Below are 576,716 nucleotides of genomic sequence, written 5' to 3' on the forward strand. Positions count from 1 at the left end.
ACTGGTGTATAGCCTCACAAGGACCTTTGCCCCCTGCTCTGTCTTTTCTAGGCAGCCTCCTGTACTAGCTAGAGTCCCTGCCCTAAGGAGTAAAGAGTATTTGAGGACTTTGTAAAAATTACATATTTTGCAACATGTAATTTGGAGTACTTCTATTGTGGCTGAAGTCAGGTATTGATATTTCCTCCCTCGGGACTTCAGCAATCACACTGCATCCTATCCCATGGTCTCTGAGACCACTCCATGGTCCAGACAGTAGTGAATTCTCAGAATGCTGAATAACCAAGTTTGTAAACAAGTTTGTTCACTTGTTTCTGTAGCCAATGCTTGCTGAGTACCCATTACTTACAGAACATGTTGGTGTCCTGGGGTGTCAAGTGCAAAGCAGAACCTGAATTGACCTGAATTCTTTTTAACTTAACTGATAATCAAGAGCTCACGTAGATAGTCCCTTCTAGGAACAACACAAGTTCTGCGAACCAGAAGCAGTACTTCTCTGCCTTCTGAATCATTTAGGCTCCACTAAGGATTCAGACTCCTGCCTCACTTCCTCCCAGAATAGAACTAAAGCATCTGCATCCCTCAAGCTACCCAGAAGGTGATGGATGCCCAAGGATCATTTGGGGAGCCAGAGGAGCCCCATTGATGGTACTGAAGGCAGTCTGAATGTGTCTGTGGAGATGGGTGGCCACCGCTCTACACCTGCTCCTTGGAGCTGAGTTCCTCCCTCTTGCTAACCTTTCAGCTTGGCAGATGGCCTTCCAGAATTCACAGGGAGTGTTCCTCTGGGGTCATATTGGGATGCCTTTCAGATATGGAAATGAACACTTGAAACATAAAGGCTGTTGTCACTATTGTCTCATAAAGATTACTTTCTTATTTATAGCAAAAAGATGGGAAGAGGTTGGTTGATTCTAAGTCACCATGTTTCCTCTAAGAGATTGAGTCATCTTCAAAAACCCTCATCAACACCCCCATGGAGTCTCAGACCATGTCATAGAGTCCAGCTTCCGATGGAAAGGACCATCATTAGAAGAATGCAGTCATAGGGGTTTGGTTTTGTTGTATTCCAGGGCAAATAAAAGCCTGTTTCTTCCCTGTTTCCTCAAATAGAATATTTCCTAGTGAGAAGATAACCACACTTACAGTGTTTACTGCTATACACACATGCAGTGTGTGGCGCTGTGTGTGTGTCATTTAAGCCAAGGACATTTAATAGAAACATTTATATTAAGGAGTGCTATTCTCACTTGCTCTTCTTCCTACGAATGGATGCGGTTTTAATTGCATTTCATTTTCAACAAAACAAAACCCATGGGGGTTGTGAGAAAAGATCAGAAAGTACTTCTCTACATACATGGTTCCTTAGCACCCTGGTCTACAGCTGGGAACACCCACCGTGTCCTCCATCCCCTCAGCTGTTTAAGAAAAGAAAGAAAAGAAAAACAAAAAAGAGACCTGAAGACGTTGCCTCACTGGCTCTCACACACACCTGACTGGGGCTCTAGCCAGGAGCTGTCTCCAGGTGCCCACATCTTAGTGACACCTCTGGTCAGCACCAATAACTGTCCTTAACCAGTCCATAGACTGTTTCTTGGACAGTGTAGTTTTCACATGCCTGCTGTAGTTTGACCACTGTGAGGGTGTTCCTAAGACCACATCTGAGACGACCTTGAGTCACTGTCTTAGGAACCAGGCTGAACACAGCAAGGTTTTGGCCCTGGGAGGGTCTGGTTTACCAGAAATATGACCTCTCTGTCATGTACAAAAAGAGCCTCTACTGGGAATTCAGAAGCCAGAATAGCACTTTCCTGGAAAGACAGATTGCACAGGCCTTAACTGAAAAAAAAAAAAAAAAAAAAAAAGATAGACTTTGAAAAGAAAGATCTGGTACCAAGACAGGCTTGGTGCAATGCCCAGGTACATCAGCCACACCCTGGAAGTTCATTCCCACCTTCTAGAGTCAAAAAGCCACATGGTGTTTAGTACTTGCTACCATTTGATCCATCACGGTTGTGATTGTCTCCTAAGAGCATTTACAGGTAAGAATTCAAGGGAACAATGGTAAAGACACACCAAGGTTCTTGAACACCCCAGGGACCGCCAGCAAGTGGAGTGACTTGCTTCCAAGGGTTGGGTTTTCCACATGCTGTAGCGTCTCTCCAGCATAGCTGATGGCCCAACTGCAGAAGGCCATGTGTGTTTATGGCACACTCCCTGCCCAAAGGTGTTTTCACCTGTGCTCCACAGGAGCTGACCAGCAACACCTCAGCAGAGACTCATGGGAAATGACACCCCTGCTAGAGAGTCACTGAAAAGAATCTGCTCAAATTGTATCATGTTTTTGTTTGTTTCTTTCCTTCTTTCTTTTTGGTGGTTTGAACTCTACAAGAAAAATATTTTAATACATAAGTCCCTACTAGCCTAAATTAGGTTGTATAATATGAGAAAGGTAAGGGTTTAAGTTAAGTTGCTGTGCTATATGTGATAAAACACTTGCCAAGCATGCATGAGGTCCTGGTCCTGGTTTGGTTCCCAGTAGTAGAGAAAGAAGGGTGTGTGTGTGTGTGTGTGTGTGTGTGCGTGCACAAGCAAGCAAGCAAGCAAATAGACAGGTAAATTTAAAAAACTAATGTATATAATTCTGCCAAAGTCAGAGAAACTAGAAAATACTTGTCAGACATTTAAAAAAAAAAAAACAACAACAACACAGATTTACTGTCACACCAATATGCTGCCTTCGATAATGGCTATATTATATATATGACTGAAAGTTCCATTAAAAAAGAGCAGATGCCTGAATTGATCTCAGAGACAAGGGTGTCTTTTCCTGTATGTCCAGATGGAATTTTTAATCTTAAATGTATCCCTCCCTCTCCCTCAGGCAAAATGCTCATTGAGTTTGACAGACTATTTTACATGAATAGGTCCCGCTCGGCAGCCTCCTCCTTGGCGTGGGGTCCTAGGGTCTGAAAATTGGAGTGTGCTTTTCACTGAGGGTGTGAAGTGTGGAGGGATGGCTATTACGGATCCTGAAAGGATCTTTTTGACTTCAGAAAATAGCCTGGCCAAGAAAAGCTTTTTTCCATGAATACTCACAGACTGCATTATGCTCCTCGGATGATAGAGGTGAGCACTTTTGATCAATATTCCCCAAGAAGCGCTGCCAGGCTAAGTGGGACCTGAGGGCCTCTGTGAGACACCCCCTCCCTCCCTCGGAGATACTGCGCCTCTGCAGCACATTTCTCGCCAGTTCTCCTCCTAAGCACTGCAACCCATTCTGTCTTCCTTGCACCTCAGAAATGGTGACCACACTAGCTTTCCTTTGGGAACATTTTGTCACCTTCATTTCAGGAAAAGCCAAAGACAGATGGCAGTAGGAAGACTTGAACAAGAACTTCTTAATCAAGGAAGATTTGTTTATTCACTTAACATCACTGAGATCATAATGAAAGGATAGTGTGGATACATGATACCCTGGATACGCTATACATTTTCTCCTATTTTCACTCCATCTCAACTCCCCTCTCCCTGAAAATGGTAAGCAGGTTATTAAACAAATTCTTTCTGAACGCTTTCTCTCCAGATTCATACAAACCCACAAAAATGCCATCTTTTATTTTGTACAAAAACAGCAAAAAAAAAAAAATGTTACTCTAATGTTCTTATACGAATTACCATGTTGCTGTGTGATGGTGATGCATGCCAGATGCAGGTGGATCCCTGTGAGTTCAAGGCCAGCCTGATCTACATGGTGTGTTCCAGGACAGTCAGAGCTACACAGAGAAACCCTGTCTCAAAAAAACAAAGAACAAACAACAACAAAAAGATTTACTATGTCATGGTGCACATGCCTCTAATTCATCATGCAGACTGATTGCATATTATTCCTCCATATGGAATTTAATTTCCTTGGCCACAGGTGAACATTATGGTGGTCTCCAGTGTTCCCTGTAAGACTACTCCTGCAGCAAGTGCCATCACACTTAGACCCTGGCATGTGGCTGATTTTATTTTTGTGGATAAATTTCCAAAACTGAAATAAGCCAATATTACAGCTTAGATCTGGAATGTGCTGCAAAGGCTTTTGGGTCAAAAGCTAGGTTCCCAGCTCATGATGTTAGGCTGTGGTTGAAGCTTTAAGATGGGGCTTCTGGGGAAGTTTTAGTTCACTGAATACATGCCCTCAAAGGGGACTGTGAGACCATGATCTCTTTCCTCCTTTTCCCCCCCACTTCCTCATCATGAGGTGAGAGACTTCGAGTTTCTCCACATGCTCTCACCACGATGAGCTGCCTTTCCACAGCTCAAGGGCAATAAGGTTAGCCAGTCTTGGACCAAACCCTTGAAAATCATGAGCCAAAGTAAACCAGTCCATTGAGTTTGTTTGTGGTTTTGTTTTGTTTTTGTTTTTGTTTTTTTGGTTTTTCGATGTGGTTTTGTTTTGATACAGAGCCTTATCTATGTTGCTCTGGCTGGCCAGAACCTATCTATGAAGACCAGGCTAGCCTCAAACGTAACAGAAATCCGCCTGCTTCTACTTTAGAAGTGTAGGATAAAAGGTGTGAGCCACAATGCCCAGCCTGAAAACGTATGTTTTAAGCTTGACTAACTCAGATAGTTTCTTGCAGTAATGGAAAGTAACACATTGGTTAGAGTATGCATACTTATTATAGACTTCATGTTCAACCCCCAGGTTCATACATTAAAATCATAACCTCCATTGTCATGGAATCTGGAGGCAGAATCTAGGAAGGTTCATAGATTTGGATGAATTAATGAGGGTGAGTGGGGCTCCCATGGTGGGATGAGTCTACTGTAGGAAGTGCCTTATGCCAAGGCCCTAAGTGTGATCTCGCATTTTGCAGAAGATGAGGGAAAAAAGCAAGAAGAACCTTGTAAAGAGGGTAAGCGGACAGCCACTATCCATAAGCCAGGAAGCAGGCTCACGCTGGGGAACAAGGTCAGAATACTCAGGACACAATCACTTCTAAAGAAACCAAACCTCTAACACACAGATGGGGTGGTTCATATTCAAGCCATAACACCTCAAGCTAAGACCATTATTTTATCCCTGGTAAACTAGTTGATCATTTTTAAATTATATAAAACCAATTTAGTGGTTATATTTTTAAAGTGAAGTAAGGACTTATAACTTTCCATGTCTGTACAAGAGAATTAATATTACCCATCAACTTTGGGGGGGGGAATGTAAAGGCAAGACACTTTACAGAAAACTTTTCAGCCATTACGTTAGGGTTAGGGTTTGCTGACCAAAGAAAATAAGGCTTCAGGGTTGGTTTGTCTACCCTATACCCCATACTTCCACGGCAACATCCCAGCACCCAGAGTTACTGAGGCAGGAGGATTTTGAGTTCACAGTCAAGTGAACCTAGCTATATAGTTAAGTGTTACAAACCAACATCTGCTCATTTGAAGATAGTAACATTATGCATCAAAATACACCTCCATTTCTACCTCTTCTTTTTTCCTCTGAGATAGGATTTCTCTGTGTGGCCCTGGCTGTCCTGGAACTCACTTTATAGACCAGGCTGGCCTCAAACACACAGAGATATACCTGCCTCAGCCTCCCAAGTACTGGGATTAAATATATGCACCACCACTACCCAGCTTAAACCTTTATTATAAACAACAAACACTATGGCCTTGAGCTCTTGAGTCTCTAACATTCTGCCCCATCTCCTTGCTTGTCCTTAGAATAATCATACTGAATATGGTACTTACTCTATAAGGTGACCTCCAAGGGTAATCATTTCCTGATAGTGATGTCTGTCTTGTGTGGTTGTTCCCACACTGATGGAGAGTTAATCTGTGGGACCAATATAACGGTTCTGTGCCTTTCAAGATTAGGTGACAAGGGCATTACAGTCTCCTTCTTGGCCTTTTGAGTAGCTTGCTCTGGGAATGCTACCATGCTATAAGGACACACCAGCAGTGCTGTGGAGACTGGAGGCCATATGAGGAAGCCAGATCAGAAGTCTGCCACCCCTTAACATCATCAGCCTTACACCTGAAAACAGACATCTTTGACAGATAACTGTAACTTCTTTCCTCCCCTTAGTTTAAAAAAATGGATTTATTTATTTTATGTTATATTTATGAATATTTTGCCATTATGTACATCTGTGCATCGCATGTCTGGTGCCCATGGAGGTCAGAAGTTGGCATTGGAACCCCTAGAATTGGAGTTATAGATCTTTGCAAGTTATTGTGTCAGTGTTAGAAACTGAACTCAGGTCCTCCAGAAGTGCAGCCAGTGCTCTAAACCACTGAGCCATCTCTCCAGCCCTCAACCAAGTGTGCAATTTAGTTACTTGTATTTCTTGGTTTGTAACAGTCGTAACTACATAACCCAGGTTGACTTGACTGAACAAAACGTCCTGCCTCAGCAGCTCTGGGCACTGGGATTGCAGAGATGCGCCACCCATGCCCAGCTTCTCCTGATTCCTGGCCCACATAAATAATTAGGTGTGATGAATAACAGCTACTGTTCTCAACCACTGAGTTTTGGGGTGATTTGTTGGTACATGGTCATAGCTATATAAGCACACTTAATACCATGGATAACAACATAGAAACTAGGACACTGGTTGTTTTGGAGCTGAATGCAAGATAATGTAGAGGACACATTTACACACAGCAGTACATTCTAACAATAGTTCAAAGTCTCTGGTGGGGTATAGTGTAGCCTCATCCTCTGGACCTAGACCACAGGAAAAGGGTACCCATACTAGGGGCCCAGAGGCCTGGGTTCTGGTTTATGTCTAGAAGAAAATTCACACGATCTAGCATGAAGTGGTTGACATCATGCTCATCACACACAACGTGAAGATGGAGCTTGATACTTCCTACACAGGGCTGAGGTAATGACCAAGTAGAAAAGCTCACGCCCAGCATCCTGAAAGGCCAGAGAGAACTGTTCAAGTACCAGGAATTTGTGATATAGTGAGTCACCTCCAAAACTCAGCATTTTCAAAGAGCAGCCATCCTGTTACTTTTCTCCTTCAAGGTTCCAGGGAGTGAGTAAGCTTGTCTAGGCTGCTCTTAGCTGGACTTTCTCAAGCCAAAGTCATGAGGGGTTGAAAGGAGCTGGAGTCCTGTTCCCTCCCATGCCCACGGTTGATTCTCAATCTTGACTGGGATCCCAGTTTAGTCTGTCTTGGACTTTCTCATGGTGTGGAATTGAGGCCAAGACAGAGGAGGCAGAAGATGCATGGCCATTCCTGACCTCACTTAGCAGCCAAACAGTGTTACTTCTACTACATTTTAAGGAAGCATTCACAGAAATCCATTCAGTCTTATTGAGAGAAGTACTGTATGGACTTTATTTCACAATGGGATGCGTGTAAAGAAGTATTTTACCTGTACCAAATGCATTAGTATCATGTGAAATTTTAATTAACAACAACAAAAAATAAAACTCGAAAAAAAGCAAAAGTCTTGAATTCTTGCTAGGACTTGACCTGAATAACTAATTTGATTTTTATCAGATTACTATCTAAACCCAATATCATTTAGCTTCTGAGATCAGATCAGCATGTTCAGAATATAGCCATTTATATATTTGTATAGTTGTATATATAAATATATGTATATATACATATATATATTTACATACATACATATATTACATACATACATATACATATATACATACATATATTTATATATACAACTCATTTAATCTTAACAACATCCATGGCAGGTACCTAGTGACAGACAGATACAATATGGCCAGCTGAACTGGAGGCATCATTTAATTAAAGGCTCCTAGTTACCTTATATCTAGGAGGGTCATATGGTAAGATGTGGGGGCTAAAATATTCAGGAACACTAAAATTGTCTTACCAGGCAGGTCATTTCATGATACCGAATCTTATGATGGCCACCTCTGAGAGAAAAATCCCTTTCTGTCTCTCCCTAACATAAACAGCACTTGATTCCACCTCCTTGGCATTCCTCTTGTGGATCTATGTCTCATGGTTCATCTGATCAGAGGTCAGACATTCTTAATCCAAGCATGACATTGCTCCTCTTCATTGAGCATTGATGTTCATGCCTAGTCTATTTTCTATAACCTTCTAACAGAACCTAGCTGCAAAGGAGGCTAGAAAGGAAAGTTTGGGAATTGTGCCTTGGAGAGGCTGGACTCATTAGGTGGGAGGTTATCTAAGTGCAGAATGGTTATTCAAAAGGTATGGTACAAGTAGAGAATATTATCAATGTCCAATACCTTGGACATTGCAAATGCTACCTTTTCATCATTTTATCAATAATAAAATGATCAGAGAGTACTAATAATGTGCCTAAAGCCACAGTAGAGACAAGATGATGAGAATCTCATCAGGCACAACATGCAGGGAAAGAAAGTCATCCCTTTATATATGAGTTTGTAAAGTCCTTCACATTGAAAGAGAAAGGAATATTTCAGAAACTACAGTTGTGGCATGTTCCTTGAAGCATAAAGTTTCATTATTGTTGAGAGTGGGGAGAGGAGTTTTTCTGGAAATCAAATACTGAGCCTTGCCCTACTAGACAAACACTCTGATCAGTGATTCGAATATTAAATGTCTTCTATAGGCTGCTGTGTTGAAGGCTTGGTCCCCAGGTGATCACTATATTTTGGGAGGTGGTGGAAACTTTTGGAAGTAGGGCATAACTAGAGAATGTGAATCTCTGGGGGAACCATGTCAGTGAAGAGTATGTCTTCCCCACACCTCTCTCTGTGTGTCTCTGCTTCCTGGCCACCATAAGGTGAGCAGTGTGGTTCAACTATTCCCATCAACCATGAAGATCTGCCTTGTGGACTGTAACCTCTGATGTCATGAGCCCAAACAACATTCACTCCCTTCAAATAGTTGTTCTCACATATTTGTCACAGCAACAACAAACTGACAGGCACACTATATTTTCTTTAAAGTTTCTAGCCAGGTGTGGTGGCATAAGACTGTAACCCCAGGACTTCTGAGGCTGAAGCAAGAGGATTTCTGTGAGTTCAAGGCCAGCCTGAGATACATACAAAATCCTTTATGAAACAAATGAAGTTTCTATATCTTGAGTGTCAAGAGTCTGGACTTGCTTAGAAGTGATGAACGGAAATGTGTCTGTATCATTCTGCTGCCCTTCAGACCTGCTTTGCTTAGGGATTTTTTTTCCCCAACCCAGCCCTCATTCACATTGGTTGTCAGGGTTCTAGAATGGCTTGTTAACTAGCCTGCAGGTGTATAGTAATGTGTGATTTCCACACCAAGTGCTTTTAGAACCAAAATGGAAAGGAAAGAGCCAGATAGAAGTAGCGTAGAAAGCCAGCTCAGAGGGGTCGGCCCCTGTGCTGTGGGTTAGACATGCCACTACATTTCTCTTCTGCTTTGCATCTGCAGCCTACTAAAGCAGTGCCAAAAATAAGACAGAATCTACAAGTTTGGGATTATGCAAGTGTGAGAGCTTTTGTTGCAGTTGGAGTACTGAATGTATCTGGTTGTCTCATGAATATCAGATACTTGCATTTACAAGATTTTTGGAAAGAAGTTTCTCTTATGTTTGAGATAGGAGACAACTTTTCTCTCCCTAGGAGGGAGGCAAGTCATTTGACACCTGATTAGGGATTAGAACTGTGCATGTCCCAGTCCCTTGGCAAGAGGACAGAATGCGTTTCACCATCCATATGATTTCTCCCGTACTAAGACTTCTGCCACCTCGGATTTCTCTCTTTGCACAGTACAGTCAGGTAAGAGCCTGTCTCTTGTAGGGCCTCCTGTGTCCTCAATGCAACCGTGTAGAGTACTTGTGAGAACTCAGTCACTCCCGCGAAGGCCTCAGACTAGGCCGCACTAAAGTTGAGCTGCAAATAAGGTTACAGATAGATCATTAGTTAGAGGTAGTGACCCCTGATAACGATTTCAAGACACCAGCTCTTCTCAGTTCAAACCTACTGTTCACCCAAACTGGAATAACTAGGTCATGGGCAACAATTCACTCTAAACCCAGCATGATGTCAATATCAACATCAGCGCAGGCTTCCTGCCACCCTGTTCACATTTAGGTTCTAATGTGGTACAAGTCCAAGGTGAAGTCTGCAGTTCTTCCTGCTCTTCAGACTGGCTCCCACATGGTGCTGATGCAGTGAGTCTGTGGTCAGCAACACAAATTAAGAGTCTACAGCAGTGTGTCATGGTTTCCCCCTACTTCATCTGTTTTGCGCTGCTATGACAAAATACCACAGGCTGGTCTGTTTACAGTGAATAGGTGTTTATTGTCTTACAGATTCTGGATCCTGGAAGTCCTTGTTCCCTTGGGAATACCAAGAGCCTTCCTACTATATCATTCTACTGAAGATAGAGAGCCAGCAAGAAAGAGCATGAGACCAAGGCACTTTTGTTGATGTTTTGTTTAGTTTTGTTTTTGAGACAGGGTTTCTCTGTTTCATCCTGGCTATATTGGAACTTGCTCTGTAGACCAGGCTGGCTTTAAACTCAGAGATCTGCCTGCCTCCTCCCAAATGCTGGGATTAAAGGCATGTGCCACCATGCCTGGTACCAAGGCACTTTTATAACAACCTTGCCTCCTGCATTAACACTAATCCATCCATGATGTCAGAGCCATTGTGACCTCAATGCCTCCCATTAGGCCCCACCTCCAAACACTCAGGTATTATATTTCCATCATATGAACTCTGGGGCACAGTCATTATCACATAGCACCATCATAATTTATATGCTGGGTCAGAAAGCTGTTATAAAAATAATAATTGGCAGCCTTTCTATTGGACACTCACCTAAATGACCAAATATTTGCACAATTAAAAGAGCAATTGCCAAGAATATCTTTGTTGCTATTAAATTATTACAATTTTGAAGCAAGAAAATGCTAATTCAAAGCAATCTTCTGTTTTTTAAGTCGGTGTTTACGTTAATAAGTGAGTTACCCAAGATTCCTTGAAATGTTAAGTTGAACTACATATGAAGCCTTTATGTTTACTTTTAAAGAGAACCCAAGTTGTGATTTCACCTGATAAAGTCAGATCATTATGTCAGTAAGAAAATCTTGCCGGTAATGGATAACCTGTTCTTCTGCTTAGCTTTGTGATGGTTGGTAGGAGTGGGGGTGAGTTTTACATTGCCTAAAGCAACCATGATGGAGAGGGACAAACACAAGCAATAGTAATAAGATCAAGTGGAAGCCAGTTTTCTAGTTTTTTGGAAACTAGTAACAGCCTCTTTGCATCTATATTCTAGAATGGTAATGATATGTTTCACATAGTATACTTGGTAGACAACGAGAGAAAAAGAGCCACAGATCAGTTAATGGTACAATCTTTTAAATAGCAACCTGAACACATGTCTTTTAACCTGAGTCTCCTATCCTTTCTGTTCTTTGTATTCAGGAAATCATAGCCTGATTTTTCTCTCTAAAGTAGAAAGAGCCCCTTTCTGAACTCTGCTCTCCACGCACTAGTACCTTCTCAGTGCCCTATTAAGTTTGACATACAATAGCATCTTGGCTTTCTCTGCTCATTCTGCCAGCCTCAGGTGTGACTGTCATCTGGCTGTGCTGTTTGCAAGGAGGACCTTGCACTGGGGCTCTGGCCTTGTGTAGCAGAGACAGAGCAGATGTTGCGCTCAATGAAAGGCCTTCTTTGATGAGTGAAAGAGGAGATCGGCTGAATTAAGGTCGAAGTTTCCGGTATTATCTCCCTGCTACACTGTGCTTGGCCTAGTGGCTCAAGCCAAATGGGAGGACCCACGAGTGTCTGATACCAGAGAGATGCAGTGGTAGAGAATGAGACCCATGTAGACAGCCTCTTAGAAGCATTGCGGGTGTGACTACGATGTGTTTGAAACACAGGTTCTTCACAGTCAGGCTTTTGAGAGTACTCCTACTGCCATGAACATTCTAGAAGTTTCATCGCAGCTTGGAATGGCTTGTCCCTCTAGTGTGGCCTTACTGCAGTGAGTTAATAGAAGGGGGAAAAAAATCCAAAACTGAAAACAGAAGTACTAATGCTTTGTGTGGAAATGCCACCAGGGAGACCACACAGCACAGAAATCTTCAAACAAGACAGAGCGCAAATGTGTTCATCCTATAGCCCATCTGCTCACCATCCAGGAGGGAGTGTGCACAGCCTGGACAGCCCCATGTTCCACAGGCACCGTGCCCACAATAAAAGTATCTGTTAGACAAAGGATGACAGACACTTGGGGCTTAAGAGATGAAAGAGTGAGTGTCTGGGTTTGTTAAAATATGTTAACTGGCTTTAAATCATGTGCTCAGTTTGTTCTCTGATTAGGAGAAGTGTATCAGTCTAGAGCCTTTACTAGGATAATAAAATCCAAACTGGGAGAATAAAAACCATTCATAATAGTTGTGATGATAACTCTGCAAGCCAGACCTCTCTTGCTCTTACCTCTATGCAAAATCAACTCCCCTCGTTCTAAAGGTCTATCATGGGTCCCTTGCTGGGACCTTTCCCTGGACCCTGTTGCTTTCAGCACTGTGTATAATTTCAAGTACCGGGACCCTGTGATTCCTTGGGAAGAATATGTTCAAAAGAAACAGGACTTGTCACTCTTCAGAAAACCTCGTCTGGCCAGTTGCCTCCATGAATCAAAACCAGCAGTCAGTTGTACAGGGTGAGGAGGTTCAAAATTACTGAGCTACTATTTCCTTAACAACCTTCGAAGAAGACAGGACTTCCTAGTTTAAAAAAAAAAAAAGATTCCTCCACCCACCAGAGTCACATAACAAGTCGGGTTTCTCTGTCACCTGAGCCATAGCTGCCGAGAACTCTGCCTGACTCAATGCAGGTGCCAGAGAAGGCTGATCTCTGAGATGCAGGAACCCAGGACTCCCAGCAGAGGCTGAGCTGGTCTTCCCTTGTGAGAGTGCCTGGATCAGTGTGCTGCATTCTGGGGCCATGCCCTAATCTTTCAGGGAGTCCCCTCATTTCTGAACTCCTCCTGTTGCTGCTGTGCCTGTTCTGACTCCTGATCACTTAAGAGTGGAGAGCTGCCAGCCTTCACTTGCACCATTCTCATGGTGTGCTTCAGGTCCCACAGTAAGAGACAAGCACTTCTCAAATAGGAGATGAGACAACACTCACAGACACATTTGGCTTCTTTCTCCCATCCCCTCTCACTTTTCAATGTATTAATTTTTTAAATTGTCTCACCAGCGCACGGATTTAAGGTTAAAGTCTGAAGCCTGTAAGTCCCCATGCTATTTTGCTGACCAGATAGAATCAGGGCCAATACAGGTTAATTCACCCCATTTAATTCTCTGCAGTTCTGTCTCCTTATTGTTCTTCTGAAAAATCCCACAGCTTGTAGCTTCAAACACCGAACATTACAGCTTCCTCTAGCTGTGATGTCAAAAAGTCTATCTGAGCCTGGCCATGTAACAAGCTAACAGTCAATACTTGCCAGGAAATTGTTTGAAGACAGAAACTTTTGTTCAAACTAAGCCTGGCACAGGCTGGCAGATTTGTAGCAAATTCTAGATGTCACAGGCGACAACAGTTGGGACAAAGAGGTTGCCTCCTTTGTGAAAAACACCAGACCCCTCTGGGGTCTGTTCTGTCTTTTATCGCTCAGACTCTGGAATGGCCCCTGAGTTCCCCATGGTGCATATACCCCAACCCTATCACCAAGGTTGTCTCAGGTTAACCCAGAGCCTAGCGGAATCTAAGTGATGCTGAAGCTACAGGGCCTGAATGACTCTCACTAGGGACACTTCTTTGTAAGAAGAAATCCCTCCAGAATTGTCTATTTTCTTGGATTAAGAGGTCTATCTGCTTTGTCTGGACCAGGGTACCAGGTACGACCTGCAGAGCAAACAGGCAGATAAGAGGAGTTGCACCCTCTCCAGCTGTGCCTTATCCCAAGTCATGCCCGACAACATTCAACTGTAGCATTGCCCTGTCCAACTATGTGCATCCAGATACTTAACATGCCCTTATGTATCGCTATACTGATGGGACTTCAGCCATCCTCCTTTTAGACTGAAACTGCCAGGCATTCTGGGCAGCTGAGAGGCGTGATTTCCTCTGTCCATGGTGCTACCAAGAAGGACGGAAGGACTTGTAGCCTGGGAGTAAGCTCCCCACAGCAGACCTTCCCATCAGTGTTCCGTCTCAGGTTCCTATTAGAGCTTTCACTCTCCCAGCCAGAAGGGAAGCCGGTGAATGACAGGCACCCTGCCCTGGACCTCAGGACAATGATGACGGCGAGGAAAGAGCCTCTTTTGGCTCCCCCCTCCTTACCCAGGTTGCTAGCCTAACCCCCTTATTCTCTCACCACCAATCCTTCATTGTGGTATGGGGGTTGGGGGGGGGGAGGATCATGAACTGGCTTCCACTAATGACCTCCCAATATTGGAGCGATCTCAGAACACACAGCCGGCCCACAGCAGCATTTGCATCAGTGTGAAGAACGGTAAACTCTCTGCTATCTGAGGAAGCTTGAAGAGAGGAAGGGTGACTTCCTCGTGGTAGAATATTATGCTAACTTGAATTCCTTTGAAATTAGTCCACCAGTGCTCTTCATCTACACTTTGGGGGGGGGCAATTTTAAACATCTGTTTCTTATGTAGCTTCACTTAGAAACACACACACACAATTGTGATTTTTCTTTTGAAGAAGTAATATATCTGCTCTGAGTAGAATCGTTCCCCAGTAGACAGAGGAGCACTAGTGACCATGAAAGCGTAAGTCACATTTGCGTGCATAAAGCGTGCTGGTGAATTCACACCCTGTGGTCAAGGGCAAAAATGTCGAGGCCAACGCAGATGGCAGCTGCTCTTCCCGGAAACAGGTCTTGTCAAGCGGGGTCAGACTTCACGTTAAAAAAAAAAAAAATTGTTCTACTGCCACCGAACATCCATACACTGCCCTGTAGCTCAGATGGGGTGGTTCAGAGGAAAATCTTTATAGACTCCATATTTCCGTCTGAATTCCTTGTTCCCTGCCTGCCCCATCAGAGCTCTTCTAGGGAGATCAGCATAGATCTCTTGTGTCTCTTTGGAACCCTAATGAGCATTAGGAAAAAAAAAAAAAAAAAAGCAGGAGAGCGACACAAAATCCAGAGCACACTGGTTTGTGCAGTGTGGTTCTGCTCCTTAATCGCACTTTCCAGAATACTGCGGGTGATCAACAGAACCCTTCTTCAAAGAGCTGAGTGACAAATAACGGAAAACATTGTAATTACCTGTTATTAAATTTAATACCCCAAACAGATGGTGTTCACTCCCTCGCCCCTGCTCCTGCGCTCAGTGGTTGGCTTACCTGACTGGAAACTTATTTTAGAGCCCTCTCTCCAAACCCAGTTGCTAAACTTGTGTTACATCCATATATACAGTTTCTGCCTTCTCCTACTTGGCCCTTTAGAATAATTAAAAATCTCCCCCACTATATTTGAGGAATGGCTATGACCAAATTACAGACAATGGAAGGATATGCTAAAGAAAAGTGGTGCCCCTGTATCCGCTGTGCAGAGGGCAGTTTCTTTTGATTTCTTAGGCACATCTGAAAGGATGCTTATGTATGGCTGGCTCTAACTCACTATCTAGTACATTTCTGTCAGAAAGGGCAGAATCTAAGACATACAGGTTCAGCTGTGAAAAATCCCCGATTCTTGTGAGAGAGGAGGAATTTTCCTAACCATCGGAAGAAGGGTGCTTTTAAGAAACCACTAAAAAAACACCATTTAAAATCTATTTTAGATCCTCCTTGGAGGGAACTACTTGATGCTGAAATAAGACCACAATATTTTGACTTTGAAAATATTTTATTTGAATAGTAAATATTTATACAGTTGAAACAGTTCTATCGAAGCTTTCTATAAATAGCTAACAATTAAGAAAATAATGTATGTAGAAAAGAGATTGCATTTAAAAGTAAGAGCTGTCGGTTGTACAAGGGCCTTGGGGCCCCTCAAGCAGAATAAAATGGTATGTTGTCTGTAATTCCCTCGATAGATAGAAAAGTTAAAACTTTCAGCAGACCCCTCTAGAAAAACGGTTCTTTCCTAAAATGCACAGTGAAATGTCAAAAGTGGCAGGGGGAAAGCTCACAAAGAGAGAGAGAGAGAGAGAGAGAGAGAGAGAGAGAGAGAGAGAGAAGAATCTGCAATCAAATAATATCATAATCTTCATAATTAATATAAATAAATAAAGAATAAATAACAATTGTGCATAAATCAACATATACATGTCAAAGGAACTCAATAGCCCTACCTCAACAAAGATGATCAAACCAAAAGTCCTCTGGGATATACTGAGGCAGTTACTACAGCATCTCGTTAAAACTCCTCCCACCCCCAAAAAACAATCCCCAACAGACAACAGGTCAAGGCATTTGTGGCTATACTAAAGAAAACTCTTTTTTAAGCAATTTGATTTGTTCACATACAAAAAGGTAAAGCCAGACTCCAGCAGTTCACAAGCCATAATAAAGCTAATCGTGTGGGAAGTTCAATTTACAGCCTGTGAAATATAAAGGCATTTTATTCCTCAAGATTCACCCAAAACAACCCGTACGCTACAGACATAGAGAGCAGAGATTGGTAGGTAGAGCAAACCGCATTTTCTAGACCATGAACACAGCGAATACTAGCAAGAAAAACAGCTTTGCCCCTCAAAAGGAGGCGTCCAACCACGAGACAAACGTATACAGCATTTTTTTTTCTCCCCTGTACAGAAAGAGACGGACTCCTGTTGCGCCATGGGGGTTGGGGGGGGGGGGCACAACGCAAAGGGGGTGGGGTCCAAAGGAGTCACAGCGAGAAGACCAGGGTTACCGTCATGCTCCACCGAGAGAAGCGAAGAGGACACTTTCACCCTGGAATGGGAGTAGGGGACCCCCAGATCAGGCATGGGGGGCGCTCTCTCTTTGTGGGTCTCCGAGTGAAGGCACAGTTCTGGGGGCCCCGGACCGAGGGCGCACTCTAGCAGGCCGGACGCACAGGCACCTGAAGGAGGATCACCTGTCTATTCTCAGACGGGTGGCACTTGTTGATGTGCCGGGTCAGGCCCGGGGAGCTGTAGAAGGTGGCCGGGCAGTACTTGCAGGGGAACACCTGGGCAGCGTGCAGCAGGCGCAGGTGGCGCTCCTGGGCGCCCTTGCTGGGGAACGTCTCCCCGCACACTGGGCACAGGTGGCACTCGGCGGTCGCACTCAGGCCCAGCACGCCGGCCGCCTCGCCGTCGCCCGAGGCCTCCTGGGGCGCCTTATCGTCGGGCCCCGCGTAGAAAGCCAGGATGTCCTCGGCGGGGGGTGGCGGCGGCGGCGGGGGCGGTGGCGCGCCTTTGGCCTGCAGCGCCTGGTGATGTGCCAGCAGGTGCTTGCGCAGATAGGCCTGACGACGGAACTTCTTGGCGCAGTGGTGGCACTCGTAGAGCCCGTCCTCGGAGCCTGACTCGGATACGCCGCCAGGGCTCGGCGTGTCCCGATCGCTGCTGCCGCCGCCCGCAGCCTCGCGCGCCTCCGCCCTGGTGGCGGCTTCTGGCTCTGGCGCGCGGGCCGCCGCGGGCACCGGCCGTGGTTTGTGCCAGCGGCGGTGCGAGGCCAGGTTGGCGGGGCAGCTGAAGACCTTGGCGCACTCGGGGCAGCGGTACTCCACGCGCACGATGCGCGAGCACTTGTGCTGCGCCAGCGCGAACGGGTCAGCGTACTCCTCCTTGCACAGCTGGCAGATGAACTCGCCCAGAGGTCGGGTCGCGCCCCCCGCGCGGCCCCGCGGCGCCTCCACCGGGCCCTCCTTGATCTTGAGCCCCAGCACCGGCGACGTGGTCACCTCGTCCTCGAAGTGCAGCTTGCGGATGGCTTTCGGCTTTTTGGCGCTCGGGGCCTTGGCTGCCTTGGCGGGCGGCTCTGTAGCGACAGCGGCGGGGGGCGCCGGTCGCTTGCCCGGGGGCCGCAGGGCTGCGGCGGGGGACAGTGGAGGACCGGGCCCAGGACCCCGGGCCGCCTCGGCGCCGGCGGAGAACGCAGTGCCCATCTTGAGCTCGGCGGGAGCGAAGAGCAGCGCGTCTCCGCCGCAGGTCCCGCCGCCGCCGCCGCCAGCGCCGTTGGCGCCGCTGCCTCCCCCTGCGAGCAGCGCGGCAGGCGTGGGGAAGGACTCGGCGGATACCGGCGAGCCCAGATTGAAGCTGCGCTCGAAGTACTTGTGCTTCTCGTGCTCGCGGCTCACCGGCCGCGTGGGACTGTAGAGAGGCGCCGGGTGCGCAGCCTCGGGGTTGCCGAAGTGCGCGGCCCGCGGGCCTGGCTGGGGTGGCGGCGGCGGGCCTGGCGCGCAGGCGAGCGCGGCGGCGAGCGCAGCATGGGCGCGCTCCGCGAGCGCCGGCGGCGGAGGTGGCGGCAGCGGCCCGGGGCTGGGCACCGGGGGCTCGGCGCGGGCGCCCCCGCAGCCGGGTGACAGCAGTAGCGCGCGGTCACTGTCCTCGCCGCCGCGGACCCGGTAGGACACGGGCGTGGACTTCTTGCTGCGCTTCACCAGAAACCCGCGGGGCATGTTGGCGCGGTGAAAAGGGCGACGCACTGGTTGGGTCCCACCTCCGTGCTCGGCCCTGGCGGCCCTCAGTGACCCCAGCCCATCGCCTGCACGCGGCGGCTTCGGGACTCCCGCAGTGCCCGCGGCTGCTGGCCCGGCTCTGCGCTCCGCACGCGCGTCCCTGTCCCCGGGCCCGGGCGCCGCTCCCTTTTAACGGGGGGAGGGGGCCATTGTTCTCGCCTCCCGCTTCCCCCGGAGCCAATCAGAGCGTCCGCAGCTCCTCCGCCGACGAGGGCGGGAGGGCGACGGAGCGGCAAAAAAGGGGCCGGGACTCGAGGGTCGCCCGGTAGGTGCGGCAGATGTACCTGAGGGCGCGGGGCCCCAGCGCGCGCCCCTCGGCCGCCCCGCCCCGCCCCGCCGCGCCCGGCGCCGCCGCCCCGCCTGGCCCAGGCACACGCCCGGCCCCGCCTCCCTTCACGGTCTGCTGCTCCTCTATGGGGAGGCGCACGTGCCTGGGCTTTGTGTGTCTCCTCCGGGGGGCGCGGAGCCGCCAAATGGGCCCGTCCATCAGCACGACAATGTGCGCCCCCCTCCCGCGCGGGGATTACCCGCGGGTCGCGAGCTAAATAGCAACAAAGGAGAAGAATGGTCCCAAATATGTCAGGAGGGTTCAATCCGCGAGCCAGAGCCCAGGGGGAAATTGGGCGCGCTGATGGGGTGGGGGCAGGGGCGACCCGAGGGCCGCGGCTGCTGCGGGAGATGGGCGCGGGAGCTCCGCGCGTTGTATGGAAAATCATCGGCAAGAGGAACGCGCAACTGAACTCTGGACAGCCAGTGGCCGGACCGTGCTCTGGCCGCGGGACCCCGGGCTTCCGAGAGTAAACACGTTGAGCCTGCGGGCTTCGGCGGAGCGCCGGGTCTGGGCTCACGGGCTCAACCTGCCGGCGGGCCTCGAAAGCTTCTCTCGAGTTGGAGAAACTGTTGGCATAGCACATTTTCGATCGCCCTCGGATGCGGGGCTGCAGCTCTGGCCTGCTGGCTGCCTTCCAAAAGGAACTTGAATATCTGAAGTTAGGTTCCTTTCCCTAATATGCCTGAAGCCGGAGGATTGGCATCCTTGCCAGGGTCGGACCCAGGCTTCAGGAGCCTCCTCGCTGTCCAGGGCGTAGCCAACGCCTGTGGAGTTGACCCAAGCGGGCCACGCACAGTGAAGTTGGTTTTCACCCTCTGCGCAGCCTCATGCATTTTCATTCTGAGCGGGCATTTTGTCTGCGGGTTGACATCAGATGCTAAATCAAGGGCTCCAATCAAGGCGCTGCGGAATAAAGCAACCGCCTGTCTGGGCGCGGGGGGGCCCCCCCGGAGTCGTGCCCCCTTCACCTTTGTGAAGGAAATTAACCTCCCGCTATTGAGCGCGGGTCGCGGCCAATCTGGACGCAAAAGAGACGCGTGCTGCCGGGGGTTGGGGGAGGTGGGGGTGGCCAATCTGTCCTCAGAGGGAGCCTGCAGCCCGAGAGGACCAGCCGCTTCCTCCCGTGCCACTGGCAAGAGACAACAACGAAGGACACCCCTGGTACACACACGCCACACTAGACGCCAGATTTGGACCCAGACCCGGCAACTTGTCTAGGGTTCTCTTCCCTGCTAATGGCTGAGAAAACACAAAAGGTTCTTTTCTTGGGGAAAGAAGTAGATCCCTATGAAGTCCGCCACCAGGGAACAAATAGCCAAGACTCATCAAATGTCATAGCTGTAGAGAAAATGTCACTTTACTCAAAGTGAGAGAAACATTTTCCCTTGAAGTGAGCCTAGATTTTTGCTGAGTTTGACTTAGATTAAATTCCACTGAAGGCATTTAATTGTTTTGGGGTTTCCCTCTGAAAATACCCTGGTTTGGAAATTAAATAGTGGTTTGGGGTTTTTTTTTGTTTGTTTGTTTTTTGTTTTTTTCAACAGAATCCACTTGTGTAGTACATTGTAATGGGGACAGTTGTCAAGGTGAGTTAACTCAGAGGAAAGAAATCTTATGATTTTATATCCGTGATTTTTTTTAAAACCACCAACTGAAGAGAGAAAAATATATAAAGTGTTGTAATGGTTGCTAGTCTTTCTAAAGTTAGAAATACTAAAATGAATTACAATCCATTAATATTTCGATCTGAAAATAACTGTTATTTCTTTGCTCTTTTGAGCGCTGATTAATACTGCTGATGAAATTAGAAGAGAGAGGGAGATTCCGAGACAGCTTTGGCCAATTTTATTTCCTAATCACGAATCCCATCTGGGTTGTGGAATAATGGGGCGGGGCTCGGCGGGCTACCCCCATCAGGATATTTAGTCTTGCGTATGTAACACTCTTTTTATTCAAAAGGCTGCCGGAAGAGTTCGTCGCCTAGTGAGTTCTTACAAGCAAACAAACAAACAAACAAAAAAACCCACTAATAACTGTAAAGAAGGTGTATATATGTGTTGGATTTGTGGGGGTGCATATGACCAACAATTGAAAAAAAAACAAATAATAAAATAAAAATAAAAAGCCTTGCTCGAGGGAATTCAAACAGAGCTCTTGATTTAGTCAAGGAAATCTATGCAGATATTCAGTGAATATTTTCCACGCCTGTGCAGTTAAAATAAATGGAAGCTTGGAAAGTCCTGGAACACTTAGGCTGCGCATTCGGACACGTGCTCATACCAGCCATCCTTCAGCGGGTGCAGTCCAGCAGCACCAGTGGTGGTAGGTCTGCGGGATTTTCTCAGAATTTGGCTGCCAGCAGGGACCGGAACACCTACTCCTGCGAAGTGTCTTCCCCTGAGAAGAGCAAAGCTCGCCCACGGCCTGCATGTCCATATTGCGATTTAGAATAATGGACGTGGGACCAGTGGTGGAGAAACCTTGAGTGTTACTTTGCCTCCTTTTAAGGAGGCCTTAACGGGAGTTAGTGGGAGGCTGGGCACCCAAGTGGACACCAAAGCGAGGACTCCTTTCCCTTTATGGACGCGACCCCGTCCCCTGGGCCTCTCCGGATTCTTGTCCTTGCTGAATGGGAGGTGGGTACCAGCTTTTAAGGCTGCAGAGCCGGAGGCCGGCTGTGCTCGCTCCCATCATCTATCCCTCTGGATGCAGCTGTGGTCCCGGGCAAGCATCGGGACACACTGTGACCACCAGCACTGCTCCAAAAGTTGTGACCACTGAGAGTTTCTAGAACTTGGGTGTCTAGGTATTGAGTACAATCTGAGGATTTAGCCGTGGCTTTAGAGCTGTGCTAACAGCTTTGACCACTCAAGAAGGAGGAGACCCACAGGTCGGCGGTCTCAGTCCTCTGCCATGCAGGGAGAGTTTCTGGAGACACCAGGTGTGTGTTTGTGTGTGTGTGTGTGTGTGTGTGTGTGTGTGTGATGGTGAGTGTCCCTAGTATTCTCTCTGTGGCTCTGCTTCAGTCTGCTCTCTTGATTTAACAGAAACTCCCAACCATGGCCCCGAGTCCCACAGGACAGGACTCGAAGGCACTGCGCCTCACTGTCCCTTGCCCACCGCCAGGTCCTGGAGGACCCAGAGTGCAGAAGCTTTGTGTTTGCAGGAATGAAGGGTTGTCTTGTCAGTCTCAGGAGCACGCGAGAGACACGCGCAGGCGGAATGCCGCCGCCCCTCCCGGCCCAGTCCGGCCTCTGGGCACCTTCCGGGCCTCCCCGCCCCATGGGCCGCTGCCTTTGTTCGGCACATTAGCATAAAGCTGCCACGGATCTCCCGTTTAAATAATTCCACACAAAAGGAGAGTGCATGAAAGAGATCGAACAAGGGTGAAGCCGCGAGGCCGCGCCGGGCGCCGGGCGCGGGAGGGACGCGCTCGAGTGTCCCCTCCCCTCTAGAGCCCAGGGCCCCCGCAATCTGCTGCGCGCCCATTATGAGGCCACCGCTTTTATCCACCCTCCCTACACACCAGTGAACCGTCGGGCCACCGCACACTCATTGGAATGCCCTTAGGGCTGTTTGTTTTTGCATTGGATAGGGACTGGAAGGGAGGACGTGGGGTGGTTGGATCTAGGGCTGGCTGCAAGAGGGGCGGCGTTTGCCAAGCAAGAATGTGGGAATGTCTCAACTAGAGCCTTTGGGCAAGAATAGCGCGGGACAGCGGAACAGAGCCTGGATGACAATGAGCCTGGATGCAGAGTCGACTCCCCTGTCTCCCGTGCCCCCGTGTCTGAAAATGAACCCACAGAAGCGGAGCAAAGCTCTGGCGACCCCACTGCCAACACCCCACACCCTCTGGGAGCCTAAGGGATACTTTGGGCCTGGGCCTGCTTTTGCCCTTGGGTCAGGCCCTTTCTCACAGCTTATCCTTGGAGTTTGCTTCGATCCCTCTCCCATTTGGAACAGTTTCCACCCTTTCTCCGACCTCCTTCGACTGTTATCCCTCCCTCCTTCCCTCCTTCCCTCCTTCCCTCCTTCCCTCCTTCCCTCCTTCCCTCCTTCCTGGCATTCTGTCCCCATCTCCCCACCCCATGCATCCCTTCTCATTAGGCAGGTCTTCCTCTCTCTCTTCCTCTCCACCTCTCTCCTGATTCTCTTCCTCACTCCCAGTCCACCCCCCCCCCCACACACACACCTCAGACTGTCCCCATCTCTCCCAGCCCCTTCTGCCTGAGTGTTTCTCCAAAGCCTTCCCCCTTCCCCATCTCTGTTCTTCCTCCATCCACATTCTTCCTCTGTCCCCTCCTCCTCCTCTACCCTCTTCCACTCTTCTCTTTTCCCCACCCTCGATCTTCCCCCACTCCTTGCTCCTCCACCCCCACCCCCAAACAGGCCAACGTGTGTTATTTTATTTGTCTAGAGAGAGCCTATTTGTTCAGTGATGTGTGGCCTCCTGGTCGCCTGCTTTAATGGGGGACGCGGAGGCTGGGTTTCTGTGAACATTAGCATACAGCTGCCGGGCTCCCGCCCAGGCCCCGCGCTTACTTTCTGCCGGCCTTATCTTCACTTCTCTCAGCCAGAAAACAATCAACAGCTCCTCACACACGCGACTTCCCAGCCCTGGCCTGGCCCTGCTAAGACAGACTCACCCAATTGCATTCTGTCTTCTCTCTCTCTCTCTCTCTCTCTCTCTCTCTCTCTCTCTCTCTCTCTCTCTCTCTCTCCCCCTTTAAGGATAAATATTGATTGCCTGATCTTAATCCTCCAAGCATATTCTTTCTCTCTCTCTCTCTCTCTCTCTCTCTCTCTCTCTCTCTCTCTCTCTCTCTCTCTCTCTCTCTCCTGTGATATTTGAGTGTGATAAACCAAAAGGAAGGAGCCATCTGTGGCAAGGAGGAAGCTACATTTCTTATTTAAGAACTGACATCTGTGAGAAAAACATTAGAGGCATCTGTGAAGCAGTGTTTGGAAATTTAACTTTGGCGTTTCTCTTCACAATATTCTTTGGTTACAAACAATAGAATCCCCAGATCAGGTGGGGACCCTGAGATGTTCTCTTTGCATCTTTATTGTGGGCTCTATCATCCAGAGTCCTTCCTGTGCCAGTTTCAGGCTGTGAGAGCTTCATTTCTTAGGAAACTTGTTCTTAACGGCTGCACATATATTCCAAACCCCCCTAGATTCAGGAACTTGCTTTCTAAGAGTGGGACAAGGATTAAAATGTCACCCGACACCCTCTGTAGGCCACGATATGCTTCAGATATCCTCACACCTGTTGTGATGCCCACAGCTACCTTTTTAAAGGCAGCAAAGAAAACACTGCAGTTAGCAGATTTATGCGGGGACTTGCTGTTAAGGTTAATGTAGTCCTCCGGGGTCACTTTTGTGTAACTAGAGGCTTTATCATGGTAATAGTTGCTCACAAAAGTCATAACTGTTAAACCAGCTCGCTGACTTTGTTCTGTAACCTCTAGCCCAGTGTCCCAGGGCCTGGCACCCAAATGCTCTACATTTGCTGATGAGGTTGACCCAGGACGTCTCAGGAAAGGGACGAGGGAAGGAAGAGTGTCTGGTGCCTGAGCTGACACCCCTGAAATATGTGCTGGGTGTGAATTCTGAAGCATGGGCCAGCAGCGATTGGTTGGGCTGCATTCAAGTGCTCGTCTGTAGCAGCTGGGCCACCGCTGCCCTCCCCTCACAGTCCCACGTTTGTGTAGAGCCCATGTGTGAAGGCACGAGTGACATTGACTTGCTTTTATCTGGTGCAGAAAAGACAGTGTCCCAGAACAAGTCTGCTGTGAGAAATGTCAAACAACCTGGTTGCTCTAAGTGCTCGGAAAGCTTGTGGCAGAGCGATTAGACTTCTGGCTCCCCACCCCCCTGCCCACTTTGCCTTGCGGGGTGGGTGGGTGGGGGGTGCTGGGAGAATCTTGCCTTTGTGTGGCTGAGTGGGGAGGTCCGGGTGATATAACCCATACTTGTGTTCATAAAAAACTATTTCAAGCCCTACTGTGGGTCGGTTGTGCCGCACTGCTTCTGTTTGTGCCTGAGTTCATATGCTTTGGGGATGGGCAATTAAAACTTGCTTTAATTAGAAGAGAAAAGAAGGCTCCTTCCTTCCTTCCTTCCTTTTTTTTTTTTGTCTTTCTTCTTTAGATGGTTTTACTTTGCAGCCCAGACTGGCCTCAGACTCACTATATAATATAGATCACTGCTTTTGAATTCATAGCGATCCTCCTGTCTCCGCTCTGCTAGGTCTGCGGGGAAGGGAAAAAGTCTGGTCCTGCCCTACCTCACTCCTCCGGAGAGCAGTGTCAAACAATATGAGCTAGAGTAATGTCCCTCTCCATTTCAGAATTTGAGATCTGTATATGAATTTCCTGGTCTTCTATTTTTTTTTTTCTTAGCCTTTGTGTTCATGGTCAGCAAAATGAATACAAACAAACAAACAGGAAGGCTCCGAAAGTAGCCTCCTTGGTTTCAAAGGGTCAGGTAGGTTCCACCTGCTCCTCCTGAGGGGGGATTACAGATTTAATTTCTCCTTCTCTGTTTACCAATTTCCCATTCTGGCACATAATTTTCTTTTTATATCACCCACTATTAATCGGCACACATAGGAAGGGCTAATGGGACTGGCAGCAGAACATTCCCGGAAATCGAATAGAATCACACACAAGGTTTAAAAAAACAAAAACAAACAAGTTTTGCTTTGTAGGAGCTCTTTTTATCGCTGGGGTGGCTTATTCTGCTCCGAACATGCCTGTGTTTGTAAAGTTCCCTGGCTTAGCAGGGCTACACAGCCTAGCGCCACCTACTGGAATATGCGGAAAACACGGGAGGAAAAGAGTGTATAAGAGTGGGGGCTGGGGGTTGGGGTGTTCTGTCAGCACTTGGCTGACAGAGAGTGGAAGTGATGCCAGGGGGGACGCTGGCTACAGCTAAATGATGCCTGGCCATGCGTACATGGGCAGGTGGTACTGGTTGTAATGAAGGTAATCTAGGATGCTCTTCTCCAGCAGGCTTTTGTAGATGGAATCCTCAAAAACCCTTTGGAGGTATTTCTGGGGCTTCTCATTCATGTTTATTTCTTCCTCCTCTAACTGGTAGGCTATCTGCTCCATGGTAGGCTTGTCTTCCTCCTGTGAATGCAGTTAAGAGACCAGAGTCAGAGCTTCCTGACACTCACGGTGGGGCAGAGGCAGCTCCCCAAGGGTAGGAGCTTTGTCTATCTTGGTAGAAATTCTTCATAAAGGTGATGTCTTAGTCAGGGTTTCTATTCCTGCACAAGAAGCAAGCTGGGGAGGAAAGGGTTTATTCAGCTTACATTTCCACATTGCTGTTGATCACCAAAGGAAGTCAGGACTGGAACTCAAGCAAGTCAGGAGGCAGGAGCTGATGCAAAGGCCATGGAGGGATGTTCTTTACTGGCTTGCTTCCCTTGGCTTGCTCAGCTTGCTCTCTTATAGAACCAAGACTACCAGCCCAGGATGGTCCCACCCACAAGGGGCCCTCCCCCATTCATCACTAGTTGAGAAAAATGCCTTACAGCTGGATCTCATGGAGGCATTTTTCTCAACTGAAGCTCCTTTCCCTGTGATAACTCCAGCCTGTGTCAAGTTGACATACAAAACCAGCCAGGGCAGGTGACAAAACACATACACTGCACAGTTATTCTTATCATTTCCAGTGGACAGTTAAGTACACTCACAGTGTTGCACAACCGTCATCCCATCATCCATCTGTCTTCAGAGTTTGCATCCCAGATCACAGAAACTGTCTCTGCCAACAGGAATACACGGTCCTGAACCCCGTCCACCCCCAGTCCCTGGCTCCTTCCTAGGGCACCTCAAGCAACTGCAGCCACACACTGTTTATGTTTTCCTGTAAGGATTCTATTTATCAGGTAGCCTGATTTTTACCAAGGATGGTAATTATAAGTCTGTTATGTTTGTTTTTCAGATAAAATTATCCGCTTGCTTTAATATTTGGGCAAGAAACCTTCTAGATGGTTTATTGCCTTGGATCTTGGCCAAGGGGTAGAGTTTAAGAACCTCAGATGTTCTCAGCACAAATTCTTATTAACATCCTTAAACACAGGACTCAGCAAGAATGAAGTAATTTGAGACTACACTTAATCCACAAAGTGTAGAGGTTTTCTTACACATAGCCAGGTGGTGAAGGTGCACACCTTTAATCCCAACACTTGGGAAGCAGAGGCAGGCACGTGTCTGTGAGTTTGAGGCCAACCTGGTCTACAGAACAAGTTCCAGGACAACCAAGGCTACACAGAGAAATCCCGTCTAAAAAAAATACCAAACCAAACCAAAAAACCGTTTTGTTCCCAAACACACAAGTTGAAAGGCTGAACTGCACACACCTCCCCCCTGCACACCACTCAAATTCCCAGAGTGGTCCCTGCTGTGGGGTTTTGCCCATCTATAGCAGGGTTGTGACTAAGGATTTTGAGCTGGTGTGCTCTTGCCAGCACAGTGACAGTGACTACTGATCCCTCAAACCAAAGTCACAGTGTATTTACACCGACTTCCAAATAGAAATAACAACAACAATAATAATAGTAATAGTTATTTGTGAGGTCCTACTGTACCATCACAGATGGAGGGCTCACACTGAGTGGAGGGACATTATCATCTGGCTGTTTAAGCAAGACAGGACCAGGTTGGGGAGATTATAAACACAGAGTTTAGAACAGTCGGGGCAAGGCACAGAAACTGAGACTGAAAGCTGAACAGTGGTTTGGGGAGAGGCAACCGATGCTTGGACCTAAGAGATGGAGCCGGAAGCATTAAGGTGCCAGCACAGCCTGGGGATATAATCTGTTGTCTACATGAAGCTGGCTCTTTCTTCAGTTGTTCTGGGGGGATTCTATTTGATCATCATGAAACACTGAACTGACAGAAAGTGGGGCTTGTTACTGCACAAGGCTGCTCTACAGTGGGAAGGGCTGTAGCACCTGTGGCCTTTTCCCCTCACCCTGTGCGTACCTGCCTCAGGCTCATCTCAAAGTGTTCCATGCCCTGTGTAACCTATTGTGTCTGCCTTCTCTCACTTAGCATAATGTCTTGGCTTTTTCTAGTCTTCTGAACATTTCCTTGTTTTTAAATTTTATTTTTAACTCATGACAAGTGTATATTCATGGGGCACCGTGTGATGTTATGATGCACATATGCACTGTGAGATGCAGAGGCCAAGTGGCATATCAGGCGCCATCTACACTCACCACCTCGGTGCTGAGAACATTTAAAACACACCCTCATGACAAACTTGAAACAACTGGGCATAACTGTTAGTGTCAGTTACCAGGCTGTACGATAGGTGACTAAAACTTACTCCTGTCAAGACAACATGCCTCTTTTCCCCATCTTCCCCGCCTAGTCAGCTGTCTGCAACAACTACTCTAGGCTTGTGATGGTTTGTATATTCTTGGACCATTTGGAGGTGTGGCCTTGTTGGAATAGGTGTGTCACTGTGGGTGTGGGCTTAAGACCCTCACCCTAGTTGCCTGGAAGTCAGTCTTCCACTAGCAGCCTTTGAATGAAGACATAGGACTCTCAGCTCTGCCTGCGCCATGCCTGCCTGGATGCTGCCATGCTCCCACCTTGATGATAATGGACTGAACCTCTGAACCTGTAAGCCAGCCCCAATTAAATGTTGTTTTTTTATATAAGACTTGCCTTAGTCATGGTGTCTGTTCACAGCAGTAAAACCCTAACTAAGACAGGGCTCTTGTCCTATGTTTGCCTTTCCTGTGAGTTTATGCAGAACTTGGCTTCTTCCACTTCCTTCCAGGTCAATCCACATTGTTGCACAGAACAACTCTTTTTTTTTTTTTTTTTTTAGGGCTGAATAGTTTTCCACCATGCGATATACATTCCATCGTATACACACCACATTCTCTTTACTCCTTAAGTCACGGATGGGCAACTATGTAGGTCCTGTATCTTGGCTATTGATGCTGCAGTGAACACGAGACCTTAGGTTACTTTCCTCACACTAATTTCTTTATGAACTCCTCTTGAGATGCACTCAGATGTGGAACTGCTGATTACACTGTGACTCTGTCTGTGTCCCCTATGCTGTTTTCCATGATGACCCTCACTTATGCTCCCACCAACAGTGATTGTTCAACAGGTTCCTTTTGTCTGTGTCTTGCCCAGTCTGATGTCTTACCTCTCAGCGTTTTTATAATAGGCATTCTAACACGGTCTGGTGGTAGCTTGCTGTGTTTTTAGTTTCAATCCTTGGTGGTGTTAACCATTTTTTTTCATGTTTACATGCTGATCATTTAATCTATAGGTCTCCTTTTGACAAATGTCTGTTCAGGCCATTTCCCTATTTAAAAAGTTTAGCCATCTGTTTCGTTAGTCTATTGACTGGGTTCCTCAAAGACTTTAGATGTTAGCCCCCGTCCCACGTGTGACTGCAAATTCCTTTTTTGACACCTGTGAGCCAGGTGAGCTCTGACACTTCTTTGTTGTAGGGAAGCTTTCCAGTTTGACATAGACCCACTTCTCTATTTCTGCTTTTTCTTGCCTGTGCTTGGGGCATATCTAGAAAATCCCTGCCTAGATTTCAAGAAGTCTTCCTCCTGTCTTCTTTAAGAGTTTCATGGTGTCTGTTTTATAAGTGTTTTGAGAAGTCTTCAGTTTTGTTCTTTGGTATGTGAATGTCTGATTTTCATACAGTCCTTATTGAAGAGTCTGTCCTGTTGTCACTATATAGTACCTCTGTTTTTGTTTTTGTTTTTAAATCAGTTGACTAGCGAGCTGGAGAGATGGCTCAGGGGTTAAGAGTAGCGGCTGCTTTCCCAGAGGGCCAGAGTTTGATTCCCAGCACTGACATGGTGGCTGGCATGTCTGTAACTCCAATTTTGGGGGGAGGGGGGATCTGATGCCCTCTTCTGGCTGCTCTGTGAACTAAGTATGCAAATGTGCCCTGCTGATGTACATGCAAGGCAAAACACCCACTTGTGGGAAATAAAAATTTAAAACAAAACACCTAAAAATCAATTTACCAAATACATTGCATTCCTGTAAGAAGTTATCAAAAAAAATTAAAATTTTTTAAAAGGAGTACTCCCAGCAGATTAAAAACCCTTGGTTGTAAAAGCATGGGTACATTTCTGGGCTCTCCTTTTCCTACCCTGTTGGTCAGTGTATTTGTTTTTATTCTAGCATCATGCTGTGTTGGCTACTGTAGCATTGACATGTATTTCAAAATTAGGTGGCATGGAGTTCCCACCTTTATTCCTCTTGTTTCTGCTATTCTGATCTTCTGTGGTTCCATATAAACAGTTTTGTTTTGTTTTGTTTTTTTCTGTTTCTGTGCAAACAGCCATTGGAATTTTTCAGGGATAACACTGGATCTTGTGTAGCTTTGGGTGATGTTGAGAGGGTAACGGTTTTCATTCTCCTAAGGCGGGCAGGGTAATGTCCTATTTACTTCTGTCATCTTCAACTTCTTTATTTCACTTTGGCTTCAGTCTTAGGTGTCAGAAAGGCTGAATGGTGCTGGAAGGACATGAGGCCGAAGGGCCTCAGAGGGAACTTCGAGTTGGGGGTGTGGCCTTTCCTGGAGACATTTGCTGGTCAGGCCTGGGGCCACCAGAGTGTAGAGGCAGTATGGGTGTCACAATCCTCCCTTGAGGAGTATTACCTGCTCTTTAAGGTGGTAGCTCTCCAGAGAGTTACAGGACATGGCAGGGAACCTCTGGTGGAGCTGCTGACTGGAAGGGACTAGAAGGTGGCTGGAGGCCTAGAGAGAGCCCTGGGGTCTATTGCAGTTGAAGCAGGAGACAGAACACCAGACCTGAGGGCAGCTGATCTGAGCAGTCTCTTCCTGGCTGCCTGGGTTATTTTGGTTTTGTTGCTGTTGTGGGGGTGGGAGCCTTGGAGGGATCATGCGCTCAATCACCAATATTTTATGCCTTTTTAAAAATTTTATTTTATGTCTACAGATTCTTTACGGCATTGGTTACTTTTATTCTGAAAAAAATTAATGCTATTGTAAACAAGCCTGTTTTCTTAATTTCTTTTTCCATGAGATCATTGCTAGTGCTTTGCTTTTCTGTCCTGCTACTGACTGCTAATCAGATGGGTTTTCCTCCTCCTCTTCCTCTTCCTCTTCCTCCTCCTCTTCCTCCTCCTCCTCCTCCTCCTTCTTCCTCTCTCTCTCTCCCCCCCCCTTTCCATGCACACATGCATGTGCGAGTGCATGCATGCATTCCTCTGTGCACGAACGTTTCCCCCAGTCTCTGCGCATGCGTGCGCATGCGTGCATGATGTACCGTTCTCACAGGATGGGCTCTCAGCTCCCAGCTCCATGTACCCCATAGCACCCCTGCCCTTCTGAATTCCTTCTGGTTGTGGCATTTTCTCACAGCAGTCACAGGAGGATGGCTAAATCCAAGTCCCTGACTCTGTTTTCTTGCCTAGCTGTTCTGGCTGCGGCCATTAGAATGTACTCTTATAGAATGGACTGGGCAAGAATGGTGATCATTTCCTGTCTCTGATCTCTGTGTAGGGTGCTGTGAGCTTGTATTGTGGGGATAGAAGGTTGTGTCTCTGCTGAGACAAGCACGTGGCTTTTGTTCTGAAATATGATTTGGGGACTCATTTACATTCACGGCTGTACTATTACACTGTCTGAAGAGACCACATTTGTTTATCCAATGATATGCTGATGGGGGTGTGGGTTGTTTCCTCTGGTTAGCTGTTCTGGGTGCTTTGAATATTTGTGTACAGGTATTCATTTAAATAACATTCAAGTCTTCAAAGAAAACCAGATACCTAAATGTATAGTTGCTGGGTCAGAGGATGATTCTCTGTGACAGTTTTAGTACTCTATTCTTTATAGCAACTCCTTAATTTTACATCCTCACTAGCAGCTATGTAAGAATGCCATTTCAGGCACATTTACTGACTTAAAAAAGATTTATTCATTTTTAATAGTATAAGTGTTTCAGCTCCATGTGTCATCTATGCACTATATGTGAGCACTGTGCAGGAAGAGTCCAGAAGAGGGCGTCAGATCCCTGGACTTAGAGTTACTGACAACTAGGAACTGACATGTGGGTGCTGAGAATCCAACCAAGATTTCTGCTGAGAACAGCCAGTGCTCTTATCTGACGAGTGATCTCTCTATGGCCCTGTCCTTTTATCTATCTACTACCTATCGATCTATCATTTATCTATCACCTATTTATATCTATCTATCTATCCATCCATCTATCATCTGTCATCTATCTATATATATATATCAGCTATATGTCAACTACTTATATCTATTATCTATCATTTATCTATCATCTATTTATATCTATGTATCTATCTATCAGCCATCATCTATCATCTATTTATAGTTATCTGTCACCTATGTCTATCAACTACTATATCTATCTATTATCTATTTATATCTATCATCTATTTATATTTATCTACCTATATATCTCTATCAACTATATCTGTCATCTACATATCTATCATCTATTTATATCTACATAGTTATGTATTATCTATCACCTATTTGTATCTGTCTCTATGAGTGTGAAATGGTATGTTATTGTAGCTTTGGCTCTGTTGCTCTGATGATTAATATTATTGAGCATCTTTCATAAATGAACATATATGTGACCTCCACCTTTTTGTTTGCTTGTTTCTTCATTTACTCCTGGAACTCGCGGTATAACTGAGACTAGTCTTGATCCTCCTGCCTCAGCCTCTCAAATGCTGGGCTTCCAGGCCTGAGCGCCAGTGTCTGGCTACATCCGGACTTTCAGTTTTATTCTGTTAGTATAGTTAATATCGTTAACATGGCTTATGAAGTACCACATTGATTGGCTACTGTTGCTCTGAAGTAAGGTAATTAGAGAGTGTGAGGGCGTTAGCTTCACTCTGCTGTCCCCGGAAGGTACTTTTAGCTATTTGAAAGCTCTTGCATTTCTATGTGAATTTTCTGTGTTTATAAAAAAATGCCTTTGGGTTTTTGACAGGACTTCATAAAATCAGTGGACTGTTTTGGATGCTGCTGCCATCTAAACAAAATAGTTGCTAAGAATAAGATAGAGTTTGATATTCTATCTATCTATCTGTCTGTCTGTCTATCTATTATCTATCTATCTATCTATCTATCTATCTATCTATCTATCTATCTATCTATCATCTATCTACGCCTTTGAATCTTCCAGAACAGTGTACATCTTTCAGTGTCCAGTCTTGTGCTACTTTAATTAACTTGACCCCCAGGTATTCAGTTCTTTCTGATGTCCCCTCAAGTGAGATTATTTTCCTAATTTCATTTTCACTGAAGTACTGTAGACAGCTGACTGCTGCATGCCCACTGTACCGAGCAGTTCTGCCAAGTGCGCGCACTGGCTTGATTATTTTCTAGATTCGTTAGAATTGTGTCATCTGAGAAAAGCCATCATTTTACTTATTCCTTTCCAACGTAGGTGCCTCTTTTTTCTTTTCTTTTTTTTCTTGTTTCATTGCTCTGGCTGCAAGACCTTTAATTGTCTTCCAGGGGGGATGTTGAATGTATGTGGTGGAGGGAGACACCTTTGTCTTACTGCAGATCTCAGGAGTAAGACTCTAGCTATACAGATCACCCACTACCCAGTCTGACACTCGCTATGGCTGTTTCATGATCTATCAAATAGGAGAAGTTTCCTCCTACTGCTAGGGTGTGTGTGTGTGTGTGTGTGTGTGTGTGTGTGTGTGTGTGTGTGAATGAATGCCCATGGAGGCCAACTGAAGGCACAGGGTCCACTGGGGCTGGAGTGGAGCTGTTGAGCAGCCTGATATGGGTGCTGGGATCTGAACTTGGGTCCCCACTTAGCCACTGAGCCATCTCTATAGACCCTACTGCTACTCTTTAAGCTATGCCATGCCCTTTCTTTTTGTTCTATTTTTGAAAACAGCATCTCATATATCATGCAGAAGGTATCTTAAAACTTGCATCTAGCTAAGGATACCCTTGACCCCATGACCCCTCAGCCCCTTCCTCCCACATACTGAGGTTACAGGTGTTCAACACCACACCTGGCCTTCGGTTTTTGCTTGGTTGCTTGGTTGCTTGGTTGCTTGGTTGCTTGGTTGCTTGGTTGCTTGGTTGCTTGGTTGCTTGGTTGGTTGCTTGGTTGCTTGGTTGCTTGGTTGCTTGGTTGGTTGGTTGGTTGCTTGGTTGCTTGTTTGTTTTCCAGATGAGAGGATGATGCTCTCTTTCCCTCACATCGGCTTCTTTCTCTGTATGCTGGCTGACTCACACTCCCGGGGTAAATCCCATGTGGTAATGACGTATAATCCTTTTAACATGCTGTTGGAGTTGGTTTGCTAATCTTCTGTTGAAGGTTTTTTACATCCAAATCCATAAGGGATACTGGCCCATTGGTTGCTTTTTCTTCACATTTATTTTGGTGATGCCTTTGCTTGGCTGTGGTATCACAGGAAAGGTCGCTTCTCCTCTTTGTTTTTGAAGAGTTCAGGGGAGACGGAAGTTAATTCTTTAAACGTTTTGTATAAGTCATTAATGAAGTCTGAGTTTAACCTTTGTGGAGATGTGTGTCTGCTTTCAAGTGCCCATGGAAAGCAGAGGTTTGCTTTGGGTGTTTCCCTCGGGGGCCAGCTATGGTGTGCTTTGAGGCAGCGTCTCTCACTGGTCGGGACCCAGGCAGGAAGGGTAGGGTGGCCGACCAGTGAGTCTCGGGGCTCTGCTTTCTAAGCACTGGGCTCACAAGGGCATCAAGTGCCTGTCATACATGCAACCTGGCTTTTCATGCAGGGTCTGGGGACGCCGTGTGTGTACACAGTGAGCACACACTCACTGAGTCCCCTGCCCTGGGGACGCCGTGTGTGTACACAGTGAGCACACACTCACTGAGTCCCCTGCCCTGCGGAGAGGGTTTGTTTACTGATTACATCTCTCTGAAGACTTTCTGTTTCTTCTTGGGTCAGTTTCTAGTTTCCGTGTTTCGAGGAGTTTGTCACTCTTGTAACTGATGGCACAGAGTTATTCCTAGTAGTCTCTTTAAGTCCTTTCTTATTTTATAAGGATATAGGAATGTCTTCAGTTTTGTTCTGGCTCAGTAATTTATAAGTCTGGCCAAAGGTTTAGGATTTGGTTGATCTTTCAAACAACAGCTTCTATTCTCACTGACTTTTTTATTTGCCTAGTCTCTATTTCACTTTTCTCTGCTATATATTTTTTCTTTTAAAGAATCTTTCTTTCTTCTGATGGTGACTTTAGCTTTTGTTCTTTCTCTGGTTCCTTAAGATATGACACTAGGTTATTATTTGAAATTTGTTTTTTTACAAATAGATTTATTTTTCTGTTTGTGCATGCGTGATGTGTGTGTGTATAGTGTGTGCCGGCTCCTTCTGCAGACATCAGAAAAGGGTGTCAGGTCCCCTGGAGCTGGAGTTACAGATGGCTGTGAGTTGCCCTGCACGGCTGCTGGGAACAGAACCCGGCTCCTCTGGAAGACCAGCAAACACTTACCCATTTTGCTCTCTCTCCAGCCCAATCTTTCCTGTTTAAAGAGTTGGCCTTCTGCAAACAATGTTTTGAGTTTCGTGTTTCCACCTGTGCTCGTTCTGTGTATGGCTAGCATACCTTCTTTGACCCGCTCACTGGTTTCTTGAGAGGGCATTTATTCAATTTCTACAGACTTGTGAAATTCCCAGTTTGCTTTCTGTGCTGGCTCCTAGTTTTACTAGGTAACTGGTTAAAATGGTTAAAAATTCACGTGGTGCAGTGTGGCTATTTTAACGTTCATTGACAGGTGCTCTGTGGCCTTGACTGTCCTATCCCGGAGGATGTTCCTCTGCAGATAAGAAGAAGGTGTTTTCTGGCGTTGCTGAACAGCTGCCCTGTGCACTGGTGCTGGCTCCACGTGGTTCACAGTCCCATGAATGTCCTCTTCCTTCCTGCCTGAAGCCTGTTCTAACCATTGCTCAAAGCGATATACTGAAGTATGCAATCCTTACTGTATATACATTTTTTCCCTTTAGTCTGTCAGCTTGGCTTCAGGGATTTGGGGGCTCTGTCATTAAGGGCCAGAGGAATTTAAGGAGTGATTTTTGACGAAAAAAAAAAAAAAAAAGATTTGACTATGGCCAGGGAGTTGTAGGCTCCACTCCTTGATAAAACGTGATGCTGGTGAATTTATCATTAACAACTGAAATACTGAGGATGCTATACTTAATGTTTGAGATCCTGCAGTGTTTTAAAGATGGGTTAGAAAGGGACAAAAATGGGTTAAAATATTTTGATGTTAAGAAAAAGAATTACTGTTATCCTTTAATGTATGCACTGATTCCATTTTTCTATTGTCAGACTCAAACAAAATTCCTGCCTGTCTGCCAGGTCATCACGTGTCCTGTCAGGCTCAGGGCTGTAACCGTCACCCCCACTTCTAGCAGGTTGTGGTGGCATTAGCAGAGCTGTCTTTTGCCACCACGGGCTTGCACACACTCCTTTTTCCACACATCCCTTCTGACGCTCTTTCAATGTCTGTCTGTCTGGAGCCTTGTCCTGTGGTATCAGAAGGTTTGCCCAAAGCTACCCTAATAGCTGAATAGCAGTAGGCCCCATGCCACATACCACCTTCTCCCTGTGGCTTTCCCAACTGATGAACAGAAATGCTAAAAGCAGGATGGTCCCCTCTGAGGTTCTTCCCCTCGTCTCTCATGGAGGCAGGCTGCATTCTCTGGCTAGAGACACCACAGAAATGCTTAGATGCCTTTAGAATGCATCGGCACAGGCTGAGAATCCACTCCTGCCTGAGTCGGCATAGGAAACAGGCTGGCAGCCAAGGTCAGGCTCTAGATGGACATTTCAGAGAGCCGTGAGGAGACCTGTCAAACGTGCTGCATGCCACCGAGTTTAACTGCTTCTGTTTCCTTTTCCTTTCTTTTTTCTCAATAATTGATCCAATATGGATGCAGCACCACGAATGCCTTAGTGCATTTCTTGTGTTCAGCATCTTGTGGTTCTCAATCTCCCTGACACTGAGACCATTTATGTTGTGTTATGTTATGTTTATGTTGTTCATGTTGTGGCGACCCTAACCATAAAATTATCTCATTGCTACCTCATAACTGTAGTTTTGTTACTGTTATGAATCGTAATGTAAATACCTGATATGCAAGAGATCTGATCTGTGACCCCAAAGGGGTCGTGATCCACAGGCTGAGACCCACTGTTAAGCAATGGTGTGATGACATGGTATCACATGGAATAGTTCCACTGCCCTAAGGTACGCTCTGTGCCTCACCATTCACCCAGCCTTCACTCACTCCTCAAATCCCTGGAAAATTAATGCTTTAGGAAATTGCATTTTATTAAAGAAAATACAGTCTACGGTAACAATTATGCTAAAGTACTTTTTTAAAAAGCGCCCTGCTTTCCAGTATTTACCTCAGAAATAGGCCGGTAACAAGAAAACACTTTGTCTATCCTAAGTGCCGTGCAAAGTGTTAACCAAGGAGCTCAAGCATGGGTTGAGAAAGCACTGTGGGCTCACCCGGGGTCAGATGAGCCTTTGCTTCAGTGATGGCACTCAGCAGATCAGCGTGAGAGGAGGGAAATGTCCTAGAGATGGTGAGCACTAGGTCTGTAATGGTGGCTCAGCTCTCAGCCTGAGCTGACCTCCTCCAGGCTCTGGGACCCATACCCATTGCTAGTATATAGTTGCCACCCCCCACCCCCATACCACAGGTTTCACCAACAGATACAATGAACTAGGGATCAAACATACTTGGGTAAAAAAAAATTACATCTGTATTGTCAATGCTCATGTGATTCCCACCCCCTCCCCGTTATCCCTAAATGATGTGGTTCAAGCTCTACGGTACTTTAGTAGGTGATTTAAGTAATCTAGAGGTGGTCTAATGTGTGCTGATGGATGTGTAGGCCCTATGCAAATACTGCTCCATTCTATATGAGGGACTTGAGCTTCTATGTGCTTTAGTGTCCTTAAGGCTACTTACATTGGGTCCAGGGAGTGTCTATACCTCCAGTTTGAATGACTTAAGCATTGTCTGACTCTCACATTTACTCATGTTGTTTCTCTTTCAAGGCCATTGTGGGACTGACTGGAATAGCCATGCTTATGGGAATTTTGACTCCTTAATGTAAATATTCCCTACTAACATTGACTCTTGGGCTTCTACCTATGAAGGCCCTAAAGCATGCCATTTTGATTTAAACTTTATAGCTATGCTTCCAATCTGAGTCTGCTTCATATTACTGCATTGCCTACATTTGGGAGCAAGCTCCTGGGGAATTGTATTGGAAATCAAGAGTAAAGACATGGGAGGCAGAGATTTGACTCTGCCCTGCTCTGGGCCTCCATTCCCGGCTGTGAATGAGCATTGAGTCTCACGCTTGTTAGCCAGACTCCTGCATAACTAACCTATGGTGGGTTATTTCACTTCAGTTTCTCCACTGGTGGAAGGTCTAGGAAGCACAAGGTTCGGTGAGGTGATGTGAGCTGGGGCTAGAACATGGTATGGGTTACAAAAACGATTTCCAGGGTGGAGAGATGGCTCAGCGGTTAAGAGCACCGACTGCTCTTCTCAAGGTCCCGAGTTCAAATCCCAGCAACCACATGGTGGTTCACAACCATTTGTAATCATATCTGATGTCCTCTTCTGGTGTGTCTGAAGACAGCTACAGTGTACTTACATATAATAAATAAATAAATCTTTAAAAAAACCCAAAAAACCAAAAATTGATTTCCTCTAGGCTGCCCAATATGGTGGCCATAGAACCTGCAGGGCTGTGGATGCTTCAAAATGGAAGAGACAAGAAGGGACGTAGGAACTGTCCATTCAGACATCAGAATGTGAGAGAAACCAATGAAGGCCCAGATATTCAAAAAGGTTCTGTCTTTCTGAGTCAGGTGGAGCCTGGGATGGATCTCTCACCACCCTGAACATAAACACTAACTTTCCTCAGCTATGCTAAGGGCTTCAGTATCAAAAGAATTGCTGTGAAGTTTCACAAATACTTCCTGATTTCCACAGAGGTATTTTCTGAGCATGGCGCCTCTCGGAAAAGAGGCCTACATTCCAGATAATTCTCTATCATCTTGATATAGACGTTTTAGTTATGAAATTAGTGTATTCTGACACTGGGGTGTGTTCTCTACATTTTTTTTCAAGACAGGGTTTCTCTGTATAGCCCTGGCTGTCCTGGAACTCACTTTGTAGACCAGGCTGGCCTCGAACTCAGAAATCCGCCTGCCTCTGCCTCCCAAGTGCTGGGATTAAAGGCATGCGCCACCACCACCCGGCTGTTCTCTACATTTTTTCCTTTATTTGTGTGTGTACGGGTGGACAGAGTCTTTGCGACAGAGTCTTGTGTAATTTGCTATGGAACAGAGAATCACCATGAACTCCTGAGCCTCCTGCTTCTACTGCTGGAATTATAGATACAAGCACACAGACACACAGAAACACACACACACACACACACACACACACACACACACACACACACACCCTCTCAGCAATAACAGACAGAAAACTAAAGAGATGAGATTTCCACTCCTCCCAGCAGGTAAAAACAACTCATATCTAGTCTTCAGCCATCATGAAGAGGAAGACACAGCTACTTGTTAAAAAAAAAAAAAAAAAAAAAAAAAAGGACACAAGAGCAGTGTCCAGCAAAGGGTTTAAGGCAAGCCACTACTTCTGAAACATTGCTGTCTCCATTTATAGACTCCAGAGTTTATCTAAGGCAGTGCAGAGGGACTAAGAAACCACTACGAGATGGGAATGTAGGGAGAAAAATCCAAATGATCAACGGCTGTCAACTGCTTACAATTTGCAAGGAATAACACCCACATGTCCACTAATCACGCTTACCTGCTTGGAGATTAAGATTTGGCGCAACTCTTTCTTGAGATCAATAAAACGATCGTGGAAGAGGGCCATGCACCACGGCTCCGTGAAGTAGCTGGTGAGAGAAGAAGAGATTCAGTTAGCCGGCAACCCTCTCATTACCACTAATAAAGTATTTACCTGCTTTTTTTGCCTTGATAAATTACAGTTCTGGCCCCATTGCAATCGTTTGCTCATAAAGAGCCTCGCAGAGCAGCCTGGCCAATCAATGTTTTAAATGGATGTTCCTGATGGAAGGCCAGGTTCCGTAATTACATTTAAAGTGGTTTAATTCAGAGCCGGGGCAGGACCCAGTGAAGAATCCTGATTTTTATCAGAATTTAAAAGCCTGAAGACTTGTAAAGAACGGCGTCTCCATTATCTGCCCTCATTTGAGAAAAACAGATTGCAGGATTGACTGGACTGCTGCACGAACAGATTAAATTTGGGTAGAAAATAACACAAATGTTGTTCATCATTAAGGTTTCTGGATTAATAATGAGCAGAAAGCAGGCCACCTCGGTGTTGCAGCCTGGCCTCTGAACGGCTGGCTGATGCTTAACTGAGCCACTCGCAGGGAAGCTGTGCTCCTGTGTTGAGATTCACTCTGAGATTTACTGCCTGGTCCCCAGAGGCCGAACAGAGCACATTTTACATGGAGGACATGGCCCCCCACCCCATTAATTCACAATGATCCAAGACAAAAGTTCTTGGAAACTGAATACATTCTTGCCATAACCAAGCACCTTTACTGACTTGTTAGCCTTTCCTTTATTGTAATGTGAAACATCATGGCGTAGTAGGTAACCCACCTTCCTCAGGCTCTGAGTCAGCCTGAGGCCACCGTGTGTGTCACTCTTCTCTGGCAGTGAGTTTGCCACCTCTGCCACTGTCCGTGGGTGCCATGGGTATGCACACAACAGGAAAAATATTGGTTTCCATCCAGAGGAGGTAGTATTGAGAAAGGGGGAATGAGTTGGGTGTGTTGGGGGCAAACCTGCAATCCCAGCATCTAGGAGCTCAAGAAAGAAGATCGGGAATTGTTTGGGGTCAAACTGGGCCGTAACATGAGTTCACGGCCAGCTTGCTCTACATAGTGAAAACCTGTCTCAAAAAGCTGGGACTCAACAGCTGTTTATTCGTCATAGTTTGGGCACCAACAGACACTCACTGCAAACACAAGCATTGCTGATCGCAGCATGATTACTCTATGGGTATAAACACATTTGGAAGGCAGTTTGACACGGTCTCCACCCAGCAAAACAAGTAGTAGGTTCCCATCCCTAAGGCCTATGTCTTCCTTAGCCATGACATACTTTTGATATTGATATAATCACATCATTTCCCCCTTCCCCTTCTACCTCCAAACATTTCCAGATACCCTTCCTTGTTCTCTTTCAAATTCATGGCTTCATTTTCATTAGTTGTTGTTTCATGCCTACCTGTATATACATAGATGGATATATATGTATATACATATTCCTAAATACCACTTGCTTAGATCGTATAATGTTATTTATATGTGTGTTTTCAGGGCTGACTTTTGGTATTGGGTAGCCAGTTGGTGTGCTTTTTCCTGGGAAGTTACTTTTCCCATTCTTAGCATTCCTGGGTTGCCGTAGTTCTTTGAGTAGGGCAGAGGCTCACAGACCTTCCCCTCCATCAGTGAACTTCTCATCAGGTTTTTCTGTATCCCCTCCCACACCCCACAGTATTCAGGAGACACCAAGGGAGATAGAGTGGAAAGACATATACAGACACTCATACACACACACACACACACACACAGACACACAGACACAAACACACACAGACACACATATACAGATACACAGACACATACAAAGAGACATACAGAGACATGCAGAGAGAGACACACACACAGGCACACAGAGAAACCCATACAGACACACCCCTCAAAACAACAACAGACATGAAAGTAGGAGGGAATCTATTACAAGAAAGGGTTCAGTAAGAGAGTGTGTGTGTGTGTGTGTGAATATAAAAGACAGTAGTGGGTTAAATGAGCAAAATACACTATACACATGTATGAAATTGTCAAAGAATAAAAATAATAAAAATCAACTTTTAAGAGACATGTTGAAAAAGTGAAAAGTCCACTGGTACATATGGGGCGGGGAAGGGGCAAGACTGAGGGTGTAGATAGCGCGGAGGACACGTGCCTAACACATACGAGGCCCTGGGTTTGATCCCTAAGGCAAGGAGGGCAAGGGAGGAGGAGGAGAGAATGAGAGATGGACAGACAGACAGGGAAGTGGCGTCTACCTTGTTGGCCCATGTAGATGACCTCTTCAGTTACTCAAGGACATCTAAGCCCAAGGAATGGCATGTCATGGATGGGGAACTTGGTAGAAATTCGGGGTCTATGTTCCTGGGCACACCTCCAGCCAGCTTCCTCAAGGGAAGGATGTCCCAGAGGGTTCCCCAGCTGGAAATGTCTTGAAGTTAAGTGTAACAACGGTCTCAGTCAAGACACCAAGCACACTCTGCTGTCACCGGCTACCACGGAAAGTCAAGTCCCTTACCACTAATCTGGGAAAGGACAGAAATACCATCTGTAAGTACAGTTTGTCCTCAATGTATTTTGCTCAGAGCCTATCTTAAACCGAAGAGAATCTTGAGTTGAATCACGGTGCACCAGGGACCGGCCCTACTTACTGCGCCGAGGATCCGTTTCTGTTCTTGTTGCGACCGTGTGCCACGGCCCATTTGCTTTCATGAAGACTTTGGGGGAAATTAATTTTTCTCTGGATATTGTCAATTCAAAAAGAAAAGGTACCGATGTGTTTCCTGATCTCTACGGGGAGTGAGAGTAAGACAAGGTCGCTCACGTTTGTAACCCAGGCAATTGGGAGGTCCTGAGTTTGAAGTCAGCCTGGGCTATGTAGTGAGACATCGGCTCACAGACAAATGGAAACCCAAACTAAGCAGTTTGCTACATACATGCATCCTCCCTGGAAATCACGGGGCCAGGGCAGAGGGACAAGAGGTGAAAGGGCCCAGATCTGCTAAGCCCAGGAGGACACACAGGGTGAGCACAGTCACAGGCTCTCCAGAGCTGAACAGGACAGGCAACCTCTGTTCCCTTGCCAGTGCCAGGCTGGGCCTGCTACTCTTTGAGGACTGGCATTCTTTGTCACTTGGCCAGCCATACACTGAGACCTAAGAAGGCCTGGGAAATGTCAACTTGTGGAACCTCGCTAACCATTTCTGGTCGATGTGGCCCAATCGTTGAGCCATTGATCTGCCTTCTCCGCAGCGCATTGGGTTATTGACAGACACACAGACACTGGGTGGGACTCTGATAGCCTGAGCAGCCTGCAGCCAGGCAGAGGAAAGCAAAGCCACACAAGTCACCGTGAGAAGTTACACTCACCGGCCTCAGAGAAAAGCACAACACATCTGTGGGGGAAGTCCTGGGCTCCAGCCAGCTCCCTTCTCCAGCCTCCCAAACTGCAGCAGCATCTGGTGTTAGCCACTGGGCCTACCTAGAGATCACACTCTCAGAGAATTACCCAGAATCCCTGTCTGCCATCCATTTGGTTTCCTGAGTCTTTAATTTGGTTAAGATAAACCTTGAGTTTCACCTTAGAAGGTGGCACTAGCCACTAGAAGGTGTTCTACCCTGGGCTAATGCTCAGTTGTGGAGGGCTTGCCTAGAATTGAGTGAGCCCTGGGTTCAAACCCAGTATGGGGGGAGGGGAGTGAGGAATGGATATGACCCAGATGATCTCCATGGAGCCAAAGCCAGCTCAAAATTCTGAGCTTCCTTGCCTGCCCTGCTGATGTGAACACCGGAGGCCATGGGGTGACACCGGCTAGGGGTGACACCGGCTAGCCCCATTTCAGCTCATTCTCTACCAGTATCTCCTTTCTTTTTGTTGTAAGCCTGTGTGACACTAGTTAGGTTCTAATCTTGCCCAGCCTCAGCCCTTTTGAACTTTCAAATGGGTGCGGGAATGGCCCTTCCTTTTGAGGCTTGCTGTCAAGAGTTCAAGGAGATACACACGTGCAACTCAGACCTGCCTTTGTGCCTCCCACAGGGCAGGGTTCTGAATGAAACACTCCTCACGGATGCCCCTCCCGAGTGCCTTACTCCACCCATGAGTCTTAGAGGCTGACAATCCCTCCTGGTGTGAGTCTGAAACTAAGGACATTATTCAAACACTTGCTTTGCTGCAGACGAGTATACTGCCTTCGTGCCTAAACACTGCTTCTGCTGGCGTTTACCTCATGATGTCACAACCTTTCTGTCCAGCAGAGCTGGGTGTGGTGGATACCTCTGGTGGCATCTGCAGTCAGGGCAGACACTGGGCTTCATTCGGTTCTAAGTACTTCCCCTCTTATTTTATCTGTGATGTTTCTTCGTACATCTCACATTAGGAGGGGCATTAATACAGTCCGCACTACAACCCAGCAGCCCACAGCTGTCTAGCTACTTATGTTGATGCTATATAAGCTCAGGCCTAATGGTCTCAGGCGAGGTTAGCATTTAGTTTTGCAGGAAGGGGGAATGCTCTTAGGGCTCTGGCCTCCCTTCCTGTCCTTCCCCGCTTACTCTGCTTGTCTTCATAGAAAGCCCAGCCGTTTTCCTCTAATTAGGCCACCAAGGGCCTGGCTAACATCAGGCCTCACAGCCACTCAGCCTTGTTCCAACCTCACCCATTTCCTATCTATTTTCTGTAAGGGAAGGAAAAAAGTATCTGTGTGCACAGAGAATCCTCCCTACCCCACCCCCATGAAACTCACAGGACAAGAAGCTACAGGAATTACCTTTGGAGAGACCATGGTTGCAAGCCAGTATAACCCCAGAAAGAGACTTTGTCACCTCTTTATTCTTTTGGTTAAATGAATTGCTCTCTAATTTTATAGGCGTGCTTAGTAGAAATACCATTAGCCAGTGCAGACAGAATAAACGCTACGCTTAAGTCATGCTTAAAAGAGTTAAATAACAAATGCGCGTTGGACAGAATTCCCTTCCACAATGGCCTTTTAAAAATGATGTCTCCTGGCTTCCACGGGAGTCTTGCAGGTACAACAGGGGACTTGAAGCAGCTCTTCCCCATCTTTGTTTCTCACAACTTAGGGTTTGTAGGGCCTAACAACGGACCATACATGTCTTCTCTTTTTCTTTCTTTCTTTTTTTTTTGTTTGCAGTGCTGAGGACTTGCAAACCTTGCACATGCTAGGCAAGGACTAAACTCTACCCCTGTAAGCATGAAAGTATAACTTGTTTATTCCTATCTATCCACCCCCATAGTGTGGGTGATGGAAAGGTGAGAACTTCAAAGCCAAGGCTGAAGTGATTGACTGAATGAACACAGAGAGAGGGAAGGAGGGATATTTCTTCCATGTGGTCAAATCCAGACTAATGAATGCAGGATGAATAATAGAATTAGAAAAGAGTCACTACTTGGCCAACAGCTCAGTAATACTCGAGTTGGGTTAGAAGTGCCGATCGATGCTCTAACGTGGGTGGAAGAAAGTAAGGAAGAAAAAAACCCCTAATGCTCTCACAGCCTCCAGGCACCGCTGACTAATTACCAAGGTAAAGGAGCACATTTCCAGGGAAGCAGCCCTGCTCCGCTGTGACTTGGTTCACAGGAGGAATGAACAGGCTACTTAGCATCCTAGGGCTCCTAATATAAGAGCCAAGAAGGAGGCAGGCTGCTTCCAAGGTACACGAGCTGAAAAGAACAGGGCATAGCAGACACACCAGAGCAGCAGAAGCTCTACAGGACCGGGGACTTGCAGCTTATAACACACCTCCCCCCCCCCCACACACACATACACACACACACACACACTTCCAGCCCGGTCCCGACAGGGTCTTACTATGTAACTCTGGCTGTCCTGGGATTCACTATGTAGATAAGCCTGGCCTCTAACTCATGGAGATTTGCCTGCCTTTTACCTTCTTAGTGTGTATCACCATGACCAGGTGGACTTGTAGCTTCTGAAAGTGCTAGTCAGGGATGGAAAAGGCTATGGGATCACCCCCAGTTGGAGAAGTTTAAGAATAGATGGCATTCAAGGAGTTTCCCAGATGGCATCCTGAGCTAGAGGAAGGGCATGAGGATGTCGGTGAGCAAGGTTCAATGACTGGAGATTCAGCTTTGTTTTAAAGTAAAGTCGTTTCCAAACTCTGATAGCTGGGCCAGCGGGATGGCGTAGCAATTTCCAGCACTCACCACCAAGACTGACAATCCAAGTTGGATTCCCAGAATCCTCATGGTGGAAGGAGACTCCCACAGTTGTCCTCTGATCTCCACGTGTGTGCTGTGGTACATGCACACCCAAACACACATACCAATGTACAATATATAAATAATAAATAAATCCAATAAAATAGTGTCAATTCTGACAATCATCTGGGGGTAATGCCAGAATGCTGTCACTCTTAGGGGACAGTGGAGCACTTAGATGCAAAGGGTTATCATATAAGTGAGCACTTTCAAGCCTTAGGAAAAAGTGGTATCTTTCCATGGAGGTGAGTGTGTGAGTGTGTATATATATGTGTATGTATGCATGCATGTATGTGTATATGTATGTGTATATGTATGTGTGTGTGTTTAAAGGGGTGTGTAGGGGAGAAAATGATAAAGCAAGTGTGATAAGATGCTTATATTTAGGGAGTCTAAGTGAAGGCCTAAGCTGTTGTTTGTTCCTTTTCTGTCACCTTTTGGAAGCCTGATGTTACTAGGGAACAGGAGCGAAGGCAAGCACTAGGTATTTTGCTTCTTCATTGCGTTACACTTAGTGAAGAGGTGACAACTGGTCCAAGCTTCCAAGCCTGTGTTCAGTGGACTTCAGTGTCCGGGCTGGGTTTGTGAGGGCACCACAGTTAGGGCTTACAGTGTGTGCATAGGAACAGGCTAATCTGAGGGAACGGCTAGATGGCCATTGACCACTGAAGAACACTCTTCACTCTCAGTGTGAGGGTGGTCTCCACTTCCATAAAATACAGAGCTCTTGCTTTAGAACCCAAAGAGATCTGAAATTACACTGGAGACCTCTGTCTTTTAAATAAAAGACTGGGGCCTAGAACAACTACCCAGACCCATATGGGCTGGCAGGGGGGCCTCAAGCCACTATGCAGAAGCCACAGCAGCCACATCATCCACAGAAGCCACAGCAGCAGCCACAGAAGCCACAGCAGCAGCCACAGCAGCCACAGCAGCAGCCACAGAAGCCACAGCAGCAGCCACAGAAGCCACAGCAGCAGCCACAGCAGCCACAGCAGCAGCCACAGAAGCCACAGCAGCAGCCACAGCAGCCACAGCAGCAGCCACAGAAGCAGCCACAGAAGCAGCCACAGCAGCAGCCACAGCAGCCACAGCAGCAGCCACAGAAGCCACAGCAGCCACAGCAGCCACAGCAGCAGCCACAGCAGCCACAGCAGCAGCCACAGAAGCCACAGCAGCAGCCACAGAAGCAGCCACAGAAGCCACAGCAGCAGCCACAGCAGCAGCCACAGCAGCCACAGCAGCAGCCACAGAAGCAGCCACAGAAGCCACAGCAGCAGCCACAGCAGCCACAGCCAGTGGGTTTCTATTGCAGAAGCTGTTAGGGACAGCAGAGAAAGAAGCTCACATAGTCCCCAACTCAAACCTAAGAAGACATCTATCTGGCCAGACTGACAGTAGCACAGTCAGAGCCGGGTGATGACATTACAAGAGAGGGAGTGACCTGATTCAAAGATGACAAGATGGTTGAAAACAAAATTCAGGAAACATGGACATTTTACAGAGGTTGATAGGGTGGAGAATGGAGAGACGCTTGCTTGAACAGTCACTGAAAGACACTGACTCTCAGGGGAACTCAGGGAGAGAGTGTGGAGCAAATTGGTGGTTTCCACTAGTACGAGAGCCCCAGGGGCCCAGTGGGGCTTTAATATTATATAAACAGAATTTTGTATGCTGGTTCGTAGCTCACTACTAGGCTTGTCAGCGTATTTTTGAACTTTTCTCCATTCCTCCATTATTATAAGGGCCCGCTATTTAAATGACGGAATGGAACCCTGTCAGTTTGTTTCTCTGAATTAACCTTTTTATTGTGCCACAGTGCAAGTGGAGAGGTCAGAAGACAACCTGTGTGAATCACTTCTCTCCTTCCGCACTGTGGGTTGTGGGCATCAAACTCAGGTCACCAGGCTTGATGGCTTGCGCCTTGCCATTTCCCACTGGGGCCATCTCACAGGCTTGGTCTCATTCTGTTTAATAGCATTTTTACATTGCATAGAGTGACTGAATCCTAATGCATTTTCCTTTTTTTTTTTTTTTTTTTTGGCAGGGGCGGGGGGGGGGGTTTCGAGACAGGGTTTCTCTGTAAAGCCCTGGCTGTCCTGGAACTCACTTTGTAGACCAGGCTGGCCTCAAACTCAGAAATCCGCCTGCCTCTGCCTCCCAAGTGCTGGGATTAAAGGCATGTACGACAACTGCCCAGCCAATAATGAATCTTAAGGTTATTTCCAAATTTCCCAATATCCCAAGTAACATCTCTATCGTGGTCACTAGTGGAATTTCTGAATCAATAGGTGTGCATATTTCAAATTGAATGGAGGTCAGAGGACAGCCTGAAGCGGCCAGTTCTCTCCTTCCATCAGGTGGGTCCAGTGAACCAACTTCAGGGAGTTATGATTGACAATGTGCGTCTTTCCCTGCTCAGCCGCCTCACGGGCCCCATCTGTCTACATCTTAGCCACTGGTACCTCCAGGCTCCATTCTGGCCACTGACTTTAAATTTTCACATGTTAAAGACACTTCAGAACACACTGAGCACGGCATTTTGCTTTATTTTATTTTATTGTTTATTTTGAGGAAGCATCCTTCTATGTACCCTGGCTGCCCTGGAACTCTATGTAGACCAGTATGGCCTTGATTCATGGAGATTCATTTGCCCCTGCCTCTTGGATGCTGGGCACCCTGTTTTAACTCTGTGATGGAAATGACCCCCTTTTTAGGTATCACTGGTTTATCATTTGGGGGTTGTGCACTTGATTTCCACATTTGTTTTCAGGAACACATTGCGTTTCAAAGTAGGACGTGGTCTGTGTTTCTTGTGGTGTTTGAGGCATTTAGGGCCATTTGCTATCCCATCTTTAGAAAGACAGGGAAGATGAGTAAGTGTGGCCAGCCCTCTTGCATAGGATTTGAGAGGCCCCTTTATGCTAAACACCTTCAACTTTTGGTCCCAGAACTCTGAAGAAGAAATGAGCTAAATCTGGAGAGCCGACAGGCTTGGACGGAAGCTTCTCCCCACTGAGACTCGACTGTGAGAGAAGCTGAATGGCCGGGTAGCTGAGGTGTCTGGGTGAGACTCCAGGGAGGGGCACTTGGTCCAAGGACGGTGGTCACACAGTGACAGCGCATAATCACATCATTAAGGGCCATCTGATATTATTGGAAACAAAGTCATTATTCTGATACTTTAACAGTCTCAAGCCTGAAAACCACTCACTGCCTAATTCAATAAATAAGCTACTTAAGTATAGAAAGTCTCGAAGAAGAACAGATTTTGTGTCATATTAGCAAATTTGATTTTCATTAATGCGAGATGAATGTCTTCTATGAAACGCTTTCATATCATATTAATGACATGATAGCAAACAGCATTCATGGGTTGCTAGGCAACACAAGGACCCTCTAATGATCTCCTCTGTCCTCGAGAGGCCACAGAGGCAAGATGCCTGAGCTCTCTCCGGATACTTCCCATTTCTTGGTAACCAGTTCCCCATAGAAGACCACCAGGGGGCTGGGGGGTGGGACAGATGGGGATTACCCACCATTTACCATGGCAATGCTGTGCCTGCTTACTGCTAACCTCCCTTTCACTGCCTTACAGGTATGAGAGCAAGGACCGAGGAAGGGGTTGTACTGAAGAGGCCAAGGGTGCATGCCTTGTCTTTTGCTTAAGTGGCCAATGAGCTGCTCTGACTCCAGGAAAGCAAAGAGGGTTCTTTGCTGGGTCTGCTTCATTGCTGGGTCCCTGTCACCTCAGCACAGAGGTCTTCAGTAGCAGCAATGTGAATTCGTGATTCCAATCTTTTACAAGGATCCGAGGGGTGGGAGCACTGGCTTGGTTGATGCAGATGAGAAGAGATTCTGAGTTCTGTTTTCCATCCTAGTCCTCCATTACCCCTGTTCTCAGAGTCCCTCCTCCGAGGCAGTACAGTTTCCTGCTCGGCTGGGGTATGTCCCTGAGCACACCGCCATCTCTTGCCTGCCATCATCACCCCTCAAGACCTGAGTCTCTGTGGGAAGCTTTATGCATTGTTCTTGTTTGTTTTTCTATCACTTTGAAAGGCAGAAGTTCCAAGACAGAGAGGAAATAAATGTATTATGTCAGATCGCCTATAGATAATCAGTAGGCACCCAGTAGGATTTATCCTACTGGGATAATCAGTAGGATTTATTTCATCCTCATCTCTCTTTTTCTCCTTATTCGCTCTTTCCTCTCTCTCTCTCCCTCTCCCTCTCCTCCTCCCTCCCTTCACCCCTCTGTCCCTCCCTCCCTTCCTTTCTTTCATGCGTTCTTTCAGAGACAGTCTCACATCTCCCAGGCTGGCTGTGAGCTCATTCTGTTGTCTAGGATGACCTTGAACTTCTGATTCTTCTGCCTCTGCCTGCTAAGTGCAAGGATCACCGGTGTGTACATCACCAGGACCAGCTGCATGCAGGGCTGGGGATTGAGCCCAAGTGTGCACCAGGAAAGAACTCTACCAGCAGAGCCACATCTCCAGGACCCTAAAGTACTTCAATATGATCCTAAATAAGTATTTCATCAACGTTTTAGCTAAGATTAATTAACTCTTAACTATGAGGCAGAAATTTATTAGAAAATTCCCTATGGTCAGCCTAGGACCTTTATTTCCAAAGGTGTAAGGATCTCTGATGAATTTATAAACTTAGGTTAGCGGTTTTCATCCTTTTATCTTAATGGGTTTTCTGCTCTTCCCACAAAACAGAGCCAGAGGCAAGAATTTTTTTTTTGAGATAGTAATCATGCAGTATTTGTCTTTTTTAAAAATTAATTAATTTTTATTAGATATTTTCTTTATATACATTTCAAATGTTATCCCCTTTTCGGTTATCCTCCGAAAACTCCCTATCTCATCCTCCCTCCCCCTGCTCACCAACCCACCCACTCCTGCTTCCCTGTCCTGGCATTCCCCTACACTGGGGCATCAAGCCTTTTCAGGATCAACAGGCTTTCCTCCCATTGATGCCCAACAAGGCCATCCTCTGCTATATATGCAGCTGAAGCCATGGGTCCCTCCACGTGTACTCTTTGGTTGGTGGTTTAGTCCCTGGGAGCTCTGGGGCTACTAGTTGGTTCATATTGTTGTTCCTCCTATGGGGCTGTGAGCTCCTTCAGCTCCTTCAGTCCTTCCTCTAGCTCCTCCATTGGGGACCTTGTACTCATTGGCTGAGAGCATCCACCTTTGTATTTGTCAGGCACTGGCAGAACCTCTCAGCTATATCGGGCTCCTGTCAGCAAGCACTTGTTGGAATCCACAATAGTGTCTGGGTTTGGTGACTGTATGTGGGATGGATCCCAAGGTGGGGCAGTCTCTGGATAGTCTTTCCTTCGGTCTCTGATCCACACTTTGTCTCTGTATCTCCTCTCATGGGTATTTTGTCCCCACTTCTAAGAAGGACTGAAGTATCCATACTTTGATCTTCCTTCTTGAGTTTCATATGGTCTGTGAATTATATCTTGGGTATTCCGTGCTTCCGGGCTAATATCCACTTATCAGTGAGTGTGTTCTTTTGTGGTTGGGTTACCTCACTCAGGAAGATATTTTCTAGTTACATCCATTTGCCTAAAAATTTCACTAAGTCATTGTTTTTAATAGCTGAGTAGTACTCCACTGTGTAAATGTACCACATTTTCTGTATCCATTCCTCTGTTGAGGGACATCTGGGTTCTTTCCAGCTTCTGGATATTATAAATATGGCTTCTATGAACATAGTGGAGCATGTTTCCTTATTACATGTTGGAGCATCTTCTGGGTATATGCCCAGGAGTGGTATAGCTGCTGGGTCCTCAGGCAGTACTATGTCCAATTTTCTGAGGAACTGCCAAACTGATTTCTAGAGTGGTTATACCTGCTTGCAATCCCACCAGCAATCGAGGAGTGCTCCTCTTTCTCCACATCCTTGCCAGCATCTGCTGTCACCTGAGGTTTTTTCTCTTTCTTTCTTTCTTTCTTTCTTTCTTTCTTTCTTTTTTTTTTTTTTATCTTAGCCATTCTGACTGGTGTGAGGTGGAATCTCAGGGTTGTTTTGATCTGCATTTCCTGATGACTAAGGATGTTGAACCAGAGACAAGGATTATATATTGATGTTTTATTTGGGATGTGCACTTCCAGGTGTCCAGAGTAAGAGGAGAAGCTGTGGAAACAGGAGCAAGTCAGGATGGTGCTCTAAGTGTTGGCGACTGTATCACACAGCAGACGTCTCTAGGCCAGGAACACATGGAGAAGCTGGGTCCCAGGACAGTCTAAGGAAGACAGAGGAAGGGAACTCATCTTCTCTGGCTCCTTCCTATCCACAGGGAATCAGCCCCTAGCACTTCTGCAGTTTTTCAGGCAGCCTCTTTGGCAGCTGTTTTGGATCCAGAGTCTATGTGACACAGATTTCTTCCTGTCCAGAAGTGTGTGTGTGTGTGTGTGTGTGTGTGTATGTGTGTGTGTGTATGTGTGTGTGTGTGTGGTCCCAAACAGGGTAGGCAGGAGGCTGAAGGGCTTGAAGATGCACTTTGCCATTGAGGCTATGCAGGGAGAGATTTCTGTCTGCTCTATACCCCGCTACTTTTCAAGACCCCTTGTCCCTGGCTTCAGTGATGACTCAAAGCTGTGCTGAAAGTCTAAACGGATGGGAATATCACAGGCACCTGACCAACTGGACTTCTCCCTTGGGAGACTTTCAAAGTGGCTGTCAGAAAGAGAGCTCTCCTTTGTCCCCTGACATCAAGTTATACATGGGACCAGTGCCAGAGGAGGAAGGCAGCATGTGTAGAAAGAGTGCCAATGCTGTCTCAAACAAAGCCAGGCTCCAGGATCCCTGATTCCGGTGCTACTCTTGGTCCTCCTGGCTTTAGTTCCAAGTGATGGAAAGTCTTCTCTCTGGGGTGTCTGTCTGTCTGTCTGCTGGAGTTTGGCTCCTGCCACTTACAGAGATTCTGGACTAAAGATGAGTATGACCGTGAAGAACAGGGATGGATATCTCAAAATACATAACTATTTAGAAAAATAAGCAATCCTGAAATTAAAAATGTCCCTCTACATTTAGATTGCTCCCCCATAGAATGCTGAGCTGTTATAATAAAGGCCTGGGTGAACACTTTAGTTCTAGCTCATAATTGGAAAATATCACATTGGTTCAGATATTAAATCCTTGCCAGAGGGACCCCAGCAGCCCCGGATACATACCCTCATGGAAGATCCACGTGCAGATCTGTCTTGAAGGCAAAGACCGGCTATAGGATGTGTTTCAGGGCGCCCTGAAGAGGGACCAAGTTAGGGGCCTGCAACCCAGGCAGATCACCACAGGCAGATCACCACAGGCAGTGAGTCTGTGTTAATATCTTGGAGGAGTTTGAATATTGTTCAATTATCACATGCAGAAAGCCTCCAGCTTGCAGGCACCGTTTGTCAGCTGGGCTTCTAGGGGCCGGGAACTAATCATTAAGGCTGCCAAGAGGTGGAGAAGCCTTCTCTCAGCAGCCTCCAGGCCTCCAGCATGCGGTGCATTTTCCTATTTCACTTGGATTTGCTCCTAATGATTGAACTATAGATTATTAATGCGGAACACCTCTGGGATGCTAGAGTGACTATGCAGGGCTCTATTCTGCCCTTGGAGTCTTCAGCACGTATCCTGGCCTGGCAGACGGTGTTCTGGCAGCTGTCAGAGCTGCTGGGGCCAGGAGGGTACCGTGGGCTCCAAACAGCGGCTCCTATTAGCAGCTACAGGGGCATCGTTGGTGGCATTTGGTGCTCTCGTCTCCCCAAATTACCGGATGGAGTGAATAATAAGCCACAAAACGCATCTCAGGGGTTTGCTGCAAGGGTGACAAGAAGTGTTTTAAGAAGGAAAGGAAAGTGGCTTGGGCCATGCTGGGGCTTTGCCATCTGTCACTTCACAAAGTTATCCTGGGCATGTGTCAGGAAGACAGTTCGGCATCATGCAGGCGGATGAGAAGATCCTGTAGCAGGTGATCTCTGGGCTGCCGGAGCGGAGTGGCAGCGCAGCAGGATAACGGCTCCCTAAGAGTGACTCTGAGCTGAAAAATCTTCTGCCCGGTGTCTACAGACTTCACGGCTGCTCAGGGAGGGAGCCTAAGGCTTGTTGTACAGATAAAGGAAATCAAGTTTTGAGACCAGACAGGAGAGGTCTAAAGGAGCCCTTGTGTGCTCTCTCGTTATTACACATCACCACCACAGGGTGAACCAGGCGACCGTCAAGACCTATAAGGGAACTGAGGCTGTTAAATCATCAGAACCAGGGGATACACACAACTTCCACCATTGCTGAGTGGGGCTTTCCAGGGTTTCAAAGAGCCTCGGACAGCCCAGAGCCCTCTCTGCCTGCCTGTGTGGCAGTTGTCGAAGTGTAAGGACACAAAAAGGGCTAGAGTTGATCAATTCAACTCAGCTTGAGTTCACAACACAACACAACCACAGCACTGGAGTCTGAATGGTGTAAAAACCAGAAAACTATTCTGAAAGTTCAAAATCAAGGCGTCATTTCCCACACTTTCCTTCGACAACTAACTTTATGGCTTGTAGGAGACTGTCTTCTAGCTGTGTCCTCCTGTGGTAAAGACCCTTACCTCCTAAAGACCCAAGACAGTCATTTCAGTTAGAGGCTCAACATGGTGGGGTGAGACATGAGTTGGTCTCTGGCATGGGGCTATTTTGTGGGGTTTCCAAGTAGAAGAAAGTAACGAACAGAGAACTAAACAGGTTAGTGGATAGAGAATGCCACAAGAGATGTCGCTGGGAGTGGACGGGGTGATGTCTGTCTTGTGGGAGACTTTTCTCAGTACTAGCGTCTGGAGATATCATATAATAAGTTGTAAATCTGCTTTAATTTTGAAAGAAGTCCGAGCTTTGAAGCTGTTTCTCCACTGTACCCAGCTTGCATTTTTTCTGATGTTTCCTTTGCCATCCTTACATTCATATCTCTGTAAATAATTTGCCTATTTTCTCCTTTTGCTTTTCTCTCTGGTTCTCAGCTCTTTGATAATGATATGCCTTGGTGTAATTTTCTTCATTTTTCTTGAAATTTGTTGAGCTTAGATTTGTGGCAGTAGATGATGCACGCATGTCTGACTCGCAAGCTGCAGGCTGCCTGCACCCAGGAGAGTTATGAATGTGGTCCAAGTCAAGACCTTAAACTTAAAATGTGTGCGTGTGCATGTGCAAGTGTGTATAGTGTGTGTGTGTGTATAGTGTGTGTGTGTGTGTGTGTAGTGTATGTGTAGTGTGTGTGAGTAGTGTGTGTATAGTGTGTGTGTAGTGTGTGTGAGTAGTGTGTGTATAGTGTGTGTGTAGTGTGTGTGTGTGTTACTTTGTAACATGTCAGCATTATTCTCCAGCATGATTTTAATAGGTGACAATGTTATGTTACCATGTCAAGGGATTGGAAACACCTGGCATGGGTCCAACAGATTTAGATACATTGTTTCATTTCTTCAGTCCACCTGAAGCTGTTCTGTGCTCCATTGTGAAGCTCGACTGAGCTTCCGTTTCTTCTCTGTTTCATTGGAGGCATTTTTCACACTGACGACTTCCAATTCACCAATTGGCAAGGGCTCACCTGCCACAAACTCCATGTGGAATAATTTTATCTTAGATATTCCAGGTTTCCTCTCTAGAAGCTTGGGCCATTTTATGCGCCCTCCGTATCTGTACTTAGGACTCTGTGCAGAATGAAGTTGTAATCACTGTGTTTCTGTGCTTGTCTGCTAATCCCAACTTCTGAGTCAGTTCTGGTTTGGCTTTGATTGACAGATTGTTCTCCTCGCTGTGGGTTCTATTTTCATGTTTCTCTGCGTGTTTAGAAATTTTTGTGACTGGGTGCTGGAAACTGTGAGTGTGACTTTGTTGGGTGTTGTAATTTTCAGTACGGGATAAACATTCTTGCGTTTGTTTTGGGAATGTAGCTAAGTCACTTGGAAACGGTTTGACACATTTAAATTGGCTTTTGAGATGCGTTAGAAGGGACTAGAGCAGTGTTTCCTCTGGGACTAACCCATTCTTTGTCTGTCAACCCTATGACCTTGAGGGTCTCAAGTCTAGACACTCCTGAGTGGAGCAGACACTGACTTCTAATCTTTTCCAGGACTCTGGAGAGTTGGCTTACTCATGTGCTTGGCTCAGGACCTCGCTGAACACTAGAGAGGGTTCCTCTGATCACCTCCCACCCACTACTCTCTGTGGCTCCCCCCCTCCCAATACTCTGTTCTGAGAAACTGACCTGCCTTGTGTTCTCCAGACACTCAGGGGCATTTCCTCCACTCAGGATCTTCTGGACTCCGTCCACTTTTGCTGTGGCTTGTGCAACGAAGCAAAGAGCTGGACCAACCATAGTGTTTACCTTATTGAAGCACCCTTCACAATGCTTGCCCTGTTGCACGTTCTATTAAAACGTGCCTGCGACATTCAGTTCAGGCTTTCAGTTCTTTCAAATGAGTGAGTGCATTTGGTCTTTTGAAGTCTGAGGGAAAAGAAGAAGGATACTGAATTCCACAACACCTGCTTCTAGAATCCTGACGAAAGGCTTGTAGACTTGAGTATAACCAGGGCAAAACTTATCAATAGTAGAGATGAGTCCGAATTCCAAACCCTGATCTTTTCTGGGTGCTGACTGACTTCTGGTTAGGTTTGCTTAAGGAAATGGGGCAGTGGCAGTGGAGACCCTCTGGAGCATGATTTAGCCAAATCTCAGGTAGAAGAGTGAAAGACGACATACAAGTTTCCCAGGCTGAGGCAGAGTGCTGCTGCATGGGACAGAGTTGTTTCCAGAGAGACTATCCAAGTGAAACTTGGCAGAGGGAGATAATAGCACAAGCCTGTTCTATTGGCAAGACCATCCTGGTGGTCAGCTGACTCCCATGGGTACCAGGCAGGTCTGGGATGATCATGTTGCTGGTATAGATCATGGTAGAGAGGGGAAGCCAGGAGCTGGGAAATTAACTACATTCTAGTTCCACAAATTTCTTACTCTGGTGGTGATCAGCCCCATCCACAGAGCCATTTTCTGGAAGTTTTTTGGAAGCCGGACACTGAAGCTGTTCCTCCATCCACTTCTGTTTAATTTAGTCACTGCAGATTCTTCCTCTGCAGCTAAATGGTCACTGGCAGACTAAGTGCTGCACTTCCCCATTATGTGGCTGATGAGGGGCTTGTCTGAGGAGTAGGAGACAGGTTCACTCCGCTATTCCCCTCCTCCCATGTGCACATCTTACCAGGATTTCCAATCTGCAGTTTCTTTGGAAGAGTCTTTTAAGAAGTCTTGTCCAGTTTATAGAGGTTAGTTGGTAAGAACTAACTTATGAAAGACTATAGATGCAGACTCATACAAGCTGCACAAGGCTCTGATTTTACCTATCATAGCTGACTTCTCCGAGCTGAAGCATCCTCCAGGAACTCTAGGTGTGGGGAATCTCTAGAGATGCATCTGTCTTTCATCTGACCAAGGCAATGCCAGAGTGCAGGCTTCACACTGACAACAAAATTCTCCTCCTTTCCTATATTTTAATATAAAAATACAGATGAACATTCTAGCATTTTCTTCATTCACGCATGAATCGCGGAATCTCCTGAGGTGGTTTTGTCAGGGAAGCAAAATTATTTTCATGGCCGGGGAATAAACATCATTAGTCTTTTTGTAACAGGTAAATGAAAAAGGAAAATCACACAAAACAACTGCTGCTTCTGAGGTTGGTCATTTGCACGGCTGTAAAATGTACCGCTCTGGTTCTGCAGACCGGGAAGCAGACAGAGCTGGGGAACCCTGGTTTGGTGCTCTCAATGCCCCGACTTGGCAGTGACCATCCCGAGCCTGGCCACTCTCATCCGTAAGATAGATACACTAGGCTATAACCAGGATCCTTAGCGTATGTACATTCTAAGAGAGGAAGCTCTGCTGTCTAGGACCTTGTTCCAGAGTCTCGGGGATCTGAAATCTGGGTAGTGCAATTGAGGGCTCTATATTAAGTATTTCTATATTCTGTAACATATGGGTTCTATATCCTACTTGGCCTTGAAAATATTTTTCTGTAAAAAGTACATAGATTGCTTTGGGGATGAAAAAAATGTTAAAAAAAATTAAACAAACATGTACAAAATACCCCTCAAAAGGAAGCCTAAGAAGATCCAGGCCCAGAAGGAAAGGACTGGGATTGCTGCACATGTGACACTCCCTGTGCCCTGTGGCTTCAAAGCATCTCTAGCAATTGTTAGTGTGCAATAAAGAAATTTAGGAAGCCAGAGACGCTACTTCTCATGGCTCAGCAGACTGAGAACAGAATTTCTGAAATGTATTTATTCAAGCAATTGTAATCACAATAGTCCAACCGAGTTGTTTCCTGGAGTTTGGGAAAGAGGTGTTTATGTTTAAGCAGTTTGGTGACCCCATGGGTAACTTTCATTTCTTCAGATATTATTATAAGCTCATAAATAATAACTGTCAATCACATGCTGACCGGTGGGTATACAATGAGCCGGAAGAAGGAAAATCTATATGGGACTTTTTGACAGCCTCCCCCGCATAACACAAGTCTGAGATGAACAGTGATAGCCAAGAGATGAATCAGATGGACAGGAGTCAGTGTGGAGCAGAGGGTGGCTCTCCAGAATCCCGCTTCAAGGCTTGGATCTGACGGTAGGCTGGGGCACTGGTCACTGAGCTCTCGAGCAAGTGGTAGCTGCTTAGGCTTGAGATGCAAAAAGCCTGAGGTGAGATGGAATGTTTCATCACAAGGCCAAGTGTCCTTTGTACCGCCTGTAGAATGACTAGACAGCCAGGAAGCCTTTGACTCTGCTTCCCCTCCCAACAGTCTTTTCTTGGTTCATGACCTGGAGGGGATTAGTTTTCTGAATATCGTCACAAAAGAAGATACAGAGAAAACTGGCTTGTTCTATGTAATAGCCACTGGGCCTCTCCATGAGCACCCTTCTCTTAGGAACAACAATGTGAGGATCTGAGGCAGCCGCAGCTGGAAACTGGCACCGCGGGAAATCTTATTCCCTGTCGCTATGTCCAACACCACCTACTACAGAGTCTATGGGTATTGTTGATGTACAGCTGTTTTAAACAACAGAACTTCCCACAGTGACAGAATTCTTCTCTCCTGAACCTCTGCTGTGGTCCAGGTCACTAGTACCATGTGGCTGTTGAGCCTATGAAGTTTGCCCAAGGTGATGGTTTTTTTTTTTTAATGTGTAGGCACACATGAGTGCAGGTACCTGTGGAAGCCAGCAGAGGGCATCAGATCCTCTGGAGCTGGAATTAAATCAGTTATGAAAGCCTGATATAGGTGCTGAAAAGCAAATTTGGGTTCTCTGTGAGAGTACTATATGCTCTTAACCACTGAGCCATCTTTCCAGCCCTGGAGATGAACTTCAACTGTTTTAATACTCGGGGATGAACCCTGGGCTTCTGAATAGTGGATAAGCATTCATCACTTCGCTACACTCCCAGACATAATTATAGGTAAAATGTAGACAACAATTAGCTATTATATGAATAATGTAGCTCTAAAGTAGTTGTAATTATTGACAATATTTGAAACCATTTTCCAAAGCAACTTTTTACGGCAATATGATAGGTTGGATAATAAACATTAGGTTCTTGGCATATTTTGTAATTCCAACAGTTTGCAAATTTAAATTTCATGTGATGTTCAGAACCAGGGAGAAACATTTGATCCTTCTCTTTTCTGTGAATTGCCCTGGGCACCTCCAACTTGATTCATGAACTATCATCCTAAATTGAGTACTGGGTTTCTCACTTAGCTCTTCTAAATGTTTGTGTGTGTGTGTGTGTGCGTGTGCGTGTGCGTGTGTTTTCCTTGCACGTAATCTGTGCACCACATGCATGCCTACTGGCCACAGAGGTCAGAATAAGGCATTAGATGCCCTGGAAATGGAGTTACAGATGGTTGTGAGCAAGCATGCAAGTGCTGGGCACTGAACCCAGGCCCCCTGATAGAGCAGCTCTCTCCCCCAAGCCCTCTCTCTGGGAGGAAAGGTTTATTTCACCTTATAGCAGTAGTTATCAACCTGTGGGTCAAGACCTTTTTGGCAAACCTCTCTCTCCAAAAATATTTACATCACGATTCATAACAGAAGCAAAGTCACAGTTAGGTAGTAGCAACAAAAATAATTTTTAGGTTGGGGGGGGTGGTCACTGAAACATGAGGAGCTGTGTTAAATGCTCACAGCATTCGGAAGACTGAGAGCTACTGCCTTAGAGCAGCAGACAGTCATGAAGACAAGTCAGAGTAGGAACTCAAGGCAGGAACCTAGGGGCAGAAACTGAAGAGAGACCATAAAGGTACAAAGGAGGTGATATCAGATTCCTAGCGGACTGCCAATTTTGTTCCGAGGCATGAAGGACTGAACCACCGTCAGAAAACAAGACGAAGCCCCGAAGTAGAGAAAAGTAACAACATTATGCATACTCTGGATGGGAGAAGCCTAAGACTGCTAAACAATGGTGGCTTTGGTATTTTATAGGAACCCTGGGATTTCTCCTCCCCTTCCCTAGAAAAGGCACACCCACTCCCTGTGCCTTTCTGCCACCTCTTGCAAAGTCTTCTGGGACCAAGAAGTTTCCATCTCAGGGAGCCTGCCTTAGCTTTCCTAGCCTACTTACAGTTTTCTAATCCTGCTTCAAAGAACTGCTGCTTACTGCTAACATGGCTTGCCCATCCTGCTACCCAGGACTCCCCGTCCAGGGGTAATACTGCCCCAAGTGGGATGGGCTATCCCACACTAATCATGAATCAAGAAACAAGGACATTCAAGAGCTTCCTACAGTGATGGAGGTGGAAAAGCCTCGTAACTGCAGAGCCCATGTCTCCAGGCTGTTGCTTAATTATTGATAAGTAAATATTTTGTGCACTTCTAATACGTTATAGCTTTTCCTGTCTCCATTTTCTTCCGTTCTGCATGATGGGGAGGTTATTATAGATTAGATCTCTATTGCAGTGGAGAAACTTATTATAGATTAGATCTCCAGTGTACAGATGAGGAAACTGATGTCCACTGAGGGGTAACAGCTTATCCGAGTTCACAAACATAATTAGCAACAATACAGAATTTGAACCTTTGACTTAAGCCTCTTATAATTTTTACTCTGAGGGAAAGTAATGATTTCCTTTAACATGGGAGTATCAGGCAAAATTCTCTCAGCATGTACAGTTATTTCTTGATAGCCAGGGGGAATCTGGTGTTCTGTCAGGATACTAAAATTCCCTGATGCTTAGGCATTGTGCATTCGAAACTGACCTAGTAGCTGCATGTAACCTCCTTGCACTCTTCTCTGTGTGAGGGCGTGGCATATGTTCACGTTGGTGTGTGCACCCATGTTCAAGTGGACATGCATGCCTCTGTGTGCCCATGTGCCTGGAGGCCAGAGGTAGAAATCATGTGTCTTCCACAGTGACTTTTCACTCTATGTTTCTAAGACACGGTCTCTTTTTGAACCTGGGGCCCATCTATTACACTAAGCTGGGTGGCCAACAGGCTTCAGGAATCCATCCGTCTGTACTTCCTCAGCACTGGGACTCCAGACACAGCTGCCTTGCCCACTTTTGCATGGTTCTGGGGATCTGAATGCAGGTCCTCATTCTTCCATGGGCAGCACACCACCCAATCCTTTGGCATACTCCAGATCACCTCTAGATTCCTTACTCAGAACACTATAGATGCGGTGTGACTAGCTGTTATACAGTATTGTTTAGAGGATGTTGGCACATGTTCAGCAGGGATCCAGAATTCCTTGCCAAATATCTTAGATCTTTCGGTAAGCGGAATTTGCAGATGGAGAGCCTACAGCCACGGAGGGACACCTGCACACAAGTGCAGAAGCTTGGTAGTGACAGAGGACAGGTGGCAGCTGTGGGCAAGGAGCCATGGGAAACCTAAGGAGTGACAGTAGCCCTGCTAGAAGGCATTTGTTTTTATAAATCTTGGTGAAAAGTTGGATTTGGAAAAAAAATAAAAGAACATGGCATATGTAGTCTAGCAGCCTTGCATGTCAGTTATGTCTCACACTTTGTGATGTATCCCACGCTCAGTTCGTGTGCCAGCACTGTCTCTGGGATACAGAGCCATCCCTGGGCTTTCTAAATTAGCTCCCCTAGGCATTAGTATGGGACTTATACACACAGATTTCCTTTTATATTATGAGAGCGTGGGTTTTCTTTTATGGTAGAGAATGCAGGCAAGTTTTTCTGTTTAAGACTTAACAGTATCTGCTTGGAAAGGACACTAGACATTGGACATTAAACCAAGAGGCCAGAGGCAGAGTGGTGAAGAGTCACCTGTCAGTTTGCTTGAGCTCACACCCTTAGCCCCATTTCAGGCTGATGGTAACTGAGTCTGCTGGCTACTTCCCTGTGTTCTCACTGATAACGTGACCAATCTTGGATGTTACCTGGAATGTTCATTTCTTTCACTTGTTCATGGTACTCTCCTCATGGCAAACATGAACTGAGAATACTTGTTGAATCTAGGAAACTAGAGAGGGACCACTGGTGGGGAAGAGGAAGGAGCACCTTACAGAAGTGGATCGCAGAACAAACATCACGTGGAGGGCCGAAGAGGATAGTGGGAGGAAGGGTTTAAGTTGGGAGAGGGATAGGAATGTAGGATGGGAGAGGGGGGTAGGGCAAAGAATAACACGAAAGATGGCTGGCTAAAAAAACTGCATGGAAACCTACTATCTTATAAGTTATTTCAGTAATATTATAGATCTATCATATATAAATTAATAGAATTTATAAAATGTTATATCATATGTAAATTTATAAAATTGATGATTCCTTGTGTTCTCACTGATAATATATATAACATAATATACAGTTATATAACATATAGCACAATATATTATATATTATAAAATATAATACATTATATAATATGTAATACACATTATAACTAATATATCATATATAGTGTAATGCATAACATATTATAATATGATATACAATATAAAATATGTGTGTAATATATAATATACAATATATTATATAATACGTATAGATATATCACATAAGAGTTTAATGAATACCATATAAGAGTTTAATGAAATTACCCTACACAGAGGCCTCCTCCCAGAAACCATATGTTGCCAAATAAAAAGTCCAGTGCTAGGTGTGGGATGCCTCCCATAAAGTTCTTGGCCAAAACAGTACTATCGTTCTTGGTTGCCCTTCAGAACTTGATGGTCAGGCCCTACTGTTGAAGTCACTATACACTTTGGTCACAGGACAGGGAGAAATGGAGCTGGTATAGATCAGAAGGCTTCCTCCTGTTGGTTACCTTTCATAGTACTGAGATGTGTTATGCAGACTGCTGGAGAAAAGTCACCAGGATCTTATCTAGCTGTGAACCCTGTGAGCCTCAGAAATGACCAGCATGGTAGATATGTCCACGGGTACAATTAACAGCATGAATGTCATGGTGATGAATTGCCCTCTGATTGAATTTAAGGCTGTCCCACAAGAGGGAACACATACTTGTACTATAAACCTGGAGAATTCACATTTGGGGACTTCATGGACCGTAGTGGTGAACCTGACACTTCTCACCTGTTAAACTGACACAGTAAGACAATGCCCTCTAAATCTTGTATCTCGACACTCATGGCTGGGGGCAGTCCTCAGACCTGACCAGACACATTTCATTGTATAGTGGATGGCAGTCAACTCAGAACCTCACACCCGGTCAAAGGGCAGAGAATGTATCTGTAGAGTTCTTCATATAAATGGGATATCTATATCATATATATATATATATATATCATATTATTATATTATATATCATATAAATGGGATATCTATATCATATCCCTCCCTCCAAGGCTCAGGGACCTTTGCAGGAGATGGGGCAGAAAGGTTTCTAAGAGCCAGAAGTTGAAGAGGACCAGAGAAAAATTGTTTTTTTTTTTTTTTCCCACTGTGCGGACATGACAGGATCTCTGCACTCCTGAATTCAGAACAGCTGCAGTTGCCTGCCTGTAATTAAGCCAGTCAGCATCCCAGCCTGGAGCAGGGAAGCACTCGTGAGTCCTAACCCCAGCAGAGGAGCTACTGACAGTTGATGGCTCTTGGCAGAGAAGAGTCAGTTTCAAGAGTGTGGCCCACGGTTGATTGCCCACACTCCAGTGGGTGGGCTACACTGTTGAGTTCGTGTGAACCACAGATTTTATTCTGTAGGCTATTTTTTAAAAAAGAAAAAAAGAAAGGAGAAAGAGATATGAAGTTGGAACAGGCAGGAGTTGGCAGGCATGTGAGGTAGGCCACTACGATAAAAAAAACAACATATTCGTGTATAAAGTTTCCAAAGAATTAACAGAAATATTGTAGTGAATATAATGTACTCAATATTTCAAAGGCTATATATGGAAAAATAAAGAACACTCAACAATTTGAAATAGGTAGAATAAATAAGTAAACTTTATGTCTGAGGCTGGAGAGATGGCTCATGGGTAAGAACAGGTCCCATTCTTGAAGAGGCCAAGTTTGGTTCCCACTGCCGAGAAAAGGAGGAAGAGGAGGAGGAGGAAGAGGAGGAGGAGGAGTGAGAGGAAGAAAGCAATTCTTTATGTATTTCTTATATCTCACTTCAGACTTTCTAGCAGTCTTTCTGATGATGCTAAAATGACATGGAAAATGATCTTTTTATGACAAATGAGACAAACTTCCCGCAGCACTGCAGTGCCGATGACCTTTAACCCACACTTGTACTCTAAATTGTTTGTTCTTCTTTCACACTATAATATCTTACAGAACCTGTGCCTCTAACTCCAGTACAGCTCCAAACAACCTCGCCTTATACCCCAGGAAAGGCTAAGGCCTCACAAATGTCACAGTGAAAAGATGGAGAAAAACGACATCACTCAAAACCCAAAACAGCAACAACAAGAACAAGAACAAGCACAACAATAACAGCAACACCCTAAAACTTTCAATTTTAACATTATAAAAAAAAACCCGACATGAATCAAATGGAGTTTAGCCCCGTTCTTATACTCTATGTCTAGTTCAAAGGCTTGACTACCTCAGTAATAATAAATGTTCAAAAGCATGGGTTATGTTTCATAATAGTAGGAGAAAGTCCAGTGGGCAAGATATGCCTGTTGCATCAGGGAGACAGGGCACAGCCAGCCATGAATGGCCTAGGCAGAGACTATGAGCAAACCCAACCCAAACTGCTTTCCATGAGGGCAGAGATACAGAAATTAATCAAGTGACTGGGAATGAAAATCAGGAGGCCAGAATTTTGATTGTAGCGAGTCATGTGAGGAAGGGTTCTCAAGGCTGACTGACCAACAAAGTTGGTGTTGTCTGACAGATGCAGGCAAGCAGACACCCCTTCCAGGGAGGTGGCCAGAGGCCCATAGGGAAGCTTGTGAGGGGTGTCAGTTAGCTCTTCACCACTCATCAAAATACCTGAGATGACCAAGTTTTCAGAGAAATGGTTTCTTCTGGCACAGGGCTTTAGAGATTTGTGGAACTATTTCCTCTAGGTGTACCATGACCATTAGCCATCATGAAGTAGAATGACTGAAGTGACCTGTGGCAGAACACTCCACATCCAGTCATGGCAATGAAAGAGGCCAAACAGTGTGGTGATGGCTAGATCCATGGTGATGTGATCTGTTACCATTTCCCTGTAGAACTGGAGCTGGTCAGAGTCCCAGCTGACCTTCCACTCACTGCTCCCTCTTGCCCTCAAGCTGTGTGTGTATATGATCTTGGGGTTGCTAGAGTATCCCGGAAGCACAGGATGGCCTTGGGTTCAGCTTCTGAGAGTCATCATCCATGCTGGGATGGGACTTGATGATGCCATAGCTGTCTGGGAGTGACCCATGTTCATGGAAGTGAACTCCAGGGAGCTCCCTGGCTCACCAAGCTGGTCTTGGAAAGAACCCTTTCCTCCATCTGTTGATAGCCTGCTGGGATGGAGCTGGCGCATCTCCTCAGGAGGACACACACCAGGACTGCAGTCCTTGGCTGGGTCCACCCACTGCTGTTTAGGCCTCTGGTGGAGGCACTGAATGGCTTTGGAGGGAAGGTGGCTAGAAAAACTGTTCACCTCATGATCAGGACGAGAGGAAAAAGAGCCTTGTCCTACTTGTTGGAAGCACCCCATGACCTGAAGACCTCCCTTTATGCCCCATCTCTTCAAAAACATAGTAATAATAATAATAATAGGGCTGGAGAGATGGCTCAGTGGTTAAGAGCACCAACTGCTCTTCCGAAGGCCCTGAGTTCAAATCCCAGCAACCTCATGGTGGCTCACAACCATCTGTAATGATAACTGAATCTCTTCTGGGGTGTCTGAAGACGGCTACGGTGTACTTACATATAATAAATAAATAAATAAATCTTTTTAAAAAATAATTTATTATTGGCAGTTAGATTTTGAAAGATCTCTGGAGATGGGTATAGAAGTTTAATATTCAAGTTACTACCTTACAATAGCAAAAGGCTATGGAGCATTTCAAAAATAGAAAGAGAGGGAGGAAAAGAGGGAGGAAGGGAGAGAGAACGCGTGTGTGCTCCATCCAGCTTCCAGTCATAAGCACATGGCCCTGACTGAAGGCTAATAATTAGGGGACTGTGTAGGCCGTGGGTCTGCTGCATCCTACTTTGCAGTTCCAAAGAGAGAGACCGCACAAGGTAGCTTTCCTGAGGGAACAACTTCTGGAGTCTGACAGTTCAAAAAGGTAATGGCAGCCTTTTAAAGGGCCTGCTCGAGCTCCATTTAGAATATTGTGCAGAGCAGCACTTACCCACTAAAAGTAGGCTGTGGAGTGTTCAGGAAGCGTGCGGGAGAGATGGCGCAGCTCACAGGGGGAGAGGCCGCCAGGGCCGTTTTGAGAGCTGAGATGTTAAGATGTGAAAGGAGGTGATTTAATCAAGGCTATGAGTATCTGATGGGCTCCCACAATGAAGCTGGGGCAAGACCCATTCAGGCTGAGAGGACAAAGGATGCTACAGGCTGCTAATTAAGGGTAAGGGGTGGGGGAGACAGCAGGCACGACCTTTCTTTTGCAGGGTCATCCATAAGTGAGGCTAAAAAGATAAGCTACAGTTAAGAAAGCAGGGAAAAAAAATGTGGCGAATGCCTTGTTAAAGTCTGTGACAGGCCACATCTCAGCAGACTGCCTCAGCCAGCCACTCTCTCCCACCTGGCCTTCTCCTTGAGGTTGCTGCCACCTCTGATGGACCTGGGAAGGAGGAGCGGACCCAGCTAGGAAGAAGGCTCTGTGCCTATGTGTGTGTGTGCATGGTATATGCACACCTGGGGTGTCAGCTATACAAATGCTTCAAGGACAAGATTGGAAAGGAACAGATTTTAGTGACATAGTATGTGATTTTAAAATGGTGGTTGATTTAAAAAGGTCTATATTATTTTTCCAAAGTGGTAAATCAATCAATCAATCAATCAATCAATCACAATCAATTATCCTGCCCCAAGGCACAGAGTAGTGAGGAGTGTTCTCCCTTGCCTGGTGGCGAATCGGTTCTGTCTGTCTGTCTGTCTGTCTGTCTGTCTCTCTCTCTCTCTCTCTCTCTCACACACACACACACACACACACACACACACACACACACACACACACTGGGTTAAATAGTTCTTACACACCCAAGTAGAGAATTAGTTCTCCCTCTATAGTGCCAGTAGTTTGTCCTGGCATGTGAGGTAGAGACAAAGAATAAAGCACAGACCAGCTGAGCCAGCCTGGGCTGCAGAACCCCAGCTGCTATGGCCCTGTGACCGCCGCCTGCTGTGCATCACTCTGGCTGACTGCTCAGTTGTCACCCCATATTCCCTCGTGGCTCTAAGTGAGTCTCTGCTCCTGAGGTCATGGGGGTCTCACAAAGGTCCCGAGAGCTTCTCTGAATCAGAAAGGAGCTGTTCTTGGAGAAACACAGAGCACTGGATACCATCAGCCCTGCCAACAGGGAGGAAGGTGTCCTCGGTGTGGTGGATGGCTGAGGAAGTGCAGCTGGCTTGGAATGAGACACATGGCTGGTGCAGCCAAGGTCAGGAAAACAATTGGTAATCAGATCTTGGCCAAAATCAGCTGAGCCATTCACCCTGCGTGGAAAGGGCCAAGTCGGCCTGTCTGACAACAGGCAGGGAGAACAGTACTGGGCCAAGAATCAGCGCCTTGGCCTGGCAGTACTTTGTGGCACTTGAGAAGAATGTGGCTGCAGCTGCGTGGGTACATGCCTGCCAAGGCATGGTGGGATCCTCAGGGCCTCGCTTGCAAATGCGTGGCCAGCATCTTCCTGCCCCCTGCTTCTTTCTGACAGATGTCAATCGGCACTGCCTGTTATCAAGTACTGTCCAGTCTTATTTGGCCATCCTGAACATCCACTCTTAACCGACCAACCAAATTAACTTTTATAATTATTAGCATCATCAGATAACAGCTGCGCCCTGACTCCTGGCCTCAAGCTCACCAGTACTGTGTTTCAGGGAGAGACAAATCAGCTGGGGCTTTGACTCTGGCTGCATGTGAAAACATTCTTCTTTTTTTCCACATTAGATTGCTAGCATCTCATTTACCACTGAGTAGGTTTTGTTTAAAAGGAAGGAAGGAAGGAAGGAAAGAAGGAAGGAAGGAAGGAAGGAAGGAAGGAAGGAAGGAAGGAAGGAAGGAAGGAAGGAAGGAAGGAAGAGTCCCTGGAACTCAGATGTTTCAAGGATCATTGACTGGCAGCAGTGATGGAGCCCTATCATGAGCTAAGAAGAAAATGAATTTGCAGCCGGGTGTGGTGGCGCACACCTTTAATCCCAGCACTCGGGAGGCAGAGGCAAGCAGATTTTTGAGTTCGAGGCCAGCCTGGTCTACAGAGTGAGTTCCAGGACAGCCAGGGCTATACAGAGAAACCCTGTCTCAAAAAACCAAAAAAAAAAAAAAAGAAAATGAATTTGCTTTTTAAATACCTGTTTGGATTTTTGTTGTTGTTGTTCATTCTCGCTGACAGATAGGTGAATTCCACACAAATAGATAAAAAGAGCAGCCCCTCAGTTAAATGACGTTATTGCTCTTCTGACCAAATAGGTATCTACAGACCATTCCATCCCAACACTACAGGATACACACTTTTCTCAGTAGCTCACAGGACTCTATCTATAACAATTCATGCACCAGGAAGCAAAACAGGTTTTTAAAATATAAGGAGATACAGACAATTTCTCATCTTCTACCTGACCGCAATGGGATGGAACTTGAGAACTACTGCAGGATAAACTATAGAGTAAACACAAACTCACAAAGACTGGACACTGCACCACTGAATGGGGGTCATCAAAGAAATCAAGAAGGAAATTTAAAGATTTCTAGAATTGAATAAAAAAAAGGAAAATGGACCATAACCAAACCCATGGGGTAAAATGCAAGCAACCCTAATGGGGAAGTTTACAGCCACAAGAACCTAAGTTCAAAAGTTAGAGAGATCGAAAATAAGTAACAATGTATCTTAGGTCTTGGGAAAAGGAGACCAAGCCAAACCCAAGAATCAGTAGCTGGAAAGAAGCATGATCCAGTCAGAAGTGAATGAACTAGAAACAACAAAGATACAAAGAGTCAATGAAGTTGATGATCTGAAAAGAGAAACAAGAGTGACAAACCCAGAGCCAAAACTAACCAAACCAGGCAACACCCAAATTAACAGGACCAGAGCTGAAAATGGAGGGAGACATTACTGCCGTGTCCATTAGCCATGGCTTCCAAAGGCTTGGACCTGCCTGGGGACCCCCAGAGAATGAAGAAAAGACAGACACATAGATAAGGGGGTTGCGTAGTCTGGTTCTCTGCTGGAGACACCTCAGCACCCAGAGCCTAGAGTGTTTACTATATACAACTGAACAGAAAGGTGGGGTTACTGCATACGGATATATAAGGAGGCGGTGTGTATACTGAACAGCTGGGTCAAGAAGGCAGGTATAGCTAATCTCAGTAGGAGCAGGCTCTGTAGGGGAGCAGTCTTCAGACTGTAAATATCTGGGGGTGGGGAGAAAGCTATACTTTTCTTTTTTTATACACACTATTGACATTAACACTTAGACTAGAAAAGAAGGCTTTGCCATTTCCTTCCGAGTCTCGCCCCTGGGAGAAGGCTTTGCTGTCCCTCCCTGGGCGTATGCCAACAACACACATTGACTCGGGACTTCACTCAGGGCTCTGCACACACTGCAACAAAAACCACTGAGATTCCGAAAATCATTAGGCTATACCTTTAAACTTATATTCTACTAAGTTGGAAAAATACTTTTTTAAAAATGGATAAAGTTCTAAATGCATATGGCTTACCAAAAATTTAATCAAGGTAAGTAAACAATGTTAACACGTTTCTAAGAAGCTACAAGGTTGGAAGAGCAATGCAAAATTCTTTCAACTGAAATGCCCAGACCTTTATGGATTCCCTGCTAAGTTCTGCTACATCTTTAAAGAAGAAACAACACCATGGGTTCTCAGACTATTCCACAAAACAGAAAGGGAAGAAACACTACAAAATCCTCTTACAGGACCTGTGTTACTCTGACACCAAAACCCACTTAAAAGACCCAACAACAACAACAACACATTATAGGCAGATTTCTGTGGTGAACATAGATGCAAATGTTCTCAATAAAATCCTAGCAAGCCAAATCCAGTGATGCATCAAAAGGTCACTCACCAGGATCACGCTGGCTCCACTCCAGAGATGCAGGAATGATTCAACATTCATACATTAAAAAAAAAGAAAGCATTTACAAATCAATAAATATAATACAGCAGATCAGTGGACTCAGGACAGAAGTCACATTGCCATCTCCAGAGACTCAGAAACAGCTTTAGACAAGTCCTGGCATCCCATAATAAAGAAACTAGAAAGAGGAAAAAATAAATCTCAACAGACTCAAGCTTCATACAACAAACCTATGGTCAGCACTAAAAGCTCAAAGCATTGGGAACAAAATTGGGAACAAAAACAAGGGGATCCGCTTCCTCTACTCTTATTCAATATAGTGCTCAATGTATTAGAGAACAGAAGACAGAAGAAGAAAATGAAAGGAAAACAAATAAGAAAGAATCAATGCAACTGGAGTAGGGCCACAGGCCTCATCCAGCCGGATCAGCACCGGGATAGCTAGAGCGCAGGGTCGCCTGACACCCGCCAGCTACCCACGACCCCCGCCACAGGATTTTGAGACTGCTGGTGAGTGGAACACAGCTTCTGCTCCAGTCCAATCACGCGGGACCTGAGACTGCTCTGGTTGGGGAGGCAGAAATCCGGCCTACGTAGGGCCACAAGCCTCTTCCGGTCGCTAGGGCGCAGGGTCGGCTGACACTCGCCAGCTACCCACAACACCCGCCACAGGATCTAAAGACTTCTGGAGAGTGGAACACAGCTTCTGCTCCAATCCAATTGCGCGCGGGACCTGAGACTGCATTAGTTAGGGAAGCAGAAAACCGGCCTGAGTAGGACCACAGGCCTCTTCCGGCTGGACCAGCACCGGGGTACCGCCAGCTACACACGACCCCCGCCACAGGATTTTGAGACTGCTGGTGAGTGGAACACAGCTTCTGCTCCAATCTTTAAACAGTGACAACGACAACAACTAAACCCAGAGATTACCAGATGGCGAAAGGTAAACGTAATAATCTTACTAACAGAAACCAAGACCACTCACCATCATCAGAACCCAGCACTCTCACTTCGCCCAGTCCAGGGCACCCCAACACACCGGAAAAGCTAGACACGGATCTAAAAGCATATCTCCTGATGATGGTAGAGGACTTCAAGAAGGACTTTAATAACACACTTAAAGAAATACAAAGGAACACTGGTAAACAGGTAGAAGACAGTAAAGAGGAAGCACAAAAATCCCTTAAAGAATTGCAGGAGAACACTGCTAAAGAGTTACAAATCCTTAAACAAAAACAGGATAACCTAATCAAACAGGTAGAAGTCCTTAATGAAAAACAGGAAAACACATCCAAACAGATGATGGAAATGAACAAAACCATACTAGACCTAAAAAGGGAAGTAGACACAATAAAGAAAACCCAAAATGAGGCAACACTGGAGATAGAAACCCTAGGAAAGAAATCTGGAACCATAGATACCAGCATCAGCAACAGAATACAAGAAATGGAAGAGAGAATCTCAGGTGCAGAAGATTCCATAGAGAACATCGGCACAACAATCAAGGAAAATGTAAAATGCAAAAAGATCCTAACTCAAAACATCCAAGAAATACAGGACACAATGAGAAGACCAAACCTACGGATAATAGGAGTGGATGAGAATGAAGATTTTCAACTCAAAGGACCAGCAAACATCTTCAACAAAATTATAGAAGAAAACTTCCCAAATCTAAAGAAAGAGATGCCCATGAACATACAAGAAGCCTACAGAACTCCAAATAGACTGGACCAGAAAAGAAATACCTCCCGACACATAATAATCAGAACAACAAATGCTCTAAATAAAGATAGAATACTAAAAGCAGTAAGAGAAAAAGGCCAAGTAACATATAAAGGCAATTACACCAGAATTACACCAGATTTTTCACCAGAGACTATGAAAGCCAGAAGAGCCTGGACAGATGTTATACAGACACTAAAAGAACACAAATTCCAGCCCAGGCTACTATACCCAGCCAAACTCTCAATTAACATAGATGGAGAAACCAAAGTATTCCACGACAAAACCAAATTCACACATTATCTCTCCACGAATCCAGCCCTTCAAAGGATAATAACAGAAAAAAACCAATACAAGGACAGGAACCACGCCCTAGAAACAACAAGAAGGTAATCCCTCAACAAACCTAAAAGAAGACAGCCACAAGAACAGAATGCCAACTTTAACAACAAAAATAACAGGAAACAACAATTACTTTTCCTTAATATCTCTTCATATCAATGGACTCAACTCCCCAATAAAAAGACATAGACTAACAAACTGGCTACACAAACAAGACCCAACATTTTGCTGCTTACAGGAAACTCATCTGAGAAAAAGATAGACACTACCTCAGAATGAAAGGCTGGAAAACAATTTTCCAAGCAAATGGTATGAAGAAACAAGCTGAAGTAGCCATTCTAATATCTGATAAGATTGACTTCCAACCCAAAGTCATTAAAAAAGACAGGGTGGGACACTTCATACTCATCAAAGGTAAAATCCGCCAAGAGGAACTATCAATCCTGAATATCTATGCTCCAAATACAAAGGCAGCCACATTCATTAAAGAAACTTTAGTAAATCTCAAAGCACACATTGCACCTCATACAATAATAGTGGGAGACTTCAACACACCACTTTCACCAATGGACAGATCATGGAAACAGAAACTAAACAGGGACACAGTGAAACTAACAGAAATTATGAATCAAATGGATCTGGCAGATATCTACAGAACATTCTATCCTAAAACAAAAGGATATACCTTCTTCTCAGCACTACATGGTACCTTCTCCAAAATTGACCACATAATTGGTCACAAAACAGGCCTCAACAGATACAAAAATATTGAAATTGTCCCATGCATCCTATCAGATCACCACGGACTAAGGCTGATCTTCAATAACAAAATAAATAATAGAAAGCCAACCTTCACGTGGAAACTGAACAACACTCTTCTCAATAATACCTTGGTCAAGGAAGGAATAACGAAAGAAATTAAGGACTTTTTAGAGTTCAATGAAAATGAAGCCACAACATACCCAAACTTATGGGACGCAATGAAAGCATTTCTAAGAGGAAAACTCATAGCTCTGAGTGCCTCCAAAAGGAAACTAGAGAGAGCACACATTAGCAGCTTGACAACATACCTAAAAGCACTAGAACAAAAGGAAGCAAATTCACCCAAGAGGAGTAGACAGCAGGAAATAATCAAACTCAGGGTCGAAATCAACGAAGTGGAAACAAGAAAAACTATTCAAAGAATCAACCAATCAAGGAGCTGGTTCTTTGAGAAAATCAACAAGATAGATAAGCCCTTAGCCAGACTCACTAGAGGGCACAGGGAAAGCATCCTAATTAACAAAATCAGAAATGAAAAAGGAGACATAACAACAGATCCTGAAGACATCCAAAACACCATCAGATCCTTCTACCAAAGGCTATACTCAACAAAACTGGAGAACCTGGATGAAATGGAGAAGTTCCTAGACAGATACCAGGTACCAAAGTTGAATCAAGATCAGGTCAATGATCTAAACAGCCCTATATCCCCCAAAGAAATAGAAGCAGTCATTAATAGTCTCCCAACTAAAAAAAGCCCAGGACCAGATGGGTTTAGTGCAGAGTTCTATCAGACCTTCAAAGAAGATCTAATCCCAGTTCTTCACAAACTATTCCACAAAATAGAAACAGAAGGTACTCTACCCAACTCATTCTATGAAGCCACAATTACTCTGATACTTAAACCACAAAAAGACCCAACAAAGATAGAAAACTTCAGACCAATATCCCTTATGAATATTGATGCAAAAATCCTCAATAAAGTTCTTGCTAACCGAATCCAAGAACACATCAAAACAATCATCCATCCTGACCAAGTAGGTTTCATCCCAGGGATGCAGGGATGGTTCAATATACGGAAATCCATCAACGTAATCCAGTATATAAACAAACTCAAAGACAAAAACCACATGGTCATCTCGTTAGATGCGGAAAAAGCATTTGACAAGATCCAACACCCATTCATGATAAAAGTCTTGGAAAGATCAGGAATTCAAGGCCCATACCTAAACATGATAAAAGCAATCTACAGCAAACCAGTAGCCAACATCAAAGTCAATGGTGAGAAGCTTGAAGCAATCCCTCTAAAATCAGGGACTAGACAAGGCTGTCCACTTTCTCCATACCTATTCAACATTGTACTGGAAGTCCTAGCCAGAGCAATTCGACAACAAAAGGAGATCAAAGGGATACAAATTGGAAAAGATGAAGTCAAAATATCACTTTTTGCAGATGATATGATAGTATATATAAGTGACCCTAAAAATTCCACCAGAGAACTCCTAAGCCTGATAAACAGCTTCGGTAAAGTAGCTGGATATAAAATTAACTCAAACAAATCAATGGCCTTTCTCTACACAAAGAATAAACAGGCTGAGAAAGAAATTAGGGAAACAACACCCTTCTCAATAGTCACAAATAATATAAAATATCTTGGCGTCGTGACTCTAACTAAGGAAGTGAAAGATCTGTATAATAAAAACTTCAAGTCTCTGAAGAAAGAAATTATAGAAGATCTCAGAAGATGGAAAGATCTCCCATGCTCATGGATTGGCAGGATCAACATTGTAAAAATGGCTATCTTGCCAAAAGCAATCTACAGATTCAATGCAATCCCCATCAAAATTCCAAATCAATTCTTCAACGAATTAGAAAGTGCAATCTGCAAATTCATCTGGAATAACAAAAAACCTAGGATAGCAAAAACTCTTCTCAAGGATAAAAGAACCTCTGGTGGAATCACCATGAAGGACCTAAAGCTCTACTACAGAGCAATTGTGATAAAAACTGCATGGTACTGGTATAGTGACAGACAAATAGACCAATGGAATAGAATTGAAGACCCAGAAATGAACCCACACACCTACGGTCACTTGATCTTCGACAAGGGAGCTAAAACATCCAGTGGAAGAAAGACAGCATTTTCAACAAATGGTGCTGGCACAACTGGTTGTTAACATGTAGAAGAATGCGAATCGATCCATTCCTATCTCCTTGTACTAAGGTCAAGTCTAAGTGGATCAAGGAACTTCACATAAAACCAGAGACACTGAAACTTATAGAGGAGAAAGTGGGGAAAAGCCTTGAAGATATGGGCACAGGGGAAAAATACCTGAATAGAACAGTAATGGCTTGTGCTGTAAGATCGAGAATTGACAAGTGGGACCTCATGAAACTGCAAAGCTTCTGCAAGGCTAAAGACACCATCAATAAGACAAAAAAACCACCAACAGATTGGGAAAGGATCTTCACCTATCCTAAATCAGATAAGGGACTAATATCCAATATATATAAAGAACTCAAGAAGGTGGACTCCAGAAAGTCAAATAACCCCATTAAAAAATGGGGCTCAGAACTGAACAAAGAATTCTCACCTGAGGAATACCGAATGGCAGAGAAGCACCTGAAAAAATTTTCAACATCCTTAATCATCAGGGAAATGCAAATCAAAACAACCCTGAGATTCCACCTCACACCAGTCAGAATGGCTAAGATCAAAAATTCAGGTGACAGCAGATGCTGGCAAGGATGTGGAGAAAGAGGAACACTCCTCCATTGTTGGTCGGATTGCAAGCTTGTACAACAACTCTGGAAATCAGTCTGGCGGTTCCTCAGAAAATTGGACATAGTACTACCGGAGGATCCAGCAATACCTCTCCTGGGCATATATCCAGAAGATGTCCCAACCGGTAAAAAGGACACATGCTCCACTATGTTCATAGCAGCCCTATTTATAATAGCCAGAAGCTGGAAAGAACCCAGATGTCCCTCAACAGAGGAATGGATACAGAAATTATGTTACATTTACACAATGGAGTACTACTCAGCTATTAAAAAGAATGAATTTATGAAATTCCTAGCCAAATGGATGGACCTGGAGGGCATCATCTTGAGTGAAGTAACACAATCACAAAAGAACTCACACAATATGTATTCACTGATAGTGGATATTAGCCCAAAACTTAGGATACCCAAGATATAAGATACAATTTGCTAAACGCATGAAACTCAAGAAGAATGAAGACCAAAGTGTGGACACTGTGCCCCTTCTTAGAATTGGAAACAAAATACCCAGGGAAGGAGTTACAGAGACAAAGTTCGTAGCTGTGATGAAAGGATGTACCATTTAGAGACTGCCGTATCCAGGGATCCATCCCATAATCAGCTTCTAAACGCTGACACCATTGCATACACTAGCAAGATTTTGCTGAAAGGACCCAAATTTAGCTGTCTCTTGTGAGACGATGCCGGGGCCTAGCAAACACAGGAGTGGATGTTCACAGTCAGCTATTGGATGTATCACAGGTCTCCCAATGGAGAAGCTAGAGAAAGTACCCAAGGAGCTAAAGGGATCTGCAACCCTATTGTTGGAACAACATGATGTACTAACCAGAACCCCGGAGCTCTTGTCTGTAGCTGCATATGTATCGAAAGATGGCCTAGTCGGCCATCACTGGAAAGAGAGGCCCATTGGACTTACAAACTTTATATGCCACAATATAGGGGAATGCCAGGGCCAAAAGAATGGGAATGGGTGTGTAGGGAAGTGCGGGGCGCTATGGGGGACTTTTGGGATAGCATTGGAAATGTAATTGAGGAAAATATGTAATAAAAATATTAAAAATTAAAAAAAAAAGAATCGATGCAACTTTATTTGTAAATATAGTTCAACATATAAGAGACCCGAAAGACCCCCAGAAAGCTCTCTTAGATCTTTTAGCAAAATGACAGGCTTAGAAATTAAGCATAATCAGTTGCCTTTGCATATGCAATTGAGAGACCTGGTGAGAATGAAACCAGGGAAATAACCCCTTAACAATGGCCTCACATTACAAAACAACCAGCGAAATCCTTAGAATACACCTATCCAAGAAAGTGAGAGACGCCTACAATGAAAACTTCCGAACACCAAAGAATGAAGTGTGTGAGACTTTAGAAGAAGGACAGACCCCCATTGTGGATTATTAAGATCTAAGATCTAATCTTGTGAAAGCAGCCACGGGCAATCTACAGATTCAATGAAATCATCAACAACATTTCAGGCCATTCTTCATATGAATATTAAAAAATAAATCTTAAAACTCATATGGTGTGGGAAAACTCTGCTAATTAAGGTCGAAGTCCACCACGACTGGATAGCCTCTGAGTTGAGGCAATATGGGAGACTCTCTTTGTTAGGGGGTTTTCTCCTTCTCTGTTCTTGTCCTAGGAATTCTAAGCCCCCATCCTTGCCTCTAACTGAGGAAAGTCACACAGCCTCCATTAGTTGATAAGACCAATTTCCTTTCTCCTGACAAAGCCTGTTCAGCCAGCACCTGAGCGTTCTGAAATGGGTCCCCGTGCTAATGATGCATTCCAAGTACTCTAAACCCCTAGCTAATGACCTTTGCCCATCCTGGATGTCCCTACTTTCAGTCTCCCAAAACTTTATAAGGCTTCAGTCATCCTACGTGAAGCTGATCTGCCTACTGACTGTGGGTCCCAGTGTGGTTTATTCATTGTACGTACTCACAGGGCTTCCGGACTCATTGATAGACATCTTTGCTCCCACTGCCCTAGTGGACTGTGTCAGCTAATGATTCATGAGAGCGGGGAGAGCCACAATATGGAAGTACAAGAGACTCCAGAGAACAAAACAATCTGAACAAAAAGAATGTCAGAGTACCTCATATCTGATTTCAAGTTATACTAGAGAGCCATGTACCCAAAATCAGTCTCTCTCTCACTGTGGATGAAAGTCAACTCCAAATGGACTAAACGCTTTAACACAATAAAACAGGGAAGACACTTCAAGGGATAATCGCACAGAGGCAAAGACTCTCTGAATAGGACTCCAGTTGCTCACGAGAAGAGGCAACAACTGACAAGTGGGACCTCGAGAAGTGAGAGGTCTGTGCAACAAAGGAAACAATGTAGCATGCAGAAACACACTGGATGCGAGTAAAACCTTTGTTAGCTACATATCCAACTGAGGATTAAAGGCTAGAATATACCCAGAGCTAGAAAACCTAAACACCAAAAGGTGAGGTAACTCAAGAGATAAATGCTAATGAAACAAACAGATAGTTCTCCAAAGCTGAAACACAGATGGCTAATAAATGTGTGACAAAATATTCTACCAGAGTAGCCATCAGGAAAATGCACATCAAGGTGACACTGAGAGTCCATCTCATCCAAATCAGAATGGTGCTCCAACGTTACAGAAGAGAACCCACAACACCGACAGCGACAGCGGTGTGGACTTGTCTAGTCACGTGGGAGCTGGCAAGGAGGTTTTGCTACAATGTGGCTCAGTTAACAGCACTCCTGGGTATTTACCCAAAGGATTCTAAGTCAATACATTGGTCAAGATTGGGTAAGAAAAGAAATGACATTATTTCAGTTTTATCTATGTGAAAAATCTTTTTAAAAACTATGGATGAATTTTTAAAATTTGCTTTAGCAAATTTACAGGACACAGAACTATTAAAAAAAAAAAAACTCAGAGCATCTCTCCATACCAGCAACAACCAGCAACAGTGATATTTTAAGATTAATTAGTCAATTAATCATTATGAGAGATAGAACTTGCAAGCATGCATGAGCAGGCATGTGTGTCTCAGTACATGTGTGGAGGTCAGAAGGCAACTCTATGTAGCTTATTCTCTCTACCTTTGTGCGGTGTCTATGGATTGAACTCAGGTTGTCACAACAAGCAATTTACTCATTGAGCCATCTCATTGGTCCAATAAAAATGTTTATGACAGCAATAAAATGACACAGTATCTGGGGATTATGTCAGACAAAAACTGGGCAAGCTATTTATGGAGACAATTATAAAACTTTATCGAAAGCCATGAAAGATGATCTAAATAAATTGATACTTATACTATGTTATAATGTTATAACCAGTATCAAAAAAGATGGAGTCTTGCCTAATTAAGCAAGGATCTAATATACTGTCCATCAAGTCCATGGAACATGATGGGTTTATTATAAAATTTTTGGAAGAGTAAAGAGAAGAAAATATACAATATACTTTTGAAGAGGGTATTGTATTAAATTAAGAACATATATTAATTGCCATTATACAGAAAAGAACAGTTTCAAATCAGTAGATTAAACATTAAAAATGTATGATCAGCACAAGTTTGCATCCAGAGCCTATCAGCCCTCTTAGGAATTATTAAGAAGAAGAGAACCCATATGGTCACAAGGTACTATTATAAATGTCCTAACAACAAATGAAAAGGCACTTAGATACGTTATTCATCAGAGAAGGATAATGAAAAGCCAGAGGATACATCTGCATAAGACCAGACTAGTCTAACTTTAAAGTCTGAGCATAACCAATGTATGATGGAGAGACAGGAATTCTCATGCAAGGATATATAGACAGGCATGGCTACTTTGGGAATAAGTGAAGATTGCCAGGATTATACAGTAACAGGGCTGGGATACTCTTAGAAAAATCCTACACATGAAGTGTGTTCTTTGTGGCTACAGAACTGTTTCTAGCAGCACAAAGAACTCAAGACAGCAACCTGCAGGAAAATCCATGAGTGCATAGTGACACAGTTAAACAACGGAGGACTACACTGTGGGGGGTGGGGAAAAACTAATGAGCCACAGCTATGTTCATTAGTGTGGACACTTCCCTTGCACAGAATAAACAGAACATTGGCTTTCTATAGCAAACTGGAGATTCAACTCAAAAGTAGGCAAAACCAATTAGTATTATTTAGGAAACCATTTTTTATATAAACATTATACACACACATATGTACATATGAAATAACAGTTGGTAAACCACAACCCTTGGATCAAATCCAGCCCATCCCTGCTTTGGAATATGATGATGCATTGGGTCATGCCGAATCTATTTTCTTATGTTATCCTGAAGCTGTTTTCCCATTTTAAGAGTAGAGTTGAGAACTTAGGACAAAGACTGTATTTCTTCCTACATAAAAAAGATTCATAGGAAGCCAAATGACTAACTCTGACTTAGAAATGGTGGCTGCCTTCCAAATGACCGTCTGCATATAGCCAGAGAGGGGCTTCCAGTGGCCCCTTGTCAGGAATTACTCCTTAACACAGGTGACAGACACATGCATTTCCAGTATCATTCCCCCTCAAGCATACATGAATGTCATATATATATATTTTTTGCTTTCATGAGGCATTTTGTAATTTAAAATTTTAGGAGGAAAGAAAGGTTCTGATGCTGCTGTCATCCCGTGGGTATCAAGGACACTCAGGTCCTGTGTTATAGACTCTGTGTCAGGTACTGGGTGTGATTTGTCTTGCTTATGGATAGAAAGTAATTCTCCTAACCTTGTCAAACAGCAGCTGCATCCACGGGTGGATTTCTACTGTAAAATGGTATGCCTTCCTCAAGTCATCCTAAATAATTTGAGGCTTATACTATGTGTATTAGTCAGGGTTCTCTAGAGTCACAGAACTTATGGGTAGTCTCTATATAGTAAAAGAATTTATTGATGACTTACAGTCGGCAGCCCAATTCCCAACAATGGTTCAGTCGCAGCTGTGAATGGAAGTCCAAGGATCTAGCAGTTACTCAGTTCACACGGCAAGCAGGCGAAGGAGCAAGAACTAGACTCCCTTCTTCCAGTGTCCTTATATTGTCTCCAGCAGAAGGTGTAGCCCAGATTAAAGGTGTGTTCCACCACACCTTTAATCCCAGATGAAAGGTGTAGCCCAGATTAAATCTCCTTAAACTCAGAGATTTAATCTTCTGGAATCCATAGCCACTATGGCTCAAGATCTCCATACCAAGATCCAGATAAGGATCTCCAAGCCTCCAGATAAGGGTCACTGGTGAGCCTTCTAATTCTGGATTGTAGTTCATTCCAAATATAGTCAAGTTGACAACCAGGAATAGCCACTACACTATGCTATAATATTGGGGTCAATATCAAAGATGACAGTGTTCACCAGACTCATATAAGATCTGATGCATTGCCCAAGTCCAGTGGGACTTTTATTTTCATAGAACTTGACATATCTGTGATAAAACTTACTATAAAGTTTTTATAAATCTTTCACATATATACATATATATGTGTGTGTATTTGAGCCTTTAATAAATATTCATATGTATACATATCACACACACACACACACACAGTCTACTGGAAGGGTATTCCTTTCCTGGCGTCTGTGTATGTCTGTTGTCTGTCTATAGGAAGGCTACTACTGACTTTTGTGTGTTAATTTTGTATACAGCTACATTGCTAAAAGTGTTTCTCAGCTGTAGAAGTTTCCTGGTGGAGTCTTTAGGGTCATTTATGTATACAATAATTTCATCTGCAGATGAAGATATTTTGACTCTTTCCTATTTGTATCCCCTTAAACTTCAGTTGTCTTATTGCTCTAAGACTTCAAGCACGATATTGAATAGGTATGGAGAGAGCAGACAGCTTTGTTTCTCTCCATTTAATTTGCGCTGGCTGTGAGCTTCCTGTAAATTACCTGCATTATGTTTATGTATGTGCCTTGTATCCCTGATCTCACCAAGACTTTTATCACGAAGGGGCGTTGGATATTGTCAGAGGCCTTTTCTGCATCTAATGAGATGATCATGTGGTTTTTGTCTTTCAGACTATTTATGAGGTAGATTATGTTTATCAATTTATACATGTTGAACCATCCCTGCATCTCTGGGATGAAGCCTACTTGGTCATGATGATCTTTTTGATGTGTTCTTGGATTTAGTTTGCAAATATTTTACATAGAAATTTTGCATCTATGTTCATAAGGAATATTGGTTTGTGCTTTTCTTTTTCCTTTTGTTGGGTTTTTGTGCAGTTTAGATACCAGGGTAATTTGGGCCTTGTAAAGGAGCTGGAAAAAGGCTATACTATAGATTGCCAGGGCAGGAACTGTCTTATCAACATCTTTAGTAATCATTCATCTGCATGCTAGAAGGAAAAAGGTTAGGACCATAAGCAGCCTGTCTCATGGTTGAGGAATTCCTAATGAGGCCAGATTCTTCTACATCCTGACCTCCAGTCTTTCCCTTAGGTTCAGACTGCTGATCTTGCCAGTCAAGTGTGGAAAGGGACTTGACTATCATCTCATCTCACACTTCTGTGACATCAACATCATATATCATTGCTTCTGAGGTCCAGGTCCAGGCCCAGGCATGGACACAACTAAGTTCGTGTACTTCCTTGTGTGAACCTTTGCTCTTTAGCCAATGCTAGTGGTCTGACATTCATTATTTTGTAACAAGGCTGCCCCAGCTTCTCTCAGTGATTCCAGTATCTCTCTCTGGTGCATTGCCACACACATACCACTCCAGCACACAACATACATAATCATCTGTGCCCATAGTCAAAGTCAACGCCCCAGGTACCTGTAAAGATCTGGGATCAGTTTGTCATCAAAACGAGTACACAGGTTGTTGAGGACTTGCTCATGTTGTCCAAATAAGCGGATGTAGTTGGAGGATGGGAAAGGCTCCTTTGAAAAGCACGTGATGGCCTCCACCAACTTATAGTTGTTAATGTATAGTCGGAAGTACGTCCCCTTTTTCGCATTACCTGTCACTACATCTGAACCCTGGGGGAGAATAAGAATTGGATTAGGAAAACAATATCCAGAACATCCCTCAACTTGGGGAACTTTATTTTGGCAATTACTTTTTCAAGTATAATGGACAAGATCTAGCTTGTTGCAAACAATAGTTATTGAAGTGTCAGAAACAACTTTTTCATGACAAAAATGTTCCTTACCACATTTTAAATTGTCATTAGATTGTTCTAAGCTTTAAAATTAGTTGCTGGGTGGCCACCAATTGTCTATAGCTCAGTATCTTACTCAGTAAAGGAACTGGGTCCCTTTTTCTAGGTATGGTAGGTTTGAAGTGTCACATTTCACCAAGCCATTTTGAAAACATCTTGGTCAAAGTGATCACGAGGATTTCCAGTTGTTTTAGAGAATACTTAAAAGACACAGATAAAAGGTAAAACCTGGTGTCAAGGTTTGGGAAGGAGGGTGGCCCTTTGATAATAACTCAGTTCCCAGGAGGAAGCCCACAGGATACACCCCAGACAGTCTGTAGATGATCTTTTAGTTTGTAAGTTGTTCAAGTTGTGGATTCTGCTTCTTAGAAATGTATTAAAACTGACTGCCACATGAACCTGGTGACCAGGAAGGGTGTGGCTGTAGGGAAGGGTGTGGCTGTAGGGAAGGGTGTGGCTGTAGGGAAGGGTGTGGCTGTAGGGAAGGGTGTGGCTGTAGGGAAGGGTGTGGCTGTAGGGAAGGGTGTGGCTGTAGGGAAGGGTGTGGCTGTAGGGAAGGGTGTGGCTGTAGGGAAGGGTGTGGCTGTAGGGAAGGGTGTGGCTGTAGGGAAGGGTGTGGCTGTAGGGAAGGGTGTGGCTGTAGGGAAGGGTGTGGCTGTAGGGAAGGGTGTGGCTGTAGGGAAGGGTGTGGCTGTAGGGAAGGGTGTGGCTGTAGGGAAGGGTGTGGCTGTAGTCCCGTGTCACCGTTACACTTTTGATTTCTGCCCTGACAGCTACTGGCTCTCTGTTGGAGCTCCATTCCCTATGGATCTCAGTAGACAAACATAGGCTGCTAGTGGTGGCTGATCTTTTACTTTGCCTCAAAATTCTGAACTTGGTTCACTCTTATACCAGTAATGCTTTTCTGAGTGCATACAGAGTTAAAGCACTGAAGACAAGTTCACGCTGAACTTGAATGTGACATTTAGAAACCTTCAACAAATTCATCTTGTCTTAATCCCAAACATTCACTTGGTCCCAGATTCACCTGAAAGTTTTACCTAAACGGGGCACATGGTGCAGCTGTGAATACGACTGCCAACTGGCCAGGTTCTGGAACTCCCTGGGACAGTGGTTCTCAACCTTCCTTAGACCAAAATCCTTTAATACAGTTCCTCGTGTTGTGGTGAACACCCTCCCCAACCACAAGCTTAGTTTTGTTGCTATTTTGCAACTGTAATTTTGCTATTTTTATAAATCACAATATAAACACTCATGTTTCTGATGGTCTTTGGGGGGTCGTGACCCACAGGTTGAGAACCTCTGACCTAGTGGGGAAAGCCACCAGGCTCACTTGTGAGGGATCATTTGTCTTAGGTTAGCTTCTGGGCAGCCTCCTGAGGAATTACCTTGGTTAGGTTAAGTGAGGTGCTAAGATCCAGCCTAAAAGGAGGTAGCAAAACAAACCCTTTTTCCTTTAAGCTGCTTTCCTTGGAGCATTTTATCACAGCAACAGGAAAACGACTAAGCCACACAGTTGAACTTGTTGGTTAAACTGAGGCAACTGGTGGGCATTGTGGGGTCATCCTGGGAGACACATCAGCAGACAAGACTCTAGGTCGGCTTCAAATACCATAGACTGGACATTTAGGGGATGGGGCTGATAGCGTTGGAAAGAAGCTGAGCAGTGTTGTTTCAAGGAGGAGGTTGGTGGCCACGTGTAAAGGCATTCATAGGAAGAAAGTATGTCAGCAGCACATTTTCTATTTTCAAAATGGATCTCATTAAAGAGCAGAGTATTCTACATTTTGGGATCATCATTAAAATTAAAATGCATGTGTGTGTGTGTGTGTGTGTGTGTGTGTGTGTGTGTGTGTGTGTGTCTGTATGTGTATGTGCATGTGTGTAGGTGCATGTAGAGGCAAAAAAGTCAACACTGTATGTTCTTCAGGAGCCACCTAGGCCTGTTTTTGGTAGGCAGGGGGGACGGGCTCTCATTGGCCTGGAGCTATCAGACTGGGCTAAACTGGCTGGCCAGCAGCCCCCTGGAATTCTCTTGACTTAGCCTCTGGCACTGGAATTACAATTAGGAAGTGCCACAAGGCCCAGCATTTTTACCCAGGTGCCAGTAAAGATGCAGAAAGAGCTCTGCTGCAGGGTGTCTCTGCTCAGTCACCCTTCCCTCTCACCATGGCATTTCTCTAGCCCCACCTGCTCCTGAGAATTTTTCATTCACGTGTACTGCCTTGAGTCTTGACTTTCAAATCCCTCCACCTTGTGTATGAGCACATAACATCAACTTTACTTGGACATCCCAGAATAGTAAGCACCATTTCAGAATGGGGGTACACATGGGTATGCAGACAGAGACCTCCACTACATGCCTGTCATGGTTTGAAATTGCTTGGCCCAGGGAGTTGCACTATTTGGAGCCATAGTCTTGTTGGAGTAGGTGTGTCACTGTGAGCATGGGCTTTAAGATCCTCATCCTAGCTAGGATGGAAGTCAGTATTCTGCTAGTGGCCTTCAGATGAAGATGTAGAACTCTCTGCTCCTCCTGTACCATGTCTGCCTAGATGCTGTCATGCTCCCACCTTGATGATAATGGGCTGGACCTCTGAACCTGTAAACAACCCCAATTAAATGTTGTCCTTATAAGAGTTGCCTTGGTCATGGTATCTTTCACAGCAGTAAAACCCTAACTAAGACAGGGGTCATGCGGCCATAGGTCATAGGGGTCATTTGTACTGGCTGGTTTTGTGTGTCAACTTGACACAAGTTGGAGTTATCACAGAGAAAGGAGCCTCCCTTCAGGAAATGCTTCCATGAGATCCAGCTATAGGGCATTTTCTCAATTAGTGATCAATGGGGGAGGGCCCATTGTGGGTGGCCATCCCTGGGCTGGTAGTCCTGGGTTCTATAAGAAAGCAAGCTAGGCAAGTCAGGGAAGCAAACCAGTAGGCAGCATTCCTCCATGGCTTCTGCATCAGCTCCTGCCTCCAAGTTCCTGCCCTTGACTTCCTTGAGTTCCAGTCCTGACTTCCTTTGGTGATGAACAGCAATGTGGAAATGTAAGCTGAATAAACCCTTTCCTCCCCAACTTGCTTCTTGGTCATGATGTTTTGTAACTGCACTGGCTAAGACAGTGTCTTTCCTGGATAAAATGCAGACTCTCTGGGTTTGTCATCAGTAGTTTGAGAGTTAGCCTGCTGACCCCTTGGCAGAAAGGGATGATTTGGAGAAGAAGCTGGGACACCACAAGCCAGTGAGTGTTGAGTGAGAGGTCATGCCTTCTCAGTGAAACGGGGCTTGCAAAGTGCTAGCAATATTCCTAGGGAAGTTGCTGGGGGGTGGGGTGATCATTACATCAGTATGTAATGCTGATGTAATGCTGGCTGCTAGCTTTCCTCCCTGGTTACTGGAGAACAGGGACAGCGATCCCACAAGACCTGGGCCGCTGCCTCCACTTTTAATGTTTCTTTATGCTGAGTGACAGAGAAAAGGGCATGCAGCCACCAAAGAGACTAACTTTGTGAGCCACCCAGGTGGGCGATGGAAAGGTGGCTTTGCAAGGAACTTTGCTGGCTACCCCATACTCAGTTATTGACATCTCCTCTGTGTTCTGGAGGTTGTCATGGGCTCTACATGCTAAGCTTGGCACTTCAAGATTGGGGCAATGGTTAGTTGTTATAGCAGTGGGGACATGACGAACTGTTAAGGATATATCTGGTAGCTTGCTGGCCAGGGGCCAACCAGTATCTGAGCAGGACATACCACTCAATGGTAACCTGTTGCATGGGGTGGTAGCTTTAACATTGTTTTCAGCACCATGATTTGATTTGATTTGATTGATTTTTTTAATGACTGAAACTCTGTGGTATCAGCATCGTCATAAACACATCATGCTACACAGTGACCAGGGCTTGAACAGACTATCCAGTAAACAGCCACTCTAGAGAAAGGGGCAGGGAAGAGGTCTTGTTGGTGACAGATCTTAGCTACGGAAGGCACACTGTATCAATCTTAATGAGCTTTGGCAATGCTTTAGCATAGCTGAGGGTGGGGTGGAGCAGTCTGGAAACTTGGAGTGCCTTGAGATATTGCACATCAATATTAAAGAGAATTCACACCCAAGCTGGCCCCTCAGCCATGGATCGAGTGCCCACAGTACTTGCCTATTCCTACTGACACTTGCTGCCCCTGGTTCCTCCCCCAAACCCCTGGATTATATAGGTCAAAGAATCACTCTGGAGTTCACACCAAATAGAAGACACAGGATTAATCAGCCTCGGTGTTTGAGAAATCAAGTCCCCAGCTCTTGTAACAAACACACGATTTAAAATGTCATAGTATCCAAGGCAGAATTTGTTGTGACAAATTTCTTTACTTTGTGGCACACAAGCCAACCAAGCATGTGGGCCAGAATCTGTAAATCAGTTCATTCGGGAGGTGCCTCGGGGTCTATTCTTCCGTGAAGGATTATGGTAGGAAGTGCTCGTGGACGACAGAAGTGACTTCTTACTCTACCACATTCCACTTACTGGGAACTAGAAAAGTCTAAGGTCGGTCTGGACCATGTCCGTTGTAAGAATAGTAATTCGGTTTCCCTGTGGGGGGAGCATCTTCGGTAGGCTACACTCTTGATCAGCTGGCTGCATTTAGGTGACTGCCCGACCATTTTGGCAACAATTTTGCATAAATTAATTCCAACTCCAAAAGATTGCCATGGAGCCATCCTACTTTTTTTTTTTTTTTTTGAAAATAAAATGGTAAAAAAAAAATCTGTTTAGAACTTCTGTACTAATTAAGAAGGAAGCCCACTTGGCAAAATGTTTAATTAAAGCCAGGGGTCCTGTTCAAATACTGTCACAGCACCAGCCAAAGAATCTATTTGAGTTGCACCGTTATTAAGATTCTCATTATCCAAAACCCCTTCTGTGCATTCTGACTTGATGTAAAGAGTGCTGCAACATGGTAGACACATGAAGAATCATACAGTGTCTGTTGAAGGCTCTGGTTTGGTCTTAAATCAAGCCCAGCGTTTCCTAGCCCTTGTATGGATTAGGTGCATGTTGCTTATCTATGGAGACAAAAGAAGCCAGCCTGTGAGCTCTCTGCATACTGGACACCTGAAGGAATGTGGAGGCAGGGCACAATGGTGTTTGACTGCAATCTCCATCTCAGGAGGAGGGTAGGGGAGGAGAGTGCAAGTTTGAGGCCAACTCTTGATCGAGATAGTATGGCACTGTAGAAAAACACCAAACAGCTCCCATACCATATGTCCTTTAGGTCTCTCTGTTTTCGCATTGTGAATGTAACTTGACTACTGCCTCAAGTTCCTGCCTTCTCTGTAATGAGGACCGTATCCTCAAGCTGTGGGTTCAAATATACCCACAAGCCGCTTATTGTCAGGTGTTTTGTCCCAGAAATAAGAAGAGTAACTGATACAAATGACAACTTTGGAAACAATAAAGGTTAAAGGTTCCCAGCCCTTCCTGGGGCAGAAGGAATGAAGGGCGGGACACAGAGGAGTTTTTAGTAGGGTTCTGTGTGGCACTGTGGTGGTGGATGCACTGTGAAGACCCTTCAGAATGCACAAGCATAGAGAGCCAATCCTCATGAGAGCTAAGGGGTCTGCTGATAATGATGAGCTGATGAAGGTCAGCTCTGATGGCCAGGCCACCTTGGTGGGGGATGCAGATAGTTGCTTGGGGGAAGGGGGAGGGCGGGGGAACAAGGAAAATCCAGGAAATCACTGTAACTTTTGCTTGAGTTCGTTATGAAATTAAAACTACTCTTTATAAGTCTATTAAGAAAGCATATGTTAAAGCAGCAATAAACTTAATTATCTCATGATCTGTGGGAGTTGGAGATTGGGGGTGGCTTTGCTGGGAACTCAATGTCTTCTAGGCTTTCGGTTAAGAGTTTGGGAGGAGCACTTGTAATAAGGACACATGCCCCACTATGTTCATAGCAGCCTTATTTATAATAGCCAGAAAGAACCCAGATGTCCCTCAACCGAGAAATGGATTCAGAAAATGTGGTACAATTACACAATGGAGTACTACTCAGCAATTGAAAACAATGAATTCATGAAATTCTTAGGCAAATGGATGCATCTGGAGGATATCATCCTGAGTGAGGTAACCCAATTACAAAAGAACACACATGATATGCACTCATTGATAAGTGGATAGTAGCCCAGAAACTTAGACTACCCAAGATATTACTTACAAAGCACATGAAACTCAAGAAGAAGGAAGACCAAAATTTGGATACTTCGTTCCTTCTTAGAATGGGGAACAAAATACCCATGGAAGGAGTTACAGAGACAAAGTTCGGAGCTGAGATGGAAGGAAAGACCATCCAGAGACTGTCCCACCTGGGGATCCTTCCCATATACAACCACCAAACCCAGACAATATTGCATATGCCAGCAAGATTTTGCTGACAGGACCCTGATATAGCTCTCTCTGGTGAGTCTATGCCAATGCCTGGCAAATACAGAAGTGGATGCTCACAGTCATCTATTGGATGGAACACAGGGCCCCTAAAGAAGGAGCTAGAGGGGTCAGCAACCCTATAGGAGGATCAACAATATGAACTAACCAGTACCCCACATAACTGTGTCTCTAGTTGCATATGTAGCAGAGGATGGCCTAGTCGGCCATTAATGGGAGGAGACGCCCTTGGTCTTGCGAAGATCATATGCCCCAGTACAGGGGAATACCAGGGCCAGGAAGTGGGAGTGGGTGGGTTGGAGAGCAGGGCAGGGAGTGGGGAGGGTATAGGGGGCTTTGGGGATAACATTTGAAATGTAAATGAAGAAAATATCTAATAAAAATGTATTTTAAAAAAAGAGTTTGGGAGGAGCAAGAAGCATCTAAAGGCTTGAATGGCACGGATTCTAAGGCAGGTCACTCACACAGCTGGTGTTACCCTACAGACCTCACCAAAGGGTTGCTTGGGAAACCTTACCCTATGGCAGTTGGCAATCTGGAAAAGGACAAGGTGGAGTTATAGTATCTTCGCAACATTGATATAGCTTTGGAGATCACACACTGTTATCTCTACAATCCTCTGCAGGCCACACCAATCAGTTCTGCTCCCTTTGGGAGTGCACCACATGATGCTGTGAAGAGCAAAGACTCTTAGGGACCATTTTGAATCTTGACATGCATAGTGGGTATATGATATGTGAACCAAAGACTTTGAGTCAAAGCTTTTCCCTCCCATTGAAATGGATTTTATGAGCAGAGGTAAAGTAAAACTCAAGATCAATACTTACAAAATCAGGCTGTGACCTTTGTAGATCCAAAGGAGTTGGGATGGCAGGTTTGGAAATATGCAGATAATGATAAGACCCAGGAAGAATCCCTCCTAGAGAAAATGGCAGGTGTCCATATCAGAAATGAATTATTGGTTCGGTAGGGAACAGTTCATATTTCATCAAAAAAATGTCTATAATGTCTGCTCCTGAAACTGCAGCCAATTAGCAAGGTAGGCCCTAGAGTGGTTGAGCTTTATTTAGTCAAATCAATACCCTATAATATAGCCACCAGGGCAAGATGAGAAGAGATGTGCCCTGTGACTTCCTGCACCTCCCACGGCTACCAAACCAAACCAAAAACTCCAGGATGTCGTCATGGACTTGCCATTTCCTACATTTCTACAAATAAACAAAATATTAAAAACTGTATTTTCTATGGATAATTAACAAAGTTCCTTGTTCAATGCTTTTGAAATCTATTATCGTAAAATTCCTTAGGATTTTGTCGATACGCTTGAATCTGACCAACCTGTCCTCTTTGAGGATCTCTGTTCTCCTACCTGCCTGAGGTCATTTCCTAAGGCCTTACCCAGAGGAGAAGCAGAGCAGGCACCACCTTAGCAGGAGAAAGGCAGGGGGAGGAATGTGGACCTTGGCCTGGTATTCCATTTTCTAGAACAGGTTTCATGAATACCTTCAGGGCTTACATATGCATGCTTTGCAACTTAGCCTGTGGCCCTCCCAGAAGTGCATATGGAATTCTGTAAATATGTGGGGTTTTTCTGGTGGTAAGGTCTACAACGTCTAAAGACATGGTTTTAAAATATCTCTTCTCCTATCTCTTTTTCCTCTCAACATAAAACCCATTAAATCCTCTTCCTATGGGCAGTTCAAGGTGACCTGTGAAAATGGTTTTTACTCTTCTTTTGACTCAGAAAACTACAAAATCAGGCAGATCAAGAGGCTCATACCCTTACATTTGCCTCACAATATCCATGAAACTGCCCAGGCCATCAGAGGTCTGCAAATCCTAGAAGCTACCAAGTATCTGAAGGATGTAATTTTGAAGGAGTTATGTGCACCATTCTGCTGGCATAATGATAGAGTCTGTAGATATGCCCAAACCAAATAGTAGGGCTGGACACAGGATTGATGGCCCCAAAAGAGAGCTTAATTCCTGGTGTACAAAAATCTGAACTTAAAGTGTTGGATATAGATTCTGTAGTCACTGAACATATCCAAGCCAACAAGGAACCAAGGCATGTCTTTGAACTTAAAGAGCTCATGGTTGCATTAACCAATATGCCACATAAAGAGGATCACCATAAAAAGGGAACAAATTGTTTCTAAAGATTGTACAGAAGAAAAAGATACACCTGAAGAAAATGAATAAACAGAAGCTTGGCACTCAGGAATGCGTTAAGCATGAAATAAATGCAAAATAATCTACCTTACATATGAAATTATCTTCTTGGGGGTCAACAAGTCTTAGGGAGTGAAAATGGGCTATTTCTCAGCTGTAAATGGCTGAACCAATCTGTGAAGAGAGCAGGCTAAGGAGGCTGGAAAGACAGCTCACGGTAAAGGATGCTTGCTACTTTGCAGGTGACTGGGGTTTGGTTTCCATCACCCATACTAACAACTGTCTATACCTCCAACTTCGGGGTATTCTATACCCTTTTCCAGCATCCACATAATGTGGTACACAGACTTAAGGAAGCACAACCATACACAGAAAAAAAAAACCCAAACAGATAAATATTTAAAGAGAGAAGGCTAAAGAACAGGCTGTGGAAGGTTCTCTTCATCTCGGAACTTATGACAAGGATGGAAAATTAGGATATGATGTCAAGGCAAACCACTGTCCTGAGATCTCTAAGCTAGTTACTGATGATTTTCCAGTCTACAAAATGGGGACTGTTAGGAAGGAATCCCTAATAAATGTCCAATGTGCAAAGGACAGAATAATGATATTACCATGTTTGCTCTAGATGCCAAAGAAAGGTGATGGGCTCCTATTCCACCTCCATAACAGCCCATTAAAGACCAAGAGATATGTCTAAGAAAAACATGGCTGACCTCGTCAAATGAGGAGGAAAAAAGCAATCTTTTACATACCTTGGATCTTGGCTCCCTTGTACATGGGGATGAGGCGGTCAAGGTCAGCTGGTGGTTCAGTCACAGGCTCAAGGGTTGGGTCAAAGAGACTGAGCATAGCGGCAGCCAGCTGGAAGCCAATTTCTTTGGAACTGAAATTGCTGTGAGTCCACTCATTTGAGTAATACCGGTTGGAGAATTTGGTGAGGGAGCCAGCAGCTCTGATGGCTATGTCATTGGTGTGGAAGGTAGTATCGATCACAAGTCGGCCATCATAGACAAGGCATGCATCATTAAATGCTTTAAATGTTTCGTAATCCACATTCTTCTTGTAGAAGCTGAAGAACGCCTACAAAGAACGAAAACCCGCATCATTAATGGGTGTGGCATCCTGAATGAGAATGGCCTCCACAGGCTCATACGTTTGCTGGAACTGTTTGGAAAGGATTAGAAAGTGTGGCCTTGTCGGAGGTGGTATGTCACTGAGGGTGGGATTTGCAAATTCCACAAAGTTCTCAGCTTTCTCTCTTTGCCTCCCGCTTGTAGATCTCAGCTACTGCTCCAGTGCCGTGCCATGCCTGCCTGCTGCTATGTTCCCTGCCTGGTGGTCAGAGACTCTAATGCTCTGGAACTGTAGAGGAGCCCAGTGAAATGTTTCCTTTTATAAATCTGCCTTAGTCATGATGTCTCTTCATAGTGGTAGGAAAGAAACTAAGACAACTGGTTACTCCTTTTGTGTTTCTGGCTGGGGATCGTGAAGCTGGGCAAGTATTCTACTGGGCGTTGCTCTTGATTTCACCTGCCCCAGAGTGTGAACAGTCTTCAGGGTACAGAAACTGTCCACTAACAGTTTATCATAACTCTGTGTGACAGAGATGGGGAGACCAAGGCAGGGGAGGCAGAGGAGATTCCAGGCCTTTATGAAGAGCACATTAAGATCGTCCTACACCATTCCTTGTCATTCAGCTTAGATACAATAGGAAAAAGAAAGACACCAAATGAAGGAAGCTAGCACAGCAATGAGAATTTTCGCCCTGTAAGAAGGCGTTCATCTGTACAGGCCATGCTTTCCCTGTGGTCTAATACAGTAGCCACTGTGGCCTTTTGCAGCTCCTTTCCCTGTGTCTGACACAGGTCTCTCAAGCTTCCTTCTTGGAGTCACCTCATCTTCTCTTCAATTTCAGATCAGTACAGTCATGAGTTTTTAAATGCAGCAATCCTTTAAACAGTAACTACATTTTATTTATGTATTATATGTGTACGTGTGCCTGAGTGTGTGAATTCTGTAGCTTGCATGTGGATGTCACAGGACAAGTTGTGGGAGTCAGTTTGCTTTATCCATAACGTGGGTTCTAGGAATCAAGCGTAGGTCATTAGCCTTGGCAGCGAGAGCCTCTACGCTCTTAGCCATCTCGTCAGGCTGCGAGCCCAGTGATGTCATTGAAGGAAGTCCCAGAGAGTTGTATGCTGTATCTACCAGGCTAGCTCTTGCCCACTGCTCGCTGTATCTACCAGGCTAGCTCTTGCCCACTGCTCGCTGTATCTACCAGGCTAGCTCGCCCTACTGCTCGCTGTATCTACCAGGCTAGCTCTTGCCCACTGCTCGCTGCCCTGGAACAGCAGGCAGGGATATGACCAGTAGCCACAGGAGCCTTCTTTTCTCTGAGTCTCTTCTGCCTCTAAACATGTGTTTTCCTACACACCTTTCATTCCTTCCCTTTCCTCTCTTAGTTAAAACAAACGTCTACCTATATAAAAGCAGAGTAAGATAGTTGATATCAATTACACATAAAAACAGTGCCCTTCACCTCTCAAATCTTTGACATTCTTCAAAATCATCCACAAAAGTTCTTCTACCTGTTAGTGGTTTTCTAAACTTTGTTAGTTATGGTATAGTATCACATTTAACAAATATTTTTATCCTAATATTTTAGCTGTGAAGATTATCAGCACTGTGCTCTGTTATCCACACCGCTCTGGGGCACACACCACTTTTGTTGCACTTGGATTTTGCCCAGCAGTAATTCCACACTGAAAAGTGAACCAGTGAATCTAACAAAGATTTGTTAGATCTCATTCGTTCACATGTGCAGACAGATACGTCCCTGCTAGATACCTGTCAAGGCTACAGGGCATCTCTTGGTGAAAAAAATTAATGATGGAGATTACTATGTAATTAGACAGAGCGATACCAATACACATGAAGACTTTTTACACAGCTGGGGGTTAGACTGGCTGGAGGCTGCCCACCTGCCCGGAACCCAAGAGGAACGGCTACTAGGCAGGAATAGAGAACTTTCGACGTAGGGCGAAACACCAATTTCAGTTTGTTTGTTTGTTTGTTTGTTTGTTTTTTCAAATCTGTGTTTATTTGTGTGTGTGTGTATGCATATCTATGCATGTATGTGGAGGTCATAGTTATTATATATTAGTAGACATCCATGGGTTTTGAGATGGGGTCTCTGACTGACCTGGACCTCAGTGATTAGGCCCGACCAGCTCGCCAGAGAGCACCAGTGGTCTGCCTGATTCCACCTCCCCAGACCCAGCTCTGTCATCACCATGTCAACTCTTTGTTTGCCCCACCAGTTTCAAGGCAACTCTGCTTCTGGAATGATGGGATGGCCTTGAGACTGGCTCTCCCACACAAAAATAACCATAAATTCTAGTCAAAAAGGAAGGGCTGTGACCAAGGGTCCTGATGGCTATTTAAAGTCTCAGAGATTGTGTATGACTGTAAAAAGCCGAAATGACCAGCGTGGGACTAATTTTCCATATTTGGAAGCTTTTAAAAGAGGGTGGGTTATAGGCATTTTATGATAAAATAAAATAAAATAAAAAGAATCCCTAATAAAAGAAAGATTAAATTTTGAAATAATATCAACAGATTTTTCTGGTTAAAAGAACAAAGAGAAGAAAATCTATTTTTAAAAAGCACAGCTTTAAAGCCTCAGGAAACACTATATACAATTGGGGATGTAGTTAAAGTAGAAGAGAAGAATGGGGCCAAATAATGGCCAAGAATTTGCTAAACTTTTAGTGAAAGCCATGGATTTACAGACTCAAGAAACTCAGTGAACCACAGGTAAGATAAAAACTTAAGACATAATAAACATAAACCATCAACTGCATCAAACTTCTGAACACCAATGACAAAGAGAAAGCCCTGGAGCCAGGTTAAACTTCCTCTCCCATCAAAAGGTCCTGTCCATCAGCACCTGGAATTCCTCCTTATGCTAATGAGGCATCCCCAGCACCCTGGCCCCTGCCAATGATGTACGGTCACTCAATAGCCCCTCCTCACCCCATGTCCCAGAAGGTTAACTAGCCTTTGTTTCCCCCATTATAAACTGAGCTGTCTTGCTGAAGCTGCCTCTGGAGAGTCTGTTCTCTTCACACTCACCACCCCCTGAGGTTCTTGCCTCCATTGTCCTCCCAGGATCCACAGGTTGTGAATGGGCAGGGAAGCAGACCCTGAACAGCCCAGTATATTCCATAGTGATAAGATCACAACTCAAAAGGTAATATCCAAGCCATCACAGTTCATGGGCTCAACAGCAGGGCAAAGAATGGAAAAAAACGCAATTAAAGAGAGAAATAGAAAGTCCTAAAATAATGCGAAATTTTAATAATGTTACCTCTAGTAATTACTGTATTTAGTCCCAAACCACTGGCGAAATAAAGTAAATATCAGTAAAGAGCATCCAGCAGAAATACCAGCCATATAGAACTAGTTAGTATTTACAGAACCAGTATCTCCAATAGTTACTGAATACTTACTAATGGTATGTAGACAAAATTCTACGTTCTCTTAGATATAAAATACATCCCTCCTTCTTCTTAAAGGATTGGATAATGGTCAACAGCAGCACTGAATTAAACATCAACTAAAATATGCTTTATAGGAAATCATAAAATTTGAAACCAAATGATGCATAATCCAGTGTTAATAAAGAATCATAAGGAAGGCAGACAATATTTTGGCCAAAGTGCTAGGAAAAATTCAATACATTAAAATTTTTTGAGAGGCAGCTAGAATGTTGAGTCAAACTGAGGGCAGTATTAGAAAAAAATACTGCCAATGACCCAAGACTCTACCTTCCAGAAGCAGAAAAGAGGACAAAGTGAATCCAATGCAAACAGGAGAGGAGGCTAGTCAGAACAAAAAGAACAAAACCAGTGGAAGAGAAAACGAGCTTCCTTTATTGAGAAGTAAGCTTTGATTTTTATCTTTGAAAATAACCTCAATAAAATCGACAGGCCTCCATTTTAGCTGGCTTAAGATAGAGGGGCACAGGGACGGAACTCAGAAATAAATGAGGTGGGAAACTTCCAGATAAGATGGCTGGTGAAGCTGAGATGATGATGATGATGATGATGATGATGATGATGATGATGACGACGATGACGATCATGATAATAATGTCTCTATTCTGAAGAGAGGAAACGAGAGTAGGCCTTGGAAACCCACAATGGAAGTGAAAGTATACATGGACAAAGGATAAGACAACAACAAAATGGGATGCAGAACAGTAAGGCTAGTGTAGCCTTGGCCCACAGTTCCCTGGGAGGGGGAGGGAGGAGATGGAACAAAAGCCAGAATGAAGATGGACAGTCCTAGTCTCAGGAGAGGCCTACAGCCACCACAAGCCTTAGAGCCCATCACCAGTTTTAGGAAGACAATGACTTCTCTGGTACATGTGACAGTGAGTAGCAATAAATCCTACTTGGTCGCGCTGCGTGCCTGGGGTGCTGGAGGCTGTCTTGAAAGATCAACTGTTGTTACAAACTGAGCTGCATCAGGGAATCTCAGTTTTGCTCTCAGAATCACTGGGGGAGGGAAGACCCAGAGGCTGTTGTGGGAGAGCAGGAGAGGTAGATGCTGACTTGATGAAGACAGGAGGAGGTAGATGGGAGGCTCCTCTCACACTGGGCTGCGCACAGGAGAGACAACCCATCCTCAGCCGGCAAGAATAGATTGAACTGACTGAGAATACCCTGCAGTTCCCGGGCTCGAAATGCGTCAATGTGAAAAGTGTCCATCTCTGGAACTACCTATCTGCATTCACTGTTGCAGAGACTGAGACCTTTGAAGGTCCAGAAGGGGGTACTTGATCTCCACAGTGGTGGGCTTGCATAAGACTGATTGAAATCAGAAGGTCTTGAAAGTGTGAAGATGGGTCCCAAGTCTGTACTGAGCCCAGGGTGTGGTTTTATTTTAGTCTCAACACATCCGGAGACATCTACATAGGTAAAACATTAGCCACCTCACCAGGTATGATCTGGGGAGTTGTGGAGGTGGAAGGCAAAGGAACTCACCAAGCCCAAAGACGGAAAAGCTAAACGTGGCTTTAGAGGTTCCTGGGACAGAAAGGAAGACAGGAATGTGCTGATAACCTATATGACAGCTCTCAAAAGAAGTGGAAATGACCAGAAAGCACTTGACAAGGCATTCTACATCCTTAGCCAAGGGGAAACGCAAAGCAAAACTACTCTGAGATTGTATTTCAGCTCAGTAAGAATGGCTACCATTGAGAAAATAAATGAAGCCGGGCAGTGGTAGCATATGCCTTTAACCCCAGAACTTGGGAAGCAGAAGCAGGAAGATCTCTCTGAGTTCAAGATCAGTATAGTCTACACAGTGAGTTCCAGTATGGCCAGGGCTACACAGAGAAACCCTGTCTCAACGAAACAAAACAAAACAAAACAAAACAAAGAAATGACAACATTTTGTTTGTGTGTTTGTGTGTTTGTTTGTTTGTTTAGCATCAGGGTCTCTTGCTGAATCTGGAGCTGGACAACTTGACTAGATTCTCTGGTTATTGATTTCCAAGGATCCGCACATCTGCATGTGCATGTACTGTGATTGCAGGCATGCAATGTGGCACTCGGTCATTTACATGTATGCTGGAGATCCAAATTCAGCCCCTTAAGCTTACATGGCAAATATTTAACCAACTGAGCCATCTCCCCAGCCAAATGTCCTCCTATAGAGTTGCAGAACCCTTTAGCTCCTTGGGTACTTTCTCTAGCTCCTTCATTAGGGGTCCTGTATTCCATCAAATAGATGACTGTGAGCATCCACTTCTGTATTTGCCAGGCGTTCACATAGACTCACAAGAGAGAGCTGAAGGGTCCTGTCAGCAAAAGCTTTCTGGCATATGCAATAGTGTCTGCATTTGGTGGTTGTATATGGGAAGGATCCCCGGGTGGGGCAGTCTCTGGATGGTCCTTCCATCTCAGCTCCGAACTTTGTCTCTATAACTCCTTCCATGGGTATTTTGTTCCCCATTCTAAGAAGGACCGAAGTATCCACACTTTGGTCTTCCTTCTTCTTCAGTTTCATGTGTTTTGCAAATTGTATCTTGGATATTCTAAGTTTCTGGGCTAATATCTGCTTATCAGTGAGTGCATATCATGTGTGTTGGGGCATACAGGACTCGCTGTGGTGGGAGTACTGGGTTCTGATGATGCCCAGTAGTCTTGGTTTCTGTTGGTAAGATTCTTTCGTTTGCCTTTCGCCATCTGGTAATCTCTGGTGTTAGATGTTCTAGCTGTCTCTGGGTGGAGTTTATTCCTCCTGTGATTCTTTAGCCTCTGGCAGCACTCCTGGGAGACCAACTCTCACCTGAGTTCCAGTGGTCAGAGCACTCTCTGCAGGCAAGCTCTCCTCTTGCAGGGAAGGTGCACAGAATTCTGGAGCTCAGATCCACCTCCTGAGTCCTTGGGTCAGATCCCTCCCTGGAGGCCAACTCTCCTCTGGCAGGGAAGGTATCCAGGATTTGGGTCTCAGCTCTGTCTCCTGGCTGAGGATGAAGGTCCGAAGGGACCCTGTCTAAGAAGCTCTGTTGCTTCTGCCGCCCATGTGCTCTCCTGAGTAGATTGGTCTCGGTGATGCCAGGATTCTGGGTGTGCTAAGGCCTGCCTTTGTCCTTTGACCATGTTGCTGCTAGCACAAGACCCTCTTGATTTTTCTACTCACCCTTTGATTAATTTTTAAGTTGGCATACAAAGTAGTAGATTTCACTAAGATGTCATCATACACTTAAATCATTGTACTTTTTTTGTTTCCCACAACCTCCCGTGGAGTTTCCTCTCTCCCTGAACAGTCTCGTGTTTTCATGTCACATATATCACATTGCTTTGTCTAACCCTACCCCCACCAGCTTACACACACACACATACACACACACACACACACACTTCCCAACTACCTTCTCCCCGTATAGCTTCCTTTTGTACTTTCACATCAGTAGAGGGCGTCTTAAAAGGTAAGTATCTGTGGGGCAAGCAGACTGTGCCACCAGAAAGAAGAACTGGTAAGGCTGAGAGAGCTCAGACCCTGGGAATCTCAGAGACTTGAGATGGGTCATATATTGCAGCACCTCGAGCCCTTCCCCAATGCAAATAGAGCATCACAAAGGTCTCAAACTGAGCTGATAGGAAATATCTACCCATAAATCCTACCCTGCTCCTCAATCCTTATACAGTCCCTGTCCACTTGGAATAAAGCACACACGTTGTTTCACCAAGGACCCTGAAAGTGGCTGTTTTTACTGAACTGTACCATGTGGGAAAGAGTTTTCTCTACCCAAGCATTCATCTCTGGACCTTAGACCCACCTGGCTGGCCAGGCTAAAGCTGTGTACAATGCCTCGCCACCTCTGCCACTGGCTCAGGCACTGCCGGTAGCTGGCTAGAGAGACCCAGGACCTCGGTTCCCTGCCCCACACACAGGTCACCCAAACTTGTTTTATAATCCAGAGGAATATTTTTTACACTATTTTAGTTTCCTAGAGATGCTGTAATACCTCAGAATGTCGGAAACATATTTTATTATAGTTCTGGAAACTTGAAATCTAAAATCAAGGTGTCATGGCCAAACTCCCTCCAAGGGCTCTAGGGGAGAGTGGAGCCAGACTCTTCCTGGCTTTTGGTGGTGCTGCCATGCTTGCCATATGACTTCCATTCTCTGTGTCATCCCAAGTCATTCTTCTTTGTGTGTCATCAAATCACTCTCCTCATAAAGAGCACAAGGAATCCAGAGCCCAACACAGACCCAGGACGACCTGGTCTTGCTTACCCCACCCAACCAAGCCCCTACTCCAAATAAGGCCACACTCGCTGGTGCTGAGAATTAGGACATCAGCATGTCTGTCTGAGAGATGAAGAAAACCTGGGAATCCGTCACAGCACCGGCACAGTCGAGAGACATGTTCATTCCCATCTCAAGTTGCCTAACTCCCTGACAGATGATGATGCTACGGGGCGGGGAAGCGGGGGGCGGGGGGGGGGAAGATAACCACTCCCCTTCCCTAATAGCCCACACATAACAACTGCTGGCAAAGAAAGATGCAAACCATAAGTTGGCAGATCCCTGGACATGTCTCTAGAGACCATTCCTTGTGAGACAACACAGATCTGGTGGTTTGAATGAGAATGGCTCCCATGGGTTCATGTATTTGAAAGCTTAGTCCCTAAGGAGTGGCACCATGTGACAAGATTAGGAGGTGTGGCCTTGTTGGTAGAAATGTGTTTCTGGGCGTGGGCTTTGAGGTTTCAAAAGTCCCTGCCAAGCCCAGAAAGTCTCTTTTAAGTCTATTTATAAGTCTCTTGGCTTATAAATCAGGATTTAGCTTTCAGCTCCTGTTACTGCTCCATCTCCTGCTTGTGTGCTGCCATGCTGTGGGTCATGATAATAGTGGACTAAACCTCTGAAGCCATGAGGAAACCCCCAATGAAATGCTTTCCTTCATAAGAGTGGCCTTGGTCACGGTGTCTCTTCATAGTAATACAACAGTGACTACGACACAGGAAAGGAAAGGCCTGGCCTGCTCTAGGATGAAGACTGAGCAGAGAGGTATACCAGACCAAAGTAAAAGCAACCAAAGGATGTTTCACTATGATTCCAATTTGTATCTGAATCATGAAAAGAGGCAGAGGGCCTTCTGGAGAACCAGTATCTAATGAGACTCCTTAAGAGGTTTTCTTTACCCTCTGTTTCCTAACATGAATGACTGTGTACCAATCTCCAGAGGTTCCTTAGAAAGATCTGGCAATCTTTGAGTGTCATGGTTTGGGGTAGAAATTTGAAGTTGAAATACTTTCAATTCCCCCATTTTAGATGAGCACAAAATATTTAAGTGTAGACAATGTAACTTTCAAAATAAGATTTTTTTTCCCTTCCTCATTGCTGAATCCTTAAGCCACAAGACAAAGTCTGGGACCTATCTGGTGTTCCATAAATTCTGTGGAGTGACTATGTGAAAAAATGTGGTAAATAGCAGATTAGAATATTTCTAAGGACCTCAGGTCTCTGAGGTCACACCCTCATGCCCCTGAACACACCCTCCATGAAGGGCTGATGTCATCTGAGCTGGGTTCTTAGGCTCTATGATGGTAGGAAGGAGATGAGGCCCAGAGGAGCTACAGGCAAGGCTTTTTGATCAGAACTGTGAGAGGAGTAGAGCTATAACCCAAAGCTGGCTGGCCAGTGGGCGTGGCTTTAGGAAAGCAAAGGGCATCATGGCTAGTCCAGCTGCAGCAGCTCTCTGGTCAGTGGACTCCACATCTGGTCATTTCCAGGCTTCTTGGACCTGCATGCCCATTAGTAGGGCTGCTGTGATTTTAAGCCTGGGATTGCCCATGGGCCTGTGTTCCCACTGTACCCTTTTTGGGGTGTGTTATAAGAAATCACAACAGGGACAACCTTTTTCGGCACCTGGTACTGTAGCCCCTTTCAGGGGGGGTGGTCTCTGCTCAGTGAGGTCACTTATTTCCCTTTTAATGCACAGTGGGCAGAATTACTTGTCTGTAGGGAGGGTGTGGCTGCAGACATGCTAGCTGACAGCTGAGACCTGGTCTAAGGGGCAGACACCCCAGCTCCTGTCCCATTTGCTCTTACAACTATCATTTGTTTGTTTGTTTGTTTTGTTTTGACAAAGCCCAGGCTCAAGAAAATCCCAGCTGAAGTTGATCTAGCATCAATAGCCAGAAAAGTTAATGTGTCTTCTAGATGATTCCAGCTTGGTCTATTGTTGTAAATTCAATAACGAAAGAAATCTCCTGTGGGAACTACCTAGTTGGGCCAAGCAAACCCCTAGAGCAGAGGTAAAAGTGACAATAAATTGTTTTAAGTCCCTGTGTTGGTAGTAGCTTCTTGCTTTTGAGTGACGGTCAACCCAAATGGTTTGAAAACAGACCCCAAATCAGTAGCTGTACATTCTGTACTAAAATCGTTCAGCGTCCCCAGTTCTGGGGAGGTTAGCACCCAGGCTAGGCCAGAGGTTCTCAACATTCCCAATGATGCGACTCTTCTACTCAGTTCCTTGTGTTGTGGTGACCCCAACCATAAAAGTATCCCGTTGCTACTTCATAGCTGTAATTTAGCTATCCTTATGAACTGAAATGTAAATATCTGATATGCAGGCTGTCTGATATGTGACCCACAAATGGGTCACGACCCACAGATTGAGAATCGCTGCCTTAGGCAGACAGCAAGTGTGGTTCACGGGGATGGACTTACTGAACACTCCAGTCTGAAAGGCTTGGTGGAGGTGGTGAAACAGGCATTGTAGATAGGATCCGGGTGCTGGCCATGGTTCCACTGAGCCAACAATGCGTCGTGAAAGACTGTCACCCCAGCAGCACTGAGTGCATCTTCCACAGCACTCTCTACATCATAGTTGTTGATACAGGTTATGTTTGATTCAGCTGGGGGATGCACAAAGTAGATGCCGCTCCCCTTCATGCCAATGTTTAGGAGTGTCTCCACTGTTGTGAAAGCGTCAAGTGTATTCCCGTAGACAATGACCTTCCCTAGAAAGAGAGGGAAATGTTAAAACATACGGCTAAAAAAAACAAAACAAAACAAAAACTTATTAGTCAAATGCTAATAATGCCAAATTGCTCCCTCCAACCCTTTCATTTCTCAGCTGCAGGAAGCCAGCAGTGTTACCTAGCAACAGCGACCAAGATAATTTAGTAAAGAATTGGCACAAAACATCCCACAAAGTAGTCAAGTACTTCTAACACAGAAGTAGGACATTCATTTATGTTCCTATAATTTGAAAGTTGAAATTATGCTGGAGGAAATGGTCTAGAATAAAACCTTTTATCTTGTTTTTGTTCCCTATTTGCTACACTTATTAAAGAAACAAAATTGCTGAAGTCTGCCATGCATACAACTTCTTGTGAACCAGGAAAGGACACTGGTAAAAAACACATTCACATATGGGATGTGACAGTGGGTTTTAATATGTAAATGTTGACCTGGGTTGATTTCAAGGTATTTCCCTTCATTTTTGAGAACTAATAGTCAGAATATTCTGCTTTCAATGGGTAATTTTATAAAGATCCAAATTGCTGGTTTTAGAATTTAAAGTGTCAAGACCTAGCTAGAGAGACTGAATGCTGTTATTTTGCTTAGCAAATATAAAATCATAAAATAAGCTTGAAAGAACCCCTTGTATAAGGGCATTCTGAGGGTAGCAGCCAATGTTATGTAGTCACACTTCTCAGAAATGCTACAGGAATAATTACAAATGGTAATCTATTATTGTGCAAGTTTTAAGATCTATAAACTGAATGTATTTTCTACTATTTTTGACATTGAATTGGTATTTTGTTCTAACATTTCTTTATAAAGAAGAAATGCCTGTAGATGCGTTTTTCAGGTCTGTTGAAGGAATTTTACCATAAAGTATAAACTCAATGAGTCTCTTGGTTTTTTTTTTTCCTTGTGGTTCATACAATGGTATGAAAAGAAAATTCATAAGGCAAACTAAACAAGTGTATTTATTCAATTTGGTCGAATAAATTATGCAAAATCTGCTTTCCTTTTATTGAAAATTGATTTTTCATATAATATTCTCTGATTACAGTTTCTCAGCCCCAACTTCTCCAAGATCCTACATCTCCTACCATCCAAATCCACACACTTTCTGTCTCCCGTTAGACAACAACCAGGCATCTGAAGAATATTAATAAGAAAATAAATGCAAAACAAACCAGAATAAGACAGAACAAATCAATAAAAGAAAAGAGTCAAATAAAAAGCACAAGAAACACATAGATGCAGATACACACACACACACAAGCACATTTGCACACATAGGCATTCCATAAAAATACAAAACTGGAAACCACAATACAAGGATCTGCCAAGTTTTCTTTTTGAAGCCCTGACTCACTCTTATGAGAACGTCTCCATTGCGGTGGGAGGGCAAACTGTACAATCACTCTGGAAATCAAGTCAGCAGTTTCTCAGAAAATTGGGAATAATTTTACCCCAAGTCCCAGCTTTACCACTCTTGGGCATATACCCAAAAGATGCTCCACCATCCCACAAGGATACTTGCTCAACTATGTTCATAGCAGCTTTATGTGTAATATTCAGAAATTGGAAACCACTCAGATGCCCTGCAACTGAAGAATGGATACAGAAATGTGGTTCATTTACACAATAGAATACTACTACTCAGCTATTACAAACAAGGACATCATGAAATCTGCAAGCAAATGATAGAGTTAGATACATATGTCTCAGAGGATGGCCTTATCTGACATCAATGGGACGGGTGGGAGGCTTGATGCCCCAGTGTAGGGGGATGCTAGAGGGGTGAAGGAGTGGGTGATTGGGTGGAGGAGCACCCTCATATAGGCAAAGGGGAGGGGAAGAGGGGATGGGATGGAGGGTCTGTGGAGGAGTAACCAGAAAGGGGGAATATCATTTGAAATGTAAATGAATAAAATGATTAATTATTAAAAACATATCATCCTGAGTGAGGTAACTCAGTCCCAAAAGAGCATGCATGGTATATATATATATATATATATATATATATATATATATATATGCCATAAAGTACAGGAAAACCACACTATAATCCATAGACCTAAAGAAACCAAGTAACAAAGAGGGCCCAAGGGAAAGTCAAATAGACATTGGAGGTGGATGAAGGTAAGGATCTGGGTGGAGAGAAGATGGGGACAGGAATGGGGTGTGGGGGCTACATGTAGGGAAGGGCTGGGGAGAGAACAGAAATCAGCAGTGGGCAGGGGCCGGCATCTCTAGAAGTGGGAGCCCCAGGTGGTCTACTGTGGTGACTCTAGCTGATACTACCAGCAATGGGAGACAGCAAGGGAGCCTGAAGAAGCCACCTTCTGTAGCCAGACAGGACTCTCAGTAGAGGGATAAGGACACCAACCCACTCACAAAGACCTTCCACCCAAAATGTGTCCTGCCTACAAGATGTACAGGGACAAAGATGGACCAGAGACTGGCCCGACTTGAGACCCATCGGGGTAAGCACCAATTCCTGACACTATTAATGATACTCTGTTACGTTTACAGACAGGAGCCTAGCATAACTGTCCTCTGAGAGGCTCCACTCAGTAGCCGATGGAAGCAGTTGCGAAGACCCATAGCCAAACATTAGATGGAACTGGAGAGTTTTACGGAAGACTTATGGGAGAAGTATGGAGGGACCCGAAGAGGAGACGGACCCCACAAGAAGACTAACAGAGTCAACTAACATGGACCCTTTGGGGCTCCCAGAGACTGAAGCACCAACCAAAGAGCTAGCATGGGCTGGACCTAGGTTCCCCTCTTCCCGCACATATATAACAGATGTGCACCTTGGTCTTCATGCAGGTTCCCCAACAAATAGTGTGAGGGGCTTTCCCTGACTCTGTTGCCTGCCTGTGGCTCCTGTTACCCTAACTGGGCTGCCTTGTCTAGCCTCAGTGGGAAAGGATATGCCTGGTCCTGCCAGGATATACCAGTGCCTTGATAGGCCAGGATAAGGTGATATAAAGGGGGCTTCTGTTTCTCAGAAGAGAAGGGGATTAGAGGCTGGGCTGTGTGAGGGTGGAACTGGGGAAAGGAGGGGCTGCAATTGGGATATAAGGTGAATAGATAGATAGATAGATAGATAGATAGATAGATAGATAGATAGATAGATAGATATTATGAGAAAAAGAGCCTCCAGAAATGCCCTTTTTTGTTGGCTATCTATTGCTGAGCATGGGAATCTACCCTTAAAAGTGGTTTGTTTCCTCAGTGAGATTCTCTTGGAGAAAAGGAAATTTTCCTTTGCACGTGGTTATCAATTGGAGATAGCTTCTGGGATAGGGATGGGGCGTGTGTCTACTTTTTCTTTCAGCTCAAGGACCCCATCTGGTTAACAGTCCTGTGCAAGCCCTGTGCGTGCTGCCTCAGTCTCTTGTGAGTTTGTATCAATACTGTTGTGTTTAGAAAGATTTGTTTCCTTAGTGTCCCCCATCCACTATGCCTCTTAAACTCTTTCTACTTCCTCTTTTGCAGAGTTCCCTGAAGGGAGGGATTTGATGGAGACATCCCTTTTAGGGCTGAGTATGTCAAGGTCTCTAGCTTCTTGCCTATTGTCTGGCTGTAGGTCTCTGTATTCATTCCCATATGCCAGGAGGAAGCTTCTCTGATGATGACTGAGCAAAGCACTGACCTATGAGTATAGCACAATGGCTGTCATCAGGAGTTATTTTATAGCTATGGTCCTTTTGCATAACAACAGTATTTGATTTCCTCCTATGTTCTTGGCCTATCTGGTCTCAGGATCTTGACCTCCCAAGCAGCATCAGGAATAGGTTCCATCTCACGAAGAGAACTTTAAATAAAATCAGATATTGGCTGGTCACCCTCACAAGCTGTGTGCTATGACTACACCAGCATATCTTCCAGGCAGATCACCACTGTAGATCAGAAGGTTTGTAGCTGGGTTGGTGCTTAGCTTTCTCTTCTGGTAGAATGTGGCATACCTTCCATTACCTTGAACACTAGTCTGTAGGGTCGAAGACTTTAGGCAGGCACCAGTTTGACTTCTATGAGTTGTGTAGGTTTTGTCTTCAGTAACAGGGCCTTACTGTCAGCTTCTAAAGAGGAACCAATAGTCTTGGCAATAGCCTACATTGTTTGGGGGTTCCCATGGGGTTCCTGTTGGGTCCCCTTGGCCAACAACTCAACTAGATGTAGCCTATTCCCAGTACTAGAAGCTTCATTTGGAGATGAAAGATGTCCAAATGGGGCTCCATCTCCCTCATTATTTGGCAATTTAATTTAGATTGCATTCATATAGGTATATATTTTAGGATTCTACTGTGTTGGGCTTCCATACAACCCCTCAAATGGCCTCATTTTTAGATGTCCTTCCGTGCACCCCCTCCTTTGGCCCCCATTTCCTTCCTCCTATCCATTTGATTTCTACTTTCCAGTCTCCCACCATGCCTGTACCCATCTATAACTATCTATTCTATCTCCCCTTCCTAGGTAGAGCCCTACTAGCTGCTATTCTCTACCTAACCCTCTGTGGTTATACGGATTGTTGTAGCTTGCTTATTTATCAATAACTTAACAGCTACCATATACATACAAACAAATACATACCATATGTGTCTTTCTGGGACTGGGTTACCTTACTCAGAATGATTTTTTTTCTAGTTTTTAAATATTATTCTGCTGTATAAATGTACCACATTTTTTTCTCCATCTACCCATTGATGGATTGTTTTTAATTTCTGAATGTTAAGAACAGAACAACATTAAACATGGCTGAGCAAGTGCCTCTGTAGTAGGATGAAGTGTCCTTTGGGTATACGGCCAAGAGTGATATAGCAGGATCCTGAGATAGATTGATTTCCATCTTCTTGAGGCACTGCCACACTGCTTTGCTCTCCCACCAGCAATGGATGAGAGTTCTCCTACTCTGTATTCTCAACAGTATGAGCCTTCATCTGTTTTATTGATCTTGAGCATTCTGGGTGCTGTAAGATGAAATCTCAAATTAGCTTTGATTAGCATTTCCTTATGACTAAGGATGTTGAACATTTCTTGTTTGTTTGTTTTGTTTTGGTTTTTCAAGACAGGGTTTCTCTGTGTAGCCCTGGCTGTCCTGGAACTCACTCTGTAGACCAGGGTGGCCTCGAACTCAGAAATCCACCTGCCTCCGCCTCCCAAGTGCTGGGATTAAAGGCGTGCGCCACCACGCCCGGCTGAACATTTCTTTAAGTACTTCTCAGCCATTTGAGTTTCCTCTTTTGAGAAATCTTTGTTTACAGCTACACCCCATTTTTAAAAATTGGGTAATTTGTTTTCTTGATGTCCAGTTTTTTGAGTCTTTATATTTTGAATATTATCCCTCTATCAGATGTGTGGTTGGTAAAACCCTTTTTCCATTGTGCAGTCTATTGCTGTGGATATCCAGTTTTTCATAAAGAAACCAGAAATACACAATAGAAAAAAATAGCATCTTCAACAAATGATGCTGGTCAAACTGGATGTCCGTATGCAGAAGAATGTAAACAGATTCATACTTATCACCCTGCACAAAACTCAAGTCCAAGTGAATCAAGGATCTCTGATACACTGAATCTGTTTCTGGTACAGGAAAAGACTTTCTGAACAGAGCACTAATAACACAGACACTAAAACATAAAAAAGAAGACCCCATGAAACTGAAAGCTTCTGTACAGCAAAGGACACCATCAAAACTATCTTTCGATCCAAAATTTAAAAAGAAGGTTATCTATTTAGTAAATAGATAAGCTCTAAGGACTTTCAGGTGGCCTCTCTGGGGGAGCCCACGTCAAGAAATTATTACTGTGTGCCTCTCATCTGCTAGAGAATGCCAAGCCAGCAGTGAGGGTGAGTCATCCTCACCAACCTTGGCCAGGGGCTTCCTACTGGCTCCGGGGAGCAGGTTCTTCAGACCAATAGGTTCCTTGGCTGACAACATTTTTTAAAAATATTTTTATTAGGTATTTTCCTCATTTACATTTCCAATGCTATCCCGAAAGTCCCCAATACCCTCCCCCTAACTCCCCTACCCACCCACTCCCACTTTTTGACCCTGGTGTTCCCCTGTACTGGGGCATATAAAGTTTGCAAGTCCAATGGGCCTCTCTTTGCAGTGATGGCCAACTAGGCCATCTTTTGATACATATGCAGCTAGAGTCAAGAGCTCCGGGGTACTGGTTAGTTCAGAATGTTGTTCCACCTATAGGGTTGCAGATCCCTTTAGCTCCTTGGGTACTTTCTCTAGCTCCTCCATTGGGGGCCCTGTGATCCATCCAATAGCTGACTGTGGGCATCCACTTCGGTGTTTGTTAGGCCCCAGCATAGTCTCACAAGAGACAGCTATATCTGGGTCCTTTCAGCAAAATCTTGTTAGTGTATGCAATGGTGTTAGCGTTTGGAAGCTGATTATGGGATGGATCCCCGGATATGGCAGTCTCTAGATGGTCCATCCTTTCGTCACAGCTCTAAACTTTGTCTCTGTAACTCCTTCCATGGGTGTTTTGTTCCCAATTCTAAGAAGGGGCAAAGTGTCCACACTTTGGTCTTCGTTCTTCTTGAGTTTCATGCGTTTAGCAAATTGTATCTTATATCTTGGGTATCCTAAGTTTCTGGACTCAGGGCCAACATTTTGTTTAAAGTACTGAAGCTCCCACTTGCTGCAAAATAGCCATCTTGGCTGTCCAGGAATACCAAGAGTGGGACTGCCAGGGGAGCCGAGGTGTGAACCTAAAACTGTCATGGGTTGTGTCTTCCTACTCTTTCTACATAGACATTCCAAGCATGCTCAGTTTTAGCTGAAAACATTTAAGTGCGTGTGCCCCGCAGACACCACAGTGTTTCCTCTCTGCCATGCTAGCTGAGAGCAATTTCACTGTGACCTTTTTGCTAGAAACTCAGGGAAAAAGGGCAGCTCTGCTGCGTGTGCAGCAAGCTGGACTCTCTAACAAGCACTCCCCATGGACTGCCAACAGCTTCAATGGTGTGTTCCAACTCAAAAGCAATATATGTTATAATGTGTGTGTGTATATATATATTAGATAAGCATAGTGAAAGTCTAAGCCACAGGCTGTTTTGGCTATTATGTGACAAAATTTTTGAGAAATATCAACTTATAAGGAAGAAAGATTTATTTTGCTACCCAGTCAGAGGCTTTGACCATGGCCACTTGGTTCTGTTGTCTTTTGGACTGGGTTGGGGCAGAACATCATGGTAGGGTGGGTGTTTGACAGAGGGAGTCTGTTCATTTTCTGATGGTTGGGAAGCAGAAGAGACAGGAAAAGGACACGGCGGGAGCATGGGCTGGAATCTGTGCTGGGGTGGAACTCCTGAGGGGTGCAGCCCTTGTTTCCTAAAGGTCCCATGGTCTTCCACAATAACAGCACTAGCTGGGGAACAGATGTGGGAGACACCAGTCCACAGGAACAATTTTATATCCCAACCACATCGTTCTGCTGTCGGTCTCCATGGGTGCATGCCAAAGACCAAGCAACAGCCAGGTAGATACCAAGCCCCACCGTTCTGTGTCTGGCACCTAGGACTGCTGGAATCCCTGGGGCTCCAGTAGGCTTTGGTAGCCCTGGGGCTACCACAGAGCTCTGGTAGACACATAACATCTCTCTTGGGCTATCTCTACCCAATGACCGTAGCTTTCCTTTGGGGACATTCCATATTCCTGGCATCTGAAACCTAGAGTTTCCACAGACTTAAGCTTCACTTCACAGTTTCACCTGATGGCTTCTTGGGTCCTCCCTGCCAGAAATCTCCCAGACACACTGCCTGTTCTCAGCCTTTTTCTGGAACCTTGGTGTGAACCTCCATTACTCCCCAACCCGTTCCTTCTGGATCTCTGCAAAAGCGGCACTGGGTGGATGCTTCGGTCAAGTTCTGCTGCCAGCTTGAGAGGTAGCTGACTGCCTGAACCATGGATGCAGTGGCCAAGTGTCTGTGTGACTCCAGAATGGCCGAGAGGAAATCAGTTAGCACGGTAAGAAAGACTTAGTCACCAGACAGGCTGTGGAATGCAATCCACGTTCACCTGAACAACACTGGATCTGATTTTAGGTTTCCCGTGTAGCTCACAAAACCCCACACAATCTTCAATGTACCCAAAGCTGTGTGCAACTACAACCAACAATAAGTGTCAAATAACACTCCTACGTATAGGCACCACTGAAAGTCAGGGAAGCAAGAAAACCCTTGTTTGCTTTGTGTTTTTGTTTTTGTTTTTCTAGAGCACGACACAAGTGAGCTGTTGTATTACAGAAGGAAATGACACCCTAACTTTTAAAATAATATATTTTTTTAACAAAATCAACATATGGGGGCTGTGATCTCCCCGTCCACATCCCACCAGAATGATAAGCTCTTAGTAATGCCACGAACAATAAAAAGCCAGATTCTTCAAAATGGCGTTCACAGGCTTGCACAGATGCCCCTATTTAGTCCAAAGGTAGAGATGAACAAGTTGGGAGGTAAATTTCTTTCTTTCTTTCTTTCTTTTTTTTTTTTTTTAGAGTAAGAGAAGTTTATTGAGGGCCTGGGGAAGGGATAGAGGCAGGCAAGTGGACATGTAAAGATAGAAAGACAGATAGGAACAGAGCCTTGAGGGCAGAGAAAAAGGGGTCAGAGAGGGAGAGAGAGGGGTTGCATGCCGAGAATGAGAGGGGAGATGCCAAGGACAGAGAGAGCGAGCTGGAGTGGCTGACGGGTCCTTTTTATTCTCAGCAGACACCTATCATACCTGACAGTGACAGCAGGCCATGAGTCAAGCAATTGTTAGGTTCCTGAACAGGCCAGCAGAATCACCTGCACACAAACACTCCGTCCGTATGTAGTAAGTTAGTCTTCCGAATCCTGGCCTGCCTCATTTAGCTGTTCCATGTACCAGACTACAGCCAAAACCACCCATTCTTTCCAGGGCTGGATGGTGCTTTTCTTGACCTGCAACCCCCACCAAAAAATTCCCTGATGAGGAAAAGGACAGGATACACATTAGCAGGCCCAGAGTCTGGTTTTATTTGTGCCTTATGTTTTCTGAGGCTATAGAGTATTGTAAGAGTCCATGATTCACTGAAGAATGACACCCTGGACTTAAATAGTATGTAAATGCAAAGAGTGATTTGTTCTGCAGAAGTCCAGCATGCTGGGTGTCTCTCTATCTTGCTAATGCTGGGGTCTTTCCTTTACCAAGCTAGAGAGTCACCCGAGTGAGCTCACAGGCACATGAGGGGAATTCCCGTGTAGGTGACCTCTATGTTAATCTGTTGGGTCCATCTCTATGGACTGGACTGGGGTGTCAGGGCTGGAAACTTGCTGGGTAGGTCTGGAAACTGTTATTGACCCATTGTCCTTGCTTCAGGCCAGGTGGTGGGGCAGCCTCTGATAGCAGGGCAGTTTCTGACTAGCTGCCTGAAGCCTGTTTTTTTGTTTGTTTTTTTTTTTCTTCTTCTTCTTCTTCTAGTATCCGACTTGCCTGGGCATAGGCCTAGTCTCCTAAACTGCCAATCTGAAGCCTGTCATGGAGTTAGCCTAGCCTTCTCACTATATAGTACTGTGATCCAATTTTCTGCTGTGTACTGAGAGCCATGTCAGATGGGAGCTTGGAAGGTGGGGGTGTGGTGGTATAGTACCTCTGTGGGAGAGTAGAGAGTGAAGCAGATCCAATTGTTTCTTGTCTACTACTTCATAAGTAACTCCTAATAAACTCATTTCGCTCATAAAGATAGGCTTTCGTGAGCCAGTCTTTGAGTTGCCGGTGCTATTCCAGGTTGGAGGCAAATGTTAATTACATCTTCCCAGTAGAGTCATCCATCCAACATTATTATTATTATTATTATTATTATTATTATTATTATTATTACTATTCAAAGTGAAAGGAAGCTATTAAAAAACAGTGTGACAACAGATGTAACAGGATTGTCTCTGGGAAACAGATGCATGGTCATTTTACCATAGGAGAAAGAATATGGTTTTCCTTTGTAAGAGCAGAAAGTGCTCTAACTACTGAGAAATCTCAAGGTGGGAGAACATTTAACAGCCAAGGCAAGAGAGAAAACAGAAATAATTTGTATTCATTAATTGCGTTGATTCAAAAGGAGAACAAACTTCTCTAATCTTGTCAATACACGGTTTTATAACGGAGCAAGACGGTAGCTAAAGTTAGGGCCTTTCGGGTTAGGGATGGGGCCCCAGTGCTGGCACCCCATCTGACCCAGACCCATGCAGGCCCTGTGCGTGCTGTCACAGTTTCAGAGTTCTCATGTGTGCTGGCCTTGTGTGTTTAGACGTCTTTGTTTTCTTGGTTTTCTGCATCATTTCTGGCCCTTTTTTAAAAATTAGGTATTTTCTTCATTTACATTTCCAATGTTACCCCAAAAGCCCCCCAACCCCCTCACTCCCCTCCCCCCCACTCCCACTTCTTGGCCCTGGCATTCCCCTGTATTGGGGCATATAAAGTTTGCAAGACCAATGGGCCTCTCTTTCCAGTGATGGCTGACTAGGCCATCTTCTGCTACATATGCAGCTAGAGACATGAGCTCCGGGGGTACTGGGTAGTTCATATTGCTGTTCCACCTATAGGGTTGCAGACCAGGGACAGAGAGGGCCAGTGATTGGGTCTGAAGAGGTGCTTTCTCTTGCATCCTAATTTTTGAGTTAGTTGCTTGGTGTGATTTGCTCATTTTCATATTTGTCTTAAAAAGTAAGATGATTTCAAATTTAAAAAAAAAAATCAAGTCTTCCCGCAGTGTTAACCCTTTCCTATTCTGTCTTAAAAGCTCACATAACTCCACCAGGGGGGTGGGGGGAGGGCTGAGAAACTGAGCAGGGTGTGCAGCTGAAGAGGAGGGGAGGATTCCTTTTGTAATTTATATTTATTCATTTTTAAAATTAATTGTGTGTGTATGTGTGTGTGTGCCTGCGCGCACATGCACGCACGTGTGCACAGTACACAAGTGGAGGTTAGAGAGCAACTTGGGGGAAGTGGGTACACTCCTTCTACCGGGTGGGTCGAAGGAACTGAACTTGGGCTGCTTTGGGTTTGGGGGCAAGTGCTTTTACCCAGTGAGCCATCTCCCAGGTTTGTGATTGGGATTTAACGAAGGTCTGTGAGTGACACAATTCTGTCTGTGACAGTGACATGGCTGCAGTCACAGGACAGCCATAGGTCTCTACCATGGGGGTGAAAGCCTTTCTGCTGGCAGGATGAAATCTCTTGAACGCCATAGTCAGTTAACTTAAAGAATCCAGTCTCTGGAACTGTGGGGAGCAGACAATTGCTATGGACTCTGGTAACATCATTTGATAGGAGCAGTAAGCATGCAGATCTACACTGGACAGAAAGGGCGTTTGGGTTGGATGAGTATGGATCCAGCCAAGAGTGAAGAGTCTAAGATCATTCTGCATAAAGAAAATTTCTTCTTCATTCTCTGTGTGGCCATAATCAGGCCCACCATTTTGTCTGGCAATAAGAACATGTGTGACTGTTTTAATGTCCTGATTCAGACAGACGTCAGGCAGACAAAAAGATGGGATTTTAAAGGGGCCACGGGAGCCTCTGGAGGCTCTTAGGGTCTTTACACTGCAGTGTTGGCCTTGTTTTAGATTTCAGGTTGTAGAGCTTTCTTTCATTTTAGATGGAGCGTATCCATTGCACAATTACCACATTGCAAGGGTCAGATCAGTTTGGGGGTTAATGGAGTCAGAATTGAAGAGAACACAAGAGGGACAGAGAGGTAGAAGGACAACGAGAGCCTGAGATGCCAACTGTCCTTAGTCCTCAGGTTACACAGGAAAGGAAGAACCCAAAAGCCATGGAAGGGAAGTGGTATTTCAAGTATATTTCAGCCGAACTGAGGGATATGTGAGTTAGGAACAGGAAGGGGCAGAACATTCTAGGCTTTGGTGACAGCTGCCTACCTATGCCAGGAGAAGGACAAAGGACATGGAAGGGGTCCACCCAGGCACAGAACATACTGGCCCTGGGGGTGAGGAAGACTCAGACTGTATAAGATCTATGAGACCATCACTCTTGACAAGACAGTGGCTTTGGTTAAAGGTGAATTTCATCAATGCAATCCCAGGGTTCGGTGCTTTACAATTCTATGTCTCTCAAGTCTTCTGGAGAGATTTTCCAAATATAACAAAAACACCAGGTGCCACGTTGAAGTTTGTATGTATGTACTGGCACTCTCAAGAGGGAAACGGGAGGATCTCTGTTGAGGCCAGTTTCGAGCTAAGGAAGCCTAGTCATGGTGTGCTTTCTAGCATCCCTTCCACACCTGGTCAGACAGGTGGTGGACAGAAGGTGAACTGTCCCACCATGAAATAACTCTGTAGAAGTTTACATAGGATGCTAGTACCTCTCTTCACTAGATTACAGACCTGGGAAGGAAGGCAGGGTCCCAGAGGGCAGCCCCAAAGGTGACCTTGGGGCAAGAAGGAACAGGAAGACACTCTCCTGCTTGGTGGCAGCTGCCTTTCAAAGGAGCTATGCAAGTAGCTTCCCAGGAGATGGGGAGATGGGGGCAGCTTTAGTACTGACCTCTCAGACAGAGAGGAAGTGGGGGGAGGTGATGCAAGTGAAGACCTGTGTGGACTGACGACCCCTTGCTTCAGACTGAAGTGAATTTCTGGGAAAGGTGCCCTGCCTCTAGTCCTCTCTTTAGGGCAGAAGGGCCGGGGATTTATGTTAATGGAGGGAGTCAGTTTTGTCTTCCTGGTTCCTGATTACAGTAACATGGTCAAGGGTCTGAAAATCCCCTCAGTTGTAAGGGTAAGACACTTTGTAAGAACGGAAAGCTAAGCTAATCTTTCTATTAAGTTCAAGGAACAAAAGGCAGTGCTTTTTCTTCTCCAGTCAGACATTTACCACAAAAGTAATGGAACAACCTTTCTAAGAAATCCTGTCAGGAGAGGCCAGGAGATCTCTGTTCTTTCAGCTCAGACACTGGGAGAACCTGCTCTGTTTCAGCTCAGGAGCTCACTGACCCCCATTTGGCACCCCGAAAGGTGAAAGAGGCTTCTAGGAGAGACTTCAGCCGAGGAAGACAGGAAGGACACCCTGACCTGCAAACAGGCAGCTCAAGAACTCAAGAAAAAAAAAAATGAAAAAAAAATCTTTGTATGTAAGTTGGAGAAGGATCACCTTCTTCCAGGCTACGTAGCTGAGGACGACCCCCAAATGCTGGGATTGCTGACACATACCACAAAGTGGGGTGTGTGTGTGTGGGGGGGTTGGTCTTTATTTTTTGAGACAAGGTTCTCCTGAATGCTAGGATCACAATGTGTACTACCACCCCTGATCTCTGTTCAGTTTTATTGTTTAAATAATAATAATGATAATTATGATGTGTATTATTATTATTTTCTGAACCACGGGGAACATGGCTGTCATGGCATGCTTGTGGAGGTCAGAGGGCAGCGGTCTGGAGTCAGTTCTCTCCTTCCACCCTCAGGCTCTGGGCTCAAGCTCATGTCACCAGTTGGCTCACAGAGCCCGTCATCCTCTGAGCCATCATCTCTCTGGCCCTATTCTGTCCTAGTTTAACAAAGACTTCTGTTTCCTCCGTCCACTTCAAAAGAGACATATGGTCATTCTCTATGACCTCTTCATCCCCAGACAGGCCTGGAAGATAGGTTTTATTGTTATCCCCACCCCACCCCACCCCACCCCACCCCCACAGAAAGCAGAGTGGAGAGGTCAAAGTCACAACGCAGCCAGTGGGTGGGCCCAGAACATGCAGACATAGGGAGAAGGCTTCCCACCCAGCAGCCAGAGCCTGTGATGTGATTGCGAATGGATACACGATCCAGGATTTTAAAATACTCTAATTGGAATTTTATCTGGATGAAATCAAGAACTTGCTAGTTAATGAAAGAATTTAAAAAAAATCATAGGATACTTTGAAAAAACACTTGTTGACAAAGCCTATCTTGCCTACAAATAGACAATACTCTTTCTGCTTTGTATAAATCAGAGCATAAGGTTTCTCTGACCCCAGCCTGACCTGCCTCATTTTTCCCTGCCAAGCATAAAGGGAAGAATGCATTCGCTGTAACAAAGGTTCTGTCGTCGGTGACGCGTGCACTGGAATTTTAATGTTTGTTCCTCCGACAAACATGCTTTTAATAAGGCAGTAAACTGTATTTAGCTACAGATGAAAATAATTGATCCATTCCAAGCCATTAGGGTGGGTTTGTTGTTTTTGTCTTTCACTTTCACCCTCCCTTTCATTTCCACGGAAAGTACAGAGGTAAGGGCAGATGAATTTCAATTAGTTTCAATTAATGCCATAAACGGCGCTGATGTCTCAGTTCCTGGGTTCTATTAGGACACCCCCAGCTGAACACTCCTGGTTTTGTCTGTACTTGAGAGCACCATTTGAGCCATGACGTCACTCACTGTTCTCCACGACGCCGAGCCACGCGCATAGCTGGGGTAATTGACATCTGTAACTCTAGAGGACAGAAAGTGGAGTCCCAGCTGCTTCCATCTCGGCCACTGGGCTCTCCTTTGGGAGCAGAGGACCGTGGTGTCAAACAGCAGCTGGGAGAGGGCCCTACTCTGAAGTGACATCTGCGTGTGTACAATGGGTAGTCTACTCCTCCCTGGGACAGTCATTGTCCCTGATGTCCATTATCCACTACTCTTCTAGAACAATCACTCTGTGATACAGGAAAGCCAAGTCTGGCTTTTCCTAGGACTTAGGGAGTGGACCCAAGAGATGGACAAGCTCCTCTACCGCAGCCAGTAGATGTAAGGAGTTATGCAACAGTGTGTGTGTGTGGGGGAGAGAGACACAGAGAGAAAGAGAGAGAGAGAGAGAGAGAGAGAGAGAGAGAGAGAGAGAGAGAGAGAGAGAAATGAATGCAGGCATGTGCATGCTACATGCACGTGTGGAGATCGGAGGACACTTTCAGACTTTGCTTTCATTTTCCCACCGTGGGTTCTGGGAACTAAACTTAGGCTGTCAGTCTTGCACAACAAGAGTTTTTATCTGCTGGGCTATCTTGCTAACCCATAAACAAAGTCTCACTCTTTAAAAGCTCAGGCTGGCCTGGAACTCTTGGTGATCCTCCTGCCTCAGCTTCTTTGTTCTCAGATTCTTTAGAAAAGGGTCCTATCTTTGGTTACTTTCCCCTGCCCCCATCTCCAGTCACCTGTATACAATGAGAATTAGTTGTGAAAGTAAAAGAAAGCTATTACAATGAATACCCACATTCCTCCATATGAAGAGGAAACAGACTAGCTCTCCAGCTCAGCAACAGGGAGCTGTAGCCCATCTTTCCGGTGGCAGGAAGGAACACAGCCTTATTCTTTTTATGACACACCAGACTTCCTGGCTCTGGCTTCAAATACCACTGATCCTCCAGCTAACTTGAAAATAAACTAGAAGTGGTTGTGCTCACTGGGCCACCAAATGTAAAAATGACTATTCTTGGCGATCGCTTGCACCTATGACTACATGACCTCCTTTGACTGTTACCATACTTGGTAGCCTGATTTTTCAGGTCAGTTTCTCTCTGCTGACATGCAAATACAGATCACAAGATCACTCCGTTTACAGCTCCTTGACCATCACCCTTCACCGGGTTCTTATTTCCCAGGAAGTAACCAGTTAAACTTGACCTTGGGTAGATACCCGTGTCCACAATGTCCTTCTTCTACTTGATAGTGAGCCTTTATCTTCTGCCCTTAACAAGCTGGCTGCCCAGACCAAGTATTAGTCCACTGTCTTCCCCCCCCCATAATATTTTTATTAATTATTTGGGAATTTTATACAATGCATCCTGATCACACTCACTTTCCATTCCTCCCAGGTCCACCCTCCCACCTTTATGCACCCCCCCTCCTCACCAAAAACCCCACTAAGTCCAGTTTGTGTTGTCTATATACTCACTGGAACACGGTCAAACTCCCAGGGGCCAGCCCCTTAAAGAAAAATGAGTTCTTCATCACCTCCAATCCCTATCAGAAGCCATCAGTTGTAAAGAGCTACACTTTACCATCTTTATCACATTTCCAAAAGACTCTTCAATCGCTTCCTGTCTGGACTGTTTCTTTGGGGGAGGGGCTGGGGAACAAGGCTGTCACAGAAGCCTTCAATGTGTCTCACTCTTGGTTATGAGAACTACAATAGACATCTCCTTACTTACAGCAGCCAGCAGCAACCTATGTCATGGATATCAGCCTGGTCTCGGCCAACAGCACAGATCACGGACATCAACATGATCTCTATTGTCAGTATGAATCACAGGCATTGGCATGGCCTCCAGCAGCATTTAGTCTTTTGAGAAGAGGTAATCCAGAAAATGAACCGTTCTCTTGCAAGCGCCCTGGCTGGCCAGCAAGAATGACGCTGCAACAGGATCCTTCTGCACATGTTTATTGGGAGAGCTTGATTGCAGAGGTGAAGAGACCCACAAGCCCAGAACTGGTGCTGCTTATATAGGCCTAGGAGAGGCATGTCTCACACCCGGATTGGTTGTGCTTGGGTTATGCTTACCACCTCATTTGCATGCCTACATCTGATTGGTTAACTTCTCTCTCATCTGATTGGTTAACTTCTCCCTCATCTGATTGGTTAACTTGTCTCTCATCTGATTGGTTAATTTTGGTTAATTCTCAAAACCTCATCTTGGCAAAAAAAACTTTACTGCCTATGTATGCGTGGTGGCCAGCAGAAGCCAGCGCTACCCTGCAATGGCACATGTGGCTTCCCACACCGTTCTTCATCTTAGATATCTTCTTGTTGCTCATTGTCAGGGTGATCTTGTTGATCGTGTGTTTGAGCATTGTGTTCAGGGGCAGGACCTGTGTGAGCTCTAGGCCTCTGTACAACACTGGATGCCCTACTGATACCCTTAGAACAGCCATTGTGCGAGCAACCCATAGGCAGTGTCTGGTCCACTGTCTTTGGAGACAATTAAATTTCCCCACTTCCCCAATTCAGAATAAACAAATATAAAGCTTGTTCATTCTGTCCTTGTTAAAGAGGAGCTCAAGTCCTTAATGATATCCCAGGCTCTCATGAAGGCCACGATGCCTCTACACAGCACACAACCATGTGTGTGTGGATTTCCATCTTTCATGTGAAGATTGATATTCTTGAGGTCTCTGTTACCAGTATACTCAGCACAAGCTGAAATCCATATGCCAGGGATTTCTTCAGGTCACAGTATCTCCATCAACATGGCCCATTCTGAGACCAGTCCTGGATGACAGAAACCATAGAGGACAGTGCCATATACTACATCTCTCCAAAAATACACACCTGCATATGCACTTAAACAAGGCATCCTGTGGCTCTTCTTTGCGCAAAACTGAACTGTCAACATCACTATTCTTGTATTTTGAGGCCATTAAATAAAATACTTAGAGAAACACACTTCCATATTGTAACAGTAGCTCTGGTAACCAGGAAGGCAACTAAGTGACTAATGGGTTTGTAGAGTATTCCGATTCCAGTGTATCTACACTGGACAAAAGAATGACTCCTGTCCTGGGTGGGACTACATATGATTTTATTTCGCTCCTGAGAAGAGTGTCCAATTTAAAACTGAAGAAATTCCCCTTAGTTTTTCATAGCCTTTAAAAGTTTCCATTTAATATTTTCAGTTGGTTAGTGGTAACTAAAATCTTGGAAAGGGACCCAGATAGGGAGGGCTACCTTAACACTTAAAACAGGTGTGTCTATTGAACTCTCTTTGTGGCTGAGATACTGTACTAGGGAGCAACTCATTTGGCTCCTCAAATCCTCCCAACATGCCATGTGAGGAAACTATTATCCAGACTCTAACATACAAAGGGGTTCAATAACTTGCTCAGGAAGGCAGTGGGCTTCCAAATTGAACCATCAAGCCCCAAACTTGGGGTGAGTTGGCCTGACAAAGGTGTTATTTGGTGAGAGGAATTTCCCTCAGCCTGCTCAGCCAATGTGCATCCTTGCAAGAAAAACAAAGATGTGTTTGTTTGTTGTTTGTTTGTTTATGAGTGCGCTCAATCTCAGCCAAAGGTTTGCCTGTCTTCATCACAATTGGCCACCAATTTCCAGGTGAGACTGAGAGTAAGAAGTTTTGCTGTGACTCTGCTGGTCATGATGGTGCATACCTATCATCCCAGAGCCCAGGAAGCTGAGGCAGAAGCATCAACAGTTCAAGGCCAGCCTGTGATACATAGCAATACCCCATTTCAAAATCCCCAACAAAAACATTATGAACTATCTTCATTTGTAGATTTGTAGTCACTAAAACCTTATTGAACATTCACTGCACACTAGACTTGGTTTGAGTACAAGTGATATTGAAATAAATCACAAACACATACATGTACATATACACATACACACATACATATACACACATACATGTACATATAAATATATGTATTTCAAAGATGTGGCTTGGAGTTTCAGCAAATTATGGCTTTTAGATGTCTCTATGACACTGTTGCTGTAACAACTAGCTCCCTTCCAAAGTGCAGGTTTAGCAAGACCACAAGGACATCTGACAGTATCAGTGCGGACTTGAAAGTCCACTGGTGAAGATGGGGTCCCATCATGGAGAGGGGAAGTGGACAAAAGCCCCCATCCCAAACCTAGAAGCTATGTCAGACATACACACACACAGTTTTCTCCAACAGAATCTTACTGGGTATAGAAACCACACTCAGGGGCAGGTTCCATGCCCACTAGTAAATGGCCAACACAAAGTGAGCTGAATGGCCTTTGGAGACATTTTTAATTTCATAATGCTTTGTTTGGGCTTTATTTTTTACCTATTTTTTTCTTATATATATGGTTTTTGGTGTTGTGTTTTTATAATTTGTGTGTGTGCTTATAGTGATTTTTGGGTTTTTCTCCTGTTTGTTAATTTTATTTTATTCCAGTTTGTTTGTTTGCCTGCCTGCTAGTTTTCCGAGGAGAGGGAGAAAGGAGGTATGGGGTTGGATGGGTACGAAAGTGGATAGAATCTGGGAGGACATGAGGGAGGGAAAACTGTGATCAGAATGTATTATATGAAACAATTATTTTTAATTAAGAAAAGAAAAAAAGAAAGTCCAGGGATGAGTCTCACAAGAGCTCAGTGAGGAGATAGGAGGTCACCAAGGTGACTGGCAGGATACAGGGTAAATGCTTTTCCCGAGGGTCTCCCCTCTCTGCTGAACATACCACCAGTTGTTCAGGATTTCTTAGGGGCTCTCACTGGAGCCCTCTTTTCAAGCTGCCTTTGTTCTTTGCTGCAGAGTGAGCTCAGTCTGTGGTTAACTCTTAGCTCCCACATGCAGATATGCTTTCTGTCACCAACTGGGTGACTATGCCAGGCACACCTGTCCTGGGATTCACTGTGCTCAAGTGATTCTGCATTGTTCAGTAGCAGCAGGGAGGGGTCTGGAGGAGGGTGGGTACTGGAGGAAGGGACAGAAAAATAGGTTCAAGACCACGGTCTGGGTGGGACTAATTAAAATCATGCCCAAATATGACTCGAATTATGGAAATGCTACACACGGAGTTTTCTTAAGGCGGGAGGTAATGCTTTCCTTCTTACGCTTTCACACATGAGAAGTCGTTTGAAAAGGACTCTAGACAAAGCTAACTCAGCTGGACTGGACCTGGTCCCGCAGACACTCTCCAAGCCTGGTCTCTATGCTAAGGACACCTACCTGGGTGACCTGGGGAAAGCAGCCTGCATTTAAGATGGAACTAGTTTGCACACACTTCTTCTCCTGGCCCTTGAGTGGACAAGAGTCCTACATCTCAAAAAAAAAAAAAGAAAGAAAAACAAACAAACAAAAAACCCCAAAAACAAAAATAACAAAAGCCAAGCAAACAAGCATGCAAGCAAGCAGGCCACCAAGCAATCAAACACCGAACAACCCAATCGCACTCCTCTTTAAGGGCATTCCAGGGATCCACCATTTCTGACCGCCAGTCACATTCACAGAAGGGCAGGTTCTCCCCTCACATTTGAGAACCAAGACAAGAAGACGACACTGGCGGTGGTGGGAGATTGAAGTGCTTCTTGCTTGCCTGCTATTGGGTTCCACCCGAAAAGCTTACGTTGTTGTTCTCCAAGGCTCATGTCTTCGTCAAGATGTTCCATTGTCCTAGCACCCCAAATACTCAGCAGCACCCCAAATATTCAACATTCAAGCTTAAAACACTGCCCCCTGTCAGGACCGTTCCAATCCTAGGGCACACCGTGTCCTTTGGCTTTTCTGCTTTCAGTGAGTTTATGTTCTGCTTTGAGTCTGATAATTTGATATAATTTGCCTTAAGTTATATGGATTAAAGACAGTTCAGTGAATGTGGCTCATTACCTGGTATTGTATAGGTTTTCTGGCACCCAGCCATGCCCAGGCATTTTGGTGGCTGCTCTCTTGTTGCAGCCTCGGGGAAGAATATCTTCAGTAAAGACTGCATGTCCTTCAAAGCCTAAAGTATTCACTTCCTAGCACTTTATAATGACCATGAACTAACTCTCCTAGATTAGACAACCCCCTGTAAATCTGGAAGCCTACACCGGTCAATATAGAGATTATTAAATCTATGGTGGTTATTTTAAAAAGGAGTAAGATGGTGAACTAGGTTTAAACATATGAAGATAGAAATCTGAAATACTTTGGGACACATTTTACACCTGCTTGCTGGGCATCCCACTTCTGCCGAGGGTGCCAGGCCCACTTGGGTTTATGATGACTTGTGTCTGGCCTTTAGGTTACCTTTATTCCAAGCTCCCTGAAAAGATGGCAAGAGCCAGAATGACCTTGTGATACTAGTATTCTCCTGAGTCTAAAAACCCGGCAAGGAAAGCCTATCAAAGAAAATTACAGGCCACCCTCATTCATATTAGCAAATAGAATGTAGCAGTGATGTGAACGCCATTTGATACCCACTTTCATGTAGTGAATACACTAACTTTGGGAGTTTTAGAAGACCTAAGTCACTAACTGAAGATCAAAAGAATCTGCATTTACTACTACCGAATCGACTGTATTAGTGAGTGGAATAATGCTTAACACATGAAGATATTTAATTTGGCAATCTAGGCACTGAGAGATCTTTCCATCCTATGCCTGAACTTCAGGTGAGGATGTGAACCTCAGCTCTCCCCATGGGACTCAACCTGGCCTTGGGGAAGGCTGCATGCAAGATCACCTCCGTTTCCTGGATTGCAGGTTTCAACCAAAGACCCATGGGAAGCCAGGATCGGTTCTGGTCGTTTCACAAGTCAAATAATTTCAATGAAATCCAAACAAGGGTGATGAAGATGCTTGGCCAGTGCTTTTGAGTGGTGCAGGCATTCTCGAAAATGTTTTCCTTTCACAGTTGGGTTTGAAAAGTGGTCGGCAGCTCTAACGTGCCTGTTTGTGGGGAGGACGGAGCAGGCAATGGCAAGAAAGAAAACAATGGATCCAAAAAGAAGAAAAGGGCCCTTCCAATGCCGGCCTTTCTTCCTCCTCCTGGGTCTTTTCAGCTTCACAAAGGGAGACATATTTTCCATATAATTGCTAAACATGTTTGCTTATTAAATTATTCTTTAATTAGTTAATGATTTTAGCCATGCTTTGCTCTTCGGATATTCATTTTGTGTAATAAAATAATTATAGATAATTAAACTATCTCAAGCCTTTTTCTTTCCCCCAGAAAACATTCTGGGTATCCAAAAATGACAACAAGTTGTAAATTAATCTGGAAAACAAAGCATGACAGATGAATGATTTGGTTGGAATTAATTAGGCACTAATTATATACTGGAACTAGATGAAGAATGAGTCTCATTATAAAAATAAAACGCTGTTCTGAAAGGCTGCCGTTGCAGTAACTTTACCTTCTGTGAGGATGGAGCTGCTTCTCAGCCAACAGAGCATCCTAGCGCAGTCTTCCTCGTCGTTGAGAATGAACAGGTTGGAAGGAACAGTGCCGGTGTACCGCTGCTTGCTGAGCTCCAAAACCTCTCTGTTTGTCAGGTGCTGCTCAATATCAGCCCCTGTGGGGCACGGAACCTGGGGTGCATCAGAGAGGTGTGAGTCAGTGGTGATGGGGCTAGCAGAAAAGAAACTAGTCATGGTGACATTCCATACTGTGGTGTGGCCTTTTCTATCCCCGGCTAGATTAGTTAGGTTTTAATAAAGAGGGGAAGAAATACACAAATAAACAGACGGAATGACCACTTTGAGGCACTTCTTGGACTGAATTGCTTGAGTTTCCTAATGCTATGTCATCAATTAGTCCAAAAACCCAGTGGCAGAAACCAGCCACTTACTATGTTCTGACCCATACTCTTTTTGTAGATCAGTGATCCAGACAGGACAAGTCAGGGGGCAGCTTCTCTCTGTGCTACAGTGTTGAGGCCTTGGCTGAGGAGACTCAAAGGCTAATGGTGACTCGAGGCTCTGCAGTGGATTCATCTGGCCATAAATATCAGTTCTTTCTCTTTCCTCCAAAGACTACACCAAATATCTCAAGCTAATATGTTGTCATCAACTGTCCGAAAGCTGCTGCTCCCCGTGGTCTGGAATACCCACTTAGGACATAAGTGAGACTTGAGTATCCCACGCTGTAGGAGCTGAGTCTCCAGGGGAAAGGTCTTGAAAAAGGAGCTTCACACTTTTCTCTAGCTTAGTCCTGGGACTGCAGAAGTGTCTGCCCACAAGATTCTGTTCTTCGTGGGGACAGGGGGGAGCTATAGTGGCCTGTCCAAGATGGGGGGATCAAATGCCTGTAAGAGGATTTGAGTGCTTTGGAGATGGAAGATATGTACAGTTAAAACTATCTTCTACAGGTGCTGAAGTCTAAGTATACAGATGGACCAGGCAGAAAATGGAAGACTGGCATTTACCTATAAAAGGCTTAAAGCTGTCGTTCACTTTTTCAGGAGAGAAACTGTCTACTTCATTGTTCCTCTCCCTCTCTCCCTCCGTGCACCCTCTCTTATACAGAGCTTTCTTCTTTATGACTTTTCTCTCTTGCTGTAGGCACAAGCATGAATGAGACCAGCAATTCTCCCTCTGCAATAAGAAACTGACAACGAAATCACAATAAATGATGATGACCAACACTGGTTCTCCATGTTGAGGACACTTTGGCAACCAGAAATCTTGTGCTTTAGCCAAAAAGTTCAGCCATGCCTCAGCTTCATCCAGCTACTGCCAGGGTAGAACGCAGGCTCAGGATGGCCAGATCTGATTTCTCAAGAAATGTCAAAGCCTTGGGCTTGCATGTAGACTCTTGACTTTTTATTTTTTATTCAAATTAAAACCAAACAAACACTGTTGTTAATGCCAAATGAAATGGCACTGTTGCTTGAGGTTGCCTAGTAGGACACTTCTCTTGCCCTTCACTCTGGCTGCCAGGTGGAAATTGTGTAGACAAAGAAGGAGCCCAGGGAACTGAGAAAGGCCACTTGAGCCTTTGGTGGAAGTTAGGTAGCTGTAGACTGTGTGGCAGATTCGCGGTGGAAGACTGAAACTGTGAGCTGGAGAGAGTTCTACAACGACATGGGCACAGAGGTCTGCTTGCAGTACAAGTCCTCGGATGAATCATGTACTTCTCCCCCACCTCAGACCTTGGCTCTAGCCATCTTATAAAATGGGGTTGATGGCATGCCACCAACATGGCTCTATTGACTGTGAGAATTGCATCAGCTACCTTGATTGTCTCATGAAGAACACTCCATAGCCTGAAGGGATTGTTGTCACTTGATGAGGATGCCCAGGGCAGTCACACCCATCTCCCGGGCATGAGCAGTTCTGCTGGAAGCAGACTTTCAGACTATGAGAAACTACTATGTTTTCTATCTTTCTGGGCAGATATGAGCCTTCTCTCCACCACAATCCTAGAAGGGTCTGAGGACTGGCTGGCCATCTTGCCAATCCTGAGTCTTCATCCCTACAGCTAAGCATCACAGTAACTCCAAGCCTCTGCAGGGGCTCAGTTTGTTCTTTCCCCTTCTAAGTGTAATTCTAGGAAATGAATAGAATCACTAGGACTTTCTGTTTTTGTGGCATGTCCTTTGATAAAAAAAAATCATGTTCAGCAGGGAAGGAGTTTGAAGCTGCTGTCTACACAGGCATCAGGCATTTCATCCTTTGTTCCTGTTAATACCTTTCTTTCTCCAGTTTTCTTGTGTTGGATATTTCTAGTGCTCTTTTGTGGATTTGCTCCAAATCACTGTGTATTTTTCCTTTAAATATTTTAATGTTTTATTTTTATTTTTTACATTGGTTAGCATGTGCGTGTGCATGCATGTGTGTGTGTGTGTGCGTGTGCATGTGCATGTGAGTGCTCGTGCATGTGGAGGCCAGAGACCTTGATTCCCCGGAGTTGGAGTTACAGGCAGTTGTGAGCCACTCAACACGGGTGCTGGGAATCCAACTCAGGTTCCCTGGAAGAACAGTACTTCCGTGCTTTTAACTACTGAGCCATCTCTGAAGCTCTTAATATTATTTCTTTACATTTATCTATTGTCCAGGGAGGGGGCATACCTGCCCTGATGCACATGTGGAGATCAGGGGATGACTCACAGGAGTCAGATCTCTACTTAGATCATATGAAACTCAGGCCAGAGTCTCGGCAGCAAGTGCTGGTTTTGTATCCACTGAGCCATCTCACTGGCTCCTCACTGGGTGCTTCTAACGATCTTTTAAAGATGGTTTGTTTTCAGTTTATCTATGTGTAAGCATGTATGTCTGTGTGAGTTTATGTCACTGAAGGCCAGACGACACTGTTGGATCTCCTGGAGCTGGAGTTACATGTGGTGGTGAGCTTCCTGATGTAAGTGCTGGGAATGAACTCAGGTCCTCTGTAAGAGCAGCAAGCGCGCTTAATCACTGAGCTGGCTCCCCAGCCCTTTAACTGCCTTTATAGTCAAAAGAGGGTGCTGGGGATCATTTTGATCGGATGCTTTTCTCCTATTTTAATAGTTTGGTATAAATATGGCCTTGGTTGCACATCATGACAATCTCTGCTATAACTTGAATTTCCCCTGTGTTGTTCTGGTTTGTACTTTCGCTGCTTCTTCTTGTCTTGTCTTGTCTTGTCTTGTCTTGTCTTGTCTTGTCTTGTCTTGTCTTGTCTTGTCTTTCCTTTCCTTTCCTTTCCTTTCCTTTCCTTTCCTTTCCTTTCCTTTCCTTTCCTTTCCTTTCCTTTCCTTTCCCTTTTCCCTTTTTTCCCTTTTCCCTTTTTCCCTTTTCCTTTCCTTCTTTCTTTCTTCTTTCTTTCTTTCTTTCTTTCTTTCTTTCTTTCTTTCTTTCTTTCCCTTTCTTTCTTTCTTTCTTTCTTTCTTTCTTTCTTTCTTTCTTTCCTCCTCCTCCTCTTCTTCCTCTTCTTCTTCCTCTTCCTTCTTCTTCCTCTTCTTCTTCCTCCTCTTCTTCCTCTTCTTCCTTCCCCCTCCTTCCCCCTCCTTCCCTCTCCTTCCTCCTCCTTCCCCCTCCTTCCTCCTCCTCCTCCTCCTTTTTTTTCATATAAAACTATTTTTTATTACATCTTTTCCTCAATTACATTTCCAATGCTATCCCAAAAGTCCCCCATACCCTCCCCCCTACTTCCCTACCCACCCTTTCCCATTTTTTTGGCCCTGGCGTTCCCCTGTACTGGGGCATATAAAGTTTGCATGTCCAATGGGCCTCTCTTTCCAGTGATGGCCAACTAGGCCATCTTTTGATACATATGCAGCTAGAGTCATGAGCTCCGGGGTACTGGTTAGTTCATAATGTTGTTCCACCCATAGGGTTGCGGATCCCTTCAGCTCCTTCGGTACTTTCTCCAGCTCCTCCATTGGGGGCCCTGTGATCCATTCACTAGCTGACTGTGAGCATCCACTTCTGTGTTTGCCAGGCCCCAGCATAGTCTCACAAGAGACAGCTATATCTGGGTCCTTTCAGCAAAATCTTGCTAGTGAATGCAATGGTGTCAGCGTTTGGATGCTGATCATGGGATGGATCTCTGGATATGGCAGTCTCTAGATGGTCCATCCTTTCGTCACAGCTCCTCCTCCTCCTCCTTCTTCTTCTTGTTTTTTGAGACAGGGTTTCTCTGTGCAGTCCTAGCTGTCCTGGAACTCACTCTGTAGATCAGGCTGGCCTTGAACTCAGAAATCTGCCTGCCTCTGCCTCCCAAGTGCTGGGATTACAGGCATGTGCCACCACTGCCCGGCGTACTTTTGCTTCTAACGACTGCATTCTTTGCTTTTCTTTTTCTCACCTTTTACCTCATCTGGGATTTCGTGGGTGAATCTCTTTGCGCTGCTCCTAGGCACTCTTTGGCTCAGTTCCTCCCAACAGAAAGCCTGTACCACTGAAATGCTCGATGGCTGTAGACAACGTCCCCACCTCCTCCTCCTTAACCAACCCTCTTTCCGGTGCCATCAATTTCCTGATCTTTATTACATTAGTTTAAATTGAAGATTATTAGCTTTCTGTTTAGTAGGTATGCTTAAATTTTATGAAAATTATGTTTATATTACTGTTTGAAATCCTTCACGGGCTGCCATCTGTGTCCTCTAATGACTGTAAAATTCTGAATTCCCTGTTCATTATTTCAAGTACAAATTGCAGCAGGAAAAAAAAAAGCACAGGAGATCATTTTCCTGGGGTCTCACGTATAAAAAATGGCCAAGGCTCGCCTTTTGAGACCGAGGTGACCATGTAGCTCTCAGACTCTGACATCTCCTCCAGGATTCTGTGCCGTTAGTTAGTCCTGGTTTCTTTTCTCATTGAATGTCAAGACAGGAGATTGTTTAAGCCTCTGGTATTTTTTAACTTTTATGGGGAGCATTTGACAATCTGTTATTTTTCTTCTGAAAATTTGTTCACTGCCCCCCCCCCCCGCCCCCTAGAACTCCTGAGACAATGAGAAATGTCCCACTCCTTGACATTTGCCAGAATGTAGCTAACTGAGAAGGGGGGGGGGACCTTTGATTTTGCTTGGAATCAATGGAATGAACGATTCCTTTGTGGGCTACTGAGTAGATTCTTGCCACGAGCCTGTCCCGAGACCCAGACCCCAGCTCTCAGACGAAAGGAGATCTCTTTCCCTTCTGCCTCCTCACTGGACTCCATGTCTGACACAGAGGTGCCCTTCCCAGGCCTGTTCCTGGCAGGAACTGTAGTGTGTGTATTCCTCCTTCCCAATCTGTCTGTAGCCAGCTTGTAGCCTTCAGCCACACATCTCCTTTCTTACCCGGTCTGGAGGACGTGTGCCTTTTTCTGTAGACACTGCATTTCTGAACCACAGAATGGTTCCAGGCTAGCTCTGTGGCTTTGTGTCTCACTTGGTTGTTGGTAACTGATCCACCTATTGGCTTCTGGTGGTCACTATCCCTTCAGAAGCCTGTGCCTCTGGGTTGCTGTTGTTTTCTTTTCTTTCTTTCTTTCTTTCTTTTTTTTTTTTCTTTTTCTTTTTTGATATTTTCTCCTGGCCAGTGCTAAACTCATTTGACTTGGACTTGACAAGTTTTATCCTTCCTTTTGAGAGAGGTTGACAAAATCTTGGCATGGGAAGGCATCTCTCTCCACTTCTCCATAACATTCCACGAGTCAATGTGGCTCTGTGATAGCACCAGGAAGCAAGCTGGGAGTAGTGTTCAAAGCTGGCATGTGCTCACCAATAAAAATGATCACAATGGGCTGAAGAGATGGCTTAGCTGCGGAGAGCACTTGCTCGTCCCCTAGAGGACCCAAATTTGGTTCCCAGTACTCGCATCTTTCTGAACTCGCATTGCATGACTCACAGAGGCCTGCTACTTCATGCCCATTTCTGGCCTCAGAAGACACTTGCATAGAGGTGGGGCATGCACACACACAGATATATACACATGTGTACAAATAAAATATTTAAAATATAGATGGAAGGGGTAAGTTACAGAGTTGGAGGTTGTTAAAAGCGAGCTAGCTGAATCTTCTTCCAAAGAGGAGTAGATGTGTGACATTGACAGAGCAAGGTCAAAGGCTTCATAAATGCACTCTTTGGAACTCGGAGGGTCACTGCTGACAGAGTAGAAATGTTTCCAACTGGGTACCTCAGAGAAGGGGGTTTGGAGATAAACGTGGACTGTGTGAGAAACTAGCCCTCCCCATTCTCTGTTCTGCAACACAGCTTAAGGTATTACTTTGTGACCAGGCTCTCTGAACAAAAAACTTGAATGGCGTGTATTTGGATATTGAAAACACTGCAGAATGTTTTAGAATAAAGCCTGCTGACTAGAGGATAAGGGCTGTACTTATATTTTATGAAATGTGTTCTTCTTGCTGTGGGTTTAAACTGTCATCATTTTAATGTGGCTTACAAATGTGGGACAAAACCGTGAGAGAGTTGGAGTCAAGAACACAGGAAAAGACGTAAGACCTAGAAGGTCCCCAGTGAATTCAGCTGCCCTTTCTCCATCACTCTATGTACCTTTGATTTTTATGTCCTTCTGGAAAAATTAAATTGGAACTCCCCTTTATCACTTCTTCATTTCATTTTTCCAATTGCAAAAAGGGCAGGAGCTTAATGTGCTGCAGACTAAAGCTGCAGGGGCAGCTGGGCACACATGGGCAGATGCCCGAGTCTCTGGACAGCTGGCTGAGTCCTGGGCTCCATTTCCAAAGTTTGAGGCTTCGGGCAGCGGCTGCAACCAGTGGGCAGGTGAGGGGGGTCAGGCTCATGGCCACACCGGATTTCTTTCTCGTTTAGTGAGAAGCAGAAGGAATATTTAAATGGCGAGAAGAGGTGTCTCTCCAGTTCTCTTTATTCTTTAACCAGAAAGACATTTCTTTCCTACCCTCTGAGAATAAGGCTTCTTCTTTAAAACATGAAAAGCTATTTTTTTTTAAAGAAAAGATCGATCCAAGCCACTGAAAGAACAGTCCATTCACAGAAGCACTGGCCTCCCCAGGGAGCTTGCTAGACACTCTTATAGCAGGGTACCCTCCCCTGAAGCTCCCTGCTCAGAGCTTTGTCTTAAAGGGATGCTTATGGGTAGTGTGTAAAGAAACAATGTGTGAAGTGTCTGTCATTGCAAGGTGCATATAAGGGATTTAAGGTCAAGAAAGTTGAAGTGGATCTTCACCCCAGCTTTGGCTCATCTGGGGCACATAGTAAGGATACTGGTGGCCAGCCCCACCTAGAGTAACTAGAGCAAGCAATTCCTGGGGATACGGATGTAGATATGTTTTGGAAGAACCCCAGGAGGTCTCAAAGTGCAGCCAGAGATGAGAATATCCATTCAGTGATACCCAGGCTACTCAGCTAATGCAGACCAAGGGTAAACTGAGGATCCGAGGGGCTCTGTGCTGCCTGCCTTCTCCCTGCCTTTGAGATACAAAGGAACCATGCATACTCCGTTGCCAAATCCACAATGCTGGTGAGATAGTTTCAGACCCCATCCTTGAGTTATAAAGTAAACCTATTTACTTGAAAGATGCCTGGCTTTTGTGCACCCCACAAAAGGACACTACATAGGGTGGTGTGGGGAGCCCAAGAACTGCCATTCTCAGACTGAGAGCAGCTTCAATTCTACCCAGCAACTCAAGCAGAAAGCATGGTCACTGGGAAACTAGTCAACCTGATTTCCTAGTTTTATAACTGAGAGACAAAATAAAATAAGGGCCGACAGAAGGTGCACATGTTTGAAATACTTTTGCGTGAGCACATTGCCCCAGCCAAATGCTAGCCTCTTGAGGCATAAATTAATTTAGCACAAATGCATGCCTGGTTGGGTCTGGAGTCTGCTATGATGATCCATAAGTGTTAGACTTTGGGACAACAGCTTCAGTATTGACATTTCCCCAACTAGCTGTGATTTCTTTCCTTTCCTTCCTTTCCTTCCTTTCCTTCCTTCCTTCCTTCCTTCCTTCCTTCCTTCCTTCCTTCCTTCCTTCCTTCCTTCCTTCCTTCCTCTCTCTCTCTCTCTTCTCTCTCTCTCTCTCTCTCTCTCTCTCTCTCTCTCTCTCTCTCTCTCTCTCTCTCTCTTTCTTTCCTTCTTCAACAGACTGTTTTTCTTGGAATGGCTTTCTTGGGAGGGTTTGCAGACACGATTCTGGTCATGTGTACAGGCCTTGAAGAGCACTTTCATGAATACAGAGTGGCAGCTGTGCAAGAAGACAAGACGCTCTTTACTCAGAGAGTATGCACCCCAGTAAGCATATTGCCGTGGAGATCTCCTCGAGTGCCAGTGGCACCCCTGGTGCGCTCATGCGTGTGTACACAGCCTTACCTGGTACTGCAGCCCAGTACAGAGAATGAGGTGGTCGTAGAACACAATCTCACTCTTGGAAACCACAACCTGCTTGGCTGCTCGATCTATGGCCGTCATTCGACCAACCACCACGTTCACCCAGGAGCACAGTGACATCAGCGCATAATCTTTATCATTAAAACAGTGGCTGCAGAGAGAGAAGCTTCGTCAGTGACATTTGAGCAGCTGACAGCGGGCATTAATTAGACATCTGGCAAGCTGGTTCAAGTCCCCTAGTGAGCTGGGTCTGTGCTCTTGCTGTGAGTTTACCAGGACCAAGACTAAGAGATTTTCCCCCCCTTATGAAACACTTAGTCACAAATGACATTCTCCTATTAAAGCTAAATTGTTCCACCTGGTTTAGGCTGGTCCAAAAGGGAAGGGTGTGTGACTGTGTACGTGGATCTCTTACACTTCCTTCTGTCCCTATTTCATGATGATCGGAATCTACTTGAACTGTTAAACTGCCCTACTGGCCACAGATGGCTCAGTAGTTGACAGCCCTGGCTGATCTTCCAGAGGATCCAGGTTCGATTCCCAGGACCCACAAACATCAAAGGAATGTATAGGAAGGAATATAACACCACGGGGAACCCCCAAAGTCAGGTGTATGAATCCTAAAATGTGGGAGAAGCCTCTCACTTGCTTTGAACAACTTTACGTAAAGGACTCATTCCTCGTGTACAAGTAACAAAACCCGTTTTCAGAAAATGTCACTTAGAGAGTTAAGTTCACAGCGTGTGCGATGCCTGGAGATTTGGGAGCCCAGCATGTGGGGCAGAGGTGGTCTATGGGGAGCCAGTACTTCCCCATCAGCCTGCGGAGGCTGAGAGCTCCGGGGCTATGGGATGCTGGTGGCTGAATGTGCTCTCTTCTTCTTTCCCCGTTCTGTTTCAATTGAACATTCTATTGTTATGACAGCTGAAGCAGGATCCTTGTGGTTTGAGTTTATTTAGAAAGGTGGGGCTTTTTTAAGGGGTTCTACAGAATTTTCTTAAGGGTTTCACCTTCTATAAGTGACATTTTCAGGATCCTGGCTTGAGGATTGAGAATCTGCATTGACAGGACAACAGGTAATCCATTTAAATGTAGGCTGCATCATCTTTTTTGCTAAGAACTGTGCCAAGGTCTGTATCTTTCTTCTTTTGCCAATAAGCTGGGACCCCAGAGACCCTTTATCCCCATCCCCTCACCTCCCAGTGTAGGATAATGAGCCCATCCCATGTGTTCTGTGAGAATGTAGGAGATGCTGTTTTGTCGAGCGTGATGCATATGTGAAGGCTCTTATTCTAAATACTATTAATGATACATAATCCTGTTTACTCTCTTTGGAGGCAAACAGGATTCTGAAGTGGTAATGGGAGGACATTTTTTCTTTTTGATCCACGCATGAGTCTGGTCTTATGACACAAAGAGCAGTCTCGTAATGGATGCACATTAGACCCCGTTACGGGGCCTGTGAAAGGAGACGGGAGCACTGGGCTTTGTGCTTCTCCATGAAACAACACTTAAAAACAAGAAAATTTCTCCTTAATAAAGAGTAAAATAAGGGGCTGGCCTGTCACAAGAAAATAATGGGCAGTGAGATGAAATTCTCTTTTTAAAAAAACCATTGATAGCTTTACAGGAATATATGAAACTTCGCTGTTTCCACACAGTGTGGGAGACACACAAAGGATTGTTCGCATTTGATATTCGGTCTCTACCATAAGCCATCCAAGATGAAAATAAATAAATAAATAAATAAATAAATAAATAAATAAATAAAGTTAGTGCCCAGGGATTAGTCTTGGGAGGATTTACCCAAAGATAAAAGCTCTCCGGAGGGTGGGGAGGTGGGGGTGGGGAACTTGTGGGCAGCTAAGACAATGCTGTTCCTAATGGCAGTGGGACAGTGGGGTTGGCAAAGTCAGAACGAATGTTTCAGAGTTAGAATCTGAAACCCTGTCCAATGAGAGCTGATGCTTAGGAACACTGGGTTTTAAAGAAGCTTTGCTGGGACACAAAAAGAAGGTCTTAAGACAGTGGCTGATAGTGGCACAGTCTCTTAGCTTCCTCATTCCAAACGCCATTGTGTAAACTCATCTCCTCATCTGGGGTAGATATTACTACCCCTCTGGACTGTCTGCTGTGCCTCCACCAGAGGAGTCAAACTATCTATTGTGAAGTTCTCTGACACATTTATTTATTTATTTATTTATTTATTTATTTATTGCTAAGCAGCATTACAAGCCTAAAGACTTTAACAGAGGGGCTGGAGAGATGAATCAGTGGTTAGGAGCACTGACTGCTCTTCCAGAGGTCCTGAGTTCAATTCCCAGCAACCACATGATGGCTTTCAACCATCGTTAATGGGATCTGATGCCCTCTTCTGATGTCTGAAGACAATGACAGTGTACTCATATACATAAAATAAATATCTTAAAAAAAAAAAAGACCTTTACAGAGCAGAGACTGCTTCCCAGCTTCACACCCTCACCCGGGTCCTCTGGAGAAAGAGGCAAGGACCAAGGAGGCAGCACAACGCACAAGGATGGGAGTTCATCTTCCACAAGCAAGCTTGGCACTGACTCAAAAGTCACGAGAGAGGGGACTGGGGATGTAGCTTGGTGCTAGACTGATTGCCAAGCATGCACACACACACACACACAGACCGAGAAAAATGCAAAGTCATCTTCATAGAAAGATTTGTCTATGGAGAAACAGCGGGCAGTGGTGGCACAGGCCTCTGTCCCAGCACTCCGGAAGTGGATAAGCATTCCGGAAGTGGATAAGCCCGGGAGCCAGAGCGAGGCCCTATCTCAACAAACAAAAACATGTCCGGGAAATTTCTGGGAGACAGCATAGGCAAGGTAAAGGAGTGCACGAGGTGTGGCTTTCATGTCAAAGTCTTACACGCCTGAAACCCGGAACCCGGAACCCCGCAGTGAGAACCCGCCCAAGCCCTCAGGTGCAGGAGCTGAAGCTACTCCACAGAAACAAAGGTCTGAACAGACTCACACCTCAAAGGACCAGGATTCTTCAGAAGTGGAAAGAAACTTTGAGGTTTGTAGGGGATTAGCTGTGACACACTGGGAAGGACTGCTGTAATTAACTTTCAATTATTCAGGGTTGATTGCCCAATTAGTGGCTTTCTCCTGCTTCCTGTTTCTCTTCCCTCCCACACTTTTTTTCCAGCTGCCTCCTAGGTACATCGTTAGCACCTCAGCCAGAGGCTAGACAAGGGGGTGGGGGGTGGGAGGGCAGGATGAGAAGACAAAAGTGGCTATTTTTTTTTTTAAATCAACAACAGTAATGAAGTAAAGAACTAAGGACAAGTTCACTGTCCTTGGTCTTCTTAACAGAAGAAAGAATTTGGATTATTAGACTTATGCACGTTATTATTATTGAACACCATGATCCGTTCTGAGGACCACTGAAAGGCAGTGCCCTATTCTGGGGTCAACCTCAGGTCCCTGACCATCCTGATTCTGTGAAGATTCCCACCCAAGCGGGTCTGGCTGTTCGGTCTTGTCCTTCATGAAGAGGACGTTTGCTGCTTCTTCTGGGGTGATCTTCATCTATTTCACGTTATAAAGTCCCTGCTGTAGTGGAGTGCATATTGTCCCTTAGGACTTGGGATGGAGATAACAGATGCTGTCTTACAAGGATGATGATGTAATATTTAGGAGGATTTCATGAGCCAGAAAAAAAAAAAAAAAGAGCAGAGTAAGATTTAGTTGAGTGTGTTGGTTGTTGCAAATAAATGTGATAGTCAGTTTAGATTGTGGGAGTGGACATTCAAGTAAAAGGAAAGCAAAGATTTGCCTGCCATGTTTGGGGTGCATCTTAAGATTGCTGGTCTGGAGGGAATGGAGAGGACTCGGCAGAGATAATAAATGATATCGTCCGTGAAAACAGGTAGATTTGTATAAAGTTCATGTATCCCAGAACACTCTGTGATGATGGCGGCATCCTGAAGGTAGCTATGCTACTGTGGTAGCATGCTAGCTGTTTGAGCCGGGGAGGCAAATGAGAGTGGGGAGCTGAAATTTCCAACTCATTTCATTTTAATTAATTTAAACGGAAACAGCCCCTTGTGGCTTGTAGTGACTATTCTGGACAGTGGAGTTCCGGGAGGCAAGGAGCTGATAGCACCTGAGTAACATTTGTGTGTGTGTGTGTGTGTGTGTGTGTGTGTCTGTGTCTGTGTGTCTGTGCTGTTCAGGGGACTGGGTTGAGAGGCAGACAGACAGGGTAGAGGTCTGGAGTAATACCAGATTACTCCATGCAGAAAAGCAAACCGATCATCCTCACTATGTATGCTATGACACGCCCAACCTTGGAATGGGCAGAAACTTCCACCACGTCGGTTGACTGACTTCAATTCACATTTCTTTAGAATAGTATAATTTAGAAAATGAGAACAGGGCTGGAGAGTTGGCTCCGCAGCTAAGGGTACTGGTACTCTTGCAAAGGACCTGGGTTTAGTTTCCAGTACCCATGTGGTGGCTCACAAACACTGGTAACTCCAGTTTCAGAGCATCTGGTGCCCTCTTTTGACCTCAGCAGGCACAGGGCACACACATGGCACATAGACACACAGACAGGTGAAACATTCACACACGTAAAATAAAACCAATCTTTTAAAAAAAGATTAAAAAAGAAAACGAGAAAGCAGGAGAAAGGGAGACCCACGGGTCGACCTCTCTTCCTGGCCAGGACTTGGTTATATGCTTGTTTTAACCAAAAATAAGCACTTTTCTTTTCTTTTCTTTTCTTTTCTTTTTCTTTTTCTTTTTCTTTCTTTCTTTTTTTTTTTTTTTTTTACAATCAAGAAAAAGTAGATTCAAGGTAAATGTAATTCCTTGTCTAGACTGTAGTGGTAGGAGTGATTCTAGATCTGGAATACCCAGTGAAGGTAAAACAAGCTTTCCTTCAAAATGATAGTGAATTCCTTTGTGAGGCTATGCCAGTGCCTGGCAAATACAGAGGTGGATGCTCACAGTCAGCTATTGGATGGAACACAGGGCCCCCAATGGAGGAGCTAGAGAAAGGACCCAAGGTGCTGAAGGGGTCTGAAACCCTATAGGTGGAACAATAATATGAACTAACCAGTACCCCCAGAGCTCCTGTCTCTAGCTGCATATGTAGCAGAAGATGGCCTAGGCAGCCATCATTGGGAAGAGAGGCCCCTTGGTCTTGCAAACTTTATATGCCCCAGTACAGGGGAATGCCAGGGCCAAGAAGTGGGAGTGGGTGGGTAGTGGAGCAGGGCAGGGGGGAGGGTATAGCAGACTTTCGGGATAGCATTTGAAATGTAAATGAAGAAAATACCTAATAAAAAATTGAAAAAAAAAGTCTGCTATGCCACCACCTGCCCCCCTCCCCCCAATCTGGGGTGGGAACAATTTCCCTTACTTTCTTGCCACTTCAAACACTAGGAGACTGTTTTTCCAGCAGGGAGCCTGTGTTTTGCTTCCAGAAACTGAAATTGGTGGACGGTATACAATAAGGAAACATTTCTAAGAACAGGTGTGGTCAAACGGTGCGTCTACTGGAAAAGAAGAGCAGAGCTCTCCTGGCCCAGTTAGCACACCAGCTTCAGGTGCCTATGGTGAGGGAGGGGAGAGAGAGACTCACACCCTAAGGGGATGCTCGTGGGGTACACACATGGCCATGATTTCTCTGTCCTGTTTCTCATAACCCAATGTAGAGGCAGCTGGGCCAGTGAGCTCCATTCAACTGTAGGAACAGGGGAACTTTCTCCCTATAGATACAAAATGCCAGCCCCATCCTGCCATGCTCATTCACTCATTGCCATAACTAGTCTTGTGTAAACGTGACACAAGCTGGAGTCATCTGAAAGAAGAGAGCCTCAGCTGAGAAAATGCCTCCCCTCCATAAGAGCTAGCTGTAAGGTGTTTTTTATTAGTGATTGATAGAGAAGATTGATAGCCCATGATGGGTGGTTCCACCCCTGGGATGGTGGTCCAGGGTTCTATAAGCAAGCCAGTAAGCAGCACTCCTGCGCCATCTCCTGCAGGTTCCTGCCCTGTGTGAGTTCCTGTCCTGACTTCCTTCGGTGATGAACAGTGGTGGGGAAGTGTGAGCCTTTGCCAGACTATTTCGTCACAGCAGTAGAAACCCTAAGATGATCATTGATGGGTTTAAACTTGTATTTCCCAGGTAATTCCTGGACTCTAGAGGGAAAGTCCCCCACTTTCCCCTTTCCACTTCAAAGATCTATTATTCAACATTAAAAAGGGGAAAAAAAAAGACTACACACAAACTAGGAAGTCAATTAGGAAGGAAAACGAATCATACTCGCTTGCTAGAAACTTCCTCTGTTCATTGTGCAAAAGTCTTTTTCCTGGGAGTCCATGGGTTGAAATCAGGGTGAGATTATTAAATTTCAGGTGAGAGCTGAAGAGAAAGAAAAAAAGAAAAAAAAAGTTAAAAACTGACTGAACAAACAAAAATTTACTGCGATTCAGTTCATCTGCCATCTGACTCTTGGCCTTTCCTTTGGTGGTAGGACCTCTTACCACACAGATCTTCAAATGGAGCCTTCACAGCAGAAAAGACAGTGGTGTGGAAGTGGCTGATTGCAGAGAATTCTAGAGGTTATGCCATGTTTGAGTGTCAGCCCACTTCCAAGAAACTGGACTCCTAACCCCCACAGTGCAGCACACACTTCGAATGTATTTCCCTTGGAGTCCTCAAGGCAACACAGTGAAGTCAGTAATGTTATTAGCTCTATTTATCTCAGGTAAAACTGAGGCACAATGATTTTCAGAGTCCATCCATATTAAGTGTCACCTCACCTAACCTCTGCCTGTACAGTGGCCCCCTAGAACTGGAGGTGTGTGCAACAGGATGCCCCATTGAACACCAAAATCTGAAGGTGCCCAAGTCTCTGATTCAAGATGCCATGACAGGCACACATAAGGTATATACCACCACTTGAATACTTAATATCATTGCAGAATTGCTTATAACAACTTACACAGAATAAAAAGTAAGTAGCTGGTCTCCTGCTTGTGCTCAGAGCAGTCAGGTTTTTCTCCCAAGGATTCTCTGCTGATGCTGGTTGCATCTATGGATGAAAACCCCAAGGGAAGACTTGCAGGAGGCACTGTCCTGTGGGCCTCAAGTCGTTCAGATGCTTTTAACACATCATCTAACTCCCACCGTTCGACACCAGCCTTTCCACTTTCAGACATGCACAGTTACCCGTGTCAGGGCACCAAGACTGTCTGTCACCTAGCAGAATAGTCTCAAGGATCCTTTCTGAGAACAAGGCTGTCATGTGGCATGACAGCATACAACTACAATTCCAGAACTTGGGAGGCTGAGGCAGGAGGATCATCAATTGCAGGCTAGTTTTGGCCACACAGTTGAGTCTCTTTCTTTCTTTCTTCTCTTCTCTTCCCCTCCCCTTCCCCCTCCCCTTCCCCCTCCCCTCCCCCTCCCTCCCTCCCCTCCCCCTCCCCCTCCCCTCCCCTCTTCTTCTTTCTCTCTCCTCTTCTTCTCTCTCCTCTCTTCTCTCTTCTCTCTTCTCCCGTCTTCTCCTCTCTTTTCCTCTCTTCTGCTCTCCTCTCCTCCCCCTCCCCCACACAGGGCCCCCAATGGAGGAGCTAGAGAAAGGACCCAAGGAGCTGAAGGGGTCTGCAACCCTATAGGTGGAACAATAATACAAACTAACCAGTACCCCCAGAGCTCATGTCTCTAGCCGCATATGTAGCAGAAGATGGCCTACTCGGCCATCATTGGGAAGAGAGGCCCCTTGGTCTTGCAAATTTTATATGCCCCAGTACAGGGGAATGCCAGGGCCAAGAAGTGGGAGTGGGTGGGTAGGGGAGCGGGGGGGGGAGGTATAGGAGAGTTTTGGGATAGCATTGGAAATGTAAATGAAGAAAATATCTAATAAAAATTGTTTTCAAAAAAGAATGAATATTTCCCTTCCATGTGGAGAAAACCAAGCTTGTCTTATCCTCTAACAATAAGAATAAAAATCCTGATTAGTTCTAGAAGCCAGTTTATTCTATGTGAGTAGAATAAACTGCCTAGCTACTTAGGAACTTAGTCTGCACAGGCGAGAGTGTGCACCACAGAGGCAGACAGCTTCTGGGACAGGCGGGAGCCACAGAGTGGCTGACGCAGCACCCTTTTGGGGCCGCAGACATCCAGCACCCTCCCAGCTGGAGGACAGTGGTCAGCCCTGCACGGGAGCCCTCTGCGTCAGGGGCAGGGAGCGCCATCTTGGCTCCAGGACTCTGCCGAACTTAGGAACTTAGTCTGCACAGGTGAGAGTGTGCACCACAGAGGCAGACAGCTTCTGGGACAGGCGGGAGCCACAGAGCGACTGAGGCAGCACCCTTTTGGGGCCGCAGACATCCAGCACCCTCCTAGCCGGAGGACAGTGGTCAGCCCTGCACCGGAGCCCTCTGTCTCAGGGGCAGGGAGCACCATCTTGGCTCCGGGACTCCGCTGAACTTAGGAACTTAGTCTGCACAGGTGAGAGTGTGCACCACAGAAGCTGACAGCATCTGTGACCTGCCAAAGCAACACAGCATCTGGGAATGGTCCTGTTTTGGGCCTTCTTCTTTGGCCAGGAGGAGGTCCAAACACCAGATATCTGTGCACCTTCCCTGTAAGAGGAGAGCTTGCCAGCAGAGAGTGCTCTAACCACTGAAACTCAGAGGAGAGAGCCTGTCTCCCAGGTCTGCTGATAGATGGTAATCAGAATCACCAGAACAACAATCTCTAAACAGAGACAACTATAACAACTAACTCCAGAGATTACCAGATGGTGAAAGGTAAACGTAAGAATCTTACTAACAGACACCAAGACCACTCACCATCATCAGAACCCAGCACTCCCACTTCGCCCAGTCCAGGACACCCCAACACACCCGAAAAGCTAGACCTGGATTTAAAAGCATATCTCATGATGATGGTAGAGGACATCAAGAAGGACTTTAATAACTCACTTAAAGAAATACAGGAGAACACTGCTAAACAAGAGAAGACATTAAAGAGGAAGCACAAAAATCCCTTCAAGAATTGCAGGAAAACATAACCAAACAGGTAGAAGACATTAAAGAGGAAACACAAAAATCCCTTAAAGAACTGCAGGAAAACCAAACCAAGCAGGTGATGGAATTGAATAAAACCATCCAAGACCTAAAAAGGGAAGTAGACACAATAAAGAAAACCCAAAGTGAGGCAACTCTGGAGATAGAAACCCTAGGAAAGAAATCTGGAACCATAGATACGAGCATCAGCAACAGAATACAAGAGATGGAAGAGAGAATCTCAGGTGCAGAAGTTTCCATAGAGAACATCGGCACAACAATCAAAGAAAATGGAAAATGCAAAAAGATCCTAACTCAAAACATCCAGGAAATCCAGGACACAATGAGAAGACCAAACCTACGGATAATAGGAGTGGATGAGAATGAAGATTTTCAACTCAAAGGACCAGCAAACATCTTCAACAAAATTATAGAAGAAAACGTCCCAAATCTAAAGAAAGAGATGCCCATGAACATACAAGGAGCCTACAGAACTCCAAATAGACGGGACCAGAAAAGAAATACCTCCCGACACATAATAATCAGAACAACAAATGCACTAAATAAAGATAGAATACTAAAAGCAGCAAGAGAAAAAGGCCAAGTAACATATAAAGGCAAGCCTATCAGAATTACACCAGATTTTTCACCAGAGACTATGAAAGCCAGAAGATCCTGGACAGATGTTATACAGACACTAAAAGAACACAAATTCCAGCCCAGGCTATTATACCCAGCCAAACTCATCAATTAACATAGATGGAGAAACCAAAGTATTCCACGACAAAACCAAATTCACACATTATCTTTCCACGAATCCAGCCCTTCAAAGGATAATAACAGAAAAAAAACAATACAAGGACGGGAACCACGCCCTAGAAAAAACAAGAAGGTAATCCCTCAACAAACCTAAAAGAAGACAGCCACAAGAACAGAATGCCAACTTTAACAACAAAAATAACAGGAAGCAACAATTACTTTTCCTTAATATCTCTTAATATCAATGGACTCAACTCCCCAATAAAAAGACATAGACTAACAAACTGGCTACACAAACAAGACCCAACATTTTGCTGCTTACAGGAAACTCATCTCAGAGAAAAAGATAGACACTACCTCAGAATGAAAGGCTGGAAAACAATTTTCCAAGCAAATGGTATGAAGAAACAAGCTGGAGTAGCCATTCTAATATCTGATAAGATTGACTTCCAACCCAAAGTCATCAAAAAAGACAGGGAGGGGCACTTCATACTCATCAAAGGTAAAATCCTCCAAGAGAAACTATCAATTCTGAATATCTATGCTCCAAATACAAAGGCAGCCACATTCATTAAAGAAACTTTAGTAAAGCTCAAAGCACACAATGCACCTCACACAATAATAGTGGGAGACTTCAACACACCACTTTCACCAATGGACAGATCATGGAAACAGGAACTAAACAGGGACACAGTGAAACTAACAGAAGTTATGAATCAAATGGATCTGGCAGATATCTACAGAACATTCTATCCTAAAACAAAAAGGATATACCTTCTTCTCAGCACCACATGGTACCTTCTCCAAAATTGACCACATAATTGGTCACAAAACAGGCCTCAACAGATACAAAAATATTGAAATTGTCCCATGCATCCTATCAGATCACCATGGATTAAGGCTGATCTTCAATAACAAAATAAATAATAGAAAGCCAACATTCACGTGGAAACTGAACAACACTCTTCTCAATGATACCTTGGTCAAGGAAGGAATAAAGAAAGAAATTAAGGACTTTTTAGAGTTCAATGAAAATGAAGCCACAACATACCCAAACTCATGGGACGCAATGAAAGCATTTCTAAGAGGAAAACTCATAGCGCTGAGTGCCTCCAAAAAGAAACTAGAGAGAGCACACATTAGCAGCTTGACAACACACCTAAAAGTGCTAGAACAAAAGGAAGCAAATTCACCCAAGAGGAGTAGACAGCAGGAAATAATCAAACTCAGGGGCGAAATCAACCAAGTGGAAACAAGAAGAACTATTCAAAGAATCAACCAATCAAGGAGCTGGTTCTTTGAGAAAATCAACAAGATAGATAAACCCTTAGCCAGACTCACTAGAGGGCAGAGGGAAAGCATTCTAATTAAAAAAATCAGAAATAAAAAAGGAGACATAACAACAGATCCTGAGGACATCCAAAACACCATCAGATCCTTCTACAAAAGGCTATACTCAACAAATCTGGAGAACCTGGATGAAATGGAGAAATTTCTAGACAGATACCAGGTACCAAAGTTGAATCAAGATCAGGTTAATGATCTAAACAGCCCTATATCCCCCAAAGAAATAGAAGCAGTCATTAATAGTTTCCCAACCAAAAAAAGCCCAGGACCAGATGGGTTTAGTGCAGAGTTCTATCAGACCTTCAAAGAAGATCTAATCCCAGTTCTTCACAAACTATTCCACAAAATAGAAACAGAAGGTACTCTACCCAACTCATTCTATGAAGCCACAATTACTCTGATACCTAAACCACAAAAAGACCCAACAAAGATAGAAAACTTCAGACCAATATCCCTTATGAATATTGATGCAAAAATCCTCAATAAAGTTTTTGCTAACCTAATCCAAGAACACATCAAAACAATCATCCATCCTGACCAAGTAGGTTTCATCCCAGGGATGCAAGGATGGTTCAATATACGGAAATCCATCAACGTAATCCAGTATATAAACAAACTCAAAGACAAAAACCACATGATCATCTCGTTAGATGCGGGAAAAGCATTTGACAAGATCCAACACCCTTTCATGATAAAAGTCTTGGAAAGATCAGGAATTCAAGGCCCATACCTAAACATGATAAAAGCAATCTACAGCAAACCAGTAGCCAACATCAAAGTAAATGGTGAGAAGCTTGAAGCAATCCCTCTAAAATCAGGGACTAGACAAGGCTGTCCACTTTCTCCATACCTATTCAACATTGTACTTGAAGTCCTAGCCAGAGCAATTCGACAACAAAAGGAGATCAAAGGGATACAAATTGGAAAAGATGAAGTCAAAATATCACTTTTTGCAGATGATATGATAGTATCTATAAGTGACCCTAAAAATTCCACCAGAGAACTCCTAAACCTGATAAACAGCTTCGGTGAAGTAGCTGGATATAAAATTAACTCAAACAAATCAATGGCCTTTCTCTACACAAAGAATAAACAGGCTGAGAAAGAAATTAGGGAAACAACACCCTTCTCAATAGTCACAAATAATATAAAATATCTTGGCGTGACTCTAACTAAGGAAGTGAAAGATCTGTATAATAAAAACTTCAAGTCTCTGAAGAAAGAAATTATAGAAGATCTCAGAAGATGGAAAGATCTCCCATGCTCATGGATTGGCAGGATCAACATTGTAAAAATGGCTATCTTGCCAAAAGCAATCTACAGATTCAATGCAATCCCCATCAAAATCCCAACTCAATTCTTCAATGAATTAGAAAGTGCAATCTGCAAATTCATCTGGAATAACAAAAAAACCTAGGATAGCAAAAACTCTTCACAAGGATAAAAGAACCTCTGGTGGAATCACCATGCCGGACCTAAAGCTTTACTACAGAGCAATTGTGATAAAAACTGCATGGTACTGGTATAGTGACAGACAAGTAGACCAATGGAATTGAATTGAAGACCCAGAAATGAACCCACACACCTATGGTCACTTGATCTTCGACAAGGGAGCTAAAACCATCCAGTGGAAGAAAGACAGCATTTTCAACAAATGGTGCTGGCACAACTAGTTGTTATCATGTAGAAGAATGCGAATTAATCCATTCCTATCTCCTTGTACTAAGGTCAAGTCTAAGTGGATCAAGGAACTTCACATAAAACCAGAGACACTGAAACTTATAGAGGAGAAAGTGGGGAAAAGCCTTGAAGATATGGGCACAGGGGAAAAATTCTTGAATAGAACAGCAATGGCTTGTGCTGTAAGATCGAGAATTGACAAGTGGGACCTCATGAAACTGCAAAGCTTCTGCAAGGCAAAAGACACCATCAATAACACAAAAAAAACACCAACAGAGTGGGAAAGGACCTTTACCTATCCTAAATCAGATAAGGGACTAATATCCAATATATATAAAGAACTCAAGAAAGTGGACTCCAGAAAGTCAAATAACCCCATTAAAAAATGGGGCTCAGAACTGAACAAAGAATTCTCACCTGAGGAATACCGAATGGCAGAGAAGCACCTGAAAAAATGTTCAACATCCTTAATCATCAGGGAAATGCAACTCAAAACAACCCTGAGATTCCACCTCACACCAGTCAGAATGGCTAAGATCAAAAATTCAGGTGACAGCAGATGCTGGCGAGGATGTGGAGAAAGAGGAACACTCCTCCATTGTTGGTGGGATTGCAAGCTGGTACAACCACTCTGGAAATCAGTCTGGCGGTTCCTCAGAAAATTGGACATAGTACTACCGGAGGATCCAGCAATACCTCTCCTGGGCATATATCCAGAAGATGTCCCATCCGGTAAGAAGGACACATGCTCCACTATGTTCATAGCAGCCTTATTTATAATAGCCAGAAGCTGGAAAGAACCCAGATGCCCCTCAACAGAGGAATGGATACAGACATTATGGTACATTTACACAATGGAGTACTACTCAGCTATTAAAAAGAATGAATTTATGAAATTTCTAGCCAAATGGATGGGCCTGGAGGGCATCATCTTGAGTGAGGTAACACAATCACAAAGGAACTCACACAATATGTATTCACTGATAAGTGGATATTAGCCCAAAACTTAGGATACCCAAGATATAAGATACAATTTGCTAAACGCATGAAACTCAAGAAGAATGAAGACCAAAGTGTGGACACTATGCCCCTTCTTAGAATTGGGAACAAAACACCCATGGAAGGAGTTACAGAGACAAAGTTTGGAGCTGTGATGAAAGGATGGACCATCTAGAGACTGCCATATCCAGGGATCCATCCCATAATCAGCTTCCAAACGCTGACACCATTGCATACACTAGCAAGATTTTGCTGAAAGGACCCAGATATAGTGGTCTCTTGTGAGACTATGCCGGGGCCTAGCAAACACAGAAGTGGATGAGCACAGTCAGCTATTGGATGGATCACAGGGCTCCCAATGGAGAAGCTAGAGAAAGTACCCAAGGAGTTAAAGGGATCTGCAACCCTATAGGGGGAACAACATGATGAACTAACCAGTACCCTGGAGCTCTTGTCTCTAGCTGCATATGTATCGAAAGATGGCCTAGTTGACCATCACTGGAAAGAGAGGCCCATTGGACTTGCAAACTTTATATGCCCCAATACAGGGGAATGCCAGGGCCAAAAGAATGGGAATGGGTGGGTAGGGAAGAGGGGGGGTATGGGGGGCTTTTGGGATAGCATTGGAAATGTAACTGAGGAAAATACGTAATAAAAAAATATTTTAAAAAAAAAGAATAAAAATCCTGACTCTCTTCAAATAGCACAAAGGCCACTGTTAGTCCCGCCTACTCAGGCTGTCAGTCTGCAAGCACACACCAATAACAGGCCTTGGATTTATAACTGTCCTGTGGAAACCACAAATGATGAGAGTGTGTTTACATCCACCGACAGTTAAATTTTACTGTGGTTCTGGATCAAAATGTACTTCAGATTGTACTAGGGAGAGCTGCATACAGGTGTCTGTTACATCTCCATGCAGACAGACAGCTTAATGAGTATGCATGTGGCTTTATCTTTTACAACAAAACCCATCCCTTTGGTATGAATCATTTGAATTATCTAGCGGCATGAATCAAATGAATTTTGAATTGCCAAATTACCATATTATGTTATACTGAATTATGCTATGATTAAGTTTTTTCCCCAAAAGATTAAAGAATGTTTCCAGAAGATAGAGGAGGATTCTGTTGTCTTCTTTTTCCTTTCCTGTTCTTCCCCTTCCTTTCCTTCCCTTCCCTTCCCTCCCCCTCTTCCTTTCCCTTCCCTTCCTTTCCCTTCCCTTCCCTTCCCTTCCCTTCTTCCCTTTTCCCTTCCCTTTTCCCTTCCCTTCTTCCCTTCCCTTCCCTTTTCCCTTCCCTTCCCTTCTTCCCTTCCCTTCCCTTTTCCCTTCCCTTCCCTTCCCTTCCCTTCCCTTCCCTTCCCCTTTCCCTTTTCCCCTTTCCCTTTTCCCCTTTCCCTTTTCCCCTTCCCCTTTTCCCCTTCCCCTTTTCCCCTTCCCCTTTTCCCCTTCCCCTTTTCCCCTTCCCCTTTTCCCCTTCCCCTTTTCCCCTTCCCCTTTTCCCCTTCCCCTTTTCCCCTTCCCCTTTTCCCCTTCCCCTTTTCCCCTTCCCCTTTTCCCCTTCCCCTTTTCCCCTTCCCCTTTTCCCCTTCCCCTTTTCCCCTTCCCCTTTTCCCCTTCCCCTTTTCCCCTTCCCCTTTTCCCCTTCCCCTTTTCCCCTTCCCCTTTTCCCCTTCCCCTTTTCCCCTTCCCCTTCCCCTTCCCCTTCCCCTTCCCCTTCCCCTTCCCTTCCCTTCTCTTCTCTTCTTTTCTTTTTAACATTACCTATAATGACATAGTACAATTTTTTTTTGGAATCGGATGAGATTTCTTGAATTGTGTTTGTCTAAAAGAAACATCATCATTTCTTTCTTTTCTGCAGCCATAGTGAGATTTCTCTTGTATTCTTCCCTGTGGCTGTCCTGGTCTTCAAGTCCTGCTGTGTCCTCCCTTGCCCATTCTGTCCTTATTCCCCATTTATCACATCTTTCAAATCTAAAGAAAGTGCACAGAATTCCTTGGCTTTCAACCTTTCCCTTCTTGCATCTACAAGAACATCTTCCACTCTGAGGATAGGTGTTTGCCAATGATCTTGGTCTCCTTATCAAATACCCATTCCAGCTTATTTCTCTTAGGACAGTTCAGTATGCCAATCCAGTGCTGATTAAGATGGCTCCCTGGAGTCAATGGGAACAAGGCCCTGTTTCTCTGCTTCTTCATGTGTGGCATCTATTCTCAAAGTCAGCCTACATCCATAGTAGCTCTTGGGGCTCTCCCCACCTGTCATGTTACTATTATGGTCAGAAGGAAGGAAATGTAGTGGTACAAGACAGAATTCCTCAAGCCAATTATTTCAAATAGAGTTCATGTAAGCCAAGGGGGAAAAATGATGTGCCAATTGGGCAGCACCCAGGAACCAGAGCAGTTCCTGAGAACAATGGTCAGAGATAGCATTTGAAGAAAACACAGACGAGACATAAAAAAACAATTTAGTGGAATGCAGTTTAGTCAAGTGCCTACTCAGTTGGCTTGAGAGCCTCCTGAACCAACCTTTCCTATGACTGAACACACATTGGTTTAGATTGGCCCACTGCAGAAGCCTATTCCTAATCAATGGCTTCCCAGCAGCGTCATCTAACAGCAGGAAAGACAATGTACTAAAGACCCTATCAGGCAGCTCTGTATAACATTTCTGCTTATATTCGCAGAACTCATTGCCACTGCCACATGTCTTTGCAAAGGAAGTCAGATAACACCGATTTTTATGAGACATGGTATGATTATTTTTGCCTCCCTAAGAACCACATGGCCCTGAGTTCTGTCTCTAAACACAAAGTACAAATGAATCTAGGGAGACAAGTGGCACATCAGCTGATGAAGGAAGCAGGGGATGAGGATGAAAGAAAAAACTTAGGAATCAGGATTCAGGGGAAAAAATACATGACAAACTTCACAAAGTCTACAAAAGGGATGCTTACACAGGATGATGAGAACTGAAAAGAATAGTGTGTCATCCAGGAACTAGCAAGGTGGGGTGCCAGAGGGTCTAGGGAGAGGGCACATGGGAGAGGTGGGACAAGTAGGGGATTGTCACCTGGGAGCTATGGCCACATGCTCTGCTGTCATAACGATGTTTTTAGTGACTTTTTAATTAGCCAGCTCTCCCTCATTTGTGCATTTATTTCTCACCAAGTTTCCCAGGCTTCATGCCCACTTCCCAGGGTGATTTAATCCATCACCATCTCACCTATTTCCCATAATGCATTTGACTATACTTTGATGTTTCTTTCCTCCAAGCTCTGGACCTAATGTTTAAATGCTCCAGAGTCATTCCAAATTCATTGTGTCCAAGTTAGGATGCTCCGGGTCACATGTACAAAGCTCTTGGCAGTCTCCACCCCCCTCCATTCTCCATCAAAGTCATGGCCAACCCTATCATCTCTTGAGCTAAGAATGTGGAAGTTCACCTTAGATTCCTGTCTTCTCACCCGCCCTCCCCCACCCCGGGCCAGTCACTGTGTCCAGTCGTTGTCACCTGATCTGTATTCTTGAGCGCTTCATCTGCCAGTCCCACAGCACACTATGGTAGCTGTCCATCACCTCACCAGAAGAAACGGGCTTAAGGTTGTGTCTCTAGTACACATCTCGCTCCTGCCCCTCCGCCACACAGCTACTAGAGATGTCTTTTTACACTAAATTGCATGTCAGTGCTTTCTGGTTAAGTCCAACCTTTGCATGGTACCTTGGTAGCAACGGGGCTGAAAAGTAAGAGCACCTATGCCTTGAGAGTCAGGCTGTCTTAGCTGGACCCATAGTGCTGTCTTCTTGACCACGGGGAAGTTATTTTAACCTTTTCACCTTGTAGAATGCGAGGGATAGAACACTAACGGGTCTTAGGGGAGCTCTGTAGATGAAAGGAAATGGTACCTAACAATGTTCAGAATCTGTCTGGCGCAGAGAACGGCTTCAGCGTATATTAACCATTTCATTGACGAGATATTAGTCCAGATTCACTAGCATGATAGCTAAGTCTTCATGGTCACAGGCTAATTGAACCTTCCCATTGTCTGTTGTATCAGCCATCTCACAGCCCACCAAAGGTTCCCCACCTCCCATGCCTCCAAATGGAAACACACCAGCGTTCTCATTTTTTTTCTCCAACTTCATATCTTTGCTATGGTGGTTTTCTGTGCAATCTGATGCAGCCACATCTGAATGCTTTATTTGGTTTAGCTCAGTTGTAAAGTTGAGAGCGCTGGGGACAGAATATGGAGATGAAATGTTTCCGAGTGCACATTTTGCTTACGTGTGAATATTCAGAAAGTTTCTGCAGACAGAACAGCAGGTCACTGGGTACGGCTTGGCTTTGAGCAAGCACCCCAGGAAAAGGCAATAAACAGTAGAGGCCCAGATAAAACCTCTGTCTCCGATTTAATGGCGTTGGCTTAATGTATATCAACAATATCTAGCAGCATTGTGAGGCCTCTGCTCCAAAACCAAAGGTCACCACAGTGGGTGGAGGTGGGAGGGGGGGTTCAAGTTAAGTGCTCAGGCCAATGAAACATTAAACAAGTGCACCTGCATTTTCCGCAGCAAATAATTCCAGTGGGGATTTCACGTTGCTGTGGATACAAAGGGAGACAACAGCTCAAAAATACTTGTAAAGCAGGGAGGGATTAGAGTATCCAGGGAAATAAGTAAAAGGTTTTGTGTTTCATTCCGAGTTTCAGGAGGACAGCTACAAAATTAGGTCTAAACATCCTTATCCTGCAAATAAAGAGCACACTGCCAATTTATTGTGAGCAAGAAAAGGATACAAAACTTTTCACGTTGCTTATCGATCTGCTAGGCGCTCAGTCATTAATTTTTATATTTTTTGCTTTGTGTGTGTGTGTGTGTGTGGCATGATGAAGGCAGCCAGCCAAAGCGAGTGATTTAATTAACTGGCTTTATTAATGCTTCTCTTTGAACAAATAGATAATGTAGAGGAAAAAAAATAATTACCTCACATCCATCTAAATGTTTCAATTTAATTTACTAAAACCTCTGCTTTCAGAATTGTTCAAGACAGTGAAAAAAATATTTTCCAGATGACAATAAATCCTACCTCAAGATGGATATGTGAGGAGACTGTCTATTTTACAAGTCAAAGGACAGCTCAGATTTAGCTCCGTCTTAAAGATACAATTAATGATAAAATGCTATCTACAGGAGGTAAAGGTTGGGGGTTGTGAATTTCCACAACTGGAAGACAAAAGTATTGAAAACCAAGTCAGAACAAAGATTCATTATAAGCACAGGAGACCGTAAGAGAGCCCACCTGTTTTTCTCTGGAAAGCAATTAACTTTCTTTAATGGTGTGTACATATGCATGACGTGAGCATATGCGTGTGTGTGTGTGTGTGTGTGTGTGTGAGTGTGTGTGTGTGTGAGTGTGTGTGTGTGTGTGTGCGTGTGTGTATGTGTGTGTGTGAGTGTGTGTGTGTGTGAGTGTGTGTGTGTGTGTGAGTGTGTGTGTGTGTATGTGTGTGTGTGTATGTGTGTGTGTGTATGTGTGTGTGTGTGAGTGTGTGTGTGTGTGAGTGTGTGCGTGTGTATGTGTGTATGTGTGTGTGTGTATGTGTGTGTGTGTGAGTGTGTGTGTGTGAGTGTGCGTGTGCGTGTGTGTATGTGTGTGTGTGAGTGTGTGTGTGTGTGTGTGAGTGTGTGTGTATGTGTGTGTGTGTATGTGTGTGTGTGTGAGTGTGTGTGTGTGTGAGTGTGTGTGTGTATGTGTGTGTGTGTGAGTGTGTGTGTATGTGTGTATGTGTGTGAGTGTGTGTGTGTGTGAGTGTGTGTGTGTGTGTGTGTTGTATGTTTAAAACATGAAAGACTTTTTGATACATCTCAAGGTATTTGTTTCATTTTGGTTCAGCTACTAAAAATACCAGTGGCTGTCAGGGAGACCAAAGAGAGAAAGAGCCAAACAGGAGGACTGAGGGGAGGATTCCGAGCACACGTAGAGAGGCTAAGGCTTTCCCCCGACCCTACTCTCTTGTTTGGGGACAACCTTGCCTGAGTCCACCTTGAGTGGTGAGCCAGAATTCTCCAGTTCTCATTAATCCCTGGAGCAACTGGGATGGAATCTGGAAAAAGGAGACACCGAACAGCCTTCACAAGCCTACCCTGAACCCAGCTATCTTCTGGGAGTGACCTGGGTGCCCTGTGATGTCCCCATGGACCTGGCAGGGGACAGGCATGATGGCCAAAGTCATGGTCTGTGGGGAACATATGGAGATTAAGGATGAGAGATGAAATGTTTCCACACCACTGCTCAAGAGAAACTCATGAGTCCTTACAGAAAAAAAGATCACATTTGGAAAACAATGAGAATAAAGTTTAGGGGTCCAGCAAAAACCGCTATAAATACCAAGAGGCTATCCATAAGACAAACCAGACAAGCTCTGAACACAAGAAATACAAAACACAGGCATAAATCAATCCGGTTCCCGTGATTGGACTAGAAGATCCAGTGACGTCACTTCTGATGATGAAGAAGGGTTCATATTTTGGGCAAGAAGTGGCCATTAGCAAGGCTTTATTAACACCATATGGGCTGGCTTGTTCATGCTTGGCAGTTACTTCTTGGGCTCCATTCTTTACTGGTGATAGGTTCAGTGTGTGGCTTTGTGGAAATTCTTTCTACTAGGTCCAATTTATATGTAAATTCTGGGACCAGGAAAATGACCTCAGCTCCATAATGTCAATGATGGCATGATAATTAGGCTTGGTAGGCACGAAAGTAATGATGTAAGTTAGAAGTTATATGATTTCCTGAGAATTAGAAAATGTGGTTTGGAAAACAAAACCATAAACTAGTTTACCTACAATGAACAATTACAGGGGGGAAGTTGTTCCCTTCAAGATATGTCTGTCAACTTTGAGGAAATGTCTACATAAACGGTTCCTAAACCCAGCTGCGTTGCAGAATTATTTTGCAGCCTGTCAAACGAACATACCCCTGGAATCTACTCCATCCCCCTGAGTTGTAACACCAGGGATTGGGAGCCCAGAAACTATATTTCTATAGCCCTCTCACCCCACCCCAGTGGCTCACCTATGCAGAAGTATAGTCTACCATTGTAGCTTATAGAAAGATCACTCATCATTAACCCTAGGTCTAGGAAGTGAGTCACAGCATACACTCTTAAAACAAAATAAGGAAATTCAAAGTTTCCCTTTTATTTTAAAGCCTGAATGCCTTACTATATTGGTAATTTTGGATCATTTCCTTGAAAAGAATTATCTCCCAAGTACTGTAGTTAGAGATAAACATGCTCTTCAGAGCCATTTTCCTCAGTCAATGGTCTAGTCTGGTCGGGCTTTTCCACAGTGGCTCACAGAAGCTCTACCACCCAGAGATGATGGCTACCTGCTACAGTTTACATCTTAAATCTTCCCCAGGGGCCACATGCTGAGGGCTTGCTCTCCAACCTGAAGGGCTACCAGGAGGTGGTGAAACATTAAGAAGGTGGGGAGGGAAGGGAAGAAGGGAGGGAGGGGTAAGATGGAAAAAAAGATGGGAGGAAGGGGGAGGAAAGGAGAGAGGGAGGGAAGAAAATAGGAAGGAAGGAAGGAAGGAAGGAAGGAAGGAAGGAAGGAAGGAAGGAAGGAAGGAAGGAAGGAAGAGAAGGGAAGAAGGAAAGGGAGAAAGATGTAGAAGGAAGGCAGGCTGGCCAGATCCTAAAGAATAAGCTTTTGGAGGTTGGTCACAGCCCTTTTCTCCTTTTTTTGGCTCCCTGCCTGGACACACCATGAGGTGACACCTGTAACACCATGTGGCCCCTGCCATGATGCTACCCTTGACCAAGGCTCAGGGTGATAAGGCCAGAAGACCATGCATTCAAATCTCTGCACCTGCAACCCCAAATAAACTTTTTGTCTTTTTCAGGAGATTTTCCTCGACCATTGTGCCACAGTGCTGGCCTATAGCGAACGTTCCACCTGTCACTTCTACTGAGGGGTTCCCAAGACTGGGTTTTCAGACCCACATCTTTCTGTGCCTCTCCGACAAAGTTCTATCCAACATCAAGTGATAAGAGGGGCCCAGTTTGACATTCCCTTATTCCTCTCAGAGCCCCTGCATGTAGTTCTGGTTGTAACCAGATAAATAATTCAGCAGGTACTGGACAGTCCTTCCGTGCTGCATCAGCCACAGAGTCCTGGCTCGTTCACAGGCACCCCTAATAAGCTTTTCTCAGAACCGAGCGAACTTTACATTCATCCCCAGGTTTCTGACTCAGTCCTGACAGACACTAGGGTCTACATCTCAGGCTCCAGGAAATATTAAAGGTGCTAGGCAGGAGATCACAGCTTTGACTTCTGACACAAAGAACAAATAATATTTGTCTATGCATCTTTTTAAATCCTAGTAAGAGTTGGTTGTGATGTTGAAGAAGTGGACAGGTAGGAGTCTCTTACAGCCACAAGAGTGGCACAAAAATCTCTTTGTCAAACCCTGGCTTTTCCACCACCTCTGTCTATGCTCATGTGGTTTGGAAAGGGCGACAATAAGAATATTGGTGAGAAATAAGAAATCTGCAAAGAAACAAAGAACATGAGGGGTACTCTGGTTGATGATGTGAGTTCTGTCCACATCATCTAAGCCCACCTGTCACCAACAAATGATTCTCAAGCCACCAGCACTCCCTTGCCTCTGGAGGTCTGCCAAAGGGCTTCTTCTAAATGTGGGAGCTGAAGGAAGATGCTGGGAGAACAGACCAGGGTGCCAATCAACAACCAGGACAGGGATGGGTGGATAACACTAGAGCATCCTCACCCCAAAGAGGGACCACTTTCAGCTGTCTCTCTCCAAGAGCCCTAGCAGGATGGGGGGTCTCAGCTTCCCAGCTGAAAAGCTTTCCTCCTTCACTTGTCTGACGAAGCACTATGTTGCCAGACAGTCCCCAAGACTATTCCCATTCCACACTCCAGGCCTTTGTGTTCAGCTCATTTGGAAGAAACACAAATCAAGACAGCAGGTGATGTTATTGTTTCAAAATTGCCCAATAATGAAAGATGAGGATGAAGTGGGCTGAGCACAGGAACAGGGACTGGGTGCCTGGTCTGCACTTTTGTGGGGTCATGAAGACTACATCTTCTGCCTCCCACCCTTAACTACAAAGAAGCATCAAGAACCTATGAAACTAGTGATAAGCTAAACCCTCCTTCAAAAAAAGGCATAATAGTGACTATAAAAGGATTGCACTTTGGGGGGGAGGGGATCCCAAGAGTATGTAACTTGGTATTCAGAGACAGGAAATACCTTTCTTGAAAGGAACAAGAATGATAACTTTAGCAAATGAAGATACTTTTATTTAATACTAATTACATTTAAATATTGGAATTGGCTTAGGAAGCCTGGTTATCATCTGTTCCCTGGAGATGTCCCTGATCATTCTTTTCTGATGGCTCAGTGTTTAGTCCTTCTGCTGTGTGGCTGTGGGGGCCATGGGAGGCTGAGCCACTGTGCTTAGCATGCTCTCCAGGTCACAGCTCCTCCCATCCCCAGCTACCAGACGGACCTCAGTACGGTCCCTGGTGATCTCTTTGTAGTTCCAACACCACAATAAGGCAAGACGCAACCTGCCCTTACATTTCTGTTTCAAGTGTCTGCCTGTTCTCTGGGCTCTAGGGAAGTTGATATGAGCATGCCTTTGCCCTGCTTTTGTCCTGGTGTGAAAAAAGCAAACCAGGGGACCATATGCCCTTTCAGTTCCTGTGATAGGACAGGACACTCACAATCAACTTGCTCATGGGGGTTGGCTCTGAGATCAGCAAGCAAGCACTATTATTAGTCACCTAATTAGTGACAGGCCACACTGAAGGTTTCAGATGTCCTCAGACAAACATAAAGAACGTAATTAGGCTGCTGGCATTAGGCTGGCTACTGCCAGTGCCCACAGCTGGGCCAGATACTGAGGGAATTGTGTCACCTCATAACAGGGTTATGGTCACTTAGAGTCAGAGCTGCAAAAACGTCCTGGTTCTGAGCTATTCTTTACCTCAGTTTTTTCAACCAGATGAAGGATCAACGTCTAGACTAGGGAGCCTGAAGCTTTGTCCATTGATGGATTGTTTGGGTTTTGTTGTTGTCGTTGATGTTGTTTGCTATGTCCACTCCAGTAGTGACTTACTTGACAGGTTTAGAAACCTGGAAGCAGTCCCAAGGCGAAGAGTTTCACGGAAACTTAGTCTCCTAGAACTTTGGCATCCCATAGCACGCATGCTCCAATTTTGTCCTTACGAATGGATCTGTGTGCTTCCTTTCAGTATTATTTTATTATAGATGCCTCCAAGCAATGACTTGCAAAACCTAAGCAAAATCAAACCTTGCTTCCTGGCCTTCACAAATGCCCTAGGTAGTCCTTGAGCCGACCCTGGATTTCAGTAAGAATGTTGCCTATTCAGTGACATTCAGAATTGCCTCTAGTATTGTAAGAGAGATAGTGAAAGAAATCAGGCATCACTACCTACTACGTAGAGTTAGAAATCTCAGGGCAAGCTTAACAACGTAAGTTTAGAATTCTTATTATAGATATATATGGCAGACTACATTACTTATTAGTAGAAAAGTCCCCCCACACTATCACTTAGAATAAAAGCCAAGTTGCTCCCATATACAGGAATTTACAATGGTTTAGGAAGTAGATAGGGCTGTGGTCTTAGAGTCATGAGAAGGTTAGCTAGAGCGAAACTCCCTTATTAGAACCATGACTTGGGTGTGAAAGCCCTTGCCCCGGGAGTGTAAAGACTTCACACCTGGATTCTAAGACTATAGCTGACCTTAGATAGAGCTGACTTTGTCTCAGTTGTTTTATTGCCCAGTTCCTGCCAGTCTTTGTGTTTGCATTCCTCTGTTTTCTGTTAGAGTCTTTAAACATCCAGGAACCTCATTGTACCTTGCCGATGTGTCACCTAACTTCCCTATTTTCTTCTGTATAAAAAGTTTGATGCTCAATTTGACAAATTACATTCATTGTAATTTGACAATTACATTGTCACCCCATTCTCGCCAACTCCATGTCCACTTGCCGGAACCCCTGATCCCCATGGATTGAGGGGGGCTGACTAGGCCCGGTCCATGGCAGTTGTTTTGGGAAAATGTCTCATTCTGTAATCCTGGAACTTCAAATGATCCGCCTACTTCTGCTTCTAGTGTGGGGATTAAAGGTATATACCACCATGATTGGCTTGGTTATTTTTTGAGCAAATTTTTCTCAGTATTAGTAATAGGAGCAACAGTACAGGCTATATGGCACCTATCAGCACCTCTTGTGAATTACAGTGTATAGTTGTCTTATCATATACAGAGTCATGGGGACACCTCCTGGGGCTGTTTCCATTCAATATTACTCCATGGATCATCTTTACATTTTTTTCTAGTGCCATCTTCTGGCTCTTCAAGAGATTCCTGTGCCTTGGAATTGACTTAGTATGGCTTCAACATTAATAGAGAAACAGGAATTGTGCAACATGAAAAGATATCATGAGATGCAGAAGCATAGAAACATCCATAATGGGACAGGGTAAAATACTAACTACTTCAACTCAGTGAGCTGATGCCCAAAAGAAAGTGAAAAGACCATTCTTGTGAGTAATTGTGGGAGAAACCACAACGAATTGGGGTACTATGGGCCAAGCCTGAGGTGACAGGTGGCACCCGTGTCCCTGGTCCACAGACCAGGCAGTGACTAAGAATACAAAAACAAGACAGGTTTAAAGACCCAGCTCCAGTCTCAGCACCCTCTGCTGGCATAGCATTTCCATATTCTTTTGTAAAAAAAAAAACCAAAAAACGATTTTTACAAACCCCAACATATTCAAAGTATTTCATCTGGGCAACCAGTGGTGTGCAGGATGAGCAATAAAAGTCTACTTACTAAGCAAATAAAAATGCAAATGAGCCAGCATAATGTGACCTTTCTGGTGATTCATAGAGTAGACTTCCAATCACAGTTATTCAGAAGACGTAATGAGAGCCACTAAGTAATAAACCTACGCAAAAGGAGTCATGGTTCCAGAGCATGAATATTCAATCCTGATAACCAGGCTCAAACTCATCTTCATTAACTAAGATAGGAACCATTGTAGTCCATACATTTTTGTCAATGAGAAAGAAGGTGCTTTTTAGTTTTGTTTTTGTTTTTTGCTTGTTTGCAATTCGAATTTGTTGTGTGAAAATCCATGATTCAGGATTTGAGGAACTCGAGCATTTTCTGCATCCCACTGGCTATGAAAACATTTTCCCTGCAGAAAGGCTGTCAAGATGCTTGAAGAAGTGATGACTGGTGGGAGGTCAGGTGAATAATGTGGATGGGGTAAGCCTTTGTAGCCCAATTCATTCACCTTCTCAAGTGTTAGTTGAGACTGGGTAATTATGGAGAAAACTTGGGTCCAGTCTGCTGTCCAACGTGGGCTGTAGGCAGCACAGTGTTCAGTGCATCTCACTGATTTGCTGGGCACACTTCTTGGATGGAGTGCTCTCAATGGAGTCAGAAGGCTACAGTGGATAAGAAGGGCAGTAGACACCACGTAGTGCCCAGCACCATCATTTGCTGCACATTTGGCTTCGAGAAGGGCTTTGGAGATAACTTGAGACAGTTGTCATATTCGATCCAGTTCCTGTTGCAAGTCACAACCCAATTGAAAAATGGTTCATTGTTGTTCTATAGATTAAGTCAGGATGACAGTTCAAAGTGACAGCTTGAAAAAAGTCAGTATGAGCTCCTGAGATCCAACTTCCGCTATGCTCCAAATGCCAGCTATCATGTGGTCTCTACTGAGCTCTTTGGCAATTTCGGTAGCTGTAAGAGGATCAGCTTCAATAGCTGCTCTCAACTGGCCCAAGTCAACTTCCAACAGTGGCCACTGTGCTCCTCATATTCCTCTGCCACACTTCTGGAACCATTGCACTGCCTGTTCATTAGCAGTCCCAAATGCACTGTTGATGTGCGTTGTCCCTGTCACTTCAAGACCCATATATCCACGATTCCCAGGAACTGCCTTCATGACTGTCTTTCTCCAATCAGTCTTGTATACCACAATCAATCTTTTATGATAATAACCAACATTTTCTTCCTTTGTGTTCCCTATTCCAAGTGGTCTGTATTCTCCTTTCCTAGATCAACTGCTGACTCTCACAGAGTCCTATGCCCTGGCAGAGCAGGTAGGAAAGAAAGCTAAACCACCCAGGCAGAAGGGGCTACCACCGGCCCTTCCTTGGCTCTCTTCCCGGCTGCTTCTCCACAGTGCCCTGAGTACTCAGATGCAGAGGACTTGCAGGAGGAAACAAATCACTTGCACTGGTCTTCACCTGCATGACCTTGCATGCCCTCCATCATGGGACTCCAGGCAGCTGCAAAAAGAGCTGAGAGCAAGGCCTCTAGCTCTTCCACCCAATGCTTGTGGAGCCACTAGGCTAGACCCAGGAGGGAGGCAGTGAGCTAGGATGCTGGTGTGTGCATTGAGGGAAGCATCTGTCATGCCATTGGTGACTCTAGAGGCCACGTCATAGGGAAGATGCAGGGCTGTTTTTCAAGGCCAAACAACCAAAGACATGGGGGTATGCCCCACAGATCATGGAAGCTAAGGTTCAGATAGAACTTCATCATCATCATCATCATCGTCATCCCCAAATAGGTGTGGTAGCAAATGACCATAATCCCAGCAAATTAAAAGATGGATGAAAGAGAATCCCAAGTTTGAGAGCATGCTGGGAAACGCAATGGAAGTACAGCCATTAAATTTCTTTTTTTCAAAGATAGCCCCCTTATCCCCTGTACTCTCCCATGGCCAAGAACATCCTGGGTGCTGACTTTGAGCAAACCACTTCTCATGGCACCCAAGCATTGGCAAGACTGGTCGAGAGAGAGAGAGAGAGAGAGAGAGAGAGAGAAGAGGTGTGTACTTGCCATTTCTTATATGGCAAGGATGTAAGAGCAAAGAGTGCCTGTCATGTCACAAGGTGACAGAACTGAGGGGGCTGTCCTGGGCTTCAGAAAAGCACATGCTAAGTCTAACAAGGCAAACTCAAGAGCCCAGGCAAGACAACTTCCCCACCCTAAATCTTGCTTCAAAAATTCGGGTTCAATCCTCATGGGTAGGTAGCATTTGGTCAAATGCCTTCAACTTCATTGCAGGCCCAGATGTGTACAAATTTAGTTCAAGTGGTAAGTAAACCAATAAAGTGAAATATGCAGTAAGTTACTATGGTGATTGCTAATTTAGAATAATTAGAGAAAATAATGAGAAAACTATTTCCTCTCTCAAGGATTAGAGATCTGTAAGCTGATACCAGTCTCCTTCTCGAGAACATAATCTCTATAATGAAGACAGAGAATTTTGAGTGCTTTAAAAAGGTCTCTCTGATTGGGGAATTTAATCAACCCAGCACTTATACCAGAACTTATATTTGTTTTTATTGAATCTAAGTCAATTCCATAAAAGGAAAATTACATGTATATATCTTAATGCAATCACTTTAAGCAGAACATCATAGGCATTACAGATAAATTAAGATTTAAGACCTGTTGATAACCATTTCTTGAGTTCTCCAATTTCAAAACCTCACCCCACTAATTCATCACTCAGTTATGGGCTGCCATAAGGCTTGCTGTTCAGGGTCTTGGGAGCAGGGACCCGGCAGGAGAGTTAAACACCCCAACTACAGCATAGTACCCACAGGGAAGTGCCTGTTCGTAGTGTTCCTCATTTCTGCCATGAAATGCCTTTAAGTGACTGCAGGGTTGAAGCTGTGAACTTTAGTGACAACACACAATGCATTTCTGACTAACTTAGGCTATCTTCTGCAGAGTTGAATACGTTGACTAAAAAGCCAAACAGTAAGCCGGTTCTTTTTCCTTTCTGGTTAATGCGCCCTCAGATGAGCAAGTTGTCCACTGGGGTTGGCTGACCTTACTGTTAGTTGGGCGGGCATAAAAATTTGTTGGGGGGGGGAGGAGGCAGCTAACGTCCCAGAAACCTCACTCATCCTCTGGAACTGCCAATTGTTGCCTTCAAGAGGAGTCATTTGAGCTGGATTTTCCTGTCTCCCTCTGGCTTTTGAGCTCCCACATACACATACAGTAAATAAATGTAATAAAAATTTGCCAGGTGTGGTGGCACACACCCTTAATATTAGCACTTGGGAGGCAGAGGCAGGCAGATCTATGTGAGTTGGAGGTCATCATCTTAGCCAAGGCTAGATAAACTATGAGTATATGGTGGACCAGCTACATTGCAGCATCTCAGGTTCACACCCTCTACTCACTTTGGAGGTCCTGATTCTGTCTCCCTGGTGTGGGTTGTTAGGGATCTAAAGCCTTCCTAAATACTTAATGTTAATGTTAATGTGGTCACCTCGAGGAAGGTGAACACATGTAGGACAGGATGAACAGAGAGGCTTTCTGGAAGGGGTCTAACGGCACCAATTTTATGCATTTTATGCCGCACAATTTTTGCTGAGGTCCTCAAATGTGCAACTGAAGCACACAATAGTCACAAACAATACACACAAAAAAAAGTGATGCTAGCTGTGATCCAATGAGTACTCCTGACAAACCATCCACACAGCTCTGCAATGGGCTGTCAAACAAGCTCAAAGTCTATTTTAAGTGGGGAGAGAGTCCCCCAGGTTCAAACAGTTCCAAAGCATTACTAAACCAACCCTTTGCAGGTAATCAAACCCAATAATGTTTGTGCAATTAACACTGAATAAGTAAAATGTACAATAAAGACATAAAAATGACTGAACGGAAGGAAAGAACTCACCAAAACACCAGTGTCTCTAGGAATGAAATTCCAACACTGGACGCACCGACCACAACAATTCTGGCATTGACAGTGACTTTCGGTTCTAATGTTAGTTTTCTGTTGGTGTGGTTCAAGGCGTAACTCACCTGCACGAAAACAAAGAGAAAGAAAAACTTGAGGGGAACGTAGCTGAGTCAGCACCCCAGATGAACAGTAACAAGGCGTTATTAAGCCAACCCCCTGTAGGAAATCAAGCCCCAATAATGGCCATACAGTGGTCACAGAAAAGTGGATTCAAGTGTTTTTGGAAGTGAATGTGGTGCTGGAGGAATGGCTCAGTGGGACATAGCACTTGCTGCCCATCCAGGGTACTGTGGTTCAGCTTCCAGCCACATCTGGCAGCTCAGAGCCTCCTCTAACTCCAGCTCCAGGCAATCAAATCCTCTTCTGGCTTCCACAGGAACCTGCTTGCATGTGGTGCACATAATCTCACACAGGCACACACATACATTGAAAATAAATAAGTATATAAGAAATGTAACAAGATAGTAATTTGCCTAGGCCCTGTCACACACACACACACACACACACACACACACACACACACACAAATTGATTTGAATGTTCTTGTCTTATTGGTAGTTTATTGAGACCCACTTGTCCTTGGTGATAGAAATAATCCTACAAGATGGTCCAGCTATTTGCTGGGAATTGCAGTCCTCTGTCTTTTCTTATGTCCAGAATTTTGAGTGAAATTAAATTACATTACTTGAAGCCAAGGACCTTCTGCACCTTTACGTCATTCAACAGAGTCAGTACTCTGGTCAGGAGATCCTTGATAGTATTTGTCAAATGACAACATTCGCTGAATGATAGAAATGTATTAAATACTAAGGGCGTTCAGTCTTCAGGAGCCCCAGTGTTGGGGGGGGGAGACTCTAAGAAGCACAGACCCTAACCGGGGTCCCTTTTAAAAAAAATCCGTATTTGTGAAAGTGACCCTGACAACATGACTGGTTGGTTTATCCTGAAGAGTCTGGACAGTAACAAAAAAGTCGTTACAGAGAGGGAGTGTGTGTCTGGTAGATGGAGGTGTCATTCTTGAAAGAAAATTATGCAACACTCTGAAAGAAATTAGTTCTATTTTTAACTCAACCCACGCTTTTATATGGTGATTTGTGATACTTGATACCATGTGTCTAGAGGATTATAATTACCCCTGACTTTTCCGAAGAAACAATGGAGGCCAGAGTCAGTGGAATGGCTGTATCAACATTAAAGGAGCAGGAATACATCTTTTGGGTCAGAAGCTCACATCCCAGCAGGCAAAACCGTTTCATCTTCTCAAAATCCGGAGCTCCTAGGTGTTGGGAATCCGGTAGGCTGATGGAGATCACTTTAAGCTGTGTCATCCTATTCAGTGCCTTGGGTGTCATGACCTCAGGCTTTCCCACTCAGTAACTAACACCCAAGATGGGGATGAGCCCCCTGTGCAGTTCTAGTCAGCCTAGCAATATGGGAGCAGGAAAATATATGATATATATATATTTTTTAAAAGGATTTTTAACAAAGTTGGAAGCATCCAGGCTCTCTATAGTTAATACTGCTAGTGTCTCTCAACATGTTTGCTCCCCACTCTTACCATTATATTGACACCATGGATTTTGGAAAAGGCTGGGTCCATATCCATCTTAAGAAAGGATTTAATGGACAAATCACACAATCTTAACCCACACTCTACAACTGTCCCAGCATAAACATGTGACCTGAGTTGGCCCAATCAGAGTGAAGCCCAGGCCTGTTGTATGACTTAGGAAACCAGAAGCCTTCCTGCTTCCTGCACAGCCCGAGACGCAGGTGGGAGGCCCGGAATGGCAGAGTGTCATCATAAAGAACACCATCCTGGGTTGGAACGCCAAGAGAACCACAGAGAACCAGGACAGAAATGACTTCAACTGCTTCTTGAAGCTCATGCTACCTTTGGATTTTCAATGGCATAAGCATGAGTATCAGTCACACATCACCACCATGGTGCTTCTTAACAAACCATTCCAAAAATACTGGCTTAAGACTGTCACTTGTTCTCCCTCATAACACTGTGGGTTAGCAAGACGTGTGCCGATCTAAGTCTGATCCAGCTGCTGCTGTCTCCATCATGTAGATTCCTGAACAGCTTGTCTGGCTGTCTGCCTACACACAGGCACACACACACACACATACACACACACACACACACGATAGATGATTGATTGATAAATAGATAGATAGATAGATAGATACATACATACATACATACATACATACATACATACAAACATACATGATGAATGGATAGATAGATAGATAGATAGATAGATAGATAGATAGATAGATAGATATCTCCATTCACTGATAAGTTACATAATCCTAACTCCTCCTTACTTAATGATTAGATTAGCCTAGTACATTAAACATGTAATCTACGCTGACCTAATCAGAGTGAGGCCCGGAGCTGTGTGACACCACAAGGTGGAGATGTGAACTCAAAATGGCTACCTTATTCTCTGCCTCCACCCCACTTCTGATAAGAGATAGCTGGGGCTTATTCCCAGAGTAGCAGCAGTATAAGTGTGAGAAGGGCCGGTGAAAGTTGGTGTGCTTCCTGTTTCCAGGCCAAACAAAGCATATGCTGGAGCCCGAGTTACTCATCTCTGATGGAGGACATTAGGTTATAAAGCAAAGGTGCAGCCTTGATGGTGGTGGTGGGGGGGGGGGGGTGGGGGAGGTGGGAATGACCAAGCTCACTGCGTGTCCTCCATCATTCAGTTGCATATGCAACTGAAAATTTCCTAGGCTGATACATTTCCTATGAAAAAGTGCAATGCTAGAATAAGCATCAATTATGCAAGACATCAAGTTCACCGTGGTTTGGGTGGGTGTTCCAGGATTCCACACTCGCTAGTTTACTGTGCTCAGCTTAATTTCTGAGACAAACAGGCTATAGGTCCACTTAGCCAGTCTTGGGTTGGGTGGTTCAGGGGAGTGAAGGTAAGGAAGGGCCAGGTTGTTATGATGGCATCACTCCTTGCAGGTCTAATTAACAGATTTAAAACGCAAGCATCTTAACAGAGGTCAAAAGCCAAGCTGCCCTTCCACTAGCAGGTAGGCTCAGAGATATTCGCCTGGCCTCCGTGGGAAGTGTAAACTAAACCCTGAACCATAGGCAGTAATGAAATTCCCTGGTAAAGAGTTAGACATCATTCATGAACCGGCTCCAGTATCACAGAAACAAAGGCCAACTGAGAGGAGCAGAATGGCTTTTGTTTCCCCACACAATAGCGTTAACACCAACAGCTGCCAGGCCTCAGAAATCACCTTTCTAACTGCTAAATATACAGAGTGGCTTTGGGGTGTCAGAAGTTTCCGATCAGTACCAGGTAGGGGTGGTGTCTCAGGAGACTGAGCATGTATCACAATGTTGCTCCTGGAAACGCAATTATGTCTCCAGGTTTTGATTAAAAACACAGTTGTTGTTAGATAGAATTAAGGCTCCTAAAGTAGGGGGGCAGAGGGGCGGGGTGGGGAAGCCATCTTTTAAAAATTTGTAGATGCAGTTATAAATGCCTGGAGGTTTTTCTCTCGGTGACAAGTGACAAGCTGGTGAACTGTGCTGCTTCTGCCTTTGAAGGATCTGTTTTCCCTGTAAGCAAGAAGCAGGGTGTTGCTTAGAATCTTTCTTTTATGTTTCTTCAACTGTTCTGTCTGCATGGGGAATAAAACAGGTATGGTCAGGTGAGGTGCCGCCCGCCCATCTGTTAGCTAGTTCACAGGTGCCTAAGGATGGAGGACCATGCGTTCCAGGGTGGACTGGGCTACAGGGCTAGCTAGACCCTTTCTCAAGATGACCAAACAAAACAGATAAGGAAGCGCCCTGAGCAGTGACAGTCTGGGTGCTTCGAAATGAGAATCTACCCCACCCACAACCCCACCTCTCTCATGTGTAGGAGATCCCTTGTGGGGCCTGACTATCTTAACAAGAAACATCAAGTGAAAGTCTTATCTCCTGATCCTGGGTTTACCTGTTACTTTATTTTTTAAATATAGTCTCATGTAGCCCAGACTGGCTTCAAATTCACTGTGTGGACAGACAGGGGTGCTTTTGAATTTTTGGTCCTCCTTCTGTTATGTACATATCACGGTGATGGTATGGATAGGAAGCCACATTCTTCTCTCTGCATCATCTCAAACTATTTCTGATTCTATTTTTCTAATGCTCCTGAGTGAGAACCTTACACAAAGGAATGGTTCCCACCATCGGCATGACCGCATACTCCAGCAGGAAGGGCTAACCACGGGTCATGATGTATACAGTAAATGGTGTTTAAAATCAACATTGACTTTGGCAGTGACGTTAAAATATATACTTTAAATTTCATCCTAGAAATTGAAAAAGAAGTTATAATATTGGAGCAGTTAAGATATTCCTGGGCTGAACTTGGAGGTGTGGGAAACACACAGTCCAGGAAAGGTAGGAACAGTCCAGGTAAGGTAGGAGCTGTGAAGAGCTGAGATAAGAAACTAGAAAGAGAAAGAATAAATAAATAAATAAATAAATAAATAAATAAATAAATAAAGCCGGGCGTGGTGGTGCACACCTTTAATCCCAACATTCGGGAGGCAGAGACAGGCGGATTTCTGAGTTCGAGGCCAGCCTAGTCTACAGAGTGAGTTACAGGACAGCCAGGACTACACAGAGAAACCCTGTCTCGAAAAACCAAAAAAAAAAAAAAAGAAACTAGAAAGAGAATTAACATTTCCCATGAGTGTCTGAGCATAGCAGACTGGCTGTGAGCATGTTAAGTCACCGAGAAGAAATTTTGGTGGGTTTTAAAATAAAATTGTTGTTAGTGGTGGTGGTGTATATGTAGTGTTATGAAGTGTGTGTGTGTGTTTCATAGGTCATGGAACATGTGTGGAAGTCAGAAAACAACTTGCAGAAGTCTGTTTTCATCTTCTCCCACATAAGTCCAGGAAACTGAGCGTGGGTCATCAGGCTTGTTGGCAACAATAGGGTTCTCAAGTCTTCCTTGTTTTCTTTCTTTCCTACCGTGATCCGACCTAGACACCTTTGCTCTGTAAGGTTGGGATTTCTTCTTTTTTCTCCTGAATTATCTGAACTCATCCTACTGGTCCCTACATCTTGGTTCACTCAGGAACTAGTGAACGAACAGATAATCTTAGCTTTTTCACTTCATGAGCTTCCCTCTACATATGTGATGTTTGTGTGTGTCATGAGGTGCTGAAGGGAGGTGTGTGTGTGTGTGTGTAGTATCTGTGTGTGGGATGTGAGTGTGTTTGTGATGTTTTGTGATGCGGCAGCATGATGCAGCAGGAGGAGATACCTTAGTGAGGCACCCATCCCTCCTCCCTGGGTACCAGTCTTATGACTATGAGGGGTCTGGTATAAAATGAAGTTTATTTGAGGCATGAGAAGAGAGTAGAGGCAGAGAAATAAAGGAGACAAAGGAGGGAAAAAAGAGAGGAGAGAAAAAGGAGGGAAGAGGCCAGCCAGGAACACATAGAGGGGGAGGGTGGGGGGGGATTCAGAGAGTGAAAGAGGGGAGGGGGAGAGAGAGAGAGGGAGGGAGGGAGGGGAGAGAGAGAGAGAGAGAGAGAGAGAGAGAGAGAGAGAGAGAGAGAGAGAGAGAGAGAAAGAGAACAAACAGTCCTTTTATAGCAAGCCAGGCTTGTACCTGGCTGTTGCTTGGTAACTGTTGGGTGGAGCCTAGAAGAAATGCTAACAGTTTGTGGTGTGTGTGTGTGTGTGTGTGTGTGTGTGTGTGTGTGTGTGTGTGGTGTGTTAAGAGCAAGGGTAAGATAGCAACTTCAGGTTTGCTTCCATCTGATGTCACTTCTTGATTCCATCCACCTTGTGATATATTGGCTTTGATTCGCTTTGTTTTGTTTGAGACAAGCTCTCATGGCCCTGAAGCTCACAAGCAGTCTAGGCTGGCTGGCAGTGAACCTCGGAGATGCACCAGTCTCTTGCTTCCCCAGCACTGGATCATAACCACATAACCAGGCTTGGATGTTGTTGGTTTTGTTTGTTTGTTTGTTTTGCTTGGTTTTTAAGATTTCCTTTCCTTATATAAATGAGTTTTAGCTTGCACGTATGTAGATGCATCATATGCATGCCATAGAACAGATGTTACAGTTTGCCATGAACCACTATATTCTAGCTAGGACTCTAACTTGGTCCTCTGTAAGAATAACAGTGCTCTAAACCACTGAAGCATCTCTAGGCCTGTGCTTAGCGTTTTAGACATAGGTCCTGGGTTGGGCTTAGGGGCTGATGCTCACAAGGCAAGCCCCTGACCAACTAAGTCACCTCCCCAGCCCTCAGGAGTCCTTTAAAGGAGTGTTGACATCATTGTTCAAAATTATCTTGGTTGGTTCTCTTTCTCGTTACCAAAATGACTAAATAAATAACCTGACATGTTTAGAAATATTTAGGACTAATTTTTTTCTTATAGGATGATGTTGGTGTGTATTCTCAATGGAGTTTGTGTGGTGACTCGCAGATGGTTATCAAGAGACACGAATACACAGTTTTCTGTTTCCCGTGTTCGTTACCTTTCCTATGTATATAAAATATTGATCAAGTACAATTTTCCTGATAATATAAATCCAAATTCTGTTGTTCTATTTAAGCTAGTTTCTTTACTGTATTTAAATTGACTTATAACAATGATGAAACATTCGTGAAACTCTATTTTAAAAACAGATCCAGGCCACACAGGATGGCTCAGTGATGAACTTGATGCTGAATAAGCCTGGCTACCCCAGAACCCACATAAAGTTGGTAGGGGTGAACCCACAGCACAGAGCTGTGGCGCACATGCGCCTGCCACACATCAGTAACAAATAAAACTATTTTAAAAAGCTAGATCCAAAATCTGAAGCAACTAACTTTATAAATAAGCCAGAAGAGTAGAAAGCAGCTAAAAGATCTATAAATAGTGGCACGTGACAAATACCGAGGGACAATGTCTTTCTTTCCAAGGGCATTTCTTTTGTAGTTATGATCTGCCTTTGGCGATGGACAGGGCACCATCAGTGTAGCAAAGTTCTGGTCCTGGTTGAGGTTCTGGGCCTCTTTTTCCTTACTTTGTTCAAATGGGAATAAATTAGAGCTGGTTCTGCCTCCTCAGTAGGCAGGAATTCGGACTACTGGCTAAAGAAAATCTATAAGCACTTGGTGCTTTCCAGGCAAAGATGCTATGCGAGGTAAAAATCACACATCTCTCCACAGCCATATGAAAAGAAAGGCAAATCTCCAAAAACACATTTTTAATGGACAAAACAAGAAGCTCAATTTTCAGCTCACATCCACATGCATGCAGCTTTTGGTTACAGAAAGCTTCCAAAGACTTCAAAGGGCCCTCGGCCAGTATACAGGAGGATGCAGAGCTTCTAACCCATTAGGAGTAAAATGTCTGAGACCCTTAATAAGACTGCTTTTGCTTTATATGTGTAATTTTTTTCCCCTGTGCTTCCCAATTCTCTGGTTTCTCTTTGAGAAACCCCGTGTTTTTCCACAAAGTAAATGAAACAAATGATGACGGATTCGCAGCGCTGCAAATGTCAGGGTGAGCTCCAAAGGTCAAAGTTCACGAGTGGGAGCTCTTTAGGGCAAAGCATTACAGTCTTCACCAAATAAACAAAAGGTGGAATGGTGTGGCCACTCAGAACCAATCACCTGAAGTGCCTTCTACAAACACAACATGCATCTTCACAAAGTTGCCCCTGTTAAACTTATTTTTTAAAACTCAGAGGTAGATATGAATGCCAACCCCTCTGTCTGGTAGAGCATAGGAAGCCGGTGTAGACACTGCTGTGATTTTGAGTCTTATTTGATGATGCATTCTCTTAATTTTTTTTCCTTGAGTGGGGGAGGTGCGGCTCCAAACAATTCTGCATCGTGGAGATTTCAGAAAGAAAAAAAATAAAAGCAAACTGTTCTATTAATATCCTTGGAGGGCAAGTGACCCGGGGGCACTCTCGGGCTTCCTGATTCACACTGGAAGAACATATGTGAAACTGGAGTGTGGGGGCCAAGAATGGAAGTCAACCATTGCAGGGTTTGCTTGCCACCATTTCCCCTCCCCCATACCAGGCACACTCAAAGTGCTTACTGAACGCCCGACTAAAGGACTTATCCCGACTCAGGGTGCAGAGTATATGGTCTATCGTGGCAGGGAAGCCATGGCATTGGAAACAGCTCACTGTTGTAGCCGTAGGAGCTTGAGGCAGCTGGTTATACTGCAGAGAAAGCTCCAGCTGGAAATCTGTCCGAGCTAGAATCCATGAGGATTCACCCTGCATACATCTTCCAGCTAGGTCCCACCTCCTAACATGGCCACACAACAACTCTCCCAGCTGGGGCCAAGTGTTCAGACCCATGAGACTGTGCAAGGACATTTTACAGCCAGTGCACAGCACTCACTAAATATTCATGAAGTGAACCTAGCACTCCGTTTGCCTCCGCAAAATATCAGTAACTTTACCCATGGCCATTTCTCACTTCAGGAACTATCATACTTGCAATTCTCTTTTACAATCTTCCTATTGTTCCGGCAGGAAGTGGGAGCTCAAAAGACTCTTGTGGTGTTCTCAGGAACTGTATGCCTCCTACCTGAAGAAAGAAGGCTCCTGTGCCTGTTACAGTTATGCTACAGATCATATAATGCTCACACCTAACTGCAGCCTATAGAGGATGGAAGATGACGTAGCGCTTATGCAGAATGGAAACCTGAAAGCATGAAGCCCGGGGTTCTGCGGAGGCAGAGCCTTAAACTGATCGGAGGCACGAGTTTGTATCTGCACAACTTGCTCTCTTACTGCATGCTTTCCATCTGTAAGTATAGTGCAGGTGGCCTCTGGAGATGCAGACATTATGTCCTCACCCCAGGCAGCAGCAGGAAAGAGAGAGAGAGAAGAAAATCCACTCTCTTTAAGCAGCTGTCCCAGAGTTTCCATCCCTACAACTTCTCAGTAGCCCAAATATAAGGAAATGTTGCCATAGTTCAACTCACCATTACTTTGCATATGACTGTCATTGCCATAGCATCGCTATGGGACAGGTGCAGAGGATAGGGTGTGGCCTGGCAACTGGAGCCCCACCCCTTTGTGCACCCGTGCTTCCTACTGCCATGGTTGCTCGGACTTGATCTGTTACTGTCCTTTCTTTTAGGCTTCTTTATTATTCTCTTTATTTATTTTAAATCTTTTTCTCGGTGTACAAAATAAGGGCTTGGTGACATTTTAATAGATGTATGTCATTGCTCATATTCACTCTCCCAACCCCCTTCTTGCTGATCTCACTCTCCTCACCCACAATCGCCCTCCACTTCATGCCATATATATGTGTATATATGTATATACTGTACACACACATGCACACACACATATGCCTGCACACACACACACACACACCTAGGCTCCTTGTATGAGAACATATGATATTTATCTTTCCTTTCACACCTCTCATTATCCTCTCTTGCTCTCCTTCCCTTTAGACCCCTCCTTCCCCAAGTCTCTCCTCTGTGTTCATATCCTATTTATGTGTACACATACACAGCTAGATTCCACAGGGAAAACATGCGACAGTTGGGCTTGGTTTGTTTAACATGAAGATCTCTGGTTCCACTCTTCTTTTCCTGCAAATGATATAATTTAATTCTTCTTTGCACCTGAGCGACGCTCCGTGTGTTTATATACCACATTCTCTTCACCCGCTCCATCTGCGGATGAGCATCGAGGCTGGCTCCGTGTTTTGATTGTTGTGAACAGTGTATAGTAAACATGGATGTGTAAGTATCCCTGTGGTATGCTGACATGGAGTTCTTTGGATAGATGCCCAGGACTGCATGGCTGGATCATATGGTTGTTCTCTTTTCAGATTTTCAAGGACCCTCCGTATTGATTTCCACAGTGACCGAATCCGTTCTCATGCTCATCAGAGGTGACATGGGGGTCCTCCTTCCTCTGAACCCTCACTGCCATTTGTTGTCATTTGTTTTCCTGATGACAGCCATTCTGACTGGGATGAGGAAGTTTCAAAGAAGCTTGATTTTGCACTCCCGCTGATGGCTAAGGCTGTTGCACACTTTTTTTCTCATATTTTTATTGGCCGTTCCTGTTTCTGCTATTAAAAACTGATTGCTCTATTCATTTGCTGATTTGTTGATTGGATGATTTGTGTTCATTTTATGTCAGAAAACCATGTCTTGTAGGTAGAACGGAATAACGGTGGCGGTCTCATCAGGTCTAGTTTACATATTTTATCCAGGTTGGCATTCCTCAGATCTGCCCTGCAGCCATTCTCACCTTGACAACCACAGCAGAACAGGCAGGAACAGGAAGGTGGTAATCTTTATCTGCTCAAGGGTGAGCTCAGTGTCGCCGCTTCACAAGAGTTCTGTGCTACATGGACAGTATTTTGAGCTTAGCTGCCTCTGATAATGTCTTCCAAAGGATTTAGCATAATTTGGCATTGAAATAAACAATTGTTGTGTCTCCATAAAGGTCAGCGACTGAGCAGCAGGATACAAAATTGCCATTAATGAAACAAATATCCCTTGGTGAAGGAATGGCAGCCATCCCACATTTTCTTGCGGTGTAACTATTGAGTGTGTGTTTAGGAGCAAAATAAAAGATGATACTCAAAACTACATGAAGCCATGTTATACTTTGTTACCAAAACTCATATTAAATATCCTATGACCCCACCAAAAAGAAATGCTATTGAAGAGAACATAAATAGCCTCCTTTCTAGGAAGAGATGGGAGGAATTTCGAAGCAATGGCTTGCATGACCCATACTCGTGCTACTCTGGATTTTCACTCAGACATTGGGTCATGGTTTAATTGGACACGGTTTTTTTTTCTCTCAATGGTATATGAAATAGAGTTGTATCTTGCAAATGATGATGTCTTAGACTTGATATGATTAGGGGGTTACTTCCAAGTAGCATTCTGAGCAAGTAAGTCATATAGCAGTTAAAAGGATGACAGACTTTGTACAACACACAGACGCTGGCAAAGGGGCGTCACTGTTAGCTTCTAGGCACTGCTCCAAACCATTAACCCCCACTGTACAGCACATTAGTATCCACACCAAGATAATCCTCTGCAGCTCTACGTACTGACCCTCCTGCCACAACAGGGTCGGGGGGCAAAGGTGTAGCAATGTCCTTTGAGCCTGCACAACACGTCCATAGAATCCTGTCTGGGGAGAATTTGATAGTGGGATCTCTGATCTTACTGTCACTGATGTCACCCACAAACTGGAGAAATGGCTTCTCTGGAGTAAGCGCATGGCAACAGGCAGCAGTGAGGTAAATCCACGGCAGGGAAATGTCTTACAGAAGCAAGTGTGCGATTTGCATCATTCTAAAAGTACAACCTGTGGTTGCTACAGTTCAAATGTATCTCATTTTCATTTCTTTTTATAAGACTATAATGAAACTGTTTTTAACTGCCTCCCCCCCCTCTCTCTGTGTGTGTGTGTGTGTGTGTGTGTGTGTGTGTGTAAGTGCACACCCGTCACAGCACATATGTAGAGGTCAGAGGACAGTTTACAGTCAGTTCCACCTCGAGGGCTCTGGGGATTGACTGAACTCAGGCTCTCAGGCTCATCCGTGAGAGTTTTTATCTGCTGAGCCACATCACCTGCTTCTAGGTGCATCTCTTTAAAAACAAAAACAAAAACAAAAGCTTGCTGTCTTAGCATGTCGCTATGTATTCATTCTCACATCAAATGAGAATACAGCCTCGGAAGTTAGAGACAACTTCAGATGTGATCGTAAGCATTCTTCCTGTTAAACTTTGGTCTTCCAAAGGGATGACGCTTGCATATGGGTATCTAGGAGTAGAAGTTTTCCTTGCATATAAAGCTCATTAAAATCGGGGGGGGGGGAATGCAACAATGATAACCCCACCCAGTCAGCCTCTGCCTCACACAGAATGCTTGACTTCAAACACATGCCATTTCCACCATATCAGGAAACTTTCCAGTAGCACTTGAGTGACCTCCAGGTCAGTTCAGTTCTTGGAGTCAGCACCCCAGGCCTGCTCCCAGGTGCTCTTTCATTACTAATAACAAGTCTAGTTTGTGGCCCATGCTTCTGACCAACTAACTGCCCATAAGTTGGAGATTCCCATGACCCTTCCACAGTGGCGCAGAGAACTCAAGAGAAACAGTTTACTTGCCAGGTCATGAGTTGATCATAAAAGGGTAGAGCTCAGAACTGGCCAGTCACATGGAGCATGGCATGGGTCACGAGGCTTCCACGTGCCCTCCAGATGTGCTCCACATCTCGGCACCTCCATAGGGAGCGTCTCGAAACCCTTTGGCTTTGGGTGTCTACGGCTGCTTCATCAAGTAGGCATGGCTGATTAAACCACTGGCTGTTGGTGGCTGACATCACTCTCCAGCCCTTCTTGTTTCCAAAGCGGTTGGGAATGGGCCTGAAATTATTCTCTTCAAAGTCACTACCCTTATATGGTTAAAGGCAAAATTTTCTCATCTTAATGGGAGTTAGCTATCATCGCTCAGCTGGTTTCTTAAGACGTTGGGACTTTTAAACAAGCAGCCTAGGGCTTAGTTTGATAATTTGGACTTTTAACATAAGTAACTCCATTTGGGGCCTGGTTTCAGCATTGCTAGCCACAAAGCCACTCTAACTTGTTGGTGGAAATGGTAAGTATATATGAATGTGGGCTGCTTATGTGGCCATGTGGAGAACCTCTTCACAGATCTTATCTGTTTAGCTCAAAACTTAGCTCACCAGCTAACTACAACAGCGGCTTAGAGTGAGCACTGGTGTAAGAGCTGAGGTATGAATGAGCCTTGAGAGGTGAGGACACAGGCAAACAAATGCGATGCAGTGTATGTGAGGGGGCAGTGTGTGGGGAAGCTACTGCTGTGTGGTGAATGCATTCAAAAGGCACAGGATTAAAGGAACACATTTAGCTCCAGGGACTGTGTGTCAGTGGAGTAGGCAGGACTGTGCTCTGGGACGCAGGCAGTTCTGGACTCAGCTGGACAGCCCTGGAATCAGCTGGCCCAAGATAGCAGGAAAAGTCAGGGAAGGATTCCCAGAGAAAGTGACAGCTGAGCTGGCTTTACAAAAATCAACAGAGTATCTCCAGGCAGACAAAGGAGAGAACTAACTGGGGGTGAGGGGGAGCCAGAGCGAGGCTGAACAGAACACGCAGGCCAGTCCGTCTCTGAGTGTTAAGTTCACAGACCAGGTCTCTCGAAAGGCGGAGCTGGCACTCTTGGAAATACAGGAGGCAAGCATAGAAGGAAACACAAGGAAAAGGAACAGGAGTTAAGGAAGAAGCGGGAAGGGGGGCTGAGGGCCAACCGCATGTGCTTCATCACCTCCCATTAGCCAGTGTTATTTGGCACATCTCTGAAGCCAGAGTGAAATGAAAACTATTCCTGCAGAGAATAAGCTGTTTGGTGCACATTGGGCAAGTGGCCCTGCACTGCTGGGTTCAGCCCCTGGGCATCTGCTACAAAATGAGAGCCCTTGAAAACAACGCTCTTATTCTGAGACTTTCTGTGCAAGTGAATGCTGTTTCTAGGTATAGTTTTGTTTTGCTTTGAATCTTGCTTTCTTTCACCATTTCTTTAGTTTTGCTCCTGGGTATGTTCCAACACACACATGTCCAGTGAACTGGCTAACACACGTGACAGCTTTTAAGGTCTAGTGTGTGCCTCTGTGCCCAGAGCTCATTTTTCAATCAGCCTCCGTACTTCTGTTGACATCCAACTGTATCTCCGATTCTGTCTCAAGAAATTAGGGTTCCTCCTTTCATCCCAGTGCGAACAATGGTTTGGATTCTCTTTCACACGACTTTAAAATTCTGCATACCAAAAGGCTCACTCAGGCTATTGTACAAGCAATGTACAATGGGTGTTTTGAAAGAATGGGCTTTTCTGAACATTCCTACGGAGTGTGCGAAGGCTACAAATGCAGTTCAAAGGAATTTGGTCAGAATCAATGGAATTGCCTCTTGGTCCAAGTGGAGGACTCGGAGGGAGGAATAAAACAAATCCACCTTCTTTTTAAATTGAAATGAAAAGAGGCTGGCAGGCAGCTAAGCAGAAACCTCAACGGGAAGGACGGCAGGATACAATAAATGGGAGTGGCTCTTGTGAACAAAAGTGAGCGAGGCTTCTTAACAGAAGGTGCCGGGTTGATTCAGCGGGCCAGATATTTCACATTTGACCGGGGAGGAAAAGGCTCTCAGTCCCACTGCTAACTCTTATGAAATGGGGAGCCCCCAGCATGAAAGCAATTGCTTTTAAAAATCCCCACCTGTTTCCTCTTGGAATTAATGCCTGACGATTCTGACATTATCTAAGGCCCCCAATTGCCTGTTCCCAGTAGAAACTCCTCTCTCCCCAAAGTTAAGTGTTTGATATACCCCGAGTTTTGAAAACAAAACCAAACAGTGAAAACAATATTCCATAATTAATTAGCACAAAGGCTTCCCTGTGCCTAGCCGTCCTGGTGGGAGCTGGATTGGGGCTCTCGAGGGTTAATGCGTATGTGGTAGCAGGTGTGACTTCCGGGAAGCCTCACATCAGAAACACAAAAAACATGAATCCTCAGGAAAATTCCTGCTTTTGCTCAAACACAAACTCCCCCCCCCCCCATCTCCTACAATCCTTTGGAGTGGCTGGCAGGAGGCAGGGACAGTAGTGTACCATAATTAACACCCGATCACCGTTAACATCTCACTTGGGTTGGTGTAAAGAGAGGTCACGTACTTTTAATTTCTCACACGCATGTCAGTGGTAAACAGTCCCAGCATTCTCGTTAATGACACCATCTGGCGAGTCCCCTAACTGTGTAGCCTTCAGCTTCCAAACAAGATGTAATGTCAGCAACACATGAAACCCACTGACATTTACAGTAAGGAAATTTATTATCAGCCATTGGTTTCATATAAATGTGTTTGCGTGACTGCCAGGGCTTTCAAATCGTCACCTTTGCCAGGCGAGCAAAGGAAGGTGCAATAAATAATGGATATTAAGCCATGCATGTACTACCAAATCATTAAACATTTATCGCGCAGGCACAATAGCATCTTGAGCAACAGTTACCACTTGAAAAATTAATGCCACTTTTGAGGGTTGAATGGGAGCCATTCAGTCTAAGCGTTAACAGTTTTTGTTTCAGTATAGAATATAAGGATCCCCCCAAATTTCTACTTTTTAGGTCAAACATGACTATGTGTATGTAAATAGCTCTTTAAAAATAATTTCATCTTGAAGAACAATTACTTTATGCTCTTTTGTTAAATAGTAAACATTGTAGCTGAAATGTTTTGTGAAAAGAAAATAATTGTTTAAACCTTTTCTCAATACCATAAATGGCAGAAGAAAGGTTCTGTGGGGATTAAATGGTATGATTCCCTTTAAAGACCTTAATGGATTCATCAGTTATGGTTGCAATTAAACGACTTTAATTTTGGATTAAGGAACTGAATATAAAGTCAAAGCAACAAAATCTCTTGAGTAACTGAGCTGCATTTGTCCCCAGTCCTATTCCCTTAGAAATATGTCCCCAAGCATGCGAGTGATTTTCTTCTATATGTTTGTCTTATGAGTATCCATTGCTTTGAGTTAATAATGAAAAAACTACAGATAGAAGGAGGGCGGTTACTGTTCCTTTGGAGGATTTAGCAAAGAATAATAGTGTTTGATTGAATGGAACAAAGAGGAGCGTTGGTGGGAACTTTACGGGCTTGCTGGATGGGGAACTTAGAAGGTGGAGAAGCCAGCGCTGCCCTGGGAAGTTCTTCCTTTAGCTGGTAAAGCTCAGCTGCAGACTGTGACATCCAGGGACACATAGAAGGTGAGGCTCTAGAATAAAATTTCAACACAATCTCAACATGTAAAATTGTCATCTAGGGAGAGGACATGAGCTAAGCCCTACTGTGAGTGTGAAGCATTACCTAGGGGAGAAAAAAAAAATAGGTGACAGACAGACAGACTGGCAGTCCTGGGTTCAAATTAAGAATTGACTGACTAGGAGACTTATATCCTGCCCTATAAGGGTTTGATGTTTTGTTGAGCACTGTTACTCTAAAAGCCTGTATAATTTTATTGGATTGCAACTCATGGATTCCTCTCTTCTCTTCCCTATAACCTATCAAAAACGCTCTGAAAGGCAGACCCCACCTGTCCACTACCCACCGCTAGGGAAAGTCAGAGAAAGCTGTTCTTGAAAACCCAGCAGAATGCTGGGCAGTGGTGGCGCATGCCTTTAATTCCAGCACTTGGGAGGTAGAGGCAGGCAGAGGATTTCTGAGTTTGAGGCCAGTCTGGTCTACAAAATGAGTTCCTGGACAACCAGGGCTACACAGAGAAACCCTGTTGTGAAAAACCAAAAAATAAAAAAATAAAAAGGAAAGAAAAGGAAAACCCAGCAGAAAACTGGAATGTGGGTCCTGTTCCTGAACAAATTTTAAATTAGTGGAGGAAACTTTGAGACTTCCTGTTTCCACCTTAAATAGTGACTATCAAGGGGGTCCACCCCCTCTTCTTTTTTTCTATGTCTTGGGGTTGAAATCCACGATCTGGCTAAGACTAGGTATCTGCAGTACTGGCTCCCTGTGCTGTTGGGCAGCCTGTATGAGAAGCAGCCATCTTTTGTTGACCTGAATTAGAGATCAACAGCTGAAGTTGGTGACAGGGTGGGAGTCACAGGAGATCAATATGCAATCCTATGAATATGCCTGCCTACCAAGCACCCCAAGCCATGAAGACGTATTTAGAGTTGAGAGGCTTCCCTCTCTCCATAGCTGTCCTCAGGACTAAGGGAGTACCAAGTGGTCTGAGTTCCATGCATCCACCCGCAAGTCTCCATGACACAAAGAGACTTCTTCAAGGGTGAACTTTAGAGGCATCATGTAGGAGTTAACTCAATTCAGTGGGACTCATTGTCCTATTTTAAAATGACATATACTGCTTGAGCCTTACCATTAAAACAACAACAACAAAAAAAGTATGGGAATTTTTTTCCAAAGCCGTTTTCTAACAAATGTTCCGTGAGAGGCCACACACTCACCCTACCCTCCCATCTGTCACTAATTAATTTACAACTTTCCTAGACCTCTAGCTGTTCCTGCTATATTTTCTGGAAATGACTGTCTGCTCTATCCCAGGGGGGGAAAAATCACGAGCAACAGCAAGGAGGCATCTCCACAGTGGTGCTGGCTCCAGTAATACTTTTAAAGTCTGCTTTCTGCATAAGTGTGTGTGTGTGTGTGTGTGTGTGTGTGTGTGTATGTGAGAGAGAGAGAGAGAGAGAGAGAGAGAGAGAGAGAGAGAGAGAGAGAGAGAATGGCATAGTTCTCCTGACTCCTGAAGGGTGGGGGTGGGGTGGGGAACAACGGTTAACAATGAAGATCAAGAAACAAAAAGCCATTCAGCAGATGCATGCCATTTTTTCCCTCTTCAGTGTGGACCAGTTTTTCTTGTTAATTATATCACCTATTCTTTCCTTATATTGATAATTACATAATTACACGAAACAGATGGACGACAGAATGCACCCAGATGGTGAGAATGTAAACAGGCTTACAAATAGCTTATTCTTAGGCATATTAAAAAGAATTATTCAATAATACATAGATTTCTATACTCTGCACATCTGTCAAGTAGAGCCTTGGAAATGGCAGTTACTTTGACAATTTTTTTTCTTTTCTTCAACAGATACAATATCCTCCCTAGGAATTCCTGGGTAGCCAATTGCCATGGAGATAAGATATTTATGCTTTTCCAAGTATCGGGACACCTGAAAGTTTAAATTCTTATTTAAGCCCACTGGCTTGATCCACCCCTGCCTACTATTTAAAAGTAAGTTGTACTTTCAAAGAGTGGTTTTTGTTTGTGTGTGTGTGTGTGTGTGTGTGAGAGAGAGAGAGAGAGAGAGAGAGAGAAAGAGAGAGAGAGAGACTAGCTATATTTTGAGCAAGCTGTGCTCAAAAGAATGGGAGGGTTGCTTTAAGAATATAGTAGAGGGCCCTGGAGATAGCTCAGTGGGTAAAGCGCATGCTATACAATCACAAGGACCCAAGTTTATATCACTAAAACCCACATAAAAAGCCAGACGTGGCAGAAGGCACCTGTAATCCCAGGGCTGGAAGGCAAAGCCAGGGGGATCTGAACAACTTGCAGCCAGTCAGTATGGCTGAACTGGCAAGCTCCATAATAATAATAAGGTGGAGGGGCTGGAGAAATGGCTCAGAGGTTAAGAGCACTGGCTATTCTTCCAGAGGATCAAGGTTTAATTCCCAGAACCCACAGGGCAGCTCACAACTGCACACAGTTCCAGTCCCAGGGGAATCAGATGTTCTCTTCTGATCTCTGTGAACATCAGGAATGCTCATGGTAATGAAATGTCATGCATGCACATGGTACATAGCCGCACATGCAGAAAAAAATATACCCATATACATGAATAAAAAAAGATGGAGAACAATTGAGGAAGACACTCAATGTGGATTTCTCTGACTTCCACAGGCACAATCTCGCAGGTGCACATGCACTCCCCCATGCGTGTACACACACACACACACACACACATCTCACAGACATACATACAAAAACAGAGAAAATGCATAGGAATTACTGCATCTGCTAGGTTCCATGAATGAAATTCTTTTAAAATAATCAGGAAGGAAAAGTCCAAATCATTGATGTTGAATTTATGTGGTGTTTGGAAATATATCTGTGTGAGGGGTCAGTGGGAAGAACTGCATCTGTCCCTCAAGCTCCCACCCCTAGCTTAGTACCAAGGATGTAGTCTCTTTTAAATTGATGGGTTAGCAGAGGTGTATGTGCATGTGAGACTCCATGAAAACACCAGCCTGGGGATCAGTAAATAGTGAGAGAAGTGAGGGTGCGCTTGGCTAGGGTGACCAGGGGGTGCTGCAAGCTGCATGCTTCTGGGAAGCAGCTCCTTCTGGCTAAACACACAATGGCCCCCGTGGTGATAATGTTAATGCACTAAATTACACAAAAAGGGAGCAGGGATCAAGCAGCCCAGGAAGTAGGAGCAATGGCACAGTGTGTGCTTTAAGTTTATTACCCCAAGTTTCACTGGGCTGGGTGGCTCATGTCTGCCAGTGCTGTGGCCAAGTCGCAGTCCAACAGTGGCAATAAAAATCCTTTATGGCTCCCAAGCTCTTTCCTCGCTGTGTTTATTCTGTTCCCCCACATCTGTTTCACGTGATCACTCTTGCTTTCCTCTTCCTGTAACAATCATGGCATCCATGATCTTGAGGAAACTATGGTCCCGAGGCATGACTAAGGTCGTGCTGAGAGCTTGGACTCTGGAGAGTGGTGTGGCAGCCTGAGGCATGGACACTGAAGGTTTCATCTGTGTCTCTGTGATAAACTCAAGTCCCATTTTCCCTCCAGATTCGATAAGCATGTCAGTCATGTTAATATGTGAACTCAGCTGCTTTCATGGAGACCACTAAGCTGTAGACAGCTTTTGAGGTGTCTTTCCTGCCCCTCCATGCTTTCTAAGAAATCATATCCATCTTTTCAAGTAGAATTTACTGCAAAATTTCCATGAAAACCTAGAAGTAACATGCGTAACTCATCTTTGGCTACTTTGTGGGTTCTTCTTTCTTCCATCCTTCGCCACCGTTTTCCCATCCTTTCAAGCCCCCAACACTAGACAGGAGAGAAAAAAGGATGGAGGAGAAAGGGGGTGATGTCATCAATAGACTACTTCCTGCTGATGAGAGGCATCGAGCTCCTTGGGGCAAGTTTGATCTTTGCTCTCAGGATATCTATTTTTTTTTTCTTCTTGTTTCTTCTTTGAGCTTGACTATTGAACAAACCGTGACCGACAACAACCAACAATCCACCCCGCCTCTTGGGGGCCCTAGCATTTATCTGCCCTGTGAAAAGTCCCCAGAATTCCAAACGTCACACAATTGCAGAAACTATCTGCCAGTGCCAAAATTGTATCCCTGCAGGAGGCAAATCATAGTCAGCTGCTTGGACAATCTGAAGCAGCCCCACATCCCATACCTGGGATTAAAATGGAAACCTATTCCCATAATATTTCTGTGCTTTTTAAAGAAACCAAAATTCTCACTACAGAGATGAATTATACTTTATACTAGTAGATGTGTCTATGAACATAAAATCACTTGATTCAAAGTGGGTTAGCCCTTGTGGGCTATTCAGCAGTTTTCAACCTGTGGGTAGAGACTCCTTTGGTAAACCTGTATCTTCGAAACTATTGGCATTACAATTCACAAGAATAGCAAAATTTCAGTTATTAAATAGCAACAAAAGTAATTTTATGGTTGTGGGGTCACCACAATATGAGGAACTTTATTAAACGGTCCCAGCACTAGGAAGATTGAGAACCACTGAGTTAGAGGAAAACAGGAAAAACAGAAGACTTCCCATGATGCACACCTGCCTTGAAAAATCTGTTTGACAATGAATGAGCGTATTCTCTGTACAGTGATGGTTTCCTTAGATACAGCATCGTATCAGTAAGGGAAAAAGCCTTCAAAGTCAGGGATTACAAGTTTTCATTTTTAATCACAAAATGATTTTTTTCATTTAAGAGACAGTAGTTTCATCTTTAATCTATTTGCCACAATTTATTCAAAAGAAATCCTCTCAAATGTGTTTGAACATAGTAGCATTGTTGATAAAAATATGTAGAGAGAGATAGATTAAAAGCTTAAGTGGCCAATATAAGAGAACTGGGTGCAATGCTAAGCCATAGGCCCTGTGTCAGTATAGCATCTCAGAGATGTCAAAGGAGACCACTGAAGCTTGAGGCCAATACCTCACTCCCCAGACCACCCCCCCCCCACCTCCTATCACAGTTAGGGATGGAAGGGTAGCTCAGTGAGAGTATATGAGGCTGATGTATGAGGCTCTGGGTCCCATCACTCACCTGGAGTGACAGGACATGCAGTGGTTACAACACTAGGAAGGAGGTAAAGAAGCTGAGGCAGGAGGATTGCCATGAGTCTGATGAGTCCAGCCTGGGTTATACAGTGAGATCCAGGCCAGCTTTAGCTATAGATATACTGTTCCCATTTTTTAAAAAATCAAATCAAAACAACAAACAAACAACAACAACAGAAAAAAAAAAAGAGGGATCTAAGATGTGGACCAAATGCATTTAAAGCTCTCACTCAGCCTAATAATGTCGAAGAACTGGTGCTAGAGATGTACCTGAGCAGGTAAGAACACTTGCTATTCTCCCAGAGGCTTAAGACCCCAGCACCTTCATCAGATGTCTCTCACATGCCTATAAACCCAGGTTCAGAGATGCCAGGGCCTCCCTCTAGCCTCTGTCGAAATGTGCACACATGTGACATATACTTAACATACATTTTAAAAATCCTTTTCAAAAAATGTCAGAGGAGGAATATTTAAAAAGATCTTCCTGGATTTCTGGAGAGTTCCAATAGTATATATGGGCTTCTTCTATGTCTGGAGACCCCAGACACCATCTTGCAGAGAAAAGATGGAATGGCCCTACCTTTAGCCTCAAATTACAGAAAGTCTTCCAGAGCTTCACCTCAGGACCCTGTAGTGAAATTATCCATTGGTTAGACATGACAGGCCAGTCTTTATCCTGTACTGGTGAAAGATGCCAGTCCCCAGAGGATGAGGCTTGATTAAGGTCCTTCCTTGTAGGACCACCTCAAGGAGCAGAGATAGCTTCGGTGCCAGTGCCTGGGAATACAGGTGTGCTGGCCTCAGCACTGGGGTGGGGGTGGGGTTTCTGAAGAAACTCACTAACACACCACAGGGAGGGGAGTCCAACCCACGCAGTGGGCTGTCCTCTCCCAGCCCCACCCATTTTCAGAAGAGTAAGAAGTAGTTCTAAATTCCTAAAGAGAAAGAAACTGACGGGGCTTAAAATAATGATAATAATAAAACTGCCAGCTAAAAGTTAAAGCAGGAGTGGGGAGAGGCCTGGCGAAAGAGGAGCCTCCTGGTCTCTGGCTTCAGCAGCAGGGCAGGGAGGCTGGCTGACCTTTGCATAGAAATCAAGTTTTTGACATTACATAAGACAAAATTAGAGGGGGTTTATCGAATTATAATCATGTGTTGTGAATTGAAGTGGCCCACAGAGCTTTAATAAGCTAAAATTGACCAGAAAAGTCACGGGCTTGCCCACTTTGTGTCTGGGTTCAGACACAGAGAACATGCTCGCACTCAACAGGAAACAAGATCAAGCAGCTCTGGGACACTTCCCACAAGTCCTGAGGAATCCATGCTCACTTCATTCCCCAAACACCTCACCTCACCTCAAGGTTTCTTGCTCAAACTCGTGTGAGGGTCAGATAATCTGATAAAAGCAGGACACGAGGGGTCCGATGGAGAAGACCGTGTTCCTTCATCAGGGGCAGGGGCGGCTCCCACCAGTGGAGGACTGCTTGGCTGTGCCAAACAGCTAGGTGATACAGGAAGACAGCCACAACAGATTGAGGGAAAGGCGTGTCTCAAAGCGCCCTGAAACCCACAGTCAACTGGGGCGCGTACGCATGCGCACATGCTCACTCACACGATGCTCGCTCATCAGTGGTGGTGAATGGATTTGTGTGTGCTTGAGAAGGCGTGTGGTGGGGGAGGATGAGCACACGTGCACATAAAAGCCAGGTGTCACCCTCAGGTGTCATCTCTCTGGCACACTCACCTCATTTTGTTTGTTTGTTTGTTTGTTTTTTAACAAGGACTTTTTTCCCCACTGGAACCTGGAACTCAAGGATTAAGCTAGACTCCCTGCCTGGCCAGACAGCCCCCAGAGATCTGTCTCCCTAAAACTCAGATACAAGCGCACACCATCATACCTGGCTTTTGTATGAGCTCAGAAGGTTGAACTTAGATCCTCATGCTTGCATGCATGCACTTGACTGTACCATGTCCTCGGCCCCTCAACACCACAGTATTTACACAGAGTGGCCAATTAGAGACAGTGGGGAGCTGGGGCTGGTTTTGTCTATTTCTTCTTCCCAGAAACCTGTACTGAGTTTTTTGTCATGGTATTTTCTTTTTAATAAAGAAGGAAGCTATACCTTCTCCAGTTGGTATCTGTAGCTCTAACCACCCCCTTTGCCATTTTACTGCACCTTGTATTTTAAGATACCCAAAGCCAAGCCAGCAGTGGGCACTGACAATCTTTACCTCCCCAAGAGCAAACTCTAAAGAAGCCACTGGGACACAAAGACCAGCTCTGGCATGAAAGCATCATATGGATGCCCTCTCTGCCTCCCTCTTGGGTTCATATGGATATCTGCAGCCCAGTCTCCCCTAAATGCTGCTTCAGGATCAAAGGAAGCCCGTGTCTGGGTGAATAGATCAGGTACAAGCAGGAGAAACTGGATTTTAACAACATTTCTGCTTTAAAAAAACCAGTAACTGAAAGTTCATGAGCAGCACAGTCTCCCGTATATGAATGAAGCTTTCTCAGAGCATCAGAAAAAATGTCAGGTATACTCCATATCCCTGTCCTTAAGAGGAACAGCATTTTACTATTTAGTGGACAGAATACTAGATCTAATCTAAAAATGAGAGATTGCAAAATGGAGCAGTCGCTGGGAAGACCCAGCAATTCCACTTCCAAGCTATACAGTGAAATGAACAGATAGACATGCGCGCGCGCACACATACACACACACACACACAAAGTATGTGAATTTTCATAGCATAGTTATTTACCAAAAGTGGACACAATTCAAATTTTCAACAGCTGAATAAAAACAGAATATGACATTATCCATACAATATAATATTTAGCAGTAAAGAGGACTAAAGTACAGACACGTGCTAGCGCATGGGTGCACTCATGAGTGACAGAAGCTGTTCACAAAGTATCACGTGTCGTATGAAATGTCCCAAACGGGTGAGTTCGAGGGACCAAAAGTAGGTGGTTGACAGAGATTCCAAGTAGGAAGCAAGGATAAGAGAGAAAATACTAAAAATTTAGGCAGTGGTGATGGTTCGTAATTCCATGAATGTGCTAAACTGTGGCTTGTAAGGCATTTCAGTGACTGATCTCAGTTATCACCTGGGAGATGGGCCTCTGGACATGCCTGTGGGGACTTTTTGGATTAGGTTAACTGAGGTAGGAAGACCTCCCCACTCTGAGTGGTACCATTTCCTTGGCTGAGATTCTGGACTAAATAAAAAAGGAAAAGCGAGATGAACACAGGTGCTCATTACAATTGCTTCTTGGTTGAATCTGCAATGTAGCCAGCTGCCTGCAGCTCCTCTGGCTATGACTTCCCCTTCATGACAGACGTGCAATGGAAAAGTAACCAAGACGTACATACGTACTTACGTACATACGTGTGTGTGTGTGTGTGTGTGTGTGTGTGTGTGTGTGTGTGTGTAGATCTACATTCTATTTCTTGAACTTACCTTTTATTTATATCACACTAAAGTTTTGTCGAAGGGTGACTGTCCTGAACCACTGATGAGATATGATGCTAGTTGGTAATGCTCCTGAGATACTGAAAATCAATTTCACAACTTATTCTCATCCTTTTGCCATCCTCTCACGGCCTAACTCATAAATACCACCCAGCATTTGTCAGTTGTGCCACTAGCTCCTCAAGTAAACCATCAGGCACTCCTGTGATAGGCTAAGAACACTGCTGAGCTCCATTCAATATAGAGCTGAATCTTGAGAAGTTTGTAATATAACCACCATATGGGATCATATTTTTCCTCTTTCCATAGCAGCTGCCACCACAATTCTGAAAGGCTTGTAACAGCATGCTGATACAACACAGAGAGAATTATAGACACCCTCCATCATTGATGTCTCAAAACAGGCCTAGCACACCAGCCTGGCCCAGATGTCTGCTTCTCTGCAGCCCCCTCAGCCAGAGTCAGGCCGGTACGGGATTGACACTAAGATCAGAAACCGGCTAGAGTTGGGGGTGGGGGGTCCTGGCAAGTCTGTGGGTCACGTTTTTGATTAAGTGGCTGGTGTTAAAGATGTGAGGGATTAAAAAAGTTTAGTGCCAAGCTGTCTACTTTCTGTTTGCTAGTTTCCTAGAATGGCTGTGGCGTCGGATTTACACGTTAGTTAATAAACTCTGGAAGTCATGGCTAAGAGTGAGTTTAGGCAATTAGCTGCCTGGTGGGAAGATCTGTCAATAAACCAGCCTTTGAACAAGTCACTCCCACCTGACACACACACACACCCCTCTATGAGGAAGATGGTCACAACAGTAAGTGCTGGTGTGACAGTTACATAAGATGGGTTCACAGGAAACTGCCAACCAGATCTCAGCAAACAGTAACCACAGGAGGGATGCCCAGCATCACTGTCTGAGGGAAAAGACTTGTGAGAGTCATGAGGACAAACCTCAGATCTAAAAGCCATTCTGATCCCTGCATACACACAGCATGTTATATTTAAGTAAGGAGTGTCAGAGCATTGGGGAAAATGACACAGAAGGTATATTATTTGAGAAAAAAAGAACCCATGAAGGAATTTACACAAATTTCTCTACAATTCACAGAGGAAAGGGTTCCCCGCCATTCTAAGGAAATGTATTTCCCACGAGTAGCATGAACGTGTAGGAAGAGGCTGAGAACAGGGCTGGAAAAGCCAACTAGACCCCTGTAGTGACTGAAAGTAGGTTCGTTTCATGTCCAGGAAACTTCACTGTGGTGATATTAATAAGGATCAATGCATAGATGGTGCTGAAAACCACAGGTTTACAATTTTAGAATCATCTCCTCAGGAGATAATAAAAAACTGTGGATTTTGGTTGGCTGGTTGGCTGGGTGGTTGGTTGGTTGGTTTCTTTGTTTGATTGTTTAAAAAAAATACTACATACTTCAACCACTACTATGACTAAGGGAAGTCTGACTACTGCCAGTGAAAGTTACCACGTTTAAGGAAGGGACTGGGAAACAGTCACTCTGGGGAAAACCTAGCAGGTGCTGGGAGAATAATGCAATTTCCCAAGGCAGCAGATGCCCAAGTGCAACAGGATCCAGTAACTGTCCATCAGATGGTAATTATAGCTGGACTGGGGAAGAGCAGCCCAGATAAAAAGGGGCAATTCAAAGGGTAACTGAATGCCAGCCAGCGACATCTTCCTGAGATCACGTACCAGGAAAGGGTGGGCCAACACTTAGCTCTGGGGGTGGGGGTTAGATACACTGCTGTTTTCTTGTACAAGGACAAAAGGAGATGTGGAGAAAACAAACACAGAGAAATGGAGGCATCTAAAGAAGTTAGTTCAGATTTCAGCAGACTGCCATTACAACCAGAAGGAAAAATAATAATAATAATAATAACATCGGAGCTGAACGCTCTGAAAGCATGATTTCTCAGATGGGGATGAGAGCATACCTTCATTCTGTGACCACTCTAAATCAGGACAAAGACTATAATTAGAATAGACCATAAGAGCTCTTGTGAATGATACACATAGTGAATTCCAAGGCGAATTTCTGGAGTTTAGCATTATAAATAATTGTTAACCGGCACAAGAGGAAGCTCAGGAAGCGCAGACACTCCAGGAACTCTACAGACACAGGTCCAATCGTAGCGAGTCCCAGCTCCTACTATTCTTCCCCTCCCTCATCCACCGCCATTAATTCTGTAAGTAAGGGGCTGGGCAGATGGCTTTACAGAGGACCTGGGTTCATTCCCCCAGTCCCCCCACATGTAGGCTCCCAACTGTTTCTAAGTCCAGCCCCAAGGGATTCAGCACTCTCTTCTGGCCTCGGAAGGTACTGCAAGCATATGGTACACAGACACACATGAAGGCAAAGCACCCAAATACATGAAAGGAATCAGTTAAACAAAAAATTGATATATTGTCGGGCGGTGGTGGTACACACCTTTAATCCCAGCACTTGGGAGGCAGAGGCAGGCAGATTTCTGAGTTTGAGACCAGCCTGGTCTACAAAGTGAGTTCCAGGACAGCCAGGGCTACACAGAGAAACCCTATCTCAAAAAACAAAAAACAAAAAGAAAATTTGATATATTGTTAAATATACTGGCAGCTTTCCCAAGAGCAGTGACAGTAACAAAGTCAACTCGAAATCCCTCTACGATACAGACAGGAAAGAAAAAAAATGCCTTCTCCACAGTCCTCCAAAGTAGGAGAAAGGCAACTTGCCCAATCTTTAATTGGTTTGTCTGCACAACGAACTCAGGCAAATTTGGAGTATTTCTCAGGATTACAGTGCTATGGTAAGCTATGGCAACCCATCTAAATGAAAGTTTGTGACAATAGCTCAGAACATAAATGCACATGCCAAGATGGCTCATTCAAACTGGATGAGAATCTTCCAAGCCTATTGTGTGGATTATGGCCTTGACCAGGAAAAGCCTTCTCTCTTATCCATGAGTTCCTAATGGTCAACTATAGAGATATTATTGTGACTCTTGGGGGCCAACTTCTAGGTGTGATGAAGATGAAGGCATTAAGGTGCTTTCCTATGATCTGCTCTGGAGTGAGCTGTCTATTAATAGAAGCCACTGGGAAGGTGCATACCCAAATAAGGCAGAAGCTCTATGGCCTCAGGGTGGGGAAGGGTAGACTCGGTGGAGAGGGAGAGCGCACACTGCCTTCCCACACAGTGATGAATCCGAATCACCGCTGTCTTGTGCCAGGTTCAAATTGGCAACCCACGGAGATGAAAGGCATTCTATCCCATTACTCATGCCTGGGGTGATCTGTCCCCTTGAAGATTGGCTTCCTAGGTGAAAGCGAGGGGCCGACAGCTACTCAGAGATGCTCTAAGCAGGATAAAAGGCATGAAAAGCAAGTGACTGGAGAGAAAAGACACCAGTAATGCGTGGAAGCTGATGCACATGGCCAAGGGATGTGAGGCTTGCAGCGACCTGGGAACTGTGAGAAATGGTGCTTATCAGCCCTGCGTGCTTCAGCCACGGGAGTTCTGTCCGCTCTTCTTGAACACAGGGGTGCTAGGAATACATTGAAATTCCTCCCCGAACAATCAAAATCCTATTACGCTCAACTTATCTCAGGCAATTGTTTAAAGTGTTAAACACATCTAAAATGTTTTTAAAAGAGAGAGAGAAAAAAAGCCTTCCACATAAATCAGCGCCTTGTTTTGAGTATCTAGGTCCACTCTGTGAGGGGTCAGTTACAATGTTACTGATCCTTTCCTTTCCGTTTTCAACATTATTACTCCAGTGTAGTGTGTGGCTGCTGTGTGGTTTGTTTGTGGCATCAAACAGAAACCTTTCCCACAAGTGCTCTTCCACCAGACTGTGTCCCTATTCCAGACATTATCCATTGGTCTTGAAACCTGCACACCTCTTTGTTTTATGCAAAGCCGATGGTCTAACTGCAGGCACTGTATAGGCTAAATGCCACTGACCTACTTTCCCAATCCCTTGCTAAATCTTAATCTTACTAAAGCCACACGTCAAGATTTGATGTGGTCAGCAATGATAGAAGCATTCTTAACCAGTTGCAATTCCCCAGCACCATAAACACCCCAGCATTAGGTAGCAAGCAAACACCCACACCATTGTTTTTCTCAACAGCCCAATGAGGGCTTTCCTTCCTATCCCCCAGGTTTAAACTCTCTGTCTCCATTGTGCCTGTACATGGGCCAGGACTCTAAACAAAGAAGGAGTCACGCATCCTGACATGGGCAGGAAAGGGTTATTACACGTAAGCAGTGATTTCAAATCCCGCCAACCTGGGAAGTAATGCAAGGATCACTTTTTAATGAAATGAAATGTTTTCTCTGGCTTTCTTTCCACCTGGAGCTCCAGTTCATCTCAGGGTGGCCCAGTTCCAGAAGTTACGGGCAGAGGACGGACCAGGGTGTCTTGCATGCTTGAAACAACGTGTTCCTGTTACAAGCAACAACTCTGAATGCCTCCCCTGTAGCTCCAACACTCCCACTCATTCCGTGAGAGTGCTGACTGAAGTCACAGGAGCCCCACTATGCAAAAGACCTTCCCTTTACTGAGCCCTGTCTATGTGAAGGCATTTCAGAAGAAGGGTCAGGATCTCTTGCCTTTCCTGGATCTGATTCACAAGCCGCAAAGCATCCTGTGGTGAGACCACGCCCTCTGCCTCCTGAGGCTCCTCCCCTCTGACCCATAGGACCCAAATTGTCCAAGAATACATCATTGCTTCCAGGTGCTGAGTAGATGGGGATTTTGGTGGTCCTCCAGGGGAGGTTTGGAATAAGAAGCCATGTGTAAACTAAATTGATCTATGAAGACTTAAGCACATGGACGCTTCTGAAGCAACTGGAAAGACTGACTCTATGTCCGCAAAATCTAACAGTAGCATAACTGAACTTGAATTTTGTCTGTCTATGCTTTTTAAATCTCATTTTTTTCTAGAAATTAATGTTGTTAAAACTAGGAAAGATTGAACATTTAAAAAAAAACTATAAGGGAAAGGTCTCTCACTCGTGGGGGGCTGGGGAGGTGGGTAGGAAACTATCTTCTATATAATTGAATCTGCTTGTCACTTTTGATAATAAAAAAGTTAAAACAAACAACTTGCTGTTCATTTTCAATGAGCAACAATTTGTAATTGTTAGGAGATAAGTATAAATTTTGTTATTTTACCAATATAAGGATCAGGCCAGACTTGAAGAGGAGGCCTCTTGGCTGGGTCTGCTCCATCCCTGCCCCTGTAAGGCTGAGCTGGGAGCATGGTTTCTGCACCCTCCCTCTGTGCCAAGGCTGAGGCGGCCCCTCATCTCTGAGGGGCAACTCCTCAGCTCAATGTTTTAAACGCTCACACGTTCATGTTCCTCTTTTATCTTTCAGGAAGAGCAAATCTTAGCCACTAAGATATTTTGTTTTTATAATAACTTCAACTCAAAGTACCCAGAACATTGGAAGCCTACCTGTTGGTCAAGTTCACACAGTTATGTTGTCCATTTAAATTACAATCAAAGCATGGCTTTGCCTTTCACATTCACAAACATTTACACTCAGATTCCAACCCTTTTCTTGTCTGGTCTCAATGGCGTCCCAGGATTATTTTCTACCTCGAGGTAGGTGAACAAGGCTCATTTTGACTTCCCACTTTTACGTGTGCATGTTTAAAACAAACAAACAAAACCAGCTTAAGACCCAACATCTCCAACACGGCATTTCTCTGTCAACTTTGTCCTAACAACCAAAAGACCACTGACTGACTTAAAAGCGAACGATCAATTGAAAGGATTCTTCTTCGGAGGATGGGGAAGGAAGATAAAAATATGCTGGGGTGCGCGTGGCTCTAGGCCACAAATTTGTCCAGGGACCAGCAACAACACACAAGGTGCCCCTGCTGTATCCTCTGAAGGAGGATAAGGCTACTGTTTTAGGCTTTCTATGAAATAAGCACTTGAGGGCAAGGCTGCAGGGAGCCCTTGCAGAGCGCCGCCTGTAAGGGTATGAGCGCCAGGTTCCCTGTAATTAAGAAGCAGCCTGCTTGGTGAAGACAGGGCTGCCACCCCATCTGCCAAGCCCGCGGGAGCTGGCACCGTGCCTCCCTGCCTGCCGCCCTGCTACCCACCTGATCCTTGGAGACCTCCTTTGATGGAGCGTTTATGCCAAGCTTTTCCAGAGGATAGACAATCTGTCGTCGTGGTCGCACGGGAACCAAGTAATGAAGGGCAGATGTCAGGGAGTGGGAGTAAGAGCTCTGGAGCTGAAAAGACAACCATCTCTATTTTAGGGGAGAGAATGTCAGAGGCACAGCGCAGATGTCTTCGTGCTGCTCGACAAATACAAAACTCTTAACTCGGCCAAGTCAGAGAGGGGAGGGGAAAAAAAATCAGCAAATAAACAAACATACTCTTCGAGCAGAGGAATGAATTGCAGATAATGCCTCACACTAATGAAGATAATTATGAGGGTAATTACATTACTATCTCTGTGGGAATGACAGATAAACAAGTGGTTTGGTTTATGGGATTTTTCAGTACAAGTATTTCCCCCAGGAGACTATTCCTCTCCACAGTGATCATGAATCAGCTTGATTTGACCCCATTAAGCTGTGTTATCTGAGTCCTGTTAACCTTTGTGTGTTTGGCACAAGATGCTTTGACACACAGAGATGAAAATGCCATCCAGGGGGCAACCTCGCCCAGATGTGAAAGCACTCCAGTAACTTTACTTGGGTTTTTTTTTTTTTTTTTAAATAAAATGAGGATCTCGTGAAAGAACTGGGATGTGGGGAACAGGAGAGGAGGGGCGAATGATTTTGATTTGTAGAACGACTGAACCGTGAACTGGATTTATGCTTGTTGAAATAGATGATAAATAATTTGTATAATAATGCTTTAAGCAGTCATTTAATCTAGTTTTTAAAACTTGACAGAGAATGGTGGCTGACATTTATGAAATCTTGGAAATAATAATAATAATAATAATAATAATAATAATAATACCTCAGGGCCAAGAAATCATTTCAGCCTCAAGGGTAAAACTGTGAAAAGCCAAACTGGCAATGATGTATCTATTTGTTGAATTAGAGTCAGAGAGCAAAGAAGTCTAGCAGAACATTAGCTGTATTTTAATAAATATAATGCTTTGCAGACGATTCATGTACTGTTTTATAAGTAGCCACAGACATATTTTACGAGCTTCTAGAAATGCTTTCTAGAATCTTTAACCACTGCACCTCATAACCCTGACTTCACATGTTACTGAGCAGCAGTGCCCAGGAAACCCTGCCTAGGGTGCTGTGTGTGTATGTATATATAATATATATTATATCTGTGATTGTCTATGCCGGTGCTTTTCAGCCTTCCTAATGCAGTGACCCTTTAATACAGTTCCTCGTGTTGTGGAGACCCCCAACCATAAAGTTATCTCATTGCTACTTTATAACTGTAATTTTGCTACTGTTATGACTCATAAATGTAAATATGTATATGCAGGGTATCTGATATTTGAGCCCCAGGGGGAGTCACAAGCTGAGAACTTCTGGTCTATGTCCTGATGCAGGTCCTCTCACCAGATTAGGAGAGGCCCACACTACAGTGAGATACAGGCAGATCAATTTTATTGCTAGAGGACTTGGAGCAGAATTTGGGAATTCTGACTCAAATAACTTGGGACAGCTTCTTACTCTTGTTTTACAATGAGCATGAGTAAATCAACCAGCAGTGTGACTAAGGAGACATGTTTCCAAATGTGTTTCCGGTGCCTTACAGCAGTTTGGTAAGGAGACACAGGTGCAATGTCCAAAATGTCTTTACTACAGATGCAAATGGACTTTGTTCCAACCGGGCATATACCGGCAGCATGGTAAATAGAAACTAAGAATTTAATATCACACCTGGAAGGTCACACAGTTGCTATGCAGTCAAGTATAAAGTGAAGGAAATTGTTTGGGTCCATGGTTTGCCCGTACAATTTCCACACTGCCCTTCCTTCTTTCCCACAGGCATCCCTCCAGGATGATACCCAGGCACAGTCATTACAGGGGTGGGTGCCAATGCACTAAGAAATACTTTGATATGTAAGCGCACCTGAAAAATTCCACTTAGGCCCTCATGGACATCAAGAAAACCTGACAGTGTCAAGGGATCTCAGCAGATCATAGGAAGGCTGGAGGCCATGACCAGAACCTGAAGGGACAACGTCTACTCAGCCTGGTAGAGGACAGACCAAGAGGACCAATGTCATTGACCGTGGGACGAGCTTTCAGACCCCTCCCCCCCCCCAGGAACCTGGCTTGAATAGACTTACTTGGGAACAATCAGGAGACAGTAGGTGAAGGTGTCTCCCTACATGCATCAGTGGCTCCTGAGGATACAGCGTGTGAAAGAAAAGGAGGACCCACAGCCTGCATGGCAAATGCACCCTCAAAAGCAGGGTAGAGGAGGATGTGGAGCTGAGATGAACATCTGGGGCACACTGGGTATCTATGACCGCATCACTCTACGGAAGCATACCAAGTATAAGGTGGACTATGTAGGTGTTCCCTATGGCAGAGTTCCATCAGAGCTGTGCATCTCCACCTTCCATCCATTCTTTTTATGGAAATGGTCATACATTTTATTTGGGATGCGGTGTACAGCACACCAGTTTTATAGGATGGAACTCTACTCATTTCTAGGGGCTACTTTGTTTCAAGGGACATGATGGGATCATTTTGGCTCTGCACTGTGAGAAACGATGTGCTGTTCCTGTGTCTTACAGTGATTTTTTTCCTTCAGTTTTCAGTTGCCATTTTGTCAATATGGAAAAAAAAAACCAGCAAATTCATCTAATTACATTGTTTCTGGTCATTTCAGAAACCAGAAACCTCTTGGCCGTTCACCACAGTGAAGCAAATGGCCTAGTTGAATATGGCCAGTGGAGACTTGGGTGCACACTACAGCAAGTCATCAGAACAAATAAGATGCAGTTCACAAAGGATGCCACCATGAACGTCCATGTGCCAGCCTCTCACCTTGCCTTCCCGGGTCTGTGAGTACACAGGATAGTAGAGACATGACTTATAGCCTAAGCGGAGGATCTCCTTTAGGAAAAACTTGGTGTAGTGTCGGAAAATGGGGTTCAGGGCAAAATGGTTCAAGCGCCCATGTTCATCCTGCTGGTGGTGGCTGAAGTAGATGAAGTCCTCAATGTTATAATGAGATCGTATGTACTCTATATCCTAGAAGAGAGGCAGAGCAAGGATGTTTTAAGCAAATTATATGCATGGGTGTTGAGATAAACAGCTATTCTAAAGTCACTTAAGGTGGGGCTAAGAATGGCTTACTTGGCAAGGTTCTTGTCACAAAAGCATAAGAACCCGGGTTGATTCCCCCAGATCCCACACAAACAAGCCTGGAATGGTAGCATGTGTTTCAGTCACAGGGCTGAGGAGCTGGAGACAGGAGGACTCCTAGAGCTCTCTAGCCAGCCTACCTAGCTTCTCAGAAAATAGCAGGCCAATGGCAGACCCTTTCTCAGAAAACTAGGAGAACTGTTCCTAAGAAATAACATCCGAGGCTGTCCTTCCACACACATGCACATACATATGCACCCACAAGGACAACAAGCAAGTAAACACACACACACACACACACACACACACACACACACACACACTTTTTAAAAATTGCCTCAAGAGCAATAGTGAGAAATATGTTTGTCGCTTCCATTATTCATCATCTTCTCTTTAATTCTATTTTCTAGGGGTTGAACTAAGTGAGAGTCTTGAGCATGTGTGGCAAGTCCTCTACCCCCGAGCTATTTCCGCAGCCCTTGGTTATTGAGATAGGGTCTCCTAGGTAGCTTAGGTTCACCTTGAACTCACCACGTATCCAAGGTCAGCCTCCTGCTGCTGGAATTACAGGTAGACGCACACCACCACTCTTGGCTTACAAATTCTTTTAAAGCACACAGCATGTGCTTGTTCTGGTGATCTAGCTGTGGAAGATGGCTGTGGTGGCTTGAAAGAAGATGGCCTCCATAGCTCCATAGGGAGTGGCTTTTGTTGAAGGAGGTTTTGTGACTAGGGGGTGGGCTTTGAGTTCTTCTCATAAAGCTCAAGCCAGTTCATTTCCTGTTGCCTGCTGATCCTGATGTAGAACTCTCAGTTCCTTCTCCAGCACCGCGTCTGCCTGCGTGCCACCATGCTCCCCACCGTAATGATAATGGACTAGACCTCTGAAACTGTAAGCCAGCCCCAGTGAAATGTTTTCCTTTATAAGAGTTGACATTGTCATGTTGTCTCTTCACAGCAATAAAACCCTAAGACAATGGCTAAGTGGATTTGTTCCTTATGCCTTTGGTTTCTGTCACCATGGGTGCCTGGTCAGGTGCAGCAGAGCAGAGCAGTCCCAGAAGACTGCCGAGCACCAGGAACACCAGTGAGCCAGCACAAGTGACTGGGCACAGGTTATTCAAGAGCCAGTCAGTAGACAGACTCACTAGTGTCCTGGGTGTGTTACTGATCACCTACTAGTGTAGAAATGTCCCATTTCAGAGTTGGACCTGTTGGCACATGAGAAGGTTGCCAAGAAAGGGCCCAAGCAGGACATTATGCAATAGGGGGTAAATTAAGGGATTCACGAGTATTCACATGCAGGGGGGAGTCCTGGGTACACTGCTCCTGTTCCAGGGGGCTTTGGTCTCCCCTCACTATGGTGGAGTCAGGGCTCATGCATGCCGTGTACTGCTGCAGTCTGGCCTCCTTTGTCTCTGTCTGGTACATGCTATTGAGAGCAGAGAAGGGAGGTGGATAATCCAAAGTGAATGTGACTGTTCTTGATGGCAGAAAAATTAAATTTTAACAAATATGACCTGCAAGACTCTACTGTAAACCCATGGGTGGAAAAACACAGTTTCAAGAGCAGAGACTGCAGCAAGCTCATAACAGCTATCATTTTATTCTCTTCCCAAATCCCTTGACTTAAAACCTGACAACATTTTCTAAAGAATAATGGGTGGAAAAGAGGCCAAATGTAAGGCAGTGTTACCTTGAAAGAAAAACGATGGCTTGGTTAAACCTTTACCACCTTGGTCCACACTGGGGTCCCTGCCTGCCTGCTGCTACTACATTCAAGTATTCAAGAGGAAGTCAAAGAAGGGCTGCTCACCTCCTAACAGGACAAGGGGGCAGCCCTGCCAGCAGTGCAGGGAGGAAGTAGAGAACTACAGCCATACTGGCCACCCAACATGGCTATTTAATCTTTCATTCATGACACAGACAGCTTTGTGAGGACAGCAATGTGACAACTACAGTAGAGAAATGCACGGCTTGCTACAGTGAGGAAGGGGTAATCAGGAGGACAGGGGAGAATTTTTAAAACTCAATATAATGCTACCACAGGTTCCCAAGAGAAATCTTGCTGATAATGTAATTGGATATACAGAACAAACTGTATGTGAACAAGGGGAAGACTTGGAAGTTAAATCTAGGGACTCTGAGATATAGGTTTCAATGAAGACCTGGATAGCCTTAAAATCCTGGTCAGAGACTAAATCAGAGATTCAGAGAACTAATGTTAAGGAAATAGCTCCAGGTGATGAGCAATAAGTACACTGATCAGTTGGCCTGCCTGTCATTCGTACTAGCAAGAAGCACTGAAGGATCGATTTAAAAGATCCCAAACCCACCTAAGAGACTGAAGAAAATGGAAGGCAGGAAACGATTGGTAGAAGAATGCTTCCCCCAGAGGCAAAAAGTAAGTACTCAGGATTTCCATGGCGAGCAAACAGCAAGCAACCCTCCAATACCAAACCAAAACACCTCTCCAGAAGCAAAACAAATGGACACAAACTCTCAAAAAGACTCAAGAAAGACCAAACCAATCCACTTGTGTTCGCAGAGGATTAGGGATGAGTTTTTCCTCTAGCTACATTTAATCAGTGACACTGAATATGCTGGACAGTGACAGTGCACACAAGCATTCTGAAGGTAAATACCTGGAGAATTTTATACACTAACAAATGGGTATCTAATATGAAGACAAGATGGGTAGACTCAGATAAGCCATCGTCCAAAAGTAGCAACTCGGACACACTGAATCAATCAGAGAAACAAATGCACAGAAAAACAAATGAATAAGCCCTTATAGACATCCCCGGAAAGTCCAAAGCCCATCAAGAAAATTTTAATACCTATTCATCAAAGAAAACATCAGTAATCAAAAAAGTAGAAGACTTCCTTAACTTGGTATCTCCTTGACACCTGCAAACGTGTTAAATGAAGAAAAATATTGAATTATACCATTACAATCTAGACAACTAAAAAAGTAGTCTTCATTAGCAATGCCATCTAACGTTGCCCTATTCATGCAGTAACATTGAAAAAAGAAAAGAAAACAAAACAAAAGAAAAAAATCAGACACAAAGCCAGGCATAGCGGTCATGGCTGTAATCTCAGCACTTGGGTGGGGAGTTCAAGTCCATGCTTGACTCCATGGCAAGTGTGAGGTTGGCATTAGGCTTCGGGAGATGGGGAGAGTGACAGAAGCAGAACAGCCACCACAGTGACTTTCTACAAAATCCCCCCAGCTCCGTCTCTGACAGGCACAGTACACACCTCTTTCCTTTCAGTCTGATCATGGCCTCTAACTGCTCTCAGCAATGGAATGGCTTGAAATTGATATTGTGCCTGGGGCCTGGGGGATGATCAATTTTTGAATTCTCAGAGTGAAAAGGAGACTTTAGAAGGCTAATTGGATACAAGATCAAAATACAAAAATCCGTGGTATTCCTATATTCTAAAATAAACATTTACAAGGTACAACAAGAGGTATGTATGTACATTATAAAGAAAAAAATTACAAACTACACAGAAAAAAATCATAAATGTCCTAGAGTATATTGGGAAAGGGTGACAGCAGGAGACAGATGGTATGTTCAAATTAAGATAATTGGAGGTAGGCTCAACAAAGGGAGTATTTACAGAGACGGGAAGGTGTGGGGAAATTAGCAGGGACGGTGAGAGAGCAACTGAAAGCTATTAGTGGCTTCAGTGGGTGGAGTAGGTGGAAGACTGGTCACAGGAATCCACAAAGAGAGCATCCCGGAGACAAGGCCGGTGGGCTCAGTATGGTCCCAGCCTGATGTAGACACCATGGCCTCACTGTCCTCCCTCTTCCTGTCAAGGCCTCTCTTTGGTCAAACCCAACAGAAGGCCAAAGGGCAAAGGCATGCATTGCTGTCAGTTCAGTCGAGCTCATAGGAACCAAGTAAAAGGGAGGAAGGTAGCCAGTAGGCTTGCGGGGCACTTAAGTGTCCAACTGCATTAATTCATTTCCACTACTATTTAAAATAGGAAAAAAAACTATCCAAGGTTCAGTATATTTCATGTGTGTGTGTGTATGTGTGTGCATACATACATATGTACATGCATACATATGTACATACATACATAAAGAGGTTTATTTAGTCCAGTGTTTTGGAGACTGGAAGTGCACCATGTTGGTCTGGACTCTAGTCCTAGTGCATGATGGCAAAAAATATATGTAAGAGAGAGAAAGAGAGAGAGAGAGAGAGAGAGAGAGAGAGAGAGAGAGAGAGAGAGAGAGAGAGAGAGAGTTGCATAAGATGGGAAAGGAGAGAAGGGGCTTTCTATAACAATTCACTTTTCTGTAACTCACTGGGATCTCGCTGTACCCCAATGACCCACCGACTTCCCACCACTTAACGCAGTCATACTGGGAAGCACTTCCAAGCATGGATCTCAAGGGGACACATTTAAATTGTCTTCTGATGGTACCACTGACCCAAAAGCATCCATGAAAAGAGAATTGTCAAAGAACCTGACAACACAGAAAGCTAGATTGCTGAGAGGAAAATCAATTTTATAAAATCCACACAGGCATAGATATTTCATGGTAAGTATTAGAAACTTTACCCAAAGGGAGACATGTCCAAGAAAATTTCAAAAAAAAAAAAAATGAGGCAAATGAATGCTGGTCATGGTGAAAGACCTGTAATCCCAGCACTTGGGAGTTGAAGGCCAGAGGACCAAGAGTTCAAGATCACATTTGATTACATCACAAGATAGCAAATACAAGGCTAGCCTATAGTTGTAGCAGTAATCCTTTGGAGACAGCAGTGGGACTGATTATCATTATTATTATGTGATGGTCATAGATAATGTGTGTGTGTTTGTGTGTGTGTGTGTGTGTGCGCGCGCGTACGCACGCACACATTTTTGTTCTGTTTGTTTTTTGATGACAGAGTATCACTATGTAGCTCTGGCTATCCTAAAATCACTATGTAGACTAGGCTAGCCTTGAACTCAGAGGTCCACCTCCTTCTGCTGCTTCCCAAGTGCTTGGATTATACGCATGTGCCACTACGCCCAGAAATTCCAAACATCTTTAAACTTGAGAGAGAGAGAGAGAGAGAGAGAGAGAGAGAGAGAGAGAGAGAGAGATATGAAAAGGTGCCAAGGGGAAGACATGTTGGTGACCACCATGTATTTCAGGGAAAGATTCATTCCTGTTAAGTAATAGCAATAATGCTTCAAAGAGGCACAACGTGCTGGCTGGTTCGTGATTTAAAAAGTTACAACAAAGCAAGTTAATGGCGGCTTCAGAACTTACCATTTCTTTTCTGATCACTGCAATGCCAACTATTTGATCTGCAACTTCCGCTACGAACACCTGCAGTGCTGTTCCATCCTGCAAACGTAAGAGTGAGTTTCAATAAGACCCCGGAAAGCATCGCTATGGAGGTCTCTGAAATCAGTCGCTAGTGCTGTGAACTCGCCAGCCGTGGCTGCAGTAACCACAGTTAACAGAATCAACACTTGCTCAAATGTTTAATAGCCTTAGATTTGTGTAACTCGTTTTATTTGTGTGAATGTTATGACTATACTTATGCTTGCACGCCTGGTGCCTGTGGAGGTGAGAAGAGGCTATTGGGTGTTCGGGAACTGGAGCTACAGATGGTTGGGAGCCACCATGTGGATGCTGGGAACTGAGCCCAGTCCTCTTGAAGAGCAACAAGTCTCCAGCCCCCTCACTAAAATTTTTGTCTTAGAGAACACTCTTTCAAGTTCATTAGATCGACCTTAGAAGGGAGAACCTGAGATCACACTGAGGGGCCAGAAGGGAAGAGGCTACCAAGATAAGAAACTGAGAAAGGCCAAAGCATGATGGGCGTGATGGAGGAAGTTTATTTTAATTTTATACTCTGATAATAGTACACCTTCCTGGTGTCATCTTGGTAGGTGTCTGGTGTCTCCCTGGTGACTTAATATTAACTTGAAAAGATTTGTTTTATTTTCTTTTTAAAAAGCCATTATTCCCTATTTCTCCAAATGACCTCAGCAGCAGAATGAAGAGATAGTTGATATATTCATGTGGTGAAATGATTCTGTCATAATACAGACAAATCTCACAAACATATTGCTGAGAAGAGGAACTCTATAGCAGGAAAGAAGACTGGGATGGCTTCTCTTACTGAAAGCTTCGGAGTAGGTAGGACTAGTTTTGAATTTGGAAGCAAAGGTATATTAACCTGGGAGAGTTTCTGAATGGAGGTGTGAGGAACCAGGGACCAGCGGGGGCCTGTCTCTTTAAAATGGCAAACCCTACTTACATAGTAGTAAATTATAATTTACTACCGTGAATTGCAAAACATACTAAACTGTTTCTTGGTCATAGTTTTGATTTTAAAAAATGTTTCAAAGTAAAGCGTATTAGAGAAGTTATAGTTCCTCCAACCTCTTGGCTAACTGCACAGCTGGCCAAGTCAAATGGCAACGTCCTTAAGGCCTCAGTATTAGCATGTAAACTGACACCAGCCTCTGTTAGCTTGTGGACTGACACTGGCCTGATATTTCCCACAGCTCATATTTAGGTTATTATGCTAGAGAAGACCAAACGTTGACCGCAGAGGATCATCCTTTTATCTAGTCCTTGAAACCTCAAGCCAGCTCAACAGAAGGTCCTGACTAGGTTCACCACCTAACAACTAAAATGGAGCTCTGTTAACCTAAGGCTGGTACTCACTGCTACTGGGGTGGACATCAGATACTTTGGATTCCTAAACTATCCTTCCACGATGATAGTCAGATGTGCCAACTTCTCACCTTACCTCGGCTGTTCCACCCCTCATCCCCACAGATTCTCCAAGGGTGTTCAATGAGGCTCCATGGCTGAATCTTTGTGCATCATGATGGTCCCTTGCGACCATGAAAAGGAAGCTCCGGCAGGGGCTATCGGTACTTACAGGGTCTCTGCCAGCCTCGTTGTACTGGGCGAAATCATCCAGTATCTTTGTGCTCAGCAGGAGGGTGCTGACAAGCTTTTCAACACCAGCAGTATCCAGAAACTTGGCTAATCTTATCGTAATGGACCTGGTCAAGAATAGAAATAGGTTTCTTGGTTACAGTAATAAACTAATATCATACTTGGAAAAGATGATATCTGGCAACTGGTTATAAAATAACTCACTTCATTCTAAAGATCCTAGAAAATATATAAAAAAAAAGAACAAAGAATATGATAAAAGTCACAGGTAGGACAAAACAATCATAACACAAAGTTACATGTAAGTATCTCTAATCTAAATACATACAATTTAATGCATATAATTTAAAATGCTCCACACACTTTACTTCCCATCGTGTACCTCTGTATGCTAAAATCCGTCTCCCACATTTTTAAACTTTAAAATGTGATCATTATCATTCCCCCATTTCCTTTCCCCCACCACCCTATCTGCCTCTACGCATATACATACTTGCTCCCTCTCAAATCAGTGACCTCTTCTTTGTTGTTATTACACATATGTATAAATGCACTGATGTAGGCATATAGCGTGCTGAGTCCATTCAGTGTTGTTTGTGTGTGTATCATTTCAGGGATGACCACTTGAGATTGGATAACCAATCAGGGGGCTCATCCGTGGGAGAGGCTAATCCTCTCTTCTCAGCCATGGTTAGTCACCTGTAGTTCTTTGTCTAGAGGTGAGACCCCCTGTGATCGCCCCCTTCCACAGTAGCCTGGCCATCGGTTTTGTCACTGTTCAGGTCTTGTTTCAGCAGCCATATGGTTGAGGTCCATGGATGTGGCATGCCTGTCATCTCTAGAAAACATGTACTCACAGCAGGCTTTCTGGTCCTCTGGTTCTTACAACCACTCCCAAAATTTTACAAATGTTTACAATGAGAAATTAAGTCACTGGGGTTGGCCTCGTGTGCATGCTCCCTATAAAGCAGCCCAGAGCTGTGTGTTGTCAAAGGCCTCACCGTTAGCGTTTAATTCACCATTTTAGAACTCTTACAGGTTTCATCTGGGGCTGGAGAGATGGCTCAACGGTTAAGAGCACTGACTGCTCTTTCAGAGGTCCTGAGTTCAATTCCCAGCAACTACATGGTGTCCCACACCATCTATAATGGGACCGGATGCCTTCTTCTGGTGTGTCTGAAGACAGCAACAATTAATCTTCATTTTAAAAGAAGTTTCATCTGTAATTTTGTGTCTGTAATTTTGTGTCTATAATTTTGTGGGCAAATTTATAGAGATAGAAAGGAAACTGTTCAGCTGTGGAGACAAGGTAATCAGAGGTGACTAGTCAATGGCCATGGGTTGGCTCAGAGGTGACAAGAAATGTTTTTGATGAATGTACATCATCATATATATATGTACATACATATATATATTAAGAACCACTGAATTATACGATTTAGTGGGAATATTACATTATATTACATCTCAATGAGCCATTATTATATGTGTTATGTGGCCTATATGCATACATGCATAAAACATCAGAGAACGCTGAAAAGGAGAAATCAGGAATGGCAATGGCACCTGACAGCCAAACAAACTGATGTGGTTAATTATCAAAGTTGACAGCTGAAGTCGCTGTGAGAAGAAAGAAGCTTTATTTGATAAAGTAAGATCTCATCACAAAGAACACCGCCAAGTCACTAGGCATCTACGGATGCAGTTTCAGGTTAAGTGAAACTTGATAGAAATCGATATGATAACTGTTCAACATTTGGACAAGCTTATTCTGAAGGATGCTGCTGCCCCACCATGAACAAACTTGGCATCAGGACCCCCTTGCCCATCGGAATGGACGGCAGCTCCACACTCCAGCAGCTCAGGCACAAACCACCTGCTTCCTCTTGTTCTTGCACACCCCTTTCATCTCAGCCAAACATCAGATGGGCTGTGCCTTCAAAATACACCTTAATCCAATCACACCCTGCAATCTCCATTGCTCACCTTGGCTAGCACTACTCCATGGCTGTGAGGTTACAACAGCAGCCCCATATGTCTCCATGCTCACGTGACTCTCCCAGTAAGGGGGAGTCCACCACCTTCCATGCACAAGGCCCTTCTCTGTTTACCAGTGTATAAAACAAGAGGCGGAGAATCACAATGGGTGATGTTAAAGAGATGTGATTAAGCAGTGGTCCGCTGACTGCCACAATTTTGTGTATTGATGTGCATAAGTAATGAGTGACAACCACGGATATCTAAAGCCTGCAGCTTTGCAGGAAAAATGGGGAGGAAGCAGCGGGAGGGGGCTGCTGACACTCGTGTGGGCTGTTGCCTACTTGCACAAGGGAAGGAGATGCTCCACTTCAAGTACAGCTTTGTGAAAATCAGGATGTGATTTTTCACCTGCTCGCTATCTGCTGGCCCTTGGTAAGAACTTCGGTTCTCTCTCCCACTGCCCTGAGTCACAAGCAAAGACTCTGTAACACCGTCTCCTCTCCTGTGCCTTTTCTTCACAGTCCCTCTGGATCTTTTATTTCCAGCCTAGCCCCACATTATGGGCTTCATTCTTCCCCTGTGTTACCTTTCAGACCCCATCTTAGTCCCCCCAAACTCAGTCAGTGTGTACCCTCTCCATCTCTCACCCGACACATTCACCTCCCAAACCCAGGGACTCTCTAGACCTACCTGGGTACCGATGGTGCACACAAACTTCACTGAATAAGCTATACCACCTGACTATGATCCCTCGCACCCCCTGCCCTATTCATCTCCAGGCACTTCCTCCCTTCTGTTGGTTTTGTGTACCAATTCTATTTGCTGTGTATCATCCATGTCAAAATGAAACGTCAAAGGCAAAGTTCCTGTCTTTGCTACAGCCCCATGGCAAGAGCAGCTCCCAATGGACAGACACTGTCAAGGGAATGAATTATGTAGCCTGTGTGCAAACTGCCCAAGCTTTGCATACGTATGACATGTCTTTTTGTGTATGATAAGTGCTACAATAATTGAGTTATTATGCGTGTACTGGGATCTGGGAAGGTAAGTGAATATGGATGCTGTCTTACTTAGAGTTTCTACTTATGTGATGAAACACCATGACCAAAAGCAACTCCAAGAAGGAAGGTTTTATTCGGCTTGGGCTTCCACATCACTGTTCATCATTGAAAGAAGTCAGGACAAGACCTTAAGCAGGGCAAGAACCTGCAGATAGGAGCTGATGCAGCAGCCATGGAGGAGTGCTGGTTCATGCCTTGTTCTTTATGGCTTATGCAGCCTTCTTTCTTATAAGAGACCAGGACCACCAGTGTAAGGTGGCACCACCCACCCTGGACTGGGCTCTATACAGGCTTGCCAGCAGCCTGATCTTACAGAGGCATTTTCTCCATTGATGCTCCACTCTCTCTGATGACTCTATCTTGTGTCGAGTTGACATAAAACTGGCCAGCACAAATACCTTCCCCAAGCTCAGAGCTCAGACCACAGCATGGTCTACTTTGGAAGCCAGGGTTTCTCCTAGCCTACAGTGATACAGAATAAGCGCCTGATGGGACTTGGAACTGTTTTTTCCTAAGTGTCACAAAACACAAGCATCATTTGTCTCCTCTGGTCACAGAAATCTAACCAGGTGACACAGCAATTTAGGATTATATCACAAAGCTCATGTATCTTTTATTTATATTCAGCAAAGAGGAACATTTGAGAATCTTCCTACGTTCTTAGAACTTCAGCATGAGGGGGAATGGGCAATAGAACCTGCCACTTAACGCTACCCTGTCCAACAGGAGACTTGAAACATGGCTACTGGGATTTCACAGGTGTGTAACTGCCAGTTGAGTGTGGATGTGCTAGTTCAAGTGAGATTTAGTTCTACCTGGCTTAAGTTTTTACATTAATGTACCTATTAGAAAAATTAAAATTACAAATATACTCAGTGTATTTTTTGTGAATGGAGCTATTCCGTATGTCTCTGAGGGCTCCCTCCCTCCCCCTCCCCCCGCCCCGTGTGTGGGGAGGGTAACAGATGCATGTTCAAGCATATGCTGAGGCCAAACAGTATTCTTGGGTGTTATTCTCAGGCCCCATGGACCTCCTTCCAGACTGGCTGGGTCTCTCACTGTCATGGAGCGCATGGATTAGGCTAATCTGGTTGACTTTTATAAGCCTCCGGATCCAGCTCTCTCTGCCTCCCTGGTACTGGGTACTGGGGTCATTTTACTTGGGTTCTGTGGATTTAACCCAGGTTCTTGGGCTTACCTAAGGAGCACTTTATTGACCGCTGTTTCCCCAGTCCCTGAGAGCTGTTTTACACAAGTCATTAACTCAGGAAAAAAAAAAAAAGAGGAGGAGGAGGAGGAGGCAGAAGAGAAGAGAAGAGGGGAGAAGGGGAAGAAGATTAAGGAGAGGAAGAGGAGGGGAGGGAGAGGGTTACACAGTACTTGTACACACCTTTATTCAGGAGGCTGAAATTAAGCTCGAGAGTTCCAGGCCAGCATAGGCTAGTAATGAGAACCTATCTCAAAGCAAAACAATAAGCAGAGATGGATTTAGTGCACAGGGGACTCCTTGTTACTTCTGCCTCTGGTTCTAGCAACAGCAGCTGGACTATTTGTTTTGGCTTTAACTGGGATGGGATAAGAGGACCTGCAGTAAGGAAAGACAAATGTGGCATGGGTACACATCCTCATTGCTCTGGACAAAACTGACAGGAGCATTTAGAAGGATCTGGAGGGACAAAAATGGAGAAGAGCCTGAGGAAAAGGAGGTCCACATTGGGATCCAGCTCAAGGGGAGGCTCCAAAGCCTGACACTACTACTGATGCTATCATGTGCTTACAGACAGAAGCCTAGCATGGCTGCCCTCTGAGAATTCCAACAAGCAGCTGAAAGATTCAGATATAGATACTAACACTCAACCAATGGACAGAAGCTGATGACCCCTGTGGTTGAATTAGGGAAAAACTGGAAGAAGCTGAGGAGGACAACCCTGTAGGAGGACCAGCAGTCTCATATAATCTGCACCCCCTGAGATCTCCCAGACACCGAGCCACCAAACAGACAGACAGCATACACCAGTTGATAGGAGGCCCCCAACACATACACAGCAGAGGACTGCCGGGTCTGGCCCCAGTAAGAGAAGATGCATCTAAACCTCAAGATGCTTGAGGCCCCAGGGAGTGGGGAGGCCTGGAGGGGTGGGGTGGGGTGGGGTGGGATGGGGTGGGGACACACTTTCTTGGATGTGGGGGAGGAAGTATGGGATAAGGAATAGTCAGAGAGTGAACTGGGAGGGGGATAACAACTGGACTGGGAAAAAAGATTAAAGAATAAAAAAAGAAAAGAAAAGAAAGGAAAGGAAAAGAAAAGAAAAGAAAAGAAAAGAAAAGAAAAGAAAAGAAAATTGACTAACCTCCCAATTAAAATGTATTTGCCTAAAACTCAATTGTTAAACTGACATTACTAAGAATGGGTCATTCATTCACCCTAGTCACAAACGGTTCTGAAACATCTGGAGTGTCCCCAGGGTGGCCAGGTGCTGGGACCCCACTGGGGGGAAAAAGTTGGCTCATGATTCCTGCTCCCATTGGAGCCACACTTTGATTCCAGAACCACAGTCGGAGAAATAGACCAAAAGTCCCTTAAAAGTTTATAGTGCATGGACCATGAAATATGATGGTCTTTATGTTTTAGCTATAGAAAGCCCCAAGGAAAATCAGGCTATTTTGAAAGAACTCTTATAAATGCTTGGGGGGAAAGGTAGAAAGGAAGTAAAGGGAGGGGGAGTATGCTTTGTTTATATAGATATGTGCAATCATGATATATATGATGTATCATATACATTCTCCAAATGGAGACAGCAGGTGCTGTCCAGTTACCAAGCAGCTATCTTTACTTCGTGCCATATCCTTAGGTAAATCATAAAGAGTAAAAATATTCATTGTAAAAAAAAACATACTAAGACTGTATAAAACAAACTCTGATTCTATTGATAAATATTTAAAAACACAAAATTCGCTCTCATATCTGCACATCGCCTTGGGGCATGGCAGGGCTGCAGATGGTAGTGGCTCAGTGAATGTTTCTGAATACCAGACTACCTTCCTCTCCCCCCTACATGCTCCTAGAAGTTTCTAACCTTCTCTTGTTACAGTCACCACTGAAGGCCTAGTCTATCAGTCCTGCTGGGTATAAGTCAGAAAGAGAACACTCCAGTGGCTCTGTTCCCTTCTGTTTCTGCCATGCACAGCCTTCCTAGAAGCAAATGTACACTTGGTGACCATAATGACCCAGCTAATCTTTTCTTACAGACTCAAGCACAATTCTTTTGTTTTGTTTTGTTTTTTTCAAGACAGGGTTTCTCTGTGTAGCCCTGGCTGTCCTGGAACTCACACTGTAGACCAGGCTGGCCTCGAACTCAGAAATCTGCCTGCCTCTGCCTCTGCCGTCCAAGTGCTGGGATTAAAGGCGTGTGCCACCACCACCTGGCTCAAGCACAATTCTTAAGGCACCCTAAACCAAAGTGGGAGATTAGCTGTCCCTTTTCCTTGCCTAGGCACAGGGCTCTCAGCGGGCACATTCTCTGGAGAAATCCTGCTTTCTAGTCCTTCCCACCATTTCTCTCCTTCAATGTGTGAACTCTCAGAGCCGGTGAAGAAAGGATGAAGCCATTGCCTACTGGCTCTCCTTGGACCTTATAATTTTTTCAGTTTTGGCAATCTACTTAACCACAAGATGTTTTATTCATTTCCTAAAAAAGCAAAACAAACAGAAAAACAACAACAACAAAATGCCCACTGGGTCTGGGCTTCAAGGTCAGAATTTGTGGTGTTCCGTTGGATTGCACACATAATAAAATAACAAATGACATGTGAAAAGTAAGAGGAAAAACTTGCCACGTGTCTCTATAAACCCGATGCTTTTAGAAACCACACATTTGTGTATCTTTCCTGATACTGTCTCACAGAAAACTAGACAATTTTGACGCCAGCCAAGGGACATAAAGCTAGAAAAAAGAACGTATGGCAAGCGTAGTCATCACACAATCTACCCATCAGGTCTAGTGTGAACCAAACACAATCGAGAAGGCAACCTTGCCCTGGACAAAACCATGGCCTCGAAGAATGAAGTTTCTATTGCATTCTGTTCAGAGAGGCCCACTGAGGGCCTAAGGAACTAAGGACAGATTTGATCTCACCACAGACTGGTTGTGGCAACATGAGCCTGATGAGCCTGAAATGAGTAAGACAGTGACATCATAGAGGGGGAGAAAATGGTAACAAAGTGTGTGTGTGAGCCACTCACAAAAGCAAATCAAACAAATATATTAAAGGCAAGATCACTCAGAGGCTGACTAGCGAAGCCCATCTTTATTTCCTGAGTAATGTTGACAAGGGCTGTGTGACCTAGCCAAGAAGTTAAATATTTCTAACACAGTAAATATTAGTTGGATGAGTAAGACTGACATGTCTTCCTACAAAGGAAAAATGTCAAATTTCAGAAAGGTGCGGCTTGGGAGGATAGCAAGAGGGAAGGAGCTACCAGTTCCACTAAATGTGCCTTCCATTAATGACTGAACAAGAAGAGAGACCAAGAAGAATGGGCAAGTTAGGGAACGTGGGAAAGCAATCTGTTAGCTGACTTCAAACCCAATGCTACCTTTGGGAACATCTTAGCGATTAATACACAAATGAAATGTTCTCCTTTAAAGACCCCAGTAGTTTCTACAAGAGAGAGAGGAGAGAGAGGAGAGAGAGAGAGAGGAGAGAGAGAGAGAGAGAGAGAGAGAGAGAGAGAGAGAGAGAGAGAGAGAGAGAGAGAGAGATCTGTTGACAGAAGAGGTAGCCCTCACTAACAATCAGATGAGTTATCTGTCTCTGTGCTCACCAGCATGGCCAGAGGGCAGATGACAGACACAAATATAATTTCCCAAGGGAAGAAGAAGGAAATTAGGTAGGGGACCAGAACATGAGGTCATGAAATTTAAAGTAACCCCAACATAAAAGCAGGAGCCATCCATCCCAATGTCACGAGAAGTGAAGCAGAAACTAGAAGGATGTTATATATTTAAAAACCATAGTATAAAAAAAAAAGAACCTGTCAGGGACGAATGCCCTTGCCATGCCCATGCAGCCCCCTCCGTTCTTCTGCCAAGCTTTGCTTGAGGCCACCTCTCCCGTACACCTTGTGGAGATGCAAGTTCCCTCCTACTCAGCTCTTAACCACCTGCTGTACCCTTCCCCGTGCCTCTCTACAATGATCTAGTTCATCTCTTTCCTTTATTGGCATCTTCCTCCTCTATCTAGAATGCAGACCCCATGGGAGCTGGGACTTCTGTCTGTGTTGGTCACTTATGTTTCCCCTGGAACATGAACTGGCACATGAGCACAGTTGATGTTACGTATTCTATTAGATAAATGAGGAGCTCCACAGTGGAGCAAGCCTCTGGGAAAGAAGGCACATTATTGACAAGTACCTTCCGGCTGTGGTACTATATGGATGTCAGTCCCAAATGTAACGTCATGCCAAGGCCATAAGAGCCAGTTCTTGATGGAGCAGGCACAGGAGAGGCCACCACAAAAGAAAGGAAAGAAACAAATGGTCTTCAAAATACAAACTTTGAAGTCCCACCTGTCTCTAGACCTCCTGTGTACAGAGTCAATCAAAGGCAGAAGCGCTTCCTGAATTGGCCTTTATTTTATTTCTAAGTGAAAATGTTCATATAGTTAGTGTAAACTTTGAACTTTAACTGATAGTTGGATAACCAAATTCAAGTTTTCTATTACAGAAATAACAGTTTGATTTGTTTTAAATCAAACTGAACTAAGCAACATGAGTAAAAGGAAGGAAGAAAAGAGCTGAATAAAAATCTCACCAGAGAGGTCCCCTAGCGAAGGGTAAGCATTTGAAACACATTAGCACAAAACCACTCAGTGGCACCCATCACTAAGGAACTGAGCACGCAGCACCAAAGGAGTTACAAGGGAGCTGCTACAATGTCCAAATCCAAACCACCTAGAACAGTAGAGGTTGGCAGGGCATAAAGCAGTTGCTGGTGGTGTTGCAAAAGGCCACTTTTTGAGAGTTGTGTATAAAAGTAAACTACACTGTAACCATAGCTACTGGCACTCTCTCCACTCTCTTTGGCCAAATAGGCGGAAAACTTTAGTCCACACAAAACCTTGCATGTGAATGCGGTAGCATCTTTGTTCACGATGATCTAAACTTTGAAATAGCCAAGATGTTCCTTAGTAGGTGAACAGACAAATAAATTGTAGTGTGTCTAGAAGATGGGATCTTATTTGGTGCCAAGATAAATGAGTCACCAAGTCATGAAATGACATGGAGGTTCAATGCATTATGACCAAGGAAGAGAAGCCAAGTTGACAAGGATTCTAACTACTTTTCTAGAAAAGGTGAAAATTACAGTGAGTGAAGAGATCAGGGGGTGCCAGCATTAAGGGCAGAGAAGGGACGACAGGCAGGGCACATAGGTTTACAGCAGCAATAAAACTATATTCTATGTAACATTATAACAGCACCATTACAAATTCCCCCAAACCCATTGAGCATAATTATGCTAGTTACTTCACTCACTGCCCTGACAAAATACTTGAGAAAAACCAGGTAAGGCAGGAAGGATTTATTTCAGCTTGTCCTTTGAGAGGACGCAGTCCTCCACGGCAAGGGGACATGGCAAGGGGGGCCTGATGCAGTTGGTCACATGGTGTCCACACTCAGGAACTAGAGGAAAGATGAATATGGTACTCACTGCCTTTCACTTTTTTATTCAGTTCAGGACCCCAGACCAAGAAACAGTGCTCCTTCATTCAATGTGGGGCACTCCTTGTTAAATATCTCTGAAGTGCTCTCACAGACATGCCCAGGGGTGTCGTCTAGCTGACTTTAAATCCATTGAGTTGACAATCAGACCATCCCAGATGCTTAAGCTGAAACCCTAGTCTAAATGCTGGACTTTGGTTGATAACAAGGTATCAGTTTGTTCAGCAGCTGTAACAAATGTAGCATTCTAGTGGCAAATGAGAACATAGGACAGGAAGGGAGGTACCTGGAGCCTTTGTATGTCTCCTCAATTTTGCAGTGAACCTAAAACCATTCTCAATATAAAGTGTATTGAAGAAAAAAAAGTAGTTATCTTTATTGTCCCCTCCAGTTCTGTGTAGAATCGTGTGCCTTATTTGAGAATTTCTGCACGCATATAAGATAAACACTGGCTGCAAAGCACTTGTGGTGCTTTGTACTTCTTCCTCCTCCTCTTCCCTTCAATGGTGGGTGGGATCGACTGTGTTTTACTGGAAGCATACCTAGCATGACTAGCGTTATGTCTCCCAGCCTCCCCTACAGCCAGATCAGATCAACAACCAAGTTCCAAGAGGTTTTAAGGCTCAGAGAAATTGTAATGCTGGGGTGGATATGTTGTGTAAAACCTAGTCCTGCCCTTCACCAATCCTCAAAGATTCAATAGGTAAGAGGGAACCGGCACATTTGAGAAGCTTCGCCATCATCCTTTTCTGTGTGCTAGACCTTAAGGTCATAGATGAATGAATTCATTGGATGAATTCATGCAATAGGTTGAAAGTATCAGGGCCCAGGTGGCAGCACTGACTCACCAAGGTGACATACTTATTGTAATGGGCAGCATGAACAAATTAATGTCCTGGGCAGGCGGCACAGGTAAAGTAATGTTTATAGTGGCATGACCTGTATGTACTGGTTAATCTAATCATGGTGTTTCCAGGCATGAAATAGATAAGAAGCCTGAAGCATTTGTTTGATCCGTAAAAGCCTAAAAATTCCCAAACACGCGAAACATGATTACGTTGTATCATGACAAAAGCGACTTGACACATGAACCAGTTTTCAGACTTGAGATAGTTTGCAGACACAGAACCCCTTGAATGATTAGTTGGCCAGGTTCCCCTGAGGAAGAGCCTTGATAAAATGTCTATAACTTTTACAGTTGGCCTTTCTCCAATCCCTCCCAAGAGAGACATATAGCATGTTGCAAGGGTAACTGTACATTGGGGGAAAAAATAATCAGACTTTCTAGAGTCTATTAGATGCTTGTTATAAATTTTCTATAATTCCGGGAGACTTCAAGAACGCTGTGGCTCTCCAGTTAAAGTAGAAGCTTGGGGGAGGGGGGGAGATCAGGTGACTAGTGAGAGTTTTGACTGAAGTCCAACTTACAGTAAGTCAAGTGGGTTCCCAAATTCACTTATGGTTATTTCCCCAGAATGTATAATTGGGATAGATATACTTAGAAATCGGCATAATTCTCACATTAGTTCCCTGATCTGTGGAGTGAGGGCTATTATGGTTGGAAAAGCCAAATGGAAGCCTTTAGAATTGCCTCTGTGAAGGAAAACTATGAATCAAAAACAGTATTGCATCCCTGGAGGAATTAGTGCCACCACCAAGGACTTGAAAGATATAGGCTGTTAGTTCCCTTTAACTCTCCTATCTGGCAAATGCATTAGACAAATGGATTGCAGAGAATGACAGTTGACTGTTGAAAACTCAACCAAGTAGTGATTCTAGTAGTAGCCACTGTGTAACAGATATGCTGTCCTTGCTTGGGCAGATCAACACATCTCTGGGAACATGGTATGCAGGTATTGATCTATCAAATGTCCTTTTCTTGGTAGCTGTCTGTAAGGACCATCAGAAACTTTCAGTTGGCAAGGCCAGCAGTCTAGCTTTATAATTTTACTTCAAGGATATATTAACTCTCTAGCCCCATGTCATAACTTAGTTAGAAGGGATCTTGATCATCTATCTCTTACTAAAGATATCACATCAGTTCACTATATTGATAACATTATGCTGATTGGACCAAGTGAGCAGGAGATAGCAACCATGTTGGACCCACTTGTAACACATATGTGCATCAGAGGATAGGAAACAAATCCATCCAAAATCCAGGGGCCTTCTACTTCAGTGAAATTCTTAGAAGTCCAGTGGCATGGATCATACAGAGATATCCCTTCTAAGGTGAAGGATAAGTTATTGCACCTGGGCCCTCTCATCACCAAGAAAGAAACATGTTTAAGGGCTGTACTGGCTGGGTTTGTGTGTCAACTTGACACAAGCTAGAGTCATTAGAGAAGAAGGGACCTCAGTTGAAGAAATGCCTCCATGGGGTCTAGCTATAAGGCATGTTCTCAATTATCAATAGGGGATCAGTGGGGGAGGACCCACCCCATTGTGAGTGGTGCCACCCCTACACTGGTGGTCCTGGTTTCTCGAACAAGCCATGTGAATCAAGCCAGTAAGTAGCACTCCTCCATAGCCTCTGCAATGACTCCTGCCTTCAGGTTCCTGCCCTACTTTAAGTTCCTGTCCTAACTTCCTTTGGTGATGAATAGCAATATGGAACTGTAAACTAAATAAACTCTTTCCTCTCCAACTTGCTTTTTGGTCATAGTGTTTCTGCCACAGCAATAAAAGCCCTGACTAAGACAGGGGCCTGTTCAAAGCCTAGAGACAGCATATTCCTCACTTGGGTGTGTTACTCAAGACCATATAGCAAGTGACTCAGAAAGCACCTAGCTTTGTGTGGGGCCTGGAACCGAAGGTTCTTCAGCAGGTCCAGGCTGTTCCATCACTTGGATCATATATCCAGCAGAGCTGATGACACTTGAGGAGTCATTGATACATAGGGACACTGTTCAGACCCTTAGACAGGCCCCTTAGGTGAATCACAGAAAAGACCTTTGGAGTTTTAGAGCAAACTGTTACCATTATCTGAAGGCAACTATTCTCCCTTTGAGAGACTGCTTTGACTGCTATTGGGTCTTAGTACTGAAGGTAATCTTCACAGTGGGCAGAACTTTGGGCAGTACACATTGCCATACACTTTCTTTGGAAGGAGAAATGGCCAAATTAGTCACTGATTTGTGGCCTATAGCCAATGGATTAGCTGGATGGCCAGGGTCTTGAACAGATCATAACTGGAAAACTAATGAGAAAGGTATCTGGGGAAGAAGTATATAGATATTTTTCTTCAAATGGGTGAAGGATGTGAAGATACTGATGTCCCATGTAAACACTGAACAAAAGATGACTTCAGCTGAGGTGTAATCCAATAATCAAATAGATGGGATGGCCCATTCTGTAGACAGTCAGACTCTCCCAGGACATCCATGTCATTGCCCAGTAAGACCATGAACAAAGTAGCCATGGTAGCATAGACTGGGGGGGGGGGTGTTATACAAGGGCTCAACAACATTAACTTTCACTCACCAAGGCTGAGCTGGTTATGGGTGCTGCTGAGTGCTAGATCTGCCAACAGCAGAGATCAACAACCGAGACCCAGATATGGCACTATTCCCTGGGGTGACTAGCCAACAACCTGGCGGCAGGTTGGCTATATTGGATGGCTTCTTCCATGGAAAGAACAACGTTTGTTCATACTGGAATAGATACTTATTCTGGTCATGAACTTGCCCTTCCTGTATGCAAAACTTCTGCCAAAAAAGTGTCATTCATGGACTTACAGAATGCTATCATATCCACTATCATAGTATTCCACACAGTATGGATTCTGACCATGGAATTCATTTCACAGCCAGAGAAGTGCAACAGTGAGCTCATGACCGTGGTCTACTGGTCTCACCAAATTCCCCACCACCCTAAATCAACTGGCCTGATAGAAAGATGGAATGGCCTTTTAAGATGTATTTATTTTATTTATATGAGTACACTGTAGCTGTCTTCAGACACACCAGAAGAGGGCATCAGATCCCATTACAGATGATTGTGAGCCACCAGGTGGTTGCTGGGAATTGAACTCAGAACCTTTGGAGAGCCATCTCTCTGGCCCTGTAATGGCCTTTAGAAGACACAGTTATAGTAGCAATTAGGTGGCAGCATCCTGGAGGACTGAGGCAGGGTTCTCCAGAAGGTGGTGTGTGCTTTGAATCGGTGTCCAATATATGATTTCCCCCACAGCCAGGAACAAAGGAATGGAAAGGTGAACAGTTGTACTCTCACTCACTTCAATGACAAACCACAAATGGCTAATCCAGATAGGATGAAAAAGAGCACAGATGCTTCGGAAATGTAGGTATGGGTCACTCCTCCAGGAAAAGAACCAGAACTTACTGAGAGCGGAGAAGATACAAGATGGGTACTAGATGAAAGTCATTAGAAATACCATCTAAGTTCATGTGACCAGTTACAGAAATGAAGATTATAAGTGATGTGAATGTTTCTGTCATATGTTGTTAAGATTATGCTTGCACAGATATTTGTGTTCTCTTTCCTCAATATCTTTATCATCCAACGTAATATCAATTAAGAGAACATCAGTGGTTGTTATATTTAAGTTTTGAAATACCAAAAGAATGTCCCTTGAAGGACACTGTCACCTATTCTAAAAAGTTATAACACATTTGTTTATACAGTTGTATGAGGGATAATCATGTTGGGTATAAAAGTGGCATGGTTGTTGTTTACATTTGGGAATTAATCATGACATAAGGAAATATGACTACACATCAGGTTGAGAAAGGGTAGGCCTGTGAGAGCTATTCCTGATTGTCCATTTGATTATGTCTGGAATTAACTGAACTCAAACAGCTGGATACATCTTAGAGGGTCTTTTTTTTCTTAATTAAATCATTTAAAATGGGAAGACTCACTTTTTAATCCCAATTTTCTGAGGTGGGAAGATCTACCATCTGCTGGCAGCCTACATGTAGGGCATGGGAGAAAGAAGCTCCCTCTTTACCTGTCTGCTCTTGCTCTTACTGACAAGTCCACTCCTTCACTAGAGCTTCTTTGGGATTCTGGCATGGACATATACTAAAAGCCAACTGTGACATGCAGCCTTGGCACTGAACAACTACTGGATTCTTGGACTTTCTTCCTATAGATAGACAGCCATTGTTGGTCTAGCTAGACCATAGCCTGTGAGCCACTCTAAGAAATCCCCTTTCTACCAGTTCTGTTCCTCTAGAGAACCATGACAAATACAGGTGCTACACAGGCTGATGTGGGGAGAACTGTCACCAACAGCTGTACTCAGAGGTGGACCCTATATGCTATACTAGACAAGAAGTGCCAGGCAAGATGTGACTGCTAGTGCAATAGTAGCACAGCTACTGTGGGGACAAATAACTGCTTTCTGATGTGGACTTAAGGCCAACTTTACAGGATGTGACTAATGTCTGAGATGCTGGAAGGCAGGGCAAAACCCCATGGCTGTAGAAATCACACCCCCCGCCATGGGAAAGCAACTGCTGTTTTGTTAAATGGATGTTATGTGTGCTCGTCATTTCTGCTTACACTCATAGAATACTGTTATTCTCATGAGGAGAGACTTACTTCCTTCACTGGGTGATGGTTCTTGCCATGACTCTTAACAGCTGAGACTAAGTGGCTGTTACTGAAGTACAGTGATCCACTGCTCAATTATAAATGGAGGAGAACAACAGAACATTTATATCACCCTTTCCAAGACTTGGGGAACATTTTCAAAGACGGCAAAGAAAGAATGTGAGTACCCAGGGAAGGAGTTGAGTGTTGTTATTCTCCACGAGGGAAGAAGGAGGTTCATTAAACTTAGCTATGGAAATGTACCAGGCTCACAAAGCTGGTAAGACTCAGAAAGGGAGAAGATCCACAAGGCTCCTTCCCAAGGTTATACAAGCAATGAACAATAGCTGGGAGAGAAGAGAGTCTTTCGGAAGAGCTGGCTGCAGGCTGGGCAGGAGCTCTAGGAATGGAGCTGTGGGGAGTCTTCACCCATACTGGTTTAGGCTCTTCAGTGATGCAGCTGTCTTTGAGTCACCCATGCCTCTGTAAGTCACTCTTATTCCATGTTCCTGTAAATAACCCATATTGCCACCAAGCTAGATTTTGTAGATCATTTCTTTGGCCTGTTGTTGGTGTCCTATCTGGGATGAACAGACACATATTATTACTTTTGTTGCTATGATAAGATTCTATGGTCAAAAATGAACTATGGAAGAAAAGTTTATTTCAGCTCCTGGTTCCAGAGGGGAGAGTCGGCAATGGCAAATGAGGCATGGGAATTGTGAGATAGTGTCTTCAAGCCCACACAGAGAGATGTAGGGCAAGGCTATAAATTCTCAAACCGGACTCCAGTGACATACTTCCTCCAGCAAGTCCTCTGCCTTCCAAAACCTTCTCCAAACAGCATCACCTACTGGGGACTAAGGGTTTCAATACCTGAGCCCGGTATTGAACGGGAACATTTTTAGTTCAGACCAGAGCAAGACATTATCATTTCCTCCAGGAAGTGAGACAACTCAGGAGTTCACTTACCTGAGCAGCCCAGCTCGATGGAACACGTAGAGATCGTGGTCCAGGGTGCAATTGCTGAATGGGACGACCTTCACAAAGTTCTGGATGAGGACAAACTCAGGCGTGAGATGGGGCACAGATATCAAGCAGAAGTTCTTACCCTAAAAGGATTTTTAAAGATCAGTGGACATTTGGAGAGCATAAGAAGCGCTTTATCTTTCAACAAATCTGTGCTATAAGACACTGTAAAAGGCGGAAGCAAAGCACATAGGAGAAAGTACTCAAATTGGAGCATCACTAGTGAAACTCGGCGAGCCGAGCAACTGGGAGAAGATGCAGAAGACATCAGCAAAGCTGACTGAGGGAGACAAGTGACTGTTGTGTAGAGTGGCCCGTTCGTAGGCACTCTTACAGCTGCTGCTGCTTTGAGACAGGACTTCATTATGCAGCCAAACCTGGCTTCTAATTCACAACTCAAATCCTCCTGCCTCGGCCTCCCAAGTTCTGAGATTATAAGTTTAAAGATATGTGCTGCCACATTTAACTCTTAGCAGTTGATCTCACTGACTTGTTTAATTTTTCAGCTCTGGAGTCTGTCCCCAGAGCCTTGCAGATGCTGGGTAAGAACTCCTGCCAAACTGTCACACCAGCCTTTTTACTTCGAGAAAGGGTTCTCTAAGTTGCCCAGGCTGGCCTTAAACATTTCTCTGCAGTCCATGCAGGTCTTGAACTTGCAATTCTCTTGCTTCAGCCTTCTGGGTTTCTGGGTTTATAGGTCTCTGCTATGAGACCTGGCCTAGATTTTTTAAGCTAAGGCCATTCACATTTGGAGTTCAGTTTTATCAGTGAGTAAATGGGGCAGCGCAGTTATCATAACAAGGGCCTTTAACTTAAGAAATGAGACTCATAGGTCCCTCAGCCTCTCCTCTGTAAAGTGTGGGTGGTATTCCAGGCTACTCTGGCTCTAAAACCCTGCAGTTACACATGAGTCCTTTGTCATGACATCATCCATTCTAAGTGATAACCTAGAGATGAATGTGGACCCTGAAAGACATAAGATGATCACCAAGTCCTGACACATGCCATTTGCCCTTCTAGGCCTGCTGCCCCAGGTGGCAGCAGCTGGTGGTCACAGGTGACTAATGAGCATTTGCAGTGTGGCTGCTGTGACTGAGAAACTAAATCTGAATTTAATGCCATTTAATTTAATTTAAAGTTTAAAAACCAGCACCAAATTTCATTTATTGGGAAAGTTTTGTGTGTGTGTGTGTGTGTGTGTGTGTGTGTGTGTGTGTGTGTATGCTTTTGTCATGTCAATCTGCCCACCTCAACCTGAATCTATGAAGTTTCTTATCCAACTGCAAATTTCATGAGACCTAAACAGAATTAAGTACTGCTGATGAAAATTCAGTTCTTACACAGAGGTGCACTACAGTCTTAAAGCCCTGCACACTCCAAGGCTCAGTGCGAGATGAAAGCATATAAAACAGCTCATTAGCACTTTTGACATTGACTGCATCCTGCCGTGGGTGCCTATGAGACACTGGCCTGGGTAAGAGGTGTTATTAACGGGGGAGGGGGAGTTACATTTCTTCCTTTACACTCTTTTGTTCACTCGGCTACTGGGACATTCACTCCAGAGTCTGGAGACTGTACAGCTCAAGGCTGTCTGTGTTCCTCGCAGCCACTTGGTCCTGTCCCAGGTCCCTGCAGAAGCAGCCTGCTCTTCCCAGAGCTAATTTGTCCCTTTGGGACTTTGCCTCCTCTTGAACCCTGTGAAGGTATTACTTGTGCTAATCCAAAGCCCTCAGGACATTTTGCAGCCCCAAGGACTGAGTCATTATTTGACCTTATCTTCCTTCTTTCTAGCAAAATAACACAGCTTCTTTCAGGGAAACTTTAGAATCACAATGCTGAGCTGCTCAAGCTGAAAATAAGGACTGGGTGCCAGGTCTCGGTAGGCTTCCTTAGGGAGGGGGGCACTAACGATAATGAGTTGCTTCAGCTTGGATTTGAGGGATTAAGGGGAAGTAACGAAGGTATTTTGTTCCTGTATCCTTCTATCCCCAAGTCAAATAGAATCAAAATGTAAACAGGTCCTCTGCCCATTAAAATCCAGTCCTACTTTTAGACTGTGGATGTTAAAATAGGGATGAAGCTCAGCAGAATGTCTTTAAGGCATCTTCAAGAGAACCAGCTTTGAAAATTCTTTGTTTGGATTAATCCACATTGCTTTATGAGCTTTGAAAAATGCCTTAAAAATCAATTTAAAGAAACCACAGTGGAGAATATATTGCCCCATTCTAAGGCTTTTTTAGTTTTGAAAACACAAGAAAGTGAAATCTAAGATAACATTATTAAACTCTGTGTGTGTGTGTATGTGTGTTTTGCCTCTCAATATAACAGATAGAAAGGACACATAAACCAACAGATATTCTCCTTGGTTTGCGCGCTGAAGAAGTACACCAAGATGTGACTTTTCCAGCTGAGCATCAGGGTCCTTCTGATGACTTACTGCTTCCCCTGACTGTCGTCCTCCTCCACTTTCTTTCCTTTTAACAATCATCAGTTGGCTAGGATCCCCATCCCCAGACAACAATGAGACAGCAGAGAGGCATAGCATCTCTCAGACAGAGGAGCATGTTTACATTTTGATCTCAGACATGGGCTGAACTTCTACACACCAGCCACCATGTTAGGCCTCAGGAACAAGTAGGGAAGGGATGCCAACCTGGAAATCAACCACAGGTTCCCTCTTCCCCACCTGAGATGCCAATCTGGAAATCAACCACAGGCTCCTCTTCCCCACATGCCCCAAAGCAAGGTGGTGATGCCAGGATAGTTTGAGCCAATGTAAACCACAAAGTAATCCAATGATCTGAAGTACTAAGGACTCCTAACTGTAAGTGATTTAATTGCAATAAAACACTGGAATGGTGTCTCTAAAGGAAACAATCCCACCGTAGACACATTACTGAAAATGACATATTTTCTCTTTTTAAGAGTCTGTGACATGTCACTCAATCGTTTTCTCAGAACAGGGGAACAGTTCAAGACTCAACATTCACAACATTTAGAATGTCTGTATGATAAACATTCCATTTTCTATAACTTCACTACAAAACCAAATTCAGTGTGTACTCACAGGAAAAAGACTGAAAACAAAACTCATGAAATCCAGCGACCTGCAAATGACAGTGAACAGGGTTACTGGACTGAAAGTAAATGGAGTGCCCAGAGACAGTTGGGACGATTTATGCAGCCCACTGCTTGCAGCAGTTTGGCCAGACCACGGTATCTAATCACTTGCATAGGTGAATTGCAATCACTTGTGTATACCATAGGCTTCATGTGTCAGCAATAAAGTATTTTTGGGCAGTGACCAATAATATCTGTGTAGTTCAAAGCCAATACTAATGATGGCCCATCCTTAGACAAAACCTTCCCCTTTGGAAGAGTTAAGGAGAGCTTTGGCAGTGTGATGGGCTATTCTTATCTTTTTTGCTACTATTTGTAAACAAATTACAAGATGTCAAACTAAATAAAAAATAACTGTCTAAACAAAATGTTACCTTAAAACATTCAGGAAATATGCATAAAAAAATACGGACGGGGCCATTCCAGGCTCTTTAGTCTTTAAACTTTTCCTTTCCAAGCTCCACTATCTCCATAAAAGCTCAACATTTAATATTAAAAACCATGGTTCTAGAGGCTAAAGTGGGTTCTAGAGGGGTTATGTTTAGATGCAACCCTAAAAAGGGAACAGCCAGCCCTGTCACTGGTTACCTCAAAGGCACTCTAGAACCTTCTGCTTTATCAAAATGGGCACATATTTTTTCTCTTTAAAATATTTAGTAGATAAAGTTGGAATAGGTGCTGGCAAGAGGACATGCTGGATTCAGGTGTCAGGCAGTGGTCCTGAGGCCAAGATGGGGGGTTTGAGGGGAACAGCCTTGCATACATAGGTGCCCTTGAGAGACAGGAAGTGGGAGCCAGGCTTTGTCTGCCAGACATCATGCCTCCTTCTTCCAGTAGCTTCCCTGAATTGTCTGGGTGTTCCTTTAACCTCCTTTCTTATCTTATATTCTGGTGAGTCTCTCAATCCAGAAGAAGGGTGGAGCATGAGTTAACAGACTGGATATGCACAGAGGTACCACTTGATGACAGCCACTGGCTCAGTAGTGAGAACTGAGTCAAACAGGCCTCTTGAAATTTTGGCTGGAAATCCAAGCCCCAACCAGAATGCCCTCCCATGAAATTCTTGTGTAGACCTGAGGCTGTCTGCTCTCTTCTGAGATTAAACCTACAGCAGGGAGTGAGGGTAAAAAAAGGTACAGAGAAAATTCCTCTTCAGTTTGACTATCCAAGTCTGGAATCCAGCACTGTCTGACATGAGTCCTACCAGTGGACTGATTCTCAGTATGTTGGCCTTGATTGAAGGATTTTCTGTCACTTGCACTCAAAAGCAGTACAAACTCAAAGACTCAGAGAAAGGCACACTGTGTAGAATAGAAACAGCATTCGGAGCCGAGCAGTGGTGGTGCACGCCTTTAATCCCAGCACTTGGGAGGCAGAGGCAGGCGGATTTCTGAGTTCAAGGCCAGCCTGGTCTACAGAGTGAGTTCCAGGACAGCCAGGGCTACACAGAGAAACCCTGTCTCGAAAAACCAAAAAAAAAAAAAAAAAAAAGGAAACGAAACGAAACTAAATGAAACAGCATTCGGCTACACAATAGGAATTTTCCAGATCCTCAACTGTGATACAGGATAGAACTAGCCAGATATTTTTATTCCCTTTTGTAGGTCTTCCCCAAATTTTATGGACTAGCATCTCTAGATGGGGTCCAGGAGTCTGGTCTGTTTTAAGGTACCTAGAAGAATGTGATATGGGGCTGGCTTAAAGATCACCTTCTCAGAAAAAGTTTTGCCGAAGAACTTCTTAGTGCAACAGACAGACATTGGAGATCAGTACTTGCCTTGCCTCGTATCTCTCATCAATACAAAAGAGCTGAATACAAAATGCAATAGGTTCTCCCAGGTAGAGGGGGCGGAAGTGGGAGGATTCCATAGAGAACAGCAGGGAGGAGCTCAGGCTGCTGGCAACATCGTCTTCGTCAACTAAGGAAAGGACGCTTAGATTCTTTTCCATGTCCTAAAAGAAAGAGAGAGAGGGGTAGTCCCTGGGGACCACTGGGTTCCAGTGGGCTAGTGGTTGCACTGTCTCCACATGGCCTGTCCCTGTGATTGTGGTTGGCTGTCTCGGCTGAAACCAACCACCCTGGGAAGGTCCATTTGAAGACCCTCTTAATGATATTCGAAAGTCTCACACAAAGGCCAGAAAACAAATTAGGTAAAGATCAGTATGGTAATGTTCGCTCTTGAAAGCTGGTTTCGTTAAGATTTTATGGTACTAGAATTTCTGAACCTTTGGAACGGAACGCTCAGGCAGTTCTTTGAATGAAGATTTGAATGAAGTTGCTAATCCAAAGCTCTCCCAGTCTACATCCTGCAGGAGAGACTGTGGGAGGCACACAGTGGCCCTCAAGAAGTGTGTGTGTGTGTGTGTGTGTATGTGTGTGTGTGTGTTTCCCTGGAACCTGAGGACATTTCTCCTTCAGGGTAAGGGGACTTTGAAGATGCCACTAACTTGAAGATTTTGAGAACTGAAGATTTTTCTGGCTTATACAAATAGATAGGATGAAATCACAAGGGAGGCAGGGAGCCCAGATAGGAATAGGGAGGTACACTGCTGAGGCCCAGAAGACACAGGAAGAGGGCACGTGTATTCTGGACACTGTCAGAGCAAGGGTCTCCCGTAGATCCTGCAGAAGAAATAAAACCTCCACCTACAGTCTGAGGCTTAGTGTGTGCTGAGACCAGAAGGAATTCTGATCTCGGCCTGTAAGACCACAGGCACACACTGTTTTAAGCCACCAAGCTGTGGTAATCGATCACAGGAGCCATAGAATACTCCAACAAACACCAGCTACTGGCTTGGAGGAGAAGCTGGGACTCCTCCATCTGAAAGGAAGAATTCCCCTTTCTCTAGCCCTAGCCCTTCACCATCAGACAGTCCCATCTAGTGGAACATGTTTTCTTGGTTCCTCCAGGGAATACTTGCTTGGTCTTTCCCCTTGGGTGTGGCTGTTCAGCTGTGGAGAATGAGCAGGGAGTTTGGAGTCTGGGCTACTCCTTACCAGGCTGCCAAAGAGACTGCTGTGCTCATACCACATACACACACCCCTTCACCCCGTTCCTTACTTCCCCTCAGCCACCGCCCCCCCCCCCCAGCCCTTGTGGAGAGTCCACACTTTCACTGGTCTCTTCTCAGGCTTGCTTCCCCTTCCTTGGGTCTGCTAAGCCAATGCAAACTCCCCCATCGATTTTCTTGTTTTTAAAGTGCTTATCTTGCAATAACTCCCTTCTGCCCTGTTGTCTTTGTGGATCTGTGCCCTTTTCGCTTCTTCACTGTCATTTCAAGTGGGTTTGTTTGTTTTCTGGTTGTTTTTTCCCCCCTCTTTCTTTCTTTCTGGAAGGGTCAGGAGATACACACAGGAAATCAATTTTTCTTGCTTACTCAGATGCCCTCAGGGGGTCTAGCAGGTTCTGGCTCCCCCCCCCCCAACCCCCTATCCCATCTGTGTTTGGGTCTATACAGGAATGGCCTCACTCTTAGGAATATTAGAGAGAAAACTGGCACCTTCCACCTTATCTCCGCTCTCCTGCCTGGGGCACATCCGTGAGCTAGGGTTAGTGAGTTTCCTAGTGTGGGCTCCTCAGAGACAAATCTAAGCTACAGGTCTCAGCACCTGCCAAGAACCTCTGGAAGGAGAGAAGGAAAGCGAGGGAAAGAAGACAAGGTCACCAGTAAAATCCTTTCGACGAGTGCCTTTCCACCATGGGCTCCACCTTGAGCACTCCCTGCTCCCCCCCAACTAGCCCCCTCACTCATTCCTGGCTACTCTCTAAAGAGTTGGAGCTAGGCATTCCTAGGCCTCTTCCTTGGGTTGCTGAGGCACACTAAGTGACAGAGGGTGGGAGGTACAGCAGCAAATGCAAAGGTGGCCCTGTACGCATGCAGTACCATCTCTGTGTGACAGCAAATCCTGTTTCCTGACACCCGCCCAATACACACACACACCCTTACTCCATCTGTACACTCCCATGCAGATAGCACAGGGCCCAGTTTCCAGCCACACACTGCAGACTGCCTGGAAGGACAGACGCTAAGATCACTGGTGTTCCATCACAGCCTGCTCTCCAGTTCAGGGCTATCAGTAAGAAAGTTAGCTCCCTCACAGACTCCTTAGTTGCTCAGTATCTGGGGGGTCAGATAGCAGAGGGTCTGGCCTTCGGACAGAGCTCAGATGTGGGGGACGAAGCATTTAGTGAGCACCCCAGTGCCATCTCAGATCTAACTCTGTTGGCCTGGGCCTCCTTTTCAGAGATGTGCATGCTGCTAGAGGAAGCAGGGTGCAGCAGCCTGTCACCAGGAGGCCCTTGGGAATCCTGGAAAGGTTTGGCCTTGTACTTATCCCTGGGACAGACATGGCAGATTGCATTAATCTCCTACGTAGTAAACTATAATGCCATCCTCTGATCCTTAAAAGGTCAAAATCCTAAGTAGGACCACAGGGCTTAGGATCTTCCATCTCCCCAGTTTATAGAAACAGATAGCATAAGGCAGAGGCATGAATGGAACTAGCTTGACAGGGGAACAGGGCTAGGGTGTAGGTGGATGAAGGAAAGTAACAAAGGAAGATGCCCCAAAGTCAGCCAAAGAAAAAGATGCTACCAAGCAAACTTTGGTTAACCAACCAAAGCTTGGCTGGAACCTGTAACCGAAGGGGACTGTTCCAAGAACCTTAGAAGCACATAAGTACACACACTAACGTGTACCTGGGCCTGTGTGTGCAAATGATATATATCTGCGTATATCATGTGGAATGTACCTGTGTGTGTCGAGTGGGAGTGATGGGGACCCTCCAGTAAGCATTTTATTTCTGCAGAGTTTCACATTGGGCTCAGAAGAAGAAAATATCTCTGTTTACTAAAATCATTGCAAGTAGTTGAACCACAAATAAACTATAACCCGTGGACTGGGATATGCAGTGTGTGTGGAATTAGGGATTATTTACAGTGGGGTCAAAGTGACGCAGAGCTGGCCCAAGGACAATAGTGGGTATGTGTTGGAGCGAGGCAATGGAGGGGTTGAGGAGGGAAGAGAACACAAAAATTAAAGGGGAAGGAGCTCCCTAGCCAGCAGGCTCAAAGGCTCTACACAAGTATAAGCCTTACCTGCATTTCCTCAGAGACTCTACCTAAGACTGTTGGCAGGGCTTCCTCACATGAAGTCGACGTTTCGGTCTCTTTCTCCTGTAAAGGACCACAGGAAGACATAAGAATAAACCAACCCCTGGTGTTTCAGAACCCAAGCTCTGCAGCAAATTTCCAGTGTGCCTCTTGGCTAGGAGACATTGAGAAAGGGATCCAGCATCCGCTTTATAAGGTTTTTAAAAGGGAGAGAGGTAGGATGTAGATGGTACTGATGGATGCTTGGGCCAGTCACAGGCACCTCCTGATTCTCTCTAGACATGAATTGTAACTCTGTTGTTCTTATTCTTCTGTGTGATCTGAGAGCTTGCACTAAGTTTTCTTTTAAATCAGGCTTATCAAAGTATAATGACCTAATGACCATATAATGAACACAAATTTTAAAATGTGCCTTTTGAGAAGTTTTGACCTGTGTGTGTGTGTGTGTGTGTGTGTGTGTGTGAGAGAGAGAGAGAGAGAGAGAGAGAGAGAGAGAGAGAGTGTGTTTACCCCAATTAAAATGATGAGCAACTACCTTGATCCCTAAGTTTTTGCTTGTTCTCTGCCCCTAGCTCCCACTGCTTGCAACCCTGAACAGGCAAACACTGACCTGTCAGCTCTTCTCATGCAGTCTGTCACAGTGATGAGAGAAGTAAGCAGTACAGGACGAAATCCCATTCTGGTCTCCATTCTAGAGCCCATGAGGCTTGCCCATTATGAACTTACCCGATCTCCCCACCTTCCTGTGAGTGGGGCCTTTCTGCTACAGATGGCAGAATCCATTGATAATCCTAACAGCAAAGACTCATTCAAAGTCACAAGGAGCCCCAGGCCCATCCCCAGCCCTGAGGCCTGGGGCAGTAGTGTCCCTTACCTGGGTCATTTCTTGCTCCTCCACTACCTTGGGAGAACCTTGGCTGTCACTCTTGCTTTCAGCATCTTTGAAAGAAAAGTTAGGGTAAGGACAGAAAAGTGATAAACAGTCCACAGACCCATGAGACGCTGGGGAGCATGGTCAGGGGTTTTTAAATAATGGTGGAACTGTAGACGTCCATTCCAAAGACAAGCAGCTGGAAAAGGGCACAGGGCTTTGCAGCTCCCCTGACCCTCACTGAGACACTCAGACTCTAGGCTAACTCCTCTTCAGCCCTCCTGTGCCTGGTCCAAATGATGAAGATGAAACCATGCCACCCCAGAGAAGCTGTGCAGGTGACAGATGCACACAAAGGGCACATGTGCCTGGATGCGCCCCAACCCTCCCTAACCTCCCTCCCACACCTCACACCCCCACCTCTGCCAAGCACTGGGTAACAGGCTCCTTCAGTGTTAGGCTCCTTTGAAGTTTATAAACAAGCCTTATCTTCTTGGATTGTAGACTTTAAATTAGTCCTACCATAGAAGAGGGAAATTCTCCAGTTTGCTATACAGTGCTCTCTGAGTTCCAAAGATTAGGAAAGGGGCTTTGGGGATGCCATGATTTCTGCCAGTGACACTGACATTAGCATTTCTCCCTTCTTTCCCTCTTCTTCTATCTCTTCATCCTGTCCCATCCCCATCACCACCACTCCATGGCCCTTTTTCCCCCTCTCTCTCATCCTTTGCCAAGTAGCCCAGGCTAGCTTTGAACTCACACTCTTCCTGCTTCAGCCCCCAGAGTACTGGGATTATAGCTCTATGTGACCATGCCAGGCCAGCTCCCTTTTCTATTTTCTAAATAAGAACTGGGGTTTCTGTTGTAACAATATGCTTTGCAAAGCCAATCCTTTAGACATCTTTCAGGTACCTCATCATCTCTAAAAATAACAATGGAAAAAACCCCTTCCCACTTACCATACAAAGGCCCCTCCCTCCCAGTCTCTCTCCCATCACCCCTCTCACTCCTCACCTTTTTTCTGTCTCTAAGTCATCCATGCTTTAGGAAGGCAATTTGGAGGAAATTGTCACATTGGGGTGCCTGTCCTGCCTTCTGCCTCACAAGGGCCTGCTCCACTGAAGGACCTCAGCAGTGACTTCTGTTCTCCTGCAGCCCACAGAGCCTCTGTCTATGTGCCTGAGGCATCCTGGGATGTCTTAAGGCTCTGGAGATGTAGTCAGTGAGAGCAAGCTGTTCTACTTTCATGTTTCTAACTATCCCATCAGACAGTACAAGGCCATGGTCCTCTCTGCTTCCTCTATCCCATCCGACAGTTCAAGGCCATGGTCCTCTCTGTTTCCTCCCCTGGCTAGCTAAAACGCCCATGACTGGCATGACTCCTACAGACACTTGCTCAACCCAAACTACTGGACCATGAATGTCTTCTACCTACTTATAACAAAGATGTGGGTGGATGAAATATAACAAAAGTCTAAGAGAAAAATGATGCCCAAGGAGGTTTTGCAGAGAGCAGTGATGCTGAAGGCACCAGGTGAGAGGCTCAGATCCAGACATGAAAGGTGGTTCATTGGCCATGCAGAAGTGCCCTGAGAAAAGTCCTCGTAAAGAAAGATCCTTCAAGGAAATACATAAAGCCTATCTCGGCTCTAGTCCCTGAGCACGCCCTGTGCCTGGCGTTTCTAGCACTCTCATAATGACAGTCGGACATGCTTTTCATTTTGAGCTATAACACACAGAGAAGTGTTGAGGTCAATAAGCTTCTATACAGGTCTCTTCTATGTGACACCTACTGAGGTGGCTATGCAAAACACTTTCAAGATCTGTGTCCCTCGTCCCCATGTCAACACACCTAGTTCTGACTTCTACTATCATTGATTAGTCTTGCTCATATCAATTAAGTCCCTATTTTAAGCTACACTCTGTTTTTTTTTTTTTAAATGACAGCTCTTATTTTATGTTTCAAACAGAAAAATGGGACTAAGAGAAAAACCTAGGAATATGACCTACTCCATGTGTATATATTTTACAATTAGAATAAAATTTCTAAAAAGTTTTTAAAAAAAAAAGGATTAGATTTACAATGAACCAATAATCCTGGCGACTTAACCATTCGCTAGTCTAATGTTCACAAGACAATTACTAACGACAATGACTAATTGTCTTAGCTAAACTGTCATGAGGTGTTGAAGCTTATTATTAGGCAGCTGCCACCACTGTCCCCAGAGGTGACTGCATTTCAGAACTGGGCAAGGTGATGCCACATCTCTCTCTCCAAAATCTCTTGGGTTTTCTGAGGTTTAATTAGTTAATGCTCACAATGTGCCCTGAGGTCATCAAATGTGACATGCTAGCTCAGAGGAAGGTCTAGGCTGGGCTATTATGTGGTGCTCAACTGAAAACATGGTCACAGCTACAACTTTGTTATTTTATGGCTTCTGACACTTCAGTAGCTTTAGAGTCATGAACAGCAGACTCTAGCAGGGGGCAGGGGGTGGGGGGAGACACAATTTTCCATGTGTAATCTCTGTGTGAGATTACTTATCTGAAGTGGGTTTACCACAGGGCTAATTAAACTAAAGGTTCAACTACCTTCCAGGTAGAGGCCACTCCCAGAGCACAGCATCTAATGCTACACTCATAATTAGGATTCTCTTTAGAGAGGATCCCAGGTTTATATAGGCCTCAGGTGCCAGTGCACATTGCGTCTACTCTGCCGCTTCTGAGATGAGTAACACTCGGATAATGCAGCATGGTATATTTTGAAGGCTTAACAAAGGAATAGTGTGTGCTGTTACATTCATTTTAAATATGCATCAAAAGCCCCAACAGTTTTTATGCAAGAAAGTAACGTGATCCCAAAAGAGTGTTTAAAGAGAGTTGGTAATCATTGTTTTACAAAAGAATAGAGTAGCTCAAATTTCTTACTGTAAGACATACTATAAAGTCTGTCTTTAAAACAGGATTATTGGGACTGGAGAAATGGTTCAGCGGTTAAGAGCACTGACTGCTCTTCCAGAGATCCTGAGTTCAATTCCCAGCATCCACATGGTGGTTCACAACCATCTGTAATGGGATCTGATGCCCTCTTCTGGTGTGTCTAGAGACAGTGTGCTCACATACATAAAATAAATCAATAAATCTTAAAAAAAAAAAAAACAGAATTATTGAGATAGGAATAGAAAAGAAAGGACTAAAAAAAAAAATATAGCCAGACATGAAATATTGATGATAATACTTCAAATTGGTAAGGAAAGAATAAGCTATACAGTAGTGTTGGCTGACCTCATTAGAAAGAAAATTCAGCTCCTACTTTCTAGTGAACCTCCAAATTAACTGTAGATAAGATATCTCTGAAGGTTTAAAAATCTATTTGAAATTACTAGAGAAGACACTTTAGAAGACTATTTGCCTGGCCTTATGCGTGGGAAACCCCTTTCTTAGAAATGGAGAGAACAGATGTCACAAAAGAAAAATGTTTTCATGTTGGCTACACTAAAAATTTCAAGTTCTGTCAAAAAAGTATCATTTAAAAGTGTTTTAAAGAAAAGTTGTTGCATAACAATTCGAAACAGAAAATGAAACTAAAAACTCCCATAATAATACAATCAGCTTTATCCAGTTTCATTGGCAAAATTCCACTGAACATTTAAGGAATCAGTCTTTCTTTTCTCTCCTTCCAAAGTAGTGTCCTTGGCTGGAGGGAGGGGCAGATCAGGGGTTGTGCATTTGTGGAGCTGGGGAAACAGAAATAGGGAAATCAATCCCTGGAGCTTGATAGTCAGCCTAAGAGATGTGAGTTCCAGGACCAGTAAGAGACTCTGCCTCAAAACCTCAGGTGGAAGGCAACCGAGGAAGACTCCCAAGAGCTAGTGTGTCGTCTCAGTGGTTACACATGCTTGCCACCAACCCTGATGATCTGAGTCCCCTCTCTGGGAGCCACATTGTCAGAGAAATCTGACTGCCACGAGTTCTTATTTAACCTCCACACAGACACATGCACACACAAATGTACATTTTTTTTTTCAAAAAAGATTTCTGACATTGACCTCTAGTCTCCATGCATACACATACAGAGAGATACTCATTCAATTGTAAACATATAATTTGATATTTGACATCTATATTTAGTCAGAAATAAAGATCTGGTGCATATGGAAGTGAATGTAAATGTGAAAGACACACACAAAGATAGGATACTTAAATAAATTGTCTCTAGCATACTGATCTATTCTACCTTGTCCTATCTCAAAAATATCTATGCCTAAAATTTGCAGCACATTACTTTGAATTTCTCATTGAAGAATTTCAGCCAGTTTAGCGCTGGCTTGTAGGGTGTGTGGGACCTTGTTACCAGATAGGCATAAGAATGATACGGTTGATTGAGCTCAAATCCCAGGAATCTCAGAACTGAGAATGGCAGGAGTGGAGCTATTCCTTGCCTGCCTCTACCTGCTCTGGAACACATCCACATCACCTCACTGAGGACCATGGGCACTGGGTCCATAGCATGAACACCTGGTGTTCTCCATGCTAATGAGTTATCTAGATAAGCCGGGAGCATTCGGCCAATGACTTTCACTTCCTGGGCATTGCTTCCCACAAAAGGTATTTAATCCCTGGTTCACCCTGAATGAAGTATATGCATTCATATCCACCATCAAATAAACCCGTCTGAACAAGCAAGGGTCATCTCTTCTTTATGGATCAATGCAGGGAAGGTCTTCATCTCAAACAGTGACGCTTAAATCTCCCAGGAAGGCCTTTTCCTCCAGCCCCTCCGTGCTTTCAAAGCTCACTTCGAATCAGAACAGGCTCTGCCTAGCCCTTCCTGCTGGGCATGTGGATGCCCTGGGGGCATGTGGACCGAGTACACTGGAGACTGGGCACCACTACATTCGTCCCAGACCCCACTGTTTCTCCTTCAGTCCAACGAAGGAATTCTGTGGACCACCACCATGGACTTCGTTCTGCCTCCCCTGAGCGGCATGCCTGCACCACACCAGGCACGCTGGCGAAGCAGGACTGAGAACGACATAGGAATGAACATGTTAGCATCTGATAAAACAAGATTCAGAACTAAACACTGCACGTTGCAAAAATGTTTTATACTGATAAAGGACATTCTCCACATTGATAATCTCACAATCATGAAACCAAAAGCACTGTGCCGGTTAGTTTAAACATGACAAAACCTAGAATCACGGGATTGGCCACTGGGTGTGTCTGGGGTTCACTATCCTGATTGTGTTCATTGTGAAGCAGGAAGCCCCGCCCACTGTGGGCGGTGCCATTCTCTGGCTGAAATCCTGGACTGGATAAGTGGAGAGAAGAATCTAAACAAACACATACCTTCACCATTCTCTGCTTCATTGACTGGCTCCCTCCCTCATGTTCCTGATGCCGTGGTAGCCTATATTCTGGAACTGTGAGCCAAGAAAACCCTTTCTCCCAACATCTCCTTTGTCAGGGTTGCTTATCACAGTAACAGAGAAATAACTGAGACAGGTACTGAAGCATCTAGACAAGTAAAGCCAGAGCTGGAGAAATGGACCACGGTAAAGCAAGAAATGTCACTGTCGCAGAGTTAAGCCAGATTAGCAACAATAAGGATCTAGAAGAGCTGAGGGTTGTTAGTAAGCTGTTTTTCATAGTGTGACGTGAAATTCTAAAGTCTGAACAAAGAAGACACATTCACATCATTCAGAAGTCCAGTGTCCAAGACCTGACCCTCTATCAGACTTGAGTAAAGGACATTCATTCAAACCCAAAGTATACAGGCTATTGTTCTAGACAACAAACTTACACTCGCACAAATTGAAACTAAAGACAAGAGAGCAAACATACAAAGATAATAATCAAACCAACTGGCAATCAAACTGCTTCCCTAAATAAATTTTAGCTAAGAGACCACAATTACAAGCAACAATTATTCATAAAATAACAATAGTGAGAATTCTAATATCAACATTACTTGGTGATGCTTATGAGATACAGGTGAGGCAATGCCATGTAGAAAGATTAACACCCCCAGTGATGGAGTAAATTATTTAGACTGAGAACATCTGAGTGATAAGAAGAGAGAGGAAGCAGCACTACGTGGATGAGCAGAGTGTCCTGCACACACAGCCTCCTTGACCATATCTCTGAAGGAGTTTCCCATCTAGGAGAAGGTTCTCAACCCCTAGCACTTGGAAACTGAGTTCAACTACTACAATAGTATCCCAGAGGGTCCCTGAGAAAAAGGATTTGGTCTTTCATCTTGCAGAAAGAGTCAAAAACTAATTAGGGAGGAGACGATGGTAGCTTAGAAGCAAGTAGCATTGTGTCCTGGTGCAGTCGGAGGACAGTGACCTGCCCTGCAGGGAGCGCCATCTTGGCTCCGGGACTCCGCAGAGCTTAGTCTCTACAGGTCAGAGTGGGGACCACGGGGGCAGACGGCTTCTGGGACAGGCGGGAGCCACAGAGCCGCTGAGGCAGCACCCTTTTGGGGCCGCAGACTTCCGGCACCCTCCCAGCCAGAGGACAGAGACCTGCCCTGCAGAGAGCGCCATCTTGGCTCCGGGACTCCGCCGAACTTAGTCTACAGGTTAGAGTGAGGACCACAGAGGCAGACAGCTTCTGGGACAGGCGGGAGCCACAGAGCCGCTGAGGCAGCACCCTTTTGGGGCCACAGACATCCGGCACCCTCCCAGTCGGAGGACAGTGACCTGCCCTGCAGGGAACGCCATCTTGGCTCCGGGACTCCGCCGAGCTTAGTCTCTACAGGTCAGAGTGGGGACACGGGGGCAGACGGCTTCTGGGACAGGCGGGAGCCACAGAGCCGCTGAGGCAGCACCCTTTTGGGGCCACAGACATCCGGCACCCTCCCAGTCAGAGGACAGTGACCTGCCCTGCAGGGAGCGCCATCTTGGCTCCGGGACTCCGCCGAACTTAGTCTGTACAGGTCAGAGTGAGGACCACAGAGGCAGACAGCTTCTGGGACAGGCGGGAGCCACAGAACCGCTGAGGTAGCACCCTTTTGGGGCCGCAGACATCCGACACCCTCCCAGCCGGAGAACAGTGACCTGCCCTGCAGGGAGCGCCATCTTGGCTCCGGGACTCCGCCGAACTTAGTCTGTACAGGTCTGCTGACAGAGGATACTCAGAATCCCCAGAAGAACAACCTCTGAACAGAGACAACTATAACAACTCCAGAGATTACCAGATGGCGAGAGGTAAAGGTAAGAATCTTACTAACAGAAACCAAGACCACTCACCATCATCAGGACCCAGCACTCCCACTTCGCCCAGTCCAGGGCACCCCAACACACCTGAAAAACTAGACCTGGATTTAAAAGCATATCTCATGATGATGGTAGAGGACATCAAGAAGGACTTTAAAGAACTACAGGAGAACATGGCTAAAGAGTTACAAGTCCTTAAAGAAAAACAGGAAAACACAACCAAACTGGTAGAAGTCCTTAAAGAGAAACAGGAAAACACATCCAATCAGATGATGGAAATGAACAAAACCATACTAGACCTAAAAAGGGAAGTAGACACAATAAAGAAAACCCAAAATGAGGCAACACTGGAGATAGAAACCCTAGGAAAGAAATCTGGAACCATAGATGCAAGCATCAGCAACAGAATACAAGAGATGGAAGAGAGAATCTCAGGTGCAGAAGATTCCATAGAGAACATGGGCACAACAATCAAGGAAAATGGAAAATGCAAAAAGATCCTAACTCAAAACATCCAGGAAATACAGGACACAATGAGAAGACCAAACCTACGGATAATAGGAGTGGATGAGAATGAAGATTTTCAACTCAAAGGACCAGCAAACATCTTCAACAAAATTATAGAAGAAAACTTCCCAAATCTAAAGAAAGAGATGCCCATGAACATACAAGAAGCCTACAGAACTCCAAATAGGCTGGACCAGAAAAGAAATACCTCCCGACACATAATAATCAGAACAACAAATGCACTAAATAAAGATAGAATACTAAAAGCAGTAAGAGAAAAAGGCCAAGTAACATATAAAGGCAAGCCTATCAGAATTACACCAGATTTTTCACCAGAGACTATGAAAGCTAGAAGATCCTGGACAGATGTTATACAGACACTAAAAGAACACAAATTCCAGCCCAAGCTACTATACCCAGCCAAACTCTCAATTAACATAGATGGAGAAACCAAAGTATTCCACGACAAAGCCAAATTCACACATTATCTCTCCACGAATCCAGCCCTTCAAAGGATAATAACAGAAAAAAACCAATACAAGGACAGGAACCACGCCCTAGAAACAACAAGAAGGTAATCCCTCAACAAACCTAAAAGAAGACAGCCACAAGAACAGAATGCCAACTTTAACAACAAAAATAACAGGAAACAACAATTACTTTTCCTTAATATCTCTTAATATCAATGGACTCAACTCCCCGATAAAAAGACATAGACTAACAAACTGGCTACACAAACAAGACCCAACATTTTGCTGCTTACAAGAAACTCATCTCAGAGAAAAAGATAGACACTACCTCAGAATGAAAGGCTGGAAAACATTTTCCAAGCAAATGGTCTGAAGAAACAAGCTGGAGTAGCCATTCTAATATCAGATAAGATTGACTTCCAACCCAAAGTCATCAAAAAAGACAGGGAGGGGCACTTCATACTCATCAAAGGTAAAATCCTCCAAGAGGAACTATCAATCCTGAATATCTATGCTCCAAATACAAAGGCAGCCTCATTCATTAAAGAAACTTTAGTAAATCTCAAAGCACACATTGCACCTCATACAATAATAGTGGGAGACTTCAACACACCACTTTCACCAATGGACAGATCATGGAAACAGAAACTAAACAGGGACACAGTGAAACTAACAGAAGTTATGGATCAAATGGATCTGGCAGATATCTACAGAACATTTTACCCTAAAACAAAAGGATACACCTTCTTCTCAGCACCTCATGGTACCTTCTCCAAAATTGACCACGTAATTGGGCACAAAACAGGACTCAACAGATACAAAAACATTGAAATTGTCCCATGCATCCTATCAGATCACCATGGACTAAGGCTGATCTTCAATAACAAAATAAATAACAGAAAGCCAACCTTCACGTGGAAACTGAACAACACTCTTCTCAATGATACCTTGGTCAAGGAAGGAATAAAGAAAGAAATTAAGGACTTTTTAGAGTTCAATGAAAATGAAGCCACAACATACCCAAACTTATGGGACGCAATGAAAGCATTTCTAAGAGGAAAACTCATAGCTCTGAGTGCCTCCAAAAGGAAACTAGAAAGAGCACACATTAGCAGCTTGACAACACACCTAAAAGCACTAGAACAAAAGGAAGCAAATTCACCCAAGAGGTGTAGACGGCAGGAAATAATCAAACTCAGGGGTGAAATCAACCAAGTGGAAACAAGAAAAACTATTCAAAGAATCAACCAATCAAGGAGTTGGTTCTTTGAGAAAATCAACAAGATAGATAAACCCTTAGCCAGACTCACTAGAGGGCACAGGGAAAGCATCCTAATTAACAAAATCAGAAATGAAAAAGGAGACATAACAACAGATCCTGAAGACATCCAAAACACCATCAGATCCTTCTACCAAAGGCTATACTCAACAAAACTGGAGAACCTGGATGAAATGGAGAAGTTCCTAGACAGATACCAGGTACCAAAGTTGAATCAAGATCAGGTTAATGATCTAAACAGCCCTATATCCCCCAAAGAAATAGAAGCAGTCATTAATAGTCTCCCAACCAAAAAAAGCCCAGGACCAGATGGGTTTAGTGCAGAGTTCTATCAGACCTTCAAAGAAGATCTAATCCCAGTTCTTCACAAACTATTCCACAAAATAGAAACAGAAGGTACTCTACCCAACTCATTCTATGAAGCCACAATTACTCTGATACCTAAACCACAAAAAGACCCAACAAAGATAGAAAACTTCAGACCAATATCCCTTATGAATATTGATGCAAAAATCCTCAATAAAATTCTTGCTAACCGAATCCAAGAACACATCAAAACAATCATCCATCCTGACCAAGTAGGTTTCAACCCAGGGATGCAGGGATGGTTCAATATACGGAAATCCATCAACGTAATCCAGTATATAAACAAACTCAAAGACAAAAACCACATGGTCATCTCGTTAGATGCGGAAAAAGCATTTGACAAGATCCAACACCCATTCATGATAAAAGTCTTGGAAAGATCAGGAATTCAAGGCCCATACCTAAACATGATAAAAGCAATCTACAGCAAACCAGTAGCCAACATCAAAGTAAATGGTGAGAAGCTTGAAGCAATCCCTCTAAAATCAGGGACTAGACAAGGCTGTCCACTTTCTCCATACCTATTCAACATTGTACTTGAAGTCCTAGCCAGAGCAATTCGACAACAAAAGGAGATCAAAGGGATACAAATTGGAAAAGATGAAGTCAAAATATCACTTTTTGCAGATGATATGATAGTATATATAAGTGACCCTAAAAATTCCACCAGAGAACTCCTAAGCCTGATAAACAGCTTCGGTGAAGTAGCTGGATATAAAATTAACTCAAACAAATCAATGGCCTTTCTCTACACAAAGAATAAACAGGCTGAGAAAGAAATTAGGGAAACAACACCCTTCTCAATAGTCACAAATAATATAAAATATCTTGGCGTGACTCTAACTAAGGAAGTGAAAGATCTGTATAATAAAAACTTCAAGTCTCTGAAGAAAGAAATTATAGAAGATCTCAGAAGATGGAAAGATCTCCCATGCTCATGGATTGGCAGGATCAACATTGTAAAAATGGCTATCTTGCCAAAAGCAATCTACAGATTCAATGCAATCCCCATCAAAATCCCAACTCAATTCTTCAACGAATTAGAAAGTGCAATCTGCAAATTCATCTGGAATAACAAAAAACCTAGGATAGCAAAAACTCTTCTCAAGGATAAAAGAACCTCTGGTGGAATCACCATGCCGGACCTAAAGCTCTACTACAGAGCAATTGTGATAAAAACTGCATGGTACTGATATAGTGACAGACAAATAGACCAATGGAATAGAATTGAAGACCCAGAAATGAACCCACACACCTACGGTCACTTGATCTTCGACAAGGGAGCTAAAAACATCCAGTGGAAGAAAGACAGCATTTTCAACAAATGGTGCTGGCACAACTGGTTGTTAACATGTAGAAGAATGCGAATCGATCCATTCCTATCTCCTTGTACTAAGGTCAAGTCTAAGTGGATCAAGGAACTTCACATAAAACCAGAGACACTGAAACTTATAGAGGAGAAAGTGGGGAAAAGCCTTGAAGATATGGGCACAGGGGAAAAATTCCTGAATAGAACAGTAATGGCTTGTGCTGTAAGATCAAGAATTGACAAGTGGGACCTCATGAAACTACAAAGCTTCTGCAAGGCTAAAGACACCATCAATAAGACAAAAAAACCACCAACAGATTGGGAAAGGATCTTCACCTATCCTAAATCAGATAAGGGACTAATATCCAATATATATAAAGAACTCAAGAAGGTGGACTCCAGAAAGTCAAATAACCCCATTAAAAAATGGGGCTCAGAACTGAACAAAGAATTCTCGCCTGAGGAATACCGAATGGCAGAGAAACACCTGAAAAAATGTTCAACATCCTTAATCATCAGGGAAATGCAAATCAAAACAACCCTGAGATTCCACCTCACACCAGTCAGAATGGCTAAGATCAAAAATTCAGGTGACAGCAGTTGCTGGCGAGGATGTGGAGAAAGAGGAACACTCCTCCATTGTTGGTGGGATTGCAAGCTTGTACAACCACTCTGGAAATCAGTCTGGCGGTTCCTCAGAAAATTGGACATAGTACTACCGGAGGATCCAGCAATACCTCTCCTGGGCATATATCCAGAAGATGTCCCAACCGGTAAAAAGGACACATGTTCCACTATGTTCATAGCAGCCCTATTTATAATAGCCAGAAGCTGGAAAGAACCCAGATGTCCCTCAACAGAGGAATGGATACAGAAATTATGGTACATTTACACAATGGAGTACTACTCAGCTATTAAAAAGAATGAATTTATGAAATTCCTAGCCAAATGGATGGACCTGGAGGGCATCATCTTGAGTGAAGTAACACAATCACAAAAGAACTCACACAATATGTATTCACTGATAAGTGGATATTAGCCCAAAACTTAGGACACCCAAGATTTAAGATACAATTTGCTAAACGCATGAAACTCAAGAAGAATGAAGACCAAAGTGTGGACACTGTGCACCTTCTCAGAATTGGGAACAAAACACCCAGGGAAGGAGTTACAGAGACAAAGTTCGTAGTGGTGATGAAAGGATGGACCATTTAGAGACTGCCGTATCCAGGGATCCATCCCATAATCAACTTCTAAACGCTGACACCATTGCATACACTAGCAAGATTTTGCTGAAAGGACCCAAATATAGCTGTCTCTTGTGAGACGATGCTGGGGCCTAGCAAACACAGGAGTGGATGTTCACAGTCAGCTATTGGATGTATCACAGGGCTCCCAATGGAGAAGCTAGAGTAAGTACCCAAGGAGCTAAAGGGATCTGCAACCCTATTGTTGGAACAACATGATGTACTAACTAGAACCCCGGAGCTCTTGTCTCTAGCTGCATATGTATCGAAAGATGGCCTAGTCAGCCATCAATGGAAAGAGAGGCCCATTGGACTTGCAAACTTTATATGCCCCAATATAGGGGAATGCCAGGGCCAAAAGAATGGGAATGGGTGGATAGGGAAGTGGGGGGGCGCTATGGGGGACTTTTGGGATAGCATTGGAAACGTAATTGAGGAAAATATGTAATAAAAATATTAAAAAAAAAAAAAAAGAACCAGGGGAATGCCAGGACCAAGAAGTGGGAGTGGGTGGGTAGGGGAGTGGGAGGGGGGTCTGGGGGACTTTGGGGATAGCATTTGAAATGTAAATGAAGAAAATACCTAATAAAAAAAAAAAAAAAGCATTGTGTCCTGGTGTCTCTGTAGTTTGGAGTCAACCAGAAAATAGCTTCTTAGCAAAGTGGGTGTTTGAGGGGACACACAGATGGTTAATATCAAACAGAGAGAGTTAGATGGAAACGGAAGCACTCAGCTGATCTGTGGAGTGACAGTTTTTAGAATTATGGGATCTTAATTTCTGGATCTTTCTTTGGAAAACACAGAATATAAGAATATGTTTTTTTTTTTTAATTCCAGGTGTAAGGATGTGGGGGCCTGCTTCCAACTGACTATGATTTGCCTTGTGCTCTAGCAAAGGCATTGTTTTGCCAGCTGCAAATAGTTTCTGCAGTTGTGTGATGTTTGGAATTCTGGGAACTTTTCAAAGTGCCGATAGGTTGGTTGTGACTTGTTAGTAGCTATGGTCAAAGAAGAAACAAAAAGAGAGAAATCAGATTCAGGGATTTTCCTAATTCCCCCCTTCCCTCTATCCTTCTTTCTCTCTTATCTAGTGATAGAGGGTGAAACCAGGGGGGATGAAGGGAGGAAAAAAAGAAGAAGCCACAAAGTAGCAGTTTGGGATCTGGGACTACACACGGGCACTGGAGACGTACTCTGCACGTCCCAGTGTAAAAGCACAGTGCTGTATGGGAAGACAGCTTTGACAAGGTCACTCCCAAGCTTGCTTCTCTGGGTAACAACACATAAGCCTTTTCTTTTCTTGGAACGCAAAGCAAGTGTTGCCACAGTGAAGTACAACATCTATCATGTGATCCAATGAGATACCATCCAACCACCACTGAAGCAAGATTACTGACAAATACATGCAGAGGGGTCTGGGATAAAATCCAGATCTCTCTCCCTTAAAAACCAAAGGCTGTGATGGCCACTGAAGAGGGTGAGGACTGAGGTAGCATGTGCAACTATGTCCAGGAACTGGCCGTGTTACCTGAATTAAGAAGCTAGGTTCAGCCACTAACCCTGAGAGGGTCAATTAAAGAGAATCGAGAATGAAGGCAGAGAAAAGGTTTATCCAATGTGGCCACACTGGGAAGGAATACAGAGGTACATGGACATGAGGTTTAGGTTTGAATAAAGGGCAAGAGGAATACATAACTAAGCACTCTTGCTCCAGATGTGATTCTAGTCACCACTGTTTTGACTCCAGTGGCACTGCAAGGTGACCTGAGAAGTCAAAACTGTGTAAAATATCTTTAACTCTATTTGGAAGTGTTCATTTGGTTTACATGTCCCAAGCATAGTTCATCAGTGGAAACCAAGGCAGGAATTCCAGCAGAAACCATGGAAGATGTCCCTGGCTCATGGAAGATGTTCATGGCCATGGAGGGATGCTCTTGACTGGGTTGCTCTCAACTCTGGCTATTGCTGAGACTTTCACACATGAGTCTGTATTTACATAGTTTCCATCCTTCCCTACTCTCACTCCAATTCCTCTCATGCCCCCCCATCCCTCTCAAATTTATGTCTCTTCTTCAAATATTACTGTTACATGTGTGTGTGTGTGTGTATACGTAGAACCATCTGAGACTGTTTAGTCTATGCTCATTGTGTTCAACCATTTGGGATAAGATAACCTACTAGCAATTTGCCCGATCTCTCCCTACAGGCATTGGTCGATCTGTGTGATCTTCCTTGTCAACTGTCATTATACTAGTCTGGTTTAGGTGACCATATTGTTGAGATTTCATGGGTACAGCTTCCTTGTTTTATATATATATATATATATATATGGGTTTTTTTGCATTTTATCGGTTTATTTATTGTATATGTCTGTGTCAATATTGTGTTCCTGTCTCTATCCTTGTTCTCTCTCTCTCTCTCTCTCTCTCTCTCTCTCTCTCTCTCTCTCTCTCTCTCTCTCTCTCTGTGTGTGTGTGTGTTTGTGTGTGTGTGTGTTGGGGGGGGGCAGTGTGAAATACCTTTCTAGGGGACAAATTCTTCTGGCTGGCACCAGGCTCCAGTCTTTTCTTTCTCCCAGCATGAGACTCCTGGGGAAATTCCAATTCATGGGGTCTATTGTTTCCACAGCTGATTGATAGCCAAGGGGAGGGGTACAAGTATCTCTCTTCATATGAGCATCACTCCTACTGAGATGGTTACAGCCTCCGGAAACCATAATTGGATGTGGTAGAAAGCACTGACCAGCTATGGCTCCTGGACAGTGGTGTGTATACTACTCTAGGTGTGGGTTTCAGGGAACACCCAAAATACCCACCATGCCTGCAGCTATATGGAGCAAATCTGTCAGGGAACTTTGATTCTATACTGCCCTACACTAATGAGCAAGGAAACAAAGCTACTCCAACCAAGCTACATGCTCACTCAGGCCATGCTCACTGCCTGAGTGGTAAGCAACACAGAAAACAAAAAGCAAAAAAAGGCTCAAATCCCACAATAAAAGAATAAACCAGTAAATATCTCACAGTCAAGTGCTCTAGTCAAGGGGTGCATGGCACAAGAAGCCACAGAAAGAAGTGCAGACGTACATAAGTATAATTTTTTCAGTCTTTAAAAATGTTTATATTAAGAGGCTAGAGAGATGGCTCAGAGGTTAAGAGCACCTAGTATTCTCAAAGGACCCAGGTTCAGTTCCCAGTACCCACATGGCAGCTTAACTGTCTGTAACCCCATATATCCAGGATTCTGACACCCTCTGAAGGTACCAATGAAGTGAGATATACAAACACAAGTAGGCACATAAAATAAGTCTAAATATATGTACGATTATCTATTAATATCTTATTTTCTTTTTAGTATTTGGTTTGTATATATTTCGATAGCATATATATATATAATTCTTTTCTTCTGAGTTTTTTATATTTTCTCTTCTGCTTCTAATAATAGTAAAATTTATTTATTTCTCAACGTCTCTGTCTCTACTCTCTACCTTTCTCCTGTCTTCCTTCCTCTCTCCATTTTGAATATTCTAACTTGCATCTTTCATTTTCTTCTCTCCCCCATCTTTATTTTTAAAACTCATCTCAATAACTTTTTGGTTTATATTACTTTTGCTTCTACCTTTCTTATACGTAATGGACTTGTGGGTGCTGGGCCAGTGAACACGCTGGGGTGTGGGTGCTTTTTGCCAAGCTTGATGACCTGAGTTCAATCTGAGAAGGAAGGAAAGAGCTGGCTCCTCGAAGTTGTTCTCTAACCTCAATACTCGGGCCGTGGCACGCAGACACATGCATGCACACTTGCACTTGTGTTAACACACAACCAATGATCAGTACATGGACAACCACGATGGCTCTGCAGGTGAAGGTGCTTGCCACCAAGCCAATAGTCTGAGTTCAATATACAGTACAAATAATGGAGAGAGAGAGAGATTGAGAGAGAGAGTGCCTCCTCCTACACTCGGGTTTTAATGGGAGCGTGCACCCTAATTCTGCCATTTTGTAGATTTTCTGAAGCTGCTTTCTTATGTCTTGTTTCCTGATCCGCTTCTCTAGTGGGATTTACTCTTTCCTGCACTCTAAGATTGTTTTTGCCTTCCTGTTATGTGTACAAGATTCTTTTAAGAAATTTTCTGTATGCAAAAATACTCAATAAAATCCTCACAAACCGAATCCAAGAACACATCAAAACGATCGATCATCCATCATGGCCAAGTAGGCTTCATTCCAGGGATGCAGGGATGGTTTAATATACGGAAATCCATCAACATAATCCACTATATAAACAAACTCAAAGACAAAAACCACATGATCATCTCATTAGATGCTGAGAAAGCATTTGACAAAATCCAACAGCTATTCATGATAAAAGTCTTGGAAAGATCAAGAATTCAAGGCCCATACCTAAACATAATAAAAGCAATCTACAGCAAACCAGTAGCCAACATCAAAGTAAATGGAAAGAAACTCGAAGCAATCCCACTAAAATCAGGGACTAGACAAGGCTGCCCACTTTCTCCCTACCTATTCAATATAGTACTTGAAGTTCTAGCCAGACAACAAAAGGACATCAAGGGGATACAAACTGGAAAGGAAGAAGTCAAAATATCACTATTTGCAGATGATATGATAGTATATATAAGTGACCCCAAAAATTCCACCAGAGAACTCCTAAATCTGATAAACAGCTTCAGTGCAGTAGCTGGATATAAAATTAACTCAAATAAATCAATCGCCTTTCTCTACACAAATGATAGGCTGAGAAAGAAATAAGGGAAACAACACCCTTCACAATAGTCACAAATAATATAAAATACTTTGGTGTGACTCTAACTAAGGAAGTGAAAGATCTGTATGATAAGAACTTCAAGTCTCTGAAGAAAGAAATTGAAGAAGATCTCAGAAGATGGAAAGATCTCCCATGCTCATGGATTGGCAGGATCAATATAGTGAAAATGGCTATCTTGCCGAAAGCAAGCTACAGATTCAATGCAATCCCCATCAAAATCCCTACTCAATTCTTCACTGAGATAGAAAGGGCAATTTGCAAATTCATCTGGAAAAATAAAAAACCTAGGAGAGCAAAAACTATTCTCAACAATAAAAGAACCTCTGGTGGAATCACCATGCCTGACATTAAGCTGTACTACAGAGCAATTGTGATAAAAACTGCATGGTACTGGTACAGTGACAGACAGGTAGATCAATGGAATAGAATTGAAGACCCAGAAATGAATCCACACACCTATGGTCACTTGATCTCTGACAAGGGAGCTAAAACTATCCAGTGGAAAAAAGACAGCATTTTCAACAAATGGTGCTGGCACAACTGGTGGTTATCATGCAGAAGAATGTGAATTGATCCTTATCTCCTTGTACAAAGCTCAAGTCTAAGTGGATCAAGCAACTCCACATAAAACCAGAGACAATGAAATTAATAGAGGAGAAAGTGGGGAAAAGCCTCAAAGATATGGGCAGAGGGGGAAAATTCCTAAACAGAACAGCAATGGCTTGTGCTGTAAGATCAAGAATTGACAAATGGGACCTCATAAAATTGCAAAGCTTCTGTAAGGCAAAAGACACTGTCAATAGGACAAAAAGGCCACCAACAGATTGGGAAAGAATTTTTACCAATCCTAAATCTGATAAGGGACTAATATCCAATATATACAAAGAGCTTAAGGAGCTGGACTCCAGAAATTCAAATCACCCCATTAAAAATGGAGTTCAGAGCTAAACAAAGAATTCTCATCTGAGGAATACCGAATGGCTGAGAAGCACCTGAAAAAATGTTCAGCATCCTTAATCATCAAGGAAATGCAAATCAAAACAACCTTGATATTCCACCTCACACCAATCAGAATGGCTAAGATCAAAAATTCAGGTGACAGTAGATACTGGCAAGGATATGGAGAAAGAGGAACACTCCTCCACTGTTGGTGGGATTGCAAGCTTGTACAACCACTCTGGAAGTCAGTCTGGAGGTTCCTCAGAAAATTGGACATAATACTACTGGAAGATCCAGCAATACCTCTCCTGGGCATATACCCAGAAGATGTCCCAACCGGTAATAAGGACACATGCTCCACTATATTCATAGCAGCCTTATTTATAATAGCCAGAAGCTGGAAAGAACCCAGATGTCCCTCAACAGGAGAATGGATACAGAAAATGTGGTACATTTACACAATGGAGTACTACTCAGCTATTAAAAACAATGGATTTATGAAATTCTTGGACAAATGGATGTATCTGGAGGATATCATCCTTAGTGAGGTAACCCAATCACAAAAGAAGTCATTAGCTATGCACTCACTGATAAGTGGATATTAGCCCAGAAACATAGAACACCCAAAATACAATTTGCAAAACACAAGAAAATCAAGAGGGAAGACCAATGGGCGGATACTTCATTCCTCCTTAGAATAGGGAACAAAATACCCATGAAAAGAGTTACAGAGACAAAGTTTGGAGCTAAGACGAAAGGATGGACTATCCAGAGAATACCCCACTCGGGGATCCATCCCATAATCAACCACCAAACCCAGACACTATTGCATATGCCAGAAAGATTTTGCTGAAGGGACCCTGTTATAGCTGTCTCGTGTGAGGCTATGCCAGTGCCTGGCAAATATAGAAGTGGATGCTCATAGTCATCTATTGGATGGAACACAGGGCCCCCAATGGAGGAGCTAGAGAAAATACCCAAGAGCTGAAGGGGTCTTCAACCCTATAGGTGGAACAATAATATGAACGAACCAGTACCCTCTGAGCTCGTATCTCTAGCTGCATATGTAGCAGAAGATGGCCTAGTCGGCCATTACTGGGAAGAGAGGCCCCTTGGTATTGCAAACTTTATATGCCCCAGTACAGGGGAATGCCAGGGCCAAGAAGCGGGAGTGGGTCAGTAGGGGAGCAGCGCGGAGGGAGTGTATAAGGAACTTTGAGGATAGCATTTGAAATGTATATAAAGAAAATATCTAATTAAAAAAAAAAAGAAAGAGAGAAATCTTCTGTAATGCTGGTTAGTGGCCATAAATTCTGTTGTTTTGGTTTGGTATTTTTGTTTCGTTTTGTTTTTACTCTGGATGTAAATGGTCTTGGTTTTCAAATTTAAAGCCATACAGCAGAGCTGAGGTTGTGGCTTCCCTAACATGACCAAAGCCCCGAGATTAACTCCCAGCACTGAATAAAACCATGGTGGCACAAACTCAATCCCAGGGGTAATCCCAGCCCCTGGAAGACTAAGGAGGACCAGAACTTCAAGGTTACCCTTAGCAGATAACAAGTTCAAGGCTCACCTGAGCTACTAAAGATGAAGGAAAGAGCAGCAGCAGGAAGAGAAAGGTTGGGGAGAAGAGAGGAGGGAAGGAGAGAGAGGGCACTACATATTGATAAAGGGAAATATATCAAGAGTGCAGTTTTAATGTATATAATTTCACAAAGTAAGCCACACTAGTCTAGAAATAAAGAACCATGCAATGCATTAGTAGCAGGTGCCACTAGTACTCCCATCAGTACTCTATTGTCACCAAGAGAACAACAACAAGTCAACAAAGGGACGCCAGCTCAACTGTACCACAGAGGAAACAGATTCAATAGATGAGCAGTCATCTACAGGTGTGCCACACAACTTCCAAATACAGACAGTCTTTTGGCAGTTCATGGAATTTTCTATAAAGTAGGGCATATTTAGGTTATTAAACCTAACTGGCAAACACATAACTTCTGTTTTACTTCTCCATTGCTGTAAGAAACACCATGACAGAAGCAACTCATAAAAGAAACAGGTTGAATTTGGGCTTGCTGTCTCAAGAGGGTTAGATCCATGGTGGCCATGCAAGGAAAGGCACGGCATCAGGAACAGCTGAGAGGTTACATCTTGATCCTCATGCAGAAGGCATCAGGGGGAGGGGCAGAGGAGGAAGGACCAGGAATGGCACATATCTTTTGAAACCTCAACAGTCCTGGACACACTGCCTACAACAGGCCACACCTCCCAACCCTTGCCAAACAGTTCTAACAACTGGAGACCAAGAATTCAAATATATGAGCCCAGAAGAGCCATTCTCATTCAAACCACCACAACACACAAATAATAACTGAAATAACCGCTTACATCCTGTCAGATTATAAATGGAAAAAACTAGATATCAACAGCAAGAGAAATTATGCAAACACATTGAGACTGAATAATATACTTCAGAACAGTTATTGGGACATTGAAAAAATAAAGGAAGACTTAAAAGACTTCCTACAAGAAAATGAAAATGAAAACACTGTATAAAAGTTTTGGGACAGAGCAAAGGTCATTATAAGGAAGAAGCATATGGCTATTAACATCTACATTAAAATGAAATCGAAGAGAGGCTGGTGAGATAGTATAGTCAGTAAAGGCACTTGCAGCCAAGCCTGATGACCTGCATGCATTCGATTCTTAGAACACACATGATAAAGGGAGAGAACTGACTCGGAAAATTTGACCTTTGACCTCTGGCCTCCACAGGGGTACAAACACACACTGTCCCCCACCCATACTAAATAACAAATAAATAAATATCATTAAAAAGAGAAAGAGAGATCTCAAAAAAATAACCTAATGATGCATTTCAAGGTCTTAGAAAACCAGAACAATCCAAACTAGAAGAGAAATAATAAACATTAGAGCAGAAATCAGTAATATTTCACAGACTGCCACAGTAACAAGAAGTCTCCACCCAAACAAAAAGCCTAGGCCTTGATAAACTCACTGCCAAATCTTACAAAACATTAAAGAACTAACATCAATGTTAGTTCTACTAACAGTAGAAAGGGAAGAGGGCTTCTAAATGCATTCTATAGCACAAGCATTACCTTGATACCAAAACCAGAAACAATTTTAATAAAAACACACACAGGAAAGCTATAGACCAATATCTGATGAGCAGGATACAAAATAATAAAATACTTGTAAACAAAGTGTTGTAATATATTTAAAAAGACCAGCCCCAAAATCAAGTTAACTTCATTCTAGGGATACCAGTATGGTTCAATATATACAAATCTATAAATGTAATACAACACACAAAAAAGCCAAATCACATCATCTTCTGTATAGTTTCAGAAAGATGCCTGTGACAAAGGTTAACATCTTTTCATGATAAAAGTCTTGAGGAAACAAGATACAAAAAGATCATAACTTAACATAACAAATGATAACTAAAACAAACCCATAGCTAGTATCATACTAATGTGTATGAACAGAAAGCATTTCCTCTAAAATCAAGAACAAGGCAAGGATAGTCACTCTTGTGGCTTCTATTCAATATTCAATATGGGACTTGACCTTTTGACCAGCAGAGAGAAATAAAAGAAATGCCAACAGGGAAGGAAAAAGTCAGATTATCCTCATTTGTAGATGATATTACCAAAGATTCAGAAGACCCTACAGATTGCAAGACTTTAGGCTTAATAAATTCATCAAAGTAGCAGAAAACAAAATTCAATATATACAATTCAGTAAATTTATGAATTTATTTACAGATCAATAACACCAAAAAGAGATTAGGAAAATAATCCCATTTCTCTCTCTCTCTCTCTCTCTCTCTCTCTCTCTCTCACACACACACACACACACACACACACACACACAAAACTTTTAAAAATGAAAAAGAAATAGAGGCTTGAGAGATGACTCAGTGGATAGCATGCTAGCCATGTAAGTACAAGAACACAGAACACAAGCGTGGACTTCCAGTATCAACATAAAATCAGAGCGCGGCAGCAATGGCCCGTTATCCCAGGGATGGAAGGGAGAGTCAGGAAGAAGCTGGTGGGGAAGAGGGCTAGCTAATTGGTGAGCTAGAGTCCAGTGAGAGCTGTTCCCCACCCACTCTCTCCCAAAATACAAGAGGAAGAAAACATCCACTTCTGAACACACAAGTACACAAATGCATATACTAGAGAAAGAGAGACAGAGAGAGGAAGAGGAGGAGGAGGGAGAGAAGGAGGAGGAGAAAAATGAAACTATCAGAATAGACCTAACCAAGGATATGAGAGACTTCACTGAAAACTATAAAACATCATAGAAAGAACTTGCAGTTCTCGAAAGTGGGAAGGCCACTCATGTTTACAGAGTGGCAGAATTGCATAGTGTTTTAAAATGACCTTGTTTCTGAAAGTCATCTACAAGTTAAATGGAATTCACATCAAAATTCCTGTAACATTTTTCATAAAAATGGATAGTCTTAAAATTCTAGTGGAAACAGAAAAGACTCCTCCCTCCAAAAGAAAAAAACAAGAATAATAAATGCTAAGCAAAGAGTTATGTTTGCAGTATTATAATACTTGACTTCAAATTATACTATAGAACCACTGTAACTAAATCAACATGATAAAGGCACAAAACCCGACATTTAGACTAATGGAATAGAACAGAAGACCCAGAAATAAATCTTCTATAGCAATCTGATCCTCAGAAAACCTGAAGAGCACACACTGGAGAAGAGAGAGCTTCTTTATCTCCATACAGAAGAATGAAGCCAGGTCCCTGGCTCTCTGTTCTAAATTAACTTGAACTCTATCAAAGACCTCAGTGTGAGGCCTGAAATTTTTTAATTTCCAGACAGAGGGACGGGGAAGAAGTTTCTGAAAAGTGCCCCAGCAGATCAAGGAGGCACTGCAAGAACTGACACATGGGGCTGCATGTGTTTAAAAAGCATCCACACAGCAGTGCTCAGAGCTAGGCCCCAGAAAACCTTTGCCAAATGTACAGCTGAGAGACTAGTAGCCAGTGTCTATAAAGAGCCGAAAAGTTAACCACAACTTCTCAGATCACCCAATCAATAAATGGGAAAAAGAACAGACAGTTCTCAAAAGAAGAAATACAAGTGGCCAATAAATGTGTGAAAATAGGTTTAACATCTTTGTCCACCAGAGAAATTCAAAAAAAAAAAAAAATTACATTGAGTTTTATCTCACCCTGGTCAGAACGACTAACGTTAAGAAAACAGATGACTATGAATGCCAGCAAAGGGGTGGAGGGGACACTTTCTATAGTGTGAGTGGTACTGTAAACTAATGCGATCCCTAGAGAAATCTGTATGGAGCGTCCTCAGAACACTCAGAGTACCCTATGAGCCAGCTATGCCACTCCTGGGCATACACCTGACAAAATCTAAATGCATTGTGGGATGTTTACTATAGGACTATTCTAGCAGCCAGGGTATGAAAGCAGTCTAGATGTCTATCTGCATACATGGATTAAAAGCTGCAATACACATACACACACACACACACACACACAGTGCGGTTAATAAACTGTAAAGAATGAAATTACGTCATTTGAAAGAAAATAGATGGATATCACTGTGTGTGTGTGTGTGTGTGTGTGTGTGTGTGTGTGTGTCTGGTGAGTGTGTATTGTGTTGGTGAATATATGTACATATGTGTGTGTGTATATGTGGTGAGCACGTGTGGGTGACAGAGAGAGAGAGAGAAGGAGAAGTGAGACTATGTAGGAAAAGACCTAAAGAAGAGAAACGGAACAAGAAAGTAAAAGGGCTAAGAAAGACAAATGCTGTACTTTCAACTGTATGTCTCATCTCACTATGTGTGTATAATATATACATGTTCATTTAGTTATGAGCGAGACCAATACATGTATTGTCTAGGAAAGAAGACAGAAGACAGCAGTGAGCACAGGAGAGAGTAACTGGGGTGACCCTGAACAAGAACCTAGGTCATACATGAAACCCGTTATTTTGTATGCTTTTGATTGGATGACTGTGGTCTCAAAGATCAGGTTTATAAGCTGCTCTAAATAGTCAATTTTATATCTTTACTCCAATCTGTAGTCTTCTCTTTTTGCAACTCTGTCTTGGAACCTCAAACCAACCCCTCTCTACAGTTCACACCGCACCTTGAGTGTGAAATGTCCTGGGGAATTTCAAACAGGGAAAAGAAAGGGATGCACAAGCCACCAAAGAGATCTGAAAATTACATCAAACTGAAGGTGGCTGAGTGGTCAGCAGCCATGGAAAGGAACTCTGTCTAAACCTAAACAGCCCCACCCCACCCCCACCCCCACCCCCACCCACCCACCCACCCACCCACCCAACCCCAGAAACACAACTTGCAAATGTTTTCCTCTTTGGCAGAAGATAAGCCCTTAGCTTGGGGTGAATTCAGCTGCAAGTCAGGTGTGAGGTTGTTGTCCTTTGATCCCAGCACTCAGGAGGCAGAGGCAGCCAGATCTCTGTGAGTTAGCCTGAATTACATAGGTCACCCAAGGCTACATAGTGAGCCCTTGTCTCAAAACACCATCAAGAAAAGAAAAGAGAGCCCAGTGCAGAAGGGAGCTGTCGGCCTGAGAAGACACCACCACCAGGAAGCCCAGCAGAACTTCCCACAGAAACCATGCCTCTTCATTAAGGTGGGATGTCCACCTTTACATCTTGCTATGTAGTGAATTATCACTAGAGGAGAATATTCCAGTGTTTATATTCCTCACCCCCAATACTCAGTCTATTGCCAATTAATTTGAAGGTCCTCAACCACTTAGCCCCTATTATTAACAGAAAAGGGTTTCTTCTAAAAAAAAAAAAAAAAATGTTTTTATGTTATCTTCTAAGGACTAAAAAAAAGATTTTTTTTTTTTTTTTAGATTTTATGTGTATGTGTGTTTTGACTGCATGTATGTGTATGTAGCACATATAGGCAGGGCTGAGGTAGCCAGAAGATGGTGTCGGATGTCCTGGAACTGGAGTTACAGACTGCTATGAGCTGCCATGAGAGTTCTGGGAACCCGGCTGGAGAGATGGCTCAGTGGGTAAGAGCACTGACTGCTCTTCCAGAGGCCCTGAGTTCAATTCCCAGCAACCACATGATGGCTCACAACCATCTGTAATGGGATCTGATACCCTCTTCTGGTGTGTCTGAAGACAGCTACAGTGTACTTGTATACATAAAATAAATAAATCTTAGAGTTCTGGAATCCCAATCACAGTCCTCTGCAAGAATAATAAGTGGATAAAACTACTGAGTCACCTATCCAGCCTCAACAAAACAAGATAGTGTTGGCTCATGCCTTTAATACCAGCACTTGGGAGACAGAAGTAAGGCAGACCTCTCAGTTCAAGGCCAGCCTGGCCTGCATAGTGAGTTCCAGGCCAGCCAAGGCTACACGGAGAAACCCTGTCTTGAAAAACCAAGAGAGAAAAAAAAAGGGAGGAAGGAAGGAAGGAAGGAAGGAAGGAAGGAAGGAAGGAAGGAAGGAAGGAAGGAAGGAGAAAAAAGAAATAAAGTGAATTAATAAGACAAACTACAGTAGAACGGATAAAATGAATTAAAAAAATTAGGAAAGAGAAACAAAAAAAATAACAGTAGTGATTAATAAATTCAAAAAGAAATCCTAAAAGTTGAGGGACTACTCTAAATGTGAGGTTGAAAGGTTAATTAGAGGGGACTAGAGAGATGGCTCAGAGGTTAAAAGCACTGGTTGCTCTTCCAGAGATCCTGAGCTCAATTCCCAGCAACCACATGCTGGTTCACAACCATCTATAACAAGATCTGGTGCCCTCTTCTGGTGTGCAGGCATACATGTGAGCAAAACACTGTCAATGAATAAATCTTTTAAAGAAAAGAAAAGGCCAGTTGGACAGAGAAGTCTAATCGGGGGAGGAGGTAAAAAGGAAGATGACTCTAAGAAAGGATATAACCCCAAGAGAAGAAAAGAGAAGAAATCTCTTAGATGCTGAATCCCCACCATCAGTGAGCATCAGATTAGAAGCAGGAACCAGAAAGTTTAAGGAGCACATTAGCCTTGCCTAACAGCAGGCACAGAAGCCAGCACAGGCCAGAAGGCCTGACTCGGGCCACACAGGGAGACCTTGGCTGAAAGGATCAGTGGTGTGGTCCTGGAATTCCAGCTGAAAGTCCATGACGAGGGTGATATAATATATGATTCCAACTGAAGAACCTGGGTGGAGCCAGTATAGAAGTCACGAACAAAGAAATCGGCCTGGGACGCACATGGAGAAACTTCTCAGTGGGAAGAGGTAATGCCCCTCTTACAGGAAGCATGGCGGTGATTCACTTAGTGCTAACTTTAAAAGAGAAGAGCCTGCAACTTTCTTTCCTCCCAAACCCCCATCAATTTAAGGTTGTTCCTTAGGTGATGGAGGAGAGCTGGGATCTTGCAGGTTTGGAGCCAAATTATCTGGGACTATTTTAAGTCATCTCCCCCATCCCCTACTCCCCACTCCATAAAAAAAAAAAAAAAAATGGCATTCATTGTCTATCTCTGTGCTTGACTGAACATCCTTGTGACTCTCCAGTAAAACTCATTTTAGAATGTCCAATCAGATCTCTTAGCTTCGCCTAATCCAAAGGCCAAGATGTTCTCACAGAGCATCTGGGAAGCAAGGCAGTGACCTCCGTGCTTCACTGAGCCCTCCCCACCTGATGCTTCCACCATGTCTGAATATGCTTTGATTTATAACTTTCTTTTGATCTGTTCCTATAAAACTGTTCCTAAAACTGTTACCACATCAGACGGAACTATGTGGGGTAATCTGAGTCTGTGTCCTTGGGCCATGGGACACTCACATTTGGCTCCAGAATCAACTATATTTTACCGTTTGGCTGGGATAGCTGTGCTTGTGCACCGACAGGGCATGTCTATGCAAGAGAAGCTGGGTGTTTTCCCATAACTATTACAAAAGGTGCTTTTTGTACAACTAGTTTTGTGTTCTCCTTGTTTTCCTCTTGACTGCCAAATATTTTATGTAGATTTAAATCAGCACTCAATAAAGAGGATGGAGTCTCTTTCCTTGTAGAGCTACATACAAGCATACATACATATATGTATATATGTATGTGTGTGTGTCCCCAGCCATGGCTAACAATTTTTTTATCTTCAATACTAATGGTCCTTTTCAAGAAAAAAAAAATCACATTTTCTAACACTGATTCCAAAAGACTAGTGAGGAGATAAAGAGGCTTCCGTGGCACCTCTCCCAGGTTTGGCAGAGTGAGCTATGGGGCCTTAGAGGTCAGAAAACACCAAAGATCAAGCAAAATACAGTGGGACCCTGTAGCAGAGGAGCTGGCTCCACACCGGGCATCAGAAGCACTGCATCCCCCTTGGTTTGCTGCCATGATCGAAACTGTGTTTTTAGTAATTACTTCCTCTGTTTCTTCCCTCAGATTAAATTTGGTCCACGATAGGTTAAGAGTTGTCAAAATAAAAACACATTTATAAGCAGGCAGAACTCGGGGTGACCCCCATGTAATGGGTGCAGCCCACTGACAGCCAATTTAATCAAGGGGGAATTCAGAGTATTCGTAGAGAGCAATTGATTTTCAAGAGAAAAGTCAGCAGGATCAAACAGCCAGTTGGGATGAAAATCCCTTGAAATCACCCCTATTGCTGTGTTTGCTACCAACCAGCTCCTGCCTCCATATAGTGTAATAGCCAAATTACTGTAATTATCCTACAGTGCCAAGTGCCATATCAACATTATTTTAAACATGGATTTTTTTTTGCATAATCTCTCATTATTATCATCCAGCCTCCCATTTGAAAATGGAAAACAACAACAAACTGCGATGTAGCCCAAAGAAAAAAAGGTCACCAGAGAGAACAAATCAAAGGGTTATTTACATGTGAATATACTGAGATGTGTTTTACAGTCAAATACACCCTTGAAATTCATTAAATGCTTTCTCCCCTGCTTCATAAATATGGGCAAAAGAGACATCACCTACTGGGAAAATAATCCCAGCACATAATGATCATAAGGAATATGAATAAAGCCACTTTTCTTTCAAAGACCTCCAGGCCCCATATCAAAGCATTTGTGTTTCTGCCACTGTGAAATGAATCTGACCGCTGGAGAGCAGGGCTGAGTCCTATCACAGGTTGCTCCCCCAGCAGAAAAGGGGTGGGAACACCGACCCCCTTCATCTTGCTCTCTGCAAAAATAATGGATTCGGAGGCAGCTGCCTTCGTCTGTGGCTGCTGTTGTTTTTGAAATCCTGCAAAGGGCTTAGAAGCCAGCACTGGAATGAAGATGGAAAATCAGTAACAGGTTTTGCTAAATAACCAAAAGGCCCACCCAGCAGGCTTGAGGCAGCAGCCCTGGCTGTCAGCTCCAGCTTGCAGCTCTGTCTCAGAGTCCTCCTGGCACATCACAAACCCAAAGATGTCCCCTGAGATCCCCTTGCAAGAGCCTAAACTAGTCCTTCTTGGGACAACTCGGCCTGCACACAGGTCTGGTATTGTGGACTTGTCTTCTAGATGTTTCTATGTGCCACACTGCCCTGCACATAATTCTACACAATCAAAATTGGGAGGAGTAGTTAAAGCCCTGGAGATGACATTTGTTTTCCCTGTTTTACCTTCATGTGCTAAAGATATATTTCACTGGGAAAAATAAATAAATAAATAAATAAACAAACAAACAAACATTTTAAAAGGACAGACTTCAGAGCTGGCAGTGCAGCAGCTCAGTAGCTGAGTGCTTGCCTGGTATGCACAGAGCCCTGGGATCCAGAACACAAGTCCTTTCAAATTTAAAACAATGACAATTCTGATGGACATAAATCTTGGCTGACATATTAAACTTCATATGCATATTACACAGAGCGGCTGACTTTGCGACCACCTTCAGGTTTACTATGGTCATATAGCCGTGCAGCCTTGGCCGTGAGGCATCGAAGAACCCACAGGCTACATACAAGGAAAGGCAAGGCAGTGGGAGAGAGGGACCCGATGCTGATGATAAGAACTGGAGATAGAGACTGGTCAGGAAGACCAGCATGCCCACAGCAGTGGTCCCTACAAAGCCCATGATAAAGGCTGCAATGTGGGGACACAGTTCCGGGTCCTCTTATTTTGTCATCTCCCAAGAGCACCTCTGCCTAGAGGCTGTCTTTGGTGGCATCTGAGAAGAGGCAGCAGGACACCTGGTTGGGCCAAACAGACTCACCATTTAAACAAAGCCACTAAGGTGAGCCCTAAGAGGACATTGCACATGACCAGCAGGGAGTGCAAACCGTAAGAAGATATAGAAAGCGGATGGCCGTAGGCGAGCCAAGGAGAGGGACCTCAGAAGGAACCTGTGAGGGACCTTGATCTCAGCAGACTTCAGGCCTTGGAACGGGGAGATAAATTTCTGTTGTTTAACTTGTTACCACAGAAATCTGGGAGAAACCAGTGACAAAGACACTTCTTGTTTATAAGGTTTTGTTATTAATACAAAATCCTGGGGAGCTCCCAGTTAGAGAACTGAGGCACAGGCTGCACACACAAGGACAGGAACTGGGCTGTGTTCTGTACACAAGACTCTCGTACTGTCTGAAATCTGTGTTTAGAACCAAGTAAGAATGGAATCAGGGAAAGTGGAGCTTTAGGGAGACAGGCAGAGACTCGGGAGGTTTAATAGACAATAGTGCGTTAATGCAGTCTCCGGTTTGGGGGTTTTGTTTTCTTCTTTTTTGTTTTTTTCTTTTGGCTCCAGTACATACAAAGTGAACTCAGTATTTCTAGCCCAAGATGGGAGAGAACCTGTGCAAAGCAGCACACGTAAATTCAAATGAAAAGAAATAAATGTGACAAAACAGTTTCTGACAGCAACAGTGGTATGTTTGATGATTCGGAGGTGACGCCTTTTTACCTGGGGTGTTTTTGAAAAAGAATATGTATATATTGAATGGCCTTTTGACATACAATAAGCAGCCCTTCTCCTGGATAGCTTGGTTACAGGAAGCTATGCTAATTATCTTTCTGAAAGGCCCACAATTCTGTTATATAAAATGAAATCTTTCCCTGCCAAGGAGCACACTGAATTCTAAGGGGATTTTTGTAAGGTAGACCCTGGGTGTGTAATGAGATTTACAAGTCTGAACCTTGCAGGGGTCTTATAAAACAGGGATCTGTGCTGCTCAGAACACCCCGGCCTACATGATGAACAAAAGTTGTTTTATTTGGACTTCTCTCTCTCTCTCTCTCTCTCTCTCTCTTTTTAAGGCTATTAAACAGGGCGATGCCAATACAGCTGTGGAAATGCAGGCTGTGCCCTATTTTGCCTTATGCATCATCAAGAAAACTGCCAGCTCAATTCTGATTCCAAAATCTTTATTGTGATGATGCAGCTAACAAAAGCCACAGCTTGATTTGCAAACACCACCAGGGGCCAGCGACGGGGCCAACTGGAAGGAAACACTGTTTTGAGCTTTGAGCGTTTTTACTGTCACTGAAGGAGAATACTCATTAACTGCTGGGCACATGGAACATCTTGATGTGGTCCTGCACACCTTCAGAGGCTTAACATTTAAGAGGCTCTTAGACCTCACTTGGTCCAATCTCCCACATCACAGAAAGTGTGTTCTCTCTCTCTCTCTCTCTCTCTCTCTCTCTCTCTCTGCATGAGTGCACATGCGCACACACAATCACACACACACACACACACACACACACACACACGGCCATTTCTTTACAAATTCTCCCAACATTCCAGGAACTCACCACTTTTAAAATAACTTCTTCACCAAATAACAACAATAAATAAACTTCTACTTATATTAGTTCGAATCTATACTCTTAGAACTCTCCCTAGTCAACTCCAACCCAAAATTTATAAATGAGCAACACACACACACACACTATTTACATGTGATACATGTATATGCACTGCTCTGGTGTGAGGCAAACTAATGTGCACAGTTAAGTTGTTTAGGCTGGATGATAGACAGTAGGCTTGTCACAATGATATAAAGAACTGGATGGTGAAGGAACATTAAGTTTTACAATTTTTCTTCTTGGAAGGATTGAGGCTGTTGTGAAGTTGAGAGTTTTCACAGCTGCTCGGGGAGGAGCCTTGGAGTCAGAGATTAGGGAACAGAGAACACAGGAAGAAGCTGAGGCAGAGGAACGAGGAAAGGAACCAACAGCATGTATATTACCGATGACCACAACGGACAACTGGTACTCAGTCCTCCGCTCACGTCATCTCAGAGTCTTCCACTTGAAGGACAAGGGAGATGGGCTGTCTAAACCAGTTTGCTGTGTGTAAGGAAAATCCTTTCACATTGGAACAAAGAGACTGGATCAACTGTATGTTGGTTCCCTCAGAATCGGAGTCGAAGATTGAGAAACAGTCATTTATTTGGGAGCTCTTAGGGACAGCATATGTCAGAGAGCCGGGACGATTCAGGGAGTGGTCAGTGCCTGCAGTGTTCATTTCTTAGCTCTTCCAGATTGCAACCTGACAAGGCAGTGTCTCTAGCCATAGCCCTAGACAGGCCTAAGGATACAGATGTGAAGATTCCAGCAAAACAAAGTGGTTCAAATTATGTGTATCGGCACACATGCGCAGACACGCAATCAAGGTTGAAGCTGTGGGTTGGCCACTGCTAAACTGCTAAGGAAACCTCCATTAAACAGCTCACCCACGTGGAATTCTGTAATTTAGTGAAACACACCTGTTGTTGGAGTAGTCACTCTGCCTCTACTCTAGTTCTCTTTTCTCCTAAGAAATGTTTATGTCACCCTGGGTGTGTAGGTATATCTAATATCTAAGTAATTTAAGCATTTACCAATAATGAATCATAAAAATGTATTTGAACTCAGTTATTTGGTAAGCATATAGTTCTACCACTTAGGGGCACGTATGTGTGCACTTTCATGTGTTCATAAATGTGTGCAAGCACTGAGGAGGCTCAAAGACGATGCTGATGTCTTTCTCATTCGCTCTTCATCTTACTGTTATTTTTTTCTTGTGGAGACAGGGTCTCCCAGTGAACCTGGAGTTCTTCCCTGATAGTATACTCACATATGTAAAAAGTCTTTTAAAAAAATATTTGATTCTGAAGCAATAGAAGATTTCCAACATTTTCAGAGGTTTAATGGATTAGTTTTGTAATTATCCACACCGAGAGCGTTGCTTGACATAAGTGTGTAGTACAAATTGGCAGAAGTATGCCTAGGCTTAGTTTATATACTGTTGGGAAATTCTGTGTTAATCATAAATCAAAATTCATTGTGTGATTTTGTATATACCTGTGGAGTGTATGTTTGTTAGTGTAGGTACCTGTACATGTATGTATGTGTGTATATATGTGTGTGTATGTATGCATATGTGTATATGTATGTGTATATGTATGTATGGAGAGGGTGACAGCAGACTGACATCTGTCCCTTTCAAGACCTCCACCTTTACTCTTTTGGAACAGGGTCTCTCTGAATGAACCTAAATCTCATTGATTTGGCTAGATTTGCTGGCCAGTAAGCCTCAGCGATCTGTCTGTCTCTTCCGCCAACAGGCTCTGGAGTGACAGGATTCATTTAATACTTTTTAAAATTACATTCAAGCTAGCAACTCAGACAGAGTTTTTAAAACCAAATGTTTAAGCACAGTCCAACACAAAGGTGTACTAATTTGATACTGACAGAGGAATCACGGTAGAAAAACATTAAAAGTTTCTGTAAGAGTGGAGAATTCTATCTACAGAAAAGACACTGCAATTCATAACACTCTCTCAAAGCATTCCTTAGCATGGCATGTTGTGACGATTGAGCAGGGTAAACTGCCCATGTTCTATGTTCAGGATCAAGGCTACAGTGAAGTCAGAGGATGGGTGAGCAGCACCAGAAAGATCCTGGATTCATTGCAAAATTGATTCTGGATTGATTTATGGTCACTATGCATTGAAAAACCTTTGAGCCAGGCGTGGTGGCGCACGCCTTTAATCCCAGCACTTGGGAGGCAGAGGCAGGTGGATTTCTGAGTTCGAGGCCAGCCTGGTCTACAGAGTGAGTTCCAGGACAGCCAGGACTACACAGAGAAACCCTGTCTCGAAAAACCAAAAAAAAAAGAAAAACCTTTGATTGCTGCCAAATTTCTTCTAACTCCTCCATTCAGACCCCACTGGGGTTTTGACCCACAGTTTAAGAAGCTGTGACCAAAGAAATAGGTGATGTTGGACTGAGAGTGTATCTCAGAGGTAAACTATTTGCCTCCCATGCATAAGACCATGAGTTTGACACCTAACCTCAAAAAGAAAAGAAGTCACCTCATCCAGATTGTCAGTTTGCACAGATGCAGAGTGGGGTTAGCTAGGAAAGAGGCTCAACCGGGTTTCTGAGACAGTTCCTGATGAGATTTATAAACCCTGGACAGGCTGGGCAGAATGAAATGGAGAGAGCTTCACCTGCCCTACCTCTCTAGTATCAAGCTATGAGGGAAAATGAGAGAATGCATATGAAAATGAAAATCCTTTAAAATGATAGCTTTTATTGTCAACTTGACACAACCTAGAGTTGCCTGGGAAGAGGGATCCTCAGTTGAATAATTTCTCAAATCTGACTGGCCTTTGGCCATGTTTATAAGAGATTATCCTGAGTGATGACTGACCTGGATGGGGGGGGGGGGGCAGTCCACTATGGGTAGCACCATCCCTAAGCAAGTGAGTCTCTGCTACATAAGAAAGCTATTTGAGCATAAGCTAGAGAAAAGCTGATAAGCAGATTTCCTTTAAGGTTTCTGCTTTAGTGCATGCCTTGGGCTCCTGCCCTGACTTCCCTCAGTACTGGATCATGACCTGGAAATGCAAGCCAGATCAACCTTTTTCCCCCCAAGTTGCTTTTGGTTAGAGTGTTTTATCACAGCATCAGAGAAGCAACTGGGACAATCACCAGACAAAATATAAAATATGAAGCACAATGATGTGTGCTCTTTTAAAATACAGGTCTTAGTTCATGTTTTTGAGAAAATGTATTTCCTTTAACTTGAGACTTCCATCAGAAAAACAAAAAACAAAGACGTCGCAGCTCATTTCCAGTTTTCGTGTGAAGCCTCCCCTGTTGATGTAATGAAAAGACAGCCTTGGAATTTGCTGATGAGTATGCTTGGACACAATGAACTGCTAAGGACCTATGACTCCATCCCTGAGTTATCTCAAGTCTACAATGGAAGCTCCCTGGTGACAATTTCATAAAGAATCATCGTTGTGTCAGTGAACAGAAAACTAATTTTCAAAATAAACACTCTGTGATAGATAACAAGTTCCTCTGCTTCCTTTGCTTGCCGCTGGTCCTAGAGAAGATGTTTTTACGAAATAGGCTGAGGTGGGTAATAAGAAGCCAGCACCTGGCCTTCCTGACTCTGTAGGCTTTGCTAGGCAGAGACATAATAGATAGTGTGTCATTTCAGGCCAAGTTCACTTAACTTTGACCCCTACTCCCCTGAGACAAAAAAAATTCTATTTCTTCTATATAAGGAATACCAGTAGCATCAGGAGGACTCAGCCTCAGGAGGTGGATATATCCTTTCAATCTGTTTTTGTTTTGTTTTGTTTTGTTTTGTTTTGTTACCACTCCCTGGGTTGGGTGTTTTGGCTTTTTTTTTTTTTTTAAATCTTCCCTTTATGAGAACATTGAGCCACAGCAAGGCTCCCGTTTCGTGTCACCTTCAAAGAAGAATTCTAGCACTGAGAGGCGACATTGACAACTTCTATTCAGGGTTGTCTCATGGTATTTAAATGTTCCTCCAGAACATTCCTTCCCTGAGAGCCTGGGCAAGCCATCCTTCACCATGAAACAGTAAGGAACTTAAGGCTCACTGTTGGGAAGGGTGCTGTCACCACTACAAAGGAAGTGCCTTCCAACTGGGGGCTTCATGGTTCTCTGTGATGACATGCAGTCAGGACAGGATGCATCTACCTGTCTAGTGTTGGCTTTTCCCATTGATGGGGAAAACTTGGCTAAAGCGACCCCTGCACTTGACTGGAATACCAATCCCCTGCTACCAATCACACCATACCTCTCCCACTTTTGAACAACCTTACTAAACAACCCTTCATATTAGAGAAGGCAGTGCAATTGCTTTTTAAAAAAAAAATCCTGATTTATCTCCAAGAGTAGGTTAATGGCCAGTCATAAAGAAATAATGGCCACTAACTACTACTTATTAATAACATTTACTGCTCACTAAATTCATTCAAGACTCAGACACCAAGTAAAGCATTTTACATGCCTTACTTCAGTGAAAATTCACAACCCCTGTCGGATGGAGATCTTTCTGACTACACATGGGGAACCCAAATTGGAGAAGTGGATTAACACACCTAAGCTCACCTGCCTGTTTGTATCTATATGCAATAAGAACCTACTTAACCATGAAGCTACCATGGTGCATAATTATCCACGTTTGAGATGACCTCATCTTACTTATGAAACACTGGCACAGGCATATTTCAAGATTCACTTTATGGCTCTAAGGTTAAGAGCCTGTGCTGCTCTTGCAGAAGGACCTGAGTTTCAGATTCCAGCTGAATTTTTAATTAAAAATTGATAGTTTGGGTTGGTTCGTTGGTTAACTGGTTGGGTTTTTTGAGACAGAGTTTCTCTGTGTAGCCCTGGCTGTCCTGAAACTCACTCTGTAGACTAAACTGGCTTCAAACTCAAGAGATCCACCTGCCTCTGCCTCCCAAGTGCTGGGACTAAAGGTGGGTGCCAGCACTGCCCAGCAATTTTTAAAAAAGTTTTATTTTATATGTATATTGCTAGCATGTACGTATATACATACATATGGTATGTTATTTCATATAGCTAGGAATCAGGCAGACACGTTTAAAATGACCATTTGCAACAAGCTCATACTACAGAAGGTATGAAGAAAATCTAAAATGCTAGCAATTAGCTCACTTCTATAAGCAAACATTCTAAATGTGGGAACCTTTAGCTTTAATTAAACCACGTCTAACTCCAGCTGTGCAGGCTTGTTTCTGGCCCCACAGATTTTGCAAAAATGTGAATAATCATGTAAAGTACTGCACAAATGGGACTGGAGGAGACTTTCAGCAAAGAAATAGCACAGCTGTGTGTAAGACATATATGGAATTTTCTGTTTCATCCTGGGATGGCTACTATACCTTCACCTTCTTCAAGACTTGGTTCACGGGATGGTTTCAGAATATCATCAGGATGTGGGGTGCAGAATCCATGGAAAGGGCCCAGGTCAAAGCATTCGTGTAGCAGGGGCAAGTTCACACTGGTGCACACGCTCATGAACCCGACAGCCTTGCCTTCCACCTGGAACACGGGAACACAGCCGCCTTTCAGACTTCAGGTGATGACTGCCATGCAATTGTCACAAGAGCATAGCGTGTGGCTCACTGGTAGCTTGGGAGGCACTCCGAGTTATTTAAGGGCAGAAGGCCAAGAGGTTCTGGTGTCTGGTACCATGCATGGGATACACAACACGCTCAAAGGCACATCCAACAAGTGACCACTGTGGATGGTCTTAACAGTTGGGAAGAAACTTGGGGCACTGGTCAGAGCATTCTTAAGGAGTCACCACTGAAATGCTACATGTGACCTCTTTCTGAGTGACTCTTCACCACCCCCAACCCTCGCCCACCTATTCCACTCCCTCGACTATGTGTGTGTGTGTGTGAGAGGGGGGGGGCGCTTGTTTGCTTGCTTTTCTTTTTACTCATCCATAAGCCCTGACCTTGGGTGCCTTTCTCCCCCTGCCCTTCCTACACATCACGGACAGCTCTTAGTGAAGGGGGTCGTCCCTGAACCCATCAGATGAACTCCAACTTAGAGAGCAGTCACACATTCAGGGCTCCTTAACAGAGAGAAACTCTTCACTATCTCTTGAGTTCACTTACTGAGTACTTGACTGGTCTGAGAGGAGAAGTGAAGAAAGGTGGTTTGGTGGGAAACAGCTCAATGAAGTCTGCCCTGATCTATAAACCAAACAAACGCTCAGCACACTGAGACATCAGCACCAGGTACTGAAGTTCATGCAATGCTCACTGCGATTTTACTCTCTGATCGTTGACATTTTTAAAAAAGATTTATTTATTTTGTATGATATATATATATATATATATACATATACATATATATATATATATACATATATGATCTATGTGCCAGAAGAGAGCATCAGACCCCATTATAGATGGGAGCCACCATGTGGTTGCTGGGAAATAAACTCAGGAGCTCTGGAAGAGCAGTCAGTGAGTGTTCTTAACCTCTGAGCCATCTCTTCAACCCAGATTTTTGACATTTTTTGATGAGGAACACAGGCTCTCAGGAAGCTGAGTGACTGACTGACTGACCCAGCCATTCTATTCAGGAAGTGGGCTCACTGGTACTCTGCATCACTCATTCTCGAGAAGTTACCACCTCCACACAAATGGCAGCTGCTTTAACATCCTGAGTCAGGGAAGGGAGCGGCAATAGTGTTTGGATGGTACGGAAAAAGACATTCTTTCTCCAAGACACCTTTGTGTGCTTGAAAAACAAATGGGAGATGCTTTTGATTTTCAAGCAGTCTTTTTAGAAATGAATTTTCCTTGCATATTCTTTCCTTTCCCGGACCCCTCCCCAAATGATACTTGCTATAAAAGGCTGATTTACACAGCTGCTTTATAAAGCCATTGACACTTTAATGAAAGTCCAAAACAAACATTTTAATTTTTTCCCCAAATAACAAGTAATTGTTTGTCTTGTTTGTACTCCTGAACAAAGGCTGTGTAGCTGCACTTGTCTGGCTTCTCTATAATTTCAGGCCCAAGACTCAGCAGACGCTGATTAACCAATCCATCTACCATATGTGCAGAAAGAGACGGCCAGCCTCACTCCCGGCAGGGAAAATTGGCATCCATCTTGGTTCACATGGAGATGTCCTTCTCATCTACAGCCGTGCTGGCGCAGCGAAACTTGCATGGCCTGAAATACCTTTTGCTGGCTTCATGGCGAGCTGCATGTGCATGATAAGAATGTATTATTTATAAGACCGCTGTTAGTAATGAGCTATTACACTAATGGCTCATTGTGTTGGGGATTTGATTTCAAATGGCATGGATCACACATTCTGATGAAAATGAGAAAAACATGTTTTGCCATTAGGAACAAAGATTTAGCATCTTCCAATTCCACAACCTGTTATAGTACCATCTCTCGGCGAGGCCTGTAACAACTTACAAAAGCCCACCATCAGAGACGGCGGCAGAGCAAGAACGGATGGCGGACATATCTCTTCTGTTCTTTGGTTTTTCTTCAAATGACTGCCTTGAGATAGACCGTTCTGAATTATCAGTTTGCGGGACGGCCATGGGCATGTTGGTGTGCATGTCCCTTTACAGTGTGCGAAGGCATTGGCTGCTGTTATTGTTCAGCGGACAGAGGTGTTTCTTGCGGTCCAAGCCTCCTCACACTGGCAGACAAAACTCGAGGCTTTTCTTTTCTTGTCTGTCCTGTGAATCTTCATGATGACACAGAGAAGGTTTAGGTCACTGGAAAACCATCTAGGAGCTTGTCTTGTCTTCACAAATAGGTCTAACTCTCCTATACATGAGCTCTTTAACATTCATAACTCCACCCCCAAAGCCCTAGTCAGGCATCCCTTTCTAGTGACCATATTTCACAATGAGGGGTTTTGTCCTCGTTGTGACCGTTACTGGCTTTGAGCCCCTTCTCTTGGTGCCAAGTGCATGGCTAACCTGGCAGGCTCTCTCCCGCCTGCAGGTCAGTGGTGCTTTCTCGGACCACTGCTGCCCGTGTCCTGGATGATGCCAAAACAGACGCTCTGCCCATCTGTCTCTAGGAGCCGCCTTGGCCTCCAACCGCCCTTCCTTGAAATCTCAGCTTGAAGTAAACACCAGATGTCAAAGTACAGTTATGACACGGATCCTGCAGCAAAGCCACAGCTCAAAACTCGTCCAAAGTAGCAGAGAGAACAAAGAAAGTCCTCACAGCCAACAATTCTTTAACAAGTCAGTGATCTTCCTCCTAACTCAAGCCATGCTCTCAAGCATTCTACGTGAACAGCCTGAAACCATCCTGTACTGGATTGGGAAGAGGCACACTTGATGCACTTTGTCCTGCTACGTCTGGTCAGTAGTTGTGGCTGCCCTAATACATGGTATATGTTGGCAAACGCTGATTCAGTTTTGGGAAGAAATGCCCAGATATGTAGTGCTTGCCAATGGTAAAATACTGTCATCATGGTAGTTTCAAGTTGCCAACCAATGTCATCAAATGGGAAGTAGGGAAGAAATAATGCAGTGCCAGGCTATTATATACTATGTCTACTAGATAAGACCACAGACAAACATCCCCAAGAGCTACATAACACTAAAAGAAATCCAATTACAGCATTTAAACATTATTTACTATAATTCCTTACACGGTAATTTTATACCAGTGCCCCCCCCCTTTTTTTTTGTCTTTGGAGACAGGGTCACATGTAGTCTATAGCCTTGAATTGGCTATATGGCTGTGGGTGACCTTGAACTTTTGATCCTCCCATCTTTGTCTCTTAAGTGCTAGAATTACAGGTGTGTGCCACCATGTTGGGTTTATATGGCAGGAACACTACCCACTGACCTACATCCCCAGCCTTTATAAGGTTTCGATAATGGCTATGTTCAGCAAATAGCTTGCAAGTTTCCTGAGGATTTCACAACTAGCTCTCTGAAGCTAAACCAAGTTGGCTCCAACAAACCTTTGCTCAGAGACCCCTAAAGAGACAACTCCAGAATGGCAGGTGTGCGGAAGTAGAAATTTCTGGTTTCTCTAACAATTCAGTTGTGTCATGTGATGCTTTCTGCAAACTGTTTTGTGAGAGGGCATGTGATGTTTTGCTGAAGACAGACACCTGAGAGGGCACGTGATGTTTAGAAAGAATGTAAATGGAGCCCCACAAACAATGAGAGGATGTGCTTGCATTGCTACACTGTGCAGTGTTTCAGTGGGCTTTGCTGGTCTTCGCTGGTCTTCACTTTGTAGAGAGAAATGTGTCAAAGATCTTCTCCTGGTATTCCAGCTTTTTCTGGCTGCTTCAACTGACTTCTGCCGATTTGGAGGAGCCTTGCCGTTTCTGCTGGATTGTGCCAACACTACTGGTTCATGTTTGGTGTTTGCTACTGAACTGGACTGCTGATATCCAGAGAGTGAAGAGCCGAATCGCCCCAAGGAACTATTTCTAAACAGGTCCACAACATCCTTTTCCTTTTAACCTTCTTTTTCTCTACCTCTGGTCAGTGGGTTAGAAGGGAGGTTGAAAACTTTAAAAACCCTAAAGGATGTTTTGGAAAAAAAAAAATCTAAGTCTACAATGTGTGTGGAGGGTAGGACCATTTAACTTGACCCCCAGAAGGCTTCAGATACAAGATGCTCTGCTCACACTGATCCCCAGCCAGGCTCCTGTACTCAGGCCCTACCTCTTCCCTTGCCCTTGACTGAAATCTGTGATCTCCTCTCAATGGGACATAAAGCTTCTGGTGTCTGAGGCAGTGCAGGCTTTGGGGGAGACTGGGCTAGACTCCCTCACCTCCTCCGGGACTCCAACAGGCTCAGCACTGCCATTGCCAACCTGTGGCTTTGTTTGCTTCGAAGTTCACACATGGATGTTCCCAAGTTCAAGAAATAGACCAAGAAAGAGAACAAGGCAGAGCTCACTGTGGCTGCTGAAGATCACTTCCTCAAGTCATCTGGGATGGCGCTAGCATCTTAAATAAAACCAGACAACTAAAAGACTTCTACAAACCATGGCTGTATTGAACAGGACACCAACTGGAAAGGAAGAGCCAAAGTCCTGAGTCAGCCACTGTGTTATCTGTTCCCTGTAGGTTTCAGTGGTGAAGTAAAAACCCTATTTTTCAAAATGGTGCTGCTTATGCCCAAATGCTTCCTGACCCTTCCTTTTGTCATTAGCCTAGAGCTAACTGAGAACATGTGAAAGCAAGTCTTTGAAGGGCCAGTAAAAAATTTAAATATATAAAACAAATTAAACTAAAATCTTCAGTGTACTGTCTCAGATCCTAAGTTTTAGGGCTGGCTCCCGTTTTCAGGGATACATACCCACAGGTGTCTCACTTCATCCCACCCTTCCCTAGAGTGTTTCACTGCTGAGTGGCTGAAGAGAGCCAGCAACCAGACCACATACCAGAATCATGTGGGGAGCTTTAAACACTTAATGATTCAGAGAGTGACAGCACACACCTATACTCTGAACTACTTGGTAAACTGAGGCAGGAGAATGGCTTATACCCAGGGCTTGGAGTGTCCAGCTTAGACAATGATCCTATGTGGCTGTTTTGCTTGTGAACTTAGCCTTTAATGGCTGAGCCATCTCTCCAGCCTCAGAGTCTATTTAATATAAGGTATAACATACTTACTAAAGCAAACAAGCAAACAAAAAAACTGGGGACCTCCCTCAAAAGATCGATTTGATTGGCCCAAGTTTACCTTGGACACCAGGATTTTAAAAATTGATATAATTCATTTACTAAAAGCTAACTTTTCATAAATATACAACTCAGTGGCTTTTAGTATATCATAAAATTGTATAACCATTATGTAATGCCATAGATTTTATCCACACTGCCTCAAAGAAAAACCAAGAACACCCCCTACCCCTAACTTCTTTCTCTCTACACAAGACTTGCCTATTCTGAGCTTTCAGATATATGTTATTATATAGTATGTGGTCCCTGTGCCTGGCTTCTTTCCAGAACGTTTTCAAATGTGTTGTGACAAGTATCACTACTCTATTCCCTTTTATTTCCTAATAATATTCCATTATCACTATACTATTCCTTTTCAGCCATTCATCAGTAGATATACAGTTGGGTGGTTTTCATCTGTGGGATATTATAAATAATACCACCATGGATATTTGTGTAAAAGCCCGGGCAGAAATGTGTTTCCTTCTTAGCTCTGGCCATTTGTTAGCTGGGGCACATCCTTTTGGCTTTGACAGGTCCAGAAACTGAGTATTTGGGTTTCCACAAATAAAGTAACTCATTTCTGTAGATTCTCCTTCCCCCCTCTGTGGACTCCACTTACCTGACACTCTTTACCTTATCACTCCCTGGCTACTCCAGCAAAATAGTCAACTTCAGATCAAAAAGAGGAATTTTTCAATGTCTTCTCCACTCCTCCCAATTCTAAACCCTAAAAGAAGGGACTCCATATTCTTTACCATGGACCTGAACTCTACTCAGAGCCCCCACCATGTTGCTGTCTGTTTGACTGTCTATGAGAGTAATAACTCTTCAGATAGATAGATAGATAGATAGATAGATAGATAGATAGATAGATAGACAACTCTTGTCACCTCCATATGTCCTTAAATTCCAAACCAAAACCTTCATTATTTACTATTATTGTTATTGTTGTTGTTGGTAGTAGTAGTAGTAGTAGTAGTAGTAGTAGTAGTATTGCTGTTGTTATTGCTACCACCACCTACGAGGAGTAAAATTATCTCGCTGCAGTTTTTGTTGTTGTTGTTGTATTTTGTTTTGCTTTTGAAACAAAGTAGCCTCCCTAGATTGGGTTTGTACTTGGGATCCTCCTGCCTTGGTTCTGGGTAACAAGGATTACAGATGTGCACCAACATGCCAAGTTTCACTGTGCTTTTGAATTATATGTCCAAAATACCTAATAAAACTGGCATCTTAAGATTTGGAAGGACTTCTCTGCATGCACCTGCACCAACTGATGATTTCTGTATCTTTTTCTGGGGGCGGGGGAGGGGAGGTGTCAATCAAGCCCTTTGGCCACATCTAATTTAGAGTATTTGTCTCTTCATCGCTGTAAGAAGGATGACGGTGGCATGAAGTTGGCACAGAGTCTGAATGCCTCCCAGGAGAATCTCATAGTCACCAACTCTGTGAAGCCTGATGTGAAAGCAAGCCTCAAACTGCTCCTCTTATTACAGAGAATATTTGATTTCAAGTTTCAAGAAAAGTAATATTCTTTAAGACACCACACAAGTTTCATCAAATAAGAAATGAGAGTGTGAAGAATGAATCCCTAAAAATATCACCCAGAACCAAAATTGCAAATTCCAATCTTTTAATGCTTTTCAATCCACTGGCACAGAAATCTTTTTAAGATGAAATTTAAATATCCATTTGAAAAGTTTAAAAAAAAAACATAATTATTATTCTAATAATGAACAGGATGGGTGTGGATCCAAGGGTGCTACTGAATTCATGTTTGCTAATTATTATTTTTAAAGAGGTTTTACATTTTTAAATTTACTGTAGTAAATATTACGTGTGTGTGTGTGTGTGATGTGGGACGCATTTGCCAAAACGAACATACAGAGCTCAAAGAGTGATCTTTTCATGACTTCCCAGGATTAAACTCAGGTCACTGGACTTACAGGGCAAGTGACCTTATCCTTCAAGCTATCTCACCAACCCATGCTATAGTATATGTAAATAACAAGCCCAAAAATTCACTCAGGCTCTTCTCCATCATTTCTCCCCCTGGCACACCAGCCCTCACTGTGGAAGTTGAGCTGTGCAGTTATAGTGGGTAGAAGATCCACCCTAGATGTGAATGATAGCATTCCAGGACCAACGGGAAGGTTCTCCTTTTCCTTAATATAAAATGCAAGTCCCTCGTGCAGCAACACAGAGAAAAGAAGCAGAGACCATGGAGGAATGAATGATGCTCACTGGATTGCCTTCTTCCTAACCTTGCTTTTTAGAGAATCCAGGACCACCTGGGATGGGCCCTCTCCCATCAATCACCAATCAAGAAAATGCCCCAACAGACATGTCCACAGGCCAATCTATGAAGATAATTCCTTAATTAAGTTTCCTTCTTCCCAAGTAATTCCAGTCTGTGTCGACTTGATAAAAAATAATCAAACCAGCATAGACTACAATGGCCCAAAGCCTCAACTAAAATCAAATGCTCCCTACAGCAAAGCAGACCCCATGAATATCAGTTTCAACTCTTAAGATTACTGAAGTGTCAAGTTCAGTGGTACAAAGTAGCAGGTGATTCTGCTGTGGTCTGGAAGACCTGTTTCTACAGATCCGACATCAAGCACCTACCTCTATGCATTTATTCCCAGCTATCAGAATCCCACCAGGCAAATCAAGGAGGGGCCTCCTCTGGTAGGCAGGTAGCCGAGGCGTGCAGATGAGGGAGGTGTATCAGTGTGAACGTCTCCAGAGTGAGTAGACAATGAAGAGGGGGGTTATAAGACTCTTGGGTGTGCTTACACTAGCTACCTGGGGCCTCCGGTTGGGCTGAACACCCTAAGGCTAGCTGGCTTAATCCTCTCCCTCCTCTGTCGCTTGAGGAATGAGGTCCTTGGGTTTCCCAGTTCCAAATCAAAACAATATGGGCTCCCTCTTTTGGTCCCCAAAGAACAAAGTGAGAGTAGACCTACTACTCTCACTTCCTTAGAAAAACTAGAAACTACAAGTGTTATGTACATGTTTTTAATTTTTGTATTTAGCACTAATTCAACTAAATTTAATCATATATAACATGGATCAAATCATGAGTGAATATTGGCCAAATACAAATTGAGAAACTCTCTACAATAGAACTCTCCTGTATTGGTTGAAGACATTCCTGTTTGGGAAAAGTAATGAAGGGTTAGGGAGCTGTTTCTGATTTAAGGATTAAAGAGGCAGGACACTGAATACAACAAGTGGCCTGGGCTTTTCCATACAAGACACCATTGGGGCTGTCAGTGAAACCTGCCTGAGGTCTACAGATGAGCCACTGGGATGGCTAGACTTGGACCATCACACTCTAGTTACAAGCTTTGCAGGGGAAACACTTAGGTATTTGGCATGAGTGAGGCATTACACCAGCAACTTACTTTCACAGGATTCTAAATAAATATATAGACATGTCCATGGATAATGGAGACAGAGAAAGGATAAGAGGGAGATGAATGACAGACAGACAGACAGAAAGACAGACATTGCCGAAAGTAATCAAGAGAATGATAAAATAAGGAAAAACCTCTGCTACCTAGGGAATTTATACTTGTAAGCTTTACTGTGAGTGTGAAATTGCATCAAAACAACTTCAAAAGGTAAAATAAAGTCACTTTCTAAGTCAGACAAAGTCTTCCTGGCAGCAGAGTTTAACATCACGGGATATCCAGAAATCTCCCATATTCGTCTCTGTGGGATCTTATCCTTTCCCCCATCTCTAGTCATATTTCTAAAGACAAGAGTCCACGGTAGTCTGGTCACTTTGGATAACCTCACAAGGGGTTAACTCTGGGAAGGATACAGGAGCTGGCTTGGCATTTCCTGGAAGGGTGTGCAGGAGGGCAGGACATCTAACCATACTGTGAGCCCTGAGAGCATATACTGGGAAAACTGTGGTGTGGCTCAGTCCTAGCACATACCTTTAATCAGAGATACTTTTTTGTAAACGAGATTAAATAAAGTCAACCATAGGTCACGAGATGGAGCAGGCAACCCACTGACAGGAAGTGAACACAGGAAAAAAAAAAAAAAACGTGGAGTGTGAGAGGGAGTCAGGAGGCTAGAGAGATGCACAGGAAGTAGAAAGGAGGGACATTCAGTTGGAAGGGTTACTGGTTTCTTCCTTCTGGGATGTCCATTGAAGACGAAGGTCAGCTGGGTGCTTTCTCTGCCTCTCTGAGCTAGCAGGCTTTCACCCTAGTGTCTGCCTCCTGAGTCTTCATTTGGTAAAATCGAACCATCAGGATTTTTGTTTTAAAATCAACAGCTGGGCACATCAGCTCCACGGGTGCTCAGCAAGCCAGGGGAGCATGACTCATTCCTCTCTTTTCTTTCACTCTGTCCCCAGGAAGATCTGTCACCAACCTCACACACCACAGCATGATGGTCTTTATCTTGGGCCTCGATCAGTTCGGCCAAGAAGTATTCACCATAAATTTCCTTCAGAGTGTTGTCGTAGTGCATAAATATTGGCATGAGATCATCATGGTCTTCTACCCTGTGAAACAGAAAGCCTTCAGTTTAGGGTTTGCTCCACCCACTGCATCCCTTCCACGGAGCACCTACTGTGCTCCACCCCTGTTCTAAGTGCCAAAGATACAGCAACGTTCTCATGAAATGAGCTGACTGATAAACTTCAGTGGCGTCAAATATCTCAAATAACACTATGTTCCCTGGGATGAAGTGTCTGACAGTGACCAGGAGAGGAGGGGCGGGGGATAATATGGGCAGAGGGGTCAGCATGGCTGGAGAATGGGAGGCAGGGCAGCATCTGCTAGGAACCAAAGGGCAGTTAAGGACAGCAGTTGGCAAAGGTGTTCTAAGGATCGTTACTTTTGTGACATCATCCCACAGTCCCTGCCCTGCTTTTTAATTTTTTAAACATCCAGAGTGTATGTGTGTGTGCACATATGTATGCATGCATGTGTGTGTGCATGTGTGTGCATGTGTGTGTGTGTCAGAAGATAGCTTGCAGGAGTCAGTCTTTCCATAATATGGGTTCCAGGGTTAGAACTCTGGTCACCAGGCTTGGCAGTGACTGCTGAACCATCTCACGGGCCCTACATGCTCTTTTTAATAGCTTCTATTCTGAGACAGCTCTACACTTTCTAGGAGGGAGACGTGCTATGAAGGTAATGAAGGCCTGCTCACCATTCTGGAGACTTTCACCTTGACTTCCATTCTCAGGACATTTTACAATGAATTACCCTTGACCCTACTTAAGGAAGCAGGAGCTAGGTTTGCTATCACACAGTGATGTGATCTTGGATTCCACTCCTTTCTTCTTTTCAGCATACCTTTGAGAACATTTACCTGACTTTTATTTTTCCTGACTATGATACAAAACTGTGTTCCTGATACAAAAAAAAAAAAAAAAAAAAAAATCCCAACTTCACACAATTTCCCCCAGTGTGTTCTTTCTGACTTAACTATAAACCTTTATTTTCTCTACATTTCTCATTCATTACTTACCATGGTAGTAATCTTTACTATCCTGTTTTATCGTCTAGTGTGTTCTTTTTTTTTTTTTTAAAGATTTATTTATTTTATGTACAAGTATACTATAGCTGTTTTCAGACACACCACAAGAGGGCGTCAGATCCCATTACAGATGGTTGTGAGCCACCATGTAGTTGCTGGGAATTGAACTCAGGACCTCTGGAAGAGCAGTCAGTGCTCTTAACCGCTGAGCCACATCTCTCCAGCCCCTGGTGTGTTTTTTGTGAGGCTAATACTAGCCCCATCTACTGAGGGATCTGGATGTGTCTAAGGCTCAGGGCCTTACTCCATCTTTGCTGCTGTGCTTCTCCTGGCAATCGCAGGAGGCGGGCAGTGCCCCTTCCTGTTCAGATGGAGAAAAGCGATGCTACCAGGGATGGCGAGATCCCCTGCCTGAGACCACAGGGCTGCAGCAGAACCTGGCGACAAGCCCTAGCTGACAAAAGCCTATCTTCCCCAGCTCTGAAGCTCACAATGCCCTTTAAAATGGCATTCTTTGTGACGCTCTTTCTGAAAACCAGTAGCAAGATGCAAAATCACTTGAGAGATGTGTCCTTGGCTCAGTGACCAAAGTTCATCATCCAACCAGACAGGTCACAACTCCTCCCAGCCCCGAGACAACAACCTCCAGTCAGTCATAGCTGACTCCCATAAATTTGGAGTCTGAAGGAAATCTTCACCCAGACCCCAGACCTCTAGCAACACAGGCTCAACTGCTGGAATAATTTAGTCAGGCATATACATACATACATACATACATACATACATACATACATACATAGTGTGTGCCTGTGTGTATATATACATATGTACACACACATACACAAACATACATTTCAAGTATCTTGATGAAACTAATATACTTTAAAAAACAAAGACAGTATCAAACCTCACAGATGAACTGGGGATATGAATGGGCCACTTGCCTGGCATGCACAATCCCCATCACCACCTGGGCTACAAAACAAAAACATCAACTGAGTATGGTGATGTACACCTTTCATCTTAGCACTCAGGAGGTAAAGGCAAGCTGAGCTCTGTGAGTTCAAGGGCAGCCTGGACTACATAGTGAGCCCTAGTTCAGCCAGGAATACACAGTGAGACTCCCGACTCAAAACAAAAACAAAAATAAAACAAACAAAAAACCGCAGCGGCTCAGACCTCAGAGCTAAGAAGAGACCTATACCAAATACCAAACAGTCAAGTAGCAAAGGGAAAGGCATACATAACAGCTAGAAGATGAACCCTGGTCAACATGACTTGCAGATTCCCAGGAAGAGCTGCTACTGAGGACGTAGCTCAATGCAAAACCCTTCTCCTTCTCCTTCTGCCTGCTGAGAAGCCTGCAAAGGTACTTCACTGTCAAGACTTAGTTTTCTCAGTTAAGAAAGGAGTGGGGTGAGAACCCTGGGAGCTTGCAGTGAGGTGGCAGCAAGGATATGTTGTAGCCTGCTCCCTGCACCATGGCAGCCTCTCAGCAAGTGTTTGTTCTCTGTGTGAGGCCTCACACCCTCAGCAAAGAAAGAACCTAGAACACTCTATTCACTTCCCTCTTAACCTGCAAAAAAAGGCTTCTGTCTACAAGAGGCTTTTTTTCCTGTAAAAAGAATCCTGGATGATACTGTTCCGAAAAAATAAAATAAAATAACATTTTTAAAGAAAGAAAGTAGCCTCTAGTTCCATTTTAGAGCATTTTACCAAAAGTTAAGGTTCTACCAATGCATATTCATATGTTATTTTTCATGACTGGAAAAAAATAATTTAATTTTCTAATCATTTTTTAAGTGGCATGGTGGTTTGAATAAGAATGTCCCCATAGATTCATAGATTTGGATCTTAGTCACCAGGGAGTGGCACTACTTGAGGAGGATTAGGGAGGTGTGGCCTGGTTGGAGTAGATGTGTCACTGGGTGATTGGAAGTTTAAAACTGGCATGGAAATTTCAAAAAGCTCCTGCTATGCTCAGTGCTGCTGTCTCTGCCTGTAGCTCTCAGTTCCTCACCAGCTCCATGACTGCCACGCCTGCCACCACGCTACACGCCATGATGGTAATGGACTAAGCCTCTGAAACGAGAAGCAAGCCCCCAGCTAAATGTTTTCCTTTATAAGAACTGCCATGGTCGTGGTGACTCTTCACAGCAATAGAGTATTAACTAAGGCAAGTGGATTAAGACAGCTATCAATGTAAGAAAGCTACATACACAGTGAATACAAAGTATTCCTCTAGGCCAGGAGTCTGAACCCAGAGCCTGATTCAGTGCACAGCTCAACCCTCCTCAGAGACGCTCCTTGCAGTCGACGGCAGTTAGCCCAGAAACACAACTGGTCAGTGTACAGAGAATAGCTGACATCAGAAGGCTCTGCCCCAAATGGAATATCTGTGTTCTATCTCTTCCCTCGAGGCTCAGGGATCTCTGTGGAAGTGCTGTCAAAAAGACTGTAAAAGCCAGAAGTGAGAGGTGACTTCAAGGGAGCAGCGATTTTCAGACACAGAACAAATGTACATATATCAACTCATGAAGATTGTAAGGGCATGCGTAAGACCTACACAAGGTTTGCAGGACAAAAAGCCCAGCCATGGGAGAGAGAAAGTGGGCACAAAGTCCCTCCCCTAGCTGAGGAGCTAGCTTCACTCAACTGCAGCTGGGGGGGTGGGCAGGGTGGGGGGCAGTATCAGTTTTCTTCAATGAGTGAGACTCCTGGGGAAAGCCTCACACCCAGGAGTAGTCAGCCAACATAAACTAGAACAACTAGGCTGAAAGGGGAGAGGGGGAGGGAGGGAGGGAGGGAGAGAGAGAGAGAGAGAAAGGGAGAGAGAATACAAGAGTTGGGTAAGAGTTGCAGGAGAGAAATGGATATGATCGAAATAGATTATGTGAAATTCTCAAAGAATAAATGAAACCATTTTTTTTTTTTAAAGTTTGAGACTGAGTATGGTAGTGTATGACTTTAAGCCCAGCACAGGGTAGCATATGGGGACAGCAGACAGATTTCCACGAGTTCAAAGCCACCCTGGTCTACATAGTGAGTTACAGGACAGCCAATGCTACATAATGAATTCCTGTCTCAAAAACAAAACAGAAGAAAAAAAAATAATTTGAGACGGTGATGTTAACTACATTGATGTACATAGATTTGATCATTATATAGTGTAGATTTATATATGTACTTAATAAAATTGTGGCTCCGAGTTTTCATGAGTGTGTATATGTGTGTGTGTTTGTAAATGTTTCATATGGTGAAGAAACACATATTCATAATCTTAAACTAAAACAAATAATACTCAATATTAAAATCAGGAATAAAGATCTGGAGAGACAGCGAGCCCTGAGCCTAGCCATGAACCTTCCACTGCACATAACAAAGCTGTCCAAAATCGGACCTTAATACCAACTCTCCTGGGAAAAACACAAGAAGCAAACATCCAAAGCTTGGAGTTCTGAACACTGTCCCTTAAGCCCGTCTCCAAAATGGATAGAGGAACTTGCTCAACATACTAAATGCATTCCTTGGGGTAATCGATAATTTAAGATCTTGCATCATCCTTAGCGCTAATGATAATGGATGACATCAGCCTCAAAGTCTCAAATGGCATATGACAAAGGCCTGCCTCACAGAAAGAACACCTCGGCTAAGGAGAACCATCCATGCAGCAAAATCTCCAAGAGCCAGCACTCTAAAGCTGTGGGCACTGCCTATGGGGTCAGACGAGAGGACAGCCCCATCTCACTGTGAGCGAGGGTGGCAAGTTTACTGGGCGCATCCTGCCATTTGCAGGGTGTATCCCATCCCCATGGTGATGACCAATCCAGGGTTAATAACTCCATCAGCACAAAGAAGACTAGAAACAGAGTCCTGAAAAGCAGCCATTCCTTTGTATGTTCATTCAGAGTGCTGCTTGGGTGGAGAATTCGTGTGCTGGTCAGCGCTATCAACTATAAAATACTTTACTTTTAGGAGAACAGAAGGTCTAGCCCAGACAGACTTGTTCTCTTCTTGGGCACTCAAGTGTCCATCAGACCCTGAAAAACATGCCAGACCCCCCACACACACACACACAAATGGAGCTGAATTCAAGCCTTATAACCAATAGGCTGGCAAAGATACTCACTTGGCAATTTGTGTATCTTTCAAACTTAGGGCGTGGCAAAACTAAGAATGCCCTGTGTGGTGGCTCTAACCAGCTTTCCGGAAGACAAACGTATTCATCTTTCACTATGTCACCTCGCCAGGAGGTACATGGTGGCACCCTAGAGCCCAAGAACTCTTCCTAGCAACCCGGTCAAGCCTCTTGGTGACAGTTTCGCAGATTGCTTCATGGCTGCAACATCTTGTCCTCTCTGTATAATCAGCATTCTAGAGGGAAGGCACAGGCTGGCTTCCCTTGAGGCAGAGAGATGTGTGTAACACATGCTGCTAGCCAGGTCACTGTGCAAAATCCTCAGGTGGGAAATATTACCCCAGCTCGGCGAAAACAGCACAAAGGCAGCCTGCATGTCCAGGAAACGTCCCAGACCCTTCTGCTGGCCTCAAAGCTTCTTTATCTAAAGAGGCTGCACTCTCCAGTTAGACTTAAAAATATACTATTAAAAGAAGTTGCTACTTTAAATGTCACAAATACATTTTATTGTCGTGTATTTCAAAAAAAAAAATGAAGAATCCAATTTAGTTCTAAAGAATACAGCTTGCTTTGTCACATCATGCTTTTATCAAGAACAGTGTCTCAACATAGGACAGGGCAATGTAAAAGTTGTTGCCAACTATATGTTTCTTTTTCATCCTCTTGCAGGGGACGGGAGAAGTACCCTTTTCTTTCCAAGATCTCTTGTGCCCTCTAGTGGTCTTCTTATGGAAATTAACTTCCATCCTTTACACGGTCCTTTCTAGAACTTTAAAACTGGCGTTTAGAGTCAGTTAGCTTCGGATCATTGGAAAATGTGATCTTTTTAAGTGAGGTGGATTTTAAAAATCCAAACGTTCTGAGTGATTAGAAAGGCTTCAAAGCATGCAGCAGGCCATGTAAGTTCCCACCATCCGGACCACTGGGGTCCACGTGCCAATCTTGACAAAGGTAATCTACAGCTCCTGGAGGACTGTCCCCCAAACCATGTCTGGCAGAGAGATTGGTGACAAATTTCCTGGGGCACAAGAAAAGCCCCGGCTAAATGCTGTAATTGTTCTACGTTTCCTTTTAAAATGGGCTTGGATCTTCTTAACTTAGAGGTCAAAACATTAAATCCCCAGGAGCTGCTTAGAAGTCAAACTGGAAAAAAGCGTGAGACTATCAAATGTCTCGTAAAATTAACTTCTGGGGCTGGAGGGATGGTTCGGTGGTTAGGAGCGCTGGCTGCTCTTCCAGAGGACCCGGGGTTCAATTCCCAGCAACTACACCATTGCTCATCACCATCTGGAACTCCAGCTCCAGTGGACCCAATGCCTTCTTCTGGTACCAGTTATGCACATGGTGCAGGGACATACATTCAGAACTTTGTCTATTAAAAAGTAACTGCCTCAGGAAATGACAGGTAGGCTTTTGTTGTTGTTTGGGTTTTTTGGTTTGGTTTCCTTTGGTTTGTGTAACAACCCTGGCTTTCGTGGAACTTAATTTGTGGGCCAAGCTGGCCTTGAGAAAGGTACTTTTTAAAAACAAAACAAAACAAAAAAAGCTTGTTTTAAATGTTTTCTTTTTGCTTCTTAAATTTGTACTAATGCAAATGATACACACTTGTGAGATGTGTATTATGATTTTGGTACAAGTGTGCAACTGTAACAATCAAATTTGAGCACATTTTTTATCTCCTAAAACATTTACAGAGCTCCTGATTTCCTCTCTCCCAATGAAGGAAATTTTCATCTATTTGAGTCAACATGATTAACTGTAGTCATCTTCAAATAGGCAGGAAGCCAGGCAGAAAACCTCAAGCTACTTCACAGCAGTATATAACCCTTCTCTCGACTTAGTCTTCCTTAAACCCACAAGGACCTGGAAAAGAAGACCCCTCTACCACCACCACTCCAAGGCCAAGCCAGTCTTTCTAAGCCAGGCACATCTCACGTCCACCACCGAAGATTAATTAAGCACACTGTAGTTTTTAAAGGTGTGTCCAGTAGCAGCTTTGCTTTGTTTCCAACATAATGAAAGACAGGGAAGAGTAACTTCCTTAATTAGTGTCTGAGTAGAAGGGCAGATTACAGCATCATTTTCCACGCGGCTAAATCAAAGAGACAGGAGAAGGGATTACGGTGTTAATTCATTTGGTTCTGAATATGTTGCTAGTTAAATAGCGGAGGGATAATTACATCCCCAAACCCTTCCCTGGTTTACTGTCTTAAGAACTGTGTTCATCACCATTAATTATCAGTGCAAGTGGCTACTGATGAAACAGATGTCAAATGTGGAGGAAATAAGAGTAATGTGGTGGCTTAAGAGGCGTGCGGCCACGCCTACTCCACCACACTGTTCAAAAAATGCCTTTGTGTTTCTAGTGCTCTTAAGGGGGTAGGGTCCACACAAAGTTTCAAGATTTTAGACCCACAAGTTCTAAAACTCTGATCTGTTCATTTTGGATAGGGGGTTTTAAAAATGTTACACTTCTATACCTTCTTCAGGCAAAAGCATTGTCTGTGTCACTGTCTCCCCCTGAACTCGCTACTGTGCCCTCCTCTTAATGTATATGCCCCCTCCTCGTCTCTTTACACGGGGACAACATCCCCCTTGGGATTTGTTCCTTCGGATTTTCTGTGGTGTGAGCAAACAGAACAGTTAAGTCATCAAAGGCTGATGATCAAGACAAGTCATCCAAAGGTTTATTTCTAGCTTTGTGGGCCCTGCTCACTGGAAGACCGTAGCCCATGCTACAAAGTCTTAAGAGAGGAAAATGGGAAAAAAGAAAGAAAAAAAAAGGAGAGGATGAGAAGCCAAGGGAGAAATTGAGATGAGATAGGAACTATCAATTGCTGTAATTGAGGGTTAGTACTATCAACTTGACAAGATCTAGCATCATTGAAAGGTAACTCTCTGGTCACACCTGTGAGAGACTATCCAGGTTAGGTTAGTCTCTGGACACAGCTGGAGAAGGTTATCTTGATTATATTTATGGAGGTAGGAAGCCCTGACCACAGTGGGTGGCACCATTCCCTAACTGGGATCCTGGATTGTATAAACCTAGAAAGAGAGCCAGGCTGTAACAGGAGTTCCTGCTTCTTCTGCTACAGTGTAACCACTGTTACGGTGTTACAGTGTAACCACTGCTTCAAGCCCCTGTTGTCTTACTTTGCCAGGATTGGCTGTAGTCTTCAACTGTGAACTAGAAGGAACTTTTCCCCTTAATTTGCTTTGTCAGGGTATTTTATCACAGCAATCCAAAAGTTGTAAAACAGTACATAGATGGTGCCTAGGAGCCAGGCACTGGACTGAGGACAGCTTTTGTCTTTTCTCCTGTTTACCTATATCCTCAACAGGAGGGAGGGTACCAGGGAGTATGTTCACAAAGAAATTACCTCACTAAAAGGAATAAGAAATGGATCATTTTGATAGGCTGCTCGTGTGCATGGCACTTTGAGCAGTGCATTTATAAACAACTTTTCTAATGAAAAAAAAATGTCTTGGAGAACATGAGTAAGTCTTACTTTCCTCTGGAAAATGATAATTCATAATAGCCAAATGAGTATACTAACTATATGTAAAAAAACAAACAAACAAAAACCAAAACCAAACAACAAGAACTTTGGAGGGCCAGTAAGAAGGCACAGCAAGCAACGGTGCTTGCTGACAACCCAGAGTTCAATCCCTGGCAAGATCAAGACTCTGATCTTGGTTCAGATTTTTATCTGAGTTTCACAGTTCTTTGTAAAACTCGAGACTGAATTCAGGACCTTGCACACAGCAAGCAAGCAGTCTGCCTGCCAGTGCATTTTGCTGTTGTTTGTGCAGGAAGTATTTTGATTGAATCCTTGGATGCTGAACAGATATGGGGTGGGGGTGGGGTGCGAAGGAGGTCAACAGCACTTGCATGTGTACCTAGCTATAAATAATTCTAATCCCTAAATCTGAGAGTAATATTAACTAAGAGAAACCGTCCTTCAGATAGATAGTAAAAATGGCAGGGAAAAACTGAGAGCTTTAACAATAAAATTAAGATAAAGTTATAATAACTATTATATTTCCTAAAATAAAATTTTCATTTATGGGAATTTCTCATTTTAAAAAAAAACAAAACCGCCAATTTGTGAATATGATATCAATAAAATGTCCTTAAAGAAGGTGACTTCATGAACAGCTAAGGGTGTCCCTGCCCAGGGGGCTGCCCTTCCTGCCACTCATGAAAGAGCAAGCAGCCATACCCTCCTATCTATCAGCCTGGTGACAGCCATTCCAGGGACTTCCTGCCTCCGCACCTTTGCCCACTCTGCCCCTTTGGTTGAATTGTGATTCATCCCCCTCCCCACTCCCCAGACCAAATTCAAGGGGTCACCTTGTTTGTGAAGTCTTTTATTTCTTTTAAGTTATTTTTTTTTTCAGGGAGGCATGGTAAGATATCAGAAGGTGCATGATCTTCAGAATATAGTTTGATGAGCTTGGACAACTGCACATGTCCCCCACCAGTGCACTCTCACGGTCACCTGCCCCCTGCACGATTCCTGCTTGCCCCCTCACAGTCTCACTTTCTGTTGGATCATAGGTACCACTAACCTGATTTCTACAGACTAGCTTTATGGGTTGTGTACATCGTAAGACTGAGGTAATCAGCACATATATTTTTTTTCCCTCTATCTCCCTTCCTTTATTCAGCACGAATCTTTTTAGATTTATTCATGCTGTCACTACAGGGGCTGCTTGCTCATGTTGTTGAATGGGGTAGCATCAATTGCAAGGATTTACCACAGCCACAGTGCATACCAGTAAACACTCAAAGGGGGATTCTTAAGTGAGGAGGGCATATGAGGCTGTGTTTATTGCTCTGTGTCCTTCCCTCTTATAAACTAAATATCTTCATAGTTCATTGCAGAGAAGCCCTTCCTCCCCTTAACTCTCAGCCCTTTTGTGATATATGTGGTGCTGGCATTAACCCCAGGGAACTGCACAGGGTAGGCAAGTCTCCGGTGCCTGCAATAAATAACACTCAGTGCTTCTTGGGTTGTTACATGTAATCAGAGGTACACTAAGTGCAAGACTTACGGTAAGTCACAGACCTTCGCAACAGTTCTGTACCGTGTACATAGGACACTGCTAACAGAAAGACATGTGGCACCCACAGCATCAATTCTTTTTTGCAAACTAGCTCACTGACAAGTGGTACAACCAAGATCAGAGTCTTGATCTACCCTGTCATCATCACATGATCTTAAAAATGATGATGCAGTACAACATAGTCTTGCTTTAAAAAAAAAAAAAAAACAGCCAATTTTGATACTTCTCTAAAATATCTGTCAAATACGGAAGTGAAGAGGGTACAATTAAGTCTCCAGAAAGAAGCGATCATCTGTGTGAAGGGGCTTCCTAATGTACTCTTAGGTCAAAGCAGGCTATTGTTGTGTCCTCATAATTTTAAGCTGAAGCTCTGTTGGGGGTATAAAGGATCCTCATATGGGGTCTCAGGATGCTGCAGTAAAGTGTCCTCTTAGGCTGGCTTGTTGAGAGCACAAGTCTCCCACACATTTCCAGGAAAACCAAGAATGTTAAGCACTCAGGATTGTCCTTTCTGAGGGAAGAGCATATAGCCTGTGGGTCAGGAGGTTTTCCATCCTGATAGCTGGGATGGAGAGGTCTCATGTTGTTATGCTAGTCAGCACCACACAGCTGTGTAGAAAGCTGGGAACCGAAGGTGATGAATAGCCTGGTGATCTGTGTTATCTGATGTGCCAGGCCATACCAAGCTTCTGAACCAGGGGTGGCTCAGATCCCAAATGACCTTTACAGCCAGAGACTCCTCCAAGCTCCCAAAACCAGGACAACCAGGACCGGAGATACCTAATAGTCTAAATGGCCTTTATATCATCTATACAGCCAGGGGCTCCCCCCAAGTTCCCTCAACCATGACTAGAGGTGGCTAATAGCCCAAATAACATCTATCCTGTATGTATGACTGAGACCAGCCCAGATCCTTTCTTTCTTAGGCTCTTAAGCTAATACAGGTAACCCATCTCCAGAACCCATCTTGTTGGAAGCAATGACATGTACCCTGAGTTGAGCTTTGATATATTTACTCTCTTCATGCACCAGGGATTATATTACACTAGGAATCTTTTTTCCAAATTATACTGTGTTTAAATATACTGGCAATAAACCACGTGGCATCAGACTCCTTGAAGTTTGATCCAGGTTGACCAAGGTCAATCTGAACCAAAATTTCATTCTCATCTCTTCGAGGTCCATTGCCCGACCTGTCTACACCTGCAGGGACTCTCCTTCACTGGCTGTCTACGATGGCTCACATACACAGCTGTGTGGTGCTGACTAGCATAACAACATGAGACCTCTCCATCCCAGCTATCAGGATGGAAAACCTCCTGACCCACAGCTGACTTCCTTCAGATCAAGCATCCAAAGAGAACCAGGCAGAAGCTTCCAAGACTTAGAGCACTCTTCCACCAAGCTGTGCTGGTGAGAGCAGTCACAGCCTCCCCGAGTCACACAGAAGGCATGCTCTGCCCACCAACTGACAAGAGGACTGACTGGTAAAGTCACACTGTAATGAGGGAAGCAGGGTTTAAGATAAAACAGGGCTATCTTGGAAAACATAATTTGCTACAGCTATTCCCTTAAACTGCTACACTTGGGGGATGACATGGAACACTGATAGTAAAGACTCCAACTGGAAAATTCCTCTTAGAGACAATATCATCCTTATTCATTAAGTGTCAGAACACAGGTGGGTTTTACTAGGAAAACTAAATCGGCAGATTCATCTTCAAATTTGTTTTCATAGTTTTTTAACTCTCTGCAGGATTAAAGACTGCATTTTAGAACCCCCTAGCAGTAAATGCATAAATTCTGCAGCACACAGAACCAAATGAAAATCACCAGATAGTCTTGCTAATTATGCTGTCCAAGAGACTCTAGGAATCCTTGAATGAATGGTATGAGTATCATAAAAATTTAATCTACCTAAATGAGGATCCCTTTAAAAAGTCTCATAAAAATGACCGTCCCGAGAGGTTTACATTACATAGGCGCTGTGCCAACCGTACCTGGCTTTGCGAATATGCAGCTGAGGGTAGTGGTTGTGCCTGTGACATATGTGCACTGCAAAGTCTTCATTATAGTTCAGACATGGAATGTTCCCCACTTGGTCAAACACAGTTATCAGAGTTGAGCCTAAATCACAGAAAGAAAGAACCATGTCCTTGTTTTTATCAAGGGTTAGCTTTAGGGTTTCAAAACAAAATGTGGTCCCCATTCCACGGGGAGCCTTACTGGTCATAATCAAGAATACACGTGAGATGCTTCAAGTCTCGCGACCAATCTTCTTTCCCATTCACAAGTGTCCTACTTTAAGCTGAAGTTACCTGTCAGCCCCTGGGGACACTGGACTGCTGAGGACCTTACCTAGGCTCAAATATGTTGGCACTATAAGGAATATGAAGTACAGTTCTGGTACTGCCTTGAACACAGTCCTGGAGAGGAAAGACAGGATGGGACCGTGTTAGTAACAAAGCAGTCACACTCCCTGCCCATGAGGAAACGAGGTGTCTAGAAAATCACATGGGCTCAGTTGCTCCCCGCCAGCCAAGGCCATCGCATCTCCCAGGCTACTTTCTTCTCCCTCTACTTTTCCTTCCATTCCAAAGAGCTCCTCTCCTGCCAGTCGGGTGGGGGGGCCTCAGGAATAAAAGGGCACGATGTCCGAGCGGCATACCAGATTTCTGCTGACATTAACCTTTGACCTGGCATCTGGATGGTCTGGTGTGACATTACATAGTGACCTGAAAGCTGAGCCCCCCACCCACCCTATCCGGGGGTCTGCACAGGCTGTCAGAGATGAATCACCATGACTCGAAGGATGCTCTCATCCTTCCCCACACCCTGTTATTCAGGATGCTACTGCAGCCTGTTGTGACCATACGAACTTCTAAAGAGAGGGCCGAGGAAATCTAATTTTGAAAACATGTAAGTTGGTGAGGCTTGACTCTTTCCTGACCACCCCCATCCATTTCTTTAAATTACTGTACTACCTGTTGGCCTCAGAGGTTAGCAATTTAAAATGACTTGCTAGACAGCAAATTTAAAGAATTCAATTATTTTCTTTAATGTCGCTAGTAAAGTAAGAGGATTGGTATCATGATAAACTACAAGCAAATTAAATGCTTCATGTCATTTGAAAACTATTTCATAGGGCATCTTTCATGGTCGCCATCTATAAGATCCCCTCCACTCACCGAATGATTTCTTTGAGGCAGCCAGTGGCATATTCATCCACAGCCACAAAGAAGTGCATAAACAGTGTGTTCAGAGGCTGCAGGGGTAAAAAAGACGGGCGTGAAAGGGTGGACCCAAACAGAGCAGGGCTCAGGGCAGTCCCAAGGGCAGAGCTGGACAGCATCTGTGGGTGACAGCTTACAGCAAAGTGACAACACACCCAGAAAGCAGTCTGAGCCCCCTGGACACTTCACTCACTGCCTTCTGTCTGACGAGCACAGAATTATTTAAGGAAATGTGGACTCTGAGTCTAGAGTACCCAGCCCTTACTCCTGCCCTCATGGATGAATTGTGGGTAGGGAAGAGCCTGCAGGGGAGTGAAATCGATTATGGACTCCGTAGTCTTGCCTTTGGGGGTGTCTATGCCAAGTGAAAAACAATCACCCTTTGCCCGGGGCTCCTGAGCCAGCAGCTGCTGCTCTATTCATGAGACACGGGGGAGAGATTCTCTTATGAAACTGAACGATGGAAGGCAGATGCCACGCTAGGAATCTAAAGCCTTTTGTTGTTGTTGTTGTTCAACATTCCCAGAGTCCAAATCAAATTATTACTCCTGGGATCTAGAAAACCTGGGAGTTAAAAACTCAGAGAAGCAAGACTCTCACATGGCTTTCAGCAGCCAAGCTTTAAGATATCCATCCTTTTAACCTTTGGAGATTAACTAACGTAAACAATAACAGTCCTCCCATATAGCCATCTCGGTCCCTGTGTTCATGAGCATTCTAGAAATAACTCAAACTTAGCTGGTTGCTCATAGTAGTGCTGGCATTTGCACTGGGAGAGTGGGAACTCTCTGTTTCTCCATTTCCTAGTAAAGCTGCCTTCCTTCCGTATCAGTTTCAGATATTGGTTCCTAGACCTCTGCAGATACCAAAATTGATGGATGCTCAACTCTGGTCTCTCTCTCAAATGGCATAGTATTTGTGTACAACTAGCATATGTCTCTGATGTGCCTATCTTAAGTGTGGCTCGAGGGGATGTTCTACCGTGTTGTTTGGAAATAACAAGAAGCTCTGTATGTGTTCAATTCATGTACAAATTTTAAAAAGCAACACTTTCCATCACTAGGCGGCTGAATCCATAGGTGTGGAACCTGAAGATGAAAAGAGTTGACTGTAGTTTTCTAGGTAGCCTTGGGTAACTACCTAGCTATGTGCTGTCTCCACTTCTGTTAGACGGTGGTGTGTGACTCAGAAGCACTCAGCAGGAATTGACAAGAATTGTGATTTTGACCTGTGACCTTGAAAATTCCCCAAAAGCACAAAGCACAAACTCCAAATCCAGATAACAACATACAATAGGGTCCTAAGCATTTTCTATGTGTTAATCCTTTAATCCCATAACCTTTCTGAGCATCTGCTTAGCATTGATCAGGGCTGGCCTTGGGAGTATATGGCTTGCTGCTTGCTCGATTTATCTAGAAAATTCAGGATTTGCTCTCTAAACCTCTTTAAGACAAAAACCATTACTTGGTTGCAAATGCTAATGGGATAGACAATACGCTGAGGATTTAATTAAGGCTTAACCAGTGCTGCTCAGAAGAAAAGTAACGTTACAGATGCAAAGCAAAATTCCACATTTTCTGGCAAATACGTTGTAAAAGAATAGAGTTGGGGCTGGGGAGATGACTCCATGGGTAAAAGTGCTTGCACAGCAAGCATGAAGATCTGAGTTCAAATCCCCAACACGCACACAGAAAAGAGACATGTAACCCCCCTGCCTGGAATCCTGGCATTCCTACGTGACCATAGGAGGAGGAGAAAGGCAAATGCCTGGGAGCTTGAGGTCCAGTTGCCTTGGCATGGCAGCAGAAAACGACCAACTGAGACCCTGGCACAAATAAGGTGGAAGCAAAGACTGACACCTAAGACTGCCCTGACCTCCACAGACATGCCATGTCATATATTCAGCAACATTTACACATATGAATGTGCACATACATACACGTCCTAGGCATAAGCACACATATACCCAAGCATAAGGATGAATGAGCATGTTGGTTTTAAATATTTTATTTAACATAATATGTTCATTATATAATTAACACATAATATGAAAATTATTATATTTGATTATTTATTTGCTTTGAGACAGGTCTTGTGACAGAGACCTGGCTGGCCACTTGAGCTCACAGCAATCCTCCTGACTCAGCCTTTCAATTATTGTGATCACAGGCATATGTGACCATACCTAGATTATTAATATAAAAAAAAACTCAGCTGGGCGTGGTGGCGCACGTCTTTAATCCCAGCACTCGGGAGGCAGAGGCAGGTGGATTTCTGAGTTCAAGGCCAGCCTGGTCTACAAAGTGAGTTCCAGGACAGCCAGGGCTATACAGAGAAACCCTGTCTCAAAAAAACAAAAAACAAAAACAAAAACAAAAAAAACCCCACCTCACTAAGGGCAAACATCACACATTTTTTTCTACTGAGAACTTCAAATCAAGTGTGTTTTATATTTATAGCACATCCTAGTTCAGACTAGCTAACTTCAAATCCATAATGGCCTCCTAAAATCAAAGACACCAGACTCTACCAGGGCATTTTAAATGTTACAAAATATGACTAAATCTGAGGCTCTGTTGTCATTTCTAGGGCAACTGCCTAGGTGACAGGGGATATCACAGACATCACGCAAGGACACGGAGACAGCAGTGGGATGTGCGTATCTGACACACAAATTCCTTGCTTACAGCTCTTATTACTGTAAAAGCACAAGGTAGGCCATGGAGGCAGCTGGCTGATGAGGCCACCATGTACCCACCCTGTACACTCTGGCCTCCTGGACTCCAGCTTTCTACCACTTGTTTTTTAACTGTTCAAATGCTTTCTGCATCAGCTGAGGTTCTCAACCCAGAAACTAACTGACACTTGTCAGAAACCAGGTCCTCCCTTCCACAGTCGGATTGTTCTAACCAACGTGCTTTGTGCTTTCTTACTGTGCATGGGATTTCTCTGTCAAGTTCCCTGAACAATGGGATCCAGTTGTCCTGCTTGGCGACGTTCCAGTTGGGATAGTCCAAGAAGATGGAGTGAGCCATGATCTCCTCCTTGTCATTGCAGACAGTAACAGCGAGGTTTGCCTTTTCTCTGTGAAAATGCACACATGAACAGAGACAATTAAAAGTGAGGTGAAGGCAGGTCGACTCCTTCTTCCTCTAGTCTACTGGAGCTTGGGACCTGCTGCTGCCCATTACACCTGGTGCGGGGGGGGGGGGGGGGAACAGTGTTGCTGAAAGTTAGGCTGTGCTTGTTTGGGGTGGGGGGTGTGTATGACATCATTGGGTTGTTATTTAAAATTATGTTTTGCCAGAAGTGTTGTGCTTATCATAGTAAGCATCTGAAAGCCTTCCTTGGCATTCTGGGCAGAAGACCTTTCCATTCCACACTTTCTCCTAACACGGTTACAGTGGCCAACTGTCCTTTGCTGAGACTGAGGTGATACTCGGGATATGAGCCGTCATGCCAAAAGCCAGCGAAGTCCTGGGCAACCTGGGATGGGCTGGTCTCCTGCACACAGTTAGCAAAGCTGTGTTTACTCCCAGATTTGTTGGCATTCTTAGGCAGTTTCTCTAAGCCCAGAGCCCACGTCCCAAGTCAGACTCACATAGCGCCTAAGCATCTGTGGTCACCAGTTCACGCTCTACTGCTGTGATAAACACCAGGACCAAAGGAAAATCAGGGAGAGAAGGGTTTATTTCACCTTACACTTCCAGGTCGCAGACCATCAATCACTAAGGAAAGTCAGGGCAGGAGCTCAAGGCAGGAACTTATAGGAGAAACCACCGAGGAAGGCTGCTTACTGGCATGCTCTCAGTTCACACTCAGCACACATCTATGCCTGAGTGTGCACCCTCGAGATCTCGCTTCTCTCTTCCTCACCCCCCACCCTCGGGATTAAACTTTTGAATCCAGTGTTTCACCAATGTTAGCTAAATACTCTGTGCTATATCTCTAGTTCCTCTGCTAACTTCCTTTTATTTAAGGTTTATTTTTAAGTTTATTTATTTATTTATATGCATGTAGAAACCCTGAGGTGTTGAATACCCTGGAGATGGCTGGGAATTGAACCTGGGTCCTCTGGAAGAGCAACAAGTGCCCTTAAGTGATGACTAATCTCTCCAGCACCAAGCTACCTTTTTCATTCCAGGCACCGCTCAGTGTGGTGGTCCTTCTCTATCAATTAGAACTCAAGAAAATGCTCACAGACCCTCCCCTGGGGCCAAGAAGATGGCAGCGGTTCCTGAACTGAGGGTCCTCAACCTGACAACCAAGACCTGCCACCATGCAGCAGCGTCCACTGATCTTGATGCAGAACTAGAGACCCAGAGGGGTCTCATGTAAGTTAAGATTTCCTGGGACCTTCATCAGTCACAGTGTAAGAAGTGGTACCTTCCAGCACTTAGGAGGGTGGACTGTCCCAAGGAACTGTCTCGACATCCTAGCTACCTGCCAGCCCTGTGACAGCAAATGCTGTGACTCACTGTGCAGCTTATCACAGGAAGAACACTTGCATATAAACCGACAGGCAATTTTCACTTGCGTAACTGAATGAAGTTGAGCATCATCCTAAAGACCACTTCAGAGTCAGATGTCAGGAGTTACTGCGCTTTACAACCACCCCTCAGGGCATCTCCAGAGGGCCCAGTGCCCTCCTTTGACATCCAAGGGGACCAGGCATGCATGCGGTGCACACACAGACAGGCAGGGAAAACACTCACTTATATAAAATAAATAAATCTTAAAAGAAGAAAATAAACACAAGTGTGGACTCCATACTGTGTGTAGCCCATTTTTTTCTACTTGATCTCAAATCATTTGACTAAAACAGTTCATCAAGCAGCTCACTCTCTCTTGCTCTCTCTCTCTCTCTCTCTCTCTCTCTCTCTCTCTCTCACACACACACACACACACACACACACACACCACCCCTTGTGCTTAGCTTCATAATTTTCTCTGAATCAATTCACATTGGGCTTACATAAAAATATTTTATGGGAATATTGGAAGGGAAATGGGAAAACATTCTCCTCTGCTATCAATGGGAAGTAATTCTAAAACATCTTTGAACTAAAATTGTGTGCATGCAGTGAGACCTCTTTGGAGTCCATTATGTATGTATATGGACATCTTTAGGAAACACTGTCCTGGGGATGGTGATCCCAGCACCGACCACTTCTGGCCCTCTTCATGGGAAGTTCGAGTGACACAGATCTTCCCCCTCAGCCATGGGGGAAATAAACCAGGATACACATGGTCCAAAAGCCCTCCTCAAGACAAATCTAATGAAAGAAAGGTCCTGTAGATTTCAGGAATATAGTATCCATGCAAGGGGTCCACTGACAAGAAAATGCAAGCCCATAACCTCTCAATTCAACAAAGACTTTTCCTCCCCCAACTCCCTTGGGCTTTTCTGCCCTAGGCCATAACCTACCTGAGAGCCATCCTTCTAGTTCATGTGAAAAAAACACCCATCACACAAAAACCAGCATGGATCAGATATGACCATCACACCAGTGGCGGGAAGAGGTAGGCAAGAACTGAGCACAGGGAGCTGCCATTGCCCTGCGGGGGGTAGGGGGGGGGAGCAAGGGACAAAGTGTTCCTGGAATCTCAATTTTAACTTGAAATGCATTTATCCATGGGAACCGTAGGGTGGTGCTTGGGTTCTATAGCACAATTAACACGGTGCCATACTGCACAGACATTATGGATTAAATAAGCTTTTGTGGGTTGGCCCGGGAAGCCAGCCAGGAACAACTTTGTTTCAATGGGGAAAATGCACTATAATTTCCAAATAGCTGCCATAATAAAAAGAGACTTTTGTAGCATTATCCTTTTGTGTACATAATTTCCATTTGTTACTGCCCCTCAGTCATTGTGCCCTGCTAGGGACAGATAAAAAACATTCTGGGATCAAAAGTGGGGTTATGGAGGATAGATAAAACCCATTCTAGGGTAGGGGGAGGAAGAAAATGGCAGTAAGAGACGTCATGCTTTTGAAAGATAGGATTTAAACTGTTCTTTGTATACATGTACATAGCATGTCTGTGTCTATACATGATAGATGCATGTATGGCATGTACTTCACACAAATGTCATGAAAGCTCAAGGATATTGAATTCCAGCAATGAAAACCAGAACTACTTTCTTCGGAGTAACAACTGTCTCATTTGCTCCACTGGCTTAAGGAACCTTTTCCAAAGGCAGGCAAAACTTATTTCAAGAGTACTTGGTGGGGATCTTGGTGAGGCAGCATCCTTTCTGCTCCGTTTTAAGCGAGTGAGCAAGAGACCTCTGTTCACTGGATTCATCACACACAGATGGGAGGCTGGGATGGGGCTCTGCTCATCCAGGCCACTGTGTGATGTCTGCTCTCAGCATGGGAGCTTCAGTTCCCGCCCTGACTCATCTGCCTTGACCAGTCTACTCGTTTTTATCCTGGTCAGTTCTACTCATTTCTTTGTGAATAAGGGGGAAAAAAAACCCTAAATAGATGAGAAAAGAAATCACTGTTTTGAGAAATGTCTCAAAAAAGAATCAGTCATTAGGCCTTCGGGTCAGCCTGGCAAAGGGCCAGGAATTAGCCTGCAAAATGAAAGAGGGGTGGGTTTGGGAGCAGATGTTCTTGATGCTGCAGGAAATGAAAATGTAAATTTACCTTTTCTCTTGAAGTATGCTGGCCTCTAAGGCTGCTCATACTTTATAAGGATCACATTTTATTTAACACGACTGTTTCTGGCCTTGAACTCCACAACACTTTTGTCTCGATCTCCCAAGTACTAGGATCACAGGCACTGTGTCCCCTTGTCTGACTTACATATAGACTTGCAGTCTCACCACACCTTTCCACATGGCATAGCTGCACTTTCCTATCTACTAACTGAGGAAGTAAAAATTGCTCCAAGATCCAGCTTACCTTCAGGCCTAACTGGCTGCCGAATGTCAAGCCTTTGTGGAATTAGCACATGGCTTAATTAGTACAGGATTTGAGAAAATAGGTTTGTGGAAGCTTTCAGGAAAAGACAAAGATCTGTAGGTGGGCCTCACTTGTAAGACACACACTTCCTGCAGTCTTTGTCTGAATACCCGATTAATGATCCTGCCTTGGAGGACCAAGGAAGAGGCCGTACATTCTCTGCCCAACCTGCTGCAGCCAGATGGAGCGAGTTTGCGATGTCAGAAGGGAGCAGAGTGAAGATGGACCCAAGTTAGGATGGGAGGATGGAGTTGGCGTGGCTGAGGTGGAAGGAGATGAAGGCAGGCAAAGGCTACACTAAGTCTAAAGTATCAGCTTATGGCCCAAGGAGGCCAGTTCCCCAAGGAAAACAAGATACTTCCTTGCAGGTCTGTCCTCAGTGTTAGATACTAACCATGCTGGAGCCACAAATTCGTCCAAAACTAATTCCAGACTTTGTAAGGTGGGAAGTTGCTATGTACATCTATTGTCTTATCTGTACTGGTTTTAGAAAATGGTCACAGCGCCACTTATAAAATGGCACAGCCTTTCTCAGAAGCCCTTTCTGCCTTGTCATCATCATCAAGCTCTCATACACACTGGGTATCTCTCTCTCTCTCCCACTCCCTGCTTAGGATAGAGTCTCTCTACATAGTCTTAGCTGTCCTGGAACTCACAATGTAGTCCAAGTTGACCTCGAACTCACAGAGATTCTCCTGCCTTTGCCTCCCAAGTACTGGGATTAAAAATCTGCACCACTACACCCAGCATACATGGGTCTCTTTATAGGATTCAAATTGGCCAATCAAGGTCTGACAATACCGTGGCCATCGCTGTACTATCCCCAGAGTTATACCTAGGAATCTTTGTTGAACATGTCTCTCTATTGAGTTTCCTTCTTCCAGGTTTGTTCGACTCTTTTGCTTTCCAACATGAATTTGGAGTTTTGTTATCAAGTTCAACAAACAATCCTTGGTGGTTGGCTTTGCCCATTTGTGACTTTAAATCTTCATATCTAAAAGGCAGTAACCCCCTTGATTTATATAATTTTTCTTTAATAGCTTTCAGAAATTGACAATATCCCCCAAGAACATAGGGGTGATCATGTCAGTTTTAGACTAGATACTTTATATTCTTTGGCATAAGTGTAGATGCCTGACATTTCCAAACTATCTACAGCTAGTTCTGTTTATGAAAATGCATTTACTTTAATTTGATGACTTGGCAGCTGGCAACTTTAAACTTCAATGTTAAGTCTAATTATTATTTTTTACATATTCCTTCTGATGTTCTACATAGCGAATAAATCACCCCAGGCTCAAGAAACACCATGGAAGAGGGAGTGGAAAAAACATGAGGGATGGAAAGATGGCTTAGTAGTTAAGACCACTCACTGCTCTTACAGAGGAGCAAAGTTCAATTCCCAGCACCCACTCGGCGGCTCACAACCATCTCTGATCTCACCCATACACAGAAAATCAAAATATGTGTTAATGTGAGGAGGATGGGACGAGGTTCTCTGAAATACTGTCTTTGGCTAGAACAAGGCCATTGTACTCATGAGCTTACTGCAGGGATGTTTAACTATACAAAGCCAAGTGAACCTGATGTTAACATCCCAGCAGGCAGGAAAAACCAGATTCAGTAGGTTAAAAATGGAAAGGGCTGTGGAAGGGGCGGGGACGGATGGACATGAAGGTGGGAAGGGATGTTCTAGGAAGAGTGGGAAGGAGGAGTTGGTTAACAAGACTGAGACATATTATATACATGTCCATAATTATCAAAGAATAAATAATGGGACAAAAACAAAGAATAAATCATTTGCCAATAAGTAATCTATTTTGTTTTCTCAGCTGTCAACATGTACCGTTTTGTTTTACTTTAGTTTTGCTGTTTTAAGAAAAGGTCTTCCTAAGTAACCCAGGGTGGCCTTGAACTCACAATTCTCCTGCCTTAGTCTCTTGAGTGCTGGGATTGCAGGTGTACGCCATCATACGGCATGCTTTATTTCTTACTGCAGTAGTTAAGAAATCCAGTTCAGTGTCAAATAAAAGACATGGTGACAGAAAACTTCACACCATTTATAGAGGAAAAGAACTTCGTCTAATATATTATCATGGCAGTAAATGGTTTTATAGCTTCAGCATGTTAAGGGAGTTCTTATGTTGAGTTATAAGTAAGAATAACTTTAAATTTATCAGATATTATTATATTATATATATTTATGTTAAATACATATGAATAGTATATTATACTATATTATGTTATATTAAATCAGGTATCGAGATAATTTTATTCCTTTTCTTCCTTTACTCTGTCAATGAAGCCAAGAGTTCTCACTCTTGCATGTACCAGAGACTGATGTTAAGTATCTTCCTCAGTTGTACTCCATCTTACTTTTTGAGACATGGCCTTTGCCATCTTTGCAAGCTCCTGGGGTCCTTTTGTCTTTTTCCCAGTACCGGTTTTGTTTTGGAGATCCTGGGGAGGTTGGGTTTGTTTGGGGTTTTTTGTTGTGGTTCTTGTTGGGTTTTGGTGGTGTTGATGTTGGTTTGGATTTTTGGTTGATTTGTGTGGCAAGCACTTTGCTCACTGACCCTTCTCTCCATATATATATATATATATATATATATATATACACATATATACATATACATACATATATAGATGAGAGAGAGAGAGAGAGAGACATGCATAGATGTGTTGATATAAGTGAGATACATATATATACATATGTGTATACACACATGCACACACACATACAACAGGCAGAACAAGATCTTTGAAGAAAAACATTTGTTCACATTTTCAAGTTTAGAAGGGCAAACCTGGGCTCAGCCACTTCTGTAAGCCTGACCTCCTGCAAGCCTCCCATTCTCATATATAAGATGGAAACAGCAGCTGGTACCTCAGAGAATGGTCGGAGTAACTCAATAACATAATCCTGGTCGGCACAGAGCCTGATGTAAGTTCTCAAAGCATGGTCACATTAATAATGTACCCCAGCTGATTGTACCCGAGTGGGTCAGTTGAGGTTTCAATTCAAGTTTGCTTAACTCTAAAGCCCATGAGATGTCTTCAATTTACACACCGCTAGAAGACAGAGAGGTTGGTTGTCCCCTAGATTTCTTGCTAGGCATTTGTCACTGTGCAGTGAACTGCCATGAGATCAAGGGAGTGGACTGGACTCCCTTTTTGGTGCGTGATAAGCTTTTTAAATGGTGGTAGTGGTTTTCTTGCTTGGAATTGAGCCCAGGGCCTTATGTGTGCTGGGCAAAAGCTCTGTCTCTAAGAAACACTGCCCCAGTCCTGCAGTAAAACTGACAAGCCTTCTTGAACTCACTTGGCTATGTACTTACAGCAAATAGATTATGTTGAGCCTCCCAAACAGCTTCTGAGTAAACTTTCTAACGAGGTTTTTGATACAGAAGATGTCCTGGGACTCTGTTCTTCGGCAATGTACCACCTCGACCTTCCCTCTGGGAGACGTGAGGATGGACATTTTTCTCTCCTGTCCTCAAGAGAAAGAGGGAAGTCTGTTATTCATCTCAGATGACAGGTTAGCTCAATCACAGTACATACAACACTGGACAGTTGCTTAATTTCATGTGGTCAGAGTAAACCTGTGCAGGGGTGCTCAGGGGCACTCAGAGGCCACATTTCCTCAGGTAGTTGACTATAACAACTGTCATTGCAAACCTGATAAAATGCTGTTCTTCTAGAAAAAGAACTGAGAACTGGCCTGCCTAAAACTGTCCACAACTGATTTAAAAAGGGATAGTTAAAGGGATTATTGACTTAACCCACTGTGGCAGCAATACAGTCGTGTTATAAGGAAAATATTGACTTCCATCCCCACATTCTAAATAAGTTTGCTCTTATGGAACCTGGAACCCTAAAAGATAGCAATCTTGAAAGGTTTTATGAGACAAAAATCTAAAGTTTAAACAAGAAAGCATATGCTTCCTTAAACAGTTTTCCTGAGGGGTTACCATGTTTTGAAACCCTAGGTGCCAAACCTATTCTAAACCATGAGTTTGGACATATCTTGGAAATGTCTCCCCAAAAGCTCATTTATTAAGGATTCAGTCAGCAACTTGAGTCACTACTGGGAGATGGTGGAACATTTAAGAAAAAGATAGATCGCTGAAGGCATGCTCTTGTAGGGGAAGAACCCCAGTCCCTTGCTCTCTTTCTTGTTGCTTTGTGGCCACCATGAGGTGAACAGACTTCCACTGTCCTAAGTTCCCATCATGTTGCTGTCAGAGGCCCACAGCAACAGGGCGAGGTGAGCAGGGATGGACAGAGCCCTCTGGAATCATGAGTTCAAATCAACCACTTTTTCTTCTTCTTCTTCTTTTCTTTCTTTTTTTTTTTTTTTTTTTTTTTTTTGAGACAGGGTTTCTCTGTATAGCCCTGGCTGTCCTGGAACTCACTTTGTAGACCAGGCTGGCCTCGAACTCAGAAATCTGCCTGCCTCTGCCTCCCGAGTGCTGGATTAAAGGTGTGCACCACCACACCTGGCTCAACCACCTTTTCTTACAAGCTCATTATTTTTGTCCAAAAAGTGGAAAGCTAACAAATCCATCAAAGGCTTAGAAGAAGTCCATCACAGAGACTTACTTTCTCCTTAATATATACATCTTTTCCACAGTCTTTCTCAGCAGAACCCTCTAATGGCTGCAACAGCAGAGTGTCCGGGTTCCAGAAAGTTGGGAAAATGCTGCCAACAGCAACAGTAGCCCACAAAATGGTTTCAATTTTTCACTTAACATCTCAAAGCTTGTCTGCCTCTTCTTTCCATATCTCTTTCTCCTTCTGCTCCTCCCTCCCTCCCCTTCCAAGGGAAGAATTATTACATACTAATAGGTCAACTGAAATCAGGGAAGTCAGCTTGGCATGGTCACAGAGAATATAGAAAGCTCTCCTGTAGGCAACTCTTAGTCTCCTGCACTGATGACCACAGTTGATCTCGGTCAATTTTTAATAATTATATAAATGGAATTACATAGTATGTATGACTTTTATCATAAGACATATCCTGCTACTTTTTTTTAAGCTTAGATATTCCAAAGAAATGGAATGTTGCAAGACTCTGAAGATGAAACAGACTGTGCTCATGCCCTGTTGAAGAAACCAAGCCTCCAGGGAAGACAGCGGCTCGGCTGAGGTCATACACATGTGGTCAGAAATAAAAACCATTGGCATCTCAAGCCAGCACTGCCTCTGCCATTCCCCACCGTGAGCTCTCTTCCCTCTCCTCACTGTTCCCCAGGGATTCAGATCAAATCGGTCCTGGTATTCCTTAACTGCAAATCTTCAGTGAAAAGTGTGAGATGGAGTTGACTAGACCCTGGGAAGCTAGCAGGGTGACAGGCTGGAGTCCTCCAGTGCCCTTCCCACCACCAACTGCACAGGCTTACAGAGAAGTTTTATCAGCACCTTCAAGGCAAACATAGCTCCTGGGGATGGTCAATGTTGCCCAAGCTTACAGAAATGGAGAGGTATCAGAAATGCCAAAATATTCATTTTCTTTAACCATTTCCCATTTTACAACAATAATTGACCAGTGAAGCTGTCCAGATGTTTCCATTGCCCAGGCATTTAGCAAGCTGTGTGAGCTGGGTACAAGAGGACTTTTGCTTTTCATAGAGCACAGTGGGAGAGAAGCAGATCCCCATGTGTGACGAGGTCTGTGTTGTGTAGCCTTGGTGTTATGGTGACCGTGGTGGTTATCTAGAGAACCTTAGCGCTGCCCAGCTGTTGCCTAGTGGAACCATGGACTCAGAATAGAAGCACTTCATGTTGCAAAGACAAGAAGACCTTGGTATCTAGGCAACATCTCCAAAACCTGGATATTAGCTTACTCTCCCCCACTCTCTTATCTTAGCAGCTATTGGCCTGTCTGGTGGTTTCACTTTAGGAGCACAGCAAAAATAATTTCAATGTATTTAATGTTTGGGAAACGAGATGATTTTGGATATTTGGATGACATGGTTTAGAGCTGTGGCAAATGCTTTGATATTGGCTATCCTCATTTGTAGTTTGGAAAAATTGCAAAAGAAAGTTTAGAGAGAGTAGGAGTGATATCATGACATACTTTTTTTTCCCCCCAAATACTAGGAGTTGGGCAAGTATGGAAATTCCTTAAAACAATTATCTATTGCCAGATGTGGTGGTACCAGCCTTTAACCCCGGTACTTGGGAGACAAAAGCTGGTAGATCTCTGGGAGTTCCAGGCCAGCCAGGGCTACACAGTAAGACCTTGTACCAGAAAACAAACAACACCAAAACAAACAAGCAAACAAACAAATCATCGTCATCACCACCAGTAACAAAAAACTCATAAGGATTTAATTAAGTCACTAATAAAGACAGCAGCGTAAGTGCACGTTACTAAATGAGAGACAGTAATCTGAAGAGGTATATGACTCCAACCATCTACAAAGAACTACAGAGACATTAAAAAAATAGGTCAATCGATCCCTGCTACCTCGGTCCAGTGTCCACACTCTCTCAGCCCCCAAGGCTCTCACTGTCAGAGAGGAGGCAGTGTGTGAGTGCAAGAGGCAGTGGACGACTACAGAAAACATCTGGACACAGCAGCACAGCACAAAACCTGTGCAAACTCAAGCCAGACCAAATCCCCTTATGGAGAGATGGGCACACAATGCCACACCTGGCAGTGGAGAAATTGGCCATTTTTTAGCTGCTGGAAAGCATGAGTTTTCTCTAAGAGTATAACATTCTGGTAAGTTGACCAAGCTCCAGTAAAAGACCACATATCCAAGAATATCTGGGCAATACAAATTAGTCTTCAAAGGTTACAAAACAAAAAAGACACAAAGTTGGGTGAATAGGGAGTGGGGTAGATCTGGGGGAAGCTGGAGGAATGGCTATGATTAAAACGCAAAACTCTCGAAGAAGGAATTAAAAACAAACAAACAAAATGCTTAATAAAAAGGAGTATTGATGGACAAAGGCTCGAGGGATAGGAGGATGAACAGGCGGTACCCTGAGGATGTTGACAGTTTGAGGCCAGCCTAGTCTACAGAGTGAGTTCCGGGACAACCAGGGAATCAGGGCTACACAGAGAAACCCTGTCTCCAAAACAAAACAAAACAAAAAAAATCTTGCCTTTGTCCTAAATCTCAGACTGTTACAAAAGTGAACTGTAACAGTTTCCTGTAACTGACAGGGGTGGGGTAATGGATCGTAGAAAGCCCTTTGAGGGTGGGGAAAGAGGGAGTAGGAGAAGCTCAGCTTCCCAATTTTGCTGTCAATTCCAAAATTTTTATTTTAAAAAATTATCTTAACTATATGCTAAATCACTGTTTTTAATGTACTTCAGATATTATACGTACTAACATCTAGAGAGTATTCTACATAGACAGATTTTTTTTCTTTAATCTTAAGGAAATAGGTTTTTTTTATCCTTTTATAGCTGAGGATATTAAGGATAAGAGAATTGAGATAATAAAAACAAATTTACATGCCGGGCGTGGTGGCGCACGCCTTTAATCCCAGTACTTGTGAGGCAGAGGCAGGCGGATTTCTGAGTTCGAGGCCAGCCTGGTCTACAGAGTGAGTTCCAGGACAGCCAGGGCTACACAGAGAAACCCTGTCTCGGAAAACAAAAAATAAAAAAATTTACAGACTAAAAATTTGGTCAGTTTCTGTAGGTGCTTTGCTACTGACTAATTTCCACCTTTCTCTAACATCTTGTTTCGAAACTACCTCTTTTGATTTTTAAAAAAATCCACATTTCAAGATCATTAACTTGGTCCAATCGCGGGGAAGCCTAGGGCGAGGGGGCGGGGACTCAAGAGACTACAAATCCCAGCATGCACCGCTGCCCAGGCTGCTTACAAGGTTTCCTCCGCGCTCTTCCCTTCTCCCCGGAGTTTCTACACCCGAGATGGATTTCTACGTCCCTCAAAGGTGACACGGACTACAGCTGCACGCATCCCGGAGACGGACCTGGATGAGCCCTCGCCGCCGGAGCCCCATATCCCTGCGGCGCAGCCCGCCCTACCCACCTCACCCGCAGCTCCAGCAAGTCGCAAGTCTCCACAGAGGACGCGCACACAGTTGCTAAGGAAACGACGCGGCGTTTCCCCTGACTCGTGAGGCGGTCAAAGGTCGCCTTCGCAAGTTCCGGTTCCGGTTCCGGTATCTAGTTTGTTGTGGCTGACTCTGTTGTGCGGGCCGGTTCGAAGTGCTTTTCTCAAGTCCGGTTGTCCGCCAGGATAGCTCGCGTTCCACGGCTTCAGTCATGGCGGCCTCCACGGCGGCCGGGAAACAGCGCATTCCTAAAGTGGCCAAGGTAGGCGACCGGGAGGAGCCCCCGAACAGCATCTGCGGTCTCGGCCACCAGAGATTCGAGACAGCAATCTCTGCCGTGGTCCAAGAAGACAGGTGGTCGGTGAGGTGGCGCAGGGTCTTGTCACTCCGAGCTCGTCTCGCGTCTGCCCAGCCTTCCTTCCAGGGTTGTAAAGCATCGGTTCGGTTCGGTAAACTGTTTGCTTTGCTAGTCTCTGGGGATCCCCTACTTTTACTCCGGGCGAGAGTGCTCCACTAAAACTGGAGAGAGAGCGAAATGGCAACCCTGATAGATGTATCCAAGTAGTGTAGATATGCCATGGGCAAGAGCCAGAAGGGTGCCTATAAACTTGAGGGTAAACTTTGTGAAGGAAGCTAACACTTAGGCTACGTCAAAGTCAGGCAGTGGAGAGAATGGCAGAGGATAGGCTCTGTGCAATGGCATAAAATTTAGGTTAGACAGTAAATTATTATATTTCCAACTGTGGTTGATACTTCATCAGTGCTTAATAAGTGTGAAGTCTTGCACTTAGCCATCATATACAGTCATTCTCTGGAAGTCTGGTTTGGCCATTTTGTCTTGAGACAAGTTCTTATTTCCACATGTAATTATTGTAAAAGTCTAATGTGGTAGCTCCCCGCCCCCAATCCCCCATCCTGAGTCATAAAAGCCAGGGAACATATGCTGACTAAATTTTTGACAGCTTGACACAAGATAAAGTTATCTAGGAAGAGGCATCTGGACTAAGAAAATTCGTCCCTAAGCTTGCTTGCAGGCAAGTGTGTGAGGCATTTTCTTGATTACCAATTGATTCGGACGCCCCCCCCACACACACACACTTGGGCAGTGCCACACCTGGGCAGGGGCTCCGGAGTAGTCTGTGAGAGCAGACTGAGCACAGCTGGTATGCCTCCAGCTTCCTGCCCTGTCTTCCATTCATGATGAACTGTGGTCCAGTTGTGTAAGCCAATCAGTCAGCTCTTTCCTCTGCAGGTTGCTTTTGTTGGTGATGTTCTATCACAGCAGTAAAAAGGCCAATTAGAACTTAGGGTCCATCTGCACTTGAACACATTTGACTTTTAAGCTCCTGTGTTGGAACTATAGCTTCATGTGCTCTAAAAGCTTACAGGCTAATGATGGAGACTTAGTAAAAACAAATTTCAGTTGGCCTAAAATGTCATGGAAAACCAACTTGTCCACTAGAGGGATTAAAGTATGTAGAGGAGTTCTCTTAACCAGGTTATAAAGAGGAAGGAGTGTGATTTTTTTTTTTTTTCCCCCTGCCCCTCATGGAGAATTGAAGATGTTATTCAAAGATGGTATCTTGGGCACATTCTTAGGAAGGCTTTTTTTCTTTTGAGACAGGGTTTCTCTGTATATGTATAGCCCTGGCTGTCCTGGAACTCACTTTGTAGACCAGCTTGGCCTTGAACTCAGAAATCCGCTTGGCTCTGCCTCCCAAGTGCTGGGATTAAAGGCGTGCACCACCACTGCCCTGCCATTCTTAGGAAGTTTATGTCCTGGAAAATATACAAGGGTTTTTAAATCTTGCATGGAGAGCACTACCCAAATTAGGAATGTCTCTTTTTCTTAAAAGGTGAAGAACAAGGCGCCGGCTGAAGTGCAGATAACTGCCGAGCAGCTCCTCCGAGAAGCTAAAGAGAGAGAACTCGAGCTCCTCCCACCTCCACCTCAGCAGAAGATCACAGATGAGGAAGAATTAAACGATTACAAACTCCGGAAAAGGAAGGTGAGTCCCTTAGAATGCACTGTGCAATCTGTCCCAGTTGCTGCCCACAGTGGGAATGAGGGCCTGGGAGAGAGCTCCCAGAGAGCCTATGTGATGGGACCTCAGGTGAATATTGGGAATTATTTAATCCACGAATATTATGGAAGTTATATGGGAAGTTCTATAAATTATATTAAAGTACTCCTTGTTAATTGTTACAGAGAAAAGCAAAATCTTGCAATAGCTACCCCTACATTTTTCTTGTCTCCATAAACTTTAGAGAAGCACCTGTCACTGATACCCTTCTGGAGGAAAGTTGCTGTTCCTCGGCATCTAGGATGTAATTTCTTTTAGGAAGTGTATATCATAACGAAAAGCAAAGTCATTTTCTCTTTACTGTACTGCTCCCCGCTCCCCCTTTGCCTTTCAGACTTTTGAAGATAACATAAGAAAAAATAGGACTGTGATTAGCAACTGGATAAAATACGCACAATGGGAGGAAAGTCTAAAGGAAATTCAAAGGTAAAATTGCCATGACTATAGTGTCTGTCTACAAAGAGTGTGTAAATGAGCACATGAAATCTAAGAAGGGTGAAGCATGGACCTGTGCTGTGTCAGTAATTTCCAGCTTCTTTTCCATGTAGCCCTCTGAGGCAGTGGGTACTGGGAAGGACGGTCGTGGAGTGTCTCGGGAGGTTCTACATATGAGTCTTGCTGCTCTCGTACTCCTGTCACTAAAGACAGCAGTGTTTTATCTGTTTCCTGTGTTAATTTAATATTGTTTCAAACTAGTTGTTTCAAAAATAGATGTGTTCTCCTGAAATCTGTTGTCAAGATAAAAATTGTGGGTGGCCTTCACTTCCTGTTGCCCAGCCAGTCTTTCTGCACTCTCCCTCGTGCCCGTGTTCCACTGTGACCATGTCCTTGCCAGTCCCGAGCCATTGCTCTTTACTGCGCCATTTAAGGTGCCCTTTTACACCAACCTTGACTTCTGAACAAACTAAAACTATCTCTCCCGTTCTTGGTTCTGGAGTTTCTGCAACTTAGCCTGTTTCACCAAACATTGTTATTTCTCACTGTGTTTCCTGTCTAGACCTTGACTGTACTGCTCATGACATTATGAAATAATTGCATGCTGTCTCTAAAGATTGTACGATAACTTGAGAACATCATTGCTTTTCCTCTTTTTATGACCAGAAGGTGGCCCATAATAGATAGATGCCTAACAACACAGGAGGGCCTTGCAGCTACTGTGCGGTGGCTGCTGCATCTCTCACCGGTGCTGCCTTTGATGCTCTCCATGTCTTATTTGTTAAGGGCTCGATCCATATACGAGCGTGCTTTAGATGTCGACTACCGAAATATTACCCTCTGGCTGAAATATGCAGAAATGGAGATGAAGAACCGGCAGGTCAACCATGCCCGAAACATCTGGGACCGGGCCATCACAACTCTGCCACGCGTCAACCAGTTCTGGTAAGCTGCTCATTGCACAAAGCAGTCTTTGTGAACTAGCAAATACCACTTAATTGTGTATTAGGTTTATTGCAATTATAATAGTTGTATGTGTTGATTATTATATTCTATTTTTTAAAAGAATATATACTGTTTTTTAATGTCACATAATCTATGAGTCATAATTCTAATGTCCCATGGCTATGTAATCAAACTTAAATGTTTAGTACAATTTTTTATTCATAAGAAGCTTCTTAATGAAGCTTTCCTCCCCCATGCTTAATTCTTTTTCAGGTTTATATTTTAATAAGAAAACATTTGCTTAAACATCTTGGAAAGATAAAACTTAGAATCAACCAGGCAATGGTGGCACACACCTTTAGTCTCTAGACTTAGGAGGCAGAGGCAGATGGATATCTGAGTCTGAGGCCCACCTGGTTCCAGGATAGCCAAGGCTACATAGAAAAACCCTGTCTTGGAAAAACAAAAAAAAAACAAAACAAAAAAACCTTAAAATCTTTCCTTTAACAAAGCGTTAGAAGTGTCAAAGCTATACTTTTCCTCCCGAGTCATTTTGACCATAGCAGGCGTCTTTGGATGATTTTGTCAGGTATAAGTACACATACATGGAGGAGATGTTGGGCAACGTTGCTGGTGCCCGCCAGGTGTTTGAACGCTGGATGGAATGGCAGCCTGAGGAGCAGGCCTGGCACTCCTACATCAACTTCGAGCTGAGATACAAAGAGGTGGAGCGGGCCCGCACCATCTATGAACGCTATATCCTTTGAATAAGGTATTAGTGGTACATGGCTGTCATGGGTGTCTACCTCCCAAAAAGCTGTCACAGTAAAGACATGTAGCTATTAATGTGACATTGGAAGCTAGGAAGGCAAGTTTCGTCCCTTTGACAATTTTCTGTAGAGTTAGAAACTGGTCAAATAAAAATGTGTAGACTGGGTCATTTGAGTCTTTTCAGAGATATTGTGGGTTCGTTTTTGGGTTTGCACAAAGTCCTAGCTGCTAGAACCAGAGGTCTGCATTGCTCATTGGCACTGCTAATGGAACTCATTAGAGTTCACTGCTTTCTAGCTGCGACTCCAGCTAATAAATGACTCCAGAGTCATCTAGTTCCTTGAGCCTTTGTGTCTTTTCTATACAAGAAAAATTAAAAACTAAAAATGGTGAAGTCTAGGTATATACCTGCGTATAGAGCATGTGCCTAACATATTTTGAGACCGTGAGTTTAGGCTTCAGCACTATAGAAAACAGAGCAATGTTAACAAGTGGAAGATGGTGTTTGTGAAACCACTGTTAGAAACGGATCTCTGATGCTCATCACCCAGAGGCGCCTTGTTTGCAAATTGCCACACTTACTGAAATTTATTTGGAGTTCCCAAATTAATAATTGCTATGCTTTAGCAGTCATTTGTAGACATGTATAGAACAATGGCTGAAGTCCACTTCAGCAGTATATAGTGATGCCTGAGTGTGAAGGCAAGAGCAACTCACTGTGTCCACAAGGAGCGCTCTCCCTCTCTGAAGCCAGTGGATCAAGGTTGTGACACCTACAGAGAGAGGGACAGCCTAAAGCTAGTTGATTGGTGCTCTGAACCACAAACACATGAGTAGATGACTTAGTTGCCGAAGTACTTGGTGCACAATAGGCCCATGTTTGGATCCATAGCAAGCATTTATAAAGCTGCACCCAGCATATATCTGTAATTCCAGCACTGGGGAGGTGGAGACAGGAGGATTCCAAGACCTTTAGGCTAGTCAGTCTAGTTGAATAAGTAAGCTCCAGGCTCAGTGAGAGGCCCCATATCAAAAAATGAGGTGGGGAGCAACTAAATAAGATACCTGATGTCAGCCTCTGGCCTCTTGCACCCATATGAGCTTTTGCGTATACACACACACACACACACACACGAAAATAGGATGTGCTGGCTTTAGAATTTAACACTGTGGTCTGTGGGAGATGTGTGCACACATATTCTTCCTAGGATCAGTGGTTTGGCATTCAGTGACTGAGTTCTTACTGGCTTTCCAGAACTGCTGTAAGCAGTGAGAACCTTATTGTGCAACATTAAGATCTTCAGTTGTCTCTACTCATTCAATAGTGTCTTACTCATTCAATGGTATAGAGACTTGAGGAACACTTGGTTTGTAGCTGATGTGACCCTGAGCACTTAATACTGTCAGTGCTTGGGAAAACCCTGAAGTGCAGGAACTACCCCATTCAACAAGTGAGGAAACTGATTAAGCAACTTGATGAGGGTCTCAGGTGGTGGCATAGGGGTATTTGACCCAGGAAATCAACCTCAGAGCTGATGGTCTTAACATCCTTGCTCCCCTTGAGTGTATTTTCACTGTGGAAATTATTGGCTTCTTCAGGGAAGGCTGATGTGCTCTGTTAATAGATGACAATTAAAAATTTGTCTTTAGCTTTAGATAGCAGCTCTCTTTCTGTGGCAGTTTGTTCTTTCCTTGTGGGTAGACTGTTGTAATGAGCATTTAATGGAATAGGTGCTTTTTATTGGCCATGGCCAGAAAGTGCTAAGCTTCATAAACATTTCCTCATTTCATAAAGCAATGATGGGTGAAGTTGATAGTATTTTTCCCTTTCCACACATGAAAAAAACTGAGACAGACAATTTGTTGAAGATCACATGGTTTGTAACCGGGTTGAGGTTTTCTTTGGCTTCAGACTTTGTCCCACCGCTACAATGCTGAGTCAGCGTTGAAGGGAGGTCAGAAGAGTAAGGCGACCTCTCAGGCTGTGGGTTAGTTGCTGGCCTCCTTTGTGTGTGCTCATCCCCACTTGTATTTGGAATTGTTGGAGTTTGGGAGGTTAGTAAGATTTGGGGTCTGTTGTGTGGGTGTTGAACCTTTGGCATGTGCTGTGCATGCACACTGTCACTGGGCCAGCACCAGCCTGTTACTGGCTTAGCCATGTTGTCCTGCCTGCTCTTTCCTTCACTCCCCGCCTGTACTTGTGCTCGTGCACCCTGCTGTGAAGAACTGGATCAAGTATGCAAGATTTGAAGAGAAGCATGCTTACTTTGCTCATGCGCGGAAAGTCTACGAGAGAGCGGTGGAGTTTTTTGGGGATGAGCATATGGACGAACACCTCTATGTGGCCTTTGCTAAATTTGAGGAAAACCAGAAAGAAGTAAGTCACAATGAGTTCATCTCTGTTTCATTTTATTTGCTTATCCATAGAGAAAATGTTTTCTAGAGAAAAACCATAATTTAATACGGAACAGAATGCATGTATTGCTGAGCTCTACATTGGAGCTGAGTGATCATTACAGTAACTGTCTTAATTTCATTCTGCTCTGTGTGAAAATTACATCTTTAAAGATGAATACCTGGATTTAGGTGTCTTGGCACATGTCTCCAACCCCAACTCTCACAAAATTGAGGACTGACTCAGGCTGAGGCAGTAGAAGCATGACTGAAGGCAGCACAGTACATATAGACCTTTCTCAGAAACACAGAAGTACATGTATAACCTGATGAGAGTCATTTGGTATCCTGGATTCAAGGGTCTTACAGATAGTGAGCTTGGGAGGCAAAGAACCAATGCAACCAAGCAAAGGAGATAATGTAGAATGGAAACAGATTGGCCCACAAATAAGCCAGTTCTTTTTTTCCATGGTGTACACAGAAAAGAAGGGGTCAGAATTGGAGGGGTCAGCTTGTCTCTAGGAGGCACAGATTAGAAGGTTTTAAGTGGGACTGTGACTGGACAATATTTTAGTGAGCTTCTGGCTAGTTCATGAAAGTACTTTGGAGAAGGGTAGGGGCACAGCAAGAGTGAAGCCAGGGGGGGGCTGAGGATGTAGCTCGGTAGGAGAGCACTTGGGAATACAAGTCAAGTTCTGGGTTTGATCATCAGCACTAACCACCAAGGAGGCAGGCGGTAAAACCAGGGAATCCAGTGAGATTTAGGAAAGGAGGTGGGTCAGCAGCAGGGCAGAGGAGAAAAGGAGATAAAAATAGATTGACACTTGTTCAAAGAGCCACTGAAGGAGAGGAGAGCACGAGAGGAACCAAAGCAGACTCATGGGGCTTTGGGCGTGAGCAGGCATGCCGTGGAGATGTTGCCTACCAGCCTGGGAGAGGATCCAGGATGGAGAAGGTTTATGACAGTACTAAATAGGGAAAGGTTAATGTAGAGCTATTAAATATAGAACTATTTTATTAAATACGAATCCTTTCTGATCGAGGCCTCAAAATTTAATTTGTAAATAATAAGTTTCAGTTATTCTCAAGGTGTGAGTAAAATGAGATTATGTTTTAGATGATGATCTTCCTACCTTCTTTTAGTTTGAAAGGGTACGAGTTATCTACAAATATGCCCTGGATAGGATTTCAAAACAAGAGGCCCAAGAACTCTTTAAAAACTATACCATCTTTGAGAAGAAGTTTGGTGACCGGAGGGGTATAGAAGATATCATCGTGAGCAAACGGAGATTCCAGTATGAAGAAGAAGTGAAGGTGGGCACTGCTGTAGATGGTTCATGTGAGAGTTCTCTGGCCTGCGCACATACCAGCAAGTGGGGCTACTGATTACTCTCTCGATGATGCCTTAGCAGACTTGACAGCTATTTCAGACAAACTAGAGTGAATGTGACTGGTCAGAAGGAGAGCAAGCCAGACTTGGATTTACTCTGCCATTCCCAGGTGCAAAGACCTTAAACTGAGCAAACAAGAAATGTGGGTCCTATCACTTGGGAGAGAGAGGCAGAAAAGGTGTTAGTTTGAGGCCAGCCTAGGTTTCATATCAAGTCCATGCATGAAAAGAAATACGGCATATATTTGAGCTCATGTTTGGAAAAGGATGGGAAGGTCAGAGATGGTTCCAAACACCTGCTTGGCATGAGCGAGAGACCTGCAATAGACAGCTCTGCTCTTATCTCTGTGATATATCCTTTTGATTTCAGTCAAAGATAACAGGATTTTCTCTCACTGTTCTGTAGATCTTTTGCTTAGTCAGATTGAGATAGCTTCTAGCAAAGGACTAAGTCTGGTGTTAAGTAAAGTGGTAGGTCAGTAAAATGTGTTCAGGAAAAAAATTACTGTTATTTGAAAGATGGGTTCCCTGATTTAGTCTGATATATACCCATTGTAATTTCATTATCAACAGAATGGTATTCAACCATATGTGTAAAAATGCATGTATACAAGTTGAAAGCTATATACAGTAAGTAGCTCAAGCCTATGTTGTCCCAGGACTGGGGAGGCCAAGGCAAGATAATTATGAGTTCAGGCTAGCCTAGGATATGGAGTGAGACCCTGTCTTAGAAACAATGGAATGTCATTATCAAGCAGTTCTGTTACATGATGGCAGCAGAGAAAAGAGTCTCTGCTTCAAGGTCCCTAGCCAGCAACCTTTTATGTTCCTTTTGTACAATCTTAGGGATGATGTTTTAAACAGAGATAGCAGGTAAAAATCTTAAGGGAAAAATTGCTAAAATATAGCAAGTTTGATGTTTCCTTACAGTTCTGACAGCCTGTGAAGTCTGGCTCTTGGTTCTGTTTTTATTGATTAAGCTGGGGGTTTTTCTAGGCTAATCCACACAATTATGATGCATGGTTTGATTATTTACGCTTGGTGGAAAGTGATGCTGAAGCTGACACTGTGCGGGAAGTCTATGAGAGAGCCATTGCCAATGTGCCACCCATCCAGGAGAAGAGACACTGGAAGCGCTACATCTACCTTTGGGTTAACTATGCACTCTATGAAGAGCTGGAGGCCAAGGTGAGAAGATGAATGTGGGGCAGCCGTGAGTACCTTCCTTACTCAGTATCATGGCTTTGCCTGCTCTGCGTAGTAACTGATAGCTACAATCTTTGAGACAAACAGTTTTAATTTTTTTTTTAATCCATCAATTTAAATCATTCAAACTATGCCTGTTAAGGCATGGTGGTAGCCGGGCGTGATGGCACACGCCTTTAATCCCAGCACTCAGGAGACAGAGGCAGGCAAATCTCTTGAGTTCAAGGCCAGCCTGGTCTACAGAGTGAGTTCCAGGACAGCCAGGGCTACACAGACAAACCCTGTCTCAGAAAAAAAAAAAAAAAAAAAGGACTTGATGGTGTTTTATCTTAAAACGTTGAGGCACAGTAAGATAGCTAGCATTTAAAACAGTGGACCAGTGAAGCAGTTTAATTACATATAGTACCTAATAATGTCTTTGATCACAAATAAAGATCATGGCCAGATTGGTAAAAATCAAGTGGCCTTTCCAGGATTAGGTAATAGGTAAAGACTGTCCTCTGTTCATCTGAGACATCTGCTGGCAGGCTCAGGCCTCTCTACATTGTGCTTTCAAACTTTGATGGCCACATTGTTACTCTTAGAAAAAAGTTTGATCAATAGTAGTTGCTATTTTTTATCATAAATGAGATCAATATTTAAAAATAGCACCTTGAGAAATGGAGGTCTGTTTTTACTACAGGCATGAAATTAATTGATGACGTAAGTATTAACTTTATTTATTTATTTATCTATTTATCATCTTGATACAGGATCCTGAGAGAACAAGACAGGTATATCAAGCGTCTTTGGAACTAATTCCTCACAAAAAGGTACACTTGCTGGGTCAAAAATCCTGTTTTACTACATAAAATTATATGTATCAACTGAATTTTCAAGTGAGTAGCACCATGAAAATATTAAACAAGAGGTGGTCTTTGCCTGAGGAAACACCCTAGTTTCATAGAACAGTTTGTGTTATGACAAGTCAGTAATGCAGTTACCAGTGTAGAAATCCAGGGGTGTGTGTTGGGGGGGTGTGATTCAGAGAGACAGATTGGAAGAAAGAAGATAGAACACAGACATGGAGAGTCCAAGTGGGTCTTCTGATAACTGAGAGCCTGCTTGTGTGGTTGAACACATGGCTTCTTTGCAGATGTTAAAATGCTACCTCTATTGCATTTCCCAAAATGAGAAACAAAAAGTCCTGCTTACTACTGACTGAATTGAGTTCTTAGAAATAGGATATTTACCAACTTATAAGCAGCCCATAAAAATTCAAAGCTGTAGCTGCCATGTACATGCTATGTAGTACAGTATCTGTCTAGGTCATCATCTGTGTGTATATAGGTTTTTATTATTATATGTTTTATTTATGGGAGGAGGGCTGTGCATATGCCATAGAAGACAGCTTTGGGGAGTTGGAGATTAAATACCAGGGTCATGCCTGACAGCTGGTACCATCATTCACTGAGCCAGCTCACCAGCCTCCTGGTATGTTTCTAACTGTTGATAAATGCCATCTTTGCTTAAAACAAATAAAATGCATCCCTTCTCATCCAGAAATTTTGCCAGTAGCCTTTGGTTAATTTAAATTAAATTTAAATGCACCTCTTAAACCAGATTTTTTTGTGCTTGTGTTTTGTAGTTCACATTTGCCAAAATGTGGTTATATTATGCACAGTTTGAAATAAGACAGAAAAATCTGCCATTTGCCAGAAGAGCTTTGGTAAGTAAAGAAAGGATTGGCATGTTTCATTAAGTTTTATGAGGCAGTGAAGATCTTCACACTTGCTCTTATTCTTGCTCCCTTGCTCCCCGTCTCTCCGCCTTCCCTTACCCTCTCTCTCCACATGGCCATGGCTGGCCTCTACTTCCTCTCTCTCCCTCTCCCTCTCCGTCTCTGTCTCCGTCCCTCTCTTTCTTCCCCTCCCTTTCTACAATAAACACTTTAAAACCAAAAAAAAAAAAAATCTTCACACTTAAGTTTGTATGGTTTCTATTGAAAAGAAGCAAGAAAGCAGAGTGTAGTGACATAACCATTAAGGCCAGCCTTGCCTGGACTATATAGCAAGACCTTGTCTCAAAAAAAGAAAAGAAAAAGAATTCAGCGGGAGGGGAGCAACAGAAATGGTATCGTGTGTGTGTGTGTATAGACTGAGACATATTAGAAAACTAGAGCGTGTGTGTGTGTGTATGTGTGTGTGTGTGTGTAGACTGAGACATATTAGAAAACTAGAGCCCATGTGTGTGTGTGTGTGTATAGACTGAGACATATTAGAAAACTCAGAGCCCGGAATAAGTGACTGCCGAGTGCTCATACTAAGAGGGACATAAGTAAAGCCCCCTTCTATATCCACGCAAGGCCCAGGAGCCATTGCAGGAGGAGAGGTAGAAGAGTGTAAGACCAGGATGGTAGGGAGGAGTGCTGGGAAGTGTCTTCTGGACATGGTATGACTGTAACTCAAATTCACAGCAGCATCACTGGCCCGCAGGAGACTTGCAGGAGATCAAGCCATCCTGCAAGAATTGGACAGGGCTCCTGAGACTCCACCTCCAGCAGAGGGGCTTTTGACAGCTGATGACTGCTGAGGAGGACGAAGTCATTTTCTTCAGGGCTGTAGTTGCTGATGGGCTGCTGGTGCTCATATAGGCAAAACTACCTGTACTCAGGGTGACATGAAGGTGGGCGGTACCTGTTACAGGAGAGTACAAGAGGGGAATTGGGGGTGAATACGATCAAGGTGTATTGTTTATGTGCATGAACTTGTCAAGAGATACAAAGACAGCACTTAAGCTGGTGGTGGCACAGGCCTTCAATCCCTGTGCTTGAGAGGCACAGGCAGGGCAAATCTCTGAGTTCAAGACCAGCCTGGTCTACAGAATGAGTTCTTAGATAACCAGAGCTACACAGAGAAACCCTGTCTTCAAAACAAAAGAAAAAAATCTGAGAAATGTCTATAGCTACCAGTTACTAGATCTGTCCCCAGGTTAGTAGTCTGGAATTAGTAGCCTGAATGCACCTTCCTCATAATTTTTCATAGCATGTCTCAATAGGATAAACTACAGTGTATACATACAGTTTTCCTTCAGATAAATTATTTGCTTCCTGTGGGCAGTAGAAAATTAGGCTTGATTACCTTTTATTTAAAGGTTTGTATGTTTGACATCCATATTTTTAGGGGATTCTGGGGAGGTATAAAACCCAGTAGTCGTAGAATTCTGCAGTATTACCTGTAGCTAATGAGGCCCCAGTGAGCACAGGCCCCCAGTGTCAGCTGAGTGCCTGATGAGCGAGCAGACTGTATGATAGCACAGCATCCATACTAGAAGCCTGCCATACTCGACTCCAGCTTCTAGGACAGATTCACAGGGACTAAGGTTGAACCATGAGTATAACAGTGGCCTTGGCCCTTTTATTCTCCAGGGAACTTCCATAGGCAAATGTCCGAAGAACAAGTTATTCAAAGGGTACATAGAACTGGAACTGCAGCTTCGAGAATTTGACAGATGCAGGAAACTTTATGAAAAGTTTTTGGAATTTGGACCTGAAAATTGTACCTCGTGGATTAAGTTTGCAGAATTAGAGACAATCCTTGGTGATATTGAGAGAGCTCGGGCAATCTATGAATTAGCCATCAGCCAGCCACGCTTGGATATGCCAGAGGTGAGATCCCAAGTTGAATGTATTTTAGATACTTCTCAAGTATTCCCCCTTAGCTAACCACCTAAACAAAGTATAAAAGTGATCCAGCCATTATAATATTACAGTCTTTTCCACTCTGATTAGGATTCTGCTGTTTGTTGAATAAGAAAGTGAACAGGGGAGTGTCAGCAGCAATCCCCACACAGCTAACAGGGAAGGAAGGGTAAGGGGATGAAGAGGACAAGCCCGGTAAGGAACCAGCTGTAGGCCCCACATCTGGAACAAAGGAAATGGGGGTGGAGACTACATATCTCTGCCCATAGGGTAGTTTTGCCGGGACCATGATCTTCCTAGTATACTGCTGCGGCTTGCCTTCAGTAGGTAAGCCACAGGACTGTCCTAGCCGCCAGTCAATCTTGTACTAACGTGACCCTACATTAGAGCAGAGCTTCCTACACTGCTGGTTTCACCTGTGGCACACTTCCTCTACTCTACTAGACTGCCAGCTCCCTCATCCTTGCCCGTTTTTGTCCTTGTGACTGTGATGAGCAGTTAATGTTTTTGAACTCAGGGTTGGAGAGAAGGCTTAGCTGATCTTCCAGGGGTCCTGAGTTCAATTCCCAACAACCACATGGTGGCTTGCAAACATCCATGTGATATGATGCCCTCTTCTGGCATCTAGGTGTACCTGCAGATAGAGTACTTGTATACATTAAATAAATCTTTAATGCTTTTAGCTTAATACCAATTTGGTATGGGGTAAGAACGCACAGTGGCTAATCTGGCCAATCTTCTTCCTAAAAGTTAACCACATGGGCAGCATCATGAAAGTACCTGGAATTCTTGACAAGTTTTGGTTATGTTAAGCATTTAAAAAGAAAATATAAACCTGAATCCAAAACCCTTTTTCCTGTGTAAAATTGTAGTTACATTTTGGCAAGCTTCTAAATGCTAGTATTACCATCCATGCACATGCAGTCTAATTGTTAAGTCAAAGTCTTTATTCCTGGTGATAGATCAGGATGGCTGAACTATAGGGGCATGTGGCTTTCTTAGTGCTAAGATTGACCCATTATTTTTCTTAGGTACTTTGGAAATCATATATTGATTTTGAGATTGAGCAGGAAGAAACTGAAAGAACACGAAACCTTTACCGACAATTGCTTCAGCGAACACAGCATGTCAAGGTATCCTGTACTTTTTTAATAGTCTCTCATTTTGTTTGTACAGCAGTTTTGATGTTTGTAGACAAACTATTTTAAATGACTTTGTTCTTAAAGTCTGTTGTTCCCAGAGGACTTACAAATATTGAGCTTAGACCTGCCAGATCGTTGTTTATGTTGCCGTGCATCTCTTGGGCATCACAGGGTTAAAGAAGTTTTTCCTATAACTTTAAAACTATGTTGGGGCTGGAGAGATGGCTCAGTGGTTAAGAGCACTGACTGCTCTTCCAAAGGTCCTGAGTTCAATTCCCAGGAACCACATGGTGGTTCACAACCATCTGTAATGAGATCTGATGCCCTCTTCTGGTGTGTCTGAAGACAGCTTATAGTGTGCTCATGTGCATAAAATAAATAAATAAATCTTAAGAAAAAAAAAACAAAACCTACGTCTAACATCTAAAAGCAGAAGACTGCTTCTCCACTGACACTGAGGCATATGTTCAATGTATCAATCTGTGATTCATTATCAGTAGATACATCATGATCTGGAGAAACTAACTTTATGGTCTCTGTTTGTTTCTTCTGGCTGACATGGTTAATTTTGTTCTGTGTTTGTTGTTGTTTGTTTTTTGGTTTTGTTTTTGGTAAGGTATGGATCAGTTTTGCTCAGTTTGAGTTATCGTCTGGGAAAGAAGGAAGTGTGGCTAAGTGCAGGCAGATTTATGAAGAAGCTAACAAAACCATGAGAAACTGTGAAGAAAAAGAAGAGAGGCTTATGTTGCTGGAATCCTGGAGAAGTTTTGAAGATGAATTTGGAACAGTATCAGATAAGGAGAGAGTAGACAAACTCATGCCAGAAAAGGTGAAGAAGAGAAGAAAGGTCCAGGCCGACGACGGGGTAAGGGCTCAGTACCGGGGTTGTTTCCCCCATGTCAAAGAAGTAGAAATGCATCTGACTTTGAAATCTGTGCTTTGGAGTACTATTTGAATTTTTCAAAGCAGATGCAGACAACCTGGATAAGGAGCCCCTTGTAGTCCGGCTACTAGGACAGGGCAGGGGCAGAGGCTTCCGAGTGAAAGTGGAGTCTAGGAACTATATGAAGCTGCTGTTTGTTGAATGGGGGTGGGTTGGGGGAGCTTCACCTTTTAGAAGGAAGCCAATCCTGAGGCTTTGCAGGGTAGAGCAAGTTTGGTGGGAATCATTGAAGACCTTTACATATGTCTAGAATGCTAGCATCTCATAAGGGTGGACTTGAGAGACTTGGGTTGAAGATGATCTAGTGCATGTTTTTAAAAGCCTGGAACTGAGGGGTGGAAAGTAGGAGATGAGGAAAGCCTCCATTTTAAGATAATATTTAGAAATAATAGCTATGCTCAGTTGGAACTGAGCTAGGAGTCCAAATACTACACACTATGTGGCCTCTGCTACTAAATATTAAGTAAAAACTCAAATTAAAAAAAAAAAAAACTTATTTTGAATGCTTTGCATGCATGGGTATATGTGTACCACATGCATTCCTGGTGTCCTCGGAGATCAGAAAGTGATATTGGACCCCTTAGAAGTGAAGCTACTGGGTGGTTGGGAGCCACCATGCAGGTGCCAGAAACCTAACCTGAGTCCTCTGTAAGAGCAACTAGTGCTCTCAGCAGCTGAGCCACCTCACATTTGTTTACATTGTAAATGTACGACTGCAAGGTGTGTGGAGGCACTGAGTACCTGATTGCCTGTGGAGCCCCTGTGCTTAGATGTCTAGCTTCCTCCCACTTGGTCCTTCACTCTCATTGAGCCAGTGTAGTGCTGCAGTAACCTCATCTGCACAGTGGCTCTGCCCTTTGTTCCACCTACAGCAGGATCTGAGGTTGCTTTCCACGGCACCATAGTTGAATTGAGACTGTAGGTTCCCCAGACACGTTCTTCATTCTGCCTTCTGAATGAAGCATGCTCCAGCTGCGTGTCTGCTCACCTTTTAATTAATGTGTTTATTTCTGCAGTCTGACGCTGGATGGGAAGAATACTATGACTACATCTTTCCAGAGGATGCTGCCAACCAGCCTAACCTCAAGCTTCTGGCGATGGCCAAGCTGTGGAAGAAACAGCAACAGGAAAGAGAAGCTGCCGAACAGGAGCCAGATAAGGACATTGATGAGAGTGAATCCTCATCTTTTTAAATGTTATAATTGCTTTTTATAAATGAACAGTTTAGAACTTTGACTCCTAAATGTTTTTTATGTATTTACTCAGTAAGGAGTTGTTTGGCATCTTTGAATTATTTTTTAAAATGCTCTCGGGTTTAACTATGGGTGAGAAACTGCAAGTAAAAGAATTTTTTTCTAAGTTTTGTTACTTGAGTCCGAGCATTTCTAGCATTTGCTCCTATTGTCTTTGTTAGATGGAGTTCATGTGCTTAGCACATACGTTAAGTCGAACTGCAGACTAAATTCAGTGTTCAAGGACCATTCTCCAGGAATAGACACAGGTTTATCATGATGGTGTTCATGAATCTGAAACTTTTAGATTTCATGTCTCTAAAACCACAAAACTTGAGTCCAACTCTAACACCTCCATGTGGTGGCTGTACAGTTTCCATTGATTTTCAGTTTTCTCAAACAAGCAGTAGTATGGTGGCACCTCATTTTGATGATTCCATTAGAAAAGGAATATGCTGATGTCAATCTCGTTCCAACAGCACACCTTCCCCTGCCCCTACTGCCTTTTAGCATCATGTGTCTACTTCTCATAGAATTAAATGGACTTGGGCTATAGTTTTACCTCCGAATATCTGAACTGATTTATAGTGACTGTATTTTTTGACCCCAAGTCTTTATTTGTCAGGAACATTTTAGTTTGGCTTCAGTTTTTCTCTCAAACTAGTTAAGTTTTGTAGTAGCTGTTTAGAAAACAATGGCCTGCATACACAGATGGTGAGGCAGTGTCCCCTGCATTCACAGATGCTGAGGCACAGTGTCCTCTATTCAGTTTGGGAAATCTTGGATTTATTTTGTTAATGTCTGTGTTAAGTATGATTCACCATCGCACTACTGCCAGTCCCAAGCTTTGTGAATTCTGCAGTTATAGTTGCCTAGAAACTATATATCTCCCAACATGCCTCAGAATGTGTGAATTCTAACAACTGATGTTTAACAGTTGTCATTAAACAACAGGAGTCCAAAAACTCCACAGTGATTGTGTGCTCAGAGAAGGCACTGGCACTGGACAGTAACAACCTTGTTGGTGCTCTTGCTCACACTAAAATAGCACTTGGCTAATCCTGGAGGCATGGTTTTACTCATCCTGTAATTCATAGCCATTTTTTTCTTTTTTAACCACTCAATGCCTAGAACTGTTTCAAGACTGGCTTCTACCTAAAAGAACCATTAGTAAACAAATGATTATTAAATTTAAGTATATCCATCTAAGGGAATAAAAGCTGTTCAATAATGTTACTAAATTGGGTCTTGAAAATAAAATAACTTTGTAAAAGTTCCAAAAAACAGTACTACTAGTAGGTAAGCGACAGATCTTTTCGGCCAGCGCTAGGCTCAGACGTACGCAAGCCTGAGTTTCATTGACTACTAAGGATGCTAGTCAGGAAGAATCTGCCACTGAATGTCCTTGAGTTCGTGCAGATTCAAGATGGAGGTGAAAGCAGTTCAGAATGCTAGTTCCATAACTAAGCCATCTTCCTAGAGGTTCTCTGTATGTTGCTTATGCACATGAAGACAAAAATTAGTGACTTTGCTCTTCAGAGTCCACTCCTAACAAGCACAGGCGGTGTGATAGATTGAAGGAAACATTATTCCTTTATGAGAGAACAAAGAATTCATTCTCTCCAACCTTAATATCTCAAAGTAAGACCTTTCTAAAGTAAAAGCTTTTAATAAATCAAGAGCTGGTACATATATGTTTGTAGTCCCAACTACCACTTGAGAGCTAAATAGAGGATTACTGGGAGCTGAGTTTAAGGCTAGCCTAGGAATGTAGCAAAATGTTATCTCAAAGAAAAAAAAATGAATGCCAACATAACATACATTGTAATGGTCATTTTATGTGGGCCTTTTGAGTGCTTCTTTACTGCCTGACTATCTTTACATGATTTCTTTTGGAGTTAAACTTTGTTTACCCTTAAAGTCTCACATCAAAGGTTTGAGCAGTGTTAACAGAGACCAACAGTAGGAACCCAGTAAGAAGGGAGCTCATGATGTCAGGGATGATTTCAGATGTGCATTTAAAAAGGTTTTATATAAAAAAATCAAAACAAGACGAGGCACCACACCCTAAACAATGATCCCTCCATAATTATGATTAAAAGAAGACAAACTTCCAGAAAACATTCATAGTCAACAATGTTTTACTATACATCTCAGATTTATACATTTCATATATGCTTTTAAAGCTTCAATTAACAGATCAATACAAAATAAAATATATATATATTTATATATGTGCAGCAGTGGTTCTCAGGCACGGGATTTAGGAGGAGGATGGAGGGAGTCTTTTCTTGGCATGTTCTGTCAACCATGATAGTGGAACGTGTCCTTCTGACTTAGCTGCCTTGATTGAATTTTACTATGGCAAACAGTTCGAACATGTATGCTATTGCTCATTGGAAGGATGAGATTTGAAGTTTATAGCCTGCATTTTTTGAAGTCTTTAAGACTTAAATGCTTACTTTCCTCCTAATAGAGCTCCAAGATCATCCTATGAAAGTAGTATGTCCACAAACTGTCTGGAACACCTGCCTAAGAACCACTGCCTATGGTTATTCAATGTCCTCAGGCCTCACAGGATGAGGTAATGGTATGATGGATTTCTTCTCAGTGTCCCTGGAAAGTGCTTTCCTCATATCTGTTAAGAAGCAAAGATTAATGTAAGCAACCAATAGCAAACTTTTTAAAATTAAACTGAGTTATGTTCCCATCAGATTTTGTGCCCTTCCCTGCAATCCTAAGTGGTATGTATGTATTTACAAGACTCCAATTGCTAACCAAATCTCATCTAGAAGCTAATATAAATGTTCTTTCCTAGTAAAAGAAACATCTATACCATGAAATGATAATTTATAGAAATTAATCACTGGCTGGTTAGTTCACGTTAACTATTCCTAAATTCATAAATGTAATTCTTTGAATTTATTAAAATGAGTATTTAGGCTTATGGGGGAAATAACTTATTTTGACTTTCTCTTGGAGTACCTGGCACAGCAGGAAACTTACCATAGGCATCTTCGTCAGGCTCCCCATTGCTGGCTGAGTAGTACTCTATGACTGTCCTGTAGACACTGTAACCCAGCTGCTTGTACATGTTGACGGCAACTTGATTGGATACTCTTACGAAGAGATCAACAAAAAATCCACCTTTTCTTTAAAAAAAAAAGAAAAGAAAAAAGGAAAAAAAGGAAATGTTAAAACTATAAGAACTTTAGGCAATCTGGTATGCATCTTTAGAAATCCTAGTGCCATGCATAGATCACATGCTTGTTATCCTAGGACTTGGTACTGAAGGGGGAGAACTGTGGATTCTAGGCTGGCCTGAGCTACAAACATAATGGGCTCAAGGCCAGTGTTGGCTTTTGACTATTTGGTGTCAAGTATCAACCTTGCAGTAGAAATCTTTTATAACCATTTTACAATTTAGAGTAACCATTTCATAATACAGAAAGAGGACCCAACTATAGCTGCTGTAGGATGCTGGTGACTACCTCCTCTTTTTGAAGGCCTTCACATCCTGATTTTGTGTCTAGGCTATTATCTCCTTGTTTACTGTCTATTAAGATTTAATTTCTGTTTGTGAGCTTTATATAATAAGCATAATCAGTTTGGGGATTGCTTTGTGAGTGACCCCAGTCAGTACTGAGCCTCGAGCCATTCTCTTCACTTTGTTTAGCCTTTCATTGTATGAATATACAACTTGCTCATGGTCCTCTGGAAATATTTCTAGTTCTATTGTAAAGGATGTTACTATGGATACTTTGTTGAGCAACCTTGCTACAGTATCTAATTAGGGATCCCACTGCTGTGTCATGGGTATATGCACAGTTAGCTTGATTAAATTCAAACCTGTTTATTCCAAGTCCAATCCTGGTGTGAGACACCATATTGTGATGTGACGTTAATATAATTTCTAATTACTAATGAGAGGTTTGTGTCTACTGACTCATTTAGAAGTCTCCTTCTGAACGGCTCTTAATGACCTTTCAGTTTTTTTCCCCAGTGTCTACCATGTGTGTGCTGGATATTCTGCAGTGTTTGAGTTTTCCATAAGCATCCATCCATCCTGTTACTTCAGGTTGGTTATCTCTGGGTGAGCAAAGCTACTCTACTTTTACTAAGTGGAGCAATGAGCCTCCCCTGTATGGTTAGCACTGTCTACAGCCTGCTTAAAAAGGTATGTACACTGAGGTCATGGGAGATTTCCATATTATACTCTGTTGCTTTTCCATGTCCATGTTTTAAATAAATCTGGAGTCTGTGTGTAGTAAAGTAGCAACCAGGGGAACATTTTGCCCATCCACTTGTCCCACCATCTTTACTGAAAACTCTACCTTCCCACTCTGATATCCAGTGCGGCCTCAGGCCCGCCAAGACCTTAAACACATTCCTCATGTTCTCATCTGCTGCTCGCTCTCTAACACCAACAGTCTGTGCTGCACACTGGACCTTCATTTTTGTTGCTGGTTCTTCTTCCCTTGTATTCTATATTAACAACACCCTCAAAACCCCTGAGTAGGATTCTCGATATGATTATATTTGCTCTGAGGTCAGTTACAAAACTTCCAGTATTTCCCTTTTCCATCTGTTGGTCACTTTAATGTCTCCCCATAAAGTTTTATAAAGGTTAAGAATACTCGAGAGGCTTTGCTTAGACTTTTCTGAAGCATATAATGCTTTTGAGGCCAATATCAATACTTTTTTCTACCTTTATCTTCACCTAGTTCTAGGAACTTGTGCATTCTTGTTTTCTATCTGACAGCAGTCTGCTGCCTCCCAATCCTCTTCCCTTGTTTCTTACATGCCTTTGCTGTGTGTGTAAATTTCCAGGAGAGAGAGAGGCTGAATACGTATCTTTGATTGCCGTGAAACACTCTACAGGGCTTTGCTGCTTCCCTCGCTTCTGTTCTCTAGACTGCTACAAAATACACTGCACCTAATGAATAATAGTTGTTCTTCACTCAAACATTCTGGCTCCTGGTGTATCATAATTCTTATATAAATAATAGTTTATTTTTGAAACTTGTGCCCTCTAGTAACTGCTGTAGAAAATTAAATTCTTGCTTTAGTGTGTACATCTGAATAAGACATGAATATAATGTATATCTATGTACACACACAAAACAATGAAACCTCAGAAACTGGGGGGGGGGGGGAAGAGAGGTTAGTAATTATGTAAATAAACAGAATGCTAATTATGCTTGTTAGAACCCATTTCCTGTCTGTCACACTATGATTTTGAGACAGGGTTTCTCTGCATAGTCCTGGCTGTCCTGCAACTGGCTCTGTAGAACAAGCTGCCCCCAAACTCAAAAATCTGCCTGCCTCTGCCTCCTGGAGTGCTAGGATTAAAGGTGTGTTCCACAGCCAGGTTTCAAGGAGAAGTTTAAAAACCTTACAAGGACTTTTTTTGTTAAAACTACTTCCTTACAAGATGCAGTGGTGGTACACACACCTTTGATCTCAGCACTCAGGATGTAGAGGCAGCCAGATCTCTTGAGTTTGAGGCCAGCCTGGACTACAGCGTGAGTTCCAGGACAGCCAAGGCTACACAGAGAAACCCTGTCTCAAAAAAACCAACCAAACAAAAGCAAGATATCCTTTGTAGCTATAGTTGACCTGGCATTTACTATGTAGACCAGTCTGGCTTCCAACTCAAGAGATCTGTCTCCTCTGCCTCTCTGCCGGATGGGATTAAAGGCACCCACCACCATGCTTACTTAAGAAAAATATCAAAACTCTTGATGACTTTCTTACACTTGCTATGATTAACTAGTATTTACATGCACAATGGAAATGGGTTATGTTCCATTTGTTTCAGGGCTTAAAAAGCATTTGTCCAGTGCTCACAGTGTAGTAGTAAAGAGCACATTTTATTCCTAGTTTTCTAGAGATGGCTAGGAGCTGTCAGAATAGAAACAAACTTAAAACTGAACTACTTTGGGCATAGAAACATCTGCCACAGTGTTAAGAACACCAATGATCTTCCTTGAAAGGTTGATCTTTGAGTCCAACTAGTTAGTTAGCTCAGCTGTCTATGGCTAGACACAAACACTGAATGAATTTTCATCAATAGCAAAAGAGCAGCAATGGATGGATTTGGCGGAATTGTAGGCACAAGTCTAAAGTCAGGACAGTTCTTCACACTCATAAGAAGAAATAAAGCCCTTCAGATATTCATCAGTCAACGAAGAAACAGAGTTCATAAAGCATGTGTATTTGAAACAGGTTCTCACCTTTCTGAAATTTCCTCTAGTAACTCCATAAGTTTAGCAGCCAAGCCAAGACGGCGGAATTCAGGGGCGACAGAGAGAGCTGTGACATGTCCATGCCATTCTTCCCTAGCTACTGAGCCTTCTGCTTTGCCCATAACTGCCAACAGAAAATCACAGCAGTAATTTAAATATTAGTTTGCACAGAAATTCAGTTAGTCTGCCATTCATTTCTCTTAAAATAAAAATGTACCAAAGTTGTAAAGTATTATCATCAAGCTAATGAGTAACACTTTGAAACTCCACTTTCAAATGATACTCTATACCTACCTCTAAAGTCAGACTTAAACAGTTTTAAATGATAAACTAAACCAAGAACAAAGACTAGGATACTTTTTGTTCAAATAAGATACATTTGAAATAGAGTTAGTTTTTTTTTTTTCCAAATAGCTACATTTAAATACATTTACAATGTATGTATGACTGCAGCAATTCATAGCTCAAGATTTTGTTAGCAATCGGTTACGTGGATATGCTTTAGCCACTGCCTTATATACAAAGTAACCATACAGAAATCTAACAAGGAACCATCCACAAAGATTACAATCATTTCTGTTAGGTTCACTGCTGTATCTCTTGGCCTAGTGCAAGGCTGGACACAGAAGAGATGTGGTAAACTGTTAGTAATTGATCTGAAAGTAAAATTCCATCTTTCATGATTTACATCACATTCTAGAGTAAAGCAGACTGAAACCTGTATTAAAATCTTTACTCACCCAAAAAAGTACTAGTGGTACTGTACTTACTATAACCCATTAGTTCTCCGCCAGGTGCTTCAGCAACGATGAAATACTCTGGCCAGTGCGCAAGGTACTGTAAGTAAAAAGGAATCCCATACTAGAGCTGTTAAGGAATGAGACATAATAAAGAGCAAAAGCAGGTATAATGGTACATGCCTTTAATCCCAGCACTTTCATTTCTCATATGTGTTTTTGTTGAGAACGTAAAGGAGAAACATTTGTATCTCCTGATTTACACTGGATTCTGGTGCATCCCTCTGCCTCCTGAGCTTGAGGCCAGCCTGGTCTATACAGTGAGTCCTAGAACAGCCAGGGCTATGTAGAGAAACAAAACAAAAACTACCATCAGGCTAGGAGGGTGGCATGGTGGATCAAGTGCTGTCAGCTGAGGACTAGAGCTCAGATACCCAGTCTTCACATAAATGCTGGACGGGCTTGGCTGCCTGCTTGTAATCCCAGCACTTGGGAGAAGCTGTGGAAAGTGGAAAGTGATTAGGAAAGGCAGTTGAGTCACCCTCTAGCCTCTAGATCTTCCCTTCACGACCACATGTAAAAACACTTGACATTTTATCCTCCTCCACTTAGTACACTAACTTTTCTAATACCATGAAATGGAATATTTATATCAGCACTAGTTTTTAATAAAATTTCAATGTTTTTAATAAGTTGTCTGGCCATCTCTCTAGATGTAGAATGCATATGGTGCCATCTAGTAGAAAGCAGAATCTCCTACAGTCTGCCTCCATACTGATCAGATTGTACCTATGATTATGTGTGCCATTCATCATCTAAGATTACTTCCTGTTCATGGTCCATCTACCCTGCCACTAGAAATTTAGATGCTCTCTCAAATTTATTCTATCAACTGCTGGGCACATAGGACATTTGTATCTCCTGATTTACAATGGAAAATTCAATGGCCAGTTACTACTTGGACTACAGCTATGCAACTATTCAATTTGCTAAGGAATCAATTATGTTCAGAGGGAACGCCGGCCTGCCGGCCTGCCTGCCTGGCCTATAACCCAGCTCTCCAGCAGGAAGAAGCATCTGTAGTTCAAACCAGACAAGGACACAAAGTGAGGCTCTCTTGCTTAGAAAGAAAGAATAAATGAATGGTTTCTCTTCTCTTCTCACTGAGGTGTCCTTACTGCTATGATTCACTGCCATGTTTGTTTCACCTTATGTCAGCTTTCTGGTGCAATTACATAAAAAGACACTATTAGGGGGCTGGCGAGATGCTCTTCCAAAGGTCCTGAATTCAAATCCCAGCAACCACACGGTGGCTTACAACCACCCATAATGAGATCTGACAAACCAGAAGAGGGTGGGACCGGAGTGAGCAGAGGTCCTAAAATTTAATTCACAACAACCACATGAAGGCTCACAACCATCTGTACAGCTACAGTGTACTCACATACATTAAATAAATAAATAAATCTTTTTTAAAAAAATTAAAAAGACACTATTATTACACTTTCTACGAAAAAGTTCCCAGGAAACCCTCTCATCACTGTTAGCTTTGAAATTCTTCTTAAGAGCAAGCAGCCACTTCTTCCAGAACTTAGTGCCAGCTGGTCTTCCTGCCGTCCAGCAACTGACACTACTACTGTGAGCTCCCCTCCCCTCAATATCTCCACTCCCTACATATACACTAGGCCTTATATAGTCAAAGTGTTGGTTAATTTGTAATCTACTATTTTACCAAAGGTAAAATCTCTGTGATATGAAATTCTTCAAAATCCTACATATTCCTGTAAGTGCTTTGAGGGCTTTTTGGTTTTTCTGTTCCATGGTTTCTGGTGTGGCCTCCTAATGCTTGTACTTGTTGTGTTCTCTACATGAGGACACAACTTAAAATATCTCATCCCTCTGCCAGGGGACATCTAGGTCATTACTAATTTCTTAAAAATGTCTAGATCCTTCTATATCCTTGATGAAGACAGCTTAATTTATTTATCATTTCCTTATTGGTAAATGTGAATGACATTCCAATTTTTTAAATATAATTCTCTTAAAATAACTTTTATAGCCGGGCGTGGTGGCGCACGCCTTTAATCCCAGCACTTGGGAGGCAGAGGCAGGCGGATTTCTGAGTTCGAGGCCAGCCTGGTCTACAAAGTGAGTTCCAGGACAGCCAAGGCTACACAGAGAAACCCTGTCTCGAAAAACCAAAAAAAAAAAAAAAAATAAATAACTTTTATGATGTCACTTTTTTTGTAAAGGGACAATAAGATGTGGTATTGGGGACCAATAGTCTGTCATATCTACCCAAACTCAGAACCACAGACAGTATGTAAATTAACCAACATGGCTGTATCCTGGCTATAAAAAAAAAAAAAAAAACTCCTAAGAAATGAGTGGTAAGCCAGATTTGGTCCATGCTTCCATGCTTTGCCAATCCCCAGAGTAAACTGCCTGTTGTTTTTTATTTTCAGCCTTCAGGAAATAGCATTACTTCTAAAATGCTTTTCAGAAAGATGTTGCCAGATGACTGTGGCACCAGCAGCTTCTAAAAAGGCACCTTACTTAACCGCAGCAGCACGGGGTTGTATCTTTTCAAAATTCTGGAGAATCTGATGTATTAAACTGGGTTCTCATATTTTAGTTTGCATGTCTTTTGACTGCTGAAACTGAACTAGCTCTTCATTAGCGTCTGTCCTCTAGTAAGCTACCTGTAATCCCCAGTAGTCTGTAGAAGGTGGTTTAGAAATCTCATTTGTGTTTAAGCCACTGATCTACTATTGTAGTACAATCAGGAATACCCTAACTTGACACATTTTTGCTCCTTTTCTGCTGAGTTGATAGAAACTGTTTACTAAAATCTGTTATTCCCTTCAGCAACAAGTCAGGAGGCAGCTCCTGGACAGTGAGAGAGAAGGGCTGTGTGGTGCTTCCCAAAGCAACTACCTCTCCTATTTTGACTGCATGCCCAGAAACACATATGAAGATGTGTTCTGGAAGCCATGTATGCCAAAAAGACCCAGGCTCTATTGAGCAGGGCTGCTGGAGACACCATGGAGCCACTTACCCTCTCTAGGTCTGGTTCACAGCAGGGGAGACAGGTCCCACCTACCTGTGCTGTTGCTGCTGTCTGTACAGCCAGGGTTACTGTGGGAAGGTGAGCAGCAGAGCTGCAGTGGAACTGTGTCATGTAGTCTTTACCTTAACAGCTTGTGGGCAAGCCTGAGGCCACTCCCTCTCAGTTTTGTGATTGTTTTCAATGTCGATTGTGCTGTTCAAAACCTATTCCTTAAAACATTTTTCAAAACTCATCCTTTTCTTCTGTTTCTCCAATTTTCTTCTCCATAAATAATCCTGTTTTACTTTTTTTTTTCTCAGAAAGGATACAGTTTCTGTAAGTGGATCCAAGTTACTGAAAGAAATAAGAGATGGCAAGAGTAAGAATTCCTGAGCCCAACTTAAAAGATAGGGGCTGGGCATGGTGGTTCACACCTTTATCCCAGCATTCAGGAGGCAGAGGAAAGCCATCCCTGTCTACAATGGCAAGTTCCAGGGCAGCCAGGGCTACACAGAGAACCCCTGTCTCAAAAAACTGAACAAATAAAAAAAACACAGCATGTTTCTTCTACAACTCTGAAAGCCAAAGAAGATGGTTTAAATGACTCAGGGCCACATGTGCACCAATAAAGAGATCTATAGTTTTTCACTGAACTGCCTACCGCTTTATAGGCAGAATTATAGCTCACTCCATCAAACTCTTGCAGATATGAGGACCAGTTAGGTGTGTCTCATATGTACAGCCAGTCCAACTATCCCGCTCCCCATTTCATCATCCCTGCCCGGCTCTGGGCCTTCACCTACAATTTCCCCTTCTCAAAGTGGAGGGGAGTACTCCCCGACTCCACTTTTTCTCCTCCTTGTAGAAATCCTCCCAGAGCCCATGTACTTTCAACTGAAGTTTACTTAACCTCCACCCTGTTCCCTCCTGTCAACTAAGCTCTGGTGCTATGGGGAACTACCCAGCATGTCCCATCACACAAGCCCAAATTCAGCATTCTTTTCTTTTTTTTTGGTTTTTCAAGATAGGGTTTCTCTGAAACCCTGGCTGTCCTGGAACTCACTTTGTAGACCAGACTGGCCTCAAACTCAGAAATCCGCCTGCCTCTGCCTCCAAAGTTCTGGGATTAAAAGGGTGCGCCACCACGCCAGGCCAAATTCAGCATTCTTGAAAAGCATCTCCAACCATCTCTCCCCATCACTTTCCTAGTGAGTTTTTCCCAGGCTCAAAACCAGCTATTTTCAACTGTTTCCCTGTCTTGTCAATCTCTGAGACTGAAGGATGTCAGGCAGCCATACTACATTCCTCTAGTGTAGTAGTTCCCAACCCTTTAGGCTTCAAAACCTGTGGTGATGTAGTATGATGGAAATACCTTATATCCTAAAAGACTGGAACTTCTATTGGACCTCACAACCAGAGTTGCTAATGCACCCTGAAATCACTTAAGACCGGTAGCCTACTATGTTCTTAGCCAGTGTGCTTAACCTGCTTTTATGACAACATTGTAACAATCAGGACTTCCATGTAATCAACTTTTAGGACCTAATACATAGCTGTAACCTAAAGTTATATATTCTTCCATCCTCCTAACCCAGAACAATGCTTATTTATCACTTACAGAAAGCAGCAAATACAGAGGTTGAAAGCAATCTTCCAAGATGAATATCCTTCATAAACACTGAATACAGTGTCTGGATATTGGTTGGTAAACAGTGATGTGTGTGATGCTATTTGTTGTCTTGATCAGTTGGAGCTAGAGACTGACTCCCTTGTAAAACTGTTACAGATTTCTGTAAAGTATCCCTTCTTTTCCCCACGTGATGCTTTCTGCGCTGCTCAATGAACACAGAGCCAGAAACTGAACACAAACGCAGGGACAAATTTACAAGACAGCCTTTGAGCAGGCAGAAATGAAGACTCATGCACCAGTCAGAGGACAGAGAGGGCAGAGGGAGCATGAAGTAGAAAATTGAGTCCTGGACTTTCTTTTGCTAAAAATGACAGCAAGGGAAAGTGTTTTTCTTTCTTTCCTTAATGTGACACCAGTGCATTATTGGTAACTGTGAGTTTTCTGTTTAATCCAATCAAAAACCCACTTTACACTTAAACAAACCTACTATATTTGCTTACTGTGTGTTGGTTGGTTTTGGTCAACATAAACCTAGCCATCTGGGAAGAGGCAATCTTGATTGAGGAAGTGCCTCCATAAGACTGACCTATAGGCAATAGGAGGCATTTTCTTGATCAATGGACAGTTGATGTGGGCCACTGTGAGTGGTGCCAACCCTGGGCAGGTAGCCCATGGGTGTATAAGAAAGGAGACTGAGCAACTTAGGAGAAGAAACCATTAACAGCACTCCTCCATGTGTTCTGCTTCACTTCTTGCCTCCATGTTCCTGCCTTGGCTTCCCTCAGCAGACTGACCCGGGTATCTGGACCAGTGTTTTATAACAATAGAAGCCTTAAGAGTTACAGGCTATGTAAATATTATCAATTTTAAGTTACTCATTTAAAAATAATTACATGCTGGGCAATGATGGCACATGCCTTTAATCCCAGCACTTGGGAGGCAGAGGCAGGCAGATTTCTGAGTTTGAGGCCAGCCTGGTCTATAGAGTGAGTTCCAGGACAGCCAGGGCTATATAGAGAAACTGACTTGAAAAACCAAAAAAAGAAAAAAAAAAAAATTACATATTAAAATGAATAATTTTACCAAGAAATAGTAATGTTTAAAAAAAAAAACAACAACGGGCTGGAGAGATGGCTCAGCGGTTAAGAGCACCAACTGGTCTTCCAAAGGTCCTGAGTTCAAATCCCAGCAACCACATGGTGGCTCACAACCATCCGTAATGAGATCTGACGCCCTCTTCTGTTGTGTCTGACGACAGCTACAGTGTACCTACATATAATAAATAAATAAATCTTTAAGAAAACAAAAACCTAATGACAGAGGCATTGTAATTTTTCCATTGACTTCTCTAGTGTTCAAGATACTTACTATTCAGACTCCACAGCTGCAAAACATAGGTAGGCAAAACAACTGGTCTTACTGCTCTTCGCGCTGTGAGAACAGCTTTGGCCTCAGAGAGGTCAGGAACCGATCCTGAGGGCCTCTGGGTGCTGTGACCCTGCCCAGCCCTATAGAGACATGTTTGACTCACCTAACTATCTAACTCACTCTGCCCTTCCTCTATTTCCTTACATGAAAATGCAAAAATAAATAAGTGTAAGAAGAAACCAGCCAAAGGCCTCTAGCTGACTTTGCCCACCCAAAAACCCTGCACCCAGACACTGCTTGCTCTTCTGCCATTATAAGGCAAGCAGACCCCTCCCTCTTCTTACCAGAGGACACTTCTCTTACAATTCTTTCTCTCCTGTATTTGTACCTTCCACTTCTGCCTCTCCTGAAGGGGGTGTACAAATGCAGCCCATGCTTAGCCATTGCCACCTCATGATAGTGCCCTCCTTCTGCCTGGAGTCCTCTTGTTTGCTAGCTTCTGGATCCCACCCCGGTTTTCCTCCCACCTGGGTTTGGCCTTTCAGTTTCATTTACTCTAGCACCTAACCTGGTGACTCACTGTTTCCTAACATGGCCTACTAACATGAGAAAGTGGGTTTCTTCACTGGCATTAACAAGAGGAGGCGTCACCAAGCCAGATGCGCTGAGACCTGATGTTTAATAGGCGTTCATGTGCATTTTCCTTCTACCTTACCCATTTCCCTATGACTCTCTTCCTAGAGCTTCATATGCAGATGCTTTACCTGTTTCTTAAGTTCAGGCATTGTATCATCTGCACAGCATCTCCCATTACCATTCCAGGCTATTGCCTCAGTGGCTTACCTGCCTACTCTATTGCCTCTAATCAACCACCTTGTACTCAGTAGATCAGAATTCAGACTGAAGAATTTTTAGACACCACGTGCCTGTACCTTTACAGGACAACCCCCCCCCCCCAATTATTCCCCTAATACAACCGTATTGGAAGTATTTATAAAGCATGTACAACTATATAAGTATTCTATTGATTTACAGTACATGGAAGTGCTTGGGCTATTTGCATACCACTCCACTGTAATAAGGGGGTTGCACATCACTGAATCTTGGTGTATCGTAGAATCAATCTCCTGTGGATACCAAAAGACCTCAGACTTGTGATCCTCAAACCTCAGCCTGAGTGCCAGGATCAACCTTTTTCATTTATTGAATGGGTATGGATTTTATATGTCTGTGTGCTACATGCATTCCTGGTGCTTACTGAAGCCAGGAAAGGCCAGCAGCTTCTCTGGAACTGGTATTACAATCAAGTGTGAACCTCCATGTAGAGTGAACCCCTGTCCCTCTGGAAGAGCAGCCAGTGCTTTTAACAACTGAACCATCTCTCTCCAGCTCCATGGGACTAATTTTTGAACAACCACCAGGGCCAGTCTCCACCTACTCCACTTCAGGGTCCTGTGTGTGCAATCCCTTCCCTCACCCAGAAACTGAGGACATCAGCACATGACAGAATTTGTGAAGATTTAAGGGCCTATTATTACATGAGCGCCTGCCACAAGTATTAAAATGCAGAGAGGATTCGACACAAGCGGGACCTAACCAAAATCTCACAAGATCGGATCTGAACCAATTAACATAATTAAACCTGGCTTCACCTGAAGCAGAGGCCTACCCTGCTGCTTCACACTCCATTTTCCTGCAGCCTTCTCCAGAGTTTCCTCCTTGCCAAATTTCCTTCATCAAGGTTCATCCCGTCTTTGAAACGTCCATCATCCCAGGGTGTCTCCCCTTCTGTTACCAGAACCATCCGGGCCATACTTCTCACTAGGTTATATCAAGCAAATAACCGAGGTGATGTGTCTACAGGACTTCACGGTGAAATGCTTAGCTTTTTAAATGGTCATCATTTTCCAAACTAAATTTTTTTTTCTTTTAAAAAAGCGAGAAGGGGAGAACGGCAAATCACGGGTTTTTAAAACTTGGACTGAAAAGAAACCACACAGCACCGGGGATTCCTCAGTACATTGGATCCCCAACCAAAAAAAAAAAAAAATGTAGCTGGGTGTGGTGGGGCATGCCTTTAATCCCAGCACTAGTAAGACAGGAAGACATATCTGTGAGGTTTAGGCCAGCCTCGTCTACAGAGTTCCTGGAGCCCAGGGATACAAAGTGAACCCTGTCTTTTTTTTTTTTTTTTTTTTAAGAGAAAAAGAAAAAAACCCAAGGCAGTCTACTTTGGGCGCTCCGCTACTGTAACTACCAAGCACAAACCACAACTTGCTGAGAGGGCCCGGAGCATCGCAAGGTTACTTCACTGGGATACAATTTAACCAGGACCGCGCTCCTTCCCCGCCCTCCCTCCGCAGTGAGGCCGCCTCAGGGAGCGGGCGCGGGGTGTCCAGCCCGGCTCCGCATCACCCCGGGCGCACCGGGAGCGCCGCGCCTCGGCCAAGGTCACCGGCCAGCGCGCCCGCGCAGCGTCCACCCGGCCCACGGCCCCGCGAGGCTGACCCCGTCCCGCGCCGCGAAGACAGAGGCCGGCCGTGCCTCACTCACATGTTGTTGAAGCGGAACAGGTCGTCGCAGGTGAAGGCCCGGAGCGTGGTCATTGCGCCGCCGCCAGCCTCCAACCCGCTCGGCGCGACCCCGCGCCCGCACTACCGGAAGTACTCGCGCCCGCGGCCGCCATGGGGTGGGACAAAGAACTACTTCCGGACCAGAGGTTGCTGGGCAACAAGAGTAGCGTCGTAGCTCTCTCTGGCGGCGGAAATCAGCAATTGCCTTAAAGATCCGCGCCCTCAGACCCTTTCCAAAAAGTAGGCAGAGTAACAAGGAGGGAGAAGCTGGAGTCAGAGAGCCAAATCGTAAAAGCGAGCTTCAAAACTACAAAGATGCTTCACAGGGTGAGTTAGGAAGTGATCCCTAAAAGGATGGCTCAGGGCCTCTTCTCTCAACCACTGTCATGAACCAGGGATGTGATCTTAAATTTTCTAGCACATTAAAATTATTTAGAAGAAAGGAAAGAAAGAAGGAAGGAAAGGAGGGAGGGAGGGAGAGTGGGAGAGAGGGAGGGAAAGAGAAAGAGAGAGAGAAAGACAGGAGGAAAAAGAAAGGAAGGAAGGAAGGGAGAGAGAGAGAGGAAGGAAAAGAAAGGAAGGACATAGTGTGACCGTCTCAAATACATACATACATACATACATACATACATACATACATACATACAAGATGATGGAGTCATCAAAGTAATCCAAACATGTTTCCAAATAACCAAATGAAACATTATCTCATGTCTAAGCTTAAAGTTAACCATTAGGAATTACATTCTTTGATCTGGCCTGTTACATTTTAAGCACCAGCCGTCTCCATGGGCAGTGGCTGCCACAGCAGACAGCATAGACTCAGTGACTGAGGAGACTGTGTACTGTTGGGCTGAAAAGCTGCCTTCCCCTCTTCTCCTTACCAGCAGTTGGGGTGGTCCTGGAGAACATGCTGCTGAGCTCAAACCAATCCAACTCATCGAGATGCCTACATTACAGGAGACTCACATCCTCAACTCCTTTGGGACTCAGTTGCTCCACAGGTGTCTTGGGAATTCCTTGGCCAAACCTGAGGGCCAGGTGTGGCAGAGAAGAAAGCAAATGGTTGAAAGAGCAGGTAGTCCCAGTGGCTCCTCGCCAAGCTTTGTCTCTAAACCTGATGAAGTAAATTATACAATGAATAATTGTAAACGTGGGCATGACAGGCCGGAAAGTATATAACTGCTACTATGGTAGAAAGGTGGAGTTTGACACCATGAGTTCAGCTTCTACCCTCTATTCACTTACTTTCGCAAAATATGCCATGAAATGAACGGTAAAATATATTTTTAGGAAAGTTGAGGTTATGATGCTTATAGAAAATGGAAAAAATGGACAAAGTTAGAAAGAGTCTGAACTAACCAGTAAGAGAGATATGGTAGTCTACTCAAGGAAAATTTAAAATGCATGTGGTTAAAACAAAGACAAAATTAAGAGGTGGGGACGTGGGGGAATATGAATTTGATGGGTGTATATATGCTCATATTTCATTGTATGTGTGTATGAAATTCTCAAGAATAAAAATGTTTTAAGCCAGTGAATGTAAGTAAAGTTGCTTTTTTCATGAATAAGTGTATCATTATACAAAGAAAACTATAAGTAAAATACACACAGCATATTCAAACATGATCCCAGGACATAGAAAGATAAAGGAGAATCTTGTCTTCCAGGCCAGCCTGCGCTACATAGCAAGACCCTGTATCAAACAACAATAAAAAAACAGAGTAAATAAATGGCCAAAGTGCTCAGAGCCACTGGCCAGCATCCACGGGGCAGTGACCTCTTACTTCTCTACTGGACAGCACATGGGACACTCATATTCTTATGGGTCAAGAATCTTTCATCAGTATCCATTTTCTACGTCTCACAGATTTGTACAAACAAGTGGAAGATAATAAAAATGAAACTCAGAAGAGTTTACTACTTAGGGTATCTATCCAGTATTGCTTTTTGTTTTAATTGGCCATGTCAAAATATTTTGCAACTTTTTTTTTTTCTGACATGATCCAGTGTTGATTTGAATTAGCTGGTTGTAAAGTTTGGATGGTATTCATAATTTTCTTCTGGTTCTGGTTTATAACCATAAGGTGTCTAAGTATTTAAAATATAATAATAAAATTTTATCTTAGTTTAGTCTTTTCAACAAAAAAAAAAAAAACTGAGTTTAATACAGAGGCAGCACTTGACCCATGCTAGATACTGTGGGCTACTAATTTGCAACCCATGAGAGATGGGCATAGTGGCTGAAACATGTATCCAGCTCTTGGAAGATTAAGGCAGAAGGACTGCAAGCTGAAGGGCAGAGGGCATCCTGATTTAAATAGTGAGACTCTGTCAGAGAGAGAGGAGAGAGAGAGAATTGATTTTTGAGTCCCAAGCACTGCCCTCTAGCTAGCTATAGAATAGCAACACATGGCAGGTCACAATAACACAGAGAAAAAGCACAGAAGATACACAGACCTCCCTTCTCTCCCTGTGACTCTACTTCAAGTTGTTACCAATCTTGTTGCTCAGCACCTTTGATCTGTTGGCATTTGAAGGGACCCAGTACAAGGCTAGCCAGTGCAAGTTGAAAAGTCATCTACAGATCACAGGGAACCTACTGTCATCTTATGCAACAGAGCATTTACATTACAGAATAAGTTATTTATCTCTAAGCCTCCATCTCTGCACCCCTGGAGTATCTCTTCATAGTTTCCCTTCGTGGGGTTGCTCAGAGGATTCATGTCTAGCATGCAGAACAGTACCTGCCCTCTTTCCAATGCCATAGAAGTACTTGTTAAGGAAAAGCAATGAAATGAAATTGAAATACTTTGCATATTTAAGAATTGAAACTGTGAACAAAGAATGTGAGAGAGAGAAAAACCTCAACAACAGACACCTTAGCAGAGTTACTGCAGGGGCATTGACATATCTCTACTCTTGCCTCGTGGACAGCCTATAGCAGAAGGCAGTGTTGCCTTCTCCCTTCTTCTCTCTTACTCTACACCACAGAAAAGCCTACATGCTTGTCTTATGGGTTTTAAAAATACATCTGAGGTCTATTTAAATTTTAAAGCCCGTCTTATTTTAATAAAAGAGATTATGTGCACATTAACGTATTGTAGACGTGTGGAAACATACAGACAAGAAAGTAACAATGATTCAAAATTCTGCCACCCAGAAATAGAACCTTTGGATGTGTAGATACTCTCTGCCTAGTTTAGGGGAATAGAGAAAGATTTACTTAAAAAGTGTCTCAGATTATTACTGTAGATTACATATGTTAATATTAAGTAAAATGCATGACTTTAACAGTCCTTAAATTTAACATTAAAAAAGAAGAAGAAGAAGAAGAAGAAGAAGAAGAAGAAGAAGAAGAAGAAGAAGAAGAAGAAGAAGAAGAAGAAGAAGAAGAAGAAGAACTGAGGTAAAGCTGAAGGGAACCTGAAGGTGGTAGAAGGCACCTACAGTCCCAGCCTGGGAGGTGGAGGCAGGACAAGCCCTTCCAGTCTCTCTGCTACAAAAGGACTTTGAGGCCATCCGGGTTTATGCAAGACCATATCTCAAAAAACAAATTCAACAGGCGTGGTAGTCCACACCTTTAATCCCAGCATTCAGGAGGTAGGGGCAGATGGATCTCAGTGAGTTCTAGGTCAGCCAGAGCTACATAGTCAGACCCTTTCGAACAAAGAAAGAAACAAAAAATAAGCTGAAAATGAAATGAAACTGAAGAGATTCTCAAGCTCACAGAAGTCTGGGTCCCTAAAAATTACCTCTGAAGTTTAAGACATGTGCCGCCATTTAAATTAATTTACACATAAAGTAACCCCTGAGCGCCCCACAGTTCTTTGCAGTTTTAGGACATCCTTTATTGATTTCCACTCCAGTGCATTAGATTTTCTTTTTAACACCCAAGAAAACAATGTCTATCCCAGCTACACATTTTCCTTGCCTTAGCAATGCCTCCGAGAACTTTGGATTTATCACTGCACAGTGAGTAATTCCTCTCGTGCTGCTCAGTTGGAAAAAGCTACAAGCTTTTTAACCACATTTAATTACAAAACATTTTCCTCCTCATTGAAACAAAACACCATGTGGTCTCTGTAAACAGTGATGACCTAGATTCGCATCCATCTTGCAAGAGTCCACATTTAAAACAAGCCAGTGTCCTGATGCTCCATCTGTCGCTGTCCTGCTTCTGTTTCTCCAGGTTCTGTGGAAGCACAAAGCGCAGAGTAAATATATGTATTGATACGTCTCAGGCAACAGGCTTGACAATCACACGGCCTGCATGGGTAGCTATCTTTGCTAAAAACTAACAAACAAACAAACAAAAACTTAATGTTTTATCAAAGAATAGCTGGAGAGGATGAGGCCATTGACCCGGGCTGTCGATGTAACAATTTCTTTTCAGTTTTGTTAACTAGACTGTATAAAGGCATTCATCACTGAAATTAAACCTGACTACAGCTTTCAATTAAACAAAGAAGGCTGGATATATATCTGTTCCCTACTACTTCATACTAAAATCAAAATAAAGACAGATTCTTTTAAAGAGCGTAAAACCACTAGGAAATGTAACTTAGTGGTAAAGAGCCTGCGTCCTAAGTGCCATGTCTAGTAAAGCTGATACCGCCAAGTCTGACTGCCCAAGTTTGATCCCTGGGACCAAACATAGTAGAAAGAACCATAGTAGAAAGAAAGTTACCCTCTGAAATCCACACACTTTTTGTTTGTTTGAGATAGGGCCTCTCTGTTATGTTGCTCTGGTTTTCTTGGAACTTCCTATAATGGACCAAGCTGGCCTCTCCCTCAGAGAGATCCACCTCCCCCTGCCAGCTGAGTACTGGGATCAAAGGCATATATCACCATGCCTGGCTTCACACACACACACACACACACACACACACACACACACACACACACCCTGGGACAAGGGACTGGTATACATATTTTACATATCAAAGCAGACCTGGCTGCAGGTTCTCTCAGCATCCCTCAGTCCCTACCTGGTGTACCCTGCCCCCAACCCTGAACTTTCCTGTACAGGGTCTGGGGTCTGGCATTGGTCCTTGGGGCCAGTGAACTTGCTCTAGAGCAGTTTCCCAATAAACCTGCATGTAATATAATCGAATCCGGATTGAATCGGCTCATTTTACTGTCGGAGAAATAGTTTATAAGTATGGAATTTAAAAGGTCCTAGCCCCTTTGGAAATAGAGGTTGGACGAGAGGCCAAGAGACAATGAGAACTGGCAACAAAATTTTGGATTCCAGAAAACTTTTTGGACAGGAGAAAGCAATGGTTCAGAGCAGGAGAAAAAAGCCAACAAGAAAAAAAGCTGTACATTTCCTGTGCAGAGTGGTGGTGGGGGTGCTGGGCCTGGGCACAGCAGGTTTAAGAGCAGGGAGAAAGTGAGACCCTTGCTCCCTAGAGAGACAGGCAGGTTGTGCCCAAGTGGTCAGGAAGACTGGAAGACTGGAAAGACAAGAAAAGGTAAAAGGAGATTGGAATGGAAAGGAGCCTCCGTGCCTTGGAATCTTGAAGCCTCTCACTAGCTTGGAGTTAAAAATTCCAGCGCGATTAACAGGTTGAGCTGTAAAGGACACCTAGGTAGAGATGGCACTTTTGTATCAAGACACTTAGTTAAGAAGGTTAAAATAGCAGTGAACTTTTCTGTTTGTTTTGTTTTTGTTTTTTGAGACAGTTTTTCTCTATGTAGCTCTGGATGTCCAAGAACTCGCTCTGTAGACAGGCTGTCCTCAAGCTCAGAGCTCTGCCTGCCTCTGCCTCCTGAGTGCTAGGAAAAAATGGGTAGCCCCCTCTGGCCTCAAACTAGTGATCTTCCTGCCTCTACTTCCTGCAGCAAATGCCACCACAGGGATGAGCCATTCTTAAGACCTAAACATAGATGAGCAAGTACGGCCTTTCTCTCCCCAGTGGTAAAAGTCCACTTTTCTAGCAACCTCACAAGCAAGATCATAAATTTCATTTACGGTAGAAGATGTCATAATCGCCTTGTGCAACCTTTATGACTCATGGTCTTATCCTGTCAGATTGCAATCCTATCCAAGGCAATGAGGAACACTTATAATCTCATAAAAGAAGGGGAAGGAGAAATGATGTCCCTTGCCGGGAGTGGTGGCGCACACCTGTAATCCTAGCACTTGGGAGGCAGAGGCAGGCAGATTTCTGAGTTCGAGGCCAGCCTGGTCTACAGAGTGAGTTCCAGGACAGCCAGGGCTGCACAGAGAAACCCTGTCTTGAACCCCGCCCCCCAAAAAAAGAAAAGAAATGATGTCCCTTAAAAAATTCTTTGATGTGTAACTTAAGAAGGTGCCAAAATAGTAAATGTGGCTACTGCCATGACACTTAGAATTGACTCTCTTGGAGACCCTCACCTACACCTATGCTTGGATGCATACTGTAACACTCAGTGTGCGTTCTAGGACAAACACAGAGGTACTGGCCCTCTACTGGAAGTGGGGCATCTGAAAGATGGAAATCCTCTGAATCTCAGGATGCTGACAGCTACACTGATTCCCCCCCTCACACACACTCCCAGCCGTATAGAGGCAAATTTTGTTGGGCGTGGTAGTGGAACCTCCTGACCTAAGAGGAACGTCTCACAAGTAGCCACACTCTATAGTCTTAAAAAAAAAATGACATGTGCAACATGCGGAGAGGGCATATTAAAGAGGTGGTCACATCTCTACCACCCATAATGGAACAAAAATTAATGCCCAGCTAGAGCCTAACTCATGGTAGAGGCTTGATTAGCGTGCATAAGCCCCAGGTTTTATCCTCAGGATCTTCCTCTCCAAAATTACATCGAAAGGAAGTCTAAACTGCCATGTAATTATGGTTTTTAGAAAAATTGAAGCTAATTATGGAGAAGGAACTGAAGGAGGTTTGGCAGAGGAAGCATTGGAAATGAGTTTGAGTGGAGAGCAGGGAACTGTGACTATTAAAACCTTCTAATGTTTGAATTAATAAATAATGCAGTTTTTATTTTAAATCCCTCCCTCAAAATGGGGGGGGGCAAACCTCATGAATGATATTGCTTGGCAGTGGTGGCTGCGCAAGCCTTTAATCCCAGCACTTGGGAGGCAGAGGCAGGTGTGGAGAGCTCTTGGCCACTTCTAGAAATTTGGCAAGAATTTGACATTGGGCCAGGACACAGAAGTAGGCTCAGCAGGAATTTGACATTTGGCTTAAGTCAAAGAAGTAAACTCAAGATCTTGACCATCTTGATAAGTCCCTGATTGCCACAGGACTTTGTTTATTGCCTTGTCTATTCCTTGACTATTTTTGTGTATTGCCTTGTTTGTTCCTTATCCTTGATCATATTCTTTGTATGTACCGAGAATGATATAAAAGCAGACTGAAAAAACAAACAAACAAACAAACAGCTTCAGAACTGGCTGGGGCCATGTTATAATGCTGTCTAATTGTCTTTTTCTTTCCAATCCTTGCTCCCTTGAGACGCTGTTGACAGGCTGAGCTGGCTTGGTCAGGCAGGTGGCTCTCTGAGTTAAGAGGCCAGCCTGGTCTACAGAGCAAGTTCCTGGACAACCGGGGCTACACAGAGAAACCCTGTCTCTTTTGTGGAGAATTGGAGGCAGCACCTTTCATCACAGCTTGCTTTTCTGTAATTCATTCTTTGGCTAGCAAATACATTTGATTTTAAAATATCTTCTTCATTCTTCAAAACCAGTGAGTAAGGCAGCCCCATCATTGATAGATCTTTGGTTGGGCAAATTTCCTTTTAAAAGAAGTTGTTGGGGCTGGAGAGTTGGCTCAGTGGTTAAGAGCACCGACTGCTCTTCCTGAGGTCCTGAGTTCAATTCCCAGCAACCACATGGTGGCTCACCACCATCTGTAATGGGATCTAATGCCCTCTTCTGGTGTGTCTGAAGACAGCAAAGCGTATGCATAAAAATAAATAAATATAAAAACAAAAAAAGAAGTTGTCTCCTAAGAAAACTAAAAGGCTCATAAACCTCTCACATCACATATAGACAGTGTGACTGACTAACTAGATGGACTATATAATTATACTACATACATGCATGCACACATATACACACGTGCGCGCGTGCATGCGTGTGCGCACACACACACACACACACACACACACACACACACACACACACACGTGCATGCGCTTACTACACACATATCTACAAGCAGCTAGCCCAGACACAGGCCTTCCTGACATACAGCTTCCAGCAAGTCATTGTTTTTACTGTCACCTTCTCATTTTTAGAATCATTGCCCCAGGTCCAGAGGACCCTTTGCCTAAAAAGCAAGATATCATGGCTAACCATGAGGTAAATACTTGCTTTTGATATACACATTTTTATCCTTTTGTAGGATATACAGGTGATTTAAGCAAGATTGTATGCCATAATTCTACTAGGCATCATAATCTGTATCCTCTCACTGAGGGGTAGGGTAGCATAGCACCATGTTTGCCTATTTGAATCAGCTGACCAGGTCCTATGTCCCAAATATGCTTTGCAGTGTTTTGCAGTCAAGCCATATTGTATTGAAGTGAACATAAAGCCATGTGGGGAGTTTTGTTAAAGTGCAGAAATACAAATTCTCAATTTCTTTGTCTCTCCCACCCCCTTTTTGATGCAGTGCTAGGAATTGGCTTCAGGACCTTGTACATGAGAGGTAAATGCTATACCACTATTTCCAAAAGTAGATTCTAATTCATCAAGTCCAAGGGCAGCTTGGAATCCTAGTGGACTTCCAGTGGGCAGGGGGTTTGACCTGTGGCTATCAGGATAGACAGTCTCCTGTCTCGGTGCTGGTTGACTTCTGTATGGACTTCTAGTTGGTTAAAGTGCTGTTAGCAACTTAACGTTATGGCATTTGTTTTTCTTTCTTTCCATTCGTAATGAACTGCATCCTCCTGCACACCAGTAAATAAATGATCAGGAGAAGAAGAGGAAAAAGAAAATTAACTAACATTGCAATCTGTCAAATAAGCTTATTCTCCCACAACTACAGTAAATATGGAATCTGGGCAAAAGAAATAATACAAATGAACCACATCACATACTGTATGGTCTTTCTTTCTTTCTTTCTTTCTTTCTTTCTTTCTTTTTTTCTTTCTTTCTTTCTTTCTTTTCTGAATGGGTTATATTTTTATTTTTCACAAATAAAAATGACAAATGTCGAGTAACAGACTATCTCATAAAGACAGAAGCCCACAAAATTTTTTTTTTACCAATTTCTAAGAAAATCTAATTAATAAATCTAGGAATAATATATTTTAACTAAATCTACAAATCGAAGTTGAGCTCATGTTAAAACATCATCTAGAACCCATCAAGTGATATACTAAAGGAAATTCTGGGATTTCACATACAGGGTTCTTGACTGAAATCAGGAAGGCTCAGAGGTTTTCCTCATTTTAAACACTTAATGGATACAAGTGTGTTTTTCTAAATGTTTCATTAGTAATGCTGAGTCTTGTAAGTCTGGTTTCATATTAGCCTATAATGTAACTACTGAAGGGCCAACAATCTGCACTGAAATAAAAACGACATCAATCAGGCTCCCAATTCCACAAAATCTTATGGTGCAAAACTCTAATAAGCTTCAGGTAGAAGCGCCAAGGTAAAATCAAACAATCTCCCAGCCATTCCAGACAAGGAGTAAAGCGACTGCCACTCGGCACGAATAGCCAAATAGCCATTGACATTTTGGCAAGATACGGGCTTGAGAAAACCAACTTCATTTCCAGTAAAATGTGTTTCATTTCCACTCAAATCCTTACAAGCTGGAAAACACTGAACACGAGCTGTATAGTTTGTACAGTTGACTGAGTCTTGTGTAGCATCGTTCATTTTTGGTTCTTTACACTCTGAGGTCCTCACACTTGGGCGTCTTCTGGCCACCAATGGCGCCGGAGGCAGCAGCCCCACAAAGTCCCACAGCGACCGCACGAGCCCCAGAGAGAAGAGGAGGTTCAGGAGACCCCGTGGCTGGGAAAGCCCAACATGCGGGCCAAGTGGCTGCCAGGTTGAGCACTTTGTCCTCTCTATGGCTTGTTTTTTCAAAGTAAGTTAGGAGTAGCACTGATGGATGTCTTTAAATAAGTGAATATAATAAATAAATGAAATTAAAAGAAGGGGAACTGTTGGAATAACCCTGATTACGGTAGTATTTTTAGCTCATTATTAATTCTGTTTTGGGAGTACGATTTTAGACTGCTGTGGGGGTGGAGATGGCTCATCACAGGATCTCATTTTAGCCATGAATGGGAGATCAGCAAGACTTGTCTTTGCATCCTCTTTCCTCTGTTTTTCTTCCTTTCCGGGAAAACATTCTAACTATAGCTCCTGGTGGTACGCTTAGCTAGTAAGAAATGCTCTCTCTCTCTCTCTCTCTCTCTCTCTCACACACACACACACACACACACTTAAAATCATTTCTGCTAATTCGTTATACCTTCATTATCCAGTTTGGTGGCCACTAGGCACAGAGGGTAGAGATTATTTGAGATAAAGTCCAGTGTAATTAGATGTGCCATTGAGTATGAAATAAACATAAGATTTTTGAAGACTTTATATTTAAAAAAGAATATAAAATACCTATTTAATGTTTTATATTGTTGAAATATAATATTTGGAATCTCATGGGTTAAATAACATCTATAAAATTAATTTGAACTGCTAGTCTTTTTTTTTTTCTTTTTTCTTTCTTTCTGTCTGTCTGTCTGTCTTTCTGTCTTTCTTTCTTTTTTGGTTTTTCGAGACAGGGTTTCATTGTGTAGCCCTGGCTGTCCTGGAACTCACTTTGTAGACCAGGCTGGCCTTGATCTCAGAAATCCGCCTGCCTCTGCCTCCCAAGTACTGGGATTAAAGTTTTTCTTCTTTTTTAAAATGTGGCTTCTAGAAAATTTGTAATCAGCTTTATGTTTATGTTGGATAAAGTGGCCCAAAGTACTTGGGTGAAATAAGGAGTGTGCACTGTTCAGACGTTAGTGGCCAAGCAAGAGGCTACATGCCCATGGTACTGTCACTTTAAGAATTGTGCCTGGTAGCTCTTGGTGGGAGCATCCTGAGGTGTTAATCACCTGAACACTTGGATACCACTTGAAGACCACTGATGGTCTAGGCAGCCCCAGGTGATTTCCAGATGTAGCCTGGGGCTGGGTGTCACAACTCAGAAGCAGGGCGCTTGCCTAGAGAACACAAGGACCTGATCCCATCCCAACACTACTGAGAAGCAAAATCAAAATTACTTAAAATTACACACTTAAAACTGCAGCAGTTGCCTCGGAATCTTTGTGACAGACTGGGTGGGTGGTTGATGGTTCATTCACAATGAATTCTCTAGCTAGAATTGGAAAAGCAAGCAATAAGGCAAGTCATAGCCTGTGTTTTGACAGGAGGCCTTGGAGTGGAATACAAGCATTTTAAGACTTGCTGTGACAGAGAAACGCCCTATAGCTCCCAGGTAGGGGTGGGGTGGGGGTGGGGCATAAGAAGAAATAAAGATGTGTGAGGGGCAGGTGTGGCAGCAGTCCCAAGATGGCGCCCAGGACTGCAGCTAAGTCTTATGACTTGCACCTGACTTCCTCATACACCTGAAAATAAGCCACGATCATCGTTGAGAACTGCGCAGGTGCACCATGATGCTGCAAGTCCATATTTGGTGGAGATGCGCCCCTGCCACCCTGATTGGCTGAAGCCGCAGGCCTGGTGAGAGAACATGGCCTGCTGTGAGTGGATGGGGGCTGAGAGTTTATAAGAGTGAGAGTCCCGGGGTTCGGGGGAGAGAGATGAAGAGGGAGAGAGATGAAGACTGAAGCTTGCTGAATAAACTGCTGTTAGGAGAACTGGTGGTCGTGTCATTCTTGCTGATCAAGAGCAGATGCGACAAAGATGGTCACATGAAGGAAAGAGGAAGAGCTAGTGACTACACCTTCTATTGTGTGAGTGACAAATGTCCTAGAAATGTACGTGCTGCTCCCTGAGAGGCAAGCCAGGGGTATTCTGAATGTCTTTCCTAGCTCTCTGTAGACCTCATCCCCACAAGGCAAGCTGTAAAAACTTCAGCTACATTGATTTGAATATATTCTGTCAAAGGAAATACCCAGAGACAGTCATATAATGCGATTCTAGGTGCTTTTAATATAGAGAATAAGAATTTTGGAAAATTCTACTTTAGGATTCAAGTTTTTATTAGAATCAAGAAAAGAACAAGTCCCCTAGCCATGTCACTCCTTGGGACATTTTCCATCCAGAACCCTCAGGACAAACCTTGGTTATCCCTAAGGTAAGAGTACTGGCCCACTAGCTGGGCTCTGTGTCACGTGTATATAATCCCTGCACTCAGGATCAGGAGTTCAGAGTCATACTTGACTTTACAGGGAGCTTGAGACCGCCCGCCCTGGACTGTGTGAGACCCTATCTCAAAACAACAGCAGCAAAGGAGTATTGGCCCTGGACTGGACTGGAGTGGGGATCAATAGTAAAGCTCTTGTCTAGTCTGGGTTCAATCTCCTAGTCTGAAAAGAAAACAAAGTCTCTGGCTCAGGAGCCAGAGACAGGAGGACCACAGCAAGTTCATGGCTAGTTTTAGGGTACGTGGTGAAACGTGTCTTAAATATCAAATGACATCAACAAAATGTAAAATGAGAGCACTGATACCCTTCGGATCGATCTCTGAGTGAGTTCATGGTGGGGGTGTGTGTGGAGGTACAGGTGGGAGTGAGGAGTGGTGGGCAGCCGTGCCTGTGCAGTGCATTCTGGGTATCGAACACAGGACCAAGAGTGTGTTACACAAGCCCTGTATTATCAAGCTACACTCCTAACTCCAAATATGCTTCCTTTTTTGTTGTTATTTTGTTTTGTTTTGTTTTTAAACTCCCTATGGTTCCTTCCCCAGCAGAGTCAATATTCATGTGGAAGTCTGGGCCAGCTGCTACCCACTCGTTGATGCTAAAACACAGACCCTTTTCAGCATGGAACATGTTTCCTGAAACAAATGCCAGTTCTTCCCTCCCTCCTCTTTCCCGCCATCTGCTTGTGATTCGGCACTGTAATATGACTTGGGGAGAAGGTCATTTTCCCCACTTGACTAAGGATCACCAAATGGCAAACAACATTTGGGTCTCAAATTTACCCATACTTGAATGGTCTGAAAACAGTCGCCATTTTGTTCTCAGACACTGCTGGGTAATTATACCATGTGTCCCACATAGACAGAGCCCCCACCTGTGTGAGTCTTCCCAGACACCTGAGGGTAGAGCCAGGCTCTTAAACACCACAGGCCCCTTTTATTTCATGTTTCTTCCAGAAGAGGAAGGTCAGAGCTGCTAGGGCGGTGAGGCTGCCTTTGTGAATGGAAGCAGTCAGGCCTAGCTTCCTTCCTTTAGTTTGCATTTGCTTGTAGATTTAAAGTAACTGCCACATGATACAAACAACCTCAACAATTTACATTTCTTTCTTTTTTTTTTTTTTAATGTGTCCCTAAGGGGGTCATAGTTGGCAGTCTGTCCAACATCAAAAACAAAATTCCTTCCTCTGGCTGCCATTCAAGATATTTTTAGGTCTGGAAGTGCACCGTCCTCTCCCTCCGTCCAGCATGTATATTTTTACTCTGCTCTTACCCTATCCAAACTCCACCAGGGCCTGTTTCCTGACAAACTGAGAAGTGAGAAATGCCTGCGTGGGGGGAAAACTGAAGACACATGTGTTGAAACTCTGCCAGGGAAGCATTGCCCAATGACAAACCAGGGCAAGTCTTGTGATGTTTTCTTCTGCTCATTCTAGCTTTTCTGACTCTGCTCTCACGGGGCCTGCTCGAACTGCCTAATTTGGATGTTGTGACCTGCTTTTAATCTAAGAGGAGTACCTCACCCTAAGGACAGCCTCATCATCTAAATTTGCAGAATTGGGAGGGCAGCTGGACAGATGTCGAGAGCAGTGTCTCTTCAAACATCGCTCCAAACATCGAAAGCAAGCTCAGTCAGCCTTCCGTCTGGTCTCTTAAATAGCTATCTTACGGATATCTCAGAAACCCTTCGCACTTCCATTCTCCCTATCCACAGGGATGCAATGGGCACTTAGCAGTCACATGGCTGCAATCCCTAGAACACTCAGCAGAGGATCAGGCTTGCACTGCTAGCAGATTTTGCAATCCTAACTCTCAGCCAGGATACAGCAGAGGTTGCCTAAGGACAGGGAGGAGCTGTCTGCAGGACCCTGCCTGGCTCTGAGTTCAGATCAGTTGTGATTTGCTCTGGAGCCATCTAAGCCAATTACTGGGCTGGATAATCCTGCAAATACTTGTAGGCCATGGACGAACTGTTCTCTTCACTTTTTGATTTCTGTTCTATTGGTCCATAAGCTTTGGAGCAGTGTCCTATTTGCTCTTCAAAACTACCAGATCAACATGGAGTTCATGGTTGTGTACTGTGTGCATGCGTACATATGTGTGTTCGCGCCCCTGGATGTTTGAAACAGGGTCTCACTATGTAGCACAGCGTGCCTACAACTCACAGAGATCCATGTGCCTCTGCCTCCTGGGTGCTATGGTAAAAGGCAAAGGCCACCAAGCCCCAGCCACTGTCATGTACACTTGCACAGCATCTTTGGGTACCTGATTATATTCTGACTCAAACAAATCGCTGCCACTGCTGCCGCTGCCACCGCTGCCGCTGCCACCGCCACCACCAACAACAAAAAAGACAACTGAAGAATATTGCAAAAATTATTTTACATAGGATTATTGTACAGTATTACAATGTATTATGTGCAAAATTCCATTGAAAATCATTTACAAAAGGAAGCACAACCCAGCATGTGCCAAGGGAGGGTTCTGGGACAACAAAAGCCTCGTACAGGGTACGAGGTCCTCCAGATCAGATGCCTGCACATCCTTACACAGGACAGTAACATGGCTTTCTGCTTTTGTTTTGCAATGATCTGTATTACACTAATGTATGACCCTTCTGGAATATGTGTGTCCATAAATTCATTTTATACAACATAAGTCTAACTTCACCATACATCCATGTTTTCTGCTTGTTCTGTTCATTATTTGTCACACTGAGGATGGAACCCAGCATGCTAGTGTGTGAATGTTAGCACTACCACTGAGCCACACCCCAACCATTATCCTGTCTTATAATACAGAGAGGGTTTGTTTTTTGTTTTGTTTTTGGTTTGTTTTTGGTTTTGGTGCATCCTCTCCCCATCAACATCTCATTGAACTCAACTCGTATTATACATGACTTGGTTTCTGCCTCCAAATAAATGGACGTCCTTAGTGTCGGCTTACAAAATGGGTCAGAGGGATCGTTATCCTTGATTTACTTTTCCTTATTGGGATTTTAAAAATTGTTTCCCCAAAGCAGATAGCATATGGAACAGATCTTTGTCAAAGCTCACCGCAGCACATATTTTACAGTACTGACTCCTTTTCCCATGTCTTCCGAAGAGCCTGAACCTGCAGACTACATTCCTCAGTCCCCCCCTTAGAGTCTGTGTTTCTCTCTCTACCTCTCTCTACATTCATTTCTCTTCTAATTCTCAGCATTGATTGCTTAAAAACATAAACAGACAATGAACTGTACACCAGCACTAAAAGTGAACAATGTAACAAACAGTATACCCGATTTTTCAAAGGCAGCCTGTGGCCAGCGTCAGGGATTGCTTTAAGACAACCAGAAGTCTCTCCCCTCAAATTTGCCGAAATATCCAGTTATAGAAGAGAGATTATCTACGAGGCGTCTAAAATGCAGTACTCTCAAATCCAGCAAGAGATTTATCTTCAAATATTAAATGTTAAATCACATGCATACTTAAAGAATATTTTAAAAGTTACAAAAATATTTTAAAAACCAATCCTGACAGTTTACCTGCAACTGCTATAAATTTTTCTATGAAATATATAAAAACACAAAGGCTCTTTGTAAAAAAAAAAAAAGTATAGGATGAAGGATGGACAAAAGAAGGGCAAGAGGGAAGGATGGAGCCATCCACAAAGCTGAGAGGGACCTGACGCACTGCATCGGACAGTCTTGTCAACACCTGCTATCGAATCCAAGAGTTTGTACCTTAAGTGTTTCCTCAGCACATAGACAGATGTGTAAGCCAACCCTGAAGCTGGCTAAGGTTAACTAGTTAACTAACCAGTGATCTCAGGACACCTGAACCATTAAATGCAATTTACCATTTCTGGAGGAGAGTCTTACTATTTCCCAAATCTCAGCTACCTCATCTGGGCAATGTATCTAAAGGATGCCCTTGGCCAAATCAGCCTATGGATGGCTTAGTCACTGAACTGAGGGATGCTTGAGGAGGTGGCTGTCTTCTAAGCTCAAACCCAAGGCAGCCAGAAAGCTAGACTCTCAGCTCCCTTTTTGGATGTATCAATGGGAAGTCCCATGTGTCCCCTATGAGGGAGTGAGGTCTTCTCCATTCTGGAAAATCACCCCGTAAGGATCACTCTTGATTCGTTTGTAGACAAAGTGGAAGATGTGGGGCTGAGGCCGGCTGTGCAGTTCGGCCTTGATCTTCTGAGGATAAGTGTCCTCTGCCAGTTGTTGCCATGTCTCATCAACAAAGAGAAACAGGCTGTACTCTTCAGGGTCCTCCACCTTAAACTTCTCAGCACAGAGCTGACATACATCCTCTGTGGTGATGTACGGTCTCACAAGGAGGGTCTTCCCAGTGCATCCGCTGTTGACCTCTTGGAAGGCAACTCGGAGGTAATTCTGCAAGGGGGAAAAGAGAGATGTCAGGAGCAAGCGCAGAAAAGAAAACAGACGCTGTTCAGAGGTAAGTGCAAGGCCGAACTGGAGAGCCACTCAAGGCTGGGGCTTGTCCAGATGTTTAGTCAGACCACACAGCTCTTGCCAGGAAAGATTCTGATCTGTACTTGGACAGTGGCAGAGACTATGGCGGGGACTGAACTGCCACATGTTAACTCATTGCAAAGGGAAACAACAGGAAGTCCCGCCAGCCCTGGTTTTCATCTTTCTATTTCCATTATAAGGCCAGCTGCTGAAGAGATCCTGACTAAGAGTGTGAACCATATCCAAAGTTGGGATTTTTCTCAGCTTGAAAAATAACCCAAACAGCAGGAGAGTCTGGGGCAGCAGTTAGCAGGAGGGGATTTAAAACATCTAGACATACCAGCACCCATGATGCTTGCTTTGTGACATTCTAGGAAGCCTACCCAAAGACAACAATGCTTGGTCAAACTGCTGAGGTCTGACCACTCTCCCCAAATGGTGATCTCATGCGGCCACCTTACATAAGACTCCCAGTCTCCCAGTGGCTCGGGCTAAAATGTGGGAAGAATCAGGGAAGGGATGTTGATTCTGCCAGAAAGCTTTAGAGACGAGGCTGACTAAGCATAACGTGATGCTGGGGAAGTAAAAGGAGCCGGCTGCAAGCTTGGCATTAAGAGTCATGTAGGTGTCTTAGGAGACAGTGAGCCTCTCGGGACCCCATCTCCTTGCATACCCGATATGGCAGTAGCCCAATGTCTGCATGAGCTAAACAACTCACAGTGTGGATGCTCTTGAACAACCTAAGCAGGGGTGTGTGTGTGTGTGTGTGCGCGCCCGCGCTCGCACAGCATGTGTTGTTCTTTTGTAGTTGGTGTGTCTGAAAGGAATTTCTGAGAAAATTGCAATCCTGGAGAAGAACATGCTGACCTTGCTTTTCAAGCATGGGCTTGACTTTGAACCAAGGCTTGTTTTCAGAGAAGTGGGAAGGGAAAGGCAAGGGAGGTGAATCTGGGCACAAAGGCACTGGCGTTTCAGGTTCCTGCTAGGGAACTGGCTGTGCAGCACTTGGAAATAAAGCACAGCCACGTTTCAGGCTTTCACAGGAGCCTTCAGATGATTGCCCAAAGAGAGCTGCAGATCCGATCCCCATTGCACAGACAGAAGTAACTCTGGGGTTGCTGGGCCAGGGAAAGGCTCTGTGTCACCCTATGGGAACCACACAGCAGCTCGGCCTGGAAACCGAGAGGGGCCTGGCTGTGGTGTCCACTCTCAAACTGAGGTGCTGTCCTAAGAGCCGGGCGATTCCAGGGGATCCAGGGGATTTGGTTTAGAACTTGAAGGAGAAAGGGGGGAGGGACAGCGGTAGAAAGATACCTCGTTGCACCTCCCCCACTTCCCAAAGGGCAACGGGGTGGGAGTGGGGAGGGATGGGGGGGTGAGGGGGGGGCACTGCAGGATAAGCACTGCTGTTTCCTGAGGAAACTGGATATCCGTTCCCTCTGCTGCGGCTTTCTTCTTTGGACATTTTGTTGGGTTAGGTATTTAACAGCAGGCCAAATGTGTGTATGTTTTATGTGGAGATAATTATATTTATCTTTATGTTTAAAAGTGAGTCACACCCAGTAGAGACTTTTATTTTATATATATATTTTTTTTCTGTAAGTGCTAGGGAAGGAACCCAGGGCGTTGCACTTTCGGTCTACCACTGAACTATCCTAACAGCCAGGTTTTGAATCTATAACCTCCCCCACCCCCAGGCTGAATATTGAATACCATCCACCAGATAAGGCTGGATAGCAGTGATGAACTGGCCCTGACAATCAGCAACAAGATCACAATTCGATACAACAAATCTTCCCCACAGATGCCCACTGTTTTCCTACATTACCATGTTTGATAGGTTAGTGTACTTTTCTCTTCTAGTGTAGCCAATGAGGACGTGGGCCTTTGAAAGTCGAGGTGCATCTGTGTATACATCTAAAGACACAGGAGTGACCAGAGGGTGGCTTCATTGTTCCTTTTCTACAAGGTGACTCCCCCGGAGCCAGGCCCTCAGGCCCTGAGGCCATGTGCGGTAGGAAATAGCTCTCCCTTCCCTGGAGACGGGAAGCAGGGCTGGGGCTGGGACTTGGACTTGGACTTGGGTGTGTACCTGAAAGTCGTCAACGGAGGGGATAGTTCGGTTGGTGGTTCTCCGCTTGTGCCACTGCCTCAGCGTGTCCCTGGCTTCGGAGCTGAGCAGTCTCGCAGCCTGTTCTTCTTGGAAATTCTTTATCAGAGATAGCGCCCCATAGGCACTGGTCAAGTAATAGCCTCCTGGAAGGGCAGTGAGAATGGGTCCTTAGGAGTGTCACACTGGCGATGGCAGCGGAGATGCACGGGCATTAATGTCATACAATTCTAGGGACAGAGTCTAGGGTCTGACCCCTGTATACTAAAATCTATGGATGCTTAACTCATTTTAAAAGTCACAGCATTTGCATATGATCTACATAACCCACCCATAAATCTTACATCATCATTAGATGACTTAAAATACCCTGTAGAATAGAAACATTACATAAAGAGTTTAGGGGAAAGGACAATTAAAAAGTTTGTATGTGTTTGTTTCTTTTTTTTTTTTCCCCTTAAATCTTATAGTTTGTGGTTGATTGAATTCTCAGGCGCAGAGCCTTACAGACATGGAAGTAGACGGTGATTTCTCCAGCGCTTCCACAGAGACACACATCCTACAGCGCATCACTCATCTCTACTCAAGCATTCATCTCACACACACTTATGGAGTGACCCAAGCCTGTGCCAGGGGCAGGGAACACCCAAGAGCCCACAGCATTTCTGTTCCCACATTTAAGAGAAGAGATTTACATATTAAATACAGTGGTGTCCCTCTGAGAGTGCCATTAAAATTCATCTCTCCTGTCAGTGAGGAGTGCTGACAGACAAGAGACATTTTAAGATATCCATGTATTTTTCTTGGTTTGTCTTAAAAATAAATCAGTTGCTTGCTGAAGAATTTGCAAATGTGCTTGAGTGCCACTAGAGGGCGTTTTGAGGGTGTAGTGAGAATTCTCTGCATGCTACACATTTTGTATTTAAAGACATAATCCTCCCATAAATCTTATATCATCAATAGACGACTTATAATACCCCGTAGGACAGAAACACCACATAAAGAGTTTAGGGGAAGAAGGACAAAAATATCCATTAGAGTTTCACTATGTGTTCAAGACAGAGGTAGGGAACAGGAGATCATGAGAACCTGTATCCCTGTCCCCCAGAAGTGGAGACACACATTAAAGAGGGCAGATGTGACAATTGATTCACTCATAGACCAGAAGTTCATTGCAATCAAGTGAGAAAGAAGTGTCACTTTCATGGCCAAAGCCTTTCATTGCCCACAGGGAGCCTTGCAGAACTCTCTCTGACCCATGTGCAGGATTGAGATGGTTTCATTTCTCAGGAGCCTGGGTAGCAGGCCTGTGAACCCACACTGGGGTTGAACCTGGCAAAGCAGCCTTGTTGTTGGCAGTCATCGATGGAGATCCCCTCCCCCCTTCTTTCTTTGCAGTGCTTTAGGGTGCAGCTAGCCACGGGCTCTATCATTTAGCCATATCCACAAGCCAAGGCAGCCCATATCAGGCTTTTTGTTTAGAATTTTCCTGACCCTACCATCCACAATTTAAGATTGCTACAGCAACTTTGGCTACAAATTATTAATCCTTAGTATCTGTCCCAGGAATAAGTCACTCATGACTCAGTTTAAAATGCTAGCTCAAGTGTGTGAATGCCACACAGGGGAGTTCAGCACAGTCTACACGACTACTAGAATCTGACTGCATCCTGGTGTCAGCATTTAACTGTGGCTCCGCGAGCTACAATCCCTGTGGGGTGCTGAGGGGTTCCTTGGACTTTGAATTTTGACTCCACAGCCCTGATATGCTCAGCCCACTAAGGAGAAAACCTCAAATGCTAGAAACACAGAACTGGCCACACTTTGAAACATGTGGATACAATTAGAGGAAGGTTTTCGATTTCAGCAAAACTATACCCATCCAGAAGCAAGAGCTCTGAGCTTGCAAGGGGATCTATGGTGCTGGGCCGTAAATGAGAATGGCTGCTTACACAGCAGAAAAGACACGAAACTGTTGTAAAGTTAACCCAAGAGAGCTCTGGACAGGCCACAGAAAGCATGGGCCTGTGACACATCATGGCTGCAACAACTCTAGATCCAGATCGGAGGGGCTGCAGTTCAATACCTCAGAGCTTAGTCCAGAGCTGTGGGCAGGCAGCCTGCCTGGGCCACGCTCTCCCCAGGAAGGAAGGCAAGCAGAGTGCCTGGCACAGTTCATGCTGAGGAAACCCATGGGCTGTTCATATATCAGTGTATCCTTTTTTTTTTTTTTATTCTTCCTCACAGGGATTCCTGCTGGCGAAGACAATCCTGCCCATCTGTCACAACGCAATGCTGATTTGTTCTCCTTTAAGAAGACAAGCTTGAAACCCGGAATGTCACTCTGAGGCACTGCCGGGAAAGGGGGCAGGAAATGGTTGTCTCTGTCCTCAGACCACAAGACGTAAGCATCTAAGTACACACTGTCAACAACAGAAGGATGCTTTTCTAAGGGAGACTGTGACACTCTTTTCCCCAAAGCCTCAAGGGGTCTTCTTGCTACTAGAAACCACCAAAATAAACCCCAAACCGCAATAATCACATGGTGGGAAAAGGGTTGGCTCCACACTGGAGCTTACAAATGTCTACCTCGGTGCCTGGACAAAGCCACACTCATTGTCTCTTCTGCCCAATCCCTGGAAGAGGAAAAGACACCGTGGGAGTCACGGGCTCATATTGGAATACCTGGGTCCCCGGCTGAAATTTCATGGATATGGCCGGGTGAGACACAGAGGCCGGAAGAACTCATTCGCATCTGCCTCGGCTTGGGGACAGGATGGAGGATACTTATCCCAAGTTGGTGGCGCCCAAAAAGGGATGGGGCGGGCATGTCTTCCTAGATGATGTAAACCCAGGGCATCCCAAGGACAGGTAGACCTTTGTGCTCAAGCCCAGACTGAAACTCAATAGGAACAGAGAAAACACAGCTGCCCCATCAGGGTCTGTCTGGGTGCCCAAGAGACTCCTGAAAAGAATTAACAGATGTGCACACAGGCCCCGGTTTGTCTCCTCCCAGAATGACCAGCTCACAGGAGAGTCCCAGCTCTTGTCGCCTTTCGAGGTTGTGAGCTACACAGTCAAGCATCTGAAGGCTCTTCACGATGATCCGACCTCTAACTGATGCAGAAGGAGCTAGGATGTCCTCGGTTAAGACTGAGCGCAGGGTAGGACTGAACCTGAACACCAAATAAACGGCAAGCACACCAATGGTGGTGTTTGAAACAAGTCTTTTTTTTTTTTTTTTTTAAGGCCAGCTTTTCATTGGTTTTAGTGGTAACAATAGCAGGCTATTTTTCTATCAGTGTAACTATTCTTTAATAAAAAGTCGGCAACTTTCTAAATAAAAGAATCCGTATTTTTTTTTAATGATATTTTAAGGGCTGTGGTTCAGTGATTGGCTACTTACTTGCTTTGCACATCTGAGGCCCTAGGTTCAATCCCTAGTACTTAGACAAACAAACAAACAAACAAACACAGGCATACCAAACAAAGGGAAAGCATATTCTAGTGGATGTTTAATTCTACTAAGTTAAATGTTGATTCTCAGGCTTGGTTGTATTTTCTCCTTTTTTAATTTCAATTTTTCTACAATAAATTACTATTATTACTGTATTTTTTTTAAAGTCATAATTTGTTTGGGGGAACAGGGTCTCATGTTGTCCAGGCTGGCCTCTAACTCACTATTTAGTCAAGGATAACCTTGACTTTCTGACCCTCTCAAGTGCTAGGATTAGAGGCATATACCAAAACACCCAGGCTAGTAGGTAGCTTTAAATTCCAATTAGTCTTGCAGTTAATCAGTGAGGTGTCAAGCACCCCAGGAACTGGTTTCCTAGCCACAGGGATGGATTTGGGCTGATAAAGACGCTTTGGAGCTAGATAGAGGTGGTAGTGGACAGCACTCTCTGTATGTACTCCCAGTCGTGTGTGTGTGTGTGTGTGTGTGTGTGTGTGTGTGTGTGTCTCTACACAAATGCTCGAATAAAGGTAGACACCAGAGGGCAACCTTTGGTATTATTCCTCAGATTCCATACACCTTGTTACCTGAGACTGGATCTCTTTTGGTGTGAAGCTCACTGCTGATCTGGCCCGGCTGGCCAGCCAGTGTGTCTCCACCTCCCCAGGGCTGGGATTGCAATTTATACCAACATTTCGAGCTCTGCGATGCGTATGCTGGGGTTTAAAGGCAGACTCAAAAGCATTTCACTGGCTCAGCTATTTCCCTCACCGTGCTTTTTAAGCCTGGTCTTTGCTGTGTAGCTCAGGCCAGCATGGACTCCAAAGCGTGCTGCTTCAACCTCCCAAATGCCAAGGTGACAGTTGTAGACCACCGTGCCCAGTTCCAAAGTGGCTAATTTTACATTCCATGAATTTTATCTCAAATTTAAAATGTGTAATCCCCGCCAACTGCCCCTCCTCTCCCCCAAAACCTCGCTGTCCAGTTCCTCTGACACATGGAGGGGTATATTACCTTCTCCGTGCAGCAGTGATGGGTCCAGGAGTTCCATCATGTACTCGATTTCCGTGTCCAGTTCAAGCATGTCACACTGAGCTATGACATAGGTCAGGACTGGCAAGAAGTCGTCTGCACCATACATCCTCCCTAGGATCAGGATGAGAGGGCAAGGTGGGATATTTTTATCTATGTTTCTTTCTTTCACATCCTATTTGCTGCTTTTATTAGCCACCAAGGAGTCATGCTGGGGAAATGTGCTACTTATAAACAGGCGTGGGAGTTCCTGGAATTCACTTACGTGGCCCTTGACTCTTCCTCCTGCTTTCTGGGACTAACCCTTGCTCACAATCTCATAATGAATGTCTCTGAGACAGCTCAGATTTTCTTCCCATTTTTAAGATTTGTGCACTAGAACAGAGTGCTTTTAAGTGTTTTAAGCTGTTATCAAGGCATAATATAAACCCCAAATGAAAGATTTCCTTAGGCTAATTCTTTCCAGCTCACTGTCTTCGGTGTACATTTATTGAAAATGCAATGACAGACCAAACTTATGCCAGAAGAAAATTTTGCTCTCTGCTCAATGTTCATTTTATTTATTTGATTTATTTAAATCTATGTTGATGATAGAAATTCAGTGCATTGATGATAACACCTGATTAATAGCAATATAGAGGGAGGAGGAGGAGGAGGAGGAAGAAGAGGAGGAGAGGGGAGGAGGAGGAAGGAGGAGGAAGAAGAGGAAGAGGAGGAGGAAAAGAAGGAGAAGAAGGAAAAGATGGAGAAGAAGGAGAAAATAAGTCCTTATCTCTTATGTTGTTTGCTTGCAATGGTAGTAACTTAATGGCTTAAATGGAGTGATTTTTGCCAGCAGAAAGCACACTTGACACTATCTGGAAACAGTTTTCATGATCACAGCTGGACAGTGAGGGTGCGGATGGTATTCAGGATGCTGCTAAGCTTCCCCAGAGGAAGTGGGACAGCCCCCACAATGAAGATAATCATGTCTGAAACAGTACCCGTGTACAGATGGAGAGACAATGCTATCAGAACAATGTAATCCTGAGCAGGTATTGGAAAATTTTATAAATGATCTCATGAGCTACAGAGATATGTGCTTCAGATTTCAGAGGCCTTGTCCACAGGCTGGCAATAGCTCAAGGTCTATGTGTGTGTGCGCGTGTGCGCGTGTGTGCGTGTGTGTGTGTGTGTGTGTGTGTGTGTGTGTGTGTACATGCACATAGAAGCCAGGGGTTGACATTAGGTGTTGTCCTCAATTGTTCTCTTCTGTATTTATTGAGGCAGAGTTTCTCACTTGGAGCTTACTGATTTGGCTACTCTAACTAGTCAGATTATCCTGGGGATCCCCTTTCCTCTGCCTCACAAGTGTGGGGTTGTGGGTAAGCTGCCACACACATCCACCCAGCATCTCTGTGGATGCTGGAGATCTGAACTCTGGCCCTTAAGCTTGCCTGACAAGCACTTTGCTGGCTGAACCACCTCCCTGGTCCCAAGAGCTCAGAGGTTAAAATCTTCACTCAGTATAGTCTGCAATGCATGCACATGTGCATTCCTATCCACTCCAGCAACGGGTAAGAGAGCCTGTGTTTTCTCTCTGTGGTTTTTCTACTATGGCAATTTCTGCCAAGAAAAAAAGGTTGGTCATCGCCCACTCTCTGAAGGCCTGGGACAGGGTGGGCTCAGTCACTACCCATGATGAATCATGGGACTTCTGCATCTTTAGGAAAGAGCCAGGGGAATTCTGAGGACTTATTTCTTAGTTCTTTGATGGCTTCTGATCACATCGTTTCAACCTCATTCTCACCAAGCACTCCAGATTTCTCATACACGTGCTGTAGATTATCAGCATAAACACGTATGGGCCAGAGTGTGGCAGAGGTTCTCACTAATGTTCCATTGCACTTGGAGTTCAGAATGAGGTGCCTTACCTCATTCTCACATTAGGGAGGAGAGAGGCATATGTAACAACTGATGTGGGAACTGCAGGGTTTAAAATTAAGCTGGCCAAAGACCCTCTGTAAAGAAACTCATTTGCACAGGGAGAGTGACAAACTCATAAGCACTACGCTACACAAAGTCTTTAAGTCAGCATTCTAGACCACTCTTACTTTGTCCTTATCCACGTTCACTGACTGAGCTATTATGTGACTCTGCTGCACGAGATGAATTCATTTGACGAATTCTGTCAGTTGCATTTGTAGTTCTAGAGGCTGCTAGGTGAAATCGAGAGACTGAAGGGAGGGGATATTGGGGCTCAGTCAGATATCTGGACCAAGTGACAGGCTGTCTCACCTGAGTTGTTCTCCATGACAGTGTAGATGAGCTTACAGACCCGTAGCAAAAGCATGACTTTCTTTTCTGGCGAATACATCTTCTGCATGGTCATGAATTTAAGCTTGATTTTCTCCAGCTCCATCAAGTCAGGGGTGGGGGCAAAGACCCCCAGCTCCTGGGGGTTCCTCTGCCGCACGAGTTGTAGGTTTTCCTTGAGTTGTTTCCACGAGCCGTCAGCCGTGTGGAAGTCCTTCAGCATGGCCTCCACATGGCCCTTGAGGGGTTTCAAGATACACTTGTGCATGGCCTTCTCCAACACCACATCTGCCAAAGAAAACAGAAGCTAAGGTGACCACAGTCTGAAGAGAGGGTGATGGCAACTGGTGCTTTCTTGGGATACACATCTGTGACTCTACACAGCCTTCAGAGGAGAGGACAAACACGTGATCAGGGCGTTTAACACCTGACAGACTACAGACAGAACCACCACGACTCACGACTCACAGGTAAGACAAGCTTGTCCTGATAACACTGTCCTTGAATACACTCAATAAAATAAACTGGTTTATGTTAATCTCCCTACATTCGCACATGTTTCAGAAGTCCTTCTAATCTAGGCGTTCTACTGTCCTTCCCTGTTGATATGGTATCTGGTAGGATTTTCTTCCTTTTTAAAAAAACCACAAGTGTGTGTGTGTGTGTGTGTGTGTGTGTGTGTGTGCCTGCATGTGTGTGAGAGCGACCATATGCTGGCAGGGACAGGGAGGTCAGAGGACAAGCTTGGATGTCCACCTGCATCTCCTACCGTATTTGAGGCACGGTCTCTTCTTTGTTGTCCATGGCTATGCATGCCAGGGTAGCTGGCCTGCAAGCTAAAGGGTATTCTAATAGTAGGGTGGGATTTTGAATTGGGTTCTGAACCAATTTGCAACAGAGGAGGTCAGTGAGGTATCAGGTGAGATGTGAATACAACCTACAGCTTTGGTAACTGAAGGGACTCACCCACAGTGGGGTGTTCCCTCCCAGAAGCCCCCATTAGGCACCAACTCCATCCAAACACCTATTTTCACAGAGAGATTCTTTGTGAAGCTGGCAAGAGGAGTAAAGTGGATGCTTCCTGGCAGAAGGCAGCAGCAAATGACCTTGCAGGTGTGATTTTTTTTTTTAAGAGGAAAAAAGAGGAGGTCTGAGTTAAAATGGGCTAGGGTGTAGTGGTTTGTTTTAATTGGCATGTTAATTAGGTGAACCAAAGGAGGCTTTTGATTGCTGGACATGAAGACTTTGATAGCTGGACCTTGGTGATCAGCCTTAGGAGTCTGGAATAAGAAAGTGTCCAAATAAGGGAATGGACCTTGGTGGCTGACTTTAATGATGTAGTCTATGGTTTACAAGGGAGAGGGAACTGGGAAGGGCAAGACCTGCTAGCACTGAGTTTGCTATGCTCGGGTCTGCTAGAGCCCTTTAGTAACTGTGCAAACACAGTTTTAATATTTTTCCCCCAAGTTTGATAACTATATTGAACTTTGCAATCGATAGCTTTGTTTTTAGGAAACAACAAAATATTGTGGTAAAGGGGGCATAATGTCTGTGATGAAGTCTCTAATGGTTCAGCAACAAAGAAGGTGCATACGTGCACATGTGCAATGTGCGTATGAACAGAAAGAACAAAGCGACAGTGGCCAAGGGCTAACACTGGGGACTTTGGGTGGAGGCCGGTCACTTCTTTGTATTATTTGTGCAATTTTCTTTTAAGTCTGATACTGCTTCAAAATGAAATGTTTAAATGTCTACATTTCTATGGAGTTAGGGAAACCTTTAGGTGTGGGTGGAGTTAATTTTCCCTCCTTTGCATGGTCACCCAATGGAATAGCTTCCACTGTTGGTACGTAGAAGAACAGCAACACAAATCTCTGTCTCTGGGCTGAAGACAATTTCCACAGTGATGAATGAATTCTCTGCTTCTTCAGAGCCAACTTTTTCATCTCACGTGCTACAATTCTCACCATCCCATCCGACCCAGTACCATGGTAACTGTTTGATATAGGACACAACGTGGTTTCATTCTGCAAGTGCGGCGCAGATCCACCCACTTCTAAGGTTGGAAAGAGTCGGGTTATTTCTCTGGCCTCTGAAGTTCTTGGTATTGGGTCAGATCATACTGAATTCAAATGCCTATCTATTATTAGAAGTCTGGTGTGGGGTGGGCTGGGGGCTAATCCAAGCCAGGTGTGCACGTCACAGAACAGCCTGACGGTGCCTGCATGGTCAGTATGGAGTCTTGAGATTAATGCGGATCCCACAGCGATCAGATTTCCCCCGCCCAGGTCTTCCTTTGTTCCTCCACTTCCACACTCTGTCTTTGTTTAAAGACAGAGCAGCCACAAAATTAAAGGCCAAAAATAGAAGCACAAAAGCAAAGCAACACACTGGCTTCACGTGAGACCTTAAACAGGTCACTTCGTTTGCATTGGTTCTGGCAATGAACTTATGTGGTGTCATAGCTTCTTTGACCTTACTCTGTACGATCATTACCCCCCCCAATCAATAATAGCAATTGAGTGCTTAGATGAGCTAAGCCCTATCCAAATACTTTACCTCCTATTCAACCCAATTATAACCCAATCCCTTGCAACAGCTCCTTACTTTTGCATAACATTAACACTATGCTATGCATATTTTACAGATGAGGATGTCCATAAATATCTAATGGCTCGCTTAAGGAACAAGCATTTAGGCAGCTTTTCAAGGTTAATCATCTCTTTTTCTCTCTCCTTTTTTGGTGGGCTAGGGGTCAAGCTCAGGGCCTTAAGCATAACAAGCATGCGCTCGTCCACTGGCGCCGCACCCTCCTCCAACCCCCAAGTATGTGATCTCTTATTTTAAATTTCAAGTCACTCTGGAAGCACTGACCAGTTTGTCTACCTCATCCAAGGGTTCTGAAAGTGGCATTCATAAATACCTGTCAGCTGCACCTTGGCAGACAGGTCACCAAGGAAGTGGGTGGGGCATGCCAATCATGAATTAGGAACGCACATAAGTGTCCATAGCAGGGCTATTTATAATTGCTCCAAATTGGAAAGAACCTAAAGCCTGGTCCAACAGAATGGCTGCATAGGATGTATTCACACTGTGGAATATTACAACGGGACTCAGATAATGGGAAACATTGAGTCAGTGAGGAAGCACACGGCTCACAGACAGCATGGGTGAAACTCTGAGATACCACACTGGGTGTGAAAGAGGCATAGTAGGCATAGCCTTTCATCTCTATAAAGTCTAATGCATAGCTTGCCAACGGTTCAGAAGTCAGGTTGGCAGTTGCCCTTGGGTAGGAACCAACTGAGGGGCCATCGGGCCACTTTGGTATGTGTGAGGAGGATGGAGAAGCTTAGCCTAATTGAGTGTCTATGTATGAGACCCAGTGCTTAAGACTAGTGTATTTTATGCATGCAAATACACATGTGGACAGAAGACACGGAAAAACAACATGGAGTTTTTACCTGGGACTCTCAGAGCAACATGTAACTTCAGAATAAGCTCAGTCACCTCTGTGCCTGAGTGTTACACAGACTATCTCCAAATGGCTCTGGGCTGGTCTTGGAGGGTGAGGACAATGGAAGGCTCATTCCCAGCAAACTGATCAGGCTCCCTCTTCCATTTATCCAAGTGGCCAGGGCTCAGTGTTGGGCTGGGTGTAGTGTGGCTGTGGGAATTTGTTAGGAGAAGCCTATTTCCTTAAAACCCAAAAGTAAAAAAAATAATTCCTGGTGCTGAAATGGATGGGACACCTGAATCCACCCTTTGATTTCACTTGATTCTAGCTAGTAGCCCAGGCTGTCCTGGGAATTGTTACTGTGTAGACCAAGCTAGCTTCAAACTCACAGCAATCGTCCTCCCTTTAGCTTCTATGGTTTGCTGACTCTTCACTGATTGTAGAAGTCACTCAAGGGGTGAAAAGCTTATAAGAATTAGAGGACCAGGACATCTACCTAGAGATAGTGTCTTCTTTAAAAAAAAGAGAAGGAGGAGGAGGAGGGGGAGGAAGAGGAGGAGGAGGAAGAGGAAGAGGGGGAGGAAGAGGAGGAGGGGGAGGGGGAGGAAGAGGAGGAGGGGGAGGAGAAACAGAGTAGAGGTGGTGGGTACGAAAGAAAGGGTAGATCTTGACTTGAAGGAAATTCTTAAAGAATTAATAATAATAATAAATTTAAAAAGTCACTCAGCTATGCAGTAAAGAAATAAGCCTCTACTAGTGTCACCATGGATAATATGACTGAAGTGTGGTCACTATGGTGCAACTATTTATTTACCTTGTTTTCAGGAATCTGAATTTGTCTAGGAATTTCTCTGAAATGTGTCTAGCTCAAACCAGTTGAAACCAGTGACTCACTGCCTGGTCATGCCAGGTGTTTGATGGGTGACCATTTTCTACAAAGGGTCAAACACTCCACTCCCAGAATAGCTGCTGTTTTCTGTGCAGGTGGCCAACAGCTTCCTTGTCTGTGAACGCCTCTCTCCACACCTTAGAACACCTTATTCGTAAGCACCCACACACTCTTCTATCCTCAAGAAGGAGGATTTGAGACTTGGGACTTTCCATCTCCTCATATTTGGCAACCCTGTGGACAAATTCTTTTGCCAAACACAGTGACTTCAGACATACATGATGGTCACTGACAGTATTAGGCATTTCTCTGAGGTTTTTGTTTATTTGATCTCTTTGAAGACCACACTTTAAAACTAAGACTGGTCTCTCTGCTTTCTTTTCATGGCTGTGCTCTTACCGCCCACCCTTACCAAACCCTCGATTTGTGGGTGAGTGTGGGGAGGGTTTGAAATAAAAGGAATGACCATTGACCCCACCGAGTGACCCCACTGCTTCTCTCCAGCAAGAAACCAGAGTTTCTGCTCTTAAGCAAGAGAGCAAAATCATTTGCGGAACATAAGAAACAGGACCTCTCAGAATGAGGCCGAGCCCAGACCAAAAACCAAAACAAACCAAACCAGCGGCAGTGCTCACAGCTCTTGTAGATTACCAACTTGTTCCTTTCTACTGTTTCCCAGCATCTCTGTGTGCTTTAATTCCAACATGAGGACCTCGCATCTTTCCTACTAAAGAACAGCAACACTATTCTAGACACTTTTTGTTCATAGACTCCTCAAATCCTCAAACAAACCCTGTAGGAGGTCTATATAATCACTTCACAGAGGAAGAAATCATGTCACCAGCCAGCAAGAGGGGGAGCCAGGATTGCAACCGGAACACCCGCTTTAAGGGTTCTCAATGGTCGATGGTAAGTTGGCTGCAGCTGCACTCCATCAACAGAGAGCATGTGTAACAGAAGAGTACAAATATCCATTAACGAAAAAGGAAGAGCCAACTACTCTTTGATGCTCTCTCCCCTCCCCTCCCCTCCCCTCCCCTCCCCTCCCCTCCCCTCCCCTCCCCTCCCCTCCCCTCCCCTCCCCTCCCCTCCTCTCTCTTTTTCTTCTACTTTTTTAGTAATAAGAAAACACTAGAACAACTGGGCTTGGTGGTACATGCCTTTATAATCCCAGCACTTAGGAAGCAAAGACTAGCTATTCTCTGTGACTTTGAAGCCAACCTGGTCTACATAGAGAGTTCCAAGACAGCCAGGGCTAGAGAAATCCTCTTGACCTGTTGAAAAGAAGGAACGAACCAAAGAACTGTTTGAACTGTAATATTTTGGACCTTAGAAACCATATATTAGCTGTAGCCTCTGAATGACCCAAACTGGAAACAAGGTTTATGAAAACAGGGGTCCAAACAAGTGGTCCCATAGACTATCCCTAAGTGGGAGGCAGCAAAGACTATGTTGGTTCTCCTTGTCTCATTGCTAATTAATGTAGTAAACTGATTCACTCTCTATGAAGAAACAGAGACAGGGGCTAGAGAGATGGTTTTGGTTAAGAGCACTGACTGCTCTTCCAGAAGTCCTGAGTTCAATTCCCAGCCACCACATGGTGTGGCTCACAATCATCTGTAATGGGATTTGATGCTGTCTTGTTGTGTGTCTGAAGACAGCTGCAGCGTACTCATATACATAATAAATAAATAAATAAATAAATAAATCTTTAAAAAAAGAGAAAGAAAGGAAGAAGGAAAGAGAGAGACAGAACACTTGGGAGAAGGCAGCAGGGGTCAGAAGTTCAAGGCCAGCCTCAGCTATGTAGCAATCTAATGGCCAACCTGGGCTCCATGAGACTGCGTTTCAAAACAAGCAATAAGAGGGGAGAAAGAGTCTTCCCCTTTTCCATCTGTCTGAGCTACAGATATATTCAGAGGGTGGAGACAGCAGAAGAAACACCGGCTGCCTCTATAAAACACTGGCTTTGCTTGTGAGCTTTCTGCTTACCCACTGCTGGCCAGGCAGCCATGAGAACCCCAGAGAAAAGGGTGACTTGCAATGAAGCCCATCGTAGCAGCAGCACGGGAGGCCATTACACCCAGCCACCAGTCCAGCTCCACCTTCTTAAGTGCCATGACCAACTGACTTTACTTTTTACTGTTAACATCTAGACTCTCTTCAGAATGTTCAGAATAGCCGGGCGGTGGTGGCACACGCCTTTAATCTCAGCACTCGGGAGGCAGAGGCAGGCGGATTTCTGAGTTCAAGGCCAGCCTGGTCTACAAAGTGAGTTCCAGGATAGCCAGGGCTATACAGAGAAACCCTGTCTCGAAAAAACAAAACAAAACAAAACAACAACAACAACAAACAAACAGAATGTTCAGAATGGTTCACGCAATGTCATACACTAACCATTAGTCTGAGCCTGACTGAGCTGGAGACTATTTAAATGATACAAAATGGCGATTGATACCCTTGAAGGGATTCTAACAGTAACCAGAGTTTAAATAAATAACATGGACCGGGAGTCCTTGTCTTAGTTACTTTTCTAACCACAGTAACAGAATACCTGACAGAAAAAAGTCTTCAGGTAGGAAGGGTTTACTTTGGTTTGCAGTTTGAGGGGGCACAGTCCATCGTGGTGAATGAGGTGGTTCTGTCTCTGTCAGTGGGAGCTCAGTGTCTACTTGCTTATTATCTGGGAAGACCAGGAAGCAGAGAGAACAGAAGCAGAGGCAGGCTTAGGCTATAACCCTTAAAGGCCTTTTCTGGGTAAAAGAAATACCAAGAAAGCTACTTGACAAAGATAATAGGAGATTAGCTTATACAGCTTCTTGGTTGACTCTCACCCTAGAATTCTGGTTAGTTAGAAAGGATGAAAGTGTCAGAACGAGAAACTAACACTTGGTAGCAATCTGAGGCGCTTTTGTAGGAAAGTTGAGTTGTAGAATTTAAACATTTACAGTTCTAACATACAACTGGTGCTTGTCTGTGTAGTTCCTGTTTTAGGATTACCTGTGAACTCTCATTGTTAGCCCTGTCAAGCAGGAACTAGGTCATTCTCAGGTCGGGCCTGAAGTTTAGAAGCTAGTCCAAGGAAGTGGGAGATGAGGCATAAAGTACGTTGCTCCTTTCCCAGGATTTGGACAGGTGCACCGTGGGCCTTCCACTGTGCAAGAAGTTGACAGTGAATTGGGATGTCTTTTTCTCATGCACTAACACACATTGCTTTGATGGGATTGTTAGAGAGAGGACTGGAGCCTGGGTGAAGACTAGTGTGGGTTGAGCATTTGTGTGGCTTTCAACAGCCCTGACTAAAATGGGCACAGAATCCCTGGCTGGCTTAGCTTGAGGGTCTCACAGAAGGTGAACCTAAGACAAGGGTTTGAGTGTGGTTGGTCAGCATAGGAGATGATCCCAGAAAGGGAAGGAGAACAACCAATAGGAGGCTCTGTAACAACTGAAGGCAGCTGAGGATTCTAAGATACTGGGCTGAGGTACCTTGGAAGTGTTTCTAGCCGCTGCGCCTAGAGGGTAGAGTGGGCATTCATTTCTCAGCCTTCCTCACCGACCTGGAAAACCACTGTAGTAGGATGAGAAAGTCTGAAGCCAGATGTTCTGGCCACTGAATATCACATGGGCAGCAACTGTCAAGAGTCAAGGCACAGCAATGTACACCACACCTTGTTATATGGGAAGAAAGGGCAGCAAGCAGGTGCTGTGACCAGAACACACATGCAGGTGATCAGCCATCAAGCAGAGACTCCCAACCCAGGGGTCCGGCCTCAGCTTTTCCAGTGACACAGCCCGCACTCCCGCCTTTCAGCGGAGAAGTTTCTCTCAGCAGAGTGTGTAGCCAAGGGAAGCAGAAGGCTATTTACTGAGGTTGCCTGGCAGGCATAAAGTATACATGTCCACTCTTTAAATGTGTGACCTTGAGGGAGACGGGCTTTCCCCTAGCTCAGTTCTCTCATCTGTTATCAGGCTTCCCCAGCTTCACAACAGAACTGCTGAGAGGACTTGGTGAGGTCCCATACCATGAGTACCCACTGTGCATTGAATACCTATTAAGGATGCTAAATTCACACTTCCCTTGGAACAGGTGATGCTTCTGAAGAGACTCCAGGTCTATGGATTCAGGTTGTGGGGGGGGGTTGTTTTGCATTTTAATATTAATTGTGGTTAGTTTAAAAGCCCTCTGCTTTCCTGGTCACTGCCTTCCCTTGCTCAGATACTCATCCCTGTCAGCTCCTCCCCTCTGCTAAAAAAACTGAGGGTCTGAGGCTTTCTAGCTTCTCTGTGCTTTGGTTCTTCTAGAGTTTTATCACAGCCTCATTTTGTTCCCATCTAACATCGTGGAAAGCAGAGAGAGTTAGATATCTTGGGTGGTCATGTATCCATCCCAGCAGGGGAAGTGAACCCAGCCTTATTTTGGATGAGGAAACATGGCACAGTGCAGGGGCTAGGAGGATACCCAAGCCTTCCACTGAGTGTGGGTCAAAGGGTGGGGTCAACCCATCACTAGCGCAGGTTTGGGTGGGGTGACTGGAGAAGCCCAGATTACATCGCTGCACCTACTCCATTCTGTCGACTCTAGGACCGGACAGGACCTCTCTCTGTGTTTCTGGACCTTCTCACAAGCTCCTCCTGGGTCTGCTCTAGTTTTTCGCAGCTTGGATTCCAATGACATTTTCCATTCGCCTACCTCTCTCACTGCAGCAGCCTCAGCCCTCAGTGTTATCTGTGGCTGTTGCCAAGACACTGGGAAAGTTAGGTTTTTTCCTTGACAGGAACTCTTCTGAAGATCTCACCTAGGGAAACGTCACTGGAACTGACTCAGCACAGATCTTCCAGGTAACACATATCCAAGTGTTAAACAGAAAACCCTTCCTTTGGGTACCGACATAATGATGTGTCTCCTTACTCCTGAAGATCACCGATACCTAATGCTGATGGCATCATTGCCAGGTATGGGACAGTCTCCCCTGCAGCTCTGCTGGGGTGTCTTGGAACATATGCTTTGCCATAGGCACATCATCCACACGCACTTTGACTCCTCCACCATAACGCTTTATACCAGCCCAGCCAAGAAGGTATCAATAGACAGATGGCATGTACTGGCATTGTGATTCACTTACTTTTTTAAAAATTACGTGTATTCGTGTGTATCTCTGTGTGGGTATATACACATAAGTGCAGGTACCCCAGGAGGCCAGCAGAGGGCATCAAATCCCTTACAGGAGGTGGTAAACCACCTGAGATGAGTTCTGGGGACTGAACTTGAGTTCACTGAAGGAGTAGTGCATGCTTAGTCACTTTTCCAAGCCTCTCACTTTAAGTTTTGCCCATTTGGTAAGTTTCAGTGAAGGCCACTATGAAAACATATGGGCTTGATCCAGGTAGTATCTCACATAAGGAATCTCTAGGGCTGATTTCAGGGTCTTCCAGTAAAAGATCAGAAAAAAAAAAAAAAAAAAAACCAAGTCAGGGAAGAAGAGGAAGTGCGCCTGTCCCCTGCTCAGACGCTGAGCTTGTGAGGCTGGACTGGAGGTCAGCCCTGCAGACCACTGAAGCCTCAGCCTGTGCACCAGCCCACTTTGCTGACACGGCCAATTGGAATTATTCTCGTTGTGAGTAGTGTAGTGGGAGAGCAAACTGTAATTCTTCTAGTCAATCAGTGTGGCAACTTAGGGCCCCTGACTCACACCCTTCAGTTCTGGTACAAACTCCTCTTTTCCCTGGGTTTCTTGCCCAAGAGGCAGAACTGTCTAGCCCAGCAAACCATCTAGTACAGACATGCCTTGCTCTGTAATTCAATCCACACTTTGAACCTCTGAGCAGGGCATTGGAAATGGCAGAGTTGGAGGTTCCTTGGGTGGAATATCATGGAGTGGCTGACTTATGCTCACAGGCTCTCAGCTACGGGGTGGTGAGCCTTCTTGTGGCTGCTATAACACAACAGATTGAATTTTGATATTCTAAAGTAAGAATGAAGCTGAACTTGGTAGTACATGCCTGTAATCCCAGCTACTTGGGAGGCTGAGACAAGAGGATCATGAGTCAGGGCCATTCTGGGCTGCAGAATAAATTCAATGCCAGCCCAGGCAACTTATTAAGCCCCTGTTTCAAAATAAAAAGAAAAATGAGGGCTTATGCTTGCCTACTGTGTGCCAGGCTCTAAATTCAACCCTCAGTACTGAGGTGGGGAATAAAAATTATTTCGCATTTAAACTAATCTTCAATAATAATATAGACTATTTTTTTTTCAAATTCTAGAAGTGGCCACTCTTTCTCCCATTGCTGTACTAATTCTTAACTTTAAGACACTTGATTCTTTCAGGTGACAGAGTCACAAGTACTAGATTAACAGTCAGAAGATACAAGGTTTTAATCTCAGTTTGGCACTAGCATCCCTCTTGCCACATGACTCAGAATGGCTTTTTAAGAAGCAAATAATTTAAGATCTTAAATCACATTGTGCATTTATGATCATTACATTAGACATTGTAACTTGCACCTGACTTGAACACGCATTTAAAATAGCACCAAATCAGCAGAACTTGAGAGGCAGAAACAGAGGCTGAGGTGAAAGCCACATATTTGAAGCCAGCCTGGTCTACATAGTGAGTTCTAGCCTGGTCTACCTAGTGAGCTCCAGACTGTACATAATGAGTTCCAGCTTTGTCTACATGACAACTTCCAAGCCAACGGAGACTTCCCCCCCGACCTCCCAAGGAGCCAAAACAAAAATGGAACCCCTATATGAAACAAAACAAACACATTAAAAACAAAACAAAACACAATGGCTTCACTCAAAACAACAAACAGCAACCCCAAGTGATACAAAACCAAACCAAAAACCTTTGCCAGACTCTGAACCAAAGTAGCAGTGGTTGCTTAACTTGGAAAAATGACATGTGACCTCCCCTTTTTAGAGGTGGGGTTTCTCACTAGGTAGCCCAGATCAACATCTGACCCTGGGGCTAAAGTAATCCTCCTGCTTCAGCCTCCTATAGCTGGGACTGTAGGTGAGTGTCCCTGCACCAGGCTCTCAATGTTCCCTTTTTACGAGTTCTTCATTCCAGGCAGTTCAAACACATTTCAGCAGCGCCTCTCCGGGGAAACCAACAAACAACAACAAAGATCAAAAAACAAAATCACTCTTGAATACAGAAATCGATGTGCTCTGTGACAAATGTGGGAATTGAGTTTAAGGATGCTTCTTCAAAGAACTGAAATTCTCTTTGAAAAAAAGCATGTTTTAGTTTATGGCAATTAAAGAAAACATGATATTGTCTCGTTTTTCACTGTTAATTGTTAGGAATATGGAGAGTTGGATGTTTTGCCAGAATTAGTCATCTGTGGTGAACATTTTCTTTGAAATAGAAACTCTGAGGGCTACTAACATTTTCAGAGTTAGACAAATTTTGCTTTTCTTGAAATGAAACTTAAAGACAGGAAGAGTTCCCCAAGGCTGATATCAAGTCAAAAGGGAAAGACCGTTCTACTAAAATTAAAGCACCCAATATTGCTATAAGTTTGGCAAATAGATTAAAAAAAATAAACCAAGATAATATGGATTCCCTCTCTCTCATTGGCAGTCAGAAACCAAAGCAAGGATACCAACAAGGAATGACTTTTGGAGTAAATGTATGGTCACACTCATCCACTGTGGTCCTTCATACCATGGGATCCCAGTTAGGAGTATGACTCCCTCTGCCAGTTAAGAACTGACTGCAGAGCTTTGGGTAAAGCCTTGAAGTGTGTCCTGTTCTTTTTAAAACATTGGCTTGTTCATCCCTCTCCCACCTCGGGGTGGGAGGTGGGAGACCGAGTGAAAGCTGCCCAGAAGAAAGCCCATTGGTGGGCTTAGAAAGAAGAGAGAGAGGGTCACACCCTCATTGTTCAACAGACTTACCAAGCTGATGCTGGGCAACTATATATACTCAAGACCCACTAAAGGGCAGGGATTTGGGACAGTCTCAGTAGAATGAAAATTCCCCATTTTAGGACATGGCCACAGACAGTGGCAGCTTTTTATTTTTGACATTGACTCACTGCAAAAAGAAAACTTGACACTTGAGTAAAAAACACTCGAAAGGAGAGCAGTAGGCACTTGAACAAAGTGAGAACGGCTGAGACCTCTCCTCCCACCCACCCCATCTCCTAAAGAACCAGCCTTGGAAGGCGGTACCAGCACTGGCTGCACACACCGAGGAGATCCTTGTCCACAGAATTCATGAGGTCACTTCACCTGTGAATGACAGCTCTGATTCTCCAGGGATTAACCCATGAACCACCTCCTCTCACTTCCTTGGCTTCGGAGTGAACCTTCTGTAAGTCTGGGATTAAGTTAGAATTCCCATCTCCTATATTTGGTCCCCCAGAAGTTGTGAGAAAGGAAGACAGGAAGAAATTCTTTTGAAGCAGAGAAACCCAGATGACATTCCTGAAAAGCTTTCTCCGTACTCAGACACCTGTTCAGAACAAATTTGAGGCTTGAGATTCTGCAGATAGCTTACAACGAAGATTACTGCATTCCTTCCAGGAAGTGAGATAGTGAGATGTGGGAACAAGCATGTATGCACAAGCACACACACACACACACACACACACACACACACATTCACTCACCAGAGCACCGGAGATCAGAAGACCTGGGCTGCATACCACTCCCCTACAGGTCCAGGCCCATACATAGCTCTACACAACCTGGCCTCTTTCGGAACTTGCAAATGCTGAACAATATATGCAGAAATATACCAATATTGGATAAAGAGTCTCAAAACTGTCATTGTATCAACAAGTCCATAGGAAGCCACCCAGCCCTTCAACATAGGGAAATGTCGGGTTAACTCAAAGTTCTCATCAGAGTCCTAATTTAGTCACTTCCACATAGAAGGGGACTGACTGGCTTTCTAATAACCAGGATCGACTTCTTCCCCCTTGGTGTGGCCCTCAGGCTGACCTCTGCAACACTAGCCTTCTCCTTACTTTCAAAAGTCTGGTGCTCTTCAATGTCCTTTCAAAACACTATGGTTTTCATTCATGAAGCAACCGGAAAAAACTGCCCGCCTTCAGGCAAATGTTAAGAAAATACAAAACATCCCAAAGCAGGCTGGGTATGGCAGCACATCTCTGTACTCCCAACTAGCCCTGAAACTAAGCAGGGTGGCTGGACTCTTGACTGTGCAGCCAGGCTAAGAAATACAGCTAGACTTCTGACTTAAAACAAAACCGAACAACTAAACAACCAACCAATCAACAGCAAAACCAATAGAAAAGCACAACAATGTTTGATGCTTTGTGGTTTTGTTTTGGTTTGTTTTGTTTTGGTTTGGTTTTTGGTTTTTTTTCGAGACAGGGTTTCTCTGTATAGCCCTGGCTGTCCTGGAATTGGTTTTTTATATATGTTTTAGCCACAGCATAGGGCTAGCAAACTGTCACAACTCCTCCTCCGTTAGGACAAACACATGCAGTAGGGCTGGCACCGCAGGGGCTTGGGAGCTGAGGCTGGAGAATTGGTGGTTCGAGGCTGGTCTGGGCCACTAAGTACAGAGCTTCATACCAGTTCAAGCTCTGAACTTACCGGCTACTAGATGGTGTGGGCTGGCATACAATCTGCCTTCCTCCATCCCTCAAGAGATAGAAAGCATTTTGACTAGGGTGTGTATGGAAGGGGAGGAGAGTGCTCACTGAAGCAGCCTGTTCAGGCTTCTCGTTCAAATGGGAGGCTCTATAGAGATGGGTTTCCTTTCTTACTAGGGGTTCCTGTAAACATGATGTTGGAGGGGGGTCTTCAGGAGAGAGAAGACTCTTGGGGCTGCAGGGGAAAGAGGGAACTTGTGTGGATATTCTGCATCGTGCAGAAGTCTCCCGAAATGCTTTCCATTCTTAGGCGAAGCACAAAGACACATTCCTTTCAGCCACTTTCTCCAGAGCACCCTAGCTCCTTTAGCCACGCCCAAACAGAACCCTGGGCTAGGTCAGAGTCCCACAAGAAAACAAACAAGGCTTTGAGTCTTTTGTGACCAAATTTCAAAGAACTGCTCAAATTGAGAGAGAGAGAGAGAGAGAGAGAGAGAGAGTGAGAGAGAGAGAGAGAGAGAGAAACACATGCTCTACCACACACTGTTTACTACTTTTGACAAACACACCCAATCAGAAAGAAGAAATCTGGGTTTAGCTAAACCATGGAAATGTTTGTAAACTCTTGGCTGTTGCTGCCCACTGAATGAAGTCTCTGAAATTAACCTTTTAAGAGTCAATGCCTGAAACTAAAACAAAACAACAACACCATCAACAGCAGCAGCAGCAACAACAACAACTACAAAAACCCTGGCTACTCCCGCCCTGGAAAAAAAGACTGCTTGCCAAATTCAAATTTGCCTTGGCAAGATGCTTACCAAAGTAACAATTCAGCCCTTCTGTGAGGTTACAAAGAAAGCATTTCCCCTTGACTCTGGAGAGAAAGCCTTTCATGTGATCTTCAAATTATGTCACTTAAAGGTACACCAAATACACTTCTCTTTCCTATTTCTTGTTTCTTCCCACACTGCCTAATACAGACTCTGTGGGGTGAAAACCAACAGGGAGGTCCACTTGAGGCTGGACAGGAACAAGGTCCCCGAGGGTTGGTCTGTGTTCTTTTCTCTGGGCTGAGGGCTTGGACACAGGTGTGCTCCCCCCACCTCGCCCCTAGTCTTCATACTCCTAGCATATGCTACAAAACAAAAGCACCCACAACCTCTGGAAAGACAGTGAAAATACTGTCAATAAGCATGCAGGTTACAGAGGGATGCACAGCCAGAAAATGCTCAACAGATGTGTCACACGCATAGAGCAAGCGCAGGCAGCAACTGGGACCTTCCAAAGTGGTACAACCCCCACCCCTGGGTAGAATCCTTCTGCAGTTCTAAACATCTGAAGCTTGGTGTGTAGCATCTGCCTTAAAAGGGAGATCTTTCCATTCAATTCAGATGGGAGAGTGTGTCATGTGGAACTCCAGGGTAAACTTCATCCCAGACAACTTACAGGACACACCGGCTGACAAGGGTTACAGCACATCTTACATTTGAAGTGGGTAGAAGGGCACTTACCAATTTGGTCTTCTGGGATCAGTGACTCAATAGGGGGGTCCAGTTCAGAGCTCTGAGACAAATAGTTCTTGACCTGGGTCATAAACTGCCGGATGGTCTGCAGCATATCGGTGCTGGACACATGGCACTCCTTGTTCTCCTTCAGGAAGCTCACGTAGTCCTGCACCAAGCACCCAAAATAGGTGCATTTGTCCCGGGACAGCTCGGCGATCCTGCGGACCATCCGCTTCTCAGGGGTCATGAAGGAGCTGAACACCCCGCTCATCTTTCGCAACTGGGACTTGACAAGCTTGGGCAGCACAAAAGAGCTGTTCCTCTTCTTTTTGGACTTGATGGGAGGTGCCATGGTCTCTTGGTCACTCTCCCCTTCGTAGTCCTCCAGGCTGCTGGTAGTGTCGGCCTCATACCCATACAGAGGCATGCTCCGGTCGAACTCCAGCGAGTCGGAGGAGGAAGTGGAAAGGCTCATGTCGCTCAGCCTCTGCCTGGCTCCATGGCACGGTGGTGGCTGTGATTCAGAGCCGGGCGGCGGCGCCCTTGTGCAATCCCCGGGGGCGTCCCTAGGCGGGGCTCCACCTGCGTGCCCAGCTGTGCCCATCTCTAACTCCAGCTCTAGCTCGGGCTCCGGCTCCGAGCTCCGGCTGGGCCGGCGGGCAGTCAAGGTCTTGGCGCTGCTTTCTGCTTCCAAAAAAGAAGCCTGCTTCTTCAGCCGGGGTGGAGGGATGGGAGTTGGTTTTGTTCCAAGCAGAGCTACGTTCCCATGTTTGCTATGGTTGACTGTTTCTGGCATGCTCGTCTGGGGTTCAGTCCTGGATAGCCCAGGGCTTGTGTGCAGACTATTAATAGCGGGTGGCGGGGGCCTGGGTGGGGGGGACCGAGGTCTCTCGGTGCCATTCGCGTTGGGAGTCCTTGTGCTCGGCCGCTTTGGGCCTGTGCTGAGGTCCTGGCTGTGCACTTTCAAGAAAAGAGGATTAATAAAACACAAGGCTCCGTTGGTCTGGCTGCACTCCAGCTCCGAAGGCGTCCTGGTTTTTATAGAATGCACTCCATTTATAAGGCAGAGCTGACGCAAGGAGGCAGGGCAGATGCCGGCTGAGGGAAGAGGCCTATGGGGAGGTGGGGAGTTTGGGGGTTTGTTGTCTGCCGAGGAGCTCCAAAAATCTGTAAGTCATTATCAGCAAAGACAAGAATGTAAATATAGTGCACTTGGGACATTCCTTCACACACACACACACACACACACACACACACTGTAGGGCAACAGGGGCTTAACTTGGGGTCTGCTTTTTTCCTTTGATCCTCCTCCCCTCCCCCCTTTCCCTTACTGGAAAAGGCATGAAGGCAGCTATGGGTTCACAGGGAGACTCCACCAGGGGCCTCTCACCTTCAAAGCTTTGAGAAAGGTTGGCTGAGCCAACAGGCAGCTCCAGCCCAGCCCTTCACACAGGTAAGAAGGACAAAGAAAACTGGAATAAGTTCAGGATAAGCTCGTAAAGGACAGGGAACTACTGAGCCTGTGCTTTTCAAAATTCCACTTAGCCTAGAGAGCAATGCCACCCTTTCCCATCTACTCCCGGGTGCCCTCCAAGGAGGCGGCGGCCAGCCAAGGAATCCATCTGGCCTCCAAGTTCCCCTTTATGAGGTAGGACCAGCAGCTGGGCCTGGGGGATATTACACAATCTGTGGTTTTACAGATTCAGCATTAAAACCTAACAAAGAGGAAAAACGGCATTCGAGGGTCCCATCCCTACAGGGGGTAGGATGGGATACAGAGTGTGTGTGTGTGTGTGTGTGTGTGTGTGTGTGTGAGTGTGGTTCATATTAGGTTCTAGACATCAAACACTGTGTAGTCTGATTGTCAACCTATCCAAAAACCAAAGTCCTAAAATCTTAAGAGAATTCTCTTTCCATCTAGGAGGAAAATATTTAACTAAAGTTAAACTCATACTGATTCTGCCAGAGCATTGGGGTAAAGTCAAACCAGGTGAACTGTGTGTGTATTGTCAGCCACTGTGTGGTAGAATCTTGCTGTGGGGTGGGGGTGGGGTTACTAGCAGAAGCAGACTTCAGGAGTAAGTCCCACCTGCCTGAGTAAGGACCTTAGGTCAGATGAGGGACATGGCCCACAGCAGTGTGTGTGTGTGTGTGTGGGGGGGGGCTGATTAAGAGGGGAAGAGACAGGTGTCATTAAGAGATCTTCATCCTTACCCTCCTCACAGCACCAGAGTAGCAGAGGTGTCTCTGTACCACTGAAGATAAAAGCCCCACATTGCACCTCTCTTTCCCTTAGTGCTGCCTTTCCCCAGAAAATTACCACAGAAAGGGAAGGCTCTGGCATCTCAAATGGGCTTATGCTGGGCTCACTACTTCTGGGGAGCCCTGCTAGTTTGATGAGAGGAGATTTAGGGGTTACCCAGGCACACTTAGCTCCAGTATTTGAGAGTCGGATGGGCATTGGGTAATGAATCCTAGAAAATGTGACCTCATGGTTCCGAGAGCTGCGTTTTGTTATGGAAGCGAGATTCTTACAAGTGTTTTTGATGTAGCGATGGGGCCACAAGGGATTCATTTTAAGACAGAGCCAGGCATGGACACCCACTTACTTAGTCCCAGTTGGGCTAGTTCTTCAAGCTGAGACTCCGTCTTGGCTGTTGAAATGGCATAAGGCAGCTTCAAGGTGAATGGCAAAACGTCCCTGTTGTAAGCAAAATGGAGAGAGAGAAGGTTTGTAATTACTTGGCTGGCGATTCTCTCTTACATTATTATTATTATTATTATTTTTACTCTGGAAATGTTTCATCTTAAACCGTCGAAACCATCTCAAGTGGACACCCATACCACACGCAACCAGACCTTCTCTCTTTTTGGTGACTCTCATCTAATTTATCCCACTGTGGGACAGGCTGAGACACAAGGCTGCTTGATTGAATCTGTGCCAATGATCAAGTCTCCCTGATGGGTAGCATTAGGGGTGCAGAGTTCAATATCAGAATGATTATGCTGGTAATCTCATCACTCTTGTAATGCATGGTGACCCACTTGGCGAGATGCTAACCCTTGTGTTGCACTCTTCCTCTCTAGACGGGGACGTTCAATCATCAATCCCCATCACCTTACAGGCAGCAGGCTCTCAGCAAGTGAGTACCTGCTGGCAAGAAAGTATCGAATGCAGTTTCATTGTGCCACATTCCAACTGGAGATCACTCATGTGTGCTGGAAATGAAAGTCTCTACTGTGTTTTACAGCCGATGTGCTCTAACTTGGATGTACACATACATAGGTCCCGGGGGTGGGGGGTATCGGTCTAGTCATATTACGAATTGCATACTTAGATTCAGGCAATCTGGGTGGGGCTCCCAGGTCATGGATGTCACTTGCCATTGGATCAACCTTCGAAGGCAAGTTTCAGGTGCCTCATGTCAACAACCATCAAAGAGGATGGCACCATGTGCTGATGTGCCATATGCAGAGGGGACCCAGAGAGTGACAAGACTAATAGGAAAGCACAACAGGTTCCTGCCATGGTCAGGGCAAAAAGTCTTCAGGAGCAAATGCATGGGCCATGGTATGTTTCTCAGACAGGGGAGAGGCACATGGAAGAAACAGCTGCTCATTTTCTGCAAGGCTGAGAACCAAGCTCTTAGAACTCATAAGGTTAGCACAGGTGTCAGCACAAGCCCCTGTCCAGGTGAATGTCATATTCAAAGACAACAGTGACCCAAACAAAAAGGTGTTATCTATTTATTTATTGGTAGTGTTGTTGGACTTATAAAAAATAATTATTTACTCCTTCACTCCACAAATGTTTATTGTCAGCTAGGAGAAACAGACATTGTTCTGGGCTAGGAAGAAAACACGCGTCCCTGCCAGAGGAGAGAACCAAGACAATGAACACTACCAGGATATAAACAAGTAAGCTATGTACAGAATTTATGGGAAGGGCCACAGACCATGGGAAAACATGTGTGAAGGGGAAACAGACTGCTTGAAGCCAGGTGTTAGGAGGCACGCTTGCAGCACTGGGTATGACAGGGAGGCTTAAGCAGGAGGATCAGAAGTTCCAGGCCAGCTGGAATTTGCCACACAGCAAATTCCAGAACAGCCTGCCTCAAAAATAAAATAAATAAAAATAAAAATATAAGAGGGCCAGCCAGTGAGATGGCCCAGTGAATAAAGGTGGTTGCTATGCTAACCTGGATACCTGGGCTTGATCCAAAAAAACCCATGGAAAGATGAATGGAGAGACCTGAGTCCAAGAGTTGTGCTCTGGCATCCACATGCACGCCATGGCACCAGCAACTCCCCCTCCCCCCACTCCCCCTTTAAAAAAGAAATTAAGCCAATAAAGAAAAAAGAGTATTTGAAAGCAATTAGAACCTAGGCCAAGATTTCTAAATAGTTAATTCAGATTATATATAATATACATATATATACATTACACACACATACCCACACAGTCTGGGGGGGGAGGGGGTCTCAGGAAATGACCAGTAGTTAAAGCACTTGCCTCACAAGTTTGAGGACTGGAATTTAGAACCTTTAAACCTATGTAAGTGTCAGGCGGGTAGGTGACCCCTGTAACACGACTCTCATAAAGCAGAGGTCAGGAACTTCCAGAGCAAGCTGCCTAGTGAGGACACCCATAGTGCTGAGCTCTGGCTTTGGCTGAGAGACCCTGCCTCAGTAAGGTGGATGTACCACTGAGGGTGATTGCTGACGTGCAATAGCACATATATGAATGTGCACCCTGCCCACATGCACTCACACACATGCACAATGCATACACGCCACACACACAATCAGGAGAAGATGTATCCAGTGAGTAAATCACACAGGGAAGACAATTCCAGGGAGTGGGAACAGTTGCCTGGGATGGGGAGGGCCTGCTACACGGAGAACAGCAGCAAGTGGGTCACTGTGGCAGGCACGGAGTTAGTGAGCGATAGAAACGGAAGCTCCTGCCTCTTATTTTGTCATCAAAACCATGCCTTGCAAGTTTCTGTTGAAAAGAATCACACACCAGATCATCCTGTTGTTTATGGTGAGATTAGGCAACACTGTGGAATGAACTAGATCAAATCTGGGCGGCTGGAAAAATCTTGGAACCCTTAAAGCTGTTGACAGTCAATTACAAAGCTGCAGAGTCCATGAAAATAACAAAGCAAGGGTGTTCCGACACCCAATGGTGTCACCCAAACTCTACTGCGCTCTACTCCGATGTCAGGAGGCTGCTTCTCCTGAGGGTGTCCAGCCCTGATCAACTCCTGCTTCCATGAGACCTTTACACCTGACCTGAGATTGTGAACAGTTTCTTCAGTGTCCTGGTGGGGCAGTGACCCTGGCTCTAACCTGAAGTGGAGACTAATGAGAACTAGAATCTTGTAACATGAAAGTATATCGCAAACACGTGTTTGTAAAAACCTCACTCAGTCCATTCAAATCTACTTTCTTTATGCAATGCAGAGAAAAGTAACTTGTAACAAAACCAGCCTATGTTTATTTTAAGCTTTTACCTAGCTCAGCATGCTGTCTGGAGTCCAAACATCATCTGACAGCTTGGGTTTTCTTAATGACATAGGAAAGGAAGCTATACCTGGCTTTTGTTAATAGACGGTTGTAGGTTTTGACTTATTTAGACAATTAGATGTTGTACATGAGCCATCTTACACTGGAGTACCCAGCATCTTAACACACACACATGACACACACACACACACATGACACCCCTCCACACACACACTTGTTTTTTATCTCCACCTCATTTAAAAACCAAAGGAGCCCCGATGTTAAAGTTTGCACATAAAACAGGACCAACATCTTACATACAGAACTTTCTCCCAAGAGGCCCAGTACATGCACAATCTAGATTTATTTCATCTTTGCTCTGTATGTTTTGTTTCTAAAGGAAGAGAAACTAATATTAACCAGCTAGTTTTGCTTCTTTTTTAGATTTGCTTTTTTCCCTTATATGTATGAGGTTTTTTTTTTTTTTTTTTTTTTTGCCTGCATGTATATCTTGCCAAATGTATGCCTGGTGCCCTTAGAGGCCAGAAAGGTATGTCGGATTCCCTGGGACTGGAGTGACAGCTGTGATCCAAGAATCAAATACCAGTCCTCTAGAACACCAGACAGCGCTCTTACCACCGCCCCACCCCAGCAATTTCTACAGCAACTCAGAGCTGCTGGGTTCTGATTATATGATGGTAAGCAAGCACCTCACTCTTAGAGTTCTAATTCACAAGGCTGCCAGGAGGGCAAGGGATAATGTGCCTGTTGTACCTGGCACAAATATGCAAGACATAAGCTATTATTTCAATATCAGAAGTACGGTCCTAGCCGGGCGGTGGTGGCCCACACCTTTAATCCCAGCACTTGGGAGGTAGAGGCAGGTGGATTTCTGAGTTCGAGACCAGCCTGGTCTACAGAGTGAGTTCCAGGACAGCCAAGGCTACACAGAGAAACCCTGTCTCGAACAACAACAACAACAACAGAGGTACGGTCCAAGCCCAGTAGCAATATCAGTATCACCTGGGGGCTTACTGGACATGCAGAATGTGGCACAGCCCAGACCTTTTGAGACCCTCTTAACAGAGTTACAATTGATGCTGGGGCACAATTGAGTGTGAGAGGCAGCTGTTTCTCTGTACTATGCTGGCAATGCCCCAGCTGCTGATGGGTGGCAGTCACTACTTCTTTTCCCAACTTTCCTTTCCATTGAGCTCATCCAACACTGCAAGTTGGGTGCCCACTCACTGTGGATTCTTTTGTCCGTGCACACCAGGCCCGTTCTGTGTGGGAACCCACCAAGATAAATGCTCTACTAGCAACTAGGTAGGAAACTTCAGAAATACTTTGGAAAGACTGGATCCTGTTGGGCTGGAGAGATGGCTCAGCAGTTAGGAGCACTGACTGCTCTTCTCAAGATCCTGAGTTCAAATCCCAGCAACCACATGGTGGCTCACAACCATCTGTAATAGGATCTGATGCCCTCTTCTGGTGTGTCTGAAGATAGCTACAGCGTACTTAGATGTAATAATAAGTAAATCTTTGGGCCAGAGTGAGCAGGGCTGGAACGAGCGGGTCCGGCCAGAGTGAGCAGAGGTCCTGAATTCAATTCCCAGCAACCGTAGGATGGCTTACAACCATCTGTACAGCTGTGGGTGTACTCATACACATAAAACAAATAAATAAATCTTAAGAAAATATTTTAAGACTGGATCCTGTCAACCACTGATGACCAAGCATGTCAGTAAGGAACATTAGAGAAGTAATGGAAGCTAAGGAGAAATGACTCTCAGGCCCCTTTACCTACAAATGTTGGCGCTGGATTGATTCTTCTGTAAGCACCTCAAGTGTATACTGTGCTTGGTAATTTGCCAACGGCCTTCTTTTACTTTAGGATTTTTAATCACCAGCCTGCCTGGCTACTCCAGCAGGTACTGTGGCCTGCTTCTGAGTATAGAGGACAGAGACAGGATCTACTCTCTGTGGCTGCCAAATATTTGTGGGTGTAAGGCTCTTTCCCAACAGCAGCACAATTACTGGAAGGCAAAGTTGGAAGGAGAGTTGACAGCCAGCCTCACCTCTGGCTGACATGTCAGCACCAACAACCTCTCTAACCTGGGTGGCTTGAGACCAGATGGGGTGTGGTCTCCTGGGGTGGAGGTGGCTGAGGGAAGGGGTGGGTGCTGCCGGGGCTATGTCTTTGGGTAACATGTTTCCTTTAAACCTTTTAGAGACAGGAATTGCAATCATCATAGCATCGGGTTGCTATTGGTTTTAGTTATGCAGCGCTTAAGGAAGCTGGGGAAGTTCACTGCTTGAGATAATACACCTCACAACTGTTTAAGGGTTTTGTTTGCCTTTTGCACAATTTTAATATAATCCTGAATGGTCAGGATATAATTACATTAAAAATATCATACTCGGGGCTGGTGAGATGGCTCAGTGGGTAAGAGCACCCGACTGCTCTTCCGAAGGTCTGGAGTTCAAATCCCAGCAACCACATGGTGGCTCACAACCATCCGTAAGGAGATCTGACTCCCTCTTCTGGAGTGTCTGAAAACAGCTACAGTGTACTTACATATAATAAATAAATAAATAAATAAATAAATGAATAAATCTTAAAAAAAAAAAGCACGTCCCATTTAAAAAAAAAATCATACTCTTGTTCTAAACTTTGACCCCAAAGCTTTGTATTTGCATAAAGCAGCTCCAGTTTGTGGTTTGTGTGATACCCAGCACTGCAACTGCAACACACGTCGCCCTGCATATATGTTTAATCCCAGCACTTGGGAGGCAGAGGCAGGCGGATTTCTGAGTTTAAGGCCAGCCTGGTCTACAAAGTGAGTTCCAGGACAGCCAGGGCTACACAGAGAAACCCTGTCTCTAAAACAAAAAAAAGTGTGCATTAAATACGAATATATTTAGCTGAGTTTTAAAATTCTGAAGAAAGAGAAGTGATGTAGTGTTCAGCTAGGCAATGTCTTCAGTCTCTTAATTGAAAAAGACGTGTTATGAGCAGTTGTCGCTCAGATGTTTAGGAGTGAAGCACACAGGTCCCAGGAACTGTGACCCTACCCTGGAGCGTCCCTTTGGGAGAGCTCCCCACGCAGGCACTGCCCATCCTGGGAGCTGCCCTCATTTCCTTCCTGCTAGTGAGCAGGGCTAGGGTCTCCTCAGGAGATGCCTCCTCTTCCTCATGCTATTCACTGGATAGCTTCAGCTAGCCTGAGAACTTAGTTGTTATGCTGGGCAGAGAAAATCAACAGGATGATGGATGCCAAACAATCTAATCCTTAAGTTAAAATAAACTGGGCCAAACCAAAATGACTCTCCAGTCTCAGTGAGGCAGCCGTAAGTCGTGAGTTCTGAAAAGATAGTTCCCTGTCATTACTGCAGTGAGCAAACAGAAAAGCTACGGAAGCCAGGCCAGGCTCTGCCTGGGTTAAAACAGGCAAGGACCAGTCTGAAGAACTGGCTCGACCATTAAGAGCACACTTACTGCTTTCACAGAGGACCTGGGCTCTATTCCTAGCACCCGTATGGTGGCTCACGACCATCCATAACTCGAGTTCCAGGGGATCTGATGCCCTCTTCTGACCTCTGTGGGTACCAGGTGTGAGTGTAGTGCACAGACATGCATTCAGGCAAATACTCATATGCATAAAATAGAATAAAAACTTGAAAGGAAAGAAGGAAGGAAGGAAGGTGGGAGGGGAAGCAAGCAGGCAAGGCCACCTTCTGCAGGCAGCAAGAGTTTCTTTGCTTAATCACTGTGAGAACACTGGCTTCACTTGGCTGTTTTGATGTTTTGTTCTTTGGCATTGCTAAGAATCAAATCCGGGGTCTCAGGCTTTGTAAGCAAATGCTTTACCAGTCAGCTACAACCTCTGGCACAAGAACACTGACTTTGAAAAGCTGTTATGTGTGTCAAGAAAAGAATAATAATGGAAACCTACCACTCACATCCTTTCAGCCCTGGAAAGGGTGTGAGCACCCAGGTGGCCTGAAGAAGAACCATGCAGGATTAATGGGTTGGTTTAAAGAATCCATACTTGAGAATGGGCTCTGTCCCCTGGAGTTTTCAAAAACACTATTGGAGACCTTGACAAGCTACAGGTTTATGTACTCATTCTCTCTCTCTCTCTCTCTCTCTCTCTCTCACACACACACACACACACACACCTTGCCCTGCTGTGTTCTTATGGATGCATGTTTATACAGGTAGGTATATCAGTATGTGGGTGGGTTTGTGTTTATGTATTGTGTGGGCATGTTTCCTGGTAAATGGGTCTAGCCATCAGGAGCCATGGGGCCAGCTTGAAGAAAAAACTATGCTAATGAGAATTTGCATCTGGAGGGCCAGGCAGCTGTTTCCATCTTAAGCTTAATACCAGAATGGGGTGAACACCTTAAGCGGCAAATCCTTCCCTGACACCTGGTAGGTGACCAGCCTTCTCCAGACAAATGTCTAGATCGTATCATACATCGAGCAGGTCCTTTAAGTCATGAGATGCTCAGAATCCTTACCTGCTGATGCAGTAGAAGGCAATGAGCCGGAATAAATCTGCAAAGCTGATTCCTGAGCCTTCCAGGGAAAAGGCTAGAAAAAAAAAAAGAGAGAGAGAGAGAGATTCCAGAGGTGGCTGGATCTTCCTGAGTGTGTCTGGGAAGGAAGGGCATCTAACACAGCATATGTAGGCCTGTCTCCACCCTTTTAGACTACTGTGCAGCTTATCCAAACCAGCTGTGAGGGGGTTGTCTGACAGCCAGACCCAGCTTTAAACAGCCAGGAGGCCGAGGGCGGTCTTCCTGACTCACTCTCAGCACACACTCCGTGCATGGTAAACACTCCCTTGCACAACAACCTTTGTTTGTTTTGAAGTTCAGAGCACAGAGTTGGGCAGGGGCAAGGGCTCATCTGGCTGTACTGTGAAGCCACCAACACTCAGCAGTAGTGGGTTAAAGGTCCCCCCACCCCAACCTTTCTTCTTAGATTATGGACCTTCAGTGCCATACTCCCTCTGGTAAGTCAGAAGCCCTCTCATGTAGACACAAGGCAGAGGGACGTGAACCAGGAGGTCAGTTTAAGGGTTCTAGAAATCAGTTCTGAGATACATTCTATATAAAGATTCGAAAATCCAGTCCCCTTGCCTGGCCCCATCACACAAGCTCCCAAATAAAAGATGCTTTCTGACAAGGCGCTGTTGCCACATGTATGGCTCCCAGACGGTGGAGGCAGGGGTGGCTTGGTTTCTAATCCTCACACCTTGGCCAACCACCTCCATCTCACCTGTGAAATAGACAGGAACAGTTCCCTGCCAGCCAGAAGGATGGCAGTAGAATAGAATGTGCATTTAATGAAATACCTTACGTCAAAGAACTATACATGAATATATTTCTGGAGGTGTTCATTACATCCTCCAGAAATAATGCTAAAATATCTGTTATTGTAGTAAGCCCTTCTCCCATCCCAATGTGTATAGGATATAGGCTAGCAGGGTAGATATCATTATCTTGGGACTTGGGCCTGCAGTAAGCCATGATGGATAGGATAAGGCTTTGTACAAACTAGCCCTTTCAGTCACTTGTAAGTCCCTTGGGGAGGATTAGAGGGGATGACTGAAGTCTTGGAATCTGATGGAGAAAAAAAAAAAAAAAAGCAAAACTTCTGGCTTCAGGAAACTCAATAAACAGGGGTAGGGGTGGGGCCCGAGGTTTCCTGACAACAGTGTGCTTCAGAGGGAAGGAAGTGGTTTCTTTGTCATGGGGAACTTTGGGAATTGCAAGGGATTTAAAAGCCAGGAGAACTTGTTGCTGGTTGGGCCAGCAACCTTTCAAAAGCCAACTCAGAATAACGGGGTCAATTTAACGTAAATTCATTATTTATTAACTCACTGTACACCCACTGTCTTTAAAATGGCTGTGGGTCTAAATTGTGCTGTCAGATTATCTCTGGCATTCAATCTGTATTTAATCGTTCCCCAGGTTCAGCCTACCCCGGGGGTCCTGTTTCCCAGTCACCCTTGATTGTGTGAGTTCCTGGTTGAAGCAGATCATGTATGCAGGCAGGGGTTTCCTGTGCCAGAAATGTCACGTCCATGGATCCTATGTCAGGCTATTGGCTTAAGGAGACTGGACACGAGGGTACGGGAATCTCATGCCTGCCGGTCAGTTAGCCTCAGCACCTTCAAATGCAGGGACCAAGCCACGCTCCATCCTTGGGGCTCCCCAATTCTCCTGGCCTTCACCCCTCAGCTTGCTAACCTAGAATTTTCAGATCTCTCCACTCTGTTGTGCAGACCATTTCCTGACCCTTTCTTGGAGACTGGCAGTACCTCAGAACTGTGTGTTCCCTCTTTTATTTAAAACTTGGCCTCTCGAAACTCCACATTCTCAATGACCAGAAAGTAGACAACAGAAAGAAAACCAAACAGTGCAAAGCAACAACTCTCGGCAAATCTCCAGCTAGTCATCTGCCCATGGGGCTGGATTCATCTTGATTAACTGCCTTTCATAGAAGACTGAACAGTGACTACCTGGAGGGAACTTGTGTGCAAAGAGGCTCATTTAGTCATGAAGATGTGTAGATACAAGTTTTGGCTTTAGACCTTGTAAAGAGGGCTCTGTAGCTGCAGGTGCCCTGTGGTTTAGTCATCAGTAAACCTGGGCACCCAATCAACACTGTACCCAACAGGGGACAGGGCAAGAAAGTCTACACTCAGCCCCTATCATGTGTCAAGCCTTAGGGTGCACACAATATGCATGGGTTGTTTAACTGGCCTATGACTTGCTCTGAGGTTAACATCGCCTCACTGTGGGGATGGGAAAGCCAAAGCTAAAGGCCAGGACTAGACACATCTGTCTGCATCAAAGTCCAGGCTCCCTCCCGTCAGCCCTGCCCTCACTATCTGACACTTACTGTAGGTGCTTTCCTTTATAGTAAACTCTTTGAGAGGTGCTCCAAATTCACAGGGCAGGCGAAGGGAGAGGACTTTCTTCTGCATTTTGGAGGATTTCCGAACCAAAAAGATCTAGGAGAAGGAAAACGAAACACATGTTAAGAAGATTGAAACCCGGGTGCATGCGTTTTCCTATATATGACGCCCTGTGAATAAACATTTCCCATAGACAGCTCGGTGCAGGACACTCTACAGAGAAAGTTAAGAGCTTACCGAGGACACTTCACTTTCAAAAGGGGCTTAGGGGCCGGAGAGGTGACTCAGTGGTCAAGAACACTGGCTACCCTTCCAAAAGACCAGGGTTCAATTCCCAGTGCCCTCATGGCAGCTCACAACTGCCTGTAACTCCAGTTTCAGAGGAGTGGACACCTTCACACAAAAATAGATGCAGGCAAAACATCAATGCACATGAAATGAAAATAACGTATTCAAAGGGGCTTAGAGGAAGCCTGCTTTCACTCTGATGGATCCCAACCTTACCGATCCCTTGTTTGCACTGGCATTCTGGTGACTCTTGCACTGTCTCAAATAGCTGTCTTGGTGGGTGAAACAAATTCTAAACAAAGATCACATGGTCAAACTGTAGATGGTAAACTGTGAGTTCACTGGCAAATTTGTGAGCTCATGGCAAATTTGAGAGAGGAACTCGAATTTGCTAAGAGTGAAAAAAGCAGTTATTTTTTAGTTTTAGGTTTTGCTTTTGAATATGAATTTCTAGCTTCCTTTGAAAAATGAGATAGTACGTCAAGTCAGACAATGACAAAAACCTTGAGAAGGAAAACAATGGCTGCTTCATTTGGGAGGTAGGTATCAGGTCTCTGATGTTCACCCCAGCCAACACTGAGGCTGCTCCGTCTGGTCCTAACACTGTCTTCACCAAATTGTTTTAGACCAAAACAATTTCCAGTGATGAGGTCAAGGCCACTGGGCCTGCCAGTGCAGAGGCAGGCCAGCCATGCTCTGCTGTGTAGGTTGAGTCCTCCTAGCTCCAGGAAGCATCATCCACCTGCCTGCAATCAAGTGAAGTGCAGAGTGTGGTGGCCTTGGCTAAGTCCTGGTCCCTGTCTATAGCAAATGGTCCCTTTTCCTTAAAGATCCCACAGTAGTTATCTCTTTCTTCTGCATTCGAACCTTACATGCTCACCTTCTCTCTCTTGCTACAGTATTTCACAGCTGACCCCCTCACCCACCCCCACCCTGGAGATCTTTGCCTTTCTTTTTATGTTTACACTACCCATGATGCTTATTGGGGGAAGGTGTGACCAGAAAATCTTTTGAGTCCCCCCACCCCTCACCCCCCAGTAACAATGGAACATCCACGGAACTCTCCTGGTTCACATATCTGATCACTTGGGCTCTGGGACAAATTAAAACTGAGGCAGAAGCCCTGCAAATAACATCCTGGGTGAATGTGTTTGGGGTAAGGGATCCAAGCTCTGAGAGGCGGCTGTTGGCAGAGATGAAGCACAGCTCCCTTCTACAGGACAGCCAAGGCCACACAGAGAAACCCTGTATGAAAAAAATATATATATAGGGACTTCCCTGGAGACTAGTTAGGGACCAGGCGATCAGGAGTACAGGCTCTCCAGGCTTTATGTCGCAGGGGCTGACAAAGTCAGGCTTGCAGAACACATCCACCCTGGTCCTGTTTCTGTGAGTAACTCTGTATTGAAGCAGAGCTGCTTACTCCCTTCACATAGTATCTGTAGCTGCTTCTGCCTGGCAAAAGCCTGTGCTGCATAGGTGTGACAGACACTGTTTGGCCAGACAAACCAACTATCTCCACACTCAGGCTCCTTACAGAGCTGTCCACAGACCTCTTGCTTAATTAAGGGTGCCGAAACATCCTCAGTACATTCATACATTCATGCCACCAGGACCAGGCCTCTAGCCACCTGCTTTTCCTTCAGCCCCCATGATCACTTCTGGTCCACATGGCGCCTGTCCTCAGCCTGCCCCATCTTGTCAGGAAGGCTCTGTCAAGAGCTCAGGTACGTGGATAGAGAGACTATTCTGCTAGCTTGCTCCTCATACAAGCCTCAGCAGGAATGGCTATGCCCCACCCAGGAGGGGAGCAGGGCAGGATGGGGAACTACTACCTGGTAAGGTCCTGCTTCAGAACTTTTGGCAGAAATGCACAAGCACATAAATCAATTGGTAGAAAGCAGAGGCTCCCAGGAAGAAGTTTCTGACCATAGAGACCAAGCCTGGGGGCAACAGCCCAGTAGGCTGCTTAAGGAATTCTCTCCAAGGATGATCAAATAGTGCCCCTCATAGCCCCTCCTGGAGCTGGGAGGACTCCAGCTACACAGCAGCACATGGCAGGCCCACCTCTGCACTGACAGGCCCAGTGGTCTTGACATCATGAAATTCTTAGTCTTGTCTGTTTCTGTATTTAGGAAGGAAGAAAGAAGCAAAGACAGGCAGACTCACTTGTAAGGACAGAGTGTGACAGAGGTAGGCCCTGGCAGCTACAGGACTCTAAAGCTGAGTTTGGTACCCTGCTGCTATGACATTCCTCAGCTAGCTGTTAATAGAATTTTTCCCCATACTATCCATGTATGGCTTAGTTACTTTGTATCTATTTGTATCTATCATATGCTTTAAGCCTTATTTTGTCTGTGATTTATTGTATTTGTCTTCTGTTTGGAAGTGGACATCACACAGAGGGATGTTCTACAGTGACAGAGAGCCTCTATCCTGAACCTTCCCCTATGGCAGCCTCCTGTGAGTCCTGAGTACTGAAAATGTGGTTAGGGAAAGTCCATAACTGAGTTGCTATTTTCATTCACTGTAGTGTGTTAGAACTTAAATAGCTACAATGGAGGTGAGACCTTATCACAGTGAACAACACAGGATATGCCAGTCACACTGAATAATGTTTTGCTGTTGCTGTTTATTTTTAAGAAATGGAGCTGTGAAGTGGTATTTATTTATTTAGACCCAAAGTTGATATCAGGTATCTTTGTCAATTACTCTATGCTATATTTACTGAGACTGTTCAATTGAATCCAGAGCTCACAGATTGGCTGGTGGGTCCATACTCTAGTTCTTATACTTTATATGACCAGTGCCTTATCTACTGAGCTATTCCCTAGTGCCATATATGCATGTATGTGTATGTGTGTATATATGTATTTGTGTGTATATGTATATATACATATACACACACATATAGTATATATGTATATATGTATTTGTGTGTATATGTATATATACATATACACACATATAGTATATATGTATATATGTATATGTGTATATGTGTGTACACACACACACACACACACACACACACACACACAGTTTTTCTACATTGCCCAGGCTGGTCTTGAACCTAGATCCTTCTGCCTCAGTCTCCCAAGTACCCGGATTACAGATATAGGCCGCCATGTCTAGCTACAGTGAGTAGCCTGACAAAGGGGAAGCAATGGCCCCAGATAGGTAGTAGCTGCTGAAACACAATCAGATTTTGATTGACATGGAAAGCTACTGAAAAGTCAAGGAAAATACAGGAAGCCCAAGAAGACAAGCCTCTGGTCACAGACCTTTCTAAGGTTGTATTCCCAGATGAATGACTGAACCTCACAGGGTTCCTTAACTCAGAATGAAAGAAGAGCATAGGGAACAACCAGGGATCCAGAAGCAGGCTCAGAAGGTCAGGCCTGGACCTCTGGCCAGGGGCTCCACTTCCTTCCTTTGATGCCCTGGCGCCCTGCTGAGCCATACAGTCCCATAATTGAGAAGATGAAGACAGGAAGACAGGCCTGGAAAGGAATCTACTCCTAGAAACTGTCTTATGGACCAGAATTTTCCTGCATGGTATTTGATGTCTATACTGGAAGCCATATGGCCCAGGAGCTGGAAAGAACTTTCTGGCAATTTTTCCAAGTGTTCCTTTGTCAGGCAGCAGCATACCTGCCTCAGCTCCCGAGTTTTGGCTCTTACCCCTGGAGGCTGGGCCTGCAGGACCTCTGCTGCCCCCTCCTCACTCAGATTCAGCTGCAGCCATATGGGATGGGTATGCAGGAGCCGGTCCAGAATGCTGAGCCTGTTGGAGAGGCTGTCATAGCCAGAGTCTCGGGGACATGTCTTCCCATCCTTGTCTTCAGAGTAGCCACCATCCTTGTGTCTCACCATGCTAGAATAAAGAAAAGAACAGGGCTCAGTGACTGATGCTATTCCCTGGAACTTACTGATCAGATCTGTCACAGCATATGTATACACTGGGGTCACCACCCTCCAGTCAAAAAGTATGGAGGACAGATTCATTTCTTATTTTACTCTACCTGTATTTTCAAAAGGTCCTAAGTACCATAAACTGTTTGGTTTAGGTTTGTTTGTCTTTGGGCTAAAGTATTTGCTACTTGGAGGACAGAACGTCAAACTGCTAAATTTCAGGCTTTCTGATGCCTGAAGTCTCAATGCTTAAAAGCACTTGTCACAAACACAAGTTCTGTTGTGCTGTATTACAGGCAAAACACACTTAAGCATATTTGTTGTGTATCTAAATTACTGGTTTTCATTTCTTCTTACAAACCTAAATATTCTTTATCCCCAACATTATGGATAATAAAAATATCATAATTCAATGGTGCTGTATGTGATGTTTGTAAAATCATATGACATTATTCATAAAAGCCAACAAATATGTGCCCTAAAAGCTTTTTATAGTTGGGTGTGGTGAGGTGGCACATGCCTTTAATCTCAGCAGTCAGGCAGTAGAGCTAAGGCAGATCTCTGTGAATTCAAGGTCAGATGGGGGAACATAGTGAGACCTTGCCTCAACAGCAACAAACAAACAACCCGAACCCCACAAATAAACAACTAAAAAAACCATAAAAAAAAACCCCAGAGATGCAACCCAAAATGTGACTACTGATAAGAGGCTAAGCTAGATTACTCAGCTACAAAGTGGAAGGCTACCACACGATGCCCCTGGAGAACAGCATGCTAAGTGAGAAGAGCCAGGTGTGTGAGTCTGTCACCTGCTGTGGTGGTGGGGCAACGGGGCACTGAGCTAAGGTCACAGTATTATCTGACTCTATTGCACAAGTTCAGGATGGGAAAAGTCTTAGGGAGAGAAAGTAGGTTAGTGGTTGGCTAAGATTAAAGGAGAGAGAGATGAGAATCAACTACAAACAGGTACCAGGTGTCTTTGGAAGTTGTAGGGAATGTGGTACTTGGTAACGACAAGGACTACACAATGTCATGAATCCACTAAAAACTCCGGAATGACTCATGTCCTACAAATGGAGAGGTTTTGTGGTCTGTGAATCGTATCGACAAATAAGCCTCTTTTACTGCCAACACTTAACTGTAGGTGAGGAGTGAGCAAACTGAGGCCTGAGGATGTATGGAGCTGCGGGACTCTACCAGCATGCAATCAATCATTTACTTGTTGAAGCACCACACTATGTACTATGATGCTGGTTTTAAAGAGGGTGCTGGTCTAGGCACACACACGTATGACCGGTGTAAGTCTAGCACTTAGAAATGGAGGTAGAAGGACCAAGAAATCCAAGGCAGCCAAGTGTGGAGCACAGGCCTTTAACACCAGAAGTTTGGCTGGCTTTGAGTTGGAGGCCAGATTGATTTACATAGTGAGTTCCAGGCCAGCCAAGGCTACAGGTGAGATCCTGTTTCAAAAACACAACACAACACAACACACACACACACAAAAGGATCAGGGGCCAGATCTTGATCAAGAGCATGTACATGCTCGGGAGAAGAGTCCTGAAATTCTAGTCCAAGGTGGCTTAGCTCTGGGGACTCTCTCCTTCTCCTAACACTGATACCTTTCCTGACTTGGAAGGAACAAGTCCCTAGCACAGTCCTGGAACGGGCAGCAGGAACATCAGACTTAATCCTTGTGGCCAAAGATGCATGCTCAGTGTGGGATATATTCAGTCATCAAACACACACCCAGGGTGTGCACTAGATAAAGCCTCAAGATTGGGGAGGATGAAAGAGTGGAGGGTTGCAGAAAGGACACATGAGATTGTCCATGTGGGTGATGCCAGTCCTCAGAAACAGCCAAGCCATGCTGACATCATGGAGACAGAACCAGAGCCCTGGGAAGACCAGGGACCATCCCACCTCTGGCCCCAGTGTCTTGGTTTTATACCAATCTAAACAGCCCATATTTCATTTTTCTTCTAGATGCATAGCTAAAGCACCATCTACACAGGAGGCTGAGGTAGAAAGATCAGTTGAACCCAAGAGATCAAGCCAGTGAGATTACAGCTATCCTTTATGCAAAAGCCACTGAAGTCCCTCTGGGTGTCCTAAAGTGACGATTCATAGAGGTAAAAGGACAAACTCTTCCAAGGAAAGCTGATGCTAAAATCCCTTTTGCACAGGTGAGTTGACGACCACTGCCTCTCTACCCTGGCCATTTACAGGGATCATCAGAGAAACTTAGAGTCAATAGTGACACTGCTCCCCAGGTCAAGTCAATGACACTTTGAGGCAGGATGTGGGTATGAGAATGCAGGGGAATCCAACTGGACCCACATTTAAAAGCTTTACACCTTGCCAATTTTTTGAGTGTGGGGATCCTCTGGGGACTGGTGCAGCCGCAGACTCCTGGTTTTGACCCCCACAATTCTGATTCTGTAGGTCCTGGTGGACCAGAGCCGCTGAGTTCTCCCAGACTCTGGGGAACACGCATCTTGTGCATCTGAGGACTCCGATGTACGTGTCACTTGACTGCAGAGCTAAGTAGAAAATGTGCACTTTGGGTTCTGATCAGTTAGCTGTTTGGTTTTGTTAGGGGGCTGGAGGAGGGGATGGTAACATGCCACTAAAGAGATGCTTAAAGTTCAAAATCATTATTTCAGAGTCAGGGAGATGGGAATACAGCACTTGCCTAGTATGTTCAAGGCCCTCGGTAGGTTCCTCAGCATTTCAAACCAAACCAAACCAAACCAAACCAAACCAAACCAAACCAAACCAAACCAAAATAACTCAAAAACCATAGCCCAACATTTCCTATCAACACGAATTTACCATATTTTAACAAGTCCAAATCTGACAGTGTCTAACACAATCACGTTCCTCTCCCATGTGTCAGGCAAGAGGTGTTTTGTTTCTCCTAGACAGTCACAGCCCACGAATCTTCCTCCCCAGCTTGAGGTTTTTCTGTTTTGTTTTTTTAAAGCTCTTTGCTCTGAGGATTGACCTCAACCTAAGCAGTCAGGGCACAGACAGGAAGATGGTGAGTAAGATTCATGGAGCCTCATAAAGAAGAAACCATAAATTAGACCTGGCAATTAGTCTTTGGTATTGACTTGATCCAACCAGCCACGTGAGGTTTATAGCGTATTATTACAGGACAACGTGGCTTTTATCAGGGATAATCTTCAGAAAAGAGCTGATGGGTGAAATACGGACTGTCAGGTGTGTGCTGCCAACCCCTCTTGAGTTCTCTCTCCAGGACAGGAGCCCACACCCTGGTTGTTAGGGACACTGGCTACCAACAGCGTAGAGCCTCCTCATTCTCCTGGAAATGCCTGCGAAGCTGTATCTAACCCAGTGGTTCTCAACCTTCCTAAAGGTACGACCTTTTAATATAGTTCTTCATGTGGTGATCCCCAAGCATAAAATTATTTCATTCCTACTTCATAAATATAGTTTTGCTACTGTTATGAATTATAATGTAATATCTGATATGCAGGATATCTGACATGTAACCCCCAAGGGGGTGGTGACCCACAGGTTGAGACTGCTGTGCCATCTCCCTGGGAAGCAATCATTGCTCCAGACATACAGGTGTGGCTGGAAAAGGGAGTGACTTTTTTTTTTTTTTCCTGAGGTAGGGTTTCTCTGGGTAGCCCTGACTGTCCTGTAACTCACTTTGTAGACCAGGCTGGCCTCGAACTCAGAAATCTGCCTGCCTCTGCCTCTCAAGTGCTGGGATTAAAGGAATGCGCCACCACTGCCCAGCAGGCATGACCTTCTTGTCTCAAGATGGGGCATCTCTGGAGTGAGATTTAGAGGTTTTGGCTTGTTTGTTTGTTTGGTTGGTTTTTGGTTTTGTGGGCCTTGTTTCCCTTTCTGTCTATCCCCTTGCTCCCAAGCGCTTCTCTCCAGAAACCATCTGCATAAGAATCCCTCTGCTTCTGCAGAATTCCACCCAATACAGACCTATCTGAGAGTAATAGAAACCAGTGACTTCTAAGACAGACAGACAGACAGGTGTCTCTATGTAAATAAATGCTGACAGAGGCTGCATGGCTCAGAACGTTAGTAAGGCATCCCATGATAAAATCCAGGCACTTAATGACATGGTCACAGTGTGTTGGCCCAAGGGCCAGCCTCCAGGGTGGAAGCCTGAAGTCCCTCTCTTAGCTGGTCCAGACATGTGAGACCTGGACCAGCTCCCTTTCTGAGCGTTACTGTTTTATTTGTAAATGGTACCTTCAACACCAGGTGGTGACTCTGCCTTAAGACTCACCTGCCTGAGAGCAAGAAAGGATTGTGAATGTATGCTAAGTGCAGTGGAAGAAAGACCATTAGGAAATGAGGAGGAGTCCAGCAGGACAGAGGGGGTTTAAATGGAGGAGGGACGGAAAAGAGTAACAGAAGACAAGATATTGTATATTTTCTCTCATGTGAAGCATCTACATTTAACAATGTACACATATGATATGAAAGCAAAAGGGACTACTTGAGGGGACGGGGGTCAGCAAGAGAGTGGGAAGCAGGACAGGGCAGGGGACAATGGGAGGAGAATAAATACCCACTGGAAAACTCATAGCCTACATCTGTTGCCATGGAAACAACAGCCCGGCATCATGGCTCTGAGTTAGACAGCTGAGTATTCCAACAGAGCTCTCAAGCACCTGTTGCCCCTAGGTCACATCTGACTTAACGCTCTTTGGAGTGTGGGATGATGGGCCTTTTCACTTTCTTCATTTCTGGGAACTGGGCATTAATAGTTGGAGGAGGTGGAGGGGTCAGTGAGAAGAACTCTCAGCAAAACAGCCAGGACGATGCTGGATATAGTTTCATTAGAATCAGCAGGATTAGGCTCATCTCCAAGAAACCGAGGCTGCGCAGCAGACTCAAGGAGAGACTCTTTCACTTTCTGATCAGAACCTGGATGTCAGAGGAGTCCGCAGTGCAGCACCAGTTCTAGAGACCATGGTATATCCAGACGCCTTCTTGAACACCCCAGCACACTGTTCCTTCTCCCAAGCTCCATCCAAACACATCTGAAGTGTTTATGTTGACTTTATAGTTTAGTTTTGTTTTTTCACCAATGAAATGTGAGACGGTAAAATAAAAACATATACAAATGTGAGGTTAGGGTGTATAGCCTAGGATGGGCATGGTCTTGGGTTTGATTCCTGGCTCTGTCCAAAATAGATATATTAGTTTATTAACGAATTTAGTGAATCAAAATTGATGTGAGGTTGTTTCAGTCAGAAAAATATTAGCACAATAAATTCAGTCCATAATTTTCCAAATATAAGAATCCTAGTTTAGGTGTTAATAACAACAACAACGACAAAAGGCAAAAGCCGGATTCTTACTGTCAATCAAGAACAATCCATATCCACCTGGCTATTGGGTCTCAGAAGATGTACAGTGCTCTGGATGGTCCAGTCTTCAGCCTTGGAGTATAGGGACTGCCAAATAAAAATTATAGGACTCCATTGTTATAGACTAAATTCCTGCCCCAGGCCTAAACAAGTAGCCTGAAATCAAAGTGGAGTCACTGCTACTCAAAGTCAATCAAGTTGTTATCTTTCTTTCAGAGAATACTAGGAACAAACAAGCCCCAGAAAGAATAAACAGAGAGGTAACAGCCAGTTTCCCAAATAAGAAGGTTTCCGTTGACTTAATCACATCCCCTCTGCCTTAATCAAGTAAAAAGGTTACCCTAAAGTAGCCCATGTTAACCAGTTATCATGTTAACCAGTTATCATTTTCTCTCTCCTCCTCCGTCCTCATTTTTTTTTTTCTGAGATAGTGTCTTTCTATGTATTCCCGACTGTCCTATGATTTGCTATGCAGACCAGATTGGTCTCAAATTCTCAGAGATCCACCTCTGCTTCCCCAGTGCTGGGATCAAAGGTGTGTGCCTTTCTCCCTTTTTAAAGACTAGGTTTCACTCGGTATCCAGGCTGGTTCAAACTTGTAATCCTCCTACCTCCATTCCTCAAGCCTCTACCTCCCTGGGTTGTCTGGGTTAGGCAGCCTCCTGAGACCTTCCTGTATTCCTGGATTACTCTCTTCCTCTTCCCACCTTACAGGGAAAGTTACTTGGAAACCTTTGTGGCTATAAAGCAACCTCCCGTCTCTTCGGCTCATGGCTACTCACTCTCATTCTGTTTCATGGAATGATACGTTGCTCCATCCCAGTTAAGATATTTAAACTAAATTTTAATTTTGTCTTCCCTTTGTCAGAACAAAACACAGTAAGCTTATAAAAACAAATAAAACGACAAGGATCCCTAGACCTTCTCTTTGTGTGTAAGAAACATCTATATTGACTTGAGCAACTAGGACTTTGTGCCTATGTGTCTCATTTTTCTTTTAAGGATGAAAGCTTTGTTGTGTGTCTGTCTTTAAATTAAACACTGCAGGCCAGAGAGATGACTCAGCTAGTAAAAGCAGTGTCCACAGAAGCCTTAAAACCTAAGTTCCATTCTCTGGGACCCAGGTAAAAGTGCACATGAGTAACCCCAGCATCCCTAGCGTGAAATGGGAGGCCAAGACAGGAAGCTCTCCCAACACTGAATCTCTCAAAAGGCCAATGACTATCTACCCTGTAGTTTTCAGTACAACAGCAAAAACAAGAGAGCCCCTCACTCAGCAAGACAGGAGGTGAGACTCCTAACAGCGTCCTTTACTTGTGTGCACCACGGCACGAGCACTCCCATGCCCCACCCCCAACACACATACATGTGGACAAAATAAATGTAAAACATTTCATTGACAGCTCCTCAATGGAATTCACTAAGCCCACCTGGTCCCTTGCTTGACACATGCTCACATGTGTGAGAGCCCGTGTCTACTCAGCCCCAGTGCTCACACCTGTGCCTTGGAATCTGCTTTGTTCAAGGTCCACCTTCACTTGCAAAGACATCTTTATGCTTGATCAAGGTCTCTATTTCACTTCTACTTAGGAGCCTACTGATGAGGCATGGAAATCTAGTCACTTGGAGACATTGGGAAGGTCTGAGTGGGACAGGTGTGTGTGTGTGTGTGTGTGTGTGTGTGTGTGTGTGTGTGTGTGTGTGTGCTCACACACCTTGGGTGCCCATAATTATTGCAACTTACTGAATGACCATCTGGCTTTTATTTCCTGCTTTCCAATTCCTAATGCCTGGCCTAGAGACCCTCCTTTTTTCCCTGGGGCCGTACAAGGGTGTGAAACCCTCACTTTTTGGAAGAGATGCCAATGCCTGTGTCTTCCAGGCCAGTGACTATGTTGGATATGGGCTGCCTGAGGTCTGGGGTTTGAAGAACTTGGTGGTGGGATCTTAGTAACACTTGCTTTGTGAGGCTTCCCCTGGATCTCCAGCCAAGTGCCCCTTGAATGTTCTCCCCTTGCTGTTCTTGAACTTGAAGGCCATTCCCTAGGGTTCCTAGTGGGTTTTCTATACTTTATTTTTACTTACTTGTGTTTCAGTGTTGGGGATAGAACCCAGGACCTTTTGCATGGCAGGAAAGAGCTCTACCATGGGCCTGCAGTAATGTTTGGTTCTAAATGTTAAAGGAAACAAATTTTCTCTTGTTTTCCTGGAGCAGTTATAGAATGCAGGCATAAATTCACTCCATAATTTTCCAAATATAAGAATCCAAGTATAACCAAATGGGTGCTAATCTTGTCAATGCAAGGAAAACTGAAACAAACACTAAGTCAAATCCAACTTCCAGTTTGCCTTGGCTGGTAATTGAATTATGGCTTATGCTTCATCACTGAGCACAAAAAGCTACAGTTCTGCTACGAAATGCAAACACAAAACAACTCCACTGGGAACAAAGTAGAGTCTGGCTATGTAGCTCAGGTTTGCCCAAAACTTAAAACATAGCCCAAGATGCCTCAAACATGCAACAATCCTGTCCAGCCATTCAACAGTGCTGGGATTGCAAGGTGAGTCATAGCCCATTTAGATATTTTAACCAACATTCCAGTGGTTGGCTAAAAAGTGACAATAAACTGGGTTTAGTGGCACATACCTTTAATACTTGGAGGTAGAGGTAGATGTGAGTGCAAGACCAGCTTGATTCATATAGTGAGTTCTGGGCCAGCATGGCTACTTAATGAGACTCTGTTTCAACAACAACCATACAAACAAATAAAAATAAAAACTAACAGTTTTCCTAAAAGGTGGCAGAGCAATTAAGACAGCTAGTAGAAGCATGGGCTTTACTGAGTAGAACTAACTTTAATGGCATTGCATGGGAAACACAGGAGGCCACTGTTTTGGCCTGAACGCCTATGCAATGTTGTAAGAGTCTAAGATAAATATCACTCAGGCTAAAAGTCACATAACCAGGGACTGGGAAGATGGCTCAGCAGCAAAGCACACTGTTCCTGCTGAGGACCTGGCTGTGATTCCCAGCACTCACAGGGTTCCAGGGGACCAGACAGCCTCTATTGGCTCTCATGGGCACTACACACACAGGTCGGCAGCTCCTCTCTTGCCCTCCATCTCCATCTCTCCTCACATGGCCCAGCTGAGTCTAACTGTGTTTACTCTGGGCTCTCCCAGATGTCTCCCCCTCTGAGTATGCTCTCCCTTTTATCTATAATAAACCTTCTTCACCATGCCTAGGAGACGTCGTGCCCTTCCTTTTGTATTTCTTTATTTTTTCATTCATGCATACATGCATGAAACACACACACACAAACACACACAATAAAAGGTAAAGTATTTAGCTAATGTCAATGTCACCAAAGTGAAATGAAGCCACTTATGTGACCTTCTGAGAAATCCCAACTAGTGCAAAATAGCAAGTCAGAAAAGGCAGCTTTCCACTGGAGAGGAGGGAGTTCCCTCCACCTTCACCTGTACACAGCAAGTACTTGAAGGAATCTGATGCCTGAGGTCTGTCGTTCTGATTCCAGCCCCACCCACCTTACGAAGGATTGATCCGATTTCGTTCACTCTGCCCTGCTTTATTAGCCCCCCTATGTCAGTTTTTACAAATCTGTTCTGCCCATCACTTTTTCTGTTTTATGGAATGCAAGGTCCAACTGTAGAATAAACACTAAAGCCAAGTCAGGTCTTTAAACTACAGTGTAGTAAGTAGTATTGTACCTTTTACAATTGTATTTCCCAACCATGGTAGAGAGAAGAAATTGACCTTTTTAAAGGAAAGTAAAAAAAAATATATATATATATAAGGAAAATCAGCTTAAGGGATCCATGAGTTAATACTAAAGATAGGAAGAAAGGGAATAGGAAAGATGATTGAAATGGGGTATGACATCTTAGATTAGAAAAGGAGAATCTTCTTCCTGTATTAATATTTACACACCTTTCTCTCGGATTCATAGAGAAGACCAGCTTGTAAGAGCTACCATTTGATAGGTTCGCCCCACCTTGCTGAGTTTAAACTGCTCCAACTTTACTAATTTGTCTGGCGGTGGGGATGAAACCCTGGGTCTTACACATGCTAACCATATACACTCCCACAGGGCTAAGCTATTCCTGACTGTCCATTTTTCTATCTGGCTCCCTCCAACCTGTCAAAACTGAGCTCAACTCCTAGCCTTCCCCCTCCCCCCAGTCTCTTTCAGCCACTGTAATCTCCTCACTGCTGTCTGTACATCGCCAAAGCATTACCCCTTCACATTTTGATCTCACATGAAGCATGTTCAGGGTCAGCCCAGAGCAGGCATGACAGAGGCTTGAGTGGGAGGTAGTAGGTGGATAGTCCTTGCTCCCGAGCAAGAAGAGCCGTTCTTGCGTGTTTGGTTTGAGCTTCACTTTGGGATCCTTAAGTTCAACTTTAGACACAGCTCTTCCCTCAGCCAGGTGCTCAGATAAGAAGTCTGTGGCTGCTTAGTTCTAGCCTCAGGAGACAAAGGGTTCTTGTTTGTGTGTTTATCTGGAAATGGGTGGCCAAGGTAGTCATGCCTTTGGCCATCTTGGGGCCTAGGGCAGGAAGCAGCCTCATTCTTTGCAGAGTGATACTTCTGAGGTTTTAGCAGCTCCTTCCTCATTGCTCATGGATTCCTCTTACAGTCTTGCTAGCCCTAGGGTATAAAGCCAATCATGACATTTAGTCTCGATTTGCAAGGACAAAGTAGGACACCATTGACAAACACTCTGTCCAAAGTTGCCAAATACAGAGTGCTTATTGCAGTACTGGGAGAAGGAGCTTAGGGCTCACAAGAGAAACCAGAAAATAGATAGCATTGATGAGAACAACCCTTCAGTTAAAGCAGGCACCCCAACAGAGGCTTGAAGAAACAATACTAGGGGGACCATTGAACACAGACCAAAAGGGCTTTAGCATTCTTCTCCTGAGTTCTCTTTGATCTGAAATCTAACGACCCATCCCCTGGTACATGTGAGTGCCCAGGATTCTTGCTTTGAGAGGTTAGTGCTCAGGCCATCTTAAGAACTAAGGACCAGACAGAGGATAGAGTCTTGTGTCTACCATGATTTTGTTCATGTATTAGCAGATCCTTGATCCTGTAGCAAAATGCCCAGCAGTGGCCAATCAGAGACCACATTTAGTGGGAGATGAATCCCAGGCTTTGGCTTGGGAGGTGGGTGGTGGTGGTGTGTGACAGATGGTTGGGCTGAGGTCAACTCTTTTGGGAAAAATATAGGTTCCTTATGAAGAACTATAAAGAGCCCATACAGGAAAAAAGTGCATCTGATAAAAATATTTCTGGCACAAATAACAATTTCTCACACATATGCCAAGAACACAAAACTTCCCAGAAACCTTCAATTTCAAAAACACCCACTGGTTGGTTGCTATATGGTGATTGCTTAACACCTCCAGGCACGGCAGCAATTCCTGACTCTCAAGGCTAAGTTAAACCCTCTTGGTAACATTAAGCCTGGAGACGAAAGGAGGCCCAGATGTATTCCTGATGACACAAGACTCTAGTGTGCAAGTTTGGCTTATAGCACAAAGGTTGGCAGATGACCTGAGGGACCTTCTACCTACTAGCCAAGACACAGAGGGGGAGGGTAATGGCCTAGGACTGGAGAGTCACGATTTTGTAAAATCCCTGCATATTTAGCTGACTTGGGAGAGATAGTTGAGCCATCCAACTTAACTCCTTATTCAAGGTGAAAAGGATAAAAAAAACCCCAACCCCCCAGAATCCACACAGGCCCACTTTTCTGAGTTGTGGCTGCCTTTCTGTTCACATTGTGGTACTGAGGTCAAAGCCAGAGCCTTGAGCACGCCAGGCAAGGACATTATATTATATTACATTATATTAGGGCCCACATTTTCAACCTCTGAAGCTTCCCAGCCTCCTACAAGTTACCGCTTTAATTCCCTGAAGACCTCATATCCCTTCAAACTCTAAAAGGAAAATGAAACCCTACTATATTTTGGGTATGGATTTGATTTCCATGTGGCTGAGGGCTATTGCTTCTTGCGGGAGGAAGCCACAACTTCCTGAAAGTGATTTCTACTGATGAACAGCAGGGGGATATTTATGAGGAAGAAAAAAAATCATATTTTTCTTTAAAGGATTTCATTTGATTTAAAAAAAATTTTGCCTCCTGAGGCCCAGGAGTAAAGTACTGAGAATTGGGGGACAAAACTTGATGGTGTCACCTAGGGCAGCCATTTTTACACAAGAAAGACCGGGGGTGGGGTAGGGGTGGAACGGTGAGTGGGGTAATCCCACTCTGCAGCTTCCTCTTCAGCTCCAGATGAAAAGGCCAGATATGGAGTCAGCCCTGGCAAAGGCTTTCATTTGTTCTTGTAAAAATAAGAAATGGAAACAAAGAGCCTGTTGTCTTGGTTGCCCTCGGAGCTGAGCTCAGGCAGGAGGAGGAGCCAAGCTGGCTCTACCCTCCAGCCTGCAGCTTCACAGACAGGCATGCATTCCCTACATGCGTGGTTTCTACGACTTAAGTGCTTCCGGCTGTGCCGACACTGATGCTATTGCTTAGCAGGACCGATTCACCAGCAGAATTCTAACTAAGCACACAGCTTTGGCAGAGCCGAGTTAGCCAGGAGGCAAAGCTGCCAGATAAAACAGGGCAGGGCTACAGCATAGTAGTAGTCGTCACCTGCCTCTGTAGCAGGATGCATGAGGCCACCGGCTTGATCCTTAAGACCAAAGAAAAATAAAGGTGTAGAGTGAATCTAGCCCTAGAGTGTTGCTAGTGTTACACTCAGGTGGCTAAAGTCTACTGTTGACAGAGACGCCAACCATGACACAGAATGGTGCCACTGGTTAAAACAGGGACTCCAATGAGGGCCCTGGCACAGGTCTGTAGTCCCAGACACTAGGGAAGCTGAAGTAGGAGGATCTAAGAGTAGACCAGCAACATAGATGCTGACGGAGCACAAGCAATGACAGCAACACAAATGAAGGAAAACACCATCCCACACTAACACCCCAAACCCAAAGCAGAACCAGAATGTTAAAAGAAACAAAACAAAAACACCCTCGTCAGTTGACAAACACTCATTCACTGTCTACCTTTCATATATTTAGTAATGTAAATATATTTAGTAATGTAAGACAAAAATGGGGGACTACACACTGCTGAGATAAAACAGCAAAGAGACAGAATGTTAGCATTTTGTCTAAGCTCCACCCCACAGGTACCTGGCAATAGCCAGGTGTGCCTGACTCACTATAAATGGGGCTGCTTGCTCCTCTGCTTTCTATTGCTCTTGCCTTCTGGCTCCTGCCCTGTTCTCTTGCCCTTTCCCCTTCTCTCCCCATTCCCCTCCCCACTCTCTCTACATGCTCATGGCAAGCCTTGTCTATTCTCTCCTCCCCCCTCCACCCCTCTCCCCTGCCTCTCCCCTCCCCTCCCCACTTATACTCTCTCTGTCTCTACTACCCTCTTAACTCCCCTCCCCATGACCTAAATAAACTCTATTCTATACTATAGGAGTGGCTGGTCCCTCAGGGGAAAGGGATGCCTTAGCATGGGCCCATGGAGGTACTCCCTTCCTCCATACCTGACTACACCTCCACCAAAACATATTCCTTCTCTCTCTTATCTTTTTATACAACAGAAACAGTACCTGGTTTTGCCTCTGTAGGTGAACTCATGTGTGTTTGTTTGTTTGGGGTTTGTTTGTTTTTTGAGACGGGGCCTTCTGTAGTTCAGACTGACTACTAACTTACTTTGTAGCCAAGGATAACCTTGAACTTGTTATCCCCCCTACCCCCCATCCCCCCCACCCCCACCTCCTAAGCTGTTTTTGTTTGTTTGTTTGTTTGTTTTGTTTGTTTTGAGATAGGGCTTTCTTTGTAGCACTGGCAGATCTCAGAGTCCCCATCCTCCTGTCCCAGCATCCCCAGGGATGGGAAGAACCTATGCATCACTGTGCATCACTTTATTTTCTATGATATGTCTTTTTCACAATATACATTCCTACTGTTAGTAATCAAGAGAAGAAAATGTAAATGCTCTTTGGAAAAAGAACTTTCCTAGATAACAAGAATTGAGGCACGTTGAATGGCTCTCTGGGGCATTTGTAATCGCAAGCTAGTCTCACCTGTGTAATTAATTCTTTAATGAAGGGATCTCAGGTCTCATTTTTTCTAAAACCCACACTGACCCGGAATTCCCCAACTTCCTCTCCCTCTCTCCTCCATCCCTCACATTCCTGTAGTCCTCTGCATTCATCCCATTATATGACACCCATTTGTCATATAATGGGTGTCCTTTCTGTGTTGTGTGAATCTCTAGGCTCCACTGGGGGAACCTTAACAAAATGTATCCACTCAGTAAATACTCCTTTAGGCTGGACAGAATTGTCATGTTGGCAACAGTATGAGCAGAGGGTTGGCAAACCCTCACTGAATTCTTGGAAGCCATGTTGAAAGCACTCTTAGGGCTTTGAAGTAAGCCAGCTCAGGGGATGGTTGGAGAGAAACGGTCAGTCTAGCAAACATCTATCTACTCACTCCAGGCAGGTCCGAGCCTGTTCCCCCAGAGTTAGAGCTTCACCTAACCTAGTTCCACAGGGTTCACTTTCATCAGCCTTTCAATCATGACCCAATTTGAAAAGCTTCTCTTTCTGGTTTCCTTGAGAAAGAATGGGAACGCTCAAGACACAGGAGAAATACGTGTTTGCTTCATCAAACAGACAAAGTCTAGAAAGGGACTCTAAACTTGTGAACATCAAACCTTCTCTTCAAAGAGCCCAAGACACTACAAAAGAAGCTTAGTATTCTGCCACACATGGTTTCTACAAGTCTCCTGTTTTTGCAGAAACCAGGGCAGAAGTCACAATAGAGGAAGAAAACCACTTGCTTTTCCCCTCCTGTTTTCAGTGTTGGTAACGGTACCCAGAGCTTTGTAAATGTCAGTCAAGGGCTCTACCATAGAGTCATACACACACACACACACACACACACACACACACACACACACACCACACACACACACACACACACACACACACACACACACACACACACCACACACACACACACACACACACACACTCCCAGCTCTCAAACCACCCCATCTTTTAAAGATGGACTTGGCTCAGTTTCTAGGACTGGCTTCTCAACGACTCTCTAGCAAGTGCCCCAAGTCTGGAGCAACAGTGAGTGACCTATGGTTTAGACAGGTTTCCACATGTGATATGAGAGGAAACTATTTATTTACTGGCTAACATGGCACATGACACAGATAGTGTAAGAAGTCAAAAGACACAGTGACTTTTCATCCAGCGGCTTGGCCTGGCTTCCAAGGATGTCATGAATGTCATGAATGCACTCTTTAAAGTCTTCAGAACAACAGAGTATTCAGAGTCTCTTTGAGGAAAGATGGGGAAAGAATAAACTGAGGTGGCTTTGAATCCCATATTTGAAGTTACTAAAGGTAACTTTTTAAATAGAGGAAACTGTACTGGGTATAGTAATCTTAAGGGCAGAACTACAAAAATATCTGAACGATATTCATAGTTATGATGCTGTTACTGGTATGAGCCAAATTAGTTGAGGAAATACTGAACCGTTCTTCAGACAAACAGACAGTGTATATTGCATCAGTTAAGAGGCAGCAGCAAGCAGACCAAGAGTTCTAGGTCGCTGAGCACAGTGGCCCAGGACTTTAATTCCAGCACTTGGGAGGCAGAGGCAAGAATCTCTCTGTGACTTAGAGGCCAGACAGGGACACTTAGTGAGATGCCCTCCTCCACTCCTAAGGTCATGTTCAACTACTCAGTGACCTGGAGTCCAGCCGGGACTATATGAGATGCCACTCAACAAACAAAAATGCAAAACAACGACAAAATCCAACTCTGACCTGGAACCAAGTCAAATATCATCAGTCAATAGCAGAATGGTTTAAAAGTTTTGGTGTGTTCACATAATTGGAATATTATTCTTTTAAAAGTTGAGACAAGAGAAATCAGACTTCTAGAGGCATATGCTGTTATGATTCCAATTATATAAAGTTGGAAATCAGGCAAAGCTAGGATAGGTAGAGCAGGTGCATAATGAACTGGGCTCAATTCCCAGTATCAAAATAGAGTCAAACAATAACCTCATCAATCAGAAAAACCTAGAGCACTGCCAGTCAGGACACTGGTTAAACCTGAAGCAGATATGACCAGAGGAAACCCTTGGGGAGATTGGGAAACTGTTTTCCGATCTGGATCCTGGCTGTGGGGTTTCTCTGTGAAAACTCACCTTAGCTACATACTCATGTACTCTTGCTGAATTATATCCAACCTTAATGGATTGCTTTAAAAGTGGTAGCTGCGGGGGCAGAGTTCCTCAAGAAGGGCACACACAGAGCAGTGTATTGGATACAACTGTCTCACTAGAGACTCGTTCTGATGGAATTCCCTTTCCTCTAGATCAAATGCTCTCAACCTGTGGGTCTCAACCCCACAAAAGACCACTGGAAAAGGCGGGTATTTGTATTATGATTCATAACAGAACCAAAATTGTTATGAAGTAGCAACAAAAATAATTTTATGGTTGGGGGATTACCATTGCATGAAGAACTGTATTAAAGGGTCACAGTGTTAGGAAGGCTGAGAACCACTACCCGAGATACAGTTCTCTCTTGGGCTCTGGATCTTCAAGGCAGGGGAGTAGTGGTTTTGATGTAACTGTCCTCTCAGTGCTACCATGAAGTTTAAACCTCTAGACAGGCCAAAGGTGGAGGGCAACTGTTACATTATAACAGTATTAACTGGAACTGGCCAAGAAAGCTTTAAATTCCTGTCTGACTGGGGCAGGGTGAGAGGAGAGGAGGCCTACGACCACAGACACCACCCAGGGTTCCAAGTCTCCCTGCACCAGCAAGCTGGCAGCAAGAGCAATGTCCCTCGATGCCTGTGGCTAGGATGACTCTCTCTCTCTCTCTCTCTCTCTCTCTCTCTCTCTCTCTCTCTCTCTCTCTCTCTCTCTCTGTGTGTGTGTGTGTGTGTGTGTGTGTGTGTGTGTCTAGGATCCTCGGTAGTCCTGAAAACCCAGTCTGGGCCAGGAGAATATTTATGAGATTTTTTTTTTTTTTTTTTTTGTATTCCTCTTCTTTGCCTGAGGACAGAGGAATATGTAGGCTGTTGGCTCAAAATGATGAGCTCAGAAAAGATGAGGGTGGAACATGGGACCACTTCAGGTCTGGGCAGTGTCCCCCAACACAGGCACCTTTCATCCAGAGGGATGTGGAGCAAAACTCTGTTATGTTTCCATTCTCCCCAGCCTTTGGAAGGAGGGAGAGACACAATGCCACATAGAGGAAGCAGACCACCAGAAATGACCCTGCCATCTTCCTTCTGGTTATCCAGCTTCTTTTTGCCAGTGGTAGAAGTAGAATTAATCAGCCATTAGCCTACAAGCCAAGGACACCAATAGCCCAAACCTCAGGACTGATACAAGAAGCACAGATAAAGACAGAAGGGAAGGAACTGGGGCCCATTTTGTGGCCATGGTCTAAGGTCAACCTCACATTTTCTCTCCTCCTCTTTTCTTCTTCTTCTTCTTCTTCTTCTTCTTCTTCTTCTTCTTCTTCTTCTTCTTCTTCTTCTTCTTCTTCTTCCTCTTCCTCTTCCTCTTCCTCTTCCTCTTCCTCTTCCTCTTCCTCTTCTTCTTCTTCTTCTTCTCTCCCTCTCTCTCTCCCTCCCTCCCTCCCTCCCTCCCTCCCTCCCTCCCTCCTTCCCTTCCTTTTTTCTTTCAAGACAGGCTCTCACTAAGTTATCTAAGTTGTCATTGAACTCACTGCATAAGCCCAGGTTGGCATGGGACCTGCATTACCCTTCAGACTCCCCAGTGCTAGGATTACAGGCATATACTGTAAGCACTGTATACTGCTCAGCACAGCTTTTCTTTTTGTGTACACTAGCGTGTGTCTGTGTGTGTGCATCTTACACTTGGTATGGGCCTATAACTAACTAATTAGAATCTTCACAGGGCTGCTATGGGCCTGTTGGCCACCTATTCTCCTACAGCTATGGATAATATGTCATATGCCAGACGTGACTCTTGGCCCCAAAATCTAATATAACAAGCCAAACTCCTGCTTTCACGGAATTTGGCCATTCTTGGACGTAGAGATGATTAAATAAGCAAGTAGGCACATAACTCTCTCAGTACTGGTTCAAGAAGCCCCCAGCATATGCAAATCTGTGGATACTAAAGTCTTTTATATAAAATGGTATTGTATTTGCTAGTAACCTACTGACATCCTTCTATAAGGGAGGTATGTTGGTATAGACCTATAATCTAAGCATTTGAGAGGCCAAGACAGAAGAATCATGGGTTTTAGGTCAATTTAGGCTGCTAGAAAGACTGGCAAACAAACAAACAAACTCATTTCTGGATTATTTCTAATATCTAACACAGTGCAAAATAGGTTTTTGCTTATATGGCAAGTTTTTGCTTATATGACAGCCCAGAAAAGTGAAAAACATTGTGGCCAGAATACCAGATAGGGATCATGGTGATGGCGCTGGCACTGGTGCTGGTGCTGGTGAGAAGGGGTCCCTTCAGGAATCTACTCTAATGGGTGAAACTGCTAGGAGCTGAATATGGATGGAAGAGGGGTTATAAACACGGGGCTGCAGGAATGGCAGGAAGGTTCATGTGGGTGTGTTAGAAAGACCGGGGAGAGAGTAGCTTTGTAAGGGGACCCCAAGGGTTCAATCACAGTCTCTGTAAGTTTGTTGCAAACCTCTGAACTCATAAAGAGGATCAGCCAGAGAGGACCTAAGTTAGAAATCACCAACATGTTAATGGCATCAAAGCCACAAGACCAGATGGGATTAACTTGAGACTCCAGAGACTTTTCTTGGTAAATATACACTGCATCTGACAGGTCAGATACTGTGCTAAGTCTTGTACAGTCTATGGCTTGTGTATTCTTCCTCAGGATATAAAGTTGCTCTATTATTATTCCTATTTTACTGATGTGGGCATTGAGAACAGAAATCTCCAAATGTCTTAGATATGGCCAACTGCATGAAGAGCAAAGAGATAAAGAGAATAGGTCCAAGAGGTCTGGGTATTCCAGGGCTAAGGGGGTCGAGGAACAAGGGAGCACAGGCTGGAGGCCAGAGCAGCAATGGGGGAGGGGAGAGGAGTCTCCGGTGTGATGTCCATACACCAAACTTCTGATCCCCTTGCCTCCACTTCCCAAATGCCACCATCATAGCATGAGCCACTCTACCCTGCTTAGAGACAATTTAACATGAACACAAGGACGTGCGAAGGTGATAAGCAGTGCTAGGGATGGAATACAGCGGAGCCACACCCCCAGCCTTCTTTGGTTTCACTTTGAAATGAACATACTGGCCAGAAAGATAGCTCAGTGTGTAAAGTTTTTGATGTGCAACGACAAGGACGAGTTTGGATATTCAAAACCCATGTAAAAGCTGGACGCGGTGGCTCGTACCTTTATCCTTAGTGCTAGGAGGTGGAGAGGTACTGAAAGTTTAGTGGCCAGCTAGTCTATCTGAAACAGTGAAATCCAAATTCATAAAGGGAACTGCCTCAGAAAAAATAAGGTGGACAACAACAGAGGAAGAGACCCAGAGTTGACTTTTGACCTCCACTGGCTCCAGTTTGTCTGCGCGCGCGCGCACGCATGCACACACACACACACACACACACACACACACACACGGTGGTGATGAGAATATATACCTCCTTCCTCCAGTTTGTCTGCGAGCGCACGCATGCACACACACACACACACACACACACACACACACACGGTGGTGATGAGAATATATACCTCCTTCCTCCAGTTTGTCTGTGCGCGCACGCATGCACACACACACACACACACACACACACACACACACACACACACACACGGTGGTGATGAGAATATATACCTCCTTCCTCCTGGAAGATGGGCAACAATAATGCAAGAGCATCCCAGTGGCTATGCCTTTGGTGCCAACAGAACCCAGAGGTGCCTCCTCTGCAGTCACACTAGGAACAGAGCTTCCTCTCTGCTCAGTTGACAGCCATCTCTGGTCCCACTTGCATTAGTAAAGAAACGAGTCTGCTGTGAAATACTGCATTTGTACACTGTACATTTGTACATTTGGTTTTCAAGCATAGTTGTTTTTCCTATGTCATACCATCAAATTTGATTTAATACACTTAAGCATACTATTCTGAAAAGGAGTCCACGGCACAAGAAAACATCAAGACTGCGAGAACATTTCAGAGTTAACCATGGAATAGCAAAACGCTAACCCAAGCAAGGGAATAGAGGCCCTTTACTGCCTAGGAAAACTAGCTTGGTATTTAACCCCAGGTTCCATCAATTGAGGAAGTTCAGGCATTTTGCAATGACTATTGGGAAGGACAGGAGAGGCCCCATCAGACTCATACTTATGGAGAAGGATGTCAGAGGAAGGTGACAAGGGTGCATTTGTTACATCTGGTGCACTGGAAGAATAGCAGCAATTCCCTAGAAAGGGTGGAACTGCTAACTAGCTTCCTCCCTCTCCCTCCTTTCTTCCTTCCCTTCTCTCCCTCTTCCCTCCTCTCCCTCTTTCTAGGTTGAACTTTCCATCCTCCTGCCTCAGCCCCTGAAGTCTCAGGATCACAAGTTCTGTGTGCTCAACCACTTTTCTCTACAGCAGTAATACAACTCCAGGATGGAATTGTGGTCTTGTACCCATGGCTATGTCTTGCCTTCGTTCTGGAAACAACTCAAAGTCTCTTTTTCCTACCTCCCTGTTGCCTGGCTCTCCTGATACCTCCATTGGGGAAATGGACAAGTTAAAAGAAGTCACTGCTCCTAAAAAATCTTAATGACCAAGAATTGTTGGTTTGATGTTTTAGCCACATTATCAATTTCCACATGAGTAGAACAAGCTTAATAATGGACCTCTCTCTGCCTTTTAGAATAGTTAGGAGATACAATGGGCTGGTAGCTACAAACCCCTGAGGCCAACACATAATAAGCACAATCTATCTCTGTCTCTATCTCTATCTCTATCTCTATCTCTATCTCTATCTCTATCTCTATCTCTATCTCTATCTCTCTATCTCTATCTATCTATCTATCTATCTATCTATCTATCTATCTATCTATCTATCTATCTATCAAACAAATATTTGCTACTATGTCTGGCAAGTAAGTTACCTCTAAAAATGAGTAAATTCCATGTTAATGAACACAGTATCCAAGGATATTAGTTTGAACAAATATGTTATTGTGGTGTACTTTTGGTCATTCTTTTTGGTTTTGTTTGCTCATTTGTTTGAGACCAGGTTTATCTATTACGTAGCTCTGGCTGACCTGGAACTTGCTATGTAGATCAGGTTAGCCTCAAACTCACAGAGATTGCCTGCCTCTACTTCTGCTGGGACTAAAGGCATTCACTACCATGACCAGTCACGTCCCGCACTTTTGGTCATCCTTAAATTTGGAAAGAAAAAGATGAAAAGAGATATTAGGGCTGGGAGTGTGGTGTACTCAGTGTAGTGAGCCTCGGAAGTACAACAGATACTTAGCATGCACCACAAATAAACACAAGCAATGTTAGTGATTAAATGAACTCCAGCTCTCACCCTATTATCTGCTGAGGTCAGGAAGCAAGACCTCAATGGTTTGCAGCCCCCCCCCCAAACCTTACTAACCCCTGTGACTTATACTTAGGGGAGATCTTTTTCACTCTGTGTCTGTCCCCTGCAGAGCTTGGGGACATGGTTTCCATTTTTCCTAGACATGGAAAAAACAAATGTCACTAAATTCTACTCCTTATCAGCCTAGACTCTAGTTTTGCTTACATATAGCAGTGCAGAGACTAAAGCTCAACCCTGCACAAAAGTTCCAAGAATAGCCTTTGAACTATGGATATGAGATGGGGGGAAAAATCTCCTAGCTGAAAACCATTGTGCACTGAGCATGTGTGTCAAGTTTATGGGAGAAAACAATGTAACTAATTAAAGTCCATTCACACCAGGGTATAAAGAAAGCACTAAAAGCCAAGAAGCATGGAAGGACACCTGGTCTACCTCCACTACTTTGTAGAGATGGCCAGGAAGTAGAGGGTACCTAGAACTTGCCCAGCTAAGGCAAACGCAGCTCCAGCACCACCTTCTAGCTGCCTAACAACCGCCTCCCTGGATTGGTGGCTTTTTTTTCCCCCTCCCTCAGTCTTGGGCAGAGAACAAGTCAGGCTGGTTTGAAACTTGCCTGGGCAACCAGTGCCACCTGGTTTGTCTGCGTGTCCCGTGACTTGCAAGCAGACTCACATCATAAATCTTTGTACTATTCCATGCAGGGAAGAGGGGGTGGGGTGATGAACCTGGTTTTCTAGGCCCCAACCAACACGCCCATCATTCAGTAGCAATGACCTTCTGCTTCTCTGTCAACAACTAAGGCTCTATCAAAGAGCTAAGAGGCTTGACCTTCAACCTACAACCTCACCTCTGACCCTTGTAAAGATAATTTTCCAGTGCAAAACCAGTCCCTCCTACATATTCAAAGAGTATGCAGCATGCCAAATTGGCACAGCCATTTATGACCTCATTTAGTTATAACCCCCCTGATGGCTTTTCAGGTTAATAGCTATTGTCTGAGGATTTTTCTGACCTGAGAATGAAAAATGGGTCCATCCTCTTTAGTTGCTCCCCTTTAAACCTTCTGGAGACTTCCAGGGCTATACTGAATTCTACTTCATGCACGGAAGGTCCGCTGTATTACTCTTTCCATCACTGTGATACGTGACTGACAATTTCCCGGTTCTGGTGCCAGGAGGAATCAAGAAGGTAGAAAGTTCAAGTGCCTTCAAAGCAATTAAAATAAACAAGCAGGCAAGGAGCTTCTAGGCCACTCCCACCTCCTACAGAGAATTTCATCTGGTGGTGTCACCACACTCCCAGTGCCCAAACTTTGAAGGAGTGACGGGATTGCCAAGCCCTCTTCATTCACCAGCTTCTCTGCGTCCCTCAGCTCGCTGCAACCAGCACCTAGCTTTGTCTTTGATCACCTGTGGGTTTCAGAAGGTTCCAGACCATTTTCCCGGCTGATATTTGTCTGCACCATCTCCCGTTTCAGTTCTCCGATCTCCGAGGCGATCGTGTCAATGAGCTATACAGAGACAAAAATAGCATGACGTCAGGAAGTGAAGAGGCGGGCCCTGTTTCTAAAGCCAGGGAGCCCTCAACAGATGACCCTCCTACCCCCAGCTTTAAATCTTGGCTCTGTGAATTTCCTCTAACCAGAGGAAAAAAGAAAGGGGGAGGAGCAGGTCCCCTCTAAAAAGAGGAAGAACTTAGGTTTTGATATTGGGAAAGAGCTGGGGTTTCAGTATTGTAATAAGGAAAGGATTCTGACACCCAGTTTGGGTTGCTCAACATGAATATAGAAGAATAAATAAATCCTACTCAAACCAGGTCTCCAAACTCATTTTTTGTCAAAAGAAATATTTCAAGGATCTCTGTGAGGTGGAGGCCATCTTGGTTTACATAGTGAGTTTTAGACCAGCCATGGCTACAGAGTGAGACCCTGTCTCAGGGGAAAAAAAAATGTGTGAGTGTGTGTGTGTGTGTGTGTGTGTGTGTGTGTGTGTGTGTGTTTGTGTAACAAGGCATGGTGGCACACAACGATAATCCTAACAACAAGAGGCTGAGGAAGGGGTATAAAGATTTGAAAGTAGTCTAAGCTACACAACAAGACACTGGTTCAAAAAAATAGACGAGAAAACAATGTAGTACTTACAAATTCAAATTTGCCAAGATTCTAGGGATAAAGCCAGGCCTCATACACACTATGTAAATATTCTACCCGAGCTATATCTCCAGCTTTCATTCATTAGTTAACTGAGGCATTGAAGAGCCAGACCTAGCCGGGCGTGGTGGCGCACGCCTTTAATCCCAGCACTCGGGAGGCAGAGGCAGGCGGATTTCTGAGTTCGAGGCCAGCCTGGTCTACAAAGTGAGTGCCAGGACAGCCAGGGCTACACAGAGAAACCCTGTCTCGAAAAACCAAAAAAAAAAAAAAAAAAAAGAGCCAGACCTTACCACGCAGCCTAGGCTAGCCTTGAAGAGCCAGGCCTTACCACGTAGCCGAGGTTAGCCTTGAACTCACTAAGTATGACAGTTTGGCCTTAAATTTGAGATCCTCCTGCTTCAGTCTCTCTCTTTCACTGTAGTTTTTGATTTGGTGTTTTGAGAAAGGGTTTTTTGTAGGTCATTCAGGTTGGTCAGGAACTGACTGTGTACACCAAAGCTGACCTACAACTCAAGGCAACCCTCCTGTCTCAACCTCCTGAGCAGTAGGATTCTAGACATGAGCTACTACTATGCCTAGCTTAGCCTTTTAAGATGATAAATGTGAAGCCAGTGGGTCATTCTGCTCCCAGCTACATGAAAGGTAAAGGCAGAAGGATCATTTGAACGCAGAAGACTAAGACCATACTAAACAACATGGGAATCTACACACCTGCAGGAATGATTGAATGAGTGAACAAATGAATATAAAACCTTGAAATTAAACCATAAAAGCATGGAGACAGGTTATGGGGTGGGGGTGGTGGTGAGTTTGCTCAAGTCTAGGAATGAGTAATTCGGGTTGGGGAAGACCCTGGAGACATCTAGGGGATAACTGTGACCTCTTCTGGTAATGACTTCAGCTGTCTCGTGTCCCTCACCTCTTGTGAAGATGCCCCATCTCATCCCAAAGGCTGGAGTAAATCTCAGGCTCATTCATTCACCTTGGTTCCTCCCAGCCCAATCCTCCACATGTCCACCTATCTTCTCTTTGGCATTGCTGAAGACTGAACTCAGGATCTGTGCATACCAGGCCAGTGATAGGCCCCCGAGGTACACTCTCCAGCTTCCCAATGTAACCAGTCACTGTAAGTGTATAGAAAGCATGTATGGTTGCTACCCTGTTCCAGACTTTTGAAAGTGCAGCTATTTTTTCATATATGCGTGGCTTATGCTAACACTCAGTGAGCCTATTTATAAGCTATTTGAAAAGCCTGACTTCATTTATTCATCCACTCAGCTTCAAACCTTTATGGGCACCCACTTCATGCCAGGCATGAAGTGGAGAGAGTAAAGTTGGCAGGTCTCGATTTTCACTGGTTGGAGAAATAGACCCCAGAACTGAGTGTTGAGACTTTCTGGATTGAAGGTAGATAAGGGGGACTTAGCAGGTAACGAAGGGGCCTTGCTACCGAGTGTGGGTTATCAGGAAAAGGTGTTTACACAGGAAATAGAGCTCTGAATGACATGGAAAGATCAAAGGAACAGCCTATCATGCATAAAGTTCCAGAACCTGGAAAATGAAGTATGCAGGCACTAGATGATGTTAATATTATTAAAAATATTACGCTCTTCATGCCTTTGAGTTTCCTGCAGTAAGAGCCAGTGGGCATTTTTAATTTTGGCAATTGGGAGACTTCCATTTCATAATCTCTAGACACTGTCTAGTTGGATTTGGGACATAGCTCAGTAGCTGTGGCACTTGTCTAACCAACACAAGGTCCAGAGTTTGATCTACAGCATGGTCAAGAAAAAGAAATCTTGTCTTTGGGCTATAGATGCTTGTAAGTGCTAGTGGAGAAAGGGGATACTAGTTAAGAACAATAGCAGGGCCCCACACAAGAGACCAGCTTGGACTTCTTGGGGTCAATGAGAACAGAAAGAAGAGGAAGATCCAGGAACAACTTGCCAGAAATGGATATGATGGTTGAATATGAAATTATGAGAAAAAATAATTAGAAAATGAAACTGTAGGGTGTGAGGGTGCACACTTGTGGGCCTGGACAAGAGGTAAGAGAGCCAAGAATTCAAGATCATCTTTGAACACAGTGAGTTCAGGGTCCAGCCTGGAATAATATCATCTCAAACACAAACAAGGTACTGGAGAAATGGTTCGGCAGTTAACAGCATTACTGATCTATCTGAGGATCAGGGTTCAGATCCTATCATCCACACTGGGTGTATCATGAAAGCTTAGAACTACAGCTTTGAGGGAGCTAAAACGTTCATGGGTGCTCACCATGGGTGCTCACAAGCACTATGGTCTAGACACAAGAGTGGTACATAGCAGAGGCCCCACCCAAGGGACATCCTACCATAGCCTTAAGCAAACCTCACAGATTAGATTCCTACCCCAGCAGCAGGAGTAGTTACCATGTCTCCATTCACCTCTGCACTCTTCATCACTTGGCTACCAACAACACTGGTTTGAACATAAAAGAGGGGACTGCAGGCCCGTGAGATAGCTGAAGATCTGAGTTCAATTCCTGGGTTCCCAGTGGCTTCCCCAGAAGAAGCAAGCAACCCTGGCAGTTGAGCTGCTTCCTGCAGCCATTTCGCTTATCATTGCACCTTGACTGCAGCTCTTGGCCTTGTCTCCCCTCCCTTTTCTAAACCTAGACAAGCACAGATCCTGTAGTGTGGCTCTCACTTAGTGGTACCAAGCAGGCTAATTACTGAGTACACCATTTCTCTGCACAGTGACCTGAAGGTCAGAAGGTAGATAAATGCAAATGTTACTCCTGGATGGATCCCTGACAGAGGGAGGCATGTTCTCCCCTTCATCCAATCCCTACTTAGCCCACACACTTGACAACATAGAGGGAATCCCTCAAGAATTGGACCAGAGTCAAATGTTCCAGGTCCAGGCCTGCTCTTAGCATTGCTTGTAGACATATTAGGCTCCTCCACCAGCAAATGTCATCACCGAGAGCTACTCCTTCCATTTGGTTCTTCCTAAATTCTTCTTTTGGACATTCTTTGAGGACAGAACCCCTCAAGGAACCCATGTTACAAGTTAGCAGGAGCGTCTGCAGGAGTCTTCTCCCGCACCTGGTGATATCAACTGAAGCAGTGGTCCTCAGTCTTCCTAATGCTGTGACCCCTTAATACAGTTCCTCAGGCTGCGACGACTCCCAACCATAAAATTATTTTCATTACTATTTTGTAACTCTTTTGCTACTGTTACAGTATTTCATTACCATTTTGCTACTATTATGAATGATAATATAAATATCTGTATTTTCCCATAGCCTCAGGTGACCCCTGTAAAAGACCCCCTAAAGGGGTCAAGATCCAGATTGAGAACCACTGAACTTAAGTTTCTACAATGTGTACAATCCCAACACAAGCATCAATCAAGAAGTCTGAATGTCTCTGCTGATGTCCCACTATGCTGAGGCTATGGTCCAGAGAAGACTGGATGCCGAAGCAACTGCAAAGCTAGTCCATGAGTGTGGCTTCTGACTACTCTGGTCACACAGGAAGCCTGCAGTTCATAGTGAAGGGGATAACAGTGGCTGTTATCTTGTCTAGTCAGAGGGTAAGATGGGACCTCAGGTTGGCAGGGCATAAAGTTTATGAGACAATGATCCTGACTCCCAAACCCTAGCATATCTCTCATCCTCAAAACAATACACAGAAACTAAGGTTTGAATCCAACAGATCTATAAAGTACAGCTCAGCATTTGGACTCGACTCCCCTCCCCTCCCCTCCCCTCCCCTCCCCTCCCCTCCCCTCCCCTCCCCTCCCCTCCTTTCTCCCTCTCCCTCTCCTACCCCTCCCCTCCCCCCCCCCTCTGCTTTAGTTCCAGCTAGAGAGTGTGAAACAGTGGTAACTGGGCCATCTTGGGGGGCTCAGGAAGGCCAGCCTTCAAATCCCTCTTCCTCTGTGGGCTGGGTCACCTTGGGCCAGTCACAAGTCTGAAGGGGTGATGCTATGAAAAGGTGACTGGAGGATTGAATACGGCCACTGGTTCCTAAGTATTCTCTTTCCTCTTCCTATATATAGTGCCTCCCATTTTTCAAAATCAAGATGACAGAGAGCTAATTCTAAGGGATGCTTAAGAGAGGTCCTGGAAGGGCCCTCTCAGCCTGGAAGAGACTGATCACCAGCAGCAAGGAAGGATCTGGGGCAGGGGCATCTCTATCTGTCCAGAATTTTCCCACCTACTGGGCACCCATTTTCCTCTAACAGGAAGAAAAGTCATTGTATGTAACTCTGTATACATGGGAGGGAGGAGGGAACAGGGAGGGAACCCCAAATCTTTTCTTTTTGGGGGGTTTAGATAAAAGCAGAATAATTCTCTTCAAGGTCAAGTAAAAATAGAACAAGAAAGTGCTTAGAGAGCGAGGCTACAAATCCCTGGTGTCACTCAGGAATGTTATCAATGCTGAGAAGGGATGTGCAGCTGATAGGGCGATGGCTGGAGACCCAGGGTGTGGGAAACGTCGGGCACTTGGCTGCCAGCTTCACAATTTCTTCTATACCCCAATTCATCAACGTGGCCTTGGAGTCTGGTGGGCTTTTGCATTCTGGGAATCAGCTGTGTGGGAAAAGACTTATTCCAGGACCTGAGAAATCACATGATCCAAACAATTCTCTCCCCTGTCTATTTCTGTTGACCTGCTGCTTCGTGGGTCTGGTGGGTACATCCCACACTGGGGGTTTTCCAAAGCCGACTCTGAAAATGATGGGCCCCGTCCACACTTGTAAACAATCTTTGTTACTGGAATTATCACCACGGAATAAAAGGTAGCACGGGCTCCCGGCTCCATTTATAGACAAGAGTTTGTTGATAGTGTTGTTGTTTTGAGACAAGGTCTCACATAGCCTTTGCTGGTCTCAAACTTGATATGTACTCAAGGTTGGCCTTGAACTTCTGATCGTCTAGCCTTGGAGTATTAGAATTATAAATGTGTCACTCCGACCAGCTATTTTCTTTGTTTTTGTTTTGTTTGAGACAAGGCCTCACTTGTACCCCAACCTGGTCTGGAACTATGTAGCCCAGGCTGACCTCAAACTTGAAGCAATCATCCTGTTTTACCCTCCTGAGTACTGGGATTACAAAAGCTGGTGACAATGCCAAACTTCATTCTTGCATGTTATCTCTGTGTTTTTTTCACCCAACAGAATGAATCATACCGACATGCTTCCTAGCTTACTTCTGCCATAACAGTCATTCAACAGAATCTGGCGGGAATCACCTAAATGTGGGGAAATACCCCAATCTTAATTTCCTTTGCTTATTGATCTATTTATAGAAGGATCATGCCATAGCCCTAGCTGCTCTAATATTTTCTGTGTGACTCAAGCTGGTGTGGAACCCATGACAATCCTCCTACCTCAATGTCTCCAATGTTGGGTTACAGATGCGCACCTCTACTCCCAGCCGACTTTGACTGTGACAGACACTGGGGTCAATCTCACTGCTTTGCTATCATGAGCAGTGCAGAGCTGAGCATCCTGGGGTTCTCCTTGTGTAACATATGAAAGCTCAGGGAAACACCAGCATCTATGTATTCAGGCTATAGGTGGTGTCACAGTTATCCATGTGCCTTTGCCCTTTTTTTTTTTAAACTGCCTCTGCCATATTTGAAAGTGTCCATGGCACTTGTCTGAATTTGATATTCTATTTTTCAAAAATATATATGCGTGGGTGTCATTCCTGCATGATTGTCTGTATAACACACATGTGAGTTTGGTGCCCTCAGGAGTGTCCATGGCACTTGTCTGAATTTGATATTCTATTTTTCAAAAATATATATGCGTGGGTGTCATTCCTGCATGATTGTCTGTATAACACACATGTGAGTTTGGTGCCCTCAGGAGTGTCCATGGCACTTGTCTGAATTTGATATTCTATTTTTCAAAAATATATATGCGTGGGTGTCATTCCTGCATGATTGTCTGTATAACACACATGTGAGTTTGGTGCCCTCAGGAGCCAAAAGAAAACACTGGATCTGGAATGTTACAGATGGTTGGGAGCTGCCAAGTGCTTACTGGGAATGAACCTGTGTCCTCTGGAAGAGCAGCTAGTGCTCTTAACCACCGAGTGATTCCTCCAGCTCTACAGATGTCCTATTTTTAATTGTGTGTGTGTGTGTACACATGCACATGCCACAATACAATCTGGGTCGTGGGTTCTTGCCTTTAACTTATTTAAGACAGGGTCTTTTGTATTTACTGCTGGGCTAGCTTAGATACAAACTTGTGGAGGTTTTCTTGTCTTGGCCTCGTGCCCCACTGTAGGAACACTAGGATTACAAGTGTGTGCTAACTGTACCAGACTCTGGGGATCCAAACTCTAGTAACTTGTGCTTGAATATTTAATGCCGTATCCACTGAAATATCTTCCCAGCCTGTTATCCACTTTTAACTTGAAACAATTCTGCTGCTGGGTATCAAAGGCATTGAGGTAAGCACTTCCATATTCCAACATCATATATATATTTACGCGTGTGTGTGTGTGTGTGTGTGTGTACACATGTATGTATGTACACACACACACACACACACACAGAGGAACTCAGCCCCACTTAGCCTGGAACTAGATATGTAGGCTAGCTTAGGACTAGATCATGATGTCCTCAAACTCACAGAGTTCTGCCTGCCTCTTCCTCCTGAGGGCTGGGATTAAAGGTGTGTCACTATATATATCCCCAATATCCAATTTTTAGATTTCATCCAATCTGATGGAGCAATTCTTTTTCTTTTTTACTTTGGCTTGCTTGGTACCGAGTATATTTTCGTTATGTATTTGCTGCATCTCTTTTTGCCTGTTCATATATCTGTTGCTCAGTTGGGGGATTTTTTTACTTTTCTCATTAAGTTGTACAAAGGTGTGGGTTGAATTCACTGTCCCAAATATTTCAAAAACTTTCTTTCAGACCATTGTAAATTAACATTTTCTTAAACCTTTAATGATGATAGAATCTCTGTTTTCCTTTCCCAGTCCTGGTGGTTGAAGGGACTTGTGTTTAGTAGCCAAGTCCTCTGTCATTGAACTCCAGTCTACCATTAATTCCATCTATCTGTCTGTCTGTCTGTCTATCTATCTGTCTCTCTATCTATCTTAGTCAGGGTCTCATTTCCTTGTATGTATGTATGTATGTATGTATGTATGCATGTATGTATGTATTTTAGACAAGGTTTAACTAGGCAGGCACGCTTATCACTGAGCTCTAGCCTATTCCTAATATTGCCTTTATTTATTTATTTATACATTTATTTATTTATTTTAAACAGGACTTCACTATATTGCCCCACTGAGCCTGAAACTTAATATGTCTGCTGACCTTAAACTCACAGAGATCAGCCTGCCACTGGCTTCCCAAGTGTTGGTATTTAAGGTGTATACCATCACACCCAGCGTTTTGGGGTACATTTTTCATTTAAAAAAGGGGGAGGAGGAGGAAGGGACAGAGAAAAGAAGAAGAAGAAGAAGAAGAAGAAGAAGAAGAAGAAGAAGAAGAAGAAGAAGAAGAAGAAGAAGAAGAAGAAGAAGAAGAAGAAGAAGAAAAAGGAGGGGGAGGGAGAGGGAGAGGGAGAGGGAGAGGGAGAGGGGGAAGAAGAGGAGGAAGAGGGGGAGGGGGAGGAGGAGGAAGAGGAGGAAGAGGAGGGAGAGGAGGAGGGGGAGGAGGAAGAGGAGGAAGAGGAGGGGGAAGAGAAGGAAGAGGAGGAAGAGGGGGAGGAGGAGGAAGAGGGGCAGGAGGAGGAAGAAGAGGAGGAAGAAAAAGAAAGAAGAATAGGAAGAGGAAAGAAAGGGAAGGAGAGAGAGAACTTCAAATTGAGGTCTTACTAAATTGTCTAGGTTGCTCTGTCAGTCTATTTTCCAGGCACACCTTGAACCACTGAGCATCCTGCCTCAGCCTCTCGAGTTATGGGGAATCCAGGGCTATGCTACCAGGCTAAAAGATAGAACAAAATCATCAAACTTGTCATTATGGTTCTTGTTCATCTTGAAGTAGTACAGAGCCCATACACTTTCTACTTTGACTTGTCTACAGGTTTTTATTTACACACATTTGTTTGTAAGCCTTCGATAGCTCTGGAATCAAATTTCGTATGTGACATAAAATCAGGACTGTGCCTGGGCTACACAGCAAGACTCCGTCTTAAGGAACCAAACAAAAACCACTCCAAAATTAGCAAAGCAAATAAAATATCATCAAACCTACAATCTTACACCAACAAGCCTTCAACCCTGAGATGACTACTTCTGTCCCTCCAAAATGAAGCCCTAGAAAACTAAGGACACTGTGTCCCTTATGTGTGATGGACCAGGTGCCCATTACTTTAGTATGCCAGATCTTCCTTGGACCTGAAAATCCCTGTGAAGACCTGGCTGCTGGCAGCCTTGTTCAACACTTGTACTTCACCACGGGGACTTCCCAAACCCTGGCAGAATACGCAGACGACGACCCCACCCTCACAATCAGCCCCATATCTCCTGCCAGGAGACATGCAGCTGCTGGGACCAGTTTTGTCTGTTACACAGAGACCAAGAAGGATCCCACCCCACCCCACCCCCACCCCACCCCCACCCCAGGGTCAGTCTTCAGCCAGCTACCCAGCTCCCTCATCTCCTACAGGATGACTCTGAAACAACAGCATGTCCTCAGGCTTCTTTTAGATGGACTCAAAGCCACCTTCAGGGGACTGCTCAGTAGTGGAGACTAGACTAAGATGTTTCCTTCTCTCTGCTCAACCCTGATCCCTAAGATACTTCCATAGAAATGTTCAGCTCTGGACTCTGACGAATGCAACCTCAGAAGCCTTCTAGCTTCCTCCTTGGACCCAAACCTTAACCATTCTAGCTGCTGGGCTTGCCTGAGGGTAATTTCTGAAGTTCACGACTCTCCCAAGTGTCCTTCACTGAAAGTCACTTCCCCAGGCAGGTCTTTTTTGTGTAGAGCTGTGTTCACCAAGCCCAGAGCTGTCCTCATGAATGAACTGAGCGCTCTTCCTTCTCCCAGCTTCCTCTTGCTAACTTCCCTGTTTGTTTGCCTTCCAGACAAGGGGTAAATCAGGACACTGAGGAGATAGAGCTCTGACCAGTCCCTTATCCTCAGCTGGGCAGGATGGGGAAGTAGGAGAAATTATGATAGCTACTATAAAGGGGCTGCTGAAGACTCAGAGAGATGGTTAGCTTGTTTTTTTTTTTTTGTATGTGGGATATGTGTGTGTGTGTGTGTGCGCGCGTGCTGTGTGCAAACAGACACATGTGACATGAAGTAAAAAGGCAATAATGAAGCCATGTGTTGGTGGCTCATGCCTTTAATTCCAGCACTCAGGAGGCAAAGGCAGGCAGATCTCTGTGAGTTCGAGGCCAGCCTGGTCTAGAGAGTTCCAGGTCAGTCAGGGTTACATAGAGAAACCTGTCTTGAAACAACTGCCCCTCCCCCTGCCAAAATAGGGATAATGATGAGAGGAGGGCAAGGTCCAAAGGGAGGAGAGGTGAGGTGAGAATAGGAATATCATGAGGGACAGAAAGACTACACATTGCTTGGTTTCTCATGTATGCAATCTAGATCTGTCTGTCTGTCTGTTTGTCTGTCTGTCTATCCATCCATCCATCCATCCATAGCCCTATACACATATGGGATATGAAACCAGGATGAGAACTATCTGAGCTGAGGAAAGGGGCTAGCTGGATGGGAAGAGGAGGGAAAAGGGAAGATAGTGGAGGGTAACATGGACAAAGTGTGTGTGTGTACATTTATTGTGACAGTGAAACGCGCTGTTTTGTAAGCTAAGTTAAAAGTTTTTCCTAAAGCATTATGCTCAGGTCTGTTCCCTTTACCACAGTATAAGGTCTCACTGTGCTACCATTTGCTTTAAAGCATGCTCCTCTTGATAATACATTGTGAGCCTCATGTGCTGACAGGTCAGAGAGAACAAAGATGGTTCCATGTTGCCAGCCATGGCTCATCAACATGGTGGAGGCTGCGGGGAGTATGGTTAGGCATATCACAGACTCAGTATCAGTGCCAGAGCCCTGGCCCACAGACACGCCAGTGGCCTCCCCTTCCTGCTTATGCCTATGTTTTCAGGTTCAGTGATGTGCTATAGAATAGAAGCACTTTGAAGAATGGACTTCTGTGTGTCTTCACTCTTTCTACAGCACTGGTTTGCTTTAGCAATAGCGTTTTAAACTTGATTTTGTATTTTCATTGTTGTTTTATATTTTATGAAGTGTTCATAAACCAGGCATAGTGAGCCATTCCTGCAATCCCAGCACTCTGAAGGCAGAGGCAGGAAGATCTTTGACTTTGAGACTGGAATGGGTCACATAATGAGTTCCCGGCCAGCCTGGGCTGTGTATGTAGTGAGACCCATCATAAAGAAAAATAAAATGTTATACTGTTCTAGGTTACAATGAGGAAGAACAATAAATGATTGTGTTCTGTCAAATTCAAGTTATTTCTAATTTTAAACTCTATGTCACAGATCACCAGGGACTGCGCACACCTTGGGAGACTCTGAAATCCTGCAAAGCTCAGACCTGAGGCGCCCTGATTGATGCTTTCACGAAGCTGAGGATGAAGAAGTCCGAGGTTGCATGAGCTAAGTTCTAGTGACCTGTTTGGTTGTCATGTTAAGCGGTAGACACACCATGTGCAGGGGGGACTAGCATCCTGGGATTTACCAAATCTGCCCTGCCTCTGCGTTCGCCAATCCAGTGCCTTCATTTCTGTGGGCGTGGCCAGGGCTCTTGGGAGGCATCCTGTTGTGGCTGAACCAGAAGCCTGAGCAAGCGGAAATGTGCGTAGTGCACAGGCACTCTTGGGGAAACACAAAGCCTAGGAAACAAAAATCTAGTCTGATAGCTCCGGTGTCTTTCCAGCCTTCAGACAAACCCCTTCAAACCCCTTCGGAAAGCGGCTTGAGGAGTTTCAGATTAACATCAAGGTTCCCTGTCAATGTATCAATTTAGCCCACAGAGCCTACTTGTATAGTTAAGAGAACAATGCAAAACTGGAAAAAAGGTTTTATGGCTGAGGGGTGGGGGTGGGGCTGGAGACGCAGCTCAGTGGTTACGAAAGCAAGCTGCTTCTCTAGTAGGTGGGAGTTCGGTTCACAGCACTCACAGGACAGCTCACGACTGTTTGTAACTTCAGTTCTAGGGGATCTGATGCCCTCTACTGGCCTCTGTGGGTACTGCTAGTGATATGAGTGATATGCAGATGGACATGTAAGCAAAACGGTCATACACAAAATAAATAACAAAGTTAATAAACACACACAGAGTTACAACTGGGCATCAACAAGCCAAACTCAGTGCCACCTGGAATATCAATTTGTTTGACTCTTTGGACAAAGGCCCAGACTATAAAACCAGATGCTAGCTTGGGAACGATCCAAAAACCACCAAGGATTTGTTTAGTAGAAAACAGAACATCATAAATTTTGGTTTTGTTTTTTTTTTTTTTTATTTTCTTATATGTCTTTAAGCATTAGGTTGAACTGTATAAAGTTGTGCTGTTTATGGGCCAAATAAGTGTTAGATAATCACTGGTTAAATAATTGCTAAATCAAGACTGGTAGATATATCAGCTGCCTTGCAGAAGATGTTAAAACCAGTTCAAGATGCTGTTCTTAAGAACAGTACAGTTGATTTATACCTGTAATCCCAGCACTCTGGAGGCTGAGGCAGGAGAATTACAACTTAGAGGCCAGCCTGGGATATATTTTCTCAGAGAGGAAAGGACAAAAGGAAGCAAGGAAAGAAGGAAGAGAGAGGAAGGGAGGAAAGAGGAAGAAGTAGGGAGGGGAGAGGGCTCAGGAATAGGGAGGGAGCAAAGTGGGGTGGGACAAAGCCTGTGAAGAAAGAGGGGGTATACTTTCATGCACTGATTATATTTGCCTTTTATATGTGTTATGTGGTTGATTTTTGTTTGTTTTTGTTTTGTTTTTGAGACAAGGTCTTAGAGGCTTAGCCCAGGCTAGCCTCTAACTCAAGATCATCCTGCCCCAGTCTCCCAAGTGCAGTAAGACACTATGTATGACACTGGTCTTCCACTGACTCTTCATTTAATAGTTTCTGCTCCTTGGAAACAGTTCTTAAAGCTGTTGATCTGGCCGGGAGGTGGTGGCTCACGCCTTTAATCCCAGCACTTGGGAGGCAGAGGCAGGTGGATTTCTGAGTTTGAGGTCAGCCTGGTCTACAAAGTGAGTTTCAGGACAGCCAGAGCTACACAGAGAAACCCTGTCTCAAAAAAACAAACAAAAAAAAAAGCTGTTGATCTGGGGCTGGAGAGATGGCTCAGCAGTTAAGAGCACTTGCTGCTCTTGAAGGTGACTTGGATTTTACAGCCACATAGTGACTCATGACCACCCAAAACTTTAGTTCTAAGGGATCCAACGCCCTCTTCCAAACAGTATGGGCACACACACACACACACACACACACACACACACACACACACACAGAGTATACAGACATACACATAAGGCCTAACACTTAAACACATAACATAAGTCTTTTTAAAAAGCTATTGATTTTCTCATTAGTGAGAAAAAATAATCTGCAACATACTGTTTTATGCTGTTATAACAGAGTACCTGAGGTTGGGGTAATTTATAAACAACAGGTTTATTTCTTACAATTCTGGCGTGCAGGAAGTCCAGAAGTTGCATTGAGCACAGGCTATACACTGAGCATAGGCTATACACTGAGCACAGGCTATGCTGAGCCATTCCATGGAGGTGCAGACGTGTGTCAGAGAGGAAGGCGGTCACAGCGATCCTTTCTCCAGAGCCTATCCTCCAGGTAAGCAAGCCACTCCCACGATGACAGTCTGAACACATTCTCCAGGGAAGAGCCACAGAGACCTCAGTACTTCCTTAAGGTCATGCTTCATCACCATTGCAATGAGGAATTCATCTCTAACACAGAAACCTTGGGGGACGCAGTTCAGCCAAAAGCACCCCTGGATTTTCACTTCGCTGCAGTTAGCCCTGGACTTTGGGATTATTTATTCTGAAAGGCTTATCAGCTGAGCAGTCTTGGTCTTGGTGCAGGGATGGCTTATTAGGGGGTGTCATTTAGATTCTGAAGACTTCAGTCTCCTGAAGGCTGAGTGGGTGAGTGGGCCTCTCTGATGCTCCTTCCAACTCAACCCTGGTGTTCCCAGCTGCCCCACTGGGCCTTCCCTAAGTTTGGGGTCACACTCACTTCCTTTACTATTTTTTTTTAACTTCCTACAGAGCAGCTGTCTGTAGTGGGGTTTCTTCACACACCAGAGGAAAAGGAATGACTGACTCACTCTTTCTGGAGAGCCACCCAAATACACAGGTCATCATTTTAAATAAGAAACCTATCAGATTTAGTGTTTCCAACTCACTGAACTGACCCAAAGAAATAGACATGTGAAAGACTGTTCTCAGCAGGACAATTTATAACACTGAACCATGGAAAAAGGACTAGATGTCTAGCAACTGTGGGTAAACAGTGCGATACAGCAAGACAGTGGAATACTGTGCAGCCTACATATGGCGAATCTGGTGTGTGTTATTGAGATGAAGATGCTGAAAGACAGTATGTGTCCTCTGAGTCCACTAAAATCATATATATATATGACTATAGTGAGTCATCTATATATATAAAGTATGTGCGTATGTGTGTGTGTATGTGTATGTAATGATGCAATAAAATAGAATTATAAATAGACAAAGCAAAAACCTGGACAGGCTTTTATGCTTTTTTCTGGTGTTCTCTGAGCCCATTTACATTGGAATTACTGCAGGCACAACACCTTACAGGCAAAGGCCCTTTTCCATTTTTACCTTTATAAAAACTTCTAAACTGATTCACTTTTTTTTCCTCTCAAAGGAAAAAAAAAAGGGGGGGGGCTGGAGAGATGGCTCAGCAGTTAAGAGCACTGGCCACTCTTCCAAAGGACCAAGGTTCAATTCCCAGCACCCACATGGCAGCTCACAACGTCTGTAGTCTGTAACTCCTGTTCGAGGGGGATCCAAAACCCTCACACAGACATACCTGCAATCAAAACACCAATGTGCTTAAAATAACAATAAATTATATTTTAAAACCCCAGCTATCTTCATTAGCAGAAGACTAGTTCAGTGAGTGTAGAACAGGGGATGCTGTGAAGAACAGGGGATTAAGTAGCTGCCATGTTTTCTGGGCCCCTGGGCTTGGTTATTTAGTACTTCTGTGACAAGAGCTTAGTTCTGCCTTATGCAAATGGAAACATCAGGTCCCTGTATTGGTGCAGACCTTGATAAACAGTCTAGGGTGTTCTGTCAACAGCCATGGCTGAGCTAGTGAGTCATCTTCCTTCCTTCCCTGGAGCTGGGAAGCTAGTTACTAGTCATTGCCAAACTCACCTATCTCTCCCGGACAAGGTCTTATTATAGAAACCAGGCTCCTTCAGACTTCCCATGCAGCCCAGGCTTCCCTGGAATTTGGGATGCTTATACCCTAGCTTCCTGAGTGCGGAGACCACAGATTTGTACCACCACATGAAACTCTAGGCTATGTCTTCCTTCCTTCCTTCCTTCCTTCCTTCCTTCCTTCCTTCCTTCCTTCCTTCCTTCCTTCCTTCCTTCCTTCCTTCTCCTCTCTTCCTTCTAAATAAATCTCAATTACACACCAGGATTGACTTTAATATGGAGTCGCATTCTTTATTCCAAGCATTAGTTATGTGGAAGGTATTTTTTTTCCTAGTTAAAAAATACAAGCAAGCTCTATAATTTTCCTTGTGCCTTGTTGCTTCTCCCCAGCCCACACCAAATCCCTATAATTTCAAACTCAGTAAGCATCAGCGTCTATGAGCAAAGTATCATTTCCCCAGAGGTTTCCTTTCTCAGGCAGAGTAACATGGGATGTGACAATGTGATGCTGGATGACTTCCTTAAAGAAGTCACCGCTTCAGTGACACTTGGGAGCATCCATGGTGCTAACCTGTTCAGCATGATTACATAAAACTGCCCTGGATGCAGAGTGAACCGGTTGAGCAGTGTGCACGCAGGGCAGGGAACAGAGTGTGCCGGGTCCACCAGACCTGCTGGCTGAAGGCTCTCTATTGATGATCATCTTCCGGGAGTGCTTACTACCAGAATCACAGTGAAATGTACTTAGTGTCCCTGGGGACACTAGCCACAGTACTTGTGGCTTGGGTTTCTAATAAGAATAGTAAGTAATAAGAAGAATAGATCAAATGTTCAAAAAGGAAGAACTAGAGTCGGAGGCATGAATCTGCAACTTGCAACATCAGGATGAACATTTTGCAACATGGAGATGTTTTCTGTAAGCCCAGAATCATCATATCTTCTGACAACATATTCTCAGTTTAGAGAAGGGACGCGGGGCGGGGGGGAGGGGGGACTCTGAGAAGGGAATTTGCACTATAAGCAAATTACAGCCCGGTTATTCTCATTTTCATGAATATGATCAGCAACCTCAGGGGATGAGTCACTGAGATGTGAAACTTACTAACACACAAAGGCTTTGTTCCTCTCCGGGAAGCTCCTGAGGTTCTTGGAGGCTGACTGTTTCAGACAGGACTTTCATAGCAGGTACCACTGGTGCCTGCACAGGCCCCACACTCCACTTTTCCCTTAGGCTGTGCAAGTTTTCTACAGCAAGAATCTGAAGTCTCTATACAGAACCACCCCAAAACGCTGGAGAGTCAACATCACAGGGTGGCTCTCGGCTAGGGGCTGCCAGGAGTTGGAGCATGAAAGACCCAGCTCTCTCACTGGCTCAGTCTCATAGCCTCTGAGACTGACTGAGCCTGGTCTTGGCTGCCTTTCCTCCTTGCCTGACTTTCTGCTCCCCTGCTTGAGTTTCCTGAGTCCACCCCCTAAACAAAGTGAGTATCAGGATTCCACAGGTATCCAATTCTCAGATGTTCCTATCTGTTTTCAAAGAATGGTGTGGTATTTTCAAATAACCTACACAACCCTCCTATGCACCTCAAGCAATCCCTGGATCACTTATAGTTCCCCGCAAAGTGTAAGCACCATGTGAATTACTCTTATACTGTGTCATTTCAGAAATAGTGACAAGGAAGTTGACATATGCTCAGCACAGGTGTAATTGTTCCCCTTGATTTTTGTCAGTTATGTTTGGTTGAACTCAGAGATGTGAAATGCAGACACGAGATCCCCATCTCTACCAGCTTTAGCCATGTTCCCATTACCCCTAGTGAAGTTTAGTTATTTTGGACAGTGGTGCAGAAAACATGGGAGATACACATCTCTTGGACATACTGAGGTAGTTTCTTTTGGATACATACCTAAGAGTGGGAGAGATATTTATGAGAGAAAATCATGTTACAATAATTGAAGAAATTGAAAAATATATGACTAAATGAAAAGTTAGCTCACGCTTGTAAGTTGTAAGAATTTATATTACTAAGCTAGTCATACCATCCAAAGTATTCCACCAATTCAAGGAGATCTGTATTAAAATCCCAATGGCATTTTTCATAATAATGGAAAAAAGACAATCTTAAAATTTATTTGAAAGCACAGGATTCACTGAATAACCAAAGTATCTTGAACAAGAAGAATGAAGTTGGAATCATCAGACAAACTGACTTCAGAATAGTCTACAAAGCTATAGAAATCAAAGCAGTGTGGCACTGGCATAAAAACAGTAACATAGGCCAGTTATATAAAGCCCACCCTATAGAAAATGCTGATTTTTGACTAGTATGCAAACAACAGACCTTGTGAGTGGCAAAGGTGGTTTCTTTAAGGAATGATGCTGAGAAAACTGGATGTCTGTCTGCATGCTCAAGGGTGAAACCAGACCCCTAGCTCTAACTGTATGTAAAAATGACCTAAAATGGATCAAAGACTTAAACATAAGAACCAAATCTATGAAGCTATTAGATGATAGCATAGGACACTTCTCCATCATATTGGTTGGGCCACACATATTTTTGTAGTACAAAATCTCAAAAACAACAAAGGCAAATATATATATATATATATTTATATATATATTTATATTTATATATATATATATTTATATATATATTTATATTTATATATATATATATATATATATATATATATATATATATATTCCCCAAAAGGGTTATACCAAACTAAAAGCCTCTGCACAGCAAAAGAAATGAGAAGCATCTGAATTTTGAATATGGTAAAAGGTGTATAGACAGATAATATAAGAAACTCAAATAACTCAACAGCCCCCAGAACCATTATTAAAAATATAAGCAAGGGACCAAAATAGATATGCCCTTAAACTACTACATACAGATGGTCAATGGGCATCTGAGAACAAGGTTTAACATCACTAATCACAGGGAAATAAGAATCAAAATGAGTTTGGCCATGAGAGAGAAAACAATTGTTTCCCCACAAAACAAGGGCAGCTGTCCTGGCCCTAGAGAATGTACCCCTCTTACTGGCCTCTGTGTGGCTTAGTGTAGTCATCATGGAAAGCAACATGGAAGCTTCTAGAATCTCATCCCAGGTCCCTGAATCCATGGCACGCTTCCTAAGTAGTTCATCTCTCTCAGACAGCAGTCACTGAGATTTTTTCATTTCAAAATAGAGACTGAGATTCAATGTCAGTCCTGTCACAGGCTCACCGCAACACATGCTATTCGTGTTTCTTGTAAGTGAGTGGGCTCCGTAATTGGAGATTTAATTTTCCCATCCAGGGCAAGAGATTTGAGCAGCAGTCTTTAAAAATATACTGTCAACTGTGGAGGAACAGTGGAAGTGTTTGTGGCTCTCAGAAATGCTGGCGCTACACATGGGAAAATGGGTTAAGTACGGCGTGATGACCGAAGGCTATTATTAATCCTGAATAAGGAAGGACGCTCTGATGCAGGAGGCAACATTGGATAGATCTTGAAGATATTTTGCTAGATGAAACTAGTTAGTCAGAGAAGGATACATGTCGTGAGCCCACTCACAGGAGGAACCTAAAGCTGTCATCTTCACAGAAGCAGAGAATGCCGGTAACAAAGAGGAGAGGAAACCGCTGACTATTTGGTGAGGATAGTTTCAGTTTTGCAAGATGAAAAGAGTTTGGGAGCTGAAGGGTGGTGACGGTTGCATAATAATTTAAATGTACTTAATGCCAAAGAAGTAGACGTTGAAAAACGGATATAGTTACAAATTTTATGGGACACACACTTACCTACGATTAAAACAATAACAGAACCAGACACCACAGTAGTCTTTTGTTTGTGGGTTTTGTTTGTCTTGTTTGTGGGCTTCCTATTGCTACGGCATAGATGCTTGTTTGCTTGTTGACAAACCCATGCTGTAGAGACTCACTTTTAAAGAAACAACCATAATGACACAGTAACAGCTTCTGAATGGTGGTGACACTGAATGTCATCTGACATGAAGGCCTAGAGTAGCTCAAGTGTGAAGCGGCCCCTCCCCCACTGCACTGTCACTGGTTCTTTGCACAGGGGATGAGGTCATCTCTGTGTGGGACACGCTCAGATGCTGGGAACTAAATGCTTTCCCGGACCTGGTGGCATCAACTAGCCAGGACAGTAAAGCAAGGCCCTGCTGCTCAGTCGGTGGGGTGGTGAGGGATTACCATCATCTTGAGAAGGTCAGGATCTTTCTAATGTGGACCAGCCTTCTGCAATCGAGAAGCTGGACTGAGATATCCCAGGAGGGCCCATTTGATTGACAGAGATGACCAAAGTCGACAAGCTCAAACACCACCCCTCTCTCTTTGTGTTTATGGAGAAAAGTGGGGAGTCCCTGTCTTATCTGGCTTGTAGCGGTTTGCTCCAGGAGAGCACATTTTCTCTGACCAGATGACTTTTGTCTGAATCTAGTTGACACATAGTTGAGGAAGACTCTTGGAGCTGAGATAGAGCCTTGGAATCTGTTTTTAATGCTCAGCTTAATCTAGCTATCGAAACACGTAGAGTGGTAAGTCGAAAATAGGTGCAAGCTGCTGTAGGAATCCAGCTCCTGTGTATAACCTCACTATGCATAACTGCCAAGCCCAAGGTCCCCAGATGGATGAAAGAACACATAAATAAAATGTGGCATATGCATACAATGGAATAAAAGCCTTAAAAACAAATCCTGACGTGCTACCAGACGGCTAGGAATACAAGCAAAGGAAGACCTTGGAGTCCTTCAATGGGAGCTATGGTCTACCTCTCTTGTGTGGTCTCAAGGCCATGGCTTGCTGCACATCCAGATACTGGGCTCATTCGTGAGATTATTGTTTGTTTGTTTGTTTAGTTTTCAGTTGTATTGATTATTTTATTACCACTGTGATCAAAATGCTTGAAAGAAACACTTTGTAGAAGGAAGGATTAGTTGTGACTCACAGTTCTGGAGAGATCAGACTGTTGGAAAGGCATGGTGGAGACAGCCATTCACATCAGGACAAACTAGGAAGCAGGAAGCAGGCATGGACTGGTGGAAGTGGAGGCCTGTGTTCAGTTATCCCTTGTCCCATTTTCAATCGACCTGTGCTTCCAGCCCACCCAGCCCATGGCGTGGTGCCACTCATTGCTAAGTTAGACCTTCCCATTAGACTTCATCCTCTGGAAATGCCTTCATAGACAGGCGTGCTTCAGTCTCCTAATGATTCTAAATCCAGTCATGTTGACACTGAAGATTACCCAGCACACTGGTGACGTAGGAGGTGGAACCCTGGGCCTTGCACATACTGGGAAGTGTGCTGACACTGAGCCATGCCCCCAGATCTTGGACTCACTCATGTGAATCAGCCATTCTTATAGTCACAGCGTTATTTCTTGGCTTCACACATAAGCACCATTTAAAATCAGTACCAAGTATATGGACTTGGTGAAAATTCATTAGACTGAACACTGATGGGAGTCCTTCCTATGACACATGGCATTTCAGGAGGAAATGAAACATGGAATTGTCAGGACAAATGCAGTAGAATCATCTGGAGACTAAAGACTTGTGACAATGGGAGATCCTGACTGGATCTAGGAAGGTGGGAAAAGAAGTTCCTTAAGGACATAGCTGGAGCCATCAACAAACCCAGGGGATGGGCTACAGAAGGTTCTCAGGTCAACGATTAAGTGTTTTGGTTTTCATCATGGATTGTGCTGAAATAACAAAATTTATAGCCAAATGTGATGGCATAAACCTGTGTTCCAGAAATCTAGAAGCAGGGACAGGAGGACTTTGAGTCCAAGGCCAGCCTAGGTTCACAGCGACACCTTGCCTCAAAATACGAGAGAGAGAGAGAGAGAGAGAGAGAGAGAGAGAGAGAGAGAGAGAGAGAGAGAGAGACAGAGACAGAGAGACAGAGAGAGAGAGAGAGAGAGAGAGAGAGAGGTGAATAGATATCAATGTTCTCAGGATTTAGAGGTACATACTTAGGGGGTTCTTCAAGTATACTCTCAAGTGGCCCAGAAAATATGCTACTTGTGAATATAACTCCTATAGAAAGAGGAAATCACACACACACACACACACACACACACACACACACACACTCACACACACACACACACACACACTCATGCACACTGGCACCAATGCAGTCTTGTGGACTTAGGAAGAGAGACAGTGAGAGAGCAAGTGGGGACACGTGTAAGTGATTAGGGAGCTGGAACGAGGGTAATGAATGGCTTTACAGGAATCCTCCTGCTACGATGGCAACTTCTACGAAACCTAAAACTCTATCAGTAAAAACCACTCCCCTCTGAGGAAATGAAAACTTCTAACAGTGCACCCAGGAATGACACCAGGCTGCCGGCAATCCCTTCTTTGATTTCAAATGGCTCTCCAAAACTCACTTTGCACATTCCTGTTGGGAGAGCTCTTTTCTGGAAAGTTCTGTCAGTTCTGTTCCTTGCCCTCAAAATCTGTAATAATGTACCCTTGGCGCAGCGGAAGTGTAGCCAGCTGCTCTGGGGGCCGCACCCATTCCTGCTCAGACTGGCAGTTCCTGGGCATGGGGACCAGTGCCAGTGGCCACAGGCAGGACTTCTTGTTCCAAGGAAAGGCTAACCTTTAGCTTCCTAATGAAATCTGGACCCATAGCTATGGTATGAAGTCTTCTCTGGCTCTTGTTCCTGTGCGACCCCTGGGGCAAGACTGTAACTGGCTCATGCCTCTGTTTGCTTACCTGTAAAAGGGGCAACGGGTAATGGTAGTTTGGTGGAAAAATGAAGGAAGCTAGTATGAGAAATAGATTCAGCATTTTGTGGGCCCAAGACCTCAGCCAAAGTCAGCCCAAGCCACTGGTGGGGACAGCCACTGAGTGCGGGAGCATCAGCACACAGGAGTGTGTGTGAGTATATCCCATGTTTATATGCACATGTAACATATATACCACTGTACACATTTACATTCACATATTATATACACATGCACATTTATACACATATATACACAAACATACACACACATACACAGTAACACACATACTCATACACAAGCACACATATACAGTAACACACACACTCATTCACATGCACACATGTACCACAAATACACATACATTCACATATATATATATTCACATACACACATAAGATATATATAGACACATACATACAAATACACACATATATATGCAATTGTTTTGTTTTGTTTGTGACAGCTGGTCTCAAATTCACTGTGTTATCATGGAGGATGGCCTTGAACTCTTGATATTCCTGCCTCTACCTCTCAAATGCTTAGATTTACTTTATTCATTTTTTTAAAAGACAATGTCTTACTATGTAGTCTTGGCTGTCCTAGAACTCACTATGTAGCCCAGGCTAGCCTTAGATTCCCAGAGATCCCCCTGCCTCTGCCTCGAAAGCACTGGTACTAAAGGCATGCACCACCATGCCTGGCTCTACTTTATGTGGCACTGCCACACCCAGCAAAACCATCTGTATTTACTGAACTCACCCAGAGGATTTAGCTGTCAATAAGTCCAGAAAGGGAGGAAGGGCTTTCGATTATAGGATATTGTTAACTTTCATGTCACTTGAGAAGAAGTACAATTTCATTTAGTGGACGGGAAAGGTGGTTCAGTGGGTAAAGCGCTGGCTGAGTGACCATGAGCTCAGATGCCCAACATCCATCCATCCATCCATCCATAAGCTTGGTGTGAAGCTGTGTACCTGCAGTCCCAGTGATGGGAGCTGGAGAGAAGAGGATGGATACAGGTGAGAGGTCGGGTTCACTGCCATCGGGTCTGCTAATTTGGTTCAATTAGGACCCTATTTCAAAACAAGGTAGAGCCAGGCATGGTGCTGCACACATTTAATCCCAGCCTTTTGGAGGCAGAGGCAGGAGGATCTCTAGGAATCTGGGGCTAGCCTGGGCTACATAGTGAGTTCAAAGACAGACAAGACTACATAGTGAGACGTTGTCTTTAAAAATAAAATAATAAAATAAGATGAACTTGAGCCAGGTAGAGTAGTACATGCATTTAATTCCAGCATTTGAGAGGCAGAAGTGGGAGACTCTCTGTGAGTTTGAGGTCAGCATGAGAGTTCCAGGACAGCCAGGGCTTCACAGGAAAATCCTGTCTTGAAAAAAAAAAACAAAACAAAACAAAATAAGGATGATGATGATGATAATGATACTGATGTTGAAAAGCAATAGAAGACACTGGATGCCAACTTCCGGTCTCCACACATCCATGCACACAAAAGTAAAGAGTTTTAAAAAAGTTAAAGTTTAGTTCTGTCTAAATAGTGACAGCGGAACCCACACTCCTCTGAGTTTGAGGTCACCAAGCACTTGACCTGACCTTAGGGGTAGAACAGAAAAGGGCATGGTGAATGTAGGCTTGGGAAACATGGCAGGGGACATCCAAGATGGGAGACTGGTAAGCCAAAGCCACACTGCTCTGGTGCGGGGTGTACTGGCTTTCTTGCCCTCAGTAGATGGTCACAGAGACCCCAAGGGTAGGTGTGCTGTACCCTGTAAGCAATTACCATCGTTTGTCCCCTGAGTCAGCTTTTCCCAACGAGAACAGTAGGTCTGCAGCACACAGTCACAATTTCAGAGTGGAAGGCAGTCTTCCAACTCCTGGGATTACCACCACTCTAGTCTGCCTTGAAAATTCCAACTAGAAGGATGAACTGGAAAACAAGTGAATAAAGATGTCTCTGGGCTGCCTGCCGCAGTTGGGCCGTCATGAGGCTGCCTGCTGGGGATAAGCCTTTCCTCAGAGCACACATTTACCCCAGGGTTAGCGTTAGTCACCTCTCCCTGTTATTCAAATCTTTTGAGAAGATCCTCCACATAGACGAGGACACAGTGTTTCTCTGTTGACGCTCACACAGCCTTGATGTCACAGTACTGCAGAAGTGATGGGTGGAGACAGGATTACACTGTCCTGACTTTAGGGACATCTCAGGAACTCTGTGTCACAAACACAGGAAGGCTACATAGTACATCTTGAGCCGGGCAAAGTGGCACTCCATTGTCATTCCAAGTAAGTTACTAGATGTTGGGAGGCCATCCTGGGCTGCCCAGTGATTTCAAAACTAGTTTGGGCTTTTGAGGCAGACTTTATCTCAGAGACAAATCAAATCAAATCAAAATATCTCAACAACAACAACACCCAACAAACAAACAAAAAAACAGACGCTGCTTGAGGGCTCAGGATGTAGCTCAGTTCTAGGGTGCTTGTCTAACAACCACAAAGCTGTGAATTCATCCCAGTACCACATACACTAGGTGTGGCAGCTCAGGCCTGTAATCTCAGCACTCCTGAGGTGGGAGCAGGAAGTCATCAATTCAAGGTCATCCTCAAATACAGTGAGTTCAAAGCCAGCCTGCATCAAATAAGGCCCTGTCTCAAGAACAATATCGTTGTCGTCATCATCATCATCATCATCGTCGTCGTGGTCATCATCATCATCAAACACTTCTTGAAGCAACAGAGATAAAAGTCATTTAAAGCTAGGCATGTCCTAAAAACTCTCTGCTAAATAGTAAACCATTGCCAGGCGTTGTTGCTCTCATCGGTAACCAGTGTGGTACTCAGGAGGCTGAGGCAAGAGATTGTCTGAGAGTTTGAGGCTAGCCAGGTTACCCAGCTTCAACTGACAACAGCTGCCCTTAGTGTGAGGCTATGTGTACAGAAGGCACGATCCACTACCCCACTCAAATCACATGTCCCCTCAAGCACTGTGGAGCAGAGACCATTGACAATCCCACCTTAGAGTTGAAGGAACTGAGGCTCTGAGTGCGTGGTGTAACAGTGCAGTCGGGAATCATGGGCCAGGCCGAGGCCTTCCCATGAAGCAGGCCACACGCGGCTCTGAGGCACTGAAGTAGCACTGGGTTCTGGCTTTGGAAAAGCTGATGTGGGATTCCAGAGGCTACACAAACCTTCTTCCTCTCCAGCTCAGACTCCCTGCATCTACATAGCCTCTCTGACTGGTGGGCACTTCCTGGGCTTGTCCTCTCTGGTGATAAGAGACACACCCAGAAGCTCTGCCCCAGGGCTGAGGGCTTGTCTGGAAGCCTGAGAAGCCAGGAAGTTTATCTCTCTGCTGAGAACCTAGTGCAGTTCCTGGGAACAGCCCTTCCCCAGGAAGCTGTCAGTCACAGCAGCTCCAGTGTCATACATCAGAGGTCATTTTGGGGTGGCCTGTGGGGACTTGTGTGTCTTAATGAAGACTATTTAACATTTAAATAAAAAAGATGTTGGGGCTGGAGAGATGGCTCAGCTGTTGAGAGCACTGATTGCTCTTCCAGAGGTCCTGAGTTCAATTCCCAGTAAACCACATGGTGGCTCACAACCATCTGTATCGGGATCTGACGCCCTCTTTTGGTGTGCAGGCACTCGGGAAGCAGAGGCAGGCAGATTTCTGAGTTCGAGGCCAGCCTGGTCTACAGAGTGAGTTCCAGGACAGCCAAGGCTACACAGAGAAACCCTGTCTTGGGAAAAAAACAAAAACAAAAACAAAAACAAAAACAAAAACAAACAAACAAAAAACCCAAACAAACAAAACCCCCCAAAAAACAACAAAAAAACCCACTGTAAATAAATAAACCTTTGTTTCCTTGTTTTTCTTGGACAGGCATGCAACAATGAACATGGAAGCCACTGGCTGGGGGTGTCTCGGATGTCCCTTGATCGTCTAGCATACTAGTTCTTCAACTTAAACTCACCAAGAGCCAAGAAGGTAACAATGTTCCCCTCCCCAAAGGCCCCATACCTGCCTCTCTGGTCTCTTTTTGGTTTTTCCTGTGTTTGCTTGAGTGCCTTGCTGTGGATTGAAGTCCACAGATGAGGAATACTCCCAGCCCTTGGCATGCCCCTTTTGACCTTGGCCTTAGCTCTCAAAGTGTCACAAACATCAACAGAAAGTTTTCCACGCCATCTGTTATTCATCTTCTCAGAAGCGATATACTAATTTTTGGGGCTCTTATGGATTATGGAGCCCACAAGAAGACCCAGGGAAACTGGAGTTTGCTATTGGAACATGCATTATGCCTTCACTTTGACAATTTGGATTTGGAGGAGGAACATATGGCTTCCCTTAGATAGAACTCGTACTGTCTCATTCACCATAGCCCCTTCATTCATTATCGTCCTCCATTCTGAGGCCACATCTCAGCTCCTACCAAGCTCCTTTGGGCTGGGTTGGCTTTGCTTGCTTCTGTTGTCATCTGGATCCTGTAAGCTTCTGGGCTTCAGGCCTCTGGTGAACGCACTTCAGCAATTTCAAACAACCTATAGGGAGTGTGGCTCAGGAAGAAAAGGGACCTGTCCTCAGCGCCCTGGCTCCACAGCTAGCTCTACCCTAACTTTCTGGTCCTTTGACAGATCAGAAGCCCTGGCAGGTTTGTGTGTGTGTGTGTGTGTGTGTGTGTGTGTGTGTGTGTGTGTGTGTGTGTGTGAGAGAGAGAGAGAGAGAGAGAGAATGTGCTTGTTTTACCTTCAAGTATGTCTGTGTACCACTTTAATGCCTGGTGCCCATAAAGGCCAGGAGAGGGCATCAAATCCCTAGAAACTGGGGTTAAGGACAGCTCCAAGCCTGCCTTGTGGGTGTTGGGAATTGAACCCAGGTCCTCTGGGAGAGCAGCAAGTTCTTCTAACTGCTGAGCTATCCCTAGCCCCATGTGTTTGTTCATTTGTGACGTGACACACCACTACCTTTGATTCAGGGAACCAGAGCAGAATTGAAGTCAGCCTTGGCTAGCTAGAGATAACTTGTCTAAAAGCAAAATAAAATAACCCCCAAACAAACAAACAAACAAACAAAGCAAAGCAAGAAAAGAATTGCCTTTGAGAATTCAGAAACATGCAGTCATCTCCCCATGTCAATGTCGGGTGAACTTTCTCCATCAAGGGTAAATGTTTCAGGCTTTGAAGGCAATGAAGGTGATGCTATTCAGTTGGGCAACTATCTGGAGGAAACCCCGGCAATTCAAAACCAGTAGGTGTAGCTATATACAAATAGAAGTCGATTGGCAGATCTTTATTTTTGTGGGGTGCATTTTGTCGACTGTCGTCAAAAACTGTTCTCTCTCCTGTTGCTTCTCTTCCATACCACACACTGTGCTTCACGAAGTTACCATTATTATTTTAAGTATTGGCTAACTGTCTGGGGATGGAGCTGAGGTAATGGAATGTTTGCTATTACACAGGAAGCCCTGGGTTTGATCCTCAACACCATAGGGTGGCACATGTCTGACATCCCAGCTCTCAGGAGGAAGAGGCAGAAGGATTGGAAGGTGAACATCATTCTCAGCTACATAGTGAGTCTGACACTCATCTTTTCAAGAGGCGGACTCAACACATGCTAATCAGACGGTCCACGAATGAGTCTCACCACTGCTCTGGGATGCACCCCAGCTCAGGGACAATCTTAAAAAAAAAAAAAAAAGATGGGAGTTTTCAATATTCCTCCTTTGTTATACTCCAAATGGAAAAATGAGTTCTATGGAACAGATTTTAAATCTGCAGAGAAGGAACCCAGAAAGAAAGCTCTCCAGATCAGGGTGATCTGCTCTGTGAAGAACATCTAATGGAAAATGGGAGTGAAGGCTGGCAACATCTGCCAGGCACACAAGAACCAAGTGTGGAGAGGCCCAGAGGCTGCTTTCAAATGGATGGGGTCTTCTGAAGAAATTCAGGAAGATACTGAGCTATACTTCAGTTTTCGGGGTGATTTCTACAAAGACAGCACTTGGGTATTACTATGTCCTCCACCCCCGTAGCCTTCCTCAGTTCTCCACTGTACTAAGAATGGAATCTCAACATCTCACCCAGCTGCAAAGCCGCCCCATCTTTCTCCTTCCTTCATTTCCCTGTTGCCCTGACTCCTGGTTCTATGCAGAGCCTCAGACGCTGCTCCAGGAGTTTAGAAAGGCTCTTTTGTGTCCTTTGCTCCCAGACAGTTCAAACTCTACCTTTCACCTCCCCAAGAAGGTTTCCTAGCAACCACACAGGGAGCCATGCACTTCCTCCCCTCCCTCAAGCCCAGGTTTCTCTAACTGTTATGGAACATCCTGGGTACTGTTCACTTAAAGTCCAGGACTCACCCTGCCATCACGAGGGCTGATGCCATACCATGTGGCTACCCAAATCTTGTATGTAAACCTCTGCACATACACACTGCGCATTTTTCATCCACTTAGCCAATGAACTGAAAACTTGGTGTTGTAGGCCAGGGATTAGCCACGCGATGCAACAAAAGGTCAGTAGGTCAATCTCTGCTCTGGACAAGCAGTCGGCTAGAGGGTGATAAATCCACGACTATTCTTTCTTCCTTTCCTTCCCTTTGTTTCTAAAAGGCCGGATGCAGACCCAGCTAGAGAAACCCCAGGCAAGGATTGTCTCCTAATTTACAGTGTGCATCAGGATCTCTCCACCTCAGCACTACTAAAATTTAGGGCTGGTGAATGGTCCTGAGTGCTGTAGGAAGTTTGGCGGCACCTCTGGGCTCTGACCACTAGAGGCCAGTAGCTTCTCCATGCAAGCTGTGGCTGCCAAAACTCTGGCTAGGACTGAACCAGCTCCCAGCAGTCGGTCACCTGCACCTTCTCTGAGACTCTGAGATAAGCTCTCTGAATCTGGAAATACAGAGCACAAACATTAGGAGTGCCTCTATGTAACTAATGCGAAGGGCAAGCAATCCCAGATTATCCAGGTAGCTGCAGCATGGGTCTAAAACGAAAGAGAAACCAAGACACACACCACGCACATAACTGAATGGCCTCCTCCCCAGGCATAGACGTGTGTTCATGGTGGAGTGTCAGATAGCATCAGTAACACCGCAGCTTCCATAGCCATGCATTGATGGACCTCTTCAGAGCACACACTGGAATGATTCATTTTCCAACCCAGGTGGGAAGGTGACATCACTCACTCCATCTTCCACAGGAGAAAGGGACCCTAGATCATCTGTCTCTCACCTCTTTCCTTTTCTCCTGGTCCTGAATCTGTGGCGCAAGCAGTCTCCCTGTCTCACCCTCACAAGTAACTTAGATCTCATAGATGTCTGCCGCTATACCTCTTAGCCTTGTTATTGATTTTTTTTTTTTTTTAAAGACTGGGTCTATATTACCCATGCTGTTCTTGAACTTGTGTACTCAAGAGACCCTTTTACCAGGATTAGATATGTGTCACTAGGCAGGTCAAGGTTTAGAGTCCCCTGGAGCAAACATGGAGACCTGCAGGCAACATTCAACTTTAGACACTGTTGGCTACAGTTTGCTGGAAACTGACCTACAAACCCACTTGACCTGTGTACTGTTGCTTTTAGCAAATACAGCACCTGCTATCTCATAAGCTCATGACACTCCTTGAAAGGCATGTCCTGGGGGGCTGACCTGGGATATAAAGGTGTTGAAATCACTGGCAAGAGGCCTGTCCATACACCTAAAAGGCAGACTAGTGTCATCTCTAGAGAAGGCCACTGTCTCCGGTGACCTCTCTATATGGTATTTCTTGGGCGGGCAATCCAGAAAAGTTGCAAAAGCAGCCAGACTGCCAGGACCATGTGATGTGGAAATACTTCCACCAGGATCCCAGGGTCCTAGGGTCCCAGGGGTCGAAGCTTGGGTCCTGGAGACCCTAAAGAGCTCAGCCAGTGTCCTCAATTGGATGGTTAAAGAGAAAACGAAGCAAGGAGATGCATTCACTGAGGTCAAGAACATCGGGAAGAGGGAAGAATGAAGGGGTCCAGTGACCATGAATGACATGACACGAGGCTTATGCTTAACCAAAGAGTAAGGACCACATGGTCCTGGTCAAGGTGTGGTCTTCCTTATCCCAGAAACATCACTGTCCCAGCTCCCTCGGAACTGTGTGAAATCTCCCCTTCTGGCTGGCATCATCCTTGAGTATGAGACTCCTGGGGGTAGCAGCCATTTCTTGGGACCCACTCCCTTAAGCTGCCTTTTCTCTCACACGGATTGTTATAGACCTCAGAGCAGAGTCAGGCCAGGTGGACTCCCATGTTCTGCCTTATCCAGTAGTAGGCTGGTTCCCCACCTGTAAAAGGAGGGTTTATGCCAGATACACATTAACTCTTTGCTGTCCAGGGTGGTGGCTACCAGCCACATATGGCTGCTGAACATCAAGATATAGCTGATATGAACTGAGACACATTCAAGTGTAACACGAGGAGGCTTTAAAAAACGTATTTCGGCACATGTTCATGCTGCACATGCTAAAATATACTATTGCAAATTTAAAATACAGGATGAAATGTAAAATTCTTATTTACAACTTTTGCTTTCATAAGATATAAATAAATCTTGCCTTTTGAAATTAACTTTACTTGTGTTTTATTTTTTAAAGAAAAAAACAACAACAATAAAAGACCAACCATTTTTTAATGTGACTACAGAAAAATCTTTTTTTTTTTTTCTGAGACAGGGTTTCTTTGTGTAGCCCTGGCTGTCCTGGAACTAACTCTGTAGACCAGGCTGGCCTCGAACTCAGAAATCCGCCTGCCTCTGCCTCTCGAGTGCTGGGATTAAAGGTGTGTGCCACCACGCTCGGCTAGAAAAATCTTAAATTACATCTGTAGCACATATGTCTCCAGGGAACAATGGCTTTCTCTAGCCCTTGTCTGTCTATCAGTCACTATCTGTGGGTAAAAATGTCTTTATGAGTGGTAGAAGGCACAGGCAAATGCCAAAGCAGCGGCGCTCTGCAACATCACAGATAAACCGTGACTCTGCCTGCCACCCTGACTACATTTCTAATCGTCTCTGTGGCCATCATAAAGTATTTGGGGCCGTTTGCTGACAGACCATCTGAGTGAGCTGGCCATTGGCAGACGATGCTCACATTCTTGGGGACAATAAGGAAGAAGGAGAGACAGCCACACTCATCTCTATGGCTTTTAATTGTCCACAGGTTCACAACAGGATTCTTTGCTAAATTGAATTTGGTTAAAATAGGATTTAGGGTTCTAGCTGTCATTCTTCATTCCTCTGCCATACCTTTCTACTGTTCTGCAACAGTGACTTGACCTTTGGTTGTGCACGTGAAACGCAGGTGAAACAAAGGTGATTCTGAGAACTCAAATGCAAGGAGAACCACTGCTGTCCAAGCTGCAGTGAGACTCATCCTGTTCTGGATGACTGAGGCTCTGCTCTGTAGACAGGGCCCATGAAGACTGAAGACCGCTTCAGGAGTCCAGCAAAGACTGACAGCCAAGGGAATTCAGTTGAAATGAAATGAACCATCACCCAGTCAGTAGAGCCAGATTAAGCCAAACACCCCCTTCCTTTACCGTGCCAGAGAGCTCTCCTGTGGTTTCTCTGATATGTAACTAACTGCAGGTTTCCAGATTCTAACAGACAAGCTCAACACACCAGATTGTCTAAACCATGCAAAGCAACCACACAGAAGGATCTCTGACATGCTGTCCCTGCTGGGTTAAGGCCCTTGAATGAACCCAGAATCTCAAGCAACTCTACCCGTATGCTATGCTCCCAGAGGTTCTCAGCTGGTTTGCAATGGGTTCATGGATGTCCAAAAGGCTCAAGCACTTGTAAGGCAAAGTGAACAGGGTCTCTGTGATCCAAACACCTTTCCTTCCTGGTTAATTAAGATCAACCTTCACCGCATCCCTTAGGCTCAGGCAGGCAAAGAAGGATAGGGGAACTCTACACACAAGTCCAGGCAGGCAAGGGTGGGTCAGTCAAAGAAGCACAAAGGCATTCCTATAAATGTGGGTGGCATGGACTAGGCACTGTCTGGCATCATTCTGTACTATGAGAGTGAAGAACTTCCACCTAGGGCCCGAGTCACACTACAGAAGAATAGGAAAAACTTCCCTGATGGAACCAAGTGGTATAGTGAAGTTTAAATCCTGGAACTATGTTGGGACCACAGCTATGACTTTCTACATGCCATTTCTACATATGTGTACAATGGTGTGTGTGTGTGTGTGTGTGTGTGTGTGCGCGCGCGCGCGCGCGTGCACACATGCGTGCACACACATGAAACTTGTTCAATAGGATAAGCTAGCTGGCCACCATCCCTGGAATCATGAGTGTGTGACACTGCACCCAGCTTTTTCCATCATTTCTATTGCAATTTTATTTCAGGCACAAGTGAAGGCAGATGCTCACTTAGCCTGTGTGAGTTCTGCCAACAGGAAGGACAGCTGAGGCAGAGGTGAGGGGTAGGTGGTAAGAGGGCAAACCTTGGAGGCTGGCAGACAAAGGTTTGGCCTCAGGTGGTAGAGACTTGAGGGAAAGGCAGCTAGAGCCTGATAGTCCTAGAATATGAAGACGAAGCCTGCTGACTGGATCTGAAGTAGATCACTTAGATCAATGGACCAGGTTTGGCAGTAGTGTAGCTGGATGGGAGTATCATCTATGAAGGGACTCTAACCAGCCCAGGCCTGGCACACACAGCCTTGGCAGACCTTGTCCCTTCTTCCCCATTCCTTCTGCTTTGCTAAAAACCATTAGATTATATTCCTGAAGTGAGCCCCCAAGGTCTATTCCCTTATTTGGCCACTTCCTCCTCTTGAGGCTGACAACCAAGGCCCAGCTATCCAAAGTACTGAAGTCCAGCAATCAAAAGCCCCCTTTAGCTCACCTAATTAATATGCCCAATTAAAATTAAGTACCTCATCCTAACGCGGGTTTTCCCCTTTTAAACTGTCATTTTCCTATGGGCCATGTCTGTCTCCTCTCTATCCAGAGACAGTCATTTGTCCTCCCTTCCCCCCCAGCACATATACCTCTTACTCCTCTCCTTTGCCCCTTTTCTCCCCTTTCCACGGTTCTCCTTCTCTCCTCCCTCTTCCTGTATCGTCTGTCTTTGTCCCTTATCCCTGCCTTTTGTCTCTGTGGAGCAAATGAATCTCCTCTGTGCTGAGTATTTGGTCATGGGGTATCTTGAACCGACTTCTGAGGTTAGAGGTCCTCAGCAGATGGTAGGTGCAGTGGGAGGAAGAAGGGAATAAACTTTGGGGACTTGTGAAAGATCTGTCAGCACAGGGTCCCTGAATTGTACAGGCAGCTTGGAGGAAGCTGTGAGATTCACAAAGGAAGGCTCATGATGACTGAGCATGCACATCGCTAAACCTGGAGCATGTTCAGCCTGGAGTAATATCTTTCATATATAAACTCTTTCATCCAATTCACCCTTCAAATGTGGTTGCAGTCAGTGTACATATTTATCACCTGGCTATAGATAGCACATTACCCTGTTTAGGGTTCCCTCCATCTCCCCATGTTTGCATACTAGCCTTATAGAGCAGGAAAAGAGTATTTTTTTTTTTTTTTACAGAGGTAGCTAAGGAAAATGAATCACGATGCTGTGAACAACTGGAAAACATGTGTATCCAGGGTAGGATTTATGTGGCTTCCAGGATGTGACCCTACAGGAACCATGACCAAGGGCATCCACAGTTACTCCAGGATGCTTGGACCATCTGGGTCTTTTCCATGTGCCCCATGTCTTCTAACCTAACTTGCTTCCCTGACCCAGGACACGTGAGAAACCAAGAAACCACAAATCAAAGCTTGCCAAGGTGGTTAGCAACTCTGCTTTAGAGCATACACTGGGCAGGGAGAGTCGTGATGAAGAAAAGGTTGCTGAATGTCTTCCAATGAATGAGATCTGCACAAAACCACAGAGCATTAATAACCATGAAGGATGATAAGCCTAATGTGAAGTTCAGTTACGAGCCAAGACTCCTCATCTTTTATGATGTCTGAGAAGAAGTGCTTTGCCACTGCGTAGGTGTCATTCTGAATTAAGCTCCACTCCTACCTGTTGTAGTAAATATGTACTCTCAATTGGGGGTTTCTACCCCACCTTTGATCATTCAGTTCCCAGATAAATGACACATAACCTTTATATTTATAAGCCTTTAAAGTACTAGAGCTGGGCAGATGATATCAACACTCTTATGTTATTCTGTCTACTTCCCTACCAATAATCCTGAGATATGACTAGCCTTGTTCTACTTGGGCCACTCTTACTCCAACTGGTCAACCCTCACAGCCATGTTTTCATGACTCACCTATCTCATTGTGTCTTTTTCTCTCCCCACCTTCTTCTCTTCTCTCTAATTTCTCCCCTTCACTTCCTCAGACCCCAAGCCGCTAAACTCCACCTACCTCTCTTCTGCCCAGTTATAGGCTATCAGCATCTTTATTCAACCAATAGTTTTAAATTAAGGAGCAAGGTCACATAACATTACTTTGAATATGTACAGATTCTCTAGTCCCTGGGGGCAACCAGGCCTTTGGAAGCCAGTATTTAACATTACAATACATAGCAAAAGACCAAACCTCGACACCCACCTTCCAATCTCAGCTGTCAAGTGTAGTAGCGATTTCTTTGGAGCCCCAGGTTAGGCTGCCTATTCTCTGAGGCCCCATCTACTCCGAATCCTAGGGCCTGTTGTCTTCCATGCTGATACTGTGGTTCTGGGCTGATTTGGTAGTTATCTTTCTTTGCTACCAGACTAGAAGTTCCATGAAGCCAGGGTGGCTTTTGGGTTTTCTCTAGCTGGTCTGGGTCAGGACTTGGTGGAATCACAGGTGCTTAAAAGACATGATTCTAAATAAGATGAGGCCTGAGGAAAGAGTCCATGGTCCTCGATGTCCTGAGGGGCAAGTCACATGGGCCACTGGATCCAGTTTGCTATTAACAAGTGTTCAAAAGGCATTACTTTATCCATGCAGATAGCTCCATGCCTAATGCTGGTGCAGACCACTGAACAACAATGTCCATCAACACAAGGTGGGGGGAGACTACATAAAAGGGACTATCATTGACATGACCATCTAACTTTGAGTATATAATTTAAGCTCTGTCAAACATATAGATAATAGTAAATGGTTCAGACTCCTTTGCCAGAATTTTCCAAAGGGGGCTCTGACCCATGAGAGGTCAAGAAACAGAACTCACAGAGGGTTTAGCTAGCTTTCATCTTTTCCCCAGGTGACTCCTTCACATGGCCTAAGACAGCATTACATGCCGATTCCTATGCCTGCTGCTTCACTGAAAGCTGAAAATGAAAACAGGATTGGAAAAAAAAAAACAACAACAAAGCAAACAAACAAATAAAAAACCCCCAAACAACTAACCAAAACTGACGTCAGGGTGGACGGTCCAGGTCCATTGAGTCCAACAGGGCATCTTCCTTAGAAATTTTCAAACTCAGTTCTGACCACACTCTATTTTCTTTCGCCCTGACTTTGAAGTCTAACTACTATGTAAGCTATGATTCCACAGGGTTCCCTGTACATCCTAAGGTGGTAATTAAGGACTAACCAATATTTAGGCTAATTTAGGCCATGCCTTGGGATAAAGCAGTGTTTGAGATGGTGCTTTTGCACGCATATCTCAGCATAAGATACAATCAAGGGCTCCGGGCTTCAGCTCCTGGTCCCCCCAAGAAACCGGAGGATGAAGCTCCTCCCTCCCGTTTACACAGGTTTGATGACAGCTGAGTAACCTTGCTGAGGATTGAGATTAGTTATGTAGACACAACTTAACTACCTGCACTGAGAACAGAGGTCATTTGTGTCAACATTACTTGATTCTTCCAGGATCTTCCTGTCCATAGACTTAAGGCTATGAGTCAGTAAATAGCCTTTCTGTTTGCTGCAGGAAGTCTCAAAAGTTTGCTCACTTGGGAGAGCAGCATGCTAGTCAATGGTTTACTCAACAAGACTCAGCTCTGTCTACCAGTTCTGAGACACTCCCTACCACGCTTCGCTAAAATCCAATCAGAGATGTTACTTACTACCAAGCTTCGCTAAAATCCAGTTACACTCTGCTTTGGAGAACTCAGCTTAAAGGACTTGGGACTCAGCAACCAAAACCTATCAACGCACCTCCCAGGGGTCCCTTGCTTAGACATTGATGAGACTATTTGCCCTCGTTTCAGCAATAAGCTCAATAAATACCTTGCTCTATCAACAAGGTTTCTGATGGATTTTCTAGGGTCAACCTTTGACATATGATCAGTCTCAATCTTTTTGGAAATAGAAAACACAGATACACATACATACTTATGAACACTTAAGGGCTTTGGATTTACTAACCACAGGCACTTTTTTCTCCCCTCTCAGTAATAAAGCAATAAGGTTTCCTTGGTGCGCCTCCTCTGGGGACAAGGACCATTGTTTGGGACACCTGACTGCAATATACTTCATGTGCACATTTAACTTCCTTTAGTCTATTCCCCTCCCCCCCCCCAATCCCCAGGGCAGGGGGTGAGGTGTGATTCAGGATTTTCCAAAGTAAATTTGCATTTATTTGAGGTTATGAATAAACAGGTCAAAAAGCCACAAAAGGAAAACTAATTTGAAAGTTCACATTAGAAATAGCCATCAAATCTTAAACATACGCACTCCATATAAAATAACCTTTAAAAAAAATCTCTCATTAAACCAGAAAGTTACTTTAGCCCCAGCAATGCCCACGTGAAACAGACAAGTTGTATGGCTTTAATCTTGTCTTCCCCTTACACGACCATAAGAAACCTTTGAGTGTTTGAGAAACTAACATTTGATCAGCCTAAAGTGAGTTCCTGGAATCAATGTTTTGTTTTGCTTTTCTTTTTCTTCTGCTCTTTAATGATTCGGTCAGACAAATACACTGGTCTCACACCATTAATTTTCTGGAAATCAAAATCCAGCTTTCATCCTTAAATTCCCTAGCTTAAAAAGCCAGAACAGCTCACCACTTCAGAGCCCCTCTAGGGTCTCACCGTGTGGCATCTCTGACCCAAACCCCAGCCAGTGAGGAACTATTAAACCACAAAAGCCCCAGCCCGCTGTGCACCACCGTGCTCACAGGCAAGCTCCCCTGGCCCCAGCTGGTCTAGCCAGCAGGCTTTTAAGCTCCAGCCTGCAGCTTCGGGTGCCTGCAGCTCCTCAGGCTGCCACGCAGAGGGAGCAGAGCTGAGATCCCAAATCCAGTTAGTTTCCTTTTACCTTAAAGAAACTTCCTCGCTTGTCCAGACCTTGGGCGCCCATGGTCCACGCTGACATTTCCCCCAGCGAGGCTCTACAGCATGCCGGGGACTCCTGAAGGTAGAGACATTTTCAATGGTTAGTCGAGCCTGTAGGAAATTCCTTTCTAAGCCACAGAGCACTCACAACAACAGTCCTGCCAAGATCTTTTTCCGTCAACAACATTGTGCCATTTATTTCCCACCAAAGCCCTTACATCTCCTTTCAGCCCGGTTTCCTGCCGCAGCCAGCACTCTTCCTAGACTGTGCCCCACCTCGCTGCCCCACCCCCTCTGCCAGCAGCTGACGTAGAAGGTCTTCAGGACTTCAGGGAGCATAAAGATGGCTTTGTGTGTTTGCTTGACCCCAAGCTGAAGTCCAAAAGGAACCAATATTAGTTGTCCCCATAATCTGCTGTGAAAGCTTATAGATTTCATATGGCAGATCGCAGAAGAATGGAGCCCTCTATGTCCCAGGAAATCCTGCTGTTAGGGAGTGAGGTCAGCATTCCCTCAGTTAGCTCTCCTCCCGGGCAGGCAAGGTCAGCAGAAGGGCACTAGGGAGAAATCCCTCTGTTTTTCCCCCCACTTAGAAGCCAGTGGGACTGGGATGCAGCCCAGAGAGTCAGTGTTTACAGAGCTCATTTGTGTAAGGGGACGCATGTAAACAGCTCCAGGATCATCAAGGGCTTGGGGGTAGGACTCACTTTGGAACACAGAGGAAAAATTTAAAGGCAGGATAACAACATGGTCCTGAATCATCGCTGAGACTATCATGCTTGGAATTTCCCTTCCTAGGACATAGGACAGAAACCAGTAATATCTGCACACACCCTGCAAAGACTTCCATCTTCATTTCAGTCTTAGCTGGGTACACACACCTGGTGCAAGAGACCTGGCTGAGACAGGTGTGTCTTGGGGTGGCAAGGGAAGTCCCCAAAGCCTTACTTACCCAGTGAAACTGTACAGCCTGTGAAACTGTACAGGTTTAAACAGAAATCTCACAAAGGGCTGCTCTCTCTCTCTCTCTCTCTCTCACACACACACACACACACACACACACACACACACACACACACCTTTCAACCTACTTGCTATAACATGTACAAGCCAGGGCATATTGCAACACAGAAAGTAGGAAGTACAAACATCACTTGAATCATTAAGGAATATTAAAAGTGGTTGGGCTGCAGGCATGAAGTGGTGAGGTACCAAAGCCTGGATGACAGAGCCAGCATCAGACACTTGGATGCTGAGGTCAGTGCTAGTGACAGTCTAACAAGGGGAAAGGCAAAGTCTACCAGCAAGCAATGCACAAGTGTAAAAGCAAGAGACTTTTCAGAGATTCCTTTGGCCCCCCTAAGCTGACTCTCAACCCACGCCCACAGTGAGCTGTTTGGTTGGACTCAGGTGTGGAATCTCATCTAGGCAAAACAGCATCTCACACACCTAGCCTTCCTTTCAAAACCTCCTCTACTTGAGTTGTTGCTCCATGTCTTGGTCACTTTCTCTCTGGCATCCTGTTCCATTTGTGATCCTGCTGGGATGAAGGCCAGTGATCCAAAACCCTCCTGGAGAGATAGCAAGCTTCACGGCAGTCCTGCTGACTCCAGAGGTTCACCCCAGCTCAGCATTGGAGTGGAAGTCCAGCTCTAAGGCCTTTGAAGTCCATCCTTATTAGCAACGTCCATAGACTGGCGCCACTCCAGAGGGAAAACACAGCGCTGTGTTCAGAACTGGAGTGGGATGGGAACCCTGAGCAGCAGATGATTAACCGTTTACACCCAGAATCTCAGACACTTTAACGAAGCACATACTTTAAACAAACCTAAAGCTTGTCATCTTTTTTTTTACTTCTGGACATTTTCCTGGCAGGAGATTCCACTTAGCCTGGCAGTTCAGGAAATGCTAAGAGAGAGAGCCAAGACTCCGTTCCTCATCCAGAACAGTTTCTTTGTTCTGTTCCAGGGTTTTCCATATACAAACCATTCCTGATGAGCTCAAAAGGAATTCTTCTTTTGGCAACGGAGTCGTCTGAATTCCTTTAGTTTGCTGGTGATTTAATTAGCGGCTGATCCGCACATACACCTGTAACTCAGGCAGTCCTGATTAAACACCTAGCTTAGATTCTGTGGGGCCTGCAGATTGCTGTATTTCTTTAAAGGATGAAGGTGATGTCCTTTCTTATTTGCAAGGCTTCTCCAAGACATGAACACCAAGACAAGTGCCAGAGGTGGTATATGTCAAATTACAGGAGATACGGAGAGATGCAGACCATACCAATCTGGGGATGTGCCTGAGTGTGTTTAGATGTGTACAAGGTTTTCAGTGCCTGGACATTTTATTTCATGACCATTCCTGTGACTCCAATGGTTTTCTTCCCAAACTATAATTTTTCAATACCTTGGTTCAACATTTACACCACTAAATCCAGTCACTTTCCCCTCCTTTCAGCTCCCCCGTCCTTCCTGCAAATACTATCCAGCAGTGGGTCCCCAAACCACCCAGGTATAGCTGGACAACAAAACAAAACTGTACCGTAGCTTGAGATTCGATGACATTCCTCCAGATTTGGTCTGCTGAAGACCTTGCCTGGTTTCTGTGAAAGGTCAAGTCATCAGATTCTTGAAAAAAAAAAAATGAGACCCTTCTGTCCAGTGGTCTGTCTTTCCAGACACTATCGAATGCTAGCAAAAAGCCACTGTGATGGTTTGGAGTAGCCAGGCCTTTCCATCAATCATTGAAAGGATGTAAATGGAACCACAGTCGATGAGATAAAGGACAAAGGCAGGAAGTAGGTGTTCCTCCCTTGCCCAGAAACCCCAGGCTACCCCTCTGTTGTTGGCCTTTGTGGCTTTCCAGGTGGTTTCATGGGTGACTTCTGGGGTAACTGAAGGTCTGTCCTTAAAAGCGTCAGTGACACCCATGTCCCCTGACTGGGAGCTAGCTGTCCCGGCAGCCTGCTGAGCAAGCGTGCTCCAAGTCCTAAGAGCCACCTGGGCAGGCACTGAGGCCACCGGCCCCTGCCTGGACATGGCCACAGCCCAGTCTCTGTGGAGTCGAAAGCAGAGACAAATGCAGAGGTTGTGGTGTCTGGCTGGTCAATTAATGGAGCTGCTTCAGTTCAGCGAGCTTCCAGCTTTTGTGCAACCTTGCTGGGGGCAGATCTGGAAAAGGCTGAAGGGCTGGAGCCTGCAGTCCTATGTTGTTTAAAGGCAGGATCTATTCTGTGTGAATATTGTACATGGTCCAAACACAAACTAAGATGACTACCTAGTCACATGGTGACATAATTTGGGGGTTAGGGGTGGGGTGGTCACAGCTCTATGCTTGGTTTGCACCTGACTGAAGGCTGTTAGGTGGCATCCCAGCTATTGAGAGACAGGCTTTCCCCTCCCACTCCTCTTTTCAATCTTCTTAATTTGCTCAAACTGTCTCCTTCCTCTCTATTTTTTTTTTTTAAGCACAGACTTATAGTATACGATACAACATTTTGGAAATCTGTAAACAATATGCATAGATAATTCATGCTAACTGGCATGCCCATTAGTTTGTGTGTTTGTTTACTGGGGGACACTTTAAAGTCTCAGCAAAGCTCAGTCTTTATTTCTGAGCCAGGATCTCACTATGCAGTCCTGTGTATAGAACCTGCTATATAGATCAGGCTTTTGTGAGTCTCAAACTCACAAAGATTCACCTTCATCTGCCTGAGTGCTGGGATTAAAGGCGCACACCACCACTCCCAGAAATAGATATATTAATTGCAGTCATCATTTTGTACTATAGATCTTCCAGATTTGTTTCTCATGACTGAAATTTTGTAAGTTTTGCCCAACCTCACCCTAATTCCTTCCCCTCTGATTTTTTTTTTTTATTTGTCTTAGGTTGCAAGTGCAAACTCCACCGAAGAACAGCAGATGCGACAGTTGGGAATCTATCGCTCACAGTGAGGTTCAAAACACAGAGTTCAGGGGCTAGGGAGATGGTCTAGTGGTTAAGAATACTTGCTCTGGAGGACCTGGCTTCGATTCCCAATACCTACATGACAGTTTACAACCATTTCTAACTCCAGGACACACGTGAACAAATACACATGAACAAAATACTCATACATATAAAATAAAATAAAAAAAACATTTTTTTCAAAAAGACAAACGCAAAGAAAGGCAGGAAGAAAGGTAGAAAGAAAACATAGTTGTCCAAGACCCAAACTTCTACCCCCAGATCTACTCATACCCCCAAAATTTCTGCTCAATACCTTTTTTCTTTTAGTAGTTGAGTGAAGTACAGTAACTGAATTTATCTTAGTAAACAAGAGCTCATTATTATGACTATTTTACTGTCAAAATGACTCACCCCAGGGAGCCAGTCAGGGGAAGTCCAAATCTGACTAAGGTGCTGCACTCAGTGTCTGGCTTCTTAAATGGCTCCAGGTGTAGAGACCCTTCTCCCCGTGTCTCTGAGAGCACAGACCCTCCTGTCTACGTCCAGGTCTCTGAGCATTTCCCTAACTGCCTTCCAATTGCCAGGGATTTTTCAAGTTGGACAGGAAAATGTTATTCCAGACTCTGGCTCGGCGATTCAAGTTATGGAGATTCAAAACCAGTTTCCAGTGTCTTGTCTTTCACTCAACAGTTTAATTACTCTTTAAAACAGCTGTGTCTTTCATTTTGTTTTGAGACAGGCTCTCCCAGGCTAGCCTTGGTTGGCTTGACCTCTCCTGCCTCAGCCTCCTGAGTGATTACAAGTGTACACTATCACACCCAGTTTATATCCAGTTTTCAGATCATGAATGCTTTTCATTCAATGGACACACAGGCTAGAGAGTAGGCTCAGTGATAAGAATGGTTACAGTTCTTGAAGAGGACCTGGGTTTGGCACACGTGGTGCACATAGATAGTAGACATACATACAGAGACACACAGACACATACACATACACATACACATACACATTACTGGTTGTTTTTTTGTTTTGTTTTGTTTTGCTTTTTTTTTTTTTCCGAGATAGGGTTTCTCTGTGTAGTCCTGGCTGTCCTGGAACTCACTTTGTAGACCAGGCTGGTCTTGACTCAGAAATCCACCTGCCTCTGCCTCCTAAGTGCTGGGATTAAAGGCGTGCACCACCATGTCTAGCAACTGTTTTTTTTTTTTTTTTTTTTAAATGTGAAACAAATTCAGAGAAAGTAAATTTGAAGCAAATAACTGTGTGTCCAGCCCCCCACCCCCCTTAGTCAACAAGTGCATTTCTAAACAGAATTGGAGTAACACCTGCTATCTCTGTTTTCTCAACAGAGGACTAGGGGAATTAAGGAATTATTACTCTGTGCTGCATACTGTTGTTGGTATTATGATAAGCAAGGTGCTGCCGGGACGAACAGAAGTCATCTTGTAAGATGACTAATTCAGTGGAAGTCTATTCTCTCCCTCCTTGATCTCTCTTTCATAGAGCCACAGAAATTCTCTCTACAGCCGTGCGTCGGAAGTGATGTTGGTGTTCACACAGCCACCCGGAGGGTAGGCCCACAGGTAGGCAGCCTGCTGTGGAGAAAGTCTCCCTTTTCTTGGATGAGAACTACCTCTCTCACCAGCAACCTTCACGCCGCTCCTTGGGTCCTTAGACAATTGGTCTTCTGCAAATCTCTTGTATTACAAGAAGGTCAAACAACTTTGAAAGGAAACGATATATTTAGGTATCAGTACTAGAGGTTCAAGGCCCCCACTTTCTTGCTCAAGGAGGTACAGGGTTTCACATATCCGGAGACAAGGGGCACCTCTCTCTCTCTCTCTCTCTCTCAAATGAAATTCAAGCTGGAGGGATGGTTCAGTGGTTAGAAGCACTGTTTGCTCTTCCAGAAGACTCATGTTTGGTTTGCAACACCAACATGGCGGCTCATAATCATGTCTAACTTTTCAGTCCCAGGGGACCTGACATCCTCTATTGGTCTCCATGGGCACCAGGAGAGCACATGGTGCACAGACTATACATGCAGGCAAAACACCCACACACATAAAATAAGTACCTTTTGTAAACTGTCAGAATTCCACTAAGATTACCTTACTAACGGTAATCAGCTCCCATCGACTCCACTTGCAAACACATCGTCGGTCTACAGTCTTAACACCCCATAACATGGATTAAAGCCTAACGTGATGTTTCTCTCCTTCCTCTCCTTCTTTGCCAACATGAGTTCTGAATTGTTTCCTTGGTGACACTTGGGACTGAACCCAGGGGATCCTTGTATATGTGTGGTGATCTGAAAGAGAAATGTTCCCTCCATACTCATGTGTTTGAACAGTTGGTCCCTGGTTGGAAGTGCTCTTTGGGAAAGTAGAGAGGTGGTTGAGCCTTGCTGAAGCATGTCGCTGAGGATGACATACTTTGAGGAGATACAGCCTCACCTTGCTTCCTGTCCTCCTTTCCTGCTTGCTGTGTGTGGATGAAATGTGATGTCCCTGTTTCCTGCTCTTGGCACCATGCCATCTCTTCCCCATCATGACAGGCCAAAATAAACCCCATTTTTCTTTAGTTACTTTTGATCATAGTATTATATCACAGCAACCAAAAAAGTACCCGATACAGCATGCTGAGCAGGTCTCTACCATTGACCTTCATACAGCCCAAAGGTGAGTTCTGGAGGGATAAGCCTCATCAGGCCTCTTCTACATCCTTGTGCAAATCACTTATGAACCTGGGCACGGGCCTCAGGGTTGGCAGCCTCTGCCCAAGTGGAATATGTCTGAGGAGGGAGAGGGAGATTCTAACCCAAGGTCACTAAAAAAGGATATGCATTTCAAATCATCTCACTGTATTAGCAACTTCACACACAATGTGGAAGCATCCACTTTGGCTCTTGACCCAGTGGACCCTATGAATACAGAGGCCATAAACTCTAGGTTCTTCTCAAGGTCAGGGTCAACCAGTAGGTAACTGAAGCTCAGGGCTTCCTAGTTCAAGGATGTCTGTCCACAGTGTAAAAGAGCTTGCCTACGCCCGTCAACAGTGGCTGTCAATTAGCAGTTCTCTGATTATGCCTACAAAGACTACCTACCACAGACAATATATTAAACCCTTGTGTGTGTGTGTGTGTGTGCGAGAGAGAGAGAGAGAGACAGACAGACAGACAGAGAGTCAGAGAGACAGAGATAGTGTCAGACAGAGAGACACAGACACACATACAGGGAGAAACACACGATACTAGGAATTGGACAGAGCCCAGCATGTATGACACAAGTGGTCCACCACTGAACTATGTCCCAGCATATTAAAAACATTTTTAAAAAATGATCTGTCTCAATATTCTGACATAAGGACTCACGTCCAAGCAGTTTGTTTTCCATTCCATTTTGTTTGTTTGCTTAGTGTGTGTGTGTGTGTGTGTGTGTTTGTATGCGCATGCTCATATAAGCCATACCAAGTGTGTGGGGGTCAGAGATCACTTAGCAGGAGCTGGCTCTCTCCTTTCACCATGTGGATCCTGGAGATTCAACTCAGGCCATCAGTCTTGGCAAACAGGTGCCTCCATCCACTGCACTAGCCCAGGAAACAATGTTTTTAAAGACATAGGCCTGTGGGGAGACCTATGCATACCACAGTAGCAATTTCACACACTGTCCTATTTAAAAGTATTGGAGTAGAAGACACTGTCCCACACAGTGTAACACACAGTGTGTCTGGACATACTGTCATTATTCCAAGTATGGCTGCTGCTTTGAATGTTTTAGACAGGACACGAGCTCTTAAGATCACCAGAGTTCATGCTGGCTTCCCTCACTTCTGTGCTGTGTGTGACCATTGTTACACTAGGGTGACCTGGTGTAGACCTGGACGAGACCACAGCCTGCATCTGGTATGCCACTTGAGTGGTTCTGCCTGCCACTTCTCCTCTGTGGCCTGTGTCTGGACAGGCAGGGACTCAGGCTCGTAACAAAACTAGCTGCTCTCAGATGAGTAGAATCTACTCAGAAACGAGAGACACAGCTGGATTTGGGATATGTAATAGCTCGGCTGTAGGAAGCAGAGATGCAGAGGATGGGGAGAAAACAGGTTGAATAAATATAAGGACCACTGGATGGTAGGTAGCAGAGATTGCACCCGAGCAGTTCAATAGAGTTATAATCTTGGACCAGAAGAGCTGCAGGGGCACAGAGGCCACCTTGGCTTCTCAGGACAGGAAGAAAATGAAGTTACCCTCTACTCAGGTCTTTAATTCGAAGATGTTGGAATCAACAAAATAGAGACCCTGTATGTGCCTGCTCTTCCACATCACTGCAAGTGTAGGGAGACCTGTACGCATTCATTCTCCTCCCCCCCCCCCCCGCTTCTTCCCCTCCCTTGCCACCCTGCTCTCTTTCGGTTCAGCATTAGATCATGGGACAGAGTCATGAACTGCTGAAAGATGTGTTTGCCCGACTTTGTTTAATCTGGTCTTTGTGACTTTTAAGGAACTTTCAACTCCATGTTTAATAAACACAAGTATTTTCATTGGAATGGTCCCAATACTAATAATATTCACACAGAACCTATTTTCTAGAGCAAACTCCATTAGGTCATCTTAATTATTTGGTGAATTTTTTTATACAAGACACTTAACATGTTTAAAATTGCTCTCAGTTTTGTTTTTTTTTTTGAAACCATTTTCCCTTGTCTAATATCAATCGTTAAGCTATAAGAGAATGTATTTAATTCTAATTTTTTGTAGTGCTGGATATTGAACCCTGGAGCTTTATGCCTGCTAATGTTCAGTCGCCGTGCCGCACCCCAGCTCTCTCATGTTCTAAATGCTTCTAGTGTTTACTTTCATGTACAGGTCTCCAATCCATATAAAACTGGTTCTTGTGTAGGATATCCAGAATAAACAGTGGAGAATATATTTTCCAAGGATGTTCATCTAATTTAAATTTTGAAGAGAGTAGTTTTAAGAGTGATATGCTCTTTATTCTTGAATATTTTTTTCCTTTTTTTTTAAGATTTATTTATTTATTTATTATATGTAAGTACACTGTAGCTGTCTTCAGACACTCCAGAAGAGGGCATCAGATTTCGTTACGGATGGTTGTGAGCCACCATGTGGTTGCTGGGATTTGAACTCAGGACCTTCGGAAGAGCAGTCGGCACTCTTAACCACTGAGCCATCTCACCAGCTCCCATATTCTTGAATATTTTTATCGTAGTTACTAGCATTTTTTTATTTGTAAGAAGTAATGAACATATCAAGTTTAATGATGTCATAAAGATGTCCTACATCACTAGGCATGGTCAGCCTAGACTATATAATTATATCCCACCTCAAAAAAAAAAAAAAAGGCATTGTGTCAAAGTGAGCCACCTACCTCTCAGAAGTAAAGAAGGAAGGTCATTATAGCATAATGCAGTAGCCCTGGGAGTGCATGGGGTCGTGAATACTGAGCTGTGTTGTGTCTGAATATGAAATATATTCTCTGGTAAAAGGCTCAGGGATTGAAGGCTTGCTTATTCAGCCGGCGGTGCTATCTCGAGGTTACTGGATCATGAAGAAGCTAACCTCACTAGTGCAATTCATAGCTGAGAGGGATACCAAGAAATGGGATCTCGTTGGAGGGTAGAGCTTATCCCTAGCTCCTCTCTCTCTCTCTCTCTCTCTCTCTCTCTCTCTCTCTCCCCCCCCCCGCCCCACCCCCACTGCCAAGAGGTAAGCAGTCTTTCTCTATGATGCCCTCCTGTCATGACATCCTATAGTGCCACAGGCCTAAGAGCAAAACAGCTTCTCTCGATAAAAAAAGTTCTTGAAATTTTGTCAAAGTGACAAAAGTCACACATTTGCTGTCCCGTCCTTGTCTGCCTCCTCCTTGTCCTCCTCCTCCTTGCTGATGGGACCAAGGGTCTGTGAAAGCCTACTCTCACCAACCTATACATTCCACCCACCTGCTACTTTTTATACTGTATGTATCGAAGACCTTCCAAACCTAGCAATTTATCATTAAGACATTTACTCTCTCCTTCTCTCCTTTAAACCAATAAAGCACACACACAAAAAAAACCAAACCAAAACAAAAAACATTTGCTTGCTGAGGACTCAAAGCTCCAAGTTTTAATGTGTGCTTGTTTTGTGGTATGAAAATGTCTACCAGAGCTGACTGCAACCTTCCACAATGACTTCAACAGACTGGCAAAAGGCACACAGATATAATGAGCTCTAGTGAGCAGGCAGAGCCAAGGCCAGTACACCGTGGCACCTCACTCTCCCAGTCCTGGCCACAGAGTCTTTAAAGAGGTTTCATGACTTGATTCCTCATACACCGAAGTAATAAACTATAGCAAATGTAGGAAATTAGATCTGTACACAGAGAGCACGCTTTATCCACAAATCATACATTGGCACTAGTTGGACTCAACTGTTTCTGGCTATTTTCTTAACCAAGTTAAACGGTGCCATTAGGATAACCTTAAGGAGTTCATGTGTTTAGTCTGCGATTTTAGGCTTTGTGAGTTCCATTTCTTTAGAGGTTAGATCAGAAGACAATGGGGATCCTATCTGCTTATCAAAAGTGGTACTGGCAGGGCTGGGGAGGTGGTTCAGAGGTTAAGCACATTGGCTGCTCTTCCAGAGGGCTTGGGTTTGATTCCCAGCACCCAAATGGTATTTCAAAACCATCTATAATTCCAGTTCCAGAGGATCTGATTTTTCTGGACTTGGTGGGTACTGCACACATGTGGTACAAAGGCAAAATATCTATACCCACTAAAAAAGAAAGCAGTATCCTGGAGTCTGGGGAGGTGGGTCCATGGGTAGAGTGGTCGCTGTCCAAGTGTGAAGACCTCAGCTTTGATCTCTGGCACCTACATAAATGCAAGGTGGGTGTGGAGACCCAGCTGTGACTCCAGGAGAAGTGGGAGGTGCTCACAGCGGATACCAGAAACAAGCTGACAAGACTGGATAAATAGGTGAGCTCTCAGCTCAAGTGAGAGACCCTGCCTCTACACAAACACGCATATACATATGCACAACACACAAAACAAATTGACACACAAGTAAGACTATACTCCTCCCTCATCATCCGTGTTTCAGCTGCTCAAGGGCAACTCTGGTTTGAAATGGTAGATGGAAAATTCCAGAAACAAACTGTTTATCCACCTTACCCTGTGCACCATTCTGCATGGCATGATGGATGCTTCTATCTTCCCACCCAGGACCTGCAGCATCCAGTGCCCCTGTGTATTCCACCTGCCCATCTGTCATTCTGTAGCTGCCCTGGTTTTGAGACCAGCAGTTGCATTCAAGCAATTCATAGTTAGTCAACAATGGTATCAAAGTGTAAATGATGCTGGCGACTGCGGCAGATCAGAGAGAAGCTATGAGGTGTTGTCTTTAAGTGAAAAGCTGAAGGTTTGCAGCTTATTAAGTTAAACAAAAATCAATAAATTTCCTGTTTTAGAATAAGGGAAAATATGGTAATTTTATAGTCACACCTCACAGTGCAAAAACTACAGCCACAACGTATGATGTGTACTTAGTTAAGATAGAAGAACGGTTGATGGACATATAGAAATAGAACACACACACTGGGTTCTATGTATGTGGTTAGGCATCCATTAAGGGTATCTGAATGCATCCCCCAAGTCTTAGCTTTTTTTTTTTTTTTTTGGTTTTTCGAGACAGGGTTTCTCTGTGTAGCCCTGGCTGTCCTGGCACTCACTTTGTAGACCAGGCTGGCCTCGAACTCAGAAATCCGCCTGCCTCTGCCTCCCGAGTGCTGGGATTAAAGGCGTGCACCACCACGCCTGGCCTTAGGTTTTTTTTTTTTTTTCCTGTTGTTGTGATAAAATACCCTAACAAAAGCAATTTAAGAGACAAGGGATTTGTTTTAGCTCACTATTCCAAGTTAGAGTCCATCACCACAGGGAAATCAACACAGCAGGGCCACAAAGTAGCCAATGGCATCCACAGTCAAGAGAGACAGAAGGATGCAAACACACTTAATGCTCAGCTCCCTTTCCACTCTTATACACCTCAGAGGCCAGACTTGGGAAATGATGATGCTTAATTTTAGGCTAGGCCTTCCCACATCAATGAACGCAATCAAGAAAATGTGGCCACACTGTCCTACAGCCAGAGCCTGGAAATCAGCTAAGGGGATCACAAAGAGGCAGGCCTACAAAGTACTGTGTGTCTACCAGAGTTGTAGAGCCCACATAAGTCTTTCAGAGTTATCTGCTGCCATCACCAAATGGGTGGTTTAGTGTCAGTGATGATGCCTCAAACTTTTAGCATGTTTCAGTCTGTTCCTTGTTTGGTCAATGGCACTCATATCCTTTGATGAAAGCATCAAGCATTCAGGTTTAGCATAATGCACGAATCTCATTAGATACTATTCAGGTCGGCACAGGTGGGAATTACCACAACATCTACTAGACTCTAAGGCTCTCTTTGAAGTACAGTGTTTCTTTTTTTATAGTCACTCCCAATATTATCCTCTTGTTGTCTCCTCTCCTACCCACCTTTTAAAGGAAAGCCAGACGGGGTAGATGCAGCTACTGTGGATCCCAGGGTGGAGAGAGGTAGTAGGTTCAGGTCCTATCACAGTGTCTGAGGATGATGACACCCCATGCCTTAGGAAGGTTGCTTCATGTCAGATTTCTGGAAGAAAGAAATGGGGTAGAACCAGATGGATTCATGGATGGGCAGTCCAGAGAGAGCCTGGTTTCTTCTGCTACTCTAGGGGATCCTGGGGCAAGAGGACAGATGGATGTTTATTTATACTTTTAATGTCTGAATATTTAACAGTCATAAACTCAAGACTGTTGAGTAAGCTCTAGTCCATTCTACTATGACAGATGAAACCTTTCGAGGACCTTGAAAGCTCAGTTATACGGAGTTTCACACTCCACAGTGCTTTGTGCCTAAATGTGGGGATGTGGGACAGTTCTGCAGCTGCCTCGTGGTGTGCCGTGCCTCTTCCCTTCAACAGCTCATCCTTCCTGTTGTGTCTGTGTTTGGTCCCCTCCCCAGCCCCCAGCCTCTGGATGCTACAATAGGAATAGATGCAGTCTTTGGGTGAACTGATTGAAGACAGCTTCTGCAGACATCAAGAGCAGGCTCACATCTGCAGATCCCTGAGATCGTGGGACCTGATCAAGACCTGGAGGGACTATGAGCTCAAGAGTGGCTCAGCCCTTCTGTCCCATAGACTTGTCCTTCCATGGAGGGAAAATCAGTGAGAGATGGGCAGTGTGCATAGCTCCACTCCCAGGGCACAGAGGGGTGGTGGATAATAGTATCTCAGAGCTCATGGAAGAAAAGGCCCAACCTTCCCCTACTGCTTTCTTTGCTCAGCAGCTTTCATTCATCTTGGTTTGCAGAAGTACAGGGTTCAGTCCCGAGTGGCCCTGTGTACACCCCTGAGACACTTGAAGAAAGTAGGCAGCATGGATTCGAGAGCCAAGAGGGATCCAAGTTTCATTTTGACCTTTATTTCCTTTAAAGCATCTTTGCTGCTGGGCTGTTTCTTTGCCTATGGCCTTTTCTAAGGCTCTGCAGCCTCTCCACCATGGGCTCACCATCTCCGGTTACTCCCCGTTATATCTTAAGCTAGCTGCCATGCCTGTCCAAGCACTCTCATCTCAGAAAGTCAAAACACATTCAGTTAGCCTCATAACATCGTTCTACCTCGTGTCTGTGACCAAGTTGCTGTACTCACTGCTTTGGCTCTGGGACAATGGTCACATACAGCCTTTCTACAATTGGCTTCTCCTAGCCTCAAGTTGCTGCATATAATTTTTAAAAAAGTGGGTAATGTGATCTGATTCTATTGATAAAAAACAAGGCCTTCTCTCTGGGTAGTTGTAGTAACATTCAGCTAAGGAAGAGAAAAGATTGTAAGTTAGGGCTTTGCTCAGCTTGAAATCCCTCCCCTAGCCTCTTACTCTTCTGCAAGAAGGATGTGCTCCACTGAGACAATGCCAGGACGGGGCGTCTGGATAATTCAGAGTTAATGCCCTGTTGCTCTAGAAGCAATAATGATAGTGGTTTGTCTTGACTGTCAGCTTGCTGAGACTTAGAATCACATTATGCCCGTGTCCGTGAGGGTGGTTCCAGAGAGGTTTAACGCAGAAGGACGGCCCCACCCTTGGTACTATCCCATGGGCTGCAGTTCCAAACAGAATAAAAAGAAATGGACTGAATACCAGTGTTTGTCACTTTTTGGTTCTTGACTACAGTCACTGGCTACTATGACTACAGTCATAGCCTTTGATGTCTTCTCCACTTGATAGACTGGACCTTCAAGTGTGAGCTAAAATAAACCCTTTCCTCCTGATGCTGCTTTTAGCAGGTACATCGTTGTCATGGTGATAAGCAAAGTACCTAACACAAACAACCAGTTGGTTTCTGCTATATATATTTTTTTAATTCTGAAGGCCTTTTATATGTAAATCCCCACATTACCTGTCTCCTTGGAGACCACACCTGTGTGTTTGTTTGAAATTCTATGCTCCCCTATAGTGCTGGAAGCTTTTATTTTAGCCAAAGCTTTCTCCACAGACACTGCCAATTTAGCCTTATTCCATTACTTAGAAGTATTTCCCTACAAACACGTTTTTCTCCTGTTTCCTGTTTTAAAAATAATTATTTCCTACCCCTTGAGTACTTCATCAAGTTGGACAAGGGCAACAGACAGAAATCAACGTGTCCTGCCACCAGGTTTACACGATGCTTCTGGCTTGCAATTATTTCTTCTCCCTGGTTCAAACAAATATAAGACAAATCAAAACACACAGGGTTTGTGATTTCTTCCTGCTCTGGACTCAGGGATATCTGTCCACAAAAAGTAGCAAAAACACTCATTTCTGGTTTCTTCCTCTCAAATTTAGCTTCAGATGCCGACTTTGCATGCCACTTCCCATTCCCCTGAAGTCCTTCATACTCTGTCTGTTAATGGCAACCCCAGGCTTGATAGCTCAGAGATGGAGCTAGCTCCCTGTCTCTCTGCCCTGCATGTCAATCTGTCTGTACTTCTGGTGAGTTTTTAGGCTGCAATCTCTCTCCTCCTCCTTCCCAGTCTGCACACCCACTTGGCCTTGGGCAGGGCTGCCTTAATGGCTTTAGCAGAGTTATGTCTGTGCAGTGCTGCTGTCAATCAGCACCACCCACCCTGCTAGCCTGTCTCAAAGGGATGACCTTGCTATAGCTTGAATAGGTTGAGTGTACCCCCAAGGGTTCTTGTATCAAAACTTAATTTCTACTTTGAGACAGTAATGTTAGGAAGATGTGAACTTTGGTGGTGGAGGCTTTGGGAGGTGATGAAATTGGCTATGCTCATGAGAGCGCCTGTGATTGAATAATGGTGGTCGGGCATATAGGCAGAGCAAGGACTGAGGGGTGTGCTCAGTGGGAGAGCAAGTGTGAGATCCTGGGTTCTAGCCACACAACAACAGCACACATGCATACATGCACACATGCATTCATGCACAATCATGCATTCATGCACACACGTGTAGATGTGTTGTCTCCCTATCTGGCCAGCTACACAGCCTTTACTAACATGAAGGTCTTTACCAGATGTAAGCTATTTGACTCGAAACCAGGTCTGCGTGCCAAAATAAACCTCTTTTCTTTGTAATTTACTCAGGCTGTGATATTATGTTATTAGCAACAGAAACCAGACTAAGACTGGCTGTTCTCCAGCCTCCCACTTTCCCGCTGGAAATGGAGATTTTGAGAATTTAATGTCCCTGTGTCCTTAGGTATTCAGTGCTCCAGTTCTTCTGCATCCAAGTTTCTAAACTTCTCAAGGAAGTTCCCTGTCCCTGTATCCCACAAAGCTTACTATTTAGGCTCACTCCTGAAATCCTGAGACAAGTATCTTATGTGGGAGGTGATTCTGGAAAACGCTGTCAGGGAAGGAGACAGATACTACAAGTACCGTAAGGGGAGGAGAGGGCATCTAAGCACTATTACTACTCCAGGGTGACTAGTGTGCTGTCGCAAGCCCTTCTGGGTTATCTTCTGCCTGGTTTGTTTTATTTTGTTTTGTTTTTGTCTTAAAGCAACAAGCAGTTCTTTGCACTCATGGTATTGGTATTATGTCTCCCTGGTTAATGCCTGCTGGTTGTTAGCAAACACTGAATCCTTGCTCCCAGGCTACGTTCTCGCCAGCCTCTATTCACAACTTGTTACTCACAGATCAATACCCAGCCTTGCTTTATGTGTCTTTCAATTTAACCCCCCACCCCCACCCCTCTTCGGCACACTGATGGTTCACTAATGCTGCACTCAGGGTCAACGGTGCTCTATCCCATGGCCTTATCCAGCATGCATACTTTGTCCACAGGGTTTATCTCAGCCTTCCTGTACAGAGGAATGCTAGACAGCACTTCACTGTTATCCTCAGGGGCCACTTAAAACAGGAAAATCGGGGCTGGTGAGATGGCTCAGTGGGTAAGAGCACCCGACTGCTTTTCCGAAGGTCCAGAGTTCAAATCCCAGCAACCACATGGTGGCTCACAACCATCCGTAACAAGATCTGGCGCCCTCAAGATCAGACACTCCAGAAGAGTGTCTGAAGACACTCCAGAAGAGTGACTGAAGAGTCCAGAAGAGTGTCTGAAGACAGCTACAGTGTACTTACATATAATAAAAAATAAATAAATCTTTAAAAAAAAAACCAAAACAAAACAGGAAAATCACACACGGGCGCACAGCAGGGCACAAAAATGTGAACAATGTACCCCTCAAGACACAGCAGAAGTGATTCTTTGGCTTGTTTTTAGTCTGAGATGGACAAAAAGGCAGTGCTGTGCCTAGGTGAACTAGGCAAGCCGAAGGGTGGGTGGCTCTTGGTACATATGTTGCACGTGGCCAAAAAAAGGCCCGATCAAGATTGATTTAGCTTTCATGGAGTGGGCAAATCTGCTAAGGCCAAGACTGCCAGTAATAAAACCAATGACGTGCATTTTCAAATCTGTAAATGTAGATAAGGGAAGCTATGGGAAGGGCGCCTGCCTTTTGTTCTATGAGATTTGACTCTTACCATCCTGTGGATATTAACTTGCCTTGTATTTTTTAATATTGCCTTTTCATGATCTCATATAACCCAGGCTGCCATCAAACTCACGATGTAACTGTAGGCGACTTTTTCTCAGTGCTAGGATCATAGGTGTATGTCAGCACACCTGGCTAATTCCAGTATCATGAATTTCTGATACCAGCTGTCTGGTATCTGGTCACGGGCCAGATGTACCTTCCAAATGTGTTTTTTTCCTGAAACATTTTACTATACATTTATATGTATGTGATTACATCTAAAACTCACTTGTGATATTTAAAACATGATCTTAGTTTTCCTTTTGAGGCAGGCTTTAATAGCCTGCACTACCCTAGAACTCATTATGTATTTAGCCCAGGCTGGCCTTGAGTTCACAGTCCTCTTGCCTCTTCTTCCCAAATGCTGAGATTAGAGGTGTGGGCTTAAAAAAACAAAACCAAAAACAAATAAACAAACAAAAACTTAATACAGTTTTTTTTTTTTTTTTTTTCTTTTCAAGATAGGGTTTCCTCTGTGTAGCAGTCCTGGCTGTCCTGGAATTAGCTTTGTAGAGCAGACTGGCCTTGAACTCACAGAGATCCACTTACCACTGTCTCCTGCATTCTGGAATTAGAGGTCCTCACTGCCCAGCCAGATTTTTGTTTTGTTTTGTTTTTAATAGTATAAATATCTGTTTTGTTGGAAGCACAGGGATTGAACCTAAAGTTTTAAACATGCTGAGCAGATGCCAAACCACTGAAGCCTTCTAGAATCTCCCTTCATCTTTCTGTATACCCTCCTTTGTCGGTGCCGAGTCTGGAAGCCAGAGCCTTATGTGTGCTGAGCTACACTCTCTGCTTCGGCCATTGTTTGCCTGTCCTAGGTCAGTGCCTGTCCATCCTTGATGTGTTTAATGGAGAACGACCTGGGTGACTGCAGGCTTTATCCCACTATACTTCAGCTTTGGTCAAAGTTAGCGGCTGAAGTCTGAGCCACAGTTTTCCTTTCTAAAAATCTGTCTCCAGTTTATGAAAGCCCATATCTGACCAAATGTTTCTGGTACTTAAACATAAGGTCTAGACTATGGACACAAGACATGAGGTCTTCCCTAATCTGAGTCAAGTCTTTATCTTCATTCTGATCCCTTCCTCTGAGCCTGCCCTCATCTACCACACCCTGTAGCCCTGGCCAGCATCATTCAGCCTTGTTGAAATGCAGCCCTACCTGGACTGGCACTATAGCTCAGCCTGTAATGGTGCTTGCAGCACAGGCCTAGAGACCTGAGTTCTATCCCTGAATTCCTTGTAAAGGTGGAAGGAGGAATTTGAGCCTACAAAGTTACCCTCTGATCTCACATGCACCACAAGATATGTCCCCCATCCTGTACATACACACAAAATAATAATGATGATGATAATAATAAACAACTATAAAAGAAAATCCACTACCTCCATCCCCTGGCAAACACCTTCTGAGGGTTTGTCTTCATTATCATTTGCTTGGATTGAGAAATTCTAGGAGTTACCAAAGCACTTCCCTGGGTGTGTCTGTGGGAGAGGCTTAGGAGACAACCAGATTAGGACTCTAGTTTATCAATGGATGATGAATTTGTATGATGGCATTTGGGGGAGGGGGTGAAAAAGCAGGAGGTGAGGACTAACTGGTAGAAGCAGGTGGGGGGGGGGTTGTCCCTGGAGCCCTGGCCCTGTCCTCTATGTCCTAGATTCTATGCTTCCAGTTTTCCAGTGCACAGCCCTCCTCTGACACAGGCTCCTTCCACTGTGATGTTTTGCTCAAGTATTCGGGGCCAAGGCATCATGGACAGAACCCTCTAAAACTATGAGCCCCCCCAAAACTGTTCTCCATTAAGATGTCTCTGTTTTGGTCACAGTAATAAAAAGTTCATTAATAATATACAAGTCTGCTGGGCGGTGGTGTCGAATGCCTTTAATCCCAGCACATGGGAGGCAGAGGTAGGTGGATTTCTGAGTTCAAGGCCAGCCTGGTCTACAAAGTGAGTTCCAGGACAGCCAGGGCTATACAGAGAAACCCTGTCTAAAAAAGAAAAATAATAATAATAATATACACAAGTCCTTATCTCTCAAGACTTGGCTAAATGATAACCTGATCTTTGAGACTCTGCCCAATTTCCAGCCCTGCCCTTCGGTCTTTCTGGGTGCCTACTGTTCCTTCCGACTACATTCATAACACCATGACTACACAGTTCTGTTTTTCACTCACAAGCCATAGAGTCCCCAGGGGACCGGGTACCCAGCATCACTCTGAAACATGGAGGACACTGTGGTATCTGTTCCACTCATCCACTTGTTTCCTGGCCTGGTAAGACTCTGGCAAGAATTAATGAGAATCTGTGAAAGGCCTTAAAATAGTGCAGGACACAAAATGATTTACTAAAAAAAAATGTCATTCAACATAAGACAGCTTCATTCATGTAGGTATTTTCCTACAAAGGAAAATTAGCCTGTTACTTGAGACTATGGAATCACGGAGAATGAAAAACAGCCGAATGTGGAAAGGGCATATGCTCTTATTTCATGATTCCCCCACCCTGAGCGGCTCTGCCCTAGGCTAGGTCAGGTAGTGGGTAGTTTGTGGCTCAGCACATCAGTGGCTCCAGAGCAAAAGAAAGACCATGCTCACTGCATGTGGCAAGGTGGGGAACGCTGAGAAAAGCCACACCAAACAACTCTCACATCAGCAAACAGGGAAGGAAGCTTTCTTACCAGGACCCACACCTCACTCATGCCAGCTCCTGACGGAGGTTTGGTGAGGCTCTCCTTACAGCTGGTACCACACACCAGACATCCTGACACTGCAGCCCAGTGCAGAGAAGGCTGCTGAGACTGCTTTTCTCAGACCACAAAAGTATCCTCAGCTTAGTGAGCACCGGGGCTGCCCTGACTACATGCTATCTGCAGAGAAGGTTCAGAGCCAGCATCCAGAAAAGGCGGAACAAAATCCCTCTTATCTCCCCACTTCTCCCCCTCCTCCTCTTTTTTTTTTTTTTTTTTCTTTCTCCTTCTGATCCCGGTTGCTTGTTTTGAGACAGGGACACAGGCATTCCAGGCTGTCCTTGAACTCACTATGTAGCTAAGGATAACTTTGAATACTCATTCCTTCTATTTCCATCTCCCAAGTGATAGAATTACAGGTATGTCTACCATGTATGGCTTGATTTTTCTCTTGTGTTTAAAATACTGCGCTCAAACAAACAAACAACCTCCCACTGCAGGAAACTGGCGGATACCACTAGGAAGAAGCAATCAGTCAGCAGAACAGCAAAGACAGCTTCCTGATACTACCATGCCTGACATTTTATATGGCTGTTTGGGTGCAGGACATGAACTCAAGGCCTCATGTTTATGTCACAAGCATTTTACCAACTGAGCCATCTCCCCAGCCCCTTATAAATGCTTTTAAAAGGTATAAGATTTGTTAGAGAACACATTAGTGGGTGTGTGTTTTGATAATTAATATGCAGTATTTAGGATGTGCTAGAAGTAGCCAGGCATGTAGTTCAGTGACAAAGCATGTGATGTGTTTAGCATGTATAAGACCTTCGACAAAGCATGTGTTTGATGCATTTAAGATCCTAACTCTTCGGCATCCCCTAAGAAATAAAGAAAAGAAATAGATAGATGCAGTGAATTAAAGATCCATTCATCCATCTACCACACCCCTGTGGATACCTCCTTTTCATACCCACTTTTCTAAGGGATTTTAAACCTGACTGTTTTATTGTTTTCGTCTCTCACAATTCTTCTGCTCGTTATTCTTGGTTGTCAACTTGACTACATCAGGAATGAGCTACAATCCAGAAACAGAGAGCACACCTGTCAGAAATTTTCTGCTTGGTTTAAAGTGGGTGAATCCACTTCTAACCTGGACCTTCAAGGTAGGAAGACTGATTGGATCTTGAGGTAGGAAGACAGGTGTCTTTTTTAATTAAATATTTATTTATTTAATGTATATGAGTACACTGTAGCTGAACAGATGGTTGTGAGCCTTCATGTGGTTTTTGGGAATTGAATTTTAGGACCTCTGCTCACTCTGGTTGTACTGGCTGGTTTTGTGTCAACTTGACACAAGCTGGAGCTATCACAGAGAAAGGAGCTTCAGTTGGGGAAGTGCCTCCATGAGATACTGTGGGGCATTTTCTCAATTAGTGATCAAGGGGAAGGGCCACTTGTGGGTGGGACCATCTCTGGGCTGGTAGTCTTGGGTTCTAAAAGAGAGCAGGCTGAGCAAGCCAGGGGAAGCAAGGCAGTAAAGAACATCCCTCCATGGCCTCTGCTTGAGTTCCAGCTCTGACTTCCTTTGGTGATGAACAGCAGTATGGAAGTGTACGCCGAATAAATCCTTTCCTCCCCAATTTGCTTCTTGGTCATGATGTTTGTGCAGGAATAGAAACCCTGACTAAGACACTGGTCAACCCCACTAGCTCTGGCCGTCCCTGCTTGCTCACTCCAGTCAACTCCCCTCGTTCAGTCCCTGCTCACTCCCCCCCAAAGATTTATTTATTATTATACATAAGTACACTGTAGCTGTCTTCAGACATGCAGGAAGAGGGTGTCAGGTCTCATTACAGGTGGTTGCTGGGATTTGAACTCAGGACTTTTGGAAGAGCAGTCAGTACTCTTACCAACCCAACATCTTACCAAACCAGCCATCTCACCAGCCCAACAGGTGTCTTCTGATTTCGAGGGGAAAAGATGCATCTTGAATCTGGGCCACACCTTCTGCTGGAAGTCTATGTAAGGATATGGAAGAAAGGAATGTTCTGCTCTTTGCCTGCTTGCCCTCCCCTTTCTCTCAAGTCCATTCCTTCACTGGCATTAGAGCTCACTCCTTCAGGATCCCAGAGTCTACCGAAGACCAGCTTCACAAGACATCCAGCCTTGTGAGCTGAGCAACGTCTGGATTCCTGGAGTTTCTATTCATAGCCCACTATTGTTGGATTGGTTGGATCACAGCCTATAAGTGATTCTGAGAAATACCATGTGTGTGTGTGGGGGGAGGGGGTGTTGTTATTCAGTCTGTAAGTTCTGCTACTCTAGAGGACCATGACAAATACTCTTCCTCACACATTTCCTGCACGTGGTGTGGACAAGTGCGTTTTTATTGTAGTTTTCAGAAGTAGAACATCTTTGGGAAGCAACTGTGCACCATGACTGACATGCATAGCATATATGTCAGAGCATACTGCCCCCCAATACCATACTGCTGTAGATGTGTACTGTAAGCCACTGGACACACTTATCTTTTGGGTGAATGGAAAAGTTAATTGGAGTTTGTAATGTTGTATTTTTAAACCCCAAAGGGAAAAGGAAGAACCAAATCTCATTTATTATTGTGGTCCAGAGAGACTATAAGAGAAAGTGTGAAGGTGAAGCCAGATGCCCTATTTGAAAAGTGCCCATCACCTGCTTTTGTATGCAACAACCTTCTACCCACCCATGAGCCATGGTAGGCTGTGGTGTATACCAGTGGGCAAGAGTACAGTGTGTTTCAGCATCCCCCTTGATATATATATGTGTGTGTGTGTGTGTGTGTGTATGTGTATTACTTCTTTGTTTCTATCTGCCAAGGTTTCCCATACTCATGTCTATAGGATACTTCTGATACTTCTGTTTTTCTTTTCCTTCCTTCCTTTCTTTCTTCCTTTCTTCCTTCCTTTCTTTCTTCCTTTCTTCCTTCCTTTCTTTCTTTCTTTCTTTCTTTCTTTCTTTCTTTCTTTCTTTCTTTCTTTCTTCCTTCCTTCCTTCCTTCCTTCCTTCCTCCTTCTTTCTATGTGTACATGTTTATGTGCACAGTGTATGTGAGCATGAATATAGAGGCCAGGGATTAACCTCAGGGGTCTTTTTATTTTAGATGTGATCTACTTTGTCTGTACAAGGTGGTTTCTCATTGGCCTGAGGCTCACAGAATAGACTCTATTAGCAGGCCAGGGAGCCCTTGGGGTCCTCTAGAGTCTGCCTGTGCAGTGCTGGGATTATAAGTGTGCACCCCACACCTGTACTGTTTTATGTGGGTACTGAATGTCCTCATGCTCACACCCCAAGCCCTTTGCTGACTGAGCTGTCCCCAGTCCCTATTCCTGTATTTCTAAAGTCCTTAATGATCAGACTTCAAGAGCTAAAGAATTTGGTTTTTTTTTTTTTTCCTTGTCAAATTCAATGTCCTGGAGAAGAGGGTTCAGAAGAGACAGAAAAGAAAGATTCAAAAGTCATCATGTCTGCTGGGCTGATCATTTTTCTTGCCCAGAGAGCCAAGCCTCATGATTATCCAAACATAACCAAGTCTGGCTGTAACAGGACCAGGAAAATCTTAACCACAAGCAGATGGTTGTTTTGCCAAAAATCCTGGTGACTCGCTGGACAAACCTACCCAAGCACTTTTAATGAAAGTTCAACAGTTAACTCCTCAACCCAGAAAAGAGGACATGAACCCTACAAACTAAACAGAGCAACAGCCAGGGCACATCAAAGATTTTTCATGCCCCCCTGTGAATCGTGTTTTCTAGCTTCCTCCTGCATTTTTTCATCTCTTTGTTTGGGTTTCCTTTGAGAAATGGTTTCGCTGTGTTGTTTTGGCTGGCCCCAAACTCACTACATAGACCATGTTTTCCTCACACTTGATCTCCTCTAGCACTGGCCTCCCAAACCTCGGGTTTACAGGTGTGAACAATGACACTTGGCTCAGACATCTCTTTCTATGTGAATGTCCTTCAGTGAACTTTAGTACCACAGATATTACTGTGCAATAGCGTATGCATCTTGTATGGACTTGCAACTCTCTATTTTAGTAAATGTTGTTATTTTCCTCAACTCTCCCCTGAAGGCGATCCAGCCCTCACTGAGCATGCAGGCTCTAAACTGACAGTTATAGACCATGCTCTCACACAGCCCGCCCCACCCACAGTGGGATCTTCCTGTGGTTGGTGAACAGCAAGGGGTAGATGAGATGGCTTTCCTTTCCTAGATCTCCTTGTTTCCTATTAACAGCAGAGATAGTAACAACCTGAGGCTTGCTAGATCCTAGCCCCTGAGCCAGCGCTCTATACAATGTTGCAGATGGCTAGAACAAGAAGGCAGGTGGTTTCTTGGGAGGTGATCCTTGAAATACTGGTCGGTGAGTGGAAAAGTGAGTGGGACAAGAGTGGGATGGGTATCCAAGCCAATGACCACCACAGTGCAGCTCAGTCTCTCCACGACTGGGCAAACAGTGTCAGACACAAGTTTCAGACACTGGAAAGGGAGAGGGACCTGAAATATCCCCATAGCAACCCTTGCAAGACTTTGGTGGAGAACTACTCCTGGGGACATGAATTCTCCAGTACACTTCAAGAGAGACCTGTAAATGCCAGTAGCTTCAAGTCAAATCAGAGTGGGGTCCTATATAATCCTGACAGCATCCATGAGAATTTGGCCTCTAGTTAGGCTGAATTCTAGAGATAACAGCAACAAGATTGCAACATGTTAACATAGTGTTTCCAGGGGCAGCAGTGTGAAGGGAAAGACATGGGAACTCCCGAGACCCAGGCAACCTGGCTAGTACAAGGCTACTCCTCTTGCGCATCCCAGCAGTGGGGCTTCATTAGCCCACATCAAACAGAGCAAACCAATTACTAACTTATTAGATATGGCCTACCTTCTATCATGGCCCAATCTGGGAAGACGAAGGAGGCTCAGAGGAGTGGATTGAGGGAGCCAGGGAAGTAGCTGCAGAAGTGAAGGTACTGTGCAGGTCTGCTGGCTCCTCCACAGCCAAGAGCCATGGCTTCCTTAAGTGAAAGAACTTGCAGTGAAAGGAGTTAGAGATCAGCAAACACACACTTAGCAAGAATTTCAGCGCTGCCATGGAGCCTTCACACATAGAGACAATGCAAGGGTACAAGCACTGGGGACACAAAGATGAGCGAGCAGGACCAGCCCTGGCTCTAACTTTGAAGAACTCCTAATCCACAGAGGGTCTAGAAGAAAAGAAAAAATTATATCACGAGATGTGTTAAAGCACTGAGGGATTGACTTTAGTTTAGACCACTGCAGTGTATATGCTGTGCGGCATGCCAATGGGATTTTGAAGTCCAGAAGACAGATCTGATGAATCTCTCGATACAGCATGAGCAGGTGGGGATTTGCAGTAGAGAGCAGTTTGGGGGCAGTGGATGGAAAATTACTAAGAGGAAACATCAGATGTGAGGGGGATTCTCTATAAAACAATCTATCAGGAATCTTGCTGAAGATGGGTCACATGAGCAGATAGAGGTCCCTGGAGCAAGAATGGAGGCTGAGGAACTGGATCAGACATAGAAAGGGGAGATTCTGGCTCATTTGGCAAGGCTCTTTGTTAAAACGGGATAGCGTAAGGAAGTTTGCAGAGGGTTCTGGGAGAAGGTTCAGGAGGCTGACTGAAGTCTGGTCAAGCAAGTCTTTGTCAAGGGGGGGGGGCTATGACAGAACAGCATGCTGGGTAAAGGCTGATTTTAATTTTCTCCAAGAGCCACACAAAGATGACTAGGTGTTTTGGAGAGGAACAGCCACTGTATCTGCAGGGATATTCAGTGTTCAAAGTAGTGAACTGAGCAGATTTTGCTGTTGCTTTGAGAGAAAGTCTTGCGGTGTAACCCAGGCTGATCTTGAATTCTCTATGAATTCACTAGACCAGTATTGAACATGGTCTGTCTGCCTCAGCTTCCCAAGGACTAGGACTGTACATATGTGCACTTGATACATTCTTCATTTACTCTGCTGACCACACTCCACCCCAGAAGACACATATAGGCCTACGTGGAACTGTCAAGCCCTGAACTCAACAAAGATTGACTGGATGCTGACTTGGAAGTGATTGGATGTCATCGTAGTCTGTAGAACTGGAAGAAAGGTGCTCCTCTCTGGCCCCCCTCTGCTGCATTGCCTAGGTTACAAGCCTGAAAGGGTCTGCACACTGCACCTCTGCCTCTGTGCTTTCTTCACCCACTCCTTCATTTGCTCAACTACAGAGACATACAGATGAGAGAAGGCATGGTCTCTGTCTGATGTTTGTGAGGGTCACAGTTAAAGAGACAGAATACAAAAATATCAACGCTAACAAAGAGGGACACATCCAGATATACTCTTGAGAGGGGCAGGGTATGTGTGTGGGAAGGCAGGTAGGAGAGCGACAGAGGCTTGCATGGGAGCAGATGATTGGGCAGCATGAAGTTACCCAAACCAATTACCCGAGAAAGAGTACAGTCCACTTTGTAAAGTGTATATTACTTTATGACTTGCAAATGCCAGCACTGACATCACTTTGCATATGGGCTACACCTGGCCTATAGGACCTAAGGCTACCATGTGTAAGGCAAACAGGAAGTACCAGGAGGAGGCAGACTGTGATGGAGAAAATCAATGACTGACAAGGACTGATGAGATTCCCCTAGTCTGAGTCTCTCAGCATTCTTCAGTGAGCTCACCATGGCAACAGCCTTCATAAAGCCTCCTGCAGTCTCACCTGTCTCTCTCCTGTCTCACCTCCCCTGTCAATTACTGGTGACTGTCTGGGGACATCTTGATAATTTGGGGATCATCTTCTAAATAAACCACCTGCACTTGAATCCATGAATCCCAATTTTGGGGCTTAGGGACTGTTTTCAGTATGAACAGCACGCATGAGGGAGAAGAGGGTTTGGGGAAAAGATAATGAGTTGAATTTGGAAGTCATAAGTTTATTGGTTAGACAACCATGTGGACAGTTGAGGAGGCAGGGCATCTGAGATCTAGCTCTCTAGAAAGAGATTCATGCTGGAAAGACAGACAGGAAGAGTTATAAGCCCACATATGCAAGCTGATACCATGGGACTGATGGGATTGGGTGAAAGTCCAGGGAAGGTTTAAGGCATTGTAACTGTTCAGTGAGGTTGGATCAACACTGCCAAATGAGCATGAAAGATAAGGACTAAGAGCTACTTGTTGGTATAGCAACAGGAAGGAAGAGACAAACATATGGGAGGGAAATCAGAAAACTATGTCTACACACACATCCTGTTCCATCGTTTTGTTGCTCTTAGGATGGGTGTTAATCACCATGACTAATGTTACCGGGTCAACAAGGAGTGGAGCCCAGACGCAATCAGGTATGTGTGACCCCTCCAGCCTCCTACTGCATCATCAGCCCCATGTTGTGTTTCTCCAGCTCCTCCCTGAGAGGAGACTCAACTCTGTTGAGATGCGTCAACCCTGTTGCTGCAGAATCCAAACACAAAGCTGGATAGCTCATCATGGTGTCTGCTCCGCTTGCTCAGCCACCCTGCCTCAGCAAATCTCACAGTCATGGCCTCCCGATCTGTCACTCAATGAGAGGTTCTCTGTTCTTGCTGTGCCTCCTGGTTTCTGCCCACTTGGCTCTGGTCCTCTTTGCCTGGGCAGCTCTACCCTGGCCCTGCTAGGGTCTCATTATGAAACACAGACCCAAACACTTGCCCGGGACGGCAGGAAAACAAGTGAGATCATGGAATCACTGACATGGATCTTTTTTTAGGCGAGCTTATGGAAAGCGGGGGAGCAGTCAGAGAGTTAGGGATGAGTAAATGTTATTCCAATGGAGGTTTGACTTCCTGGCTATGGTCAAGAGAGGATTATTCAGACGACTGTGTCTGTGCATTTAAAAGTGATGGCCACCTGACACTGACATGATGTCTCTAGCATAAACTTTATTAACTTTTTAACGTCTCTAGGCAATGAATCGGAAGCAGTTGGTAGGAAAGAGAAGGGTTTCCTAAGGGAGTCTGACAAGTCTCCCAAAGTGCCCCTAAGGGAGAGGTTGTTGAGGTGGGAACAGGGCAGCATGAGAGTTAGTCATCTGATCTCCAGCCCCCACACCTCTGGGGTATAGCTTTCCTTCTTGGTCCCCTTGTATCAGCAAGCTGATAGGCTCTTCCTGCTTCCGTTTATGCCACAAATTTGCTGGCCTACCTTTTAACATTTTGCTTCACCTAGATTTAGCCAGACTCACCAGTGGTTTGAATGAGAATGGCTCCCATTGGCTCAAATATCTGAATGCTTAGACATCAGGGAGTGCAACACTTTGATGGGATAGAAGGATTAGGAGGCGTGGCCTTGTCAGAGGAAGTATGTCACTGCCGGTGGGCGTTGAAGTTTCAAAAGTCCATCCCAGGCCCAGCCTGTCTCTCTGTCTCTGTCTCCATCTCTCTCTGTGTCTCTGTCTTTGTCTCTCTCTGTGTCTCTGTCTTTGTCTCTCTCTGTCTCTCTGTCTATCTGTCTCTGTCTGTCTGTCTGTCTTTCTCTCTCTCTCTCTCACACACACACACACACACACACACACCCACACACACTGCTGCTGTTGCTGCTGCCACTGCCACTGCCTGTGGATCAGGATGTAGAACCTTCGGCTACTTCTCCAGCACTATGTTTGCCTGTATCTTGCTGCCAGGCTCCCACCTGCTTCCTTTTACTAAGAGTTGCCTTGATCATGGTGTATCTTCACAGTAACAGATCAGGGACTAAGACACGTGGTGTCCTAATCCGCTGTGACAAACACTGTGATCAAAAGCCACTTGGAGAGGAAAGACTTTATTTCATCTTAGCTCATTTTGAAGGGAGTCAGGGCAGGAGGAGCTCAAGGCAGGAAGAAGAGGCCATGGAGGAAAGCTACTTCCTGGCTTGCACAGCTTGTTTTTTATTTTATAAACCCAGGACCGCCCAACCAGGGGTAGCACCACTCACGGTGGGCTGGACCCTCCCACATGGAGGCATTTTCTCAGTTGAGTTTTCCTTCTTCCCTTTTGATTCTGGCTGGGGTCAGGCTGATGAAAACTAACCAGCACACCAGCTTTCCATGCTCCTCAATCAAGAATTGCCAAGAGAAATCTGAGCCCAGCATGGTGGCGCACGCCTTTATTCCCAGCACTCAGGACGCAGAGACAGGCGGATTTCTGAGTTCCAGGCCAGCCTGGTCTACAAAGTGAGTTCCAGGCCAGCCAAGGTTATACAGAGAAACCCTCTCTCTCAAAGAGAGAGAGAGAGAGAGAGAGAGAGAGAGAGAGAGAGAGAGAGAGAGAGAGAGAGAGAGAGAGAGAGAGAGAAATCCGTTAGGACACAAGGCAAGAAAGAGGGGCACAGAGTTCTTTAATAGGACATGAAAGTACCCGCCACCTCAATGAAATAAAATATAAAAGATCAAAGCATTTGAAAAGATAAACCTGAGCTAGTGAGATGACTATATGGGTAAGGACACTTGCCATCAGGCCTGGGGACCTAAGTGTGAACTCCAGAATCCACATAGTGGAAGGAGAGAACTGACTGCAGTCATATATGCAGTCACACACATGCACAAGCACATATGTACACACACACACACATACAGCCCAAAATAAATAATAATAAATTACATGTAATATTTTAAAGAAGATAAGCCATTAAGATAAGTTAGTAATATTAAAACCCAAAATGCACTACAATTCATTAGAGGTTTTAACAAGAGATTTCATTTTAAAGTGATGAATACAGTGACCCAGGCTGGCCTTGAATTTGCAATACACCTGCCTCCTGGGTAGGAGGAACAATTCAACTTCCTGAGTAGCTCACAATACAGCTTCCAGAGGAAACTTCCCCATCCTAAGGCATCAGAAAGAGATGAACCTTGCTTCTTAACCGGAAACTCCAATTTGAAGCTGTAGTGGAACATCCCATGCATCCACTTCAGTAGGTAAAACTTACGGCTGAACTTAGCAAGTGTTGATAAGGATACGGACGGAACATTAGGGATCCTATACTGCCGGTAGGTCAAACCTCTGTTAGCAGTCCGTGCTGGTGTTTCCTATCCCACTTAATATGTGACAACTGTGAGCAGACAGCAAGAGGGCAGTCGATGTAATTAGCCTGCGAGCCACACTTGCTGTGAACTGACTTGCTATGTGTGTTCTACCCAGAGTCCGCACTGGTATGAAGTTGAAGCCTTCTCTGTACACACGATCAACTTCCAGAGACACAGCTCTATTGAGCCTGATAAATAAGACTGGATCAAGTAGACAAACCACCCCAGGTCCCTTCATCCATGGAGGTGGGGCAGAAGACAGGCGTGCAGGTTGAAAACATAGTCACAAAGGCAGAGTTTATTTCAATGTTCCCTAGGGCTATGGGAAACTGCCCCCCCCCTCCTTTCTTTCTTGTACTAGCTCTTGCAGCCAGAGTTCTGTGCATGCTAAGCACATGCTCTACCACAGATTCAACTTTCAGACTGGGATATTTCCAAGTACCTAGTGAAGAAGTGGAAATGCTAAGTAGCCCAATCTGATCGTGGCACTTTGTCTATAGGTGTTGGCTTCTCACATGGTCCCTCATGACAAGGTGAAAACACTGTCACCTAGCAAAACAAAAGTGCAGAGATGTGGCTCATCTAAAGCAAGGGGAACTGAGGCGTCTTCATGGGGACAGTAACTCACGATGCTGGACGAGCCGGATACTGGTGGCTTTGCTCCTCAAGATATTTTGCAGAGCCTGCAGCTGAAAACTCCTCAAAGTACGAGGCCTGGAGTTGGGCATGGCTGTTTTCAGTATATTTTGAAATTGCTTTAATGAAAACAGCCATTTGTATAAAAGCAAAAATAGATGGCGGAGGAGGACCAGGAGGAAGATGCTTGCCCCTTCTGGGGGAATCACAAAGAACAAAGCGAAAACTAAAGCTCATTAAAACGGCTTCTTCTAGCCTCGTGTATTAAACTTTGCATTTTCTGGCCGCTGTTTTGAGGCATTAAGAGACTCGTATTTTAATATAAAAACCACAGAACGCTGGCTTTTTTTTCTGTGCTGTGCCATTATCTGGCTTTTTGGCAGACTTAAAATTCTTCCTTTTAAAACTATTTCCTTTTGGAGGTCAGCTGAAAGTCCAGTTCAAGTACCACATTGATAAAACCGAACACAGGACCACTCTTAAAAGCCAACAATTATGGGTCCCAGTAGAAAAACACTCCGCGGTGCCAGGCTTCCGAGACATCATGCCTCAAATGTGGCTTTGTGTCAACGCAGCTGTATCCACAGGCAAAAAGTTAAAAGACTTATTTGAAAATGTTTCCACTTTTGGAAGCTCCCTTTTGCAACTTCACTGCTGCTGGAAAAGCAAGAGCTGGGTTTGGAGGATGCTTCTCCAGCTACCAGGCTGGGTCTGAGGTCACATGCCCTGACCTTGGGACGAAGCCTGGTTTGATGGGTGTGAGGTCCTCTAAACTCTAGCCAAGTTTTCTCCATCAGTCTGCATAGCTCCAGCAAGTGTTGTCTATATTCTCATGGCAAAAGACTGAAATGTGTTCATTCACTGATGAACTCACGGGGATCAAGGATTTTGTTTTAGTTGGCAGATTTGGTGGCTTAAACTCACATTCATCTTTAACACAGTTTATACTTACGGGTGTCCCATGAATTCTATTCCCTTACTACCCCATAAATAGCCTGCCATTCCTATTTGGCTCTGTACAATTTTCTCTGAAGTGATGGCTGCTACCGAACAGAACGCAGGTGTAGGACAAAAATCACAGGGGCTTGGAGCAAAACAAGACTCCGGATAACTAAACTGTTGACCACTGGTAGAGAATTGAAAAAAAATGTCTGTACACTTGAAATAGGAAGAGGACTGATCCAGGTGAGGTCTTTTTGTCGTTGTTGTTGATGTTGTTTGGTTTTGGTTTTCCGAGACAGGGTTTCTCTGTGTAGCCCTGGTGGACCTGGAACTCACTCTGTAGACCAGGCTGGCCTTGAACTCAGAAATCCGCCTGTCTCTGCCACCCAAGTGCTGGGATTAAAGGCATGTGCCACCACTGCCCGGCCAGACAAGGTCTTTTTAAGTCAGCTTCTCACTGAAGGACAAGGGAAATACAAAAAGATACATATGTCATCACGTGACACCAGCTCCATGGACTTCTGAAAGAGTTAGCACCCTGACTAACCAGTGAAAAGATCATCAACCCTCAGAACTGCCATCACCCTCTCCCTGCTGTTTCTTAGCAAGCAGGAGCCAGCAATCTAGGCCCTGCCTGATTTTATAAATAAAGTTTTATTGTAACATGGCTACACTCATTCCTTTGCATGCCATTTGTGGCTAGTTTTGTACAGGCCTGACACAGTGATTTCTTGACGCAGTGACCGCCTGGCCCATGGAGCTATCTGGACCTTTCCAGAAGTTTCCAGACCACTGGAACAGAGCAACCCTGAGCAGGAGAGAATATGAGTAACAGACATAACTTTAAATTTCCTAATGACTACATCAAAAGCAAAAAGTGAAAGGGCTTTCACTATCATATCTTATCTCACCCATATATCCAAACTAGTTCAACTTACAAATACCATTTTAAAAATGGGAGATCTGATCTTTTCCTACAGCTTTCAAATCCAGAGCTCACTTTGCCTTGGCAAGCACATCTGGGCTCACCCCAACTGTACTTCAAGAGCTCAGCAGTCTCCTGTCAGATAACTCCTGGGCTAGAGGTGACACTGAAGTGCGCAGAGCTGGAATCTGCTCCAGGCCTCAGAAGCCGTTCTATTTCTAGCCCAGGTATCTACTGAAGGGCAGACATGGCACCAGGGAAATTTTCCCTTTCCCCTTCCCTCTCCCCCGCTAAACCATTAGATTTCATTCCTAAAGCTAGCCTCCAAGGTCTATTCCTTTATGTAGCCACCAAGTCATTTCTGAAACTAAAAACCAAGGCCTAGCAATTACAATTTATTATTTGACTATACTGGCTAACCTGCCCAATCAGGACTTACCAACTCATCCTAGCATAGACTCCCCACCCCCCTTTCTACTTAAAAACCCACTCCTACACAGAGAGAGAGAGACCCCTATTGATGCCTTGTCCAATCTACACCAATCTAGATGCACCCCTCCACCCCCAACCCACTTATCTCTTTCAGGTAAGAAATCTCCTTTTTGCTATCAGGGTATGTTCTGTCCTGACTCTAAGCCACACCTCCTGCCACCACAACCCCCCAACCACACTACACCTAGCCTTCTGCTATATGGGCACAATGTAAATTACATAGACAGATACACACACACACACACACACACACACACACACGGGAGAGAGAGAAAAGGAGAGAGAGAGAGAGGGAGAGAGGGAGAGAGGGGAAGAGGGAGAGAGGGGAAGAGGGAGAGAGGAAAAGAGAAATTAATGGAGACTATTCAGCTCCTAGCTTCAATGTACTCCAAAGCATTTAGGGACCTGCTCTCAATGCTGTGCCAGCCAGGCACACTGAATGGTGGAAAACAACAAAAATAACTACATGTGCTTTTGCGAAGGGCAAAAGAGAGGTGGTAAATGAATGCTCTATGCTAAGATGAGGGTGGGAAGAAAAGGACTGATAGGTACCACTTAAGGGTTAAGCCTGACCTGTCAGCACAATTGTATTTAGCAAATCAAAACACTGCATTAATACAGATCTACAAAAACAAACAAAAGAAAATCTAGACACTTGCTAATGGAGAAAAATGAAGAGATCACAGAAGTTGAGATTCCTGGCATCTTTTGGAAAATTTGAGGAGCTTGGAACACAGCTGCCTCCCCTATGACATCACTTGGCTGCATGGAGTTGCTCATGCTGCCTCTTAAGAGAAGGTTCTCTTTAGATGGTTCCCATCCTGTCTCCATCATTCTCAGCCATTACTCACCTGTTCATGGAACTACCTGGGTTTCACCTGTCAGAGTTCTGGTAGACTAATGTTGGACAGAATACAGTCATATCCTTTCCACAAGAGGAAGAACTTCAGCAGAAGTAAAAAGTACTGTTTACCATGTATGAGTTTCTAGAGGGAGCAAGTGAACCTTTCTCAGCTTTGACTATTTAGTCCCCATCTTTAGCAACGAAGTGTGTAACAAATACCTCCTCAGGCCTCTGCTTGCAACCACCAACTGTGTCAGCCACATTGCTAGTCTTATTCTTCTTGCTTAAGTGATTAAGACATTGGAATCTGACACACTTGAAGATTTAACTACAACTGACAACCATGAAATTAATGGCTTCTTTGACATCCCATTAAGGTATCTGCGTGCCCTGAGGCTTGTTATCTGGCCTAAATTCAGTTGCTCCAAAGCTTACTAACAGTTTAGGAGCCAGGGCACTGCGTGTTTTACCGAGTTAAAACACCACTGCTTCATAAAGTCTGCATCTTTTATTTGAAAACATTTTGATGACTGGTGGTTTGGATACAGCTTGTTCCCCAGAGATCTGGTCCTTAGTTTGGCCGCATGAGAAGTGGTGGGACCTTTAAGATGTGAGACCTAGAAAGAGTTAGTATTGGGAGCACTATCCTGGGAAGCTATTCAGGAGGTTTTCAAGGAGGCTGAGCTAGCTCTCTTGAGAATGAGTTACTATGAGGCCTCCTCTTTCCTTTGGGTTCTTGCCTGGCCATATGAGTGTCTTCCCCAACCACTTCCATCACAAAACGTCACCAGCCATTAGACTCTCAGCAGAGAGGCCTGATCTGATCTTGGACTTTCAGTGAACGAAAGCAAACCTTTGCTTCATGACGTTGCTCCATGTTCAGGTTTACTTTTCGTTGTTGTGAGAAAACATTCTGAACAAAGGCAAGCTGGGGAGGAAAAGTTTGTTTCAACTTGTATTTCCAGTCCGTCAGCGATGGAAACCAGAGCAAGAACTGAAGCGGATGCTGAAGCAGAAACCAGAGGAACTCTGCCTACAGGCTTGTTCTCTCTGGCTCCCACTTGGTCGGCTTTCCCTTATAACCACGATCACCTGCCTAGGCATGGCCCTGCTTTGAGTGTGCTGGGCCTCTTCAATCAATTAGCAGTCAAGAGGACTCCCCATACACATGCCCACAGGCTGAAACGATAGAGGTAATTCCCCAATGGGGACTCCCTCAGTTAACTCTGGGCTGTGTCAAGTTAATAACTGAAGCTAACTTGGAGATCTAGCCTCACATATTTCATTAGGGATGTGGAAAACTTTAATTCATGAAGGGATACTTAGAATAATTTGCTACTTTCCATAAGATTGGCTCTTCTGAAAAGAAACCCAATGAAAGTATTTTTTCAAAGTTAGTTGGTGTTTGCTTTTTTGAGCATACTAAATGGATGGTGTCTTAGTCAGGGTTTCTATTCCTGCACAAACATCATGACCAAGAAACATTGGGGAGGAAAGGGTTTATTCAGCTTACACTTCCATACTGCTGTTCATCACCAAGGAAGTCAGGACTGGAACTCAAACAGGTCAGGAAGCAGGAGCTGATGCAAAGGCCATGGAGGGATGTTCTTTACTGCCTTGCTTCCCCTGGCTTGCTCAGCCTGCTCTCTTATAGAACCAAGACTACCAGCCCAGGGATGGCACCACCCACAAGGTGCCTTTCCCCCTTGATCACTAGTTGAGAAAATGCCTTACAGTTGGATCTGATGGAGGCATTTCCTCAACTGAAGCTCCTTTCTCTATGATAACTCCAGCTGGGTCAAGTTGACACAAAACTAGCCAGTACAGATGGAATATATAAAGATTACTATATCGGGATGGCATTGTACTTATCTCTGTCCATTTTCTGTTTCTTATAAAAGGATTTCTGAGACTGGGGTAGTTTATGAAGAGCAAAGAGATTTATTTTGGGGCACGGATCTAGAGGCTCGGTGTCATAGCAACAGCAGCTGTCAAGAGCAGCAGCAGAACATGGTAGAAGGTGAAAGCCAAGTAAGTAAATAAACTTAAAACTGCAAATCACAAAAGGTAGTCTGACCTTATGACCGCCCACTCTTGTGATAAGTAACCTATTCCCAACAGGCAGGCGTTGATCCCTCTTATGATCTAATCCTCCCCAAAGGCAATGCCTCTCACCACAGCCGCAGCGCCAAATAAATCTCAACACAAGCTTCTGGATTCGTATGAAAGGAAACATGGCAACCATTAATCATGTTGTCTCTGGTCACCTGTATGATCTAGAAACAAGTGGTCTAACCCTTGAACCTCAGTTTCCCTGCAGCTAACCTGGGATCAATAGACAACCTGATGAACCTCACAAACATAATACCCGGAAAACCTGCTTATGAGAGCAAAGACTTACTCTGACTCCATTTCAGAGATCTCAGTCCATCTCAGCAGAGTTCATGGTGACAGGAGAGTGTGGCACCTCACATCATACCACACCATGAAGCTGAGAGAGTGGCTAGAACTAGGGATCATAATTCCCCAAACACCCTGTGACTGCCCTATGTCCATGCTACTCTAGGCAAAGAGCACTCTAAACATGAGCCTGCAAGGAAGATTTCAAGTTTAAACCATATGGCTGTCTGGTCTACAACCTGCTTCCCTGGTGGGCTAACTGTTTCTAGGGTTGATCCTGTGCCTTGTTCTGATTTTTTTTAAAAAAGACTTATTTATTTTATGTATGTGCGTCTAGTGTCACTCTCTTCAGACACACCAGAAGAGGGTATCAGATCCCACTGCAGATGGTTGTGAGTCACCATGTGGTTGCTGGGAATTAAAGTCAGGACTTCTGGAAGAGCAGTCAGTGCTTTTTACCACTGAGCCACCTCTCCAGCCCTCTTGTTCTGGTTTTTAATAGTGGTATGTTCTCAGAGATTTTTAAGGTCACTGGCATCTCTGGTATCTTAGCTATCTTTCTACTGCTGTGCTAAAACACAAAGACTAAGGCAACTTACAGAAGAAAGAGCTACAGTTCCAGAGGAGTAATAATCTGTGCTGGGGGCTGGGGGGACACAGCCTGGAAGCAGTGGCTAGGCATAGTGGCCTGGAAGAGTAAGCTGAGAGCTTACATCTTGAACCTTGAGCAGGAAGCAGAGAGAAGAAGCTGGAGATATCAAGTCTTTATATTCTAGAAGTCAGCCTCCAGTGACATACATCCTGCAACAAGGCCTCACCTTCTAAATGACCCTAAATGGTGCCAGCAACGGGGGAACATACATAGGTTCAAATGCATAGAGGACATTCTCTTTCAAACCGCCACACCCAGTAAACCACGAGGACACTGAGATCATCCTCCAAAACAAACAAAACTCTTCCTCCTAGTAGAGGGAGAGGACACTCTGCTCACAAGGTTTAATCTATGAGTTCATGAATCTATGATTCTATGACCCCTGTGATTCAGTTTTGGCACAGGCTATGGGGCCACATCTGTTACTCCCAAAGCCAGGTGAGGTTATAGATTCAGTTCAGTTGAAAAGAACCAGAAGAACAAAAGCTATTCATGTTCAAACCACAGCACCATCCATAAAACCCTTTGTGAGCAAGTCCTTGCCTGGCATGTACCTAGGGATTAGTTAAGAGAGTACAAGGAGCCAAAGGATAAAGAGGTGAGTGGTAGGGTGTTTCATTGATGAGGGTGAAAAGGTTTGCTTAGCAATGACTGATGGTTCAGCTTCCAGTAACGAAACACAGTAATCAATATCAAAAACTCAGACCTGTGAATTTCTAGAAAGAAAAGAGTTTGTTATCAATTACTCTGGACATCTCCCAGCACAATAAAGTGTCCGAGAGAGGAGCCAGAGAAGCCTGCAGAAAACCATTAAGGAGGCTGCACAGAAGAAGACTACACTGGTTCTCCTGGGATCGAGCTTCTCTCTCTTACCGACCTTGCTAGATGAAGATGTCCCCCTAGCATCCCAAGGTGTGAGCAAATGGGAAGATATTTTCACAGTTACAAGTATGAGGAGAGAGGAGACAAGGGCCATGGAACCTTAACTTTTTTTTTTTTGGTTTTTTCGAGACTGGGTTTCTCTGTGTAGCCCTGGCTATCCTGGAACTCATTCTGTAGACCAGGCTGGCCTCGAACTCAGAAATCTGCCTGCCTCTGCCTCCCAAGTGCTGGGATTAAAGACATGCATCACCACGCCCGGGGGAACCTTAACTTTGAAAGGAGCTTATGAGTGAGTATGCCAACAATTTCTTTAAATCATTTTCTTTTTATATTTTGCAACGTTAAGGATTGAATATAGGGCTTCACACACGCTGGACAAGAACTCCATCTTTAAGCTACATCTCCAGCTCCTTTGCACTAATACTACACATTCCTGTACACTGTGGGGAAGGGCTCTCCACAGAAGGGGACTGTGTGTAATGGCATGTTAAAAACAAAAGAGCATTTCTTTGTTTTGATCTGTGTCTCCCCAATTCTTGCCACAATGGGGAAACTGTACCTTATAAGATTACTAACCAACCCGTCACTGCTGCCTACGAAAGTAGCTGCTTGCCCAGTGCGGTGATTTGAATAAGCTTGGTGTAGGGAGTGGCACTGTTAGTAGGGATGGCTTTGTTGGAGGAAGGGTGTTACTGTGGGGGTGGGCTTAGAGACCCTCCTCCTAGCCACGTGGGAGCCAGTCTGCTCCCGGCTTCCTTTGGATGAAGCTGTAGAACTCTCAGCTCCTCCAGCATCATGCCTGCCTGGATGCTGCCATGCTCCCAGCCATGATGATAACGGATTGAACCTTAGACCCAGGAAGCCAGTCCTAATTAAATGTTGCCCTTTCTAAGAGTTGCCTTGGTCATGGTGTCTCTTCACAGCAATTGGAAACCCTAACTAAGACACCCAGGGATTGCTGTTTTGAAGATTATATGACTAACCCGTTGCCATCATTTGGTGACATGATTATTATGACATAAAGTTCATCAAAAATTAACATCAACTTTCTTTGAAGAAATAGTTGTGCTCATCAAAATAAACTAGTGTTCCTTATAAACACAAAAATCAGCTGAATTATTTAATCTCAGTAGTGGAATAGAAACTTATTATATCCCAAAAGATATCAAAATAGAGAGGTGAATTATGTGGTTACAATGACCATAAAAGACATTCAAATCATGCAGCCTTAATAGGAGAAATGAGGTAAGGTTTAAAGAAAGAGAGAAAAAGTATGGTCTCCTAGTTGGTAAATTAGAAATACTAACAGGAAAAACACTATTTAATATAAAGATGTAGTGCAATTCCAACTAAAGTAGAAACATAATTATGAGACGTTAAATTTTATCTAAATAGGTTCGTTTTCCTGAAGATTAAGCTTCTGATGTGTAATGAAATCTGCCAATATCCTCTGCTCTTTATAAGTTGTTTATATGGGAATCGAGATTAAATCCTTTTAGTTTTAGTGTAAAGCATAATCAGGAAGTAATCATTTACTCTAATATTAGTGACGTGACACACAAATTCATCTGCCCTGCCCAGTGTCTGACTGCCAAGTGCTTTCCATATAATGATTTTATAGCCCAGCTTCTCTAGGGGGTGGCACAATCAGCATGGACCTGTAGAACCATGAAATGTGGCCTCTGTCTGGCTCATGCAGAGTTAGGTACTCCTGTGGGAGTACAAGATGGATGGATCCTCTGGTTGTCCTGCATCCCAGATAACCCTTCCATCCGAAGGACCAGAGACAGCATCAGATGGCTTCTCTCACCAACATGCATTTTAGAATTGTAGTTCTCATGATGTCAGCAAGCTCTTGAGCATGGGACCCACTGTTGTCTGAGTCAGCTTCTCCATCCCTTTCCCCATGGGAAGACACTGCTTTGCTTCTCTCTGAAGGACTCAGTAATAGGGCTCTATCTTGGTAGCAGGGAGCACCAAGAATGGCCCATAAATCTCGATTTAAGGAGGCTTCTCTTGATCACCAAGCCTCTTGCTCCATGTCCTCCCTATACCACAGACACAGGTTACCTACTAGTGGAGGGCACACCTTCCCTGCAAATGACATCTTTCCTTGAGGTGACACTACTGCATCAAAGACAAATAAATACTACTTTGAGCTTGGCTTTACTTTGGGGCATGGGCTTTGAATGAGTGAGGCCTTTGAAACATGAGATCTTTTGTAGATATGTCAGCAGCACCATTCAAGTTAAAAGCAAGGCTTCTGAAGGGATGCAGACAGGAGGCTCCAGCTTGCTTTTTAGCAGCTTTTACTAGTATCCAGAAATTATAGACCCCTTTAAAGCCTCAGTTGCCTGCTTTGGAAAATGGGAGATAACAGGGGCTAGAGCTGAGGAGTATATCTCAGTGGTCAAACACTTGCCTACTATGTGCCCCCAAGCCTGCAGCAAACTGTCAGGCAACTACAGGCACTGAAAAAAAAGTGGGGAGAGGGTGTGATTGTAACACTTTATCCACAAGGTGGTCTAGTAGCTTCTACTGCATGAGGTGTGTGAAGCCCTGCAGCGCCCACCCACTTGATGAACCTGGGTTATCAATGCTGTGATCACTACTCCCCAAGACCCTTGGATTCGGATGCCATCTGCCTGATTCACACCACCTGAACACTGTCTTAGAGGTGTCAGCTTCTTAGGAAATTAGATGGAGCCGGAGCGGAGCCAAGCCAGAGGTCAGTGTTCCAGCTCAACTCTGCGACCTCATGCCTCTGTTTCCTCATCTGGAAACCGAAGACAGACAGTAAGAGTGAAACTCAGGACAGCAGCCTTTCATCTGGGTCCTCGGGGGACATGGGCATCACATTAAATGTGTAAAACTTTCACTTCGGGAAATGCCAGAAGGATGGAATGGGGAGGGCAGCTGGGGCAGCTGGGAAAGCCATTAGGCTGGGATTCAGATTTTGACGATTCATCCTGTTTTGGTGCATTTCAAAAAAAAAAAAAAAAAGGCACATGTCTATACTTCCCCCTAAGTGCTTTACCATGTGCATATTTAACTAGGATCCAATTACTTTTTCAGGTTAAAAAAAACATTTATGTAAAAATTTACACCAAGTTTTTAAATGACTGAAGCCATTTCCAAGCAGCAGACACCAGACATTACCTGGTGGGGAGCAATTGGCAGCTGCACATTCTTGGCGTGGGACGTGGCATGTGGGCATCTGCTTATGTGGTTGCTACAGATGCTGAGTATAATAGGATGGGGCTCCAGGAAGCAGACTCAGGCAGAGGTTAGACTGCAGGGGGCTTATTATGGGACAACTGAAGAAACCAGCCATCTCATGGCCCCATATGAAGTCATGGAGGTTGGCTTTGATTAAAAAAACTAAGGGGTTTCACCAAAATGGTTCTCAAACATACAAATTCCATCCTCTGTCCTCATCCTTTTAATAATATGTATTTTCTGAAGGCTGAGTCCTATCATTTGCACATGCCCAGAATCTTGTGAGCATACCCCTACATCTAAGGTCTTAAGGGGTAATTCCTAAACTTCTAATCTAGAGTGCTACATAAGACACTAGAACCCTTGTTTCCTGGCTTCTTATTGCTGGGGTGTGGTCACATTCTCTGGGCTCTGATGAAACAGATGGGCCCATGCAAAGCTTTGCTGGAAACTGGGCCCCAGATATGGGATAAGAACCAGCATCCATGTAGTAGTCAGGGATCAAGGCCAAACTAGTGTGGCGCTGAACAACAGCTAAAGACGTGATCCCGACAGCATCTTCCTGCTCTTGGACTGTAAGTGGGGCAATTCTGCTATGTTGTTGTGGGAGCCACTTAGGATGCTCAGTTCATGGTCCATCCATGATTCTGAGAGTCCTATTCTTTGGTACCATTCTTTACCTATACCAGCTGGAGCAATTCCTCTGCATGCATAGAAATACAGACTTTCAGTCACTTTGTAAGTCACAGTGCCTTCTCATCAAACACAAGGCAGATATTCCTTAACTTACAATAGGGTTGTAGTCCAATAAGCCTACTGCAAGCTGAAAAATATCACATTGAAAAATGTGTCAAACATATTTAAACTACAAAACACAACCTAGCCTGGCCTGCTTGAGACACTGAAAGCCAGCAGCCTACAGAAGAACAATTAACAGTCCTGGATTGTGTATTGGTAGCCTAGGAAAAGATCAAATTTCAAAATCTACAGTATAGTTTCTACTGAAATTCTATCACTTTTATTCTATAGCAAAGTGAAAAAATAAAAAAAGAAAAAAAATCACTGTAAGTCAGGGATGATCTGTCTTCTCTGGAAGCCCGGCATACTAAGTAGGTTGGTCACTCTAATATGGGTTACTCCTCTGCAATCTAGAACTCTAGGACTCCAGGGACTTCCCTTTTACCAGGAGGTACAATTTCCTCAATGAGGTTATTAAAGAGGGTCCATCATCAGTGCACCCAGGATATATATAATTTGGGCTAGGGTTTGGGGAAGGGCTTTATCTCATCCTGTTAACAAATTCCTCTTGTTTGTTAAGGACACCTACTTAAGTTTCCCATAGCCATTTGCTTACTCTGTTCTTCCATGCATGTCCATCATAGGTATCCACCAGGAAAACACCAATATATTCCTCAAGAGGCAGCTCAATCACGACATCTGTGAACTTCTTACTGACGGGTGGTCATTTCAGGAGCCTCTCAGAACACATAGGCACACCCTTCCTACATGTAGGTGTTCTCCCGTTATGACCCCAGCTAATCTGTGATTTTGATGAGGTACACATCTGGAATCATTAATACACCAAAGTGAAATTCCCAGGCTTTCCCCTCCTTCTACCTACAATATCTGCTAGGGCTTCACACCAGATAAGCCTACCAAGATGCCAATTAGCAAAGGGAATCTGAGATACCAAGGCAGGTTAAGACAGTGTAGGGTTGAAGTAAGGCAAGCGTGGTTCTAGGGATGGTAGACTAAATGAGCCACTCAACAGCTCCTCACAGAAGTCAGTGAGGTTGAAAGGGAATACAGACTTAGTTGAAGGGTAGCCTGGGCAACTTCATTATGCCCCTATCTCCAAATCCAAAGTTGAAAAAACAGGCCGGGTCTGTAGTTTGGCAGTAGGCCCTAGGTTGAATTTCTTGTACTACAAGAGAAAAATGACATGACGTGCTTCTCACTGTCAATAGAGGAAGTATGTGATTCACCCTGCTGTGTAAGTCAGTCTCAAAGACAGAAGACACAAGTGGAAGTGGGATACAACTGTCCCTAGATGTTCCCATGGAACTGTTATAATTAAAAAGTATAGATGACACACCCTTGACCTAACTCACGGAGAGACCCAATCCTCAAGGTTGACGGAGGAATGAGAGAAGTTCTATTCTTGACTGATTTCCAGTGAACAAGGAGGAAGCTGAGGCAGAAGCAGAAGTGGTGGGCCCTGTGAGGGCAGATTCTCACTCATCTATGTGCTGCTGATAGTTAGGGGTGAGAAGCCTGGTCAGGCTGCAAACTCCTGTCTATACAAGCCAAGATTTCAAGAACCCTGAAAGACCTGGAGTCTATCAAAGTGTCCCTTCCGACGGGAAGAATGGAAAGTTATTGCTAATAGGGTCTGGATTCCACCTGCACAGGGTAGTAAATTACTGAGGGACACAGCACTCAGCTATTGTGTCTGCAGAGACATCACAATGAACTCACAGGATGAAAGGCCAGTAAGGATTCCAAAGGCACCAGTAGACTCCAACCAGTTCAGTGGATCAGATGCATAATTTCTAGAAAAGAAGCACCCAGAAAAGGGGAATCTTATCTAATTAAAACCAAAACAAAACCACAAACAAAAACAAAAACCAAGGCTCAGTAAAAGTAAAAGGATTTTTGTAAATATGCTTTTGGCCCATGATAACGTCAACGGAAGTAGCAGGAAAAGCAAATCAAAACACTTTGCTCATTAGAGTGTCTAATTTACGTAAGAGGATCAAATAAATATGGTAAGACTGGAGAGGAAGCCAGCTTTACTACGTAGGCTGAATTCTAAGGTCACTGGGGCAGTTGCAAGGGAGAAGCTGGACACTCCTTAGGCATTTCCGTAGCCTTTCTGGAGCGGTCAGAAGCCATGTTTGATATTAAAAAAGAAATCACCTAGGTAAGCACTGTTTGTGATCGTCTCTAAGCACTTTAAATAATTGAATTGGTGCTGGACACCAATGGGGCCGATGCTGGACTCTCAACCCAGACTGAGGTAGGGGAATTGTGAGCTCAAGGTTAGCTTGGGTCACACAGTGAATCCCAGGCAAGTCAGCATTATTGAGAGATTCTATTTCAAAGAGACCCTCAAATAATCCCTGTGTCATAGAGGGCCAGATCTAAGTTTTAGGGAGCCTGACAATCCATGGTGTGAGAAAGAACCTAAAATCACCTATGTGACACAGTCACCTGCCTCAGGAAGGGAACCAAGAAGAAAAGAACCTGGATGCCATGTAAGTCTATACCCACCTCATCCATCTTGGCCATAATATTAGACAAACACGTTACTAATGCAATCCACAAATAACAACTATACCTGATTCATCCTGAAAGATGTTCATGGTAAAGTAAGTCTGATGCGCTGGGTACATTTAAGCCCTAAGTTGCTAAGCCTAAACTCATCTCATGCTCAGCCAATGGGAAATGTGATTCTCCTTGATGAGGGTCTTAGAAGCTTGAGGCTCTGAGGCAAGCTTAGTTTTCCAAGAAGGAAAGGGAGATGTCAACTGGAGACAGACCCAGTTACAGCCTAACATGGGTCCAACTTTTAAAGCCTTATCACTAACTCAGCCAGTGCTCCGCAGCAGCCGTCAGAGCAGTGGTTCTCAACCTTCCTAATGCTGCCACCCTTTAGCACAGTTCCTCATGTGGTGATTCCCAACCATAACATTATTTTTGTTGCTACTCTGTACTTGTAATTTTGCTACTATTTTGAATCATAATTTAGACATCGGTATTTCCTGATGGTTGTAGGTGACCCTTGTGAAAGGGTCGTTTGACTCCCAAAGGAGTTGTGACCTTCAGCTTGAGAACAGCTGCCTTAGAGGGAGTGCAGAGATGCGCAAAGTAGGTCTCACTTCCATGCACCCACTTTTCACTCAGAGGGGGTCGAATCGCTCCCTAGGGTGAAACACAACCCTGACTCAGCCTTCAGATCTCAGTGTGCAGACATTTTGGTCCTCATCATGTTCATTACCTGTGAGCTCCAGTGACAGGCAGATTCTCATTGCTTCTGTTGGATGAGAGCTAAGACAGAGAATCTTTGTCCCAGGAAATGATTGTGACTTAGAACAGTCATTCCGTGCCTCAGTCTCGTCATTGAGAAAACGAATATTCAGCCTGTAGAACTGTTTTTAGAAACATGATCTACTACATTGCTAGGCTAACATAAAAGTATGTAGGGCTGGAGAGTTGGCTCGGTGGTTAAGAGCAGAGGACAGACATTCAGTTCTCAGCACCCACACCAGGTCGCTCACAATCTGTAATTTTAGCTCTAGACCTGAGCCTCTGTAGGCCCCTGAACTCCTGTACACATACTTATACATAGCTAAACATAATAAAAAGGTATCTGCTGGGCGTGGTGGCACACACCTTTAATCCCAGCACTTGGGAGGCAGAGGCAGGCGAATTTCTGGGTTCAAGGCCAGCCTGGTCTACAGAGTGAGTTCCAGGACAGCCAGGGCTACACAGAGAAACCCTGTCTTTAAATAAATAAATAAATAAATACATTTAAAAAAAGGTATTCATGCCGGTCTCCCAACAACTGGAGCAGGAAGTATCCGTGAATCTGTTGCCTGCCTGTAGATCTCATTCTCCTAACTGGGCTGCCTTGTCTAGCCTCAGGGGGAGAGGATGAGGCTAGTACTGAAGTAACTTGATGTACCAAGGGTGGCGTGAGGGTGGGGGTATGGGGGCTGGGATAGAGGAAATGGAGGTGGGTAGTTTGTGGGGGAGAGAGGAGGGTGGAATAGGGGGAGGATCTGTGAGAGGGGGACTGGGAGGAAAGGGGACTGATATTGGGATGTAAAGTAAATAAATTAATTAAAAAAATAAAAATAAACCCAAAACCCCCAAACAATAATAAAAGGCAAATCTAAAAAAGTCTGTTATCATCAGCTTCTTTTACGTAGTCCACTGCGGGGACTGGGGGAATAATGGTAGCACATTAAATGCATACAAGTTCCTTGCAGGCTAAATTATAGTGTAAAATGTGAACTCTAACATGCATGCTAAAGTAAGCAGGAAAGAGTGACCACAGATAACTAAAATGTGGCTGTGCCCATCCAAATCGATGTCTTGGTGCTTTACCATCAGGATTTACAGATGTGTAGGGCTTACCAGTGTGAATCAGCAGGCTCCTGCTGCACTGTTGAGAAAGTCTCATAAGCACAGGCACTAGGGGTGCTCTTCTACACCACTGTAGTAATCCCAACACCCGGGAGACAGAAGCCTTTCAGGGTCAGTGAAGAGGCCCTGTAGAGCTATAAAACAGAATCAAGTTGTCACTGCTCTGGCTTTTGCATTCCTTAGTTCTGTAGCTCTCCAGATGAACATGGGATCTTCCATCAGTTCCATTGTATAGTTCCTGGGAACTCTCGCCATTTGGGGGATTCGTTTACAAACAGAACAAAATCTCATTTATAGGCTTTGAGAAGCCCATTGAAGAATGGTCAGATCTTTACAGGTCTCACTCTAAGTGTTAATAAGCCTGTCAACTTCTGCCACACCAACCCAACAGCATTCCCAGTCTACCATGTCTTCAGGAAGCTCAGAGCACTGAGTCACCTACAAAGAAAATATGCATGGGTCTAGCCTAAGAGTGGATAGCCTGGAGAATGATGTCACAGGCTTGAAGATTTGGGAGATCATAACCCCACCTCACCTGTAAACATCCTTTAGGATTCTGCAGGGGAGAAATAAACCAGGTCTAGTCCTTGTGGAGTGAATCCTTAGAAATTTACATCACGGCTGCATTCATTTTGAAGATAAGCTTGGTTTTCCTCTACCAGAAGCAGGGCTCTGTCACCTTCAACACAAACTCCAGCCACTTACCTCCTTCTAGTTCCTCAATGTGGTTGATCCAGACATCAGCCTTCTATAAACCACCATCTGGAGACCACTTCCCTATGGGACAGTAAGATGCAACCCACTCGGTTCTTCTGACACCTTCCTCTATGGGTTTGCAGAGAGGCCAGAATGACAGTCTCTAAATCTCTGTGTGACCTCTTAGAATTCCTGTCTTCTTGCTCTGAACTCATTTATTGAAGCTGTCACAGAAATGCTAGGTAGTCTAATACCCTGAAGACACTAGTCATCTCCCTCTCCCCTCTCCCCTCTCCCCTCTCCCCTCTCCCCTCTCCCCTCTCCCCTCTCCCTCTCCCTCATGCATACATACTTACTACACTATGATATCCAGGTATGTGGCCTCCAGGCATAGTATGTGCCTATACCTCCAGGTCCTATAAGTTGTACAACCTTTATTTCCATATTGTCTCTTTCCTAATTATTGATTGGCTGTTATTCATTGCCATGATCCTAAATTTAAAAAAAAAAATCCACTTTTCTCGTTTTTGGTTTAACCTTCCATCATTTAAGTACTAATGGGCAATGCATGCCCACAATTCACTCATATGATCTAGGATCTACAACATACCTAGTAGTCAATGAGCGATGGCATACACAAATACTGTGCTCCCCAGACACCTATGAGATCATTACTAAAGCTGAGAGTGGTGTCTTGGAATAGAGAGTGGGAAGTAGAAGTTATTCCACGAGAGACTTGACAAGGAAGTAACCTCTAGGGTAAGCCTAGGTGGATGGACAGACTTTAGGTAGGAAGAAGAACCTGGGCAGGCAATGAGAGGTGAAGCTATGCTCTGGGGAAACCACAGGTCCAATGCTGACACCACTGTAGGAGCCTTGAGAACTCTATGGAAAGCAATCAGAATCTGGCCAGGGCATGCAGAGCTGTCTTGCAGAACATACAACGACATTCAGGTTCCACACTGCAGTGGACAACGAGGCACAGCCTCAAAGCTGGCTGGCTACTAAGACTTGAAAACCAGTCACAGATATAAGTTCTAAGATTCTGTTCTGTTCTGGCTTATTGAACCCCAAAACGCAGAGTAGTTTTAACCACTAACTAGTTCTGAGCAGGACTGTACAATAGCAGAAGGCCAACCATATGGGGCATAGCATGCATATGAGATAAATATAAAGGATGGGGCATATATGTAAGGTCTATTTAGGGACATAAAACTTAAGTGCCTGGGGGAGGTGGGAAGAGGGAAAGACATCTAAGGTAAAATTCAGGGGTCTCACTTAAGTTGAGTAAAGAGCAGTGGAGTTCATAAACTCCATGGCATGCAGATAGAGGTGGTAGAAGCAGTGGGGGCCACCAGTAACCAGAGTGGCCATGATTTAGGCGATGGTTTGCTCTGTGGAACCCAAGCACACCTGAGACAATGTAAAAAATGTTCTGAGGCCTGAATTCCCAGTGTGAAGCCAATACCAGCTACCAAGCCCAGCAGGGCCAGGATCACCTACAGCCACATACTGGACCCACTCCAGCTTGCAAGAGCTAACTGGTAAACACACGGGCATTTTGCCAGCTATTTATTACACCCCTGGTAGTTCTGTGCAAATATTTTTCTGCCACAGAGAAGTCACCAAATGGTGACCTAGCTTGACTTCCCTTAGAGCTCATGCCCAGAGCTGGCTACCTACACTGACTCTTGGGAACTAAGGATCAATAAGTAAGTTCACTGGCCCTGCCCCTGAATTACTGAGCCAGAAATGATAGGAGAGCCTTCATAGCTGCTCTTCCTCCACCAAGGGGCTGGGAGTCAAGGTGGGAAGGTAAAGAAGTCGGCTGTCCATATGCAGACTTACCACCTGTTACAGCAAAAAGAACACTGGACTAGAAACTGTGGCTTTCCATACGCGTTTGATACACACTCGTCTCTGTAAAGTCACCAAACTTCAGTATCTACAGAGACTGGGGCTGGGGGCTAGAGATGTAAGTCAGTGGTAGACTGCTTAGCTTATGTGCATGAAGCCTGAGGTCTAACTCTCACGATCACACACACAGGTAAATACTCCTCACCCTCACAAAAGCTACGAAGGCATCAAAATAAAAACTTAAAGTTTTGAATTAGATATAATTTCCAGTTCCTGACAGCTCTCTGCTTTAGTTTTCTGAACGAAAATACAATCTTGATGATTAAATTATAAATGTTCTTTGGAAAAACTGAAAACAAATGTATGTAGACAGAGTATTGGATTCTGGACTGATTGCTGGGGTCCCATCCATATTCCCCCCACAATGGTGTTAGTGACCTTGGTTCCCTGAGTGCTTGCTCACATTCTCTACCACTTGAGGATGTAGGGAGAAGGAAGCCAGCAACAAGTCAGGAAGCCCACGGCAAGCCAGGAAGCAGTCCTCACCAGAACCCAACTAAGTGGGCACGCTGATCTCAGCCCTCCCTGGCTTTCAGAACTAAATGTAGTATATTTCTGTTGCAAAAGCTATTATCTTGGTAGTATTTTGTTATGGCCACGCTACTTGACTAAAACACATTCTAGTCTTTATTCACCTAGAAATAAATCTTACCAGGTGTTAAGAACATGAATATGTATGAATGCTCAAATGTGTTCGTATGTGAGGAACCTGTGCACACACATTTTTTACATAGAGAAATCACTGCGCAGACTGTCTACCAATGTATTCATCAGATATATCTACCTTGTCTCTTTCATAAGTGTAAAGTATTACTTCAAAGACAGATAGATATACCACAATACCTCAATTAACTAAAAAAAAATTTGTTTTTAGTTTTTTTGTGTGTGTGTTTTAAACCATGTCACAACCTCTTTTAAACTATGAGCATTAACAATAATTAAATCTTTATGGGTCTGACAGGTAACGTAACACTTCACTACTACTGAAATTCACAGCAATCTGGATTTGAATGCCAATGTGTGCTTTTAGCTCTTGACTGAAGCTCAGACTCTACATCCAATCCATGAGAACTTGATCCACAGCCTTGGCCCTCCACAGTACCTGACCCCAAACAAGCTACTGACCATGGAGTGATTTCAATTTTGAAAATATAAAGGTAATTTTCCAGTATCTCTCAGCTTCCATTTTGCCAGGCTTGGTGGTAAGGGCCTTTACAGACTGAGCCTTCTCTCTGTCTCTTGATCCAGCTTTGTATGCTTGTGACTTAGCTTAGGTCAGTGACATCCACCCCTTTCCAGGAGGCACTGTTTGCTACCAGTGTTTCTATCCCTAAGTTTCCATGTTGGGAAGCTTATAGGAAACCTGAGGTGAAAATTCAGGCTGGAGAGATGGCTCAGCGGTTAAGAGCACTGACTCCTCTTCCAAAGGTCCTGAGTTCAAATCCCAGCAACCACATGGTGGCTCACAACCATCCGTAATGAGATCTGACACCTTCTTCTGGTGTGTCTCAAGACAGCTACAGTGTACTTACATATAATAATAAATCAATCTTTGGGCCGAAGCGAGCAGAGGTCCTGAGTTCAATTTCTAGCAACCACATGATAGCTTACAACCATCTGCACAGCTACAGTGTACTCAGATACATAATACAAATAAATAAATCTTTTTTAAAAATTCAGTCTTAACACTACCGAAAGCGGAAAGCAAAACTGACCTCTGACACATTTTCAGCCTGTAACTACTTTGCATGTTTGTCCCCATTCTTAAACTACTTTGACTCATGAACCTGAAAGGTTTGTTTTACTATAAGTAAGAAAAGGGCCTCATGTAGAGGTGGGGTCCCATCTACCTTTGGGGCTGATAATCTCGAGCTTTCCATGGACAAGATGACACGGAGTGGAAACTACTGAAAATAACTGAGCATAACTAAGGTACCACGTTCAGAATGACTTGGTACGTCTCATCTAAGGAGGGACAGCCAAAAAAAAAAAAAAAAAAATCTCTTGCCTCGAATTTCTCTGAAATTAGACTCAAGTAAGTTCAAATGTGTTTGGGGTATTTGAATCCGTTCCAAGTTTTTCAAAGCTGCATCCATATGGTAAAATTCAAGTCACTCACAAACATGTACCATGCACCCGCGGGGATGGTGATGCTCAACTCTTATAACTGCACCTTGTGAGTAGAAGTGAGTCCACCAATGAGACAGCTTTGCCTTTTCTCAATATGAGATTTATCTGTACATTACAAATAAAGAGGAACCCATGCACTGCTACAAAGCAGACACATCCTCAAAACTGAGCCTTTTGTTACTTCCCCAAAGCAGGATGTGGCGGCCACCTTCATCCCACTCCCTCAGGGTAGCTGTTCAGCTGGTGCTGGCCAATGGCACACAAGGTGGCTTGCTCAGTCACGACAAATCAGCTTCCCAGAGGGCTGTGGGGGCAAGTTAGTGATCAGAGGAAGTGAAGGGTACTGAATCATGGTGCCGAGGGTAGAAGGAAAAAAAAAAAAAAAAAAAAAAAACGAACCAAACCATGATTCACATTATCCAAAAGAAAAGGTTAAGGAGCAGGGGTGTGGGGACTACAGATTGAAACCACATAAACACACTTCAGTATCAGCAAATACCACACCGAGAATGTCGGGGTGGCTTCCGCTTTTATGGCGTGTAAAGAAGCAGCAGAAAAGTGACTTTCCAAAGCAAAGAAACGCAATGATGACAAAGTAAACCAGCGTCGTCCCAGTACAACTGCACAAAAGCACTGAGCTCTTCTCAGCAAACTTCGGAGTTGTGAGAAGCCAAGGGGAGCAATGTAATAGTTTTCGCTACTCTTCACTATTCCTCTATATGCCTTCTTTGATTTCTTTTGCATACCACCAAACTTTGAAACGTTGACTTTTTACTTTATATTACTTCTATCTTTATTTATAAAAGCTTTTGCCTTATTGTCTTTTCTCTAGCATAATTTAATTCTCAAAATGAATTACTTAATAGCTTTAGATAAGAGGATAAAATTAAATCCATTCAAATGAAATTAAAAAAAAAAACAAGACAAACAAATCTGATTATCTCACAAGCAATCTTCAAAGTTACTGGAATCCATCACTTTGGAACCTTCTGGAAGCAAACACATAAAGCCATGAAGCTCAGACTCGATGTATGAGCTTATTACAACCACGCAGAAACAAATGTTGAGCCTCTTTGTGAGTAGAAAAAAAAGACATAGCCAAATTTCATAAAACATAGTATTGAATTAATGTTTGGAGGGGATCTGGTTTATTTTGGCCCTATAGATGACCATGTAGACTTTAAAAATCAGGAGCTGAATGACTTTAACAACGTGGGTGGCGAGGGGGAGCAGCCTTGGGTAGAATGTTACATGACTGCAGCAGTTGCTTTGAACAGTCACCGTGAGTCAGGATCAGGAAGCATAGGGCTGGTGGAGGCACCGAGGAAGAGAAAGAGAGCAGAGGAGGTGTACAACACGGTCACCTATCCACGTACCACTCACAAACCTAAATGCTCAAGAGAGCCGAGCCTGCAGCAGACAGCCTGGGTATAGATAGCTTCAGAGTGGCTGGCTTTTGGGTGACTCTCTTCCCCATGTTTGTGAATCTCCTACGGCCAAGCTACTCAAACCTCAGCAATCCCTGCTTTTACACTCCACTTGTGACTTTTCAAGTACACATTTACGTTTCACCTGCCACGAAACGGTTCAGAGCAAACACGAGAAACATTTGTTTTCTGTGTTCAGCGTTTAAGGATACCGTGTTTTATTCTAAACTACACAGCACATTTTGTCACTTAGTAAGACCCAAAGATATTATCGATCATTTCACATGAAACATTTGGGATCATATTACCAACACATCTAGTTTTCTATAAGTTATCTATGTTTCCAAATGCCTCCCTCCTTAAAACATGTTCAAACTATACCCCAGACATAAAGACAATGTTTTCTGGTTGAATTTGTCAATATTTTTGGCTACAGAATTATGATATAACAGCTCATCGTGGGTGAATTTAAATCACTGTCTCTGGCCAACGACTGACAATCCAATTCCCCTTTGCCCTTCCGTTAGATGCTTTTGGTGACGCTAACCATCTTACAAAATAATTCCAGAGTATGCCATTATGACAGGAGAGTCCTGGGTACTAGAGTACTATTTACTTTTTTATGTGGATTTTGAACATGAAAAAAAAAACCCTGTAATTCTTAGGAACTCTTGCCACTTGACAAAAACAAAACAATGAAACACAGAATAAACCAAATATGCAAACTGATATTAAACCAAGGGAGGTCATACAGATGACAGATCAGCATGTGGAAAGATGTAAGATGTTCAGTGTCATGAACCATCAGGGCAATGCTTAGACCACCACACACTGCAGCAGAGTTACCCAGTGTGATAAAATAGAAGATCTGTGATATCAGCTGTGGGTGGGGAAATGGCTCAAAAAGTGGCGATGCTCAGATATGACGGGGGGCGGGGGTATATAAATTACTACATCCTCTTAGGAAAACAATTTAGCAGTTTCATAAAAAAAAATAAGTACATACTTACATTACCCAGAAATTACACTCAAAATGAAATAAATGTCCTTAAAATCTTGCATTAGGACGTTCTACATAGCAGCTTGGGAATTATAATAAAGCCAAAACAATCATAATCGCTACCAACACAGAATACATAAATGAAATTCAGGGCATTTATACAATGAAATCTAATTAAGACACAAAAGGATCAAGCATTAGATGGAGGTTGGAGATCCCCATGGAAAAGTTTGGGGAAGGATTAAAGGAACTGAAGGGTATGGCAACCCCAATTGGAAGGCCAACAATGTCAACTAATCTGGACCCTTGGGAGCACTGAGAGACTGAACCATCAACCAAAGAGCATACAAGGGCTGGTCATAGGAGCCTGGTACATATGTAGCTGAGGACTGTCTTGTCTAGTGTCAGTGGGAGGGGATGCATCTATTCCTGTAGAGACTTGATGCCTCAGGGTGGGGAGATACTCGGAGTCGGGTACTCTCTCAGAAACAAATGGGGAGATGGGGAGAAGAACTCTTCAAGAAGGGACTGAGAAGGGGGCAACATGGGGATGTAAATATATAGAAGAATTAATTAATAAAAAAAGACACAAAAGGGAACAAACTGGCCTATGAGTTACTTTAATAACATAATTGAGTGAAAGTAGTTTAGCCCAAAAAGTCCATTTATTGATACATCACTCCATTTTATGAAATGTCTAGGAAGTTGTATAAGGTACCAAAACACTCATATGTATATCTTAAAGTAAAATTTATGGCCAGATACATTATACTTGAAGCCCTATTAAAGAATGAGAGCTTAGGCAGAGATCACTAGCACAAGCCTGTAATCCTAGCACCTGTGGGTCAGGACAGGTGGATTTCTGTGAGGCCAGTCTGGTCTACATGGTGAGAATTTGTCTTTTAAAAAAATTAGAGTTTGTTCCAAACATGGATTTCTGCCTAAAATTAAGTGCAGAGTTTCACATATGCTCCTTAAAAAAAGGTTACATAATGATCAAAGATACTTAGGTTCTGTTGTGCCTAGTATTAAAAGTTATCCTTTCCTTCCCTCCAAATCTCTTGAGTGCACTGCCACAGATGCTAACAGCACCTGGCTCAGCCTTGTTTTCTTTTTCTTTGCTGTAATCGAATGCTTAGAAGACACAACTTAGTGGAAGGAAGGATTTATTTGGATCATGGTTTCAGAGTGTTCAGTCCATAATTGCTTAGCCTTCTGCACTAGGGCAGGAAGCCACAGCAGCAGGTGTGTGTAGAGGAGGCTACCCTTCACATACTGGCAGACAGGAAGAAGAGAAAGGGGAGAGGGGAAGCACCCAGGTCAAGTTCTGGCCCTTAAAGACACCCCCTCCCCCAATTAGCTATTTCTGAGAAGAAGGCCCCAGGTCTACCTTTACCACCTACCAGAATGCATCTCTAGGTCAGATCCTAAGGTCACATCTGCTGCCTAGGAGCCCGAAAAGGACCATTCCCTGTATATTGCTAGCCAAGAAAAAGCTCAAAACTCAAACATCAGTGGGTGGTTTCTACTAACTATACCCGGCTTTCCCACCATCGTAACTCTGGGATTGCCAGCTATTTCCCCCCTCTCTGTCCCATTTCCCTGTTCTCTCTCTCCTGCTATGCTTCCTAGAGTCATCTACCCAGTCAATAACTGGCATTTAGATCCCAGGGTTTGATTTTGGGGAGAGTCAAAGGTAGATCTTAGTTAGGGTTTCTATTGCTGTAATAAAATGCCAATTTGGGGAGGGAGGGGTTTATATGCCTTATACTTTCATATCACTGTTTTATGAAGAGTTTTATGAACTCTTACTGTTCAAAAGAGAAAAGAGTCAGGACAAAAACTCAAACAGGGCAGGATCCTGGGGGTAGGAGCTGATTCAAAAGTCATGGAGAGGGTGCGGCTTACTGGCTTGTTCCCCATTGCTCGATCAACCTGCTTTTTAAAAAAATTTATTTATTTATTTATTGTATGTAAGTACACTGTAGCTGTAGCTGTGTACATACTCACTGTAGGTTGTGAGCCTTCATGTGGTTGTTGGGAATTGAACTTTAGAACCTCTGCTCTCTCTGGACGGCCCTGCTTGCTCCGGTCAACTCCACTCACTCAGTCCCTGCTCACTCCAGACACACCAGAAGAGGGTGTCAGATCTCATTATGGTGGTTGTGAGTCACCATGTGGTTGCTGGGATTTGAACTCAAGACCTTCGGAAGAGCAGTCAGTGCTCTTACCCACTGAGCCATCTCACCAGCCCTCAACCTGTTTTCTTACAGAACCTAGGATCACCATCCTAGGAGTGGCACCACCCACAATGGCTGCCTCCCCCCAAGCCCCATCAATCACTAATTAAGAAACTGCTCTACAGGCTGACTCACAGCCTGGACTGATGAAGGCATTTTCTCAACTGAAGTTTCTTCCTCTCCAATGACAATAGTTTGTGTCAAGTTGACATAAATCTACCCAGCACAAGGTGACACTTGTTAATTCATGCACATGAGTGGTTTCCTTCTCTTGGGTTATGTTAATCTCTACAGACAGAAACATGCCACTAAGGGTATAGGCACTTTACAAAGACTTACTTTTATTATTTTTAGCTATGTGTCTGTGTGTGGGGTATGTGCGTGTGAGTGTGTGTGCTCTTGGAGGCCAGAAGAGGGCAATGGATATCCTGGAGTTGGAATTACGGGCAGCTGTGAACCCCGACCCCCCATAAGGATTCTGAGAATTGAATGAGTCCTCTACAGTACTGTTCTTAACAGGCAAGCCATCCCTCCAGCCCCAAACACAGAAATTTTGACAGTATTACTGTGACATACAGTTTCACTAATACCTTAACTGAATGTTCCATGAGGACTACTAAGAAGATGTCACTGCGGTACAGCCCTGGGCTCCTGGGTTTATTTGTTTGCTTGCTTGCCTGCCTGCCTGCCTAGCCTGCTCAGACAAGGAGGCATGGGCACAGTATAAATAACTCAGGAGAGTTGGAAAGATACTCAATCATGCAAAGATTTCTTCTGCAGGCCTCCTCTGCACAGCCAAGGACTCACAGTCATGCCAACCTTAGCATATGCTTTATGACTTAGAACTTAGAAGAAGCATAAAACAGCAAGTCTTTTCCATGTTAACTTGGAAAAAGTCCTGTAAATTTATAACCAGCGTGAAAGCATTGCCTCTTCTCCTTCCAGCTAAGTTGTATCCTCGCCAGCTAAGAGAGCCAAGGTATCCAGAGAAGCAAAGAAATGGCATATTTTACAGCATCCAAAGGCTTCACCTAAAATGAAGGAAAACACACACATCCCTAAGACTGGCAATTGTTCCACTGTCCTTACTGCTTTTATCTTCAGACAAGCAAGATCAACTGGGACCCACAGATTCCACATCAAACCATTTTATGAGTGGAGCATGCTGCATACTCCAAAGGCATCGTGAGTCTAAGATGCACAAAGCCATCTCCCAAAATAAGGCCAAAAATCCCAACCGATGTCAGAGATGCTGAGAGGTTTCTGTAGCATAAATGTGCACAGCATCCCACTAATTGCAATGAGCAGATCACTAAGGACAATCGCAGCTACTACTAAAATTGGCAATGGTACAGCAAACACTTTCAAATTTCACATTCTGGTTTCCCAATCTGGCAGAAGGCAGAGGCGAGAGGGTGGGCTGCCCTACTGGTCTTACGCCAAGGTCAATATCAAGAACTCTCCCAGCAAAGGTGAATGAATATCCCGTTCCTCCTCTTGACTCAGGTTTGAGCATGACATGGTTTTTAGCCAATAGAATAAGAGAGAGGTGGCAAGCCTAGGTCAGAAGAGGCCTTTGTGTTTCTACTTGTACACTTCCTGAGCCATGTAGGACTGGAGAGAAGCATCCTTCAGGCAGCTCCTGCTCTACCCTGCTCTTAGGATGTGATCAGGCGCCTGTCAGGCTTAACAGTGTTCGTCAAGGAGCCCAGCTGAGCCAGAGCTGGGAAAGCAGCAGCTAGGTGAGTTCAGCCTGTGTTGGCCAACCCCTAGGTGCTTGAGGTATGAGCAAAATGTATGCTGTATACTCTGTCACAGATCCCTAGTGAAACTGAGTCCCACATATCTTGTGGCTGGTTGGCTCATGGAGGCTAGAAGAGGATGTTGGACTTCTGGAACTGGAATTACAGATGGTTGTGAGAGGCCATGTCGGTGCTGGGAATTGAATCTAGTGCCTCTGGAAGGGCAACCAATGCGTGTAACCACTGAGCCATCTCTCCAGCGTGGAGATATGTTCTTGAACCGTAATTGATGCGGGAGGACCTATCTCATTACGGAGATGCCATCCTAGGCGGGTGGGCCTGGGCTGTATAAGAAAGGTGGCTGAAGATGGGCATGAGAACAAGCTAGTGGGCATGGCTCTGCTTGAAGCTCCTGTCTTAGTTTCCTTTAATCATGGACTGTAACCTGTAAGATAAAACAGGCTCTTTCCATCTCAAGTTGGTTTGGGTCAGTCAGTACTTCATCACAGCAACAGACACCAAATTGTACACCATGCTTCTGGTATCGCTCACTCGGGGCGCTATATTCCTGTATAGTCTTTCATTTTGATTTTTAACAATTAATCATTTTATGTGGGTGGTGTATACATGCCAGGGTGCACACGTGGAGGTCAGAGGACAGAGGACAACTTGCAGGGGTCAGTCCTCTCCTCTACCACGTGGGCCCCAAGGTTCAAACACAAGCTGCTCAGGTCACCAGGCATGGCAGAAAGTGTCTGAGCCATCTCTCTGGTCTTACATTCCAGTTCTTGACCCAAACTAAGACCTCACTCTTACAAATAATGGTGACTATTCACTGACCACCAGACTGTGCCAGATGTCACAACTCATTTTCAACTCTGAAATGCAGACAAGAATGGCACCTATCAACCTTAAGTGAGGTAAGGACATGCAACCTGCCTAGAGGACCTAACTCACAGCAAGCTTTCCAGCACAAATAATTATTTCAGGCAAGGTTTATGCATTATTTCCATATTAAGAAATCTAAAACCATCATTGAAAATAGTGAGGATAGGGTTGAGGGAGCAGAAAAGGAAGAAACAGCATGCAGAGAAAAATAAAGAAATGCATTGTTACTGAACCTCTTAAGACTTTTCAACCAGCTGATGGCAGCACATGCCTGCCTCTGCACAGAAACACAGAGAAGAAGCACCGATTTGTTTTATTTTAGGTATTTATTTCATTTACATTTCCAATGCTATCCCAAAAGTCCCGCACACGCTCCCCCACCCACCCACTCCCACTTCTTGGCTCTGGCGTTCCCCTGTACTGAGGCATATAAAGTTTGCACGACCAATGGGCCTCTCCATTGATAGCCAACTAGGCCATCTTTTGGTACATATGCAGCTAGAGACAAGAGCTCCGGGGTACTGGTTAGTTCATATTGTTGTTCCACCTATAGTGTTGCAGATCCCTTTAGCTCCTTGGGTACTTTCTCCAGCTCCTCCATTGGGGGCCCTGTGATCCATCCAATAGCTGATTGTGAGCATCCACTTCTGTGTTTGCTAGGCCCTGGCATAGTCTCACAAGAGACAACTATATCTGGGTTCTTTCAGCAAAATCTTGCTAGTGTATGCAATGGTGTCAGCGTTTGGAAGCTGATTATGGGGTGGATCCCTGGATATGGCAGACTCTAGATGGTCCATCCTTTCGTCTCAGCTCCAAACTTTGTCTCTGTAACTCCTTCCATGGGTGTTTGGTTCCCAATTCTAAGAAGGGGCAAAGTGTCCACACTTTGGTCTTTGTTCTTCTTGAGTTTCATGTGTTTTGCAAATTGTATCTCATATCTTGGGTATTCTAAGTTTCTGGGCTAATATCCACTTATCAGTGAGTACATATTGTGTGAGTTCTTTTGTGATTGGGTTACCTCACTCAGGATGATGCACTCCAAGTCCATCCATTTGCCTAGAATTTCATAAATTCATTCATTTTAATAGCTGAGTAGTACTCCGTTGTGTAAATGTACCATGTTTTCTGTATCCATTCCTCTGTTGAGGGGCATCTGGGTTCTTTCCAGCTTCTGGCTATTATAAATAAGGCTGCTATGAACATAGTGGAGCATGTGTCCTTCTTACAGGTTGGAACATCTTCTGGATATATGCCCAGGAGAGGTATTGCGGGATCCTCTGGTAGTACTATGTCCAATTTTCTGAGGAACTGCCAGACTGATTTCCAGAGTGGTTGTACAAGCTGAAGCACCGATTTCTAAGATTCTACTACAGCGCAGAGAGGAGAGGGGCATCTACAGGGGAAGTAGGTCAGACTGTGCTCCTGTGTGTACAGGGCTGAGGCCTGAGAGATAGTCCCAGAGACAGCGCCCAGAGTGAGGGAGTATTTCAAATAGCCCAACAGTGGCAGAAGTTTAGGGCTGGCTCTGAACAGTACTAGAGCCCCCATCTGTGGTATGTAAAATATGACACTTAAACTGTTGGCATCCTCCTTCAGGATGCAGCCAGGGGAGAAGAGGGAATCCAAAGATGGCACTGAAAAATACACAGCCTAATTGCACAGGTAGAGTGGAGGACCAACTCCAAATAGTTCACTTACTGCTTGCAGTAAGTTCTTCATTAGTGTCATCTGCCATCTCCTGTAACCCCTCCTCGTCCTGTCCTGGGCACAGTAACCATAACTAGGAAAGGGGAAGGAGTTCAAAGCTCTGTGACGCTGGTTGTTCCTGGTGGGGAAAGCACCTTACCATGGGATGCCCAGAAGAGGACGCTAAGATGCCATACAAAGGCTACCTTAGATATTCTCTGTGTGATCCAGGGTAAGTCAATCTGATCTCTTTGCTCTTTGCTCTCCGTTTTTCCATGTGAATATATATATATTCTTCCTCAGTATTCCTAGGAATTGGTTTTAGAAACTCCCAGTTAGCAAGATCTGAGGATGGGTAAGTCTCTTATATAAAGGAAACAAGCATTTGCATACAATCTATAAATACCTTTTTAACATTACATTTCTTGGGCAATTTAAAGGCTGTGTAAATTGGGAAAGGTATGTATATGTGTATGTGTGTGCATTTTCTGTTGTGTTAATAAGCAGATTTAAACTTTTTAATGCACATACAGAATGCTCGGTTTCCTTATGACATCTCCATACATATGTGCGTAGATCAATATTCCTTCTGCCTGTCACCCATATCTCTCCCCTCTGTCACTTGTAGCCTCCAACCCCTCGGTCTTCCCCTTTCCTTGCTGTCACACTTGCTCTATAATGCTCTCCACCCACTTCCTTAAAACGTCTTATTTCCCTCCCAGATTCTTTCTCACTTGTTGACTTATACCCACACACAGCACCACCTAATCACATTTATATAAACTACAAACCAAGATGCTCGTTTGAGAGAGAATATACAGTACTTGTGTCTTTGTATGGGTTACCTTCATATGATATTTTCTAGTTTGACCTAGGCTGTCGATTGCCCTGTAATTGGAGATAAAGTAGCAACAAACATCTTCAAACAAATGCACCCTCTTTGGTATGATACAGCCCTTTGAGTCCATGTTCGAGAGCTGATGGCGGTACGGTGGTTCCTGTGGTCGTTCTGTCTTTAGTTTCCTGAGAAATATCCTCACAGATTCCCATCGTGGCTGCATCACCCAACACTATTACAATAGTAATATGAGCTCCTATTTTTACACATTCTCCCCAAAATTTATCACTTTTTTTCTTGGCGATAGACATTCTGACAGGAGGTAGAATATCAAAATAGCTTTAATATCATTATACTGATGGCCAAAGATGTTGAAGACTTTAAACACATTACAACTTTTTTTTTTTGTCCATTCATGTTTCTTCTTTTGTTGGTAGTTATATTTTTTTTGATGTTTAGTTTCTGAAGTTCTTTTTTCTCAACTCTGTTTTGTTTTGTTTGAGAGAGGGTTTCTCTGTGTAGTCCCGGCTGTCCTGGAACTCACTCTGTAGACCAGGCTGGCCTCTAACTCAGAAATCTGCCTGCCTCTGCCTCCCGAGTGCTGAGATTAAAGGCGTGCACCACCACTGCCCGGCTTTTCCCAACTCTTAACAGATTGTGAGGGTCACATCATACACCCCAGTCCCACTCATCTCCCCATCTCCTCATATCCACCTTCATATCCGCCCTCATATCCGCCTTCATATCCGCCCTTGCAACCTCCTCACCAAAAGAAATTATAAAACAGACAAAACAACAAATAAGCAAAACAAAGCATCAAATCCACCTGATTGCGGAAGCTGCAGTATGTCACAGTGTGTCCCACAGTATACCCCTCTGTCCACACAGCTGCACTTACAAATGTTCATGGCAGTGAGTAATTGGTCTGGTTTGAGGCCTCTGGCTTCTGCCATACCATCAATATTGGACCCTCATTGGGACTCCTCCCACTTAACCTGTTGCTGCCCTGTGTCATGGAGATCCTGAAGCTTTAGATCAGCAGAACTGGCTCTTTCCAGCACTCCAAGGGTTCATAGATGATGTAGATTTTGGGCTCGGCTGACTCAAAACCCTGGATCTGGGTGTGGGTGATAGCTGAGCTGGTCAGCCTGCTGGCTCTGCCGCATCCCCACCACCAGGGACAGCTGTCCAGCACTGCCTCCAGCAGAAGGTAGGGTCAGCTCTCCCACACTCATGCCCTCAAGGCCATCTCATCTGTACCCCCCAGAGTCAGCTCCACTGTGCTGTCCAGCTGAGGTGCAGGATCTGCTCTACCAAGAGCTGCAGCCATCAGGGACTAGGCCAACTCTCCCGATTTCACACACTTGTGGCTGGCTCACCAGTGCCTTCACCATCAGGGCCAGTTTCACTGTGTTGCCCAGGTAAGGTGCCAGGCTCACTCTCCTGAGTGCTGTAGCCTGTGAGGGGCAGGGCCAGCTCTTCTGCTCTCATGACCTTGGGGCCAGCTCTGCTGATTATCCCAGGTGGTGAGGGGTGAGGGAGTAGAGAACATCACCTTAACACCTACGCTACCTCACAACCAGCTCACCCACACTCATGCCCTCAAAGCTGGCTAATCAGTGCCCTGGCCACTAGTGCCAGCTCTACTGTGGTGCTCAGGTGAGGCACAAAGCCCACTCTCTGGGTGTCTTTCTCTGCCTGTCTCTGTAGTTCTTTTTTTTTTTCTAGATCTATTTTAATATTAAGTGTACTAGTGTGTGTGTGTGTGTGTGTGTGTGTGTGTGTGTATGCAGTCGTGCGCAGCAGCAGCAGCAGCAGCTCTGTTGGATCTAAAATCACAGGCCATTGTGAGCCACCCAATGTGAGTGCTGGGAGTCAAACCCAGGTCTTCTGAAAGAGCAGCATGGGCTCTTGACTTCTGAGACACCTCTCCAGCCCCTATTTGTGCAGTTCTTTATGTATTCCTACCTGATGTATGGATGGCTATATTCTCCATTCGTCAGGCTGTCTGCACTCTGCAGATAGTTTCTTTTGCTGTGTGGAAGCTTTTTAATTTCATAGAATCCCATTGGTCAACTTTGAAGGCCATTTCCTGTGCTGCTGAGAGGTTCTTCTACTCAGAATCTCTCAGCCCATAGGTTGAAATGTTTTCCCTGTCTCCCTCTAGCAGTTTCAGTACTTTGGGCTTTAAATTTAAGGTCTTTGGTCTGTTTTTCACTTGATTTTTTTGGCAAAGTGAGAGATGTGGATGCTTATTTTTCTGTTGATCATACAATTTTAGCAGCACCATTTGCCGAATATATTTTTCCATGAATGTGTTTTTGACACATGTTTATAAACATATCTGTTTTTGTCCCAGTGTCATGCTGTCTTTGTTACTGTGGGCTGCAGGATGGTTCTGATGCTGCTAAGGATGTTCTTTCTGCTTTAGACTGAATTGGGGAATCTATGATCTTTTGCGTTTCCACATGAATTTCAGGATTTTTTTTTTATTCTGTGAAAAACATCATTGGAATTTTGATGGGGAATGTATTCAATCTATATGTTAATTTGGTAGTATAGCCAGTTTTATACCATTAATCCTGCCAATCCAGGAGTATAGAAGGTTTTCTATCACTCAGTGTCTTCTACAATATCTTTTTTTCAGTGTCTTAGGTTTTTAGCTCATTTGTTAGGTTTGTTCTTGATTATTTACCTTTTGAAGCCATTGTGAGTGATTTGTTTTTCCCAATTTCTTCCTCCACAAGCTCATGATTGGTGTTTCTTTCATTATTGGTATTAATGTTACTGATTTTACATGCAACATGACTGGATGTGTTTTTCAGGTCTGAAGGTTTAGGATCCTTTATGGATGTAATCATGCTACCTGCAAAAGAGGGGTAGCTTGACTGCATTTCCTAGTTTATCCTTTTTTATATCTTTCTCTTGTCTAAGTGCTCTAGCTAAGAATTCCAGTCCTGTATTGAATAAGACCAAAGAGGCCACTCTTGTCTTGTTCCAGATTTGAGAAGCTCTCAGCTCACATAATATTAAGGTTGGCTGTAGCTTTGTTGTATGTTGCCTTTATTTTAGATAATGTGCATCATCTATTCCAAATTTCTTCAGAATGTTTCAGTTCAGTTATGTTGAACTTTCTCAAGGACCCGTTCTGCATCTATCTAAACGATCATGTAATTTCTGCCCTTAAGTTTATTTTTATATATTTACATAAATGTATTCATTTACGTACCTTGGAACAATTGTCTATCCTTGGGGAGAAATCCATTCAGTCATGCTGTATGATTTTCTTGATGTGTTAACTTGATCTACATGTATTTTTTTGAGTATTTTCGCTTCTATGTTCATCATAGCCTTTAATTCTCTCCTATGTTCATCATTGGTCTGTAAGTTTCTTGTGTTTTTATCTGACTTTTATGTCATGGAAATACGAGCTTCATAGAATGAGATCGGTAGTGTCTCCCTTAGAAGTGTTGCTGTTAGACTTTTAAGGATGTTTTGTAGCCCACATACCTCAACCTGCTCTCCGCAGTGAGTCCTGGGCTTTTCTCCATGGTGGGTCTTTTAGTTACCGCTCAATCTCATTGCTTAGTGTTGGTTCTAGCTAAATTGTTTATATCTCCTGGCTTTAACTTTGTAGGTTGGATGCATTTAGAAATGTATGCATTCCCTGTAGGTTTTCTGGCTTTGGGAAATGTAAGTTTTTGAAGTATTCTCTAATGATCCTCTGGATTTCATAATCTGTTATGACAATTCCTTCTTCTTTCCAACTTTAGCACTTCGTACCTCCCCTTTCTTTTGGTTTAGCTTCAGGTTCATAGGTTTTGCTCATCTTTTCAAATAACTGACTCTTTGAGCAATTCTCTCTCTTGTTCTTGACGTTTCTCTTTCATCTACTTCTGTTTTAATCTTTATCACTTCTTTCCATCTGATGAATCGGAATTTTAGTTTCTGTTTTTTGTTTGTTTTGTTTTGGTTTTTGGTGAGAACCTCAAGGTGTATAATAAATTACATACCAATATCTGGTGTTTAAAGTTGTAAACCTTTCTATTAGGTCTGCCTTGGCTGCACCCTAGGGTCTGGTAGGGTGTACTCTCATCTCATTCCTTCAATTCTAGGAACTCTTTAGTATCCTTTGGGGATGTATATTCCCTATCTGTTGGATGGCATGTTTTCTGTAGGTATCTGTTAAATCCAGTGGGTCTATAGTATAATTTAACTCTGAAGTTTCTTTGCTGATATTTTTCTAACTGTAGAAGCCCCATGTAGATATGAGAGTTGGGTATTAAAGTCTCTCACTATTATTGTATTGTGGTTTCTTATGTCTTATAGTACCTGCTTTGTGACCTAGGACCATGACTTAGTACAAAAATATTTACACTAGATACATCTTGATGAATTGTTCCCTTTATTAGTAGGTAGCTGCTTCTCTTTATCTCTCCTGACTAGTTTTGGATTGGATTCTTCTTTATCGGATGCAGAATTACTACACTGTCATCCTCAGCTCCCATTTGCACGGTAAGCTGATTTCCAACTGGTGACATCAAGTTTAGGAATGTCTTTGCATATGACTTCCTCGGATGTAATAGATAGTTAGATCTTGGTTGAAAATCCAGTCAGTTAGCCTGAGTTTTTTTGCTTTGCTTTGTTTTACTTTCTTTTGTCTTTTCCATTTTATAACTACTACTGGTCAAAACCACAGATACAGACCCAAAGACATGCAAGGCTGATATCACTCCACCCTTATAAGGCTACAAACTTAACAACAGATAGAGTTGGGCGGGTGTTACCAGGCCAAGTACTGAAGCTGAAGCCGTCCTTAACTTCAACTATGAAGAAGGAGCCAGGGTACAGACCGCTGGCACTTCCCCACTCTTTATTCTTTGCTCTTCCAACACATAAAACCACAGTACTTGAAGATGCAATGTCAAGAAGCATGCAGAACTGATGCCAGTCCAGGCAAGTCAAATTAAAGGGGGTGGGGTCTGTTGTTGAGTGACAGATGAAATCACTTCCTTACATTTTTTTTTAACTTCCCTTCTGCCTGCCAAACCCTCATTGCTTGTCAGTATTCCCATCCCCATCAATAAGAAGGTAAAAGAACAAAGGGGGGAGACACCTGTCGCCCAACTGTGCTCTGCCAAGCATCTTAATTCTGCTTTTCCAGACAGTGTGATAGCTAAGAGGGACTATGTGTGGCTTTTCTACTCTAGGACAATTTCAGCATCCCATTAGATTTTTGTCATGTGTTATAAACCACACAAACAGCATCCTTTCCAGCATCTCTCTTTGTAACATTGCTAGTTCCCTCAGTAGATTATTGACATTTTCTGTGGTACTGCAGATTTCGAAGATGTGCTCTTATTTACAACCTTGTGTCCTCGCAGACTACCTTTGCTAGGTTGTGTAGGAGCTCCCCATCCCGTCAAGGGCTGAACCTTTCTATTTGCTTTGTCCAGCAGGATGTGGGAAAGCCGTACTCTTATTTTCAAGCCCTACTCTCTCCACTCTGTCAAGCCGTGCTTCCATGTCCATAAGCTCAGACTGGAGAATGGAGACATGCAGAACCAAGGGCAGCCACCCCGTCGATGCCACCTTCCCCCAGATGCCTGGCAGAGGATGGCAATGCAAAAATGCAGCAGGACCAGACGAAGTCCACCAGCTGGTCCCAGCTCAAACGATCAGCCTACAGAATTATGTGCTAAGATGACTAAGCTACAAACTCAACATCCCTACTGTGAAAATTCAAAGCATTTTTGGAGTGCTTCAACTTTCATGTTAGGGATGCCCAACCAGTAAAACCAATACAAGTATTTGAAAATCTGAAGAAAAAACCAAAACCAAAACCAAAACCAAAACCAAAACCAAAACCAAAACCAAAACCAAAACCAAAACCAAAACCAAAACCAAAACAGAACTCTAAAGTCTGAAACATTAATGATTCTAAACTGCTGACTCTAAGCATTTCTAGAAGAGATATTCAATCTTTCCTAAGTGTAGGAGTAGGGGATTTTTATTTGTATTTTGCCTGCATGTATGACCATGTACCATGTGTGTACAGTGCCCAGAAGGGAGCACCAGATGCCCAGGAGTGGAGTTAAAGATGGTTGTTAGCTGCAATGTGGGGATTGGAAACTGAACTTCAGTCTTCTGGAAGAGTAGTCAGTCAGTGATCTTAATTGGTGAGCCATCTCTCCAGAATTTGGGGTAGGTTGTTAAGCAGCAAGATAAATTAATTAATAGTCTAGCTAATGCAAAATACAATTAAATAATTAAAGTTAACTAAAATTTTAGACCAATTTTTCCATGTTTTGTAATGTAAATAACTCCCATATTCTGATTTTTCAGTCACCTCCATTACTTCTGGGTTCCTATAGATTCTAAGTATAGAGATAAGCATTGTCTATTCTGAACAACGTAAAGGCAAGGTTTATTCTTAGTTCGCGGAGAGCTGTAGTGACGCATATGCACACACATTCACATAAGAGGTAAAAAACCACAGTACCGCAATTCCCATCGGAATTCCCAAAGCCAACTGAAACGACGCATTTATCATTTGCATAATTCCCAGCCCCCTTTCTGATGCTAACAGAATACCTATGATGGAGCAGAATATAGCCTGGGCTTCTGCTGAAGGCCTCATGGTAGTGAGGCAAACAGGTGCATATGGAAAGAAGCATGCATGATGTGAGAAAGTAAGTGTGCTAGGCTTGTATCATAGGACCCCACCCTTGTGGCCATTTGGGTCCCATAGGAATGAGAACTCAGTCCAACAAGACCAGTCCCATAGCAGTGAGAACTCAGCCCAGCAAGGAAAGCATTAATCCATTTATGAAACCTCTGTCCAAGCTATCTAACAGCTCTTGATGGTCTCACTAATAATTAATCCTCTTACACTGGAGGTCCAGCCCCGTGAGTTTTGGTGATGACTAACAGTGGACATTAATCTTGACTCCTACTTAAAAGGATTTAGAATTACCTAGGAAGCATACGTCTTGTGTCTATGAGAATGCTTTCAAAAGAGCTTGGTTGAGGAAGGAAGTTGCACACTGAATACAGGTGGTGTCACAGCATGGGCTCAGGTCTCATGTTGAATGAAAGAGGCAGGACACTAGCAGTCACTTCTCTTTGCTTTATGACTCTGTCGCCACAGTGATCTGTATCTTCAAACAAGAGCTCATATAAGCCTTTCCTTTCTTAAGTCACTTCATCAGCTGCTTCATCATAGTAACAGGGAAAGTAGCTGATATATTAGCCACAGCACACCTCAGTGTCTTCTGCGGTAGATATTTGCTCTTCCTCCTTTAAAAACGTTTGCCACTATTTTAACAATCTAATGAAACAAGGATGCCATGTGGAAATTCCTGTTATTGTTTGCTTTACAGCTACACTTTATTGGAGATATTTATTTATACAAGTTCAGAACAAAGATGTTTTATCTAACAGGAAAGACCAAGGAAGCAAGAAAGGCAGTTTCACTTTTAAAAAGCTAATTAAGATGGAGGCAGGAGCTGAGATACCCCTGAGCAGACCAAATCAGTTGGTCCTTAGAAGCGACCTAAGCTTTGTTTAATTTGCAAGCATAAGTGGACCATCTAGTTTCTTCTATTTCCAATGGGAGAAACCAAATACAGCCACTTTATAATTGCAGCCAAATATTTTCTTTGCTTTACTTCTGTGACTATAAAAACACCCCTATGCCAGGGGCTCTCTCTTCCTTGTCTCTGTCAGTGGGGCCCCAGCACTTCTGTGGAACTGTGCAATTCAGTTGCCTGATGTTTAAGATGTTACTGTGGGGCCAGCAAGATGCCTCAGTAGGTAAAAGCGCTTGCCACCAAGCTTGAGAGCCTGAGCTCCCGGAACCCACATAAAGGGAAAAGAGAACTGTCATATGACACATTGATCAATATTTTTATCCCATGCTTGACCTCCTGAAAGTCATGGAAGGGTTTGTCTCAGGTGCTTTCTCTCTTTCCTTCTAGCATAGGCCTTGACTTCAATGTGTCATATAACAGTTATTCTGTATGATAGACAAAAGGCACATGCATACCAGAAGACATGAGCAGATACCAGAAGATCCAGCACATGGAGGACTCTATGTTTAGGCCAGGACAGAGGGCGTCTAACTAGGGTCCATAGTGAGGAGTAGCAATCGGGAAAATAGGAAATCTTAGGTCAATACAAGCAACTCATTAGCTAGCCATGCGGCTTTGCACCCATCACTGAATTTCATGTCATCTTGGCTTTATCGTAAACGAACGTCACGATAACTACCTTAAACGGTGTGGCTGCGAGTTAAATGAATAGCACCAAATGTGCTTACTTTGCTCACAATCTGTCGCAAAGGGCAGGGCTCAGCAGGACTGGTTCATCAACCACAGCTTGTCTTCATCTTACTAGAGGGACTCTGAGGAGGCAACCTGGAGGCTGGGCCAGCCTCACAGAGCCTCACTCACGAACCGGTGGGCTGTCACTTAGAACCAGGACCACATAGTTTCCCCTACAACATGGTGGCCAGAAGACCACATGTCCTAAGAACCAAGTCCCAAGATAATTAGTAAGCCAGGCAAAAGCCAGGTCCCTTTTGCTTTAAAGTTGCTTGCGATGTGTGTCAGTTCAGCTACTAAGTCCTGCCCAGATTCAAGCTGAAGGAAAGTAGTAGACCCTGTCGTTGATGGAGGAGTAGCAAGATTTTGGAAAAACAATAATTCCACTTTGACCATTTGTTGTTCTGTCGCAGTGATCTGAACTGATATTCTTCTAGGCTTACTTCCTGAAGGATAGAAATGTATATATGTACTGCTTAAAAAAAAAAAGCAAAATAACAACAACAAACAAAACAAAAAAACCGAAACCAGACGGAAAGAAAAAAATGGGAGCAGGGAACCTGAAAAGTGACATGGTTTCTGTTGGTGAAGGCACTGGACTAACTCTGTGCTCTTTCTATTCTGCTGCCAATAGCAATGCCTGCCCCATTCGGCTCTTGTGAAGATTAAACCAGTTAACCTACTAAGGCTGTGCCTGAGTGACGTGAGGTCAATGCTCCCTGCAAAGTTTCTGGTTCTACTTTATGTTCTTGGGGTTCCTAAAATGTCCTGACTCTTGGGTGGCTCTGATCCTGCTACATCATGAAGGGCATCAGTTTCCATGGCAACCTTCCAAAGCTAGCAGAGAATAAAATCCCAACTTCAATGACAGGGCTGGAAATGAACTACCTCCCTGGGTTGATGAGTCCTGGGTTTCATCATCTCATTTTTACCTACCTGTCAGGCCAGCATCTTTCTCTCCTCTCTCTTCAGCTCGGGCCTGTCTGCTGCAGGGCTCTGAAGGTTCACACATTTGATCTTTCCCTATGGAAGTTCAGAAGTTTCTGTCTCAGGTCTCCATCTGCAACACACAGAATTCACTGTTTAGGATTTGGATACAGTTAAAAGCACCATGAGCAACCACACAGGTGACTTGTTCCCTGCCTGCCCTGGAAGGACACTGACAGGTGTGAGCACAGGATGGTTTCCTTGCCCATGTTGACCCCAGGCCTACCTCTGGACCAGGAAATGGGGGAGGGGTCTTCTGAACCAGCAATGCCCTCCACATTCCCAGCTGCTGTTGGGAATTTAAAGACTCCAAACAGTCTTCCTAACACAAAGGATGGATCCCCGACATCCTGTTGTCACTATCAATTAAGTGGCAAGTTTTCTTCTTTTCTCTTTGCAGCACCATCAGCTCCTCTTGAGAGGGCTTTGATCATCCACTCTGGGCTTCTGGAATGGATTCTCATGCTGCCACAGGTCATTGTCAACTGTTCCTGTCAATTACCTTAGTACATAAATACATCACGGCCCATGAAGGAAAACAAAACACAAGCTCACAGCTAAGAGTCCCTTTTACCATCACACTAATACCTGTATCCCAGCACAGATGGACAGTTTTTATTCAGATCTTTTCTCACTCGTTTTATGTATTCCAGTATTAAATAATTCACACTCAAGTATCACTTTTCTAACTAGATGCTAGTTATAGGTCCACTCCCCTTGCTTGTCATGTCCTTACAATGACTTGCTGCAGTTGTCTTTCTCCTTCACACTTTCATGCCATTTCTCTGTCTCCCTTCTCCAACAGACTCTATAACTGACCTCAGACTTCCCCTTCCCTCCATGTAAGCACCCCTCCCAACCCCTTACATCTGGCCTGAAATATCCTCACTAGCCCTGTCCAGTTACTTTAGAAGATTCAACTTTTAGGTGTGGGAATAACGCAGCCGGATCAGACCCAGAATTCTTTAGGGCAGAACCTATACGCAGTCAGACCCAGAATGCATTAAGGCAGAACCTATACACGGTCAGACCTAGAATGCATTAGGGCAGAACCTATACTCGGACTCCAGAGCAGCCCTGCCTTCAAGGCTGTTAATACCATGCCCTCATCCAGTGGAGACTGAGGTTCTGTGATTAATGCACTTCAAACCCACTTGACTTTCACCCACAGCAGTAACGTATTTTCCATCACAGCTTATACCCATACCCACATGCGCAAGACAGAAACAAACTCTATGAAGTACTTCTTCCCTACCCCTTCACTTTTATTGAAAAGTATGGTCAATGTGCATCTTCACCCATTTTCCAGTCACAATCACTGAAGGAGGGGCGGTCATGACCCACACTTAATAACAGTGCTTTACCCCAGAATGTCATCATGTGTGTGAATGCACATGTGCACATACAGGTGTGCTCACCTCTACACAGGCTTGTGGAGGCTAAAGGGTGGCCTTGGCATCCTCCTCTATCAATCTCAACCTTACTTTCTGAAACAGGTTTTTTCACTGGACCTGGAACTGGTTGGTTCAGGTAGACTGGCTGTTCAGTGAGCCCTGGGGTCTGTCTCCTCTCTCCATCGTTACTTAGAACAAGTCTACACCACTACACTGGCTCATCTTCTCAGCCTCCAGAATATACTTCAATAAGTTATTAAAGATTACCCTTGAAATAAAATTTTACTTTAGGGGCTAGAGAGAAAGTGGTCAAGGCGACTTGCAGGGGGCCTGAGTTCAGATCCCAGCACCCTTTCGAGCAGGTCACAACGGCCTATAGCTCCAGTTCCAGCAGATCCAACACCCTCTTCTGCACTGCACTTAAATGCATGCATGCATGCCATGTACACATGTAAGCATGTGTGCGGGCACACACATACACACACACAGAGACACACACATACACACAGACACATACATGCACACACACACACATTTTGAATTTAATAAAAAAAAAAAAACAAAAAAATCAGCTGGGGGTGGTGGTGGCTCACACCTTTAATTCCAGTACTTGGGAGACAGAGGCAGGCAGATCCTGTCTGAGTTCAAGTCCAGCCTGCTCTACAGAGCATATTCCAGGTGATCCAAAGCTACTTAGTGAAATCCTTTCTGGAAAAGCCAAAACAATCAAACCAAACAAAACAACAAACGAGCCAACTTACATCACAAACTCCAAAAGGTTGCTACGTGAATCTGAAAATAAGCTCTTGCTGTGGCTGCCCATTTGAACATCTTCATTATGTGCCATTAAATACTTCTTTTGCCAAACAAGCAAAGCTGAGCTCACGTGTACTTCCCATCTTGCCTGGGCTCATTAAGTGTTTTCCACCAACTGGATTTCACATCCATATTTTCATGCAGCTCCTCTGTGTGAAAACCCATTCTCCTTAAATGGCTCTGCTGTAGAGCCTCACACCTGGGACTCACATTGATTACTGATGCTGTCTGACTGTGTGCTGTTCAGGGCCCTGGCTTTATGTCATCCCCTGTCTGAGGACAGCAGTATGGAGCATGAGGCCAGTCTTGTCATCAGGACTTTTGACTGAGTTTTAGAATTTGGGCACTCATTTGCCATTTGGATTTAACAAAATAGCATTCTAGGGGAGGTGACAAAAGGTGCACATGGTTCTTAGAGAAGAGGGAGGCTGGCTGTCACTGGGATGTCTAATAGTTCACTACAGTCTATCACGGAGCCCTTTCAACAGAGTCTGTAGTTTCAGGCTTCTGACGTCTTGACCACATGGGCATAACAGAGAATTAAATATGGCTCAACATGACCCAGTTTACACAAATAAACACCATCCAGAAGAAGGCCCAAGGCAGGGAGTGGGAAGGATTACCTATCAGGTAAAGTTTACTAAGCAGCTTCAAAAGGCACCTGACGTTGCAGAACACAATGATTTAGGAAGCCGGAACTAAAGCATGTAACATAGACATGAACCGAACTGAATTTACACTGAAGAGGTATGACATGACAGGCTGTAAAATTTTATATGGAAATACAAAACACTAGTCCTTTGGAGAACAGAACTATGCATTAAAGAGAGACACAGGCTGCCTACAGCTCCTTCCAGGCAGGGGTAAGCAGCAGGAACAACGTGGGAACGTGTCCCAGCAGTTCCTCAGTGAAGGGTAGCTGTTGTAATTTGTTAGTGAACTTGAACAAAACTGTGTTCCCAAAAGGAACACAAACTTCTGCCCAACTTACATGGGTTCCTAAACACACTTGCTATTGTCTAATGACTATTAACCCCCAGGGTTTTAAGTTATTTTAATTTTTAATTTAATTTCTGTATGGAGGAAAGCCAAGTTTGTGGGATTAGAAAGGTTTTCCTCATCACAACTACTTGTTAAATAAACGGTGAGTAAGTGTCAGGTACTGTGCACTGTGAGAAATTCTGAGTTAGGATTCTTCTCTGTTTGTTTGTTTTTTTGGAGACTGGGTTTCTCTGTGTATCCCCTGGCTGTCCTGGAACTCACTCTGTAGACCAGGCTGGCCTCAAACTCAGAAATTTGCCTGCCTCTGTCTCCCAAGTGCTGGGATTAAAGGCGCGTGCCATCACTGTCTGGCTGAATTATGATTCTTATTAAGAACAACAACAACAACAACAAAACAACAACAACAAAAACCCCTCTACTTACTTATAAAAAATTTTAGAAATAAAAATGCCCAAGGTAGCCAGATCTAGTGACACAGGTCTGTAATCCCAGCCACTTAGGGTTGTTAAAGCAAGATCTTGAGTTCAAGGGTAGCCTGGGCTACAAGAAAAAACAAAAAGAAAACTAGCCTGGGCAACTTAGTAATAACCCTGTCTCAAAGTAGGAAGGAAAAGGAGAGCTGGGGATTAGTTCAGAGTTCAGCCCTTGCCTAGTATGTGAGTGGCCTTGGATTCAGTTTCCAGGACCACAAGACAACAACATCCTCCAGGTAAAAGCAAGTTAAAGAGGCCAGGATAACCAACTAGGTTTGATTTTTCAATGCAGACATAGTTACTCTGGAAATCGAGGTGGTTGTTAATTTCCTCACGTATTCTGACAAAGTCACCTAAAAGTTATGGCCCATCGTTCACTGTTACTGAGCGTGATTAAGCTGGCTGAATGTTTTCACAGGCAAACGGCAGGATCAGTGGTTTTTGAAAAGTTGCTCTAGAGAAGGCGTCTAACAATTCTTTTTATCACATCTCATACTTACTGACTCTGGATGCCATCAGCGAGGGCCTTAGGTCTGTTGCTGGTGTGGTTTGAAGGTGCTCCTGAAAGCCAATATAGGACACTTACTTCCTAAAACCAGTGCTCAGAGGTGGGGCCTCTGGACTCTGACTGTGTCCTGAGATGCTCCATTCATGGCTTAGTGGATTTTCAGGCAGAGTGGCTTTGTTTATACAGGCGAGATCTCTCTACCACAACTGCTCAACTCATGGATGCCATCTATCAGGTTACAATGAAGTAAAAAGAGTTCCAGCAGACACCAACCAGATGCTAGGCTAGCCTCTGACTCCTGGACATCTCGGCCCCTAGAAGCACGAGTTAATAAACCTCCATTTCATATAAATTATCCAGCTAGTATATTCTGTGACAGCATCAGGTAATGGATTAAATAACTGGTTTCCCTAATACGTCCCTACAAAAGTAAAGTTAGATAAGTCCATTCTATCTTATGTCGCCAAGTTTCTGTTGGTACCAAACACTGCCCATGGCATCTGCATGTGTAGGCCACATTTTTGCACTGGCTTAGTTTAAGAATCTATTCACTCGTAATTCTGTGTATGCACTTCCTAGAAATTCCATAGCAACCATGATTTGGGATGCAAATCTAGCTTGCTTAGCCTTCCCCACAGATTTTCCTACAAAATCAGGACTCCTGAATTTAACAAGGGTCACAACATTGTTCCATACACTTAACTAAGAAGTGTGGAATTGCACTAAGTAAAACAGGTTGTTTGTTTGTTTGTTTGTTGCTGTTGTTTTGCCACAAGATTTCTAAGCATCAGAAAGGGTTAAAGGCTGTTTCATGAGCTCCCAACATCTTTGGAGCCTTTTCTTCTTAGAATTAAGCCTCTTACACCCCTCCTAACCACCCTGTCTTTTCATTTTCTGGTTTTGTTTGTTGGTTTTTTTGTCTGTTTAAATTAATTGTATTAGAAAAGGTCCTACCAACTGTCTTAGTTTTCACTCTTTTTTAATTTAACCTTTATTTTTATTTCATATAAATGAGTATTTTGCTTCCATGTACTGGATTCCTTAGAAGTGAAGTTAGATGGTTGGGAGCCGCAGTGAGAGGGCTGGAAAGCACCCCTGAGTCCTCTGGAGGAGCGGCAGTGCCTTTAGTTTTTTATTCTTTCATTTATTTTCAATTCATTCGATCACAGTCCCCCCCACCCCCAGTCCCACCCTTACAAATCCTTCCCCCCATTGGTCCCTCCCCTTTTTCTTAGAGAGGGTGAGCCCCCCTTGGGAAAGTTTTCTGTTACTATAAAAAACACCCCAAACAAATAACTTTAGAAAGTCTTGGCTCACAGTTCTGGAGGCTTCCGTCCACAATCAGGTGGCCTGTGGCTTTCACCCTGTGCTGAAGCAGCTCCTTAAGCTTTGGGGATCCACCCAGCAGAGCCAAACCATAGTCCTCACTGTGGAGAACATAAAGATGGGGGTGGGGGGCCAGGTCCCTCACCTCCTTAAGGACACACCAGCAGTGACCTAAGGACCTCTCAGGAGGCCCCACTTCCTACAGAGTCTATTGCCTCTAAACATATCACCCTGTGGGGACAAACCTTAACTTGAGGCCCTTGGGACACTCACAATCCATACCACAGCACCGTTTAATCCCTAGTCAAAGATTAGAGGAAACATAATATTCAGAGAAAAACTAAGTGACTACTGCCAGAGTTAGAATCCTCTGTGTCTGGGTTGTACAACAGTCCTAGGTGGCTTTTGTCACTTGAACTTTTGCTGTCCAAATAGACATATACAGCAAATACAGACTATACATATTTTGGAGTTAAAAAGAAACAAATCAAACCATGAATTACCTCAATAACACATGTTCATATTTATCAGGTTGAAATACCTGGAAATTTAGTATTAAGTATTTTATCAAATTAACTGTGTTTAACTTTTTAACATGTGATTTAACAAAAAGTATAAATGTGCATATGTTCTTCACACTGCATTTCTATTGGACAGTGTCATGGCTGCTCTGTCGTTATCCTCAAAGCTTTTCTGGACCTTAGTCTCCTTTGGCTGGGCTGGGGTATTTGCTACATTTTTAACACACACACACACACACACACACACACACACACACACACACACCCCTCTATGTTATCTTCTGAACACGCACACACATGCAGAAATTCCCTCAAAAACACTTACCCAATGCTATTTCCTGAATACACACGCCATATCCACAATGGTCTATTCTGAACACATTCTGGCACACACACAGAGGGATGCTATCTGGTCCCTAACACCTTACCCTTTGCTGCCACCTTCTTTTACCATCTATTTATCCTTTAAGACCCTTTATTAAGTGATGAATGGGAACAATGTTGAATCTTTTTCTTTCTCAAACCAACCTGCAGTCTAGGAACTTGTGGTCTCATGTCATTGTACCGTAGCTGGAAGATGTGAGACCTGAGCAATGCCAGGAGCTGGTTGCCAGCAAAGCCCTGATGTCCTCTGTAAAATCAGTCACCTTGGTCCCCACCCTTGTCTCCTATAGGGACCGTCACTGTTCTCATCTGTTTTTCCCTAATCCCATCCACGCCTCCTCACTCTGTGAACCTCTGCTGCCCTGCATACCCAGAGCTTAGGTTAAGTACCTTCCTTGGCATGTATTACTCACATGATGATTATTCTGTGAAGTTTGTCTCACCCACGTGATTCCTCTGATGATCATGATGGAGTCTACCCTTGCTTAAATTTCACGGAGTTATACTCTAAGCTTTCTGCCATTATTTGATTAATGTAAAATATTCTAAAACATTTTACATACTTGAATGTTCTCTTTGTTTTGTTTTGTTTGTTGAGACAGTCTCAACAAGATTGCCCTGGCTGACCTGAACATCTCATGTATCTCAAACTTGTGACAGATTGTGTGTGTGTGTGTGTGTGTGTGTGTGTGTGTGTGAGAAAGAGAGAGAGAGAGAGAGAGAGAGAGAGAGAGTGTGTGAGTGCCACCATGCTTGGATCTCTCTAGCCTTTCATATTTTAATTTTGTAAATATTTGCTTGTTGGTTGGTTGTGTGTATATACACAAGTAGAGGCGTGTGTGTAGGGCCATGGAACTGTGGAGCCAGGAGGAGCTGGTCTGGAGTAGGAGTATAGTCAGGCCATGTCCAATCTCAGAAATTTTGTCTCAAGAATGGTAGGAATGGGACCACTCCTTCCCCTGTCCCAGGCCTGCATGTCCTGCAACCCCAACCTTTGCTCACACCAGAGGAGGCTGCAGGCACAGCAGCAACCAGGCTAAACTTCCTTTCCTCTGTAAAGTCATGTCTAGCAACACCCAGATTTTCTTCTTATGCAAATGAAGCATTCCCAGCACCCTGGCCCTGGCTCCCTAAGGCCCCCCATGCAATCCCAAAAGGTTTAAATAGCCTTTGTTCCCCCAAATTAAAGGAGTCCTCTCACTGAAGCCTGTCTCCCCCACTGCCTGAGGGCTCATTACCCCTGGCCTTTCCAGACTCACTCTTCCTCTCAGACCATTGGTCCTGAGCTCAGCAATCACGCCATTGTGGGTGAGGGAACAGAATGGGAACATGTGGAGGTCTGAGCACAACTCTCCTTGCACCAAGTGGGCCCATGGCTTTGTAGCAAGTCACTTTATCCATCCAGCCATTTTTCTGGCCCTGTACACACCTTGTAAAACTAGACTGTAAAATTGTCTATTAAGCTTGGGATTGGGTTAGCTGCCCATAGATGGGGCATAAACATAAGGCGACATCAAGCACGCATGTTATTATAGAAAACATCCCAGCAGCTCCTACTCAGAAGGCCTTTCCTCGGGGGCTTCCTCTTCCTCCTCGCACTGTCAGCTTGACCCTGTCACCTTCTCTGGCCATATCTCTAGAAGAAAGTGGCCGAGGAAGGAAAGGAGGAAATGCACGGTTCCTTTTCAATGTTACAGAAGGAACGAAGATAATAGTTCTGGATAATTCTGAAAAGGAACATTTCTGGCAACATTGGAAAACTTTGTATCTCTTATCTATTGTCTGAAATGGACACAATATAACAGGATAAAGAAACCTGGTGATCCATTCCAAAGAGTCACTTGCTGTTCACTTCTGTGTTTGATCTAAAAGCCTTTTGGAATATAGAAGCAGATCCCTAGCTTCCACAGACCTGAAGGCTTACAAATGCCGTCAGATAGCAACTGGGGCCTATAAGTAGATTCTCCCTCTTTTCTGCTGTTATAACCCTTCTGTTCCTACCAGTTTTCAAAGATATGGTCTCACTGTGTATGGAGCTCACAGAGATCTGCCTGCCTCTGCCTCCTGAGTAGTGAGATTAAAGGTCTGAGCCACCACATCTAGTTCTGCAAATTTTATTTTATTTTTTAGATTTATGTATTTTTATTTTATATAATGAGTGTCTCTCGTGGATATGTATTTGTGTGCCATATGTAGGCAGTGCCCATGGAGGCCAGAATAGGGTGTCAGATCTTCTGGACTTGGAGTTAAAGATGGTGGTACTAAATTGCCATGTGGATGCTAAAAATCCGACCCAGAGCCCCTGCAAGAACACTGAGTACTACTGACCTCCGAGCAATCTCTCCAACCCCTCTACCAATACATTTTTAAATATATCTTGGTTTATGATTTTTTTTTTCTCTCTTGCTATAAAACCTTCATAAAACTTTTCCCATGTTGGAACATGACATTTGGGTTAACTTAAATCTGCATTTCTGGAACACAGCCATTCATGTTGACTCCTGAATAAACTATCTCTTATTTTCTTTGAGAATTGAATTTTGTATCAATATACTCAAGAATGATCAGGTTTTTTGTTGTTGTTGTTGGTTTTTTGTTTTGTTTTGTTTTGGTTTTGTTTTGAGACAGGGTCTCACTCACTATGTAGCTCTGGATGTCCTGGAACTCACTATGCAGACCACATTGATCTTGAACTCACAGAGATCCGCCTGCCCCTGGATCCCAAGTACTGGAATTAAAGACATGTGTCAGTACACCTGATTCTTAGGGATTTTTCAATCATTTCTAATTTCATCTTTATAAGTAAAGAAATAGAATAAGAAATTTCTTTGTTTGCTCAGTTTAACCAGTACTTGTTGTCTCTGTTCAGACTCTATGCTGGACACTACAAGTACACAAATGGAGTTCTGTTTTAGACATGGGCCATTTCCCAGGGACGCAAAAGATGGGTGCTGTTTTGGCTGGGGTATGGTGGGGAAAGACATTTTCACATAGTCAGAACAGGTTGGCTAAGAGAGGATGTGGCTGGAAAGAAAAACAAAAGAACTGTCTGCTGCCAGTCAGCTCCAGGAACCTGGGGATTATCATGGAAAGATAAGCCAGATGGGGGCTGGGCAAATGACTGCACATCTACACCGATTACTGACAATCTGATACAGATAGGGCACTAGAGGCAGAAGAAATACTTAGGTCACGTGACAGGGGCCTGAACCTACTGACTCAACCTAGAGAATGGAAGCGATACCCAACTGCTCCAGACCCAAGGAGAAGGGGACAGATGTGGTTATCAGGAGGACGTGTGAGGCAAGGGGATGATTTATTACATTTGGGGAAAGGTGAGTTAAACTTGAAAAGCCCAACATTGGTTGAAAAATTACTGGAAACAAATGGGTAATTCTGCCAGAATAAAAAATTCTCTACCCTAAAACTCATATCCTCAAATAGATAATGAAGGGAGAAAAGAAAACTATCCAACCCTTCCTCGGTCATAAGGCCTGGGATCTAGATATGAGATACCGGCACTCTGACCTACTGACCTACTGGCCTCATTCAGTCTGGAGGGACTGGTGTCAGTATGGGCAACCATTTCGTTTTTGAATGAGCCGACCGTGGCTCCATGGAAGATCTAGACTGAGGCACCCAATCGATGACTGTGGAATCACAATCTATTGATAACACTGTATCCAGAAAATGGGACATTAACAATGAGGAAGCCAAAGGTCTAGAGAATCCAGGCCACTCCCTGACATTCTGCTCAGAAATTTTGGGTGCCGCTCTTAATAAGACTATGATAAACCTGAACTATCCAAAAGTGTACAGAAACAAAAGATGTGGTCATATTTAGAAAAACAGGTTTGATGGCTACTGAAATGGTTTGTTTGAAAAAAGAAAAAAAAAAGGTTCCTTTCTCATTGAAATGGAATTATTCTTGGTCTGTAACTTGAAGAGGCTTGCCTGGGACCAAGAGATTGAAATTGGAGGAGGGGCAATTTGAGACTCGAGGTGAGGAATCCTGTGCCAGCACTTAAGATGGAAGAGATTTCTTTCTCATCAAAGATAAAAGTGTAGACTGGACCTCAGCACCAGAGGATGCTACAGGCAGAATGATGTGAATGAGGACATGACAACTTAGGTCAAATGTCCTGTCACTCTCGTGACCCCGCAGGAGAAAACAGATTGGAGCAATAGACAAAAGGTGACAAAGACATTTTCAGAGAGCAGGTCGCTGAAACCCCAGGGAAGATGTCTGAAGGTACAGGTGTTGGTATGAGGAAATCAACTAGTTGTAATTATCTAGCTTCATAGCAGGCGTCAGTCATTGGTAAGGTAAAACCAACGTTGAGTGGCAAGCAGGGATCCCACCAGGACCGGGAATAGGGGTCATTTACATAATATTTCGATCAAGAAGCTGCTTTAATTATGCCTGCGTCCTTAGAACAAGAGTGAAATGGAATTTAAAAGTTACACACTAATTTATTTAACAGAAGTAAGTTGAAGCCAAGAGGGCATTCAGATGGCGCTGAGAGAGCGAGTGAGATTATTAAAGCAATGAATGCCACAGAACCCCCCCCCCCCCCCCGCACTGTCCTGAGACAAAAGGAGTCCGGAGGGCAAAGCTCTACCCATCGGAGGCTCCATCCTGTGAAGATGCCTAACTTGAAGGGGTTCACTGAGCCTCAGAGGCAACTTGCTCAGGGAAGTGTTTCCTTGGGATTAGCACACTGGTTGCATCTAAAGTTGGCAGCAAAACTTGCCAGCACTGCCCACATGCGTATTTACACAGTTTGTTTTCCTAAGGGACCTTTGAGACAATTTCCTGGCAGCTATTCTTGTGTCTAATCTCAACGCTGTCCCGACTCTAGGCTCCAGACAGGTATGCATGCCTCTGAGAAGCCCCAAGGCACAGTGGCCAGGGTTCACATCTGCTGGGTCATCATATCCATCTGCACCAAGCTGCATTCTAAAGAACATATGATTAAGGACCCGCCTAGAACCAAGTTCCATTTCCCTAGCTGCTGGAAGATCTACATCTCAAAGAGGCAGGGCTTCACTAAGTTTAATGTAGATGAATTTGAAGACGAGGCAGCTGAGAAGTGGTTTGTTCCAGCAAGCTATGGAGTCAAAGATGTCCTCAACTGCAGTCTCTTGGAGAAGTGGTGGGCCCTGCATAACCAAGGGCTTCTACTATGCTCACCTATACCCTACCAAATTTTGTTCAGTAGTAAATCTCACATCCAGTCTGGAAGAAACCAATCAGTCATACCTCTGTACAATGTACTACAGATTCCTGCATCCTTTCAACTTTGTCTCAGGCATGGACATAGTAAATGGTTCTAACAATCTGTCCCACAGCTTTTGCCAAAAGCCATGGAGAGTTAAACCTTCCCAGCTACAAAACAGAAAGACAAAAGGAAAAGGAAGTCATCTAAAAATATCTCAATTCTTCTTCAGGGGAAAGGTTAGTTTATAAGCCAAGTCAAAGAAGGACATAATTCTTCTCCAAAAACGACATGTTCTGTACTGTCAGCTTCTTTGAGAACTGTTCAAAACAAAAAAAAACGAACATAAAAGGTTTTTAAGTAAAGCTGCTGTTTTTCTCTGGAACTCGTTGTTATTCCTTAAGGATTTGTTCATCCTAATTATCCATTGTTGTGTAATAAGACCACAAGACTCGGTGGCTTAAAACAATACTCATTTCCTTATTGCCATGGTTTCTCAGGGTCTGGAATTCCAGAAGAATTTGGCAGAGCAGTTCTGGCTGAGAGTGTCGGATGAGGCCGTGGCCAGATGGTAGCTGGAGTTAGAATGTGGGGTTGGGGGGTGAGAGGAAGCACGGTCTGGTCTGGCAGCTGGCAAGCAGTAGGTCACTTCTCCATGTAGCTCGGACTTTGTCATTGGCCTCTCTGGCTAAGGTTGGCTTCCTCATAGCATGGTGGCCTCGGAACAACCTAACTGCTTAGAGGATGCAGCTCACAGATGCAAGAAGAATGACCCATGAAGCGGAAGGGACATCACTGGATCTTTTCCTTTTCAATTTATCCTCAGAAGAAATGTGGCAAAATTCCTCTTCCATCCTAGCAGGTACAAGTAGACACAAAGCCCCATGGGCTTGAGAGGCAATAGATAAGACTTTTCATCTTGATGGGCCAGTGGCCAGGAGAACACATAGGCTGGATGGTTGCTGCTGTTCAACTCTATTGGAAAAATACTCTCTGCCCCACAGCCCAAGGTTAACAACGACTGCAAAGTCCCACATGCAAGAGGACTATAAATCCACTCTCATTTTTCCTTTCTAAATTCATTATTATTATCACCATTTTATGTGTCTGAGTGTTTTGCCTGCATGTATGTCTGTGCAGCACTTGCATGCTGGACACTTGGGGAGGACAGAAGAGGACCTTACACGCCCTGGAACTGGAATTACAGATGGTTGTGAACTGCTCCCTGGGTGCTGGGAATCAAACCTGGATCCTCTGAAAGAGAATTTAACCACAGAGTTATCTCTGTAGCCTCCCTTGGGGAAAAAAAAGATTGGTATTTTGTGTGTGTGTGTGTGTGTGTGTGTGTGTGTATGTGTGTTTACACCTAAGAGATGATAAGAACATTTATGATGGGAAATGCTTTGACTTTCAAACTCTATTTTCTTCAGGCTGTAGCTCTGCTTAGTACACTTCTGCTTCCTGGGTTGGCACCACATTTCTTTTCTGACCATTAGATCCGGTGCAAGCAAGGGCAGCACGCCTGGGTGGCTGACTGGGTTTCCTGATTCAAGCACGCCCTCTAGTGTTAAAATGGTGTCATTTCTTTATCAGTTGGGTCTGCTCTCAGGGTCGTCTGCCCTCTGTTGGGATGCCCTTTGCTTTCTTCAGGATCCTCCATTTTATCTCTTTTGTTGACTTTCTCAACATCACAAAGTCACCAGAGGCAAGTGTTCCTAGCACCCTCGATCTCTCCCAGAGTCCCCTTCCTCAGGATGACACTGGTCTTCGACAGTTGATGTAGCCTGTGCTGTCTTGCCCAGCCTCTGCACACTCGTGTCCTCCACTCAATGCTCCCACAGGCTTCTCAGCCTGCCAGGTCTCACCTGGGCTCCTAGCTGGACTCAAACAGGGGATCTGAAGTTTGTAGAATTCTGTTTCTTCACAATCCTGAGGGGGGGCTATATAAATGATTACAATACTTGCTCTCTTTCTAGATCAAGGTGACAAAGGCCATACTTCTACTCCAACTCAGAGTTTTATACGCTAAAAAATAAAAATGCCATTTAATGCATTTAAGAATATCATTCCCCCAAGCCTATTTGCTCAACACCATACAAGTATTTCTTAGTTTGGCATCCTTAGGAGCCTTAGGCAGGTCCCAGGGCCCTACAAGTTACCAAAACTCACATTGCCAAAACTCTTACATAAATGTTGCCCTCCATATAATCCATGCATTCTCCTGTGCAACTGACATCACCTTTAGAGGATTTAGAACTGACACAATACAACACTACATGACCAGTTACTATGCTGTGCTGCTTATGGGAAAATCAGAACTCCATGCACATTCAATAAAGACCTCTTTTTCTTTTTTAATGCATTTTTAATTATTTTATGTGCCTGGGTGTTTTGACTGCATTTATGTCTGTGCAAGACCCTCAGAAACCAAAAGAGGGTGTCAGGTCTCCTGGAACTGGAGTTACAGATGGTTGTGAACTGGCCAGGCGGGTACTGGAAGTCAAACTCTGGCCCTCTGTGAGAGCAGTCAATTCTCATAACCACTGAGCCATGTCTCTTAATATCAAATATTTCCTATCCAAAGTTATTCAAATTATTAGATCCAAGTAAAACCGGCCAGTATGGAGAGTCAACTGTACAATAATATATATAAGGTTCTAAATAAGTAACTTTTTATAATAACGCACACTCGTGTGTATGTGTACAGAATTGTTTAAAATCCTTTCTGACCACTAAAGCATACTGAAAGCCAAAATTCTTTAATTTCACCAGTCATTGCCAAGACAGAGAACAGTCCTGTCTCACACGTGGAATGCCCTTGAAGACATCTTTTTTTTTTTTTTTTCTGGAATAAAAATCGAAGGCTACAGAAGGTACCTGGAGTCCCACTTCTGGCTTTCAAGCTCTCTTTGTTTGAAAAAGAAGACATTTGTAAATGTTGAACATAGCTGACTAGGGCCATATGGCTCAGACACAAGACAGCATGTCATGAGTTAACCTGGAGCCTCAGCCCCAGAGCAAACAATGTGGATGAGACTGTGTCACACAGCCAGTATCTGCATTTGTCCCTGGCTCTTTCAGTGGGTCTGAAGTACCTGGCATCACCCCGTGCCCCCACCCCCCAATAGCCTTCATCTTATGACTGAGGGAGATGGTCCATGATGGTCCACACTCTCCCAGTCTCAGATGAGCAGGGTGTGGCTCTCATGATTCAGGATCTCCTCCACAAGACCACTTCCCTCCTATCTCACATCAACATCCCCAAGGGCTCCTGAAGTCCATCCCTATGTAAACCACTTCCTACTATCCTTGTTCCGGGTTGCTTCTAGAGGGGACTTGGATGAAGACGGCTCTCATTTGGACCCTTGTCTCTAGCCTCCCAGATCCTCACTTGGACTGGAATCCCTAAGGGCAGAGGTAGCAAGATAGATGTCAAACTGGAAACCCATCCAAACTGGGCAAGAACAAGACTCAGCTCTGGACGTGAGGCCCAAAGACTTGGAGTTCCAGAGAAGGTCCTCAGAAAGTCCTGGTGGAGAGCCTCTATGAGCAATGGTCAAGGTTAACAGGTCCTCGGGTTGGGGGTGAGGTGAGGGGCTTTGCAGTCTGTGGCAAAAGCTTGATAACGGCATCTTCTCTGGAAATACATATTGAATGAATTGAAAGATGGAGGGTTTCATTTGAGAAAGACACATTTTTGGAAACCCAGTTAAACACAGAAAATGTTTTTCAGGTACAACTCTAATGTCATTTGTTGTGCTCTGACGTGACAGAACAAGGGCACCAGGACAGGTGGGAGCTGCGTTCTGCAGAAGCTCGGCTGGAATCGGCCATCTTGAAAGGAAACCTGTTGTTGAACACTGATGTGCACTGGGGGCCTAAGACCCAGGAACAGTAACAAGTCAGGGAGCCTGAAGACAACCTGTCGCATCGTCAGAGGAAAGACAGCATGGTAGGCAACCACCGATGGGAAGAAGCTGGACACAGACATCCTGAGGAGCTAAAGCAACGGGACAGAGGATCATCTCAGAGAGAGAAGGGTGCACTAGGGAGTAGTCCTGTCTTCAGAGCTTAGCGCCTGTCACCTAACTGCAAAGTCCTGACAGTCAAGAGTCTGAGGTCAACAAGTACCCCATTTTCTAGTGCTACCCACTGGAGATAGAGTTTCCTGCCATTGGGACTGAGAACTCTAAAATCCCTGGGGAAAGCTAGGAACAGAAATAATCTACCTTAATATAATAAAACCACAGTAAACCCGTACCAACATCACACTGAGTGGGGAAAGCCTTTCCTCTAAAATCAGGAATGAGACAGCTCCCCTCTTCCACTCAGCATCGTGCTTCAGGGTTTAACAAAGAGCATTAAGACAAGAGAAAGATACAAAAGCAGTGGGAATGGAAAAAGAAGAACTCAAAACTATGTACATTTGAAGACAACATGCCCCTATACTTAAAGGACAGCTCCTGACCAACCAAAACACCTCAAAGCTGATAAATACTTTCAATAACATATTTATCAGAATATGAAAGCAACACATAGAACTCAGAAGCTTTGGACTAGGGAGATGTCTCAGTGGTTAAAGGGCCCGTCGTGCAAGTACGAGGACTGGAGTTTAAGTTCCCACAACAGAAGTAGATACCTGGTGGGTACAGCGGCCGGCCTGCAGTCCTAGAGCTCAGAAGGCAGAAACTACCTTGATGGGTGATGTTCCTGTGGACTGTAGTCACATGCTGATTTCTGTACCTAGAGATCTGGGTGCAGTCCGGAAATGACTCAGTAGTTTGTAAAACTGTTCTCCATCATCCTCAGATTGGTTAATAAGGAACTGATCAGCTTATAGCTGGGGAGGGGAGTTACAGAGGATCTCCTGGAGGGTCTCCTGATCCCAGGAAGGGAGTCCCAGGTAGAGAGAGGAGAGGTGGGCACACAGGAGACTCCTTGGGGACCTGAAAGAAGTAGGAGGTACCAGAGGGAACCTGAGCTGGCAGGTAACACCACACAGTGGGGAAGTGGTGGGAACTAGGCCAGGCCTGTGTATAGCTGGATTAGAATAGATCAGATTCCCAGGCCAGGCCAGCATATAGCTGGGTTAGAATAGATCAGAATCTGTCCAGCTTAGAGTCCAGAAGCTGCTAATAAATATACGAGGTCTCCGTGTCATTATTCTAGAGTAGGGGCGGTGTAGACAAGCCCCATGCTTTACACAGGCAGGCCAGCTTATCAGCAGATTGTAGGTTCAATTGGAAGTCTTATTCAATTCATAAGATGGAGCATTGTTAAGAAAGACCCTGTATGTTAACCTTGGCCTCCACACACACATGAGCACCTGCATATATGTGTGCACTCACAAACATGCAAGCACCCATACACACATGCACACATACCATTCAGACATACACATAAAGGGTTTGGTTTTATTTTTTTTAAGCAGTAGTTTTTCAACATACCAACAATAAGCTTACCGAGAACAAAATCAGAGAAAAATGCCATTTACAAAATACAAAAATAAAATGACTAGGTATAAACTCATCCAAGGAGGTAAAATAATTCCACGCTAAAAAAACTGTAAAATAGTAAAGAAACAAAAATTAGGAACACACCAGAAAAAGAAAGACCCCCTCTATGCTCATGCATCAGCAGAATTAATATTGTGAAGATGGCTATTATCAAAAGCAATGCATATATCCAACACATCCCTTCGAAATCCCCGACATCCATCACACCATGGGACAGAACAATCCTAAAGTTGGTGTGGAAGCACACGAGCCCCTGAATAGAAATTCTGCACGGAAATCAACTCCAAATGGCCCTAAGAGTTTAGTGTAGGATCTACAATGCTGAAATTGCTAGTGGAAGACACAGTGTGACACTGTAAGATACAGGCTGGGCAAGGGGTTTCTGAGTGCTCGAATAGCTCAGAAAATAATAACAAGATTTGACCAATGGGAGTACTTGAAACTAAAAGGCTTTTGTATAGCAATGACAATAACAGCTGTGTGTTATGGTGTATAACTTTAATCCCAGCACTCCAGAGGCAGCGACAGGAGGATTTCTGAGTTCAAGGCCAGCCTGGACTCTGTAGTGAATTTCAGAATACCCAGGACTGCATAAAGAGACCTTGTCTCAGAGAGAAACAAAACAGAACAAAAATCAACCAACCAAACAAAAAACCATTTGAGCAGCTAAGGCAACAATCAGTAGAGTGAAGAGATCGCCTAGGAGAACATGTCTGTCAACTATACATCAGACAGGGGATTAATATCTAAATATATAAAGAACTTCATAGGCAGGTATGGTGATGCATGCCATTAATCCCAGCACTAGGAAGGCAGACACAGATGGACCTCTGTGAGTTTGAAGCTAACCTGGTCTACATAGTGAGTTCTCCAGAAATTAAAACTCAAAACCTTCATATAAACATAAATGGAAAAATCTGTCGAACCGTTTTCAAAAGAAATTATCCTTAGCCATCAGAGAAATGCAATCAAATTTACCCTGAGATTCCATTTCCATTTTACCCCAGTAGGAATGGCTACCATCCAGAAAAGAACAACCAATGCTGCTAAGCCTGTGGGCAAAGAGAAACCTTTATGCACTGCTGGCGGGACTGTGAGCTTGTGCTGCCTCGGTGAAAATCAGTATGGAAATGCTGAGGCTGGACAGCGAGGACCACCAGAGCCTTGTGTAAACGCTCTGAAGTCAGCATATCATAGTACCAGGTATCCCAGAGGAAGATAGGAAAGCCCAGAGGGTCTGATGGTGACCTGTGATTTGCCATAATGATAAACGGCATACACTTGGGACTTAATGAGACACATGACGCATGACGCTGTATCTAGAACCTGGAATCCCTTCAGAGGTGCACTCTGAACCCCAGTGTGGACGAACAGTGGGAACTACCAGACTGACACGTTAAGATGAACATACCAAAGAAATCAGTTGACAGAGAAAGACTGGCAGCCCTTCCCTACCTGGGCCTCACCTAAGGAACAGAACAAACGCAAGAAATCCAGAGCTATACAAACAGGAGAAACGGATACCTTAGAAATGTCTCACAAAGGGCTGTGCAGCCTGTGGCCCAACTCTTTCCCCTTGGCTCAGCAGCCTAATGATATTCTCTGGAGTACATCCCTTCCTTTAGTGAAACTGGGTCTCACCACCAAGTGACTGTCTCGGAACTCACTGCATAGACCAAGATGGTCTCAATCTCACAGACATCAGCCTGCCCCTGCCTCCGCCCTGCACTAGGGGATTGAAGGTGTGTGCCATTAAGACTTCCAATAGTTTCCCTTTTAAAAATAAGACTCTACTTCTAACCATGTGTCCTTTTGTTTGGGGACACTGAGCAAGCAAGCTTTGCCTTCTCTTTATCTTTTTCAGCTTCTGGGTAAAAGCCAAGCACGTGTTCCCTGACGCTGGGCTTTCTCATTGGTTCCATGAAGCTCCCCTCCTGTCTTATGCTCCAGTTGCTCTCTGACCTCCATTGCTGGACATGCCCTTGTACTTAAAAGGATGTGACTCTTTTCTGGTTCTCCTTCGTTGTCCTCCCCAAAGCTGCCAAGGTTCACATCTCTCCTGCCCCACTGTTTTCCTTTCAAACTTTATTTAAAAATGTCAACTCCTTGCTGAGTTCATTGTAAAATTCTCTTATCAGTAAGTCTAAGAATGCAGAAAGGACCCTTGGATTCCCCAGCGACACAAATTTCTGTTCCTCTAAAAGTGGGAAACAAAACTACCATTTGATAAAGCGATCCCTCCTGGGTAGGTACCCGAAGGCCTCTAAGTCAGCATACCACAGGGATGCTTGTACATCCACAGCCACTGCAGCATGAGTCAAACCTGCCAAGACATAGAACCACTTTAGTTGTCCATCAGTGGATGAGTGGATAAGGAAAATATGGTACATAGACAGGCAATAGAAGTTTATCTGTTCCATAAAGAACAATGAAATTATGTCTCTTGTAGAAAAGCAGACAGAACTGGATATCACATTAAATGAAATAAGCCTGACCCTCAGAAAGACAAGTAAGATTTTTCTAGCAAGTGAAATTTGCTGCGCACACACAAATACACGCACATATGTACACATGCACATGTACACACATGACTTGGGAAATAGCTCAGTCAGCCCAGAGTCTGTTGCATGACACGAGGATCCAGCACCTATGGGAAGAGCTGGGCATGAAGGTGTGTGCCTGCGATCCCACTGCTGAGGAAGTGGAAACGTGGTGAAGACTCCTGGGGCTCGTTGGCCAGCCAGCCTAGCCTAACTGGTGAACCCCAGATCCCAGGTAAGTGCTTTCTATGCATAAATCACAAATGCATCCTCAAAAAGAACTCATGGGACCCACACACTAGAAGCGTCAGGGGAAGTCCACCCTGGGCTTCTGAGCCAGCCTTTGTGCCATCAGCCCTATTTGTACCTCCATGTCCTATGCTTGCAATCTGGAAGGAGTTCACCCAAGCTCTTGGAGATTTTGCTCACTGGGAAGTTTCCATCTGGGATGTGAGGGAACAAGGCACGTACATCACAAAACAGTATGGGGACCCCCCTCAACCCCCAGGGAATTAAGCAGGCTAAGTTCCTTCCATGGTTTAAGACACACCAAACCTAAGGGTGCTCCATGAAGGAAACTGCATTTAGCTTGACTTTTTCAGATTCAACGTACTTTTCTGTAAAGTTGGGTGATGTGACTGCCCTTCCAGAGGTCCTGAATTCAATTCACAGCAACCACATGGTGGCTCACCGCCATCTGTAATGGGATCTGATGCCCTCTTCTGGTGTGCCTGAAGAGAGCAATGGTGTACTCAAATACATAAAATAAATAAATAAACCTTAAAAAAAAAAAGGACTAGGTTTCACATGTAGCCTTGCCTACCTAGAATTGCTATGTAGACCAGGCTGGCCTCAAACTCAGAGACCTGCCTACCTCTCCCTGCCTCTCTCCACTGCTCATTGGACTAAAAGGTGCATACTGCCAAGCCTGTTAAAAGTGTGTCTTCTTCATTTGAAGACTTCAGCTCTCCTGTCCAAGTGTTACAGTAGCTGTGACCAGGACTTGGTTGAGGCCCATTAGGAAAAATCTACTTCTCTGGCCTGGGTGGAGATGTACCATTCCAAGCTGCTCAAAACACAGAAGTTGGTAACCCATCGAGGTAGGCTAATAATCACCCGGCCAAAAGACCACCCTTTAGGAAGGCCAGTTCACCTAAAGCCATTCTAAAGAGATAGGGGGAACAAGCAGCCCTTTAATAAGACAATCCGCGCCTCCCTCAAGGGTTCCCAACTCCTTTCGCAGTAGCACACACAGTCACGGGCTAGCAGTACCATCAGTTGGCTGCTCTTCTGAATTGCTCAGGAAAAGCAGCCTTCTTCTTCCTGTCCCTTTAGATCTCTTCTCTAAGCATGCTTTCCCAGCTCTGTGGCCTCACTCTTTCTCTAGAGCGTTCCTCTTCTCCAGGAGGCTGCTGGTCCACCCTGTGGCTGACCCCAGACCTCATTCAGATAGCATGGCCTTTTCTCTTCCTCTTCTCTAGCTCCTTTCGGGGGCAGCTGTTGAGACAACAACCTAACACGGCTTTTCTTTTAAACTTGAATGGAATTACCCTCGAATTTCCTTTTGAGTCTATTCCTAGATTCTTTTATAAACAAGACTAAGAACCTGAAAGGGAGACATCTATTTCCCCAGTTACCATGTGTTGACTCCCGTGGGTCTCCCTCCAATTTCCCATCCAGGAATCCAAGCAAATAAAGAGATATTCAGATAGCCCCCAAAGGCATGCTCTTTGCCCCTTTGCAAACGTAACTTCTCTAATAGTATTGCCTTTCTAGGATTTTCTATAAATGTGGAAAGAAATCATATCCTAGTTAGACCAGGTAATTAACTGGTCATAGGTTCTGAGATTCTCAAAATTCAAGTAAATCAGATTAGCTCCAGGAGTGCAAATTCTGATGATAAAGAATCCAAAAATAAAGTTGGGAATGTCAAAAGGAAATAACTTGAACATTCTATTTGGTTATTCATGTAACCTTGAATGAATGAATGAATGAATGAATGAATGAAAATACCAGAATATTAAAGGTTTCATGTGAACATGAAGTCTTCCATTTATTCTATTTTCTCAACCAGAAACTAATATAAAATTTGAGAAAAAGTACCGGTGCCTATTCTGCTCTGAGGAAAGAGGGCTAGTTAACTTGAAGGTATAGCTTTAAATACTATTTCATAGAACCTGAAGTGGTGAGGTCACACCTAATCAATAAACTTTAAAGGCCTGTTAAATCCCTTGATGAGGTTTAAGTAACTGGAGTATGTAGTCTTAAAATCTCTGGTGCTGGGTTGGGTAGAAATTGTGTGCAGAATACAAAGACATCCCTGTTCTTCTAAAAGCAAGACTTTAGACTAGCCTCTGCCACCACCCCATCATTGCTTCTCTGACTCAGATTCCAGGCTTTCATTTCAGAGGCCAACAGAGGAAGTGGCCGGAAGCAGAGTCCTAGTGGGATGAGGAATAAAAGGGATTCCTGGGGCAGAAATGGGGTCTCCAGGACTCCCCCTCCCCCAAGCCCTCCCACTAAGCTGAGGCCCCTTAAACAACAATCCATCTTCTGAGAATGGCCCCTTAAACAACAATCCACTGAGAATGAAGACCAAGGCCAGGCTAAAATCATTCCCTTCTCTGATAGACAAACTTCTCATCCACTTCAAGCATTTCCTCATACGAGAGGGAGTACATTCCCAGGTGGCCAGATAATTCCTGAAACTGGTTACAGACAACACCAAAGCGTTTGGAGTTTTCCTGCACATGAAGGGGTTAAGTACTGACCCCTCAAAGTTGGCCAAATAGGTACATTGATTATTTGAAGCTAAAATAATCGTCAAGGAGCTGTGACCTCAGAAACAGCCATCTGGCCTGTCCTTTCCTATGTACAGCAAACCATAAAAAGGGTCTTTGGGGAGCCATGTTCTTCCTCATGCCAAGGCAGAGAGGCAGCCTTGATCACCATAGGCCTGTAGCTAGGGATGGATGGAATGGACCTACATAAACACACCCTGAGCTAACTCTGATTTTCTACACCCTCTCACTTCTGTCTCACTAGCCCTAGAACTAGCAGTCTGATCCAGATAGACACCCATCCCTCCACTCATTCCTTTACAAATTAAATGCCCATTACTTTGGACTTTTCTCTCTTCTCAAGGGCCCTGTATGCACTTAGAATTAAGAAAGGCCACATGCTTTTCTCTTGTAAAACAGTCTTGAAGTAATTTGGTTCCCAAACCTAGTTCAAAGGCCCACATAAGAACTAGGGTCAGCTAGGACAACTCTTACATCCTCATTTTATAATAAAAGTTATAGGCACAGAAAGAGGCTACCAAAGATGACTGATGGTAATACAGCACACTATGATGATATACTAAGGCCACAGTTAGTCCAAGGACCAAGAGGCTCTTAGGGTACTAAGTGGTAGATACTGAACACAGCAGAGATACATTAGACAAAATTAGACACAGATACATGTCCTCAGTAGGACAGAACAGGGCACATGACATTTCAGAAGTATGTGCAAGTAAAAAACTTATGAACAGTTTCTGGAATTTTCCATTCTTAGATTGTAGGTAACTACAATCATGCAAAGTACATATACAAGAGGAAACTCCTACAGCTGTAAAGACATGGGCAGTAGATGTTAGGGAAATTACTGGGGCTGAGAATGTTGTGAAATGACTCCAGACACCATAAACACAGCAAAACTGTTAGTGTTTCTATTTCAGAGAGAAACCATAGAATTGAATTTCCTGGGTATTTTTCTAAAGTTTCACTTGGGAGATGAGGTTGAGGACCAACTGAGGACCAAGGGATGGAGATACTCCTTACATGTTCTTCTAGTAACACCCTGGCCTAGCACTTAGGTATGTAAGCTCTGCCAATAGATAGAGCTAGGATGGCCCAGACCCTGTTCTACCTCTGGTTAACATGACAAGTTACGTAGTCTCCAGACCTCTGTTTTCACAGTGTGGAATGGGTATAAGAGCATTCATCTTAAAAGAGAAGTATTTTGCCGGGCGTGGTGGCGCACGCCTTTAATCCCAGCACTCGGGAGGCAGAGGCAGGCGGATTTCTGAGTTCGTGGACACAGAGAAACCCTGTCTCGAAAAACCAAAAAAAAAAAAAAAAAAAAAAAAAAGAGAAGTATTTTAATAAGTTAGTGTATAGGTGATGCCCCACTTAGGACTGACCCCACCAACACACACACACACACACACACACACACACACACACACACCATTGTGGTTCTTATGACAAGCAATTGTGATCTTGCTTCTGCACACTACCGATAGTATTTTATTTTGCAATCGATCAATCAATCAATCAATATCCAGTTATGTCCTCTGTTACAAATTAGAAGGCAGGCTTATCTCTGCCAGGCTCAGAAACCTTATAGACAACCATATGCTTATGTTCCAAATAACAACTTCAAAATAGGTTTGTTGGGGGCTGCAGACTGAGCAGAGACAGCTTAATGGTTAAGAACACTTGCTGCTCTTGCAGAAGGTGCAGATTCAATTCCCAGAACTCAAACGGCAGCTCACAACCTTCTGTAGCTCCAGTTCCAAGGGATCCAGTGCCCTATTCCCACCTCCAAAGAGTACCATATGGCCAAAACACTCATGTGTATAAAATAAATAAAATCTAAAGAAAGTAATAATCAAATCCAGATATAGAAGATTAAATAAAAAAGAAAAGAAAAGGTAGGCTCTGTGCAGGAAAAGTACTCAGTCAAAGGGAATGAACCAGCAGCGAGCCTTTAACTCAATGTGTCCGAGGACTTTGGATGCCATACTGAGAAAAATAAAGTTCTTCGTTCGCTGCCATGCTCCTAGCCCCAGGACAGCATCAAAATCCCATCACCCTGCCCTGGCTTTCTACGGAAACTGCTAGCTATACATTACAGCCCAAAGCTCCTATTTAAGCTCCAGATCTCTCTACATAGCCTACTTGATATCCGACCTTAGGTTGGCTCTTCTATGGCCATCAAACCTAACATATACAAAATAGAAGTCTTTACTGACACATCATTCTTTCCCAGATTTGCCAACACGGCACCTTCATTGATACAGGAGGTATCCAGCATCACTCAATCCTCGCTTTCACACACTCCTCACATCAAATTTATCACAGCTCTGATGAACTATTCTCCAAATCTTATCTCTGTTTCTCCCCCACAATATGGCATCCCTTTGATCTTACCCAGTTGCCTAACCATCAATTGCTGTTGCGTACCAACAAGGTTGGGTCGGCTATGTTGAACCGTGAAGTGTGCCCTGAGTTTTCACACCTACTGCCCCACAACAAGCCCTTAGGTGATGTTATAGCAGGAAGTAGTTTTGCAAAGATCTCCCTGCCTGCTGATTGCAGACAGGATTTCAGGGGCGTGGGAATGGTCTCAGTAACAAATGGGAGAAGGGCAGTACTGCCTTGACCCGGGCCTAAATGATGGGGCCAACCAATCATAGCTTGGAACCTCAGAAATTATAAGCCAAAACAACTTTTTCTCCTGTATGTTGCTTCTCTCTGGCTATTCGACACAGTGACAGATAGCTGGCAGGAAGAAGTTCCTGCTCCTTGCACAAGCAGATGGTGAGTCAGAAGAAACGCAGAAGAGGAGCTACTGGTAACCACCCACCCTGACCTACTAAACAAGGCTAAAGCCATACATCATCAACACTGACAGGATCCTGAAGGAATAAAGATGCTCAGAGAGAAGAGCTACTTCCATCCCTTCCTTTAGCTACCCCACCACTGAAAACAATGCACCCAAGAAATTGGAACTTACCCAGGAATCTCACACAAGAAGGATGCCAGCTGGAGGAGGCACTTGCCTCTCAGGAGGAAATTCCATACAGTTCTCAGTTGTCAGACTGCTTTGCAAAAGACTCTAAAGCTGTGACAATGACAGGTGGGACCACACCTTGACCAGGACTGCTTAAACACACCTCTTGTTATTCTATTTAAATCTCAATCTTACATCATGACTGAAGATGGATGGGGGAGTCACTGGTGGACCTCTTTGTTTCTCTTCCCAAAGTAGCCATAATGGATAAATCTAGTTTCTCTGCTTTGCACTGTTATAGCTACCCCCTTTAGGGTTGCCAGGGCCCACATTCTGACCCTAAGAACTTTGGTAATGGCGGGTACTGCAATGATCAGCCCACATGCCCTGGACAGCAGCTGATGCAGAGGCCAGCCCACACAGCTCAGAGTCCTTCCATCACCGTCCTGTGCATCTCTGCTGGAGGACATCCCTTCCACCATGGGACCAACTTTGTCCATACACAGATGAGAGCTCAGGAGCTTGGCACTGCCCTCAGCCAAAGTCTGACCGATGTGAATGTAAGAGTGCTCCAGCAAGCCACCTCTGCCCTGGCTGCTCTTAGGTTTACACTGTGTCCAGAGCCATAGGGCACAGAGCCAAGTTTCCCTCTGTGCAGCTTGCTAGCTGTGCATCCTTGGCAGGCTTCTTTTCCCAGTCAGCTCCCTTTCTCTGCACCCCATTTCTCTGTTCATAGGAACTTCCCCTAGTCTGTGTTTACCTTGAAACCTACTTCTGGAGAACCTGGTCTAGGACAGAAACTTCATAAACTCATTCTAGGTAAAGAAAGCCGCTTTCCATGTATAATTTTAAACACACCCACACATCTGTGTAAGACTCTGAACTAGACTCTTCTTTTACAGACTTGTACCTCCTCCCCATGTAATAATAACAATAATAATAATAAATAATAATAATAATAATTTTAAAAAGCAAAACAAAACCAGAAACTAGAAACTATTTCCCAGAGGGATACTGTGTATCTACTCTTCAGTGAATGATGTTGCCCAACATTGCCCTCTGTTTATGGTGCACATGTAAGTTATTACCTCCCTTCCTGGCCTGAGAGCCCCCCAGAAGGCCCAGCCCACATCCTTATCTCTCTACTGGCTTCACAAGGCCAGTTGGAGTCCAGCATCCTAAGCCTCTGCAGGCTGAGTTTTCCTCCCCCACGCACCACACTCCTTTTGGTCCTCATTCCGCATGTTTATCATTCCTCTTTGAAATGACTCTGCCTTCAATCTCAGAGATCCATGAAAACAGAGTTAAAGAAAGGGAGCCAGTCACTGGGGCCATTAAGCTGTAGAGAGTTTCCCGTCTTGTTTACGTCACTGGTATAGTGTAGAGCCACTCCAGAAACTGGTTAGGAAAAGCCAAAAGCAAAATACATTCCAGCAGAATTGAAGTTTGAGATCATACCCTGAAGGAAAACTGTCTATAATAAACTGTGTACACACCCTCTGTTAAGACTGGAATTCCAGAATATAATAAGGCATCCCACAGACAGATAGCCAGGAAGGATATCTCCATGGAAGAAGGACAGGATAACTGGCTACATTTTATACCCCACTCCTTAGTTAACCCTAATGGGGAACCAAGAAACTTTCTGGAAGCCACTGTGAATGAAAGACCGGTGTTACACGGGGAGGCGAGGCCTCCTGTCTGCAGTTGCCATCAGTCCCATCAGTCGCCAATTCCTTCCTCTCCTTCCCTCCACGGGCTTTGGGATCACAGGCCTCTCAGGTAGGTCTTGGTGTCTACAGGGGAGGCATTGTTCCTCAGCAATATCAACCACCATGTGGCTCCCCATTCCAGCTCTGTGGCTCACCCACTAATGAGAGCGGGACTCTGTCCCTGGCAGAATTTGGGGTTTCCCTAGGAATTTCACGCTAGGGAAGGAAAACAGATGAAGCTTTAGTGCTGGCCAGAGGAGGAGTTCAGTCTCCCAGGACGAGATCTCATATAGTCTGACAACCTCCACCTCAGCCTGCAGAAGAGACTGGAGCTGAGACAATCAGTGGCCTCCACCAAGGGCTAGAGCAGACCTCCACCAAGGCTGCCTGGTTAGCTATCACTCTTCCTGGTCTATTTAAGCTTAAACACATCAGCAAAGACAGACTTGGGAGTCACTGGACTTTTTTTTCTGTTTGTTTTTTCTAGACAGGAGTTCTCTGTATAGCCCTGGCTGTCCTGGAACTCACTTTGTAGACCAGGCTGGCCTTGATCTCAGAAATCCACCTGCCTCTGCCTTCCGAGTGCTGGGATTAAAGGCGTCACTGGACTTCTTTTCTCTTCCCAAAGTGACCGATACATCTCCTTTCTCTGATTTTCACAATTTGTCTCTTTAATTGGCTTGCAATTGGTGGGCAGCAAAGAAAGCCAGGGCTTCTAGGGCCCAGGCTTTAACCACAACAACTCCAGGAATGTAAATATGAAGACTCCATTCATTAAAGAGTATAGTTACAAAAGCTTCCCAGTTTGAACTTAAAGATGACACAAATTCTGAGATTTCAGGCAACTGGAGGATTACACACTAACACTCCACACGGTCACTTGGCCAGACCATCATCAGACTTAAGTTCACAGCAGAAAACAGAATAATTCTCGAGTTTATTTGCTATTCAGCTATTAAAAGCTCATCAATACTATTTACATCACTCTTACAGATGGTTTAAACAAAACACAGCATATCTTTATAACTGTTTATAACACAAAACCGAATCGGGGATTCACAGAGTCTATCAGCCTGGATGGTATTCAGAGACTCCAGAAACCAGACTTGTGATGACAAGCAGGCTGTCTTACAGACTGGAATGTCCACAGACTCATTTTAAAACCCAACTTTATTTTCTTGGCCTCTTCCATAAAATATCTGTGTATAAACTACTACCAAGTTGAAGAACATTTCTGCCGTGGAACTAAAAGTGTCATCCAATCAAGCGTTCACTGTAGAGTGATTACAGGAGGCCCTTTGCTGCTGCCTGTGGTAACTTGTGTGGTTCTGTCCCAAACTCTCCACACTTCAGGGTGGATGTTAAAAATGCCTAACCAGGGAGAGCTGCGTCCCAATCGATCGCTACAGATGCTGGCAACCAGCAGGCTGAATTCTCTGGATCACCTAGCTTGTCATCGGTGCAGGCTCTTCCTGTCCTTTTCCATACACACCTCAGGCATGTTTCCAGAACTCTGGCCTCCTTATTTAACCTGGAGTTTCACCCTGGGTGAGTTCCTCAACTCCCTGTGCTCCAGTGACTCATCATGTGTCCTCCTAACTCCTGGGCTTCCTCCTGCTCACTGTGTGCTCCGGGAATAGCTAGGTGGCATAGAGACTCTTGAACTCTGCAGGTTAGGGCTGGAGGTTCTATCGTTAGTAACGCAGCACCTTGAAGATGCAAGGGCCTGAGAGTGATCTACAGGAGACACATAAAAATGCCAAGAGCTGTCGCTGGTACTGACAATCCCAGTGTGGGGAAGACAGACGGGAGGGTCTGAGGCTCCCTGGCTGGCCGATCTACTGAAGTGGTGAACTTCAGGGTGGTAAAAGATTCTGTCCAAAAGGAAGTAGCCTACACACACACCACACACACATGTACTACCCACACATATCACACACACTACATACATACTATACCACCATACACACACTACTACACATACTACACACATACACACGCCACACCACACCACACACACCAACCCCCCATACATTACACATACACTCACATACACCACATATACACATCACACGCACACACTGCACATACCACCACACACACACACACACACACACACACACACACACACACACACACACAAAACTTTTAAAAGGTTGAGCCAGAAAACAACAGTTTAAAAATTGTACCGAGAGCCACACATTCTGGGAGCAAAGGTCTGTAATCCCAGCACTGAGAGGCTCAGCCAGGATGATTAATTTAAGGCCAGCCCAGGCAACTTAGTGTAACCCAACCTCAAATAAAAATAAAGACAGGCTGATGCTGAAACTCAGCAGTACAACCCTGGCCTAATACTCAAGGGCCTGGGTTCAACTCATAGTGGCTGGGGAGAAAAATCCCAAGTGTGCTCCCTGGTCACACATCCAAGAGCATGCAAACACATGCCTGCATAGATCGCTGTGTGCACATGTGCCTCACTCCAACACACACACACACACACACACACACACACACACACACACACACATTCATGAACTTAGCTGATGACTCTAGCCTTTCTGCCATTTCTTCACCCCATCCGGGTACCCTACCCTGTCTGACAGGGAAGCTTATTCTTGCTCTTGACCTTAGTGATGTTCCCTTTACTGACTGAGATACAGAGATGTCACTGTCTCCATCTTTCCCATGGTGTCAGTCCGTAGTTGTCCTTTGAGTCTAAAAAACGCTAACTCTGCATTTGCCTCCTCAGGTGTCTCAGGTTGTAATGAAGGCTGAACAGTCAGGGCTTATAAGTCTGTGAAAGTTCCCTAAGAGTATAGTGCAGACTACCTTTGATTTAGAAACACCTGGCTTCAAACAATCGGCTCACAGGGACTGGGGGGAAAAAGCTGTTAGAATTCCTTTGTTCCAGGTCGGAACTCCTCCACAGAATGGCTGCTACTACTATTACAGCAGTAACAGCAGACACTGCCATCCTAGAAAATTCACCAGCAAGAAGTGAGTGAACTGAAAACTCACTGAGTGGGAGCATCTTCTCACCCAGGGATTGGATGAACCCGATTGAAATTGTGCTTTCTGGCTGCAGAGGTGGCTCAATGGCACAGCACTTGCGTTCTCTCTCTCTCTCTCTCTCTCTCTCTCTCTCTCTCTCTCTTGTGTGTGTGTGTTTTCCTGGTGCATCCCCAAGCACCTCAGAATTATGCTCTTAGCATAAGAACCCTGGAATGCCCAAATCGCATGCACATGTGGTACTTTGAAGCCACTGCCCCTTATAATTTCAGGCATTTGGAAGCTTGCTCCTGGATACTTGGGGAGGTTTAAGAGGTATGGTATTGTCAGAGGAAGCATGTCACAGCTCAGCTTTGAGAGCTTAAAGACTTCTGTCAGAGATGAGTTCAGTCTCTCTGTTTCATGTTCAAGGTTCAAGCTGGGAGCCTCAGCTTCAGGCAGTTTCCAGCTCCTGCCACCATGCCTTCACCCACCAGCATGGACTCTAAACCCCTGGAACATAAGCCATAGGAAAGTAGTTATTCGGCACAGCTGCATGTGAGAACACGTAGAGATGGTACGTCAGGCTGAGGGGAGAAGGCTTCCAGGCAGTCCCTCAAGGCAGCTCCAGAGTCTCCGATCTAACAGAATCCTGGGGAACTGTTTTCCACCAATCAGTACAGAGGGGGTAAAGAGCGGCTACCATGCTGGGTGGGTTATTATGCTCTGCCAACACCCAACATGTACATTCTTTTCACCACTGGGTGCAATCCACCCTCCTTGAAAACTGACAAAGTTGGCAGCAGGTGCTGAATTAAATGAGGAACATCCTCCCAGCTAGACTCCTGGGGACATCTTTTCCAGACGATGTACAAGGAGAAATATCCTCTGTCACCACGTGGAGTTGGCAAACATGCCACATCATGGTGACATCCTAGAATCCCTTTAACATTTCCCTAATAGGCTGCCATGCTGTTGTCACTGGCTACATTTCATACACCAGTCCTTAGTTAAAGACTCTCTTGCCCTGGGTCATCATGTGACAGTCTGGGCAAATCCTCTGGGGTGCAGCTGGACCTGGGGGCTGGCCTCCCTCAGTTCTTTGACCCCTCCAGGGATCCATATCCTCTTCTACAAAATGTGATTTGGGTTGTGTGAGAAACAGCGGAGTTACTATTTATCAAAACAAAGATCTATGAAAACATTATCTGCTTTCTTCTGACTCATTACTGCCCTAAGGCACACATCCTGTTCAGTACTATTCAAAATGCTTCCGCACAGGGATACTCTGTTCGTTCGTTCATTCATTCATTCATTCATTCAACCCACACTCCTTCAGTGGTAACTCACAAGGGTTAGGGTTTGGCTTTGGGAAGCTGACAGTGGAGAAGTAGAGCTCAGGGCATATGCATTGGGAGTGATATCACATATGTTCACACATGTACACACACACACACACACACACACACACACACACACACACACACACACTATTCCAGTGATGGTAGCTGTCTCACCAGGCAAAAGGAGGAGGAAGGCAGGGCAACCTTCCTTACTGAAACCATTAAGACTCTTGAAGGATCCTTAGACAGCCTGGATAGACGGATAGGGGTTGGACAATACAGCAACATGTTATGGTACAGGATGCACATGAAGAGTGTGCTCAATGACGGGGATCTCCCAAAGCAACTCGCCCCTGAGAAAGGATAGGATGTATCTGTCTCTAAGCAGAGGACCAGGACTTAGTTAAGTAAGGAGGTTGCTTCTAGGGAGCTAAACAACTCTTTCAGTAGGCACGAACCTTGACTTTGGAGAGGCCCTGGGGAGGGTCCCCTTGGAGGAGGACGAAAGTCACTGGGGGTGGTGTCTTGGTTGCTTTTCTATTGCTATGATAAAAACATTATGGCCAAGGCAAATTAGAGAAGGGTTTATCTGGGGCCTGCAATTCCTGAGGGACAAAGGACAGGGGTCCATTGCCATGATTCAGGGAGCATGGTAACAGGCTGGCAGATATGATGGGAACAGCAGCTGAGAGCTCATATCCTAATCCACAAACAGGAAGCAGAGAGCACACTGGGAATGGCATGAATTTTGAAGCCTTAAAATCCACTCCTAGTCCTCAGTGACACATCTCCTCCAACAGGGCCACACCTCCTCCTAATCCTTCCTAAACAGTTCCACCTACTAGAGACCAAGCATCCAAACACATGAGCCTGTTGGGTCCATTGGAATTCAAAGCAGCACGGGTGTCATCTCTCAACAAGCACTCACCTACCCTAGAGGGAACTTATTCAGAGAACCCATGCACATGAGGGCATTCCTAGGAGCTGGTTGTCCTTCTCCATCACATGCCTCAGCCTTAATGACCTAGAAAAAAAACCCCCAAACTAAAGGTCCTGTCAACACCCTTCTTCCCAAGCCCTAAATATAAAGGCTCCTTGCAGCCCCTCTAAAAGCCAATGTCCCTTAAGGAGGTGAAAGCACTAAAGGATATGAAAGTCCAGAGATATAGGGAGCCTGAGGCCAGAAGGAAAATGAGCCCCTCTGTGCCCTTATCAAAACATCCTCCCCAGCCTGAACTAGGGGAAAGGTTAATAAAAGCTCTGCAGGCAATAAACAAGATGATGAAGAAAGCCCAACTTGCCCAATCTGCTGCATGCCATTGTCAGCCCTCATAAACCACGAAGCAGGGACAAATGGGGGCTCTGGTTCCACTGAGCAACACTGCCCCAACGAAACAACCAGCACCTGTGTTTATTTAAAATGTTGACATTTTGCTCATCACAGATCTTTTGAAACAAGTTTCTTTTTTAAAACTCATTGTGCTGAGGTTTCTATTTATCTTAATTTCTGAGTGTTGCCAAGTGTTTATTTTTGCTTCACTATTTACAAAGTCCGGTTGGTGGATGTACCACGGTCCTAAGAAACCACAATGTGTCCAAGCTCTGCAAGAAAGTGAGGCTGCACTGTGTTCAGAGGCTGCTTTTTTTTTTTTTTTTTTTTTTTTTTTTTTTTTTTTTTTTTTTTTGCTTTTGCAGCAGAACTAGGAAAGCCCCCAGGGACTTGAGGGCTCTGAGAAGAGAGGCGCCTCTCAAGGCCCAAAGGCCGACCTTGCCTTGTATTTCTTGGCAACGCAGCATCACTTTCCAGCTGAACTTCGGCAAACCCTGCAATGCCCCAGTCGTCGAAGAACCTCCATTGCAGGATGAGTGTGGGATGCCACGCTCCAGGGAGCCCAGGCTAAGAGAGGAGTAACAGCTCAGAGGGGGAAACCCATAGGCCTTCAAGGGGGAAAATGGCCCTGTTCCTTCCCAGCTGGAATCCAGAACCCCTGCATTAATAGCTGTACCGCCCTCAATCACTGCCTGCAACAGTCCAAGCACCCTCCTGCCAGGGGTTCGCTGACCCCTCTGCCTCGCTGTAAGGAGAAAGTGGCGGATCACAACGTGTGCCATGCAACTCAGCACTGTGACTCTTGGGATCTGGCCAGCACAGGCGCATTTGACACCGCAGGTAGAACTCAACAAAGGTCTCTCTACCTCCCAGCTCCTGGGTACGCTCGTATGCACACGCACCTGCACCGCCAATCATCCGGCCCTCACCCTCGGTGGTTTACCCCCTACCCAATCTCTGCAAAGGTCAGCCGAGGACACCCCATGATCTTCCTTGAATCCGACTCCAGAATGTCACTCTGCCTCAAGTCCTGGTGTCCTGGCTGCCCATTGCTCCTTCCACTATCGGTCCTTTAGGACCGCTGAGGACGCCAGCTGGTTGGCTCTCTCCTTATCTCAAGCGACAGTAGGGCAGTGGGGAACTGCACCTCGCGCATGGTGCCCGGTTCTCCCACTTGAGGTGTGGTCTTCGCCTCTGCCACCCCTTACCTTGCTCCCTTGGTGCAGATCTGGGAGGCGGGGGCGACCGGCAGGTCAGTGACCGAGTAGGACTAGGATTCTCCGCCCAGGAGGAGGAAGAGGCCGAGGAGAGAAGGGGCGTGGCCGGAGGGAGGAAAGAAAGGCTTTGTGTGCCTCCGCCCTGCCCCTCTGAAGATCTCCTCTGGGGTCCCCTCCCAGCTTCTCTGGGACCCAGTCGGGGCGAGCTGATTGGAGTTGAAGAACAAGGCGCCTGCGCGACCCCTGGTCCCGCCCACCCTCGGGCAATCGCCGGGTTACCAGGAACTTTCAAACTGGGGCGTTTGGATTGGGAATCGAAAAGTTTACCTAACCCGGAGCAAACTTGTCTGGACCCGCCCTGAACCTCCTCCGCTCCACCCGGTTCCCTCTGCGCCCGTCTCCACTGCCAGAGTTTGTTTCTGGGAGGTTTCCCCTTTCTCCTTTTTTCCTCAGATGCGTGCAAGCTTTAGACCGACTTCGGATCCGGGGAAGGGGCCGCGCAGGCTGGAGAAGTCCAGCTGAGAGGAGATGGGGAGTTGGTTGGTGGTGGAGGTGGTGGTGGTGGGGTAGTGGTGGCGGGGGCGGGGGGCGTGAGGCGCGGTCCACACCCTGGGGTCGGCGATGGCGTGGCTGCTGGGGTTTGCACGCGTGCTGCCGCAGGGCACCAGTCAGGGAGGTGGGATGGGGTTGGTCCTACTCTCCAAAGTCTAACCTTCGCAGGAAGGAAGGGAAGGAGCGGTGTGGGAAACGGAGGCCCTGTAAGCTGAGCTGGCAATTACCTAAGTGGCCGGTGTCACAAAGAGAGTCTTAAGGGTGTTCAAAGAGACCCTTGTTTTGCCCAGAATTGGAAAAGGAATAGAGACCTTATCTTTGTATGTGCTTACTTCCCACCTAAGGCAGAGAACAGAGGCTTGTGAAAGCAGGTTTCTAAATTAAAAGCGAAAACAAACCAAAACGTACTTATCACTCAGTACCAGCAGCCCTGCACCAGCAAAACCTAAGCCATCAACTGCACTTCTCTTTGTGTGCCGAATAGCCTGCTTAATAATTTAGTAGTAGCTATGCATCCGGCTGGGTTCTAAGCTTGAGATGTATTGGAGAAGAAATAATCTTCCCTCCTCTGGTGGCTGTGACATGCAGAGGGATAAGGATGGACTGGCAGAAGGGAAGCAGCGCACACCACAGGCAAATTACTGGGACATTAGACTAGATAGCGATGAAGGTAAAAAAGGATAGATATAGCTGGAGCCCTCGTGTGTGTGTGTGTGTGTGTGTGTGTGTGTGTGTGTGTGTGTGTGTGTCCCAGGTTATAGAATGAAATCGTGTTGGGCTGTGGAAGACTCCTCCTGCAGGTGGTCTTGGGAAAATAAGATGAGAGGGAGTTTAGCAAGTATCTGGGGGGGGGGGGGCGGGGGACGGTGGAGGGGCATAGACTCTGAGGGGAAAGATAGAAATTTGTGCGGATTTGAGCAGTGAGTTCCACGATCTGCTGTAGCCCGAAACCCCAGTGTAGAAGCAGAGAAGAAAACGAGAGAGAGAGACAGACAGACAGACAGACAGACACACAGAGAGAGGCGGAGAGAGAGAGACAGAGAGAGACAGAGAGAGATAGATACAGAGAGACAGAGAGAGCCAGGTGGCACAGAGCAGGCTCACAGCCCTGCAGAGGCACTTGGAATCCCACCGATTTTGAAGGGACCACTGACAGTTCCTAAGCTGGATATGTGAACACAGAGTGATGGTGCTCCTGCCCGTTTTCTCCAGCTCATTGAACCTAAGAGGATGCACCTTAGTAGACAGTGGGCCCCAGATTAGTGTTGGCCTTCACCCTTTTCTTCTGATTCTTTCATCTTACCTGCCTACAAAATTCCTTGGACACTGCTTCATGAACCACCCTTGTCTTCAGTCTCTTCAGAAAATTGGAGTCCATTTTGTCCTACTCTTCCCTCAATCTGGAAAATGTCTTAGTGTTGGGATCCATCTGTGGAGTCCCTACAGAGGAAATTCTAAATGGACCACTGCCAACATATACTTCTTTAGCATATTTCAAGATGGCTGTTCAAAGGGGCTGTAGACCTGGGATAACTCTGAAAAGCTATGCTTTGTGGGTAACTCACACCTGTAATGAAGGCATAGAGTAGTTGCAAAGGAGCTTTTCACTGCAAGAGGGAGACCGGGGTGACACCTGGCCCAGAGCAGCTTTCTGGTGACTGTCACTTGGGGGAATTTACTTCCCTGTCAGAGAAACTAACATCCTTAAGTGCAGATAGCTCTCTTCTTTACAGTAACCTCAAGCTTCCATCTCTACTGGCCAAGAATGCTGTTCTAGCCCCCGCTGCCCAGCCCCCTTATTTTGAGTCTTGCCCTTAGCAGATGGCTCCTGTTTCTACACATTAGTAAATTCATATGCATTTTCTTATCAGCATGTTTATCACTAGTTAGTTTTGTGGGTCAAAACTGCTGAAGCTTCAGAGAGAAAAGAGAACACAAGACTTCCCTGCACTGTCACGCTCTAAATACCAGTGTAAGTACTGAGGCTCTAGTAATAAATCTGACTACACCGTGTTATTAGGATTCATGTCCACAGTATGAGGGGATATTATAAGTGACAGAAATGGAAGTCCCGGGGGATGGAGAGATGGTTCAGTGGTTAAGAGCACTATCTACTCTTCCAAAGGTCCTGAGTTCAATTGCCAGCAACCATATAGTGGCTCACAACCATCTGTAAAGGGATCTGATGCCCTCTTCTGGTGTGTCTGGAAACAGTTACAGTATACACATATAAATAATATAAATCTTTAAAAAAAGAAGAAAGAAAGAAATGGAAGTCCCCCAGGGTAGAGCAGTGTGATGCCTGGCTTTGGTCCTTCTCATGCATTTGCTTCTTGTTTGACAGATTTGACTTCCCACCCAGTGGCCTGTGGACTGGAGTGGCTACTCCTCTCAATGCATATTCCCAGGTCACGGTCATCAGCAGGGAACCAGCTAGCCAAGAAGTCATTTCTAATATTGTTGGTGTCCCTTTGACTTGACCAAGCAGCCTTAGGTCCAGAAGTGCCATCCAGACTGACACCACAACATTGTTTCTTTTCCTCGTGTAACAGGCCAGGTAGAGATGAACGTCGTGGGCTCATAAAATGCCTGGAGGGAAAAAGTTTGCTTAAGCTGAATAATAATAATAATAATGGAGTAATTGTTTAATTGTCTATGATGATAAAGGGTGACATATAAACTTGCTAACTATTCTTATTCTTCATTCTTTGCTCTGTACACCCTCAGGAGACAGATAGAGATTGACTGAGGAAAGGAGCTGCTTCAGCTAGTCTGAACTAACCAAGTTAGAGTCAGTCGCTGGGGCCCACATCTATAATCCCAACCTGTAGGAGGCAGACAGCTGGGTCTGTGTGAGTTCCAAGCTACCCTGATCTACATAGCAAGTTCCAGGCTTTCCAAGCCTAAGAGAGAGTCCAAGGCCAGCCAGGCCTACATAGTGAGGCCCTGTCTCAAAAACTAGGGCAGGGGAGATAGCTCAGTGGGTAAAGTGTTTGCCATTCAAGCATGAGAACCTGAATCCCACGCTGGGGAGACAGAGACAGGAGGATGTCTGGAACTCTGGTCAATATGTTCTGACATTTTTTCTTCGACTTTTATCCTGGCATCTTCATGTCTTGTTACACAATGCATACTTGATTTTTGTGTACCATAACCTTGGACAAAGATCATATCATGACCCCTGCTTTCAGTCACCTGATAAAATTTGTCTGTCCTATTTTGACGTTCTCTGAATCATTTTATGCTAGATAAGTCCTGTAGAAGGAATAAACTTTGTAGTTATTTTTCTATTTTATGTGTATGTGTATGGGTATTTTATAAATGTTTTAGAAATTGTTATTGCTTTATGTAGATAGGTGTTTGGCCTGCTTATATGTTTGCACCATGTGTGATCCTGGCATTCTCAGAGGCCAGAAGAGGTCACGAGATGCCCTGGACCCAGAGTTACTGATGGTTGTGAATTGCTGTATGTTTGCTGAAAATCTAACCCAGATCCTCTAGGAGAGTAGCCAGTGCTCCCAACCACTGAGGACTTTTGTCTGAACGCCTGAGTGAGTTTATGGAAATGGGGATAATCTCGAGGGGATGGCAAACAGAATCTTGGTTATCATCACTTGATCTGCCAAACACGGCCACCAGAATAAAAATACAATCTTCCCTTGTGCAATGTGGAATTTAGCTGCTGGTGTGTCCTACGCTTACAGCCAAGCACAACCTTCATATTCTGTCTATCTAGTCTTTGTTTACATCTAGGGTTGTGGGCCCCAGTCTGCTCTGCCATTGGGCATAGTTGCTTGGAGAGGCGGAATGCAGGGAGTTTGACTGTGCTTATCTCTCATGCAGCCCACCGCTGTAGGGAAGGACTGTGATACCCCTCTGGGGGTGGGAAAGTACAGTCTGAGGTGTGGGAAAGCCAGAGTTGGTTGGGAGTCCCTGGGCCTGCAACGAGGCTGGGGCCGTGGGGTTCTCAAGCTCTTGGACATCCAGGCACCATTGGAAGTCACAGAGGAGCCTGGATGTCCAAGAGCAAAGAAGGAAGTTGGGGCCCCAGGGCTAGAAGCACAGAGAAGCTTTCTCTGGGAGATTAGGCTGCAGCTGTATAGGTGGAGGCCTTCTCCGTGGCTCCCAATGGCAAATGTCAATAAAAAGGTTCTAAACAGTTTATTGTCATGGTGGGAAGTAGATATATAAAATCATACCCCACTTCTCAAGGTGGGCCTGAGATTGAATACATTTTGTAGGGAGGAATGTAGAGAGGGGAGCTTATTCGTTATTCCCTCCAGGCCTCTAGGTACCTCATTAGTATAGAGAGAGAACCTATATGTTCTTTTATGTGAGAAACACGACATGTATTCTCAGTCAGGAGTCTGACAGGGAGTCAGCTGGGAGTCACCTCAGCCTCAGGTGTGTGCCCACTGAGTCACCAGGTCTCGGCCTACTCTATCTTACCAAACTTCCTGTCATGGTTTTACATCCCACATTCATGTGCACTAAGCGTTTGGATACAAATTCCATTAGTGAATCGTTATTTTTAGGCAACATGACTCATTTTTCAAGAACTGTACCAATTCTATTTATAACAATTTGATTTAATTCTGTTTCAGCTTGTCTCGTTTTTCCTTCACAGAACAGTCATGTCTTTGCCGTGCGTGATGTTTTGCTGTTTCATTAGACTCTAACTTAAAATAATTCTCCCTAACAGGACATGAAGGACTTGAATATTCTATGTGTTTGTGTTTCTGAGAAAAATCTAATCTCGTTAAACATAAATTGTATGGAATTGTCATTGTCAGTTGTGGACTGTGACAGTGGCCCTCAGCATTCCTGTGTACACATGACTGTCACTTTTCCCACCCAGAGGCCGGTTGTTCTCACCTCCACTTAACTCTAGTCCAAAATCTGCCTTGTTTGACCAAAAGAATAGGCAAAGGTAACGTGGAACTGTTCGTTGCCTTAGGATTTTCTGCATTCCCATTGTTTGCTTCATGGGTCCAATGCTAGGTAAAGTCTTGAGATATTTTGACAGTTGGTCTCCACAGTCCACAGTCCACTTGGTGAGACTTCAAATGATTTAGGAAACACCTAAGTGCATGTGAGAGTGTTTTTGTTTGACAGGACTAGGACCCTCCCTGATTGGTTCGCACAATTCCACATCCCAGACTGAATAACGAGGAAAATGAGGGAAATGAGCTGGGTACCAGCATTCATCTCTCTGTCCCTCTTGACTGTGGATGCAGTGACCAGCAAGTTCATGTGTCTGCCATGACTTTCCTGCTGTGATGGATGGTATCCCTTCTTAAACAATTAGCCAGATTATCTATTTCTTATTTAAGCTGTGTTTGTCATGCACTCAGTCACAGTGATGAGAAAAGTCACTAAAAGAGACAGGCTACTGAACTGTGAGCCTGTGTGCGGAAAGAAAACCCTGGACAGTTTCCAGCCAGTCAACCAAAGGCTCAACCGTCTTGGGTCCAAACCAACTGAGCTTCCAGATGAATTCAGGTACAGCAGTGACTTCAGCTGTCACCACCTTGGGTAGAAGAGTCACCAGCTGAACCCTTCAATCCTACAAAATGACAAAAACCGAGCAGGGGTTGTTTTAAGGCACTGAAATCCAGAGTTGTACACAGCAATATCACGGACATAGTTACTTTTCAGAGCCCTGTAGACATCGCTTCATCATGGCTGTCATTTGGAAAGGATTTGATTGTATCCACTAAAGATTCGTGTTTGGAGTCTTGGGCTTCCCAGGAGCAATGTGGGGCAATGGGTTCTAGAACCTTCAAGAGATGGAGCATAGTGAGACTCCATCCCTCCAAGGGAAATAAGAGATTCTCTTTTTTTTGTTGAGTTCTGTGGGAATGAGATGAATGGCTTATCTTATGATTTCCTACCTCATCACAGGCCCAGAGAAAACACCACTTTCCATCTAGAGGCAGGAGCCAATGAACCCTTTTATCTGCATAATTACTTCAAGCACTTTGGTAGACTGATGGTCTGAAGCCCCATCCTCGTGGAAACCATAGTAGTTTTTTTTAAAATAAAGGCTGTCATCTCACTCAGTGGATTTACCATACATAAATGATTTACAGAGTACATTTTAAAAACCCCACAAAGGTTCAGATATCATTATTTGGCTTTTATAAAAATGTATTGATGAAGTGTACAGGAGACTGGACCTTTCATCTTTCCATCAAGAAGAGCAGAGGGGCTTATGAGGCTGTGCCCCTCTCTGAGAATCTAGAAGCAGTTGCTGAGGGAAGAAGAGATATTTTCGTCAGTGGTGTGGCCACTGATAGCCCATGTCCCTTTAAGCAACTTTAATGCAACTCACTGGGACACACACACACACACACACACACACACACACACACTTTGCTGACCCCCTACATTGGGGTCATTTTTCCTATTCCTCCTTTCTCTCTCTCTCTTTTTTTTTTCAGGGCTTCAGAGTTTCTTTGATGCTAGGCAGATGTTCTGGCATGGAGCCACTCCTGGGACCCACACATAATTCTTAGGTGATGTCACTAAGACTTTATTAGGTGTCTTAACTTCCTCACTGACTGTTGTCCAGCCTGCCCCAATCTGCCCCCAGCTCTGCACTGCAATGGCTTCCATTGACACCACTGTTGTCCAGGTTATGGCCAATTCCTTGCCTCGTTTTGCTCCCCACTTATCATTTCTCCAACCTTATTATGTTCTGTTTTCTCTTGGCTTCTAGGCCACCACCATGCTCTGTGGATCTGTTCCTGCCTCCTAGGGTGCTCTTTATTCTCCTTTGCTGGGTCTACCTCTGCCACCAGACTGGAGCTGCCACCTCTTTTCCTCCCCTGCTCTACTACCCTCTGTACATACTCTTTCTGGTGAATGTCCTTCTCCATGTGACTTTAAATGCCTCCTCTACACACAATCACAAATCTATTACCCTAGCCTTGACCTCGCTGCTGAACACCAAATCTCCACATCTGATTATCATCTTTCAGCTGCACACTTGGAAACATGGCCTCTGTTTTAATGTTTTCTCTTCAAACTGATTGTCCTTCAGGCTTCCTTGGCATTTGTCTTAATTTTCTGCCTTTGGTTCATGAACAACACATCAGTAGCATCAGCCTGTTGTCCCTACACAATATATAACGAATCTTCTGTTCTCCATACCCACTGCCACCTACCTAAGTCAAGCCATCAAGAATGTTCATCATCTCCAATCCCCAGCCTTAATCCCACTCCCTCTCTCTACCCCCACCCCCTGCAACCACCATAGAGAGGCTCTCTGATTGGAATATTGTGGCTACTCCTGTTTCCAATTGGTCATGTTCCATACAGTTAGCAGATGATATACTCAGAAGAGAAATCTCATCAGGTCACTTGCTGCTCAAGAAATCCTCATGATCCACATAGCCCCCATGCTCTGGCCCATGCCTCCTCTTTAACTTCATCCCTGCCACCCTTCCCCTCACCATTCTGCTTCTTCCTTCTGTCTTCCTTCCTCGTTCCTTGAGCAGTCCAAGAAACTTTCAGCTGTTTCTTCTGGGTTAAATCTCCCACTCCCTGCACAATGTGTCTGAGCATCTTCCAGGGATGCCATGGTGAAGACATGATAGGCTCACATGTGTTTGTTTTCACATCCTCTCTGTTCAGTGATGCTTTGATGACTTATAAGCTTCTAATATCCTAGTCACAGTTCTCTCATACTTTGGAAATGTTGTCCTGTTGGCCTCTTTAGCCAAACATCAGGGTTGAGGAGCATGGGGTCACTGCGATCTGCTTTGGTAATCTAGAAGCTCTTGAGAAGCAGCCTCCTTAAGGACCTCTGAACTCCTCTCCAGACTCACTTCTCAGCTCATGTGGCCATTGGCAGAACTTAATTCTTTGGGGCTGTGTGACTGAGGCTGTGGCTCTTTGGAAGTAAATGAAGCCAAATTAAATGAGTTTAAGCAAAGGGTGGGGATCCAGAGCTTCCATAGCAAGGGGGCACTTGTTGTTTTTTTTTCAGATGCTCCTATACAGGCAGTGGACTTAAAAGGCTTCATAGTGGAAGAAAGGAAGAACCCCTATGCAAGAGCCAGCCATGGCGGAGCAGGTTGCGATCCTAGCACTGAGGAGGTGGAGTCAGGCAGAGGCTCTCTGCTAGTTTATATTGGGTGAGCCTTGGCCAGTGAGAGGCACTGTGCTGAGGAAAGACACTTGAGGTTGGTCTCTGGCCTCCACATATGCCTGCATATACAAGCACATTCCGGCCCCCAAACTTCGGGTACTCATTTCTAAATTAATATCACTATTAAGTGAATAGTGGTGGCTAGAAACCCAGGAACAGTGCTGCTTTTTTTCCTGGAAGCTGAAAACATGAAGATTATTCTTCATGGGAAGATCATGTTTCCTGTTTTCAGAATGTTTTTCCAAACAAGCATGAAATTTCCCCCTTGTTAGCATGGCTTGTGTGTTAGCATTTTGCTTTCATGAACAGTATTAAGAAAATGATATTCACAATCTCTGCCCGGTAAGTCAGTTTGAGTTTGTAGCCTAGTCTCCAAACATGGCTTTGGTTTCAGCTGTGAGGTCACTGTAGATGGGGGTTGCCAAAGGCTTTCTGCATGGAGAAACTGATGCATGGGCTGGGGAGCAAGAAGAAGGTCTCACAAGACTGGGAGACACACAGCGAGGCCAAAGGTGAAGAAGAGATCTGCACATCACGGTGTGATGAACAGTAGACAACAACACTCAAGGGATACAGAGGAGAGGGCTTGAGGGAGGCCAAACACTTTCTAACTACCTTAGTGATAGATTGTTCTTCCTTCCTATTATCTCCATCACCTACATATTTAATTTTATGGGTCTTCCTGCCCTACAATCCAGATAACCTTTTCTAGACCGTGTTCCCAGTTGACTCTGAGCACACGGTTAAATCACATTACCACTACGTCAGGGGCTGTTTACTAGAAAGTCTTGGAGTCACCTGGGATTCTTCTCGGTGAATTGTCATTATTGCCATGATTCCTAAGTCAGTGTATCAGCAAAGCCCAAAGCATTCTTTTCTGGCTTATTTTAAATTTTCCAAAACCATGACCTGTGTTTTAAGCCTTTTTTTTCCTTAGCTTGTTCTATGTTTGAACTCTATGTTTTTAAAAAGAGAGCTGAAAACATCTAACTGCTTCTCCTTTCCCTCTCTCCTTCCTTTCTCTCTGTCCTTTTCTCCTTTCCCTTCCTTATCCCTCTCCTGTTTCTCCCTCCTTTTCTCATTCTCTCCTTCTTTCTCCCCCTTCTTCCATGTTTATGTTCTTCCCTCACGTCTTTCCCTCGTTTCTTTGATAGAACATATTACTTCCTTTAAAAAAATTTTTTTTATTGCTAATAGAGGATATTTATTAGTAAAGATTTTCAAAAGGGGCTTTTTCTTTTCATTACCCTGCTTGCAGAGGTCCAGTTTCTCGATGAATACACACGTTCAGAGACTTCTCTGTGTCTCAGATCAGCTTCATTCTAGAACTGTTAGGAACTTGGTTAGGGCTCCCCCTTTCTTCTATGTATTTTTCTTTATTCATTTTCTCCTAGAAAGGCCTCTGAGAAGCAAGTCCAGCGCTCCAGTTACGTTGCAAGGTGATTCCGATTAACAATGGTGCTTTATATATTTCAGATCATTGAGAAGAGGGATTTTGACTGTTTTACCACAAAGAGTAAGGATGTAGTAATTACAGCGATTTCGTTATTTCTGTGTATATACATTGGAACATGTATTCTGTAAATGTACAGTTATGTTGAGTAAACTTTCTTAAAGATTTATTTATTTTATATATGTGAATAACATTGTCATTGTCTTCAGGCACACAAGAAGAGGGCACTGGACTCAATTGCACATGGTTGTGAGTCCCCATGTGGTTGCTGGGAATTGAACTCAGGACCTCTATAAGAGTGGTCAGTGCTCTTAACCGCTGAGTCATCTCTCTAGCCTGACTAAACTTATTAAAATGCTATATAAAAATGTTCCTGAACAGGGGGCAAAACACTTCTAGAGGGCTCACTTTCAGAGTCTATGCATATCTAAAACAAAATTGTTTTGCCCCCATGTTTGATAGATAATTCAGCTAACTGACATTCTGCTTCAAAAATACTTTTCATCTTAATTGGAAGGCTCTGCCCACCCCCCATGAGCGTGTGGTGCAGTCCTGAGTGAATGTGTTTGGCTGACATGAGCACAGCCATGTCAAAGATGCTAATGCTTCAGAGCCATGGGAAGGGAAAGGCTTTCCCTGGGTCAGTCCATAGGAATTTCAGGGCCTACAGGAGCGATGAGGCCTTCCCCTAGTCCCAACACAGATGTTGACAGTGTGTGCAGCAAGTGTCAAGCATGGTTGCCTCCCTGCAGAGGACTACAACCTGAGTCTGCTCCCCTACACAGATCCCCTACTGAAATTAGCTTACCTGCCCCCTCTTTCTGTATATAATTAACTTTCTAGGTTTCTGGACTGCTGGCGCCTGGCTGTCAGAATGCAGAGCCCACCCAACCTCAGCTTTTCTCAATGCATGTCTGCCATCTCTTCATTTCCCAGCTAGATCAGCCTTAAAGCTGTGCAGGTCTCAGGGCTGAGGGAAATAGCTGACATGGGTCTGGAGTTCCTTCTAATGGCTCTCATTTCTTTTCCTGGTGAAAGGTTTCTTCATTCTCCCAGTTTGAAGAGTCAATGGAATATGTCTGGCCAGGTCTCTCTCCCACTGCTTTGTTGTCCTGCCCGATCAATCTCTTCCCATCTGGGTCTTCACTGGGTTTAACTCTAGGTTCAAATGGCCCAGGAGGCTGCCACAGACCTTTTACCTCTAACAGATTACTTCTTGCAGCTCTTCATTTTAAGGGATATGGGGGATGGTAGGAAGATAGAGCAAACTCATACAATTAGCCACTGACCACTCCTCCAGCCCCATACAGCAGATTGTTTTCCCTCACAAAGTCCACCATCAAAGAGGGCCTGTGCCTTCTTAGGCTCTGAGTGTCCCATCCTTCTTCTTTACTGACAGCCTTCAGCATGTGGATGCCTGACGCCAATCTACCTCCACAGTGGCTTGGCCACTGTGGCTGAGTCTAGGGCCACATTTCTTTTCCTCATAAGTAAGTACTCCAATTGCTAGACTAGGAAATGCCCAAATCTCAGATGATATCATCTTAACTTGATCATGTCTGCAAGACCCAATTTCCAAATAAGGTCACCTAGGAGAGAATTCTGAGATATCCTAAATCACAGTACAGGGCTGACTCGAGAGGAAGGACATCTCCCAGACAAGCAGTGACCAGGTAAATGGACAAAGGAAAAGTCTGTCCCACATTCTTCCCTCATGAAGATGACCTGTCAAGACCAAATTGCAATCTTTGAATCAGCCAACCAAAGATCAGTGGTGTCTTCTCTTCATGTCCCAGGACGTTGTAAGCCTCTGAATCCCTATTTGGTGTGGGTTAGTGGGGACTAGACATCGTGACATTGCACGGTAACGTGTGGTGCCCCATCCCTCTCAGCTTTCACCAGTGTAGCTTCATTGTAAGGGATTTGTGTTTCTCCTCCAAATTTTCTTCTAGAACGCTTGACCCCTTAGCAGCAGGCAATTTTCTACCAGCTGACAGCCCAGGGCATTGGTCTTAGGGCTGGACCTCATCCTTTTGGCCAGGGTCTGTGTAGCTCAATAAAGGCCCTGTTTCTCAGCCCTCTGTGCCTCAATGAACAAACAGACAAACAGACAATCACCCATTCACATATATTCTTGAAGGCACACAATTCAACCTCCAGCAATTACCAAAGTAACTCAGAAGCTAATGAGAACAGTAGAGCATGATGAGTCTAGAGCATAAGTCTTATTATTCTTTGAGCAATGATGTTGTGAAGTTATCTTAGGCTTATTAATAGCCACACCTCTATGAAATGCAGAAGGACCGGTGTGTAAATACTTAGATTGCGGGAAAGTGGGGACAAAATATTCTCACCTCAATTACACTCCTAATGAAAATACCAGGAGAAAAAGCAGTAAAAGCTCGACAGTAAAAGGGAAAAGGAAGGTGGAGAAATCTGTCCTATGAGTATGAAAAGGTATAGCTCTCATAGAAGGGGACCTGAGCTGTCTTTTGTTTGATTGCTTGCTTGCTTGCTTGTTAGATGTTTTGTTTTGTTTTGTTTTGTTTTCCCTTTAGAGACCAGGTTTCACTGTCTCGAGCTCATAGTGATCTGCCTGCCTCTGCCTCCAGAGTGTTGAAATTAAAGTCATACATTACACCATGCCTGGCCTACTCTTATTATATCTTTTAAGATTATTAAAAAAATCCTCATTAGTAGAAAATAATTTTGGGGGGATAAATTTCTACCCTCCCAATTCTTTCCTCTTTTTTATGTTTTAAACTTGAGAGTTCCAAAGAATAGAAGTTAAAAAATATAGCTTGTGTCTCCCCGACACTTTTTAGTTTCATATATATGTTCAATTTAAGTATCACATGACTTAATTCTGACAAATGAGGTGAAAATCTTGTATTTTAAAATCTGAACACACTCAGGCTTTTCTGCTATACTTTCTTGAAACTCTGAATCAAGCATAGATACCATGGAGAAGAAATCAATGTCTGCAGATATGAGCTGCCAGCTCTGCCAGTGTGTGTGTGTGTGTGTGTGTGTGTGTGTTATAAGAGATTGAGCCCAGGAATTGTGCATGCTTGGTTAGTGCTGCACTGGAGAGCTAGTTTCCTGACTTTAGAAAGTCTAAGTGACTTTAGTCATTGTGAGGGTTGGAGTGTTGCAGTTCTAGAGCCAAATTCTCTTTGATTATCTTTACCTGTTTATTAGGCTGAGGGGATGGCTCAGTGAGTAAGGGCACTCGTTACAGAAGTGTGAGCACCTGGGCTCAATGCCCATCACCCACATAAAAGGTTAACTGTGGCCACGGTGTGTGCTATAGCACATGCTCTGTTGGGGGCGCACAGTGGAGGTCACTGGGGCTTGCTGGTGGTCAGTGTAACCAAAATGACAAGTTCCGGCTCCAGAGAGAGTTCAGCGAGAATAAGGCAGGAGGATGACAGAGAGGGACATCCAGTGTCCTCTAGTGGCCTCCACACGCTGTCATACAAATGTACATACTCACATAGCAGAAAAAAATAGTCACATATCGCTCACCTGTTTTTAACTTAGCATCCTTGTGAGTACCAGGCACATTCCTTTTGGGATGTATAGACTCCCAGCTTCCACAAGCCCAGTGCCAAAGAGCATTGTCAGTAGCTGAGGCCCATAGCCGAGCCTTCTCCTCTTTGTTCCAGCCAACCCAGTTTCCGCTAATGTGTTAAAGCATGTCTCAGTTAGGGTTTTATTGCTGTGAACAGACACCATGACCAAGGCAAATCTTATAAAAACAACATTTAACTGGGGCTGGTTTACAGGTTCAGAGGTTCAGTCCAGTATCATCAAGGTGGGAGCATGGCAGCATCTAGGCAGGCATGGTGCAGAGCTGAGAGTTCTACATCTTCATCTGAAGGCTGCTAGCAGAATATTGACTTCTAGGCAGCTAGGATGAGGATTTTATAGCCCACACCCACATTGACACACCTACTCCAACAAGGCTACATCTCCAAATAGTGCCACTCTCTGGGCCAAGCAAATACAAACCATCACACAGCACTCTGATTTTTTTTTTACTTTGTTGTATAAAACCTTCATGAAATTGTTACCATACTGGAAAAACACATTTGGGGCAACTTATATCTGACATGGTCACTCATATATGACCATGAGTCATATACTCCAGAGTCAACTATCTCCTGTCTCCTTTGAGATGAAAGCTATGTTTTGTTGTGGTCACAATTCTCTATATTGTCCCCTTTCACCCCATAGATATGAAAGTGTGGGGGGACTCTTACTTTTTCCACTTCATTGATGGAGGTCCAGTTTTGAAAGGTTTCTCTGTAGCTCTGATGCCTGGCCACATACAGGGACCTTGTGGGAGGGGCTGTGCAAATGGCTTCTTGGGGTCACAAAACATAGAGCAGAGAGCTCCTGGCAGCAAGTCTCTGACCTGAGTGCTCATTACAAGTCATGTAGAGATCTTCTTAGGAATTTGGGCTCTGACTCAGGGTGGATCTGAGATGATGTATTTCTAACAAGGTCCTGAGATGCTGCTGCAGTTGCTGTTGCTGTCATTGGACCGTTTTGAGAATCGCTGTTCTGGGACATCCCCTGTACCTAAGAGCAGTCTCATGACCTGGCTTTAAGATAGAAGTGCTACCATAATTTTTAATGGTCATAGCCTAGGCCCTGGTAGCTCTAACAAGCTGGACTCAGACACCTGTCCTCTGTCTCTCAATTAAAGAGATGAGATCCAGTAGGCAGCAGAGAAAGAAGATGCATTTATTATGGCAACACTGGGAAATGGAAAAAATAAGGAAACTCCACGACTTTACACATCCATCATCAGGTTATTGGTATGGAGGGCAAGAATTATGTGTAAATTAACAGTCCTGGGCACGATATGGCTTCCCCATTGCTAACCCGCCATTGTCTTAGCTTCAGTCTGCCCTGCAAGCTGATTTCTAAGTTGTCAGAGTCATGTGAAATATCTCCTAGAACACAACTTCCTTCTTGGCTGGTACCAGGCCTCAGTTGGTTCCTTTTCCCAGCATAAGATTTCCAGAGAAATTCCGATCCCTGACATGTACTGCTTCAATAGTCTGATTGCTAACAGAAGTGCAAACATCTCTCTTGAGAGTATCCTCTCTTTTATCATGATGGCTACAGAAGCATGGCCTTCTCTACACTTTGGAAGAAACTGTATGGTCTCTGCTGACCAGGTGGGTCCCTCTATGTCTGTTTTCCATTGACCCTGTCCAGTGTTGTAGCCACAAACCAATGCACCTCTTTAAAGAAAATTCAAAGTAATTAAAGGTAAACAAGCTTAAAATGTTCCTCAGTTGCATGAGCCACACTTCCAGTGCCCAATAATCATATGTTTCCGGTGGTTGTCACATTGTATGGCAAAGCTACAGAATGTTTTTATTGCAGAAAGCCCTTCTGGAAAGCACTTTGCTATAAGAATTCCCCAAATCAAAAGAGCACCCCCTTCCTCCTTATTATCTCTTTCTTCATTCTTCGTTCTTCCTTCTCATTCACCTTCCCTTCCTTATTCCTTTACAAGAGACTCCTAGAACATTAGAGGCTATCACTGTTGTTGCAGGACCAGATATCCATTATGATGAGATAGTGGGACACATGCCTTGGTGATAACCAAACAGCCCTCTCATTGGACTTAAAACCCACTCAAAGAGAGAACTCACTCCTGGTACTAGAAACCTGCCAACTACTCGGTGTAGCCGGAGCAGCCATGTTGATTTCATGGTGTAGCTTCTCTGACATCTTTAGAAGACACAATCTCACAACGAACTTCCCTTTCCTCTGACTATTACAATTAGTTATCCAATATCAAGTGGTCAGCTCTGAAAGCATAGGTACGAGTAATATTATATGAACTTAAAAGTATTTTATATATCTTATACAATTTATATATTTTTATATATGAAAAATATAAAATGTTTAACAATAATTAAAGGGACAGAGGTCATGAATTTGAGAGGCAGCAAGGTGGGGGGTTACATGGGAAGGGCTAGAAGAAGGAAAGGGCAGAGGGAAATTACATTTAATTACACTTTAATTTAAAAATTTAAAGACTGAAGCTTGAAATTTTAGTATGTTAAAATTTAAACAGATAGTAAGTTAAAGAAATCTTCCTTATGTATTTCTCAACACAAAGAGGTCTTTGGCAGCCCATGATGCTGTCTTAGTTTTATTTCTGTTGTGATAAAAATACTCAGACAAAAAGCAACTTAGTAGAGAAAGGGGTTTAGTTCATCTGATAATTCCATCTATCATTGTGGGGAAGTCTAGGCAGTAACTTCAAAAAGTTAGTCATGCCATATGCACAGCTGAAAACAGGGAGAAATGAATGCATACAGTTTCACTTGCTTGTTTTCTTGTGCTTTGAGTCTGTATCTCCACCCTTACACAATTCAGGACTTTATACCTAGGGAATGGTGCCACCCTCAATGGACTGGGTTTTCCTACATCGATTTGCTTAATTAAGGCAGTCTCCCAGAGACATCACCAAAGGCAGACCCAATGTAAACAAGTCCTCATTAAGACTATCTTCTCTGGCGATTCTGGGCTGCCATTTAAGGCTAACAACTATCATACAAGGTAAGCCCAGCTTCCTTTTGTCAGTTCCTTTTTTGAAGAATTCCTGATTCAACACTAACGAGATCAAGTAGAAAAAGTAAAACATTTTTATTTTACTTTATGTTTTATGTAATATGCTCCTGACACCCATCAATGCCCTCAAAACCACTGCACGGCTGGAAAGTAACTAGGGTTCAGGCCTGGAGTCATGAAACCACTCAAACAGGTAACTTGCGTCTCCGAGTGGTCCCTACTTGTATTTCGGTGATGCACTAGGCTGCTTGGGAAGTTCTGAATTCTTTGTGGTGGATGCACACATTAGGAAAATACCTTTTGTAAGCCAGACTTCCAGGTAAAATGGTAGTCTAGAAGCTGTCTCCATCAGACTCAATGCATCGAGTCAGAATAATCAAAAATAAATTCGATTCAAAGTCAGAGAGTAGAGCTTTGGAAATTCGTAAAGACAATGTCACCAGGATCTTAATTTGGCCACTCTTCAGCAACCTGGTCCTTGTGGCCTCTACTAAAAGAACTCACATGAGAAAGATGGTGGTATGAAAGGTGGATCGGAAAGAGACACTTTCAAAGTAAAGTGAAGCACAGGCAGTGAGGAGGACAATTGCCATAGGACCTAAATATAGGTCATGTTGTGAATTTAGGTCAGATTGTGAATGTAGGTCAGATTGTGAATGTAGGTCAGATTGTGCTGACCTATATTTTAGGTATATTTTATTACAGTTCTCAAGTCTCTCCAACAGACAAGAGCTCCCTGGGGAAGGTTTTCCTACCCAGGTGACTGGCAGGCCCATGTGTACTGACTCCTCTGGGCGGAGACTACAGCATGCCTTTGTTTTAGTGCCAGAATGCCTTTGTCTAGAGTCTAGACTTCAGCCTGTAATCTTATGATCAGCTGCTAGTTTAGAATGCTATGTCTAGACCCAGGGCCAAAAGTATGACTCAGACTCCATTCTTTTGACCAGTAGAATCCTGCACTTTCAGTTCTTGGTTTTAGAAGCTGTTGATTCTGAGAGATGGGCCCATTCTCAATGTTTCCCCTGCCTGCTGCTATCTAACTAGTTACCTAGTAAGTTACCTGAAAAGAGCCGGGATAATATGGGTTATCCATGGAAAGCTAGCCAAGTCCAAAATAGCTATAGCCATGCAGCTCCAAGGTGCAGGAGAGAGAAGCAGAGACTCCTCGGAAAGGAAAGACAGGCAGCCTTGGTGGAAGAACAGAGGGTCCCACCTTCAAGTGCACAGCTCTTATAAGCCTCAAAACAGCTGTAGTTGGTGAGACAGTGATTTTCCCAGTGGGAAGTCAGTAACAAAGACATACCTCTCAAATCCTTTCACTCTAAGGATAAAGGCAGGGCACCATATTGAGAGGAAACCTAGTGTTTGAAACTTATCTACACTGGGAGCCTGAACCCAGGACAGGGGGCTGGAATTTGATTGGGCACAGCCCTGGAACACTAGGCAGCCCTGGGAGGCGCCTGTGAAGAACAGTGTGGTTTGAATATGAAATGTCTCCCTCAGGTTCACGTGTTTGAATACTTTGTCCTCAGATGGTGAGGCTGTGTGGGAGGGTTGTAGCACTTTGGGGATGTGGAGTCTGGATGAATGAAGTGGATCACAGGGGCAGACCTTGAGATTTTATAGCCAGGCCCTACTCTGTTTCCTGACTGAAGATGCAATGTAGCTAACCAGCCTTCTGATTTTGCAGCCATGCCTTCCTTTCCGGGATTAAAGGCACCTCCTCAAATTGTAGGCAAAAGCAAATACCTTGGGTTTTTGTTTTTGTTGTTGTTTGGTTGGTTGGTTTTTACCTTGTTTCTTGTCAGGCATTTTGTAACAGCAGTAGAGAAGTATGGCAGAGGGCCGGAGACTGATAAGCTAAAACCTGCGGGCACCAGTCGAGAAAGCTACCCCTGGCAGCCAGGAGTAGATTTTACTCCAGAGTAAACCTGGAGTCTGATAGCCCCTGTGTAGGTGACGTCAGTAGGTGGGTCAGCCTCTGCGGGGTTTTCATTGGGAACTCTGGAGCCCCAGGGGCATATGGTGTACGTCACCTCCACAGCTGCATCCTCCCAGCAGGCAGAGAAACACTGAGGAGGCCGGGAGAAGATGAAGATAGGTCTTGCTCTTGTACAAGACTCAGGGCTGTGGTTGCTTCCCACACTCTCTATGGAATTGGGAGATGTGCTCCAGCTGGACCTTTAGCTACCTCAGAGGGTGTGAGCAGAGGAGAGTCTAAGGGGAAACAGGCCCAGCCTTCAGGGTGCAAAGCTTAGCGTAGCCAGCAGGGGCCAGCCCGGAAACTGTTGAAGGGAGGACAGACCCTGGACCCTTGTCAGACACAGGCTCATGCTAACATAAACCAGAGGAAGGGCAAGCCCGCACGTTTAACTAACACCCGCAACCCCACACCCCCTTCCCAACCCCTCACCCCCAGCATCCTGTAGTTTGAAGCTGCTCCATCACTTC

The 576,716-nt window shown here is 44.4% G+C and overlaps 5 protein-coding genes and 1 pseudogene across 21 annotated transcripts; 1 reads left to right on the plus strand and 5 right to left on the minus strand.

Moving 5' to 3' along the window:
- Positions 1 to 16,757: 16,757 nt before the first annotated feature.
- Insm1 (INSM transcriptional repressor 1) lies at positions 16,758 to 18,880 on the minus strand. Its single transcript, XM_021157093.2, has one exon. It carries the CDS (start codon positions 18,522 to 18,524, stop codon positions 16,959 to 16,961), a length of 1,566 nt encoding a protein of 521 aa, XP_021012752.1. The 5' UTR covers positions 18,525 to 18,880; the 3' UTR covers positions 16,758 to 16,958.
- A 6,748-nt stretch (positions 18,881 to 25,628) lies between these two features.
- Cfap61 (cilia and flagella associated protein 61) lies at positions 25,629 to 304,413 on the minus strand. 6 transcript variants are annotated; one of them, XM_021156893.3, is made up of 27 exons: positions 304,355 to 304,413; positions 299,675 to 299,826; positions 292,297 to 292,447; positions 289,319 to 289,395; positions 288,489 to 288,556; positions 288,131 to 288,257; positions 275,807 to 275,939; positions 266,105 to 266,258; positions 229,789 to 229,853; positions 228,900 to 228,977; positions 225,578 to 225,753; positions 223,748 to 223,787; positions 220,624 to 220,763; positions 204,311 to 204,437; positions 202,678 to 202,755; positions 197,076 to 197,282; positions 194,187 to 194,321; positions 163,606 to 163,733; positions 140,278 to 140,376; positions 133,951 to 134,119; positions 125,584 to 125,758; positions 103,450 to 103,742; positions 92,946 to 93,273; positions 90,846 to 90,937; positions 83,191 to 83,396; positions 39,798 to 39,888; positions 25,629 to 26,051 (listed from the first exon to the last, which is right to left on the minus strand). In XM_021156893.3, exons 2-27 carry the CDS (start codon positions 299,815 to 299,817, stop codon positions 25,851 to 25,853), a joined length of 3,681 nt encoding a protein of 1,226 aa, XP_021012552.1. In that variant the 5' UTR covers positions 299,818 to 299,826; positions 304,355 to 304,413; the 3' UTR covers positions 25,629 to 25,850. The 6 variants fall into 6 exon arrangements, with proteins under 6 accessions (XP_021012552.1, XP_021012551.1, XP_085689703.1 ...); XM_021156892.3 differs by having other exon boundaries at positions 266,099 to 266,258; XM_085833577.1 differs by having other exon boundaries at positions 266,099 to 266,258; positions 299,675 to 299,831; positions 304,355 to 304,381.
- Positions 304,399 to 322,416, plus strand: Crnkl1 (crooked neck pre-mRNA splicing factor 1). Its single transcript, XM_021181921.3, has 14 exons — positions 304,399 to 304,641; positions 306,236 to 306,388; positions 306,798 to 306,889; positions 307,685 to 307,843; positions 308,433 to 308,599; positions 310,813 to 310,991; positions 312,152 to 312,322; positions 313,395 to 313,586; positions 314,357 to 314,416; positions 315,232 to 315,312; positions 317,011 to 317,250; positions 318,315 to 318,416; positions 319,042 to 319,290; positions 320,385 to 322,416. Exons 1-14 carry the CDS (start codon positions 304,591 to 304,593, stop codon positions 320,559 to 320,561), a joined length of 2,073 nt encoding a protein of 690 aa, XP_021037580.1. The 5' UTR covers positions 304,399 to 304,590; the 3' UTR covers positions 320,562 to 322,416.
- Positions 322,417 to 322,723: 307 nt separating this feature from the next.
- Naa20 (N-alpha-acetyltransferase 20, NatB catalytic subunit) lies at positions 322,724 to 336,311 on the minus strand. Of its 6 annotated transcripts, none has more exons than XM_021181943.3 (6): positions 336,186 to 336,311; positions 330,964 to 330,988; positions 327,619 to 327,709; positions 326,837 to 326,972; positions 323,607 to 323,752; positions 322,724 to 323,238 (listed from the first exon to the last, which is right to left on the minus strand). In XM_021181943.3, exons 1-6 carry the CDS (start codon positions 336,236 to 336,238, stop codon positions 323,153 to 323,155), a joined length of 537 nt encoding a protein of 178 aa, XP_021037602.1. In that variant the 5' UTR covers positions 336,239 to 336,311; the 3' UTR covers positions 322,724 to 323,152. The 6 variants fall into 6 exon arrangements, with proteins under 6 accessions (XP_021037602.1, XP_021037594.1, XP_085689723.1 ...); XM_021181935.3 differs by having other exon boundaries at positions 327,589 to 327,709; XM_085833597.1 differs by lacking the exon at positions 336,186 to 336,311 and adding an exon at positions 335,302 to 335,418.
- Positions 336,312 to 345,613: 9,302 nt separating this feature from the next.
- On the minus strand, positions 345,614 to 346,735 carry LOC110307220 (TM2 domain-containing protein 1 pseudogene; annotated as a pseudogene).
- Positions 346,736 to 350,911: 4,176 nt separating this feature from the next.
- Positions 350,912 to 557,682, minus strand: Rin2 (Ras and Rab interactor 2). Of its 7 annotated transcripts, XM_029472237.2 has the most exons (14): positions 557,494 to 557,682; positions 523,385 to 523,508; positions 466,058 to 466,196; positions 453,564 to 453,656; positions 416,413 to 416,513; positions 393,751 to 393,943; positions 389,763 to 389,874; positions 387,371 to 387,443; positions 379,942 to 380,033; positions 377,339 to 378,499; positions 361,891 to 362,196; positions 359,596 to 359,727; positions 355,107 to 355,270; positions 350,912 to 352,933 (listed from the first exon to the last, which is right to left on the minus strand). In XM_029472237.2, exons 4-14 carry the CDS (start codon positions 453,618 to 453,620, stop codon positions 352,613 to 352,615), a joined length of 2,712 nt encoding a protein of 903 aa, XP_029328097.1. In that variant the 5' UTR covers positions 453,621 to 453,656; positions 466,058 to 466,196; positions 523,385 to 523,508; positions 557,494 to 557,682; the 3' UTR covers positions 350,912 to 352,612. The 7 variants fall into 7 exon arrangements, with proteins under 7 accessions (XP_029328097.1, XP_085689738.1, XP_029328099.1 ...); XM_085833612.1 differs by lacking the exon at positions 466,058 to 466,196; XM_029472239.2 differs by lacking the exons at positions 523,385 to 523,508; positions 557,494 to 557,682 and adding an exon at positions 499,552 to 499,722.
- Positions 557,683 to 576,716: the final 19,034 nt, after the last annotated feature.

The sequence above is a fragment of the Mus caroli genome, unplaced genomic scaffold (genome assembly GCF_978045245.1).
Source record: "Mus caroli unplaced genomic scaffold, Mus_caroli_1 scaffold_2, whole genome shotgun sequence".
Taxonomy (NCBI): domain Eukaryota; kingdom Metazoa; phylum Chordata; class Mammalia; order Rodentia; family Muridae; genus Mus; species Mus caroli.

Coding starts and splice junctions, on each gene's coding strand:
- Naa20 (XM_021181935.3), bottom strand. CDS start 336,238: ATGACCACGCTCCGGGCCTTCACCTGCGACGACCTGTTCCGCTTCAAC. Junction 330,989..336,185: donor CTGTTCCGCTTCAACAACAT/GTGAGTGAGGCA, acceptor TATTTCTTTCAG/TAACTTGGATCCACTTACAG. Junction 323,753..326,836: donor CTAGAGGAAATTTCAGAAAG/GTGAGAACCTGT, acceptor TTTTTTTTAAAG/AAAAGGTGGATTTTTTGTTG.
- Insm1 (XM_021157093.2), bottom strand. CDS start 18,524: ATGCCCCGCGGGTTTCTGGTGAAGCGCAGCAAGAAGTCCACGCCCGTG.
- Crnkl1 (XM_021181921.3), top strand. CDS start 304,591: ATGGCGGCCTCCACGGCGGCCGGGAAACAGCGCATTCCTAAAGTGGCC. Junction 304,642..306,235: donor GCATTCCTAAAGTGGCCAAG/GTAGGCGACCGG, acceptor TTTTCTTAAAAG/GTGAAGAACAAGGCGCCGGC. Junction 306,890..307,684: donor AGTCTAAAGGAAATTCAAAG/GTAAAATTGCCA, acceptor TTATTTGTTAAG/GGCTCGATCCATATACGAGC.
- Rin2 (XM_085833612.1), bottom strand. CDS start 453,620: ATGTCAGCGTGGACCATGGGCGCCCAAGGTCTGGACAAGCGAGGAAGT. Junction 387,444..389,762: donor TATAAAGGAAAGCACCTACA/GTAAGTGTCAGA, acceptor TTTTTTTTCTAG/CCTTTTCCCTGGAAGGCTCA. Junction 380,034..387,370: donor GCCTTCTACTGCATCAGCAG/GTAAGGATTCTG, acceptor TGCTTACAACAG/GGACGTTTTGCCATTCACCT.
- Cfap61 (XM_021156892.3), bottom strand. CDS start 299,817: ATGTCCATCCTCACGTCTCCCAGAGGGAAGGTCGAGGTGGTACATTGC. Junction 220,764..223,747: donor TTGTTTTCAGTCTTTTTCCT/GTGAGTACACAC, acceptor AAATCCTTTTAG/GGTAAGAACTTCTGCTTGAT. Junction 39,889..83,190: donor CTGATCCCAGATCTTTACAG/GTACCTGGGGCG, acceptor TTCTCTCACCAG/CTACTTCACGGAGCCGTGGT.